At 41.6% G+C, this 576,716-nt stretch overlaps 1 protein-coding gene across 1 annotated transcript; it reads right to left on the reverse strand.

Moving 5' to 3' along the window:
- Positions 1-8,779: 8,779 nt before the first annotated feature.
- On the reverse strand, positions 8,780-394,638 carry SKAP2 (src kinase associated phosphoprotein 2). Its single transcript, XM_082259466.1, has 13 exons — positions 394,451-394,638; positions 339,978-340,083; positions 327,618-327,643; positions 271,570-271,668; positions 150,340-150,408; positions 138,951-139,034; positions 136,844-136,968; positions 132,557-132,617; positions 128,134-128,241; positions 95,535-95,621; positions 80,430-80,539; positions 9,268-9,369; positions 8,780-8,906 (listed from the first exon to the last, which is right to left on the reverse strand). The coding sequence occupies exons 1-12, from the start codon at positions 394,488-394,490 to the stop codon at positions 9,277-9,279; spliced, it is 1,008 nt and encodes a 335-aa protein (XP_082115592.1). The 5' UTR covers positions 394,491-394,638; the 3' UTR covers positions 8,780-8,906; positions 9,268-9,276.
- Between the last annotated feature and the right edge of the window lie 182,078 nt (positions 394,639-576,716).

The raw sequence follows: 576,716 nt of genomic DNA on the forward strand, positions 1-576,716 counted from the left end.
TGTGACCCTGGACTCTAGGTGGACTTTACCATCCATTGGCCATTGACACCAGGAACAAGGAAGTCGGTGCACTACACTTGCTTACTGGGCTGTCAAAGCCATTTCCCCATTAACAGCCAGTGGCACAGAGATCCAGACTTTGTGCCTGTAGCAGCTCATCATCCATCCATTCAGTTGCACCCTTTATGGATTGTGCCTCCATCATAGGCTTGCACTCTACCATGGACTCCCATATATACATGTGTGGTTTTTATACTTTTGTATTCATTTTTAACTTTTCTTTGTGAATAAAACTTCTTGGAACTTACTACACCAGAGTGATTGTGCATTCTCCCTCCTTTTCCCTCTCTTTGTCTTACAGATGGAGTCCCACCTCAGTTTTGACCACAGCACCCCCAGGTCGTCGGTTCCTTTTATCCTAGCTATAAGGGCTACCTGCTCAAAAAGTCCCACCAATTTTGATTTGTATTAATTGTCTTTATTCATTTTATGGATTATTTTTTAACGGCATTGTTTACATTTCCCATGAGTGGTTGTGCGCTGATAGCCTAGCGCCATTCCTGGTGTTGGGGAATAATAAAAAAAATGTATTTTTAGGCATGTATGTGTGTAAGCTGCTTGATCAAAAATATTTTTTTTCTAGTGACAAAACATAGGGCCATATTCACACTGGCACATGTCTGCTCAGATTTTCTAAAGGTAGGAGAAGTGATCTGGGAAGAATAAGAAACATTTTTACTTTTCAGATCACTTTACCTGTCTTCAGATGTTCCTGCTTTAAAGCAGGTTTAGCCACATTTGGAACCTCTAATCAGACATTCGATGCATGGAATTTGATTTTTCTCTAAATGTAGCAAAACTGACTTTACCTAAATGCTAAGTGCCCAGTGCGAATGGAGTCATTGCAATATCATAACACACATTTAGAAATGGCCTCCAAACACACATAAAATGCAGGTTTGACAGTGTCAGTATGAATAAGGCCTAACTGACTTAGTGTTCTATATAGAAACAGTCATTCATCCATGTGTCATGACAAGTGTTTAAATAAAGAAAACTACATATACTGTATATACATTATATCTCTTTCTTGTAGTGTTCCTGCCAAAAATGTCAAGCACAGCCAGGAAACAAAGCCCCACTGGGTTTGTTACCAGCAGATCATGACAAATTAAGTATTTTTAAATTTAATTTTCAGAACAGTTTCCTTTTGATGATAGGCTACAGGTTGTAGTGATTAGTGCTAGCAGTCTCTAAATAAAAAAACATTTTAAAACAATTATTTTTAACTGAAAACATTTTTTGTGTTCATGGGCCTCTCTGCACAGTTCATGGATGGAAGTCTAAAATGTTTACAAGGCTGCCATGCCACATAAAACGTCATTGAAAAAGTTGCACTTTTTCATAATGGCAGCATTTTTGTTCAGGTGTCATGGTCGTCCTTTTCAGTATTGGTGCAGTAGTTCCAGTGCAGCACCTCATTAATAAAACATTTACAAAATTGTTTTTTCTTTTTTAGCCACGCTGCCTGGCCCAGGTTTTGTGTTTATATACATTTTTCAGGTTCTACCACAGCATGTTCCAACCTTTAACATCATTATCAGTCTTTCTGCCCATCTAAGATTTATAGTCCATGTTGAAGCTTTTGTTGTGTTCTGCTGCATGCCATAAAAATCTATGAAAACTATAAAAAAATAAAAATTAGCTAATAAATACCTGCTATTTAAAAGATCCTTAGAGGTCTCCTGCCTCATGGCTATTTGTCTCTCCATGCTATTCCAATGTCACTTTGTGGTTTCACAAGAAGAAAAGTCCCCTTATACTGACTGATCCACCTTGCCATAGCCATGCTGGCCTACCACATTACCTGTTGCTGGCAGGGCCAAAATACATTATTATACATGAAAAATAAATAATAAAAAATGGAATAACAAATCTCTATTAGTATCACCATTGTTAGCCTCCCTGTCTGCTCCAAGATGCAAATAGCACTGAAGCTGTAGTGCTGTGGCTCTGCCACACTATTAAGAGTGAATAGGAGTGATGAACTGCAACTAAGAGCATCTTTTCTTTTGCATTAAATATTAACCCTAAAGAGCCTGTAGTGGAAAAGTCACAAATCATAGTGAATACTCAGACCACAAACCAGATCACGATGGAGACCTCAATGCAGACCAGTTTGCCAATATCTAAACAAAACAGTCTGCTTTCATTTATCTAACTTACCAAACATTCCCACTTATTTTGTAGATCATACTAACAGTATCAGTTATAAAGCTGCTTTACTAAATAGTGTTAACAAAAGATGTGTAATTGTGTTGTGTCCAATGGTATTAAAGTCACTTTTTACTTTTGCTTATAAGTCTTACCTGTGTGGTATTCATTTTCAAGAAGCCCTGCCTCCTAGTTTTGGCAGTTTACAGAGGGCTGGCTACTAGAGCAAAGGGGCAAATGGCCACAGGGGCACTCTTAGATTTACAAATGAAAGTATATTAAACCTCTTTCCTTCTTACAAATATGTATCCAATAAAATAATGCATTTTCACTATGGTTAGCATCTATATCACTGTTAATTTGATGTCCCTGGCTTACATAATTTCAGAGATTTTTGAGAGTTTTCTTTGGAGAACAAGTGGTTCTCTATTGGTATAATACTGAAAAACAAAGTAGCCAAATCATGCTTCTGCATTCTTTTGCCACAAGCCTCTGTTATAGTAAATATGTAACCATTATACTCTATCGTTGGCTACACAACTCTGGTTATTGACACGTTTGCAAGCACTCAAGTGGTGTCCCTGTAAGAAAATGTGAGTCAAATAATCAGTATCCAATACCATCCAATGGTTATACCAAATGTTAGTCATGACCACCCATGAACGAAGAGATAGTTTAAAAAAATAGATAAGTAAATATAGGCTATATGTTTAGCAAAGCAGGAAAATCAAGAAGTTGGTAAACTGAATTTTTTTATTTGTCTAAATATAAGCATGTATATTTGTAAAGTTTTTCTCTAATCTCCTCTGTCTGTTTTCCTCAGTTGACTCCCTTCTCGATCTAAGGTCCCCCCCAAATTACTGCTTTCCTCTGTCAAATAACAAAGGAATTTAATGTGATATTTCAATATAGTAGACTACCACCATACAGCTCAACCCCATCTACCTGTCATGATAATCATCAGTTATGCAATTTGACTGAAGACAAAGTCATCTCATTTGCCTCAACCTCTCCATTTGCCACAATTCTTTTAGTCCGACTGTGTGCCCATTCCTTTTCTCTGGCATTTTAGCTGACTGTTTAGTCTCTCACAGTCTGCCACTACTTTCCACCCATCCTTCTAACATACATTCATACTTCCTATACTAAGAAACCAAGATTGAAATGGGAAGCAGGGGATCATTACCCCCCAGTTCTAATAGAATAGACTAGATGTGGTCCTGAATGGAGATGCTAAACCATTCAAACATCAATCACAGTGGAACGGCAGTCAGTGACGCATGGTGAGTAATATACAGCTACCTGCTCCTCATTCAGACTTGGTATCACATTGCCTGGCAGAGCCAAGTTTTCTAGCATCAACTTCCTTTGTGGCCCTTTGTGGCCCTTTGTGGCTCTTTGTGGCTGAGATGCCATATGACTGAATGCTGAGAGTCTCAAAGAAAGCTGATGCTGAAAAAAATGCTTCATAACATGAGTGGTGGAATTTGGCTGCATTTGCTCACCAGGCCAAAAGTTCCTTGTTCTTTCCTGTAAGAAACCCTATTTTGACCTTCCCTGTAAGAAACCCTATCTTGACCAAGCTCTGCTCTCTAGTTATTGGTCCATTTCTCTTCTGCATGCATGTGGGAAATAGGATTAGTCTATAACAGGCTAATCCAATTTCCCACATCTAAACCACTTTTTGACCCTCTTAATCTGGTTTAACTGAATCTATACTCACTTAAGTGATTAATGACCTCTTCAGGGCAAAATAACATAATACCCTTTCCCTGTATGTCTGCCTTGATTTCTCCTCCAAGTTTGGTACTTTTACTAACCCTCTTTTATTAACATTGTTGCAATTTGTGGAACCCAGGACACTGTCTTTCAATGTTTCTCCTGATATCAAACCCATCCTTTAAGGTCCTTTTTTTCTGTCCCACAAACCCCTTTGCTGGAGTATGCGATGATTCAGGCCTTGGCCTTGACAGATGACACTCCAATCAACCTACCCACTGCTGATCTGTCATCCACTTTTCTAACAATCATTTCAAATTTCTTGTCAGCCATTTTTTCATGGGTATGTGAGAGGTGCCTAAAAGCTTAAAATGACAAAACTAAATGAATCATCTACACCCGTTTGATACCCCTCCTTTAAATGTATTTAGTTTAAATTGTCCTGTCTAGCCTATCCACCCCTTCAAATCTGCATACCCATGTTTTTCTCTCTTCTGCTCATTAATTGCTGAGTAACCTACAGTATTCCCCCATTTCCCTTACCTACTTTATTGTGGCAGGGTCCCTTGTGTCATGTTTACTTGTATTTTATTATTTTTCATTTGCACCCCTTTATTTTATAATGCACATTACTGCATAGTATTTGTTGGAATAACAGTACTTTATCATTTAAAAGTAAAGAATTAAAGAATCATCATTAGAATTAACATTACTGCACTAATCCTAGTCAATAGTTTCTCTAAGCAACCCAATTACACGCCCCCCCCCCCCCCCACACACACACACACACACACCTAGGAGAGCAATGACAGCTTTCCAGGTGTAGAAGATTTGAAGCACAAGCTCTGGGTGCATTGAGTATGTATGAGCCCATTTATTTACTAGGATCTTGGTAACCATTAGCTCTAAATAGGTCTGTGAATATTATTCCTTTACATCATCTTGTATAATGAGAAATCTTGTATAAATGAGATATCCTGTGTAAAAAAAAAACTGACATAAATAAAAATGGAAAAATAATGATACCTCAGCAAATTTTTGTACAAGACTTTTGTATATTTAACCTTTAAAATGAGCAAAGAAGCAAATCTCATCCTCAGCCTCTTTTCTACCAGAAGGATGTTTATGAGGAGTATCACAGTAAGCCTTTTTCTGTACAGCAGAGGTCTACAGCTGCTGCAAAGCCTCTTGGGAAGCACCAATCATAGTGCTGCTGCAAGATAATAGGGCGGCAGCAGAGGTTTCCTATATCCATGTCATTCAGCGAGGACTACTGCTGCTTTGATTTACTGATAGCTCGATATTTGGGTCAGTAGGAAGCAGACACATTTTGTCAGATGGCTCCTGGGCACACTATGCCTGTGCAGTGAGTGGTCACATCCAGTCTAGTAGGAATCAGCACAGAGACATGAACACACTTTATATGTTAGCTTCCACTGCACTGGCTAATCAGATCAGAAAATAATTATTGTGATTATTCTTTATGATCATGTTGGTCAAATCATTGTTTTAGCACATCATTTATTTGCAGACATTGTCTCAGAAAAGCCAATTGACCCCCATTGAGGCAGGTTAATATGATAGATAAATATTTATCGTAAAAGGAGAAATCTATGTTGTGACCATGGTGAAATGCTCAAGTTTAGAGAATGGTTGGTTGCAAAAAATCAGTTCATCATTATTAAATCAACAACAAAAAACTCACCAACATTCACTGACACTTAAATTAAGCAGAAAAGTGTGCCAATACATATACCTAGCATTTATACCCTATCGGGTTAAAGTTCTGGTAACTAATTGTAAATATATTAACTGGGAATTTATTTCTAGAACCGTCATTAAACATTTTCAATCATTCTACAGTTTTTAATTTTGATATATATACATATATATATATATATATACACACACACACACACACACACATACATATATATATATATATATATATATATATATATATATATACACACACACACACACATATATATATATATAAGATAAATAGATAGATAGATAGATAGATAGATAGATAGATAGATAGATAGATAGATAGATAGATAGATAGATAGATAGATAGATAGATAGATAGATAGATAGATAGATAGATAGATAGATAGATAGATAGATAGATAGATAGATAGATAGATAGATAGATAGATCGATAGATAGATAGATAAAGTAGATAATATTATCTTATTATATATTTTTATTCAATTATATTTATACATATATATTTATATTTTTTATTATTTTTTGTATAATAATTTATTATATATATATATATATATAGATATATATATATATCTATATATATATATATATATATATATATATATATATATATATATTTTTTTTTTTTTTAATTAGTCAAATAAAAATGAACATTTTATAGCAAACAAAAAAATTTATTTTTGAGCAAACATTCACGCTTGCATTCATGTATATTGTGTACGGTATACACTAGATATTCAAAAGTCAGTTAAAAGCAAATCTGTTTTCAAATAACAGAGTTGTAAAGAATTTTCGAGCAACTTATTTTGGTAAATACATGCCTCCATTGCTGAGTAACCTTCAGTTTAAAATGAGCTTGTTGCTTTCTGTGTTTATCTCCATCTCTATATTAAAGGGTTATATAGAGTTGGATGATCTTTACACAGCTCTTTGTTGAAAATGCACCTAAGATGAAGTTAGAATTACAAGATATAATGAATCCAGACCCTGACAGGTTAGGGAAAACATAATATTTAATCTTATCCTGAATCTAGTGTATGTTCAAGTTTTCCTAACTTGTTTTTAATTTCCTTTGAAAATCTGGAGTTAAAATTTGTTGCTTTGAAAAATTGCTTCCAATTTTAAAATATAAACATTTGCTGCAAAAAAAGGAAAACAGATTGACAGCTTAGTGTTAGCACAAACCTTTTTCTTTAGAGATTCACACAGTATAGTAATGTTTTATATTGCTGCAGAGTTTTTGCAAGCCCAAATATGAAATCGGAAACTTAATGTTGCAACTTCTTAGAATCCATTGTGAATGACAGCAGCACTGTACTTCTTCATTGTGCTTGGAGGCCAGATGGCAATGGAATCATTTACTTCACCTTGTTGTGCTTAATTACTACAATCAACACACTATTTTCCAAATTAATCATAACAAAGTAATTTCATTAGTAACACAGCAGGCTGTTGAATTATTAGCATCATAACAGGTTCGCAAACAATTAAACTTTATTTGAACCTTAGAAATTTGCAGGGTGGAACACTTAGGCAGCCAAGCACAGCGCACAGTATACAACATCACCAAAGTCTGACAGTTAAATATACCGCATAACTGCATTTTTTGCATATAACCAAGAGGTTTTTTTTTTTTTCCATTTTGGTTGGATTGTACGTAAACATAATCACAACGAATTATAATTGATTTCAAAAAAGAAAATCAATAGATATTTTTATTTAGCTGTTTAAGGGACTTTCATGGTGATAGAAGTGGCTGTATTCTGAAACTGGTCCTGCTTGGTCGGGTGTAGGGTTAAATGAAAAAAAAAAAAAATTGAAGTCATAAAAAGGTGGTGGGGAGGGGGGTTGGAAATTAAAAAGTGAACCAAAGGTCAAGACGTTGGATTATTATGAGTTGGGGAAGGACTCCCTCTCCTGGGCATAAAAAGTAAAGGAGAAACATAGATTTTTTTTTGGTAGGGAAGTAAATTTGCTTATGGGCACTTATAAAACTAAATTATGGAGGGGGTTGGGATGTAAAAAAAAAAAAAAAAAATAGCTCACATTTCTATCAAGCATCTGCCATCTGCTGGTTACAGCGTGCATAAGCCTAAAATCACAACCTAATATATCTAAATTTAGCAATATAACCTTACTGTTCTAAAATATAGCAGCATAAAACCAAACTGTAATTTTCAGAAGTATTTAAAGAAACAACATAATAGAAATTACACATTTTAGTAAAATAAATAAACCAAAACTTTATCCAAAGAGGGATTTCATTATATTTTAAGACACATTTATCAAACAGTTCAAAAGCAGAAAGTGTGGATTAATTTTCTTTCTAATATTCTTGAACTGGTAAATAAACCACACAAGTAATCATTTTAGGAGAACCGCAAAAGCTGCTATAATGTCATTAGTAACTATGTAATAAAAATGCACACCATTCATTAGGTTTAGGTTATTACAACCACTAAACAACCACAGCTAAAAAATGTATTTACCTAAAGTGCTGAAAATTTCCACATTGCAAAGTGGATGTCCACTTAGTGAACAGGGTGAATCTGCTTTCATCCCAATAATCCAATCATATGCAGAAAATAATCTTTTTTTTAATTATTATTATTTTCCTTCTGCAGGATTGGGTGTTCAAAGTTAACAGAGCTTCCCTGTATTCGCTAAGCAAAGTGAACTTTCACTACACCTTTAGTAAATCAGCCCCAACCAGTGGGATTTCTTTATAAATGCATATATTATTTAGAAGTGTCAGACTGATGGAATTTTCAAAACTTTCAATCAAACAACCGTAGTTATTGCTTTGTGAATCTTTAATTCTTTTGCACTACCTAGAAATGTTAAAATTGACATTAATAAAATGTAATTTACATGTGCTAAAATAAATATGCATAATATTACGCATTTGGACTTTTGTTAATCACAATTCTCATTATTAATTTTAGAAATGTTTACCATTTTGGTCAATGAAGACGGGAATACTATTCAATAAAATTTTTGCTTTGCTTTTATTTTCACTAAATAATATGTAGCAATAATAAAAGAGATGTACATTGTGAACCATAATAAGCCCAGCTAGCTTAAGACACATACTATTATAGAACAACGTTATAAAAAAAAACTGTGTACATTTTTAAATTTTATGTAACAAATAAAAACCCCTTTATTCCACACAAAGTAAATGAAACATTTCAAGCTCCAGATGATACCCTTTCAATGGTCCTAATAAAAGACGGTTCCTGGCAAGGAAAAAAAAAAAAAAGTGATAAAATGGACATGAGCGGAGAAAAGCCGATGCAATTGGTTTATCATAAAGATCGCGGTATCCAAGACAGAAATTAATTGTAATGTTAGATTGAAGGTAATATACAGTAGCAAGCTGAAGAAGAGATAAGCTCACTGCTCTGACATTGCAATGTGGGATTCTATTGCATGCAGACAACTAATGGAGCAGTATTAATTAAGGCTTAAAAGCTATTTTTTGCAACAGTCCTTAAGTTAATATAACAGCAGCAGAGGTTTTAGGAAGGAAATGCTTATAAAACAGAGAGCAGGAGAACACATGAGCCATTATGGTAGATTGGATTAAAATGTACTTACCCAGGCCTCTCAAATATCATACATCTCCATTATGTACGCTTTAGGCACCAGGCCAATGGTTCCCTTCATTTCTCCTACCCACCAGCCATATCTATTGTACTCCTAATTCAAAACAATAAGCTGGATTAACCTTTTGCCTAGCACAAATGTAATATCATTTAATGCAAAGCTACTTTTAAATGTTTGTGCTCCATGTTTGGCCTGCTAATCATAGCCATACCAAACATGTTCAGAATCACCTTTTTTCTCTGCTATTGTTAGATACATTCCAGAAGTGACTACCCATGAGCAAACAGATGATGGCACAGAACACAGAACATCTGCATCTTTATTATTTGATGGTGCATATTGCTATATATTGACACACCTTTCTTGAACATTCTCTTCCCTTTACTTTTTCATATATGCTCTGATGCTATTAGGTCTGAAAATTATGGCAGCTATTATAATGATTGAAGAAAAACTCTGGGTGGGCAAAATGATATGGTACAAAACCTAATAAATGAAACAAATACGTTTACTAAAGAACTTACAATCTAAAAAAGCAAAGGGAAGGGGAACAAATCTGAAGATAAATAGCACTATCACTATAATGTAAATGACTTTAAAAATAAAGAACAGTAACCATGGGCAAACATATACTGATAAAACATGTAGTATTTCAGAGTTTTTGAAACAATGTAAAAACATGAGATATATATATATTTGTCTGAATAGATATTAGTATCTATAATATTAGTCTGTCTGTCTAGCAAACTATCTATCTTCAAAAACTCACCGTCTCGGCCTATCTGATCTGTGGACAATCATACAATCCCAGAAACCAGATAAACGTCATTCAGGAATTGTGTGATTTTCTGCACACTGGTCACATTTAGGTGCATTTATTAAGGAGAATAGGACATATTGCAATTTACTGATCCACCTTATTTTTAAATCGTTGTGCTCATATCCAAGTCCCTACCTGTTTATCAATATATGAACTATTGCTCTAAAATATAGTACTGTGTAAACTTCAAATGTCAAAATGTCAAATGTTCAAAACTCAGAGCAGGAAAAATATATTTTGTGGGTACGTAAACACATTTATTTTTCTCACAATTCTCCTGCAAACAGTCTATGTTCCATATAAATAAAGTATACAATTGTAACAGAAGGCACATTACTTGTAAGTTGCATATAGTACATGGGCATCCTTCATTTTCAGACAAGGGCCCATAATATATCACTGTGTTTACTGATTACCGGCAAACGGAAATGCAATCTAATTAGAAGATAGTCAGACAGCAGTTTACTTTTGTTAGTGGCTCATCTCTCACATAAACAGAATCTTGGCAAATTGTCTGGTTTTTAAAATTCTCCTGGGCCTGATTGGGTATTTTTGATGAGAATATCGGCCAGAGGGGAAATTAATCATTTAGTAAATCGGACCCAATTTATGTAAATATGACTCACACCTGAAAATTAGATCCTAAACTTGTATTCCTAATGTTGTATATTTTAATAAGTGCTATAGAAAAGAAAAAACACCAAAGTGAACATTTTCATATTGTTAGTTGCATAGATATTCAACTTTGTGTTTAAAATTAATAATAACTAACCACTATACAGCCTTCTGTTTATTTCCTAAAAATATACACATATTTATTAAAGAGTGTTATAAAAAATATTTTATTTAGCATATTTACAAAAATATTAACTATGTTAAGGTTTCAGTGACAAGAGGTCACTGATACCTAGATGACCAGGCTTAACAATACCTTAATGACTAATCTGCATATTTAAGTCACGTGTATAAAGATTTTTAAAGACATATAGATTTTTTTTTTTACTCTGTTATAACAAAATAAACCCTGCTATTTTTTTTATAATAGGCTGACACCTATGCTCATTTCTCATTCATTTTTTATTTTTAATAGTGTAACTGTATCTGGCAGTTAAACTATTAAATGCATAGCCTTGCAGATGAACACTGCTGCCTGAAGGTGGCTGTGTTCTTCTACAGGCTGAAGGTTGATCCTCCCACAGTGAATGAACTCAGATGTGACGTGTATTACATCACTTCCTGGTTCACAGTTCCCCAGTTACTTTAGCCAGAGATGAAGCTAATCAAGCATTAAACCTTCTTGATCAGCTTCATTGGGGTCTATTAGTGACATAGACCCCTTATGTCTCCTTAACCACTTAAGCCCCGGAAGATTTTACCCCCTTCCTGACCAGGGCCTATTTTGCGATTCGGCACTACGTGAATTTAACGGACAATTGCGCGGTCGTGCGACGATGTACCCAAATGAAATTGACGTCCTTTTTTTCCCACAAACAGAGATTTCTTTCTTTCGCACGACTGCGCAATTGTCAGTTAAATTAACACAGTGCCATATCCCAAAAAATGGCCGGTCATTAACCACTTAAGCCCCGGAAGATTTTACCCCCTTCCTGACCAGGGGTTTTTTTTGCGATTTTTTACTGCATGACTTTAACGGACAATTGCGTGGTCGTGCGACGCTGTACTTAAACTAATTTGATGTCCTTTTTTCCCCACAAACAGAGCTTTCTTTTGGTGGTATTTGATCACCTGTGCGATTTTTTGATCATGCACTATAAACAAAAAAAGAGCGCCAATTTTGCAAAAATAACAATATTTTTCACATTTTTTTATATGAAATTCCCCCCCCAAAAAATGTAAAAATCTAAATTTTTTAACATTTTAGGCCAATTTGTTTTCTGCTACATATGTTTGGTAAAAAAAAATCGCAAAAAGCGTATTTTGATTGGTTTGCTCAAAAGTTATTGCATTTACTAAGGGAAAGATTTTTGTCATTTTTATTGTTTTTTTTTTTAACGAGTAATGGCGGCGATCTGCAATTTTTTTTGCGGGACTGCGACATTTCGGCGGACAGATCGGACCCTTGACTGACATTTTTTTTACACTTTTGGGGGTACCACAGTCATCACTACAGTAATCAGTGCTATACATATGCACTGTTACTGTAAAAATGACACTGGCAGGGAAGGGGTTAAGTGTGTCCCTAGGGGCGTGATTCTAACTGTGATTGGATGTGGCTTGTGATGTAACAGCAGAGATCTATGGTCCTACATAGCAGGACAGTATGATCTCTGCTATTACACAGGGGAGAATGACAGGCGGCTTTGTTTACATTAGCCGCCTGCCTTTCTCCCGATGTAACCGATGATTCGCGAGTGACCGGCGGACATGGGGTCCGCCGGTCACACGCGCGGGGGGGTCCGAGAGCGAGCGGGAGCGCGCCTCCAGCAGCGTGCGCTCGCTCCCTAGAGCCTCACAGGTAAGCGACGTAGTACTACGTCACTTTGCCTGTGAGGGGCTGACCGCCGCAGTAAATAGTGGTGCAGCGGTCGGCAAGTGGTTAAAGAGGACCTTCACTAGCAATATGATATCACATAAGGGTCTATAGCCCCCCTACGTGATAACAATAAACTTAGGTTTAAAAAAAATGTAAACTAACAAATGAAAAATAAAAAAAATATTTTAAAGCCCCTTCCGACCTCCACATACATACGGAAACACGTGTCAGGTGCAGCTGTGTGTGAAATCAACAATTGTGATACACAAGCATTATTTCCAGGGCTATCATTAATGGTTAACTCTAAAATGATTCCTTGTAAAGGATTTTTAGGCATCACCTATGGATAATTTTGGGGACTGAAGTTTATCACTGTTTCAATGGAGCACGCAATTTTAAAGCTTGACATCTTGGGTTTCTATTAACCGAATGCGATCTCTTCTTTTATAACAGACAATTGGGCAATAGATTGTGTTATTATTCACTAAATGTAAATTTAGTGTATTTTGCACCTAAATACTATATGTTTGATAAGCAGTTGTACTAATATCATGTGATTACCATGCTTTTTATTCTCCAGGTTCTCTGCTTTCAGAAAATATATAAATTAAGAGGTTAGAACTAAGCTTTAGGCCTAAAATGTGTATTTTAACGTGCAGAAAAGTGCAAAAAAAATAAAAAATTCATTAGGGAACTAACATGTAATAGAGGTACTGGTGCAAAAGATTTTTATGAATTTTATGATAAATCCAATTCTCTCCCTTATTCCTGTGCATGAAATATGATGGTAAAAGCTAACACACATGTGATCATTGTGAACTAACCAGGGTTCTGTGCTGTCTTCTAGAAGTATTTTAAGCAGGCAAGCAATCATAACATACACATAAGGCTTCATATACACTAGCCTGCAATGGCAGCTCTTAAACTTGAATTTAGGAGCTTTTGGCATTTGTCTTCCAAAGATCCAAAACTCAACTCCATAAAAGCCTATGTGCCAATGTACACATATGCTATACAATGTTAGCAGAGTTTAGGAGATGCTGCATTAAGGTGAGCTTCAACCTCCCTCTCCTGAGGACGGAGAAATTACCTTCAGGATTGGAACGTTTTGACCCCTGGCCGCAGGAAAACTCAAAACGCGGCAAAACCGCCGCACATTTTGCAACTATTCTTCTGCGTTTTGTGTTTTCCTGCAGTCACGGTAAATGTAGGTTAGTGTACATGAAGCCTAAGCATGCTTTGTGAAAATAAATGTGCAATTCAGTATCAATTCTGAATATGCGTACATTTTTAGATTCACCTAGATTATACCCTATGTGATTCATGTACAGGGCAGGTAGTGAATAAAGAAGGAGATAAAGTGTTACTAAACCCAGGACCCTACATTCACTGTTTCTGGTCTCCCACAGTACACAGAACATGGAAATGCAATCGTTTTAGTAAATATAAACTGCTAAACACCTTTTCTCATCACCAGTTAGAGCAGTGTTGCGACTTTAATCAGTGTTTAGGCAAAGTTTGTAGGGGGAGTTTTCATTCTCCCCTGATTGTCCTAGGAGGCTGAAGGACCCCTGACTCTCTGTCTGGAGAATGCTGATTGGCCCTGTGCTGACCACATGCACTCTCTCAAGAAAAAAAAACTCTCTAGCAATACACACCAAACTGAGCATGTGCAGCCTGTCCTCAAGGCTCCGTACTATCAGCAAATGGGTTGGGGACTCTAGAAGAAGGGGAGGATCAGAGAAAACAGGATCAAACAGCCTTTTTACACAATGTGCAGGATTAACCCCGTTCCAGTGAGTATAACAAGCCTACTTTACTTCATATACATACTCATTTTACTGTTGTGGGTTTAGTAACACTTTATGCAGCCTTAATATACAGCCAATATATCAGGTCTGTTAAAAACTACCCCTAAGTCGGTGACAGGTTTGCTAATATGATAAAAATGTTAAGGAAAATCACAAAAAAAAATAACATTTTTTAAGCATAATTTCTTCCTCTTTAACTTGGAATATCCTTCATATATTCATATTATTCCAGTCAACAACACATTTATGACCTATAATCTCTAAATACATTAAGTCAAAAACCTGACAGGGTCATCAGCTGTCATTGTAGGCCCCACCCTCTGATTCATTACTCGTTCATTCCCCACACACTTCTTTAAACCTCCTCTCTTTTAGGGAGATCTCATTTTAGGGAGATCTTTTCTGTTTCTTGTACTAAATTTTACATGAAAGTACACTCGGATATGTCTCAGTGTCTATATTCATATGTTACAGTCTATGTCGGTTACAGTCTAACTGTCAGGCATAACCTCGGCCGCATTATTGGGAGTCCTCCATATTTATTATACATTTTTGGTATACATTTGTTTTCTGTGCAGCAGTACAGTGGGTATAGACTCACAGGCAGTGAAGTGGATGACCCTAAATGCTAAATAACCCAGGACAGGGGAGCAAGAGGGTATTATTTCAGCAAAAGCTGCATTTTTAATGTTTAAACAACACTTGTAGGGCTATCTATCCTATGATACACACACACACACACACATATACATATATATATATATATATATATATATATATATATATATATATATATATATATATATATGTATATATATATATATATATATATATATTTTACAGGGGGTACAACAACAAAACAACTTCAATAAGCAGTTTGAAGTAGAATATGCAGCTAAAACTAATTCTACTTTAAAGTGGTTGTAAACCTTAGGTTTTTTTTTTTTTTTTAAATAACAAACATGTTTTACTTACCTGCTCTGTGCAATGGTTTTGCACAGAGCAGCCCCGATATTTCCCTTCTGAGTCCCCCGCCAGAACTCCAGGCCCCTCCTCTTCGGCAGGTGCCCCATGGAAAACTGCACCCATGCGTGCTCGCTCCCAAGTCCCTAAGAGACTTAGCTCCGCCCCCTGATCCAGTGTCACAGCATTTGATTGACAGCAGTGGGAGCCAATGGCTCCCGCTGCTATCAAGCTCCCCGATGAGGAGGGAGACAGCGGTGAAAGCTGCTGCTGTCGTTCACATCGCTGGGCGGATAGGGCTCGCATAGAATGCAATAAGATGAAAACCTTAAGGCTTTAGAACCATTTTAATTTAAAAGTGATTAAATCACAATGATAAAAAAATAGCCGGAAGAATGGATCATATTGGGCTGATTTACTATAGTAGTAGATATTACTACTATAGTAGTAGTAAATAAGGTAAAGCGCTGTTCACTTCATTCATTCAATCACATGCACAGCTCCATTTTATTTACTAAGCTAAGCTAAACATTCACTTTGTAAAGGGAACTCTCTACTTCTTTAGTAAATTGTGCCAGCTGTTAAACCGGATTTTATTTGTTACACCTTTGTGCAGAAATCCAGATATCAGTTACAATGAGCCCAACTAGTCCGTGCCTAAATTGCAGGTTCATCATTCAAAAACTAAAAAAAAAAAAAAAAATTGAATATACCAATGGAAATAGTCTAACAACAATGATGGTACAGCTCAGAGCTCAGGGGCAGATGGCGCTTAATAAAATAGTTGCTATGTGCCACATGAAAGGCCTTTTACACCATCACAATATTGAATCAGCACCTCTGTTGTCTAGTTTTAAAGAAAGTGTGCAATGCAAGCTTCACAGAACTCAAATTTATGGCAGGAACGTCATTTGAAAACTGCTTGTATCCAGAGATGTATAGTAACTAAGTAGAACTACTTCACTACTGTACTTAAGTACCGAAAGGCGGTATCTGTACTTTCCTAGAGTAGAATTTTTTTCTCCTACTTCCACTTTTACTTCACTACATTTTTTCGATGATTTCAATACTTCTACTCCGATATTTATTTTTTGTGCTGCATAGTTACTCGTTACTATTATAAAAATTACCACTGCCAGGACAGTAGATGGCAGGTTTCATGAAGCTCAAAACATGTGTATTATCAGCGCATACGAAAATAAATGCTACTGTATGTATAAATAAAAGCTGCATTTGAAATAATAAAAAACATTATGATGTTCAAACTTTTGACTTCTTTCTTTAATAACTACATAACACAGTACTTGTACTTTTAATTTCAGTACTTGAGTAGCAATTTTTTTTTTCAAAACTACTGGTACTTTTACTTTCAGTACTTGAGTAGCAAAAATTAAAAAAAAAAACTACTTGCAATACTTAAGTACAAAAAATGTTGAATACTTTAGTACTTCTACTCAAGTCACTTTTTGATCGAGCACTTCCACTTCTACTCAAGTCACTTTTTGATCGAGCACTTGTACTTTTACTCAAGTATGGGTTTGAGTACTTTATACAACTCTGCTTGTATCTATGGCCAAAGCATAACCTGTTGTAAGGAGCACAGCACCCAGACCAACGGGCAATGGAAAATGTAATATGGCCCAGTGAGTTATAGTTTAGTGTACAGGTGGTCCTTGGGTTACAAACGACTCCTACTTACAAACGGAGAGATACAACAGGAAGTGAGGAGAAATCTCCCCCTAGGAAGGGAAATTCACTCCTGGAAGAGTTCTCATGGGAAAAAAGTGTCTCCGCTAAAGCTTTATCACTAATCCGTGTTTTCACAACAACCCAAAATTTTCAAAATCATAGGGACAGAAAGTGAGGTGAAATCTTCTGACAGCAAAACAAATGGTACAGGGGTGTTAACCCTTCCCTATGCTATCCAAAAACCTTAAAAATTATTATTTTTGGCTGGAGCTACACTTAAAAAATGTACTTGTTCCGATTTGCAAACAAATTCGACTTAAGAACAAACCTACAGTCCCAATCTTGTTTGTCACCCGAGGACCGCCTGTATTTCCAACTTCCAGATGGGTTAATATTCCAGCCAAAGGATGCCTTCAATTTACAAGGGCAAGGCCTACACAGGTTCTTTACCCTGCAATGGTGTTGGGTCTTTCCTTTTATTTTTGTCCCCACTATACCCTTTTACAATGTTGTTTTACCTGTTTATAGAAGCATTACCATGAATAAATATATATCTGTATCTGTTTTAATGTTTAAAGCTGAAGTCCAGGAAAACAGCTAAACAAACAGATGAAATACATACAAAGAAGTGTTTTACCTACCAAAGGATTGGTTTCTGTTCATCTGGTCATCCAGTCCTGGGACAGCACTGCCCCACAGCACAGCCCCATCTAGCAGGACTATGGACCTAATGATTCTCTGCTGCAGTTTACCTTTTACTTATAGTTCACCTCCACACCCCTACCATGTAACAGGACAATGGAAGGATAGGCAACACACTGATAAGGCCATTTCTCTGTCCCTCTGCTCTCTTCTATCTATCAGCATGCTTCTTGCACTGCCACATACCTTTTTGGCTTCTTGTGCTGCCTCTCGCTCCCGTACTCTGAGCCCTGCTGTACAGACTGTACAGTAGACAGCAGGAGGCTAATACCAAGTTCAATTTTGTTAATTGTACTGCTGCATTTAAAGAATATTCACACTGATATAGTAATGAAGAAAAGAAAAGAAAAGAAAAGAAAAAGAAAAAGAAGAAAAAAAGAAAAGAAAAGAAAAGAAAAAGAAAAAGAAGAAAAAAAGAAAAGAAAAGAAAAAAAAAAGAAAAAAAAGAAAAGAGAGAGAAAAAAAAAAAGAGGACACAATAGTAGAAAGAAAGGCTGATACAAATGCATGGTGAATACAAGCATACAGGAGCCTGTGCATTGTGTGCACAATTTAGTTATAGGAAGGAAGAAAACATAGGAAAAATATTCTTGCTGGAAACTGAGCTGTGAACTCCGGTACTGCAAGGCTACATTGTGAACAAATAAGCCACTGTAGCAAATATGCTTACATATTAAATAAAATTCCTAATTGTTCTGCATAAAGAAAAAGGGGAGTAAAGATAGTAAGTGCAGGTGTGCTAGAATCTGAAAAATGTAATAACTTTTAGACTGGAGGCTGATGATTTACAATGCAGGGGCACATCGCCTGAAGCTGACTAGCACACATTTGCTTGATGTTAGAAAGAGAAGCAATGAGTGCTTAAGAATGCCTGCCTATAAATTGTAAGCAGCAGACATGTGATCCTACATTTATGGCATGTACTAGAACATCTGGCCAGTGTATGCTGCTCAAATTACTATACCCTATAAAAAAAAAAACTCCCAATGCCTATTGTGCTACTAAAAAACTAGGCAAAATCTGTACATGTGACAACATTCTTCCGAATATAAGTGAAAATGACATCATAAAATTTCTGCAATTCACACTAACATTTAATAAACACTGTGCTGTCAATGTGAATTTAAAAAAATGAAAATAAGGAGTTGCTGTCATGCAGTGGTATCACCACTAGGGGGCAGGAGACATCCTATTAAGTGTTTACTGAAGAACCATTTTCTGGCATTTCAAACCATGTGTACAAGTTAAAACAATTAATAGTTTTATTTTACAGCTCACATTTTTACCAAGATATTTCAGACGTATTACAGTCTCAGTGCTGCTTTTCTGCTTCCAAAAAGAACATTGGAAGTGGAATCTTTGATTCCCCAAAAAAATATAAATTAATGAGAAAAAAAAAGGTGATTTTGCATAAAAAATAAATTTGTGTTAGTTTAGTTCTTGCCACCACAGGAAATTTGTGCAACACTGGAACAGTAGGTTTAAAGAAGAGCTCTGCTAAGTACTTCTTCTAATAGTCTTGATCCTGTAAATGACAAATTAACCCATAATTTACAAAAACTATAATCTTTTCTATGCAAATGTTCATAGAAGAATTTGTCAGAGCGTGGCTTCTGATGAGTGGTCGCTGCTAAATATTTTTGAATCAGGAAAAAAAAGTCTTAGCTCCCAAAATACTGTACAGTCACATTGATGCTGTGTGCAACCTATGCAGCTATAACCAGCTAACTGTGAAGTAGCGGTCCAGAGGACTATGTATGTGGGGGGGGGGGGACATGACTGCCTGTACACTGACTTCTGGGTTGTGAGCGCTGGGTGTTTTTCAACTCCACAGTTGGACGGCTGCTATTGGACTCTGTGTTTCTGCATTGACAGCACTAGGCAGGGCTGTCTTTAACACAGGGCAAAAGGGGCAGCTGCCCCAGGCCCAGTCATTTTTGTGGGGCCCAAAGCTGTTCTTTAAGCCCACATTGCCCACAAATAGTTGATGTAGGTGAATTTGGGAGAGCCCAAGAAAATATTTGCCCAAGGTCCAATTGATATTAAAGATGGCCCTGGCACTAGGGAGAAGGTGAGTATTGCAGAAAAAACTGGGTTCCCTGGTTTGAATCCCGGTTGGGACACTATCTTGCATCATGTTCTCCCTGTACATGTATAGATATCCTCCAGCTACTCTATTTTCTTTCCACACTCTAAAGACATGTTGATAGGTTAATTTGCTCCTGTAAAAATTGGCCCCAGTGTACAGTATGTGTGCATGTGCGGTAGGCTTTTAATTGTAAGCTCCTTGAGGGCAGGGACTGACGTGAATGTGCAGTATGTAAAGTTCTGCATAAATTGTTAGCGCCATATAAACAACGTGTAAAAAGAAATGCATATTTTAAAGCCTCACGTACACTGCTGCTCCTAATATGACAATTCTGGGCCTTTTGGTGTTTTTTGCCTATGCCCCTGAACACACCTCAATAAAAGGCTATTTTTTCCATGCACACATAAGGCTATTAGAGGAGTTTAGAAGCAGAAGCGTTTAGAGGCAGTCAAAGCTCCTCCCCTGAATGTAGAAGAATCGCATTCAAGAGGGGAGCTTTTGCTCATAAAAAAACACCAAACGCAGTTATGCGCATCTAAACATGCCTAAGCGCTAGGAGCATTTAGCGCTTGAGCCTTTATTCATTTTATTGCATCTAAACGCACTAAAATATATTTGAAAAAATGCGGATTTGGCGCATTTTTAATGCTGATTTTCTCCTGTCAGCCTACAATAACCCAGTGTACATGAGACCTAGGGGTTAAGGAATTTGTTTATATTGGGAAACCAGAGTTAGATTTTCATGCAAAAGTTTATTTTTTTTCCCTAATTGTGAGGCTTGTCACCTCAGTGAGGAAAAAAAAATACTGATTAGTTGGTGTATAAGAAACTGATTATTTAGATAGAAGCCATTGCAAAATTGATGATGTCCCCTTCACCCGATATGCCAAGTGATACATAAAGCATCACCAACTATCTTAAATTGTAAGCTCTAACGTGCAGGGCCCTATGATTTCTACTGTAATAAAGTGTATTGTATTTGTACTGTTTACCCTCAAGTTGTAAAGCGCTGTTTAACTAGCGCTATATAAATCCTGTATAATAAATCCTGTATAATATAGTGTTGCCAAGTCATCCTTTTAAAAATAAACTATAGTTATACTTTTATTTTATATATATATATATTGATATGTTATGTGATCATATTTTATTTAGACTTTGTAAAATCCTTATTTTACAAAACAAATATTTAATTCAGTGTGCTGCCATACTGCAGTCTATTAACCACTTTGAGACCGGAAGGATTTGCCTCCTTAATGACCAGGCCCTATTTTGCGATTCTGCACTATGTTATTTTAATGGACAATTGTGCAGTCGTGCGACGCTTCACCCAAATAAAAATGACTTCCTTTTTGTCCCACAAATAGAGCTTTCTTTTGGTGGTATTTGATCACCTGTGCGGTTTTTATTTTTTGCGCTATAAACAAAAAATAGAGACAATTTTTAAAAATAAAAACAATATTTTTCACATTCTGCTATATAACATTCTCAAAAAAAAAATAAAAAAATAATTTTTTTTTAACATTTTAACCGCTTGTCGACTGCTCACAGTATATTTACTGCGGCAGTCGGCCCCTCACAGGCAGAGTGACGTAGGTGACGCGCGGTCACGGACCCCCCCGCGCGTGTGACCAGCGGACCCGATGTCCGCCGGTCACTCGGCGATCGGCGGGGGAGAGGGAGAATGTCAGGCAGCTTGTGTAAACAAGCCACCTGTCATTCTCCTCGCTGTAAAGACACTGATCACTCGGATCTAGTATGCAGATCCGTTGATCAGTGTCCTTACAGCTCAAGCCACAGCCAATCACAGTAGAAAGCACGCCCCTAGGAACACACACAGCCCCTCCCTCCCAAATAAAGTTAACCCCTTCACCCGCATATATATAGCACTGATTACTGTAGAAATGTCACTGGTAACCCCAAAAGTGTCAAAAATGTCAGTCAAGGGTCCGATCTGTCCGCCCCAATGTCGCAGTACCGCAAAAAAAATCGGAGATCGCCGCCATTACACGTTAAAAAAAAAAACACCAAAAATGTCAGAAATCTTTCCCTTTGTTAGTAAACGCGATAACTTTTGCGCAAAGCAATCAAAATACGCTTTTTGCAATTTTTTTTACCAAACATAGGTAGCATAAAACAAATTGGCCGAAAATTTTAAAAAATTTTGATTTTTAAATTTTTTTTTGGGGAATTTCATATAAAAAAATGTGAAAAATATTGTTATTTTTGCAAAATGTACGCTCTTTTTTTGTTTATAGCGCAAAAAGTAAAAATTGCACGGGTGATCAAATACCACCAAAAGAAAGCTCTGTTTGTGGGAAAAAAAGGACGCCAAATTTGTTTAGATACAGCGTCGCACGACCGCGCAATTGTCTGTTAAAGTCACGCAGTGCCGAATCGCAAAATACCCCCTGGTCGTTTAGCAGGAAAATCCTCCGGGGCTTAAGTGGTTAAGGCCATTTTGTTTTCTGCTACATATTTTTGATAAAAAAAATCGCAATAAGCGTATTTTGATTAGTTTGAGCAAAAGTTATCGCGTCTACAAACTACGGGAAAGATTTATGTCATTTTTATTGTTTTTTTTAATAGTAATGGCGGCGATCTGCGTTTTTATGCGGGACTGTGACATTGCGGCGGACAGATTGGACCCCTAACTGACATTTTTGACACTTTTGGGAGTAGCAGTGACATTACTACAGTAATCAGTGCTAAAAATATGCACTGTTACTGTAATAAGGGCACTGGCAGGGAAGGGGTTAACCCTGTGGGTGATCAAGGGGTTAAATATAAGCCTAGGGGAGTGATTCTTAATGGGGGGGGGCGTGGCTTCTGAAATGACCATAGAGACATGTGATCCTATATATAGAAGGATCACATTGGCTCTATAGTCATTGCTGGGAGAAGAACGGTTGGCTGTGTTTACAACAGCTGACCGTTCTTCTCTCCCAGCAGGGAGCGAGTGGCAGCTCAACCCCGAGCTACGTCGGTTTGCGCAGCAGAGCCACCCTGCCGCAGTAAAAAGGCGGCAGGTGGTAGGGAAGTGGTTAAGTGCATGCTGGGCCCTGGGCCTTCTTATAAGGAAGCCCAGTATTGGATGAACACTTGATGATTACTTCTACAGACCAAAAATCCAAATAGTTCACGTCTTTACTTAGGAGGAGGAGGAGTTTCAGATGACTCATTCAGCTATATTTGAGTGTATCCTACGATCCTGATATTTAGTTCTGTATTTACAGCTCACTGTAAATTCAGCTAAATCCCAAGTACCGAGTTAGACTTGCAATATTTATTTGCAGTTTTTAATATTTACATTACTTTTTCAACAGGGCTTTTTAAAATTCCTGTTTAATGATTACATTATATAGAAAATTCTGTATATTAACCACTTGCCGACTGCGTAACGCCGATTTACGTCGGCAGTCAGCCCCTCACAGGCAAAGCGACGTAGGCCTACGTCGCTAGCCTGTGAGGCTCTGGGGAGCGAGCGCGCGCCGCTGAAGGTGCGCTCCCGCTCGCTCACGGACCCCCCCCCCGCGCGTGTGCCTGGCGGACCCCATGTCCACCGGGCACTCGCGATTGTCCGTTACAGCGGGAGAAAGGCAGTCATTCTCCCCTGTGTAAGAATGGAGATCATACGGTTCTGCTATGTAGGACCGTTGATCTCTGTTGTTACACACACAGCCACATCCAATCACAGTTATAAGCACGCCCCTAGGGACACACTTAACCCCTCCTTCTCAAATAAAGTTAACTCCTTCCCTGCCAGTGTCATTTTTACAGTAACAGTGCATATGTATAGCACTGATTACTGTAGTAATGTCACTGGTAACCCCAAAAGTGTCAAAAAGGTCAGTCAAGGGTCCGATCTGTCCGCCGCAATGTCGAAGTCCCGCAAAAAAAAAATTGCAGATCGCCGCCATTACTCGTTAAAAAAAAAACAACAAAAATGATAAAAATCCTTCCCTTAGGTAGTAAACGCAATAACTTTTGCGCAAACCAATCAAAATACGCTTTTTGCGATTTTTTTTCCGAACATATGTAGCATTAAAAACATTTTTACATTTTTTTTGGGAATTTCATATATAAAAATGTGAAAAATATTGTTATTTTTGCAAAATTTACGCTTTTTTTTGTTTATAGCGCATGATCAAAAAATTGCACAGGTGACCAAATACCACCAAAAGAAAGCTCTGTTTGTGGGAAAAAAAAGGACGTCAAATTCGTTTAGATACAGCGTCGCATGACCGCGCAATTGTCCGTTAAAGTCACGCAGTGCCGAATCGAAAATAGGCCCTGGTCAGGAAGGGGGTAAAATCTTCCGGGGCTTAAGTGGTTAACTTTATTTACGGACACCTATGCAATTAGACTACATTCACACAGAATTGCGTGCTTTCCCAACACACAGAAAAGCTCTGCCCTTTATCATTCATGCTTAATGGCACCCCCACGAGTCTGCAAAATATGCACCATGCTAACGCGCCGCAGCACCATTTGGTTCGGTGTGGCGCAATTTTGCAAAAGGGTCAGGGTCTTCTTTTCCATATTTCTCATGCATAGGGTAGCCCATTGCAATGCGATAAATATACAATGACGTGTGGAAACATGCCTGCTGTAAACTGAGCCCTAAATATGGTGAGTGGCTAAAAAAAGTCCAAAAATGCCAAAACTGTATTTATTAAAATACAAAAACCTTGATACATTAAATCAATCAGTAATCATAAGATTAACTTATTACACGTCATGCACACAGGAGGATTTGCAAACTCTCCTAGAAGCCTTTCCTCCTGGCAGCAGCGTTTTGGCAGAAAAAAAGCTTGACGCTTGTAAAGATGTCTAAAGTTTTTACAAACTTTTAGATGCATTTACAGGTGTCAAGAGCTTGGGGTTTAATTCATTTTGTTGGCCCGATTAATAATTTATTCTGGCAATTGAAATGAATTAACGCTCAAGCCCTTAGAGTTTAAACGCGTTAAGACCTATTTAACAGCATCACGTTTTTTTTCTGCCAAAATTCTGCTGCTCCTGGATGCACTGTCAGTGGGTTTTGTTTCCTTTCTCTAACGGCCCCTGCCACTAAATGCTGCTAAAAGCCTATGTGTGCACGGACAGATAGGCTAAGATGCAGGGGAGAGTAGAGGCAGGGAAATTGCCCCTAGAAGCAGCTGAAAAATCGTCCAGTGTATATGAGGCTCCAAACCTATCATTGGATCCCATGAAATGCCGTTAATGGTTTATCAAGGTGGGCAGGGAATTCCCCGCAGCAAAAATAAATTGTCCAGCAGTCTTGTTTGGTGAATAGACACTCTAATTTCAAATTGTGTAAAATATTACAATCTAGTGACAGTATTACAAGCTAGTACACTGTCTATTATGAAGATCCACTTTTCCTTTTTTATGAATAGGACATCTCTGATGCACTGTAAAATATTTATGGTGTTTTCATTAAGTTTGTCATGTGATTTTCATTCACAACTTTTACTACAAAACAAACAAGTCTTTTGATGCCTGGACATCAGGACGACTAATTTATGACGGTGTCTATTTAGCCCTTCCAGACTTGTTAAGACAAAGCCTTGTACATGTGAAACCAATCTATCTTCTGTAGACTCTACTGACAACACATAATTGTGCGGATTTACTCCTGTGGATAGTTATGTCCATAATATATTTTGTTACTGCTTTATGAGCGGTTCTGATTTAAGAGTAACTTTACGGCCAAATGCACATTTACTTCTATTTACTTAGCAGTGCATGAGTCTCTTGAAGTGTTAACAGAAACAAGTCAACCACAGTATCTAGTAAGCCCATGCATCATCTGAATCATAATCTATTTTGCATGCCTGGTGAGGATTACAAAGATACTCAGATGCTTTACAATCCTGAAAAGCAAGAGGTGGAATCTGCAATGGCAAGAGCTACACAGGGTCAGTTTTATACAACCAGATCAAGCATTATGTAGTGGAGTTTTTAGGGATTTGTGGGCTACTGTTAGCTAAAAAGATCCAAATTCCTGAGCTTCCATTATAGTTAAAATTATTAGATTGATGATGATGATGATATATATATATATATATATATATATATATATATATATATATATACACACACACACACACACACACACACACAGTATCTAACAAAAGTGAGTACACCCCTTGCATTTTTGTAAATATTTTATTATATCTTTTCATGTGACAACACTGAAGAAATGACACTTTGCTACAATGTAAAGTAGTGAGTGTACAGCTGCTGGCAACAAAAGTGAGTACACCCCTAAGTGAAAATGTCCAAGTTTGGCCCAATTAGCCATTTTCTCTCCCCGGTGTCATGTGACTCATTAGTGTTACAAGGTCTCAGGTGTGAATGGGGATCAGGTGTATTAAATTGAACGTTATCGCTCTCACTCTCTCATACTGGTCACTGGAAGTTCAACATGGCACCTCATGGCAAAGAACTCTCTGAGGAGCTGAAAAAAAGAATTGTTGCTCTACATAAAGATTGCCTAGGCTGTAGGGAGATTGCCAAGACCCTGAAACTGAGCTGCAGCACAGTGGCCAAGACCATACAGCAGTTTAACAGGACAGGTTCCACTCAGAACAGGCCTCGCCATGGTTGACTAAAGAAGTTGAGTGCACATGCTCAGCGTCATATCCAGAGGTTGTCTTTTGGAAATAGACGTATGAGTGCTGCCAGCAATGCTGCAGAGGTTGAAGGGGTGGGGGGTCAGCCTGTCGGTGCTCAGACCATACACCACACACTGCATTAAATTGGTCTGCATGGCTGTCGTCCCAGAAGTAAGCCTCTTCTAAAGATGATGCACAAGGAAACCCGCAAACAGTTTGCTGAAGACAAGCAGACTAAGGACATGGATTACTGGAACCATGTCCTGTGGTCTGATGAGACCAAGATAAACTTATTTGGTTCAGATGGTGTCAAGCGTGTGTGGTGGCAACCAGGTGAGGAGTACAAAGATAAGTGTGTCTTGCATACAGTCAAGCATGGTGGTGGGAGTGTCATGGTCTGGGACTGCATGAGTGCTGCCGACACTGGGGAGCTACAGTTCATTGAGGGAACCATGAATGCCAACATGTACTGTGACATACTGAAGCAGAGCATGATCCCCTCCCTTCGGAGACTGGGCCCCAGGGCAGTATTCCAACATGATAACGACCTCAAACACACCTCCAAAACGACCACTGCCTTGCTAAAGAGGACACACAAAATATTGACACTTTGAGCCCAATTTGGACATTTTCACTTAGAGGTGTATTAGGGGTTTCTTCCACAAGAGGACAGATAGGAAAATAGACTTGTGTTATAAAACCTTGCTACATACTGCTCCCTGTTCATTATTGTAAATATATTTTATGTCAGGTTTCTTTAAAGCAGGACTAAACTCTCTCAATTACCATTAAGGTCTCATGCACACTGGGCATATAAAAACACTGCTTATACAGTTTTCTGATGTCCATGCACATTTGGGCGTTTACAGGCATAGTTGTAGAGGAGCGCTTTAATGCTGAAAAAACAAAACATAAACACCACAAGTGTATTTCTGAGAGAAGCTTTTGGGCAGCAAAAATGCTTGATGCGCAGAAACACACTTAAACGTTGCATTCAGGAGTGTTGGGCATTTTAAAGTGTACATTGATTACAGTATAAAATAAGCAAAGGGGAATTTTTGCAAAATATGTCTATAAAACCAAAAACCCATAAACTCGTGAACTCTTGTGTTTATGCTTTTTCTGTCATATGTTCTGGCATTTTTTCAGCTACCTAGTGTTCATGGACCCTATTTTAATCCTTATGCTACTAGCCTTAGTAAATAGATAGGAAGGAATATTACATTTACTGTACCTATTTCACCTTCCTTGTTTCTGGCCTAGGCCAAAATTATATCATACACCCCAAGAGTCTTCATGGAAATTTTTTTTCATCTGGAGGAGGGGAGGAGGGTCTTTCCCAGCTAAGCACACCCCCTGCTTGCATACCTCACCTAAGGGCAGATGAATTGCAGGAAGTACCTACATGAATCACCTGCCCTTACTCAAGATGGCCATAGCTAGAGATACTGGGGGGTCAAACTTATTTCTTAACAAAATAAAACATGAAAACATGGATGGATAGGTGAGTTTGCTTTGAATATTAAAAATACATTAAATTCCGTTTTCGGTTTGTGGTGCTCAAATATTATTTAATTCCTCTTTAAAGTACATTTCCATTTTTGCAGCTAAATTGGGATAACTCCTACTTTATATTTCTTACATGTCCCGATTCGCATAAAACAATATTAAAAAATTGCAGCTCATAGATGCTCTATTCTGGACACCCCAGCAAAGAAAAATTGTAGGTAGTTCTGTTTATGAGGGGCCTGGGCAGCTGTGTTTTCAATATTTAAAGCGGTGCTCCAGCCCCCCCCCCCCCCCCACAGAAAAATTAAAAGTCAGCCGCTACACATACTGTAGCTGCTGACTTTTATTAATAGGACACTTGCCTGTCCTGAAATTCAGTGATGTCGGCACCCCAGCTGATGTTTCCATTGGCTCTTGGGTGCTGCCACTGCCATAGCCTGTAAGGGAAACCAGCAGTGAAGCCTTGGGGAGGGGGGCCAAACGTCTCATGGAAGTGGGGACAGGTACCCTGAAAGGTGCCAATTGTGGCACTGGAGGGGGGGGGGCAGATAAGCCTGAGCTTCCACTTTTGAGTGGGACTCCGCTTTCACCCAGTGTGTACTTCTTCATTATCAGTTGTAACTAGATTTGAACACTCTGGGGTCGATTTACTAAAACTGGAGAGTGCAAAATTTGGTGCAGCTCTGCATTGAACACTATCAACTTCCATTTTTATTTTTGTCAAAGCTTAGCGGATCAATCTGAAGTTAGAAGCTGATTGGTTACCATGCACAGCTACACCAGGTTTTGCCTCTCCAGTTTTAGTAAATCAACCCCTGTCTGTCCTAACAGAGGGATAAAGGTGTGGAGGCTGCACTTCTTGCATTGTATGGTAATAAAGACAGACTTGGGACAGGCTCACTCTGACATTGTTCAAAAAATCTTCCAATCAGCCATAACACCTCCTCCTGAGAAACATCTAAAAGGTTAGAAATATAAAAAAAACTGTTGTGTGAATGGGAACACATAACACATATATAGTGGAGTTTTCTCAAATTTGACAGCAAAAGTGGAAATACACTTTAAGCTTCCTCTGAGCATTTATTTATTACAGGTACTTATATAGCACCATCAATTTACGCAGCACTTTTCAATCATGATTTCACACAGGCGGACCGTTCAGATCCGCCTGTCCATTTTTTTGGCAGATCTGAACGGTCCCCCCATGCATCCCTATGGGGCATCGGATGTAAGCGGAGACATGTCCGCTGACATCCGATCCGTCAAATCTGGATGGATGGAAACCCTATTTTCCATCCGTCCAGCGGATCAGATGGGATGGGATCGGATGAGAACGGACCGACGGTCAGTTCCCATCCAATTTCCCCCATAGAGATGCATGGGGAACTGACAGCTGTGTCATCCTCCTGCTCAGCGGGGGATCAGCGGATCGATCCCCCGCTGAGAAAAACTGACGGAGTGTGTGAAAGGGGCCTTAGTCTTTATTTATGTCCAGGAGCATTGCTACACAGACAGACTGTGTTCCTGCACTATGGGCCAACTGAGGACCAGTCTAACCAGAAGATCCAATTCAAACAGTAATGAAGTTAAAATACTGGGAAAAAAACGTCACCCATGTCGCCTCAGATGGCCCTGCTAAAGAATGCAGCCCTGTAATTAGTATTGCTAATCAAAAGTGAGGTGAAAATTTGATACAAACTAAAAATATATATTTTGAACTTGCCTGCATAGTGATTTCATTCTTATTCAATTCTGCATAGCATATAAAAAAAAAAAAAAAAGGAAAAAACAACAGAGTTGCAAATGTCTATAAAAATGAGGCATTGTACTCCTTTTAAGGGAAACAGCTCGGAGATTTATAACGATAAAGGTGAGGAGGTTAAAATCTGCCCAAATGCCCCAAGTTTGAAGAATAGCAGTGAACGCTGTGCCAGAGGCTTAAATACACTCACATAACAGCTAGTAACTGTATAACTTGAAGGCAGAAGGACATACATACTTGAGCATTTTTCAAGAAAAACACACATCTTTCATGGGCTAAGACAACATCCAAAAAAAAAATAAAAAAATTAATCTACCCATATAGAGCTAATATTACAAATAGGCTGCTTCGGATTTGTTAAATAAATACCATATGAATCGCAGGCTTTCACTTTAATAAAAACTTCATAAATGTTTACAAAAGCCACAGCCGCTGACAAAATGTTTTTATTAAGCTAAAAATAATTTCGTCAACTCAATGTACAGATTATATATGTTACAACCATCCATAAACAATGTCTGGATGAATTATGCACGGGTAATATACACTAAATAGATTCCTTATCAGTGCTGGCGTTTTCGCAAGGGTGCAGTGAAAACTACCGCGGTCGAGTCCAAATAATGAATTTGCAAAAAATTTAAGGGTTTCAAGTGGCCATTGCCTTGCATATTCTTCATGTGACTTAGAGGCTCATTTATCAATTGCACAGTCTGTTCCCTGGTTATTCCCTCCTGCATTGTATATTGTACTGAATAGGAAAGTGTCATGTGCTCTGTCAGAAATGTTACTGATGCATTCAACCTTAAGCGCACAATAATTGCTTGTAACAACTTATCAACAACAGGGTTTTGTCATGATTCATTTCTGCACATGGCTGACACTTGATGAGAGGGAACTTTAGCCTACTTCAAATAAAGAAGAGCACTTCTGCCTTTCTGCCACTAGATGGTGTAGAACATAATATAATGTGTGAGAATTTGGAGTGTTGTTTCTGATCTCCACAGTAGAGCTTATCAAAGTTTTTGAGAAAGTATCGTATATAATACAGCAAATAGACTGAAGTCATCACTGGCCTCATTCAATAAAACAGCGTGAGAAGTAATGCCCTATATCTGAAAAGCGGTACCCACCGCAACTAATTAGTATGCTGTAATTAGGGATGAGCGGAGTTGTCAAAATTCATTTTATCGTGAAATTATAGATTTCAGTGAAGCAAAAACAGAAAATGCTCATTTTGCTCAGTGAGCTGTTAAGAGTGAAATTTGCTTTTTATCTTCTCTTTTTCTTTATTTAATAGGAGTTTGTAATTGTTGTGTGTTAGGGGGAGGGAGGTGGATATGGGGTTGTTATGTTGATTACATTTACTGTTCTTTGTATTTATGTGTTTGCCCTTGGTGTGTATTGTTATTTGGATACTGTTGCTTTTTTAACACTTAAGCCCCGGAAGATTTTACCCCCTTCCTGACCAGGGCCTATTTTGCAATTCGGCACTGCGTTATTTTAACGGACAATTGCGCAACGCTGTACCTAAACTAATTTTTTTTTCCCACAAACATAGCTTTCTTTTGGTGGTATTTGATCACCTGTGCGATTTTTTGATCATGCGCTATAAACAAAAAAAGAGCGTCAATTTTGCAAAAATAACAATATTTTTCACATTTTTTTTTATATGAAATTCCCCCCCAAAAAAATGTAAAAATCAAAATTTTTTAACATTTTAGGCCAATTTGTTTTATGTTACATATGTTTGGTAAACAAAATCACAAATAGCGTATTTTGATTGGTTTGCGCAAAAGTTATTATGTTTACTAACTAAGGGAAAGATTTTTGTCATTTTTGTTGTTTTTTTTTTTAACGAGTAATGGCGGCGATCTGCGTTTTTTTTTTTGCGGGACTGCGACATTGCGGCGGACAGATCGGACCCTTGACTGACATTTTTGACACTTTTGGGGTTACCAGTGACATTACTACAGTAATCAGTGCTATACTTATGCACTGTTACTGTAAAAATGACACTGGCAGTGAAGGGGTTAACTTTTTTTGAAAGGGAGGGGTTAAGTGTGTCCCTAGAGGAGTGCTTCTAACTGTGATTGGATGTGGCTACTGGTGTAAGAACAGAGATCAACGGTCCTACATAGCAGAACCGTATGATCTCCATTCTTACACAGGGGAGAATGACAGGCGGCTGTGTTTACATTAGCCACCTGCCTTTCTCCCGCTGTAACGGACAATCGCGAGTCCGGGTCCGCCGGGCACACGCGCGGGGGGGGGGTCCGTGAGCGAGCGGGCTAGCGACGTAGACCTACGTTGCTTTGCCTGTGAGGGGCTGACTGCCGATGTAAATCGTCGTTAGGCAGTCGGCAAGTGGTTAAAAAAAAAAACAAAAAAAAATTGTTTTTTCTCTGCAATAGCAAAATAATATTTAATTTAGCTTCCATAATACCCAGGAGTCACTACACCTTTAAAAAGTACCTAAAACATTAATTTCACCTTCTCCCCTGACGTCAGTGTATTTTACCTCAATCTCCCAAATTGCGTTGAAATATTATTAAATGGATGCTCTCAGTTTTGCTCATCCTATTTTTTAATGGCCCACCTTCAATGAATTTTGATTTGTAGCATTAAATACCTGCTTGCATTGTTTAATAAAGTGTATCTAATACCAACACTACTTTGGATGGAGTGGGAAATTCTTATAACCCCTGCCAGATATTTTCCCATCTTTGTAACATTGGTGAAATTTCAATTCTCTTCCTATCCTATACTGTAAACATAACAAGAAATCTCTTTGAGGTGAAAGACAGGCTCTCTTACAGCTGCCACATAATCAAGTGTCCCCATTGGAAGATTTCTCCTCCATTCCTGCTCTTGAGACAACTAAAAAATTGGATTGCTCACCTTTAGTCCCAGTGACAATGATCACCAGTATAAACTGAAAGAGTAATGCTGGCCATAAATTTTATGAAAAATTTGGTAATTTGGACAGTTCTTTAATTTTTTGGCCAGTTAGAGCCGGTTCACACTGGGGCGACTTGTCAGGCGACCTGGTCGCCTGACAAGTCGCCGCGGGCCGCCTGCCATAGATTAGCACAGGACCCGTTCTAATAGGAGCGACACAAGTTGCTCCGACTTAGAAAAAGGGTCCTGAGCTACTTTGGGGCGACCTGGAGCGACCTGCATTGACTTCAATGATATGAAGTCTGTGCATGCCGCTCCGAGGCGCACCGCGACTTCACAGGTCGCCCGGAAAAGTCGGGTTGCGCCTGTGTGAACCGGCACTTAATGGGCACAAATCGGTAATCAGTTGTGACTTTTTTGAGCCAAAAAAACGAAGGACAAGTTAGGAAATTTTCTGCCGAACGAACGATAACATTTAAAGGTTAATGTGTTTCTCGTCCAAACTCTGAACTAGGTATATGTAAAAAAACGAACAAAAAACTGATTAATTTATGTCCATTGAACGATTTATCGGTCATTACATGATGGCACTATGGTTTGCTCTCAAGGCCAAGTGTTTGTTTTTTAAATTAGTTTGAACGATTTTTCGTATAGTGTATAGCCAGCATAAGGCAAGTCCCACATGGTTAGAATCTTCCTGCTGAACCGGCCAAGATTTGAATCGGTAATGGGCAGGCTAAATGTAACAAGTCGATCGGTCAACTTGGGTACAACCAGCCTGCTGGATTTTCTTCTTCTCCCAGCAGTGACGGCTACCCTCACCTGACCCCTGCCCCCCAACCCGCCGGGGGCAGAAAATGGTTTGGCAGGAGGGATTCCCCTTTCAGCACTGTCCGTGTTGATGGGGAAATTGTGTGAATTTGCATGGCTTGCAGAAACTAAACTTGCACCGTGTATGGCCAGGAGGCGTTTGACTTTTTTTTTTTTCAGCCTGTAAATACACCTCTATGTTAGCCTATGTGTCCATGCACACATAGGCATTTACCGGCGTATTAGAAGTGGAGCGTTTAAGGACTGAGAAAAAAAAACAGCATGTTCAGGAGAGGATGGCAGAAAAATGCTTCACTTGCCTAAAAACTAATTTAAACACGTCTAAAAGCTTTAGTACCTGACCATTCATTCACTCTGATGACCAGAATATATTAATATTATGGCCAATGGAATCCATAAATGCTCAAACACTGAACACACCTAAATGCATGTGAAAAACACAGCTTTAGGTGCATTTTTTTAACTGTTATTTTTTTTTTTCTGCCAGGAATAAAAGGTGTTTAGAGGAGAAATTCCTTGTGTGCATGAGCTCTAAACCTCCCTAAACAGGACACACACACAGCATTTAATTCCTAACAGGGTTCTAATCCTTCAACACTCTATCCAATATTAAAATTATAAGAAAAAAAATGTTGGCTTTAGATACACTTTAAATAAGCTTTTGTGTATTCACAGATATCTGCAATCTTCCAACACAAAACATAATGCATTTATTCTTCATTGAATACACTTTGGATTCATGCAACCTATTTGATTGTCAGATATTGCTAGTGCGTAACACATATAGTGCTAAATACGGCGTGAAATCTTTTCAGTTTCTACTTTTACACAAATATGTAACTTTAATTAATAGTTAACTGAGCAATGTTTATTTTAGTGTGCTCAAATTTTTACGTTAAAAATTGCTAAGGACTTAAAACGACATTAATGTCGTAGTAACCTTACTTCAATGTATAATTTGTAATTTTATATGTACCTGGCGGCAGCCATATTAGCTCACTACATATGTAGGCTCCTCTTATTGTTTTGGAGTTCAACACAATGGTTGTGCACAGGTGTGCGTGATTAGACTGGCTCAATAAAAACAATACATTTCCTATGCGGCTGATATTTTATCACACTGTGGGGGAAATTTACTAAAAGTGGAGCACTCAGAATCTGGTGCAGCTGTGCATGAGAGCTAATCAGTTTCTAACTTCAGCTTGTTAAGTTAGGCTTTGGCAACAAAACCTGGAACAAATAAAAATTTCAAAAAATCCGCGCTAGATAAATAAAGGTGAAGACAAATATAAGTCATGAAAAAGGCAACAGCTGCTAGCACGGGCCAATAGACAAAAACCCAAGATAATATGTGTACATAGAAGTGCAGCACTATAAAATGATACAAAATTGTGAAAAGTATCATATATAATACAAATCATAGGCACAATTGATCATATTAGTCCATATAATGTCCATGGAGAAAGAAGAAAAATGGAAAAGCCTAAAGTGCTTTAGGGAGATTTAATTCCCAAATGAGACAAGACCCCATTGGTACTGTTTATTCTGGCATGCTTCCAATCCACATATCGGTTCCGATGTACATAAAATGGATGCAAGGAATCATAGCATAATATAGTTTATAAAAACTATTTTATTAAATAAAAAGTGTAATCACATTTGAAATATAAAAACAGGCATGTAGAGGATGCAAGACACAAGCTGCAGCATGAATTCCAAACGAATGTGGAGAGTGGCCGGAGAGCGTAGTGACGTCAGGTCTGGTTCCACCCAATGTGTTTCGTCAAATGTTTGACGTAGTTCCTTGCATCTATTTTATGTAGACCGGAACTGATGTGTGTATGAGAAGCATGCCAGAATTAACAGTACCAATGGGGTCTTGTCTCATTTGAGAATTACATCTTCCTAAAGCGCTTTAGGCTTTTCCATTAAATTGGAAGCCCTTTGATTCTGGTAAGTGGCCATTTCTCTTTTTCGCAGTGTTGGTGTTACACACAAAGGATTTGGGAAGACCGGCTCTCCTACGCATGCTGGGGCTTGTGGTGCCTTTCTTCTGGAACATGCTATCTTATTCACTGGAATTTACTCAATACAGTTTATTTTTTCTCCTTTCTCCATGGATTTATATGATCAGCTATGCCTATGATTTGTATTATATATGACACTTTTTGCAATTTTGTATAATTTTAAAGCGCTGCACTTCTATGTACACAATAAAACCTGGAAGCTGATTGGTTTCTATGCAGAGCTGCACCAGATTTTGCACTCTCCAGTTTTAGTAAATAACCCCCTGTATCTATATATTTACTACAATAACTCAAACGAGTAAGGGGAAAGTTTGTAAAAAGTGTGAATGTCATATCAAATGTTACAATATAAAGGAAACAATGCAAGAGTAACTCAAAGACCCCGTTCACACTGGGGCGATCCGACTTGCCGGGGCAACCTCACAAGTCGCGGCGCGCAGCTCGCTCCGCGACCTCGGAGCTGCCGGCACGGACTTCATAACATTGAAGTCAATGCAGGTCGCTCCAGGTCACCCCAAAGAAGCTCCGGACCCTTTTTCTAAGTCGGAGCGACTTGTGTCGCTCCTATTAGAACGGGTCCACAGCTTCTCTATGGCAGGCGACCTACGGCGACCTGTCAGGCGACCAGGTCGCCTGACATGTCGCCCCAGTGTGAACGGGGTCAAAGTATGCATTCAAAAACATCATACTTTCTCTTTGATTTTCTCTTTCAGTCTATAAGCTACGACATCTGGAAACTAAAGTATATCTGGCTATGCTTGCAAAGATTGGGTCCCCTAGCCTAGCCAGGACTAGGGGTTATTTATCATTAGCTAAGCTCACCAGCCATCTGTACAAATTGAAAATAACATACACTAGATCTGGTGACCCTGATAACAATCAAGGATTCCCTCTCACTGTTTTAGCTATGGGACAGGAAGTAAAGGGAAATCTCCTCAATGGAAACAGATGGCAAAAAAAATAAAAACAACAGGGGTTGTAACCCTCTTTTAATCTATTCAAAATTAAACAAAAAAAAGTTTTGCCTTTAGTTCTACTTTAATGTTTATGTCACGTGATTTATATCTGAATAGAGAGAAGGAAAGTCAGGAAAAGAGTCCCATACAAATGCAAGTAAACCCTTTTGCTCCAGAGCCTTTTTTTCACTTTTTTACACACATACTAAAATGTACTTTTTTTTGTACATGAAAATTCACATATAACCCCAAAACATTATACATTTCCTATAAGCAGAAGCTTTGTAGAATTACATGGCGGTAGCTGCAATTTTTTATGTCACATGACATTTATACTGTTTATCAAATCTATATTTTCAGTAAAAATACATTCAAATTACTTTAATAAACACAAATACAATTGAATTACTTGGTAAAATATAAACTATGAGGTTGTGTCAATTAAATAGATATCATATATGTCAACCCTCAAAATTGTGTGTGCCTGCACAGTACTAAAAACTTTCCATAGCATTGCTTTAAAAGCCTTTAGTCTCGCTTCACACTAGCGAAGATTTAAAGTCACCCGACTTTGAAGCCGCGCTGCACAGCATGACTTCATCACGGCGAGCAAATAACTTCTTTAACAGAAGTCAATGCAAGTCACTCTGACATCACCCCCCAGTAATGCAGGAACCTTTTTCTACGTCAGACTTGATAAAGCTCATGCACGCGAGACGCGTAGTCACGGCAACAGAGACTGATTGCGTTCCACCCTGGTTCCTTCTCAGCAAGTGACGTCCTTCCAGTTTTTACGTCATCGCATCAGAGCACGGCAGAGGCAGTCTATTCCCGTGTCGGCTGGTTCCGGCCACCGCCACAGAGCACACAACGAGACTCTGCGTTTGATCATCTTGTCCTTCATGCTGTCGGTGCCCTTGTCAGACTCCCAACCCAGGGTGATATATGCATTTTATTGACTTCCCTTTCTTGGTTTTTTAATACCAATAAACTGAATTTTTATACATTGGACGTCTACCTGGCTTTTTCCCTTGGATTCCGATACCTCTATGCGCTGCCATTAAATTAACTTTTCCACTGTGAACCAAGCCTTACAGCTCATCAATTTACCCACTTCAGCTCTGGAAGGTTTTACCCCCTTCCTGACCAGACCATTTTTTGCGATACGGCACTGCGTTGTTTTAACTGACAATTGCGTGGTCGTGCGATGCTGTACCCAAATAAAATTTATGTTCTTCATTACTTTAGGCCAATATGTATTCTACTACATGTTTTTGGTAAATAAAATCCCAGTAAGCTTGTATTGATTGGTTTGCGCAAAAGCTATAGCGTCTATCCCAAACTATGGGATAGATTTATGCACTTTTTATTTTTTTAATTGTTTTTACTAGTAATGGTGGCGATCAGCGATTTTTAGAGGGACTGCGACAGTGTGGCGGAAAAATGTGACATTAAGTGACACTTTTTGGGGACCAGTGAGACCAATACAGTGATCAGTGCTAAAAAAAATGCACTGTTACGTATATATGACACTGGCAGGGAAGGAGTTAATATCAGGGGTGATCAATCACTAGGGAGTGATTTCTAACTGTGTGAGAGTGCTGTGACTGGAGGAAAACAGAGATCCGTGTTTCTGCTTAGAAACACAAGATTTTCATTTTCTTCCCTCACAGAATGGCGGTCTGCCTTATTTACATAGGCAGACCGCTGTTCTGCCTCTTCTCTGAAGGATCGGCGGGTCCCGGTGGCCATCGTGGTAGCCGGATCTGCTGATTGGCTCCCACTGTGTCCAAACACAGCATGTGCGGAGCTCCGGCATCGTGCGAGCCCATAGAGCCGAAGATTTGAATCACGTACAGGTACGTGATTTTACGCTTAAGGGCCACCCTGCCCCAATATATGTACGTGGGGCAGTCCTTAAGTGGTTAAAAGTGATTATGAATGATGGCCCTAGGAATATTATTCTTAGGCGGGCCATACAAGGTTCAAATCGTTAATGGATCGATCATTTATCGGGTACAACCATCATGCCGGATTCTCTTGCATTATCAGCAGTGGCTGCTATAGCCGCTAGCAATAATCACTGTCTTCTCCCGGCAGGCATGGCTTCCCTCATCTGCCCCCTCCTTCCCGCTGGGAGAAGATGATGGTCCCACAGGAAGGATTTCCCTGTCAACACTGTCTGTGTTAATGAGTGTAGTATGGTAAGCAACGGGTTAAGTTGATGTCTGCAAAATGTTACAATACTATGTATATGTCTGGGAGCTGGGTGTGGCTGAGGTTCAGTTTATGCGTGGTGTTCAGTGAATAAAGAAGCAACCTGTACAGCCTGGCCTGTGTTAATACACTACATTTTGGCAACGAGGATGGCTAGCTTTCTGGATTTACCAGCTATCGGACCGTTTGATGTGTCTGGAGACCACACTAGTCTCTCACAGCGCTGGGACAAGTGGAAGAAGGGATTTCAGCTCTATGTTATAGCCACAGGAGTGACTGCACCTGCTCAGAAGAGAGCCATGCTGCTGCATCTAGCTGGATCGCAAGTTCAGGACATTTTTGAAACCCTGGGAACAACAGGGGACGATTCGGACTTTGAGACAGCCATGAATAGACTGAGTGAGTACTTTGAGCCAAAGAAAAATATTCCCTATGAAAGATATAAGTTTAGACAGGCTGTGCAAGAACCGGGAGAAACCACAGACAGTTATGTGACTAGGCTGAAATATCTGGCAAAGTCTTGTGATTTTGGGACTGTAACTGAGGAGATAATCAGAGATCAGGTCATAGAGAAATGCACATCTGTGCACCTCAGGAGGAGATTATTGAGAGAACCTAGTCTCACACTTACTAGTCTGCAGGAGATTGCAAGAGCCTCAACTGTCTGAGCTCCAGGCTCTGCATATTGAAACCAAAGACACTGCATCTGTCAATACAGTCTCCAAACCTACCTATAATAATAGGAACCTCTGGAGTAGAAAAGAGAGTTTTCCGAAGAGGACTTTACATATAATCTGCAGTAAATGTGGCAGAGAGGGACACACATGTCAGGACTGCACTGTGGTACAGAATAAAATGTGCTATGCTTGTGGAAAGACAGGTCATTTTGCAGCTGTGTGTACAAGTACAACCAGAGATAACAAACCCAAAGGACCATCAGCACAAGTTAATGTTATAGCTGAGGATAAAGAGAGTGCTTCTGACTGTGAATTTATATTCTCCCTGTGTTCTCTGCAAGCTGGGACATTAACCATTAAGATTGGAAATACAGATGTGTCAGTGCTGATTGACTCCGGAGCTACATGCAATGTTATGGACTTAGCTTCTTGGTACAGTCTTAAAGGCAGAGAAAATCACCTTAAATTGTGTAACACCACTAAACAGATTTATACTTATGGCTCCAGTACACCACTACAACTTAAAGGCAAATTCTATACCCCTGTGCAAACACATGAGACTGGTCCTCCATTGCAGACCGAATTCTATGTTGTAGATGGCACAGGGTCGCCTCTGCTTGGTCGTCAAACCGCTATGGCACTGGGGGTGTTAAAGATTGGCCTTGATGTAGGCAGCGCAAGAGTGAATATGGTGTCTCCTGCTATTTCTGCATTGAAAGAGGAATTTAGTTTTCAGTTGGAGCTTCACATTGATCCACATGTAAAGCCTATTGCACAGCCAGTACGCAGACTTCCTTATAGCCTGAGATCACCTGTTGAGCACAAACTGGCAGAGCTGCTAGACCTTGACATTATCGAACCTGTAGATGGACCCACTCCGTGGGTATCGCCGTTAGTTGTTGTACCAAAGGGCACAGATATTCGGATTTGTGTGGACATGAGATGTGCTAACCAAGCTGTGCAGAGAGAGAGACATCCAATTCCCACTATTGAAGATGTTCTACATGCAATGAATGGGGCAAGTGTCTTCAGTAAACTGGATTTGAAATGGGGTTATCATCAGATTGAACTGACCCCAGCATCTAGAGTCATCACTATATTTGCAAGCCATAAAGGTCTTTTTAGATACAAGAGGTTGATGTTTGGCGTATCGTCAGCACCGGAGGCCTATCAACATGTGATTCAGCAAGTACTACATGGTTGTGAAGGCACACATAACATTTCTGATGATATAATTGTGTGGGGAACAAACACACAGGAGCACGATGATGATGTCTCCGTGCAGTGCTAAATCGCTTGAAGGAGAAAGGATTAACATTAAATGAGAAGAAGTGCACATTTCAAATGAATAAAATGACTTTTATGGGCCATGTGCTGTCTGACAGGGGCATTGGTCCGGAGGACTGTAAAATTAAAGCTGTGTCTGATGCCAGAAATCCTGAAAACCCTGCAGAAGTACGCAGTTTTCTTGGGCTAGTGAATTACTGTGCTAAGTTTATTCCAGATATGGCGACTGTCAGTGAACCCTTGAGATTGTTGACTCGCAAAGCAGTCCCTTGGAAGTGGGGCCTTTTGGAACAAGGTGCATTTAATGAACTTAAGAGACGGCTGACTTGCGCCACAACTTTGGCTTATTTCAATCCTACTGCACACACCCAAGTTATTGTCGATGCTAGCCCTGTGGGGTTAGGTGCCATCTTGGTCCAGAGACAGTGCACAGGCGATTACAGACCTATCACTGTAAATACAAAACAAAGAAAGGGGGCACCAGCCTAGCGCATTATCCTCAGCGAGTTTATTAGATAATGCGCTAGGCTGGTGCGCCCTTTCTTTGTTTTGTATTTACAGTGTTTGGTCGACCGCCCTGGTCGTAAGGGGCAGCAAAGCCTAGCCATAATGGATGCCAAGTACTAGCACGAGTTCCGGGATTGAGGCAGCCTGAGGACCAGGTTCTGAGCGCAGGAGGGGGGTGCTGTCTAGCACTTATCTTTTTTGGAGATTACAGACCTATTCAGTATGCAAGCAGATCCCTTACTGATGTAGAGAGGCGTTATTCTAAGACCGAGAAAGAAGCTTTGGCTGTTGTTTGGGGATGTGAAAGGTTTCACACGTATCTCTACGGACTTGATTTTGAAATCATCACTGACCACAAGCCTCTGGAAGTGATATATTCGCCACGATCAAAACCATCCACCAGAATTGAACGATGGGTTCTCAGATTGTTACCGTATCGATTTACAGTGCGGTACAGACCTGGACCGACTAATGCAGCAGATGCACTTTCCAGATTGCCTCAGTCTTCAGCACCTGTTCATAACCTAGCAGAAGAGTACATTCGTTTTGTGGCTACTAACGCCATGCCTCAGGCATTGACACCGCGGGAGGTTGAAGAATTGTCATCTGTGGATCCGGAAATTGCTCGGTTGAGAAAATGTGTAAGATAGGGGGTTTGGGTGGATTGTGACCCAAGCTATCACAGAATCAAACAAGAGCTGAGTATTGCAGGACAACTAGTTTTACGTGGCAATCGTATTGTGATGCCTAAAGACTTACGGAAACGTACATTACATTTAGCCCATGAGGGCCATCAAGGCATTGTTCGCACCAAACAAAGATTACGTGAGAAAGTCTGGTGGCCAGGAATTGACAAGGATGTGGAACGTTTGGTTTCTTCATGTCGAGCATGTCAGTTGGTGGGCAGCAAACCTAAACCAGAACCAGTAACTCACACTGTTCTACCTGAGGGACCATGGGAAGATTTAGCCATTGATCTGTGTGACATTCCATCTGGACACCATCTTTTAGTTGTTGTGGACTATTATTCACTAAAGCTACATCATCAACTGTAATTGAGGGGTTGGAGAGCATCTTTGCCTCTCATGGGTTGCCTAAACGGATGGTGAGTGATAATGGTGCCCAATTTACTTCTCAGGAATTTCAGGATTACCTGAAATCAAATGCTATTGAACAACATCGTACAACTCCATACTGGCCACAGGCTAACGGGGAAGTGGAACGCCAGAATCAAACCTTGCTAAAAGCTTTGCGAATTGCTCATTTAGAGAGAAGAGACTGGAAAAAGGAACTATGGCGTTTTCTTTTAGCTTATCGCACAACTCCGCATACTGTCACGGGAGTTAGTCCTGCGGAACTTCTTTGTGGTCGTCAATTCAGGACAAAATTGCCAGACATTGGGGGTCCTCCTACGAGTCAGAAACCTTTTCGGCACATTGATGAGGAAAGGAAGACCCGGGCCTTAACAGTATGCAAACCACTGCCGCCATTGTCAACCCAGTGGCCTTCAACAGGGTGATAAGGTGTTGCTTCAAAATGATCGGTTTAACAAACTGGCTCCGTCCTTTGAACCTGAGCCTTATGTTGTAAAGGAGAAAAGAGGTACTCAAGTGGTTTTAGAGGATTTGGATGGACACACAAAAGTGCGTAATTCCTCATTTGTGAAGAAATTTATTGAGCCAGAAGGTCAAGTATTGGAAGACGGTGAACAGGCAAAGAGTAGCGATGGTACCGCCAGTGATCCAGACTTCAATCCACAACCATCCACATCGGAATGGCCACGAGAAAAACGAGCAACTAATCCACCGGCCTACCTTAAGGACTATGTGTATAGTCAGGAGTTTATAGTTTACATTTTTAGTTGTTCATCCATGCATTTTGTTAATCTTATTAATCCGTTGTGCATGTTATGTTTTTATTCAAAGAGAGGAGGGAATGTAGTATGGTAAGCAACGGGTTAAGTTGCTGTCTGCAAAATGTTACAATACTATGTATATGTCTGGGAGCTGGGTGTGGCTGAGGTTTAGTTTATGCGTGGTGTTCAGTGAATAAAGAAGCAACCTGTACAGCCTGGCCTGTGTTAATACACTACAATGAGGGAATCAAGCAAATTTCTTACCTGCAACCCATGGTTGCAGGAGAGAAATTCGCTTTGAGTATGGCCAGCCTTACTCCTGTGCATTAGACAATACCTAATATGTGTGATGCCATTGTCATTTTCATATGTGCACGCCCCCAAAACGTATGTTTGCGCCCGGAGACACAGTAGGGGTGTGAGGTGAAGGAGGCTGCTTGAATCACTTTTACATAGCTGATAGCTGGGAGAAAAAATGTAAACAAATCTCTGGCCACTATTTGTTTACATGGTGGCTGCTATTATTGCAGCAGCACAAAAAAGGTTAAAACAACTAAAAAGTACTCTGTTAAAATGTATATAGAATGAAAACATTTTTTGTTTAGTTTTGGATAGAGTGGTGAATGGTTAAGGCCCTTGTCAGTTATTTTTTTGTCCCATTCTGGAAATTTTCATTTATTTCTTGCCTCAAAAACACATCAGAGAGTAAAGGCTAGTACACACTATAAGAAAATCGAGCAAGCATTTTCATCTAAAGAACTTTCGTACGATTTTCGTATAGTGTGTACATAACTTTCGACAGCGGATTCTGAATTTTCGTACAAAGATTCTCGAAGGAACAAACTGTTTTCGTTTAGTGTGTACCGTTTTGTACGATTTTTGTACAAGACAAATCAGAAAAGAGAGACTATGCATGATTATAAACAATAAACAACAAAAAAAAGCCTTAGTCGTACGAGAATTTTTGTACAAAATTTTCTTTCATCGGCTCCGATTTGCTGTGAAACAACGAGGAAATTCAACGATCTTTCGCCCAATTTTCTTATAGTGTGTACCCCACTTAAGAAAAATTCCAGAAAAGTGCATGGATATTTCCTCTTACAGTATAATTTTTTCTGCAGCCACAAAGTATAGCATCGGCATGTGTACACCCCTGTCCATCTGCCTTTGCAGCTTAGGGTAGGGGCAGTTGGGGGTTGGTAAAAACTCGGCTCTACTGCCTATTTCTACCACCCCCCAACTTCAAGTGAAAACTGATATCACCAGAACAGGTTTTCCTATTGGAAAATTTCCCCCAATCTCCTGTCCCTGTAACAACTCAAAAATGTGTAAACACAATGGTACCCTTACATGTTGATTAGTAGTTTTAATAGGACCTATATGGATATCTTGACTCTGCCTTAATTCCTTATAACTATGTCATTTAAATATCAATTAAAATTGTTGATACAAAAAAAAAAAAAAAAATATTGGTGTTTCCATCATTTTCTCTTTTTTTGTCACCAGGACTGATAGTAAGGCTGAATTTCCTCAGCAAGCACACAGACAGCAATAGGACAATCAAAGAGGTCAATAGGTCAGTCAGAAGTTCTAATCCTTCGTCAATCCATCTAAAGTTAAAAAAAAAAAAAAATGGCTTTACATACAATTTAACAGTCTCCATATGTATATTGGATAGAGTGAGGAAGGGGTCAAATTGTCCACTTGAATATAAGCAACACCCCACAGGGACACCTTATCTTCATGCTCTCATATTCTCCTAAACACCAGCCAATGCAGACGCAGCCTCCAAAGCTTTGGAAAAAGACCTTGTCATCTCCTTCACAGAAGTAGACTGGGAACTGAATAATATATTAGTGCACAAATGCTCACAAAATATGTTTACCTTGGAAAAACATAAAATTCACAAAAGATGGTACTGAACACCATCATTTCTTCATAAATATTCCCCAGAACTTCCCATACATGCTGGTGCTGCAGATCTGGTGCCCACTCTTTTACCCACTTCTTGTCAGAGGTCCACAAACCCACTACCTGCATCACCACCGCTACACTATACTTCATTCCTCAAGCTGTGGCTATTTTTTCACTGGACACCTATACGTTGGACTTTAAGGTCATGTTCAAGAGGCCTACAAATGAAGGTTGGTAGTACCAGTGCTTTTTTTCAGCTGGAACTTGGTGGAACTCAGTTCCACCACCTCTGGCTCAGGCCATCTTCTTCATGCTCTACAGTATCACTTGTAAAAACACAGAAGTCCAGCTCCTGTATTTACAAGTGACAGCTTGTCTCCCAATGGCTCCCACAGGTCTGATCTCTTTAGCGGCTCCTACTGAGTTCAGGATAGGGACAAGGGAGATGCAGGTGCCCAGGGTGGAACATGGATGCAGACACCCCACTGGATGATCTCCCTGCAAGTAAGAGAGAGGCAGAGCCATCTACAGTGTACAGGGAGGTACTAGAGCCAGCTGGGTGCTTCAGCCTAATACAGCAAAAAAAGTAAGACATGGAAGATGGTGGAGCTTTTAAAGAGGGGGGAGAAGATAGGGACAGTGAAGGGAGGGTTGCATGCAGAGGTCAGACCTGAAGAGGAGTGAAAATCAGAGGTGGATGGGGGATGCAGAGGAAAGCACCTGTGGAAGAAGGCTGAACTCTGCACTCTGTGTGTAGCACACTCCTAAACTCTGCACTCTGTATGCAGCACACCCCCAAACGCTGCACTCTGTATGCAGCACACCCCTAAATTCTGCACTGTGTATGCAGCACATCCCTGAACTCTGCACTTTGGGTGTAACCCCCCCCCACCCCCCCAAAAAAAAACACCTGCACTCTGTACTAAAATGCATTATTTAGTGCCTCTTTAAGACCCTCTCACTGTTCGTGAAATTTGATCACACCCATAAATTTGGTGCAGTTTGGAGGGTGTGTGTGTGTTGGGGGGCTAGGGCATCGTGGATCAGTTCCTGCACCTATTTTCTGAGAAAAAAAGCCCTGGCTAGTACGTCTACCTGACTACATATTTACTTCCATGACTTCAATAGAGCTTTAGGATAAACACTATAAAAATAATTCCAAATATTTACTCAATAAAAATGCTCTATACGTTTTTCGCCAGTGCTTTACCAGGGTTATGGCTGTAGACATCAGCCTTAACCCCAGCATTTTTTTTTTAGTCAGCGATTGACAATGAAAGTGGTCTGAGCAGCTAATTAGCTGTTGGATCACTTTCAGAAGCAGCGAGAGAGGTTGCCCCCCTCCCGGCATTAGCATGTGTTTTCCGAAACACCCAGGAAATGATCCAACGGTTTGCGGAGCTGGCCATAGAGGTGAACAGAGACCAGATTGCGTCTGATCACCTCTACGATCTTGGAGGACCGAAGCAACGTCATGACGTCTCTTCTGGTCTAAGGCAGGAGTAAACCTTTCTTCTTTTTTTTTTAACCACTTAAGCCCCGGAGGATTTGGCTGCTGAAAGACCAGGGGGTATTTTGCGATTCTGCACTGCGTGACTTTAACGGACAATTGCGCGGTCATGCGATGCTGTACCTAAACAAATTTGACGTCCTTTTTTTCCCACAAACAGAGCTTTCTTTTGGTGGTATTTGATCACCTGTGCGATTTTTTGATCATGCGCTATAAACAAAAAAAGAGCGTCAATTTTGCAAAAATAACAATATTTTTCACATTTTTTTATATGAAATTCCCCAAAACAAAAATGTAAAAATCAAAATGTTTTAACATTTTCGGCCAATTTGTTTTATGCTACATATGTTTGGTAAAAAAAATCGGAAAAAGCGTATTTTGATTGGTTTGCACAAAAGTTATCGCGTTTACTAACAAAGGGAAAGATTTTTGTCATTTTTGTTGTTTTTTTTTAACGCGTAATGGCGGCGATCTGCGATTTTTTTTGCAGTACTGCGACATTGGGGCGGACAGATCGGACCCTTGACTGACATTTTTGACACTTTTGGGGTTACCAGTGAAATTTCTACAGTAATCAGTGCTATATATATGCACTGTTACTGTAAAATTACACTGGCAGTGAAGGGGTTAACTTTATTTGAGAGGGAGGGGCTGTGTGTGTCCCTAGGGGCGTGATTCTAACTGTGATTGGCTGTGGCTTGAGCTGTAGGAACAATGATCAATGGTCCTACATAGTATGATCATTGTTTCTACACAGGGCAGAATGACAGGTGGCTTGTTTACACTAGCCACCTGACTTTCTCCCTCTCCCCCGACGATCGCTGAGTGACCGGCGGACATCGGGTCCGCTGGTCACACGCGCGGGGGGGGGGGGTCTAGTGACGTACCGATACGTCACTCTGCCTGTGAGGGGCTGACCGCCGCAGTATATGTACTTGCGGCGGTCGGCAAGTGGTTGAGCAAAAGATCAAAATTTGTTTTTTGATTTGTTGCTTTTAAAGGTAGAGGAGAGATTTGGGGTCTTATACACCCCAGACCTCTTCATAAGGAGGACGTGTCATCCCTTATTTCTATTGCAAGGGATGTTTACATATAATAATAGGAAAAAAGTGATAAAAAACGATAAAATAAAGGGACAGTGTAAAAAAAAAAAACGTAAAATAAAATAAATAAGAAAAAATCTAAATTTAAAGCGTCCCCATCCCTTTGTGCTCGCATGCAGAAGCAATCCATATGTAAGTCATGCATGTAAATGCAAACGGTGTTCATCGCATACATTGGAGCAAAAGCAATAATTGTAGTGCTAGACCCCCTCTAACTCTACACAGGTAACCTGCAAAAACATTTAAAACATTGCCTATAGAGATTTTTAAGTATTGTAGTTTGTCTCCATTCCACAAGTGTGTGCAATTTTAAGGTATGACATGTTAGGTTTCTGTTTACATGGTGTAACATCATCTTTTATACTTTACCAAAAAATTGGTTTATATATTGTGTTTTTCTGCATTCGAATTAATTAAAAACGATCCAACAGTTTGTGCGGCTGGCCATAGAGGTGAACAGAGACCAGATCGCCTTTGATCACCCCTATGATCTTGGAGGACCAGAGCAAAGCCATGATGTCACTTCCGGTCTAAGGCTGAAGTAAACTTTCTTTTTTTTTTAAAGCAAAAGATAAAAAAATGTGTTATTTGATCTGTTGCTTTTAAATGTAGAGAGATTTCGGGTCTTATAGACCCCAGATCTTTTCATAAAGAGAACCTGTCATCCCTTGTTTCTATTTCAAGGGATGTTTACATTCCTTGTAATAGAAATAAAAGTGATAAAAAATAAAAAATAAAGGGACAGTGTAAAAAAAAAAAAAAAAAAATTGAATTTAATAAGAAAAAAATAAATTTAAAGCACCCCCATCCCTCTGTGCTCGCACGCAGAAGTGAACGCATTCGTATGTTGCGCATGTAAATGTAAACGGTGTTCACACCACACATGTGAGGTAACGCCTCAAACGTACCCCCCCCTCCCCCTGCCTTCCGCGGCTTTGCCCGGGTCCAAGCAACCAGTTGGAGTCCAGAAGAAAGTTGGATTTGGCTTAGATCGGGCTAACTTTACTGTCTTGTTTTTTTTAAATGCAGTGAAATGTATTTTTCCCCAAAAATTGCGTTTGAATTATCCCTGCGCAAATACCGCGTGACAAAAAATATTGTAACGACTGCTATTTTATTCTCCAGAGTCTTTACTAAAAAAATATATATATAATAATATAATGTTTGGGTGTTTAGGTAACTTTCTAGCTAAAAACACTGATTTTAACTTGTAAACAACATGTGTCAGAAATAGGCTTGGTCCTTAAGTTATTAAAAGGCATTACATGTTGCTATTTACTTGGCGTAACATCATCTTTTATACTTTACCAAAAAAAATGGGGTTAAATATTGGGTTTTTCTGCATTAAAATTCCTTAATGTGCATTTTTTGCAAACAATTTGTGTTTTGCAACAATCACCATTTTTTCTTTCTAGAGTCTCTGCTAAAATATATATATATATATATATATATATATATATAATGTTTGGGGGTTCTAAGTAATTTTCTAGCAAAATTACTGATATTTCCCTGTAAACATAAAGTGCCATAAAAGGCTTGGTCTTCAAGTGGTTAGCTGCAAATGTGTGAATAAAGTCATGGACTGCAGTGTTACATGTTAGCTCATAGATAAAAATAATATTAAAAGTAATCATAACTATATATATATATATATATAGGGATTTAATAGCAGGGTTGAATGTTAATACTACCTGGCTTTAACACCTCCAAATCATAAATGTATTTACAGCATGGGGTACTGTTACTGTAAGTTTTATGATCCTTGTATTTGTTGTCTTGGACATAAAAGCATTGTATTACTTAAAAATGTTACTAGACCTTGGGGAATAGATGAATTATGTTCTCATAAATTCTGCTCAATATAAAAAGGCTAATGCACCTCCTACAGTAGTTTATAAGAATATTAGGAATCAGTGAGGAGTTTCATAACCATAAAAATCACAGCACCACACTTGATAATCTTCTTTAGGTCAATGGAACTCTGAATCGGTTTATATTTTTTTATAAATTACTTTTCCAGGTGTATTTTTCTGTATAAAATACACAGAGGACTAGACAAACAGAAACATCTAGCTAGAAATTAAATTATATCTGAATTCAAGAACAAAAATATATTACAGTATGTTGCAGATTACCAGTCCATGGATAGGGCGGCTGCATTTGTTTTCTTTTAGGATGACAACAATCACTTAATGTATTGTAGTGATGGAGGAACGGCATTGTCATCCTAAGACAGAAAGTTTGTTAAAATAAAGAATTAAAAAAAGAAAGTATGTTAGCCCTCGTTCACACCAATGCGAAGAAGTCTCACCCTATTTAGAACAACAGAACCATTCAAAAAGTTTCCTGCACTACTTTTCAGCAATTTCATCGCGGCTTACATCGACTTTTATTCAATGAAGTTACAAGCCACAATAATAAAGTGCACATCCAAATCGCACTGATTTACAGCTTTGAAATCGCGCTGAAGTAGCGCAATTTCAAAGCCGCACTGGAATGACCCAGGGCTTAAAGAACACCTCCTCCTCTCTTCTCTATAACATGGAGGGTGTTTTGTAGCTCACTGGGAGAAGTGGGCAGAGATAATAACCCTTCTTTATTTTTTTAGATCAGCACAGGCAAAATGGGAAGGTATTTTTTATTCTTGTCTAAAGCCCCGTACACACGCACCGATTGTCGGCCGAACGATCGGCCGTCTTTTGTCCGGTGCTGTCGTGTTGGTTGAAAAGTGCAAAAGACTGCACACGAATTTTGTCGGCCAACAACAACCAACTTCAGAAGTGATGTCATGTGATGGTTAACTTTCCCTGTGTTTTTTCTTCTCTGAGCATGCCCAGTCTTGCTCATCTGGCTTTTGTTGGCCGAAATCTGTACTGACTGAGGAACAATCGGCCGTTCTGGTGTTGGCCAACAAAAATTTTATAGCATGCAGACCAGATTCTGTTCGGCCGAAAAGTCGCAGTCGGTTGTCGGAAGCATCATACTAACAAGCCGACAATCGGCCAATCGGACGTTGGCCGAACATTTACGGCCGACAATCTGTACGTGTGTACGGGCCTTTACAGATAAAATAAAAAAAGTTCAATGGTATATTTAACAGATTGATGGGGAGAAATTAAGCGTTTTTTTTTTTTTTTGTTTTTTTATGTTGGTGTTTGCATAGTTTAATATTGATGATTTAAAGAAGAGACTACACTTTTCACTATGAATAGCAGTCTTTCTTAGGTTGTGGTCACACAAGTCCTACATTGTATGTAAGATTTTGTACCATTCTTCAAGAAGAAAAGCCTCTAGGTTTTTGAGGTCACTTTCACATCAATGTTTGCATGTCGAGGCAATCATTTGTTTCTACACACAACACACATTCATGTTGTAAACAACACACCTGACTCATTAATACCAATACCACGCTTATGTTTAAAGCTTCATGCACGCTAGAAAGCTAAAAACTGCTTGTGTAAGCTGCATTTAGTAGCTTCAGCATTAAAGAGCGGGGCCACTGGCATCCTTAGCAACCAGTGAATAGCTGGTTGTTAAGGAGTGGGCCGGGATGTTGGCCACCGTGTCCTCAACAATGGATGAGTCATCAGCTGTCAGCGAGATTCCCCACCGATAGCTGAATTAAAAAAAAAACTTTGCCCGCAATAAAGAAAATGAGAAAAAAACAGTGACCCTTTGGGTCTGGTGTGGATTTTAAGGGGAATCCCACACCAAAATTAAAAAGAAGACAGCGTAAGGTCTGGTATGGATTTTTAGGGGAAATCCCATGCCACAATTTTTTTAAAAATGGTGTGGGGTCCCCACCAAAATACATACCAGACCCTTATCTGAGCATGCAGCCTGGCATGCCCTTTGGGTGGGTGCTTCGAGGCAGGGGGGTTCTGCCACCCCCAAGCACCTTGTCCCCATGTTGACGACAAGTCCTTTATTAAAAAAAAACAAAAATCAAAAAAATGTCCCCTGCTGTAGATCCATTGTCAAAAAGATGGCCATTGCCAGCACTGACCAGGAAAAAAAATGGGGACTGGAGTTTTTTCCCTTTTTTCAGGTTGGCCGTGGCAGCGGGTCTTGTGATTAATGATGGATGACTTATCTGTTGTTAAGGACACAGATGCTAAATGCTGGACACCGCTGTTTATCAGAGTTTAGGAGAGTTTAGTAGAGGAGCTGTCAATGTTTTTTCTGCCAAAACGCTGCTGCTGCTCCAGAACATGCTGGCAGAGCGTTTTTTTTTTTTTTCTGCCACTAAACTATCCTGCCAAAAAAAGCTGATAAAAGCCTAGGTGTGCAACTCATAGGGTAACATGTAGGAGAGTTTAGAGGTAATTAAAAAAAAAAACATCCTGACACTCAAAACAGCATGTGTAAAATGCCCAGTGTGCACAAAATATAATGACATCGTTTTGAGGAAAAAATTGTAGGTGAAGCTTCATAAAACACATAAAACACATGTCAATATAAATAATAAGGGAAAAATGAATAATAATGAATCTATTGCATGCATAAGTCCAATTCACAAAAAAAAAACGATTATGCAGTATTTACCGCAAAATGAAAAATGTGCCGGTAAATATTGTCAAAAAACCATATTGTAAGCTCCTAAGTCCTATTCACAAACGGAACAGAGAGTAAAAAAACATGCAATATATGTAATCACCAGGGTTATACTGGCAGTATCACATGCGGTATTTGTCAGAAACAGCATGGGGGTCCCCCCTCAATAGCTGGTTGCTAAGGTGTCAGACGGGAAGCTGGCCCCAGCGTCCTTCACATTTAATGACTCTGTAAAGAAAACATGCTGGCAAATAAAATAAATGAAAAAAAGTAGTGTGGGGTCCCCCCCTAATGCATACCAGGCCCTTATTCGAGCATTCAGCCCGGCAGGTCAGGAAAGGGAGGGGACGAGCAAGCGAGTGCCCCCCTCCTGCTGAACCCTAACAGGCCAAATGCCCTCAACTTTGGGGTGGAGGGGTCAGGAAGGGTGCTTTTGGGTGGGGGGTTGCCACTGGGTGATTAATTCCTATATTAAAAAATTGAAAAAACAATGTCCCCGGCACCGTGAGACACAAAAAAGAAGAAACTAAAACCTCTAGCTCCAACGAAGGCTCCTGCTGACTGCCTGCTCCTCTGTCTGACAGTTCTTAAATAGCTAAGGGGATGAGTGTGACATCATGGACCAGGAACATGTTGGGGCGGAGATGTCACAAGGGGGCTTGACCACCTGGTGACATCCCCCACCCCAAAGCACCCATAGGGATGCTTCAGGGCATGTGGCCTGGTATGGGTCAGAAGGAGGGGACGCTCACTCATACCCTCTCTTTCCTGACCTGCCCAGCTGCATGTTCGAATAAGAGTCTGGTATGGATTTTTTTTCCTGTGGGGTTCCCCTTAAAATCCATGCCAGACCTGAAGGGCCTGGTAGCATTGGGGGAGGGACCCCACGCTTTTTTTTTTCATAATTTTTATTGCTGGCATATCTTCTTTACATGCAGCTGTCAGCGGGGAACCCACTGACAGCTGATGAGTCATCTCTTGTTAAGGACACGGCAGCAGGCTTCCTAGCATACTCCTTAGCAACCATAAATTACCACATCAAAATATGCAGCAATTATCGCATTTTTTAAACTTTACTGCATTCGATAATTACAATAATAAATAAATTAAACATTTGCACAATTGTTTCTGCATGCGTTATTGTACTGCATTTTTTAAGCATTACTCTGCATGCGTTATTGTACTGCATTTTTTAAGCATTACTGTATTTAACTCTTAGTAAATTGGCTTTGGAAACACACATTTTCCCTACAGAAGTTATCAGTATATATACCAGAATTGTAAATCTGATGTACAGTCTTAATTTTGACCAGGTAACAGAGGTGCTTGAATACAGATTCTTATTATTGTGGTAAAGTTTTGTGAATTGAGCCTAAAGCTGGTCAAACACCAGCAGAATTTTGTTTGAACGTTTGTACAGGAAAAAATGTGGTCAGAACATTCGATGGTGCCATTATTGGTTTGACGACGTTCAAGTGTCACATTTTTTTGTAAAATATAAAACAACTTAACAAGCAAACATGAAGGTGCTCAGGAACAATATCCGAGATAACTATAAACAGTGTGAACTGTCCCCCAGACAATAGAGGCAAGATAGCAAGCCAGGTGAGTACACTTCATAGAATCAAGGCTAAAGCATGGAAAGAGGTCCTGATAGAAGCGGGAGTGCAATGTCTACAGTATGGGAGTGGACAAAATTGCATTCCACACAATAGGAGAGCGCTAATAGATCCGAAAACATAGGGGAGGGTGAAGTAAGGCCTCAAAAGGCCTTGCTTTGGGCTAAATGGACCTAAAGCGGAGTTCCAGCCTAAAAATAAACTTTGCAGCATCAGTTAGCTTAAAAAAAAACCTGTAAAAGAATTGGATAATTAATATTTTTTTTGTTGTTTCACTTACCTTGTTTTTAATGAAAATAAACTTACCTTCCTTCCTCTTCCTCCTTGTGCGGCCGCAGCCCCCGACGTCACTTCCTCCTTTATATTGCATCCTGGGAGATGAACGTCATCAATCCCAGGATGCAATGGGAACGGCCGGCCGCTACTCTGAGTGCCGATCGCAATCTACAGTGCGACATTGCGATCGGCATTCTGGGTAGCCCAGAACCAGAGCTCGGGAGCCGCTCGATCGTTACCCGGGTGAGCGGGAGGGGACGCCCCCCCCCCTCCCGCTGCTTTCCACGACTTTGCTCGGGGCTCCCATCCCACCGGGAGCCCCGAGCACCCAGCCGGCTGGATGGAGTCCCGATCTAAGCCGGAAACAGCTTCGATCGGGTCTCCGATGACGTAACCCGGAGGCGGCGTCCATGACGTCACTTCCGGGTTACTCTGCTGCAAAAGGCGGCAAATTTCAAAAACGGCTGTATGCAAAAACACAGTTTTCGGCGTTTTGCATTCATGGAAGTGTAGTGGAGGGGTCTAGGGTCTTTTAGACCCTCGATCCCTCCATAAAGGGTACCTGTCACTACATATTGGTGTCACAAGAGATGTTTACATTGCTTGTGACAGCAATAAAAGTGATCAGATTTTTTTTTTTTAAAAAAAACCTGTAATAAAGTTAAAAAAAAATAAAATAAATAGGAAAAAAAAAATGTTAGCCGCCCCCGTCACCGTTAGCTCGCGCACTAAAAAAAGCGTATACGGAAGTCAAGCCGCGAATTAAATCGCTGTTCAAACCATACATGTGAGGTATCGCCGCGATCGCCAGAGCGTGAGCAATAATTAAAAAAAAAAGAGCTACACTCTAACTCTAAACTGGTAACCGTTTAAAAAATTGAAAGTGTCGCCTATTGAGATCTCTATTGACCGAAGTTTGTCGCCATCCCACAGGTGTGCGCAATTTTAAACCGTAACATGTTGGGTATCTATTTACTCGGCGTGACATCATCTTTCACAATATACAAAAAAATGGGCTAACTTTACTGTTTAGTATTTTTTAAATGCAGTGAAATTTGATTTTTCAAAAATTTTCCAAAAAAATGGCGTTTTAAAGACCGCTGCGCAAATACAGCGTGACAAAAAATAATGCAATAACCGACATTTTATTCTCCAGAGTCTTTGCTAAAAATATATATATATATATATCCAAAAAAAGGAGCAAGTAGGCGGGGCACTACGAGGGACTATAAACAACTGCTCAACCGGCGCTAACAAATAAGTACCTTAAAAATATTAAAGATATATGAATGTTTGATACAAACAATATATCTGACAAAGCTGCTGCTATAAATGAAATGACATACAATAAAGGTGCATATATAATAATCTCACCAACAGGATATACTACAACACACTAGCAGCGCTAAGAGCATAAAAAATATATATATAAAAAATATATATATAAAATATATAAAATTGCAGTCCACTGGGATAAAGTCCATGTGCTCAAATAATCATGCAGTGTGCCCAGAATATTCTCTCCTGACAATCCAAGGTCGTGAGTATGTTGGTGAATACACCGGACCCTCCACCTCACCAATGTGCTCCCCCAAATCAGAAACACTCACCAGAAGTCTGGTCAATAAGCGCCTGTAACATCAGCCTATCACAGGCTTAGAAACGATCTCCTCAGGAGTTAACCAGGAGCGCCGGCACTTGAACCGTCTCAATCAGATCAATTCTTGTGGTATACCCACAGAAGGTTCCAATCAAACAGGGGTGGTACATGTGGAGATAATAACTCACATAGGGCAATATTGCATGGCTAAAACACCGCTTTATTATCAAAAGAATACCCCCAGTAGCTGATGCACTTACAAATAAACAAAACAAAGCAAGCTTGTCATAAAAGATGAGGCATAACCTGCGTGCAGAGGTCGGTCCCGGTAGTAGCAGTTCGCCGCTGGTACCAAGCGATGGCGAGCCTCGGGTGCAGCATCGGACGCCGGTCTGCCTCGTGACCGCGTGACCACGCCCTGACGCGTTTCGTTAGCAAGTAACTTCGACAGAGGGCATGGTCACGCGTGTACGGTCTCCGCTATTTACCTGTACCAGAGGGGCGGAGGCACAATTCAGCCCAATGACGCTGGCTCTCCCAGCCTGTCGTCACTTCCGCCCACACAGGAAGTCATGTCATACAACACTGGCTTCCGCCCTTACAGAGCGTCACTGCCATCTCTGATCGAGGCTGTCCGATCCACACAGCGCCCCTAGGGACGAACGGAACAAGCACTCGTCAGGTCATTAGCAGATCATATAGCCTGTATATACGTTTGTAGGCATATATAATACACAATTCAATAGCGACATGTTACAAATATGATCATAATAAAAATTGCGATTACCATTAGATATATATAATCGCTAATAAAACACATACAATGTTAAAATAGATAAAATATCCTAAAACCATTCATAAAAGAAAAAATGATTATAAATCCAAATTTAAATTGAAATCATAATGAATTACAAAAACAGGGAAAGATATAAGGTAAAAGACCAAATCCTAAACTTCAAAAGAGAATTGCATATTAGAAAAAAGGGGAACATGATGTCAGTAGTCGCTTATGAAACAGTTGATGTCTAAGTCAACGTTTAACCCTTTGGGGTGCAGAGAGTTGGTCAAAAAAATCCAATGAGTCTCCCGCTTGGATAACTCTCTTACTCTGTTTGAGCCCCTCCAGACAGGTTTGACATTTTCAATACCCCAAAATTTCAACTCACTAGGATCTTGATTGTGATGATTTTTAAAATGTAGGGAGACATTGTGGTCCTTATAACCGTTTCGAATGTTTGCAATATGTTCTGAAATACGTATTGCAATAGTTCTTTTAGTTCTACCGATATAAATTAAGCCACAAGGGCATTCCAGGCCATAAACCACATGTGTGGTATGGCAAGTGATGAGATCCTTGATGTCAAAGGTCTCACCATTCGCGGAAGAACTGAAAGAAGAAAACCCCCGCAGGTGGGTCCGCACCTGTCTGCATGTCTTGCAGCGACGACAGGCATAAAAACCTGTCCTGTCATCCCAAAACATGCAAGGCTTGGTAGGGGGGTCAAGGACCTTACACACCAGTTGGTCCCCAAAAGTGCGTGCTTTTTTGTATACAAAAGTGGGTGTAGGCGGGATGACATTACCCAAGATCCTATCCACACTCAAAACTCCCCAATGCTTCTTAATGATATCTTCCACTTCTTTATATTGGGAATTATATTGCGTAAGGAAACTCCACTCCTGCTTATTCTCAGTTGGTCTCACTGTATCTGCAAGGCATTCCTGCCGAGAAATACCCAAAACTTCAGTGATGGTGTTGTCAAGCTTCCGCCCATCATAACCCTTCTCTAGGAAACGATGCCGGAGAACTTGTGCCTGTGTCAGAAAGTCCGTATCTGAGGAGCAGTTCCTCCTCACACGTAGGAACTGCCCCTTAGGGATATTCTGTAACCACCGGGAGTGGTGACCACTGTAAATGGGTAAATACCCATTTCGGTCAGTAGGTTTAAAGTACGCACGAGTCTCCAGTATTTGATTTCTTATCATTACCTCTACATCCAAAAAATGGATGGACTCACGACTCCAATTAAACTCCAGTTTAACACCATTAGTATTGGAGTTAAGCGAGTCAGCAAAGTCTCGTAACGTATTTTCCGAACCTTCCCATATAAAAAATAGGTCATCAATGTACCTTCTGTAAACCTTCAGCTCATTCTTAGCTAGAGCATAGATAAACCTGTCCTCCCATTCCCCCATAAAGAGATTGGCGAGGCTGGGAGCAAATTTGGCTCCCATCGCCACGCCCCTTTTCTGGCTATAGAAAGTTCCATTGAACCAGAAATAGTTATGCGCTAAGCAAAACTCAAGTGCGCATTTTAAAAATCTCTTTTGGGGGTCTGGGAGGTCGGTGCGATTACAGAAGGCCCAATTCAGAGCCAATAATGCGTCCTCATGCTGAATTATAGTATACAGCGAGGACACATCAGCTGTCACTAGAAAGACTTCTTTGTCTGGGGATTATCTATGCTCTAGCTAAGAATGAGCTGAAGGTTTACAGAAGGTACATTGATGACCTATTTTTTATATGGGAAGGTTCGGAAAATACGTTACGAGACTTTGCTGACTCGCTTAACTCCAATACTAATGGTGTTAAACTGGAGTTTAATTGGAGTCGTGAGTCCATCCATTTTTTGGATGTAGAGGTAATGATAAGAAATCAAATACTGGAGACTCGTGCGTACTTTAAACCTACTGACCGAAATGGGTATTTACCCATTTACAGTGGTCACCACTCCCGGTGGTTACAGAATATCCCTAAGGGGCAGTTCCTACGTGTGAGGAGGAACTGCTCCTCAGATACGGACTTTCTGACACAGGCACAAGTTCTCCGGCATCGTTTCCTAGAGAAGGGTTATGATGGGCGGAAGCTTGACAACACCATCACTGAAGTTTTGGGTATTTCTCGGCAGGAATGCCTTGCAGATACAGTGAGACCAACTGAGAATAAGCAGGAGTGGAGTTTCCTTACGCAATATAATTCCCAATATAAAGAAGTGGAAGATATCATTAAGAAGCATTGGGGAGTTTTGAGTGTGGATAGGATCTTGGGTAATGTCATCCCGCCTACACCCACTTTTGTATACAAAAAAGCACGCACTTTTGGGGACCAACTGGTGTGTAAGGTCCTTGACCCCCCTACCAAGCCTTGCATGTTTTGGGATGACAGGACAGGTTTTTATGCCTGTCGTCGCTGCAAGACATGCAGACAGGTGCGGACCCACCTGCGGGGGTTTTCTTCTTTCAGTTCTTCCGCGAATGATGAGACCTTTGACATCAAGGATCTCATCACTTGCCATACCACACATGTGGTTTATGGCCTGGAATGCCCTTGTGGCTTAATTTATATCGGTAGAACTAAAAGAACTATTGCAATACGTATTTCAGAACATATTGCAAACATTCGAAACGGTTATAAGGACCACAATGTCTCCCTACATTTTAAAAATCATCACAATCAAGATCCTAGTGAGTTGAAATTTTGGGGTATTGAAAATGTCAAACCTGTCTGGAGGGGCTCAAACAGAGTAAGAGAGTTATCCAAGCGGGAGACTCATTGGATTTTTTTGACCAACTCTCTGCACCCCAAAGGGTTAAACGTTGACTTAGACATCAACTGTTTCATAAGCGACTACTGACATCATGTTCCCCTTTTTTCTAATATGCAATTCTCTTTTGAAGTTTAGGATTTGGTCTTTTACCTTATATCTTTCCCTGTTTTTGTAATTCATTATGATTTCAATTTAAATTTGGATTTATAATCATTTTTTCTTTTATGAATGGTTTTAGGATATTTTATCTATTTTAACATTGTATGTGTTTTATTAGCGATTATATATATCTAATGGTAATCGCAATTTTTATTATGATCATATTTGTAACATGTCGCTATTGAACTGTGTATTATATATGCCTACAAACGTATATACAGGCTATATGATCTGCTAATGACCTGACGAGTGCTTGTTCCGTTCGTCCCTAGGGGCGCTGTGTGGATCGGACAGCCTCGATCAGAGATGGCAGTGACGCTCTGTAAGGGCGGAAGCCAGTGTTGTATGACATGACTTCCTGTGTGGGCGGAAGTGACGACAGGCTGGGAGAGCCAGCGTCATTGGGCTGAATTGTGCCTCCGCCCCTCTGGTACAGGTAAATAGCGGAGACCGTACACGCGTGACCATGCCCTCTGTCGAAGTTACTTGCTAACGAAACGCGTCAGGGCGTGGTCACGCGGTCACGAGGCAGACCGGCGTCCGATGCTGCACCCGAGGCTCGCCATCGCTTGGTACCAGCGGCGAACTGCTACTACCGGGACCGGCCTCTGCACGCAGGTTATGCCTCATCTTTTATGACAAGCTTGCTTTGTTTTGTTTATTTGTAAGTGCATCAGCTACTGGGGGTATTCTTTTGATAATAAAGCGGTGTTTTAGCCATGCAATATTGCCCTATGTGAGTTATTATCTCCACATGTACCACCCCTGTTTGATTGGAACCTTCTGTGGGTATACCACAAGAATTGATCTGATTGAGACGGTTCAAGTGCCGGCGCTCCTGGTTAACTCCTGAGGAGATCGTTTCTAAGCCTGTGATAGGCTGATGTTACAGGCGCTTATTGACCAGACTTCTGGTGAGTGTTTCTGATTTGGGGGAGCACATTGGTGAGGTGGAGGGTCCGGTGTATTCACCAACATACTCACGACCTTGGATTGTCAGGAGAGAATATTCTGGGCACACTGCATGATTATTTGAGCACATGGACTTTATCCCAGTGGACTGCAATTTTATATATTTTATATATATATTTTTTATATATATATTTTTTATGCTCTTAGCGCTGCTAGTGTGTTGTAGTATATCCTGTTGGTGAGATTATTATATATGCACCTTTATTGTATGTCATTTCATTTATAGCAGCAGCTTTGTCAGATATATTGTTTGTATCAAACATTCATATATCTTTAATATTTTTAAGGTACTTATTTGTTAGCGCCGGTTGAGCAGTTGTTTATAGTCCCTCGTAGTGCCCCGCCTACTTGCTCCTTTTTTTGGATATTTGTTACTTTAAAACCTGGCTGCTATGGATGTAATATCCTTTTTAAAAAATAGGAACCTCAAAGAGGAAACTATTTTTTCTACCGAGTTCGTTGATGAACCATCACATGATCTAACCTCCAATCTCACCCTGTTAGGTAACTTGCTTGAAAAGCAAGTGAGAACATGGTGGGATATCTGTACCTTTAATCAATACATCAAAGAGGGCATCATAATGAGGAGTTTGAGGTGGGATGTTAGTCCCCAGGATGCCCTCAATGATGAGGTGTCAACTAAGGAATGGTTGGATTTCTTCAACAAAGCAGGCACTGAGTTGCAACAATTAGTATTAAAAAGGAAAAAACGTAAAATGGCTTTGCTCGAAAAGAGGATTGCCGAATTACAGGTAATCCTAGAGCCAGATAAAGATCTGGCTCAGGTTACTAAGTTCAATGTGGATGTAAAGAAGAAATTAGATAAAATAGACAGGGACACACATAAAAAGAAAATTAAGAAATATAAGAGGGACACACAGGACTTCAGGACTGGCAATGTATATGTTTGGCAAAATCCGCCTGGACAGTTCATTGCACAGTCCAGTGATTCTGTTCCTAGTACCCCGCTCCCATCCACTTCTAGTGGTGGGGGTGCGAGTTACTATGCCAATTCGGCACCACAGATGTCCAATAAAAAGGGAAAGAAAAAGGGAAAGACTAAATCCAATGTTAATAACTATCCACCTAACCATGATCAATGGCAACATGTTCCTTTTAGGAACGGTGGACAAGATGGATCTATTTATAGAGGTGGTCCTAATTCCCCCAAACCCCTCCCAACTTTCAACAGGTATGATGCATTGGGTGACACTAATGTGCCATTTACACCTGTACCCCCACCTCGCCCTTTTTTATGGAGGGGCGGTCGGGGCAGGGGAGGGAGACGGGGGGGCAGACCCTGGAGGGGGAGACCCATGGAATGGGGTCCCCCGAGTTATCCACCGAGGGCCGGTCCATCCTCCCAATATCCTCCTCGAGCGGAACACGCAAGCGAGGATGTCGAGCAGGGAGGAAGTACCAACAAAAAAAGAAGGCTGGTGGATTAACGGGTGTGTATAACTTGGCAGGTATTACTCTTACACAAAAAGAGACTAACATTCTAAATGCTGGTTTAAAGTGTGCCAAGCACAGACCCCTCAACAAATTTGATGTGTACGTCGATGTGCACAAGTATGTTAGGAAGATTAATCTAAAGAGACATTTTCTTAACCCTAACCGGGTCACCAATAACAGTCGGTCTAATGATGTGACTACAACTGTGGGGGTGGATAGTGGTCTCAAAAACCGCTCCCTGTTTAATCCTCCGCAGTCCTCTAACCATTGTGTTGATGTGTTCAAAAATCTGGTTCTGCAGGATGTGAGAGCCCTGCAGCCCAGAAAAGGGGTGAACCCGAGACACATCCAACAGGGTTTGGAGGCTTTGGAGGAAAGGAAAAATATCATTATCAGACCGGCTGATAAAGGGGGAGGGGTAGTGATCCTAAAGAAAGATTTCTATCTGAATCAACTTAGTAATATGCTTTCAGACACAGAAACCTACGAGGAGTTGAGAGGTGATCCAACCCTTGAGTATAGAAGGATTTTGAAAGATCTTATACAGTTTGGTTACTACCATCGGGTTTTGTCCGATAAAGAACAGAGATACCTTATGCCAAGTTTTAATAGAGTTCCAACGATATATACTCTACCTAAAATACATAAGGATGCACAAAATCCCCCAGCAAGACCCATCGTCAATGGCATCAATTCAGTGACCGCGAGACTGGGTGAATACCTGGACTTCTTTCTACAGACTAGTGTGGTTAGTCTGAGGTCATACCTCAAAGATACCAAAGACTTCCTCCTTGCCTTGAAGGACGTCCAGATATCCCCAGACAAAGAAGTCTTTCTAGTGACAGCTGATGTGTCCTCGCTGTATACTATAATTCAGCATGAGGACGCATTATTGGCTCTGAATTGGGCCTTCTGTAATCGCACCGACCTCCCAGACCCCCAAAAGAGATTTTTAAAATGCGCACTTGAGTTTTGCTTAGCGCATAACTATTTCTGGTTCAATGGAACTTTCTATAGCCAGAAAAGGGGCGTGGCGATGGGAGCCAAATTTGCTCCCAGCCTCGCCAATCTCTTTATGGGGGAATGGGAGGACAGGTTTATCTATGCTCTAGCTAAGAATGAGCTGAAGGTTTACAGAAGGTACATTGATGACCTATTTTTTATATGGGAAGGTTCGGAAAATACGTTACGAGACTTTGCTGACTCGCTTAACTCCAATACTAATGGTGTTAAACTGGAGTTTAATTGGAGTCGTGAGTCCATCCATTTTTTGGATGTAGAGGTAATGATAAGAAATCAAATACTGGAGACTCGTGCGTACTTTAAACCTACTGACCGAAATGGGTATTTACCCATTTACAGTGGTCACCACTCCCGGTGGTTACAGAATATCCCTAAGGGGCAGTTCCTACGTGTGAGGAGGAACTGCTCCTCAGATACGGACTTTCTGACACAGGCACAAGTTCTCCGGCATCGTTTCCTAGAGAAGGGTTATGATGGGCGGAAGCTTGACAACACCATCACTGAAGTTTTGGGTATTTCTCGGCAGGAATGCCTTGCAGATACAGTGAGACCAACTGAGAATAAGCAGGAGTGGAGTTTCCTTACGCAATATAATTCCCAATATAAAGAAGTGGAAGATATCATTAAGAAGCATTGGGGAGTTTTGAGTGTGGATAGGATCTTGGGTAATGTCATCCCGCCTACACCCACTTTTGTATACAAAAAAGCACGCACTTTTGGGGACCAACTGGTGTGTAAGGTCCTTGACCCCCCTACCAAGCCTTGCATGTTTTGGGATGACAGGACAGGTTTTTATGCCTGTCGTCGCTGCAAGACATGCAGACAGGTGCGGACCCACCTGCGGGGGTTTTCTTCTTTCAGTTCTTCCGCGAATGGTGAGACCTTTGACATCAAGGATCTCATCACTTGCCATACCACACATGTGGTTTATGGCCTGGAATGCCCTTGTGGCTTAATTTATATCGGTAGAACTAAAAGAACTATTGCAATACGTATTTCAGAACATATTGCAAACATTCGAAACGGTTATAAGGACCACAATGTCTCCCTACATTTTAAAAATCATCACAATCAAGATCCTAGTGAGTTGAAATTTTGGGGTATTGAAAATGTCAAACCTGTCTGGAGGGGCTCAAACAGAGTAAGAGAGTTATCCAAGCGGGAGACTCATTGGATTTTTTTGACCAACTCTCTGCACCCCAAAGGGTTAAACGTTGACTTAGACATCAACTGTTTCATAAGCGACTACTGACATCATGTTCCCCTTTTTTCTAATATGCAATTCTCTTTTGAAGTTTAGGATTTGGTCTTTTACCTTATATCTTTCCCTGTTTTTGTAATTCATTATGATTTCAATTTAAATTTGGATTTATAATCATTTTTTCTTTTATGAATGGTTTTAGGATATTTTATCTATTTTAACATTGTAAGTGTTTTATTAGCGATTATATATATCTAATGGTAATCGCAATTTTTATTATGATCATATTTGTAACATGTCGCTATTGAATTGTGTATTATATATGCCTACAAACGTATATACAGGCTATATGATCTGCTAATGACCTGACGAGTGCTTGTTCCGTTCGTCCCTAGGGGCGCTGTGTGGATCGGACAGCCTCGATCAGAGATGGCAGTGACGCTCTGTAAGGGCGGAAGCCAGTGTTGTATGACATGACTTCCTGTGTGGGCGGAAGTGACGACAGGCTGGGAGAGCCAGCGTCATTGGGCTGAATTGTGCCTCCGCCCCTCTGGTACAGGTAAATAGCGGAGACCGTACACGCGTGACCATGCCCTCTGTCTAAGTTACTTGCTAACGAAACGCGTCAGGGCGTGGTCACGCGGTCACGAGGCAGACCGGCGTCCGATGCTGCACCCGAGGCTCGCCATCGCTTGGTACCAGCGGCGAACTGCTACTACCGGGACCGGCCTCTGCACGCAGGTTATGCCTCATCTTTTATGACAAGCTTGCTTTGTTTTGTTTATTTGTAAGTGCATCAGCTACTGGGGGTATTCTTTTGATAATAAAGCGGTGTTTTAGCCATGCAATATTGCCCTATGTGAGTTATTATCTCCACATGTACCACCCCTGTTTGATTGGAACCTTCTGTGGGTATACCACAAGAATTGATCTGATTGAGACGGTTCAAGTGCCGGCGCTCCTGGTTAACTCCTGAGGAGATCGTTTCTAAGCCTGTGATAGGCTGATGTTACAGGCGCTTATTGACCAGACTTCTGGTGAGTGTTTCTGATTTGGGGGAGCACATTGGTGAGGTGGAGGGTCCGGTGTATTCACCAACATACTCACGACCTTGGATTGTCAGGAGAGAATATTCTGGGCACACTGCATGATTATTTGAGCACATGGACTTTATCCCAGTGGACTGCAATTTTATATATTTTATATATATATTTTTTATATATATATATTTTATGCTCTTAGCGCTGCTAGTGTGTTGTAGTATATCCTGTTGGTGAGATTATTATATATGCACCTTTATTGTATATATATACATATATAATGTTTTGGGGGTTCTAAGTAGTTTTCTAGGAAAAAATACTGATTTTAACTTGTAAACAAAAAGTGTCCGAAATAGGGCTGGGGCTTAAGTGGTTAACAGTTGCATGCTTTTAAGAATAACCAATGATTTGTTAAAGTATAACTAAAGGCAAAACGTTTTTTTTAGTTTTGGATAAAGTAGAGAGGGATTAGAATGCTTGTCAGTTTTTATTGCTGTCTGTGCCCCTGATAGGGAGATTCCCCCTCTCTATTTGTCCTGTTTTCCATTATCATTTAAAGTGAAAGAAAAAAAAAAACACCAGATTTTTGGGGTGTCCCCAGAAATGTAATAGATTGGAAATCTTCCAACAAGGACACTAGTTTTGGTGACCTGGGGGTCCCCAAGAAATACTTTCAATTTGCAGGAATTTCCTCTCACTTCCTGTTTGGCTGTGGGACAGGAAGTGAAGGGAAATATCTGCAATGGGACAGAGATGGTGGAAAAAAATCTGACAGGGGGTTATAACCCTCCCTTGCATTACCAAAATTTAAAAAAAAGTTTTGCCCATAGTTCTACTTTAAGTCCATTATTTAAAAAATTAGCACTAGGTTAATGAACTATAAGTTCAACGTTTTTAATATTTCTAGAAAACTGTTGAAATTATTTAGGAAGGAGAAAAATAGCAATTTAAATTTAGTTTATAAATTGACATAATAAAAATGTCCAGAGGAGATATGAACATATGCTCAAGGTGAAAGGAACTCAGACATTACTTAATTTTGAAGCCAATTTAATTAACAATCAGAATGTCAAAACTGGATGCAAAATGACAGCAATTACAACATTATCTATCATAATATTTATGCAGCCATAGTGTTCTTTTTTCCCTAAAACAAATGATGGGCTCTTGGAGCTGCCAGACAGGCAGTTACTGAATCTTCTCTTCTTCATTTCTTTGTTAATTAAGTTCCATGCATAACTAGGCTGTGCCAAATTCTTACACAATGGTCTGAGCCTTGGACAATTGTCTTGTCATGTTAGAAAGATTTACTAAGGGCATGATAAAAACTATGTGAAGAATAAGGAGGGAATTTTGTGCCTTTGATAAAGAGTTAATGACTCCCATCCATCAAGCAACCCCCCAAAATACAAGCCACACACTATTTATAATGATGCATCAATTTTCAAGTTTATGCTTTCTGTGCATGAACAGAAAATACCATAAAATGTAGCTGTAGCCATTAACTGTAGCAATAAGGCATAAGCCTAGTACACACAGGCCGAATGTCACCCGACATCCGCTGGTTAAATAGAAAGTGGCTGAAATTAATTTGGCCAGCTTCTGTCAAAGACTCATGACTGAAAAAGACAAAACCGCAGAGGGCCTCTAAGTGCAGTATTTAATGTAACAATAAAATTACAATAAGTAGTAACTCACACATAAGTATAAAGTAGTAGACATAGATGGCTCCTGTGATCCGGGAAGGATGGAAAGAGTCCAAAAAAAGTCCAGAGGAGTGGAGTGTATCCAGCCGATGCGGTGGAATCGGTAGGCGGAAAGAAGCCGGCCGAAAATTCTTCCTCCTTCCGGGTTCGGCTGATGCCCGGGGACCAGATTGGAACGCAGCGTACGATGCGTGACATCACCGGAGCTAGTGGTGACAGTGCGTTTCAGAGCGTGCGCAAAGCTCACTCTGGGCATGCCCGCTCTTTTTTCAAGTGTAGGTAAGTTGAATACAGAGAAAAAAAGCCTACTAAATAGCGAGAGGGGCACTAACAAGGGGGAGTGGTTATACTAATGCATGTGTAAAAGCTTAAAGTCCAAGGAGAATGGTAAATAAATTGGACGATTCTGGAAACATAGTGGCATATAAGAACATATGAAAGCATATAACAACAATAGGACCATATATCATACATATACATATATATATAAATGAAACACATGTGAAAAAGAGTATGATAATAGACAAGGATATGAATGGCAAGGAGAATGATAGTTATGTAATAAATATCAGTAATTGGTAGAAAATAATAATTAAAAAGTTGTAGTAATATTATGGATATAAATGTCTGGGAAAAAATGTTGGGAATAAAATGTGTGGAATAAAAAAATAAGGGGAGAATGATAAATTAAAAAATAATAAATAATAATAAAAAATATAAAATATAATAAATAAAAAAAATATAAAAAATAATAAATAATAATAACGAATAAGTGGTGAAATATGCAAATAATTACTAATTGTTAGTTGAAATAGAGTCACACATATTTTTCCTTTTTTTATTTTTTATTTTAATTGGCTGCCCTGCTCATGAGAAACATAGGGAAAGAAGTCCCTGACCCATTTGTAAAATTGCATTGCACCGGATCACCCATCTGCTAAAATGCAAGGTGATTTGTGTTGGGAAAGCATGTGATTTTATGTGCATTCCTGATATACAGATATGTGAACCTAGCCTTAATGCCGGTCCCGGCAGCAGTTTACCTCCCCTTTGTTCATCTGCCACAATCTCTGTATGCCAGAAACACCTAGAGAAATACCTAGTACTAGCAAAGTTATATGTTCTATACTGGTGGCCATTTATGAAAAATAATGCAGAGACAAGGCTGGTTATATAACACACTGAACAAAATGCATGAGTATGAGTATGCAATGAGTATGATCATCTTGGTGAAAAATAGTGAATCTTAATTTCTTAGTAATAATTTTCACCAATTAACAAGCTCTTCCCTGACCTATCATTTCCTTAAAACATTTTATATACTTCCATTTAACATCTCAAGTCTCCTTAGAGCAACAAGTTGGGTTTCACAAAGAATATACAGAGTGGGAAAGACAGGTGTTGCTCAAACAGAAAAGCAAATTAAATAACTAGAACTATGCTTACAGTACAGTATATGTTAAATGCATATCAGAGACAACACATAGCTTTAAGTACAGCTATAGGCACAGATAGCTATAGAAAAAAGTGGTATAATCTGCCAGCTAATCATATGCTCAGTTTTAAAGTCCTAATTGCTGTCCTCAATGCGCCACTTATATCTGCAGGAAAGCCTTACAGTTTTTGCTCATGTCTTGCCAAATTTTCTTGTAATGTCTTGCCAAATTTTCAAAGCCAGCGAACTAACCTCATAACTAACCTTGTGACTTATGCTCTTGTAACTGATTACTATGTTGTAGCTGAGCCATTTGTATTGATGATACCCTATCTATGAGGAAGGGCACAGCCTCCTTCATACATAGTTCTAATATCTAGACAGTTTAAAAAACTATTGACTAAGCTGAATAGATCTACATACATTGTGTTCACTTGAAGCACACCCATTGAAAAGTATGTGACATTGGGGACTTGCAAGTGCTAGGGTTAGAACAAAATGTAAGTTTAAAACCAGACTGTAACCAAAGTTGGCCATACATCGATCGAAATTCGGATTGTTCAGCAGAGGCTGGCCAAATTTTGATCTATGTATGGGCTAGCTGGTTGTTCAATTCATCAATTCATTCTATTGATCCACTTGTGTACAACTAGCCTGTTGGGGTTTTCTTGGACAATCAGTGCCACTGGCTATTGCCAGCAACACTGATCATTGCATTCTTCTAGCAGGGGAGGCTCCCCGCCAGCAAGGTACAATAGGTAAGCTGGAGTGATTCCCCCCATCCACATCAAAAGTGTGAATGGAGGAAAATGTTAATTTTTTTCAACCCTAACATCCATGGTCCCAGTAGGTGCTAAAGGAAGGACAGATTGACATCCACTTGGTGGTTCGCCCAACACAGCACTGCACAGCAACAGCTGATCATAAAAATATGTTCTGTCCCCCTATGAAGGGGAAAAAGGCACAAAAGAATACACAACAAAAGACAGACGAAAACAATTTTGTACAAAAATGATCTTGTTTATAGGAGCTGCCAAAGTAGTATCAGTTGGTCAGGACAAAATGATATACTTATGCAAGAACTAAATGCTGCTTTTTGAAAAGTGAATATATGATTCACCCAGTTATTATCAGTGTGCTATATATGGATTAACAATATATTCATTACGCTGCTGGAAGAATAAACTGTATGACACAACAACAGTCTATGATCAACAATAGTAATTTCAGAATGATACACAATGGTCTTTAAATAATATTCTTTGTACAGATATGGACAAATAGCCTTCTCTCACTATTATTTTTGTTTCTTGTGACTTTAATTATAATATTTGATAACTTAATACTGATTGTTTGTTTTAGGCCCCATTAACCTAGATTAACCTAGAGCCAAGATTTCCCTTAGACACCAATGTTAACCACTTGCCGAATGCTCACGTTGAGGGTACTGCGGCAAAGTGGCTCGTTATCATCCAGCAACGTAGACCTACGTCGCTGGCCCGACTCCCTCTATTCAGACACAGCGGGAGTCGGGCCAGGGGAGGAGAGGCGGTGATAACCGCCGCTCTTCCCTGATCGTCTGGGATCGAGTGTGCAAATCCGCCCACTTGTGTAAACAAAGTGGGCGGATCTCCTATGTGACAGACAGCCACAGATTACAGGATTCAGTATAGCTGAACCTGCGATCTGTGTCTGTGTCACGCAATCCCCTCCCCCCACACACGTCAGTAAGCATGAGGCATACATTTAACCCCTTGATCACCAATAAAGTTAACCCCTTCCCTGCCAGTGTCATTATTAAAGTAACAGTGCATATTTATAGCACTGATTACAGTAGTAATGTCACTGGTACGCCCAAAAGTATCAAAAATGTCAGTTAGGGGTCCAATCTGTCCGCCGCAATGTTGCAGTCCAGCAAAAAAAAATCGCAGATCGCCGTCATTACTAGTAAAAAAATAAACAATAAAAATGACAAATCTTTCCCGTAGTTAGTAAACGCGATAACTTTTGCGCAAACCAATCAAAATACGCATATTGTGATTTTTTTACCAAAAATATGTAGCAGAAAACAAATTGGCCTAAAATGTTAAAAAATTTTGATTTTTAAATTTCTTTTTGGGAATGTTATACAGTGCATTGCGAAAGTATTCGCCCCCCTTGAACTTTTCGAATTTTGCCACATTTCAGGCTTCAAACATAAAGATATAAAACTGTAATTTTTTGTGAAGAATCAACAACAAGTGGGACACAATCATGAAGTGGAACAAAATTTATTGGATATTTCAAACTTTGATAATAAATAAAAAACTGAAAAATTGGGCGTGCAAAATTATTTAGCCCCCTTACTTTCAGTGCAGCAAACTCTCTCCAGAAGTTCAGTGAGGATCTCTGAATGATCCAATGTTGACCTAAATGACTAATGGTGATAAATAGAATCCACCTGTGTGTAATCAAGTCTCCGTATAAATGCACCTGCACTGTTATAGTCTCAGAGGTCCGTTTAAAGCGCAGAGAGCATCATGAAGAACAAGATACTGAGATACTGTTGTGGAGAAGTTTAAAGCCGGATTTGGATACAAAAAGATTTCCCAAGCTTTAAACATCCCAAGGAGCACTGTGCAAGTGATAATATTGAAATGGAAGGAGTATCAGACCACTGCAAATCTACGAAGACCTGGCCGTCCCTCTAAACTTTCAGCTCATACAAGGAGAAGACTGTTTAGAGATGCAGTCAAGAGGCCCATGATCACTCTGGATGAACTGCGGAGATCTACAGCTGAGGTGGGAGACTCTGTCCATAGGACAACAATCAGTCGTATACTGCACAAATCTGGCCTTTATGGAAGAGTGGCAAGTAGAAAGCCATTTCTTAAAGATATCCATAAAAAGTGTCGTTTAAAGTTTGCCACAAGCCACCTTGGAGACACACCAAATATGTGGAAGAAGGTGCTCTGGTCAGATGAAACCAAAATCGAACTTTTTGGCAACAATGCAAAACGTTATGTTTGGCGTAAAAGCAACACAGCTCATCACCCTGAACACACCATCCCCACTGTCAAACATGGTGGTGGCAGCATTATGGTTTGGGCCTGCTTTTCTTCAGCAGGGACAGGGAAGATGGTTAAAATTGATGGGAAGATGGATGGAGCCAAATACAGGACCATTCTGGAAGAAAACCTGATGGAGTCTGCAAAAGACCTGAGACTGGGACGGAGATTTGTCTTCCAACAAGACAATGATCCAAAACATAAAGCAAAATCTACAATGGAATGGTTCACAAATAAACATATCCAGGTGTTAGAATGGCCAAGTCAAAGTCCAGACCTGAATCCAATCGAGAATCTGTGGAAAGAACTGAAAACTGCTGTTCACAAACGCTCTACATCCAACCTCACTGAGCTCAAGCTGTTTTGCAAGGAGGAATGGGCAAAAATTTCAGTCTCTCGATGTGCAAAACTGATAGAAACATACCCCAAGCGACTTAAAGCTGTAATCGTAGCAAAAGGTGGCGCTACAAAGTATTAACTTAAGGGGGTTGAATAATTTTGCACGCCCAATTTTTCAGTTTTTAATTTGTTAAAAAAGTTTTAAATATCCAATAAATTTCCTTCCACTTCACGATTGTGTCCCACTTGTTGTTGATTCTTAACAAAAAATTACAGTTTTAGATCTTTATGTTTGAAGCCTGAAATGTGGCAAAAGTTTGAAAAGTTCAAGGTGGCCGAATACTTTCGCAATGCACTGTATATCAGAATGTAAAAAATATATTTTTTTTTTTTCAAAAGTGTTGCTCTTTTTTTAAAAAATTAAAAATTGCACAGGTGATCAAATACCACCAAAAGAAAGCTCTATTTGTGGGGAAAAAAAGGACATAAATTTAATTTGGGTACAATTGTCCATTAAAATAACGCAGTGCCGAATCGCAAAATATAGCCTGGTCAGGAATGGGGTAAAATCTTCCGGTCTTAAAGCGGTTAAAAATACGCTCATTGAGGATTTTTTTGTCAAAGACATGTAGCTAAATACATTTTGGCCTAAATATATGACAAAAATTGAATATATTGGATATTTTTTAACTGTCAAAGTAGAAAATGTCAATTTTTTTGCAAAATTTTTGCTCTTTTTTATTAATATCGCAAAAAATGAAAAGCGCAGAGGTGATCAAATACCGCCAAAAGGAAGCTCTGTTTGTGGGAAAAAAGGACGTAAATTTAGTTTGGGTAGGGCGTTGCATGACCGCGCAATTGTCAGTTAAAGTCCCGCAGTGCCAAGTTGCAAAAAGTGGCCTGGACGTAAAGCAGGAAAATCCTGCGGTGGTAAAGTGGTTAAAGAAGGGAGCAGTGCCATGCCAAGCTGACCAAGATTTTCCTTAGACGTCAATGTTAAAGACCGGGAGCAGTGCAATGTCAAGCTGACCAAGACTTCCCATAGATGCCAATGAGCACAGAAAGCTGAAAATTGGTTTTGGGCAGGAAGGGGGTGAAAGTGCCCTGTATTTAAGTGGTTAAGGGGAACCCTATGACAGAATTAACAAAAAAAACGAGGTGGGGTCCCCCGCAAAAATTTATACCAAGCCCTTTGGGACTGGTATAGATTTTGAGGGGAACTCCACGGCAAAATTAAAAAAAAAGAATGGCATGGGGTCCCCCCAAAAATCAATACCAGACCCTTATCCGAGCATGCAGCCTGGCAGGCCAAGAAAGAGGACGGGGGGGGACGAGTGAGCACCCCCCTTCTGAACCATACCAGGTATGCCCCCCCAAAGCACCTTGTTACCATGTTGATGGGGACAAGGGCCTCTTCCCAAAAACCCTGGGCTGTGGTTGTCGGGGTCTGCAGGTGGAGGGGCTTATCAGAATCTGGAAGCCCTCTTTAACAAGGGGGATTCCAGATACCGCCACCCCTATGTGAATGGATATCAGGTACACCATACCCCTACCCATTCACCAAGAAAAAGTAAAAACCACAGAACACAATTTTTGACAAGTTTTTTATTTAAAAGAAAAAATAGTGTCCTTCGATGTAAATCCATCATTAGACACGACACCCACTGGACCCGAAAAATAGAAAAAAATTCAAAAACACTTTCGCCTCTTAAGAGGCTACCCGCCATCTGCCCCATCCTCAGCTTTGACAGTTCTTTTATAGGCAAGGGGCGGGGCCACCCGTTTACTTCACCCGGTGGCCCCACCCCTTCTGACGTCACTGGGCGGGAATAGGTAGGGGTAGGATGTACCCGATACCCATTCACTTAGTGGGGGGCTGGGATCTGGGGGGCCCCCCTGTTAAAGGGGGCATCCAGATTCCGATAAGCCCCCCACCCGTAGACCCCGACAACCACAGCCCAGGGTTTTCGGGAAGAGGCCCTTGTCCCCATCAACATGGGGACAAGGTGCTTTGGGGGCATCCCAAGGCACCCCCCCATGTTGAGGGCAAGCGGCCTGGTATGGTTCAGGAGGGGGCCTGCATGCTTGGATAAGGGTCTGGTATAGATTTTGGGGGGACCGCAAATTTTTTTTTGATTTTGCCCTTTTTCTAATTTCTTTTTATCTATGTTGTCGGTAGCTGACAATACATTACAGCCGTGAGCAAGTTTAGATGACATTTTTTCCTTTGGAAATGTCAGTATTGCGGCAGCAGGTCCATACCTCGCACAGATGCGCCACTTTACAGGTAGACTAAGGGGACCCCCCCAGGCACGATATTTAAAGGAATTATTATTTATTTTTACTGTTTCACTTTAAGCATCATTAAAATCACTGCTTCTGTAAAAACAATAGTTTTAAAACACTTTTTTTGCATTGATATATGTCCCCCGGGGCAGTACCCGGGTCCCCATACACTTTTCATGTTCGTGTCCCAAAGACTTTAATAGAGTTCGCATGTTCTCTACAACTTTTTCCCTGTTCGAGATGTTCTGGTGCGAACCGAACAGGGGGGTGCTCAGCCCATCACTAGTCTGGAGGAAAGGAGGGAAATGAGAGACCTGAATGACGCATGATTGAACCCTTTAAACACATTAGGGGGGTGAATAGGGTCCAGGAGGGCAGTATTTTTATTATGAAACTAAAATCAAGAACACAGGGACATGACTTCAAACTAGCAGGAGGAAAGTGCAAAACTAATCTTAGAAAGTATTATTTTACTAAAAGGGTGGGTGATGCTTGGATGCTTGGAATAGACTTCCAAAATAAGTAGTAAGTCAGTCAGTCAACAGTAGGTGGATTCAAACATGTTTGGGACAAACATAGATCTATACTCAGAAAAAAAAACAAGAAAAAAAAAAAAAAACCCTAGACACCTATACATTTTTAAAAAATGGGGCACACTCAATGGACCACTAAGTCTTTTCTCTGCTGTCACTCTTTGATTTTTCTGTAAGTCTACAAATTTATTTAAGGCACATAAAAAATAAAAAGGAAATGACCAATGTTATAAATAGCTATATATTACAAACACGCAATCGATCATCTGTTTTATATGCATTACTGAATGCCCTACACTTTGTTTATTTGATTCCTAACACAAATGGTTTTTGCAGATCCTCAGCAGATAGCAGAGGATGGTAAACAAAATTAGCTTGGGGATAACAGTGAGTGGATGCTGCTGATGGATCGGGGATTATTGGAGAAGCACACTGTGGCGACACAAAATGTCATTGTTAATACACTGTAATTAATGGAAGTTTTATTGTGGGATCTAACCGCATGACAGTGTACATGGGAAAAGTATGTGAGGTTGCTGTTACTTTATTGTAGGAAGCAAGTTACTTTGAAGATTGTGCAGTCATATTTCATAAATCATAGTCATAGCAGCATTGAAGGGAACACCACGAACAGAAGCTGACATGTTGTTCATAATGAACATTTGCTGGTTTCTAAAGTGTTTATCGAGTACATTCCTTTTATCAAAGTACATTCCTTTGGCTTAGCCAAAGCAAAATAAGAGTACTGAAAACTATACTAGTAAACTATGACTTGTCCACATTCAGCTACTGATCCATGTGACCATAAATATGTACGAATGGTTTCCAGGGTTTTAGTAACAAATACTTTGGTAAATGTGTATGATTTAAAGGCAACCTGTGTTTTCCCCATTCACTTTTAGACTACATTCACACCTAAGCATCACATTATCAGCATTTGTCAGACACTTTTTCACGTGTTTTTCAACTAAATGGTGTGGAGTGCTGCTGAAAAACAGGCAGACACATCATACACACAGCTCAGGCAGGTTTTGTCAAGGGTAGATCAGCCACATTAAATATTAGGAAAACTATTATGGCCCTTGAATTGGCAAAATCTCACCCAGATATATATGCGGGGATAATTTCATTAAACGCCGAAAAGACCTTCAATGATATAAGCCTGCACTGGGTCTTCTTGGTGATGCAGAAACTAGGCTTCACGGGTCCTATTACGGAGTGGGTCAAATATGTATTCTTCCCCAAACGCATGTCTGATTACTTCAAGTTATATATCAGAAGTTATTCGACTTGCAAAAGGGGCCCGTCAAGGATGTCCTCTTTCCCCTTTACTATTTAATTTGGCTTTAGAACCACTTTCCAGACACCTACAAATTACACCTACTCTCTAGGGCATTAGCATTGGCAATGTAAATCTACGCACAGCCCTATTTGCGGATGATATACTAATTTTTACCTTCAGCTCAGCTGTAGATATGAAAGTTATTGAAGATATTTTTAACAGATTTAGATCATTTTCAGGACTTAGAAAAAACTTTTCCAAAAAGAGAAACTCCACCACTGAATGCAAAAAGAGCAAGAATTTGGATATCCACTTTCCCGTTCAGTGTTGCGTCCCAATCTATCACCTACCTAGGCATAAAAATAGGCAAAGATCCTGTGTCTCTATATTATTTGAACTATCCCCCTTTTATTACCAAGATTTGTAGAGAATCAGAAGCATGGATGAGCCTACCTATACCACTGTTTGGGAGATGTCATTTATTTAACCACTTCTCCCTGGGTGGACATATGACGTCCATAAACTTTGCAGGGGTATACCGAGATGATGCCTCTAGCTAGAGGCATCATCCCGGTACCGTGGTTTAGAGCCGACGGTTGGCTTTCCGTCGGTACCGACCGATGCGGCTCGGGAGCCGCTCGATCGTTACCCGGGCCTTCCGTGTCTTTTACCGGGGCTACTGTCCCACCGGGAGCCCCGAACACCCAGCCGGTGCGTCCATCGGCTGGATGGAGTCCCGATCAATGCCGGATGCTTCGATCGGGTCTCAGATGACATAACCCGGAGGCGGCGTCCATGACGTCACTTCCGGGTTAGTGTGCTGCAAAAAGGTGGCAAATTTGAAAAACGGCTGTATGCAAAAATGCAGTTTTTGGCGTTTTGCATACAGGGAAGTGTAGTGGAGGGGTCGAGGGTCTTTTAGACCCTCGATCCCTCCATAAAGTGTACCTGTCACTGCATACTGCTGTCACAAGGGATGTTTACATTGCTTGTGACAGCAATAAAAGTGATCAGATTTTTTTTTTAAAAAACTGTAATAAAGTTAAAAAAATAAATAAAATAAATGGGACTCTATAATATAATTCAACTCTATAATCTACCGGTCCTACTTTATAGCAAATTCGAAAACCTGCCCTCAGATTTACAACAAAGTCTCCTGAGTAGAGACACATTCATGGCCTGGCACCCAGTGGGGAAATCATTAGGCCTCTCAGCTTCCATTTCCAACCAGCTAACACTGCACAATAACTTAAAATTCTTCATAAATATAAGCGACGAGCACTATGAAACCTGGAACTCTAAAGGCTCTACAAAAAGGTCAGAACTTTTTAAACCTAACTCAACTCAATTCAAACCCTTCAGTGATCCTTCAGTCAACAGAGTATGATTTGCCATCTCATCCTGAACCTATCTTTAGACAACTAGTAGCATTCTTCAAACGATGCTTCAACCAAAAAAAAAAATCCCTTTCAACATTCAATTATTGACCAAGTCATGGAGCATTCAGCATACTCTGCATCAAAACGTTATGCTCCTCTAAACTTCCATTTTTCCAAAACCTTAAGGACATTCTATCCTAAAAAGTTGGCAAAAAGATTTTGAAGATGAAAACATCTGAGAAAAGATCTTAATCGGATATCTCAAGACTCGTCACCTTATAATAAAAGAAAATTGGAGGGAAACCCAATTCAAACCTTTGCCCAAAGCTTTCGTTCCATTCCTGTTTAATAAACAAGACCCTACAGCTGCTACTTGCTCGGGGTGCAAGTCCTTCTGTCCTTCTCTCCTACATCACTTCTGGGAAAGCCCAGAGATATCAACATTCTGGGACAGAATCCTTAATGATAACTTTGGCATCACTTCAACACAAATAGTCAAACATCCGATGTTATGTATTTTTAGTCACGATAACATTCCAGAATAAGCTAACCCCTGTCACAAACCAAAAATGTTGACGTGGACATGGCTATGTCTGTTGACAACATGTAAAGCCATCCTAAAATCCTGGATGGTCCCTACCCCACCATCCCTCTCAATAGGGAAAAATGATCTGAAAATGCTTTTATCGAAAAATTGGACATATCAAACCAATCTTTCAACTCAACAAACTGCTTTTTTAAAAGATGGCAAACATTCATGGAAAGATTTCTGAATAACACAGAAATAACACAAATTATGACATGGGCAGGTTGGAGCTGAGATAAATTATATACAACATGCCCTTAGCCCTCTAAAACTCCCTTTGGTAATTATTCCATCACTCCACATAGCTTCTGGACTTAAAAGACTTTTCATCTTACACATATGTACAACATTTTCAGTCATTCGTTTTCTGCCCCTCTTTATTTTTATATATTTTTTTATTTTTAGATTTTGTGTTTTTTTTATTCTTATTTTTATTTTCATTACTTTAATAACACTAAATTACTCAGTTAGAATGTTTTTTTTGTTGACAAGGAATATAGAATTGTTAAAAGTTAACCACTTGCCGACTGAGTACGGTAATAGTACTGCGGCAAAGTGGTTCGTTATCGTCTGACGACGTAGTATTAACGTCGTCAGACACTCCCCCTTCTGGGCGGCGCTTGCGCGCCGCCGGAGGCTCGCTCCCGCTGTTTTCATTCACAGCGGGAGTCGGGCCAGGGGAGAAGCAGCGGCGATCGCCTCTGCTCTGCCCCGATCGCCGGGGATCTAGTGTGGAGATCCGCCCGCTGTGTGTAAACACAGCGGGCGGATCTCCATAGTGACAGGGAGTGACAGATCGGACTGTTCAGCATAGCTGGACATCCGATCTGTCCATGACTCACTCAGGCCCCTCCCCCCCTACACGTCAGTAAGCACCAGGCATACATTAACCCCTCCCTCTCCAATAAAATTAACCCCTTCCCTGCCAGTGTCAAAAGTGTCAAAAATGTCAGTCAAGGGTCTGATCTGTCCGCCGCAATGTCGCAGTCCCACAAAAAAAATCGCAGATCGCCGCCATTACGCGTTAAAAAAAAAAACACCAAAAATAACAGAAATCTTTCCCTTTGTTAGTAAACGCAATAACTTTTGCGCAAACCAATCAAAATACGCTTATTGTGATTTTTTTTTACCAAACATAGGTAGCAGAAAACAAATTGGCCAAAAATTTTTTAAAAAATTGGTTTTTACATCTTTTTTGGGGGGAATTTCATATAAAAAAATGTTAAAAATATTGTTATTTTTTCAAAATAAACGCTCTTTTTTTGTTTATAGCGCAAAAAGTAAAAATCGCACAGGTGATCAAATACCACCAAAAGAAAGCTCTGTTTGTGGGAAAAAAAGGATGTAAATTTCGTTTGGGTACGGCGTCGCACGACCGCGCAATTGTCAGTTGAAGTCGCACAGCGCCGAATCGCAAAAAGTGGCCTGGACGGAAGACAGCAAAATCCTCCGGTGGTAAAGTGGTTAAACAGTAAAATGGTTCAGTTGCTCATCCATGCTTAGCAATAATTATTACGTTAAGAGTACAAATGATTATTATCAGATGGATAGCACATACTGAATTTTTCATTCTTCCAATGTAAGTGCTGTCTGACACATTCTGTATGATAACTTTTTTTGCTTGCACAAATTATCCAGAAAACAATAAAAAAGCGCTCATAGAGTGTAGCGTGAAAGGGATGACGTTGATGGCCGTGCGGAGGACGGTCTATGTGGACAGCCTGCATACTTATGCCTCGTATACACGCAACGGTTATCGGCCGACCGATCGTCCGACTTTTGTCCAGAGTGGTGTTTTGTTGGTTGGAATGTGCCTAGACTGCACACGAATTTTCTCGGCCAACAAAAATCTACTTCAGAAGTGATGCCATGTGCTGGTTTACTTTCTGTGTGTTTTTTCTTCTCTGAGCATGCCCAGTCTTGCTCATCAGAATTTTGTCTGCCGAAATCTGTACTGACTGACGGAAAATTGGCCGTTGTGTTGACGGCCAACAAAAATTTTATAGCCTGCACACCAGATTTTTTTCGGCCGAAAAGTCGGAGTCGGTTGTCGGAAGCATCGTACTAACAAGCCGAAAATCGGCCGATCGGACGTTGGCCGAAAATTCCCGGCCAATAATCGATGCGTGTGTACGGGGCTTTAGATGTTCCTGTTTTATTCATCAACCATGTGAGTTGCTAAATGTTGAACCTTCATTAAATGTAACCATATTGCTACACTTCGAGGCACCTCTCTTCTCTTTTATACTCAGTTGTGATGTGACGCTACTAGCATATCAAGATATTGCTTGTTTATCAATTCAAAATTTATAAAAAAAATTTGCTTGTCTTGCAAAACACTCTAAGACCAAGTTACTCCCATTCCAAGGTTTTTCTGTACCTATGTACTAATGTTGACAATGTATTATCTTACATTTGATCAAATATCTCATGGAATACTGCTTTTGTGAAGTGGTCTTAGGTGACCTCTCTAGTATCCAACGATTGTAAAAATAATTTCTAATGATTACCATCTTCTTTGAAAGGGAAACTAAAACATAACATAGAATACATCATTAGGCATTAGTGGGCATCTTATAATAATTGTTCATTATCTAGGCTTTACATTGGATCAAAGCCAAATCCTAAGGCATGCATAAACAGACTTTTAAGTTGATTCCTGTTATTAGGTTCAGTTTGCAAATGTGATTGTGTTTCACTGACAAAGCCATTTATTACTGTGACTGTGAAGACAGTTTCTGTAAGAGAAAGACGTTTGGGTAGCACAAGTAGTACTGATGAGAATGCCAAAAGTTCTTTTGTAGCATTTATCAAACAAAAGCAGCACTCAGACCATTGTTCCACAAAACAGTGTTGTGGTGTAACTTACCTTGCTAAGAATATGTATGACATCACCATGTTTAAAGGACAGTTCATCAGGCTGATCTCCCATGCAGTCCCATAATCCTCTGTAATAGTTAGCATAATCGGTTTCTTTACCTGGACAAAAAGAAGAGACAAAAATAAAGTTCAGATAATGGAAACCTACAAACTGAAGATATCAGTGTAACACTTAGTAACACTTGGGTGTGGGACCCCAATGTGTGAACCGACACATGGTTACAACTCCATACCATTTTTCTGCACTGCGCCTTTTAGGGCTGGGCCTTTTGGCTAAAGTACGAGACAAGTTTTGTTACCAGGCCCTAGCCAGTTCACCATGCACGGCCACTTATTTTTTTTTTTTATTTATGTTTAATTTAATTTATTTTAATTTATTTTCTCTCCCACGTTTTGTCACTTTCATTTATGTGTGTGTTTTCTTGTCCCTAAGATGGAGGGTGTGAGTCCTCGGGCTTGCCCTGAAGTCTAGAGGGAGGATGTGTCGCCCTCTAGCTCCTTCCTCCTCTGCCCCTGGGGGGAGGGGGTTTCTTTTTGGGAGAGACCCTCGACCAAGTATTCGATGGCCGGCTTCGGCTGACTTATAAGAACAGGGTCTGCCAGGCCATCTGACTAGGCAGACCATTGGAAACCTTTTGTCCCTGTCAGGAGCCTTGCAACTAGGGAGATCAGGGTAGAGGTCCTACCCCTTCGGGGTGGACAAAGCACACCCCTAAGTGTACTTTTTTGTGTGTTCACATGCACCTTTTTTGTATTCACTTACGGATTTTTTGTTTCAGGATTTTACACCACCGCGGATTTAAAAAAAAAAAAAAAAACCCTCCTCTTTAGTATATGGTAGTCAGACATGGAATGGGCTGTAGAGGAGTCTGCTGAATGTAATGTCAATGAAACATACAAAGGAAGTAAGGTAAAGACACCTAGATTCCTAAACGTAAAATATTTAACATGTTTTACTTTGACTGATTTTATGTCTTTAGGTGTATACATTTATGAAAGTACAGAAGAAGCTATTTACTAAAATACCATAGAAAGCAATCGTAGTTTTATCTTCATAAACTGTAATAGGCAATTCATTTTTGGGCCACATCCCATGTAAAGACAACAGACAATCAACGTTTGCTTGCAAGCATAACGTTGCAATAGCGGAGTGACAATGGATGTAGTGCTAAAACTGCCATACACACCATTAACTGATTGATGGCTTAGCACGCATTCTCTCACAGGCAGAATAATGTATGGATCTCCTCATGCTTGCTATCCCACTGGCGCAATCAGAAATCAGCATGAAAAATACCATTATGCTATTTTTGTGACAAGAACAGAAAATGTACGGTTTGAATTAACATGGACTGCAATGTGTTAATTTTAAAGTGGGGGAATGGCATTAATTTGAAAAATTATCCACATGCCAAATATTTTGACAAGATACCATGTGTTTGACAATGGCAATCTGCATGTAAATGGCATCGTTTGATGTTGATGGAAGCATAAATACAGACAAGATTCTATCGCCAATCTAAGGTTGTTATATGATCTTTAAACAGCAGGCCCCGTGGATTCCACAGCACTTTACAACCAAAATTTACATATCATTAGCAAATTTTCAACAAAACACACTGCTCAAGAATTTAATTAAAATTGTTTTAATATGCCAAAAAATACTGCGGCCAGGTTGAATAACAATACCAGTAACTAAAAATAGAAGAACTTCTATTCTTAGATTAAAAAAGGTTTTTTTCTAAAAAAAAAAAAAAAAAAAAAACTAAGCAGTATTAGGACACTGCACAATGCTGAAGTAGGAACAAGAGGTTGTGGTTTAAACTGGTCCCTGCTATTGGGGTATAGCAATTCCAAAAAGTGTACAGATACACAGTACATACGGAACTACTAAGTGGAAGTGCAATGTCACTTAGTTCATTAAAGCCTTCATCTGTATCTATACATTTCACCACTTGCCCTCCAGAAGATTTACCCCCCCTTCATGACCAAGCCATTTTTTTTCAAAATGGCACTGCGTTATTTTACCTAATAATTACGCGGTCATGCAACGCTGTACCCAAATAAAATGCATGTAATTTTTCCCCACAAATAGAGCTTATTTTTTAATTTTTTTGCACTATAAATAAAAGACCAACAATTTTGAAAAAAAATATATATTTTTTAATTTCTGCTATAAAACATATCCAATTCAAAAAATATTCAAAAATCGAATTTCTTCATAAATTTAGGCCAATATGTATTCTGCTACATATTTTTGGGGAAAAAATCCCAATAAGCGTATATTGAATGGTTTGGGCAAAAGGTATAGCGTCTACAAACTATTGGATATATATATACTGACATTTTTATTTTCTTTTATACTAGTATTGATGGCGACCAGCAACTTGTAGCGGGACTGTGATATTGCAGGGGACAATCTGACTTTAACTGACACTTTTGACACTTTTTGAAAATCAGTGACACCAATACAGTGATCAGAGCTAAAAATATACACTGTCACTGTACTAATGACACTGGCAAAGAAGGGATTAAACTTCTATGGCAATCAAAGGGACAAAAAGCCTAGCCAGTGTTTATCTGTATTATATGTGGTGCTTTTACTAAGGAATTTGTTGAATTTTCTTTCCCAAAATCCATCACATCCCCACACACAGGACTCTCTCCTCAACGATCAGCAGATTCCAGCGGACATCCATTGGCCGGCACCCACTGATCGGCTTCTGCTGAGACTAATAGCAGCAGAAGCAGCGCATCCCCTACCTGGAAGTGCGGAATCACATGTGTATATATTCATGATTCTGCACAGCGCGGCTGCCCTATAGCAGTAAATCTGCTATAGAGTGGTCAGCATGTGGCTAATTTTCTGGGAAAATGTATTTTAATACATCACAATTTTTCTTATATATTTGTTTTTTGTACTTTGTTATTCCTAATCCTAATATATATACATTTTTAATTACATGAGTATATTTGCTAGTGATAATAACAGTAATATCATTTGCAATGCATATATATTTTTATTTGTGTCTTTATTTGGTTCAATATTTTATCAATGTATATTCAAGGCTTTTACCTGGTGTAATACTTGATTTTTGTATTTATAGTGTAGCAATTTTGTTTTACCTGATTTTTATTCCCCTGTCTCATTTCCTGTCCCCAGTAGTAACATTGAATTATCAGATACTGGTAGTCTGCAAGCTGAGGGTTAACAGCTCGGCTAGGTCTTCTGTGCTTTTCTCCCCCTTCTCACTCTCCACTCTCCTCCATCTCTCCCCTTCCGGCTCTATGCAGAGGCTTGGCTTTTTCCTTCCTTCCCCTCCCATGTTCCTCCCCTTCCTGCCCCTTTGGCTTTTGCAAAGTCCCTGGAAACGCATCATGCACGCCCCCTCTTCCGACATCAAGCAGGCATTTTTACAGCTGTCATCCTGCTGTGTGGCTGTGAACACCGCCGCTACTATCCATACCTTGAGCTAGCTGGCGCCCTCTCATCCCCGGTCTCTGCACAGTAATGCCTACAGCCTCACACTGATCACAGCTGCTTGGTCTCATATGTTCCCCAACCATGCTGTTTCATGCTAACTTCAATATAAGTGTGCTGCTTATTTTAATTAAGAGATTTTTTATTAGATATTGACCTCAGCGCCCTGCTGTTCATTTTCCCTGCTATTGGGGACTTAGTGGTCTTCTTAGACTTATCTAAGATTTCTATCACTCACCTTGGCACAGCGCAACTATTTAGCTGAATTGCTTCTCCCAATTAAGAGAGGAGACATTGTACTAAGAGTCGAGAATATTATTGCAGTATTTATATTAAGAGGCAGTATTATTATGGTTAGGGATTCTGGTACAAGGGGTAATGGCTTGGATAAATTAGCTGCAAGGGGGTAATAGAATTTCAAGATCCATTTATTTGCTGTGGCTCCTGTTTTCCCATCTTAAAATGCTGTTGAGAAAAAAAAGTTAACATATTTACCTTACCCCATTTCTACCCACAGGGTCTAGGCAAGGGTAATGTCAACATTCTTCCAGTGAGATCTCAGAGTATGCAGAGTACCCCATAAACTCAAAAATATGCAACTGCACTGTTTTGTAGCATCATCTTGTGGGATTTGGACTAGTCAGATTTCAGTGGGATCTCACTGGAAAGAAATTGAGGTCACCCCTTTCAATACGGAAGGCAGGTAAAGGTAAATATATGTACTAACTTTTTTTTTTTTTACAGTGGTGTAAAATAAGGAGGCCTAACTCATGTCTCATGCCATTGCTGTACAGATATAATAGACAAAGGCATCCCCAACCCTGAAGGGCTGGAGAATTCAGCATTAACATATTCATACACATAAAATACACTTCATACAAATGCTGGTTTGTGTGGCACTGGTTTAACGTAAAAGAATGGAATATTGGTGTATAGGCTGGATCAACTGTAACGGAAATGATTACCTTTTTATTTATTTTGTTGGTATGTGTTGTACATCATGCTAACATAGGTGTTAGGCAACACTTTGGTCTAGATAAGCAACACTTTGCCTACATAGACAAATTCACCCTAGTCCCTCTGCCCAGCAGGTGCTCGAAATCGTATTCTGCCTATTATATATCAGGGTATTTGAGAGGAAACCAATTGCCAACTAGTATGTTTTTGGTTTAGGGGAGGAAGCTGGAAACAAATGGCCCACTGAAAGAAAAGATGTGTGGCAATGTAGAAGTTTTGAATATATATATATATATATTTTTTTTAATGGTGCCTGTAGTTAAACAAAAAGTTCATAGGGTCCCATATGCTGATGGAATCACCTTTAGAAAATATGAACTCTCTGAAATAATGTTTCTGTAACAATGTTTCAATCACTAATATCCAGTTGTGAGAACTAGGACTGAAAAATAAATAATGAAGAATAGGTAAATGGATATAGCCCTAGCGGCTTACTTTTTGTCTACAGTCGTGTACACTGGGAGAAGTCATGTGCACTTGAGAAGAAAGTTACATTTATACATAATGATTTTTTTCTAAGCTACTTTGACTTGCTTTTGATTGTTCAGAGTGCCTTTGAGTCACTTCTAAAATACTGTCATATTTAATTATATTGGGAAGAAAAACAGCTGATATGCAAACTAGTACCTGTGCATTTGAACTCCTAAGATCTGGTGTGCAGCATTAAACTAAAGTAAACTTTTGCCTTGTAAAACAATCCATTCGGTTTAAAATAGAAATGCAAGACAAAGTATGTTTGTATATACACACACACACACACACACACACACACACAATATTACCATAAGTATTGGGACACCTGCCTTTACACGCAACGCATGAACTTTACTGGCATCCCAGTCTTAATCCTTAGGGTTCAATATTGAGTTGGTTCACCCTTTGCAGCTATAACAGCTTCAACTCTTCTGGGAAGACTGTCCACAAGGCTTAGGAGTGTGTCTATGGGAATGTTTGACTGTTTTTCCAGAAGCGCATTTGTGAGCTCAGGCACTGATGTTGGACAAGAAGGCCTGGCTCACAGTCTCTGCTCTTATTTATCCAAAAGGTGTTCTATCGAGTTGGGGTCAGGCCTGTCATATTCCTTCCCCTCAAACTCGCTCATCCATGTCTTTATGGACTAATACTGGGATGCCATTAAACTTAATTTGCGTGTAAAGGCAGGTGTCGCAATACTTTTGGTAATATAGTGTATGTATATATACATATACTGTATATATATATATATATATATATATATATATATATATACACACACTGCTCAAAAACAAAAAAATATCTATACTGATATGGACTGGGTAATGTCGTTACATCATTTGATGGAAATTAAAATGATCAACCTACAGAAGGCTGAATTCAAAGTCAACCCGAAAATCAAAGTGAAAATGATGCAGCAGGCTAGTCCATTTTGCTGAAATTTCATTGCAGAAACTCAAAATGGCACTCTTATAAAGAGATGACGGATGTTGTTCTGGGGTATTTCTTCCCAGATCTGGACCAGGGCATCACTGAGCTCCTAAACAGACTGAGGTGCAACCTGGCGGCTTCAGATAGACCAAAACATAATGTCCCAGAGATGTTCTATTGGATTTAGTCAGGCGAGCTTGGGGGCCATTCAATGGTATCAATTCCTTCATCCTTCAGGAACTGGCTGCACACTCTCATCACATGAGGCCAGCCATTGTCGTGCACCAGCAGGAACCCAGGACGCATTTCACCATCATAGGGTCTGACAATGGGTCCAAGGATTTCATCCCAATACCTAATGGCAGTCAGGGTGTCATTGTCTAGCCTGTGGTGGTCTGTGCATCCCTAAATGGATATGGCTCCCCAGACTATCACAGACCCACCACCAAACTGGTTATGCTGAACGATGTTACAGACAGCATAATGTTTTCCACAGCTTCTCAAGATCCTTTCATGTCTGTCATATGTGCTCATGGTGAACCTGCTTTCATCTGTGAAAGGCACAGGGCGCCAGTGGCGGACATGCCAATTCTGGTGTTTAATAGCAAATGCCAATTGAGCTCCACAGTGCCGGGCAGTGAGCACAGGGCCCACTAAAGGATGCCGGGACCTCAGGCCACCCTCATGAAGCCTGTTTCTAATTGTTTGGTTAGAGACATTCACATCAGTGGCCTGCTAAAGGTCATTTTGGGGGCTCTGGCAGTGCTGCTCATCCTGTTCCTCCTTGCACAAAGGAGCAGATACCAGTCCTGCTGATGGGTTAAGGACCTTCTATGGCCCTGTCCAGCTCCCCTAGAGTATCTGCGTGTTTCCTGGAATCTCCTCCATGCTCTTGAGACTGTGCTGGGAGACACAGCAAACCTTCTGACAATGGCACGTATTGATGTGCCATCCTGGAGGAGTTGGACTGCCTGTGCAACCTCTATAGGGTTCAGGTATCATCTCATGCTACCAGTAGTGACACTGACCCTAGTCAAATGCAAAACTAGTGAAAAACAGTTAGGAAAGATGAGTAGGGAAAAAAAAGTCAGTGTCCCCCACCTGTAGAACAACTCCTGTTTTGGAAGTCCTCTCATTGTTGCCCATCTAGTGCACCTGTTTTTAATGTCATTAACACCAAAGCAGCTGACACTGATTAACAACCACCTCTGCTATTTAACTGACCAGATCAATATCCCAGGAGTTTAATTGACTTGATGCTATGCTCTGATTAAAAAGTGTTCCTTTAATTTTTTGAGCAGTATATATATATATATATATCTATATCTATCTATCTATCTATCTATCTATCTATCTATCTATCTATCTATCTATCTATCTATCTATCTATATATATATATATATATATATATATATATCATTAATATATTTTCCTCTGTATTTTTTATTTTTTTTTAATAAGTGTTCACATGTCCTCTGTTCTCCGCTGCATAATGAGTTTAGAGAGTTGGCGGTGGAGACTGCAGGATGGCGTGTCAGCAGGAGGCAGCGAAACAGCAGTACACTGATCTTTCTAGTGAAGAGCTGTGCATGGGGCATGTCAGCACAAGTCTGACTATTGGATTACAGATTACAGCGAAGGAGACCCGCTGGCAGAATATAGTAGTGCAGTGGGGGGATTCCCCCATCCACACATTCGGTTTGTTTGTTTTTTTGATCAACCAGCTGGCTGATGAAAAAACATAGCCAGTCCTATTAAAGCTTTTTTGGCCCTACTTCCCCTATGGATCACAGGAGTGCAGTTCATTCTGATCTCCTGTGACCCAGTTTTAGCTGACAATGGGCTAAAGTCTGCTGTCAGCTGATATCACTTAACCGGTCCAGGTGCTGAAATGATCCCAACTTTCCAGTTGGGATTAACCCAGATGCCTGGACCGTCAGCAAGCACAGCCTCTCAGCGAGTTACTGGGAGACTGAGCCAGCTGCTCTTTCCCCCTGCACAGCCAAGAGCTCCAGTGAACGCAGGAGGGGCAGAGCAGAGAGCCGGTGACTGACAGTCACCCTTTCCCTGCTCAGAGTGGAGGGGAGAACTGAGCAATCAACAGTGTTTAAACGCTCAGCTCAATGCACAGGCAGTGGGGGACAGATGCAGCATAGGATAAATCCATCCATCTAAATGAGTATAAACTTTTTTTTTTTTTTTTTGGAAACCCACACTTCTCTTTTAATAGCAGTTTGTAACACATAAGGGTTGATTTACTGAAGGCAAATAGATGGTGCGCTTTTGCGCAGTTGCCCCAGAGCTTAGTAAATGGGCAGACGCCCTACTGACTTCCAACATCCATGCATGTGCAAACAAAAATGCATTTATTCTTATTTTCCTTGAAAGTGATTGGGTATTCTTTGCAAAAAGAGGCTTTACCTAATTTACTAAGCTCTGGAGCAAATGCACTTGCAGAGTGCAATTACACTTTGTAATGTACACAGCCTATATGCCTTTGGTAAATCAACCTTGTAGGCTTCTGCTATAATAAGAGGTCACAAACGTGATCCTCTTTTGTTTCTCAATGACTCCAGCATCAAGAACCCCCCAGAAGTGCTCCCGTCCTTGTCTCCCTGGGTCATAAATTAAATAAAAAAAAAAGATAAATGGAATGTCAAACAGGAAGTGTGAGACCCTGATTATTATGCCTGGGAAAGATGGGAAAACATGGAACTCTGGTAGAATATTCATTAAGGGATATTATAGCTAACCTCCATACTTACTTTCAATTTTGCACAGCTGTACAATGATTTCTCCTGTACTGAAATTGTTTACTGTGATTTCACTGCACACTGTGAGCTTCTTATATGGTACATTAGAAGCTGCAGGAAGTCAGATAGAGCCTTACCATTTGATCCCTAGCCTTTCTGGTCCTGGATCACCTTTTCTATTCATCTTATGGTTTCGGCCGACTGACCACAAGTACCTTAAATCCCTGTCAGGAGTCTTGCGCCCCGGGGGATTGAGGTTTCGGGTCCTACCTCTTCGGAGGTAAGACCATACGATTTCGCACACCCTGTGCTTTTTTGTGTTCTCACCTTGTGTGTGTGTGTGCACTTTTTTATGCACCGGGTGGAGTCTTTTGAGTGTGTTGCACACGCTACGGGCTTTAAAAAAAAAAAAAAAAAATTCATCTTATTTAAATATGAATATGAATACCTTTTGGCTAAGATCAAGTGTAGTATCTGTTCTTATCAGTTGGTATGGACCTGGAAGGTTAGTATCGGCAGGGACCGAAAGGAACCGGAGCGCCTGGGCGTAACTGGGGGCTGGGAAGTAAGTCCTGTCAGAGAAAGCTGGGAGGGTCCATTGCCTCCTGATTTGAATGGGATCTGCCCCTATCAGTTTGAAGCGAGCGAGAAAGCCGGTCCTCCCACCGCCAGTTAGTACTGCTCCTGGATGTAATTGGTAAGGAATGCTGATGGTGGTGGGAGGGTCTTCCTCCTGGGTTGAGTTTGTCCCCAGTTGAGGGTACACTCTCCCTAAGCCGTCTAAGTTCTGATGCCTCCTGGTAGGGGTGGGCTGCACTGGTCTGGCCAGGGGCCGGGACAAAAAAAATAAAAAGCCCATGGTCTATGTGCCCCTAGGGTGGCAGCCTAGGGGTGCCTTAATCTCACAGGTGTAGGGCAGCTCATCTTGAGTATTTTGGCACCTTGGTCACTGCACTACACACTTTTTTCGCACCTGCCTCTTGGGACGGCCTTTTGGCCGGGACCAGTGGAATTTTTTTATTCCTGGCCAGAAGGCCTGCCATGGTATTTCACTATGGCACTAAGCACTTTCCCCACCTTTTTGTTTGTGTGCTGTTTTCTTTGCTATGCGTCACTTCACTTTCACCTTTTTTTCACATGATGAGTAGGGTGTGGGTCCTCGGGCCTACCTTGAAAGTCTTGGGAGGGGGGGGGATATGACCTTCTGGCTTAGTTCGCCCTCTCTCATGGGGTCTCCCTTCGGGAGAGCCCCACCTAGTACTTGGGGTGGGCTGTTTCGGCCGGGCAGACCATGTAAGTACCTCAGTCCCTGTCAGGAGTCTTGCGCCCTGGGGGATCAAGGTCAGGGTCCATCCTCTTCAGAGGTGGATAATTTCGCACACCCTGTGCACTTTTTGTGTTTCCCACGTTTGCGTGTGTGCACTTTTTGATGCATCGGGTGCTAGTCTGAGTGTGTTCACCCACCACGGGCTTACGAAAAAAAAAATTCATCTTATTTAAATTCTTTTATATATGGAGATTCAACATACATGTGGACGTAAACCTAGAGCGATCTGCATGTGAATGCCTGCCTAGGTAAGCCCACTCCTACATCCACCTATCAAGGCATTTTGCTATTTGTATAATTCCTCCCAAGAGCCAACCCATTGTTTGCATCAGGGCTCCAGGCTGATAAGGAATACTGAATGTGATGTTTTCAGGAAGCTATGTACAACACATTGCAGTCCACTCCCATCAGCCATGATCTGCCTACATTGCAGAGAGAAGCACAGAATCCCTGTGGTGACATCAATGGGTCTAAAAGGTATATAACGAAAGTAAAAAGGTTTATTTCATTTATAAAAATATCATTAGGATGTTGAGGAAAGGGGTTGATCCATGGAAGGCAAAATATAAATTGATTGCAGTAAAACATTGCAAAAGAAAGCATTGAAGTGAAATTAGCACTAAGAGTATTCATTGTCTGGTATTTATAACTATAGAAAAAAGAAGAAAATGGCATTGAAATAGGGTACAAGAACTGCTACTTCTTACAGAGGGAGTTAGATGGTTATCTTCTTTCTGACTAGCACAAGAAAAGAAAGTAAAACAATTTTCAAGTGTTGTAGATTTTCACACAATTTTTATACAATTATCTAAGTATCCTGCAGTGATGAAATACTGAACAGTATGATGTGCTTACTTCCTTTCTGAAAAGCACACTGCAAACCTAAACACTTACAGCAACCTGTTTCTGCTTTCCTGTGTGGACCATGAAATCAGCCCTTTGTTTCCTGTCCACATGTCATACTAGGAAGAGAACGGAAAGGGACTTCCTGATCATGGTCTCCATGTCCACCCTGCTCCTGACAGGAGGAGAGGGGTGATGTATATGGCACGTACAGCTGACAGGGCGACCCAGACTACATTTCCTTTCAGGACACAGTTAAGATAGGACCACTATGCTTATGCTGTGCAGAGGTGCTAAGTCCTGATAAGAAGTACATCGTCTTCAGTACCGGTGTCATGCATTATCTGGTTTATTTAAACTTAAATATGCTTCCCTCCAGCAGAACCTAATTTTGCATTAGCTTAGGTTACCATGATTCCCCAACCCCAAGAAAACCACTGGACACAGCTGAAATGTCCAAGTAAGAATAGGTTTTCTTGCAAAGTATTGGCTGTTCTTTGTTCACTGCGATTCACACCCCTTTCCAACAAAGTAGAACAAGACAAATGACACTACTTTTTCCTCTTTCAGTTTTGAAGCTTCTTGAGTCACACACAACCTATGCTTTAGAAGTCTCTCCTAACTGCATTAGGGGAGGAGGGTGTAAATCACAAGAGTGGGCAAACAGAATAAAATCCTCTGATACAGGTAAAACACAACATATACAGTATAAAGCTGGATATACACTTGTAAATTTTGGAAAGAACATTCGTACCAACCGTTGTACAAACATTCTCTGCGCATTCAATGACATGATAAATGTCTATTGAAAGTACTTTACATTTTCATTTGCTTCGATTTTGGAACAAATAGACCTCTCCAAATGAAAACCACAAACGCTGTTAGAAAGTCGTTTGTTCGAGAACAATATTCCATCCTGTGCCTGCAAATTTTCTCATTATCATCATCATCAGTCGAAAATGAATGTCATTTTGACCCCACTAACAATTAGAAAATTGAACAAATGTTCTTTAAACAGACAAAATTCTGCTAGTATATGGTCAGCTTGAGTAACTGAAAGAGAGAGTAAGGCATACATTCATTCAACTGTTCAACCAGTGGGTTGAAAAAAAAATGGTCCGATTCTTCCATCCACACATTCGACGTGGATGGGGGAATCACTCCCGTTGTGCTATTGTATTCTGACAACGGGGAGCCTGCCAGCAGAATGCAATCATTAGTGCTGCTGGCTATAACCGGTGGGAAAAACCTGACAAGCTGCCTTGATATATCGACTTGTGCACAACCAGCTAGCCCATACATTGATTGAAATTCACCTGGTCCCTGCTCAACCAGTTGAATCCATGTATGGCTGGCTTAAAATTTTGAAAACTTGAAAAAAATGAAATAAAACTGACCCCCAAACTGTTTTTTAAAAGCATTTAAAATCTCTCACAAATACCTCATCGCAATATGATAATTTACAGTATCTAACAAAAGGGAGTACAACCCTCACATTTTTTTTAAATATTTTTCATGTGATAACACTGAAGAAATGATACTTTGCTACAATGTAAAGTAGTGAGTGCACAGCTTGCATAACAGTGTAAATTGGCTGTCCCCCTCAAAATAACTCAACACACAGCCATTGATGTCTAAACCACTGGCAACAAAAGTGAGTACACCCCTAAGTGAAAATGCCTAATCAACCATTTTCGCTCCCCCGTGTCATGTGACTCGTTAGTGTTACAATGTTTTAGGTGCGAATGGGGAGCAGGTGTGGTAAATTTGGTGTTATCGCTCTCACTCTCTCATACTGGTCACTAGAAGATCAACATGACACCTCATGGCAAGGAACTCTCTGAGGATCTTAAAAAAGAGTAGTTGCTCTACATAAAGATGGCCTAGGCTATAAGAAGATTGCCAAGACCCTGAAACTGAGCTGCAGCACGGTGGCCAAGACCATACAGCGGTTTAACAGGACAGGTTCCACTCAGCACAGGCCTCGCCATGGTCCACCAAAGAAGTTGAGTGCATGTGCTCAGCGTCATTTCCAGAGGTTGTCTTTGGGAAATAGACGTATAAGTGCTGCCAGCATTGCTGCAATGGTTGAAAGGGTGGGGGGTCAGCCTGTCAGTGCTCAGACCATACGCCCCATACTGCATCAAATTGGTCTGCATGACTGTCATCCCAGAAGGAAGCCTCTTCTAAAAATGATGCACAAGAAAGCCTGCAAACAGTTTGCTGAAGCAGATTAAGGACATGGATTACTGGAACCATGTCCTGTGGTCTGATGAGACCAAGATAAACTTATTTGGTTAAGATGGTGTCAAGCGTGTGTGGTTGCAACCAGATGAGGAGTACAGAGACAAATGTGTCTTGCCTACAGTCAAGCAAGGTGGTGGGAATGTCATGGTCTGGGGCTGCATGAGTGCTGTCGGCACTGGGGAGCTACAGTTCATTGAGGGAACCATGAATGCCAATATGTACTGTGACATACTGAAGCAGAGCATGATCCCCTCCCTTCGGGGACTGGGCCGCAGGGCAATATTCCAACATGATAATGACCCCAAACACACTTCTAAGATGACCACTGCCTTGCTAAAGAAGCTGAGGGTAATGGTGATGGACTGGCCAAGCATGTCTCTAAACTTAAACCCTATTAAATGGAAGGTGGCGGAGCATAAGGTCTCTAACCTCCACCAGCTCTGTGATGTCATCATGGAGGAGTGGAAGAGGACTCCAGTGGTAACCTATGAATCTCTGGTGAACTCTATGCCCAAGACGGTTAAGGCAGTGCTGGGAAATAATGGTGGCCACACAAAATATTGACACTTTGGCCCCAGTTTGGACATTTTCAATTAGGGGTGTACTTACTTTTGTTGACAGCGGTTTAGATATTAATGACTGTGTGTTGAGTTATTTTGAGGGGACAGCAAATTTACACTGTTATACAAGCTGCACACTCACTACTTTACATTGTAGCAAAGTGTCATTTCTTCAGTGTTGTCACATGAAAAGATATAATAAAACATTTACAAAAATGTGAGGGGTGTACTCACTTTTGTGAGATACTGTATATACAGTATGATCCAATTGTTTTCCAATGCACAATACCATTATATTGCTAGGCATCAATGACACATTTTTCTGTGTTCATCATTATGCAGAATGGCCCTTAGGCAACACTTTAAATGTCACCTTTGTGTCCAATAATAAGATTTACTTGTAAGAAAAGCCCCACCTCTCCAGTATGGACATTTGGGAAGCAGAACAAGGGTACAGATCCTTATGCTGTTGATTCCATAAATGTCAACAATGGAGAACTATGGGCCATAAGGTAGGATACATTTTCATTCCCATAACAGCCACGGAGGGTGTCATTGGAGACAAAATATTTTATTATAGGAATTACCCCGCTAGGACAGACTTCAAGCTTTCAAACTTGTGAACTCTACAACACTGTTCCTATGGCTCTGGGGAATTATCCAAGTTTTTAGGCAAACTGTTCTATTATAGTTTGAGTGTGACAGGCTCTTTTATTAAAAATATATTTTTTGTCTAGGTACATTAGCCGAAGACTTTGGGCAGCCTGGAAAATACGGTAGACTTCTGTTGCGGTCCTCTATGTCTAGGTGTTTGTTCTTCTCATTTCCATGCTATGGCTGTACAAGGAGTCGGGCTTCTCTTTTCTCTAATTCGATTGTTCTCTGCTATAATCATATTCAATGAAGATATGCATGGCCAACATTTAAACAGGCTGCAGATCAATTAGTGGTCTTAGGTTTATCTGATTTTTATCAAAGAAGACAGACCTGCAGGTCGATTGTCAGAGCCTGTGTCAAGTTGACCTTTTCACAGATGTCTACATTGCCAGTCCCCTGGGTTACTTGTTGTCCCCTGTAAGCCTTTGAATGGCAGAAGTCTGTTCTGTTCAAGCACAAAGTATACACAGATGTCTATATTACATTCTCATAGGTGTGACAGCAACTGCATGTTGTATCTATAAACTGTCCTTTAGCTGTGACACTTCCTCAATGATGATAAGCTAATTTATGCAACTAAATCTCCTTTGTGCAGAAATGAAAGCTAATTGAGTCATTACAAAGTAATTCAGGAAGGAATGCCTAGTATAAACTGGCTTACTTTAGAAATCCTTCTCAAGTGTGTTTCCTGCATCCTAAATGGTTCTAAGTAGCTTAGCTGCCACTGAACATCTAGCCCAAAACAGACAACTTTTCGAGATGTGAATAAATAACACAGACAAATTAACACAACATAGTAATTACCTGAGGCACTGTTTGGAGGAGTCTGGCTTATGGGTGCCTTGAGAGGTTTCTGGATCTCAGTTACAATCGGTTGACTTTCGTTTTCCTCTGAAATAGAGATTGTTTGATTATACAAGTTACAATTTTTGTTCATAATTGGAAATGTGTGATACTATCATGTCAGACATAAATAACGCAAGCTGGGGAAATGCAAATGTCAAAATAAGTGAACTGGAATAACACTCTAACACTCACAAAATAATTCCAAGTTGTTTACCGTTGTTTGAGGAGTTCAATACTTGGCTTCCTCCGCATCAATCTATACAATAGAGGGGAAGTAGGCAACACAACAGGTACATGGACAAACAGCTGCTACACAAACATTTTCACAACAACCTGCCAATGTGACTTAATCTTTTACTCTCATAGTGACAGATTAACTGATTTCCTCTATCCCATCACTCTTTGGCCTCTCTTGGAAAATTGTCAGTGAGATTGACAGCTTTCACAAATGGAATCCACTAACTTTTTTTCATGTTGCTTCAAGGAGGCACATCTCTGGTCACTTAAAAACAATGGGATGTAGATAATGATGAGAGCAAGTCACATGCCTTAAAAAACACAAGACACAAGCAGGCACATGACAATGGATTAAAGCTGTCTTATTCTTCCTCCTGTGACTTCCAGGTATATGCATTCAAACGTGCACACTGTCAAAGCATTTTATAAGTTATGTATTATGTAAAGGCTCGTACACACTCAACAAAAATCGGACGAAATATCCTCCGATTTTTCTCTCTCATGCTCAGCGGTCATAACCGTTTTTAGTTGACAGTGCATTATGTTTACGGAATTTCTCGTCTGATTTTTTTTTTTTGGGACATTTGTTCCTAGACTTCCGGGTCGTCAGCAACTACAGATCATGCGCGGTCTTTCGTATCCAATTTTTCGCGGACGTACTGCATACACATTAAATGAAAATTGGTCGTCTGGGGATGGACGATAAAAATTTTGGTGTTTGTCCTTCCGTTTTTTTTCGTTGAAAATGTTGGCATCGGCTGCTGAAAGCCAAAAATCATATGATTTTACCTCGGACGGGAATTTTCGGCAGATTTTCTACTAGTGTGTACCCCACTTAACTGTACTTTATAGTTAAACAAGACAGTGCTTCTGTTGCACTGAAGCTTCAAAGAGTCATATTATCCCTGCTTAGGTTACCTCCATGAACTACAGAACACTTCCCCCTTTGTTAAAGAAATTAAGGGTATAGGGGTGTTCTGTAGTCCTAAAAAACTTTCTGTTAAAGGGTGACATCCCTGCTTCTCCATACAGCACATTAAGTGATTGTTGTCACCCTAGTATAGCAGATGTGTTACTGGCTGGATTACCAGGTAAAAATAAAGGGAAAAAGCCACTGAAAAGGAAACAAATGCAGCCACCTCATCTAAGGACTTGCATTCTGCAATTTGTCCATTTTTCATGCTTTGGGTTAGATAACAACATAACCACTGCAAATAACAACTCTGTAGTATTTCAATAGCTAGATTATAGCAGGAGCACCATGGCTGCTGTACATTGGCTTTAACTTTCTGAAAACTGGCTTAACTGTTTTTAGTGAGGGACCAAGACCCGTTTTTGGATACAATTCTTTCTTGCTTATTTTGCTGGATCATTGGAACGACAAAGAAAGGGGTTACCTGCACTTTTAGCGACGATATTTTACTATATACTATAATTCAAGCACTAAAAAAGAATTCAAGACACCTTCCTCTGGAGCTTATAGAGTTAAATAGGCCCTTTTAACATACTAAAAAGACTTGCACCCAATTTCTTTCACCCCACAATAAGTCTAGAATTCAGCCGTGAACGTTGAAATATTATCCCCATTGAGCCACTTGGGAGTCCTTCTCAACAGCCCAGTGAAAAGGTGGTGCTATATTTTGGGTGCCCAAAATTGGCCCTGGCCAGTTCTCTGCTGTGATCACCCAACCAGCCACAAGTGCAGGAAATTTTGTCTTGGCAGTATGGAAGACTCTGTGTTTGTGACTGCCTTAAAGAAGTAAAGAAGACTGGTACAAGACTGCTGGGCAACTTGGCAATTTTTTTTTTTTTTTTTTTCAGAAAGATCAACAGTCACTTTTGCTGAATTTCAGAGGGTTGGAATTAAGCTCTACAAGACTAACCATGTGAGCTGGTGTGGGAACGTCTGGCACCTTCATTAGTAAAAAAAACAATGTGACTAAAAAGAAGGTGGGAGGAGTTACTGCACGTTGCTGTAGGAGCCAATCCATGTGGTACAAAAGAGGAAAGCTGTACATGCTGAGAAGAAGAAAACTGGCTAGTCTATAGCAACCAGCTGCCACTTTTCTTCCTTTCCAAAGAATCTCAAATATGAAGGTGTTATCTCCCACCTTGACTATTGCAACTCCCTTCTCATAAGTTGACCTCTCTATAGGCTATCCCCTCTTCAGTCTATTATGAGTGCTGTTGCCAGACTCATATACCATACTAAACACTCAGTGTCCACCATCTTTCTCTTTCAATCCCTCCACTGGCTTCCGATTGCCCAGTGAATCAAATTTAAAATACTAGCAGCAACATACAAAGCAATCCACAAATATGCCCTAAGCTACATCATCAATCTTGTCTCCAAATGTTACCCAAACTGTCCTTTCACTCCTCTTAAGACTCACTCCTCTCAAGCTCCCTTATCTCCTCCTCCAATGCTCATCTCCAGGACTTCTCCAGAGCTTCTCCCATCCTCTCTACCTCAGTCTGTCTGGCTATCTCCTACTCTGGAGGCCTTGAGGCGATCCCTAAAGATTCATCTCTTCAGGGAAGCCTATCACACCTCCAGCTAACTGAAATGTTATCACTTCGATCAGTCCATACCCCACAGTTATAACATTTTGTACCACTGGCCCCACCCTATTAGATTTTAAACTCTTATGAGCAGGGCCCTCTTAACTGTTTTGTATGGTATTGTATTGTAACTTTATTATCTTTCTTTATATTGTAAAGTGCTGCGCAAACTGTTGGTGCTATATAAATACTGTATAATAGCAATAATTAAAAAATAAAAAATATGTGTCTGGCATTCCCAGCTGTTTGATCATGTCAGAAGATGGGACATTCATTGACACAGGACTATGACTGTGGCTATGTGGAAGCCTGGCCCAGTGGAGTATGAGCATGTTTGAAGTCATGGGGGTCACTTGAGGAAACTGCAAGAAAATATTAGTCATGGTAAAACACTGGAGTTGGTCCAATTATTGTGGGGATTTCTGAATAGCAGTGTTACAGCGTGCCCCCTTCAATGCAGTGACCAGTGTGCCCCCTTTCAATGCAGTGACCAGCGTGCCCCCTTCAATGCAGAGACCATCGTGCGTGCCCCCTTTCAATGCAAAGACCATCGTGCGTGCCCCCTTTCAATGCAGAGACCAGCGTGCCCCCTTCAATGCAGAGACCATCGTGCGTGCCCCCTTTCAATGCAGAGACCAGTGTGCCCCCTTCAATGCAGAGACCATCATGCCCCCTTTCAATGCAGAGACCAGAGTGCCTCCTTCAATGGAGAGACCAGCGTGCGGGCCCCTTCAATGCAGAGACCAGCGTGAGTGCCCCCTTCAATGCAGAGACCAGCATGCATGCCCCCTTCAATGCAGAGGCCAGCGTGCATGCCCCCTTCAATGCAGAGACCAGCGTGCATGCCCCCTTCAATGCAGAGACCAGCGTGCATGCCCCCTTCAATGCAGAGACCAGCGTGCGTGCCCCCTTTCAATGCAGAGACCAGCGTGCGTGCCCCCTTCAATGCAGAGACTAGCGTGCGTGCCCCCTTCAATGCAGAGACCAGCGTGCATGCCCCCTTCAATGCAGAGACCAGCGTGCTTGCCCCCTTCAATGCAGTGTAGTGTAGTGTGGCCCCCCCCCGAGACCAGTGCACTTACCTGCTGCAGCAGCGGCGGCAGCTTCTCCTCAGTCCCCCGGCGTCTCCTCGTGTCCTCCCGCCTCCTCCTTGGCCAATGGCATGGGGTTTGCCTTGCGGCCAATCAGAAAGTGGGTGTCAGACCCACTTCCTGATTGGCCAGGAGGAGGATCCGTGTGACAATAGCGAATTTTTATTCGCTATTGCCACACAAGGGGTGGGCTCGGGGCGCACTGCTCTGCGCCCCGGGTCCACCCTTTGCTGAAGCCTATTAGAGCCTCTGGCTCTAATCAGGTGGTTTAAAAAAAAAAACCCATTGAGCTCCATGCGTCCAGCGCATGCAGATTAGGGGGCTGGACGCATGGATGGGGGGCGGCGCCCCTGCGCCCCCCAAAGCACCGGCCGCCACTGCTACAATACTGTGCACCAGAACCAGAACTGGACAGTTGCCCTGCCCCTGCTTTACTTCAAAGACAGGTTTAAGGGGCCACTTCCCACACAGTGCAGTACAGCATCATCATATAAGTGATGTTGATCAGGGACACTAGCTGATGACAATATGTTAAAAAAATAATAATAATAATAATCATTTTTTTTCTTTTTTTCTTTATTACATTGTTATTTATAATTTATTTTGTTTTTACATACTGCGACCAGAGCAATACTTAAGTAAGACTGTGCTTCTCTGGGGAGGTGATCAGGAGTGAATTTCACTGATATATGCAACTGTGGTTTTCAGAATGATATTCATTCATTCAGTGTTTACTATTGTGATTAGCTGTATTTGGCCACAGCTAATCACATGGTACAGATAGCCTGTGATTGGCCCTGTCTGTACCATGTGATCACTGTGACCAATCACAGGGATCAACACAATAGTACACAATGAACGGCATGAATGGAAGCCATTCATTGTGCAAAATTGTCAAGTGATCTGATGTGGTTGGTCACATTATTATTATTATGCAGGCTTTATATAGTGCCAACAGTTTACACAGCGCTTTACAATGTAGAGGGAGGACAGTACAATTACAAAACAATTCAATATAGAAGGAATAGGAGGGCCCTGCTCATGGATCTTACAATCTTAAGGGAGGGGGAGGTGGTACAAAATGTACTAGGTGCAGGGGATGATCAGATGGAGGTGACTCAGGTACAGTTCTTAGGTGGGGTAGGCTTCCCTGAATAAGTGAGTTTTAAGGAATCACCTAAAGGCGGACAGGGTAGGGGCTGACTGAATATACTGGGGCAGGGAGTTCCAAAGGATGGGAGAGGTTCTGAAGAAGTCCTGGAGGCAAGCATGGGAGATAGTAACAAGGGAGCCAGAGAGCAGGAGGTCTTGGAAAGAGCAGAGAGGACAATTTGGGACGATATCTGCAGATGAGGTTGGTGATATAGCTGGAGGTCATGTTTTGGATGGCCTTGCATGTTGTGGTTAGTATTTTGACTTTTATATTGTGGGGTAGGGGAAGCCAGTGAAGCGATTGGCAGAGAGGAGCAGCAGTCATAGATTGGTTAGTAAGGTGATCACCTAGTATTGTTTGGCTGTAGACTGCATCATCAGTGGCCAGTCCCCTGATGATGCTGTCTGTGGCAAAATTTGCTGGATGGGGCCTACGGACATGACGTTACCACGCACAACTTCTGGTCAGGGGTCTGATGGTGGTTGCCATACAGGACTATTTGCAGAGACAATTACATTACATGCCTTTGTAATGGCACATTTTGTTTTCATAATACATTTTTTATTAAATGTTGTCCAATGGAAGTTGCTTTCTTTTCCATTATAATTATGTGGTGGACTTATGAGATCTGCTGTGGGGCTGTGTGATGCCGAGAGATTTCCGGTTTGAATGCATATGGTCTATTGGAGCAGGGCCGGATTAACATAGGGGCTATTGGAGCTGAAGCACCAGGCCCCCTCCCTTAAGATAGGCCCATCCAGCCAGCAGCATGAGCCTGATTTCTCCTGTCCATAAACGTCTATGGGACAGGAGAAGCTGTTTGTAAATGTAGGGGTGGCTGGCTGCACCTGGGTTGGCTCAGTGTGAATATTACAGTGTCACAGAGCACAGTTCCCCCTGCACAAATGGAAGAGGAGAGAGGTTGGATTGGCTCTGCCTTCTCCCGCCCCTCTCCCTCTGTGCCCGCACACACACCAGTCTGTACAGTGAAGTGAAGGAGCCGTGTGGGCAGGAATTTATACACAGAGCAGCCATACAACATGAATAAGATATGTGTGAGTGATAAGCCTCCAGGAACCATCCATATGTAAGCTCAGTGACTGGACTCTTCCTCCTGCCTCCTTTTTTCTCTCCCTCCCCCTCTTTTTTAACTTTTTCTCCAGCTTTAGCTGTTAAAATTGCAGCCAAAGTGTTTAGAATTGTGTCATCAGCCTATGGTAATGCTCAGTGCTTTGTGCGTTTAAGTGGGTTCACACTGGTTTGCTATGGTTTGTCCCATTGCTTGTGTATCTGCAGTTTTCCTGCGTTAAAGCCACAGTCTTATTGATTCCTATTAAGTTGCATGTTTTTTCTGTATTTTCTGAAAGTGCAGCAAAATTCCTGCATGCTACATCTTTGGTACACTTTAAGAAAAAAGAAAAAGCAGCAAAAACTTGCAACCTAATAGAAATCAATAGGATCGCAGCTAAAACTGCAGGTAAAACGCAGGAAACTTCGGATACACAAACATTGCGGCCAAACTGCACTAGTGTGAACCCAAAGGCTTGTACACACTTGCAGCTGGCACTGTCACTAAACTGAAAAGTGACCGGCAGTGAGGAGGTGATATCATACCTCTTCACTGCATGTTTTACCCCCCAAATGCCAATTCCTGCAGATAATAGTATGGTTCACTTTGAACTCCACCTTATTTCTGTCGCTCTCTTTAGGTATTCAATGTGCTCTCATCTTATTTTCTACACATGCAATACCTAAAAAAAGGAATTGAAATAAGGTGGAGTGCAGAGTGAGTTTCTACACTTAAGCGGAGCACTTCACAGAACATTTTAAGACATTGGTAAAGTATAACTAAATGCAATTTTTTTTTCTAGTTTGTTGATAGAGTGGAGAGGGATTAGATCCTCTGTCAGGTTTCCATAACTGCCTATGGCCCTGTTAGGGAGATTTACCCTTTCTTTTTGACTCTATTTGTCCTGTTTACTGTTATCATCACATGTGGAAGTAAATGAAAACCCTATATTTTGGGTGTCCCCAGAGCAGGAATAGAGGGGAAATCATCCAATGGTGACACAAGTTCTGGTGACAACCAGGGATTCCCTTACTTTGGAGGGATTTTCTCTTACTTCCTGTTTGGCTATGGGACACAGATTGGAAAAAAAGCTGATGGGTATGAGCCTTGTTTCAGACTATTGCAAACACAGACATCGCATGCGATTTGCACCACATTGCTATGCAGATCACATGGGATGTCTATGCAATGCAAATTCAGCCATACATTTTGTATGGCTAAACTTCCATTGCATTCCCAAGAAAATGCTGCAGGAACCTTTTTTTCCCCACACTGGAATTGGATCCCATGCGATCCAATTCCTGTCCAAATTCGATCTGCAAACCAATCTGGGGGTGTCATTACCTTTGTTTTGACACCGGCTGCTGTTCGCAGAGCGGAATGTGAACTGCCTGTGGGGAGATGCGATGCGGGAACCCGCACAGGAATGGCGGTGGCTCCCGTATCGCAGTAGTGTGAACCCAGGCTAACCCCTCCTTACTATATCCAAAAAAATAAATAAAATAAAAGCTCTCTCTTTGGTTAAACTTTAAACCCAGAGACTGGCGGCCTTTTACTATTAGTGGGAATAGTATTGCACATAATATCAGAGATATACAGAACTTCAGTTTTGGGTGGAGTAATATTTTCTATATTGCATTATTGTTTGATACACAGGATTTGAAATGTCCTTTTATTAGGGTTTACATCTCCCCCACCCCCCTCCCTTCCTCCTCCCTGTCTCTCCCATCTTCTCCCTTATGGCACAATAATAATGAGTATTATGTGGGTACAATGACGTTGGCATGAGTGTGCAGTGTATATAGTGACTAAGATTCTGTTTAAAGTGGAGTTCCACCCAAAAGTAGAACTTCTGCTTTAAGGCCTCCTGACCCCCTGATATGCCACATTTGGCATGTCCTTTTTTTTGAGGAAGTGGATACCTAGATTTTACAGGTACCCACTCTCACTTCCTTAGCAAAAAATCATTTGTTTTTTTATTTTATTTATTTCCATAAAAAGGCCCACCAAAATATTCAGCACCAGGCCCATGATGCTCTTAATCCGGCCCTGTATTGGAGCCATTAACCTTTTTAATGCCATATAATAAAGTTTGGTAATTATTTGAATCTGGTAAGCAGTCTGTGAGCACAGAGGGGAGCACTGCTTTCTGGAGTCTTTGGACACTTTTTCGGTGGTCGTAGATTGGAGCATAACTTCACCTTTATGAACTTTTATTTATGTGAAGTACATATATGGACACTTTTTGGTGAATTCACATCTACATATTTTTGCACAATTTTATTGATCATGCATGTGTTTGTACTATAAGAACTAATTTTGTTTTTAAGCGCTACACAATATATTCTGTAATCCCACTGTATTTTATTAACAAAATAAGATGGAAAGTGCAACATGAAATGTCATGTGTATGGCTGTATGTGTGTGTGTGCATTTGTATATGTATAAACACATAAATATGAACAAGTGAGCATAAAAGTACAGCTCTACCATAGAAAAGAAAATATCTATCAAAATGCACAGATGGTTGTGGTGTTTTTCATTAGCTGGTTTCCATGGAAATTATACTGAAAGTCTGGAAGATTCTTTAAATAAGCAGCTTGTATTTACATGCCTCTCAGCTGCAATGTGGAACTCCTTAACAAATTAACTTATTATTCCATGCACACCGTCCACACAGCCAAATGGACACACAAGCTGGTGACGATAGATAGATAGATAGATAGATAGATAGATAGATAGATAGATAGATAGATAGATAGATAGATAGATAGATAGATAGATAGATAGATAGATAGATAGATAGATAGATAGATAGATAGATAGATAGATAGATAGATAGATAGATAGATAGATAGATAGATAGATAGATAGATAGATAGATAGATAGATAGATAGATAGATAGATAGATAGATGCAAAAATGCATACAGAAAATCCATCTGTCACATACATTAAATATTTGATATCATTTCAAATGAAAATTATGAAAAGCAACGACATGACATATGGAATCAACAGCATGGACCTTAACAACAAGTTACATAGTGTGCATTACTAAAAACAACAATTTACTAATATTTTATTTCCTTTTTACTCTAAATACCAATCCTAATGGGATTGGTTGCTCTGGATTACTGTTCTTCATGACTTTGTTCATGTAAATATTCACGTTTGTGTGTAGTATTCTATGTAGCATTACTCATTGCTGCATAGAGATAAATGACTGAACCTGAACTTCCAGAGAGTTTATCTAACAGAAGAATCTAAAGAGCAGAGTACTCCCAACCTGCTTTATCTCACCCTGTGATGGCTACTGTTGTGCGTCATTTATAAAACTTACTTGAGCATGAAATGGGACTTGAAAAGGCTTCCACATTCTAATAGTTTATTATGTAGGGTAAAATGGTCAAGAAAAAAACACAAAAAAAGCTTGATGAGAAAGTAGGTTAGCATAAATAACTAAAGTGGGGATAGACCAGTTTAAAAGGTAAATGCACTTTTTGTAAACTTACTGTGCCCCTTGATGCCCAACCCTGGCATCTCTAAAGTTCTCACTATGTCAAAATGTTTGCTATGTGGCTGGCTCAGCCTCTTCTTAAAAAACTGTCTGTTGTACTCCCAGAGGACTATAACATTTCTTTTGGTATATAAATAGAGATAATGGTGAGGGTGCATGATGGGAGCAAGGCCCAGCAACAAGAAACTGCAAGAACAGGACATGTGGCAATGATCAGGACACAGGGAGAAGATCTTGGCAGTATAGGGAAAAGTGAGTATGTCCTGATGTCTGGATCGCAACAACTCATGGGAACGCCACTGCTGATATCTGGGTGCATTTGTTGAGTTTATTTAATTGTGAGTGTTCTTCCTATCTATACTTTTATAATAAACTTTGTTAAGGGGTTTTACACTATGGAAGTGTCTCTTGCATATTGTTTTTGACTTAAGAGGGGGATATGTTTCCACTTCTATCTGCTGGAGGTTGTTAAACACTGGATATGACCATTCTGTCTAGATAAGTGCTTTTAGACCTATCTGTTCACACAGGGGCCATTGCAAACTGGTAAGGAGCTGCAGTGTACATACTTACACCGGGCATTAGTTCTCTTCTTGAAACAAACAAAAAATTGACCACGCTTTCAGTGCAAATGAATAAAGTGACAAAGTGAAATAAAGTGCATAAAGTCCCAATTTGAATCAATTCATGAAAAACACAGTACCATCATTGTTATCCTCCAAACACCCGAAACTGACGAGTCACCCGTGGTCTCCTCTCTACCAATATTCATATGTGCATCTCACTCACCAGACGGTATTAACCAGTTACCGACCGCCCACCGCAGTTTTACTGCGGCAGGCAGCCGCTCCTGGGCAAAGCGACGTAGGTATATGTTGCTCGCTCTCAGCGGGGAAGCCGATGCATGTGTCAGGCGGCTCCGATTGCCCCCTGACACCTGCGATCGTTTCCCCCTGAGAGAGAAGAACGGTCAGCTGTTCTTCTCCCTGCAATGATCATAGAGCCCCTGTGATCCTTCTATATAGGATCACATGTCTCTATGGTCATTTCAGAAGCCCCGCCCCCCCCCACAGTTACTTAGAATCACTCCCCTAGGCTCACATTTATCTCCTTGATCACCCATAATGTTAACCCCCTTCCCTGCCAGTGTCATTATTACAGTAACAGTGCATATTTTTAGCAGTGATTACTGTAGTAATGTCACCGGTCCCCCCAAAAGTGTCAAAAATATCAGTCAGGGGTCCGATCTGTCCACCGCAATGTCGCAGTCCCTCACAAAATCGCAGATTACCGCCATTTCTAGTAAAAAAAATAAAACAATAAAAATGACTGAAATCTTTGCCGTAGTTAGTAGACGCGATAACTTTTGCGCAAACCAATCAAAATACGGTTATTGCGATTTTTTTTTTTACCAAAAATATGTAGTAGAAAACAAATTGGCCTAAAATGTTAAAAAATTTAGATTTTTAATTTTTTTTTTTTTTTTGAGAATGTCATATAGCAGAATGTGATAAATATTTTTTTTTTTTCCAAAATTGTCGCCATTTTTTGTTAATAGCGCAAAAAATAAAAATCACACAGGTGATCAAATACCACCAAAAGAAGGCTCTATTTGTGGGAAAAAAAGGACATCAATTTTTTTTTTTTTGGGTAAAATAACAGTCCCGAATCGTAAAATAGGGCCTGGGCAGGAAGGGGGCAAATCCTTCCGGTCTTAAAGTGGTTAACCCCCATTACAAGTAGTCTAAGCCAGCATTAAATAGGAGTTTCCACTTATGAAGAGATGGATCCAGGAGAGCCTGTCAATGACGGTGTTCCTGTATGTCTATATACTCATAGTACCCGTGTACAGGTGAAAAGAGAGAAGCCTCTCATAGTGCAGTAAGTTCAAGTATATTTATTAAAAAAGGTTAAAAACACACTTACAATTTATGAAAGTTTTCAAGCATAATCGTGAACCAGGGGACGCCGTTTGTTCTCTTCTATTGGTTGGAATCTTTTGACACAGGAACTTTTTAAACACATGATGGTGTTTTACATACTGGATTAAGAAGATTTATTTTCTTCCTTTTGGGCACATTTTTTATTGATTATTTACCATGGACTATTTCATGTATATTTATCACCAGGGCTTTTTTTCAGCGGGAACGTGGGGGAACGCAGTTCCGGCACCTCCAGTCTGAATGTATGCAATGGCAAAGGGGTGCTGGGGTCAGTGGGGTGAGCTGAATGGCCTATTGATTGGTTCTGTATTCTCTAAAAGGGGGGGTACTGGGAGGTGGGTAGAGGGTGGAACCAAAGGACAGCGCTGGGAGGTGGGTAGGGGGTGGTGGGTAGGGGGTGGAGACAAGGGGTGACTCAGAAGAGGGGAGTACCTGCACCTATTCTCGGAGAAAAAAAGCACTGTTTATCACTAAATGTGCTAGGTTTGTCATGCATGTTATTTGACTTTTTTAGCGCTGCACTTTATTTCCATATACGTTTCTAGAGTTTGTGCATCAAAACTCTCCCTCCTGGCAGTTATTGTTGTCTTACCTAAGCGCAGCGTTTTTTTCTGCATTTTTGAGTATGTGACCTGTCAGGGATGCCGGGGGGAGGGCATCAGGAGCCCACTATGGGCAAATGGGCTAAAAGTACATATAGTACACAAATTCTTTAAAAGAATAGAATAGATTGCACATTTACATAATACAGTGGAACATTCTGAGCTCATATGGTACTTTTCATAATGTGCATAAAATGTTATGATTTGTGGTCCTTAAAGACCCTTAAAGGTATTGTGACCACATTTGATGTTACCCACAGTAAGATAGCAGATCCGAGAAAAGAAAATATAGTGTAAAAGGGATTAGACAGAACATAAAAATAAGCTAGGCCATTTTAGTAGCAGACATACTGTAGAACTAGGCAGCAGTTCTCATAGTGCTATATGGTACTATAGAATGTAATTTATCTATCTGCTCAGTATAACAGTACCTAGCGAGCGAAAAGAAAGGTGTTCACAAACTTTGCCTAGTTCTGATTAGGGCCCTCTTAACTCTCTTGTATTTTATTGTATTGTAACTGTATTGTCTCCCTTTTATATTGTAAAGTGCCGCGTAAACTGTTGGCGCTATATAAATCCTGTATAATAATAATAATAATCACATAACGCAGTACCATTGTCTAGGAATATGTCTAATGGACAAATACTGATCAGGTCCTGAGTGAGCACCTAGCTAAAGAAAATACTGACTCTCAGCTGCGGAGTCTTGAGGGTAGCACAGTAAATACCAAAGGGCCACAGGTTGTGCACCATTAGTCCATCCTTGCTAGTGTAAAACATGATTTACAGTAAAGAATTTTAACAATGAGGGTGCTGCAAAATTATTTGTATATACTAATGCAGATATTTTTGTTACTTGTCTCATGGGGAGGACCAGTTATTCTCAGAGAAGTCACAATTAAAGTATTACTAAACCCAGAACCTGCATTCACTATATCTGGTCTCCCACAGAAATGCACATATTTGAGTAAATATAAACAGATAAATACTTATTCTCATCAGCAGTATATAGCAGCCTTGTGACTTATATTAGTTCCTAGTAAAGCTTGTAGGAGGAGTTTTCATTCTCCCCTGATCCTCTGTCTGGACATGTCTGGACAGCGCTGATTGGCCCTGGGTTGATCACATGCACTCTCCAAAGAAAAAAAAAAAGCTCTCTAGCAATACACACCAAACTGAGCATGTGCAGCCCATCCCCTGGCTCTGTAAATATCAGGGCATTTTTAGGAGACAGTGAAAGAGGAAGAGGATCAGAGAGACATTATTAAACAGCAAAAACAATTCCCGTGATATTGAGCCCAAACACCTACATATTAGTGTACAACAGAAGGCTAAGGAAGAGATGGGGCTTTGTATGGGCGAATGGAGAGAGGATGATCACAATTATCACACCATTAGATTAAAAATGACTCTCCTTATTGTACAAACATATATAAAAATATTATGAATACATAAAAAGAAAAATAGATAAAAGAAAATCGCATGTGTAGAAATAAATTCCCATAGAGAATGCTGATACAGTGTATCTCAATAGATGTTACGGTCTCTAGATAGCACGGTCTAGGGTCCCCAGAAATCCGACGCGTTTCGCAGCAGGGCTTCCTCAGGGCCAGAGAGACCAAGGCAGACCGATATTTCCAGCTGCGATAGAGACCTTGGCGGACACATGCATTGAGGAGCAGATCAGTGTGGGTGGATGTATAGGGGGGTGTGAAATAAAGCAGCTGCAACCATGCAGATTCGGAAGAAAAATCACATTCAGTATCCTCTCAAATTTATCATAGGAACCAAATTACAGGCAACAGACACGTTCCTCGTATGATACTATATTAGCATTAATGGGGTCTCTATTAAGACCACTGTGCACATGAGGCAGGTGCTTCCCAGAGTATACTCTATACATCCATACATACTGGCCACATCATGGACCTTGCCATCAGGATAAGGGGCTCCTTCCGTCCACCCTTGCAACAGAGGTTTGCCTGAATTATTATTATTATATTATATTATTATTATTATTAAACAGCCTTTATATACAAGGCAAAGGATTAACCCCTTAGGTCCCACAGGGAATATAACAAGCATGCTTTACTGCATATACACACTGATTTTACTATTTTGGGTTTAGTAACACTTTTAAGGGCCCACTTTTAGTAAAAAGAAAGCAGATAGTGCTGTTTAAACTTTTTATGCACTGCTGTACACAGGCAGAAGTTGGTTTTTAGCCATTGCCTTGTATTTTTTAAGATGAATAACGCTGGGGATGTAAAAAAAAAAAAAAGAAAGGAACTATTTTATAACTAAATGTCTGTAGAATATATGGTACAGTAATGCCAATAAACACTTGAAATTCTCCAGAGTAAGTCTAGGATAAAGTAAGTGGCAGGGAGAACTTATAATTCAGTAGGTGAGATTTACACATTCATTACCAAACATCAAAACCATTCATTATTTTAAATAATGTTCCACAATTCACTCCAAGGAATAAACACTAGATTTACATCCATACTTTACACCTAACAGCCGGGATTAAGATTTCCTGATAGATAACCAGGTTAAAGTGTTACGGTTGCATACCACTTTTAAATAAGGTTCATATTATGGCATATTATACATATTATTGAATAGCGTCAAACCTAATGCCTCAATATTTATTTCAGATTAGGTATGATGGCACCAAGACCCTGCTATTTTTTAAAGCGGTATTAAACTCAAAAGTAAACATTTATTTTTTATTTTGCAGCTTACCAATTTTAAGATGTGGCGGCTGCATTCGTTTTATTTTTAGGCTTTCGTTCTTCTATTTTTATCTGATGATCTGGCTAGTAACAGCTTATCAGTGCCACCTCATCAGTGGCCTTCAGTGCAGCCTTATCAGTGCCCATTAGTACAGCCTTATGTCACTGGATTAGTAAGATTACTCCTTTCTTTTAGGTCCGGTTCACACTGATGCGATGCGGGAAGGCTGCGAACTCGCAGCCTTTTCCCGCATCGCACACGCACCCCCGGCAGTTCACACTGCCATATGCGATCCGCTGGGGGTGTCAATGTAATCTTAACGACACCCCCAGTTTGATCGCATATCGCAGTGCGATCGTGCAGTTCGCACAGGATGGGATCGCACAAGTGTGAACCGCTGTGCGATCCGATCCTGATGCGGCTGCAAAAATGCCTCCTGTGCGTGTTTGCACCGGGTGCGATGCGAATTTAGCCATACAAACTGTATGGCTAAACTCGCACCGCACAGCTGATCGCATGTAATGTCGGAGCAGTGCGCTCCGACATTACATGCGAACCCGGCACTCGCATCAGTGTGAACCGGGTCTTAAGATATTTGGACTTGTGTTTGCTTCAACTGATTGTAATCATAGGATTATTTCACTTATTTGTATAATGACTAGGAAGTCCATAGTTAGTATACAAATAAATGAAAGAACCAGTGGAAGCAAACACAAGTCTAAATATCTTATAAGAGAAGAGTAATCTTAATAACCCAGTGACATATTGTGATAGCACATATGAGGTGAGCAGGCCCAAAATATTATTGCAATCATATACAATTAAAAGTCTTAATTGTATAGGATGCAATTCAATTTGCTCGCTCAAGGACAAGGATGTTTAAAGAAATTGAATTATATTATTGACATGATGCCTGCCATACCTGGGGGCAGAGGAGAGTAGGCGGAGCATTAGGCTGCAGTGCCACACTTATTAGCATTGGCAGCCTTCGGGCCAGTTGTATTAAGTGTGGTCTGTTTGAATGTCCTCACCAGCCGGTATTATCATACCGGCGGGTAGCAGTGTGACCGCTTTATGGGGGTGCCAGACTGATTTGCCACCTGGACACTGCCCTCTGGCCCAATTCGCCCCATAAGACCCTTTTCATGCGGGAGCCAGGAGGAGGCTGTTTTGTTTTCTGTGTGGGGTGCAGCTTTTTTGCTGCCTCCCTGCAAAGTTCCACCCTAGGCCTGGGCCTTGTCGGCCTAGGCCAAGATACAGCACTGCACCCACCCCTATGTACTGCTGGCAGATGAAGAACGATTTTTAACACGATCTGCACTTTTGAAAGGATATGGAAAGGGGAAGACAGAATATATATAAGTAAAACTTATGTAGGAGGATTTTTTTCATCTCTGTGCATCTTCTGAGGCTGTTCACTTCACTGGGTATGTGTGAGGGTTTACATCCACTTTAAGAGCCGGTTCACACTGGGGCGACTTGTCAGGTGGGTCACCTGCCATAGCTTAGCACAGGACCCGTTCTAATAGGAGCGACACAAGTCGCTCCGACTTAGAAAAAGGGTCCTGTACTACTTTGGGGCGACCTGGAGCGACCTGCATTGACTTGGCTCTGAGGAAGAGGCGTAGGCCTCGAAACGCGTCAGCCGTCATCCTAATAGGACAATGGACTTTCGTGTGGACTACTTTTGACACTCAAGTTTCTGAGTCCGATATGATTGATTTAATCTGTGTTTGTGAGTAGCCATTTTTTCTATGTTACAACAATAAAAACCATTATTGAGGATAATGCGCTAGGTCGATGCGCCCTTTTTTTGTGTTTTTTGTTTGCAGTACTGTTGGACTGGCCCAGTCCTTTAGGGCAGCAAGACCATAGCCATCTGAGACGCCTTTTGCAAAGCTTTGTGGGAACAGCAGCCGGGGAGCCTCGTCTTCTGAGCGCAGGAGAAAGGTGTGTCTTTCACCTTATTTTGTTTGGAGCACCCCCTCCACTGACTGCATTACCCGGAGTGGTCTCATTACATAGTTACATAGTAGGTGAGGTTGAATAAAGACAATAGTCCATCCAGTTTAACCTGTGTAGGTGTGTGTGGCTGTAATCATCTCACATAGCCCTGAATGTTCTGATCCTTGAGATGTACGTCTAAGAGTCTTTTGAAAGCCACCATACTTCCCGCAGAAACCACCTCTTGTGGTAGAGAATTCCACAATCTTGTAGCCCTAACAGTAAAGAACCCCCCAAGTTGCCTGAGGTTAAAAGGCTTCTCCTCTAATCGCATTGTATGCCCTCGAGTCCTCATGCAAACCCTTCGACTGAATAGCTGTTTTTCTATGCCGAGATCCCCATTGAGATATTTATAAATTGCTATCATGTCCCCCCTCAGGCGTCTCTTCTCCAGGGAGAATAATCAAGCGATTGCAAACGCTCTTCATAATTAAGGACCTCCAATCCCCTAATCTGTTTAGTTGCCCTTCTCTGGACTCTCTCCAGCTCCAACACATCCCTCCTGAGGACTGGCGACCAGAACTGGACAAAATACTCCAGATGTGGTCGGACCAGAGTTTTATAAAGTGGAAGGATTATAGTCTTATCTCTGGAATACATCCCTTTCTTTATGCATGCTAATATTCTGCTGGCTTTGGCAGCTGCCGCTTGGCATTGCATGCTATTGCCTAATCTATCATCAACCAAGACTCCCAGATCTTTCTCCATTTTTGATTCCCCCAAGGGTTCCCCCCCTAACGTGTATTGTGCTTTTATGTTTTTAGTCGCCAAGTGCAAAACCTTACACTTCTCCACATTAAACCTCATTTGCCATGTCGTTGCCCACTCTGTTATTTTGTCCAGGTCATTCTGTAGGATATCTGCTTCATGCTGTGCAGTTATTGCCCTGCCTAATTTTGTGTCATCTGCAAAAACTGATATCGAACTACTGATCCCGTCCTCAATGCTGTTTCCTTCCTGACAGACCCCTGGGCCAGATACTTTGTACTCACAATACTGTTTTTCCAGAGTCTCGCTGTGCCCCAACTCCTCAGTCAGCTTTCCTGGACCTCTGGGTTCAGCCTTACACCACCGGTACACCAGGCCGACTGCCTGTGACCACCATCAACCACTGCAGAAAAGGAGGCGATCCTTCTGGGACTCTGCTTACCGCCAAAGACCTCTACCTCATGTGCCCCTAGCTTTTTATACCCTGTCCCATAATGCACCACTGTCTGTGCAAACCCACTGGGACAGTACCAAAAGCCTGTGTACCATTGATCAGGTTTCCTCCAGAATCCAATGTGCCTCCCCATTGGATCAGCTGGGGACACTCTCTGAGACCAGATGAATACAAACTGGACACACTGAGCAGACCTAACTACCAATCCTGCTCCCTGATAAGCAGAGTGCACATAGGTTTTGCCTTAAGCAGACAGAGCCAAAATTACTCTTTCTACCTAGCACCTGACTAGGAGGATGCTACACTTGCTCCAACCACTAATGCACACTGAGAAGCTTAAGAGTAAGCAATTTCAGTACAAGAGAGGAGCCTGTAGAACTGTGTAAGACTGACAGTGAGGATGGGATTCAGCTTTATAGTGAACCTGGAGTGGGGTTAAAGTATAACTAAAGGGAAAGTTTTTTTTTTTTAGTTTTGGATAGAGTGGAGAGGGAATAGAACACTTGTCGGTTTTTATTGCCATCTGTGCCTACATTAGGGAGATTCCCCTCTCTATTTGTCCTGTTTACCATTATCATTGAAAGTGAAAGTAGACAACCCCAGAAAAGTAATAGGGGGGATATCTTCCAATGGGAACACTAGTTTTGGTGACTTGGGGGTTCCCAAGGAATTTCCTTAAATTGCAGGGATTTCTGCCCACTTCCTGCTTGGTTATGGGACAGGAAGTGAAGGAAACTCTCCACAATGGGACGCAGATGGCGAAAAAAAAAAAAATCTGACAGGGGTTATAACACTTCCTTACTCTATTCAAACTGAAAAAAAAAAGTTTTGACAATAGTTCTACTTTAAAGCTGAAGCTGTGGAAAGAACATAACAAAAATTAAACACCAAATCTTTTGCTAAGTTAAAAAAATATTGAAGGAGGATTTTCTAAAGTAGTAGCCACCCCCCATCCTGTGATCACATTAAATGCCCAATCACATTTAGGGTAACTTAATTGTATTAACACAGAATGACTAGTTAATTGCATTGCTCACAAAATACTTCTATTCTCCTCCACTCAGTCCTGGGCCAACCTAAGGCCTCTTGCACATAAGACACCTAAAAAATGCCATTGGCAACGGTCCGCCTACGGAGGCGGACCGTGTGAAAGAGCCCTTACATTTATTTATTTTTTAAAACCAGAGTTTAGTGTTACTTTAATTGTACTTTAAATGTGTTTATGCATATTGTTGACTTTATTTCAGTCATTGGGAAACCACCTTGTAATAGAGTATCAATAGAGAAAGCAGAAACAGGCACCATTATTATTTAACAAAGGCAGTATATTACAGTCTTCTATGGTGTAGGTCTGGTAAGGACCTGAAAATAATTTAAAACTCTACAGGATTATAAAAGCTCTGTACGTTGTCCTTGATGAATCATTATACTCATGTAGTAAAATGTATCACTAGCTCTCCAATGTGCTGGTTTAAAAATGATCAGTATATAAATAAAGCAAGTTTAACTTATTTTTGTATATTTTAGCTGCATGACACGCTGAAATAGAACAGAGCAGAGTGCTTCATCCTCCAAATAGTACAAAAATGTGAAGCATTTACAAGCTGTGCTTAATTTCAAAATGTAATTCCCTCTATGTACACAGAGACATGGAGATTTACACAGAATAGTTAGGTAAGTGATATAAACTTGGCCCAGTTGAAGGCAATGCATGAGAAGGTAATTTATAGAACATGACTAGCAAGGGACGGTCATCTCACTCTCGTACACTTTAGAAAAACGGAAATACAGTTCTTGGCAGCAACTACAGGAAAAGTCTGGCTCCCAGATGCTTCTTTCTATCCCACAATCGCTCAAACATAGTTTACACAACAGATTTTCTGCGCTTAGTGCATGGGTGAGCAACAGGCAAAAAGGACAAAAAGAATTACATACAGGGGTAGGTCTAAAACTAACAAACAATTCATCCTATACCATTTTCATTATAAGCTCTTAAACTCTGAGGTCAAGAGTGTTTTAAAATCAAAATATAGCTTTTATTGCTGTTTTCTTTCTGGGATTTCCAATTAAAATTGGGCAGCCCCTATCTTATGGAGACCTTTTTTATACAGTAACATGCAACAGCGTCCAACTCCACCAGCCTGTAGGACACAACCCTGTAATCATTATCCTGCTGCTTTTATGCTTTTCATGCTAAAATGATACTACAGAAGTTAAATGATTCTCCTGATGCCTGCAACCTCTGTCTTTCTCTGTCTTCCTTATTGTGTCCAGGATGAAGTCCAAACACCTAGAATTTGCCTGCAAGGCTTTTGGTAATGCTTTATCTACTTTATATATGGTAGATTCCTTTCTGTTCCTATTTGTGTTTCTTTTCAGGGTACTCCCCCAGTAACGATACTGTTTTTCCAGAGTCTCTCAGTGCCCCCACTTCTCAGTCAGTTTTCCTGAAACTCTGGGTTCAGCTCCACACTGTAGGTGCACCAGGCCAACTGCCTGTGACCATCACCAACTGCTGCAGAAGAGAAGGGCAGCCGCCACCCTCCTTCTGGGACTCTGCTTCCCGCCAAAGACTTCTACCTCATGTGCCCGTGGCTTTTTATACCCTGCCCCATAATTCACAGAGACCAGTGGCCGCCCGTGCATAGGGGGCGCCAGAGCGACGCCCCCTAAAAAAAAAGAAAAAAAAATGACAAAAAGAACAAATAAAGTTTTGAAAAAAAAAAATCGTGTTCGCAGGCCTATGCGCTGGGCCTGGTGGCTATGGGGGGGGGGGGGGGGGATTTACGACCCAGAAGAGGCGCCGATTGGCTGCCTTCTGGGGCGTAACCTGGGCGCAGGAAAAAGCGCTTAGCCACCCCCACCTTCGTGATATCCTGGCTGTGATTGGTCCAGTCTCCAGCCTGGACCAATCATCATCCAGGACATCGCTGGCTCGCAATGGGGGCGGTGCCGGTGCGTGCATCAGTCACGCACCGTCACCGCCCGATCTCCTTCCCGCCGCCCGGACCGGAAGACAGAAGACTGAAGAGGAGGACGTCCACGGCGCTGCTCGTCTCGGTTCCCGGAATCCCGCCATCCCGCCGCCGTCAGGAGGTAAGTAATTGAAGCCGACCTGTGCCTTCACCTGTGCCATGCCTGTGCCATGCCTATGCCATCACCTGTGCCATCACCTGTGCCATGCCTATGCCATCACCTGTGCCATCACCTGTGCCATGCCTATGCCATCACCTGTGCCATGCCTATGCCATTACCTGTGCCATCACATGTGCCATGCCTATGCCATCACCTGTGCCATGCCTATTATATCACCTGTGCCATCACCTGTGCCATCACCTGTGCCATGCCTATACCATCACCTGTGCCATGCCTATACCATCACCTGTGCCATGCCTATGCCATCACCTGTGCCATCACCTGTGCCATGCCTATACCATCACCTGTGCCATGCCTATACCATCACCTGTGCCATACCTGTGCCATCACCTGTGCCATGCCTGTACCATCACCTGTGCCATGCCTGTGCCATCACCTGTGCCATGCCTGTGCCATCACCTGTGCCATGCCTGTACCATCACCTGTGCCATGCCTCTACCATCACATGTGCCATGCCTATACCATCACCTGTGCCATGCCTGTACCATGACCTCAAAGTCATGCAATTTTTTTACCGCGTTTTTTGCCGCGAAGCAATACCTATTACATTTTTCTTTTTGCGCCCCCCCCCCCAAAAAAAAATTTTGAGCACCAGCCGCGACTGACCGAGACCAACTGTCTGTGCCAATCCCTGGGGCAGTACCAAAAGCCTGTGTGTCATTGGTTAGGTTTCCTCTAGCATCCTATGTGCCTCCCCATTGGATCAGCTGGGGACACTCCCTAAGACCAGATGAATCACACACTGGGCACACTGAGCAGACCTGACTCACAGATCCCGCTCTCTGTTAAGCAATATCGATTTTGCCTGCTACTCCTCTGATAGGCAGACAGGGCCAAAACTATACTCTCTAACTAGCACCTGACTAGGAGGGCGCTACACCTAAATATGGATAGAGTAGGAGATAGCTGGACAGATTGCAGTAAGTAGTTCAAGAGGATGGGAGAGGCTCTGGAGAAGTTATGGAGGTGAGCATGGAAGGAGATGACAAGGGAGCCAGAGAGCAGGAGATCTTGTGAGGACCGAAGAGAGCAGTTTGGCTGGTATTTTGATACCAGGTTAGTGATGTAGCTGGGGGCAGAGTTATGGATGGCTTTGTAAGTTGCTATCAGTGTTTTGAATTTTATCTCTTGGATAAGAGGAAGCAAATGGAGGGATAGTCAGAGAGGGGTAGCAGAAATGTGGTGGTTGGTAAGGTGGATAAATCTGACAGCAGCATTTAAGATGGACTTCAAGATTCATGATGGACTTCAGGATTCATGATGGGGGATAGCCTATGTAAAGGTTAGCCAATATGGAGGGAATCGCAGTTTTTCGAGGCAAGAGATAACCAAGAAGTAAATGAGAAGCTTTGTGGTGTCATGGGTAAAAAGGGGTGAAGTTTGGAGATGTTATGGAGGTTGAGGCAGCATGATTTGGAGAGTGTTTGGATATGGTAGCGAAAGAAGAGTTCAGAGTCTATGGTTACCCCTAGCACCCTGGCATGCGGGGAAAAACTGATAGTTGTGCCATGAATATTGACAGAGAAGTCAGGGGAAGGGACACACAGGGGAGGAAATCTTATGAGCTCAGTTTTGGATAGTTTTGAGTTTGAGGAAGTGGTATGACATCCAAATTGATATACCTGTCAGCATAGAAATGGTATTGAAAGCCAATTGAAGCTATCAGCTGACCCAGGTGTGGACTGAGAATAGGAGAGGGGCAAAGAGAGAATCTTGGGGGACCCCATTGGAAAAAGGAATAAGAGAGGAAGAGGTAGCATTGTAAGTGACATTGAAGGTGCGTGAGATAGATAGGATGAGAACCAATAAAGAATGCAGTCACAGAGACCAAGGGAATAGAGTTTTTTTTTTTTTGGAGGAGGGGCTGGGCACCTGTATCAAAGGCAGCAGAAAGGTCCAAGAGTAAGAGTACAGAATAGTGACCATTGGTTTTATTTGTTAGTAAGTCATTTGAGTTTTGGGAGATCAGTTTCTGTGGAGTGTTGCGGGTGAAATCCAGACTGAAGAAGATTAAGAAATGTATTCTCAGTGAGGCACCAGCTCAGGCGATTCTAGTCTAGGCTTTTAATGAGTTTGGAATTAAAAGTGAGTAAGGAGATTGGTTGTTAAGTTTGGTGGGGTCCAGAAAGGGCTTTTTGGTATGTGGGTGACCAGTGCCTATATTAGAGGGAAGGAGAAGATGCCAGTAGAAAGGAAGAGATTGAAGATGTGAGTTAAAGAGTAAAGGATAGAGCAAGAGGGTGACTACAGTATTTGCAAGGGCATAGGGTTCAGGGGGCAGGTGGCTAGGTGGGTATTATAAAAAAGATTTAGTGACTTATAGTAACAAACGAGATAAGTATTGAGTGTACAGGTGGATATGGAATTTAAGATGGGAGAAATATATGTACAGTGGAGATCTCATCACATTGAAGTGATTTGTGATCTCCTGGGCAGTGAGTGAATTAGATGGTGGGGGTAGTGAAGGACATAGTAGAGAGTTAAAGGTAGAAAAGACCTGTGGCTTTGCTTTTTGAGACTTTTAGTATCCTCTGTTTGCCAAGGTTGTAGCAGTTGGGGCCTAATTCTATGTGTAGTGAGGGGGGCAGTGTGTCCAGGTAGGATGACAGTGAACTGTTGTAGACATGGCTAGGTTTGGGCAAGGCAAGGGTCAGATTTTGTCATAGATACAGTCTGTTGCAGAAGAGAAAATATTGCAGCTTACCAATTTTTAGATGCTGTGGCTGCACAAGTTTATTTTTTATTTTTTCTGTTATTTTACCAGGTGATCCAGTCAGTGACACACTTCCTGTCTTGGAGTGTTTACATTTAAAAGCAGACACCTTTGGACAGTGGAATGGTCAGTCTGGGGAGATGGTAGTATTAGACTAGCAGATTTAGATGGTCTTGATTAACAAAATGAACCTGAACTCTAGCTAAAGTTTACAGCACACATAAGGAATTACAGCAAACAGTCTTTTTCCTTTTGGGATAAAGGTTTTCCATAAATAAATAAAAGCTGGTCATTGTAAGCACCCCTGTCAATGTTAAATTGTTTGTCTCAACCCTCTAACTGCTACTTTGTCTGGACAGCTTGGTCAGTTAAAGGAAGTTGAGAAATAAGAGACTTACTGGTTGGATCACCAGGTGAAAATAAAGTAAAAAAGCATAAAAAAAGAAATCTAAAGCAGTCACCACAACTAAGAATTGGTGAGCTGCAATGTAATAACTTTTTTTATGTTTGGGTTTTTATATCACTTATAAGAGCTATGATGGTACTATTTAAAGTGTAATGCAAGCAATAAATTCCCACTAGTGTGCAGTGGCAACATTACCCTCTTCCTCATTCGTGTGCAGAGTCTTCAAAAATCCACCTTATTAATGTGCAGTGTACAGTGGCAGCATTAAGTACCCCCTACATCTTGCTGTTCGGTATCAGATATAAATAAACTTCCTCCCAATTGGAGTGCAGCCGCAACAATAAATACCTCCTCCAATGTGCAGTGGCAGCAGTAAATGCCCCTCCTCCCTAATGTGTGTATTGGTACCAATAAACACCACATTCCCCACATCAGGAAGCAGTGCCAGCAGTAAATACCCCTCTCACCATTTATGTGCAGTGACCGCAATAATTCTCCCCATTATCATTGGTGTTCAGTGGCTAAAACAAAATAACCCCTTCGTCACTTGTGTGGCATGAGAGCAATAAGTACCCTCCTCCTCACAAAGGTGTGCAGTGGTAGCATGCAGTGGTGCATGCAAATTCAAGAAGCAGCGCCACTCCAGACTGCATTTTTAAGGGCGTGGCAGCCCACTTTTATTTAAAGGAATGAAAGTTCACAAAACAACAGCAATTTTTCCTTGCAGGGGGTTCTACCCTTACTGTAACTTGCAACTTCAGCCTCCTGGCTTACTCGCTTGCCACACTGCTGCCTCAGGCCTCATGCCTAGGCCTTAGGCCTGCTCCTCAGATTAACAAAAAAGTTCCCTTCAGTCAAACTCTCTTGTAGCTTACTTGGGATCAGCTTTGCGCTACACTGTTGCAGACTACATCTGCCTCCTGCAGACCTGTACGCTCTGGCTGCCACTTGCAGCCTCTGACTCCTGGAGAGGATGGAAACTCTCCTGACTCTAATGCACAGACCTCCTGTCTTTTGTATTAGTGGTTATATGTATTCTTAAACACATGTTCCCTGCTTTCTCCCTCCCCATCAGGCCAGAGGTACGTTATATCTGTCAGTTGGTGAGATCAGTAGGTAACTCTATCTGACAGGCAGTGAAGCAGCCCACAAATCTGCCTATCTTTGAGGTAAAGCTAGAAAATTGGATAGTAGAACTCGCAAAGGGGGCAGGGATTTAAATTCTATCTTGTAACCCCTGAAAATGACAGATTGGACCCAGAGGTCCAGGATGTTTCTGATCCAGACTGACACAAATGCCAATAGATGTCTCCCTATTCTGGAGTGTGAGGGGACCCCTTAATTTGAGGGGAGCTTCTAGGTAGGCTTGGGGGTCTTTAGGGGTCCAAGGCTTGTGACAAAGGATGGACCTGTCTTTCCTTTAGAGAATGATGCATGAGTGGAGCCAAAGGATCGCCTTCCCTGAGAAGGGATCGTAGTTGTAGTAGTAGCAGGCTTAAAGTGGAATTAAACTCATCAATTTATGTCTCCCAAAATAAGCATGTTCAAGGCATGTCAGGAATAATAACTGTCACAGCTGCTTCTGCTCTCAACCAGACTGTCATGCAACCACATGGCTGATGTCATAACTGATCACATGTGCAGCATCGTGGAAACTGTAGATCAAACATAAGCTTAGATGGCAGTTTCCTTGAATGTAAAGGATAGAAGGGTTTAGTTCTGCTATATGCTGTTTTTTTAGGTGAAAGGGCAAAGAGTTTCCCAAAGAAATCAGACATAGCAGCAATAAATTGTGCCTTTGACATATAAGGCTGTCTGTTGCTCATCTGAGAGCTAGAATTAGTGGGAGGGAGTAGTGTCAATATAGGACCTTGCTCCGGTGCAAAGGAACATCTATCACCCTAAACTTTTTGCTGCTTTTCCTCAGTGCCCCCTGTAGCATGAGTGCTATTAGGCCTTTTTTCTATGCTCATCTGTACCTTATCTCTCTTATTGCTAACTGAGGAGATCCCCTCCCTGTGGGGTATTAACAAAATGGTTGTAGAATGGAAGGGTATTAACATGTCCATAAAAAGAGACTCGATAGCTCAGGCAATGCCCTGAGACTGTGTCTCTGGAACAGCAGGGAGCCGGGAGACCACCAGAATCCCTTCTTGCATTCTCGGAAATGGAAGGGAGAAATGGTGGGTGGGAGTGCATCAGCCTGATGGCATAGTGCAACTACGTCACCATTCAAGCAGCTGTATGGGAAAATCCACAAAATTTAAAAAGATAAAAAGTGGATAACACAATAGATTGAATAACACCCCACATATAAACACAGAATTGTGTCACAAATATAGGGAAATTGTCTTACCTTACCCATGCTGCAGGTACTTGAAGGGGACCAAACTTCAGTCGCAATGGTGGGAATAGCCTTAAAGGGGCTTCAGAGTCTAAGTGCCAGAGGAATGGACCACAGCCCTGGAGCTGTATAGCATATTGCCGCTAACTATACCCATTGCACCACATACCAAGGTGAGTGCCCAACACAGGATACAGTGCTTGAAACACACATTACAGGCTAGGCCTCTCTGCTGAGTTGTCTGGGTATAGTTCCCAAGGTGCACATTGAGACTAACTGATCTGGAAACTGCAGGTGAGCCCGGACACAAAAAGTAGTTGGATTTTGATAGAGGTGTCAGTCAAACTAATAAAGATTTTTTTTAAAAAAAGAATGATTTAGAAAAGTCCACTCTAAAAAATCTTGAGTCCCATGCAGTGAGTAGGGCTATATGAGGGTGCACTGGGGGCATTTCCAAGAAAGCTTTTGACAGTGTCCAGGCACCTGAAGGTAAAGGCATATAACCCTATGGCCCATTAATTCCTTTCCCATGTCCAGTATTGTACAATTAAGATACTAGATTTCCTGTTTGGTGTGTTCCTCCAGAAAGAGAATTTAATCATGTGAAGAATTAAGCCATAATTCTGCAATGGCAATAAAACTGTAGTGTTCTTCAAATACATAAAACGTTAAGCTCCACCATTTTTTCCAGACTGACATCTAGCTCCTGCAAACAGATAGTTTGTTTAAACTGTAATTAGATAATTTATTTAGGTTTATACCATCATATTCCTTCTCCAATGCCTAATTGCTACTTATGTATAATTTCATATTATATCTCCTTATCATTAGCCCTAATCCTCCCATCAGATGCTTCTATTTCACTATCCTGTAGAATCTGGTCCATTATATACTAATCAACTTGTCTGCCAACCTAGCCTAAATACTCCACCAAACTGTCCATAAGTGCTCCAGAAATCCAAGTCCTTTCCTGTTATGCTAAGACTTAAGCTTTGCATTTTGCTTTCCAAGCTTCTGTTTATTCCAATATTCCTGTGAATCCAATTTCAGAAGCCCTTCTATCATCTTGCACTATAGGTCTCTTAATTGATTCTCTACCTTCCATGTATTCTGTCATTGGTCTCAAAATGAAGATGGATATCATACCCCACTCCTCTCTGTAAACTATCTAGTCCTCCGCATTCTAAATCCTGGCATCAGAGTGACAAACTATTTAGTTGAGACTATCCTGACTACAGATTATTCTATAATTTTCATGATGAAAAAAACATATAATATTACCTGTCTAAATCACCCTGCATGTCAGTGCTCATCACTACTAGATGGGCTGCTATCTTAACTGTTAGAGCAGCAACATCTAGTCTGCCACTTCTGGATTTGCCCTCACTTGGAAAATTTGTTTGGCTGCTCACACATAAAACTGTTCTAACCAAGCTCCCATCCTTAGGCATTCCTCCAAACATGATATTAACTGCCTTCTCTGTAAGCTGGAGACTTCTTTGCATTTTTCTTAGTGTTGCTTTTTGCCCATCCAATTATCTAATGCAAGCTCTCATTAAAGCAACATGCCCACAGGTATTCATCCTGAAACTGTTACCCCAGTTGTTCATATGTGGCACACAGTACAACAAACAAAATGTTCAGCCTTGTTACTACTCCTTATCTAAGTCAAATATTTGTAGATTATTTAGTAGAAGAGAAAGATTACGGTTCACACTACCGCGGCACGACTTCAGGGGCGACTTGTGAAGTCGCGTGCACCGCGACTTCGGCGTGACTTGCACGGACTTCATATAATGAATGTCAATGCAAGTTGCTCAGATGTCGCCCCGAAGTAGTACAGGAACTATTTTCTAAGTTGGAGCGACTTGAGTCGCTCCTATTAGAACGGTTCCCGTAGCACTGCATGGACCGCGAATTGTCAGGCTGACCAGTCGCCTGACAAGTCGCGGTAGTGTGAATGGGCACTTAAAAATTAACAAAGATTCTCTTTAAAAAATGCTACTTGATGTCCCCAGTGATAAAAGGTAAAAAGCCATAGAACTCCTCATATTAGTAGAAACCTTCCACTGGAGATAATAGAATGTATTAGCTGTGACTTCACAAATTCATTCTGCTAATATTTAAAGACCTTATGTAATAATAAATAGGAAAAAGCAAGGCATGACGAAATTGTGGAGAAATGTGAGAAAATTACTAATTCACGCATTGATTAATTATCCCTAAGGTCAGCAAATGACAATTTACTGTTCCTGCAGTCTTAAACAGTGAACTTTAGCTCTATTCTTCTAAATGCATTTGGGGATCGTCATACTATACCCTTAATTAACCTCCTTCTGGCAGTGTTTGTGATTCTGATCAAGGCTCTGTAATGTAGGCACATTGGAACACAGCATATGTCAATGAGCGGGAGACTAAGGTGGCTAATCTTACTTCTGGAGAATGCAGAGAACATTATAGGACAAGGGTTGCTAGTTAATGTACAATGTTTCCAGGAAGGCTTTAGTGCTGGCAAAAGATGAAAAATCCACTGGTTCATGGAAGTCATTAAATTAGAGTAGGTAAGAGACACAAAATTCCCAAAAGGACAAATCCTTTTCATTATAATGGCTTATTTGTGCCATTATCTAGAACCAGTATTGTTATGTTCCGACACATAAATACTTTTCTCAAGTATATTGCAGAGGAAGAATATGGTGTTTTTATTTTCTCCTGATCATTAAAAGCAGTAACTTACTAGAGTGTCATTTTTATAGCACTAATAAACATATATAAAATACAAATGTACTGTATATATGTCCATATACACATGTATCTAGAGGCAGTCAATAGAGTGAAATGATGGAGAACATTAGGATGTAAATACTTACTTTATAGCTCACTCCAGCGATTGACGACCTCCTTTTGAACTCCAGCCTCCGTAGCATACAATATAGGGTTATTGTCCCTGTATTCTAAATGATCATGCCAAGGCTCTACCCACAGACTGGAGCTTTGGGCAGAGGAGGAGAGGGCTGGACCTGGCTGGAGTGAGGAATCAGGTTAAGTGATAGAACCTACTCTGCAATTCCCCATACTGAGCAATTAACCATAACATTGTTGGACTTTAAGCATTGATAACATTGCAAAATTGTTTTTCTATTATAGCAATTTTAACTTTCTGCTTGCATTATATTAAATGGGATTCATCTTCAAGCCATCTACCTGAATGGCACATGTTCATCATCACGAATAGATGGAATACAGTATATTTATGAAGCCTGGCACCAAAGTGGACCCGTCCTTCATAGTCAGTGATTATTTTGAATAGGTGTCTATGACCAACAGCTCTACTTTGCAGAACAGGTAGAGTTCTTTTATTTATTTGTATAACCAAGAGCCAGACCTACATGGTGCTGAGTATACCTACACCAAAACCTCATTGGTTTCTAAGGGTCAATTCACTTTCTTTACCATTACTTCTCTTTACACTGTTTTACTGGATACCCTTAAATGTGCTGGTGGTTTATTTTTGTAACGGATCCTATTCTTATTTTTTGGCCAGTGTTTCCTAATCTATTGATGTCCAAGATATTTTATATGTATTTGGGCCAACAAGGCCCCAGCTAGGCAATATCCAATGCAGAGTGGCTACAGAGTTCCAATTGCTGGAGCACTTTCTACGTTCCTTGGTACTGTGCCTCTGACTACTAGTCTCAGGGGATTTGTAGTGAGATTTGGTGATGTCACTACTTTACTGAATACTGTTTTCCTTGCTGGAGCCTCTAACATTAAGGAAACAAAACCCTTCATGTCTACCAAGATTGTCACCTCCACATACAGTGCATCCGGTAAAGTATTCACAGAGCTTCACTTTTTAACATGCGCTTCAAGGTATTTGTAAAATATAGTAAATATGCTTTATGATTGTATGAATTTTAGATACATCTATTTATTTATGGTTTTAGAGGTGAATCACTACAAGCACTTTACTATATTTTACAAATACCTTGAAGCGTATCACAACCCCCCTTTCTTTCAGTATTGACATAACTGTTTTATAGTACCAGTTCCAGTGGTGCAGCATCAGGGTATCTAGAAGAATCCAAGATAGAGCAGGAATCATATATTAAATATATTGCAAAATGGATTCAATTCACTATTTTCCCTACAATTCAACAAACGATACCCCATAATGACAACTGGAAGAAGTTTGTTTGAAATCTTTGCAAATTTATTAAAATTAAAAATAAAAACAAAAAAAAAATCACATGCACATGAGTATTCACAGCCTTTGCCATGACACTCAAAATTGAGCTCATGTGCATCTGTTTCCACTGGTCATCCTTGAGATGTTGCTACAACTTGACTGGAGTCCACCTATGTTAACATCAGTGGATTGGACATGATTAAGAAAGTCACAGACCTGTCTATACAAGGTCCCATAGTTAACAGTGCATGTCAGAGCACAAACCAAGCCATGAAATCCAAGGAATCGTCTGTAGACTTCAGAGACAGGATTGTGTCAAGGCACAGATCTGGGGAAGGGTACAGAAATTTTTTTTTTAACATTGAAGGTCCCAATGAGCACTGTGGCCTCCATCATCCATAAATGGAAGAAGTTTGGAGCCACCAGGATTCTTCCTAGTGTGGGACGCCTGGCCAAACTGTGCGATCAGGGGAAATGGGCCTTAGATAGGGAGGTGACCAAGAACCCGATGGCTCCAGCGTTTCTCTGTGGAGAGAGGAGAACCTTCCAGAAGATCAACCATCTCTGCAGCACTCCATCAATTAGGCCTGTATGGTAGGGTGGCCAGACAGAAATCGCTCCTCAGTAAAAGGCACATGACAGCTCATCTGGAGTTTGCAAAAAGGCACCTGAAGGACTCTCAGACCATGAGAAACAAAAATCGCTGGTCTGATGTAACACATTTTGAACTCTTTGGCCTGAATGGCAAGCATCATGTCTGGAGGAAACCAGGCACTGCTCATCACTTGGCCAATACCATCCCTACAGTGAAGCATGGTGGAGGCAGTATCATGCTGTGGGTATGCTTTTCAGCGGCAGGAACTGGGAGAGTAGTCAGGATTGAAGGAAAGATGAATGCAGCAATGTACAGAGACATCCTTGATGAAAACTTGCTCCAGAGCGCTCTGGACCTCAGACTGGGGCAAAGGTTTGTCTTCCAACAGGGTAACAACCCTAAGCACACAGCCAAGATAACAAAGGAGTGCCTATGGGAAAACTCTGTGAATGACATTCAGTGACCCAGCCAGAGCCCAGATTTGAACCCGATTGAACATCTCTGGAGAGATCTGAAAATGGCCGTGCACCTAGGCTCCCCATCCAATCTGATAGTGCTTTAGAGGTCCTGCAGAGAAGAATGGGAGAAACTTCCCAAAAGTAGATGTGCCAAGCTTGTAGCATCATACTCAAAAAGACTTGAGGCTGTCATTGGTGCCAAAGGTGCTTCAACAAAGTATTAGGCAAAGGCAGTGAATACTTATGTACATGTGATTTTTTTCGTTTTTTATTTTTAAAAAGTTTGCAAAGATTTCAAACAAACTTCTTTCACATTGTCATTATGAGATATTGTTTGTAGAATTTTGAGGAAAATAATGAATTTAATCCATTTTGGACTAAGGCTGTAACATAACAAAATGTGGAAAATGTGAAGCACTGTGAATATTTTCCGAATGCACTGTAGAGACACAGAACATGGCATTGCAAGTCTGCGCAGGCAACATAGGCAATACTGATACCAATTCTTTGCTCCCTGTCTGTTTTTTTTTTTTCTGTTTTTTTTTGGCAGAGCTTTCAGAGTTCAGTTCCTCTTTAGAATGGTAAAACTTGAGAAGTGGAGTAAAATGTTATTACCTGGTAGCACTTCATAAATATCTTCAGATTCCTCTTCATGGCTGACAGTCTTTGAGACAGGAGAAACTTCTGGCTGGTTTACATCATCATACAAGTCGCCATCATTATCTGCAAAAACAAGTTTGTCATGTAAGACAATTAGGCACTAAAATGTTCCATGGTGCAGTAGCGTTGAGAGTCTTTTTCAAACTCTTGGCAATGGGCTTTCCTGATAAACTCCAAAGCCTTTGAGCACTGTGAAGTGGAATACCTGCCATCTTCCACTCTAAAGCTGCAACTGTAATGTGTGCAACTGCTAACAGGAGCATCAGCCTGTTGCTGCATCTGTCCCCCGCTTCTTCAAAGACTGGGAACTGAGGAAAGGGAGAGAGGGGCTCCAGCTACAAATGGAGCCCAGGGCTGTGCAGGGGGCAGGAGCAGCTGGCTCATTTTCCCAGCAGCTTGCTGAGAAGCTGAGCCAGCTGCAGGTCCAAGCACCTGGGTGGATCCTGGGATTCATAGAAGAAGTAGGGCCAGTAGGGCCATAAAAGCTTTGGCCATACTTCACATTTAAGGAGACTAATACCAAAGACAGATTTAGATGCATATGCTAGTCCTATATAAAAAATGTTTAATTATTTGGCTACATAACTAGTTTTCATGATGTTTTTAACTAGTTTACATGAAGTGAACCTTTTAGTAACTTTAGAAGTCTGTGAGCTAGGTGTAGCAATGTGTGGTTGGCAATGTACACAAAGAGGCCAAGCTTGGCAATAACCATGTACTGTAGAAAATTTCAAAATGACAAACAAGCCCAGCGGGGGAGCACACCCTTCTGGAGCCGCTTACAACGGTGACAGCAATGGAACAGCAGTTTAAAGAATGGAGGATGCCGACAGCAGCTCCCACGAGGAGCAGAATGCAGCCTGGCCTGTCCACGGCCAAAGTGGGGGCTTCCTGGAAGAGGTAGACATAGTCCCTGAGCTGTCCCTACTCCTTTGTCCATGTCAGATTCTGCCTGACCCAAGATGGCAACAAAAGTCACATGGGGCGCCCAAATCCAATTGGATAGCGGCCCCCTTATGACCAAGAAAATCATAGAGGAACCAAGTTCCCCTCAACTCCCTCCTCCAACTGCAATGCAGCTACAGTCGAGTGCCACCTACAATGGATAATACAGAATGCACCTGCCTACAAATCTGTATGAATAAAATTTCTCAAAACTTGAAACTGAAGTGCAACAACACTGCTAAGAGGCCCAGATACAATCCCCCACCCCCCCCCCCCCTCCCCACTGAATCAGGGCTAAAAAGCATAAGAATATCTCCATATGGATCCAATTAAGTATTTGGTTTTAAATAGCCCCCAAGAAGAGGGGATAATGTTATGATATTTCTAGCCCTGTTAAGGGGAGCATTCTTAGACTCCAGGAACCTCACTGGCTACTTTTTGGATTGTCAGCCTTACTTTTATTGGAATAAAGTTGGATCTGGACCTCTTAGTATTTGTGCGGCTCTTCAGTTTCCAATTTTGTTACATTACACTACAAGCCAAGGAGACTGTGGAGATCCTCGGGGGTGCAGAAGCTGTCTGCCTAGAAACCAGATTATTTATATCAACATCAATACTACTCAAGATAGCAGTACCAGTGAGGTAACTCTATGAGGCGAGTGCTATTTTTCACTTTCCTCAACCAATCAGTAGATTCCTGATACGTCTCAGTTTTTAGCAACATACAATAATAACTTTTTAACAGATCTATCTATAACTTTCATTTTTAAAGCAGCCCTTAAGGTGCACTTAGCATATATGCTCGTTTTGGTCTGTTAAATACCATTGGAAGCATTTTGTTATATTGGTTTGATAAGTGCCAAAATATGAGTTAATCCTCCAAGAAATTCCAAACATTGTGTGCTTTCTGTTTGTACTGCACTGTTATCAGTTAGCATTGTTTCCAGTTCTCTCTGTTGACCACAGAACATCCCTGTAATTTATAGAAATAAGGAAAGGGAGTGTTCTGTAGTCCTAACACACTTCCTGTCTTAGCGTGACAACTCTACTCTTCCTTAGATACTGAGCTAGCCAGGATAGAAGATTCCCAGCTGGACTTCTTGCTGTAATCAACCAATTTAATCTTGGGTGCTAGGCGATTGAGAAGATAGCACCGCTCTACATATTCAAGTAAGGATGGTCTGTACACCAAGATAGCTTTCCAATACCTGCTTTTATTTGGTCACAATTAGATATGTGACATTTTAGGGCCAGGCAGTGTCCCCTTCATCAGACAACTGTCACAGTTGCCTGATGAAGCAGCTCTGAAACATTACATAAATTATTGTAACTAAATTAAAGCAGATATTGGAACAATTTTTTGTTGTGTGGATGCCATCCTTACATGGATCTCTGAGCCAGGATCTAGAACAAAGAAGTGAAAACTGACCCTTAACTAGGATGGCACCATCCTTATGGGAAAGGCATTGTTTGGGGGAGTAATTTGATCTCTACAAGAGGTAATAAATACCTGTGTTACACTTAGACCCCATTCACACCTGAGTGATTTTCTGCTTAAAACTTGTAGCTCTAAAACGCTCAACAAGCCAAATCCCATTCATTTTGATGGCCCCTGTTCATATATGAGCGTTCTGTCGCCTGAAGCAAAACGCCTGTCGCTCAAAAAAGTAGACTTCAATGGAAACGCCTGACTTGAGCATTTTACGAGTGTTTTGTCACTCATTTTATGCTCAAACAGCAGCTCTATACCCTTAATTTCTTTTCCCTCTCTTCCCCCTAGTGCTTTCTATTGGCTAAACAAAAGCATCAAAAGCTGTAAAAAGCTTGTAATAGGCTTCTAAAATACTTTAAAAACGCTTCTAAAAAGCTGAAAAAACACTTTAAAAAACACCAGTAAATTTATACGATCAGGTGTAAATGGAGCCTTACATTTACTTATCATGCATGCACTTAAAGCGGAGTTCCGGCCTCAAAAACAACTTTGGCCCATCCTCTTGCTGTAAATAGCCTAAAAATCAATTGGATAATCCCAATTTTTTTTTTGCTTTACTTACCTTGTTTTTGAAGAAAATATACTTACCTTCCTTCCACTTCCTCCCTCTGCGCCGCAGCCCACGCCGTCTCTTCCTGCTTGCATTGACTCCTGGGAGCTAAACATCATCGTTCCCAGGAATCAATGCGCCTGCACCGGCCCTGCTCGTCTCTTCCGGTGCAGGCGCGTCAGCCCTGCTAAACAGCTTCTGGGCATGCCCAGAGGCTGTGTAGGGATGACGCACCTGCACCGGAAAGGGACGAGCAGGGACGGTGCAGGGCATTCTGGGACTCTGACGTCACCGGAGAGGACACTCTGGCTTCAGCTGACCAAACCTGAGATGGCAGCGCTGGACAAGACATTTTCAAGGTAAGTATTTCTTCTAAAATGTAAGTGAACGCAGGGACAGTTCAGAGGCTATCTTTGCTGAAATGCACTAGCCCTGACTGTCCCGGGGGGCATTTTTATCGAAAAAAAAATTTTGAGGCCGGAACTCCGCTTTAAAGTACAAGATCACCTTTTTTAAAAAATACCACCCATACCTCCTCTCTAGTCTCCCTAATATATACAGTCCCTCTCTAAGTTTAGTGCATTGCTGGCCATGCCTGCACACTAGCATTCCATAGACCTAAAATGAATCTTGCTCCTGCTTTATAGGTAGAGCCAATTTAAGTCTAAGGGACATTGTATAGGAAACCTGGCAATAGACAGTGTGGGAGGCCACAGCCATTGGGGGAGGTAAGTATGGACTGGAGGAAGTGGGGGAGACATAGTTTATGTGTAATGAGAAGGCTGGGGAGGAGGGCTAGATTTGTATTTCAAGGTGAATTTGTTCTTACACAATAACAAAAACATATCTGATGCTAGATCCAATATGAGGAAAATGTGTACAGAACAGTATCTTTGTGAATGTGTTATGCCATCTGCATAAACAGCATGAAAGAGCGTGTCTACTTTCCTCATAGTAGACAGTGCTAACAGTATCTGTTGGGTTACTCTTCATAGTGTTCCCCGAGGGATGGCAACAAGATTCTTCCAGCTAATCCTGAAGATCACAAAGCAACCAGACTCTCTCGACCCTCCTACTAGCAGCCACTACCCAGTCCTATTTAACAGGATGGGAGGGGTGAAAAGCAACCCAGCTGTCTTTCTCTGTTACACCATATGTATGACAAGGCAGACCAAGTTACAAATAAACATCTCCTTCAAATGAATGTTGCCACGGGTCACGTTGTAGTCTCATTAGTTTGAAAAGTATAAACTGCTCTGTGCTTTGAGTCATATCAAATATAAAAGTTTTTTTTTTTTTAATCAAAGTGTACCTTCAATGCAAGTAACCACGTGGTCTTACTGTATATATTCACATTTATTTAGTATTTTAAATCCATTTGTTTCACTTACCTTCTAGATACAGGATTGAATTAACCCATTCTTCTGCCTCTTTGGGGGTTGGTGCTGCAAACTGTAATAGGAAAGCAATGTAAACCACAACTGTTTCACCAGTTGAAAAAAAAAAAAAAATCTAGCATTCATGTCACTCCCATATGGAAACATTAACAATTCTTCACATGTCTACTGATACTTTTCGTGCAAGGATGCTTCTTATAATGTACGGTTAATTTTGACAAATTTACGTAATTGGAGCAGAGGATGATGGATTTGAAACTGTGATCAGCAGCTGGCAGCTGTGCAGAAAAAAGCTGCTTCTCTTCATCAATGTCAAAGCCAGAACTGATGAACGAAATTTGCCCTTGACAATTAGAAGACACCCGTGAATATCTTTAGACTGCTGGGTATAGTTTTCTTAAAAATGTACTTGTCAGATTCCAACACATTACCTGACAACTTAATTAAATGATTTTCAAATGCAATTTTAGATCTTTAAAATGTATTAAAGTTACATTCTGTATTGATGCCGGCATGATAGGTCTTTGAAATGCTCTGCTGATAGGCGTGCTTGGCCTTCATTCAGTGATACCCCTGGCGCCCATGTTGTGATGTAGCATTAAAGTTGTACTCAAGGTGTTTGCATTGATAAATCTGTACTGTTCTATCTGGGAATTCTACTTTTTTTAACAAGTCAAATACTTGGCAGAGCTAGAACACATACGACTGATATGTATGAACTGATTTTACCTTTTAAAAGGAATCTATGTTCTCAAATGATTCTATTGATTTGAACTGATAATGACTTGAAGCTCAATAGTTTAAAAAGCTCTGGCAGTTACTTAAAATTATTGAAACAATCCCCTGGCGCTATTAATCATACAGATATACAGTTCAGTGCTTGTCCAACATTAATGTTATGCACTTTACTAAAAAGAAAAACTAGTAAGTAAATATATATATATATATATCACCTTTTTAGACGTATTTAATGTTAGCTTTGAGTTTAACTAATGGTAAAACTTCTTTAACGTTGGTTAGTGAAGGATTAAAATCACTGTATGTTTTACTTGCCGTCTACATCCCATTGGGGCGATTTTACTTCACTTCCTGTCCTATAAACTCAACAGGAAATGAGAGGAGATCTTTCCAATGTGAGGGAAATAGGAAAATCCCCTCCTAGACAGTTGTCAGAGGAATAAGTGTCCTCAGCTGAAGATTTCCCTTCTATTCCTGTTTGGTGGCAAATCAAAATGTTGGATTTGTCCTCACTTTTAAACTCAGCGCCATTGATAATCGGGAAAATTAGATGGAGTAAATGCTGCTAACAGGGATACAGACAGTAATAAAAACCTGAAGTGGTTCTAATCCCACATCACTCTATTCAAATCTAAAAAAAAAAAAGAGAGGACGGAGGTTCTAACCCCTACCTACTCTGAGAAAGCATTTTGCTGTTGCCGGTTTCAGGTAGACTATTGCATGAAAACATTGAGCTCTTTTATTTAGCTGTTTATAAACTCAATCACAGTATCAATTGACATAACAAAAACTGTCTCAAATACTTTTTATTACTATACTCATTTCTTTTTACATTGCTGCACACAACTGTTGGTGCTATATAAATCTAGTTTATATTAATAATACAGGATTGGCTGTTGTTCAAAAGCAGAAATGTCTGCTGTCATGTGACTGCTAACAGTTGTAATACGTCCTTCATCAGGTCCACTCTGAGATTGGGTACTACTGATATATTACTTATTAATAGAAGATCAGTTTGTGGTTAGGTGTGGTTATGTGATGGTTGGTCTGCTATATGCTAGTTATGCTCTATGAATGTGGTTAACCAATATGAATAAGAACAGTGGGATGCTGCTAGGTACCAACCAGTCAGATCTGTTTGAGGTGAACATTTGGAATAACTGGCATATCAATCTTATTGGCTAAATATTGAGGCGTGATAAAAAACTGCTGTTGTATGGGGTTTTACCCATGTGATCCCAGGCTTGAGAAAGGGGAAATGCAGACCCAAAATGTTGCAATAGAAATGGAGCTTTTTCAGCACAGTTAGAGCTGCTTGGTTTTGATGTATTTCTGGAGTTTTTCATGGTGTAAAGAGTGATGCTGCTATAACTTAATAGTTGACTATTTTGGCATCGGGAAGACCCTTGTGCCCTAAAGGGCCAGGGATGCATAAAACCCAGACCAAATATCCTAACCTTTTCAATCAACATCCACAACTGACACAGAAGTTTACCTGGAAATCCACTTTCCTTATTGAGGGGCACAAACAAAATATTATCTCAAAAATCTCTACTAATTTAAAAAGATACAACTGTACTGAGTTATTGAATAACAAAAGTAAACCTAAAATATTGTATTTTTTGAAGCACTAAAAATTGAAGCACAAAAACCTGTAAATAAGCAAAAATATACTACTGTCTCTATTTAGTGCTATACTAAGCTGACACCCTTAAAACTATTTCTATTTACTGTGTTCTGTGTGTAGGTCGTTTCAATATTTTGAAATTTTCAAAAAATATTAAGTTTATATCAATTTGACATATTTTATTTAGACTTTACTACTGTCACAAGAAGGCTAACAAACTCCTTTTGTGACAGTATACACATGGGGTAACAGGTACTACTTATGAAGATGCACCAATTCTCTTCTTTCAGTGCAAACAGTGCTGCTCTGACAATAACTTGCCATTGTTAAGAATTGATCACTTCTGTGTTCATTCACACACAAAAAAGGAGACTGATGAACAATAAAGTCATGTTTACCTATCTCCACAGTTGCCACACCAACTCTTACTACCAGTGGTGAGTCTAGCAGCATAAGGAACTGAATCTAGAGCAGAATTTCAATCCATCTATGGCCGTTTTAACTCGCCAGAAGTTGATCTAAAGATTGACTTCTATCGAACAGGAATATTGGAAAATGTTTCTCAATAAGCGGACTGCAGCACTTGTCAGTGTACTTTGTCATACTACAATAGCACAGCAAGTAGGATTCCTCCATCCTTCATCCACCACAGTTGTATGGATAGGGGGATCCATTCATTCTTTTTTTTTTATCAGCCCAAGGGCTGAACAAAAAAAAGGCCTGCCGACCAATGCCCAGCCTTATGCTGGTCATACATGTATAGATTTTTGGACGAGAATGTTCGTATGAACATTCATACAAACATTTGATGAATGGACAAATGTCATTCAAAAATTGCCTTTTGCTTTTAACATTTAATTTTAAAATGAATGTAATTTCTGAGCGATAACCACATACACTTCCCAAAAATTTGTTGATCCAGAAAAATTTTCCTTCCTGCCCCTTCAAATTTTCCCGTCACTGCAGTCAAAAATGGACATCGATTTGACCCCACTAACTATTAGAAAATCAAACAAATTTTCTAAAAAACGAAAATTTTTGAATGAAAATCTATACGTGTATGGCCAGCATTAGGCATCTGTAAGGGGTGAAGAGCACCCTTATTTAGGTTTATGGAAGTAATCATGAGGCTCTGTAGCCAGGTCACTTCTAAAGTGGAGAGGCATATGTCCTGAGCTTGTTTCAGGGTTTTCTTCATACCAGCAGTGCTGGGTTGCCTTGGCTGAATTTCCTACTGCAGTCTCAACGCATGGACAACTGAAATACCATAAAGCTGGCCATAGATGGATTTTAATTTCAATCCATCTATGGCCGATACTATTTGAGAGCAGTCAATCTACTGATCGACTGCTCACGAACAGGTCTGCTGGAAAACTTTAGTTCAGTCAGCGCTACCGCCAACAGGCAAAGGTAAGGTAGAGGCATAGAAGTCCAAAGAAGAAAAGGAATAGAGAAAAACATTGCTTGATGCAATGCTAAGTAAAATCACATGCCAACGTGTGCGTTTTATGTGCACACTAATACAAGCAGTATGAAGTGAACAAACTCCTAATATTTGATTCTTATGTATATATCATTAGCTACCTTAGAGAGGGTACAACCATGATGCTCGTTACAATCTGTATATAAAATTCCATTGTGACATAGCAAGCAATACATATAAAAGTTTTAAAAAACTCACATACAGTATATAATTGACCATATATGGTTTATATATATTTTCTCTTTTAAGTCAGAGTTGGCAAATCTAATCAGAATTTTCTTTTTCGTAATATATTCTCATATGCATGAGTGCAATGTGCAGATGTGGCTGGCAGTTAGTGAGCTGTTTCAACACAAATGGTCCTCTTTCTCCAGAGTTGGTCTGTGAAATAGTTTTATCAACTTAATTTATGTGGAGGCATAAAAAGTCCAACCTGATAGACACGTTTATCAGTAGCGAAGATTTCAAAACAGCAATCTTTCTTTGCATCCTTGCGGAGAGTATTATTCATTCTGGCTCTGTATCCTTCCAGAGAAAATTCACCTTTCTGCTGTTTGTCTGCCAAAGATAAAAGTGGAGTAGCACCAAGTTAATTCTCTAGTGGCTGCCTGTGAAATGGCATTTCTGCCTGCAGCTTTTAAGAAATCTCTGTAGAATTACAGTCAACACATTGATGGTAGTCACATGCAGATTTTGAGACTGGGGAATCATGGATGCCTCAGTTAAACTAGAGCAGCCCAGCTGTTGCTATGTACAGTGCCTATGTAAATAAGCGCATTGTCACATTTATTATCAGGCACATTCTTTAAAAATCTGCACGCCATAATGTCCAAAACAGAATAAAATAATCTCAAAAATACTTGGGGCATTTTTATAAAAAAAAAAAAAATATATATATATACACACATATATATATACACATATATATGTTTCAAACTTTGGTGTAACATCTGTGCAGAAGAGTACAATTGGTATTAGAGAAAAACATCATTTTGTCAGATTGATAAATATTTCAAGTGCATTTGGGTATAACTTTATACAGCACAAGAACAACATGAGTTATGGATTTGAGCCCAAGCTTTTCTTTAAGAGTGTTGGAAAGGGGAATTCTAGCTTTAAAAAAAATTATTTATATTTATTCCAAAATTGCCCAAACTGCCAAAATATAAAATACATGTTGTGAGTTAAACCAAGCTATAAAAAGGCAAAAAATAGGGAGTAAAGACTAGTTAGTTATTGTCATCTGCAACCTGGATTCCACCTGGTCATCTCTGCTGCAGTCACTTTATAACCTCTTCTGCCCAGTGGCAAAGAGTAATTACTGGTTTGTAAGACATTACATCATCATCATTACAACTATGACTCTTGACAGATAGTTGCACTGACACTGACATAAAATTTCACATAAAACTTCAGAGGGAGACAAGTCTCTGGACAGCCATAATAAATAGTAGTCTAGGTAAAGATACTCGCTTAATTCCAAAATATAGGTGAGTGATAGTATGATCAGCTGAATCCTTCCTAAGTTTTAACAATTGATATATTCAGGAGGGAATTGGTTACATCCACAGTGTAAATATAGTAGGAATCCTTTTGAGGTATTTTTTTGCCATAGAGTACACAGTAGCCCCTGAAAAATGTTTAACAATAAACATGAATCACCCAACATCCCCCCTAGTTTTCCCAAATGGTTCCAGCAGTTCAATGGATTTGGTAAAAAAGCATGGCTCCCTTACCAAATTACACCTTACATATAAGTTGATATACCCTAGATGCAGAGCCCCAATGGTGTGGATTTATCTAATTTATTAGATTATGTTAGCAGTAAAAATATTGCTTTGGTTGTAGATTTTAAAGGGGTTTTTCACTTTCAGCAAGTATAAAATTTGAGAAAAAAAAATAGTCCTTCCCATATGAAGTTGTATTTCTACCTGTGAACCTTGGTGATGATTCTAATTTGGGAGACCACCACTAGTTAGTATATAATTGGATACTTGTAGGAAAAGTGGACAACTCCTTTGAATGGTAGTTACTTGATGAAAATGTGTATTCCAGACAGCAGCTTTGGTTGACACTAAAGCATGATGGTTAGTAGAACTTCACGAACTGCAAACACTTGCTTTATCACCTGACCAGTTCATCTAAAAAAATATTCAATAAGACAACAAGGAAAGAAGAAACAATGGAACTGTGACTGCCTTCCTAGTAGGAGAAACATTTAACTGCATGCTCAAAAGCAGTCCAACATAGTATTGTAACTTAAAAAAAAAAAAAAGTGTTTGCTGTCAGTAGTCTACCCACATCCCAAAAGCTCAAAAATGGTATGGCTAGTCCCCCTTTGGGTGGGATTTTTAAGGGCATGAAACACAAATCATTTAAAATTTAACAATTTTATTGCACAAATTACAAAATACTCAATACATTAAAAACAATGCAGTATAGAGCTTATTGGTACAACCATTTCCCATATGACTATTATTCTCTTATTAGTTATATATTTTTTCTTACTATGTACAATAAAATCTTTTTGGAAAACATACCTTTGTCACTTCCATAATAGTAGAAGATTGATTTGCTTACGGCACACCAACGTTTTTGCCAGTCAGATGCAAAAAAGTTGTGATCTAAAATGAAAAGAAATAACACAGTTGTAAAGCATGTTCTTTTATACTTACTAACGTCACCTTTCAGACCATATTTCAACTTACACCCATATTTAGGGTATAACATGAAACATGGTTAGAGTCCACAGCCCCCTCAATTGCACATTTTTTGCTTTTTGCAATATGGGGGATATATTAATTTGTTGCAAAATGTCAAATTCTCCTTTAATTTGTCTACATATAAAAATAGACACCTGCATGTTATCTAAAGGAAGAACATTGCTTTTTGCTCTGTCCTACATGTGAAGTTTTCCCTTGTCTAGAAGGTGGCACTGTGGCATTTTACAGATAGAGTGGAATCTGTTAGGGGAATTGTTCCCTCATTGACTACATCAATGTCTCAGAGGAGCCTGCTTTCTGACTTCTCTCCCAGAAGTCACCAGAGGCTCTAGCCTCTGGTGACTTCTGGTAGCCATCTTGGTGTGGGACCTTATAAAATAGGATATCTGTGTCATTTGGAAACGCCTGGGGTGAATAGCACAGAGAGAGTTTTCTGGTGAGTAGGGTTAGCTCAGGGACAAAGTGGGGGTCTTCCCAGCAGCATCAGAGTGCCAGTACACACAGCAAACTGCCACTTATCCAGTGGAAGTAATTCTCTGGTAATACAGGTCTAAGCCTGGTGACACTGTACAAATATCATCTGCTATATTGTCTAATAACGGTGCCTGTAGAAAATGCCTTTACTCATTACTGCTAACCTATATATGTTATACAAAATAAATTCCAACATCAAGGATTGTGTGTGTGATCTATCCCTCTTTGGGTATCTTTTGAAGGAATGGATAAGCCCCCTTGCTATAAAGAGGTGAATTTACAGCAGGCATGTTGTCAGTGTATGTTGGAACTGTTAGGGGCAGGAAAAAGGCAGAAATACTGTACATACTCTATTGACATCATTTAGGCACTTCGAGAAGGTTGCATTTTTAAATGACACAAAGAATGCAGCTTTTCATCCAAAAATCCATACTTAAGTGTGTAGGCAGGTGCCTATTTTATTTCTGAGTTTCTATATATGTTGTTATTTTATGGTTTGCAATTTAACCTAAAACCGTGGCTGGTGCCTAGTTGCTGAGTCATGCCTTGCTCTGTTTGTGTGTGAACCTGTGTTACTGTGGCTATATATAGAGGGAAGCCAGTCTCGTAGAGTTGTCAGTCCATTGTAGGAAGTGTTGCTAAGAGGACCCACTAAAGATGTGATCCCTGTTCCTTGCCATTATCCTTTTAATAGGCTCCTTCTTTTGAGGCAAGAAGTCATGGACTTTTCTAAAAGGACTTATTGCTATGGACATTCTCCTTTAACCCTCAAGGTTGATGCATACATTACCAGGAATGGCAGCCAGTCTGAAGTGGAAGCAAGTGATGGTTGCCAGTGACAGTTGCCTTGTTGGGTGGAAGGATAGGGGCTCCTTATGTCCCTCACCTCACAGCGGAATACTCAATTCTGTGACTTCCTACAATATGTGTAGATGAAGATATAAATTCGGTACACAAGTGATTATGGAGTTTATGTATTAGGTGTCTGAAAGGAGACACAAAAGACTGGTGAGCTACAGGATGTGCTCTGTGCCCCCATCCTGTAACAGTTAATCACCTGGGAACTGTGGATGAGATTGAAATGAGAGAGGCAGTGTCTGTTGGTTCCAGGGTGGGAACCAAAGTGTGAAGAATTCACAAAATGGCTGTTGGTTTCTAATTTGGTGTCCAGGGGACGAACACTGTTTCAACTGGGCAGTTGGCACCATCCACAAGTGTATATATCTCAAAGCAAAAAGGTAGAAATTTGGTTATTATTTAAAATATTATTATATTTTTAAATTATTAAATTTTTATTATTAATATTATTATATTTTTAAATATTTCTAGACTCCACATACATCATTGAAGCACCTCATGTAGACCACATGTTAAAAAAGACACAGACAAGGGAATATTGTATTGACTCCATACACAATATTTTCAGTGCTGGACCACTGGAATAGGGCAGTAGACGCAGCATAAGCTGGTAATAGCGACAAGTTAGCAGCAATGGCAGGGGATGGTTATGGTAGCAGGCCAGCAATAAAAACTGGAGATGGCAATGGCAGCAGTCCAGCAGCAGGGGAAGGAGCTTGTGATGGTGGCAGGCCAGTAGAAAGAGCTGGTAATAGTTACAGGCTGACAATGGTAACAGGAGCTGGCAACATTGTGAGGTATAATAATTTTTGGTGGATAGTAAAAAATTAGTAGTCATTCCCATCAGCGGCAGGGTTTTTGTAATTATTGCTGATCCAGGACTGGATCATTTTTATAAAATTGAGCCGGTCAGCTGTGACAGGAGACAGGCAGATACGTTTCTTTTCTCCAAATTGATTGCATACTGTGCTAGCTCCAGCCAGTGTTCCAGCCTGGACACCTAAAAGTCCATGGGTCCTGGTTTAATGGTAGTCTGCATCCACCCTTGACCCCGGTTGATCTAAAATCATATGGTTTAACTGCTACCAGTAGCCCGGCCTACCTGGTGTAATCTGAAAAACAACTTAAGCATCATTGAGGCATCCCACACTACTTCTGCTCCTTATCAGTCACAGGATCAGAGGCATGATGTTGGCTGTGAAAGGAAATCCTGCCACTGTCTGGAAAGTTGATAAAAGAGATTTATCTGCAGCACCTCTTCCAAGTGATACATTTTTTTGCCTCTTCTGGAATAGCAGCATGCAATCCACTATTTACCCCTTGTATTAGGGATCCAAAAGAGTACAAAACCAACAACCAGTAATATTTATTTTCCTTTGTGACCTGAATTCTGGGGTTCTCACACAGGTATTTTAGCATGAATGAGACCATTTAGCACAATTTGTCTGCAGCAGAGGCCCCCGAGTGCCACGGAGGACAACAGTATCCTCAATGATCTTGCCCCGCTCACAACTTCTGGGTTTTGGGAGGGGTGCAATATATCCCTGAAAACCTTCCCCATGTCCTCTTCCTCCTCACCACCAGCACTGCAATCTTCCTCCTCCTCTGCATGCTGCTGCCTCTGCCAGTACTGTTGTCCTTAGGAATCACTGTGATAGAGAGATTGAGAGACAGAAGAAAAAGGATTCTACTGTCCATGAGACAGCAAAAAGCACTTCTCTTCCTCCTGCTGCTGTGTCTCCAGTGCCCGGTCTATTAAACCTTGCAGTTTCTGCTCCAGCAGGTACACCAAAAGGATCATGTTGCTGATCCCTGCATCAATATTCTGGTTGTCTCTTTGAACAGTGACAAGATGGTATGTGTGTCCTGAATCTGGAACGACTGACATGGTGAAAAGAACACCAGATGCCCAGAATCTGCACAAGTACTCACTGAAAACTCATTACTGCAGGTGCAGCCACTGCAGCATAGACAACATTGCGCTCCAGTGCGTGCTTGTATTGCATAGAAGGTTGGTGCCCTCGTCACACATGACCATGCCGGCAAGAGATGGTTTGGGGTCAGCCACTTGTCATCCTGCCCCTGAAGAGCGGCCAGAATCTCTGGCCCAGTAAGACTCCTGTCTCCCAAGCATGCCAGCTGCAAAACAGTATGGCAGCATTTTGCCTTGGTTATTTATATGCTCTTGGGTTCTTGGAGAGGAGTGGTGGTTCAGAGGAATCACCACATGGGGCCACTGAGAAGAAGGGCATCAAAATGGTGCAGGACACCCAGCATCCTTCCCAGATGTCAACAAATTTACTTAGTAAGCCATAAAAGAGAGGCAATGCTCCTGCCTATGCTTTCTGAACCAAGTATATGTGCTCATATGGACACTGCCACTGGAGACATTCGATTCCACATGGTGCTGGAGTGCAGGTATGACCACCTGGGCAAAAAAATGGTGGCTGAGCACCTAAGATCAGGTCACAAAGGTGTAGAAGGGGACAAACTCCACCAGCTGAAAGGGAAGCAGGTGTAAAGCCACCATGTTAGCTAAGCTTACACTGAGATGCTGGGCATGGAAGTTATTTTGGGAACAATTTTTTTTCTTCCACTCTAGCAGTAACAGAAGGTGGAAGAGACACCTGCCAGTTAACAATGCCACTGGAGAGGGCGGGGTGCTGTTGGGAGACTTATATGTGACCCAATACTGACCCTCCACCCCCATTTAATGTGCAGTAAGGTCAGTGCAGGGACAATATCTTCCAGTGCCCAGGGCAAAGATGTCAAACTGAGGGGCTACTAACAGTGCTTGCATCACTGAACTGAATCCTATTTAATTGATTATGTAATATGCTTAAATAGGTGACAATGGTTGTGCATATTCTGTCGCCATAATGAAGATGAAATCATCCAGGCGTGCAGGCTGTAATCTGAGACCCCCATACTTCAGCATCTGGAGTACAGAGAGATCCCCCACATGCACACACTTCTAGGAAAACAGGAGAAATATTCAGAGTTCCCCCACCACTAAGTGGTACAGGGGGGATGATCAGAGGGGTGATTCCTCTCATCCAGGAATACTGACTCTCCTCCAGTAGAAGGGTAGAAGGAGACCCCCATCCAGGAGGAGTGGGATGATCAGATGGGACACCATTCATAGAATACAGGATCCCCCCCCCCCCCTGCAGTTGCATCCGTAGCAATACACACATAGGAGCCCCCGGTGAGTCTCCCAGTCCCAGTGCGGAGGGGAGGGGTTGACGCTTGGTACCAGAGGAGGAGATCCTGCACTGTTTGAGCATGTTAGTGATGAAGGCCTGAATTCACTGACTGGTTTGTTCTCTGTGCTGGCTGCAGCCGCTCCCTGCCCCCCTTGTCCCAGCACTGTGCAAGGTAAACCTCTCAAACTCCTTGACAGACTTCCCTTCATATCAATTGAGATCTATCCATAGAGATATTCATGGAATGGGGAAAAGAGGTGAATAGGGAGGAATAAAGAGAATAAGGAGTGTGGGACTTTTGCTGCCAAATGGTATCCCTGATGTGTTGCTCCTACAGAGCTTTGTTGTGAAGAATTATGTGTCTGAATGTGGTACCCAATTGACTGGTACATTTACCAACCTTATAGTGCTAGCAGGAAGAGATGTGTTGAAAAAGGCCCAGATGAGGTATGTGGAACAACAACTCAGGTAATAGCACCCATAGGGCAATGTCATCCTCCGAAAACAGAATAGCTGCTCCCTCCACTCTTCTGCAAGCTGCCACTGGACAAATTCCTTCTCCTACTTTCACCCGATATCTTTACTGAATATTAATCTTAAATTATTGACTAAAATTCTTGCCTCCTGACTAAATAAGATAATTTATGCCCTAATTCATAAAGACTAAGTGGGTTTCGTCCCCTTATACCAGGCAGCGGATAATATTCAATGCCTATTCAGCTTACCCACTGTACATGTCGGAGATCTTCACAGCTTATGTTGCTCTTCGTGGACCTCCGCAAAGCTTTTGAAACACTCTCCTGAACTTACCTGCATGTGGTGTTACAACATAGAGGGTTGGGTGATAAATTTTTAACCTGCCTTGTCTCACTATATAGCACCTCCTCGGCTTCCATTACATATTTGGGCTATGAGTCTTCCTTCTTTCCTATCTCTAGGGGAATAAGGCAAGGTTGCCCCCTGTAACCTCTTTTGTTTATCATCCCACTAGCATCATTAGCAGCCCATATACGTGCTAACATGAACATTCAGAGAGTAATGTTGGCTGGCTGGCATAACCCATGAACTGGCATCGTTTGCAGATAACATGTTCATATACATTTCCTCTCCGCACATCATCTTACCAAATGTCTCTCTGATGGACAATTTTGCAACTATATTGGTCCTCCACATCAACCCATCCATGTCACTAGCCTTTAACATTTCCCTACCCGACGCCCTCTCTGACTCTGCGATCGCAATTTCCTTTTCAGTGGCCATCCTCGCTACCATATCTAGGGGTTCCTCTTCCTTTCACTCTTTATATGTAGCCAATTATCCTTTTCTTATATCTTCCTTGAAACGTCTGTTTGATACTTGGGATATCCCCCAAATTTAATTGATGGGTCGCATCCATGGTATCAAAATGTTCCTCCTTCCCAAAGTACTATACCAGTTTAGGGTCCCTCCTGTTCCTGTTCCCCCTCACATCCTTTGCATTCTACAAGGACTTATCTTAAAATGTATCTGGAGCAGAAACAGAGCAAGGCCTAATAGATCTCTTTTGTATACTTCGAAAATTAGGGGAGTGCTGTCTACTATTACAAAGCAGCCCAGATTGCCCCCACAGTCCAACTACATGCAGGCAATTTGGCATCTTTATGGACCCTTATAGACATCTTGGATTTTGATCCAACTCCTCTATACCTTGGATCCCTTCTGCGCACTGCCCCAATTTTTTAAACCTAATTTTAGCTCACACCCTTACGTTATTATGAGATGTCATAAAATATTCTGCAGGTTTGATATCTCCCAACCTTCCACTTTTACCGCTGTTTAACTGCCCCCTGTTTCCAACCCGGATGGAGAATCCCCAAAGTTTCCAATGGCGAAAGCATAACGGTCTCACCATAGTCCATTCTATGCCTACTGCTAGGGGAATCTGTTTGTTTAAATATCTAAGTGATTCTAAAGAGATCCCCGAATTGGAACGCTTTTGATATATACAAATCTGCCACTTTATGGCGTCTTTAACCAAACATCACGAGCATCCATTACTGTCAACCGCCTTCGAGCCCAAATGTCAAACCAACCCTACAACTCAGGGCCTGATCTCTTTGTTATATTATTCTATGTTGAATAATATTGGATTGCAAACCCCCTCATATTGTGACAAGTGGGTGAAAGACCTTGGCTCCGCTCCACTTCCCAAAGACTGGTGTAAAGCCTTGTTAAAATCTTCTCGCAATGTCCTGGCTCTTGAAAATTCCTTTAGGCCCCTTTCACACATACAGTCTGTTCAGTTCATCAGTTCAGTCACGTCAAAATGTATCAGTTTTTCATCCGTTTTTCATCTGTTTTTCATCTGTTTTTCATCCATTTTTTGTCTGTTTACATCTGTTTTTCGTCCATTTTTCATGTGTTTTTCATCAGTTTTTTTACATCCACTACCAATGCAAAAAATGGATGAAAAATTGACCATTTGTCCGTTTACATCCGTTTTTCGTCCGATCCATTTTTTTAACGAAAGAAAAATAGGGCTTTAATCCGTTCAAATCAATGTATATTGACGGAAGCGAATGAAAATGGATGTAAATGGATGATCATCCGTTGTCATCCGTTTTTACATAGGAATGTATTGATGTCCGTTTTTCATCCGTCAACGGATGAATGAAAAACGGACAAATGGTCCGTATGTGTGAAAGGGTCCTTAAAGTTATGTCCGGTTGGTATTTTACACCAGCTAGGATCGTGAAATATGTATCGTCATACCTGTCCAACTGTATTTGAGGTTTCTCAGATTTGAGTGATATGAAACTAATATGGGGGACCTGGGCCAAGGTTCGAAGGTTATGGATTGGGGTGTATACACTGTTCGATATGGTCCTCCATGTACGTTTTCAAAAAAATCCATGAGAAGCAATCTTGCATAAACTTATTGTGGATTTCTCCCGCCGGGAAAGCACTCTAATCACTTACATTTTTATGGTGACGAGGCAACCCATAGCGCGATTATGGAAAACACCACTTCTTAGTTTGGAAGAAGTTAAAAACAGGGTTCACAGAACACTTATCAATGAACCGTTGACAGCGATCCTTGAGGACATGTATGACAAATTTCAACAAATTTGGCAACCCTGGCTAGACCACTTTCCTCCTTCTCAAATGGCTTCCCGTTTTTTGGAACTGTATTAGTTCCATGATGCACAGTTTACCCGATTCCCCCCCCCCCCCCTCCGATTCCTTCTCCCTCTATCTCTCCTCTCTCTTTTCTTTTTTTTGTGGTATATCTCTGTTTTCTTACTTACTTTTTGTTGGGCTTTTGTATGTTCTGGATGGGCAACATAGGCCGTGGCTTAGGAGGGAGGGTTTTTTTTTTTTTTGACCGACCTCTTGTTTTAACCTTTTATTAGGGCTACAGAGCCACAGGGATGGCAGTGGATTGGAAAGCATTATATTGACTCGATTGCCATGGTGATGGCTCTTGTGCAGTTTTTGTAGATGTACGTCACTTTACTACAGGTATCTAATCTGTATCTGAATACTTTGCAAGTCTTGCTTAACCTATGTAATACTATGTTATAAGGCCATTGCCTTTCATGCCTTACATTAAGGGAGAAATATTTGTACACTGTGCATCTATACATCTGTTCCTACTATGATTGTTTAATGTTTACATTCTTCCTCTTATTGTTTAAAATTTCAATAACATTTTTGTAAAAGAAAAGTATTTCAGTCGACGCCTCCATGCCAGTTTGCGGAGCAGTGGCAAGATTAGCTGTAGAGGAGGAGGAAGAAGAGGGCACATTTGCAGCTACTGGGAAAAATGCACTTCTCTGCTCCTGTAAAGATGAGAAGGGCTTATTGAGCTTTTCTATGATCTCCTCTGTGTGCTTTGGCTGTAAAGCATGCCCACTGCCAAAAAGAAATGGCAAATGTGGTTCTTCTCAAAGATGCACAGGCTACATCCTTAGATAAAGATCCAGTGTGGATTTAGGGGAAGCCCATTCCAACCATTTTGTTTTTATTTATTTTTTTAGCTGGCTTACAACATTCACCATATATTTGGCAGCAAAGTGGCTTAGTGGTTAGCACTTCTACCTTGCAGCACTGAAGTCTCTTGTTTGAATCTCAGGCAAGACACGCTCTACATGGAGTTTTCATGTTTTCCCTGTGCTTGCATGGGTTTCTTCCCATACTTAAAAGACAGGTCAGACAATAAGGTTAACTGGCTTCTGTCTAAATTTGCCCTAGTATGTGTGCATGTGATATAGGGACCTTAGATTGTAAGCTTCTTGAAGGCAGGGACTTAGGTAAATGTACACTTTGTAAACGACTGCATAAATTGTTGCTGTTATATAAATAGCCATAATAATATTTGTCCATGACCATATGTGGTCAATGGTGTCACTTAGAATCTTCTGGCTGCTTTGCTTACAAACAGAAGTAGGCCAGGGATTGTAAATGTCATTCAGCAAAAAATGGCATGTTTTTTCTTTGTAAATGTCACTTTTGATTTAGTACATCCTACAGGTTTGCCACTTCACAGGAAAGTTTAGAGACTAAGCTCACCTTTATCAACATGTTATATGTTACACCCGTATTTAACATGTTTTTGTGCACCTCTCGCCGCACTTCCTGATCCCCTGTGACAACTGGCGGGGAGACCTCTCCCTGCACCTGCTGTCGCAATTAAAAAAGACTCTGCCCACACAGCAGCATCATTCATTCACACAGATCTGTCATATTTAAAAAGCCCTCACTGGACCACACCAGCCTGAACAACTTAAGACTCATCTCCTTGCTGCCGTTTACATCAAAACTTTTAAAACGCTTAGTCTACAACCGTCTGAACTCCTACCTTACTGACAACCTTGTTGACCCCTTACAGCCTGGCTTTCGCCTACTACACTCCACTGAAACTGCCCTACTTAAACTCACTACTGATTTACTAACTTTTAAAACCAATGGCCAATGGCTATTCATACTAATAGACCTCTCTGCAGTCTTTTATACTATTGACCATCCCTTTGTCCTAAAAAAAACTCAACTCTCTTGGCCTTGAAGACATTCCTCTCTCCCGGTTCTCCTCCTACCGATCACAGCGCTCCTTCAGCGTTACCTATAAATCTATCTCCTCCTCTCCACTTCCTCTTTCTGTAGGAGTCACCCAAGGTTCTGTCCTCGGACCCCTCCTCTTCTCCATCTACACATCCTCCTGGACTGCAGACTTCACCTCTGTAACATCTCCAAAATATGACCTTTTTAACTGTTGAAACCACTAAGCAACTTATTTACTCTCTTATTATTTCTCTCCTTTACTATTGCAACCCCCTCCTCTTTGGCCCACCTCTCTATAAGCTATATCCTGTTCAGTCTATCATGAATGCTGCTGTCAGACTCATCCCCCTTACCAACCGTTCAGTGTCTGCCAGCCCTCTCTGCCAATCCCTCCACTTGCTTCCCATTGCTTAACAAATAAAATTCAGAACACTAACAATAACATACAAAGCCATCTACAATTCTGCCCCAAACTACATCACCAATCTTGTCTCCAAATATCACCCAAACCGCCCTCTCTGCTCCTCCTGAGACCTCCTGCTCTCTAGCTCCCTTGTCTCCTCTTCCCATGCTCATCTCCAGGACTCCTCCAGAGCCTCATCCATCCTCTGGAATTCACTACCCTAACCTGTCTGGTTGTCTCCTACTCTGTTCACTTTTAGGCAATCCCTGAAAACTCATCTCTTCAGGTAAGCCTATCCTGCCTTCAGCTAATAACCAAATCTTCTATTTCTCTCATTAGTTCATCCCTTGACATTTATTACCTTTTGTTCCACCACCCCCTCCCCATTAGATTGTAAGCTCACAGGAGCAGGGCCCTCCTAACCCTCTTGTATTGAATTGTATTGTTGCTGTATTGTTTCCCTTTATATTGTAAAGCGCTGTGAAAACTGTTGGCACTATATAAATCCTGTATAATAATATTAATAATACAAATTCCATCTGCAACTGTGATTGGCTGATTGTGGGTGCAATGCTCTGCAGGCTCCTAAAAAAAGTATAAATGCACATTTTCTTTTACCTGCAAAAAATATACATTTATTATTTTTTTTAAAAAAGTAAATCTATCTTTAATGCATCCTCCAAGTTAGTTCTTTAAAGGAATTGTGCATTTTTAATGTTTTAGTTTGAATTTTATTTAAAAAAAACCTGCTCCCCCCTGAATAATATTCTTTAAAATGTTTTTTTTTTATTTTTTTGCATTCATGACCCCCTGGAAGTGCTCAGCTCCCCGTTCTTTTTGTTTTACAATCTTTTGCCTATATGACTTGCAAAAGGAGAGAATTGATTTTCAAGATTCATCTCCTATTGGGTAAATGTGTTTGCATTAAATATTGTAATTTGCAGAATTTATAATGAGTTTGTTGCCAACAGCCACTGAATCAGACCCAAGTATATATGCCCATCACTAATTATTGGTAATTGGTTTCTATGGCTGTGAATTATTTCATTAGTTTGCCACTGGAATCATTCAAATGGCTTGAGTTTAAGTGGAAATTGTGGTCCAGCTGAACCAAAGTTCACCCCTAATCTTTACAACTGATACTCTATGATTATTTTAGGAGAGATTATGGAGATCATTTCTAAACCCATCAGAAAAGATCAATTTTAATAGGTAAATCACAAACCTTTCCTGCGCTTCTCCAGATATCCTGCTTTTGAAACAATGAGATCCTGAGCAGCCACTGGTTGATTTCCTTAAAAAATGAACAGAAATGTTTCAGTTTAATGTCTTCACTGATGTTGTCAAGTAGGAAAACATTAGTCATGCATTTGCTTCAAGACATACGTCTAAATCACACTGTTTTCAAACAGTTATAAGAAAAAAGTATTTTTTTTTTTAATATTTTACTTCTTCTTTTTTAAAACAAAATTTAGCGATGTGTAGAAACAGAATAGTAAAGAAATATGACAATGGTTTTGAGTCAATTTCATTTAAAGAGATTTAAAAAAAAATTAAATTAAATTAAAAAAAAAAAAATTAAAAGATTAAAAAATGAAAAATAAACATGGTATACTTATCTATTCTGTGCAATGGCTTTGCACAGAGCAGTCCTTATCATCTTCTTCTGGGGTCCCACGCCAGCACTTTTCCTATGGTGGCACACGTGCGTGCGCGATCCTGAGCCGGGCTGGATGTGTCTATTGAGGCACAAAGTGCGGCTGGGCCCTGCCCCCTGCTCCCTACTCACAGGATTTGATTGACAGTAGCAGCAGGCAACCCCCAGACTGAGTGCTGCTATATAGGGAATACCAAATCAAATTCAGGTTCCTACACTAGTTGCATTTTAAAAAGTATATTTATTAATTTATTAATGAATCCAGAGCTGCATTAATTTACATTTTTCTATCTTCATGGAGTTCAGATTTTAACTATAAAACTATGCCTTGATAGCAATGTTGTTAATTGGTGGCAGAAGCCAGATTCCATGAAACTCCAGTACACAGAAGAAAATAAATTCACAAAAATTTGACACAAGGCTCCATATGATTACTCTTGTGAAAAAACAGAAGCTGAAATACGGACACTTCATCACTACCGTTTACAGCTTAACTCACAACGTAACAAATAGTTCTTCACTTTGTGCAAATGTTTTAAAAAAATGTAATCATGTAATGACAGCTAGAAGGAAAAAAATAGACGGGAGGTTCAGCAAGGTCTACAGGACACATCATCTAAATTAGCCCTATTACGAGAAGCTGTAGCAGTAAAATAAGAAATACAATGAAAACATCGTAATTCAGGAGCCATTTTTTAAATCTGCACGACAGTAGCAGTGAATTGAGCATCTGAGAAATTCATCTTTCTTAATAACCTGTGCCAAGTAGAGAAAAAGCACTCCACTCCAAAGGGTCTATCAGATATTTTGAATATTGCGCTGACTGGATTTCCGTCAAGTGGGAGCGGACAAACTGTGACATTTCCTGCTTTTAACACTGCACAAACGTATCTTTAATACCAATAGATAAGATTACAGTATCACTGTCTCTGTTAACAGCAAAGATGCCCTTTTGGTGACAACTGTCTGATTTTTTCCCTTTGTTTTGCTTCTACATGTAACCTAGAATACTGTAGAATAACACAGCTCCAATTTAGACGACTCAGAGGCAGCCTCATTTTTGTAATATTTTACCTTCCTTCTAGACAGCTTGAAACTTGAGTCATATATTTTATTGGCTAACTTAAAAAGTAACTCCACTTTTGGAGAGAAAAAAAAGCATTCCCCTCTGGGTGATCAATGTATATTGCAAGTATTTTAACAAACTTTGTTGCAGAGTCCTACCGATTTCTGCTCTGATGATGTTTGTGGTGTGCAAAGTGAATCTGAATGGGAGAGATTTTTTCATTATCAATTAGCTGATGTAGTTGCAGTGTTCTAATGAGGAAATCTGCATTCCTTAAAAAGTGATTGACCTTTTGGGAGTATCTCACCAAAAATGAACTTTTTGTTACAGAGGATGCCTAAAATCTGACTTCTGAAAAAGTCAGTTAGCCAATCACACAAGTAGGGAATGGTATTTCTAGGGTGGTGTTCCATACATCAAAAGTGTACAGAACACCTCCAGATTGCCATATTGCATTTCATTTTACAAAAAATGACAGAGCTGCCGATTGAAAAGGAAAGGTAATTTTTAATAACATTCAATTGCAATATGACTTGTGTAGCAATTTTATATGCTAACTTATTATTTTTTTATTTGTTTAATATTGTTTTTCCCACAAAAGTGGAGTTAAGTTAATTTAATAAAGATTGTCATCCTATATCCATTTTTTTCCAGTAAAAGTGAATGCGCAAAAAAAAAAAAGTATACATAAACGCCATATTAAAAAAAGTATTGGGACCCCTGCCTTTTCAGGCACGTGTACTTTAATGGCATCCCAGTCTTAGTCTGTAGGGATAAATATTAAGTTGGCCCACCCTTTGCTGCTATAACAGCTTAAACTCTTCTGGGAAGGCTTTCCACAAAGTTTAGGAGAGTGTCTATGGGAATGTTTGATCATTCTTCAAGAAGCACATTTGGGAGGTCAGGCGCTGATGTGGATGAGAAGGCCTGGCTCGCAGTCTCTGCTCTAATTTATCCTAAAGGTGTTCTATCGGTCTGGGGCTGCATGAGTGCTGCCGGCACTGAGGAGCTGAAGTTCATTGAGGGAACCATGAATGCCAACATGTACGATGACATACTAAAGCACAGCATGATTCCCTCTCTTCGGAGACTGGGCCACAGGGCAGTATTCCAACATGATAACGACCCAAAAAACCTCTAAGACGACCACTGCCTTGCTAAAGAAGCTGAGGGTAAAGGTGATGGACTGACCAAGCATGTCTACAGACAAACCCTATTGAGCATCTGTGGGGCATCCATCCTCAAATAGAAGGTGGAGGAGCGCAAAGTCTCTAACATCCACTAGCTCTGTGATGTCATCATGGAGGAGTGGAAGAGTACTCCAGTGGCAACCTGTGAAGCTCTGATGAACTCCATGCTCAAGAGGGTTAAGGCAGTGCTGGAAAATAATGGTGGCCACACAAAATATTTACACTTTGGGCCCAATTTGGACATTTTCACTTAGGGGTGTACTCACTTTTGTTCCCAGCGGTTTAGACATTAATGGCTGTGTGTTGAGTTATTTTGAGGGGACAGCAAATTTACACTGTTATACAAGCTATACAGTAAACCCCCCTCCATTGCGGGGGTTACGTATCGGACCCAGCCGCGAAAAGTGAAAATCAGCGAAATAGAAAAACCCTATTAAAATGCATTGTAGGCAAGTTTTTTTTACTGTCACTGTACGTGTAAAAGCATTTTAAGGTCTTTAAACACACTTTTAAAACAATAAAAACTCATTTGAACACATAAAAGATACTGAGAGACATAGCAAGAGCTATGGAAAACACAAAAATATTTTCATTTTTAATGATTTATATAGTAAAATAGGATTATAAAAAAAACCGCAATATACCGGGACCGCAAAAACTGAACCGCAATGGAGCGGGGGTTTACTGTACACTCACTACTTTACATTGTAGCAAAGTGTAATTTCCTTAAGTGTTGTCACATGAAAAGATATATTAAAATATTTACAAAAATGTGAGGGGTGTACTCACTTTTGTGAGATACTGTATATACTGTGTGTTTAAATTCTGTATATACAGTGTATTCAGAAAGTATTCACAGTGCTTCACTTTTTACACAATTTGTTGTTACAGTCTTATTCCAAAATGGATTAAATTCATTATTTTCCTCAAAATTCTACAAACAATACTCCTACTGACAACCTAAAAGAAGTTTGTTTTAAAACTTTGCAAATTTAATCAAAATAAAAAATGAAAAAAATCACAAGGCTTTGCCATGACAATCAAAATTGGGCTCAAGTGCATCCGGTTTCCACTGATCACCCTTGAAATGTTTCTTCAACTTAATTGAAGTCCACCTGTGGTAAATTCAGTGATTGGACATGATTTGGAAAGACACACCTGTCTATATAAAGTCCCACAGTTAACAGTGCATGTCAGAGCACAAACCAAGCCATTAAGTCCAAGGAATTTTCTGTAGACCCACGAGATCTGGGAAGGGTACAGAAAAATTTCTGCATCATTGAAGGTCCCAATGAGCACAGTGGCCTCCATTATCAGTAAATGGAAGAAGTTTGGAACCACCAGGACTTTTCCAAGAGCGGGGCGCCTGGCCAAACTGAGCAATCAATGGAGAAGGGCCTTAGTCAGGGAGGTGACCAAGAACCCGATGGACACTCTAACAGAGCTCCAGCATTTTTCCATGGAGAGAGGCAAACCTTCCAAAAGAACAATCTCTGCAGCACTCCACCAATCAGGCCTGTGTGGTAGAGTGGCCAGACAGAAGCAACTCCTCAGTATTAGGCACATGACAGCCCGCCTGGAGTTTGCCAAAAGGCAAAAATTTGCCAAAATTCTCTGGTCTGATGAAAAAAAGATTGAGCTCTGTGGCCTGAATGGCAAGCATCATGTCTGCAGGAAATCAGACAGCGCTCATCCCCTAGTCAATACCATCCCTACAGTGAAGCATGATGGTGGCAGCATCATGCTGTGGGGATGTTTTTCAGCAGCAGAAACTGGGAGACTAGTCATAAAGGGAGAGAAAAATGCAGCAATCTACAGAGACATCATTGATAAAAAAAAACCTGCTCCAGAGTGCTCTTGACCTCAGACTGGGGGGAAGGTTCATCTTCAAACAGGACAAGGACCCTAAGCACACAGCCAAGATAACAAAGGAGGGGCTATGGGACAACTCTGTGAATGCCCTTGAGTGGCCCAACCAGAGCCCAGACTTGAATCTCATTGAACATCTCTAGAGAGGTCTGAAAATGGCTGTGCACTGATGTTACCCATCCAACCTGATGGAGCTGGAGAGGTCCTGCAAAGAAGAATGGGAGAAACTGCCCAAAAATAGGTGTGCCAAGCTTGTAGCATCATACTCAAAAAGACTTGAGGCTGTAATTGGTGCCAAAGTGCTTCAACAAACTATTGAACAAAGACTGTGAATACTTATGTAAATCCTCTGTGACTGTGAATACTTATGTAAATGTAAATTTTTTTCATGTTTTATTTTTTAAAAAATGAAAGAGTTCAAACAATCTTTTTTTACGTTGTCATTATGGGGTATTGTTTGTAGAATTTTGAGGAAAATAATGAAGTTAATCCATTTTGGAAGAAGGCTGCAACATAAAATGTGGAAATAGTGAAGTGCACTGTATATATATATATATATATATATATATATATATATATATATATATATATATATACACATATATATATATATATATATATATATATATATATATATATATGTGGTTCACCTGCACTTTTAAGCATGTACAGAGTATATACACTGTATAGTATTGCAGTACTGTTTTATCCCTCCCTCAATTGATTTTTTTTTTTTTTGTATTGGCTGACCTCAGCTAATATAACTAATAACAAGTTTTAGCCAATCAGAAATGGTGGAATTATGTCATTATATCAAGGCAGACTGAACACAGGCAGGCGAAAAATGTAACTTTTTTTTTTTTTTTTTTTGCAATTTTGCTGCTTAGCCATTTTTTGCAATTTTGCAATTTTGCTTTTTTTTTTACACATGCTAAAATGTACATTTCTAAAACCCCAAAATATTACATATATTCTGAAAACAAAGGACGCATTGAAAAAAAAATGTTAAAATGTTAAAATTTTTTCATGTTGCACGATATTAGTTCAACTCTTTGTGAAACCTTTATTTTTTTTTTGTAAAAAGTACATTTAAATTTGATTGCACAGAAAACATAATCAAATCTCCAGACGTTCGTAAAGCATAAAACTGAGACAAAATTCAGTACACAGATATCAAAGGGTTGATTTACTAAAGGCAATTAGACTTTTTACTTTGCAAGAAAAGCTGCACTATGCAATGGAATTATCCTGAAACCGTAGTGCATGAGGTGAAGCTCTGCTGACTTCCATCATCCAATCACCTGGAAGCAAAAATGCTATTTGTTTTTTCCTTGCACATGATTGGATATTCTTTACAAAGTTACATTTCATGAAATTGACTATGCTCTGGTGAAAAAGTACCTTGCAAAGTGCAACTTCCCTTGCAAATAACCCTCCTATCTTCCTTTAGTAAATAAAACATTGCTGTTTTTTGTAACACGTGACAAGATAGGACACCCAAAAATGTATCTTTTGGACCCCAGAGGCTCACCTTAACTCAGGCAACCATGACTGATTTTTTTTTAGTCCTGGGCTCCCAGAAAAAGCAGATGAGGCGGGTTGGGGGGGGGGGGGGCGGATTACTGGGCCACTGTTAAGCTGCTGGATCACTTCTACAATAAAGTCTGAAAAATAGTCTGCAGTCTGGTTGTAAAAGTACATTTACAGCTGCTATAGGGGTCTTGAGTTTGTTTACATTCAGCTACTACCACCAACATAGTTCTAACACTGGACTGCTAGAGAGTTGCAATGTGAGATGGAGAGCAATAAAGAGTTAGCAAGAGAAATAGCATGGGTCATCTTCTGTCTACGATTCTGCTTAGACTAATTGAAAACAATACACGCTGAACATGAAAAAAATGTAATACTGAAATTGTAAATGAAAATGATATAGTTACTGAGACACATACAGTAGATACTAGTGGAGGAGTGCATAAATCTCTACACGGAATAGTTACACAGGGATATGTAACAGTCCAGGAAGCATGAAACATTTTGGAGTCATTAAAAAAAAAAGCATTTACTGGTAAGGTTTACAATAATTCAAAATGAATCCTTGCTAAAATAATTATACAGTCTACCTTGTGTACAATTAAAGGTTTGCATTTTTTAAAGAACTCTAGTTTTAACAAAAACATGTCCATAGTTTTTAAGATCAAAAACTAGGGACTACAGGGATTTTTCAGGATTGATCATGCCTATTCATTTCTTTCTAAGCAAATCATTTTGTTAGCGCCCGTGTATACAAACAAGTTTTATTAATTCAGCAGAGCATTATGTGTCAAAAATGTCCACAACATGCACATTGAATCGAAATGTCATGTGTCTACACACTGCATGGCATTTTCATAAATCGATCATTTCCATCGTGTTAAATATCACATTTATTGCAGTAATTGTAGACCATACTCTAGACAAATATATACATAAACAAAAACCAAGAGTCCTCTCTGCTTCCTCGTCTCACCAGTCAGAACAGCCGAATTGGTGAAATCTGCCAGTGTAGCAAAAAATGTCATGGTTTGACAGAGCATTAAATAGTACAGATGTTTCTTAATATAACTCCATAAGTTTGTGTAGGGCCCATGTGCACAGAACAGTCTGTAGGGATCACACTGTCATAACATGGATTAACGTCCATAAATTACAAGCTGAGTACACAGAAAGACAAATATATCTTTTAATTGTGTACATAGAATGGTTCTTGAAACATGGGCAACAATGGACAAAACAGAACTGTGTGGATGGACACAACCACAGATAGTCCAGAGGACAGTAGAAATAGAAAACATTATGGGGCTGATTTATTTATTTATCATTTGTTACAGGTATTGATATAGCACTGAGCTTACAATCTAAAAACCCTATCTCACATTCATGCATACACATTAACTTTGAGCATGTCTTTTGAAGTCTTTGTCTTTTAAACATGTCTTTGAAGTGTGGAAAAAACCCACCTACACACATTTACTAAAGGAGTTGAGAATGTTCACACAATCAAGTAAAAAGCAAAATATTGTTTATCTTATCTCCAAATACATCCTATTGTATGCTGGGGAGTTACTCAAAGCAGTTTTCTTTACAGCCAATCATTAATGTCTCCCCTTTCTCTATGAAAGAATAATCAACTCTCTTATTATTTGTGTGGCACATGTATTTTTTGGCCAAGTCAGAGGTTCCTGGTATCCCCTTATTGTTGAAACTTCTGTCTAAAAGAGCCCTAACAATAAAGAAAAAAAAACTTGGAATATCACTAGGGTTTCTAGGTATAAAAAAAAAAAATGTGCTCCAAAAGCGTTGCATCTTTAACATGTTTCCTTCGGGAACATGTTACATGTTCGATCCGTTTTTAGGAAGGAACATGTAACATGCATACCTTGGTTGTAATGAGTGGTTATTTGAGTTACTGTTGCCTTTCTATCATCTCAAACCAGTAAGCAATTTGTGTTACCAAGCAATTGAACAGGTGCACCTAATAAAGTGCCCAGTGAGTATATATATATATATATATATACACATATATATATATATGTATATATATATATATATATATATATATATATATATATATATATATATACACATATATATATATATACATACAATGGATATAAAAAGTCTACACACCCCTGTTAAAATGTCAGGTTTCTGTGATGTAAAAAATTAGACAAAGATAAATAATTTCAGAACTTTTTCCACCTTTAATGTGACCTATAAACTGTACAACTCAATTGAAAAACAGACTGAAATCTTTTGAGGGGGAGTAAAAATAAAAAACTAAAATAATGTGGTTGCATAAGTGTGTTATACCTGGGGAAGTAGCTGTGCTCAGAATTAAGAGATCACATGCAAACTCATGTTAAATAGGAGTCAGTACACACCTGACATCATTTAAAGTGCCTATGATTAACCCCAAATAAAGTTCAGCTGTTCTAGTAGGTCTTTCCTGACATGTTTTTAGTCACATTCTACAGCAAAAGAGCTTCCAAAGCAAAAGGAATACCAAAGGGATCTCATTTTTAAAAGGTATCAGTCAGGAGAAGGGTACAAAAGAATTGCCAAGGCATTAGATATACCATAGATATGGAACAAAGTGAAGACAGTCATCATTAAGTGGATAAAATATGGCACAACAGTGACATTACCAAGAACTGGACGTTCCTCCAAAATTGATGAAAAGATGAGAAAAAAAATAGTCAGGGAGGCTGCGAAGAGGCCTACAGAAACATTAAAGGAGCTGCAGGGATATCTGGCAAGTACTGGCTGTTTGGTACATGTGATAACAATCTCCCGTATTCTTCATATGTCTGGGCTTTGGGGTAGAGTGGAAAGACGAAAACCTTTTCTTTTGAAGAAAAACATCCAAGCCCGGCTAAATTTTACAAAAACACATCTGAAGTCTCCCAAAAGCATGTGGGAAAATGTGTTATAGTCTGATGAAACCGAGGTTGAACTTTTTGACCATAATTCAAAATGTTTGGGGCAAAAACAACACTTCACATCACCAAAAGAACACTATACCCACAGTGAAGCATGGTGGTGGCAGCATCATGCTTTGGGGCTGTTTTTCTTCAGCTGGAACAGGGGCCTTAGTCAAGGTAGTGGGAATTATGAACAGTTCCAAATACCAGTCAATATTGGCACAAAACCTTTCAGGCTTCTGCTGGAAAGCTGAACATGAAGAGGAACTTCATCTTTTAGAAAGACAACGACCCAAAGCATACATCCAAATCAACAAAAGAATGGCTTCACCAGAAGAAGATTAAAGTTTTGGAATGGCCCAACCAGAGCCTAGACCTGAATTCGATTGAAAATCTGTGGGGTGATCTGAAGAGGGCTGTGCACAGGAGATGCCCTCGCAATCTGACAGATTTGAAGTGTTTTTGCAAAGAAGTATGTAAATATGAAGTGGTGGCGCTGCTTATAAAGTGCAAACAGGTATATATAAATATATAAAACGAAAAATATAATGTAAAAACACAGATGTGATTGAGAAATAAAAATATAAATATAAATGGTGAATATGTAAATAATACCACAATATAGTGAAATTCCAACATAAAATGGTATTGGGAATGAGTTAATATGAAATATATGAAAAAATATAAAAATATAATAATAAAATAAAGTGAAGTATAAATAACCACCAGAGTGCGTAGTATGAAGAGCAAAGTACTAAAATATATATATCTCTTAGTATATACCTAAAATAATAATATCAGCATGTGGCAATAAAAATACAAAGGCAATGATGTAAAAGGTGTGCAAAAAAGTGCAACAATTAAATTGGGTGTGCAGGAAACTTTTACAGAAAAAATATGAGTAAAGTGCGGGAAACTGTTTTTACAAAGTGCAACAAGAAGTGATGTGATCTAGATTCATGTGATAAATAGTCCGTATAATAATAAAGGTGCAAACAGTATTATGGGCAAGCTCAATGTGCAAAGAAATATGAACTCCAAGGTAGAAATGAGAAATGGTATTAGATCAGATCAGCTATTAAGATAAGTCCATATATAGATGGTTGTGCCCCGAGGAGTGGTGAATGGATAAGTATCCAGCGGTGACCCCCAAGGTGGGTGACTGGCGAGTGGTGGGGAAACCTCTAGTAGAAAAACCTACTCACCAGATGTACCCACCCCACACAGGGGTATAGGGCAGGTACTGTAGTAATATCCTGTTGGTCCTGGCTCTGGGTAGTGGTTCCCTTCCTGGGGGAGATGTAGTATAGGGTCCGCAGGGATATCCTAAAGTGAAATCCTATCCGGTAGTGGGATATCCAACGATCCGTGGGGTGAACTGATAGGGCCGCTCAAAGGTATGTGGATGGAGGGATCATATAAATGGAAAAGAACTCGATAGTGTGATACCGTTTTTAAAGTTTATTCCTTCCAGCAGTAACATAAAAATGGGTACTCACATAGATAAAATCAGTAAACAGCGAGGTAATGGCGTCCCGGAACGCAATGCGTTCCAACTGGAGACCGGAACCGGAAGTGACGTGACGGCGCTGTACGCGTTTCGTCATGTGACGTCTTCTGCAGCGTCCAGTCACTTCCAGCGTAAGCCCTTTTGTATATGGTGGTTGCTAAGCGACGGGGCTCATTTGTGAAATACAACGAAAAGTAACAGGTGTTCAATATAGACTGATGCCGTGGGTCAATTGCGAAAACGTGTGGTGCAACTAATAAGAAAATACGACCATGGCTTTCTTATTGGCAATTGCAAACCAAGTGTGTGTATATTTATATCCTATGATAAATCCAATAACCCACGTCCGCTTGGTTGAACCACCATATATACATACAGGGAGGTATACAACATATATATATATATAATAATAAAAAATACTAAACATTTTATTTATTAACAAATATTATAAAAACAGAGGATAAATATAAAATATTATATAGTGTGTCGTCTGGTGGAAGAAAGTATGTAGAGGAGATAAGAAATGTAATGCGCCATCTGGTGGACAAACATATATATGGTATTAACTATATGATGTATATACTAAAAGTGTGTATATAATTAAATAGAAATAATTATAAAACATGATAGTGATTTATAAAAATAGTTATAAAATTAATATGTGGTAATTGGTGAAAGGCAATGTGAATAAAGGTGTGAAAATTATAAAAATTATAAAAAATTATACAGTTGATAATATTGAATATCAATAATTATAAGTGCTTATATAACATGAAGATGTGATGTAAAATAAATATATATATATAAAATTAATATATAAATGTGATAATTAGTGAAAAGTAATGTGGATTAAAATATAAAATAGTATATTATGAAAGGCAAAATACAGAGAAGGACATCTAGTGGATGGTCAATATACTACATCGAGAGTAAATAAATAAGATGCTAAATAGATGAAGTGAAAAGGATTGAATGTAATATATTCAGATGTTATGATTAGACTAATAAATATAAATATAAATATATATGGGATGTAGGTTAATAGCATTAAATAAGATTGGAGGTTATGTAAAATTAAAATACATTTTATAGTGATAAATTAGGATAATAAGGAATGTGGATATAAAAAATAAAAGATAAAAGTATTGGGATAATGGAAAAAATAAGATAAAAAGAAGGAGAATTAAAAATTGGAAATAAAACAGTTGAGGTCTATGTCCAAATTGAGTCCCCTAGGCTGAAGTGTATTAAGCCGGTAAATCCAGCTAGTTTCGTTTTTAGAGATTTTGATTCTTTTATTTTCGCCTCTCCAGTGTCCAGTAATGGAGTCGATTCCCACAAAAGTAAGGCACCTTGGGTCCTTATTATGTACCTCTGCGAAATGTCTAGAGAGACTATGTTTCGTAAACCCCTTTTTTATGTTCTTAACATGCTCTCTAATGCGTACAAACAAAGGCCTGGTGGTCCTGCCCACATATTGGAGCCGACAAGGGCACTCTACTAGATAAGTCACATGGGTGGTCTGACAAGTTATTAGTTTGTTAATCTTGAACTCTTCCCCACTCCATCTGGATTTAAAATGTAGTGTCTTTCTAGGTTGTTTGCTGGTTGATCTACAGGGTAAACATCTATTACATCGAAAAAACCCTTTTAAATCAGGGAACAATTTCACTGGTTTGGGGGGATCAACTGCATTGTGAACCAGTTGGTTGCGTAGGTTAGGGGCTTTTCTGTATATAAATCTCGGTTGTCTGGGTAGCATTTTGGACAAAGTTTTATCAGACTTCAGAATAGGCCAGTATTTCTTCACAATTTTCTCTGTTTGTCTGAAGTTTTGATGAAAACCGGTAATAAAAGCTAGCTCATTCGATTTTTGTTCCGGCACGTTAGTTTTATGTAGTAATTCTTCTCTATCCGTACTCAATATTTTATTTCTGGCCGTAATTAGCTTCTGTCTGTCATATCCCTTTTCTTCAAATCTGTTTATTAAAATATCCGTTTGTAGTATGTAGTCTTCCAAATTGTCACAATTTCTTCTGATCCTGACGAATTGGCTTTTTGGGATTCCTTCTTTCCATCTAGGATGGTGACAACTGGTACTGGGTATATATCCGTTCCTGTCTGTAGGTTTAAAATAAGTCCTACTTTTAAGTATATTGTTTTCTTTAAAAATGTTAAGATCTAAATAATTTATCTGGTTAAAACTCCAATCTCCTGTAAACTTAATGCCATATGGATTCTCATTCATCTTTAAAAAGAAATTGCTCAAAGTTTCTTCAGTCCCCTCCCATAAAATGATGATATCATCTATATATCGTCTGTAAAATATCAATTCTGGTATATTTTGGCTATAAATGATGTTCTCTTCTAAAAGGTCCATAAACAGGTTCGCTACGCTAGGTGCGTAGCGTGCTCCCATTGCGACCCCTTTTGTTTGTAAATAATATTTGTTTTTATGCCAGAAGAAATTACTACTCATAGTGAGTTTTAGACCATCCAATATGTATTTTATTTGCGTTTGTTTTAACTTAGTGCGTTCATGTAAAGCAATATCCACTGCTTCTAATCCCTCCGTCTGGTTGATGCTGGTATAAAGAGAGTTAGCATCTATTGTCGCCAGGATACATCCTTCTGGTAATTGTACTTCTTTTAGTGCTTTTATCAGCTCTGAGCTGTCTTTAAGGTATGATTTTCCCATTTTTACAGCCGGCTGTAAGTATCCATCCAGATACTCCCCCAGTCTGGAAAATAGTGAGTCCACACCACTCACGATGGGCCTTCCTGGGGGTTTAACGGGATCTTTATGTATTTTGGGTAAATAATACAGTACTGGAATTTTACTTGAATTGGGTAATAGATATTGTGCTTCCTTCTTGTTCAAAATCCCCAATTCTTTACCCTTATTGATGAAATCTTTTAACTTTTTCTTATATGTCGTAGTTGGGTTGCTTTTCAGTTTTTTGTAGGTATCTTCCACACTTAATAAATTATTCATTTCCTGTTCGTAATCAGTTTTGTTCAGAATTACTAATCCTCCTCCCTTGTCTGCGGGTCGAATTATGATTCCCTTTCTGTCTTCCAATTGTTTGATAGCTGCTTTTACTTTATTGAATTTTTTATGTGGTTTCTTTATCTTCCTCAAATCCTCCTCTACCATCTTCTTAAAAGCGCTGATACACTCACCCCCAGGGACTGATGGGTTAAAAACCGAGTTGTTCCTGAGGCCTGAGTGTACAAAATTGGGGTCGGAAGTAGACTGTGTGTGTCCTTTTATTTTAAAAAATTTTTTAATATTCAATTTTCTTAAAAATTTGTGAAGGTCGATAAAAATTTCAAAGGGGTCAGCATCCTTGGTGGGAGCGAATTTGAGGCCAAGATCTAAAAGTTGAAGTTCATCCTCATTAAAAATAATGTCTGTAAGGTTAATTATTTTTAATGAGGATGAACTTCAACTTTTAGATCTTGGCCTCAAATTCGCTCCCACCAAGGATGCTGACCCCTTTGAAATTTTTATCGACCTTCACAAATTTTTAAGAAAATTGAATATTAAAAAATTTTTTAAAATAAAAGGACACACACAGTCTACTTCCGACCCCAATTTTGTACACTCAGGCCTCAGGAACAACTCGGTTTTTAACCCATCAGTCCCTGGGGGTGAGTGTATCAGCGCTTTTAAGAAGATGGTAGAGGAGGATTTGAGGAAGATAAAGAAACCACATAAAAAATTCAATAAAGTAAAAGCAGCTATCAAACAATTGGAAGACAGAAAGGGAATCATAATTCGACCCGCAGACAAGGGAGGAGGATTAGTAATTCTGAACAAAACTGATTACGAACAGGAAATGAATAATTTATTAAGTGTGGAAGATACCTACAAAAAACTGAAAAGCAACCCAACTACGACATATAAGAAAAAGTTAAAAGATTTCATCAATAAGGGTAAAGAATTGGGGATTTTGAACAAGAAGGAAGCACAATATCTATTACCCAATTCAAGTAAAATTCCAGTACTGTATTATTTACCCAAAATACATAAAGATCCCGTTAAACCCCCAGGAAGGCCCATCGTGAGTGGTGTGGACTCACTATTTTCCAGACTGGGGGAGTATCTGGATGGATACTTACAGCCGGCTGTAAAAATGGGAAAATCATACCTTAAAGACAGCTCAGAGCTGATAAAAGCACTAAAAGAAGTACAATTACCAGAAGGATGTATCCTGGCGACAATAGATGCTAACTCTCTTTATACCAGCATCAACCAGACGGAGGGATTAGAAGCAGTGGATATTGCTTTACATGAACGCACTAAGTTAAAACAAACGCAAATAAAATACATATTGGATGGTCTAAAACTCACTATGAGTAGTAATTTCTTCTGGCATAAAAACAAATATTATTTACAAACAAAAGGGGTCGCAATGGGAGCACGCTACGCACCTAGCGTAGCGAACCTGTTTATGGACCTTTTAGAAGAGAACATCATTTATAGCCAAAATATACCAGAATTGATATTTTACAGACGATATATAGATGATATCATCATTTTATGGGAGGGGACTGAAGAAACTTTGAGCAATTTCTTTTTAAAGATGAATGAGAATCCATATGGCATTAAGTTTACAGGAGATTGGAGTTTTAACCAGATAAATTATTTAGATCTTAACATTTTTAAAGAAAACAATATACTTAAAAGTAGGACTTATTTTAAACCTACAGACAGGAACGGATATATACCCAGTACCAGTTGTCACCATCCTAGATGGAAAGAAGGAATCCCAAAAAGCCAATTCGTCAGGATCAGAAGAAATTGTGACAATTTGGAAGACTACATACTACAAACGGATATTTTAATAAACAGATTTGAAGAAAAGGGATATGACAGACAGAAGCTAATTACGGCCAGAAATAAAATATTGAGTACGGATAGAGAAGAATTACTACATAAAACTAACGTGCCGGAACAAAAATCGAATGAGCTAGCTTTTATTACCGGTTTTCATCAAAACTTCAGACAAACAGAGAAAATTGTGAAGAAATACTGGCCTATTCTGAAGTCTGATAAAACTTTGTCCAAAATGCTACCCAGACAACCGAGATTTATATACAGAAAAGCCCCTAACCTACGCAACCAACTGGTTCACAATGCAGTTGATCCCCCCAAACCAGTGAAATTGTTCCCTGATTTAAAAGGGTTTTTTCGATGTAATAGATGTTTACCCTGTAGATCAACCAGCAAACAACCTAGAAAGACACTACATTTTAAATCCAGATGGAGTGGGGAAGAGTTCAAGATTAACAAACTAATAACTTGTCAGACCACCCATGTGACTTATCTAGTAGAGTGCCCTTGTCGGCTCCAATATGTGGGCAGGACCACCAGGCCTTTGTTTGTACGCATTAGAGAGCATGTTAAGAACATAAAAAAGGGGTTTACGAAACATAGTCTCTCTAGACATTTCGCAGAGGTACATAATAAGGACCCAAGGTGCCTTACTTTTGTGGGAATCGACTCCATTACTGGACACTGGAGAGGCGAAAATAAAAGAATCAAAATCTCTAAAAACGAAACTAGCTGGATTTACCGGCTTAATACACTTCAGCCTAGGGGACTCAATTTGGACATAGACCTCAACTGTTTTATTTCCAATTTTTAATTCTCCTTCTTTTTATCTTATTTTTTCCATTATCCCAATACTTTTATCTTTTATTTTTTATATCCACATTCCTTATTATCCTAATTTATCACTATAAAATGTATTTTAATTTTACATAACCTCCAATCTTATTTAATGCTATTAACCTACATCCCATATATATTTATATTTATATTTATTAGTCTAATCATAACATCTGAATATATTACATTCAATCCTTTTCACTTCATCTATTTAGCATCTTATTTATTTACTCTCGATGTAGTATATTGACCATCCACTAGATGTCCTTCTCTGTATTTTGCCTTTCATAATATACTATTTTATATTTTAATCCACATTACTTTTCACTAATTATCACATTTATATATTAATTTTATATATATATATTTATTTTACATCACATCTTCATGTTATATAAGCACTTATAATTATTGATATTCAATATTATCAACTGTATAATTTTTTATAATTTTTATAATTTTCACACCTTTATTCACATTGCCTTTCACCAATTACCACATATTAATTTTATAACTATTTTTATAAATCACTATCATGTTTTATAATTATTTCTATTTAATTATATACACACTTTTAGTATATACATCATATAGTTAATACCATATATATGTTTGTCCACCAGATGGCGCATTACATTTCTTATCTCCTCTACATACTTTCTTCCACCAGACGACACACTATATAATATTTTATATTTATCCTCTGTTTTTATAATATTTGTTAATAAATAAAATGTTTAGTATTTTTTATTATTATATATATATATATGTTGTATACCTCCCTGTATGTATATATGGTGGTTCAACCAAGCGGACGTGGGTTATTGGATTTATCATAGGATATAAATATACACACACTTGGTTTGCAATTGCCAATAAGAAAGCCATGGTCGTATTTTCTTATTAGTTGCACCACACGTTTTCGCAATTGACCCACGGCATCAGTCTATATTGAACACCTGTTACTTTTCGTTGTATTTCACAAATGAGCCCCGTCGCTTAGCAACCACCATATACAAAAGGGCTTACGCTGGAAGTGACTGGACGCTGCAGAAGACGTCACATGACGAAACGCGTACAGCGCCGTCACGTCACTTCCGGTTCCGGTCTCCAGTTGGAACGCATTGCGTTCCGGGACGCCATTACCTCGCTGTTTACTGATTTTATCTATGTGAGTACCCATTTTTATGTTACTGCTGGAAGGAATAAACTTTAAAAACGGTATCACACTATCGAGTTCTTTTCCATTTATATGATCCCTCCATCCACATACCTTTGAGCGGCCCTATCAGTTCACCCCACGGATCGTTGGATATCCCACTACCGGATAGGATTTCACTTTAGGATATCCCTGCGGACCCTATACTACATCTCCCCCAGGAAGGGAACCACTACCCAGAGCCAGGACCAACAGGATATTACTACAGTACCTGCCCTATACCCCTGTGTGGGGTGGGTACATCTGGTGAGTAGTTTTTTCTACTAGAGGTTTCCCCACCACTCGCCAGTCACCCACCTTGGGGGTCACCGCTGGATACTTATCCATTCACCACTCCTCGGGGCACAACCATCTATATATGGACTTATCTTAATAGCTGATCTGATCTAATACCATTTCTCATTTCTACCTTGGAGTTCATATTTCTTTGCACATTGAGCTTGCCCATAATACTGTTTGCACCTTTATTATTATACGGACTATTTATCACATGAATCTAGATCACATCACTTCTTGTTGCACTTTGTAAAAACAGTTTCCCGCACTTTACTCATATTTTTTCTGTAAAAGTTTCCTGCACACCCAATTTAATTGTTGCACTTTTTTGCACACCTTTTACATCATTGCCTTTGTATTTTTATTGCCACATGCTGATATTATTATTTTAGGTATATACTAAGAGATATATATATTTTAGTACTTTGCTCTTCATACTACGCACTCTGGTGGTTATTTATACTTCACTTTATTTTATTATTATATTTTTATATTTTTTCATATATTTCATATTAACTCATTCCCAATACCATTTTATGTTGGAATTTCACTATATTGTGGTATTATTTACATATTCACCATTTATATTTATATTTTTATTTCTCAATCACATCTGTGTTTTTACATTATATTTTTCGTTTTATATATTTATATATACCTGTTTGCACTTTATAAGCAGCGCCACCACTTCATATTTACATACATATTTATGTAGCCTTTGGCTATATTTTAAGTGAGGCTGCAGCTTACCTGTGCACGCATTCAATTTATCCTCTGACATCCTTAGCGCGGATTTATTTATATTCTTTTTGCAAAGAAGAGTGGGCAAATATTGCCAAGTCAAGATGAGCCATGCTGATAGACTCATACCCAAAAAGTGCTGTAATAAAACCAAAAGGTGCTTCAACAAAGTATTAGTTTAAGGGTGTGCACACTTATGCAACCCTATTATTTTAGTTTTTTTATCTTTACTTCCCTTCATCTAAAATATTTCAGTTTGTTGTTCAACTGAGTTGTACAGTTTATAGGTCACATTAAATGTTCTGAAAATGATTTATTTTTGTCTCATTTTTTTACATCACAGAAACCTGACATTTTACAGGGGTATGTAGCTGGACTGTATGTACAGTGGGTACGGAAAGTATTCAGACCCCCTTAAATTTTTCACTCTTTGTTATATTGCAGCCATTTGCTAAAATCATTGAGGTTCATTCTTCTTCCTCATGAATGTACACATAGCACCCCATACTGACAGAAAAACACAGAATTGTTGACATTGTTGCAGATTTATTAAAAAAGAAAAACTGAAATATCACATGGTCCTAAGTATTCAGACCCTTTGCTGTGACACTCATATATTTAACTCAGGTGCTTTCCATTTCTTCTGATCATCCTTGAGATGGTTCTACACCTTCATTTGAGTCCAGCTGTGTTTGATTATACTGATTGGACTTGATTAGGAAAGCCACACACCTGTCTATATAAGACCTTCCAGATCACAATGCATGTCAGAGCAAATGAGAATCATGAGGTCAAAGGAACTGCCTGAAGAGCTCAGAGACAGAATTGTGGCAAGGCACAGATCTGGCCAAGGTTACAAAAAGATTTCTGCTGCACTTAAGGTTCCTAAGAGCACAGTGGCCTCCATAATCCTCAAATGGAAGACGTTTGGGACGACCAGAACCCTTCCTAGAGCTGGCCGTCCGGCCAAACTGAGCTATCGGGGGAGAAGAGCCTTGGTGAGAGAGGTAAAGAAGAACCCAAAGATCACTGTGGCTGAGCTCCAGAGATGCAGTCAGGAGATGGGAGAAAGTTGTAGAAAGTCAACCATCACTGCAGCCCTCCACCAGTCGGGGCTTTATGGCAGAGCGGCCCGACGGAAGCCTCTTCTCAGTGTAAGACACATGAAAGCCCGCATGGAGTTTGCTATAAAACACCTGAAGGACTCCAAGATGGTGATAAATAAGATTCTCTGGTCTGATGAGACCAAAATAGAACTTTTTGGCCTTAATTCTAAGCGGTATGTGTGGAGAAAACCAGGCACTGCTCATCACCTGTCCAATACAGTCCCAACAGTGAAGCATGGTGGTGGCAGCATCATGCTGTGGGGGTGTGTTTCAGCTGCAGGGACAGGACGACTGGTTGCAATCGAGGGAAAGATGAATGCGGCCAAGTACAGGGATATCCTGGACAAAAACCTTCTCCAGAGTGCTCTGGACCTCAGACTGGGCCGAAGGTTTACCTTCCAACAAGACAATGACCCTAAGCACACAGCTAAAATAATGAAGGAGTGGCTTCACAACAACTCCGTGACTGTTCTTGAATGGCCCAGCCAGAGCCCTGACTTAAACCCAATTGAGCATCTCTGGAGAGACCTAAAAATGGCTGTCCACCAACGTTTACCATCCAACCTGACAGAACTGGAGAGGATCTGCAAGGAGGAATGGCAGAGGATCCCCAAATCCAGGTGTGAAAGACTTGTTGCATCTTTCCCAAAAAGACTCCTGGCTGTATTAGATCAAAAGGGGGCTTCTACTAAATACTGAGCAAAGGGTCTGAATACTTAGGACCATGTGATATTTCAGTTTTTCTTTTTTAATAAATCTGCAACAATGTCAACAATTCTGTGTTTTTCTGTCAGTATGGGGTGCTATGTGTACATTCATGAGGAAGAAGAATGAACCTAAATGATTTTAGCAAATGGCTGCAATATAACAAAGAGTGAAAAATTTAAGGGGGTCTGAATACTTTCCATACCCACTGTATGTCCAGCCAAAATATTGGGGAAGGATTAGTACCCCTGCCCAGTTTCCACTGCTATCTGGGGCTTCCTTAGAGAGAATAATCCTCACTTTCTTACCTGCTGACCACAGTTTTATCAGACAGGGAGCGAGGGGAAATCTACAACAAAGACACAGTCAGCAATAAATGATGAGTTCTAGCAATTCTACTTAAAGCATTTTTTTCTTGTTGGAGCTTTTTCCTTACTTCCTGTTTAGTGAAACCATTATTATTTACAGTCAGTGGAAGGAAATCTCTCTAACAGAACCAAGGGGTTTTGATCTTTACCTAGGCTATCAAAAACAAAAAAGTCTTGTCTGAACATACAATTTACCTGTATTATTACATACTGTACATCTATTTGTTTCTTGACCTCACCCTTCTGTAATCCTCCATACAGAGATGCTCTGAAGAGGGCAGCACCAATCAAGGCTCCATTGCATTGCCCACTGTATATAAATGTGTTTTAGTACAGGAAGTGAGGTAATAGCAAGATCACCAGTTGAACATAGACAGGGAAAAATAAAAGAAAACCAATGCAGCCACCACATCTAAGGGGTGTAAGCTGCAATAAATTACAATTGTGTTCTAGGGTTTAGATACATGGCCGCCATTTCCCTTATTCACCCAATGCTGAGTACTATTATCGTGTCTTCAGCAGGAGAAGGATACTGAACTGTGGACATAGTGGATGCTTGGAGCTGTACAGGTAGGATGGGACATATAGGGATCATAAACATAATTGAGATTCTGAAATTATTTTTGCCAAATCTATGCAAAAAGTCACGGTCATAACTCATTTTAAAACAGACAAAGATTTTGAAATAAATGTTGGTAGAAAACATAGATGCCAGGGGACCTCGTCCGCATAAAGTCTTTTCTATGTAGGATATGTGTACCATAACAACAAGTAATGCATTTTTTTTTAAAGCAATACAGCAAAAAAAAAAAAAATAAATAATAAACTTACACAATTACAAAATGTTTTCATAATGTGGCCCACCACAGATTCCTGGAAAATGCAGTTAAATTTGCACATTTCTCTTTTGAGCTTTACTAAGTAAACTAAAAGGACAACATTTGAAATGAAAGGTCTATATCTTTGATAAATTTGCCTTTTTGTGACTATTGAATGGGTGAAGTACATATACAAATACCCTTTTATTAAATCTTAAAGGCAGCTGGGTTGACAACTACAGTCTTTGTCTGAGCAAGCAATACTAGTTTCAAAGGAGTATTAACTGAATAATGTCAGCTTGACAGAAATTATATAAAAGCTGCTTCAAACTATGTGGTGCCACATTTTGGATGGCAAAGGACTATTGAAAGTAGATCTTAGATGGAACGCTCATCATAGATGTAGATGTTTTAGCAGAAAACATGATGATGTTTGTAGCCTAGGTTTCAACTACAAAGACTGAGAAATAGCTGGTGAAGTAAAGTAGACACTAAAGTATTTGATTTTCTCATTCCCTCATTTAAAGAAATTAGCATTCATAGTATTTAGCCAGTCAAGAGGTACATTGATGGTCAACATTTCAGACTTTGTGAGGTTGACATTATAAATAAAAAGGCTCAACAAAATATCTAAGTCCTGCAGTGAATTAAAGATAATGAGCTCTAATTTAGAGATAAAGAGCAACAAGTCATCAGTGTACGTGGCTACCTGGTAATGTGTACCCCCAACTACTTAACTTGTAATGTTCAGTTTAGCTCTTACATGTCGTAACAGTTTCAAGTGTTAATATAAAAAAAAGAGGGGAAAGGGGACACCCTTGGCGGGTTTCATTTGCTAGTTTAACCTCCTTAGCGGTATTCCCGAGTGTGGCTCGGGGTGAAATTTCAGAGCCATTAGCGGTAACCCCGAGCCACACTCGGGGTACCGCTAGGAAGATCGCTGGATCCTGTAAGAGAGGGTACTCACCTTGTCCCCGGGATCCAGCGATGTATCCCGGCAGTGTGCGGCGGCCGGATCTTCCTCCCGATGCTCTGTGCCCCAGCTTCCGTCTCCTGTGACGTGACGCTCGCAGGGGGGTGGAACCGGCGGCAAATTCAAATAGTAAAACACACCAAACACACTGATACATTACAAAATAAAATAAATTCACATTAGTTTGCCCCCCAGTGCCCTTTCCTGCAGTTTTACTGTACTATATATATATATATATCTATATATCTATATATAGATATATATATCTATATATATATATAGATATATATATATATATATACACACATTCGTTCTTAAGAATTACATGCAAAATAATTGTACCGCTTTCAGCACCTAAAATGGGAAAGAATCATACCGCCAGGGAGGTTAATGTCAGGTGAGATGGTCTCATGACTAAGCCTTAAATGGAGTCTTATGTCAAGAAGGACATATAATCCTTCTATAATATTCTGGTTGGGACTGAAGCAACATTCCTGGTTATACCCAGAACAGATAAAGAACCAGAAAAACCCTTTACCTCATCAAAAGAGTGTAAGAACAATTTTATTTGTTGATGCTGTTCCTTATTTTAAAAACAGCTTAGGACAAGAATTACAGTACATCCACAAATAAATGTCTAAACTGATCAATTCCAGGCCAATTTATTAGGTTGACTGAAAAGTTATTGATTGTTAATTCATCTGAATGCATTTAAAGACATGAGCGTATCATTTTTCTCTCATATGCAAAATAGTAAGCAGAGTGAGTAGGAAGCTAGGGACCAGGATGTGAAGAATCTGTCATTCCAGACTAAGATTCTTTAGTCGCCTAATGGAAAGAATCCTTTCTTCTCAAATATTGTGTTTTGCTTAGTATGACATTTGATCCCAACATTGTGCTGAGCGCAGAGATAAACCAATTGTCCAATCAGATCTGAATCTGTACTGGAAATGCAATTGCTGCTGAAGAAATAGAGTGATGTTTGGAGCCAAGGCATGGTAACATCTGGCAGAAGCCTCCCATGAACAGGGAACTATTTATATATGCCTTCAATGCATATAGAAGTGGGAAGAAATACTAAGAACTACATACAACATACAGAAAAATAAGTGGCACTGTTGATTGTTGGTGCCTACATATTTGGATGATACATGGAGAAAAAAAAACAATAAACATTAAAAACACTTTGCAGTGTTTAAATCAGGAATTCTTAACCTTTTTACCAAGAAGGAACCCTTGAAATAACCTTCTGGTCTCAGGGAACCCATGCTAATAATTACTACATCTACAATTCATAGTACATTATTGTGATGGTCAGCAGGAAGAAGGCTCCTTACACTTGTAGTCATTGGGAAGAATCCCCCCTTATGTGCCAGGCAGAAATTGCTCATTGTGCATGAACCCCTAGCATCCTCTAGAGCAGTGGTCTCCAAACTGCGGCCCTTTGCTTGCCTCTATCCAGCCCTTGGAGCACTATTCCATCCACAACTAACAACAGTGATGGGGCACCACTCCTCCCACCTGTCAGGGATTCACTACCATGCGCAGACGCACTGGCGCCGATAACCGGCGAACGCCTATGCGCATGCGCTGAGGCTACCGTTGGATAGTTTGCGGCTATCCCGCATTCTCGCGAATGCGCATGCGCACGCAATTCTCTTTGGCGCCAAGCATCCTATTTAAAGCTAGTGATCACACTGAATCTTTGCTGTGTGATCTTCAGCTCTCCTGTTCCCTGTATCCAATATTATCTGCTGTTCCTGTTTATCTGACCCGGCTTGCCTTTGGACTCTGATTACCTGCTGCCCTGACCTTGGCTTGTCTTGACTATTCTCCTGCCTCATCCTGATCTGTTTATTTGTTACCAGCTATTGATCCTGGACCTGCTCCTGGCTCAACCAGGGAATCTGGAGGACTGCGACCTGGTGTTAGCATGCAGCCAAGTCCATACCCATCATCTGGGGCCCTGGTGAAAACCGGCTAACACTTAGACTCTGCGCCTCTGGTGAACCTGTGTCACGCCAGATATCCGGTGAGACATTCCTCTTACGTCAGGCTCTGCCACGACACCCCTGACTCCACCAATGATGTGGTGCTATTTCTCACACAGACACCAGGGATGGGGTGCTATTCCTCCCACTGATACCAACAATAGGGCACTATTTCTCTCACTAATGCCAGCAATATGGTACTTTTCCTCCCACTAATACCAACAATAGGGCACTATTCCTCCCACTGATACCAACAATGAGGTACTATTCCTCACAGTAAAACCAAAGAAGGGGCATTATTTACTCCTACTGACGTTGAGGCATTTTCTTCTCCCACTGGTCACAGTCTGGCCCCCCTAAAGTCTGAAGGACAGAAAACTGGCCCTTTGATTAGAAAGTTTGGAGACCCCTGCTCTAGAGGAATCTTAGGGTTCTACGGAGTCCTGGTTGAGAAAGGCTGGTTTAAACAACCAGAATAGGAAGAAGTGCTGAGAACTATACCCACTATAAAGAACAGGAAAGGTGGCACTGTGTGTCTATACATGGAGAATAAGAATGATAGCTGAGAACTACAACACACATACGGAACAAGAGAAGAGCTGTACATTATCCAATTAACCAATCATACAGAAAAGAAAACAATACTGAAAAACGCATATATCATAATTAAACTACACATAGAGAACAAAAGTACAATATTGTGCAGAGTCTAAAAGTACAGAATAGCAAGAAACACTGAGAACAATACCCAGCATGCAGAGCAAAAATGGCACAGCACAGTGTCCATACATAGAGAATGAGTACAGATACTAAACTTTACACATAGCATACATGAAATAAGCTGTAATGTGCATTTTCCATACATACAGATATTGCAGAAAAGGGAGAGATACTAAAATGGACACCCACCATACAGTACAAGAGAAGTAGTACTGTGCAGTGTCCATGCATACAGAATAACAAAAGATACTGCAATTATGACACCCAGCAACCAATCAGATCCCAGCTGTCATTTCAGAACATGAATTTTCAGAATATGAAGTTTTTTTTTTCTTTCTTTTTACAGGAACTCTCAAATATTCCATTTTTTTTTTACATAAGCCAAACATCTGTACATGAATCTGTGAGGCAGATTTTCCTGTGCTGAAAATTGCTACATTTTCCCCTTTCAAACTTAAGAACTCATGTGTAACATTACAGCTAAAAAATGTAGAAATGTACGCTCTGCCCTAATGCGGCCATTTATCATATAATATATCTGTCAATTTCAATAATGCTCATGACAGGAACATTGGTGTGAATGATGAAAACTTCAGCTAGCGCCCAGTCCTGCAAGTGGGAGCTGTTTCATCTTCTTTCAGAGTAGCAAATCAGTAATCAATATTTGTAAAAGCAAGCTAATCCTTTGTAAAATCACTGCTGCAGTGACTTAAATTTGCTCAATCTACACAGTTAATCCCTCTTCATCTGCTTGATCCCTTTATTTATTCTAACCACTTACAATACAAGCTACGCCAGATTAATGTATCTTTGCGTGCTACATGCCATTTGACAGCTCACACAGTTTTTGATGTCAAGGTAATCTTTGTAAACATTGCCCACCACTTAGACCTTGCTTCATGTCAGCCTGCTTACATCAAAAGTTTACAAACAAGCACGCTGGAAGCTTTACATTTTTATAATAACATATTCAATAGGTGGATTATTTTCCAATTTTTCAATAAGGGATAAATAAAGGGTTTATTTATTTGCTTTTAGGATTAAAAAAAGCTTTAAAAATACACATGAAAGAGGGTCACCCATAGAATCATAGTTTTAACAGAGGTGCATCTACAAATCAGAGTCCCATAGCAAAATGCTACTAGGGCCTCCATGCTTGCCCCCCTTTATCAACCTTTTTTTTTTTTTTTTAGCACCTGGCAGTTTGTATCTCTAATAATAATGAATGGAAGCCTACATTGAACCCTTATTTAAAGACTTTAGCCTTGGAGGATTTGGCTGCTCAATGACCAGGCCCTATTTTGCGATTCGGCACTGCATGACTTTAATGGACAATTGCACAGTCGTGCGACGCTGTACCCATATGAAATTGACACGTCCTTTTTTTCACACAAATAGAGCTTTCTTTTGGTGGTATTTGATCACCTGTGCGATTTTTATTTTTTGCGCTATAAACAAAAAAAAAGCGACAATTTTGAAAAAAATAATAATATTTTTCACATTCTTTTATATGAAATTCTCAAAAAAAAAATTAAAAATCAAAAATTTTTAACATTTTAGGCCAATTTGTTTTTTGCTACATATTTTTGGTAAAAAAAAATCGCAATAAGCGTATTTTGATTGGGGTAAATCACTTAGCAACTATATATCTTCATAATTTTGCTGATGTTTATAGCAACCTATAATAATCATTTATTACTAGTAATATTTTGTATACTTTTGTTCTTGTTGTAAAATTCTACTCCCTCATACTCCTGAAGAAGCGGGCATCAGTGAAACATGTAGAGAATGGCTGTCTATATGTCTACCTCCATCATGGATTAACATCTCAGGGGTGCGAGCTGGCACCACTTTTGTGGTTGTAGTACAGCCAAACAAGAGGGACTTTTTATCTATATTTTAGTCTGTTTGTGATGTTATTTGTAATAATAAAATAATATGTTTTTAATCTTATGTAATGTCCTTGCAGGTAAGAAAAATCCTATTTACCCCCCCCCCCCCCACACACACACACACACTTCTATCTAATAGATCATAGACAGTTGTCACTGGAACAGGTGTCACCATTTGAATACTTCCCATTACCTCTTGTTCTGGTGACAGATTCCCATCACTTTCAATGGTCATTAGTAGAAATTGAAAGGAAAAATCTACTTAGTAGGAACACAGACAGCTAAAAAGGTTTTATTTATTCTAATAATTTTTTGCTATTGGTTAAACCATCTCGAACTTGTGTCTTTTTTTTTCACCTGTATTACATATGTAAACATGAATAAACATATTAATTCTCAAAAAAGTAGTGCCCCCCCCCCCCCTCCAGCCTGATGCCAGTGAATAAACACATTTGGCAGAAAGGGGACTCATATAGAAAACATGTAATCACGACATGGGAACTCTTTTCGGGCCTCCAGGCCCCATAACAGCCATGTGGACTGCTATGGTGATAGTTGTGGATATCATTTTTAGCTTAGAAATCAAGCCCTTTGCTTACTCCTTGGTTATTTTTGCAAACGTTAAAGAAAAAATAGACAGACCTTTAATACCCCACATTTTCATGTATTTATAGACTCCTACAATAGTGAAGCAAAAAGGGATACTGAAAAAAATATACTGTTATTATTGTTTACAAAAACAGTTTTACCATCCATACCCTCACAGCTGAATCACCTGACCTGACATAAGCTGGAATTGCAAAAAGGCTTTCACCAGTTGCTGGGTACCACATTGAGGTTGAATTACTATAACTGGAGGGTGCAAAATCTGGTGCAGCTCTGCAGAGAAACCAATCAGTTTCCAGGTTTTTTTTTGTCAAAGCTTAATTGAGCAAGCAAGTAAGAAGCTAGATGGCTACCATGGACAGGTGCATCAGATTTTTACTCTTCAGTTTTAGTTAACCAACCCCATTGTGTCTTCATTTGTACTGGTCCTTGAAGAATGGACCTATTATAAACATTTTTGGAAATATCCATGTACTTGTTTACAAAGATCTTACCTCAGACCTAAGAGAGAAATAGTTGTGGAGGATGAAGGGACTCGGGTGGAATAATAAAACTGGAGAGTGCAAAATCTAGTGCAGCTGTACATTGTAGCCAATTAGTTTATAAATTCAGGTTGTTCAATTAAGCTTTGACAAAAAAAAAAACCTGGAAGTTGACTGGTTTCTATGCAGAGCTTCATCAGATTTTGCACTCTACAGTTTTAGTAAATCAACCTCTTAGTGATTTAGGTCATAAACTTTTATGAACTTTTATGGCATCCCAATCTTAGTCCGTAGGGTTCGATATTGAGTTTGCCCACCCTTTGCAGCCATAACAGTGTCAACTCTTCTGGGAAGGCTGTCCACAAGGTTTAGGAGTGTGTCTATGGGAATGTTTGACCATTCTTTCAGGAGCGCATTTGTGAGGTCAGGCACTGATGTTGGACAAGAAGGCCTGGCTCACAGTCTCCGCTCTAATTAATCCCAAAGGTGTTCTATCAGGTTAAGGTCAGGACTCTGTGCAGGCCAGTCACGTTCCTCCATCCCAAACTCACTCATCCATGTCTTTATGGACCTTGCTTTGTGCACTGATCCGAATCATTTGGTGGAGGGGGGATTATAGTGTAGGGTTGTTTTTTCAGGGGTTGGGCTTGGTCCCTTAGTTCCAGTGTGGGGAACTCTTAAGGCGTCAGCATACCAAGACATTTTGGGCAATTTCATGCTCCCAACTTTGCAGGAGCAGGTTGGGGATGGCCCCTTCCTGTTCCAACATGGCTTGAGTCTTGACCTCAACCCAATAGAACACCTTTGGGATGAATTAGAGCGCAGACTGCGGGCCAGGCTTTCTCGCTTACATCAGTGACTGATCCCACAAATGTGCTTCTGGAAGAATGGTCAAACATTCCTATAGACACTTCTAAACCTTGTGGACAGCCTTCCCAGAATAGTTAAAACGGTTATAGCTACAAAGGGTGGGCCAACACAATATTGAACCCTACGGACTAAGACTGGGATGCCATTAAAGTTCATGTGCAAGTAAAGGCAGGTGTCCCAAAAATGTTGGTAATATAGTGTATTTCAGGACCGAAAAATAGCAACTTAATAATGGATGATTATGGCACCTTACTACATAAGAAAATGTTTTGTTAACCTTTGTGTGCAGTTCTTGGTTGTCAGCATGCTATAAACATCTTAGCCTGGAAAAAAATGTGAAATATTCAGGTCCTGCAGTTAATTTACTACTGATCCATGCCTAAGTTCCTGACACGGCTTTAAACCCTTTGAGAGCCTGAAACATGAGGCTGTCAGGGCTTCAGTCTATGAACCCAATATGGTGAAACACAGAAGTGTTTAGTAGAAAAGTAAGCAATGGCAAAGGCCATTTGAAGCCTACATAAATAACAAAGGAAAATGGAAAAATAGAGCTGGAGCCTTAAGATACCTTATTGGTATTGCTATCTTAAAGTATTCATATAAATAATCTGGTTCTCTGGCAGGTGGTTCTACACCCCAAACAATCTCCATGTTCACCTTAGCTTATAGTGTAATGTAACGAAAATAGTAATCAAAGTGCAACAACACTGTTACAATGTCCAAATCCAATTTTATTTCAATAAAAGTCCAGGGTACAATCCAAAAAGTAACCAATGCATTTGGGGGGCCCAAAGAAATCCTCTTTATTAGGGCTATAAAAAAACATAGGGACATCTATATATTAATAAAATATAAATACATTATCCCCTCCTTAGGGTCATAGTTAAAACCAAATACCCAAGAGCTAATTGTATTGGATGTATAAAAATAAATGCCAGATAACCTTCAGCCTCCGTTCACATTAGATCGCTCCGACTTAGGGGGCGACCTGTGAAGTCGCGTGCAGCACGACTTGCAAGGACTTCATAGAATGAATGTCTATGCAAGTCGCCTCCATGTCGCCGCCGAAGTAGTACAGGACCCTTTTCTAAGTCGGAGCGACTTGTGTCGCTCCTATTAGAACGGCTCCTGTACTACACAATGGGAGCGTGAGGACCGCGACTTGTCAGGCTGACAAGTCGCCTGACAAGTCGGATCAATGTGAATGCGGTCTCAATGTTACCTGACATTTAAAGAGGGTTATGGCTAAAGTTTAAAGCTAAAGTTTAAAGTATAATAAGTGCACTCTAGCATGAGTGCACTTATTATACTTTCTTGTGACCCAGAATCAGCTGACAGCCCACTCTCGACTAATGTGACAGAGCTGCTTCAAGTTCTGGAAGAATCCCAACCCTATTGTCGGGATCCACCCAGCTGCCAGATAGACAGCTGGCTCTGGCTCTTGGCACATGGCTGAGAGCCAAAGCCAGTTGCAATCACCCCTCTCCAGCGTGGCACTCTGGTATCCATTGGAGGGGCAGAGCACAGGGAGGTGACTGACAGTCACTGCTCTCCATTTAAAAAAAAAAGGAGTGAAGAGCAGTCATGTGATCGCTCAGTTCTCAGTATTAGAGCAAGTGGAGGACAGCTGCAGCATCACACCAATGCTGTGGCATAGAGGTGAGTATGTGTGTTTATTACCTTTATTACCCCTAAATGTCTCCAAAATACCACAGACAAGGCAAAGATCCCATGCAAAGTGTAAATCATAGAATGATCCGTTTTACTTTTCACTAATTTGACTACCATTAACTGAAATCTGAATAATCGCTATAGGCCAGTGATGATGAACCTTGGCACGCCAGATGTTTTGGAACTAAATTTCCCATGATGCTCAACTACACTGCAGAGGGCCTGAGCATCATGGGAAATGTAGTTCCAAAACATCTGGGGTGCCAAGGTTCACCATCACTGCTATAGGCTATAGCAATTCCACAACATCTGTAGTTTTTTTCATTAATAAATAAACCTGTAGGGGTTAATGTATCTGTTTTATTTTCCCAGACCATTATATAGATGCCCCATCATATGTTTTAATAAAGTGCCCATAAATTGAAGAACAAATCCTAGTAAGTATAGTTTGTATATGTTGCAGTATAACCTTTTTGCTAAGCAATAAATATTGATAGCCCTCTTCATCAGATGAATGTATTGTGTTTACAGCAAGGGAACAATACTTGTGATTTTAGGTCAATGCACCTTTCAGGTTTGCTAAACTCATTAAAGTTAAAAATGCTGGAAGAGGAGTAATAAATAAATAGTACTAAATAAATAAGACCTGTCAGTTCGATTTATGTTGAAAAGTAATATTGATGTAAATAGCCACATATAATTAAAGCTATATTTATTTTAATGCTACTTTCATAAAAGGGTTTATTTAATTGGTGGGGACAGCAACAGCACTTTGAGTCATTGATTGCTAACTGGAAACCTAGAGCAATAAATGAAAGCGTTGCTGAAATAAAATATGTTTGTACTTTAGTTGAACTTTTTAAACTCGAGTAAGAAAAAAGTAATGTCAAAGAATAATTTAGCACTGGATGCATCAAGCTACTGTGAAAGTTCCTGAATGATGAGCTCTTATATATCCAGTCAAAGCTATTGACTGTTGGTACAGACCAAGGGCACAACATACAATGAGATACAGAAGTACCCAGCATTAGAGAGGGTCTAGTACATAGAGAAAAGCAAGCATTTAAGCCCCTTCGGCCTGATCACATAATTATTTCTCCAAAAATTAATAGCACTGAGCAAATTATTGAGCTGTGGGTACTATTCCTTTAAATACTTAGTGCAACTGATCAAAAATCAATCACATTTGAATGAATACATTAGCAAGAAAGTTTGTACACATATATCAGATGGCAGTGTGAAAGTGCCATGGTTTCCAGACTGCAGTGTTTATTGCATTTTAAAGTAGAGCAAGATGTGGTTGTTGGATTGCTTTTAAAAGTCGTTTTGAGAGCAATAGGGACCACAACTTTTCTAACTTCTGGTTGTGACCTGGTTTTCCCATTTGAAGGCCACTTGGACCATACAAATGCAGAACTACTTTGACACATTGGAGCACACAGAAAATGATGTCCATATTTAAGTTGCCACCAAACTCAAAATGATCGACCCATCTATTTGTAATCATTCATAAAAAAAATTACTGATAGAATTATTTCGCTTCAACGCACTTAGGCGGTAGATGGGTTCTACACCGGTAGTGTGGATTGTTAACCTGGCAATAATTCAGAAATTAACCCATGCTGATTAATGGTTCAAGGTAAGAAGAATATCAGCGCGTTAGGAGAGGACATACACATCAAAGATAGAGTTCAAAATAAATATATTGAGGCATAGTGATTCCCTAAGTGGTATTTTGTCTGCATGCACAAGTACACATCTGCAGTTTGTCAATAGGACTGGTGCACCTACAGATATTGGTGGGAAGGTGTTAGTTACTATGGGCTAATCATGTTAAAAAAAGCCTTTTCATTAGTGTATCTCAGCCCAGGAACTGACATGTAATGTAATATATTACAGCTTAACAGTACTTCGATATGGTGGCTACATTCATTTATTTTTTTTAGGCTAGTACTGAAAAAAACCTGTTAATCCTGATAGAAAATCCAGTTTGCTAGTAAAATACTGAATTAAAATCTCGAACAAAAAATTGACATCTTTGTGCCTCTTCTCTAAAATAAGTGATACACCCCATTGATTTTTTTAAGATGTATAAGTTTCTTCTATTGCAGTAAGATAGTTGAGAACTTCTTAGTAGCATATTTACACTCTGCACTAGTACCCGTTTATCTGTGTTGTTAGTACCAAAGTGCTCCTTCCACTGGGGCTACCCATCTTTTATGTGCCCTATATGCAGATGAGTGTAATCTGTATGCCAGGGGGACATATTCATCCCAGCCCAATGTTACTTGTATGACCAGTGAAGTGAAATGGTGAGGAGGAGCAATTCATAAAGGGGAATTCCAGACACCACTACTTCAGTGATTTCCGCTTACTTCCGGGGCCATTGTTAAGCAGCTGTCCTGCTTTGCATCTTCTGAATGAATGCAAAGCATTTTGTGATTGGACAAGGTGGAGGGCATGACATCACCACCCCGCCTTTCTACCTTGTACAGTACAATCTGAGAACACTTTGCATTCATTTAGAAAATGTAAAGCCTCCTCTGATTGAAGCTCGTGCTTAGAAGGCGACCTTCTGTGTTCACAATGAATGCAGAAGGGCAGAGATTTGGCACCGGACCCAGCGAGTGGTGTATATTTTAGTACAAACACCAATACAATTCATAACCCACGGGACTTTTAACTAGTCATAATCACAACCCACAATTATTCCAGACCAATAATATTACATACATTTAAAAGCATGCCGTAATAAGGGGTTGCCAACAGTAGAAATACATGAATAAGCAGTGTTAGATCTATTAAGGTTGTAAACTTTCCATCAATCATAGATGATCTGTGCCATTTTTCTCTATGCATTTCGCGAGATAGAAAACTTGCTTCCTCAGGAGTAGCACAGATAAAAATAATTCATACGGTTACATGAACCTCCACAAATAGGTAGTGAATAATTCACATGGTAAATCTTCCAAGTACGACTCGAATGATCATGTCATTAGATCCACTCAGAGAGATGATCTGATGGCACGAGCTCTGGTCTGGCTTTGACTACAGGGTTATACAGGTTGAAAGATCTCTGGTAGATAACCAACTGTTCCTTGAGGTGTCGTCTGGGGGGCGACACCCCTCCTCAACTCCAGGGAAGAAATTGGTGGACCATTGAGTGACCTTGTCTGGCATGATATATTGAGCCATACTTGGAAGATTTACCATGTGTATTTGGCTATTGATTATTCACTGCCTATTTGTGGAGGTTCATGTAACTATATAAATTATTTTCATCTGTGCTTCTCCTGAGAAAGCAAGTTTTCTATCTCATGAAACGCGTAGAGAAAACAGCACAGAACATCTATGATTGATGGAAGATTTACAACTAAATAGATCTAACACTGCTTATTCATGTATTTCTACTGTTAGCAACCACTTACTATGACATGTTTTTAAATGTATGTAATATCATTAGTCTGAAATTAAAAATTTTCTAATTTTTACTTTGTGGATTGTGAATTGTTTTGGTGTTTGTACTATTTGGGACTGATACACACTTTTATCCCATGTATACCAGCTCTTTTTGTGTGTATATTTTAGTAATTTCCAGCTTCCAGGGTCATTGGCCAGGTATGGTATATATACAGAGCTACATTGGTAAAGCTCTGTATAATGTATTATTCCTCGTGTCCATCAGTACCAATGGTCACTCTGCTGCCAGTTTTTGCCTGAAATGGTTTAGTTGCACGACAGTTTTACAAATGTAAAATATATCTTAAAATTGCACCTATGTGCATGTTAAAAAAAATAAAAAAATAAATAAGATTTGATGAACTGTTAAAAAAAAAAGCCAAGCTCAACTCTAGAATGTTATACATCAAAGGAAATTGCATCATGGCTGCTCTTCCTGACCCCAAAGGAGTGATTCCTCTTACACAGTTATCATTATATCCTACTGTTTATGTTATCCCAAGTGAGCTTCAAAAGTGGAGGAAATAAACATTGTTTCAGGATGTAACTTACCACCAGTTCCATGGCCTCATATGATAAAAACTCAACATTCATCATGTAGGTTTATATTTTTTCAGTTAGTGTAAGCTGACAGGTTGAAAGTTACATTCCTCTATCTAGAGCGACGAGCAATACGGATGAGGTGGTGTTAAGACTGGAGTAGATGATATTTATGGTGAAGCTGTGTCAGATGTGCTTCATTGAGCTTTCTCAATAAACTTTCAAGAGACTGTGGTCAAGAGCACACCTAGCTTGGCAAACCCTGGTTTGTGTAAGGGTGACCATTAGGGTTGCCACCTTATCCCTCTAAACCAGGGCACACATTAATTACACAGGTTCTGTGGCTGATAAAGGTGGTATTTAAACTCACTTGGTGCCTTATGTGCATTATATCAGTCTCAGAACCTGTGTAATTAATATGTGTCCCGGATTAAAGGGATGAGGTGGCAACCCTAGTGACCATACCTTTCTAGATAGTTGCAAATGATCTGCCAAAAATCACTTGCAGCATTTGGGAAATTATCAAGCTGTGTAGGGGTTAACTAGAGAGCAATAATGATTGTTCTGCAGTCTCAGCAGGGCTTGTTATCCCACAAACAGATTTTACAGCATGTGCACTAAGATGCTACCTTATCTAGCTATACTATAAAAAAAAAGTAAAAGTTTAACAGAAAAAACAGGCAGACATGCTGATATTCACAAATAGCTATACTCCATTCTTATTCTGGGTTATATCTTCATCCATGAGGTTTGATTCATTTATCTCTATGGCTCTCACAACAATTATGCTATAGGAGCCACCTTTATAACACAAAAAAGGTTCAAGCGCTAATCCTAAATGCAATTTTCCTGTTGTGTCCTGACCTCAAAAGCTGTAAACTAGTAAAAACAGTACATCAAGTGCGCCACGGCCACCCAATCCTTGACACGGGATGGTGTATAAAAACAGTTCAAACAAAAAAGAAGGCTGGCGCTCTAGCATGCACATATAGTTAATAAAGTTTAAGTAATAACCCCAAAAATAGTCTCATTGTACGCCTTGAAGGTTTAATGAACACACACGGATTAAAATAATTGATCAATAAATATACTTCCAAACCGAACCCTGAAGCCTCTGTATCTCCTTGGGGTGCTGTGGGGATCCCTGGTGGTGATCGTGGGACTCCAATGACATCGGGTAACCCAAGTGGGAAAAAAGGTGCTCCCTGATGATAGATGTCAACATCCTATGGTAGTGGCTCACACGGTCCTGTGTGCGGCCGCTACACGGAACCGCGGCCAATGCGTTGTCTAAAACCGAGTCCTCCATGAGGACCGGAAGTGGCGCATGGATGCCGTCACCGGAAGTGACCGGAAGTGACGCCGCGGAGGTAAACAGGAGGCCGGGCGGGACGGAGGAATTATCGTAAGAGCTTCTGAAGAGCTTCTGGTTGCCACAACTACATGTTTCGCTATGTCTAGCTTTATCCGTGTGTGTTCATTAAACCTTCAAGGCGTACAATGAGACTATTTTTGGGGTCATTACTTTATTTATATACTATATGTGCACGCTATAGCGCCATCCTTCTTTTTTGTTTGAACTATAGGATCCACCTTACCTCTTTTTTCTCCTCGTACGATAACCAGACTGTACGTTTTTTGTTTATTCAGTACAATATTCGTGTGAAAAAAAATTGTATGCTTAGAGACGAAGGAATACAATTTAATACAAAACAACACATTACATCACTTTCGAACTTGTATTCTGTTGTACAAGAACTTTTATAACTTTAGTAAACTTTTCATTTTTGGTATGAGACTAGCAAAAAAAAATGGACAATCATTTATCCAATATTCTCATCGTGTGTAGAAGTCTAGACTGCATTTGCACGAGAGTTTAGCCAAACTGAGAATCCCAGTGACAATAATCTACTTATTCCTGCTGGGACTGAAAGCTGTGTGTGGATAGCAGTGGCCCCCAAGCCTGTACAGTGCAATTACAGGCTTTCACAGTTATTCATTTGCAAGGCCAGCAATTACTTGTGGTGATCGTGGCTGGACGAACGTAGCTGGACACACTAACTTTGTGTGCGCCCAGCTACCATCACTGCAGGATCATTAGATTATGCCACTGGGATTCGGAGCCTGGCTAAACACCCATATAAATGCAGCCTGAGGTACTTACCAGTCTTTAGATGCGGTGGTTGCATTACTTTTCTCTTACAGGCTTTATACCCTTTTTTTTCATCTGATGTTTCTACAAATTACAAACTTCCTGTCCCTTCATGACTACATTCATTTCTCCATTGTATCTATGGAGGAATCATAGTTGTCACGCAGGCTAGACTTCAAATATATCTGCCTTTGTTCATCTCCATTTCATGGTGGGTTAATGGGACTAGTACTTTACAGAAGAAAGATAACAATATTTGTGCTTTCTTTCCAGCTCACAGGAAGTGAATCTGTATATACACAGGTGCATCTCTCAACATTAGAATATCATCAAAAAGTTAATTTATTTCAGTAATTCAATTCAAAAAGGCAAACTCATATTTTATATAGATGCGTTGCACAAAGAGTGAAACATTTCAAGCATTTCTTTCTTTTAATGTTGATGATTATGGCTTACAGCTTGTGAAACCCAAAATTCAGTATCTCGGAAAATTTGAATATCGCATAAGACCAATAAAAAAAAAAAAAAGGATTTTTAATACAGAAATGTTGGCTTACTGAAAAGTATGTCCATGTACAGTATAGTATGCACTCAATTGGTAAAATTGGGGGATTGTTAAAAAGAAAGTAACAAGGGTACTGAATCAGGGTTAGAGGTGAACTCCCAATAGTCAAAGACCTTCTTGTAATTGCTACTTCTACACACCTTGATGCTATTATGGCACGTGCTTCTATTTTTTTAAAATGTTTCTGCAAATGTGATGCTTTGAAATCTGCAATGCAGTTTTACTAAAGTGTGTCAAAATAACAACAGTGCATTTGTTGGGCCTTTTCACACTGATGGACTAATCTGGTCTGCCTGTCAGTTCTTCAGGCGGACCCGATCGGACCATCTATAGCTCCATATGGATCAGTGGATGTCAGCGGTCCTGTCTCCTAAAAACAGATAGATTGGGATTCCTTCTCCATCTGTCTGGTGGATTGGATGGCAGTTGGATGACAGCCACTCCATAGAGAACAGCAGGCACCCAGAGATGTATAGTAACTAAGTAGAACTACTTCACTACTGTACTTAAGTACCGAAAGGCGGTATCTGTACTTTCCTAGAGTAGAATTTTTTTCTCCTACTTCCACTTTTACTTCACTACATTTTTTCGATGATTTCAATACTTCTACTCCAATATTTTTTTTTTGTGCTGCATAGTTACTCATTACTATTATAAAAATTACCACTGCCAGAACAGTAGATGGCAGGTTTCATGAAGCTCAAAACATGTGTATTATCAGCGAATACGAAAATAAATGCTACTGTATGTATAAATAAAAGCTGCATTTGAAATAATAAAAGACAATATGATGTTCAAACTTTTGACTTCTTTCTTTAATAACTACATAACACAATACTTGTACTTTTACTTTCAGTACTTGAGTAGCAATTTTTTTTTTCAAAACTACTGGTACTTTTACTTTCAGTACTTGAGTAGCAAAATTTTTAAAAAAACTACTTGCAATACTTAAGTACAAAAAATGTTGAATACTTTAGTACTTCTACTCAAGTAACTTTTTGATTGAGCACTTCTTTTTCTACTCAAGTCACTTTTTGATCAAGCACTTGTACTTTTACTCAAGTATGGGTTTCGAGTACTTTATACAACTCTGCAGGCACCCCATAGAGAACAGCGGACAGGCCCCTAATGAGCAGGGGGATCTGCTTGGCGGAGTCCGCCCCATCTGAAAGGGGCCTTAAAGCTTAACTATAGCCAAAACTTTTTTTTTTTTTTTTAGTTTTAAATAGAGTAGATCAGTGATGGCGAACCTTGGCACCCCAGATGTTTTGGAACTACATTTCCCATGATGCTCAGCTACATTGCAGAGTGCATGAGCATCATGGGAAATGTAGTTCCAAAACATCTGGGGTGCCAAGGTTCGCCATCACTGGAGTAGATAATAAATAAAATCCCTTCCAGGTTTCTTTTTTGCCTTCATTGTCTCCACTGTGCATAATTAATTTCACTTCCTGTCCTGAAGAAACAACAAGCAGTGAAAGAAAATCTCTCCTTAAAATTAAGCGGAAAACCCTCTATTAGATTGTAGTCACAGAAACAAGTCCCAGCTGGATGATCTCCCTTTTTTGTCAATTCTGGTGACAACTCAAATTTTTTTTTTTTTTTTTTTTTTACTTTTTATTTTCAGTTTTGATGATAATTGTCAATAGGTCACATTGAGTGGGTGAATATCTCCGGTGGGGACACGGGCAGCAATATAAACTTGACAGTGGTTCTGACCCCTCACCTTTCTATACAAAATAAAAAAGTTTTGTCTTTAGATATTTTTTTTAAGCAATCTTTAATATTTTACTAGTTGCTGGCAATATCCTAGCTAAAACTTTCAAACTTTATGGGCATTGCTGTAATTCACAAAAATCGCTCCTCTTCTATTCATTAACTTGCCAAAATGACTTTGCCAGCAGCCATGTTTGTCATGAAAGCCAGAACAGATTGCTTGCTTAGTGCTATGTCATATAATTAATTTACTTTCACTCTAAATGCTAATTGATTTGTTTATCTACTCAGAATATTTTTCTCTTTAGAACACTACAAAAAAAAGTCATGTGTCATCTAATATTTGTCAATTATAATACTTTGTAAAATAAAGAGTTACATGAGGAAAAAGATGAATAAATTAAATTGCAATTAACCTGAGACTAATGCAAGCAGTTCCTTTAAAAAAATATGGAGTCAACCTATAAAGTCTCAAGTGATTTGAATTTAATTGCCACATGATATCACTTATCTGTTACACTGTATCAAATGCTCACTGACGCATTTTGCTCTGACTCTTCCTTGCCCCCCATAATTCACGGCTTTACGACGCTATTATTGTATATGTTTACATGTTCGGCTAGAATAATATTTATGTTTGTAAATAAACTTATATGGCTTTGATTAAACGTGGCCAAAGTGGACAATTTAACCATCTGTCAGCTGGCCGGGGTTCAGCAAGCATGCGCCCGATGTTTTAGCTCTAATTGTGTTTAATGGTACACTAATTATTTCAATTGGGAATAATTTTGTACAGTCAAAGTTGACTCATTTTATAAACTGGAAGATCCTCAGCTATAAATTGGCAGGTATCATCCTTCATTTCTCCTAAGCGCTGTGCCAAAGGGGAATAAGTATATGGTTGCTCTGTGACCAAATGTCATGTGCTGGGCAGAAACATTGATCCTGGCTATTAATCACTCGGCAAGCCCTCCCAGTAATCAAAGGGCACAGCTGCAGTGATATATAACCAGTGTCAGAGCAGAAAGCCCTTTACAAGACGGCATGCCTACCAGCTGATTTCCAGTATGTTCTACACCGTGCACACTAGCCAGACCAAAGTGCCCAGGCTAATTAATCACCTCATCTAACTGTTCATACTATCATTAAACACCTTTATTGGTTTGAATTACCAGAGGAGTCGTAGCCCCCTAATTACTTAGGTCTGAAAGCCTGCTCACCTGGATACAAAATGCTGCCTATTACCTGTGGTCTAGCAGCATGCCCTCTCATTCTCTCCTCAATAAAAAGCTCACTGACCCAGCAATGAACTTGCGTCTAGGAGAAAATTGGATACGGTTGTGACTGATCTCAGAGCCGGCTCGTATCAACTGATCAAGACAGAAGCACAATGCAACAATATCAACTTGTCTAAATCTAATAATACTTAAAAGGCCCTGTGCCTGGAGACAGAAAGCACACGGCCATTCCCAACTGTGCTGACATTCTGTTATTTTTGGAACCTCCCATGCAGACGCTAACAAATAAACGTAAACGCATAACGCATAAACTGCAGAATCTGTGGACCTTGCCCCTTGACACATCACCAAGTCCTTGTACCTTTGTGAGTAGGGACATAGGTTAAATATGTGTAGGCTGCCTTTTACAGTTGATAAACGATTTATATACTGTTGTTGTTTTTATATGACTATACACGTTACAAGAAAAAAACTATTCTAGGAGGCTACAAATTAATAATTTTTGCATTTAACCCCTAAGGCCCCTTTCACACGGGGTGGACTCTGTTTTGATCAGCAGGGGATCTGTCTGCTGAACAGAGCAGAGAAGGCAGATAACAGGTTTGTCTCTACTAAGTTTCTGAGAGTCCAGGTTTTAACGGACTCTGCTAACTGTTTACACCAGACTACCCTCCAATCTGATTTGCCAAGATGGAGGAGGATGGTTCCTGTTCCTATTTTTTTTTTTTTTTTTTAAGAAAACTAGATCAGATTGGAGGTATGTGGGTGTATATGGACACAAGTCTATTTACACCTGCCAGTTCATAGGGGTGAATAGACCATCTGACCAGGTCTGTCTGAGAACTGACAGGCAGAAGTGATCAGAATGGCCAGAAGGGGCCTAAATTCGCAAAGTTGATTTAACTTAAGGTGGTTCTAAAGCCTGAAGAATCATTCTATGCATTAAGGTAAAAAACCTTCTGTGTAACCAAATCCCCCCTGCCCCCTTATACTTACCTGACCCCATTCAAGATCCAGTGCTGTGCATGAAAGCCAAGGCTCTCCCATCTCTGTCCCTCCTCCCTGGGCAGATAATTAGCAGTGGGAGCCATTGGCTCCTGCTACTGTCAATAAAATGCTGTGCGGGGGGGGGGGGGGGGGCAGGGCTAAGACACCCAGTCTGTGTCAATGGACGCAGATGAGAAAGCTAGGGAGTGAACCCACATGAGTGCCCCCATAGGAAGTGGCTTCCTATGGGGGCACTCACCAAAGAAGAGAAACCAGGAGCGCCAGCAGAGGACCTCAGAAGAAGAGGATCGGGGCTGCTCTGTGCAAAACCATTGAACAGAGCATGTTTATACATTTTTTTATTTTTTAAAAGGAATATCTTTAATATCAGTTTAACCACTTCAGCCCCGGAAGGTTTTACCCCCTTCCTGAAGAGGTCCTATTTTGCGATTCGGCACTGCGTTACTTTAATGGAAAATTGCGCAGTAGTGCAACGCTATACCCAAATAAAATTTATGTCCTTTTTTTCCCCACAAATAGAGCTTTCTTTTGGCGGTATTTGATCACCTATGCGATTTTTATTTTTTGCGCTATAAACAAAAAAAGAGCGACAATTGTGAAGAAAAAACAATATTTTCACATTCTGCTATATGACATTCCCCAAAAAATTTAAAAATCAAAGTTTTTTTTAAATTTTAGGCCAATTTGTTTTCTGCTACATATTTTTGGTAAAAAAAAAATCCTAATAAGCGTATTTTGGTTTGCGCAAAAGTTATCGCATCTATTAACTACGGGAAAGATTTATGTCATTTTTATTGGTTTTTTTTTCATTTTTAATAGTAATGGCAGCGATCTGCGATTTTTAGCGGGACTGCGACATTGCAGCGGACAGATCAGAACTCTAACTGACATTTTTGACACTTTTGGGGGTACCAGTGACATTACTACAGTAATCAGTGCAAAAATATGCACTGTTACTATATAAATAAAACTGGCAGGGAAGGGGTTAACCCTGTGGGTGATCAAAGGGGTTAAATGTATGCCTGTATGCTTACTGACTCTGTGTGTGGGGGAAGGGTTCTGTGACAGGCACAGACAGATCGCCGAAACTGCTGATCTCTCCCTGCCTGTCTCACAGAAGACCCGCCTGCTTTGTTTACATAAGCAGGCGGGTCTTCTCTCGGTTTCCCGGACGATCGAAACCACATGCACTCCAGTCACGTAGTACTACGTGACTTGACGCAGCTGAGCCACCCTGCCGTAGTAATATTATGGTGGGCGATCAGCAAGTGGTTAAAACCCACTTGAATGTTCAGATAAATACACTCTAGGTGCAACAAAACACGCCTTATAATTATTTTTCTAATAAGCAGAGTTAGCCTGTCTCAAAGAGCATGTCTCACATCAGCATGCTGCAGACAAGGAGCCTTATGCCCCATACACACGTGCAGATTATCTGCAGACTTTTGTCTGCAGACTTACCTTTTCTATGTAGTGCAAGGGCCTGCCGGATTGCATACAAATTGAAAGTGTTTAGGTTTGACCTCATATTATATGGTTTTGGTAAGTCTGCAGACAAAAGTCTGCAGATAATCTGCACATGTGTATGGGGCATTACTCTCAGTGTGGAAGCAGTAGTCTCTCTACAGAGGTCTTACACATCCACTGCTTAGTCAGGCCTAAAGCCCTGCAATCAGCAAAGGTCCAACTTCCGGCTGAATGGCAATCTCTAGCCCTACTTCAGCAGGTAGCATGTTAGACCTTTGCAGAGAGACAGAGAGCAAGGTTGCCTTCTGCAGCCTTCTGGCAGGGGATCGCTCTTACTTCCCTGGCCTTTGTAGTTTTATAATCAAACTTAACTTAGATTTGGAATACCCTTTGTTTTGATGCATCAAATTATGCTATGTTTTACTATATACAGTAAAACCTTGGATTGCGAGCATAATTCGTTCCGGAAGCATGCTTGTAATCCAAAGCACTCTTATATCAAAGCGAATTTCCCCATAAGAAATAATGAAAACTCAGATGATTAATTCCACAACCCTTTATTCATAAGTCCTTCAGTTTATAGTCCATATAAAAAGATTATAGCATTGCGATAGGTTGTGTAACCATAAAATGTCCATCCACAAATAGCCGCTTCCATAAGGGGATTAGAAGCAAAATCCAGCAGGAGCTACAGAGTATCAAAGAGAAGAGAGGCGCCTCTAAGTGTAGCAATATGGTTAAAATTGAATGAAGGTACAACATTTAGCAACTCACATGGTTGATGAATAAAACAGGCACATCTAAGTATGCCGGCATCCGGGGTAAAGCTGTCCACATAGACCATCTTCTGCACCGCCGGCTGCCAGTCTGTAATCCTGCCCGGGAAGACCACCCTGCAGTAAAGCGATCTGAAAGCGAGGGGCAGCATGGAAGGGATGACATAGATGTCGGTGCGGAGGATGGTCTATGTGGACAGCTTTACCCCGGATGCCTGCATACTTAGATGTGCCTGTTCCAATCATCAACCATGTGAGTTACTAAATGTTGTACCTTCATTAAATGTAACCATATTGCTACACTTAGAGGTGCCTCTCTTCACTTTTATACTTAGCTGTGACTTGAGACTACTTGTATATCAAGACATCGCTTGTATATCAAGTCAAAATTTATTTAAAAATTTTGCTTGTCTTGCAAAGCGCTCTTAAACCAAGTTACTCTCAAACCAAGGTTTTACTGTATAAATAACAGTAACCAACCAGCTAGATTGTGTGTTATACACAGCTGTAGTGAGCTGAAATGTAATTATTTAACCACCTAAAGACCGCTCGCCGCGGTTTACTGCGGCAGGTCAGCTCTGTCCCGTGAAACTGTACGTCAGTTCACGGGACCACTAGTGGGGGCGCGCATGCATGCGTGCGCCCATTCGCCACAGGGAAAGCCGATCAGCGGGTCCGGCAGATACGATTGCGTTCTGCCATTGTAAACACGGCAGACCTCTGTCCTGTCAGTTATGAATGCAGGAACTCATATTTAGGAAAACAGGTCTCTGTGTTCATGCAGAAAGCCCACCCCCACCCCCACAGTTAGAAAGCACCCCCTAGGAACACATTTACCTCTTTGATCGCCCCTGGTGTTAACCCCTTCCCTGCCAGTGTCATTAGTACAGTAACAGTGCATATTTTTAGCACTGATTACTGTAGTAATGTCACTGGTCCCCCCAAAAGTGTCAAAAATGTCAGTAAGGCGTCTGATTTGTCAGCAGCAATATCGCAGTTCTGCTAAAAATTGCTGATTGCTGCCATTACTAGTAAAAAATAAAAAATAAAAATAAATAAAAATGACAAATCTTTCCCTAGTTTGAAAACGGAATAACTTTTGTGAAAAGCAATCAATATACACTTATTGGGGGGTTTCCTTTACCATAAATATGTGGCAGAATACAAATTGGCCTAAAATGATGATTTTTAATGAAAATTTTATTTGGAATGATATAAACTGGAAAGAAAAAAATATTGCTTTTTTTCAAAATTGTGGCTCATTTTTTTGTTTATAGCGCAAAAAATAAAAATCGCAGAGGTGATCAAATACCACCAAAAGAAAGCTCTATTTGTGGGGAAAAAAGGACATACACTTTTGTTAGGTATAACATCGCACGACCGCGCAATTGTCAGTTAAAGTAACATAGCGCCGTATCGCAAAAAATGGCCTGGTCATTAAGGGGGTAAATGGAAGTGATTATTATGATTGCTGCACTTTGCACACATTGTGCCACTGGGGCACAACTACTAATATGTAATCTTATTCTACATTCATACCATTTGGCCATCAATGTTCCCCAAACTGTGTTGGAACTGTTGAGTGGCACAGGGTGTAATCTGGCCTGAGGGCATTCAACTGGAATGTTGGGCAGTTATATTGAACTACCTGGCTCTCTTTATATCATCAACTATGACATCCCTGGGAGTTTATCACCACCCCTGGACATAATAGATGTACTTTAAACAATGATGTTCATGTGTACTTCAGTGTATTTGTTACTATTTTAAAATGTTAAGCAAAAAATGCTGCATGACTGCTTAGTTGTGGTAAGCTAACGCTTGATAGAAAGGTTGGCAAATATTTCTTCTGAGACTTGACATAGTGACAGCACACTTAACTACACCAATTGGTATGGGAAATTGAGCAGTCTTATGGGAGTGTCTGGGATGCTGACCACAAACATCAGGCAAGTATTTGGAAACTGATATCAAAAGCAACTAACATATGATAGGCATACTGTAGCTTGTTAGTTAAAGTAAAAGGAAATGGAACTTTGGATACTTATATACCGAACTGCAAAGAAACACAAATACTATGAATAAATAATAGGCATAGCCAGAATTTTGAAAGACTTGGGGAAAATAAAGGGTAGAAAGTGGCATCCAGCGAATGGACAAGTTAAATTTTCGGAAGTGGTTTTAAAGAGGTATGTCTTAGGAGTGCTTGGCCTTGTAACGCTCAGGGTTGCCTATTTAGGAACCATAGAAAAGAACAATCAATAGATCTCAAGCTGCCATGAAACTCAAAATCCAGCATGCCCCTCCAGCTCCCCCGCCAACCATATACACTCATTAAACTGCAACACCACAATAGTTGTGACCTACTCCTCGTTTCTTGTCTGTGCCTAAAAGCAAAAGCTAGTGTTTCTACTTTGTTGGGTGCTACCTTAACCCAGTGGTGTTTTTTTGCTTGATAAGGAGATCCTTTGTAAAGCGACTGACCCTCATAAAGGCCTATGCATTGCATTCAAAGCCAATCACTGTCTAAAGATTGAGTTTTAGAAAAAATTTAAAAAATGCTTTCCTTAACGATCAGTCTCATTTCCTAGGTTTCCACCACACGCAGACATGATCCTAAGTTTAATTAGTAAAGTCAGTTCTCCTATCTTGCAGGTCCCCCTATATCAGTGATGGTGAACCTTGGCACCCCAGATGTTTTGGAACTACATTTCCCATGATGCTAAAGCACTCTGCAGTGTAGTTGAGCATCATAGGAAATGTATTTCAAAAATATCTGGGGTGCCAAGGTTCACCATCACTGCCCTATACATTGAATTACAGGGGAAAAAGATAGGTAGTATACTCACATTTCCTCTGGCTTCTGCCCCTGGTACCTAGACCAGGGTGACAATATCTTCCTATTGACAAGATCTGGGAAATATAGAGTACTTCATATTATTGATCGACCGACATCGCCGATACCGATACCGATATTTTGGTCATTGGATATCGGTATCGGCCGATATTGGCCGATATTTTCGGACATAAAATTTTGAACATTGTAAGCACCCTGTCAGTGTTAAATGGTTTGTTTCATCTCTGTAAACTGATTCATCTTGAAGACAGCTTGTTCTTTTGGAAAGCAACAAACTTACTGACTGACTCACCAGGTGAAAAAAGAAGAAAGAAAAGGTTACTAATGCAGACATCAAATTTAAGAATTGGTAAGCAGCAATCTAATGAATATTTGCTTTTAAACTTTAAAGCGTTTTTTTACCCCAACACTTTATATTCCTGATATGTGAAATATAAAATACAGCGCTGAAAATGAAATCCTATGCATATATGGAAAAGTAAATACAATCGAAAATAACGATAAAATTCTGGAACAGTCCAATCCACCCATGCATCATGGCAAGTGAAGAGATCCGTCTAATAGGTGTTTGAAAAAAGTGAGAACCTCCACCACATGTATAGTGACCAATTGGCCTCTTACCGAATACAGGTGACCAATGCTCTCACAAAGGTCAACAACGCTTTTGCTCAAGGCAGGACGACCAGATTCCCAAAATGATGACAGAAGCTCCTAGATTTCTTGGATCTCCTTCCAAGGATAGGATCTATCATGCAGTGTCCCTCTCAAACATGGAATAGAGACAGGGAAAGACCATGGTGCAGTATGTTCCAAGTAAAAGCGTTTATTTAAAATAAAATGCACTCACCACACGTAAGAACATGAGGGACCTTAAGAATAAATTTCAATGATCGCTGGCGGGCGATGCATTCAAACCGGCTTGTGACGTCGACGCTGACAGCTCCGCCTACATGTTTCGCAGGCAACTGCGTCATCAGGGGGGGGAGGGAGCAGCGTAATAGACGTCTTATATAGGTCGATGGAAACCGGAAGTGCAAGCGGTCAATCGGCACGCCCTCCGAGGTCACACAGGAAGTGAAACCACGTATGGACCGCATTGCGACACCGGAAGTGGTTCTCAGACCTTAGAGCTAGAGGCTGATGAACCGGAAGTGTGCCTTTGTTCCGGAAACAAAACAAATGGTAATCTCCCGGAGAGATACATCCACCTACCCCGGGAAAAATCATTAGGCAATAACTCATTAAACATGAATAAAAAAAGGGTATATGTCCACAAATGGGAAATATTACCAAAAGTATATCAAAAAAAATTAATTGTTGTAAACAGCCCCATAGACCATCCAAGGACCCATGGGAGCTAGTATGTAAAACCGGAAGTAGATCTCCAAACCCAAAACGGGGAAGAGATACAAGATTTAAAATCAAAAAGAGTCGAGGTCACAAGCCAGAAGAATTATCAATATAACAAACATGTACAATGGTGATATAAAAATCCAAAAGGTATACAATAACTCAAAGCATACAAGTTAAAAGGATGTGTACAGTCTAACACAACTTGATATAAAATTCAGAATCAGAAAATGATTCTATACCAGCATGTTAATCCATAACAACATAGAACACAATGTCCAAGGTTAACTGTTATTAATGAATGAATTAAGATCCAGGTCTACATTCAAACCGGATGGCCTAAGGCATTTGAGGAGATAAATCCATCGGGTTTCTAACTGTGAGATGCCTCTACGTAGGTGGCCACCCCGCCAGTTAGATTGGAAAAGATCAATGACCATAAATGAGGTCCCTGTAGGGTCCCTCCCATGGTATTTGTCATAATGTTTGGATAGGTTGTGCTTCGGAAAACCCCTGCGAATATTGCCGATGTGCTCATTCATTCTCACCCGAAACTCCCTAATGGTACGCCCTACATAATGTAGCCCACAGGGACAGGTGATTAGGTACACTACATTTTTAGTGCTGCATGTTGCAAAACATTTGATGTCATAGGTTAAACCCGTCGCATTGCACAAAAATTGAGTGTACTTCCGCTGTTTCAAATGATTAATTGAACAGACGGCACAACGTCTGCAAGGGTAAAATCCATCTCTGTCAAAAAAGAATTTAGGTCTAGTGGGAGGATCAATGATGTTCGGTGCTAGCCTTAACCTTAATGGGGGGGCACCCCTAAAGACAACCGGGGGCTGGTCTGGAATTAAAGAACCCAGAACCCTATCACTCTTCAAAATGCCCCAATGTTTGGTCAAAATTCTTTTCACCAAAAAATGGTGAGAAGAATAGGACGTAAAAAAGGAAAAACGAGGTGAAAACCTAGTAGTCTCCCCCACTGGCCCGTTAATAGGTAAAACCTCCCTCTCAGGGTACAAGATTAGATTCCTATCCATCTCTGCAGTGGCACGAATGGCGGAGTCCAGTTCATCTGATCCATAACCTCTGTCCAGGAATCGTTCTTTTAGTATCTTGGCCTCCTCAAGGAAGTCCTGCAACAAAGTACAGTTTCTCCTGAGTCTCCGAAACTGACTTTTAGGGACACCTTTTAGCCATGGTCTATGATTCCTTGAGGAGGCCAAGATACTAAAAGAACGATTCCTGGACAGAGGTTATGGATCAGATGAACTGGACTCCGCCATTCGTGCCACTGCAGAGATGGATAGGAATCTAATCTTGTACCCTGAGAGGGAGGTTTTACCTATTAACGGGCCAGTGGGGGAGACTACTAGGTTTTCACCTCGTTTTTCCTTTTTTACGTCCTATTCTTCTCACCATTTTTTGGTGAAAAGAATTTTGACCAAACATTGGGGCATTTTGAAGAGTGATAGGGTTCTGGGTTCTTTAATTCCAGACCAGCCCCCGGTTGTCTTTAGGGGTGCCCCCCCATTAAGGTTAAGGCTAGCACCGAACATCATTGATCCTCCCACTAGACCTAAATTCTTTTTTGACAGAGATGGATTTTACCCTTGCAGACGTTGTGCCGTCTGTTCAATTAATCATTTGAAACAGCGGAAGTACACTCAATTTTTGTGCAATGCGACGGGTTTAACCTATGACATCAAATGTTTTGCAACATGCAGCACTAAAAATGTAGTGTACCTAATCACCTGTCCCTGTGGGCTACATTATGTAGGGCGTACCATTAGGGAGTTTCGGGTGAGAATGAATGAGCACATCGGCAATATTCGCAGGGGTTTTCCGAAGCACAACCTATCCAAACATTATGACAAATACCATGGGAGGGACCCTACAGGGACCTCATTTATGGTCATTGATCTTTTCCAATCTAACTGGCGGGGTGGCCACCTACGTAGAGGCATCTCACAGTTAGAAACCCGATGGATTTATCTCCTCAAATGCCTTAGGCCATCCGGTTTGAATGTAGACCTGGATCTTAATTCATTCATTAATAACAGTTAACCTTGGACATTGTGTTCTATGTTGTTATGGATTAACATGCTGGTATAGAATCATTTTCTGATTCTGAATTTTATATCAAGTTGTGTTAGACTGTACACATCCTTTTAACTTGTATGCTTTGAGTTATTGTATACCTTTTGGATTTTTATATCACCATTGTACATGTTTGTTATATTGATAATTCTTCTGGCTTGTGACCTCGACTCTTTTTGATTTTAAATCTTGTATCTCTTCCCCGTTTTGGGTTTGGAGATCTACTTCCGGTTTTACATACTAGCTCCCATGGGTCCTTGGATGGTCTATGGGGCTGTTTACAACAATTAATTTTTTTTGATATACTTTTGGTAATATTTCCCATTTGTGGACATATACCCTTTTTTTATTCATGTTTAATGAGTTATTGCCTAATGATTTTTCCCGGGGTAGGTGGATGTATCTCTCCGGGAGATTACCATTTGTTTTGTTTCCGGAACAAAGGCACACTTCCGGTTCATCAGCCTCTAGCTCTAAGGTCTGAGAACCACTTCCGGTGTCGCAATGCGGTCCATACGTGGTTTCACTTCCTGTGTGACCTCGGAGGGCGTGCCGATTGACCGCTTGCACTTCCGGTTTCCATCGACCTATATAAGACGTCTATTACGCTGCTCCCTCCCCCCCCTGATGACGCAGTTGCCTGCGAAACATGTAGGCGGAGCTGTCAGCGTCGACGTCACAAGCCGGTTTGAATGCATCGCCCGCCAGCGATCATTGAAATTTATTCTTAAGGTCCCTCATGTTCTTACGTGTGGTGAGTGCATTTTATTTTAAATAAACGCTTTTACTTGGAACATACTGCACCATGGTCTTTCCCTGTCTCTATTCCATGTTTGAGAGGGACACTGCATGATAGATCCTATCCTTGGAAGGAGATCCAAGAAATCTAGGAGCTTCTGTCATCATTTTGGGAATCTGGTCGTCCTGCCTTGAGCAAAAGCGTTGTTGACCTTTGTGAGAGCATTGGTCACCTGTATTCGGTAAGAGGCCAATTGGTCACTATACATGTGGTGGAGGTTCTCACTTTTTTCAAACACCTATTAGACGGATCTCTTCACTTGCCATGATGCATGGGTGGATTGGACTGTTCCAGAATTTTATCGTTATTTTCGATTGTATTTACTTTTCCATATATGCATAGGATTTCATTTTCAGCGCTGTATTTTATATTTCATTTTTCTGATCACACCGTGGTTTATGACAGCTGCTTACACTGGTAGCGCGGATATTCAGTTTGTTTGTATTCTTTTGTATGGTTTATTCTGCTGCTTCCCACATTAATTTTTAATATGGATATCTTTGAGTTTAGGGCTTCGCATACCATTATTACAGATGATCTGTTTAATGGGTCTAGCCCCCCTGCTGATAGCAACGATAATATCAATGGTATCTTTTTGAGGTTAAAGAATGTTTTGACTAGCGAATTACATCTCAACTGGGACATTGTCTTGCTGGAGAAGTGTATCTCTGACAAGATAGTGCCGAGGCATTTGAGATGGGAATTAGCCCCCTATAATGGGGATACCGATATTGAAGAGTGGTTCCAGTTCTTTAACCAAGCTGGGATCTCTCTTCTCAATTTTTTGATTACTAAAAAGAGGAGAAAATTGACCAAACTGGATGAGGAGGTCACTAAGATCAAGGGCCAATTAGAGCCCCTCAAAACTCAGGATGAGTATAAAAAATGTTCTGATGACCTCCAGAAATATTTGGAGAAAGAGGAGGCCGATCAGAGGAATAAAAAGAGGAAAAAGTACCTGAGAGATACTGACGATTATAGGAACAACAAAACTTTCAAGTGGCAGGCTAAGCTTGAGACTGCTTCTGCTGAACCCCCCTCTGTGCCACCACTACCTAATCGCGGACTGGTCCCTCCTCGGACCGCCTCGCCTATGGTTCAACATGTCCCCCTCCCCGCTCCCCCACGTCGTGGAAGATCGGGAAGGGGCAGGAGAGGTAGAGGGAGGGCACCTAATAGAAACCATTCTGTTCCCTCAAACCGTTTTGAGGTCCTTAGAGGATTTGAACAGTCACCTGGTGATCGCTATATCACTCAACATCCCAATGAGGGTTGGAACAGACAGGGTGATTTCCAAAGGGGTCAGGGCGACTATGGTCCTCCCGAAACCCCCCCTTATAGAGGTACCCCGGATTTGAGGAGACCTTACCAATATGATTATAGAGAAGAATGGCCCCAACAGGATGTAAGGTCACATGCCCCCTCGGGCCATGGTCAACAGTTTTTTCCCGAGGGAAAGAACAAATTCAAAAGAAGGTTAGACCAAAACGAGGGTCCAGGGGGGGTAGAAGACTCAGGGCAAAAAAGAACAAGGCGGGCCTAAGGGACCAAGGTCTTTTCAATCTGAGTAATTCAACATTGAGTGAGGAGGAGAAGCTTGTTCTTGGCGCGGGTATGAAGTTTGTACCTCCTCGCAGCCTGAACAAGTTTAATGTATTTATAGATGTACATAAATACGTCAGGAAGTTGCATGTCCAGAGATACTTAACTTCCAACCCTATTAGAAGTACCATCCCTAATTCAGATGGCTTTAGACATTCATCTCTAGCCAATGCATCACTTTTCAATCCGCCAGTGAATCTTCCACCCACTCTGAATGTGTTCAGGGATGTGGTACTGGCGGATTTAGAAAAGGTGAATTGCAAGAGGGTGTACATGGATCCCAAATTTAAAGTGGGTATGGATTCCCTTAAAAAACGTAATGACATTGTGGTACGCCCGGCGGATAAGGGCGGAGGGGTAGTGATCTTGAATAAGGTGGACTACTGTGCAGAAATGCACAGGATATTGTCCGATCAGGACACCTATCGCCCTTTGCCCAAGAATCCCACTGCTTCTTATAAGAAGGATTTGGTCTCACTGGTGGAGGAGGGTTATAAGCAACAAATTTTGAATAAAAAGGAGAAGGAGTTCTTGATTCCTGTGGCACCTCGTATACCCATCATGTACTACTTGCCCAAAGTCCACAAGGACCCTCTCCACCCCCCAGGAAGACCTATCATTAGTGGCATAAACTCTATCACATCTAAAGTAGGGCGCTATATAGATCATTATCTCCAACCCATTGTCACCACTATGCCATCATACATCAGGGATACCACCCAGGTGGTTAGATCTCTGGATTCTTTTGAGTGGAGAGAGGGCCTTCTGCTGGCAACAGCGGATGTGAATTCTCTCTACACGATTATCTCTCACCATCATGGACGAGAGGCTGTACAATATTTTCTTCGGGAGGATGCGTCTCTTCCTAGAAAACAACAGGAGTTCATACTTAACCTTATGGATTATGCGATGGGGCATAATTTTTTCTGGTTTGGTGGTACCCACTATGTGCAGTGCAGAGGTGTAGCCATGGGGGCGAAATTTGCCCCCTCAATGGCTAACCTCTTCATGGCCAGGTGGGAAGGTGAAGTCATTTATGGACAGAACATCCCTGAACTTCTATATTGGGGGCGCTATATCGACGATATATTGTTGATTTGGGGTGGAGATAGGGACTCTTTAGAGTCCTTTTTTTCCACTCTGAACAACAATGATCGCGGCATAGCCCTGAAACATGACATCAGTAGTGAGGAGATTAGTTTTCTGGATTTGAGGATTCGGGTCCAGGACAATAAACTAATCACATCTACGTTTTTTAAAGAAACGGACCGTAATGGGTTCATCAGCCTAGAGAGTTGTCATCATAGACCATGGCTAAAAGGTGTCCCTAAAAGTCAGTTTCGGAGACTCAGGAGAAACTGTACTTTGTTGCAGGACTTCCTTGAGGAGGCCAAGATACTAAAAGAACGATTCCTGGACAGAGGTTATGGATCAGATGAACTGGACTCCGCCATTCGTGCCACTGCAGAGATGGATAGGAATCTAATCTTGTACCCTGAGAGGGAGGTTTTACCTATTAACGGGCCAGTGGGGGAGACTACTAGGTTTTCACCTCGTTTTTCCTTTTTTACGTCCTATTCTTCTCACCATTTTTTGGTGAAAAGAATTTTGACCAAACATTGGGGCATTTTGAAGAGTGATAGGGTTCTGGGTTCTTTAATTCCAGACCAGCCCCCGGTTGTCTTTAGGGGTGCCCCCCCATTAAGGTTAAGGCTAGCACCGAACATCATTGATCCTCCCACTAGACCTAAATTCTTTTTTGACAGAGATGGATTTTACCCTTGCAGACGTTGTGCCGTCTGTTCAATTAATCATTTGAAACAGCGGAAGTACACTCAATTTTTGTGCAATGCGACGGGTTTAACCTATGACATCAAATGTTTTGCAACATGCAGCACTAAAAATGTAGTGTACCTAATCACCTGTCCCTGTGGGCTACATTATGTAGGGCGTACCATTAGGGAGTTTCGGGTGAGAATGAATGAGCACATCGGCAATATTCGCAGGGGTTTTCCGAAGCACAACCTATCCAAACATTATGACAAATACCATGGGAGGGACCTCATTTATGGTCATTGATCTTTTCCAATCTAACTGGCAGGGTGGCCACCTACGTAGAGGCATCTCACAGTTAGAAACCCGATGGATTTATCTCCTCAAATGCCTTAGGCCATCCGGTTTGAATGTAGACCTGGATCTTAATTCATTCATTAATAACAGTTAACCTTGGACATTGTGTTCTATGTTGTTATGGATTAACATGCTGGTATAGAATCATTTTCTGATTCTGAATTTTATATCAAGTTGTGTTAGACTGTACACATCCTTTTAACTTGTATGCTTTGAGTTATTGTATACCTTTTGGATTTTTATATCACCATTGTACATGTTTGTTATATTGATAATTCTTCTGGCTTGTGACCTCGACTCTTTTTGATTTTAAATCTTGTATCTCTTCCCCGTTTTGGGTTTGGAGATCTACTTCCGGTTTTACATACTAGCTCCCATGGGTCCTTGGATGGTCTATGGGGCTGTTTACAACAATTAATTTTTTTTGATATACTTTTGGTAATATTTCCCATTTGTGGACATATACCCTTTTTTTATTCATGTTTAATGAGTTATTGCCTAATGATTTTTCCCGGGGTAGGTGGATGTATCTCTCCGGGAGATTACCATTTGTTTTGTTTCCGGAACAAAGGCACACTTCCGGTTCATCAGCCTCTAGCTCTAAGGTCTGAGAACCACTTCCGGTGTCGCAATGCGGTCCATACGTGGTTTCACTTCCTGTGTGACCTCGGAGGGCGTGCCGATTGACCGCTTGCACTTCCGGTTTCCATCGACCTATATAAGACGTCTATTACGCTGCTCCCTCCCCCCCCTGATGACGCAGTTGCCTGCGAAACATGTAGGCGGAGCTGTCAGCGTCGACGTCACAAGCCGGTTTGAATGCATCGCCCGCCAGCGATCATTGAAATTTATTCTTAAGGTCCCTCATGTTCTTACGTGTGGTGAGTGCATTTTATTTTAAATAAACGCTTTTACTTGGAACATACTGCACCATGGTCTTTCCCTGTCTCTATTCCATGTTTGAGAGGGACACTGCATGATAGATCCTATCCTTGGAAGGAGATCCAAGAAATCTAGGAGCTTCTGTCATCATTTTGGGAATCTGGTCGTCCTGCCTTGAGCAAAAGCGTTGTTGACCTTTGTGAGAGCATTGGTCACCTGTATTCGGTAAGAGGCCAATTGGTCACTATACATGTGGTGGAGGTTCTCACTTTTTTCAAACACCTATTAGACGGATCTCTTCACTTGCCATGATGCATGGGTGGATTGGACTGTTCCAGAATTTTATCGTTATTTTCGATTGTATTTACTTTTCCATATATGCATAGGATTTCATTTTCAGCGCTGTATTTTATATTTCATTTTTCTGATCACACCGTGGTTTATGACAGCTGCTTACACTGGTAGCGCGGATATTCAGTTTGTTTGTATTTTATATTCCTGATATGTGCCTGCTGTACCATTTTCATGTATGAGAAAGTATCCTGTTCTCTTTGTATTACTTCCTTTGTGTGAAATCCCTGGTGTTCCTTCCAGTCCCCTTGCTTTTCTATTAAGAATTGACCACACTAAGCAGGAGAGCACATCGTGGTCAGTTCTCTAGCTATGCTGGGAACTCAGTATGCTCTCCTCCAATGATCAGACTTGTGCTGACATGTCACAGCCATTTACTAAGAAGCTCAGTGGGCTGCTTCTTCTCCTCCCCCAGCTCTTATACAGCTGAGAACAGAGGGAATGTGATCACGTATAAAAAAAAGGGGGGAAAATGTATTTATAATATTTTTTTATACCTATACAAAAGTGTTTTGCATTTCATTTCTATTTTAAACTGAATGGGTTGTTTTGCAAGGTGATCATTTACAATCATTTTAAATCTCAACTGAAACTAATATTTCTGTTTTAGCTTCTACTGACCTTTTCTCTGATAAGAATGATGATGGTATTATGGCAATAATATAATCAAATTTATAAATAATACTCTTTCATTGTATGTCACCATAGAACCAGTATGTAGTGGCCTCCTGCTTCCAGTAATCAGCGTTCTTCAGTGATTGCATAAGTGCACTGCAGCATGAATTACAGCTTGTGGCTCTGAATACTTTGATTTGTGTAGGTATGTGGAGAAAATGTCTCCTTTGTATTTTCTCCTTTTTTACAGTTACAGTGCAGACATTTTCACTGGTCTGGGCCTGTGGTGAGATGTCACAAGAGGAACCAAATGCCTGCCTTCAAAGTACTGTGAGATACAACATTGCCTTCTAACAGAAGGTATACACGTCCTCACTTCTAGCCTAATACCCCAAAACTAGGAACTTCTTAATGGGTAAGTGGGCAGAGTCAAGCAAAATATTTTTTGTCCCTTTTAGCCATCTCTGTTTCCAGAAGTGCTGATGTATAGCACAGATATAGTACTTGCATACAGCTCTTTTAGGTGTCTTCATCAGTAGAAGATATGGTTTGAAAGTGGAACTAAAGACATTGATTTAACCAGGGCTTTTTTTTCTCAGAAAATAGGTACAGGAACTCAACCACGACCCCCCACACACTGCAAACCTCATCAAATATTGGGCGTGGTCAAATTTCACTAACAGTGGGAGGGTTTTAAAGAGGCATTAAATACCAGGAGTGCATTACGTACAGATTGCAGAGTTTGGGGGTGCGTTACATACATAGTACAGAGTTCAGGGGTGTGCTGCATACATAGTATGGGGTTCAGCCTTCTTCCACAGCTGCTTACCTCTCTGTATCCCCTATCCACATGTCACTTTCACCCCTCTTCAGCTCTCACCTCTGCATACAACCCCCCTCCATACCCCCATTTTCTCCCCACCTTCTTTAAAGCGCCACCATCTTCCATGTCTTACTTTTGTTGCAGTATTAGGCAGAAGCACACAGCCAGCTCTAGTATTTCCTGTACTTTTGCACTCTGTAGTTGGCTCTGCCTCTCTGACTTGCAGGGAGATCATCCACCGTGGTTGTCGGCATCCGCACTGCTCCCCGGTCACCTGCATCTCCCTTGTCCCACTCCTGCACTCAGTGGAAGACACTCAGGAGATCAGATCTGTGGGAGCCATTGGGAGACAAGCTGGAACATGTAAACACAGAAGCCAGACTTCTGTGTTTGCAAGTGATAGTGATGAGCAGGATGCAGAGGGCTTGAGCCAGAGGTGGTGGAACTAAGTGCCACCAAGTTCCAGCTGAAAAAAGCCCTGGATTTAACAGTATAAAAAAAACTGTTACCTTCCTGGCATGCTGAAAATACTAAGGCCTCATGCACACAAAAAAACGAGCTGCAAAGCCAGTTCTGAAGCCAGGAAAAAGCAGCTGTAAAAACGTGCTTTTAGAGGCATTTTGTATTGGCGTTAATGCACCATCTAGCCACGTTTAGCAGCATTAGTGTTTAGCAGCATTAGTGTTTAGCAGCATTAGTGTTTAGCAGCATTAGCGTTTAGCAGCTTTTCTCTGCCCTCTTCTATCTTCTAACCTCATATCCAACTACTACTGCTTAAAAACGTCTGAAATGTCTTAACACCGTATGCCGCCTTTAGCAGCGTCAGGCATTTTACAGCTTAACGCTGCTGCTCCAGAAGGCACTGGTCCTGGGTTTTTTTACAAGTTAAAAATGCCTATGCCACTTACAGCTCCTAAAAGCCTGTGTGTGCATGAGGTCATAGAATAACATGGAGGGGCGTTTTTAAGCTTCAAAAAAATAAAAAATGCCTGACACTCTTAAAAGCAGCTGTAGAAACGCCCTGTGTGCATGAGGTCTAACTCACATTTGCTTGTGTCAAACCATCAAATGGATGGTGTCATAATTGATCACATGTGCAGCACCACAGCAGTTACAGATCAAACAGAAAGAAACAAAGAGGAGAAGCGCTCTAAGTGCAGACAGTTTATTGATATATAAGGCAATATGTGTAGTAACTCACTAGACATAAATGAAGGTCAGGCTGTGTAACTCCAGTAGATCTTAAGACATCCTCTGGGGGGAGGGGGGTGTGCCATCCACTCCAAAGTGCCGTCCGTGGCTGAGTCAGTGTTGTTGGGAGAAAAGAAAGCCGGCTGCCTCCCGCCTCAGTACACGATAAGCGGTCAGATGTGAATGACCGGCGGCTGCGATGTTACGTTGGTAGCTGACCGCTTATCGTGTACTGAGGCGGGAGGCAGCCGGCTTTCTTTTCTCCCAACAACACTGACTCAGCCACGGACGGCGCTTTGGAGTGGATGGCACACCCCCCTCCCCTCAGAGGATGTCTTAAGATCTACTGGAATTACACAGCCTGACCTTCATTTATGTCTAGTGAGTTACTACACATATTGCCTTATATATCAATAAACTGTCTGCACTTAGAGCGCTTCTCTTCTTTGTTTCTTTTTGCTCATACAGAATTTCCTCTTGGTCTGTGGAAGAGTGGCTCAGTGCATATGGACTATCCCCTCTTGTCAACACGCTGATCTCATACAAAACAGTAATTTCCCTCTTTTTTGTTTCATTCAGTGCATAGTTCTTTGTCCCCCTCCCCTCCTTGTTTGTATTAGATTTATCAAGCACATCTCCTGTGTTGGTGGTTTTTAGCGCTCTGGTTATATACATATATACAGATCAAACAGAGGCCAAGATGGCAGCTTCCATGGCTGAGAAGAATAGGAGGGTTAAGTTCACTTTATTGTTCCCCTGGCTTGTGAGTCCAATGAGGAGGTATAGAAGAAACCAAAACGCCCACCTCCAAAGTACTGTGAGGTACAACATTGCCTTCTTTAAAATTAAGCATTCCCACATCCTCACTTCCAGCACATATAGTGTGTCATTGTAACTTTAAATTCATGATCCATTTCATGGTGACATAAACATTATTTATCAATGTGCCATAAGCATCTTTGTTTATGTCAACTGTAAGTGAAACCTAAAGGAAATACCTAATGGGTGAACAAATTGCACCCATTTCAGGTCTTTTAAAAAGATTAAACTGACCCAGAAGTATGAAGTCCAGAAGTCCATATATATACTGTATGTGACCAAGCTTTGGGGAACCCAGTTTCTGTACTGACAAATTTCGATCAGAGCACGACCAGCTTTCAATTTACCGCCTTCTTTGGTAATATCAGTTGCAACATAGACAGTCAGGGAAGGCATTGCACAGCCATATCTAAAAAGATTTAAATCCCACAACACTGAGATGATTAGACATAATTGTACTATGTTTGTTATATACATAAGCGTGCAAAGGGGGTGGGCACACCCTAATCACCTTACATGCAGCGCCCATTCCCCCCCCCCCCCCCCCACTGCCTGTGCTTCCCCCATGTTGGCCCATTGCTCCGCAGTCCTCTCCTCTCCCCCCAGCTGTAGCGGGGATGTTTCAGGATGGAGAGTGGGGGAAGAGGGTAGTAAATATGTAACTTACCAGTGCCTTTCTTTTCTAAATGAATACAGTGAACACAGTTTACTATGTTTCAGTTTGTGAATGAACAGGAAGCCACTCAGCACAGAGCACTTCCCATTCATTCTCTGTCCAGTGCAGCTGAGGCTGCAGAGAAAGGCATGTGTGTTTGAGCTTTGGGGAGTATACCCTAATGCAATAGGCTGCACACACCTATGGTTATACACAGGGAATAAGATACCGCATGACTCTTTGCATTTTGCCCGCTCCCTACTTTAATTTCTTTAACCACATTAAGACCGCCCGCCGCACATTTACTGCAGCAGGCAGCCTCTCCTGTGCGAACCGACGTAGCCCTATGTCGGTCGCGCGCACAATGCTGGTGGGCGAACAAGCACCGACAGCGGCGTGCTACCCCCCCCCCCCCCACTAGGCAGCGAATACGCCAAAGCACGGAGCCCGGAAGCTGCGATTGCCGCCGGGCACCAGCGATCGCTCCCCGCTGAGAGAGAAGGAAGGATAGCTGTTGTAAACACAGCTGACTGTTCTTTTCTCTGAAATTATCACAGAGCACCTGTGATCATTCTATATAGGATCACAGGTCTCTGTGGACATTTCACTAGTCCCTCCCCATACAGTTAGAAAACACTCCCTTAGGCTCACACTTAACCCTTTGATCACCCCTATATTTACCTCTTCCCTGCCAGTGTCATTATTACAGTAACAGTGCATATTTTTAGCACTGATTACTGTAGTAATGTCACTGGTCCCCCCAAAAGTGTCAAAAATGTCAGAGGTCTGATCTGTCTGCCGCAATGTCTCGCTACAAATCACAGATCGCCGCCATTACTAGCAAAAAATAAATAAATAAATAAAAATGACATAAATCTTTCCCCTAGGTTCGTAGACGCGATAACTTTTGCGCAAACCAATCAATATACGCTTATTGGGATTTTTTTTACCAAAAATATGTAGCAGAATACAAATTGGCCTAAAAGGATGAAAATTTTTATTTAAAAAATTTTTTGGGGAATGTTATTTAACAGAATGTGAAAAATGTTTTTTTTTTTTTTTTTTTTTAGAAATGTTGCTCTTTTTTTGTTTATAGCGTAAAAAAATAAAAAGCGCACAGGTGATCAAATACCATCAAAAGAAAGCTCCATTTGTGTGAAAAGAAGAACATCAATTCAATTTTATTTCGGTACAGCGTTGAACAACCACACATTTTTCCGCTGAAGTAACGCAGTGCCGAATTGCAAAAAATGGCCTGGTCATTAAGGGGTCAAATCCTTGCGGTCCAGAAGTGGTTAATATGTATTAGAACTCCTGAGTAATTGTTTAGCTTAAAGTTTTTTTTTGTTTTTTTTTACTTTATTGAAATGTGGCAAAATGAGCATGCTCTGGTGCATAGACATGTAGTATACATGACCAGGGCATATAGAAATTTCTATGTGCCTTGTGTTAAGCCTGCATTGATCCATGCTGATCAATGCAAATTAACAGATATGATATAAACGAGCCATAAAATTATTTACAATGGTCAACTGGAAAATTATAAACATTATAAATGAATAGTTTTAGAAAATGTATCATATTAATTCCTAACCTTTTGACAATGAAGTAATTAAAAACATTTTTTAATGAGGATGAAGAAAAGACAAGCTTCCCAGCCACTATGATTTGGCTTTTCCCAGTGGTGTATGTAATGCTATGCATACCAACAGATATAAATGTGTTAATATTCTCATATACAGGTACATTTTTGTGTAGTAGAGAAGCCTTCATTTTCAGCCCCAGAGACTTGTTAACATGTGAAAGAGGTAAAAGATTACAGTTGGTTGTATATGTGGGGGTGTAAAGTTAAAGCTACTTACAAAACATTATTACTTATGCTGGTAAAACACAGCCAATTAAATGAGTACCTGTCATCTCAGTGGTAAAAACACATTATACACCGATCAGCCATAACATTATGACCACCCACCTAATATTGAGTATGGCCCTCTTTTGCTAAAACAGCCCTGACCCATTGAGGCAGGAACATCAAAGTAACTTCCACATGATTGGCAGGACCCAGGGTTTCCCAGCAGAACATTGCCTAAACCATTACACTGTCTCTGCCAACTTGCCTTCTTATACTGCATCCTGGTGCCATCTCCTCCCCAGGTCAGTGACGCACACCCACCCGGCCATCCACATGATGTAAAAGAAAACGTGATTCATCAGACTGGGCCACCTTCTTCCATTGCTCCGTAGACCAGTTCTGATGTTCATGTGACCATTGTAGAAGCTTTTGGCTGTGGAAACGGGTCACCATGGGCTTCAAACCCCCATACACAACAAACTGCGATGCCCATTTTTTCTGCTTTCACAACATCAAATTCATGGACAGCATGTTCAATTGCTGCCTAATATATCCTACCAATTTTCAGATGCTATTGTAACGAGTTATTCCCTTTACCTGTCAGTGGTCATAATGTCATGGCTGATCGGTGTGGCTCGGTATAATGAAAGCTGTGGGCCAACACAAACTAGGACAGTAGCCTGTATGCATCAAGGTACCACAAGGGTTTCCACCTGCTTCAGAGTTCTTGCTTGTGTCTCCAAATTTGTTTCTGCCACCAGTGTCCAATTAAATTTGGCCTGGTTGCAGATATAACACAATTAATGCAGATATGAATAAATCAATAAATCAATAAATGGATTTGAAAAAAACACAACTGGGGTAACTACCTACTACATTTACCTTGATATCACCCCCTTGCAATCCCTATACAGCAGACTGGGAGAAGGAGGGCAGTACTGGGATGTAGGTTTTCTGCATGCAGACGTGTTGTCTAGAAATATGCTGGGAAGGAGTAGAATCAGCAATGGGACAACCTCATCAGTCTGCTGCTGCTATTTTATTATCCAGTCACCAGGTGTGAGTGGAAAGAGGGTGCTACTGTATTGTGTAACTCTAAGGCACAGGTGTCAAACACAAGGCCCGCGGTCCGAATGCGGCCCCCCAGGCCATTTCATGTGGCCCTCGCAGCTGCAGGATCCCTCTTGTCTCTGCCCCACCTTGTCTCTGTAGTTGGCACCAGAGAGGACAGAACTCCTCTGCCTGACCCAGTACTCCTCTGTGCAGCAAATAGAAGAGAACAGGCGCCACTGAAGTTAGCAAAGGCTTTATTGCATGACAAACATAATGTAGTGACATACATGTAAAATTACTCTAGTCCATGTTCTGTGAAGTGCTTGTTCCTCAGATTCAGTCCTCGATGTTCCGGCCGTCCCGCAGCCAGGAAATGACGATCCAGGAAGCTTAACCACGGAGCTGGTTAGATCGGAAGCCGCGGTGAACCGCAGGCTAGACGGAAGTGACGTAATGCGTTTCGGAGCATGCGTACTCGGCTCCTTCTTCAGACGTGAAATCTCCTTGAACTCAGTACTCCTCTGTGCAGCTGCAGAAAGGCTCATTCTTCCCCCCCTTCTCAGCAGTCTGCAGCAGAGAGGAGGGCAGAACTCCTCCTACAGATCCTACACCTCTCTGTGCAGTCGCAACCCCCCCTTGCCTTTGCCTCCCCTGGTCTCAGCATTCAGCAGACTCTGGAAGCTGACTCCAGCCCTCTTCTGGTTCTCCTCCAGACCCTACACTTCTTCCAAGATCAATCCGCGTCTTTTTCCTGGCAGCAGCACAAGGTAAGGGGGTGCATTGTGATGTAAGGAAGGGTGGGTGACTCTTGACTTCTGATGGTGGGGGGCTCTTGACATCTCATGTAAGGGTGTAAAGGGGCTCTGGACATGTAATCTTACTGATCTAACCGGCCCTTTGAGGGCAACCATAATACTGATGCGGCCCGCAATGAAATTGAGTTTGAAATTCCTGCTCTAAGGCTTCCTTTTTTAAAATAGAGGTAAGCCACGATAGTGCCTTTTCTCCATTATGTAGCAGTTTAATAAGCTGTGATGAAGAGTGGAGATGGTGTTCTTTGCTTCTCATTGCAGCTCAGTGAGAAGCTGATGGTGAAGTAGATTATTGTCCCTCTCTCCAGCCCTTCGCAAACAAACTGCCTCCTGCTACAGCCAAATATTTCAAATTTTGACTCATCAGTCCAGAGCACCTGCTGCCATTCTTTTGCACCCCTGTTCCTATGTTTTCATGCATAGAACATGGACACAAGGTTAAGCGACTCAGCTATGCGGGAAAAAAAAAGGGGAACTGGGGTGCTCTGGACTGATAAGTCAAAATGTGAAATATTTGGGTGTAACAGGAGGCAGTTTGTTATTGCCCCCTGACACTGACGTAGACGTCGGTTTGGTGGAGATTGATTTAATAATGAGCCGGTCCCCCTAAACCGGCTGAGGGGCCGTGAGCTTTTGTAATGCTGTTTCCTAGCCTTTTCTCTTATACAGAAGCCCAGATGGAAGTGTGCTTTGTTTTATTTGTTAACAAACACTACACTATTCGAATTGGGATCCCATACTTCTGTGTGCTTATTTTATTGGCAGGTAAAACAGCACCCTTTGTATTTTGTCTGCGTATTTAGCCATTTGCCCCTAGTTTAGCTTTGTATGAGAATTGGGCCATTCTTCATCTGTTACCAAATTACTGTCTATCTTCAACCGTGATGGTGGGCACTGTACAGGGCAGTAAGATGCAATATAAAGAATCAGACTTATGAGTGTATTTAAAAAAAATTGACTTTCACATATAATGTACATTCCTTTTCTGTGAATGGGGCAAAATATTAATATTACTAGGCTATTTCCTGTGCTGTACAAGGGTTTTACATTTACTTAGAACAATATATACTACATTTGTCCACTAGAAGACGCTAAGTTTCACAGAAAATTTCTATGATACTTAGTGCCATCTAGTGCCCAAATGCAGTATTTTATTTTTTAAATCAATGAAAAACATTCATCCAGCATAGGAAATAGCCTAATTACAATTGTGTTTTGCCCCATACACAAAGAATGGATGTATATGAATGTTTATTGGCAAAATGCTATTCAACTTACAATTCAACAGAGTTTGGCAGACATGCTCAATTGAAATGGGTGGGGGTATAGAAATTAAGAAATTGATTCTATTTAATGTAGGTGGGGATGAATTTTTTTTTTGTTTTTTTAACCTGTCAGTTTGACTGCGCTCCTCCCCCCACATTTACATGTTCTCCTCCAGCAAGTGATACATATGACCTGATCAGGGGATCTTTTTTATGTGTGTGGGTACATTTACAGGCTAATGCTTCAACCATTGTGCATAAGCATACAAAAATATCATTCTGAAATTAAAAGGCTGCCAGGACACCTCAAGTGAGATGGAATCCCATATTATATCTTAGGACTGTCTAATTTAACCAAATACATACACAGTAATTGTAAAGTTATCAAAGGAGATTGTTGTACCTGATTTTAATATTTTGAAGATTTTTTTGTTTTAACAGGAATTGTGTATCAATAAACCATGACCAGCATAACCCTGGCTAAAAATGACTCTAGGTGACACACATTTCATGTCATCTCAGCTAAATTTATCACCTGCCACACAAGGTATTTTCCTTAATGCCTAAGGGATTTACAAATGTATCCTGTATACTTGGCTGTTAAAAGTGTCACCATTAAATCAACTTTGATATTGTTTACAAAGCAGCTTTAGAACATTTGAGTATGATAAATATGATTACATTTCAGGTAGTTCTGGCTCTAATAAGACAGTCACGTTTATTATTGTGCATAGCTAATTTCCATACCTGCCCTCAGGTTATAATATATTGTAACCACAACTCTACTTAAAGTGCAGTCTAGCCAAAACTTTTTTTTCTAAATTTTTTGATCGAGTTTGGAAGGGGCAGAATTTATTTTGGGTTTGTATGCTGTATGGGGTTACATTAAAGAAATTTCCCTTCACTTACTGTCCCAGTGATGTTTTAGGCTGGGTTTCCCCGCATCCAATTCGCATGACAGGTGAGTGTGACCGGCTCTCAATGGAGCCAGTTCACATGTCTGGGGTGATCACGGTCTGCAATGAAAAAGGGTTTGGTGCATCTTCTGGTCTGATTCAGGTGCGAATTCAGACAAAAATTCAGACGTGCCTTAACCACTTAAGCCCCAGCCCTATTTTGGACACTTTTTGTTTACAGGTTAAAATCAGTATTTTTTCCTAGAAAACTACTTAGAACCCCCAAACAGAGCAAAGACTCTGGAGAATAAAAATGTCGGTCATTGCAATATTTTTTGTCACGTGGTATTTGCGCAGCGGTCTTTAAAACGCCATTTTTTTGGAAACATTTTGAAAAATCCCATTTCACTGCTTTTAAAAAATACTAAACAGTAAAGTTAGCCCATTTTTTTTTGTATATTGTGAAAGATGATGTCACGCCGAGTAAATAGATACCCAACATGTTACGGTTTAAAATTGCGCACACCCGTGGGATGGCGACAAACTACGGTCAATAGAGATCTCAATAGGCGACGCTTTAAATTTCTTTAACGGTTACCAGTTTAGAGTTAGAGTGTAGCTCTTTTTTTTTTAATAATTGCTCACGCTCTGGCGATCGCGGCGATACCTCACATGTGTGGTTTGAACAGCGATTTCATTCGCGGCTCGACTTCCATATACATTTTTTTTCATGCGCGAGCTAACGGTAATGGGGGGCGGCTAAAATGTATTTATTTTTTTCCCTATTTATTTATTTTTTTTTTTTTACTTTATTACAGGTTTTTCAAAAAAATAAATAAATCTGATCACTTTTATTGCTGTCACAAGCAATGTAAACATCCCTTGTGACACCAATATGCAGTGACAGGTACTCTTTATGGAGGGATCGAGGGTCTAAAAGACCCTAGACCCCTCCACTACACTTTCATGTATGCAAAACGCCGAAAAACAGCGTTTTTGCATACAGCCGTTTTTTAAATCTGCCGCCTTTTGCAGCAGAGCAACCTGGAAGTGACGTCATGGACGCCGCCTCCGGGTTACGTCATCGGAGACCCGATCAAAGCCGTTTCCGGCTTTGATCGGGACTCCATCCGGCTGGGTGCTCGGGTCTCCCGGTGGGACGGAAGGCCCGTTAAAAGTCATGGAAGGCGGCGGGAGGGGGAGTCGTCCCCTCCCACTCACCCAGGTAATGATCGAGCGGCTCCCGAGCCGCATCGGTCATTACTGACAGAAAGCCGACCGTCGGCTGTAAACCACGGTACCGGGATGGTGTCTCTAGCTAGAGGCATCATCCCGGTATAGCAGCGCAAAGTTTGCCGACGTAGCCCTACGTCACTTTGCGGTAAGTGGTTAACCGGTGAACAAGGACGCACACAAACCCGCGACTGCATATGTGTGAACTCGGCCTTAACCAGAGAGGAAGTAAGGGAAAACCTGCAACAGCAACTCAAACAGAATTTTTTTTTTTTTTTCAGAGTGTTGGAAAGTTAGAACCTCTTCACCTTTTTTAATGTCATCTTTGTCTTTTTGCAGATTTTCTCTCACTTTTTTCTAGAAAACCATTGTCACCTTGTAAAGTAAGTGAGAGTGAATCTGTCTAATAGAGCCCTGGATAGCATTAAGGCTGGACCAAAAGAAATATATATTAAAGTGAGGTGGATGGAGGGATTTCTGTAGCCAGAGGATTGTATTCTGACAGTGGGATTAACCCCTGTCAGAATATGCTGATCAGCAGCCACAGCCACTGTTCAACAAAACTTTTCCAGCATGTCCCTTCAACAGAAGTTGATTAAACAATTGACTTCTCTTGAGCAGGGACAACCACATACTGATCAAAGCTCAGCCAGTCCCTGCTGAAACAGCCAAAGTTCAATCCATCTATGGCCAGCTTTGGAAAAACAATCCAATTCTTTCCCTCTTTTAGGCTACGTTCACATGTTGGTGTTGCTATTTACAGGCGTTTTTTAGGCGTTTTTCAGGCGTTTTTATGTGCGTTTTTTCAGGCGTTTTACAGGCATTTTTGTGCAGGCGTTTTTAGGTTGACAAGTGACCAATGGAGGAAAAAAATAAAAACGCCTGTAATCTGCCCAAAAAGAAGCTCATGTTCTTTTTTTGAGCATTGGGAGTTTTGCTTAAAATGTCAAAACGCTCAGATGTGAACAGAGGCCATTGAAATGAATAGGATTTGTCTTGTCGGGTGTGTTTAGAGCTGATCCTAGAGCAGAAAAATGCCCCAAAAACGCCCCAAAACGCCTACATGTGAACTTAGCCTTAGTCTTTTAAATATACAGCTGGTAGCATTTTGATATATAGTATAATATACAAAAAAATAATAAGACTGATATGAATGTATAATATACAAGCACTGAGAAAATGATCTGGGCTAAATAATTACTTATAAATAAAAAAATAAATAAAATTTATCTTGTCAGCAGTTTAGCGCTGTCCTGTGTTCTCTGCACACTTCTTGTCTAATATAAAGGAATCTATTTAGCCCTCCTAACTGTTATCTTGGGAATAGAGAACGATGCACAATTATGTTGTAGAGATCTAAGAGTGGGAGTAGCTGAGTAGTTTAGCAAAATACATTAGATAGGGTGAACACTACTCAGTTCACAAAAATGCTTTGTGTTGTCAACCACAATATGGCTTAAAGTGTTACTAAACCCACAATAGTAAAATCAATCTGTATATGCAGTAAAGCATGCTTAGTATAATCACTGTGGAACCTAAAAAATGAATTTGATCCTATCTTCTCTGATCCTCCCCTTCTTCCACAGTCCCCAAACATCTGCTGATAGAGCAAAGCCTTGGGTGCAAGCTGTACATGCTTGGTTTGGTGTGTAGAGTTTTTTGTTTTCTTGGGAGGGTGCATGTGATCAGCACAGGGCCAATCAACACTGTCCACACAGAGGGTCAGGGGTCCTGCAGCCTCATAGAACAATCAGGGGAGAATGAAAACTCCTTCTACAAGCTTTAACCACACACCGATAAAAGTCATAAGACTGCTCTAACTGATGATGAGAAAAGGTACGTAGCAGTTTATATTTTCTAAATCAAATGAATTTTCATGTTCTGTGTACTGTGGGATACCAGATATAGTGAATTCAGGCTCCTGGGTTTAGTAATACTTTAAAAGTTGGGAGCATTTCTGGCAGATTGACAGGTCTTTACCTTCTTACCACTGGCAAGAGCCAGTCCTAAAAGTCATAATGATTGGAGACTGGTATTCACTTGGCTGCGCACTGATGATAAAATTGGGAGCCTGTCTTACCAGTTCTCAATCATCAGTAGGTTATTGTAAGGTGGCAGTAAGAGCTTGGTCTCAGTTCTGGGGGATGCACCCAAATGATGTATTTATGCAATGGCTGGGCATTAAGACCCTTTCACCATTCTGCCACATATATGTGCAATGTTGTCATAAAAAGGTTAAAAGTAATAAAACACAGGGAAATGTGTATGTATTTCATACATGGACTAAATATCTTTTTTTTTTTTTGCCTTTGCATGCTAAAAGTTAGATTTTGTAGCAAAATACAAATCTACCCTTCCACTTTAACTTGTGTAATACCTCTGCAGGATGGAAGCCTCTCCTTGAAACTGACTGTTGTAATACCTTGTAGAGGAGTAAGGAGTAAGAGAGTGTAGAGGAGTAATGTCGCTTGCAACAATGGTGCATAATTCAAGAAGATTGAAATACACAATAAATAGGTCTGGTGTCCACTGTCATAAGTCAGCTGGTAAATGCATTCTCTAATCTACATGGGAAAAATAAATCAATCTATCCAATTAGCTCTGTTTATTTTTTAATTAATCAGTCTATGGTGTTCATATGCTGCTGAGATATGAAAATGTAACCAATGCAACCCATTGTTGTGATACTCATGAGAACCAACTGAGGGGCAGCTGCTTGTTTTATCGATGACATATTTAGGAGTTTCAATGATACTAGAGTCTTGAGAGACACAAAACTGACCAAAAATGTGACAATGGAAAAAAAAAAGGAATTGTTGAAGAACTTTGTATGAATTCCTGTTTGTTCTGTCATTCTCTACTTTCCTCATTATGTCCGTAGATTCAGACATGCATCAGTCACCTGAGATAGGTGTGAATTAACAAATCTTTAAAGAGCTAATGAAGTATTTCAGGACTCTTTTGTGTCTTACAGACAACAAATCAGCACAAGCCTGTGTATTTAAAGGGTGGGAGACCAGAAGAGCATTTGTACAAATTCTTTTCATATTGTGCTCCGGATACTTTGTTTTAACAAACCTCAAAAAGCAAACATGATTCAGAGCACATTTCATCACTGTCTACCTGAAAGAGAAATCCCTCCATGTCACCAAACAGGTTTTTTTTTCTTTTTTTTTTTTGCGTAGGGGTCTATCTAGAAATATTTATATAAACTCACAATATCCCATATAAATACTGCGCCAATTCAAACGTGGATGCTAGGCAATCCATCAGACAACCTCTAACAAATAGCAAACTATTGCAATTGTTTTACTCTTGGAAGAAAGTGGGGGCTAGCAGGGAAGAAGAAGAAGAAGAAAAATGACCTCAATATGAGATGGAAGTGAATGCGCTGTTTGAAGTTCCACTGAAGTGAAGTGCTTTATAACAATTAACTGAGTTTAGAAAAAGGCAATGTCGCTGCAATCTAGGGGAAATTATATCATTAGAGGGAATGCTACATTTAACTGAAAGGGTCCTTTTGGAAGGAAAAAAAGGAGATGATCACAAAACTGGTACGTTAAATCGGTGCATATTACCAAATTAAAAGACTAAAATGGCTATATCAAGTTCCTTAGAATACATCAACAAAATGAAAGCATGTGCTTTCTTCGGAATATGCATTTCAGGAAGAATTATGGCCCGGAGACAATTTGTATACTTAAGAAATACTGTTCCCACTCCATTACATCATTTGTAGTGCTACTTAAACCAACATATTTATTTAGCTATCTTCTGCGCTGGTGCATTTTTTTATGTTAGGCCATTAGTCAAAGATCCTTTTTTTAATTTTTTCTTCTTTTTTTTTTACAAAAAATACACTTCAGCAAGCCAGCAAAAATTAATTATAAAGATAAACGACGGCTATTCTGTGCAGAAGCAGAAATGAGTAGGAATATTAAATATATATGTATGACACAAATAAACCAAGCATCTATGGTGCACTGACTTGCTGCAGGTACAAAGCTGGCTCACATTCAACAAGTGGCATTTATTGAAAATAGAGCGCAGGAATCCAAACATGTACTTATTGCAACTATATAGGTTAAGCTATGTTTTAGTATGGTTTAGGAAATTATATTGTATTATGGTAACAGTATGAGGTGGATACTTCTAAAGATATTATATATTTTTGAAAAGAAAAATGTAACTACTCGAAAAGGAACTTTGGTCCTGTTTTTAAAAATTTAAAGTTAGCAGCTACAAATACTGTAGCTGCTGACTTTCACCAAACAGGCCCTTACCAGCCCAGGAGTCCAGCTCTGTCTTCACTGGAGCCAATCCTTCACTGGGATTCGGATCCCCTGAAACCACCATCTTGGATGTGGGAGCCAGATGTGACTTCCTGCATTTTCACATCTCCTCATTGCATATGCATGGGATTGTGCTGTGCTTTCAGACTGGTCCCGCTGCCTCCTGGGACACGGGGCATGTCCCAGGAGGCTGTTGGAGGACTATGGGGAAGGCCAAGTTGACATAACTCTTATTTAGACAAGATCTGCTTTAAACTGTGTTAACTGGAGTTGAGCTCGTTTGTTGGTTATTTAAAGTGCATGAGCAGTGCTGTCACTAAGGATGAGGTGAGGTCCAGGCTGAACTTAGTATGGGATACCCAAGGGATACTGTCACGTGACAGATGACTGCAGTCTCAATCAACTGTAGCCATGGAATTCTCTGCCCTGCAGCAACACATAACAATGGGCGTTGGTGACATCTTTGACCTAATATGGCCAAACGATCATATCTGGTCAATGACATTGTTCTAATATGGCTAAATTAGGTCAATAATGTTACCGGCTTCCCCGACCCTTTCTTACATGCAGTCACAGTGAAAGGAATTCCATGGCTGCACTTGACTGGGACAGCGGCACGCTAACATGTGAAAGTTTTCTGTGGGATCAGCCCTAGTTGTCACCATGCCAAAGCTGCAGATCTACAGTGGGACTCTTAAAAACTATAAATACTGTGTTATTTCTGTTGACAGACTGCATCATATAGAGACTTTTTAAGTTTGACCTTAGTTCTAATTTAAGGCATCTGATCTGACTGAATGTTATTGGTTCTTTAATGTATTTATGTCTTTACTAAATGTTTTTACCTGTCTTAAAAATTCAAAATAGTAATTTTTAGTTGGAGTTTCTTAGGGATTATTATTGGCTACAATTCCCTTTTATGGTATTTCACTTTTTCTAAATATCACTAAATGATATCATATTCAGTTCTGGAAATTCTGTCACGGTAAGAAGGGTTATACCACCTACACAAGGTCTTTGGAAGATTTTGTACCAAAGAAAGTTCCTACAAATACTGTATACTGAGCTGAGTGGACATTCTAAACATCTCTAGGTCCCAGACCACCATTATCCTTTGATTATAAAATCAACATTGTTTTCTCAATATTACGTATAAACCAGTGAAGTCTTGGTTGGATAGGATAACAAATTTTTACTTTTACACTCACCAAGAGAAATCTATGATATGTAAGATTACAGAATGTAAACATTTTTATAGGACTTAGAACATACCCCTCACTGCATATGGATTTATAATACATAAACAGTTTAGGTATTTATGGGAATAGAAACCTTAATTCAAATATTCACTATTTACCTAGCTCTTAGTATGCGTAAATCCAAAAAACGTTCATTGAAAAAAAAGTCTGTGTGCAATACACACACATTGTAGTGCATTCTTTATTATGTTGCTTATGCAGAATATTAACCCATTCCTAACAGCATAAGTGAGGGCCTTAACCACTCTACTACCGCTCACGGTAATACTACTGCGGCAGAGTGTCTCGTTCCCGTCCAGTCACGTAGTATTAACGTGACTGGACTCCTCCCCTTCTGGGCGGCGCTTGCGCGCCGCCGGAGGCTCGCTCCCGCTGTTTTCATTCACAGCGGGAGTCGGGCCAGGGGAGGAGCAGCGGCGATCGCCGCTGCTCTTACCCGATCGTCGGGGATCGAGTCTGGAGATCCGCCCGCTGTGTGTAAACACAGCGGGCGGATCTCCATAGTGACAGGGAGTGACAGATCGGACTGTTCAGCATAGCTGGACATCCGATCTGTCCATGAATCACATAGTCACCTCCCCCCCTACACGTCAGTAAGCACCAGGCATACATTAACCCCTCCCTCTCCAATAAAATTAACCCCTTCCCTGCCAGTGTCATTTTTACAGTAACAGTGCATATATATAGCACTGATTACTGCAGTAATGTCACTGGTACCCCCAAAAGTGTCAAAAATGTCAGTCAGGGGTCCGGTCTGTCCGCCGCAATGTCGCAGTCCCGCAAAAAAAAACGCAGATCGCCGCCATTACGCGTTAAAAAAAAAACACCAAAAATGACAGAAATCTTTCCCTTTGTTAGTAAACGCAATAACTTTTGCGCAAACCAATCAAAATACGCTTATTGCGATTTTTTTTACCAAACATATGTAGCATAAAACAAATTGGCCAAAAACTTTTAAAAAAATTGGTTTTTACATCTTTTTTGGGGGGAATTTCATATAAAAAAATGTGAAAAATATTGTTATTTTTTCAAAATAAACGCTCTTTTTTTGTTTATAGCGCAAAAAGTAAAAATCGCACAGGTGATCAAATACCACCAAAAGAAAGCTCTGTTTGTGGGAGAAAAAGGACGTAAATTTCGTTTGGGTACGGCGTCGCACGACCGCGCAATTGTCAGTTGAAGTCGCACAGCGCCGAATCGCAAAAAGTGGCCTGGACGGAAGACAGCAAAATCCTCCGGTTGTAAAGTGGTTAATTATATACTCTTGGATAGGTCAAATATACATTGGTATTACAGTCTCAGATGGGTTCCCATTTCCCTGATGCATTTATGGAGTACAAGTACATTAGGTACCTAACGCAAGTCTTAACTGCCACTAATGTAGGTAAATTTGGCAAGGCTTTATATTAGGTTATTAAACCTTTATTCATAAAATGCAACTTACTTTCATATTCTCTGAGCTTAAAGCTGGGCTCTGTTTGCTTGAGGTAAACTGGAGATGAGCCAAATTAGAGATGGGTTTTAAATCTAAGAAATTAGGCATGGTGGATGGTTTTCCCCTAGCCCAGCAATTGGCTACCAGCAACCGAGTTCAGTTTATATGTTTTGGTTCTCTCAGGGTACGTTCACATTGGAGGCGGGTTTGAAATTGTGCGAGTTTAGCTGATTTAGATTTCAAACCCGCATTTGATTGCAAGTTGAAAGACATCTGTGCAGCTTTACTGCACAGATGTCTATTGAAATCACCCCCAAAGTCGGCAAAAACAGTGCAGGAACAGTGCAATTGCCTGCAATAGGATGCAACTTGTCATGCGATTTGCTGGTTTAAATCCCAACTATGACACTACCTGCGTGGAGCTTGCATGTTTTCCTTGTGCCTGCGTGGGTTTCCTCCCACACTCCAAAGACATGCTGACTGAGTTATTTGGCTCCTGTCTAAATTGGCGCTAGTATGTGTATGAATGAATGTGAGTTAGGGACTTTAGATTGCAAGCTCCTTGAAGGCAGGGACTGGTGTAAATGTAGTAACTTGTTGGCACTATAGAAGTACCTCAAATAAAAACAGAGAAAACGCTGACCCCACATATCTCAGTGCTAACAGCACTAGTTTTACAGCTCAGTTACAAATATTAAACTTTTAGGGACCAATCAGCTTCTCCCCCTGCCTGTTAGCTGAAAATAATGCCTTTACCAGTGCTTCCTGAGTGGAACAGCCAGTGCATGCCTTAAAGTGATACTATAGTCTTGTTTTTTTATTGCCTAAAAATAACAAACATGTCATACTTACCTGCTCTGTGCAGTGGTTTTGCATAGTGGAGCCTCAATCCTTCTCTTCTCGGGTCCCTCTTTGGCTCTCCTGGCCCCTCCCCCCTGACGAGTGCCCCCACAGCAGGCATCTTGTTATGGGGTCACCAGAGCCGAGCCACAGCTCCATGTGTCCATTCAGACACGGAGCCCCGGCTAGGCCTCGCCCCCTCTCTCTCCTCATTGGCTCACTGACTTTGACTGACAGCAGTGGGAGCCAATGGCACTCCACTGCTGTCTCAGCCAATCAGGAGAAGAGTCCCAGACATCCGAGTCTCTCCTGCAACATTACTGGATGGAGATGGGGCTCAGGTAAGTATTAGGGGAGCAGAGGAGGACTGCTGCACACAGAAAGCTTTTTATTGTACTGCATAGAATGCATTAAGATAAAAAACCTTCTGACTTTACAATCACTTGAATCCCATCCAATGCATTCCATTCTATGAGCTTTGATCCCTTGAAAAATCCAGTGGATGAAATGCATTGGGAAGTGTTTACACAATATATTATTTGTTGCCATATTGGCTGTGAATTGTAAACAACTGAAGTTGAAAAGTATATACTTTTAGGCTACATTCACACCTGAGCGTAGCGCATTTTTACCGCAATTTTACCGTGATTTTTACCGCGATTTAGAGGCGTTTTTTGTGCAGGCATTTTTAGATTGAATAGAGACCAATGGAAAACGCCTGTAATCTGCCCAAAAAGAAGCTCATGTACTTTTTTGAGCGTTGGGCGTTTTGCTCACAGCGTCAAAACGCTCAGATGTGAACAGGGGCCATTGAAATGAATAGGATTTGTCTTGTTGGGCGTTTTGAGAGCTGATCCTAGAGCAGAAAAACTCCCCAAAAACGCCCCAAAACGCCTACATGTGAACGGAGCCTTATTTATTCCCACAATTGTATTTGGTTTCACTGAGGTTGTGAAACCTCTAGAAAAAGTGGGTTTTGGTGCTGCTCTGTGTGCAACATGCAACTATTGTAATTTGTCATATGTCAAAAAACACAATAAAATATATGTGGAAAGTGCAACAAATATGCAAAAAAATGCATTTGCTAAATAAGGTAAAAACGTATGTGTAAACAATTATTGTTAAAGTGCATGTGCAGAGCCTAGCGGTATTGTGTGATTTCCGGTTTGAGTCTGTGGAGTGCATCGCGTCCCTGACTTCCTGATTTTAACACGAGCAGACTGTTTTGATGTAATGTAAGTACACTACTGTGATTTCTCAATAAAACTTTTATACGGATTCACACTATGGGGTTTACTCTTGCTATTTCCATGTACTACTGACATCACTGAGACTAGAAGGAGAGTTTGCCAGAGGCATACAGCTGGGTGCAGCTGTAAAGGCTGGATACCCCTGTTCTAAGGGGAGAGACATCTGGTGAGTGCAATAGCAGGAGGGGGGCACCAGTGGAGACACCGGGCACACTGCATGCAGTTAAACAGTTCCCTGGCTGTGATAAGATGAAATATTGCTTCTCACTGATACCACCATAAGGACCAGCAAGGAGAGCTGGAGATTGTGGACTAATTAATGAAATTCATGGACTCTTCATTCTTCACACGGATCAGTTTGGATTAGTTTATGTTTTATGTATAAATCGTTTGGTGCAATTGGATGTTCACGTCGTTTGGGCACTTGGTTTTAGCACATGCAGCATGCAACAACTGTTTGCACATAAATTTTGCATATGTTGCACAATACTTTTTGTTTGCTTTTTTACCTTATTTACAACATGCATTTTTTTGCATATATGTTGGACTTTCCACATATTTTATTGTGTTTTTTGACATATGGCAAATTACAATAGTTGAATATTGCACACAGAGCAACGCCAAAACCCACTTTTTCTAGAGGTTTCACAATAGGCACTACTCTGGTAGTAGCCATAAGGGGGGCAACAGCTCTATGAACATTTAGCACCTTATCACACATTGTTGAATATCCATAGTGCAGATTACTTGCACTCAATTCACAGAGGTTGTGCCTAATTGTTTGTTGTCACTGTTTTTGGGGTTTTTGTATGCACTTTATTTGAACATTATCTCTGGGTACACAAGTTGTGTTTGTTTTTTTTAGCACAAAGGAGCAACCATATTATGAAGCACTGTACATTAAATATTAAAATGGTATGTGTTGTAAATGTCCTAACAAAACCAGTACAAAACATGATATAGGAGTTAAAGATGGCCCTGTTTGAAGAATGATTAAATCTAAAATCTCACTTTATTATATTCTTAGTTAATAAGTAAGCTGTACATTGGGTTTTAAAGCATATCCAAACTCATGTAAAGAAATTTAATTTATTGCAGCTTACGAGTCCTGTGGTATGGGGACTACATTACTTTTTCAGGTTTTTTATTCTTAATTTTTTGCTGATGGAAACGGTATCATTAGCAGTAATCAGCATGGGTTTATGAAGAGTCATCCCTGCCAGACCAATCTGTTAACAGTTTATGAGGATGCGAGCTGCCATCTAGATAAGGGAAGGCCTGTGGATGTGGTATATCTGGATTTTGCTAAAGCATTTGATACAGTCCGCTACAAATGCTTAATCTACAAACTGTGGTCTGTAGGCATGGACAATAGTGTTTGCTCATGGATAGAAAACTGGTTGCAGGGGCATGATGAAAGGGTGGTGAATGGTGATAAATAACATGTACTCAGACTGGTCTAGAGTGGTAAGTGGGGTAACCCAAGGCTCTGTCTTGGGACCAATTTTGTTTAATTTATTCATAAATGATATAGAGGTTAGTACAAATAGCCTAATCTCAGTTTTTGCTGACGACACAAAAATACGTAGAGAGGAAAGTAAAGGTACACTAATCAAGGTGAATATAATGTCCTAATGGTCTGGGTTCTAGCTCCAGGGCTTTGAGGAAGCACAATGTTTGTGTAAAACACTTCAACCTGCATTATTTGACTGTGTGCTGGTGGCAGTACCCTTTGTACAGTATTCAATAAACACTTTTGGACCGGCGGTGGTGTGCAACCCAGTTCATTTTGTATTACAAAAATAGGTAAGGCAATAACTTCACAATCAGATATAGAAACTTTACAAGAAGACCTGACTGAAAGAATGGGGTGGGCAACTACATGGCAAATGAGGATTAATGTTGAAAAATTTAAAGTAATGCACCTGGACGATAAAAATATAAATGCAAATTACTCATGAGATGGAGAACTCCTGGGGGTCCTAGTTGAAGACAGACTGAGCAATAGCATGCAATGCCAAGCTGCAGCACGCAAAACCAGTAGACTAATAGCATTTATAAAAAAGGGGATATACTCCAGAGATAAAACTATAATCCTGCTATTTTATAAAACTCTGGTTCGGCTACATCTGGAGTATTCCATCCAGTTCTGGTCACCACTCCTCAGAAAGGATGTGCTGGAACTAGAAAAAGGGCAGAGAAGGGCAACAAAATTAATTAGGCGACTGGAAGACCTCAATTACAGGGAACGACTACAAACACTTAACCTTATTCTCTCAGGAGAAAAGACATTTGAGAGGAGATATGATAGCGATATAGAAATACCTCAAGCGTAGGAAGAAAACTATTCAGTCTCAGGGAGTGTAAGAAGACACAGGGCCATACGATGAGACTGGAAGAGAAGCGGCTCAGCCTTAAGATACATAGGGGCGTTTTCACTGGGGCAATAAGGATGTGGAACTCTCTTCCACAATTGGTGGTGTCAGCGTGGAGTATTGATAGTTTTATAAAGACTCTTGAACTTGCATCCTAGTAAACAGAAGTACAGGGATATGGGAAATGATTATCGACATTGAAACACATATACCTACACAGGTTGAACTGGATAGACTAGCGTCTTTATTCAACCTTACCAACTATGAAACTATAATTTTCACCTGGTAATCATACTAGTAACATACTTTCTAGGGTGACAATGCTCAAAAGCTGTACTGTATTTTAGGAGGAGTAGACTTGTGGAATTCCAGTTAGAATGAAAATTCTACCCCATTTTTTCTTTGAAAAAATATTATAAGCTTTTATATCTGGCATTATTTGGTTTTCTAAATGCCTTATTAGGAACAACCTTCTAATTCAGACTTTCAGCAACCCTCTTATCTTTCACCTAAAACAGTTGCCCTGTGCAGCCGAATTAAGTTGCTCATAGGCTCTTCCTAGTATCATTGACAGTGTCCATGCAAAAAGCCCCGCCCTAGCCCAGCCCCATCCATGACATCACATTCTTCTTCATGAATTTGGCTGCACAACTGTCCTTATTAAGGAAGAAGGTCTGACGGGGCAATCTGTGATGCAGCTTCAAAAAGTAATGCACTAACCATTATTAGACACTGCCCACTGTTTGCCCTAAGAATGCAAAAGAGGGTGGATTGCGGTCATGTTAAAGGAAATTAATACCACTTACAAATGGTACAAAAACAAGGCATAACATTTAATTTTGTTTACATTAATGATCTTGGGGTAGTATTTAGGTTTAAAGTAGTTCTAAAGGCTGAAGGTTTTTTATCTTAATGCATTTTCTGCATAAAGGTAAAAAAACTGTTTTGCCAGCTCCCCCACTCAGCTCTCCTTATACTTACCTGAGCCTGATCTTAATCTAGTGCTTTTCACGAGAGCAGAGCCTCTCTCGCCTCCCTCCTTTATAGGCTCAGGCACAGCAGCTGAGAGCCAGTGAGAAGAGAGCAAGGGGATATACACACACAGAGCCAGCTTGGGAGCGAGTGCACACAAGTGCCCGCATAGCACGCTGCTTGCTGTGGGAGCACTCTGTGGGGGGGTGGAGCCAAGATCGCCAGCGGAGCCCTGAGAAGAGGAGGATTGGGGCTGCTATGTACAAAACCATTTCACAAAATAGGTAAGTATAACATGTTTGTTAATAAAAAAATATATATATATATATTCGATCAATTTAGGACTTTTTTTCCATTTTGAACTTAAGTTTGCTTTAATTTTGACTACAGAACATCTTCTCATTTCTTTAACATGGGGGAACAACCTTTTGCAGACCACAGCAAGAACTGGGAACAATGCTAACTCATAAGAGTGCAGCACAGACAACCAAAGCTCACAAGATTTCTGTCAAGATAAACAGGTATTTTTACAGTTATTGAACAGATATAATAATTGACTTCAATGTTATATTTAACAGATCTAGAGGGAGAAAATAAGAGTTGTTCATTACCAAGGTTTTTTATATACAATTGGCTCTCACACACACATGTGGCAATAGTGGTGCTCTGTACCCATGTCTCTAGCCAGCCAAGTGCTCCCCTGGGTCATAGGCTGGAAGGATATATTGACAGGAGAGGCTCAATATACAATAACTTTCAGAATAGCATACATTTTGCTATTTTCACTCAAAAAACATAATAACATCTGGCAAAAAAAAAAGAGGAGAAACAGGAGAGCGCCTCTAAGTACAGTGTTTAAAAAGCTAAAGGCAGATTGCCGAATAAAAACTCATATAACAAATGAAAGGTAAAGCGCATCTCAGGTGAGGCTGCTTCAGCCGCGGGGAAATCCAGGCGTCTGAGCTGTGGGATGGAAAGCCATACTCCAGAGGACTGTCTCTGGAAAGAGATGAACAGGCTCCGGACACTTGATAAAGGAGCGCACATACTCTGTGTGAGCCTCGCGCATGCTCGGAAACGCGATGTGTTCCCCTGCTCCACGGTGACGTCACACGCCAGCCGGCGCTCCATTCCAACCAGTGGCCCGCACAGCGAAGATCCGAAACGTGTTCATCTCTTTCTGGAGACAGCACGTTGGAGTACGGCTTCCCATACCACAGTTAGGATGCCAGGATTTCCCTGCGGCTGAAGCAGCCTCATCTGAGGTGAGCTTTACCTTTCATTTGTTATGTTAGTTTTTGTTTGGCAATCTGCCCTATGCTTATTAAATATTGCACTTAGAGGCGCTCTTCTGTTTCTTTTTTTCTTTTTTTTATTGCATGGATCTTTGAGTTGGCTTCACTCCAGAGGAGAAGCTTTGCCCTAGTGCTGAGCATTAATTGACTATCTACAGCCCACCCATTTGATCCATAAGACTATTCACGGACTTTATTGACTTTTTTATACAGCTATTTGGTTTTACCTGTGCACCAGCATTTTATGTTTATAATAACATCTGGCAGGCTTTGATCCAGCTGTAGGTTATAATAGTGGGGTTTAGGCGGTCCTCTACCCTTTTAAGAAAGCAGTAAAGTAGAGTCAGGTGGAAGAGTTATGAAAATATGAGTTTGATATGCACAGTGCCCGACCTGGTCGCCTCACAGGTCGCCTCCCATAGAGAAGCTTCTTTGGGGCGACCAGGAGACGACCGCCATAGACTTCAATGTTATGAAGTCCGTGGCGGCCGCTCCGAGGTTGCGGCGCGCTGCTCGCACCGCGACCTCCGAGGTAGCGTCGCTTGCATGTGAACGGGGGCTAATAGTAATCAAGTGTAAACACAAAGACAAAAGACAAACAAAAACAAATACAGAGACAAGACAGTTGGGACTTTATATGAGGCACTGCCCATCCAAGGCCAGCTGCCTCTATCCCTGATCAGGTATATATGGAGGGGGAGGGGAATAAAATGGGTAGTTGGAAGGGTACAATGGGATCGGCATATATATGCCGATCCCATTGTACCCTTCCAACTACCCATTTTATTCCCCTCCCCCTCCCCCTCCATCTATAAAGTAATAGTAAGTAGGTTTACAACATTTGAGAAACAAAAAGGTGAACCCCAGTCTTCTCTTCATTACATGTTGAAAAAATCGACATCATCCATAAGTGGCCCTGCAATGCATACAGTATGCTAACTAAAAGGCAAAAAGATGGGAAGCAAAGATACTCTGACATGTTGGAAAACTCTTCATCACCAATCCTCCCGTTCTGTATGAATTAAAGGAAAGTTACCTCTCATATTAGTATACTGTCCTAAGGTGAGGAGTTAGTTGCAGATAACATGCAGTCATGTCAATAAGACAATAAAGTACCATCCATCAATGTTGGGTAGAAATCAGCCACATAAACGTCACCATGCAGATGGGAAATCTCTCAGCCAGAATGAAGGATGGTGAGGAATCTGCCTACAATGAGGTCTTTCACCATTTCACCTGATCTGATTCAAGTGAGGTTTGCATCCAGTACATGTGAGAAGAAAGGGCCGTTCTTCTAACATAGAGAAAAGTGGATAGCTGTTGATTAATTGCAGAGATTTACAGCATTGCCAAATATCTCCTTGCAGGAATTTCTATGCTAACATGTAGTTGATATTGTTCTCTCATAAACCTACATACAGCTTGGGGTAAAGAAATATTCAAAATAGTTATTTGCAGAAACTATCAAGTATAAAGCTTGTAGAAAAGTTGCCTTTGTATTTTTTTAATAATAATTGCTGAGAACTTCAGTCAAAGATCTGTTCTGTTTTATTAGAACTACTCCGGCATTTATTACAATCCACAGTCCTATCCTTGTCCGCTTCTGAAGTTGCTTGTACCTGCAACTTAACCCAAACTGTAGATTTCAGACCACCATATCGAACTACATTCTGTTTTAACACTGCCAGGTTATAAGAGACTACCCTGTTAAAAGCGAGAAATGCCATGGAACCATAAGGCTGAGAATTTACATAAGGCTACCATGTTACATTAAAAAATATATTCTTTAAAGTATTAAAGTAGTTTTAAACCCAAAAACAAAAATGAATCATATTGCAGCTTACCAAATTCTAGACTTGGTGACTTCATGTGTTGTTTTTTTTGTTTTCTTTTTTTTTTTGTTTTAATTTGTTTTCTTTTTTTTACTTTATTTTCCTCAAACACACACGTCACGCGTAAAGAGACTGCTAAAAACGACTGCCATGTCATAGGAGACTATGGGACATTTTCTATTTTATACCATACTTGACTCGGACACAAAAGAAACACGAGTGAAGGCCAACTATTTTGGATGAAATCAAGGCTTATGCCCCGTACACACGCGTCGATAGTTGGCCGGGAATTTTCGGCCAACGTCCGATCGGCCGATTTTCAGCTTGTTAGTATGATGCTTTCGACAACCGACTCAGACTTTTCGGCCGAATAAAATTTGGTGTGCAGGCTATAAAATTTTTGTTGGCCGTCAACACAACGGCCGATTTTCGGTCAATTCAGTACAGATTTCGCCAGACAAAAATCTGATGAGCAAGACTGGGCATGCTCAGAGAAGAAAAAACACACGGAAAGTCAACCAGAACATGACATCACTTCTGAAGTTGATTTTTGTTGGTCGAGAAAATTTGTGTGCAGTCTAGAGCACATTTCAACCAACACAACAACACTGGACAAAAGACGGCCGATCGGTCGGCCGATAATCGTTGCGTGTGTATGAGGCATTAATTCCAAAGTGTCCCAAAAATATACTGTACTGCAACCTGACCCCCTGCCTGACCTCAGTAACTTGTACCATCTAACAACCACTCCAATTTGCTGGTATTCCCAAACCGGGTACTCTTTCCTCCCACACTCCAAAGACATGCTGGTAGGTTAATTGGATCCTGTATAAAATTGGCCCTACTATGTATGTATGAATGTGAGTTAGGGACCTTAGATTGTACGCTCCTTGAGGGCAGGGACTGATGTGAATGTGCAATGTATATGTAAACTGCGTAAATTGACAGCGATATATAAGAACCTGAAATAAATAAATAAACTTCCAAAAACTGTTTTCTTTAACAATAAGGAGACAACAATTTCCATGCACAAAGTCCTTCTCTTCAATATGGGGAAAACAAAACCATCCATGTTGCCTCTTTGCAGAGATGTATAGTAACTAAGTAGAACTAATTCACTACTGTACTTAAATACCGAAAGGCGGTATCTGTACTTTCCTGGAGTAGAATTTTTTTCTCCTACTTCCACTTTTACTTCACTACATTTTTTCAATGATTTCAATACTTCTACTTCGATATTTTTTTTTTGTGCTGCATAGTTACTCGTTACAATTATAAAAATTACCACTGCCAGAACAGTATATGGCAGCTCAAAACATGTGTATTATCAGCGCATACGAAAATAAAAGCTACTGTATGTATAAATAAAAGCTGCATTTGAAATAATAAAAAACAATATGAAGTTCAAACTTTTGACTTCTTTCTTTAATAACTACATAACACAGTACTTGTACTTTTACTTTCAGTACTTGAGTAGCATTTTTTTTTCAAAACTACTGGTACTTTTACTTTCAGTACTTGAGTAGCAAAATATTTAAAAAAACTACTTGCAATACTTAAGTACAAAAAATGTTGAATACTTTAGTACTTCTACTCAAGTCACTTTTTGATCGAGCACTTCCACTTCTACTCAAGTCACCTTTTGATCGAGCACTTGTACTTTTACTCAAGTATGGGTTTCGAGTACTTTATACAACTCTGCCTCTTTGTGACCCAAATGCATGAATTTATAGCACAGAAGATGCAAAATTAAAGCATTGCAGGTGATTTATATAACAGTTTACTTTTGTGCTGTGTAAATCTTTTTCTTTTTCAGCTGCACCAATCAGGTAAAGAGGACGGGTCTGTGTTTTTGTGTTTTTTAAATACATACTGTAGGTTTTTGGGTCTTCTGTAAATCTATTATTTTTAACCAGGTATACTTCCTAAACACCTGAAAAAAAAAAAAAAAAAAAACAGCAAGCACAACACACCATATATTAGAATCTTTACTGCTGGCTCAGTAGGAAAAAGTAGTGAAAATATTTTACAAGAAAATGGTAATGCCGGAGAAAGGCAATTGGCAATTCCAATAATTCAATAATTTGTACCCTTTTTTTTAAAAAAAAAAAAGAAAAATTTTTTTTTTTTTTTTAATAGAATATTTAAATAAGCATCAACTGCTTCCACCTTCTCCCCCACAACCCGTGTTATCTCTCTGTCTCTGAACTTCCCATCAAAACAGCGTGTTAATTCAGCGTGATGCCATAAAACCATAAAAACAGCTCTTTTTTTCCTTCCAAGCAGGATTCTGAGATGCCATAAAACTAGGCTATCACAGTCCTCCTGCCTTGTCCCTTGCTGGAAGGGTTGTAAATACCTCTATCTTCAATAAAAGAGAGACAGGTTTTCCCATCTTCCAGACTCATTTCCTGTGGGAAACATTTTGCTGTAAATCCCACTGACACATCATGTTTACATTTACATTTTCATCAGCCTTCTTAGAGAAAAACTGTAACAAAGCAGCCTCAGGTTAACATCAAGTTAATCCTTTAATATTTCCAAATTATCTTTATAAATACTGTGTCGAAATAATCTGGTAATAAAAAACAAAATGTAAAAAAAAAAATAAAAATCTGAGCATGCATGTACTTTCATTTATACTCCCTTCAAGGTTTAATATTCTTCGCCCCGCTAAAAAATGAGGCTTAACTCTGGGCCCTGTTACGGTATGCCCCTTTTGTCCGTCAATCAACAATAACGTATTATTCCGCCATCACAAAAGAAAATCTTTTGGAGGCAGTAGAGATCTATGGGTTGTGCAAATGCAATGGTTAGGATGTGAATACGCCTCGGTTCTAATCAAATAGCCAAATTCAGGGATGCTTGCTGGCTCGGGGCTTGTAGCGAATTCCACCAGCCTCAAACTTAGAAACAGTCCTGCATTATTTGTTGCTGACCGCTGGCTGAACCCAGTCCTGATGAGCACCATTACCATTAGCTACTTCTCAGTGTATTCCATCAACCAATGGCAAGAGCGGCATGCTGCAGCCCCAGCTACAAGGAATTGATCAAACAGTGTAATGAGACTATTTCTTCACTGAGGTTATTTTAAATGAATATAAATATTTTCTTTCTACATAATTTGCTGCAAAAAGGTCACTGAACTCCCTCTGAGTCAGATGAAAAATGGGTGCACCATCTCTTTTTAAATCTTTGAGCTGAGAAGCAAAAGAAAAAAAAAATAGCAAACAATCAAAAGCATTTTGTGATATGCCGTACGCATAAATCCTAATGAGCGCTGATGTTGGGTAATTAAAGGTAGCTGCTGCTTTGCTACATCTTTAAATTGCAGCTTGCAAGCTGATGTGATATCTCCAAAACCTTGCGTTTGGATCTCGACACGTCAATAATAAATAAAGCCTTTGACAGCTGAATAGGCTAAGCATTAAATATGCATCATAGATACAACTGGGAAATTACAGCAGAGGGATGCGATATGAATTTAAACTTTTTTTTGTTGTTGTTGTTTAGCATAGACTTGACATATTGTTCTCCCAATTTACGTTCACCAAATAAAAGATTTCAAAACATTTAAACAGTGGGAGATGCACATTTTCTGCAATATTAGTCAGCTCCTGGGCTGGGAGAATGGTTATTACCCCATGATAATATTAATGAGGAGTAACAATACTTAATTAATATTTGGAAAGCACAGAACATTTTTTTCTGTATACATGATGTCACGCTTGGCTTCAGAAGCAATATTTTGTGATTTTTTTTTTTTTATTCGCTTTAAGTGCACCTGCCACCTGCATCTAATGGAATTAGCCTTTTATGTGTAAAAGCACTATTTATTTTTAAAAGAAACCATTCACATTAGTCACTACCCTCTACGATTTAATGCACCAATTCATGCTCCGGCTAATTGTAGGTGGAAGCCAGTTAACCTAACAGTATGTTTTTGAATTGTAGGATACCAGATCATCTGAAGGAAACTCATGCAAATGTGCAAAGTATAGCCATGCAAGCAAAATATGTGGTGGGAACTAAATCCAGGATCCAAGCATAGTGGGATAAAACTAGAACTGAACTTTCTATTTTCTTAACTGCAAACACTGCAAGTAAAAAATAGTGAATTCATACACATTTGCAAAGCTTTGTACCTGGTCTTTTAATCAACAGGGTTCCAAGCTGCTGTGCAGACTTAAGCTGGCAACACACTGATCAAAATGTGTCTGGTTCAGCAGGGACAATGTGTGTCTGTGTCTGTCCCCGCTCAAAAGAAGTTGAACATTTGATCAATTACTGTCAAGGGCATGTTGGAAAACCTTTCTTGATCAGCGACTGCAGCCAATCAGCTGCAGCCACTGATCAGTGTATTCTGACAGCAACAGGTACAGCCAGGGCCGGGACAAGGGGTGGGCAAAAGGGGAGGCTGCCCTGGGCACTGAGGTATCATGTGAGGTGTAGGGGGGCACCTCAAGGAGATAGGGGGGATTTGCGTGGGGGAATTTGAAGGGGTGTCAGGGGATAAGAATTTTTCTAGAAGGGTTAATTAGATGGTGTGCGCTAGGAATAGTGATTGGGGGGGGGGGATTTGTGTTGGGCAGAGGGATGGGGAAGAGGGTTTGTGCTAGAAGGGATGATTTGTGCTTGAAGGGGGGTTGTGTTAGAAGAGGTGATATAGTGGGGTGGGGGGGGGGGATTTGTGCTTGTCGGGATGATTTGGGGGTGTTTATGCTAGGAGGGGAAATTTGTTTTGGGGGGAGGGTTAGGGGGAGAATTTTTGCTGGGGGAGGGGATTTGGAGTCAGGGTAGAGGATTTGTGCTAGGATGGGTGATTTTTTTTTAAGGGGGGTTTAGAGAGAGATGATTTGGGCTTGGGGGGCAGATTTGTGTTGGGAGGTGCGGGAATTTATGCTTAGGGGGTAAGCATGCAGATTAGCGCTCAATTTTTTTAACTACCTCAATACCGGGCACTTAAACCCCCATCCTTCCCAGACCAAATAACGCTGTTGCATTTTGAATGACAATTGCGCGGTCATGCAACACTGTACCTAAACCAAATTTGTGTCATTTTTTTTCCCTACAAATAGAGCTTTCTTTTGGTGGTATTTGATCACCGCAAGGTTTTTTCTTTTTTTCTTTTGGTGCAAAATAAAAACGACTAAAAACTAATTTCTGATTGATTGTGGTGGCTTAGAGAATATCTTATTTTTTCCTCTATTTTTTATAGATCTGACATATTGTTCTCCCATTTTACATTCAGCAAATAAAAGACTTCAATATACATTAACACAGTTGGAGATGCACATTTTCAGCAAGAATAGTCTAGTCAGTTCTTTGGCTGGTAAAATGGTTATTACCTCATAATAATACTAATGAGGAGTAATAATATTTAATTAATATTTGGAGAATAGAGAAATTTCAAGCTGTGCAATGATGTCACAGCATAAGCCAAATTCTTGCATTGTGGTTATGTTTATGTTATAATAGGAATTTGCCTTAAAGTGTACCTGTTTAATATTTCTAGTAGCACAGTTACTCTCCTGAAGCACTTGTTCTAGATTTGTTGGTTGCAATAGCCGCTACAAGTATCATCCAGCCTATCCCCTGCTCCATGAAAGCATTAGTCATCCCATCACAGTTCATAGTGAGAACAAGGGAGTGGTGGGGAGATAGCTATATTTTGATCTTTGTTGGCTCCACCAGTGCTGCCACCCACCAGTACATTTTTTCATAGTGATTGGCTTATGTGCCATGATTGGCTTATATGCCTATTAATTAGATGGCAAGATCTACATTATACTTCCTGCCACTAGAAAAAAAATACCACCCTGGATCAATGAGAGAGTGATTCATTAAAGACATACATTTTAAACTTATTGTTTTATTTATTATAGGTATTTATGTAGCATCAACAAATTTAACAGCACTTTACATATTTTACATCCACATCGGTCTATGTACTGAAGGAGCTTACAATCTAAAGCCCAGTGCACACGAGCCAAACGTCGGGAGACATTGGCCAGTTCAAAAAAAAAGGATGATATTCGGCCCATGTGTATGGCACCCTGTCTGACAGAAGCTGGCCAGCTTCTGTCAGAAGAGCATACTAGAAAACCAGCAGCTGACCGACTCCTGATCAGCCAATGGTGGAGAGCACGGATCGGAGTGTTCTGGCGGGGGGCCATCCCCTTGTCAAAACACAATAGCTCAGCGGGGGAGATCGCTATACTAATTTTGGATAGTTAGTATAGCGGCTCAGACCAGAGCTGAACTCATAGTGTGTACCAGGCTTAAAGCCCCTATCTCACATGCATTCATACACACACATACTAGGACCAGTTCAGGCAGGAGACAATTAACCTGCCTGTATGTCTTTGTAGTGTGAGAGGAACCAAAATACCCAGAGGAAGCACAAGGAGAATATACAAACTCCATTAAGATAGTCCAAAACTCCATTAAGATAGTGTCGGTATTTAAACCAGGGACCCTAGAACCGAAAGGTAGTAGCGCCATCCAATAAACAACTTTGAACTTGGGTAACAAAATGTAGAACCTGTCCTTAAAAATGTCTATAGAACATGTTCCTGGAGTAGTAGTACCAGCTCACAGATTATACTTATTGTCTTGAATTACTCATCAGCATTGTAGAAGCTTTTCTTCGCTATATTAATTCTTGACCATGAACACCACTCACTGCAGTGTACCACAAATAAAAAAAATCGGGAAGTTTCTCTTGTCTGATTGAACCTCTCTTTAACGTGTACATCCATTGTGTGTGCAAATCTGTTATTTATTAATTTAGAGAATATTGCACATCTATTCACATCTGTCTATCACAACCACCCTTTAAGAATCATATATTCCAATGCCAGTTTTCTGTGGCAGCTGACTAACCTATTTTTAGCTATCTTAGAAAACTAGGGTAACACAGAATGAAAACTAGAAAACAATGAGACAAACATATAGACTCCATTGAAGCAAAGCCTTTGGGGAGAACCGTTCCCTGGAGCCATGCAAGGCTACCCATTAAAACACTTATGACTGCAACAGGCTGTTAAAAGCTGATTTTGGAACGGTTTTCATGAGAAGTCTATTGAAGAGTAATATATATGATATATATGAGATATATATATATATATATATATATATATATATATATATATTTATATATATATATATATACACATATACACAGTATCTCACAAAAGTGAGTACACCCCTCACATTTTTGTAGTTTTGCATTTTTCTATTTGTATTTTTGTTTTATTATATCATGTGACAACACTGAAGAAATTACACTTTGCTACAATGTTAAGTAGAAAGTGTACTTGCTACAATGTAAAGTAGTGAGAGTACAGTTTGTATAACAGTGTAAATTTGCTGTCCCCTCAAAAAAACTCAACACACAGCCATTACTGTGTAAACTGCTGGCAACAAAAGTGAGTATAAGTGAAAATGTCCAAATTGGGTCCAAAGTGTCAATATTTTGTGGCCACCATTATTTTACAACACTGCCCTAACCCTCTTGGGCATGGGTTTCACCAGAGCTTCATAAATTGCTACTGAGGTCCTCTTCCACTCCTCCATGATGACATCACAGAGCTGGTGGATGTTAAAGACCTTGCGTTCCTCCACCTTCCGTTTGAGGATGCCCAAAAGATGCTCAATAGGGTTTAGGTCTGGAGACATGCTTGGCCAGTCCACCACCTTTACCCTCAGGTCCTTTAGCAAGGCAGTAATCGTCTTGGAGGTGAATTTAGGGGGTCGTTATGTTGGAATACTTCCCTCCAACCCAGTCTCCGAAGGGAGGGCATCATGGATTCTGCTTTAGTATGTCAGTGGTTCTCAATTCCGGTCCTCGGGACCCACTAACAGGCCATATTTTAAGTATTACCTTGGGGGATGCAGACTAGAATACTGCAATCACTGAGCAGAAAATGAGATCACCTGTGATGTAATTTAGTTATCTTGCAAACCTGGCCTGTTGGTGGGTCCCGAGGACCGGAGTTGAGAACCACTGTAGTATGTTACAGTACATGTTGGCATTCATGGTTCCCTCAACGAACTGTAGCTCTCCAGTGCCAGAAGCACTCTTGCAGCCCCAGACCATGACACTCCCACCACCATGCTTGACTGTAGGCAAGACACACTTGTCTTTGTACTCCTCACCTGGTTGCCGCCACGCTTGACACCATCTGAACCAAATAAGTTTATCTTGGTCTCATCCGACCACAGGACTGGGTTCCAGTAATCCATGTCCTTAGTCTGCTTGTCTTCAGCAAACTGTTTGCGGGCTTTCTTGTGCATCATCTTCAGAAGAGGCTTTCTTCTGGGATGACAGCCATGCAGACCAATTTGATGTAGTGTACGGCGTATGGTCTGAGCTCTGACAGACTGACCCCCCACCCTCTTCAACCTCTGCAGAAATGCTGGTAGCACTCATATGTCTATTTTCCAAAGACAACCTCTGGATATGACGCTGAGCACATGCACTCAACTTCTTTGGTCGACCATGGCGAGGCCTGTTCTGAGTGGGACCTGTCCTATTAAACCGCTGTATGGTCTTGGCCATCGTGCTGCAGCTTAATTTCAGGGTCTTGGCAATCTTCTTACACCCCTAGGCCATCCTTACGTAGAGCAACAATTATTTTTTTTCAGGTCCTCAGAGAGTTCCTTGCCATGAGGTGTCATGTTGAACTTCCAGTGACCAGTATAAGAGAGTGAGAGCCATAACACCAAATTTAACACACCTGCTCCCCATTCACACCTGAGACCTTGTAACACTAACAAGTCACATGACACTGGGGAGGGAAAATGGCTAATTGGGCCCAATTTGGACATTTTCACATAGGGGGGGGTGTACTCACTTTTGTTGCCATCGGTCTGTGTGTTGAGTTATTTTGAGGGGACAGCAAATTTACACTGTTATACAAGCTGTACACTCACTACTTTACATTGTAGCAAAGTGTCATTTCTTCAACGTTGTCACATGAAAAGATATAAGAAAATATTTACAAAAATGTGAGGGGTGTACTCACTTTTTTGAGATACTATATATATATATATCATATACACACATACATATATATGTACATTACATACATACATGTAGTAATGTGACATCTCTGATTCTTTATTACATTGTTGTTATACAGAATTTATATAGCGCCAACAGTTTGCGCAGCGCTTTACAACGTGAGGGCAGACAATACAGTTACAATACAATTCAATATAGGAGGAATCAAAGGGCCCTGCTTATTAGAGCTTACAATTTAAAAGGGAGGGTCAAGTCATACAAAAGGAAATAACTGTGGGTGATCAGCTGATGGAGAAAATAAAATACAGGTATTAGGTGAGGGGAGGACAGGCTTCTCTGAAGAAATTGGTTTTCAGGGTTCCTCTAAAAACAGACAGAGTAAAACACAGCCAGACAGATTGGTGTAGGAAATTCCATAAGATGGGAGAGACTCCGGAAAAGTCCTGGAGGACTAGACTGTAGTTATAAAATTCATACTACATATTGCAATAAACTTAGTTATTTGTGTTGCTGAAGTTTAGAAGGAAACCAGAACCCCTGGAGCTAACCTTGTCTGTTAAAAGCAATTATAAAGTCCATGCATAAAAAAGGCAAAGGTAGGGGGGAGGGGCTGAAGGGAGGATAAAAAAAAAAAAAGGCAAAGGTAGGATTACAAACCACCATGACACACTGGCTTGTGATGTACTGGTATTAACTATTACATTTTCTGCACACACTAACCCCACATTAAGAGCTACAAAGGGGTTAACATGGCTGTAGAACCAGCTAGAGTTCTTTTCTGAAAAAAGGGCACCTAAAAAACAGGGGTGGAGTTAAGGAGAGTGTCCTTGCTATTCTACAGGTCAAAAGATACAGACACTGTTTGAATTTCATTATTTATATTTTTTTACTTCCTTTTAAACTGAAAGCTCTTGTGACTAGGGTTGAGCGAACACGGACTGTATTATTCGTGTTCGTACTGAATAATTGGATTTTTGTTACCCGAACACGGACCCGAAAACTTTACTGTATATTCGGGTAAAAATCCGTGTTCGGTCATTTTATTTCCGGGTTTTGTATGCATTGGCACGCTTTTCATGGTGGGCTTTCAACAGCCAATCAACAAGCGTTTAACTGGTGTGCCTTAAGCCATCCCAGCCATGCCTACAAATGTATTAGTAGCTGTGATTGGCCATCTGAAGCATGTGACCAAGTCTTTATAAGTTCGAGACCCAGCGCCGCTGCGTCATTATGCTGTAGTTCAGGGACAGAGCACACATCGTGCTGGCTGCTGATTAGGGACAGACAGGCAAAAATCATTTGTGTCCGGATAGAATTGAGGGACAGGTCGGAGTGTTTTAGGCAGGGGAGTTGTAGGGCATTTTAGGGCGAGGCTGCTGATTTTTAGGGTCAGTGTTCTACAATCGATTTTGCTGTGTGGGGGGGGGTTTGCAGTGACCGATCTTATCAATCCTTTTAGGGAGAGGCTGGAGATAGGCAGGTGTCAGTGGTCCACATCGATTTTGCTGTGTGTGGGGTGCAGTGAACACAATCTTTTTGCCCACTGAGGAGGAGGGAGAAAAGTCTTTTCTATCAGTCACTGTGTGCAGCGTTTTTCCTTCAGTGCTGCTGTGCTGACTGTGATAATACACTGCTGTGTTCACATGTGCTATTATTGAGTGATTTCAAAAGTTATACACTTTTTTCTATTCCACTATTCAATATACACCCTTGGGTTAAAAAAATTAAATTGTGGCATAGTCTGTACTAATCTAGTTAAAAATTACAAACTTAAAAGGGGAATTTTTTTTTCCCTCCATAGCCTGCAGCAGAGCTGGTCCACATCGATTTTGCTGTGTGTGGGGTGCAGTGAAAACAATCTTTTTTGCCCACTGAGGAGGAGGGAGAAAAGTCTTTTTCATCAGTCACTGTGTGCAGCGTTTTTCCTTCAGTGCTGCTGTGCTGACTGTGATAATACACTGCTGTGTTCACATGTGCTATTATTGAGTGATTTCAAAAGTTATACACTTTTTTCTATTCCACTATTCAATATACACCCTTGGGTTAAAAAAATTAAATTGTGGCATAGTCTGTACTAATCTAGATAAAAATTACAAACTTAAAAGGGGAATTTTTTTTTTCCCTCCATAGCCTGCAGCAGAGCTGACTGATATAAGACCTGCTGTTCACATGTGCTATTGATAAATCACACCAATTTTATATCATATTTTCTATTCCGCTATTCAATAAAAAACCTTTGGGTATAAACAGTTAAATTGCGGGATAGTCTGTGTTGGTACGTGTGAGATACACCTTTCCAATTTTTGGGGTGCATCTCATACTTGCGAGGATTTGAGGGTGCTGCCTGTTCCGAACTCCTCCTACTCCTCATCCTGCCTTTGGGGGTACAAAAAATAGTAATTGGGGCCTAGTCTGGTTCTGTACGTGTGAGATACATACAACTTTTTTTGATAATATTTTCTATTCCGCTATTCAATAAAAACCTTTGGGTATAAACAATTAAATTGCGGGATAGTCTGTGTCGGTACGTGTGAGATACACCTTTCCAATTTTTGGGATGCATCTCATACTTCCGAGGATTTGAGGGTGCTACCTGTTCAGAACTCCTCCTACTCCTCATCCTGCCTTTGGGGGTACAAAAAATAGTAATTGGGGCCTAGTCTGGTTCTGTACGTGTGAAATACATATACCTTTTTTTTTGATAATATTTTCTATTCCGCTATTCAATAAAAACCTTTGGGTATAAACAATTAAATTGCGGGATAGTCTGTGTCGGTACGTGTGAGATACACCTTTCCAATTTTTGGGGTGCATCTCATACTTCCGAGGATTTGAGGGTGCTGCCTGTTCCGAACTCCTCCTACTCCTCATCCTGCCTTTGGGGGTACAAAAAATAGTAATTGGGGCCTAGTCTGGTTCTGTACGTGTGAGATACATACACCTTTTTTTGATAATATTTTCTATTCCGCTATTCAATAAAAACCTTTGGGTATAAACAATTAAATTGCCCTGGTCCTCCTCCACCGCCGCTTCCACCTACACCGCCCATAGGTGTGCGCAGCCTATTGCATTAGGGTGTGCACCCCAAAGTTTAAATACACATGCATGTGTTTGCCTACATGTACATGGCCCCGATACATTACTCTCCCTGCTGGCAAAGTGAAATAGAGCAGAGCAGGTCCGAGGGAGATCTTTCCCATCTCCTCACTGGCAAACAGAGCGATAATGCTAATGTGCCCTAGGTGATTAGGGTGTGCCCAGGTACACCCGGCACACCCTGTGCGCATGCCTATGACACCGCCACATCCACCACCACCTCAACCTCCCTCCAACTCCATATGGGCCTTGTCCTTCAGAGATGAAGAACATTGTTTTATTTTTCTGTTTTTTTTTTGGTTGTTTTAAGTTATTTCCCTATCCACATTTGTTTGCAGAGCAATTGCCATGCTCTTAACTACGTTTTGCTGCCATTTGCAGCACTCTAGCCCTTTCCATTGGTGTTTTAGAGCCATTTTAGTGCCTGAAAGTTCGGGTCTCCATTGACTTCAATGGGGTTCGGTGTCCGGGAAAAGTTCGGCAAAAGTCCGGGACACGGACCCGAACTTTTTTTTCAAGTTCGGCCAAACCCGCCAAACACGGACATCCAGGTGTCCGCTCAACTCTACTTGTGACAAGTATTGTTAATATTCCCTAGTGAGGAGTGGAAGGAAATTAATTGTATACTACCACCACTAGCAATAAAAATTGTCAATATGGGGCGATGGGTGCAGCCTGGGCTGAGACAAACTACTTTGATGGAAAGTACAGTGTGGTCCAAATCCTCAGGATAAATCCTATGGCTTTAGGAACCACTGAGGAATCCAAACCAGTCCACTTAATACAGCACTTCTGAGAGACTGAAGAGATCTTTAAGCAGCAAACAGACAAAAAGAGAAAAGTGCGCAGACTAAGTGAAGTCTACACTTAGTTGCGAACTTTGCTCTTTTTGTCTGTACTTCAACTAGCTGAACTATTATAAAAAAAAAGTACTGTATATGCCAATAAATCAAATACATTTCTTTACTGTGCAGTGAAATATCTACTTGCTGCCAATCCACGTACTGGTACACTGCTTGACTTCAAGTGGTTGTAGCGGGATGATGCCTGCAGCTACAGACAGCAACCCAATATTATTTTTAGGAGCCAGAGCATGGCTCACTTGTAAGAGCAATCGGAGCGGCTAACTAGCCGCTGAATTGCGGTTACAAGCAGCGGGAGGGGACGTCCCTCCCTCCTGCCACCTACTGCAGCTTATCTGGTCTCTTCTGTTCCATCGGGAGGCCCAAGCAAGCAACAAGCAATGGGAGGGGATGTCTCCTCCTCCGACTACCTTCCGTGGCTCACTTAAGGCCCGTACACACGAGTCGAAATTCGGCCGGGAATTTTCGTCCGACGACCGATCTGCCGATTTTCGGCTTGTTAGTATGATGCTTCTAACAACCGACTCCGACTTTTCGGCCGAAAAAAATCTGGTGTGCAGGCTATAAAATTTTTGTCCTCGGTCAAAAAACAGTCTCTGAGCAAGACTGGGCATGCTCAGAGAAGAAAGAACACAAAGAAAGCAAACCAACACATGACATCACTTCTGAAGTAGAATTTTGTCGTGCGGGAAAATTCGTGTGCAGTCTAGGCACATTCCAACCAACAAAACACCACTCTGGAAAAAAAATGGACGACCGGTCGGCGTAAATTCGTTGCGTGTGTACTAGGCTTTAGGCTCTCCTGTCCCAAGCAACCAGCAGGCGTGTCTGCCGGCTGGCTTGACACCCAAACAAAGCCAGGATCAATTTTGTTCAGGTCTCTATAGCAGTAACCCAGAAGCAATGAACTGTCATCACTTTTAAATGCAGAGGAGAGATTTGGGGTCTTTTTGACTCCGGATCCCTTAATAAAGAGTACTTGTCATGTGCCTATTGCTATCACAGGGGATGTTTCCACTCCTTGTGACAGCAATAAAAGTGATTAAAGAAAAACATTAAACCAACAGTAAAAATAAAAAACATTAATAATTTAAAAAAATGTAAAGTGCCCCCTCCCCCCTTGCTCGCGCGCAAAGATGAAACGCACAAACAGCGAACGCCCCACACATGTGAGGTATCAACGCGAACGTCAGATCACAGGCAGTAATTATAGCTCAACCTGTAGATAGTGGTAACCTGTAAAGGCTTTTAAAGTGTTGCCTATGGATAGTAAAATTTATGCCGTTTGCCACCATTTGAAAGCATGACATGTTTCATATCCATTTACTTGGCGTAAAATCATCTTTTATATTTAACAAAAAAATTGGGTTATTTATTGTGTTTTTTTGCATTAAAATTCAAAAAAAGTGTATTTTTTTTCCCGAACATGTTTGAAAAACCGCTGCGCAAATACCATGTGACATAAGGGGGCCTCTGCTTAAAAAAAAAAATATATTATATATATATATATATATATATATATATATATATATATATATATAGATAGATAGATATATAGATATATATATATATATATATATATATATAAATATATCTATATACAGTATATATAGATATCTCTCTCTCTCTCTCTCTCTCTCTCTCTCTCTCTCTCTATATATATATATATATATATATATATATATATATATACTGTATCTATATATATACTGTATCTATATATATTATGTTGGGGGGGTTCTTAGACACTTTCTGGCAAAAAAAAATGATTGTTGCATGTAAACAAAACTTGCCAGAAATGGCCTGAAGCTGAAGTGGATATAGTGTACTTTTACAATAAAATAACATTAATAATGATAAATAGGGAAAAACATTCTTTACAATGCACACCAGGAATTTTGTATGGAATGTTTTTTCATTATATAATATATTTGTTAAGTTGCATTGGTGTTAATGTACCTAAACTGTTCATAACAGTTAATATAAAAATATAATTGAAATATTATTGTTCGTTCATCTCAGCTACTTTGTGTATCTGTATGTGAGTTCTTGTGCACAGTTGGATTGCACCTTGTACAGAACAGATGCATGGGATGTGCTGTTTCCCACAATCTGCCATCCCAAGAGACCGAAAAGAAGAATGGATTACTTGCCAAACTCCTAGAATCCCAGTCTTGATTGCCCTCTGTGTTAACCCTCTCAGTAGTGAGTAAGCGACTCCACAGGTCTATGTCGTCAGTAGGTCTCCACTGTAAATTATTGTGCTGCCAGTGTCAGAGAAATTTACCAAGATAGCATAGCAGGAAAGCTTCTTACAGTACACATCTGTATCTAGTGTTAACATCACTGCATGATACAGAATTTTCCCACAAACCTGCATCCTGCTTACTTTTATGCCCCATGGCCCGGTATTTAATAACTGTATAAGATGCATGTTTGCATGTAATTGATTGACTGAAGTTAACACAGCCTAACCTTATTCACTAAGCAAAGTGAACATTTGCTTTGAAAAGAGACATTTTTGCTTTGCTAAGTGAACAGTCTACATACCTTTAGTAAATCAACCCCAATATCGCAGTCAAATTCAACAGCTATGGTAATATGCATGAACCATTAAAATAGTGCTGTTCCTGATGACATTGACATTATTTCTAAATTAATTATCTAGAAAGATTTAATATTAGATATATCCCTAAATAACTAATGAGCTACACATAATACTGTTCACACAGGAATCACTTGATTCTTTACAGCATTTAGCCCAGGTTTTTTTACAGCAACTTGCAGTTTGTGAATAAATGCCAAACCTTTCACTACATACATTTTCACCCCTAGTTTCCATCTAATAACATGGTATTTATCAGTTAGTGTTAGTGATTAGGTTTAGGTTAAGGGCTAAATTTAGGGATTAGGTGATGTTAGGGTTGTTAGGTTGATTTTAAGGGTTATGCTTGGGGGCTTAGGTTTACAATCGGGATTATGTTTATGGGGTTTTATGGTGTTACAAAGGTTTCATGTTAATAGGTGACTTACTTTTTGCCATAATAAATTAGGATTCAGGTGTGATAAATCAGATTTTGAGTGTAAACAGTATTTATTATATAAGTCAAAAAAGCTGTTCATGGGGAAAATGTAAGAGCCGTTACACTGACAAAGATTCATTCTGCTGCTTACAATAAATAGCTAACAAAAGTTCTATTAACAATTTACAGCAAGCATTTTACAAGCATCTGTTTGTAGAAAATGTTAAAAAAAAATTTGGAAGTTCCAATTCCAGCCATAGTTTTTGTATAGATACTGAATGGCAAAAATTAAAATGTGAGAATATTTATTGAAGTACAAAGGGGCAATTGTCCTGGGACCTATAAAGTCATAGTTGAATTCCAGCCAAAATATATATATTTATTTTCCATTTCAGTAATGTTTAATACCTCTATATAAAATTGCTGCTTCTGTACCTATTGTGGGCTGTCTTTCTCCCAATAAAGGACATATGCACAGTAAAATCATTGTTTCCCAATTACCCTAGTTGACACCATTATGTTCAGCTCCAACACTTTCAAAAATACTACATCAACATACATTTTTTCACACCAGAATGCATGTAAATGCATATAAAGGTGTGTGGGGGGGGGGGGGTAACATCTAATTTGGCTCCTCTGGTGATCTGTGCAACTTGTCTGGATGTTCCAGAAAGTCCTTATACCTGGGTCCTAAATTATCCCTTACTTTTTTGTTCTGTCAGGAAAGACCAGACAAAGCTGCCATGCGGCCTCAGGTGGTCGTCCTGAGGGCCTGAGAATCAGAGAGGAGCTGAACCCAGATGTCTGGAAGAGCTGACTGGAAGGGTGACACTGGAAAGGATCTGATTCTGCCAAAAGTGAGTACAGATCTGTGTCATGGGGCCTGTCCTGAGAGGGCCACCCCTTCTGCTAGAAGAGTCGGTGAAAGGGTGTCAGTCAAGGGGATGCTAGTGAAAGCAAGAGAACTAAATTCTTCCATGCAAGTGGCAGTATGGTTAAAGCAGTGTGTCTGCTTCCACAAATAATCTAGTGAGGCCAAGAGAGAGTTATCCTTATCTACTGTGCATAGTTCCAGTCGGTGTATCCCATTATTCCCTTCTCCCATCCAAGTTCAACAATAAATATAAAAACCAAATCCCCTGGACCGTTTATTGAGTAACAAGCAACTGGGAGTAAGGATGGATGAGTGAACTGTCCTCTAGTGACTGTCTGCAGGTAATCAGAGGAGGCCCAAGAAGTCATCACACAGCAAGCTCTATGGGGACAGTGCTACATGTGTAAATATGCATGCGGAAACACACACCGAATGCAGAGATTGTAATGAGTTCTAGTTCTAATTCAGGAGGCCCTGCTGGAGGATGTTAAACGTTGGGGAAAAATCCCCTTAATTCCTGTTCCTGTGGCCAGCGCTTACAATGATAGAAAGTGAGAGCAAATTTGTGAACAGACAGAGGTAAAAACATGAGGTTCTAACTCTTCCGCATCATACTCAAAATAAATGGTATTCCACTATAATTGTTCTATTCTTTAATTTGACATGAGCACATGAAATTCAGTACATTGCAGCACTGAGCATTCTCTCGGCCATCTTCTACCTTTCTGTTATCTTTTGTTTGAGCATCTGGAAGGCTTATGATTGTTTAGAGCAAATATCTCTTTTGTCTTTCTATATGAAAGAGCAACCAGATTTGTCCAAAGATACATATATAAACATGCATTTTATATACAATAAATTAAGGGAGAATTGATCAACAAGGCACCAAGGCTACTATCCATCATTAATACAACTGTGTGGCAAACATCAAGGAATCAGAGATAGCTGTGCTTTGTTTGCTAACCCTGCTACTGTAATCCTGAGTAGGTAGTAATTGCTTTTCATTTGCACAAAATTTATCGTTACACTTTCATTTTAAAAAAGGAAGCAACTATTAGCACTGATCAGAAGCATTTTATTTTACAGCAGGGATAGCACTATCTGCAACTAATAGGGAGGGTTATTGTGATGACAACTATTATTTCATAGCATGTAGATCCCCAATGCCCCCAACTTAATGCTGGTGCTTTGGGCTATCTACCAAGAAAGCCCAACTCTGAGATCTGCCCCCTGCTTCCCTATTGAACCTTAATGCCTCCACTAGGCACTATTTTCCCAGAGGTGGACATTCTCAGCAGTAATTATTTCAGCCCTGCTCTCTGCATCAATCCATTAGGAGTGCAGGATGCTTCTGTAATGTCCCCTCTAGAGGTGTGTCCATGACACCCTGTACTCACCGTTGCTGGGAGCAATTTTCTATTTTACAACAACTGGCCATCTTTAAAGGAAAAAAAAGACAGTAGTTATGATTTAAAGCACGGGTGTCCAACACAAGGCCAGTGGGCCGAATGCGGCCCCCCAGGCCATTTCATGTGGCCCTCACACCTCTCCTGCTGCTGAGGCATTCCCCTTGTCTCTGCCCCCACCTTGTCTCTGTAGTCAGCAGCAGAGAGGACAGAACTCCTTTGCCAGATCCTGCACTCTTCTGTGCAGTTGCAGAAAGGCTCATCTTTGCCGACCCCACCCCCTTTTCAGCAGTCTGCAGCAGAGAGGAGGGCAGAACTCCTCCTGCAGATCCTGCACCTCTCTGTGCAGCTGCAACCCCACCTTGCCTCTGCCTCCCCTGGTCTCAGCATTCAGCAAACTCTGGAAGCTGACTACAGCCCTAGTCTTGTTCTCCTCCAGACCCTGCACTTCTCATGCTGGGGGGGTTATTGACATCCCATGTAAGGGTGCAAGGGGGTGTAAGGGGGTGTGGGGTGCTCTGGACATCTAATCCTACAGATATAACCGGCCCTTTGAGGGCAACTATAATGCTGATGCGGCCCGCGATGAACATGAGTTTGACACTCTGGATTTAAAGGGGAACTCCACTTTTGTTGAGAAAAAAACATTCTCTTTTGGGTGATCTCTGTACATTGCAAGGATTATAACAGCCTCTGTTGCAGATTCCTACCTTTTGTTATTCAGAAGAAATCACTGTTTGTTCCTCTGTGCTAAGTGGGTCCCATGGGAGTGGTTTCATATTTATCAATCAGCTGTGCACCTGCAGAGCACTAATGAGAAAATCTGCTGGGCCTGCATCCCTTTAGATGGGTTCCTATTAGGAGTATCTCACCAAAAATGGCATTTTTGTTTCAGGGGATGCCTGAAATCTGATTGTATCTTAGGAAGACTTCTGGGAAAATTGGTGAGCCAATCACAAAAGCAGGACATTATGTTTCTGGGGTGTGGTCAGTACACATTCTGTGTAAAGAACAACTCCAGGTAGTCATATTGCATTTCATTTTCAGAAAATTACAGCGGCTGCAGATTGAAAAGGAAAGGTCATTTTTAATAACATTTAATTACAATATGACTTTTGTAGTAATTGTATACGCTATATTATTATTATTTTTTTATTTGCCTTTTTTCCCCCCACAAAAGTGGAGTTACCCTTTAAAAAGACTATCTGCATGAAGATTGTGTGGTCGTTGCAGGAGTTTGTTCCAATTTTCAATCCTATATCTAAATCTGAAATTCCTACTTGGGAGAATGACCGAACAATTTCCTGCTGCATACTAACGTGCAAAGGATACCCAATGAATCCCAACAGTCACAATGTGATAAGTATTTAAGAAATAGGAGTACGAGTAGGAATGAGCAAAGTTGGGAGGTTTTATTTCCTGCAAATTTTTATGAAAATCAAAGTTTTGGCAAACTTATGGCATTTTGACAAAATGCATTTGAATGAATAGGGTTTTGGTGTTTTCTAAAGGTGCAATAGACTTCAAAAGACTCATGGGGGTTAGGGAGGCTCCTCTCCACTATCCTGGACCTGTTCTCCTGCTAAAAAAATCCCTATTAGTCTTATTATTTTACATTTTTATACAGAAACAAGAAAGAAAAAAAAAGTAAAGCAATAGTGCACACATAACAATCAAATTCCCCAAAAATCTAATACAAAATGGAAAAAGAAATATAAATTCAAAGAACACTAAGTGGCCTCTTCAGAGTGAAGATCAGATATTGCTATTTGGTCTACTCTGTAGGCAAGGATTCTCCATACTGCTGTCTGCATTTTACAGACCATTGATAAAATGCAGGCAGGGAGGTGGATCCAGCAGTGTCCTACAGTGTTCTCTCTCAATAAATCAGCAGAGGAAACTCAGAACATGTGACAAGCTCTCCTCACTGTATTTAAGTTATTCATTTTAATAGCACAGTTCTAAAGCAAGCAAAGCAATAAACATATTTGCAAAGCACACCACCGTGCCTTATAAATGTTCTATATTACTTTTGCTGGTGTTAGAGAACTTTCGCTTTGTTGAAATTTTGTCATTTTGCAGCAAAATTTACTTTTCTGAAGTTGTTAGTCATGAAACAACATTAACTTAGCATCACTAATCAGCCTCCTGTTTTGCATTGCCTTGAGGTCAGCAGGACAGACTTTTAAAGTAGTACATGATCATATATTTCAGATAAAGCGTTATTGTTGAGTGATGGGAATATTGTATCCATAAGGCCATTCTCACTGTTATTACTTTGTCTGGATTTAATTATAAAGAAACAATATTGAGCAATCAATGTCGTCTTGATGGCTCTGATCATTCTGTCTGCCAGCGAAGTAGAACTTTGAGTGTCTTAAAGACATCATGAAGAAGGGAAAATAAATTCAGAATAATTATGAAATAAAGAATAACAATAAATTCCAGTGACACTTATCAAGCGAGCATAAAAAAAATGATAGAGCTATTGCAATATAACTAAACATTCCACATACCCTACATGGTTGAGGGCTGTGTAGATACAACCAGAAGTCAATGTTACTTAAATCTATAGACATTTTATAAGACCCACCAATAATTCCTCCTCCAGCTTGCTCTACCTGTCCTAAAGTGTTATCCAAGTTGTTACACATATTTCAATGACTCTATCTATTGACTTTACACATGTATTTAAAGCATTTGTTACCCTAACACACATGTGTCAAACACAAGGCCGCGGGCCAAATCCGGCCCCTCCGGGCCATTTCATGTGGCCCTCGCACCTCTCCTGCAGCTGCAGAAGAACTCCAGCCCTCCTCCAGACCCTGTACTTTCTGCTTTCCAACAATGCCTCTAGCTTCTTCCCAGCAGGAGCACAAGTTAAGGGTGGTGCACTGTAATGTAAGGGAGGGTGGGGGACTCCACTTCTGATGGTGGGGAGGCTCCTGACGTCTTATTTAAGGGTAGGGGATGCTCTGGACATCTAGTCTTACAGATACAACCGGCCCTTTTGAGGGCAATCACATTGCTGGTGCGGCCCTCGAATAAACTGAGTTTGACACCCCTGCCCTAACACTTTATATTCCTGATATGTGCCTGCTGTGTCACGTACTTGGATAAAAAAAAAAAAGTATCCTGTTCTCTTTGTATTGCTTCCTTTGTGTGACATTCCTGGTGTTCCTGCCAGTCCCCCTGCTTTCCTATAAAAAAAAAATGACCACACTAAGCAGGAGAACACACCATGGTCAGTTCTTTAATTATTATTGGAACTCACATGCCCCCGCTGCACAGCCATTAACTGGGAAGCTTAGTGTGCTCAATTCACAGGAAAAGTAGACTGCACTCTGGCATGAAGAGATCAATGGACTTTATTAATAAAACTGAAACCCAGACATGACAAGCATCATGGATAGACAGACAAACTGTTCGTCTTGTCTCATGCCAGAGTGCTGTCTACTTTTCCTGTGAATTGGACATTACTTGGGTTGCGGACCGGACGTGTACCTGACGTTTGATGATCCCATTGCTCACACCTAAGTGGCAGCATTTCTCTTGTGTTCCAAGCTTAGTGTGCTGCTGCTTCTCCTCCCTCCAGCTCTTATGCAGCTGAGAACAGAGGGTATGGGATCACTCATAAAAAAGGGGGAAAAAGGTATTTATAAAGTATATCACTTTAATTCTGCCAATTTCTTTATTTATTTATTATAAATTATCTAGTTTCCTCAATGACTTGTGGAGCTTAATGTAAAAGTTTTTGAGATTTGCAAATGTCTGGAATAGTGGACCAAAAGAAAATATTTTGTAGAAGTGTGTCCTATAACCCCCTTATCTGAAAACACTATTGTAGAGGTGTGGATTTAAAATGAGTATACTGTCCTTTAATTGCATTGGGAAAATACAGTGTTTTTCTAGTAGTGTTTCAGAAAGGCCAGAGGAAAATATTATATGGAGCACATTACTGGAAAATACTGCACAGGCCACTATACACAGGCTTAAGATTTGTATCCTGCATTGTGCAGTGATCCCCACACTTATTGAATCTTTCAAAAGCTAAAATGTCAGTGCACGCTACCTGCACTGGGTCTGGGCGGCCATACAGAGCCTCCCAGATGAATCATACCGCTAGTCAAGCCAGACATTTGTTGCTCCAGAGCTGAGCTATGGGTCACAAGCTTTACATTCAGCACACATAAGACATCTTGTAATGACACTCTTACTATGAATCAGTTTCTGCCTTGTGCCATTTCAAGGAATTTAAGAATGTAATGTAGATATCTCACTTCCTCCTTGTCATTGTTCCATATGGTAGCCATTTATAGGCGATCTAAGATACAAAAAGATTTGCTTCTTAAGCCCCGGTTCACACTTCTGTGTGTGCGGGGTTCGCATGTAATGTCGGAGCGCAATGCTCCAACATTACATGCGATCAGCTGTGCGGTGCGAGTTTAGCCATACAGTTTGTATGGCTAAATTCGCATCGCACCCGCAGCAAACACGCACAGGAGGCATTTTTGCTGCCGCATCAGGATCGGATCGCACAGCGGTTCACACTTGTGCGATCCGATCCTGTGCGAACTGCACGATCGCACTGCGATATGCGATCAAACTGGGGGTGTCGTTAAGATTACATTGACACCCCCAGCGTATCGCATATGGCAGTGTGAACTGCCGGGGGTGCGTGTGCGATGCGGGAAAAGGCTGCGAATTCGCAGCCTTCCCGCATCGCATATATGTGAACCGAGCCTAAAGGTGAACTCCCCAATAGACTCTGTGTAGGGGGTCAAGCTGCCCATGTCAAAAATGTAAAATCTGATATTAGGCTCTGTAGATTTGCCTCCGCAATATTGAAGTATACTCAGGCTCAATGATAATAAAAAGACAGCTAAGATCATGGAAGGAGAAACAAAAGTGGAATAGTGCATCATATCTTACAGACTTCAAAGAAAAAAACTTTGTTAAAATACTAGTTTCAATAAAAAATAAAAAAATGAAGATAGTCTAACTGAGAATGGGTATTTTCCTTACAGGAAAAGGAGACAAGTGGGCAAATCTAAAATGATTAAAAAAGGAGAACAATAATAAGGGTAAAATCTGTAATTGTAAAGAAAGTGTGCACTTTTACTGTATTTATCCCAGGAAAATACTAAAAGGATGCAGCCATACTTGAAGGTAGTCATAATCAGAACTAGGGATATAGTTTGTAATTCTCGGTCCTAATGGAGCAATCATTGCACTATTCATTTAAAAAAAGATATTGATAAAATAGAACGAGTTCAGAGACGGGTAACAAAAATGGTGAACGGTCTGAGCGATAAAAAATAACAAGAGTGACTTTAGGAACCTAATATGTACAATCTGGAGGAAAGAAGGGAAAGGGGAGACATGATTGAACCCTTTAAATACATCAAGGGGGTGAATAAGGATCAGGAGGGCAGTATTTTCAATATGAAACCAAAGTCTAGAACATGAGGACATGACCTCAAACTAACTGGAAGAAAGTTCAAAACTTATCTTAGAAAGTATTATTTTACTGAAAGGGTAGTTGGTGCTTGGAATAAACTTCCAGCAAAGGTAGTGAGCAAGTCAAGAAGAAATGGCTTCAAACTGGCTTGTTACAAACATAAATCTATACCACTTGGTCTTTTTTCTGCCATTACTTTTCTATGTTTCTATGATGCAATAAATATTAACAAAAATACATAGCATACAATATTCTGTAGTTAATATGATCAGTGCTGTATCTTGGCCTAGGACAACAAGGCCCAGGCCTAGGGCGGCACTTTGCAGGGGGGCAGCAAAAAGCAGACTCCTCCCAGCACGAAAAGGATCCCCGCCGGCTTGCACTACACTTTTTGTATAGTGCCAGTCTTACGCTGTGAATTGGGCAGGAGGGCAGGGTTCAGGAGGCAAATCGGTCTGGTACCCCCATAAAGCGACCACACTGCTACCTACCAGTATGATAACACTGGCCGGTCAGGACATTTGGACAGACTGCAGGCCACCGACTTAACTTAATACAACTGGCCCAACGGCCGCCAATGCTAATAAGTGTGACACTGCAGCCAAATGCTCCGCCTACTGTCCTCTGCCCCCAGGCACTGATGGGCACTCATATGCTGCACCGATGGGTGCTAATAGGCCGTACTGCTGGGCACTAATATGCTGCTCTAATGGCCACTGATGAGGCGGCAATGGTGGGTACTGATAAACTGCACTGTTGGGCACTAATGAGGCTGCACTGATAAGCCAGCACTGATATGCTGCATTGATGGGCACTGATAAAGGCTGCACTGATGGGCACTGATGAGGCTGAACTTATGGGAACTGATGAGGCTACACTGATAGACTGTGGCTGTGGTCTGTGGTTTACAGATGACAGGGAAGGTCATAAACAGGAAGGGGTGTGGCCTTTACAGAAAAAGGTGGGTCATATTTAAGATAGGGGGTGCACACGTTTAGTCAGGCCTAGGGCAGCACAAAACCTAAATACACCACTGAATATGATTTGCAATGACTTCAATTCAAAATCTGTGTGTTGTACATATTGTTGTGCTGTTATAATACTGTTAGCCCATAACTATAGCACTACTGGAAAATTAATAGTCTGACAACATGTGGTTACCAACAATGGCAACAGATAAATAAAAATAAATGACTATTGTCTTATCTCATACAGTCCTTTTAATGTTGCTTTCTATTAGGGCTCTTTCACACGGCCGCTCCGTGTGTCCGCAAATCATCCTATTTTTTTGCGGATGATTTGCGGACATAATGTAAGTCTATGGCATTGCGGATGTCAGCGGAATACCATCCGCTGACATCCGATTTTCCTCCTTTCAGTTCTGTTCCGTTTTTTGGAACGGAACAGAACCCTATTTTTCCTCCGTTCAAAAAACGGAAAGGAAGGAAAATCGGATGTCAGCGGTGTCATCCGCTGATATCCGCAATCCCCATAGACTTACATTATGTCCGTATATCATCCGCAAACGGATGGGATGATATGCGGACATATGGAGCGGATGACACAAATGTCATCAGCTCCGTGAAAAAAAAAAATCCCGTAGCGGAGCTTTCACACGGAGCGGCCGTGTGAAAGAGCCCTTAGATTTTTAAAACATAAAAAAAATGTTTGCCACCCAATAAACATCAGTATTCACTGTGAAAGGGCATCTTATTTTAAATCCATTAAATACATATTAACCACTTCCATACCAGACCAATTCTGGCACTCCGCGCCTACATGAAAAAATCATTTTTTTGCTCGAAAATTACCCAAAACCCCCAAACTTTGTATATGTTTTTTAGTAGAGACCCTAGCGAATAAAATTGCAACTTTTTATGTCACTTGGTATTTGCGCAGCAATTTTTCAAATGCATTTTTTTTTTTTATACAGTTTTTTTATGAATTACATAAAAAAAAAAAAAAAAACACTAAAGTTAGCCAAATTTTGTATTGTGAAAGATGATGTTACACCGAGTAAATAGATACCTAACGTGTCATGCTTTAATATTGCGCACACTCGTGGAATGGTGCCAAACTTCAATACTTAAAAATCTCTAAAGGGAATGTTTTAAATTGTTTTACAGGTTACCTGTTTAGATTTACAGAGGAGGTCTTGGGCTAGAATTGTTGCCCTCACTCTAACCTTCACAGATATACCTCACATATGTGGATTGAATGCCGTTTACATATCTGGGCGGGACTGCTTCTGTGTACAAGCACGTGGGGACGGGGGCACTTTACATTGTTTATTTTATTTTTATTTATTTTTTTTACACTTTCCCTTTAATTTTTTTATTTCTTTTTTATCCCTTTTATTCCAATTACAAGGAATGTAAACATCCTTTGTAATAGGAATAGGGCATGACAGGTCCTCTTTATGGAGAGATCTGGGGTCAATAAGAGCCCACATCTCTCCCCCAGGCTGAAAAGATTAAAAAAAAAAGCACGATCTCAGCCGAGAACACGGCAGTATTCACAACTGCCAGGCTGGCGTGATGTCCTTGGTAGTCTCTATGGTAAACTTCTGCTGCTGGCAGATTCTGGTGCGATCAGTGAACCGGTAGAAACACCGGCAGTGTGAGGGGGTTTCCCCTACCGCCGCCTTTAAGAACAGTTAAGCGGCTTAACAGGTTCTTACTGTGCAGGAAATCACCAGCTGAAAAAAATGATATCTGAATGATGCCTGCAGCTGCACCCATCATTCAGATATCCCCACTCAAAGCCCAGGACGTCTGCGGGCGGGAAGTGGTCAAAAAAAATTATCCCAAGAGCAACTTTAGGGGTAGGGACTGATAATAGTAGTTAACTTTTTTTCTTGCGAACTAATTGATAACTATGGAATTGTTTCATTTCCCAACGACAGTAACACATTTTAATAATGCATGACACAACGTCCTTATGAGGTTCTGCGTGCATCCACACATGCAGTCACAGGCCTCCTTCCATAAGTGCTCTATGCTTGGTTCACTTCACTCACCAACATTTTTTAAAATCTTATTAAATATACTAGAGTAAACATGTTTTCTGGTGATTACAGGAAAAATATTGCTCCCCAATATAATTTAAAAAAAAAAATGTAATTATTATATTTTTGTACAGAGAGCCTCTTCTTCTGGTGGGGGGACAGGGCAATTGTCGCGTTTTGCACCCTTACAATTCCATAACTGAATACTGTTGACTAATCCTTTACCCAATGCTTGCCTTTTTTTGGGCAAAGCTTCCATAGTACCAGTCCTCTTTAAGTTTATCCATTTATATTGCGTTGGCCTTAGTATTTTACACAACAGTGAACCATTCACATATTTTTTCTAGTGCCAAAGAAGCCTGCAATCTAATGTCTCTGTCAAACTCATACAGACACATTGGCGCCAAGCTAAATAGAAGCTCAAATCTAAGTATTATATTTTTAGATTGATGGAGCTAATTGGAACACCCAAGCAGAAATCCATGCAAACATGGGAAGAACATGCAAGTTTAAAAGAGTTAGTGTTTATTGGTGGGAACTGAAAGCAAGACACCGGTGCTGCAATATCACTTCTTGCCTTTGCCATAAAAACCCTGAAATGTTGCTGAAACCTAAATGCTTGCTGCAGAAGCAAGAGCAAATGACTTATACACTGTAGGAGACATAGCTTTGCTCTTTCTTAAATGATATTTGCAGCCTATTTGGGTTAGTCTGTGATTTTATGGTGATATGTTCTCACTAGCTTGAGTAGCCAGCCATAGGTTAACCTTCTGTTTGGGTAGAGTGAATCTTTCATGCTGGGGATGTGACCGTCTGCCTCTCAATAAAGGTAATGTATGCCTACACCTCCTGATGCCCTCCTCTGAGACACCTGAAAAATATCACCAATGTCTTAAAGGTTTTACTTAGAAAGCTTCATAAACTGGTTTACGATGCAGCATTTATAATGAAGCCAAAGAGCAAGTATATACTTCATAAAGCTACCCGATGATTAATCTATTTCTTATTCATCTATACAGATTTTACTAGGCAACTGCAGCTAATGCAGATTTTTGAATAGAAATGTTTAGTCTAGGTGATCTGGCAGCTTAACACTTTTCTGTAACCGTACTGTTATTTAAGGTCTAATTTATTTTTTGAATGACGGATTTATTCTTCATGTTGCACAAGCAAATGAAAATCTTTAAATAGTGACATAGTTGGTACATAATATCATAACTGAACCCTCAGAAAAACAAAAAAGAAAAAAATGAAGGGGAACGTAATCTACAATTCTATTGTTTTAGAGATAAATTCTGTATATCAGTTGACTTCTTAAGCCTGGTACACATTATTTTATTTTATTTTTTGTTTTTTGTTACCCGATCGGAGTGCCCTATATGCCTTCTTTTGGTGAGCTGCAATATTCTTTCCCCCTTTTCCTTTTTTACTTTGTTTCCCATTTCTTATATCATTATCCTAATGTATTTGTTGAAATTTTACATTGTGTACTGTATTGAATTTAGCTTACAGTATATATTTTTACACCCTTAGAATGTGTCTACAATATAATCCTCCTGAGGAAGTGGATTGTAACCGCGAAACATGTAGAGAAATAGATATCCCAAAGGATTCAGCACATTCAAGTGTATAAGTATTAACCAATGCTTGGTCTTACTCAGCTATGTATCAACACAAATTCTATATGTCTGTAAACTAATGTCTTGTATGTTTCTTTGGATTTTAACCACACTGTATGTCTAATAAATTTTGTATATTTTAATTTTTTCTGATTTGTATCTGTTTATTATACTTGGAGGTACCGAGAAAGTCCTTCCATTTATAGTTCCCTTTTTTCCTCCAAATTTGGAGATCCTGTCATGAGAACATGATCTCTATTTTTCCATTTGATCAACTGTCAGCTCCGGTCGGAGCCTCTGTACTTACTATCCAAAGTTAGTACAGCGATTCCCCCGCTGAACTGTTGTGTTCTGACAGGGGGTCGGCCCAACTCCCAGAACATTCCAATCAGGAGACAGTTGAATGCTGGATTTCCAGGATGGTTGTCTGACAGAAACCGGCCAAACGGCTGGCTTCTGTCAGGCCGGCTGTTGTACACACGGGCCGAATGTCGGTCATTTTGTTTTACCTGGCTGGTGTCGCCTGGCATTTGGCCGTGTGTACTAGGGTTTTACAGTCTTAATGACTTTCCTTATAGTAAACAAAAAATATAAAGATAAAAGGTAAAGGTAAAAGCCAACCAAAACTTTTTTAAATTTCTGGATGGAGTTTGGGAAGGGTTATAAGTTCTGTCTGGTTTTGATTGCTGCCTGTGTCCTTGTTGGGGAGATTCCCCTTTCTTTACCGGGACACACACAATTTAAAAATTGTCCTATGTAGCAGGAACCGGATGAATTTCATTCTGTGTGTAGCCCTTTCTGTTCAAAAGAAGCCAATCATCAGCCGGCTTCTGTTGAATAGTTCTGCTTGAAAAACAGCATTTGATTAGCCACTAATCAATTGTATTTTGATGTAAGGAATACAATAGCATAGCAAGGAGAATCCCTACATCCATATAGCTTGAGTGGATGCAGGAATCTGAGTTTTTTTGTTTAGCTCATTGGTTTAACCGCTTGACGACCACTGCACGACTATTTACGTCGGCAGTCAGCCCCTCACAGGCAAAGCGATGTAGGGCTACGTCGCTAGCCTGTGAGGGTCTAGGGAGCGAGCGCAACGCCGGAGGCCCTCCGCCAGGCACTCGCGATCGTCCGTTACACCGGAAGAAAGGCAGGCGGCTAATGTAAACAAAGCCGCCTGTCATTCTTCCTCTGTTCTTACACTAGTAGCCACAGCCAATCACAGTTAGAAGCACGCCCCTAGGACACACTTAACCCCTCCCTCTCCAATACAGTTAACTCCTTCACTGCCAGTGTCATTTTTACAGTAACAGTGCATATGTATAGCACTGATTACTGCAGTAATGTCACTAGTAACCCCAAAAGTGTCAAAAATGTCAGTCAAGGGTCCGATCTGTCCGCCGCAATGTCGCAGTCCCGCAAAAAAAATATCGCAGATCGCCGCCATTACTCGTTAAAAAAAAAACAACAAAAATGACAAAAATCTTTCCCTTGGTTAGTAAGCGCGATAACTTTTGCGCAAACCAATCAAAATACGCTTTTTGCAATTTTTTTTGCCAAACATATGTAGCATAAAACAAATTGGCCGAAAATGTTAAAAAATTTTGATTTTTAAATTTTTTGGGGGAATTTCATATAAAAAAATGTGAAAAATATTGTTATTTTTGCAAAATTGATGCTCTTTTTTTGTTTATAGCGCATGATCAAAAAATCGCACAGGTGATCAAATGCCACCAAAAGAAAGCTCTGTTTGTGGGAAAAAAAGGACGTCAATTTTGTTTAGGTACAGCGTTGCACAACCGCGCAATTGTCAGTTAAAGTCACGCAGTGCCGAATCGCAAAATAGGCCCTGGTCAGGAAGGAGGTAAAATCTTCCGGGGCTTAAGTGGTTAATGAAAAAAAAAACTCACAGTTGTACCCAGCTTTACTGTCTCAGTGAGGAAATGAGGGGGGATCTCCCCAATTGGGACACAAACTGCAGTCCTAATCTAATATAGGTTATAAGCCTTTGCCACTTAATCCAGAATTAAGTTTAACACGGCAAATCACTGTAAAGGAAAAAAAAAAAAAAAAGAACACACATTTATAAAGCAGTGATGTACTTTATAGGCAGAGAGAATATCATGCGACACCACAGGCTCCACACCACGACCTGCATTTTATGAATTTAATAAATTGATGTAGTGTGAAGTAATACTGCCATGTAGCGTGGATATTGGTATTTGCTCCCCGCTATAAATTAGGTCTATTTAGAAAAGCAGAAAGCAACACCTACATGTTTGATCCACAAATATGGCGACCCCATGTACATAAATAAACTATACCTATGTAAATGATTTTGGAAACCTCAATGCACATTCATTACATAATTAATATCAAGTTATTCGCTCTTATTTACATGTCTGAAAGTTTAGAATGATTATACTGTACATTGTAGTTTGTTCTGTGTAACCTGTAACACTTACCATACAAGTCCAGTTCTCAAGCTAAAAAAAGTCCACTTTTAGTGGGTCTATACTTAGTGGCCTTGGATGCCCACCTCTAGTAGCCCTGACATAGCACACACTTTTCCTGGCCTCACCAAGATCTTTGCTGGCAGCATGCCCAGCACCGCCCAGCCTTTTAAAGAAGTCTTCACTGCAAAATTCCACTGTTCCTGCACATGTGCCACAATCTTTATTCTTTTCAGTGGAGAGTTTGTATGCCATCTGTCCCAGAACTAATTCTATGGCACACATGTGTTTTTTAACCACTTAAGGACCGAGCCCATTTTTGACACATTTTGTTCACAAGTTAAAATCAGTAATTTTTGCTAGAAAACTACTTAGAACCCCAAACATTATATATATTTTTTTAGCAAAAACTCTGGAGAATAAAATGGCGGCCATTGCAATATTTTTTGTCACGCGGTATTTGCGCAGCGGTCTTTCAAATGCCATTTTTTTTTAAAAATTACGAAAAATTACATTTCACTGCATTTAAAAAAAACTAAACAGTAAAGTTTAGGAGAGGGGAGACGTCCCCTCCCGCTCGCTGGGGCAACGATCGAGCAGCTCCCAAGCCGCATCGGTCAATACCGCTGGAAAGCCGACCACCGGCCCAAAAAAACAGCACCGGGGTGATGCCTCTAGCTAGAGGCATCACCCCGGTACAACCACTTAAAGTCAGCTGACATAGGTCTACGTGGCTGGTCGGTAAGTGGTTAAATAATAGATCAATCTATTTATTATATTGCAGCTTACCAATTCTTAGATGTGGTGGCTGCATTTGTTTTCTTTTGTAGCCTTTTTTTTTTTTTCACCTGGTGATTCAGCCAGTAGCTCTGTCGCTTTCAACAGAACAAGCTGTCCTGCAGATTTAGCAGTCAGAGGGTTAGGACAATCTATGAAACACTGATGGGGTGCTTTCAATGATCAACCTTTACTTAGGTAAAACCTTTATCCCATAAAATCGGTTTGCTGTGCCTGCTTATAAAGTGCTAGCTGGAGTTTGGCTTCAATATGTGAAGTGTATCTGAATCTGCTAGTACATCCACCCTACCTGTACCCCCCCCCCCCCCCCAGGTTGACAACAATACTGCTATCCAAAGGTCCTCCTGTGCTCATTCATCCAGTAGGTGTGTTACTGGCCAGTTCACCAGGTAAAAACAGGGGGAAGAAAGCCTAAACAAGAAAACTAATGCAGCCACCACATCTAATGATTGGTAAGCTAAAAAAGAATACATTTTTGGTTTTGGGATTAATACCACTTTAACTGAGTGTTTTTTCTTAAACATACTGATGGGATAACTGGAGTGTTGTGGTAATTGCTATAGGATATAAGTATATATAAGTTATACACAGAACACATTTTATTATACATAAAGGGAATGTAAGTGTGTGACTTGTCAGCGGTGTCAACAATAAAAGCACCCAAGGCCACTTCAAGTGGACGTGAATTTTAAGTGTATATATGATGTATTTTCACTGTGAACTCATTTCAGGCTAATATAAAGTCCAGAAAAAAACGTTATTAACCTTTGCAACCCTTGATTTTATAGGTCAGCCTGGTAAAAACAGAGGAAGAACAAACTTACCCTGCCTCATTTTAGGATTACAAGAAACTCCAGGAAGGGGAATTTCCAGATGTAATGCTTACATGATGGCTAAGTTCAATAGCATATTAGTTACTATATCTAATATGGTAGCTGTTGAAAGCATGTGGGTGGCCATACATGGCCCGATGCCTCCCTTATAAAACTGATGCTATACCCAAACAAGGATTGGGACATTTAGGACTCCCTTAGGAGGAAATAGGCAGCTCTTTAAAGCATTAGATCTGCTTGTTATTACTGTGTGTGTCACTACAGTCAATGGAGCAAGTTACCCAAGAAACAGCAGAAGGTCCCAGTACTACAGAAGACTTGGAGATGCCTATCATTCTTGGGGAGACCTCTGCTTGTAGAGATGTGCTATGCCCTAAGTGTGGAAAAAGGTTTTTTTAAATGAACCACTTCAAAACTGCACCATAGCAGATTTACTGCCACAGGGCGGCTCAACTGTGCAGGATTATGTATATGTATGTGATTCTGCACATCCGCCTGCAGGGGGTGCATGTGCTATATCACAGCAGAAGCCAAACTGTGGGTGCCAAGAACTGGATGCCCTCCAGCAACCACCGATCCTCTGTAAAACACAAAAGATATTTACATAGGCAGATCTCTATTCTGACAGGGGGAAAGGGATGGATTTTGTGTTTCTGCAAAACAGGGAACAAAACCATCTCTTCACCTAGTAAAATCACCTTGCACAGTACACAAAAACACTGGCTAGGCACACAGGTAGCCCTTTGATCGCCCTAGATGTTTAACCCCTTCTGAACCGGTGTCATTAGTTCAGTGACAGTGTATATTTTTAGCACTGATCACTGTATTATTATTATTATTATACAGGATTTATATAGCGCCAGCAGTTTGTGCAGCGCTTTACAGTGTGGGGGAAGACAATACAGTTACACTACAATTCAATACACAAGGAATCAGAGGGCCCTGCTCGTTAGAGTTACAATCTAGAAGACACTGTATTAGTGTCACTGGTTCCTGCAAAGTGTTAAAAGTGTCAGTTAGTGTCCGATGACTGCCGCCATTACTAATATAAAAATGTTTTTAAAAATTCCATAAATATATACCATATTTTGTAGACGCTATAACGTTTGCGTAAAGCCAATCAATATGCACTTATTGGGATTTTTTTTTTACCAAGCAGAATACATTTTGGCCTACATTTATGAACAGATTAGATGGAATTTTTTTATTAGATATGTTTTATAGCAGAAAGTAAAAAATATTGTTTTTTTTTCCCAAATTATCAGTCTTTTTTTGTTTATAGTGAACAAAAAAAAAAATAAAGAAAGCAGTGGTGATCAAATACCACCAAAAGAAAATGACATAAATTTTATTTGGGTAAATTGTCACATGTCCACACGTCAGTTAAAGTAACGCAGTGCCGTATCGCAAAAAATGGCCTGGTCATGAAAGGGGTAAATCTTCCGGAGGTCAAGTGGTTAATCTAAGTATTTATAATGCACATATTTCAAAAATGATCTATTATGGAGAAAGTAATATATAATATAACGTTTTTGACAAGGCCCTGTGTCACATAGCTTTGTACCCACAGCATAATAGTTGTTATAGTCGATCTCTAGTCCTATACATACACATACTCCAGTCTTCATTTTTGCAACCAGAATATGCTGGAACCATCTGAAGCATGCAAAGATGGACATATTGTGATGACCAACTCTGCAGCCAGATGACAATCTACAGCATTAGGAAACCATCCAATGGCCAGGATAGCTATCTCTCGGGAGGCAGGCGGAGGGCAGAATGGGAGGTCTGCATTTTCTAAATGAAGTTAGAAGCTCAATATATTGCGTGTAGAAATGTGTCAGATTTAGCAGGGGGTAAAAAATACATAAATAGTAAATTGTTTTTCTTTACTCAACTGTTTCTTTAGGAAGTTTTTACTTATGCTGTACTTATTGTAATATCCGCTTTAAGAAAATCTACACAATTTATGTTTTGCTGCTTTCATGAGCAATAAATTAAAAAAAATAAAATCAAAGCAATAAAAAAAAGCCATAAATTGTTGTTACTGCCGAAACAAAAAATATTTTGTAAATCTAATGAAACAGGTAAATGACTAAACAGAAAAAAGAAACAGATCATTAATTTCTACTAGAGGAGTTCACAGTACATCTATGAGTGACAAATCATCCATAGGAGAGGACTGGGATGGGAACAGTGGTACGGATTTAACCCTTGGAAGGATGTTGAAGTGTACTGTATATGGTAGCAGCCGGAGTGTGGCTGGTCTCTGATTATCTGTCTGTTACATGCCTCCCTCTGTGAATTCTCTTCTCATCATAAGTGAATACATCACATAATTAAAGCCGTTGAAGCAGGAGAAGGATAACTAATGGCAAGTAGAAAGGACATTTGTTTCTATAAAAGATTAAACTTCCCAGAAGATCGAGGATCTAGTTACACTGAGGGGCATTGTAGCCCCTAACTTTATTACTATTGACAGGATGGCTACTGTTACCCTTATTTATATGGTGCAATAATGTGATTCCCTGGATGTGCAAAAGCAACATTTTCCAAGGCTATTATTAGTTTTGTATGTGTGGAAGTGGAACTTTCCTTTTCTTTTTATAACAGTGCATTTTAACTTGCTATACCTTCAAAGGGCTTCATTGCTTATGTAAATTATATTCATGCAACTCTATCTTTGGACTCAAAGTAACCTGTTAGTAACTATGGAAGCTGCCTAGAGTTTGCATGTTTTCCCGGTGCTTGCGTGGGTTTCCTCCGGATACTCCGGTTTCCTCCCAAACTCCAAAGACATGCTGGTAGGTTAATTGGCTCCTGTCTAAATTGGCCCTTGCAAGTTAGGGACCTTAGATTGTAAGCTCTTTGAGGACAGGGACTTATGTAAAAGTACATTATATACTGTGTAATTTATCGGTGCTATATAAGTACCTGCAATAGATAAATAAAATAGGAGAAGAAGAAAAACCCTTAAAAAAAAAATACATTAAAGTGACATTGGCTGTCAGGCATGACCCCTACCGTTACATTACATATTTACATCACGTTTTTCATACAAAAAATTTTTCTTTATTAAATTGTAGACAATATTTTTGGGGGCTTGCTGTTACGTAACAATGCAGACAGTCTGTAATACTAAGTAGTAGGAAAAAGTCAATTAAATTAAAATTTGTTACTTACGAAAATTATGCCTTTTAATATATCATCAATGTTAATTTCCTTTAAATTCTATATGATTTGACAACAATTTAATTTACATTTTTTTTTATCAGTCCAGTCACTAAATTTTTATTTTTATTTCTTCTTCAGGAATTTATTTTAAGTCTATATTAATGTGTTGAGAGTCATTAGAGGTAGCCATGAAGATTAGTAGGCAAAAACACTGACACCACAATACAAGTGATGCTTATAAATACTGACATTTATACATCAAAAATAACTCAAACAAAAAAATTAAAATCTAAAGTACATTTTTCCTCCTCTGTATGAAAGTAGTGAACACCTTTCAGACAAAAAGAATAAACAAAAAGATAATATTATAAAAACGTTATTTTTTTTGGTATATTGGAGACCATTGGTCATTAGCATCAAAATCCACTGTGAATTTAAAAGAAAATCCCAAAGAAAAAAATATCTATCTATCTATCTATCTATCTATCTATCTATCTATCTATCTATCTATCTATCTATCTATCTATCTATCTATCTATCTATCTATCTATCTATCTATCTATCTATCTTATATATATTTTAAAAATATATTTTTATTATTATTATTATTATTATTATTATTATTATTATTATTATTTATTTTGCTCTCACTGTCTGCCATGTAAATCTGATTCTTTTATCCATATACTATGATAATTGCAAGTAGCAATCAAGTCTAAGCATCACTGAACTGAAGTGTGCCAGCTTTCATTATAAGATATAACTTATTTGACTTTCCTACAGTACCTAATAATCCATAAAGAAACCCAAACACATATGGCTTCAGGGAATATCTAGAAAATTAGGTGGCCATTGGGGAACGGGGTGAACTTTTGAACCAGAGTAACAGTGAGGGAGAAATATTAGAGAGAACAGGAGATTCCTAATGCATAGAGAAATATAAGGATGTGACCTTTTTGGTGCCTTAAAAATTACATTAGCATTATGAAAAATACTTATCATGTTTAGCATTCATAATGTATCAGTTTATATACTTTTGTTGGTATGAACTACACAGCAGAGAGTCAAAAGGACAAAATAAAAATAAGATGTAATAACAGACCTTGCCACGACCTGGGCTAATTTTGTTTCACTCGTTAAAACTCTGCCTGCTATACCTAATCGAAAATTCACGTGGACTGGGAAAAAAATAAAATAAATTGCTTTCCGAAGAGATCTGCAATCTGCGACTGAACGTCTTTAACATTAATTGACAAATGCATAATAGAATTAAGAGGCAAATATTAACTTTTATTTAATATAGTTTCTAAAAAAAATTGCAGAAGTAACGGTGACTGACTTATGAAAACCCAACATTACAGCTGACATGCGGCATAAAACACCTTCTAAATTTTTAATCTCTAGATTGGTTGAGTGTGTAGCATGGGATGGTGAAAAGAGGAATCACATACATCTGCCCAGAGCAGCCTAATATAGGTCAGCAGTTAACATTTTAATTACTAGAATAAGTAATAAGGCTTGATTTACAATTGGTTGCTATGAGAAGGAGTACATCATTGGTTTTTCCTTTGTGTTATTTAATAGGCCTCATAATCTGCTCATGGCACTTTAAGGTTAGAGTCCACCTGTTCTAATTTCTATAAGATGCATGGTTTAATGATCAGAATATCATTATAGAATTTTAGGAAATTATTACTAACTTTGGCTTGTTTTAGAAACTTTCGATGAACAGGATATCATCCTCCTTTTCTTCGGAAATTTAGTCAGTGAATATCCAATGATTTATTTTAGTGTAGCACTTTGTAATACTCTTTTAAAAGAAAACAGTGTAACAATCTAGCAAAGTAAAATATATTTTTGGACACAACACGATGGAATATACTAAATGTTCCCAAATATAGGGGTGAAGTCCTGAAGATGATAGAATACACCTCTCTGAATCGCTGAGCACTGTATTTATTACACTTGCATGCAGTTCACTTATTGCTGCTCTGCAATAGACATAATTTTATAACCCATAAAGGCAATTTATGTATCCAACGGGAATGATCTGGATAACATAAAACCTTGAGTGCTGTGTTGCTGTGTGAAGCATATTTTAGTTTGCCAATTGTACTGAGAGACAGAAAGGCCCTGCTTGATCATCATATCATGTCACAAAGCATTACTCATTCATAACTTTATAACCAACTTATAATGCCTCCACTCAATGCATGTAATTAAATCGCGGGAGCGTACATACAATACCCATGGAAGTTATTGCAAAATATCATTTGCTAAATTTTCCTAAATGGTTCTACATATACAGCATAATCCATTACTGACGTTTAGAAAAGAGAAAAATAAGATGTCAGTGCAATAACTTTCTAGAGCCAAATATTATTCTCCAAACTAGAGCACTATTTATCAAAGTATAGTTCAGAATATTTTCCTGAAATGTTTTACAATATATAGAATTTGCATATTTTATATTTTATTTTATTTAGATAATGCCCTTGCAACAGACAGTATTTCATTGGAATTTTTTTTTTAACATTTCAAAAAAGGTTCGACAAAGTCTTAAATACATCTTTTTTTTTTTTTTAATTTCTGCACAGTATAAACTTTTGTGAAACATAATTTACTGTAAGTAAATTGAAAATAAGTAGATTTTCTTGTTTGATTTAATATGGACGTAAATACTGTCAAAAAAACCATAACATTTTTTCTCCGTTATTAAATTATTGCATTCTTTAATTTGCAGTTTTTATGTTTTTTTAGAGCTAGGCAATTATTTTCAATCCTTTATAGTTTAATTGAGAAATCTAGACTACCTAAAAAATAATAAAAAACTATTTTAATAGAAGAAAATTTTAATTTGTCAAGCAACATTTATTGATTTATTACTGCTATTCATTTATTTGAAAAATGTATTAGGAAGCAGATATGGGGAAGTCACAAAACGAAATGAAACAAACTCAGACTAAAATAAACTAAACATAAGCAGCAAATAAATATTTCTATGCAATATATAAATACCACTAGAGGGAGCTCTTCAGTTCCTTACTGCAAAAAGAGAATGACTAAAATAAAAGCTGGTTGTATGTTATCTCTGTGTTTTCCCAAACACTGTATTATATTTATATGAATCCCATTGCACACATTTGCGGAAAAGAGCCACATATATTGAAAGATAAATAGGTGCTTACCCTCAGAGGAGAACTCATCATCCTTATCACGATCAGAGGCCAAAGAAGTATTATCAGGAGGCTGAGGAAACCCCTCCTCGTCCAGATCCTCAAACTCTCCTATAGGAAAAAAAAAATAAAAGTTGCTACTACTTGCAAAGATCACTTATTAACCAGGGCGAACAGATTTGCATGTTCTAGATATTCACAACAACCTTTAGGGTAGTATTTGTAAATGTAACGTACAATTTTAAATTTGGTAAATTTTAACATTTAATAAAATAAAATTGTTACAGTTTGTAATTATCTTTAAAAACTCCTATAAATGTTGCACCTTATGCAATTTTAGGTTCACATAAGGTGATGAGATGTATTAGCTCCAGCAGGTTTGTTTACCTATTACTTTATTGTTCACTTATTTTTGGTTACATAAATGCAGTCTGCACATACATTTAAGATATTTACTCTTGCTAAATGTACACCCCAAACTGAAGTATTTGAGGTCTGTATATGTAAAGTAGCTCTCAGAGTAATGCTCAAAAGTGTATGGGGAGAGATAGTCTGTATATAAAATTACTGGCACCGTCCCCTAGGGTAAAGTAAATTATAATGTATACAGGTACGGCAGTGGACTATTGAGGGTAAGGAGGGGAAAAGACACAGGTGGAAATGTATCTATCAAACCTGGATTTGGGGATTTAAATGTGCCTCCAAATCAACAGGAGAATATAAATAAAATATAAAAAGAGTTCATATTTATTAGATATTAAAAACAATCCATAAAAACGAGATACAGTCATAATAAAGTGTAACAATGCATGTATACACCGGGTCACATGACCTAAATGTGGACCATATGATCTGCTGTGTATTTGAGGTCTGTATACACAAAGTAGCTCTCAGAGCAATACTCACCTTGCCTTGGGCGCTGCACCTCATAGGCTAACCCTCCGACCACTCATTATTTAACAGCTAGCGTCATTCAACCTATTTCCTTTGAACCCAGGACGTCATGTACATGCACCTTGAGGGTGCATAAACATGTCGGTGTTGGCTCACAGTACAAGATTACCAGTCCTGACTTTATAAGTAGTGCTCTCTGCAGTATTGAAGACCACTCCATGGCATCACAGAGAAAAAGAAGTAGGAGTGGGAATTTTTTTTAAATTTTAAGTTTTCCTCTGATTTCCTCCCACACTCTATGACATACCAGTAGGTTAAAACTGAAGTTTAAGTATGGGTATTCTTACATAGTTACATTGGTCCAGCTTAGATCAATATACATATGCATGTGCCATACCTGTCTGATCCCTGTAGAATCTGAAAATCAATGTACAGTAGTAGTCATCACTAGCTTACGAGTACCATACCAATAGGCTGCCCTGCTGCTTACTGAACACAGGAGGTTGCTCACTCACAGGTCCTGTAAAGCGTTCTTTGATTGGACAAGGTGGAGTGGCAGGACAGTAGCATCACAATCTTTCACCAAGCAGCAGGACAACCACTCGGCACAGTACCCAGAAGTTAGCCGTGATCCCTGTAGTAGCAGTGACTACTGCAGTGATTTCCAGCTTCGCAGAAGATTGGTAAGTTATGGCACATGCACACCAAGCAGGGCCAACGTAACTGTGCAAAAGTATCCTTACAAAACTTCAGCTTTAACTGGCTCCTGTATAAACTGGCCATGGTATGTGTGTATGTATACAAGTAAGAGAGGAACCTTAGACAGGAAGCTCCTTGAGGGTAGAGACCAATGTGAACATATAATATGTAAGAAGAGCTGAATGAATTGTCAGATTGTATAAATGCCTGAAATAATAATAATAAAATGTTCTGTGTAACAACTAGTTAACATGTATGCCACCTCCAGGATCATTGCCCTTTGTTTTTTTGTGGACCCACTAGACTCCCCCCTTCATCAGGGCTACAAAACAAATGCGAATAAAAAAGTAATTATTATAAAAATATGCAAAAAAAAAATGATAGATATAAAAGTCAAGCAGTCAAGGGGTATATACCCATTTGCAAATAATAGCTGAATCCACTGAATTGCACTGAATTTGTCTCAACAAAAGCAGGACAATATATTGAGTATATACCCCTTGACTTTTATACCAACTATCTTTTATGTGCATATGTATTTTATACATATGCATTTTTATATTAATGACTTTTATATTGTTTTGTAGCCCTGATAAAGGGGGAGCCTGTTGGACACCCAAGACATGTTGGGTTTTTATCTGATATGAACCAACTTATCATGAAAAAAATTGGGTCCATGGAAGGATGTTTGGAGCTCTCAATATACTGTATATACATTGATTCTTTACTCTGGGTCCCGCAACAAATTTGTTTTAAGACTTTGGGTTTTGTACTCCTTGTGACAAACATTATATGAAGGCATGCCATTAGAAGTCATTGGGCCCCATACTGTCTACAGAACAGGGCCCCTCCTCCTCTCCTGCTGGGTGCTAGTGTTAGTGCAGAGCAGAATATAGAGAATGTACAATAAACAGTATACAAGGTAAGGCATTGAGCAGTATAGAATGGCAGCCCATAGCTAAGGAGTATGTGGCATGTGGCTGTAGGAGAGTGCATAGCAGTGAGCAGTATGTATGTAGTAGTTAAAAAAAGAATGCAGGGCCATGCACAGTACCTAGTGGCAGTCCAGAGCAGGTCAGATTCTGTATGTAGTGGCAGGGCAATGAGCAGTGAGCAGTATGTAATGGAATCGATGTTCAATAATCAGTATATGACAGTAGACAGTACAGCTGCATATAGTGGCATTGTGGGACAGTGAGACGTATATAAAAGCAGTGCAGGACAGCGAGCAGGTCAGGGCAATGGGCAGTATGTAGCGCCAGGTGACAGCAGTGAGTAAAAATGAGTTCTGTATTATATATAAATGTTTTACAGCACCGTAATCTTACTTTACATGTGAGAGAATTGCTTTAATACACTAATGTATTATAATTTGAACAAAGCAGATGTCTACATAATTCTGCTTCATAATTAATAGACCACATTTGTATTTTAGACTATCTGCTAAAGCCTTTTAAAAAATATTAGCCTGCAGCTGATAATGAAATGTATTGAAGTTATGTATCATCCAGGTTTGGAAAGTCACCCTGTGGCACAGTTCCATCTAGTAAAAGGGGACAGTTGTGTTTGCAAGTCATAATTAAACTCTGTCATCATTTTCAAGTTGTTCTTGATGCATCTGGCTAACCATGAATGCAAACACAACAATTGTATGGACAGGTTTTTCTACCTCTGCTTGTCTAGGTTGCACTAGGACAAAATAATGTATGAGTTTGTCATCATTTTGTAGAAATGGCACTGCCAGTTTTTTTTTTCTGAAATTGCTTAAATATTGAAAATAAAAGATTACAATAATGACTTATGAACAACAAGCAAAATAAAAACAAATGTTGTATATCAGTAACCTTGGTACAAAGTCATAAACTTCCTGAACTGGGAATTTGTGAAAGGTTGGTCATGTGACATTGCCACAAGCAGTAATAAATCTATTCATACATTTGTTGTTCTGTTCATAAAGCACATAAAAACTGGATCGGGGAATGAATGTCCTATTAATGCACAATTAGTGTTTAGAGAATGAAGAGTATATGAAATAATCATTAAGGCACATGTAAAGGGAAATTATTGGGTTTTGGAAGCTCCAGGGCACTTCTATCTACCTCTAATTCTAAACAGCTACACTCCAGGGCAATATTTTGGGAAGTAAACATCGCAGCAGCAATGTCAGCCTATGTACTTCTAATGACAGACTTCCTTTAATCCCTTCATGCCTAAGCCTTTTTCTGACATTTGTTGCCTACTAGTTGAAATCCATATTTTTTGCTGGAAAATTACTTAGAACCCCCAAACATTATATATATATATATTTTTATCAGAGATTCTAGAGAATAAAATGGCGATTGTTGCAATATTTTATGTCACATGGTATTTGCGCAGTGGTCTTTCAAATGCAATTTCTTGACATAAAAAATACACTTTCATGAATTAAAAAAAAAAAACGTAAAGTTAGCCCAATTTTTCTGTATAATATGAAAGATGATGTTAGGCTGAGTAAATATATACCTAACATGCCATGCTTTAAAATTGTGCACAGACTGCGGTACTTAAAAATCTCCACAGGCGACACTTTAAAAATTTCTACAAGTTACCAGTTACAGAGGTGATCTTGTACTAGAATTATTGCTCTCACTCTAATGATCGTGGTAAAACCTAACATGTGTGGTTTGAACACTGTTTACGTTTACAGTCGCGACTTACATATGAGTGAGTTCGCTTCTGCGTGCAAGCAGAAGCGAACTTCTGCTATTTTATTTTATCTTTTTTATTTTTACACTGTCCCTTTGAAAAAAAAATTCTGATCACTTTTATTGCTGTCAGAAGAAATGTAAACATCCCTTGTGACAGTAATAGGCATTGACAGGTACTCTTTATGGAGGGATCTGGGGTCTACAAGACCCCAAATCTCTTCGCTGCACTTAAAACCATTCAAAATGCCAAGTTTGGCTGTTTTAAATGCTGTAATTTTTAAAACTTTGCCGTCTTGAAGTCTTCTGTAAACCAGAAGTGAAGTCATGACATCGCTTCTGGGTTACTAGATCCGAGACCCAATCGAAGCCAAATCAGGTCGGATGTGCAGGCTGGTCGTCCGGGCGGCGAGAGGAGGGGATGTCCCCTCCCACTGCTTGAGATAAGGGTCGAGAGGCTTTTTCGCTGCCTTTGTTGTTATCACAAAAAAGGCCAACCACCGGCTCTAAAAAACTGGACCAGGGTGATGGATACAGCTGCAGGCATCACCCCGTTACAACCCCTTCAACCCGAGGCCGCATATTTGCGTACGGTCAGCGTAAAAGGGGTTAAACTATCGAAAAAAATATTAATGGATTCCCCCACCATGAACATGTGAGGGAGATGGGGAATCCTCCCCACTATGCTATTGTATTCTGATAGCAGGGCTCCTCCATTATCAGAATACACTGATCAGTGGCTGCAGCTAAAGCAGGCCATAGATGGTTTAAAGCTCAGCCGGTTCAGCAGGAATCTGACAAAATTCAAACCATGTAAAGGGCAGGCTGAATGTATCCAAGTTTATCCAAGATCAATCAACTTGGGTACAACTAGCTTGCCAGATTTTACATGCAATTATCGCTAGCACTTGGTAAAGCCGCTAGCAATAATCACTATGCTCTCCTGGTGGTGATGGCTTCAATCCGCCCCCCCCATCTTCCCTCGCTGGGAGAATACAATGGCTCGGCAGGAGGAATTCACCTGTCAACATTGCCTGTGTTGGGGGGGAAAGAAATTTGCTTCATCTATGCCCAGCCTAAATGACTGCAGATGATTGATCAGGAAAAAATTTCCAACAGTCCTGTTCCACAGAAATTATTCCTTAGCAGAAATGGCCATTGATGGGTTAATGGCCATTCCATCTACTGTATAGGCAGCTTTGGTAGCATTTATTCCTACCACCATTATAACATTTCTTTAGTAGACATTTTAAAAAGATCCGCTGTATGGACTAAATTGTGACCATTTCATGGTAAAGGTGAACAAAAAAGTCACTTTGCTCATCAGTGATGAACTGCTGACCATGATTACTGCAGTCACACTACCAATCAGCTATTGAAGCTTTATTACTGATGGAATCACAGTCATTTTTCTTTTTCGTACAGGCCATTTGGAACAGGAGCCTTGTTCCCAAGGTATTACAGGTGTAGCTCCTCTCTGGGTATTTCAGAATGACCATCTAGATAGTGTAGCAGGTTTATTGTGGGGTAGAAAAGAAGCTGGATACCATCACATTAGTCTTTTTATGATTTTGTTTTCTCAATAAACAGTGGAGAGAGAGTTGGGGATGCAGGGTACCCAAAAATGGCAAAATAGCTCTGGTCTTTTAACTGCAGTTAATGTAGTTCTTAGCAGCCATGCAGACCACAATGACTTTATGAGAGCAGTCATTGTCTGTTGTCAAAGGTCAAATTAACCTTACTTCTTACTAAGCAGATTCCTGGACCTTGACCCTACGTGAGTAATCACACATTCCTTAGTTGACAAACAGTAACAACTTCTTATAATGTCCACAACCAATAGCTTCTCCTTTACACTCCAGAACACACTTTAACACAGAGGACTTCTCAAACAATGCTCCATACAGGCAGCCATCTTCCTGAACAGCTGCTTCTGGATGTACCATCCATCCAAAGGAGCTGTGCAAGAAGATGGCAATGTTACAGAAGCTGAAATTCCCAAGCTTCTGTAACATTGATGGGCATGGGCAAGGCTCAAAGAGATAGACCCTTGTCACCATGGCATCACAACCAGGCAGAAGTCCAGGAGAGAAGATCTTTCTGGAAGTCTGCACCAAATATTTATCACCTCCCCTGAACTCATCATTGGACCACAACTTTCATTGGTTGGCTAAGATGGATACAAACTAAAAACACATACACTGTTACTTTTACACTGTTACAAAAACTACTGGAAACATTCAACAGCAGACACAAAAATAATAAATGACCTGAGCTTAGAAGACACTTACCTAGCACAGAAAATATAAACAAAGCTAAGGCTAGCTACAGGTTTCAGCTAGCCTGAGCTTTATTTATGTTTTCGATGCTTGATTGGTTTCTCTTAATCTAAGGGCTCATGTACACGGGCAGTTGAAAAACTCTTCTGAACACTGGGAACTAACAGCTGGAAACCGATGGCGAAAAACGTCAGTTTTACAGCTTTTACATACTGAGTTCACGTGAGTTTTGCAGCAGTTATGAGCATTTGAGATTAAAGATAACCTCAGGAGACCCTCCCAAACGCCCACAATGCATGAAAATCAAGTAAATTATTAACTATTTGAGCCATTCTGTAAAAGAAGAGAGAGCAGTGTGCTTGTAGATAGCGGTCTTATTTTTTGTGTTTTCACTATGGATCCCATCATGGGCATGTGTGGAAATGCTCCTGATGTTCCTGTTGCTGAGGCTCCGAAGACGTAGAAAATTGCATGAGAGGACCAGAGAATATCGCTACTAGAGTCATCCATTTGATGCAGGCAACACCATGTGGTGAAATTGGTGTTTTTTCAACATTTTTATATGTTAAAAAAATGATCAGAAATGTTTTCCCCTTTAAAAAAGCTTATAAACATAATGTGTATAAATGTGGCTTACCGCCGTTACAAGCATTTGGCGTTTGAAATGGCAGTAAACTGCAGTTATGAATGCCAGTAACCTCCACTGCCTATAAACTACTATAAACGACTGAGTGTACAATGTACACATAAAATAACATTGAGGAGAGTTCAGGGGCTGCTGAAAAAAAACACTCAACTGCTCCTAAACGTCCGTTTAGCAGCTGCAGTGTACATGAGGCCTAAGAATTTATTATTTCTGCCTGCTGCTGTTGAATTGCCTTCATTAGTTAGCTTGTCCCTGCGGCCCTACTAGGGAGTCACGCAGTGATATAGTGGGATGTATAAAGGAACCAGCACATAGCAGGGAACAATGACATCTGTTGATACTGGAGGAGACTTTGGCACTATAACAGAACAGAGGTAGGAAATTCAGGACACCATATCTACTTTAACACACCATAAAACCTCAGTTGAGGATTTGCCTATTTGAGGGTTTCCCTTAATAAATCAGAGACAGAGCAAATTTTTAGCGGCCTACTCGTCTCTACTTATTTCTACAATGCTTCGGGATATCTGCACAAGGCTAACCCTCATGCTGAAGCACAGGGAATATACGTGATCCGAAATTTCACAGAATCAAAGTTCTTCTTCCCTATACACTTTGCCCACATGGAAAAAGATCTATTGAATGTTCTTTCAAGGGCCAAATGAATGGACTTTTGTTATGTAAAAAGCCTAGCATCAACTCTGACCGCTGAATCCTTAAGCAATAGATAAAGATGGGATATATAAAACATACCATTTCACAAATAATGTTGTTTTCATGTAATCAAATTTGTAGTGGTAACAAGTGCACTTTATATGAAAGTTTTCCACAGAAAGACATAGATTTCCCATTCACGGCAAATATAAATCCAGAACTGGCAAAAGTTCCCCTTTCACACCCCAGATCTGACTCCTCTAAGTTGAAATCTTATGCATTTATTTGAATGAACTGCAAGCAACCTCTTTTCTGGACCAACAATGTGGGACTGATTCCTCATCCATCTTTGTCTAAAAGCACCTAATATCTGTTACTTGTATTTTGCCAAGTAATGCTGTGATTGAAGTTTATGAGCATTATAATTAGGAACATTACACACTAATCGGACATTGAAATGAAATGTATGTTCAAAAGAATGCTTAGAGCCCCATTAGTTCACAGTCGTTCTATTACAATCAGAAATATTGTCAGTGGTGCCTTGAGCTTGTGCCAATGACAACAGCATAAATTCTGCATCTCATTTCTGTGATCGTAAAATTAATGATCAGTTTAAAAATACCTCTTTGTAAAAAGTTATGGCATAAGAGAAATGTTGAGATCCCAGCTAGAGGCATTGAAGGATAATTAAAACTTCACAGCTTATTAAAATAGCTTCAGCCTTTACCAAGTACATTGCACGGGGCTATGACAATTCTGCAAAAAGTGGCAGTAAGTGCAAGAGACAGGTGGAATAACAGCCATTGTCTTATTCTTTCATTAACATAGCTTCTCATACATCTTTTTATTCCGTCAAGTAGAAAACAGTAACCGGGAGGACATTTTTCCAAAGTGAGGAAATCCCTGGTTGTCACCAGGGTCGCTAGAACTAGTGCCCCATTCCTGTTCTGGTGACAACCCTCTTTCCTTTCATATAGAACTAGTGCCCCATTCCTGTTCTGGTGACAACCCTAACTCTTTCCTTTTATATAGAACTAATGCACTATTCCTGTTCTGATGACAACCCTAACTCTTCCCTTTCATATAGAACTAGTGCCCCATTCCTGTTCTGATGACAACCCTAACTCTTCCCTTTCATATAGAACTAGTGCCCCATTCCAGTTCTGGTGACAACTAGTGTTGAGCGAACACGGACTGTATTATTCGTGTTCGTACCGAATAATTGGATTTTTTGTACCCGAACACGGACACGGACACTTTACTGTATGTTCGGGTAAAAATCCGTGTTCGGTTGTTTTATTTCCGGGTTTTGCATGCTTTGGCGCTCTTTTCATGGCGGGCTTTCAACAGCCAATCAACAATCGTTTAACTGGTGTGCCTTAAGCCATCCCAGCCATGCCTGCAAATGTCTCAGTAGCTGTGATTGGCCGTCTGAAGCATGTGACCAAGTCTTTATAAGTTCGAGGCAGCCGCAGCGGCGTCATTATGCTGCTTAGATTCAGGGACAGAGCACACATCAACGTGCTGGCTGCTGATTAGGGAAAGATAGGCAGGAAAAAACCATTTGTGTCCGGATAGAATTGAGGGACAGGTCGGAGTGTTTAGGCAGGGCGAGTTGTAGGCATTTTAGGGATAGAGTCTGCTGAATTATATAGGGTCAGTGTCTTCTACAAACTACAATCGATATTGCTGTGTGGGGGGTGGGGTCTGCACTCAATCCTGATCTACGATCTCTTCTCAATCCTGTTAGGGACAGAGTCTGCTGAATTTTAGGGAAACTGTGTTCTACAAACTACAATCGATATTGCTGTGTGGTGTGGGATTGGAGATAGGCAGGTGTCAGTGATCCACATCCATTTTTCTGTGTGTGAGCTGCAGTGAACACAATCTTTTTGGGCTGCAGTGAACACAATCTTTTTGGGCTGCAGTGAACACAATCTTTTTGGGCTGCAGTGAACACAATCTTTTTGGGCTGCAGTGAACACAATCTTTTTGGGCTGCAGTGAACACAATCTTTTTGGGGTGCAGTGAACAAAATCTTTTTGGGGTGCAGTGAACACAATCCTTTTTGGTGTGCAGTGAACACAATCTTTGTGGGGTGCAGTGAACAAAATCCTTTGTGGGGTGCAGTGAACACAATCTTTTTGGGGTGCAGTGAACAAAATCCTTTTTGGGGTGCAGTGAACAACATCCTTTTTGGGGTGCAGTGAACACAATCTTTTTGGGGTGCAGTGAACAAAATCCTTTGTGGGGTGCAGTGAACACAATCTTTTTGGGGTGCAGTGAACACAATCTTTTTGGGGTGGAGTGAACAACATCCTTTTTGGGGTGCAGTGAACAAAATCCTTTTTGGGGTGCAGTGAACAAAATCATTTTTGGGGTGCAGTGAACACAATCTTTTTGGGGTGCAGTGAACACAATCTTTGTGGGGTGCAGTGAACACAATCTTTTTGGGGTGGAGTGAACAACATCCTTTTTGGGGTGCAGTGAACAACATCCTTTTTGGGGTGCAGTGAACACAATCTTTTTGGGGTGCAGTGAACACAATCTTTGTGGGGTACAGTGAACAGAATCTTTGTGGGGTGCAGTGAACACAATCTTTGGGGGGTACAGTGAACACAATCTTTGTGAGGTGCAGTGAACACAATCTTTGTGGGGTGCAGTGAACACAATCATTGTGGGGTGCAGTGAACTCAATCTTTGTGGGGTACAGTGAACACAATCTCATACTGAAGGTTTGAGGGTGCTGCCTGTTCCATACTCCCCCTACTCCTCATCTAGCCTTTTAGGGGTACAAACAATAGTAATTGGGGCCTAGTGTGGTTGTGTACGTGTGATATACATACACTTTTTTGGGATCATATTTTCTATTCCGCTATTTAATCAAAAACCTTTGGGGATCAGTTAAATTGGGGGATAGTCTGTGTTGGTACGTGTGAGAGAGATCCACCTTTCCAAGTTGTTGGGGTTCATCTCATACTTCTGAAGGTTTGAGGGTGCTGCCTGTTCCATACTCCCCCTACTCCTAGCCTTTTAGGGGTACAAACAATAGTAATTGGGGCCTAGTGTGGTTGTGTACGTGTGATATACATACACTTTTTTGGGATCATATTTTCTATTCCGCTATTTAATCAAAAACCTTTGGGGATCAGTTAAATTGGGGGATAGTCTGTGTTGGTACGTGTGAGAGAGATCCACCTTTCCAAGTTGTTGGGGTTCATCTCATACTTCTGAAGGTTTGAGGGTGCTGCCTGTTCCATACTCCCCCTACTCCTAGCCTTTTAGGGGTACAAACAATAGTAATTGGGGCCTAGTGTGGTTGTGTACGTGTGATATACATACACTTTTTTGGGATCATATTTTCTATTCCGCTATTTAATCAAAAACCTTTGGGGATCAGTTAAATTGGGGGATAGTCTGTGTTGGTACGTGTGAGAGAGATCCACCTTTCCAAGTTGTTGGGGTTCATCTCATACTTCTGAAGGTTTGAGGGTGCTGCCTGTTCCATACTCCCCCTACTCCTAGCCTTTTAGGGGTACAAACAATAGTAATTGGGGCCTAGTGTGGTTGTGTACGTGTGATATACATACACTTTTTTGGGATCATATTTTCTATTCCGCTATTTAATCAAAAACCTTTGGGGATCAGTTAAATTGGGGGATAGTCTGTGTTGGTACGTGTGAGAGAGATCCACCTTTCCAAGTTGTTGGGGTTCATCTCATACTTCTGAAGGTTTGAGGGTGCTGCCTGTTCCATACTCCCCCTACTCCTAGCCTTTTAGGGGTACAAACAATAGTAATTGGGGCCTAGTGTGGTTGTGTACGTGTGATATACATACACTTTTTTGGGATCATATTTTCTATTCCGCTATTTAATCAAAAACCTTTGGGGATCAGTTAAATTGGGGGATAGTCTGTGTTGGTACGTGTGAGAGAGATCCACCTTTCCAAGTTGTTGGGGTTCATCTCATACTTCTGAAGGTTTGAGGGTGCTGCCTGTTCCATACTCCCCCTACTCCTAGCCTTTTAGGGGTACAAACAATAGTAATTGGGGCCTAGTGTGGTTGTGTACGTGTGATATACATACACTTTTTTGGGATCATATTTTCTATTCCGCTATTTAATCAAAAACCTTTGGGGATCAGTTAAATTGGGGGATAGTCTGTGTTGGTACGTGTGAGAGAGATCCACCTTTCCAAGTTGTTGGGGTTCATCTCATACTTCTGAAGGTTTGAGGGTGCTGCCTGTTCCATACTCCCCCTACTCCTAGCCTTTTAGGGGTACAAACAATAGTAATTGGGGCCTAGTGTGGTTGTGTACGTGTGATATACATACACTTTTTTGGGATCATATTTTCTATTCCGCTATTTAATCAAAAACCTTTGGGGATCAGTTAAATTGGGGGATAGTCTGTGTTGGTACGTGTGAGAGAGATCCACCTTTCCAAGTTGTTGAGGTTCTTCTCATACTTCTGAAGGTTTGAGGGTGCTGCCTGTTCCATACTCCCCCTACTCCTAGCCTTTTAGGGGTACAAACAATAGTAATTGGGGCCTAGTGTGGTTGTGTACGTGTGATATACATACACTTTTTTGGGATCATATTTTCTATTCCGCTATTTAATCAAAAACCTTTGGGGATCAGTTAAATTGGGGGATAGTCTGTGTTGGTACGTGTGAGAGAGATCCACCTTTCCAAGTTGTTGAGGTTCATCTCATACTTCTGAAGGTTTGAGGGTGCTGCCTGTTCCATACTCCCCCTACTCCTAGCCTTTTAGGGGTACAAACAATAGTAATTGGGGCCTAGTGTGGTTGTGTACGTGTGATATACATACACTTTTTTGGGATCATATTTTCTATTCCGCTATTTAATCAAAAACCTTTGGGGATCAGTTAAATTGGGGGATAGTCTGTGTTGGTACGTGTGAGAGAGATCCACCTTTCCAAGTTGTTGGGGTTCATCTCATACTTCTGAAGGTTTGAGGGTGCTGCCTGTTCCATACTCCCCCTACTCCTAGCCTTTTAGGGGTACAAACAATAGTAATTGGGGCCTAGTGTGGTTGTGTACGTGTGATATACATACACTTTTTTGGGATCATATTTTCTATTCCGCTATTTAATCAAAAACCTTTGGGGATCAGTTAAATTGGGGGATAGTCTGTGTTGGTACGTGTGAGAGAGATCCACCTTTCCAAGTTGTTGGGGTTCATCTCATACTTCTGAAGGTTTGAGGGTGCTGCCTGTTCCATACTCCCCCTACTCCTAGCCTTTTAGGGGTACAAACAATAGTAATTGGGGCCTAGTGTGGTTGTGTACGTGTGATATACATACACTTTTTTGGGATCATATTTTCTATTCCGCTATTTAATCAAAAACCTTTGGGGATCAGTTAAATTGGGGGATAGTCTGTGTTGGTACGTGTGAGAGAGATCCACCTTTCCAAGTTGTTGAGGTTCATCTCATACTTCTGAAGGTTTGAGGGTGCTGCCTGTTCCATACTCCCCCTACTCCTAGCCTTTTAGGGGTACAAACAATAGTAATTGGGGCCTAGTGTGGTTGTGTACGTGTGATATACATACACTTTTTTGGGATCATATTTTCTATTCCGCTATTTAATCAAAAACCTTTGGGGATCAGTTAAATTGGGGGATAGTCTGTGTTGGTACGTGTGAGAGAGATCCACCTTTCCAAGTTGTTGGGGTTCATCTCATACTTCTGAAGGTTTGAGGGTGCTGCCTGTTCCATACTCCCCCTACTCCTAGCCTTTTAGGGGTACAAACAATAGTAATTGGGGCCTAGTGTGGTTGTGTACGTGTGATATACATACACTTTTTTGGGATCATATTTTCTATTCCGCTATTTAATCAAAAACCTTTGGGGATCAGTTAAATTGGGGGATAGTCTGTGTTGGTACCTGTGAGAGAGATCCACCTTTCCAAGTTGTTGGGGTTCATCTCATACTTCTGAAGGTTTGAGGGTGCTGCCTGTTCCATACCCCCCCTACTCCTCATCTAGCCTTTTAGGGGTACAAACAATAGTAATTGGGGCCTAGTGTGGTTGTGTACGTGCGAGATACATACACTTTTTTTGATCATATTTCCTATTCCGCTATTCAATAAAAACCTTTGAGGATCAATTGAATTGCGGGATAGTCTGTGTCGGTACGTGTGAGAGAGATCCACCTTTCCAAGTTGTTGGGGTTCATCTCATACTTCTGAAGGTTTGAGGGTGCTGCCTGTTCCATACCCCCCCTACTCCTCATCTAGCCTTTTAGGGGTACAAACAATAGTAATTGGGGCCTAGTGTGGTTGTGTACGTGCGAGATACATACACTTTTTTTGATCATATTTCCTATTCCGCTATTCAATAAAAACCTTTGAGGATCAATTGAATTGCGGGATAGTCTGTGTCGGTACGTGTGAGAGAGATCCACCTTTCCAAGTTGTTGGGGTTCATCTCATACTTCTGAAGGTTTGAGGGTGCTGCCTGTTCCATACCCCCCCCTACTCCTCATCTAGCCTTTTAGGGGTACAAACAATAGTAATTGGGGCCTAGTGTGGTTGTGTACGTGCGAGATACATACACTTTTTTTGATCATATTTCCTATTCCGCTATTCAATAAAAACCTTTGAGGATCAATTGAATTGCGGGATAGTCTGTGTCGGTACGTGTGAGAGAGATCCACCTTTCCAAGTTGTTGGGGTTCATCTCATACTTCTGAAGGTTTGAGGGTGCTGCCTGTTCCATACCCCCCCTACTCCTCATCTAGCCTTTTAGGGGTACAAACAATAGTAATTGGGGCCTAGTGTGGTTGTGTACGTGCGAGATACATACACTTTTTTTGATCATATTTCCTATTCCGCTATTCAATAAAAACCTTTGAGGATCAATTGAATTGCGGGATAGTCTGTGTCGGTACGTGTGAGAGAGATCCACCTTTCCAAGTTGTTGGGGTTCATCTCATACTTCTGAAGGTTTGAGGGTGCTGCCTGTTCCATACTCCCCCTACTCCTCATCTAGCCTTTTAGGGGTACAAACAATAGTAATTGGGGCCTAGTGTGGTTGTGTACGTGTGATATACATACACTTTTTTTGGATCATATTTTCTATTCCGCTATTCAATAAAAACCTTTCTAGGGCAAGATCTTAAATTACAGAAATATGAGGAGACCGTCAAATAAGGGCCGTGGCCTGGGTCGTGGTGCTGCTGGTAGAGCTCCTGTTGCAAGGAGAGGACATGGTCGATCTGTGCCAGCTACACGCACAAGTGAAACACCTTCCTCAAGTGTGAGTAGGCGACAGAACCTGCATCAGTATTTGGTAGGGCATCAAACGCCCCTAGAAGTGATGAGGCCAGAACAAGTTGAGGCGATAGTAGATTGGTTTGCTGCTGACAGTGCCTCCAGTTCCTTCACATTGTCTCCCACCCAGTCTACTGCAGAAAGGTCAGAGTTGGCACCTGCAGCCAATGTCCAACCGTCTTTCACCTCACCCCCTTGCAAATCAGGCCAGCAGTCTGAGCCCCAAGCCATACAGCAGTCTCTTATTCTTTTTGAGGACTCTGTCAGCAGGGTTTCCCAGGGCCATCCACCTAGCCCTGCCCCAGAAGTGGAAGAGATTGAGTGCAGCGATGCCCAACCACTTATTTCTCAAGATGAGTACATGCAAGGATCATCGCAGCACGTCTCCGATGATGACGAAACGCAGGTGCCAACTGCTGCGGCGTTCAGCATTGTGGAGACCGACAAGGAGGGCAGGGGTGAAGACTGGGTGGAAGATGATGTGGAGGACGATGAGGTCCTCGACCCCACATGGAATGAACGTCATGCAGGTGAACTGAGTAGTTTGGAGGAAGAGGCGGTGGTCGCACAGAGCCACCAGCACAGCAGAAGAGGGAGCAGGGTGCAGAAGCGGAGCGGCCGTGCCCTAGACACTACGCCCGCTACTGCCCAACGCAGCAAGGGAACGAGCGCACCAAAGTCAGCTCAAAGGAGTTCTCTAGCGTGGAAGTTCTTTAGAAAATGTGCTGATGACAGGACACGAGTGGTTTGCACCCTGTGCAATCAGAGCTTGAAGCGAGGCATGAACCTTCTCAACCTGAGCACAACCTGCATGATCAGGCATCTAAGTGCAAAGCACGAGCTGCAGTGGAGTACACACCTTCAAAACCAAGAAACGTCTCTGGCTCATCCTGCTTCCTCTTCTGCTGCAGTCTCGGCCGCTCCAGCCACATCTGTAGTGATACCGGCACCTGCCACCCCGCAAACAGACGATCTGTCAGCAACACCACCACCTGGGTCACCAACAACCATCTCCACAATGTCCCGTGGAAGCGTTCAGCTTTCCATCTCCCAAACACTTGAGAGGAAGAGGAAGTACCCCCCTACCCACCCGCGATCCCTGGCCCTGAATGCCAGCATTTCAAAATTATTGGCCTTTGAAATGCTGTCATTCCGTCTGGTGGAGACGCACAGTTTTAAAAACCTTATGTCGGTGGCTGTCCCACAGTACGTCGTGCCCAGCCGCCACTACTTTTCCAGGCAAGCCATCCCTTCCCTGCACAACCAAGTGGGGGAAAAAATCAGGTGTGCACTGCGCAACGCCATCTGTGCCAAGGTCCACCTAACTACGGATACGTGGACCAGTAAGCACGGTCAGGGGCGTTATATCTCCCTAACGGCACACTGGGTAAATGCAGTGGCGGATGGGCCTGAGGCGGATAGCAATTTGGCGCATGTCCTTCCACCACCGAGGATTGCAGGGCGCTTCAGTTTGCCTCCTGTTCCTAACTCCTCCTACTCCGCTTCCTCATCCTCTACCGCCTCCTCATCCGGACAGCGTAACACCTTCACCACCAACTTCAGCACGGCCAGGGGTAAACGACAGCAGGCAGTTTTACAACTTGCCTGTTTGGGGGACAAACCACACACCGCGCAGGAGTTGTGGAGGAGCATGGAACAGCAGACAAATGAGTGGTTGCTGCCAGCGAGCCTCAAGCCCGGCCTGGTGGTGTGCGATAACGGGCGAAATCTCATAGCAGCTCTGGGCCTAGCCGGTTTGACGCACATCCCTTGCCTGGCGCATGTGCTGAATTTGGTGGTGCAGAGGTTCCTTAAAAACTACCCCGATATGTCAGAGCTGCTGCAGAAAGTGCGGGCCGTTTGTGCGCACTTTCGGCGTTCTCACCCTGCTGCTGCTCGCCTGGCAGCGCTGCAGCGTAACTTCGGCCTTCCCGCTCACCGCCTCATATGTGACGTGCCCACAAGGTGGAACTCCACCTTGCACATGCTGGAAAGACTGTGCGAGCAGCAGCAGGCCATAGTGGAGTTTCAGCTGCAGCACGCACGCGTGAGTCGCTCTGCGGAACAGCACCACTTCACCACCAATAACTGGGCCTCCATGCGAGACCTGTGTGCCTTGTTGCGCTGTTTTGAGTACTCCACCAACATGGCCAGTGGCAATGACGCCGTTCTCAGCTTAACTATCCCACTTCTATGCCTCCTTGAAAAAACAATTCGGGCGATGATGGAAGAGGATGTGGCACAGGATGAGGAGGAGGAGGAGGATGAAGAGGTAACATTTCCAAGGCTTTCAGGGCAGTCATTCGCAAGGGGCTCCGAGGGTGGGTTCCTGCACACGCAAACGCCAGGGACGCAATTGTCCAGCAGGGGCACAGTTCTGGAGGATGAGGAGGATGAGGAGGAGGAGGAGCTGGAGGAGGAGATGGAACCATGTTCACAGCAGGGTGGCACCCAGGCCAGCTCATGGCCATCACTGGTGCGTGGCTGGGGGGATACAGAGGACACGGACCATACACCTCCCACAGAGGACAGCCTTTCGTTGCCTCTGGGCAGCCTGGCACACATGAGCGATTACATGCTGCAGTGTCTCCACAACGACCGCCGAGTTGCCCACATTCTAACTTGTGCTGATTACTGGGTGGCCACGCTGCTGGATCCCCGTTACAAGGACAACGTACCGTCCTTAATTCACTCACTGGAGCGCGATCGCAAGATGCGCGAGTACAAGCGCACGCTGGTAGACGCCATGCTGCTGGCATTCCCATCTGACAGCGGGGCCACAGTGGAAGCACAAGGCAGAGGAGGAGGAGGAGGAGGTCGCCAACGCAACCAGGGCACCGCCAGCACCTCAGAAGGCAGGGTTAGCATGGCCGAAATGTGGAAAAGCTTTGTCAGCACGCCACAACAAACAGCAGCACCAGCAGCTCAGATGGAACGTCTTAGCAGGAGGCAGCATTTTACCAACATGGTGGAGCAGTATGTGTGCACACGCCTACATGTAGTGAATGACGGGTCTGCCCCCTTCAACTTCTGGGTCTCCAAATTGGGCACATGGCCTGAGCTTGCCCTTTACGCCTTGGAGGTGCTGGCGTGCCCTGCAGCCAGTGTATTATCTGAACGGGTATTTAGCACGGCTGGGGGCGTTATAACAGACAAGCGCAGCCGCCTGTCCAGAGACAATGTGGACAAGCTCACGTTCATTAAAATGAACCAGGCATGGATCCCACGGGACTTTTCCGTACCTTATGCAGAATAGCAATGGATACCGACCTTACCCACCCATTGTTCCATTTTTGCTCTTTCTCACTCTTTTGGGGTGTACCCTCATTTAAAATTTGTGAAAAGAAGCAGTGTTGGCTACCTCGTCCTCCTCCTCAGGGCCAGATTAATGTAGGGGCTATTGGAGCTGCAGCTCCAGGCCCCTACCTTTTATATAGGCCCCGGGTTGGCCATATTCACTGTTACCGCTCTTCTGTCACTTGTAAACACAGAAGTCTGGCTTCTATGCTCGCTTCCCCAGGCAGCACCCTCAGAACCTCCCCACACAGCGTGAAGGCCGGACAAGGAGGGACAGTTGGCGATGCATGGATGTGTTTATGGGCTTCAGAGACAGCATCCCATGTTGAATTAGGCATGCATGGCTGCACCCTTCCTCCTCTGGGTGCATGGCAAGGCACGGCCCTAAGGCCCTTCAAAATCCTCAGCACCAAGCCCATGATGCTGTTAATCCGGCCCTGGTCCTCCTCCACCGCCGCTTCCACCTACACCGCCCATAGGTGTGCGCAGCCTATTGCATTAAGGTGTGCACCCCAAAGTTGAAATACACATGCATGTGTTTGCCAGCAGGGAGAGTAATGTATCGGGGCCATGTACCTGTAGGCAAGGAGAAATAGAGCAGAGCAGGTCCCAGGGAGATCTTTCCCATCTCCTCACTGGCAATGCTATGTGCCCTAGGTGATTAGGGTGTGCCCAGGCACACCCAGCACACCCTGTGCGCACGCCTATGTCACCGCCACATCCACCACCACCTCAACCTCCCTCCTACTCCATATGGGCCTCGTCCTTCAGAGATGAAGAAGAACATTGTTTTATTTTTCTGTTTTTTTTTGTTGTTTTAAGTTATTTCCCTATCCACATTTGTTTGCAGAGCACTTGCCATGCTCTTAATTACGTTTTGCTGCCATTTGCAGCACTCTAGCCCTTTCCTTTGGTGTTTTAGAGCCATTTTAGTGCCTTAAAGTTCGGGTCCCCATTGACTTCAATGGGGTTCGGTGTCCGGGAAAAGTTCGGTAAAAGTCCGGGACACGGACCCGGACTTTTTTTTAAAGTTCGGCCGAACCCGTCGAACACGGACATCTAGGTGTCCGCTCAACCCTAGTGACAACCCTAACTCTTCCCTTTCATATAGAACTAGTGCCCCATTCCTGTTCTGGTGACAACCCTAACTCTTCCCTTTCATATAGACATAGTGCCCCATTCCAGTTCTGGTGACAACCCTAACTCTTCCCTTTCATATAGAACTAGTGCCCCATTCCTGTTCTGGTGACAACCCTAACTCTTCCCTCTCATATCCAGTGGAAGCGATAAACGGGACAAATAAAGAGGGTGAGTTTCCCAATGGGGACACAAAACATAAAAAACTCAACAGTTGTTCTAATTCCCTCAACTCTATCAATAACCTTTAGGCTAAGTTCACACATAATTCGGCCGCAGCTCGCAACAGGGGTCCGGTGCGTCCCTGCTCACCGTTTCAGGGACGAACCAGGCACAATTTTTGCCTGAATTTGGACCCGAAAGTTAACCAAAGACGCACAGGACTCTTGTGAAATGTGTTCCACTGCCGCCCAGGAGGTGTGTGAACTGGCAGGGAAGGGGTTAACTTTATTAGTGATCAAGGGGATAAGTGTGTCCCTAGGGGTGTGATTCTAACTGTAAAGGGGCGTGGCTTGTGATGTAACCACAGAGACATACAATCCTACATAGCAGAATCGTGTAGTCTCTGCAGTTACACCAGGGAGAATGACAGGCGGCTTTGTTTACATCAGCCGTCTGCCTTTCTCCCTCTCCAGCGGGAGATCGCGAGTAACCGGCGGACATCGGAGCCACTGGTCACTCGCGCGGGGAAGTTAGGGAACGAGCGGGGGCGGGAGCGCACCTCCGGCGGCGTGCGCTCGCCCCCTAGAGGCTCGTGGGCGAGGGACGTACCGGTACGTCGCTTTGCCGAGGAGGTGCTGACCGCCGCAGTATATGTACTTGTGGCGGTCGGCAAGTGGTTAATGTCCCTACCATAGCCATTACAGGCACCTGTACTCTGGTTTCTGCGATTTGAGAAGCTAATGGAATTACCAACTTGTTTTTGGAAATAGATTTTAGCACCTGGCAGAAACCATTTCAAACAAAAAGAGAACAAACATTATGAAGATAGCCTCTATTAGAAATCCTGCACTATAAAGCAAGAATGCTAATCATGAAAGAGGAACTAAACTCTCTCAATCAACATGAACTATTTTTAATCCTTTTGCTGCAAGCATTAGTATAGGAAGGTATAATATATTGTATTTACGTGTTTTAATCTGTTTACATTTGTTCAGTTGCTTTTTGGTATAAATAAAGTAATACATCCCAGGAGTCTTCATAGGCATTTTTCTCTTTCATATTGAGTAGGAGGTTTCTCAGTTAATCACACCCTCCTGCCTGCATATGTGAGACAGAGGGCGATGGGTTTCAGGAAGTAAGAGCTACATGAGTCATCTGCCCTTACTTAAGATGGTCACAGCTAGAAATGCTAGGTGGAGATTCAAAGTGGTTTCCCAACAAAATAAAGCATGGAAATATACAGTAGATGGATGGGTACATTTTGTTTGAATAATAAAAAAGTATTAGGCTGTTTTTTTCAGGTGTTTTTCAGGCATTTTCAGGTGTTTGGAGGCAGGCATTGAAATCTAACAAAAATGCCTGTAATCTGCTAAAAAAAAGAAGCTCGTGTCCTTTTTTGAGCTTCGGGCATTTTGCTTCAGGTGACAAAATGCTCATATGTGAACAGGGGCCCATGAAATGAATGGGCTTTTGCTTGTTGGGCTTTTTGAGACTTCAGAGATGAGCGTTTTACGAGCTAAAAAGTGTTCTTGACAGGAAGGACAGGCATTACATTCTTCAAATCAACAGTATTTGAGGAATATACATAACCCTCCGTTTCCACTACTGCGGCTACGAAGTCATGCTACTTCTAGCGCGACTTCGTAGTGAAAGTAAACTGCGGCTTTCAGTGCGACTTGTCCCTCATTATAGAGGAAAGTCGCACTGAAGTCGGCTCAAAAGTAGTGCACAAACTACATTTGAAGTCGCCGCAACTGAAGTTGCGTCAGTGAAAACGGGCCCGATTGAAACGAATGGCTTTTGACTTGCTGTGCGATTGACATGTGTCAAGTCGCACAGCAAGTCGCACTAGTGGAAACCGGCCCTAATACAGATTATGTCTCTGACCTATCTGTCAATAACAGAGAGGTTTCTATATACCTTATAAGAACCCCCAACAAACATGACTGACAAACATTAAGATTCAAAGTACCAACATTGGAGGTCTACACCACCATCACCATAAGGTGGAGCTCCATGTACAGCCCACATCGACCTGGTATTTTCATAGCATAGTAAGCAAACATATTAGTAACATAAAAAAATAAATAAAAAAAAGAAGTAAAAAACAGGTAAAGAAAAGGGAAGGAAAAAGGAAAACACTGTCCAAATAGTATCTACCTCTCTCTACCTATGACAAAGATAATGTAGAAGTAAAGTTAAACTAAGCTAAGGGCCCTATCATGTTACGCATGCATTGTCTGTTTGTTTGTCTTTAACCACTTCCATACGGGTCTAATCTGGCACTCCTCTCCTACATGTAAAAATCCTCATTTTCTTTTGCTAGAAAATTACTCGGAACCCCCAAATATTATATATATATATTTTTTTAGCAGAGACCCTGGGGAGAAAAATGGTGGTTGTTGCAACTTTTTATGTCACACTTTATTTTTTTGGAATGAATATAAGATAAAAAAAAACACTAAAGTTATTACAATTTTTTTTGTGTAATGTGAAAGATGATGCCAAGTAAATAGATACTTAACATGTCACGCTCTAAAATTGCGCACACTCCTGGAATGGCGCCAAATTGCGGTACTTAAAAATCTCCATAGGCGAAGCTTTAAAAAGTTTTACAGGTTAACACCATTGCAATGCTCTTTCTACTGACTACAAGTTTGTAAAGATAGCTCCAGCGATTTTGTATGCTCCTTTTTTGTAAGTCTTTTGTAAGTCTTTCAGTAGCGGATGTAAAGCTTTCTCATGAGCATATATTTGAATAGATCCTATAAAAATATACCTGGGTTTAATTTTCATCACCTGCATAATGGCTTCTTTCTCAGAAAACTTGTGCAACTTACAAATGACATCTCTAAGTTTATCAATGTCATTCTTTTCAGGGACAATGGCTCTGTGCGCTCTATCTATCTCAATAGAGTGAAATAGCATGTCCCCTGAAATGCTTTTGAAAATGTCACTAAGGCCGGCTTCAAATATGTGCGGCCTTGGGTTTGTGCCTGGGGTCCAGGTGTGTCTGTTCACTGGTTCAGGTGCAATTCAGGTCCGAATTTTTGCAAAAACATGTACCAAACATGCGCAGAACCCTTTTGCAATCTGGTCCGCGGCCGCCCAGGACCTGTGTGAACTGGGTACATTGAGAGCCGGTCACACTCACAAGTCATTGGAAAGCCGCATCCAATTCACACATATGTGAACCCAGCCTAAGGGTAGGCCTCAAATCTTTTATTTCTGTGGCTTTAGGAAGGCCCAGATCCATACATTTGGGTATGGCTCCTGTATTCATTCAACTGCAACAAAGGTTCTTCAATTCTACCAAACAGCGGGGCTGTGGACCTCCCTGAAGTGGGTTGGAAAGGGATGGAAACAAAAAAGAACAGGAACAACCTGGAACAAAGGACAAGTTAGGATAGTGTCCAATTTTGTTGAGTGCCCCCACAGCAAGCAGCTTGCTATAGGGGCACCCGAGCCGAGCTGCAGCTCTGTGCATCCTTTCAGACACAGAGCTGCAGTTTGGCCCTGCCCCCTTCTCTCCTGATTAGCTAACTGACTTTGATTGACAGCAATGGAAGCCAATTGCACTGCAGCTTTGTCTCAGCCAATCAGGAGGGAGAGTCCCAAACAGCTGACGGACTCAAGGACATCGCTGGATAGAGATGGGGCTCAGGTAAGTATTATGTGGTGCTGGGGAGGCTGCTACACATAAAATGCATTAAGATAAAAAACCTTCTGACTTTACAATTCCTTTAAGTTGCTGTAATCCACTATTATGTACTTGAAATGTAAATCAAACTATTCAAGGCTTCATTCATTGGCTCTTGCCTACCATATAAGCAGGTTGTGTTAATGCTAATTTAGTGACAAAGCATCTGCCCTAGGCTGGGGGAAAGGGTTAAGTTATGTCTGCTCAGTTCCTGGGCTTTTTAGTCCTTGCCAGCCCACATGTGCTATAAAAAGGGGGAAGGTTGAGGTCCAAGGGTTTCCTTTGGGTTACCACTCCCATGCTCGTGGTACTGGGACTGCTGCACCTTGCAGTCCAATGAAGACACAGAGGTTTCTGGAGGACTTCCAAGCCATGGAGAATAGCAGCATGGACTACTACCTCATAGAAGTATACCTGGGCAGCCACACAACTGTAGATAGGATTAGGGATTGGACTTGTTCATATTGGACTGTAATGTTGAAGACTCTCCAATGAAGTTATATTAACTGTCCAAGGCCTGGTCTGAAGTTATTCAAAGGGGTGCATGTTGGTCCTGCTGTATCTGAAGAACCTGGGTCTGTTAAGCACACAAGGGTATAAAGTAACATTCCTACAAAAGGGTTTACTGAGCAAGACAAGGAAGTAAAATGCCATTGCTAAGAGTAACCAAGGACTAGCACAAGGTACAAAGCAACCAGTTGTTAGGCGTGATACCTGGTAAGGTGACAGGCACTCCAGTAGAGAGGGGGTCATTTTCTAGTAGCAACTGGAACTGAGAGATCCATGGCCTGGTCACATGGATACAGGAAGTGAAGGAGTTAATAATCACCAAGCATAAGGTCCGCACTATGTGTTCGGTGGAACCCTATTCTGTTACTGGGAATGCTGGACTGGTGGAGTGGGCTCAGGCTCAGCATGTCCCTCCTAATGCAACATCTACTAATGTTACGGTGTGTAGAGATATGAGACAGCACTTTTCAGAGGAACTCTGTAATATTACTGCACATGGTGCTATGGCTCATCTCTAAGTTGGAGGACTGCCTCAATGTTATATTGTTCTGCAGTCTGCACCTGGTCATTGGTGCATTGATGAGGCCCCGCCCACAAGCGTCCTCCTAAACAGAGAGCCTTAAAGCTTACAATGAGCCACTAAATTCAGTATACAGGTTGGGTATTGCAGTGCAGGACGCAGAGAGATTCAGGGCCGGTTCCCACTGGTGCGATGCGTGAAACCCTGCGATTCAGTGCCGATTCCCGCATCGCACCTGAATCGCACAGTGGTTTACACTGAGATCTGCAAACCACGGGGGGTGTCAATGTAAAGTTTATGACACCCCCAGATCCCCTTGCAGATCGCAGTGCAAATTGTGAAATGGTGCATGAATCAGATTGCATAGATGTGAACACCCATGCAATCTAATTCCAATGTGGACCAAACAAATAATCCTGCACCATTTTAGTGTGAATGTGTTGTGATTTCAGCCATACAGTTAGTATGGCTGAAATCGCATTGCTCAGACATCGCTTGTGATCTGTACAGCAATGCGGTGCGAATCACATGCGATGTCTGGCATTGCACTAGTGTGTATCTTAAATTACAAAAAAAACAAGTTTTGGCTAGACTTCCACTTAAGTATTGGAAATAAAATGGCAAATAAAAAGTACAGTTTCATTGTTCCCATGTAAACTGTAACATGTGCTCCCCTTTTGTTGCCCTTTGAGAAAACAAATTTACCTTGATAACATTTTAACACATCCTATGCCTGTGTGTCCCATCCTGCACTGCTGTGCTGACCTCTAGAACACTGAAGAATATGAGTACAATGTATGTACCAGTTTGTTTGCCTTCACACTATGTGCTCAATACAAGCCTTTGACATTTTTAGTCTGTCTTTGATTTTTGCAGCTGCAGTTTCCCTAACAAGTACCGACACATTTGTCTAAAACGTTTGCTACACAGTAATAACTGTACACAGTGCAAGGAGTCAAAGCAGAACTAAAATAACATGTTTTCTCCAAAATAAAACTTGCAATTTGATTTCTTCTCCAGAAATGTGGTATGCGTCTTATTTAAATAGTAACTTCGTTATACATCGAAGACAAGTACATTCATGTTTAAAAATCATTGACTCCATTGCAAGTCTTATAAGGCCATACTCATTTTTAAAAAATCCAATGTATTAGACCAGCCTTTCTCAACCTTTTCAACACAGAGGAACCCTTGAAAAAAGTTTCCAATCTCATGGAACCCCTGCTAAAAATGTCTTATCTACAACTCATGATACATTTGTGTGATGGTCAGTAGGAAGAATGCCCTTTACACTTGTAGTCATTGGGAAGAACTACCCCCTTACAGATAGGTAGATAGATCAATGGTGTCAGCGGGGTCTTATCTGAGAGGCAAAAAATTCTCATTGCTCTGGTGTAACGTTTAAAAACCCTACCCCGTGAAAATTCCCTACCCTCGTCACTTCCTGTGCACGTACGTCATTGAACAGCTGAGCCGCTTCCCACTGCGCATGCTCACAGCTGCGGAGGGTAGGGAATTTTCATGGGGTAGTATTTTTTAACGTTACACTGCATCATATATCAGCTGTTGCTGCGCGTCCCACTGCGCATGGGCAGCCACTACATTAAATCATCTCCACTCCAACATTGAGATTTTCCTGCGGGCGCGCGTCACTCATCAGCAGGTGTGGCGTCCCACATGATCTCGACTCTACGTGATTTATATTTTCGTAGACCCGCCGCCGCTTTTACATTTTGGAGATCAGGGAAGTGTGACGGGTTGGAGAGGAGATGATTTATTGTTGGAGTGGTGATGATTTAAGGTACGCGCGGCAACAGCTGATGTGGTGTAACGTAAAAAACACTACCCTGTGAAAATCACCTACCCTCTGCAGCTGTGAGAATGCGCAGTGGGAAGCGGCTCAGCTGTTGAATGACGTACGTGCACAGAAAGTGACGAGGGTAGGGAATTTTCACGGGTAGGGATTTTTCACGGAATATCGGGAACCCCTAGCAACCTCTGGAGGAACCCTAGTGTTCCATAGAACCCTGGTTGAGAAACCATTATTAGACTTTTAAAGATTGTGCTAGCACTGAAATATAAAAATTCTCAGTTTATTTTCTTTATTGATAGAAGTTTTAGAAAAAAATAATAGTATTCAGAAAACATTTTGAATTTGCTAAAGCCAGAAAGGCCACTCAGTTGACCTTAGTCTGCGTTTTTTTTATAATCCTGTGCAGCTTGGATTCTGGCAAGCTTTTACATATGTTGCTGCATGGAAGTGCAACTTCTGGTCAACTGATTCTTTGCTGTGCTATATTTCGTTGTCCATCTTTCTGACAGACATGAAGAGGCTGCTAAAAACTGAGATAAAAAATACTTGGAATGTGCATATACACGTTAACAGCACTAAAGAAGACCAGCAAGACCAGTAGAGTCACTGGTGATCTTTTGTGCCACAGCAATGGCAAAATAAAAAATTGAAGTACTGAGCAAGAGTGCAAAGTTTTCCAGTCATATGAATCTTTGTGTCATCCAGGGGAAGCTGCAGGGGAGAAGATAGAGTGCTCCACGATAGCTGGAAATGCCTGGGAGCAGTGACATCACCCATAGACTCCCATAGCCCATCCGTTGTCAGCATTCCCTCCTCTCCCCTGCAGCCACTGCTGACTGATGCAAGGAAGCTGGATCATGTGACCGGACCAGATCAGGCTGAAATAACATAAAAATATAAATTTTTCTTACACAGGTTAGCCTGGAATTCTACTTCAAAGTTTTTTAAAGCAATGCGTCCTGATGATATGCATCCCAGAGTTCTAAGAGATCTTTGAGATATTATTGATCTTTTTAACCTGATGCGGACCGCCCAACGTACATTTACTGAGGCAGGGCAGCCACTCTTTGCAGAATCACGTACAGGTGCATGATTCTGCACTCCCGGGTCTGTGGGGCGCACATGTGCCTCCAGTGTCCCACTCCTGCTGTGATTGGACACAGCGGGGGCCAATCAGTGATGTCCACCGAGACCCACCGATTGTCGAGGCACAGGCAGGACAGCGACCTGCCTATGTAAACAAGGCAGATTGCCGTTCTGTGACAAGGGAAGGCAGTGATCTTGTGTTTCTGCTACACAGATCTCTGCCTTCTCACAGTACAAGCAAACCCCCCCCCCCCCACCCACACACACAGTTACCAAGCACTCCCTAGGAAGACATTTAACCCTTTGATCGCCCCTGATGTTAACCCCTTCCCTGTCAGTGTCATCAGTACAGTGACAGTGCATATTTTTTAGCACTGATCACTGTATTAGTGTCACTGGTCTACAAAAAGTGTCATTTAGATGTCCGATTTGTTTGCCAAAATATTGCAGTCCCACTATAAGTCGCTGATCACCACAATTACTAGTAAAAAAATAAATAAATAAAAATTCCACAAATGTATCCCTTAGTTTGTATGCTTATATTTTTTTTGAGCAAAAATATATGTATCAGAATACATATTGGCCTAAATTAATGAAAAACTTGGATTTTTTGGATTTTTTTTTACATTTTTTTATTGGGTATGTTTTATAGCAGAGTAAAAATATTGTTTTTTTTTTTTTTTTCAAAATTGTTGGTATTTTTTTGTTAATAGCGCAAAAAACAAACACAGAAGTGATAAAATACCACCAAAAGAAAGCTCGGGGAAAAAAAGGACATCAATTTTATTTGGGTACAGTATGGCATGACCGCGCAATTGTCTTTTAAGTTAACGCAGTGCCTGGTCATGCAGGGGGTAAAAAGTGGTTATTCAACCACATATAACGACTGGCAGACAGCTAATATTGTACCTATCTACAAGATAGCCTACAGACCTCCCCCTCTGTGGGAACACCACACTGTCTCCTGACAGAACACTCCTGTGTACAGCCAGATCAAAAGGTGGCCAAACCTGTTATCAGGGAAACCTGAATAACAGCACTAGGTTGTGTGGCTGCAGGAATGTTCCCCAGCTCAGGCTTCAAATGCCTGAAAAGGGGAGCTAAGTAGTGTGCATTCTTCTGTATTGCTCTGCTGTGATGACACTGCCTGTGTGGACCAAACATGTGGGCAAGGCCATACAGGTCCTAAACCACCCTTTAGGATTCTGTAACTACCAACCAGAAGCGTCATGGTGCCCTTCCCCAAGCAAGATGATGCTGTCTGTGTGGACTTGTGCTTAGGCCACATCACATAGGCCTTCCACCATCCCAGGTCTCCCCAGCATAGGCTCTCTACTTGTAACGCTCCTGCGTTTTACGTATGATGTGGATTTTCAGCTGCAGAAATATTCCACTTCAGTAGTCATGTAGAGAAACGCTGAGACACCAATCCCAACTCTCAATGACTCATCATGTGTGGATGATCTCAATTCAGCAAGTAAATACACACACTCAATAAGATGTTTCCTAGAGTGACTTATGTATATAGTAACACAGTGATGATAGGCTGAAGAGACAGGTTGGGTAGAGATGGTAGATGACAGACACTTGAAAGGAAATGTTCTTGAAAGTAAGATAGTAGCAGATGGGATGCAGATAGGTTTAGCAATCATGTATGGTAGTAGATGACAGAGTAGCAGGTGGACATACAAGAGAGATCAACCCAGTGCAAGAACAGGTGGTAGTAGGCTCAAGAGCTAGCAATCTTAGATAATGCAGATGTAGTAATAGTCCTTAGTATGCAGAGCTAGATAGTGTAAGCTTTAGTATAAAGGTTATAGAGGTTTCCCCTGTGGGGTACTTATCACTAATAGCAATGTAGCAGAGGAGAGGTTCAGCAAGAGCGGATGATCCGGTAGCGGGATACAGGGATCAGCGCAGCGTGGTTCCGACAGCGAGATATGCTTGCAAGCATGAGAGCTTCAAGACAGGTTAGCATCAAGGCACAAAGCAGTTTGAACGAACACATGTGAGTGAGAGCCGGCGATCTAAATAGCCATCCAGTCCGGCGCTCAGTGATGACAGCATCAGTCTTAAAGGTGTATGCGCACCTTACCAAAAGAGAATGGTGGGGCGCATACACTTATGAAAGAGTAATTAGGGTACCCAAAGGTACCAGAACATTACAGTACCCCCCCCTTAAGGCCGGCTCCTGAAGGCCTCTGGAGCTGGTTTGTCTGGGTACTTCGCATGAAAATTGCGAATTAATCTAGAGGCATGTATGTCAGAGGTGTTTAGCCAGGTGTCGTCTTGGGGCCCATAGTTCTTCCATCGAACCAAGTACTGAAGTCTTCCTCTGTGGATACGAGAATCCAGAATCTCTTTTATCTCATATTCTTCTCCACCTTCAACTTGTACAGGAGGAGGAGGTGGGCTTCAGTAGTGACACATGGAAAATGGGATGTATTTTGAGGTCTATTGGCAATGTAAGCTGTACTGCAGCTTTTCCAATAAGTTTCTTGATTGGGAAAGGTCCCAAGAACAGAGGTCCAAGCTTTTTGCTAGGGATTTTCAGTCTTAAATTTTTTGTTGAGAGCCAAACGAGGTCCCCGATAGCGTACTGAGGAGAAGGTCTTCTGCGAAGATCATAGTACTTCTTTTGTTGACTATGAGCGTGTGCAATGGTAGTATTAAGCAAACCCAGAGAGTCCTTTATTTGGGTAAGATAGTCTGAAGCTACTGGGTTATTTGAAGGAAGGATGCGTGGTGGAAGAATAGAGGGATGAAACCCATAGTTCAAGTAGAACGGACTCTGCTTGGTCGTACTGTGGGTTGCGTTGTTGTAGGCAAATTCTGCCAGAGGGAGAAGATCCACCCAATCATCCTGTTGGTAAGAAGTGTAACAATGTAAATATTGCTCGATGCATTGGTTGACTCTTTCAGTCTGTCCGTTGGTCTGCGGATGGTAAGGAGAAGTGAGCTTCCGCTCGATCCGTAGTATGTGACATAGTTCTTGCCAGAACTTGGAAATAAATTGTGATCCACGGTCAGACAGAAGAGTTTTTGGGATACCATGTAACTTAAAGACATGTTTCATCAGGAGTTCTGCCGTTTGTTTAGACGAAGGTAGTCTGCGAATAGCAATGAAATGTGCCATTTTTGTCAGATGGTCCACTGACACTAAGATGGTATTAAATCCTTTGGAAGGAGGCAATTCCACTATAAAGTCCAAGGACACAACTTCCCATGGAGTTTGGGGTATTGGTAGACTGCATAGTAGACCGGATGGTCTCGTAGTGTCAATTTTGGACCTGGCACAGACATTGCATGAAGAGACGAATTTTTGTATAGATGTTTTCATGTCAGGCCACCAGAATTGCCTGGTAATCAGATTAAGAGTCTTTGTCATACCCATATGTCCTGCCATAGGCACATCATGCGATAATTCCAAGATCTTGGTGCGTATGGTAGGTGGTATGTAAAGTTTGTCGTTGTAGTAGAGGAAGCCTTCTGCATCAGTATTTAGTTGTGGTGGGGGTGAATCCAAACTTATACCATGCAAAACCTCTTCCTTCAAGGAACGGACAACTCCAATAATGCGTTTGTGAGGTATTATAGGAACGGAAGGGATTTCAAAGTAGTTTTCTTCAGTTAGTCGTGATAGTGCATCCGCCTTTTTGTTCTTATCTGCAGGTGTGTAGGTCACTAGAAAGTTAAACCTTAGAAAGAATAGTGACCATCGTACCTGTCGGTGTGAGAGAGTTTTGTTAGTCTGAAGATATTGGAGATTTTTATGGTCCGTGTATATAAGTATTGGTAATTGGGTGCCTTCGAGTAGATGTCGCCAATTCTCCAGAGCCAATTTTATAGCAAGCAGTTCCTTTTCACCCACGGGGTAATTTATCTCTGGACTGCTTAGGGATTTAGAAAAAAAGGCGACTGGATGAAGTGGTGAAGTGTGAGTTGGTCGTTGGGAGAGTATTGCTCCTACTGCCATGTTTGACGCATCTACTTCCAGAATGTATCGGAGGGATGGGTCTGGATGGCGTAGTATGGGAGCAGAAGTAAACCTTGTCTTTAACAGGTGAAAAGCTTTATTTGGTTCATCTGACCATTTGAATGGTTTTTTAATGCTAGTGAGCTGTGTGAGGGGTCTCACAATGGCAGAGAAGTTTCTAATGAACTTCCTGTAGAAATTTGAAAATCCAAGGAATCGCTGTAGCGCCTTGCGTGTGGTTGGTGTAGGCCAATCCTGAATGCAGGATATCTTAATCATGTCCATCTCGATTCCTGTTTTGGATATGATGTAGCCTAGAAACAGTACCTCTTCTTTATGAAACAAGCATTTTTTCAGTTTCACATAAAGGTTGTGTGCAAGCAAACTCGATAATACTAGTCTTACATGTCTTATGTGTTCAGACAGGGATCGTGAATATATAAGTATATCGTCCAGATATACCACAACACAGACATCTAGAAAAGTCTCTGAAAATATCGTTTATAAATCGTTGAAAAACTGCAGGGGCATTGCATAGCCCGAATGGCATTACAAGATATTCGAACAATCCGTATCTGGTTCTGAATGCAGTCTTCCACTCGTGTCCATCACGGATTCAAATGAGATTGTATGCTCCTTTCAGGTCCAATTTTGAAAAATAGGTAGCTCCACGCACCTGCTCAATGAGCTCAGGGATAAGCGGTAGAGGATAGCGATCTTTTATTGTAATAGCATTCAATTGCCTATAGTCGATGAAAGGCCTGAGACTTGAGTCCTTATTGCGGACAAAAAAGAGTCCTGCTGCTGCGGAAGAAGTGGAAGGTCTAATAAAACCTTTTTCCAAATTCTCATCCAAATAGTCTTTGAGATGGGAAAGTTCATCCTGTGAAAGAGGATAAACATGACCGAACGGCAATTTGCTATTTGGGAGTAGGTCAATGCTACAATCATAGTCTCGATGGGGAGGTAGTGCTTGAGCATTTTTCTCAAGAAAAACCTCAGAGAGATCCTGATAACATAGTGGTGCAATCTCATCTGTCACCACAGACAGGATCTTCCCGAAAGACGGGAGGTTACACGTACCCTCGCAATAGCAAGAGAGGAAGGTCAGGGTCCGTTCCTTCCAATCTATGGTTGGTTGATGTGTGTGCAACCAGGGAAGTCCCAAAACAATGGGAAAGTGGGGTGAAGGTATTAGATCGAAGGTAGTGGTCTCCATATGAGACCCGTTAGTAGTGACTAGGAGTGCCTGTGTCTGATCAGTGATCGGACCAGAGGATAAAGGAACACCGTTAATAAGACTCACTGAGACAGGTTTAAGTTTAGAAATAATAGGAACTGTATTTAAAGCAGCAAAACGTATGTGAATATAATTTCCACAAGATCCTGAGTCAATCATGGCCTTAGTAGTAATCCTGTTCTGGTCCCACTGTAATGTTAAGCAAACAGAAAGATAAGGGTTAGTGATTGAAGTTGTCAATCCCCCTAGGAGGACATGTGAACACTCACCCTTCTTTTTGTAGACTAGGGGACAGACGTTTATCTTGTGATCCGGGGATGCACAGTACAAGCAGAGATTACCAGATCGTCTTCTGGCTCTTTCCATAATTGATAGAGGTGGGCGTATGGTTCCTACCTCCATAGGAACGGGGTCAACGGCCGAAATCCGAGAAGAACTGGATAATGGCATTCCCATTTTCTCAGCCTTTCTTTCTCGTAGTCTTCTATCTATGGTGATACTGAGTTGTATCAATGCATCCAGGGTTTTTGGCAGATCCGCTCGGGCGAGCTCGTCTTTAACAGCCTCTGATAGGCCAAGCCTAAATTGGGTTTTCAGAGATGCATCATTCCATTCTGAATCAAGGGTCCATCTCTTGAATTCTGCGACAAAGTCTTCTACAGGTCTCCCACCTTGTTTCAAGGATCTTAATTGAAGATCGGCAGTACTCTGCCTATTGGGATCATCATATAGGCTAGTGAGTTCTGCTAGGAACAAGGCATAGGAGTTGAGAAGCTGATCGCTTTTCTCAAAAAGAGAGTCTGCCCAAGCCCGAGGATCGCCTGTTAGGTAAGAAATAATAGTACAAACCTTAATGTAATCAGTAAGGTAGGTACGGGGTTTTAGCAAGAAAAGTAACTCACATGCGTTTTTAAATTCGCAAAATTTTTTGCGATCGCCTGTAAATACCAAAGGAGGATTTATTTTGGGTTCAGGGGACTGAGCAGTGGAAAGTTGTGTCAGTCTAATTACCTGCTGCGACAGAGCCTGATTGTCTTCTTTTAATTCAGCAAGTGCGTGTATTAACGCAGTTACTTGCTGTTTTAATTGTGTCATCTGAGTGGTTATTTCTGCTGAATCCATTTGTGGTTCGTTCAATCTGTAACGCTCCTGCGTTTTACGTATGATGTGGATTTTCAGCTGCAGAAATATTCCACTTCAGTAGTCATGTAGAGAAACGCTGAGACACCATTCCCAGCTCTCAATGACTCATCATGTGTGGATGATCTCAATTCAGCAAGTAAATACACACACTCAATAAGATGTTTCCTAGAGTGACTTATGTATATAGTAACACAGTGATGATAGGCTGAAGAGACAGGTTGGGTAGAGATGGTAGATGACAGACACTTGAAAGGAAATGTTCTTGAAAGTAAGATAGTAGCAGATGGGATGCAGATAGGTTTAGCAATCATGTATGGTAGTAGATGACAGAGTAGCAGGTGGACATACAAGAGAGATCAACCCAGTGCAAGAACAGGTGGTAGTAGGCTCAAGAGCTAGCAATCTTAGATAATGCAGATGTAGTAATAGTCCTTAGTATGCAGAGCTAGATAGTGTAAGCTTTAGTATAAAGGTTATAGAGGTTTCCCCTGTGGGGTACTTATCACTAATAGCAATGTAGCAGAGGAGAGGTTCGGCAAGAGCGGATGATCCGGTAGCGGGATACAGGGATCAGCGCAGCGTGGTTCCGACAGCGAGGTATGCTTGCAAGCATGAGAGCTTCAAGACAGGTTAGCATCAAGGCACAAAGCAGTTTGAACGAACACATGTGAGTGAGAGCCGGCGATCTAAATAGCCATCCAGTCCGGCACTCAGTGATGACAGCATCAGTCTTAAAGGTGTATGCGCACCTTACCAAAAGAGAATGGTGGGGCGCATACACTTATGAAAGAGTAATTAGGGTACCCAAAGGTACCAGAACATTACACTACTTCCCTGGACACATCTTGTTCTCCACCTGACCCTGCTGATCTGTGAACCTACTGCCTATGTGAACTCCAAGTTATACTGTTCCCCTCACATAATGTGCTACCTGTGTGGACCTAAGTTGAAGCCAGGCCACACAGGGACCCCGTGATATACTGCTCTATAGGAACCTTCATGCTGTGTTTCCCTACTGCAATGTACTACCTGCATGGATTTGAGTTTAGGCCAGGCAACACAAAGAACCTGTGATCTGCTGCCCTGTGAGTACCTTCCTTCTGTGTTCTCTTCATGCAATATTCTACCTGCCTGAACCCGAGGCCAGGCCACCCAAGGACCCTGTGATCTGCTGCCCTATATATACCTGCCTGATGTGTTTCCCTTTCTGTGATGTGCTCTCTGTGTGCACTCCATGCTGCTGCCAGGTGTACAGGACTTGCCCTCTGCCTTACCTGACCTAGAAAAATCATGTACCCTACCTACTGTTTCCTGTTGCTGTTTGCCCCTTGCTATGCCCAGATTATTGTCCTTTGCCCTTAAGTGTAACCACTTCTGTATCTGATCGCTTCCCTGTGTCCCCCTAAGCTTATTACCTTTTTGTATTAGACCTTTTCCTGTGACCCCAGCGGACCCTATATTGCTTTCAACTATGACTCTGGGCTTATCCTTGCCATTCCTTTGTGCTGCTTTAGGTCCCAGGACTAGCTATTTGCTGTAACGTATTGCCACTCTGGACCTATCCTTTGTTGTGCCCTTTTACAACCCATGCTACGTTTTCAAAACTGTAGCTTTGATTTGCTACCCTGTGGACTTACCTGTTTGCTAAGATCCCTTTCTGTTGATACCTAAAATTAGTAACCCTTTGCCAAGATTCCTACCTGTTTAAACCTTTAATAAGGAACCCCTTTAGGCAAGAGTCCAGAAGATAGGTAGATAACAGAGTGTGGCTTAAATAGGGTTTATTTGAAACAGGGGCCAATCACGTATGGTGCATCATAAGGCTCTGTACTAGGTCCTATTCTTTTTTAATCTTTTGAAGTGATACAACTGAAGGTTTGGTGATCAAAGTACTGTATGTCTTTTTGCTGATGACAGAATGGTTTGCAAATTCCTGGAGGTGTAGGTAACATGGAACATGATTTGGCATTGCTGGAAGATTGGTCACAGCAGAGGAAACTGTAGTTCAACATTCCTAAATGCAAAATGAGGCAGTTAGGCAAAAATAATCATTTTATAGAATACAAAACTGGGGTCCAGTGTTGACCAGAACTAGAGAAAAATATCTAGGGTTTACTTACAGTATTTTAGATGATTGCAAAATAAGCAAACAGTGTTGCCAGGCATTAGAAAAGTGACAAAAATTTTGGGGTGCTTAAAGTGGAGTTCCGGCCTATTTTGCAACTTTAGTGATTCCTGGATTGCTCGCTATGCTGATCAACAATTGGGCATTTTCAATTTTTTTCGGGGTCTCTTAGCTTATTTTCAGGGCATTTTTGATTGTACTTCCTCCTTCTCCCCCCTCTGTGGCCACGGCCACCGACATCACTTCTGCCTTTGCATTGCATCCTGGGAGCTGTTTGTCATCACTCCCAGGAGGCTGGAATCAGCAAGAGATCCCAGAACACTCACTGGAATCAGGAAGAAGGACACAGCAGATTACACTGCGGCTTCAGATGCCCATGTCTAAGATGGCCGTGCCCAGACAGCGTTTTTGAAAGTAAGATTTTAACTAAAATCCAATACTGTACACCTTGTAAGTATGAGAATAGCGGTTCTGTAAAGGGTGATGGATTAGTGTTATAGGGGTATTTTTAGTTAAAAAAGGTATTTGAGGCCAGAACTCCGCTTTAACTAGAGGAGTCACCAGAAGGAGTAAGAAGGTCCTGATTTCCACTATATAGATATTTAGTTAGACATCATTTAAAATACTGTGTTCAGTAATGGAGACCTCAGTTAAAAAAAGTTATTATTGAGATAGAACAAAAATAGTAAAAAGTCTGAGGGATTATAAAATATGAGAGACTGCAGGAACTTATGTAAAGTCTGAAGGAAAGAAAGTAGAAGGGGTGAGGGGCACAATTGAAACCTTTAAATGCATTAAAGCCCAACTCTGGGCAAAAAAAAAAAAAAAAAATTCTATACAGTGGGGTTGTGCACGCACTGCAAGGAGTCGACTCCTTGTTTTATCTAGGGGTCAGGTGAAAGCTTATACTTACTCAATCCTTCATTCCCCTGGAAAACGGCACTCCCCTATGGTCCAGCAGTGGACTGTCTAGTGTATGGAGCCTGCTTTGGGCTTGATGATGTCAGGAGCAGTTCACAACTCAGGACCGCTGGAGTGCAGGGGTGCCAGAGCGGGCTTGTGGTAGGAGAATTGGAGGATTAGGTAGGTAAATCTTCTTTCTCCTCTCCCCTTAACAAAAAATGAGCAGTTAACTAGTGCAATGCGGGTGAAGCCCCACGGTCCAGAGATGGGCTTTAAGGGTGAGAATAAAGTTCAGGAGGGTAGTATTTTCAATATGAAGCTAAGATCAAGAATACAAAGATATGGCTCAAAAACGCAAGAGGATGATTGGTATTGAGTCAGTCAACTGTAAATTTAAACATGCTTGGGACAAACATAAATTTATACAAGTTAAAAAAAAAGGATACTTTTTTGTTTTATAAGACAGGACAGTAGGTATAAACCAGCACTTGTACATATCATGTATACAAATCAGCACATAGTTAGGAGGGCCATATTAAAAAAGATGCAATCCAAACACACAAAAGAAAAAAATAATGAGCCAAATCTAAAATGCAGGTGTGTATACAGTAATGAGTATAAAACCAATTGACCTCATTAGCCTCAGAAAAGAAAGATATTGCTATTTAGTAAGACAATGTAGCTAGCACACTGAACTATAATGGAAATGAATAGAGCAGATTCATTATATATATATATATATATATATATACACACACACACACACACACACACACACATATACACATATATATATATATATATATATATATATATGGGGGGTAAATGTATTATGTGTTTACGAAAGCAAAATTTATTTTCACTTTTTTTTTTTTTTTTTACGAAAAGGTGAACTAACACATTAATACTATTTCATTAAATTGATAGAAAATTGAAGAACCTGCACTACATCATCACTTTATCATTTAAACTATTAATGTCAATTTACAAGTTGTCTCAGGAAATGTTTTGCAGGATTTGTCTTCTGGATCTCTCCAGCTGTTTTCCTGCCAAAGATTAGCACTGTACAAACAGACACAGAGCCTACGCCATACATATACTGTACATGACATGCATGGTTCTTTGCAGGAGAATAAATCGGTATCACTTTGTTTCGCAAAATGGCAATCTTAAAAGATATCATGAGGTGAACTGTCAGTACCCTCTCATGTTATCAGGTGATGCTAGAATTCCTTCCACTAAACTTTCTGGAATCTATGGCTGGGCAATGCTAAAAAATACTTCATGCTGCAAGATTCTTTGATCACATTCACAGTCTATGATGCTGTGAAACACATAAGTATGAAGAAACCATAATCATAATGAATCCTGACATTCAGGGTTTTCCCGATTGCTGTACATCTGAAGGTATCTGAAGGTATTGATGTACTGACACATAACTTGTGCCATTAGAGTAACTGAATTCATATTTGCAAACATCTAACTGTCCTTATTCCTTTGGGAGATACACAATTTTTGTGTGAGTATGGTTTTGGTAGATGATATGGGGTTTAATGTCAATAATTTAAATTATTAATGTTGGTAAGTGTTTCACACTTTAATAGCTTTGTAGGCAGCATGAGGGTTAAGTAATGAATGCTCTGAGTGCTCTGGTCTCCTTCCATAATCCAAAAATTTGCTGGTAAATTGACTGGCCTATTTCAAATTATCCCTAATGCCTGTAGAGGTGTGGTAAGGACTGAAGGGGTCTGTAGCTGTGGGATCTGTAATTAAATAACTTTGATAGAAGGTGTTGAAATCTGGGTTGCAATTTGTTAGGGCTCAAATTTTAAAAAAGGACATATATATTTTGCAGCCTGTCAATCTCATTAAAACAACAGTTGTTGTGTTTTATCACCTGTTTATTCTGCCAACATATGTTATTTTTCCCCTTGGCCAAGTCCTTGTTTCTATTTAATACCACCTGCTTGCTTCTGTAGCCTATTCCAGTGCCCCTGCACCCAGGTGCTAGGTGTCCATCTTCAAGGGAGCCCAGTAGGATATCCACCTGTGGCCGGCCGTAGCACCAGAACATGAAGACGAAGGGCGTGTGTCTAGTCCTTGGTGGGGACTACCACTGCAAACTTGGTAAAGTGGATAAAAAAAAATATTCCTTTATAGTGATATCCTGAGGGTGAGTCGAAGATTGTTAAAAAGTCCATGGTGACCAGCTCAAGGGGCCCTGAGGTGGTAATGGTCATTTGCGTGAACCTTTCAGGCAGGGGCTTATGTACAGAGCAAGTATCACATTTCCCGCAACACTTCTGGAGCCACTCTGCCAGCTGCAGGCAGAAGAAGTACATTCAGACCAAGTTTGTCAGCCCAAAAGTGTCCACTCACAGTAGTATGTAGTACTCAGCAGACTTGGCAGGATGTGCGACTGGGGGATTACAATTTGTAGGATGTCCTGCTGTAGGGTAGGAATGTGCACCTGACAATATAGCACATTGTCCCGCATCTCAAATCAATCCCATTGCCTCAGAATTGCTCAAGCTGTGTCAGACAGTCTCTGACACTCACAGAAGGAAGGCTTGCGCCTGCATGAGATCTGGAATCTTCTGTTGAATTAGCACCCATTTCTCTCGGATGTAAATTTTAGTGGATTCGCCTGGGGGAACTGTTCCCTATTCCTTAAGAAAGCATGAGGTGGCCCCCATGGGCAAAACAGGGGCAACCTCGTCTTTTTGGCAAGACTCCACATCCTTCCCTGGGCGTTCCCCCCGGATAGCGGGACACAGTATTAGCAAGCCCTTTAGGTTTTCCAGGTCTATGATGAATCTTATACTTATACTTAATGTCAGCCAGATGACCCATCATTGCTCCAATGCCCCTAGATTGGCTGTGTCCAGGTAGGCTGGGAGGTTGTTGTATATAAACCTCTCTATGAGGCCCACACAAAGGCCAGTAGCTTCAATCTGAACAAGCTGTAATTGTGGGAGTTCTCTTCAGTAGGCCATAGGCTGTGGCTGGTGTAGGTGACCACCCGTTTGCAGTCATCTTGAACCTGAGCCAGAAAAGCTCCCAGACCCTTGTAAACTCCTATCTGTATTCAGCCGGAAGGGCTTTGAATGGTCAGCGTAGGCCAATAAAGGTGCCAAAATCAGTTTTTGTTTAAACATCTCAAGGGTCTTTTGTTGGGGGTAATGCCATTGGGCTTGGATGGAGGGCAAAATAACTGCCTTTCTTCTGAGTGGCATGATCACTCAGCAGCTGGGTAAGTGGGGCAGCTATTTGGGTGAACTTTGGGATAAACCTTCGGTAACTGCCCACCAGTCCCAGAAAGGAGCTTAGCTCACTAACCCGCTTTTCTGGAATGCCAATCCTGCACTACCCGTACCTTTGCCAGATCTGGGGAAACTTTTCCAGCTTCTATGATATGCCCCAAATACTGAATCCTTTGTCTCAATAAGCAGCATTTACTGGTCTTGAGTTTCAAACCGTACTGTGCCCGTCGGGTGAACACCCAGTCTAGAGGTTTGATGGGATCCTCAAAGGTCTTAGAGAAAATTATGATATCGTCCAAGTAGACTAGCACTGTCTTAAAGTTGAAGTCCCCCAGACATCTTTAAATTAAGCATTGGAACATGCTGGGGGCATTACTCAGACCAAAGGGCATATGGTTAAATTCAAACAGTTCCAGGGGTGTGACAAAAGCAGTCTTTTCATGATCTTGATCTCTTACTGGGACTTGCCACTAGCTGCTTGCCAAGTCAAGGTTGGAGTAGGCTTGACCCATTGTCATAAGTGACACCTCTTCCTGGGGTAATGGGTAGGCATCCTGATGGGTGCAGGTGTCTAGTTTTTGGTAGTATACACAAAACTATAGACTTCAGTTTTTCTTTTTCACAAGAACCACTGGAGCGGTCCACGGACTACAACTCTACCAAATCACCCCGCTCTGTAGTACATTGCGGAATAAGTCCGTGATTTCCTGGCACAAAGTTGGAGGAATATGACAGTATCGCTCCTGAATAGGTGGCGCATCCCCCATATGTATTGGATGATCAATGGCTTTGGTATAGCCATAGTCTTCTGGGCCAGCAGCAAAAACCAGTAGATGTTTTCAAGCAGTTGGTAGAGCAGTCTTTGTTGTAGTAGAGGATAGTCCCGAAGGGAAAGACCAGTTGCTCCAGCAGCAACTTGTATTGTGACTTGTTCAAGGAAGACATGGCTGCTTGTAGTGGGGCACAAATGGCCATACTCTATGCTCAGCAACTGAGACACAGTGACTGGGCACTACGTACAAGTCTGCTAGGGTAGCATGGTTGGTAAGTGAAACCGGGGTTGTCCCTAGGTTGATGAGCTGCACTAGAACCTTTCCATTGGGGACCTTGGACAAGGTGCATGCAACTAGCCATTCCCATGACACCACCACATCCTTGCAGGGTTCCACTATTGCTGTAGCTGCTTGAAGTTTCTAGTGAGCCCCAATGGGAAGAGACAAGGCTCCCTCTTATAGGGGTGCCAGGAGTAGTTTTTGCTTGGGTGGTGTTGAGACTGTTTTCTCGCTGCCCTCTGGTGAATTTCTTAGGCCCATATCATATTGGGCAACACATCTCGAGGACCACAGCCCCATGCATGCTGGTCAGAATGCTCAAACTTACCCAGCATGTGGATCAAGTCCAAATCCTTTAACACATGCATGCCCAGAACAATAGGCACTGCCAAGTTTACTGGCCCGTGTGTCACCACTACTCCTACTTGGTCCACCACTTGATCATCAATCTGGATCCTTACCTAGATGACACCTTCTACCAGGATGGACACATTGTTGGCTGCCTTGAGGGATAGCAAGAAGGGGTCCAGTTGGTCTTGTTTCCCAAACCTATGGGCATAGATGTCAAACTCCATGACCGTGTCCTCGGAACCTGTATAAATCAGGCACAGGACCACTTGTCCATTAACAAGAGCAGCCACCACTAGACTTGGCACAACCAAAGACTCTGTTTTGCTGGGACATTGTACTGACTGACTGTCCCTGGGGTCATCCCTGTGCCCTGGGAGCCACTATTTTAATGGTGGCTTGCGTGAGATTTTAAAATTCAGGCTGGCTACAGTTCTTGCTTACATGTTCAAAACGGCCATTCTGCCAGCACTTCCAGTCCTCCTCTGGGTCCATCCGTAATGGGTTTTCACCCTTAGAGCAGGGAGCCAAATCTTCTTTGAGTGAGGACAGTTTTTGTTTCAGGGAGGCCATGTCCAGGGGCGCTGTGTGTATGGCTGACAACAGTGAGGGGACTAGGGCCTCCTCTTTCATTTTCACTATCTATAGGCGTTCCTAACCTGCAGAGGCAGTTTTTTTAAGCCTTTAAAAAAAAAAAAAAAAAAAACTATTCCTGTTATTGGGTACAAAGTATTAGCTGAAGCTAGGCTTTAATTGTTTTGTCTTCTACTTGAGGTCTGTTTAAAACAAAACTTCCATCTAAGACTACCCTGTCCACAGGGTGACAATGTTACTGTCCATTTGAATAATATATTATATTATGAATGATATGCTATGATAAAATATAATATAATACAATATAATACAAATAATTTGGTGGAGGGGGGATTATGGTGTGGAGTTGTTTTTCAGGGGTTGGGTTAGGCTCCTTAGTTCCAGTGAAGGAAACTCTTAATGTATCAGCATTTTGGACAATTTCATGCTCCCAACTTTGTGGGAACAGTTTGGGGATGGCCCCTTCCTGTTCCAACGTGACTGCACACCAGTGCACAAAGCAAGGTCCATAAAGACATGGATGAGGGAGTTTGAGGTGGAGGAAATTGCACAGAGTCCTGACCTCAACCCAACAGAACACCTTTGGGATGAATTAGAGCGGAGACTGCAAGCTAGGCCTTCTCATCCACATAATTGCCTGACCCCACAAATGCGCTTCTGGAAGAATGGTCAAACATTCTCATAGACACTTCTAAACCCTGTGAACAGCCTTCCCAGAAGAGTTAAAGCTGTTATTGCTGCAAAGGGTGGGTCAACTCAATATTGAACCCTATGGACTAAGACTGGGATGCCATTAAAGTTCATATGCGTGTAAAGGTAGGCGTCCCAATACTTTTGGTAATATAGTGTATAAAAGACACAAGGTAATACAGCTTCATAATCATTAATACATTGTTAAAGGTATTTCTAAATGCAGTATAAGCAGAGGTGTATCTACAGCGAGGCAAACAAGGATTTTGCCTGGGGCAGCATTTTTCAGGGGGACGGAGTCTGTACCGGGATGATGCCTGCAGCTGTAGGCAACACCGCAGTATTGCTTTTTAGAGCCGGCGGTCGGCTTTCTTGTAATAGCAATCGGAGCGGCTTACTAGCCGCTTGATTGATATTACAAGCAATGGGAGGGGACATCCCCACCTCCCACCGCCTTCCGCGGCTCTCCTGCCCCCCCACCCCCCCCCCCCCCCGGGAGACCCAAGTGGCTAGCCCGCATGTCCATCAGCTGGCAGGACAGCCAAGCCAGGATTTGGGCTTTGCTCAGCTGTATGTAACATTAAACTGGAAGCAATGACATGACATCACTTCTGGTTTACTTGGGAACCATCGGCGCCAGTTTTAAAACATTTAAAACATTAAAAAAACACTGATATTGGTGTTTTGAATGCTTTTAAGTACAGAGGAGGGTTTTTCTTATAGACCCCAGATCTCTCCTTAAAGAGTTCCTGTCACTGCCTATTGCTGTCACAAGGATCTTTACTTTCCTTGTGACAGTAAAAAAAAGTGCTAAAAATAAAAAATGTAAGCAACAGTGTAAAAATAAAAAAATAAAAAAATAAATGAATAATTAAAAAAAAAAGTAAAGTGGCCCAGTCCTCCCATGTTTGCACGCAAATGTGAACACGCATGTCGGTCCCGCACACACGCAAACAGCAATCGTCCAACACAAGTAAGGTATCATCGCAAACATCAGATCATGGGCAGTAATTCTTGCACTGGACCTCCTCTGCAAATCTAAAGTGGTAACCTGTAAAGGTTTTTAATAGGTTGCCTATGGATTGTAAAATGTATGTTGTTTGTCGACATTGCATGGGCATGTGCTATTTTAAAGCGGCTAGGGTGGGACAAATTTAGATGGGTGGATTTTTAGTCTTGCCTAATGCAACACAAAACTGAAATACACCGCTGAGTATAATTTAAGTACTGGGATTTAAACTTGGGGCAGCCTCTTGCAGGTACAGGAAGGGTGGAGTGTGTGAGGAAGAAGCTGTGCCCAGAGTCAATGAGTTCATGCACTAACAAGAAGCATCAGAGTAACATAGAGATGAGCTCATCACCTAAACCTAACTAGCTTTAAAAAATGGCACTCACTCTGGTCCGGTCACGTGACGTCCCCTGTGTGAGTCAGCGAGGGAGAGGAGAAAGCACCAACAATGGCTGAGACATGGAAACCTATGGTGACATCACCCCTCTAGGATTTACCAGCCATGTCTGTGCTCATATCCTTTCCCATGCAGCTGGCACTGGCTAACACAGGGGATCACATTACCTGACCGGAGCAGAGTGACCTGCAAATAAATAAGTATAGACATCTTTTTATTTTTTTTATTTTATTTTTTTTACACAGGTTAGCCAGCATACGTGTTAGGAGTGAAGGAGATATTTTTAAGTCTAGTTAGGTTTAAGCTGGAATTCTACTTTAAGAGAGGTTTAAATAGCATAACACCACTGACCACCTATGCTGGGGTTTAATGTTGCTGCTATTGACACCAACATGGGGATTAATTTAACTGGTATTGACACCAATCATGGGGATTAATATTGCAGCTATTGACACCAATGCTGGGGATTATTAAAACTGGCTCCAATCCTGGGGGGTTTTTATAGCTGCTTACTGACACCAATGCTGGGGGTCAATGCTGGGAATTATTATTGCAGAAACTGGCAAATGCTGGAGGTTTATTATTGATGCTTCTGACCCCAATGCTGGAGGTTAATTGTGGAGATTATTATTGCAGATACTGGCTCCAATTCTGGGGGTTGATATTGCAGAAGCTGGCAAATTCTGGGGGTTTATGATTGATGCTACTGACACCAATGCTGGGGATTAGTATTGCAGATACTAGCACCATGCTGGGGGTTATTATTGCAAAAAATGGCACTGATGCTGGAGGTTTTTAATTCAGAAACTGGCACTAATGCTGGGGGTTATTGTTGCTATTGATGGCAATGCTGGGGATTAATTTAGCTGGTATTGACACCAATCATGGTGATTAATATTGCTGCTATTGACACCAATGCTGGGGATTATTAAAACTGGCTCCAATCCTGGGGGTTTTTTTATAGCTGCTTACTGACACCAATGCTGGGGGTCAATGCTGGGAATTATTATTGCAGAAACTGGCAAATGCTGGAGGTTTATTATTGATGCTTCTGACCCCAATGCTGGAGGTTAATTGTGGAGATTATTATTGCAGATACTGGCTCCAATTCTGGGGGTTGATATTGCAGAAGCTCGCAAATTCTGGGGGTTTATGATTGATGCTACTGACACCAATGCTGGGGATTAGTATTGCAGATACTAGCACCATGCTGGGGGTTATTATTGCAAAAAATGGCACTGATGCTGGAGGTTTTTAATTCAGAAACTGGCACAAATGCTGGGGGTTATTGTTGCTATTGATGGCAATGCTGGGGGTTATTATTGCATAAACTGACACTGATGCTGGTGGTTATTTTTTATGGAAACTGCCATTCATGCTGGGATATTATTTTTACTGCTATTGACATCAATGCTATGGGCTTTAAATATTGCATAAACTGCCATTTATTACTGGCACCAATGCTGGGAGATGTAACTGCAGAAACTGGCACTGATGCTGGGGATTGTTTTTGCTGCTACTGGCATCAACGTTGGGGGTTACTAATATGTAAATGGCCAAGATGACATATGTTATTATTATGCTATTTATATATTATGCTGCTTTTAATGCTGAGATTATTTTTTTAATAAACTGTCACCAATGTGGGGGGTTATTATTGCAAAAACTGTCTGGCACAAATGCTGTGGGTTATTATTGCCTAAACTACAATCTATGCTGGGGGGATTTATTGTTGGCACCGATGTGAGGGTTAAAATATTGCTGCTATGCACAGCAATTCTGGGGTTTACTTTTGTGTAAATTGGCATCTATGCTGGGGAATATTATTGCATATAGTACATACATATAGTATACATATTTGTTTGCATAATACGTATACTGTAGTTAAAATGTAAACTCTGTTTCGAAATATTTAAGCCCACTTTAATTTGTATAGTTTTAAATATTTTCTTTTCTTGTTTTGAAACAACACTGACTCTTTTATAAGAAGTTATGTGCCATTTTGCACCCTGGGCACCAGATGACCTTGTCCTGGCACTGGGTCCAGGATGACCTGGTCTTGGAGGGAGGGGGTTGAATAATGCTGACTTCTAGTGGCAGAAAAAAGTACTGCAGAAAGAAATTGCTCCATTGTAAGTGAACATTGTAGCAAAAGTAATTTTTTTCCTAAAAATAACTGTTGTTATGACAATATGATTATATTTATTATAGGTTAGTTAATTAAGCTGTATTCAAATGTTTAGGAAACCCTATACCCAACCGGGGATCCTATACAGCGCCCTAGTGTCCCGTAACTCCCCCCCTTTCTGATTCTTATAAGGGTCCCCCATAAAAACTGGACATGATTTTTCCACTGTAATTGGGAATAGAGGTCCGGTTCTCTGACTGGAATTATTGCCAAATAAGATATGAGAGTCTCTGTAGTGAGGGGATCAAGGTGTAGTGAGGGGATGCAGAAGTTGGGAATTGAGCAGACTCAAATCAGATGTTATGGAATTTGCTGTAGTATCCATGGTGTGCCAATCTTCTAGAAATAACATTTTTAGATATCAGGATGAATTGTTACTCTCCACTTTCTTTCTTCTTAATCATACCCCCCACTAGTCATGAGGGGGGTGAGCTTGACATGAGGAACAAGGACAAACATACCATTTGTGCAAAATGTTCTGCTGCATAAAGGTCCTCTAAGAAATTGGGGCATATTCATAGTATCTATCTATACACAGTGAATACGTTTTTGAGGTTGGCCAGTATTTAATTTGAAGGGGTGGGGGGGGGAACATATTCTTGCCAAGGGGCTCTTTGGTGACTATATCTGACACTTAAAACCTTAGGGAAGTTAATAAGCGGTGATGGAACCATGGAGATTCTTTGTATGATTACTTTACGTCCTTTTTATTATAATTATCACATTTTGCAATAAAGGATTAAATCATAGCTCCCAACTGTCCCTGATTTTGAGGGACTGTCCCTCTGTCCTTCTTTCCTCCTCATTGGTCCCCCATTTTGGCCTGATCTATATAGTTGTATATTAAATGCACTACTTATCAATCAAAAAGTGTTTCCCAGTGCTAAACCTTTCATCCAAATTCTAAATTGCTGTTTTTTTAAATTCCAAAAGCCAATATAAAGGAATAGTAGTGGGGAAAAAAGCACTTGTGGACTTAACCAACCATTTTTTTGTACAATTCTCCTTTAAGGGGACGTGGCAGGGGGTGTGTCCTATTCCAGCATGCTTTTGATAATAGCTGTCCCTCATTCCCATCTCAGAAAGTTGGGAGGTATGGTAAATGAAGAGTATCTGAATATTAGGTTGGCCGCTGCTGCTGCACACCGCAGGGCTTCCAGGATCACCTTGAGTTGTGGTAAGTATGAGTAATTAGAAATTGAAGTGCTGCACCACACAAATTCAAGTCTAAACACAAGCTTATTGTGGTTACATTTTTGTAAGGCCAACGCGTTTCAGGGTCTGTATCTTTGCCCCCTTCATCAGGTCTTTAAAAAATGAACCTGTGTATGTGGATTCAAAAAACATTCAAAAATCTTATTGTTAATATAAATTTGTGCAACAGTCTGTCAGCAGCTGGTTTCAGCTTTGCTCCTTTAACCAGTTGTTGTCAGACTGTTCCACAAATTCATATAAATATTTTCATTTTAAATATTTTTTTCAAGCCAGGATGAAAGATTAGAGATACAATTCCTGAAACACGTTGGGTTTGCAAACATTTTACTACTGAACATAAACTTGTGTTTGGGCTTGAATATTATGGTGTGATGTTTTGATTCCTAAACACTCAGCTGTAAAACCTGACAGGGCTTCTAATCCTTCCCCATTTTATCCAAAAAAATAAAAAAAATGACTTTAATTACTTTTAACCACTTGCTGACCGCCGCAAGTACATATACTGCGGCGGTCAGCCCCGGCAAGGCAAAGTGACGTATATATACGTCACTAGCCTGTCACCGGCTTGTGAGCCAATAGCGGGCGCGCGCCCGCCCCGGCTCGTTCACTAAGGAGTCAGTGCGTGTGACCGGCGGACCCAATGTCCGCCGGTCACTCGGCGATCGTCGGTAGAGAGGGAGAAAGGCAGGCAGCTAATGTAAACAAGCCGCCTGTCATTCTCCCCTGTGCAAAAATGGAGATCAGACGGTTCTACTATGTAGGACCGTTGATCTCTGTTTTTACACTAGTAGCCATGTCCCATCACAGTTAGAAACACGCCCCTAGGACACACTTAACCCCTCCCTCTCCAATACAGTTAACCCCTTCCCTGCCAGTGTCATTTTTACAGTAACAGTGCATATGTATAGCACTGATTACTGCAGTAATGTCACTGGTAACCCCAAAAGTGTAAAAAATGTCAGTCAAGTGTCCGATCTGTCCGCCGCAATGTCGCAGTACCGCAAAAAAAATCGCAAAAATGACAAAAATCTTTCCCTTTGTTAGTAAACGCGATAACTTTTGCGCAAACCAATCAAAATACACTTTTTGCGATTTTTTTTACCAAACATTTGTAGCATAAAACAAATTGGCCGAAAATTTTAAAAAAAATTTGATTTTTACATTTTTTTTTGGGAATTTCATTTAAAAAAATGTGGAAAATATTGTTATTTTTGCAAAATTTACGCTCTTTTTTTGTTTATAGCGCATGATCAAAAAATCGCACAGGTGATCAAATACCACCAAAAGAAAGCTCTGTTTGTGGGGAAAAAGGACGTCAAATTCGTTTAGGTACAGTGTCGCACGACCGCGCAATTGTCCGTTAACGTCACGCAGTACAAAATCGCAAAAAAAACCCTGGTCAGGAAGGGGGTAAAATCTTTTCCGGGGCTTAAATGGTTAAGGCTGCAGGTGGCTACCTAGCTACTTCATACTATGGTGGCAGGGAAAGCACAGCCTAACAAAGGATGAGGGGATTCAGATTTACAACACGCCTTAGGACCAAACAGCCCTGACCATCCACTTGATCAATACAAAATATCTCCCAGACTCATGGGTAAAGGATAACCCCTGTAAATGATTTTGCCAGGCCAGAATCTGGAGAAAGATTCTGTGTGAAACACTTACCAAAGGAGGAAATTCATTACACAAAAATTCCATGTACACAATGCAGTACTTGTGGTAGGAAATCCTCTCCTTGAATGTTTACTACATACCTATTCATTGTCCATAATACTTTTCAGTTATGTAAAGCATACCAGCACTTAGCAGTCTACAAGAAAATTATTTTATTCATAATCTTTATAATACTCACAAAATATTTGGCAAAAGCACAGATTAGCTGAGGATGGGAGGGGTTGTCCTGTGTAACCCTTCTTGACTTTTAAAAGCCACGCTAATAAGGGACAGTAAAGCAGTATTAAATCCAAAAGCAAACATTTTATATATTGCATCTTACCAATTCTTAGATTTGATGGCTGCATTCGTTTGCATTTTTAGGCATTCTTACTTTTCTTTTCATCTGGTAATCCAGCCAGTAAGTCTGTTGTTTTTTACAGCACAGACTCTACAGCAGAATGTATCAGTTTACATGGATGATTTAATCCACTTAACACAGGCAGGGGTGATAAAAATGATCAGCTTTTATTCATTCATGTAAAGCCTTTATTCCAAAAGGATAAAAAATCTGTTTCTTTTAACTGCCTACAAATGTGAGCTGGAGTTTGGCTTCAATTTGTTAGTGGTTCTAAATCTGCTAGTACATCTACCCCCCGGCACACACTCACCAGACTGACAATGCTGCTGTTTGCTGTGCCTGCTATTCTTATTCCTCCAGAGTTGTGTCTCCCAAATACAAGAGGCATGGGTGTCCGCAGAGCTTTTTTCAGGGGTCATTTTAAGGTCACCCATACCCCGCCCCTTTTTAACAATGTCATGAAGGGGAGGGGCTTAGTCATTATACTTATTTTGAATATTTATTATTAAAAGGCAAATGGCAGCATTTATTTTTAAAGCATTTTTTAACCTAAAAAAAAAAATGATCCTGTTCCCTTAACCACTTAAGCCCCGGAAGATTTTACCCCCTTCCTGACCAGGGCTTTTTTGCGATTTTTTACTGCGTGACTTTAACGGACAATTGCACGGTCGTGCGACGCTGTACCTAAACGAATTTGGCGTCCTTTTTTTCCCACAAACAGAGCTTTCTTTTGGTGATATTTGATCACCTGTGCGATTTTTTGATCATGCACTATAAACAAAAAAAGAGCGTAAATTTTGCAAAAATAACAATATTTTCCACATTTTTTTATATGAAATTCCCCCCAAAAAAAATGTAGAAATCAAAATTTTTTAACGTTTTCGGCCAATTTGTTTTATGCTACATATGTTTGGTGAAAAAAAAAAAAAATCGCAAAAAGCGTATTTTGATTGGTTTGCGTAAAAGTTATCGCGTTTACTAACAAAGGAAAAGATTTTTGTCATTTTTGGTGTTTTTTTTTTTTTTTAACAAGTAATGGCGGCGATCTGCGATTTTTTTTGGGGGACTGCGACATTGCGGCGGACAGACATTTGACACTTTTGGGGTTACTAGTGACATGCAGTAATCAGTGCTTTACATATGTTATACTGTTACTGTAAAAATGACACTGGCAGGGAAGGGGTTAACTGTATTGGAGAGGGAGGGGTTAAATGTGTCCTAGGGGCGTGTTTCTAACTGTGATTGGACATGGCTACTAGTGTAAAAACAGAGATCAACGGTCCTACATAGTAGAACCGTCTGATCTCCATTTTTACACAGGGGAGAATGACAGGCGGCTTGTTTACATTAGCCGCCTGCCTTTCTCCCTTCCCGGCGAACGATCGCGAGTGACCGGCGGACATCGGGTCCGCCTGTCACACGCACTGACTTGTTAGGGAACGAGCCGGGGCGGGCGCACGCCTCAGCGGGCGCGCGCTCGCCCGCTATTGGCTCACAAGCCAGTGACAGGTTAGTGATGTACGGGGCCGGGGCTGACTGCCGCAGTATATGTACTTGTGGCGGTCGGCAAGTGGTTAAAGCATGTAATTTGCTCCCCCCCCGGTATCACCTAAAATACCTGGCTGATCCTGCCTGGCTATGTCCTCCCCTCTGTAAACTGACCACGGTATACCATGGCTGCGGATCCCTGACTTCGTAGTCAGTTTACGTGCCTCCATCATCCGCAGCTCACCTGTCCTCCTCTGTCCTCTCTCCCCCCTCCCTCCCTGCCTGTCTGCTCCTGTGTCAGTGCCCCTCCTGCTGCTGTAGTTTCATTTAAAGTTTCATATCCTGTCTACAGTCTGTTTAATAATCATATGTGCCCCTGTGTATGTGTTTTATAAAAATAAGCCATTCTTTACAAGTTTTCAGAGCGCCAATCGCCCCTCACATGACCTGCTGCCTCTCTCCTCCCCTCCTCCTCCCCTCCCGACTGACGACAGCAAGGAATCCTTGGCCCTACCCACTGCAGGCAGCTGTCAGACAGAGAGAGGAGAGAGCCGACAGGTCACTAGAGCGGTGCTCGGCACTCTGAAAACTGGTAAAGAACGCCTTATTTTTTTAAAACACGGACACAGGGGCACACAGGATTATTAAACAGATCAGAAAGGATGGTATAAAGTGTCTTAACAACCACTTTAAAGGGGAAGCTGAGATTCCAGGGGGAGGCATTTGCCCCCCCTTGCCCCTACCTGCGGACGCCCATGACAAGAGGTTTTACTGGCCAGATCACCAGGTGAAAACAGAGTGGAAAAAAGCCAAAGAAAAATAAAACTGATCCAGCCACCACCTCTAATGATTGGTAAACTGTAACATATTAAATTTTTTTGTTTTGGTTTAATACAGCTTTAATTTATAGATGTAGCCTGGTCGCACGGCTGGCATTGTTCAAACTGTTATTTGTTTATAAAGTTCTGCAAAGACAGTGACTTTGGAAGTATTGGAGATGTAGTTCCAGGAGGAGCCAGGATCACAGACTGCTATGAGAGAAACTCTTCTCCCAGGGAGCAATGGGACACGCGGGGCCTGCTGGGGGTGTCTTTATAAAGGGGGCGGGATCCATTTTCGCTCTCTTGCCTTGAGGACAGCGTGCTGGAAAGAAGGGAAAGAGCTACTGCGGATCGCAGGAGAATAGGCTGAGGCCTAGTGGCGGACACCGCAGCTGAAGCGGGCGGTGTGAGTGCTCTGAGGAGTCTCGTGGCGTGACCGAGCGGAAGGTTGTTGGACAGGCAGAAGGAGACACTGAGCAGAGCGAGGCCTGGCTGCAGTGGGGAAGTGGAGTTCCCGGTTTGGGTGAGAGACATCCAGTATCTACATCGGCACTACTCACAGACCTAGGCTGAATCAGGGCAGGACTGTCAACCTGTTTGCTTACAAGAGGCCATATTGACATATATCTATACCACTGGACACTGCAGTTATACATATAGTGCGAGGTGGGTGAGCCCTCTATCCAATCCTAGGCTGTTAGTCTGTTGAGACGCATCAGGATCTCTTTGCATGCATCTCTGTGGATTACAAATATTGACTACTTTGGGGGATCACAGTTCATCACTATTACCTTTATTGGATTACAATTACTTTCCTTGGATCGTTGGGAATTCCTTGCTGGTGAAGACTAGTGAGGCCTCACTCTCCAGTAGACTCTTGAAATTCAGCATAAAGGGGGCCCCCGTTAGTACACAGAGTGCACTCTGATAGGTAATCTAGTGTTGTTATATTGTTTATCCTGCATTAGTCATTAAGTGTAGTTATTCCTATCTGTGGTCACTCTCCAAGCACATTATAAGATTCAGTGTGTGTCTTTACTGTTGCTGAACGCAATTCTCTGACATACATATGCATTTATTTGCATATGTATGTGTGGCCTGTGTTCCAGATCCTGAGTGCTGAACTAAACCTAAATCCTTGGTTGGGAATTCAGGATCTATCTCCTTGGCAACATTTGCATTATCTTTGATTCTGTTTTTATACTCATGTTTTATTTCAAAACTCAAAAGCAGTAAACTGATTCTTCACTGCAATACTTGTGGTCTCAATCATTGAGAATGACCGAACAAATAGTGTCAGTTGGGTTGGAGCAAGCTCAGGGTGAAAGAAGTGAAGAGGATACCCACGCAATAAGCCACTCCCTTGGCAGCAGGGCTACATAGAGTTCAGATTTGGTTGACAAATTAACATTCACATCCAAGTCCCCGCCTAATAGCAATCTGTCAAGTAAATAAGAAAATCTTCAAATAATACTCCCAAAGTGCAGGTACCTCGTGTTAACTGCAGGTTATTTTATTCTTCCTAAATTGTTTTCTATACCCCCTCTTCAGTCTATCATAAATGCTGCTGCTAGACTCATCTCCCTTACCAACCGTTCAGTGTCCACCACCCCTCTCTGCCAATCCCTCCACTGGGGATGCTGGGCATGCTGCCTGTCCAAACTTGGTTGCTGCACGCAGATCAAAAAAATCATAAGAAGAATACTAGAAAGTCTTTGGGGTCAAAAGGGATCCCCTACCCACATGTAAAGATACCTAATGCTTCATTGTTCATCACATGACAAAGGCAAAGGAAAAACTGGCCGCACACCACACAGAGCTGTAGAAGATAAAATCCTTTAATGTCACCAGAGCCAAAAAAGCAGGGCAGGACCAAATGTTGACGCATTTTACACAGGCATCTTGTGCTTAATCAGTGTGCAAAAACGTGAGAAACGCGTCAACAAAGGATTTTATCTGCTACAGCTCTATGTGGTGTGCCGCCAGTTTTTCTTTTGCCGTTGGGGTCTGTGGTGGCGACCCAGGGCAGGCACCCACACTGGATTGCTATTCAACACTCACCTTAGCAGTATATACACTCTACGTGGGCTTCATCACATGGCAGCAAGAACAGATTTCAGGTATAAAAGCAATAACCAGCGAGAGCAGACAGTGACAGAGCAGCCTTAAAAAGGAACTAAAGTTCTTTTATCACAAACTGTGAGCTGGCAGGCTGTTTATTGCAGAAGGGAAACACAAGGTCTCTTCTGCAGTAAAATATAGAAGACTTTCCTCTCCGGCATGTAAACTGAGCTGTGCATGCACGTCGGCATGATCCCCGGTGACATCATCTATTGCCGGACAATCAAGAATGAAGACAAGCACCCAACAGAAAATGCCGGGCTTGTGAGGGATGGAAACCGGTAAGAAAAAAAGGTAAGATTATTTCCGCTTTAGGCAATAAGGTATACTACAGTCTACCACTGGACACTGGTTGGAAATTATGACCTGATGAGTACTTGGCTAAAGTATACCTAAAGCCAAATCTATTTTTTATTTATTAATGTCAGGATCCACCCATATGACAATGCACAATTGGCTAATTGAACTTAGGCGTTCATCAGCCATTGGTTGATGACTTGTTACATTTTCATCATAGGTTCACCCTAAGGCCCTTTCTTATAGGCGCCATCCAGTCCAGTCGACACAGAACAGATGTCACTTTTGTGACATTCATTCCCATTCAGTTTTTTTCTGCATTTATAATCCGGAGCTTTCAAGACCCATCTATGAGCAGCTGGATAAAATTGGACTGGTGTCTTTTTAGAGTGAATTCCGGTGCAATTCAGTGCAGTGCGATTTTGCAGCCCATTCATTTGAATGGGCTGCGAATCGCACCGGAATGTAGAGAAAGTAGTGCATGCACTACTTTTCCAAAAAACGCACTGCAACAAATCACATGGTACATCAGTCTGGTGCAGGCAAAGTCACTGTGTATGAATTTGGGGGGCTGTTAACGATGTATTGCCACCTGCAGCAGGTCTCAAAGGCAGTGCATTTTGAATGCAGTGTGGGAAACAGGCATGGAATACGCACTATGGTGTGAACCGGCCCTAACATCAGACTACCTCTGACCTGTCATGTTTAGGTCTTGAAAAACAAAAGAGGATGCAGACCTCCATTTTTTTTACAGACTCGGAGGTAATTGGATGTAAACACTGCCCATAGACTAATGCTGGTCATACACGGTTAGAAAATATTTTGAAAAAACAGTCAGATTTCTAAAGATCTGTTGATCATGCATGTGATAATGTCATCATTGTATTGATATATGTCACCGAATTATCGACATAGTATCGACAATCGACCTAGTATCGATCAATTGTTTGACGATCAAATACACGAGCCAGGGTTACATTTTAACAGATTTTTTTTAACTCTTTTCAACTGTTTCCACTAATAATGTTTAGAAAATCGATTGCTTAGACTAGTTCAACATGACAGTTGTTTTTTTTTTTTGCCATAAAACTTTGCATTTCGAATAATCAAAATTACCCTACTAGCATTTCAATAGTTGTCGAGGGTATCAAATGCTTTTTCAAACCATTTTCTAACAGTTTATGGCCAGCATTACATCGAGCTTCTGGTCAGGTCCACCTAAAAAAACTGCTAGGTAGACCTTATTGTACCACCTGTATGAAAGGGCCAGTGTACATTAGTTCCTAATATAGAATATATGGTAGACACACACATTTCAGAATTAATATTTGATCATTCAGATTCAGAATACTCTACTAATCCCAAAGGTAAATTATTAGGTCCCAAAGGTAAATTATTAAGTCCCAAAGGGAAATTATTAACAATACTTCAGTAGTTTCTTGATGATGATGACAAAGTTTCATGCAATGCACAAGAAAAAAAATTAACTGCATTTTTTGGATCCAAGTTGAAAAGTTTTTAACACTTGTCTTTTGGCTTCCAATACATATGGTTTACTTCCCTGTTGTGGGCACATGCAATTAAAAACATTTCTTGTGTTTGTTAAGGGTTAATGATCACAGGCAGGAAGTACATTCTTTAAAAAATGGTTAGTATTAGACTGCAGTTTCGCTCTCTGACAGTAGGGTGTGCTATGATCCTCATTTCTGCTCATTCTACTCTAAAGCCTGTAAAATCCACCAAGTCTATAGTAGTGGCAGTAAACAGTGACATAGGGCTATAAAGTCACAAAATATTACCTTTATCGTTAAAATCTTGCGGGTGGCTGGAAAAAAAAAAAAAAAACATATATTAAATTTAAATTTTTTTTTTAAATCAGGAAAAAAGGTTATACTGAAGAAAAAAAAAAAAAAAAACATTAATACATATTGTTATTACTGTAACAGTGTAACAAAATTCAAATTTTTTCCTAGGAACTGTCACATGTATTTTATTAAATAGAGAAGTCTATGATATTTAATATGATGAAGAGTTCCTGTGACGTTCAGTATCTGAAGTATCTTGCAACTGGTTGCTAGCAGTAAGGGTCCATTCACACTACTTGATGTGCAATAAAGTCTCATAAACATGCATGCCCACAATGCAACGTATGGGTGCAGCTCCCTGCTTTGTGGTGTAAATGGGCCCTTTCGGTCAACCAAAACTAATGATCATATTTATTAAAGGGTGTTTAATAATAAATAAAGGGTGTTATAATGCCGAAAAGTTATGCAGCGTTTTACATACTGTATACTCACATAAGTCCCTGTCCTCAAGGTGCTTACAGTCTAAGGTCCCTATCACACATGCATATATATATATACACACACATACTGGAGCCAATTTGGAAAGGATTCAATTATCTACTAGCTTGTCTTAGGAGTGTAGAAGGAAACCTGTGCACTTGGAAGAAACCCACGAAAACCACCGGTAAATCAAGCAAACTCCACTCAGATAGTGTATTTACCAGAATTCAAGCCAGGGATGCCAATGCTGCTAGGCAGAAGTCCTAACCATCAAGCCCAATATATAAAGTAAAATAAGTTTGCATACAGGAAAGATAACCTTCAGAAGATACATGGGAAAAGTAACCCGCAGACCCTACATAGTAAAGTGACAGGTTCTCTTGATAGGGCACTTTTTACTTAATGATACTTACTCTCCCCTAGCTCCATATCCACTCCATTCTCCTGCAGGCGCTCTGAGCTCAAACCCTTTGTAGTGTAAGGCTCCATGCACACTGGGCTTAATAAAACGCCAGTCCCCGTGGCAGAAAAATATATATAAAGTGTTTTTGTACACGTACATATTTAGGTGCGTTTAGGAGTGTTTAGGGATTTTTCTGCCAGAGAACTGCAATCAAAAACACAAGCCAGAAGGTTTTTTTTTTTCCTGCCTCTAAATGTTGGCCTTAAAATAGGCCTCTAAACTTCCTAAGGGTGCATGGGCACAACACAAAACTCCTGTAGAAGCAGCATATTATCAGCCAGTGTGCATGGACCCTAAAGGCCCGTACACACGTGCAGATTGTCGGCCGACGACCGATCGGCCGATTTTCGGCTTGTTAGTATGATGCTTCCGACAGCCAGGGCCGGATTAAGAGCATCATGGGCTTGGTGCTGAGGATTTTGAAGGGCCTTAAGGGCCGTGCCTTGGCATGCACCCAGAGGAGGAAGGGTGCAGCCATGCATGCCTAATTCAACATGGGATGCTGTCTCTGAAGCCCATAAACACATCCATGCATCAGCAACTGTCCCTCCTTGTCCGGCCTTCGTGCTGTGTGGGGAGGTTCTGAGGGAGCTGCCTGGGGAAGCGAGCATAGAAGCCAGACTTCTGTGTTTACAAGTGACAGAAGAGCGGTAACAGTGAATATGGCCAACCCGGGGCCTATATAAAGGTCGGGGCCTGGAGCTGCAGCTCCAATAGCCCCTACGTTAATCTGGCCCTGCCGACAGCCGACATCGCACTTTCGGCCGAAAAGAATCTGTCGTGCAAGCATTAAAATTTTTGTATGCCAACACCAGAGCGGCCGATTGTTCGCCAGTCAATACAGAATTCAGCCGACAGACAGCAGATTTGCAAGACTGGGCATGCTCAGAAAAGAAAAAACACAGGGAAAGTTAACCATCACATGACATCACTTCTGCAGTCGGCTGTAGTCGGCGGACAAAATTCTTGTGCAGTCTTTTGCACTTTTCAACAGACATGACAGCCCGGGGACAAAAGACGGCCGATCGTTTGGCCGACGATCTGCACGTGTGTACGGGGCATAAGTGTACAGTCTCCAGTAACGAAAAGTGCACTAGAGCCATGTAGGCAGGTAGAGTTCTCCTCCTAGTGATGGAGCAGTGATGCGGAGTGCCCCTTTTATAAGAGGAGAGGAACTGGGGATTTTGATCTTCTGGGTTGGCAGGTTGCTAAGGAGAGGTCTCATGGAGGGTTTTGAGTGTGTTCTCCTCTCTAGGGGAGAGGCAGTGGGCATGTTTTGGAAGAATCCCTGGTGAATGCCTAGAGATGGATATTTTGGAATGTGAGAACTACAATGCTACTACACACCAAACTATGCTAATATCGATATCCAAAATACAGTTGTGAGTCATGATTTAGAGCCATTGTCACCAGAATTTGGGCTGTTGTGCCTTTTTGAAAAAATAAAGAAGTTTTAATTGCAACACAGAGCCTTTGTGTAATGAACTAATGGAGCTAAATGTTAAAGTATAGCTGATTCCTGGGGTGAAGAGAGTTCTGTGCTTTCCTGGTGCAAGCCTGGTTGGCTCTGGAGTGGGTTGTGAGAGAGGAAACAGAGTATCCTGCTTGATAGTGCAAGAGAACCTCTTCACATGCCATGCATCAGGTGCCCCATGGGCATGAGTGGTTGGTTGGATTTCTGGAGCTTTGTTTGAATCACATGTCAAACTTAGGCCTTTTAATATGAGTACTCCAGTCAGGTAGGGGTAAAAGGTGAAGTAACTAGGAGGATAGGGAACAAAGGTCTATGACTGACATCAGTGCACCGACAGTATACTGTTAAGGGCTGATCCTTTTGTGATGCCCTGTAACCATGGTTGTTCAGGCAGGGCCCAGCTGTGTGTGTGAAGGCCATGTAAAACCCCATGTCTTCCCTTACAGGCAGACCTTTCATTAATTCACACTGTCCCTTGTGCTGATTTTAAAACATTTTTACTAAATCTAGGTTTTTAAAAAAGGGGTTGGAGGATCACAGCTATGATTACAAAGATTACACTTTTTTAATCTCGAAAAAAGGCACCTAAAGTGGAACTTTAGTCAGAAAATGAGGTCCTGCTCAATCACTTTAGGCACTTTAGCTATGTAAAAGAGAAAAATAAGTATCTATACTGTTTAAAATCCAGTAATACACTGTCTTACCCTGCTCTGCACATGCCCAGTTGCTCTCCATTTTTAGGCATTTTTAGTCACTGTTGAGTTTGTAGAGGCCAATCTGCTGACAGCCTTAAAGTGGAATTAAACCCTCCTATCATTTACAGCCAAGAAAGCTACTTCTGTCTGATCTGCAACTGCCATGGTGCTGAACATGTGCTCAGTTATGACACCAGCCATTTGATGATTTGACAGTTTGGTTGAGGACACAAGCAAATGTGACAGTTAGCAATTCCAGCATTCCAGGACTGTAACTGTTTTTTGGAAAAGTTAAATTGATGGGATTAGTTATGCTTTATAAATTACTGCTGTTTAGGGGTTCTGGGCTTTAGCAAAATGGTAGCCTCCAGGAAGAAAAACAGGAACAATGCTGGGGGCAATTTACAGCACACACTAATTTAGGTAGTATAATTATTAATGTGGAATTTTTTGTCCTTGGTAAAGAACATTAATTTTATCAAGTTGTTATAGGTAAAGTTCTGCTATAAAGCCCCGTATACACGCACAGATTGTTGGCCAACCGATCAGTCGTCTTTTGTCCAGTGTTTGTTGGTTGAAATGTGCTCTAGACTTGCACTGGACTTTTGTTGGCCAACAAAAACCAACTTCAGAAGTAATGTCATGTGATGGTTGACTTTCCGTGTGTTTTTTCTTCTCTGAGCATGCCCAGTCTTGCTCATCTGATTTTTGTCTGCCGAAATCTGTACTGACTGAGGAACAATCGGCCGTTCTTTGTTGGCCAACAAAAATTTTATAGCATGCACACCAGATTTTTTTCGGCCGTTGGCCGACAATTTACGGCCAACAATCTGTGCGTGTGTACGGGGCTTTAGAGGGCATACAATAACAATGTGCAAAGTTTATTAAAGGCCACGGTAATAACTGTAATAAACTGTTCACTCCAACGTCCCTAAAGAAGACACAATTTGAGGATGGAAGAAAGGAGTTTTCACCTTATACCGTGTGGGTTCTTTACTGTTAGAGCAATGAAAATATGCATTTCCCTTCCCAAAGAAACAATACTAGCTGTGAGTATTGGTAAATTAAAAAAAAAAATAACTTTTAGATGTCTTCCTTAGGAGTATGATATACAGAGATATGGGCTTTCTTAGAGGCTTAAAATCATACACAAATATATGTTGAACTGGATGAACATCTGCATTTTTTCACACTTAGCATCTATGCACTATGTAAAAAGAAAAGCTGTAACATTTTCTGGCTATTTACAACTTTTAGACAGGCTTCTGCCATGTATTGCATATATTAATATACAATATACCCTCTATGATCTTCATACCCCACTGGAGAGGTGTTTTTGGAGGAAATGCCAGTGGGCTTCAGGTACCATACAAAATGACAGCTGGAATCTAATTCTCATATCTGATTGTTGGTTGTGAGGACATATTGACAGTTCTTAGCACTAACATTTGGTCACGTGAGTACCATAGTGGCTGATTTGTTGAAATTGAAGCAAAGTGGATTTATTACCCATAGCAACTACATTCTGTTACTGTATTTGTTCTCATTATTAGGTACAGTCAAGCAGTTAGGTGGTATATACAGCATTAAAACTTTTCCCTTCTTCTATAAGAGTTTGTTTTTATGTATCAACATATCAGAAATCCTTGTTCAAACAAGAAGGCCCTTATAAATCTATCCCTAATTGTCCAAAGTTCTGTAAACTAATAGAGCTCCATTGTGGACTTCGCTTTTGGTTTTATGTTGTTTACTCTTGCTGGAATTGATACTACACTGACATGCTGTATTCAGGGTGATATTGGAGTATCCATTTGTCAGGAGCCAAGTGACATGTTTGTTCATGTGACAGCTCTTATGTGTAAAATGTTACATAAATGATATTTGGCTATTTTGCTGGAACTGTAAAATTAGCATTAGGTCAATCGATATGCGTGTACGTTTGATCTGTATGTGTCATGAATAATGTCAGAAACTGGATAATGTCGACATGTAGATAATGGATGATTGGAATTAATTATCGCTGTTAGAGAGTCACATTTATGGCTGCGAGCAGAAGCCAGTACAGATGTCTAGGGCAGATGTGTATGATAGATGTTAACTGCGTTTGTTTGGGTTTCTACAAAAACATAAAACAAAAGCAGTGAATTGAAAAAATGGAACAACAATATATACTTTACGTGTACTTCTACATCGTTTGAAAGCAAGAACACAATAGTATTATATATGATAATACTATTGTGTTTTTGCTTTCAAATGATGTAGAAGTACACTGAAAGTATATATTGTTATTCCATATTTTCAATAGAGTGCTTTTGTTTTATTATATGCTATATATGCTATCCACATATACCAAAGGTGCAATCAAGAGGGTCTGTGCTTTCATAAAATATAGTAAACTAAACATGCAGTAACTATCCTATTGGATAGTTACTGCATGTGCCCAAAGAATGAGGTCAGATGACTACCTGAATATACTGAATGACCAGGTTATTCCATCAATGGATTTATTTCTTCCCTGATGGCACGGGCATATACCAAGATGACAATGCCAGGATTCATCGGGCTCAGCGGCACAGTGGCGTAGTGGATAGCACTTTCACCTAGCAGCAAGAGGGTCACTGGTTCGAATCCCAACCACAACACTACCTGCCTGGAGTTTGCCTGTTCTCCTTGTGCCTGCGTGGGTTTCCTCCCACACTCCAAAGACATGCTGGTAGGTTAATTGGATCCTGTATAAAATTGGCCCGACTATGTATGTATGAATGTGAGTTAGGGACCTTAGATTGTACGCTCCTTGAGGGCAGGGACTGATGTGAAAGTGTAATGTATATGTAAAGCGCTGCGTAAATTGACAGCGCTATATAAGTACCTGAAATAAATAATAATAGTAAGGTTCTACTTTCCATAACACAAACTCTTTCCACATAATTTGTTTTGTATGAAGGTTTAGGAGAAGACATAAAGTTTATGCAGCTGCACAGGGTCTAAAAACGAGAAGGCCATTGAGGTCCTTGAATAGGAAAGCTGCTTTGGGTAGTCAAGGTGGGTCCACAGAGCATCATCATCATCATCCACAGAGCAACCATAACCGGATTAGAATTATTTAACGGGATCTAAACTCAAGAACAAAAATGTAATACACTGCCTGGCAAAAAAAAAAGTCAGCACCTGGAATTAACTAAGCAACTAAGTGAACTAAGCATGCAGTACCTATCCTATTGGATAGTTATTGGATGTGCCCAAAGAATGAGGTCAGCTAACTACCTGAATATACTGAATGACCAGGTTATTCCATCAATTGATTTTTTCTTCAGTGAGGGCATGGGCATATTCCAAGATGACAATGCCAGGATTCATCGGGCTCAGATTGTGAAAGAGTGGTTCAGGGAGCATGAGGAATCATTTTCACACATGGATTGGCCACCACAGAGTCCAGAAATTTACCCCATTGAGAATCTTTGAGATGTGCTGGAGAAGGCTTTGCGCAGTGGTCCGACTCTCCCATCACCAATACAAGATCATGGTGAAAAAAATATGCAACACTGAACGGAAATAAATCTTTTGACATTGCAGAAGCTTATCGAAACAATGCCACAGTGAATGTGTGACGTAATCAAAGCTAAAGGCAGTCCAACATGTGTGACCTTTTTTTTTGGTAGCGACTTTTTGTTTTGGCCAGGCAGTGTAGGTTGTAGCTCACTACTCTTTAGATGTAGTGGCTACATCCTTTTTATTTTTTCCAGCCTAGGTACATTTTTTCCAAGTATAGAAAAATGCTTGTTGCAAGTACAGAAAACATTCCTTTGCTCCTGCTAGAAATCTTGTGTCTTTGTAACTTCATGTGCAGGGAACTGCAATACTATCTATCTTCTCAACTATGGTCTCGGAGCTACCAAACATCTGTCCTCTGTAATGGAAATAAGCAGAGGGTGATGCATGTAGTCCAAATCTGGAGAAAAACTGCTGCTTCTCCATAGGTACAGTAAAGTGAGTGAACAACAGGAAGTGTGGTATTGGTAGGATCACCAGGTGAAAATTAACGAAAAAACTCTAAGACCGCATTCAAACTGCAGCGGCACGACTTCTGCACGACTTTGGCGCGACTTGCACGGACTTCATATAATGAATGTCTATGCAAGTCGCTCCAGGTCGCCCCGAAGTAGTACAGGACCCTTTTTCTAAGTCGGAGCGACCTGTGTCGCTCCTATTAGAACGGGTCCTGTAGCACTGCATGGACCGCGAGGGACTGCGACTTGTCAGGCTAACAAGTCGCCTGACAAGTCGAGGTAGTGTGAATGGAGCCTAAAGATACAAAAAGCAGATAGCAGATCTAAAGACTGGCAAGATGCAATAAATCACAGTTTAGTTTTAGTTTTTTTTTTGGTTAGGATACTACTTTAATGATTACAAGACAAAGCAGCAGGAGCTTTTTTAAAAATGGTGCCAATTCTTAGGTGCAGTACTCCACAGCAACCAATCAGATTCTTATTTCTTGCTATTGGTTAGGTCACTTACCATGAACCAGTCACAATGGAGATCATAATGCTATCTAAATATTCAGCTTTTACGTATCATATTCATCCTAGTGCATTAGCTGGGGAATCAGGAAATTCAGAGGTCACTTGAAGTCTGCTGTTTGATAGGAGCCCGGGCGTAAGGTCAGGCAGGAGACAACAGAGCAACTGTTATACTTCAAGTGACTTCTTCCTATGCGATTGCCTCATTACTCTTTATTGCTTAAGTTCACAAAAAATGGGGTCCAGAGAGATAACATTGTGGGGCATGGCACAGGAGTGGCCTGTTGTATTTCCTTTTTTCTTTCCACCTGATGTCCCCATAGAAAGAAGTCAGGGAAGAAAAGGAGTTAGTGCAGGCCTGCCCCTGCTAGGAGAAGGGCACCATGGATAAAGGTATATTAGGAAGCCAGAGAGCTTCCAGGGTTACGTTTCCATGTGGAAAGTGATTATTGAATTTCCCTGTGATGTTGGGCCTGATTGGTTTAGCATTCCCTGAGGGAAAGCAAAAGGACTGCATGCATTTTTCTAGTTGCATCTTCCTGGTATGGGATGCTGGACCCTGGGACGCACTTGCTGTAGGTAACTGATCTTTCATCTCTCCTCTAATACCACATATCTCTGAACTATACACTGGACTGTTTGTAACTGCTTAGTGCCGTCACATTCATGGAATGGTGATATCTCTGCTTCTATTGATTCAGTAAACTGTTAAAAGGCATCCCCAGTTCAGACTCTTCATTCTCCCAACCTCTATATGTGGACATCCATTGGAAAATAATATTGTTCTTAAGGGGGAAAGGTGTTGTCTGTTGGTGTAGCACCTGAAGGAGGTTTCCAGTTAGTTCTCCAAGGCAGCAGTGGCTTCTCAACATCATTTTTTGCAGAAGATGCTGTGTTCATTATTGCAAATGAAGGTGGTGAAACATAAAAGTCCCTTCTATGTCACTGCTTAACATAGAAAACATTTTTATGACTATGATGGTCCCACAGATGTAATTGCCACAACTTTAACTATCCCTTTGGATGACCAGGTTGTGGAACCATCTTGGTTAAATACCTCTCTATTCCTCTTCATGATGACATATAACATCATTACTTGGTGTCATAGTACCATAAATAACTAATTGGCTGTTTTTGGGCCATCTTAATTAATGTAAACATCATGAGTCTTGACATTGCCATAGGTGTCAACTGTCCCGGATTTGCTGGGATAGTCCCGTTTTTTAATCAGTAGCCCCGTGACTGTTTTGTTCTGTGTCCCAGGAATACATTGCGAGCCTCATTTAGCTTACTGCACATGTACTGGTTTAGTGTTACTACATATACACCATTCACATTATTGACATGTACGGGGGAGCACTGTTGAAAGAGGGAAGCTAGGGAAGCAGAAGTGAGCAGTGTTGGATAAGTATAGCAGGGGGTGCAAAGGTGAACTGTGTTTGAAGAGGGTGGCAAGTGATGCAAGGGTGAGCATTGTTGGAAGAGGTTTCAGGGGTGCTTGGATGAGCAGTGTTGGAAGAGGATTGCAGAAGGTGCACAGGTGAGCAGTATTGGAAGAGAGTGGAAAAGGGTGCAGATGTAAGCAGTACTGAAAGAGGGTTGCAGAAGGTGCAGTGGTGAGCAGTGGTGAGCAGTGTTAGGGTTCTTTCACACTGTCTGCATCCGCCGGTGGACTCCGTTCTGCTCAGCGGGGATCGATCCGCCGATCCCCACTGAGCAGGCAGATGACAGCTCCGTCTCCAATCTGTATGCAGAGACGGAGCTGTCAGATCCCCGCTGTCCTCTATGGGGGAATCGGATGAGAACGGACTGCCTGTCCATTCTCATCTGATCCCATCCAATTTGATCTGCTGGACGGATGGAAAATAGGGTTTCCATCCATCCGGATTTCATGGACAGGATCGGATCAGATAGCAGCGGGTGTCAGCGGAGATGACTCCGCTGACATCCGCTGCCCCATAGGGATGCATGAAGGATCCAATCAGGACCGCCTAAAAAACTGACAGGCGGATCTGATAGGATCATTTGTGTGAAAGGGGCCTTAGAAGTGTATTGCAGGGGGTGTGGGGTGAACCCTAGTGCTGGAGTTACACACGTGTGGTGTCTTTAAAGCTAGAATTTGGACACTTTTAGGAGGCACCAGTGTCCCCTGTACACCTATGGCACAAAGATCAGAGGAGTCAGTGACAGCAGTGGCAAAGTGAAGGAGACCTTCTCTGAATGACACACCTAGCACTGTGGCAGTATTAAGCCCAACACTAAAAATATAATATATTGCAGCTTACCAATCATTAGAGGTTGTTCCTGCATTCACTTTTTTTCCCCCCTCTGTTTTTACCTGGTGATCTGGCCAGTAACACACCTGCTGTATGGAGTGCCCCCATTCTGGACAAAGGGGACACTTTTGGGCAGCAGCATTGTCAGTCTAGGGAGAGGGGAGTGTTAGATCTACTAGCAGATTTAAATACACTAACACATCAAAGCTAAACTCTAGCCAATACTTTATAAGCAGTTACAACATACCGTTTGGGATAAAGGGTTTGAATAAATAAATAAAAGCTGATCATTGTATGCCCCCCCCCCTGTCAGTGTTAAATGGTTTTTTTCACCCCTGTAACTGCTACATCTGCAGGATAGCTTGTTCTTTTGAAAAACAACAGACTTACTGGCCAGATAACCAGTTGAAAATAAAGATAAGAAAGCCTAAAAGAAAAAAAAGGAATGAAGCCGCCACGTCTAGGAATTGGTAAGCTGCAATGTAATTCCTGTTTGCTTTTGGGTTTAATACAGCTTTAACCACTTTACCCCCGCTCACTGTGCCTCTACTGTGGCACAGTGGCTCGTTCCCGTCCAGCGACGTAGACCTACGTCGCTGGACTCCTCCCCTTGTGGGCAGTGCGCGCGCGCCGCCGGAGGCTCGCCCCCGCTGTATTCAGTCACAGCGGGAGTCGGGCCAGGGGAGGAGCGGCGGTGATCACCGCCGCTCTTCCCCAATCGTCGGGGAATCGAGTCTGGAGAAAGCGGGTGGATCTCCTAAGTGACAGACAGGGTCAGATTGCAGGGTTCAGCATAGCTGAACCTGCGATCTGTCCTTGTGTCACTCAGTCACCTCCCCCCACACACGTTAGTAAGCACCAGGCATACATTAACCCCTCCCTCTCCAATAAAATGAACCCCTTCCCTGCCAGTGTCATTTTTACAGTAACAGTACATATGTATAGCACTGATTACTGCAGTAATGTCACTGGTACCCCCAAAAGTGTCAAAAATGTCAGTCAAAGGTCCGATTTGTCCGCCGCAATGTCGCAGTCCCGCAAAAAAAAAATCGCAGATCGCTGCCATTACTCGTTAAAAAAAAAACACCAAAAATGACAGAAATCTTTCCCTGTGTTAGTAAGCGCAATAACTTTTGCGCAAACCAATCAAAATACGCTTATTGTAATTTTTTTTACCAAACATAGGTAGCAGAAAACAAATTGGCCAAAAATTTTAAAAAATTTAGATTTTTACATTTTTTGGGGGGGAATTTCATATAAAAAAATGTGAAAAATATTGTTATTTTTTCAAAATTTACGCTATTTTTTTGTTTATAGTGCAAAAAGTAAAAATTGCACAGGTGATCAAATACCACCAAAAGAAAGCTCTGTTTGTGGGAAAAAAAGGACGTAAATTTAGTTTGGGTACGTCGTCGCATGACCGCGCAATTGTCAGTTAAAGTCGCACAGTGCCGAATCGCAAAAAGTGGCCTGGACGTAAGACAGCAAAATCCTCCGGTGGTAAAGTGGTTAAGAAATCTGCTGCTGGACAGATGTGTTGCCCTTGCTAATACCTGCTATGTAGGTATGTCTATTAATTTGCCTTGCAGTTTTGCCGCATTACATTTTGTTGGTGGGTTTCTGCGCTTTAAAAAGGCTGGTTGTAACTAGCATAAACAATAGATAAATAATTTTACTAATGAACAATACCTTCTTGGCTATGTTTCTGTACTTATTATGATAACCCTTCCTTTATATACAGTATGTTATGATTAAATTGTGCAATGATGTAAATGTGTAGTGTGTAAAGTGCTGCATAAATTGTAGGTGCTAAATAAATGCCTGTAAAAAATACGTTAATGATATGGCTCTTGAAGAACCATGGCCATCTTAATTGGGCAAACAGCAATAGGTATCCCTAGAAATGTTTTTGGAACGTTGGCAACAATACACTACTGATAAAATAGTTTTCCTTCTAATTTATTTTGCTCACATTTTAAAAAATGTGAATTAAAGGAGTTGTAAAGTCAGAAGGTTTTTTATCTTAATGCATCTATACATTACAATAAAAAGCCTTCTGTGTGCAGCAGCCTCCTCTACCCCTCTAAAACGTACCTTAGGTCCCTCTCTGTCCAGCCATGTCAAGTGTCTCACCTGTCCGAGATTCTTGAACGGCTGTCCGCCATTGGCTGCCACTGCTGTCATTCAAAGTCAGCTAGCCAATCAGGAGAGAGGGGGCGGGGCAAGAGCAGGGCTCCATGTCTGAATGGACACAGGGAGCTGTGACTCGGCTCGGGTGCCCCCATAGCAAGCTGCTTACTGTGGGGGCACTGAACAGTAGGGACAGGCCAGGAGAGCAGAAGAGGAACATGAGAAGAGGAGGTAAGTAGAAGATGTTTGTTATTTTTTTAGGGAAAAAAAACTGGACTTTATAATTGCTTTAAATGATTGTTAATTCAGGTGTACTTACTTAAGTTTAACATCCTTAATTTTCTTTATCAGGCTCTCTTTCTTATCTTTTGCCTTCTTTGATAAATTTTCTCCTTTTAACACATCTGATAGAAAGGTTTCCAACTCTAGAAATGAAAAAGTCAAATTAGACAAAGATATATATATATCTAAGAAATATAAGAAATTATAGAGACCTGAATTCATATAATATCTCAATGTATCACTACAAACATTCCACGTGTAATTTTATCCTCTTTTCTTGGGTATTCTCATTTTCAGTGAAAAAGGGGTGGAACTTTCAGTGTGATAGCTTTATTTATTTATTTATTTATTTATTTATTTTTTATTTATTATCGCAATATTAGGAACAGCACTTTTTCATTTGTAACATTTTTAGTACACCATTTTCAGGTATCATGGATTGCAGTGCACGAATATTGCATTATTATGTCGACATCAATATCAAAGTAATAGAACTGTATTGCCATCATTATTTCTGTATTTATAGGAACTAGGGATTTAAAGCTGAACTCCAGACAAACAGCTTAATAAACAGGTAAAATACATATATGGGTACTGTTTTACCTGCTTCAAGATTGTTCATCCAGCTCCCCTGTAAAGCACAGCTCTGCTTTACAGGGGAGGGGACCTGCTGATTTTCTGCAGCAGTTTCACTTTCACTTACAGTTCCTCACTTTAGGGTTTATTTACAAAAGCTGGAGAAGGAAAAATGTGTTAGAATTCTGCAGAGAAACCAATCAGCTTCTAACCTCAGCTTGTTTAATTAAGCTTTAGCAATAAAACATGGAAGCTGATTGGTTTCTCTGCAGATTTGTGACACATTTTGCCCTCTCTAGCCTTTGTAAATAAACCCCTCTGTTACTGGAGAGTGAAAGGATAAGCAGCACCCTATGAGCTAATCTATCTGTCACATTTCCCTCTTCTGCTATATGCATGGTTATTGCACTCCAGCATACCTGACTGGCCCCTTGAGCTGTTCACTTTCCCTCTCTGAGCTCTGCTGTACTGACTATATAATAGATCGTAGGAGGCTGATACAAAGTCAAATTCAAATTTACATTTATAAAAATACAACGAAGGATAGATTAATGTACTCAGAGCTGCATTAGTTGTGTATCCTGCATGTGCCTGGAGTTCAGCTTTAAGGGTTAGGTTTATGAGCACCTTTGAGTTAAAGTTTCGTTTTAGGGGATAGGCAAGGCAGTAGCATGTACACATTTGGTTATGGTTTAGACCAGCAATTCCCAAACAGGCTTCCTTCAGAGGTTCCTTGAGCTGTGGTTAACTAACCTCTAACATGTTGCATTGTTCCAGGTCCAACGCAACTTGGCAGAGTCAGTGGCATGACTGCAAACGTGGCATTCTGACCACCACTGTAAGGGGGACTTTCTTCCCACTATCCACCACCAATGTATAGGGACATTTTCCCTACGATCCCCCCTCCCAGATGGACTTATTTTAGTAGGAGCTCTTTCTTCTGCTGCTGTGATCCAGTGATAACAGATTGTATCAGCAACAGGAATACAACACACAGAAATGCAAAATATTTTTCCTTTATTAAAATAACAAGAAACAAGTTCTGGTATGACATGTTTCACGCTATATACAGCAATTTCATAAATGAATGGAAAGTGATATATGAATGGAGGAGGCAAACCTTTTATGTATCCTCCCATTCTCCATTCATAGATAATTTTTCATTTATAAAAAGCTATAGTACAACTTTCTATGAATGAAGGAGGGTGCAGAAAGGGTGGTCCAATTATACAGCTACAATTTATTCTGGAATATCAAATCTGTTCAGTGAACCTAAAGTAGCTGGAGCAGTCATCAAATTTAAAATTGTATTAGTTCTCAGCTTAGGTGGAAAAAAAAAAATACAATTCGTGAGGAGATTTTCTGCTGTTCAGATACCCTCCACGCTTCACACTTCATGCCCACAGGTACAATCATTACTTGCCTCATTCAACCCCACCACTATAGATGAGGTTGCTAAAACTACTTTCTAACATCCAGCTAACCACCTGCCCTCTGGATCCTGTTCCCGTGCTAATGCTACGTTCACCCTTTGCCTCTATTCTACACTCTAAACCACATCTTCAAACTCTCCCTCTATTCTGGCATCTTACCCAACTCTCTAAATTTTAAAACATTCACTAGTCAGCCCCAAAGTTAAAAAGCCCTCACTGAACCCAACCAATCTTAACAACCTATGCCCTATTTCTTTGCTCCCCTTTTTATCCAAACTCCTTGAACATCTGGTCTACAACCAACTAAGCGACCACCTTGCCGAGAATAGCCTTCTTGATCCCCTTCATTCTGGATTTCGTCAACACTCCACAGAAACTCCTCTCCTAAAACTAACAAACACTCTACTAACGGCCAAATCCAATGGACACTATTCTGTACTCCTACTCCTTAAACTTTCTGTTGCCTTTGATATGGTTGACCACCCCCTTCTCCTCAAAAAACTCCACGCCTTTGTTCTCCGTGACTGTACTCTTCACTGGTTCCTTCCCACTTATCCAACCGGACCTTTAGCGTTACTTACAATTCTACTTTCTGCTCTCCTCTTTCTTTCTCTGTTGGGGTCCCCCAAGGTTCTGTTCTTGGACCTCTCCTATTTTTATCTACACCTCTTCTCTGGGTCAGCTGATAGCCTCCCATGGCTTCCAATACCATCTCTAAGCTGATGACACCCAAATCTATTTCTCTACCCCTCAGCTCACTCCCTCAGTCTCCTCATATATCCCTAATTTACTAGCAGATTTATCTGGATGTCACAGCACTTCCTCAAACTCAATCTATCCAAAACCCAACTTACAATTTTTCTTCTACCACGTGCCCCTTCCCCTGATCTCTCAGTCAAAATCGATGACACAACTGTCACCCCATCCCCACATGCCAAGGTCCTTGGTGTAGTCCTGGACTCTGAACTCTCCTTTAAGCCCCACATCCAATCACTGTCCAAATCTTGCCGCCTCAACTTCCGCAACATCTCCAAAATACGCTCCTTTCTAAACAATAAAACAACAAAGCTCTTAACTCACTCCCTGGTCATCTCTCGCCTGGACTACTGCAACTCCCTTCTCATTGGCTTACCCTTACATAGGCTATCCCCCCTTCAATCCATCACATACACTGCTGCCAGACTCATCCACCTCACCAAATCGCTCAGTGTCTGCTACTCCTCTCTGTCAATCCCTCCACTGGCTTCCACTCAGCCAACAAATTACATTCCACATACTAACAACAACTTACAAAGCCATCCACAACTAGCCTAGTCTCAAAATACCAACCTAATCAATCTCTTTCCTCTCAAGACCTCCTGCTCTCTAGCTCCCTCGTCACCTCCTCCCATGCTCACCTCCAGGACTTTTCCAGAGCTTCTCCAATCCTATGGAACTCCTTACCCCAATCTGTCCTACTATATCCTACTCTATTAGCTTTTAGACATTCTCTGAAAACCCTCCTCTTCAGAGAAGCCTATCCTACCCACACCTAACAACTGTATTTTCATTTTCTCCATCAGCTCATCCGCTTACAGTTATTACTTTTTGTTTCACTTGACCCTCCCTTCTTGAGGAGAGCTTTAACGAGCAGGGCCCTCTAATTCCTCCTGTATTGAACTGTATTGTAACTGTATTGTCTTCCCTCATATTGTAAAGCGCTGGGCAAACTGTTGGCGCTATATAAATCCTGTATAATAATAATAATAATGTTTGACAATGTTCTTCTTTATTTGCTGTTGCTTTTTTTTTTTTTTACAAAAGTACTAAGGGAAGACCAGAGCACTCTACTTTCCTATACAGTTCATTACCAGTTTTAAGACTTTCCTTGTGTAGTGAATAGGTTGTGCGGTTCATTTTTCAGTGTACTACTTCAATAATCCTCCTGCACAGTTAATCTGGACCCTCAATAAACTTCTACAAAATTTGACACGGGTGATAAATGACCTTTTCCAGTTAAGTAAGAAGGCTTTTAGGAAGCACCATTCTTGAGGAAACATTTTTGTAACATTGCAGGCAATGACACTGCATTGTTCTGTTACTTTTCCAAAACTATTTATCATCAGTGATCTAAAATTTTACAGTAAAAGTCAGGGTGCAAGACAAAAGGTTTCTCTAAAAAACATGCACGTTCAGTTATATAAAGTATACAATATATATATATATATACACACACACACACTGTAAACTGTATGTATATATTTATAAAGTTTAAGAGGGTGGGCAGGACATGCAAGTGACCAGGTGGATCCCAAAAAACTATGCGTTTACACTTGCGGTACTGTAACCCCCTTGTAACATACTGTATGCACAGTTGTGCTCATAGGTTTACTTACCCTGACAGAATTTATGACTTCTTGGCCATTTTTCTGCGAGTATGAATGATAACATAAAAACTTTTCTTTCACTCATGGTTAGTGTTTGGCTGAAGCCATTTATTATCAATCTGTGTTTACTCTTTTTAAATCTACCTGTTTAAAGTACCTGTCAAAAAAATAAAAAAATGTTTTAAATGTACAAAAATATCGGTCAATATCAGCCGATACTGATATGCATTAGCTAAAATATCAGTATCGGTATCGGCAACGAAAAACCGATATCGGTCGATCACTAGTTTGAATGGCTGTTAAAGATAATCATCCTCACCTGTGATCTGTTTGCTTGTAATTAGTGTGTGTGTATAAAAGGTCAATGAGTTTCTGGACTTGTGACAGACCCTTGCATCTTTCATCCAGTACTGTACTGACGTTTCTGGATTCTGAGTCACGGGAAAAGCAAAAGAATTATTAAAGGATCAGTGGGAAAAGGTAGTTGAACTGTATAAAACAGGAAAGGGATATAACAAGATATCCAAGGAATTAATAATGCCAATGTTCAAACTCTAATCAAGAAGTGGAAAATGAGGGGTTCTGTTGAAACCAAACCACGGTCAGGCAGACAGACTAAAATTTCAGCCACAACTGCCAGGAAAATTGTTCGGGATACAAAGAAAAACCCACAAATAACTTCAGGTGAAATACAGGACTCTCTGAAAACATGTTGTGTGGTTGTTTTAGGATGCACAATAAGGAGGTAGTTGTAGATGGGCTGCATGGTCGAGTCACCAGAAGAAAGCCATTACTATGCAAATGCCACAAAGTATCCCCCTTACAATACTACAAACAGCACAGAGACAAGCCTCAAACCTTCTGGCACAAAGTCATTTGGAGTGATGAGACCAAAACTAAGCTTTTTGGCCACAACCATAAACTCTACATTTGGAAAGGAGTCAACAAGGCCTATGGTGAATGGTACACCATTCCTACTGTAAAACACAGAGGTGGATTTCTGATGTTTTGGGGATGTGTGAGCTACAAAGGCACAGGAAATGTGGTCAGAATTGATGGCAAGATGAATGCAGTATGTTATCAAAAAATATTGGAGGAAAATTTGCATTCATCAGCCCGGAAGCTGCACATGGGACGTACTTGGACATTCCAACATGACAATGATCCTAAACACAAGGCCAAGTCAACCTGTCATTGGCTACAGCAGAATAAAGTGAAGGTTCTGGAGCGGCACTCTCAGTCTTCTGACCTCAATGTCATTGAGCCATTCTGGGGAGATCTCAAACGTGCAGTTCATGCAAGACAGCCCAAGAATTTACAGGAACTGGAGGCTTTTTGCCAGGAAGAATGGGCAGCTTTACTATCTGAGAAGATAAAGAACCTCATCCACAAATACCACAAAAGATTTTAAGCTGTCATTGATGTTAAAGGGGGCAATACATGGTATTAAGAACTGGGGTATGTAGAATTTTGATCAGCGTCTCTTGGGTAGTTTCTGTTGTCATTATGATTTAAAAAGAGTAAACACAGTCGAATGATAATAAATGGCTTCAGCCAAACACTAACCATGAGTGAAAGAAAAGTTTTTGTGTTATCATTCATATTCTCTGAAAAATTGCCAAGAAATCATAAATTCTGCCAGGGTACGTAAACTTATGAGCACAACTGTTTTTGTATTACACATATACTATATATATATATATATATATATATATATATATATATATATATATATGATGTGGTAAAATATTTTATTGTATATGTTCATGCAATGCTAAAAAAATTTAATATAATTCCGTTATTTATTAAAGCTGAACTCGAGGTAAACAGTTATATAGACAGCCAAAGTGAATAGAATAGGGAAAGGTTTACCCCCACCAGGTTTTACTGCTATCCGGGGTTCCATCAGAGAAGTTCCCCATAACTTTCTGTTTGTTTTAACCAGACAGAAAGTGAGAAAAGATCTGCAACAGGGAAACAACTAACAAAAAAAAAAAACAGATAGTGGTTCTAGTATTCATAAAGCATTTGACTTCTGTCTATTGTTATCCACTTGTCGACCACACACTGTAGTTCTACTGCTACAGTGCGGGCCAGATGCTCAGAATCCCATATATATCCTCCGGGTCGTCTAATAGTTTCTAGTACAAATTCCGTAACTACACCTATTGCTAAATATCTAGATAGATGTTTGACCCCCTTTAAATTCAAATACTCGTTCCTATATTAGGGATATGCAGCATTTCTTGAGTAGGATAAGAGACATAATGATTTCCCCGGAATACATTTTGGTCCCTTGGGATGTAGCCAATTTATATACAGTCATTTCCCATGATTTAGGAATTGAAGATTGTCTGCGGTTGTTAGTTCATTCCCAAAATTATAACACCAGGCAAATCTCGTTCCTGTTGGAATTATTAACTATGGACTTAAAAGAGAATTTTTTATTTTTTTTTAAAGACAGTTATTTTTTACAGCTTATTGGTGCAGCGATGGGATTTAACGTGCCCCCCCCCCCCCATACGCTAATTTGTTTATGGATATGACTGAAAATGCATTTATATATCATTTTTTTTATCCAACAATGTACATGCTGGTGTAGATTTATAACTTTCTTTGGCTACACATTTTGTGGAAAAGGGCCATTCTATTTCACAACCAAAATTCATGGTAATAGATGGTATACACAGAAATAGACGAGGGGGGTAACAGGGAGGTAACCCTCAGAAAACGTGAAGTATATTGGATACATTGTTTAAATACGTTACAGCCTTATGGGTTGAATTCCGATTTTCCGATTTTGACTTGTATCATTTTCTTTATTAGGGTTGATAGATGAATATGGTAGGATTATTTTTGTATTTTAATCATAGGTATTTTTTTGCAGCGTATCTTTTTTGAGTGGAGAAGATCGAACATCTGTTGAACCATCGCTTTCTACATGCTTTCACCATTTCAGATGTTTGTTAATTGTTTTCTTTGCATGTGATTGATTAATTGATTCCAGGTGCTTATTTGATTATATATGCTATGCAATATTGGCTCATTGTTAGATGTGTTCTGTTCTGAGGAAGGATGTTATCTATGTAGCCCGAAACTGTTATCATGGAACACTATTTGTTACTTTTTGTATGATTTTACTTTTTTGAAGAAATTTTATAGTGCAGCAATCCATTTCTTGGATTTTTCTATATATGGCCGGTGGAACGACCTGATTGCTTAGCACTTGTATCCTGCTGTGTTGCACTTTACCTACATTATTGCAATATATATATATATATATATATATATATACACACATATACACACAGTAAACACTTTACACATTGTTAGGCACGCAGTTAACCTTTGATTGCCCCAGATGTTAACCTCTTCCCAGCCAGTGTCCATAGTAGTAATAGTGTATATCAGTGGTCCTCAACTCCGGTCCTCAGGGCCCATTAACAGGCCAGATTTTAAGTATTACCTTGGGGAGATGCAGACTAGAATACTGCAATCACTGAGCAGCAAATTATATCACCTGGGATGTATTTCAGTTATCTTGCAAACCTGGCCTGTTAGTGGGCCCTGAGGACAAGGGTTGAGGACCACTGGTGTATATGATTAGCACTGATCACTGGTGATGTCACTGTTAGTCAGTTCCTCCTTGTGTCAGCTAGTGTCAGATTGCCTTGATGTAGAAGCTTATTCAGCACTCTCTGCATTAGACCCTTCCCCAAGACAGGGGTGTAAATGATCAGGAATGCAGTATCAAATGCCCAACACCCATTCATGCATGCTGCTAAAAGACTAATTTTTTTTCCATGGAACTGTATATTCTGAGTTTTGAGTCTAAGGAGACAATGTGTGTGGTTTTCCATAAACATTATACTATGGCGCTATGCATAGTACACTATTTATAATGGAGCACAAAAATGTTTATCTGCTCTTTGGTGCACTGCAATTCACTATATTCATGTGGGGCCATCCCATTTATGAAAAATGGGTGGCAGTGTGAAGCTAGTGGAGCCCCACAGAGTTCTTTATGCTTATCAGAGCAAAGAGAGCTGTATGACACACCTCCAGGATGACCACTGCCTTGCTAAAGAAGCTGAGGGTTAAGGTGATGGAATGGCCAAGCATGTCTCCAGACTTAATCCCTATTGAGCATCTGTGGGGCATCCTCAAACGAAAGGTGGAGGAGCGCAAGGTCTCTAACATCCACCAGCTCTGTGATGTCATAATGGAGGAGTGGAAGTGGACTCCAGTGGCAACCTGTGAAGCTCTGGTGAAATCCATGTCCAAGGGGGTTAAGGCAGTGCTGGAAAATATTAGTGGCCACACAAAATATTGACATTTTGGTCTCAATTTGGAAATTTACACTTAGGGGTGTACTCACTTTTGTTGCCAGCAGTTTAGACATTATTGGCTGTGTGTTCAGTTATTTTGAGGGGCCAGCAAATTTACACTGTTATACAAGCTGTACACTCACTACTTTACAGTGTAGCAAAGTGTCATTTCTTCAGTGTTGTCACATGAAAAGATATAATAAAATATTTACAATGTGAAGGGTGTACTCACTTTTGTGAGATACTGTATATGGCCAGCTTTAGACAAAGATGCTTGAAGCATTAAAGTTTGTACAGAAAACACAACAAAGCCTCTTACTAGCAAATTGTGAAACACTAATATACTCACACACCATAATTCGAATGTCTAGTAATCTGTTATGCAGATCTTCAGAAAGGAGGATTTTCAAAACAAGATACAGTATGTGCGCAAAGATGACTAACAGATTAGTTAGTCATTTATCTTACTATCATGTCAGACTTGTCATAGTAAAAGCACAAGGTTCAAGTCAGGGACATATAGTGGATTTAAAAACAGAAATGTAAAGTGGACCTGTCATTCTATAGTAAATATAATAAAGGGAAGGAAGAAAGTTCTTTTTTCTTTGATGAAAATCTTTAGTGTATTTTGAAGGGTCAAAGTCTTTTTAAACTCTGACCACATATTGTTTGTACATGAAGGTTAGGTTTCAGAGATACATCTGTAATATTAGTATGTTAATATAAAATCATGCTGTTAGGGAAGAGAGATAGAAAGAGAATGTAATATGATGATTGTTGATTGGTTAAAAAACTGGTTTATTAATCTACATATCTGTCGCATCTATCAGCATCACAGAACATCACCATATACAGTATAGATACTAAAGCTAGTCATACAAAAATAGAATTTCATTTTTAAAAAATTGTTTTTTTTTTAAGTGTTTGATTTTCTAATGGTTAAAGAGGAAAAACCAATGTTAGTTTTCAGCCGTATGAATGAGAAAATTCTAAGGTTCAGGATGACATTTTTTTTTCCCGTTTCATATTGGATCAAATAAAATTCTGACTGGTAATGTTGTCCTTATTCAGGAAAAAGTGTTTGTATTGTATTTGTATACTATTTTAACAATTAAAAATGGAATGCTTAAAATGGTTAAAAACCCTTACATATACCCACTGAAGTGACTAGCCTCAGGTGATACACAGAGATAAAACAAAAGTTGCCACTATTAACCACTTCAGCTCCAGAAGGTTTCACCTGGCGCCCAAGTGCATTACCTTACATTTTTCAACATTAAACCTCATCTGCCATGTAGTTGCCCACCCCATTATTTTGTTCAGGTCCGCTTGTAAGGTTTCCACATCTTGCATATTGTTCCCTTTCCTTTCCTGGAAGCCAAAGGAAATTCTCTGTACTTCCAAGTATGGAAGATCACGTGAATCACTAACAGGGCTGAGCCAATCACAAAATTACCCTGTGTAAGCTACAACTCTGGCAACTCACAGCTTACACCGGACTTTACTTAAAGAGGTTGTAAACCCCAAAAAAAATGTTTTTTTCTTTTTGCAACCTGCAAGAGAAACGCATAATGAGCTAGTATGCATCGCATACTAGCTCATTCTGAAATACTTACCTTAGAACGAGCCCCCGCCGTGCCGTCCACTTACCTGTATGACGGGCGACATGTCCAGTCGCCCGTCTTCCGGAATCGCGGCATCCGGCCATCTGATTGGCCGGAGCAGCGGTGACATCACTCCCGCGCACGCGGGAGCCAATGGTCACGGCACGGAGCTCTGAAGGAACGGCACCAGCGGCCTTCAGAGCGCATGCGCCAGTGACGTCACTGGCTGCATTTAAGGTAAATATCTCCTAAACGGTACATGTTTAGGAGATATTTACAGTACCTATAGGTAAGTCTTATCATAGGCTTACCTATAGGTAAAAGTTACAGAGGAGGGTTTACTTCCTCTTTAATTACAAACGGCTAAACAGAGGAGTGATGGACTGAAAGGGAGGTAAGTATATACTGCTGGGATGGGCTAAGTTAAACGGAATCTGTTGGTTTACCCTTCTATGTAAAGGCATAGATTCATTTAATTATGAATGCAAGTTGTATGAAAATAGGCTAGCCTTCATTTACATAAAGCAGAAATAGGTTTTAGGACCCATTCACAGCAGTAGCCTCATTGGTATGGGTTGTGCAGGGGCTGTGCAATGAGCTTAGTTATTTACTTATTTATTTTTTTTACTTTATTAAAATGTCACAAAATTACATTTCATTCAACGTAATGCACTGCATTGCATTGTGATCCAGTTTAGTGAGATACAATGGGGTTGATTTACTCAAACTGGAGAGTGCAAACATTGGTGCAGCTGTGTATGGCAGTAAATCAACTTCTAACTTCAGCTTGTTCAGTTAAGATTTGACGAAGAAAATCTGGAAGCTGATTGGTTTCTATTCAGAGCTGCACCAGAGTCTGCACTCTCCAGTTTTAGTAAATCAACCCCAGTGGGGTTAAAGAGGAGCATTGGTCTCATCACATAGGAGTTGATTTACTAACACTGGAGGACTCAGAATCTGGTGCAGCTGTACATGGTAGCCAATCAGCTTCCAACTTCAGCTTGTTCAATTAAGCTTTAAAAATAAAACCTGGAAGCTGCACTCTACAGCTTTAGGAAATCTCCCCCATAAGTTCTAATAAAAACACTCTCATTATCCTTATAGAGTGATTTGTGTTATTAGGCACTTCATTTACAGTAAAGTGCAATGTTTTCACGTTTATTTGTGTGCTAAATGAGCACATACCGGCAGTGTGCCGGCATCCATACAAAAGGCCCGTACACACGTAGCGATTGTCGGCTGTAAATATTCGGCCAACGTCCGATTGGCCGATTGTCAGCTTGTTAGTATGATGCTTCCGACAACCGACTGCGACTTTTTGGCCGAACAGAATCTGGTGTGCAGGCTTTAAAATTTTTGTTGGCCAACACCAGAACGGCCGATTGTTCCTCAGTCAGTACAGAATTCGGCTGACAAACAGCAGATGAGCAAGACTGGGCATGCTCAGAGAAGAAAAAACACACGGAAAGTTAACCAGCACATGACATCACTTCTACAGTCGGCTGTTGTTGGCCGACAAAATTCGTGTGCAGTCTTTAGCACTTTTCAACCGACAGGACAGCACTGGACAAAAGACGGCCGATCGTTCGGCCGACAATCGGGTGTCGTACGGGGCTTAAGTAAGGGCAGCCAAATCCGGTGCTGTTTACCTCCTGAAATTTGTCCATTTCCCAACCCAGCTTGCACATCTGATTCTCACGCATGCCCAGTAAGCACATAGCGCAGGAACCAGATTGTATACAAGTTTCTATAGCAACTCCTCCTGGCCGCGTCATTTCTGGTAAAAAATACCGCATTATTAGATGCTTAGGATGCCCGAAGACTCCTGGGATCGATTATATACCTGATATCCCAAGAATCAACGGGAGATCCTAATGACATTGCTTGCCTAGGCGGCAGGAACCAGAAGTACCACAAAAGTTTTTAAAAAGGAACTTTCAAATAATAAAAAAAATAATAATATCCATTTATTAATGCACTATGAGGTGGTCATTGTAATGAAGATAACTTTAAAAAAATGAGTGAAGATCCACTTTAGAAACGTAATGTGTCAAACTTTATTCAGCAGACACCAATGCACATTACACATTGGTGTGCACTGAAAGAATAGGACATTGGGCAAACGGCCTTGTCTAGGTGTTGGGACTGTGATGGGCAACACTGCCCTATGGGGCTGGCATTAATGAGCCCCTAGGATAGACAACTCAGGAACCAGGTTGACCAGGAAAGTCTAGCTTAGATAAGCATAAAAAAAAGGAAAAAATGTTAACACCACATTCCTTCCGAAAATAGATAGCATTATTTGTTTAGCTACTGTTTACATTACCAATCTTGACTGGCTCTGAGTTCCCTCCAGAGAGAAAATGTACTGCTATACTTAAAGGAACAGTTAATACAGGCGCAGAGGGATCCAAGTAGAGATAAGTGATAACATACCATTTACAAATTACTTAGTGTCAATTACAGAGAGAAATGATTTGTGAAAAGAGAGATAAAATGTACCGCAAGCACTTGGGTAAAAGAGAGCATAGGAAAATGCTTTAGAATGAAATAGGATGATCACATCAGACAATCTTAACTGCTTAGATAAACTGCATATGCTTTATGTATGGGTTTATATGAAGATGAATACTCAGGCATCAACATTCACTATATTGTCAAAAGTATTGGGACACCTGCCTTTACACGCACATGAACTTTAATGTCATCCCAGTCTTAGTCTGTAGGGTTCAATATGGAGTTGGCCCACCCTTTGCTGCTATACCTGCTTCAACTCTTCTGGATAGGCTGTCTACAAGGTGTAGTAGTGTGTCTATGGGAATGTTTGACCATTCTTCCAGAAGCGCATTTGTGAGGTTAGGCGCTGATGTGGACAAGACTGTCTGACTCGCAATCAATCAAGTTCCTCCACAATGTCTTTATGAACCTTGCTTTGTGCAGTGGTGCGCAGTCATGTTGGAAAAGGAAGGGGCCAACCCCAAACTGTTCCCACAAAGTTGGGAGCATGAAATTGTCCAAAATGTCTTGGTATGCTGACAACTCAAGGGGCCAAGCCCAACCCCTGAAAAACAACCCCACTCCAACAAATGATTTGGACCAGTGCACAAAGCAAGGTCCATAAAGACATGGAGAAGGAAGTTTAGGGTGGAGAAATTTGACTGACCTGCACAGAGTCCTGAACTAAACATGATAGAACACCTTTGGGATGAATTAGAGTGGAGACTGCGAGCCAAGCCTTCTCATCCACATCAGTGCCTAACCTCACAAATGCACTTCTGGAAGAATGGTCAAACATTCCCATAGACACAATATCAAACCTTGTGGACAGCCTTCCCAGAAGAGTTGAAGCGGTTATAGCTGAAAAGGGTGGGCCAACTCAATATTGAACCCTACGGAAAAAGACTGGGATGCCATTAAATTTCATGTGCGTGTTAAGGCAGGTGTCCCAATACTTTTGACCATATAATGTATATGCAGCTAGGGATTTAAAAGGTGAGGTTTTTGGAATGCAGCTTATAGATGAACTCTAGATAGATATTCTTTCTAATGGAAGGAGTATAAGTACCTAAATTTGACCTGGTATCAGTCTCTTGCACTCCCTATATAGCAGAGTTGGAGTGTGGGAGGAAGAAGCAGTACAAAGAGCCAGCCAGTTTATGTGCAACCAGAAGCATTGTTGATGGAAAGAGAAAGCAGAGTGACAGAGAGATGAGCTCATTGCTGTTCTGCTTCTCCTTTCACTGTCCAGTCACAGCTGGAGGAGAGTCCAGGATGACCTGGGCTGAATGGGTTGAATGATGCTGGCCATCAGACTGAGAACTCCTAGTGGCAGAAAACCAGTAATGCTGGGAAATCTCTGGATTGAAGGTGAATTGCAGCATAAACTAGTTTTGGGATTTTTTTTTTTCTGTTCATTTTCATCTTGGTATTTTTTGCTGGAGTTCTGCTTTAAAAACTTGTAGAGCTCGATATATTGAAAATAGCTAATTAAGCAATGTTATTAGAATGCTGTAAATAAAATAGATGTGAAAAAAAAATGTTCAAATTAAAAAATATTAATCCGCCCTAAATGGAGTTAGCAATGGTGCGACAGATTTGGTGCGAAAGAGCTCCAGAAGAAAATTGTGTCTGGGAGAATTTGTTTCTTTCATCGGGTCAGTGGGTATCATTCATCATGGCTGAGATAGATCTGTATCATTGGATGATTCAATTGATGAAGTATGTACATTGTGGAACTTTATTAGGATTTTTTTTTTTTTACAGTTTACATTTTTTTGAGATTGAGTACTCAGGCTTTTTTTCATCTTGTATTTATATTTGTAATCTCAACCACTAAAATTCATACCATTAGTGTGGAATTTGTGGGGATCCATGCCTTTATTTTTCACATGCAGTCCCTGTTGACATCTATACCAGGCCCTCATCAAGGATAAGGATCTCATATGTATTTTTAAGGGGAATCCCACACCATTTTTTTGTGGGAGGCCCCATTACCATCTACTGTATACCAGACCCTCATCTAGCATAATTTCTGGTATAAATTAAGGGAACGGAAATGTTTTTTCCCTATGCTAGGGTCGCCAGTACAGTATTTGTACATTGATATCATATCCTCTCTCAAGAGTCTCCTCTCCAGAGACAATAAGTTCAATGCTTGTAGTCTTTCCCCATAGCTGAGGTCCTCCAGTCCCTTTATTATCTTTGTTGCCCTCCTCTGGACTCTCTCCAGTTCCAGCACATAATTTCTATAGACTGGTGCCCAGAACTGGACAGCATTCTCAAGACGCGGCTGGACCAGAGTCTTGTAGAGTGGGGAAATTATAATTTTAACTCTGGATTGAATCCCCTTTTTAATGCATGCCAATATTCTGTTTGCTTTGCTTGCAGCAGCCTGGCATTGCATGCAATTGCTGAGCCTGTCATCTACTAGGACCCCCAGGTCCTTTTCCATCCTAGATTACCCGAGAGGTTCTCCCCATAGCTAGTAACTTGTGTACACATGCATCACTTTACAGGCAAGTTAAGGTCATCCTTCAGACATGTTGTTTAAAGAAATTTTGCCTTTTTAAAGCGGAGTTATACTCAAAAGTTGAACTTTCGCTTTAAGGCCTCCTGACATGCCACATTTGGCATGTCATTTTTTTGGGGAGGGAGCGGGTACCTCCTTTTGACAGGTACCTGCTCCCACTTCCGCTTGGGCCTCCTAGGCAGCTCGAGCGGAAGTTCTCCTCTCCCCCTGCCTCCCTGCAATCTTCTGGGACACGTCACAGGTCCCAGAAGATTGCCCGTCCACTCAGGACACGGAGCATGATTCACGCACGCAGTGCACACCTGGCGCCTGTGATCCTTTTATATAGGATCACATGTCTCTATGGTCATCTCAGAAGCCACACCCCCCACAGTTAAAATCACTCACCTAGGGTCACATTTAACCCCTTGATCACCTATACTGTTAACCCCTTCCCGCCAGTGTCATTATTACAGTAACAGTACATATTTTTAGCACTGATTGCTGTACTAATGTCACTGGTACCCCCAAAAGTGTCAAAAATGTCAGTTAGGGGTCCGATCCGTCCGCCGCAATTCCACAAAAAATCACAGATCGCCGCTATTACTAGTAAGAAAAAAAAAACAATAAAAATGACATAAATCTTTCCTGTAGTTAGTAGACGTTATAACTTTTGTGCAAACCAATCAAAATACGCTTATTGCAAAAAATCCAAGTGGCCCCATCACTTTTTGAGGACAAGGAAACTTCCATCCCTCCCGCCACCTGCTTGTACCAGGCTCTAAAGAGCAATTGAGGAGTACAGAACCACCCCGCACTGAGAGGGGAGGAAGGTAAGTTTGTACCCACCTCCTCTCTGTGGTGACAGAATCTGTGTTGCTTACAAGCTGTTACCAGATTTTACAACATCTGATCAAACTGATCTTGATTTGATCAGGTGCTTTTGAGGGCAGAGGAGAGGTATGGGGTCTAAAAAACCCATATCTCTCCATAAGGAGGACCTGTTGTGGTTCATGCTTTCACAAGGGATATTGTCCATCTTTTATGATAGCAATAAAGATAAAATTAAAGTGACAGTGTAAAATTTTTAAATAAAATAAATATTAAATTGTAATAAAAATGTAAAAAACGCCCTGTCCCTCCATGCTCACCCACAAATGCAAACACATACATAGGTCCTGTGCACATATATAAATAATAATCACACCACACATGTGAGGTATCACTGCAAATGTCAGAGCGAGAGTGATAATTCTAGCACCAGACCTTTTGTGTACCTCTAAACTGGTAACCTGTAAAGGCTTTTAAACATCGCCTATGGAGAATTAGGTACCATAGTTTGTCGCCATTCTACTAAAATACACAAATTTTAAGTGTTACATGTTAGGTGTCTATTTACTCGGCATAACATCATCTTTTATAATTTAACAAAAAAATGGGTATTGTATTGTATTGTATTATCATGCACTCAAATTCATTAAAATATAGTTTACTATTAAAATTAGAGGTTTAAAAATGGCTGCACAAATATTGTGACATAATAATTCTAATTTTTGGGGTCTCTGCTTTAAAAAAAATATAAAATCTTTAGGAGTTCTAATTAATGAAGGCTGATTTTTACACGTGATGATGTGATGTGTCAAAATTATAGACGGGGGCCCCCCCCCCCCCCGTCTATAATTTTGACACATCACATCATCACGTGGGGGGGTAGGGTGGATAAAAAAAATATCTGTTTTTTTCTTTACTTTTAGTTTAATTCAACTATTTGCTTTATTTTGAGGTCGGTCGATATTAGGGAGGTTTTGAGGAATAAACCTCTGAAACATGGAGGCAGAAATAATGGATAGCTGGTAAAGCGCTGCGTAAACTGCCAGCGCTATATAAATACTATATAATAATAATAATAATAATAATTAGGTTAGAAGCCTCATAAGTGGAGGTGTAGGAGTTTCTATTGCATACATATACAGTAGGCACTCTTACTGAGGATTAAATCATGCAGGATGTGTGCCTATCTTGTGCATAGGAAGTTAGACAATCCAGTGCTTACCCCAAAATTAGCTTTTTTAAGAAGACAGAAGTAGCATCATAGCGATATCACCTAAAAGTGACATACAGTAAGCAGAATAGGACTTGTTTATAAAGATTGGAGTTTATTGGCTCAATAATTACTGTAGGATGGGGAGCTTCACACCCACCCCACATTACTTTCAGAGAGATAAGAAGTAAAATGAATTTCTATTTACTGCAACTTGCTAATATAGTTAGTTATTGTAAAGAGAATTTCTTATAAAACCCCTTTATGAGTTTAGCTACTGAAGATCAGATTATATAGGGAAAGCCCCATCTACATAGAGTAAGTGGTTTACCATAGGTACAGTATAAAGTATTTTATCTGACATAAAGGTCATACATTATCCAAGGTAACACATTTTACTCAAGCACATTTTTCTTATATACTATATATTTTTGTGAAGGTTTCTCCATTAAATCTATTAAATGTTTATTGTTTGGCTGTTTAGTCTTAAAAATAGGTAGTGATTTCCTACAAGTTGCTTTTGCGGACAGAAGTTTAACCTGGTTGCCAATAAGATGACAAATTTTATAGGCTGCAATTGGTAAATACCGTGCTGTTGTTGAATTCTATGGGAAACTGCAAAATGATTGATCACAGCAAGAAAATGGTGGAAATGGGTATAATGAAAACCCATTGCACCATTTGAGGACAAATTACTTTTATAAGGTTACCATTGTTATAGTTTAGTTACACTAACACTGTACAGGAGTAGAGCATTAAACATTGTAGACTGAAAACTGTTATTGAAGAATATAAAAAAAAATGTACAAACTACTTAATAAAGTAAAACATTCTTTAGCCCAGGTTCTTACTGGGGCCATTTTGAAATTTTGCGAATTCAGCTGAACTTGCATGATTTCAAGCAGGAATTTTAGTTCGACTTCGGGGGTGATTTCACAGACATCTGTACGGGTTCCTGCACAGACGTCTATGGAAATTCACCCCCCCCCCCCCCAAATCGCCAAAAGCAGTACACAAACTGCTTTTGGGAATTGGTGCGGCGCTGAAGGTTGGCGTCCCACTGATTCGGACGGTGCTATTGCCGGCGATTGGCTCCTAATTGACATGCGATTTGACAAACGTGGGCTCAATGAAAGAAGTGAAATGAAGACTTTGAGGTTGATTTAATAAAGGCAAATATACTGCGCACATGGTAGTGCACTGCAAGTGCAGTTGCTCTAGATCTGGGAGAAAGCTCTGAAATGAGGGGAAGCTCTTACCTTTAGTAAATCATGCTTTGATCAGCTGGACAGATGGGAGGGGCAGAAAGCCGATGACATCAATTTCCAAAGATATATCTAGGACTTGGAAACTTGTCACCAGGAATTGCTGAGAATCCCATTATTTTACAGTTATCCTCACAAGCCTATTGCATTTAGGAGTTTGGACATTCAAGGTGCTCTGCATTCTTTTTTTTAAGCCTTTAAAGTGACTTTTGCAGCCAAATTGGACTTGGGTTCACATTGTATGTTAATGGGAGGAAGCTCAGCCTTTCCCCACTTTGTCCCTTTACTTTCACTTTCAAATTACCCACAAATCCCTGCTCCAAAGAAATAAATAGAAAGGTAAGAGTTTTCTCTTTAATTTTTAGGTATGCTGAGTGAATGAAAACACTTGAACAACATATAGTGTACTGGCTGTGGCTGTATGCAAACATGGGGCACAGAAAAAAAAAAATAATTCTTTTGGTGTTTAATTCTCTGAACCAGGGGTCAAGTCCCGGGAAATAAAGTGCGGGAAATCACCCAAGACCCCCCACCTCAAAAATAAAAAGTGTGTGTATGTATATATACACACACATACATACATACATACATACACACACACACACACACTTGATACGCACTTAACAAATAAAGAGCAACATCTATTGGAAAGTGCCAGTTTACAAGGACACCTTTCAAAATGCACATGCATTAAAGCGGAGTTCTGGCCTCAAATACCTTTTTTAACTAAAAATACCCCTATAATACTAAGCCATTGCCCTTTACAGAACCACTATTCTCATAATTACAAGGTGTAAAGTATTGGATTTTAGTCAAAATCTTACTTTTAAAAATGCTGTCTAGGCGCGGCCATCTTGGATGTGTGTCCTTCTTCCTGATTCCAGGGAGTGTTCTGGGAGTTCTTCCTGATTCCAGCCTCCTGGGAGTGATGAAACCGCTCCCAGGATGCAATGCAAAGGCGGAAGTGATGTCGGTGGCCGTGGCCACAGAGGGGGGAGAAGGAGGAAGTACAATCAAAAATTCCCTGAAAATAAGGTAAGGGACCCCCGAAAAAAATTGAAAATGCCCAATTGTTGATCAGCATAGCGAGCACTCCAGGAATCACTAAAGTTGCAAAATAGGCCGGAACTCCACTTTAAACAAATAAATATAGAACAGATATAAAAACAACATTTTTCAACCCGTGTGCTGTACTAAAAACACCACAATGTGTGATAACGGTTCCCTCTCAGGGAATTTCTAAAACAGTGTATAAGAGAAAAAAAAAAAACGTAACACAGTCCCACAAATAGTAATAACATTTCCCTTTCTGTTCAAGATGATCAACTTTGAGATTTAATATCATCTGCACTGCGATGTGTGGTCAGCCTTTTTGAGACATATTGTAAAGGGTCCCATAAATGCACAGGAGGGCCAATGAGACTGCCAAACAAATGAGAAGACAGGCGTTCAATGCCAAGCCCACTCCTAATGGGTGACATCACCAAATTCATTGTACTGAAGCCCCTCTCACAATCACCGGATGTCACTGGAAGACTGGTAACTGCTGTCACAACTGGTTTCACATTTTCACTAACCTATGCACCACCATTAGCAATGACATCTCTGAAACCTTCACAGATCATGGATGCATTGTTGAGATGGAATCTCTTGCACAGCTGCTCCCAGCTTTATCTCACCTTCAAACCAAAGACTGTACACATCGATTGGCCAGCGTTGGGAATTCAGGATGTCAGGTTTAGAGACAAGAGTTTCAAATTCACCTGAGTGTGATGAAGCTGCAGGTCTGTTGCTCGCAGTTAAAGATTAAAGCCTGGAGGGTAAATTATCCACCAAACATTGATAAAATTAAGGGAGATTTATCCTCACTTGGCCTTTTGTACTGTGAATTGATGGTCACACCTTTGAAATTCCCTTTATCCAGAGATTCCATGACTTCTTTCAGATGTTTGCCAGGCATGTCTTTCAATCTCTCAATTGCACAAACTGACCAATTAATCAGCTGGTAGGCTCGTGGAAGTGTGATGTCATCTCTTTGAAGGGCTTCAGATAACAGTCCCATTCAGCATCTGCAACCTCAGCAAGGTTTACCAAATAATTTTCTGGCATCAGGACCTTGTTAAGGCCACTAAATAGAGATTTCTGCTTACTGTAATTTCATGAAAGCAAGCTTAAATTCAGCTCATGACTGCAGTGCAGGATATGACTCCCAAACTGCTCGTATAGCTCTCTGGCTTGAAGCAACCCACCTAACTGAAAAAAACATTTCCAATTTTAGGAATTTGTACTTCTAATTCTTTTGCACATTCAGAGAGCTCCAACAGGTTTTGTGGTGACTGATGATACACAGCATACAACTTCTCAAAATATGATGTTACATGATGAAGACCAGGAATAGAATCAATTGTATCTGAAATACAAAATTCAAGCCTATGACACAAGCAGTGCCATTTCACAAGCTGTGGTAATTTTTCACTAAGTCGTTCCAGAACATCTCCTTCTTCCAAGCATTACACTTGCACCATCACTACAAACCCCAATCAAGTTTTTAGCAAGAAAGTAATTACTGAACCCATGTTAGAAAGACAAGCTAGAAGAGTGACTTCAATAGACTGTGCATCTACTTTAGGCAAATCAAGCAAATTGAGAAAGAAAGTGACTGGGTCTTTCCCTGTTGGTCTCCTGCTACAGTACTGCACACCTCTCTATCCGGGACTCCTTCCCTCCACCACACACCACAACAAAACTAAGGGGGAAGGCTGCTACAGCGCACCTCTCCATCTGGGACTCATGCCCTTATAGTAGGGGTGCTCAACCTTTTGAGGAGCGAGTGCCACTTTACTGACTTGGTAACTGGTTGCAGGTCACAATGAGCGGAGCAGGCAGACAAAAGGTCCGTGTCCACTCAGCATATGCAGAGCAGACATGGACACAGCCCTCTCTACTCCGATCCACCCTGATAGATGGGGATGGATTCCCTTCTGTTTTTTCTTGGATTGGAGATAGGCAGGTGTAAATGGGCACAAGTCCGTTTACATCTGACACTCTATAAAAGTGAAATGAGGGTCTGATTGGGTCCACCTATAAAACAGACAGATGGACCTGTTTGGACCAATCGTGTGAAAGGGGGCTGGTACTGCTAACTGGTACTACTGGTGGGTACTACTGGCTGGTTCTGCTGGCGGGTACTGCTGGTGGGTGCTGCTGGTGGGTGCTGCTGGCGGATACTGCTGACTGGTACTACTGGCTGATACTGTTGGTGGGTACTGCTGGCTGGTACTTCTGTCTGGCACTGCTGGTGGGTATTGCTGGCTGGTTGGCGGGTACTGCTGGTGGGCAGTGATGGGCCAAACACCCCCCTGTTCGGTTCGCACCAGAACATCTCGAACGGGGAAAAAGTTCTAGTGAACATGCAAACTCTAGTAAAGTCTATAGGACACGAACATGAAAAATCAAAAGGCCTTATTTTAAAGGCTTAAATGCAAGTTATTTCCATAAAAGTGTATGGGGACCCGGGTACTGCCTTGGGGGACATGTATCAATACAAAATTATTATTTATTTTAAATTATCATTTTTACAGGAGCAGTGATTTTAATGATGCCTTAAATGAAACATTAAAAATCCCTTTAAATATCTTGCCTGGGGGGTCCGCTAATGTGCCTGTGAAGTAGCGCATCTGTACGATGAATGGAACCTGCTGCAGCAATACTGACATTTCTAAAGGAAAAAATGTAATTTAAACTTGCTCGCGACTGTAATGTATTGTCGGCTCCCGGCAATACAGATAAAAAAACATGAAAAAAACCCCTTCGGGTCTGGTATGAATTTTAGGGGGAACCCCAAGCCAAAATTTAGAAAAAAAACGGCGTGGGCTCCCCCTCAAATCCCCCTCAAGGGCATTGTGATTGACGATGGATTTACATCAAGGGACACTATTTTTTTTTTTTTTTCTGTTTAATAAAGGATTTGTCAAAAACTGTGTTCTGTGATTTTTCCTTTTTGACACTTTTTCAGTGAATGGGTAGAATTATGATGTACCCGATACCCTTTTACATAGGGGGGTGGGATATGGGGGCCCCCTTGTTAAAGGGGGCTTCCAGATTCCGATAAGCCCCCCACCCACAGACCCCCACAACCACAGCCCAGGGTTGTCAGGAAGAGGCCCTTATCTCCATCAACATGGCACCCCAAAGCACCCTCCCCATGTTGAGGGCAAGCGGCCTGGTATGGTTCGGGGGGGTGCTCGCTCCCCCCCTTTGCCTGACAAAGGCCAGTGACAGTCAGTCCAGCAGGACACGGCTGCTAATAAAAACTGTGTTCCTGCAGTAGAAAAAGTACAGTAACGGCATTCCCATGCGTTCCTGCAGGACCTGAGCCCTGCTCTGGACACATGTGAATAAGCCCTAATGCAGAGAAATAATCACCTAAAAACACTTTTGAATTTGACACTTCTGGGAGTGTTGGATTCCTGGTCTCTGTTCTGCTCTGTGGTTCCTCTTGCTGACCCCTACTTCCCTACAGGTTACAGTACTGGACTAGCGGCTTACAGAAAGAACCCCTATTTTCAGTGGGAGACCAGAAAATTGACACCCTCAGAATTGTATTCTGAGGGGTCATCAGCATCATTCGGTGACATGGGAAGTGGGAAAGGTATTCTTTGCAAGGGGCACTTTAATACAATAAAACTTCATTTTAACTTAACAAAGGTGGGAAGACTTAAAAAGCAGGGCTGTAAACCTTCTTGGAGCTTCACTACCAAAGGAGTCAGCAACCTGCAACAAGCATAAAGGGAAGGGGTTCAGACCTAACTGACTGCATGCTTACTGAGGGTTACTGGCCCTCAGTTAACCTGTTTATTGGCCTTTATACTGAAGTCTACAAAGTCCAAGCCGAGCTTACACTGGAGTCATATTGCAAGACCAAGAAGATTTTAAAGACTATGTAGCCCCAAGCAGGCTGCACAGGAGGGATCTCCATGGGCCTGTGTTACAGGTTGCACTAAATGTGCACATACACTTAAAAGGTCAAACCTGTGGATTTAATCCTTTATGTGAACATAGACTACCAAACACATTTAAAATGTGATTGTTGAAAATGAAAAAAAATATATTATTAGTAACAACCTGTTAAGTGCAATAAAAATAACACATGGAGTCATTAGATGGAAATGTTTGATGGAGGCATATTTCATACAGTTAGTATAGACATGAAGATAAACATACTGCAGATGGTTTGTAAGTGCAGTAAGATCTTCAGACACATAAGTAGCATGGATAAACTTGCCAGTTCATGAAATCATGTAACAGATGAAGAATTTCAGTTATGAAGAAAGACTTGTTACACCTGTGAAGCATTGGATGGAGAATTGCTCTTATAGTTAACAGGCTTGTGGTGGCTGTGCCTTGAGGTGACAAGAAAAAGGTTATAGTTGTAGCAAGTTTTTTTTTTTCATAGGAATATTAACATATGATGGCCAATCTACATCTGTTGAAAAATGTTTACATAAAGTGAACCTGTTTGATTGTCTATGCAATTAAAGCCATCTCAAATTGCTCACTCCTCGAAGAAGACCTGTGTAAGTTCCCAGTTGTTCCTTGTTGGAACTTACAATTTTCTTCCCTCCTCCATATGATGGCATTGGTGCCTGAGCAGCCTATTGCCAAGCACAAGGTATTTCTCCTTGCTTATAGAAGTGAAAAGAATGACAGGAAAGGGAAGGACAGGTGAGTATAAGCTGCATCAGGGGTCAGCAATAAAGTGAATCTGCTGCTTTGTCCTTCATTGAAAAAAGCAAAGGTTTACTTTAAAATTTACCTGTACTGAAATAAAAGCATATGTATATAAATGTGAAGCTAATTAAAGGCAACTGAAAAATCCATACATACTCAGTGTTATCTTTTAAGTGTAGCACTGTCCCCGTAGGGCTTGCTGTATAATGAGTTCTTGGGCCTTCTCTGATTACCAGCACACAGTCACTTAAGGAACAGTTCACACATCCCTCCTTACTCCCGATGGCTTGTCACAAAATATACAGTCCAGGGGTATTGGTTTTTAGTGTTTATTTTGGAACTTGGATGGGAGAAGGGAATAGTGGGATAATCCAACTGGAACTATTCAAAATGGATAAGGACAATTCTCACTTGGCCTCACCAGGTTGCTTGGGGAAGTAGCTGCACTGCTTAATCTATGCTGCCACGTGTATGTAAAGGGTTAAGTCTCCTTTCTCTTTTCTCTCCAGCAATAGACTTGGTGAATCTACATTATCCCTCTCAGGTCAGGCCTCTTGACACAGATCTGTACTCACTGTACTGCAGAATCAGATCCTCCAGTGTCTCCCCTTTCAGTCAGCTTCACCGGACTTCTGGGTTCAGTTCCTCACTAGCACTCTCCAGGCCCTCAGGTCCACTACCTGAGGCCGCATGGCACCTCTATAGAGGAGAAGGCAGCTGCCCTCTCCCTCCGGGACTCATCAAGGCACTTTCCCTTTGCCAAATCACCAGGGCTGTATCAAAATGCCTCCCTATTGGACCAGTGTGAAACACTCTGCAGACAGAATGAGTTGTACATGAGCACAATGAGCAAACCTCACTAACAGATCCTGCTCTCTGGTAAGCAGAGAACAATATAGATTTACCTGCAGTCCTTCTGGTAAGTAGACAGGACTCAAAACTATACTTTCTCTCTAGCACCTACCTAGGAGGGTGCTACATCAGGTACCTCAGAAGCCCTAAAACAGTGTGCTAAATTATGCAGTTGATGACGTCTCCTCCCGCTGCTTGTAATTACCAGCCGAGTGGTTGTTATTACAAGAGAGCCGACCATCCGCTCTAAAAAACAGTACTGGGAGTAATGCGTATAGCTGCAGACATTACCCTAGTTATCCCCATGAAGCCGAAAGGCCACATATTAGCCTTACGTCGACGTCAAGGATTAAGGGCTCTTGGGGTGTTCCAAAATAGCAGCTCCCAAACTCAGTTCTTAAAACAGAAGTTAATTGTATCTGAGCATCACAAACTAAAAATTCTATTTAATTAATTTTTAATATTCATAGCAATCTCACCCATCCCGCCATGTCTCCATGCTTTATTTTGTTGAGAAATCACATTGAAAAACACCCTAGCATTTCTAGCCACGACCAACTTGAATAAGAACAAGGAATTCATGTAGCATATACTACCTAGAATCCATTTGCCCTTAGCTTATGCATACAGACAGTAGGGTGTGCTTTGCTTAAAAAAGAATCCTCCCCTCCTCCAGATGAAAGAATAAAAAATACCCCTAAAGACTTCTGGGGTGTATTACACCATGCTGGCCTAGACCAGAAACCAGGAAGCAACTGAAGAAATAAAAAAGAATTAAAACAAGTAAACCTAATATACTTTACTATCTATTTGCTAGGGCTAATAGCATAAAGATTGAAAATACTGTTGATTGAGAGAGTTTAGTTCCGCTTTAGGTACCCCCAATAGGTCATGTTTTCAGGATTTCCTTGCAAAGGTGCTTTAAATCAATGTCAATGTCTTGGTATTTATGACAGTTATTTTATCTAAAGGAAATTCCCAAAACCTGGTCTGCTAGGGGTACTTGAGGAGACCACTGTTCTAAAAGCACTAAAGCTTAAAGCATATGCAAACCCCTAGCAGCCTTAGTTCAAACCCTGATGCCACGTTTATAGCTTTTAAAGTGTAACTAAAGAACAAAGTTTGTTTTTTCATTTTGGATAGCGTAAGGGAGGGTCAACACCGCTGTCCATGTTCTTTTTGTCATCTATGTCCCATTAGGAAGATTTCTCTTCACTTCCTGTCCCATAACTAAAACAGAAAGTTAGCGGAAATCCCTCCAAAGAAAAGCTTGGCACACACATGGGTGTAGCCCTTGTACTAACGGTCCAACGTTAGTACAGCGCTCTCCCCAGCTGAGGTGTTGTGTTCTGATAGGGGGACGGCCCAGCGGCCACAACTCTCCAATCAGCTGATCAGGAGCTGGTCGGCTGCTGGTTTTCCACCATGCTAGTCTGACAGAAGCTGGCCAAACGACTGACTTCTGTCAGACCGCCTGCCATACACATGGGCCTAATGTTGGCCGGCTTTCGTTGAACCGGTTGATGTCTACTGACATTCAACCTGTGTGGACTAGGCTTAATAGAATCTCAGGGTGTCACCAGAGTCGCCAGAACTATTGTCCCCTTTAGATTTCTTTATTACTATTCTGATGTTAACCCAACATTTAGGGTTTTCTTTCGATGATATTGGTAAACCAAACAAATAGAGAGAGTGAATCTCTGTAACAGGGGCACATACAGTAATAAAAACCTGACAGGTGTTTTAATCCCTCTCCACTCTGTCCAACTAGTCTCACCCATATATATAAATATGGTTGAAAGGTATGAAGCTACATGTACACAGGTGGCCAAAAGATTTGGGGAGAATAGCAACTGTTCTTCTTGATAAGCTGGCCTCAGAGATTTTGATCCAAAGCTACCTCTTCTACCTTTACAGTATAACTATATGTGCCGATTTGGGTCAAACAGATAAGTGTTATCAGGAGATTTACCAGATAGTACCTGCATCTGGTTATTAACATTTTTGGGCACGATGCCTCGTGATGTGAGGACGTTAACTAACCTTCCAGGTGAAAACTAGAAATGCGCACCTGTGCGTTTTTCTAGTTCTCAGACCCTGGTGTTATGTCCAGGTCTCCTACTGAATGGTAATCAGTCTGCGTGGTTCCCCACTATGAATTCTCCTTGTTTCCTGTTGTCAGTGTACAAAAGCCAGCACAATACAGCTTAAGCTTTTTTTGTAAATAAAAATGTGATGTCCTTAAAAAGCAGTTAGGTAGGCTAATTAGTTATATAATTATTGTCCAATGAACCCATGCATATCAACGCTAAACTTGATGTGGGCATAAAGCTTTCAATGACCTCTGGTCATGAAGGGGCAAAGAACCCTGAGGGTTGTTAAAATATGACAGAACATCTGGTGCCTTCTAATATCTATAGCAAGGCTCCAAATAAAGACAGCTTGGGGCATACACAGCAGAGTGACACTCATTAAAAAAAAAAAAAACACTAATGAAAAAGGAGATATATGATCTATGTAGCTTCTGCAATCCTAAAGATCAAGACCATTGGTTATCAGACTTTGCTTTTGCCATGTACCAGACGACATCTTTGATGACGAAACGTTGGCGACTCCAGACGCAAAGTCCACACGCCCCTTCTCTGAGCCGGCTGTTGTCCATGCTGATGAGTTACTTGCGGGACGCCGCGATTGAATCTCCATCAACCGTCTTTTATGTGCTTTTATGTGCTACATCCATGTGAGTAGTTTTCTTTAATAAACATCATTTTAATCATTGATGGGATTACGCTATGGTCTTTTGTACAACTTTCTTCCATATATCCATCTGACCACTATTGAGCTTCCTTAAGGAATTAATTTTCCACGGCGCTGCTCATGGTTCCTTGGATTTCCTGAAACTTGCTTTATCTGCTGAGGCTTTCTCATTAAGTTGAGTAGCCACAGCTTTTTGGTAAGCTGCTACCAAAAAGCTGTGGCTCATTAGTGCACTGTGGTGTCCCCACCTTACACATTCCCTGGGTGTCACAGGAGGAAGGACATTTTTTGGATTTGTTTCACTTTGGACTTTTCTTGGGATTTTTTAAACACTTTATATTTTATTCATATGTTATTCTTTGTTATGCTATGATATTCATTCTGTCACTGCATTTATGATTAATTCTTTAAGTTTAGCGCTGCACTTTTTGTGAATATTTCTGCCATGTACCACCTATTCAAACTTTGCCACATCTGAGTATGTGTAATCTGGCTTCACAGGTCAGAGTGAGGCTTTTCCAGGATACATGTACCACCTAACTATCCTGTTATGTACTAATAATACATAAGACACCATCAAAAATGTTCGCATTATAAGAATGATATTTTAAATATTTATCTCCTAGCTGGTGATACAATATTGAGTAAACCAATGAAATAGGTTGCTGATTATGTGATTTTTGGCCAGTCAACATGTTTTTTGCTGTTTATTTTGCATTAGGATAGGTCTGACAGTCATGCTATTGTATGCTGATTAGCTGCAGCACAATGTAATACTGTTTAAACATAGAGGTCCTCTATGCCAATTTCATATACAAAAGATTGATTTGGCAGACCACCAGACACAACATTTTATTGCATTTACTGTCCATGTGATACAGGCTGGGCATAACATTCTAGTTGGCTCAAATAATTGTTTTACAAAAATGCAGAGAAATGTCCAATTAGAAGATCAGGAATGATTTTTTTTTACCATGGTGGGGCAAATTGGACCTTAGGGTCTTAGGGCCTTAGAGTTTTTTTTTTTTGCCTTCCTCTGGATTAAAGTGGTTGTAAAACCTTAAGGTTTTTCAAGTTAATGCATTCTACTGGACAGATTGATAGCAGCAGGATCTATTGGCTCCCACTGCTGTCAATCAAAACCTGTAACACGGGAGCAGGGGGCAGAGCCGAGTCCCGCTGTCTGTGTCAATGGTAGCAGCAGCAGGACTCTGGAGCAAGCCTGCACAGGTGCCCCAAAGGGAAGCAGCTTTCCATGAGGGCACCCAATGAAGAGGAGGTACCTGGAGCGCCGGCGGAGGACCAGAGAAGAGGAGGATCAGGTAAGTATAGGCATGTTTGGTATTTTTCTATTCTATGCATTAAGGTGAAACCCCCCGCCCCCAGATACACCATTTTTTTTACCTGAGCCCGATTTGATCCAGCAATGTGCATGAGCAGCGGCTCCAGCCCCTGTCTCTCTCCTTATTGGGCAGATTGGTAGCAGAAGGAGCTGCTGTCAATGAAACCATGTGACATGACGGGTGGGGCCGAGTCCCGCTGTCTTTGTCAAAGGATGCAGCAGCAGGACTCGGGAGCGAGCCTGCATGGGTGCCCCCATGGAAAGCGGCTTCCCGTGAGGGCACCCGATGAAGAGGAGGAACCTGGAGTGCCAGGTGGAGAGTACCCAGTGCGGGGGACCCCAGGGGGAGAGTATCGGGGCTTCTCTGTGCAAAACCATTGCATAGAGCAGGTAAGTATGACATGTTTGTTATTTTAGTACAAAAAAAAAAAGTTTACAACCACTTTTACTGTGAGTATTGGGTTCTGTATATGGAGATTTTAATTTACTTATTCTTTTGTTTCCTATTGATTGAACTAGATGGACTTGTGTATTTTCTCAAAGTAACTACCTATGTAAATATAAAGAAACCAACTATTCAATTCAGTGGCTAAAGCTCACCACACATGTTACAATTTGACTGTAATATCTCTTTTAGATATACCAATAACTATTGAGTACAGGGGTCTGTCAGATTGAATGTCCTCATATAAAATAGTTATGGTAAATCTAAAGTGGGTTGCACAGGTGGTACAGTTAGATTGTAATGTGTTTGGCAAGTTTATAAGAATAAATGTATACACTGCTGCAAACGAAAGCATATCTGTTACTACTTTTCCTTGAATAATTTTAATAAAAAATTGTTGTAAACAACTTAAAAGTGTAATCATTATAATTACCATTTGTAAGCATTTTTACAAAGTTTTGTCATTTTATTGTCTCATGGAATCACTGCCTGTATGTAGGCAGGTAGATGTAATCGCTGCCCCGGTTGGGAAGGGTATGGTTAACCACATGACCTCCGGAAGATTTACCCCCCTTCATGACTAGGCCATTTTTTGCTAAACGGCACTGCGTTACTTCAACTGACAATTGCGTGGTCTTGCAACACTGTACCCAACCCAAATAACATTTAGGCCATTTTTTTCCTACAATTAGGTTTCTTTTGGGGTATTTGACCACCTCTGCATTTTCTATTTTTTGCGCTATAAACAAAAAAAGACAATTAAAAAAAAACAACTATATTTTTTACTCTCTGCTATAAAACCTATCCAATAAAAAATGTAAAAAATCCAATTTCTCCATAAATTTAGGCCAATATGTAGTCTGCTACATATTTTTGGTAAAAAAAAAATCCCAGTGGGCAGTCTGACACTAACACTAAAAAATATGCACAGTCACTGTACTAATGACATTGGCTGGAAAGCGGTTAATATCGGGGGATCAAAGGGCTAACTGTGTGCCTAGCCAGTGTTTATGTGTACTATGGGAGGTAATTTTACTAGGGGAGGAGATAAATTCAATCCCTTCCTTCCTGTCAGAACGACGATCTCTTTACTTGTTTAAATAGGCATCGGTGGGTGGTGGAGGACATCGGGTACCGTGCACCTGCCGATCAGCATCTGCTATGTGTAAGCCGCTGGCGGTGCGCTTTGCGTGCCTTTTACCCAGAAGTGTCAGATCATGTATATATATATATATATATATACATATATACATATATACATATATACAGTATCTCACAAAAGTGATATATCCCTCACATTTTTGTAAATATTTTATTATATCTTTTCATGTGACAACACTGAAGAAATGACACTTTGCTACAATGCAAAGTAGTGATTGTATAGCTTGTACAACAGGGTAAATTTGCTTTTCCCCTAAGATAACTCAACACACAGCCATTATTGTCTAAACCGTTGGCAACAAATATGAGTACACCACTAAGTGAAAATGTCCAAATTGGGCCCAAAAGTCTCAATAGTTTGTGTGGCCACCATTATTTTTCAGCACTGCCTTAACCCTATTGGGGATGGAGTTCACCAGAGCTTCACGGGCTGCCACTGGAGTCCTCTTCCACTCCTCCATGAGGACATTACAAAGCTGGTGGATGTTAGAGACCTTGCGCTTCTCCATCTTCTGTTTGAGGATGCCTCACAGATGCTTGAGTTTAGGTCTGGAGACATGCTTGGCCAGTCTATCACCTTTACCCTCAGCTTCTTCAGCAAGGGAGTGGTTGTCTTGGAGGTGTGTTTGGGGTTGTTATGTTGGAATACTGCCCTGTGGCCCAGTCTTCAAAGGGAGGGGTTTATGCTATGCTTCAGTATGTCACAGTACATGTTGGCATTCATGGTTCCCTCAATGAACTGTAGCTCCCCAGGGCCGGCAGCACTCATGCAGCCCCAGACCATGACACTCCCACCACAATGCTTGACTGTAGGCAAGACACACTTGTCTTTGTACTCCTCACCTGGTTACCGCCACAAACGCTTGACACCACCTGAACCAAATAAATTTATCTAGGTCTCATCAGACCACAGGACATGGTTCCAGTAATCCATGTCCTTAGTCTGCTTGTCTTCAGCGAACTGTTTGCAGGCTTTCTTGTGCATCATCTTTGGAAGAGGCTTCCTCCTGGGATGATAGCCACGCAGACCAATTTGATGCAGTGTACGGCGTATCGTCTGAGCACTGACAGGCTTACCCCCAACCCCTACAACCTCTGCAGCAATGCTGGGAGCACTCATACGTCTATTTCCCAAAGACAATCTCTGGATATGATACTGAGCATGTGCACTCAACTCCTTTGGTCGATCAATACGAGGCCTGTTCTCAGTGGAACCTGTTCTGTTAAACCACTGTATGATCTTGGCCACCATGCTGCAGCTCAGTTTTAGGGTCTTAGCAATCTTCTTATAGCCTAGGCCAGTGATGGCGAAACTTGGCACGCCAGATGTTTTGGAACCACATTTCCCATGATGCTCAAATACACTTCAGAGTGCATGAGCATCATGGGAAACGTAGTTCCAAAACATCTGGGGTGCCAAGCTTCGCCATCACTGGCCTAGGCCATCTTTATGTAGAGCCTCAAATCTTTTTTCAGATCCTCAGAGAGATCTTTGCCATGAGGTGCCATGTTGAACTTCCAGTGACCAGTATGAGAGAGTGAGAGAAAATAACACCAAATTTAACACACCTGCTCCCCATTCACACCTGAGACCTTGTATCACTAACAAGTCACATGACACAAGAGAGGGAAAATGGCTAAATGGCCCCAATTTGGACATTTTCACTTAGGGGTGTACTCACTTTTGTTGCCAGCGGTTTAGACATACATGGCTGTGTTTTGAGTTATTTTGAGGGGACAGCAAATTTACATTGTTATACAAGCTGTACACTCACTACTTTACATTGTAGCAAAGTGTCATTTCTTTAGGCTGCATTCACATGTCAGCTTATAATCGCGGGAAGAACGCCTAGCGTTGCCCGTTGATTTGCAATAGCCCCCCAAACGCCGAGCGATGTTGCCGCGATTTACGCCCGCCGAATCGCGGCAACATCGCGCAAACAAAATCGCAGGACGCAATACGCTCCAAAGAAGCTCTTGTACTTTTTTGGAGTGTATTGCGTCCCGCGATTTTGTTTGCGCGATGTTGCCGCGATTCGGCGGGCGTAAATCGCGGCAACATCGCTCGGCGTTTGGGGGGCTATTGCAAATCAACGGGCAACGCTAGGCGTTCCGCGATTTGCAATAAATCTCCGAATCGCGGGCGGAACCGCGGCGGTTCTGCCCGCGATTATAAGCTGACATGTGAATGCAGCCTTAGTGTTGTCACATTAAAAGGTATAATAAAATATTTACAAAAATGTGAGGGGTGTATCGCCAGTACCATGCCGGGATCAGAATTCTCGCTCTAAGTGAAAACTGCTTGGACTTGCAATGCTTCTGGAAGAAACCTGTTGTGGACTCCACCAAGTACGGACTTTCATCCTGTGCAGGTATGCTGGTGCAACCACAAGCCTGAAGTTAGGAACTAGAGATGCAGGAAAAGACTGAATTTTATGTTGAACTGTTATCTTGTGAATCTCATCACACCAAATTATTTAGGTAAAGCTTTTGTAACTCTGCCTTTGCCTGGTCTGAAGTTACTAAAGGGGTGTAACTTGCACTTATAGTCTAAAGCTTGGGTCACAAATCACATTGGGGTATGAAGATAATGGTACAAGAGTTCATACAGTATATAGAGTTCCTACAGTATATAGATAGAATAAGAGGTCACCCTCTTATTCTATCCTATGCTCCCTCACTCACATCTTCAATCTCTCCCTCTCTAGTGGCACCTTCCCCTCCCCTCTAAAACATGCGCAGATCACTCCCATACTTAAAAAGCCTTTACTGGACCCCACCAACCTGAACAACTTAAGACCCATCTCACTGCTCCCATTCACCTCTAAACTTCTAGAACACCTAGTCTACAACCGGCTTAGCTCCTACCTCAGCGAAAATAACCTTCTTGATCCCTTACAGTCTGGCTTTCGCTCGCAGCACTCCACAGAAACTGCCTTACTAAAACTCACTAACTATTTACTAACTGCTAAAACCAATGGCCACTACTCCATACTCCTATTACATAGTTACATAGTTACATAGTTAGTGAGGTTGAAAAAAGACATCAGTCCATCCAGTTCAACCTATGATGCGTGTGTGTGTTTGCTTTTAACCGTACATTGTATACCCCTGTATGTTGTGGTCTTTAAGGTGTCCATCTAATAGTTTTTTGAAACTATCAATGCTCCCTGCTGATACGACTGCTTGTGGAAGAGAATTCCACATCCTTACCGTTCTTACAGTGAAGAACCCCTTACGCACTTTAAGGTTAAACCGCCTTTCCTCTAGTTTTAGTGAGTGGCCACGTGTCTTATTGTATCTCCTTTCTCTGAATAGTTTGTTCCTTATGCTCGGGGTCACCAGTACAGTATTTGTACATTGATATCATATCCCCCCTCAATCGTCTTTTCTCCAGAGAGAAAAGGTTCAGTGCTTGTAGTCTTTCCTCATAGCTGATGTCCTCCATTCCCCTAATTATTTTTGTTGCCCTTCTCTGGACTTTCTCCAGTTCCAGCACATCCTTCCTGAGGACCGGTGCCCAGAACTGGACAGCATACTCCAGATGTGGCCGGACCAGAGTCTTGTAGAGTGGGAGAATAATCTCTTTATTTCTGGAGTGAATCCCCTTTTTTATACATCCCAGTATTTTGTTGGCTTTGCTTGCGGCGGCTTGGCATTGCATGCCACTGCCAAGCTTGTTGTCTACCAGTACCCCTAAGTCCTTTTCCATCCTAGACTCACCCAGAGGTTCCCCCCCTAGTGAGTAGCTTGCTTTCTGGTTTCTGGCCCCCAAGTGCATTACTTTACATTTATCAACATTAAACCTCATCTGCCATGTAGTTGCCCACCCCGTTATTTTGTTCAGGTCTGCTTGCAAGGTTTCCACATCCTGCATAGAAGATATTGGCATGCCTAGTTTAGTATCATCTGCAAATACTGAGATTGTACTAGATATCCCCTCCTCTAGATCATTTATGAACAAATTAAACAGGATTGGTCCCAGGACAGAACCCTGGGGGACCCCACTTTCCACACCCGCCCAATCCGAGTACTCCCCATTAATCACCACCCTCTGTACTCTCCCCTGGAGCCAGTTCTCTATCCAGGTACTCACCTTCTGATCCATACCTACCTTCCTTAGTTTGTACAGTAATCGTTTGTGGGGAACGGTGTCAAAGGCCTTTGCAAAGTCCAGATACACCACATCCACAGGCTTACCTTTATCTAGGTGGCTGCTCACTTCATCGTAGAAGGTTAATAGATTGGTTTGGCACGAACGATTTTTCATGAATCCATGCTGATTACTACTTATAATACCGTTTTCATTACTAAAGTCTTGTATGTGGTCCCTTAACATCCCCTCCAAAATTTTGCAGACTACAGATGTTAGGCTGACCGGCCTATAGTTACCCGGGATATATATCGGCCCCTTCTTAAATATTGGTACCACGTTGGCTTTTTTCCAATCAGCTGGCACCATACCCGTCTGTAAACTATCCTTAAAGATCAAGAATAATGGTCTGGCAATCACCTGGCTGAGCTCATTAAGAACCCTCGGGTGCAAGCCATCCGGTCCCGGGGATTTATTTATGTTAAGTTTCTCTAGTTTAGCTCTAAGTCTATCTTCTGTTAACCATGGCGGCACTTCCTGAGGTGTATTATTTAGTTCGGCCTTACAAGCTGGGTTCGTGTAGCCCCCCGATTCTTTTGTGAAGACTGAAGAGAAGAAATGATTTAACACTTCCGCCTTTTCTCTGTCCTCAGTGGCCATATTTCCTTTATCATCTTTTATGGGGCCAATGTGTTCTGGCCTCGCTTTCTTACTGTTTATATACTTAAAGAACTTCTTGGGGTTCTTTTTACTCTCCTCTGCTATATGTCTCTCGTGTTCTATTTTAGCCGCCCTGATTTCATCTTTACATTTCTTATTACACTCTTTGTAATGCTTAAATGCTGCCAATGACCCCTCAGTCTTGTATTTTATTGAAGGCCTTTTCTTTAGCACTAATATACATTTTTATGTTGGAGTTTAGCCACCCAGGGTTTATTTTTGCTCTTTTAAATTTATTTCCCTTTGGAATGCACTGGCCAATCCCCCTGTTTAGTATGCTCTTGAAGCACTCCCATTTTTCCTCCGTGTTCTTTGTTCCCAGGGTTCTATCCCAATTGATATTTTCTAGCAGCAAGCGCAGTTTAGGGAAATTGGCTCTTTTGAAATTCAGTGTCCTTATATTACCCCTCTGCTTCCTATTACTGTAATTAATACTGAAACTTATTGACCTATGGTCACTGTTTCCTAAGTTGTCCCGTATTTCTATATCCGTGATCAGGTCTGTATCGTTGGTAATCAGTAGGTCAAGTACCGCATTGTTTCTTGTCGGTGCATTCACCATCTGACCCATGAAATTGTCCTGCAAAACATTTAGGAACTGCCTAGCCTTGGCTGAGTGCGCGGTTCCTTCTGTCCAGTCTATATCTGGATAATTAAAGTCCCCCATTATAATGACATTTCCCATCCTTGCTGCCAATCCTATCTGTAAAAGGAGGTCCGTCTCACCCTCCTCCCTCTGGTTGGGGGGCCTATAGCATACGCCCAATATTACCTTCCCCGCCGTGCCATCCCTTTGAAGCTCTACCCATAGGGATTCTGCCTCATCCATCTATTACTTGACCTCTCTGCAGCCATTGATACTGTTGACCAATCGATCCTTATTAATAAACTCCTTTCCCTTGGCCTCTAAGATTCTGCTCTATCTTGATTCTCCTCCTACCTATCACAGCGCTCCTTCTGTGTTACCTAAAACTCTATCTCCTCCTCTCCATTGCCCCTTTCTGTGGGGGGTTCCCCAAGGCTCTGTTTTTGGACCCCTTCTCTTCTCTATCTAAACCACTTCCCTTGGTCACTTGATAACCGCCCACGGCTCCCAATACCATCTATACGCCAATGACACTCAAATCTATCTTTCTACTTCTCACCTCATTCCTTCAGTCTCCTCTCGCGCTACTAGCTTACTTACTGACATATCAGGGTGGATGTTGCACCACTTCCTCAAACTAAATCTCTCTAAAACTGGGCTGGTAATATTCCCCCCCCCTTCCCGCCCGTTCCCCCCTACATTACTTTTCCATCAAAAGCAGTAATGCAACCATCAATCCTTCCCCTCATGCCAGGGTACTAGTTGTAATCCTAGACTCTTACCTGTCCTTTCAGCCCCAAATCCAATCGCTGTCAAAAGCTTGTAGACTTCACCTCTGTAACATCTCTAACATTCGCCCCTTTTTAACAACTGAAACCACCAAGATACTCATTCATTCTATTGTTATCTCTTGCCTCTACTATTCCAACTCCCTTCTCATAGGCTATCCCCTCTTCAGTCTATCATGAACGCTGCTGCCAGGCTTATCCATCTTACTAACCGCTCAGTGTCTGCCACCCCTCTCTGCTAATCCCTGCACTGGCTGCCGATTACCCATCTAATTAAATTCAAAATACTAACCACACCATACAAAGCCATTCACAACTCTGCCCTGAGCTACATCACCAATCTTGTCTCCAAATATCAACCACACCGTCCTCTCTGTCCCTCTCAAGACCTCCTACTCTCAAGCTCCCTTGTCTCCTCCTCCCATGCTCGTCTCCAGGATTTTTCCAGAGCCTCTCCCATCCTCTGAAATGCTCTACCTCAACCTTTCCGGTGTAACGTTAGCAAACCCTACCTCTTTAGAACACCATACCCTCGTCACTTCCTGTTTACATAGATCATTGAACAGCTGAGCAGCATAGCAGTGCGCATGCCCACAGCTGTGGAAGGTAGGAAATTCTGACGGGGTAGTGTTAAGTAACGTTAGACCGCATCAGCTGTTGCCGTGGTAACATGAAAACATCTCGGCTGCAACATGAAATCATCTCCGCTTCTACATCTGTCAGTTCCCTGACCTCGGCTACAAAATGTAAAAGCGGCAGGTGTATGAAAATATAAATCACGGAGATCCCAGCTCCGTGATTTATATTTTCATAGACCCGCCGCCGCTTTTACATTTAGTAGCCAAGATCAGGGAAGTGACAGGGGTATGAGTGGAGATGATTTTATGTTGCAGCGGCAACAGCTGATGCGGTGTAACGTTTCAAACTCTACCTGTGAAAATTCCCTACCCTCCGGAGCTCTGAGCATGCGCACTAGTAAGCTGCTCAGCTGTTCAATGACGTAGGTGCACCAGAAGTGACGAGGGTATGGAATTTTTATGGGTATGGTTTTTTCACGGAACACCGGCTATCTCCTTCTCTATCTGCCTTCAGGCAATCCCTGAAAACGTATCTCTTCAGGGAAGGCTATCACTCCTCCAACTAATCTTTTACCTTTTCCATCAGCTCATTCCCACAGTTACAACCTCTTGTAACACCTGCCCCACCCTATTAGATTGTAAGCTCTTCAGGGCCCTCTTAATCCTCTCGTATGTTATTGTATTGTATTTGTATTGTCTCCCTTTTATATTGTAAAGTGCTGCGTAAACTGTTGGCGCTATATAAACCCTGTATAATAATATTAATACAATATGTGAATATAAACCCTGTATAATAATATTAATACAATATGTGAAGATACAGTGGTTACAGTGGTTATCAAAGAAAATGAAGGTTTCGCTAGCAGCCTGTTGTAAGTGTGTACATGTGACAGGTGAGATAGCCTCTAGCAGCAAGAGAGATGTCGTCGGCACTCCATCTGCAGCAATCCAATCCGTCTCCCATATTTTTAGGAGCAGATCTGCACTGCTGAGGCCTTCAGCCCCTACACAGGTATGGGAAGAGCAAGAGTTAAGTGAAGTGCATGCATGGAGTGCTCACTAGGTGCGTGGCGGGACCCCATACTATTACTGGAAGGGAGGTAGCGATGGTACGCTGGATAGGTGGAGAGCTTAGGAGCTCTGCGTGTCCCTCCTAAATGCAAAGGTAACCCGGGGTGAAGTTTAGTATTTCGAGAGAGTTTAATCAAGTTTAATCATCTGTTCAAAGTAAAGGTACCTTGTGTGTAAGTCAGTGACCCTGTACAAAGTGCCTAGCGTAGCCCAGAAGAACCCACCCCAGTATAGGCCTATCATGTGATCCTTGCTTGGCGCCCAACAAGGAAGGAAACATGGAGGATGTGACAACTACCCTACCACACTACATCCTACCCCAGGGCACATGTATTGCCACAATCCCACCAGTAGGTTCAGAACTGCACTGGAAATCAGAACTGTCGCATCAAAACTTGTTGAGCTGTATCCAATATTCTTATTTATGACGATAAATAAAGACTACTTTGTTTATTTTTTAAAAACTGAAACTGTATAAAAACAAAAAAAAATTACAAGCGACATATATTTTTAGCACAAGAATGAGAAACTAAATCTTGACACTTTCTCTTGGAACGCATTTATTTAGTGTTTTTTCCTGTACTTGGGTCTTGTCTATGTAGAATCTCTTATGTTATTTTACTTTCTGCTGTTTGTGACACTAATTGAATATGCTGCTAGACTTTTTGTTATGTAGATTGTAGATATTTAAGAAATGAAACCCCAGATGACTTTCTATAAACTCTTTGGCTTATTATTGATCTAGTTTCATAGTTAAATCATTAGCTGTCTGCAGGTCTAAGTACAAGCTTTATGAAATATTCATCTGACCAATGTGGTTATATGTGGTTTGCTTGAAAAGTTATATTTGAGGAGTTTGTATTTAGTCTATTAAAGTACATAATTCTTAAAGGATAAGTACACTTTTACAGAAAATGCACTTACCTTTCCTGTCCAGTCCCACTGACAAAGAAATCACCCTACCGTGCCAGAAATGCACACTTACCTCAATATCAGAGCAATGCTGACAGACCACAGCCAAAATCTTCTTTTTGTTGCAGACAGCTTCTAAACAATCGATCCCCACAGTCTTCTATGACACTGTCTCTCAAGCTTTTCAGTCTAGGGAGATGGCCTCATAGAAGATGGGAATCAACTGAGCAGGCTGGCTGACAACATTGCAGAAGGTCAACAACAGGCAAAACTTTGATAAAAAGAGTTTAAGGGGTCCATTTATAAAATGTGCTGGGTGAATGTCTCAGCATTTGCACAGTTTCACTAATCAACCCAATGATGTGTTTACTATATTTATTTCCATAATGATGTATTTTCGTTAATGAGATATTTTAGGAAAATACTGCAGTATAGCCACTAGATGGAGCAGATGATAATAGGAAATAAAAATACTGGACACGTTATGGGGATCATTTGTAATGGCTGTGCAAATGATGAGGAACCCTTTTGGCAACCTCTTGGCACCAGGGGCCAGTTTTGAGCAAAAAGATTTTTCTGAGGACCAGTAATCATTCAGTTCCCCATAATAATTAAAAATCAGTGGGGGCACTGAGTTTGTTTTCCTGCAACTAAAGTCAGTTGCCACAGTAGTCTGCCACCAGATGCAGCTTGTCACTTGTAATAGTAGCCTACCACCAGATGCAGTCTGTAACTGTTGTGGCCTGCCACCAGATGCAGCTTGTCACTAGCCTGGCACCACAGCTAACAGATGCAACTTATCACTAGCCTGCCACCACAGTCACCAGGTAAAGCTTTTCACTGCAGCCTGCCACCACATTCACCAGATGCAGAATGTCACTGTAGCCTACCACCACAATCATCAGATGCAGCATGTCACTAGCTTGCTACCACACTCACCAGATGCTGAAGGCCACTGTAGCCTGCCACCATCCTCACCAGATGCAACTTGTCACTAGCCTGCCACCACAGCCACCAGATGCAGCTTGTCACTGTAGCTTGCCACCACAGTCAGCAGATGCAGCTTGTCACTTGCCTGCCACCTCAGTTACCAGATGCAGCTTGTCACTTTGTAAGGGTTTTGTGCAGTAAAACTTACCAACGGGTCTTGCAGCCTCTCCCCAGCGCTATGGCCTTGCTAGGAATCCAGCATTTAAATTCAGGAGTGGGGAAACCAGCACATATGCACTATACTGCAGAATATATGGAGGCGAATCCAACAGCGGTGATGCAGTCCGATCTCCTGTTTGCCCTCCTCTCACCTTCTTGCAGCCTGTGCAACCCAGCTTTAAATAGGCACAGAACAGCACCAATCCGTGACACAGGGGTTGGGGGATTCTTGGTTTAAAGGACACCATTAAATATACATAAATATTTCAAACAACACACTTTGGGGTGGCTTAAATCTGTATGTGAATTTTGGGAGCAGTATACGGTTGTCCTTTTATAAGTGACATTTTTGATTGCAAATGTGAGATCTGCTCCTAAATGGCAGATCCTCGCCACCTCCTGTTTGTAAACAAACCAGGGCATCTGTCATTTAGCCCCTGTAGCAATACCATCGCTAAATGAAAAGGACCCTGTGTGATATCAATGACCAAAATACGAACCAAGGGTTCAGATGGGCAAAATGGCTAATCATAGACAGTTAAAAAAAATAAAAGTGCGCTATCAAACAATTTACATTGGGAATGTAAAATTCACCTATTGTCCTTTATGCCGGATCAGGCATTCACATATCACTTGCTTATAATAATGCAAATCAACTTTGCAAAAAAAGCTGCAAAAAATGTCATAGGATTGATGTTTTGTATAAAGGGCAAAAAACAAATGAATAAGAAACCATAATTGGTCCAAAATTACATGTGCAAGAATTGAATCGTGAGTATATATTTCATTTACACACATTCACGGGTGACTGTAAATTAAAGTGAAATTGAATTAAAAAATACAAAATGGCAGTCCAAAAAATGTCTGTCCTTGTTCAGAAAAAGAAAGTGCTCTTGTGCTATCCACAGTAGTTAATCTCTGTATAAACACTGCTTCACTTCCACCCCTTCAACCTTCCAGCCCTGAGTATATATCAAAAGTAAGGAAGAGAGTTCTTAGCACATTACTGTATAATAGTTTATTAAAAAAACATAACGTATTCCGCTTACAGACTGGGTGAGTTTTCAGGAAATTGAAAATCCTACAGACATGGCCATAGCACTGCTCGATCGGCCCGTGCGTGCTGATGTCACACCGCCAGCTCGGCCGACACATTTCCCCTTAGAAGGCATCATCCGGGATTGGAGGCTCACCCTAAACTCACTGGAGTGGCTCAGTTGCTAATACAAGCAGCGGGAGGGGTCGCACCCCCCCCCCCCCCGGCCACCTTCTACAGCTCTCTCGGGCTCTTCCGTCACACCAGGATCGGCTTTGCTTGCCTGTTCGTAACAGTAAACCAGAAGCGATGACATAACAACACTTACGATTTACTCTGAAACCATCGGTGCCAGTTTTTGTGCCACAGATCTTGGTGTTTTGAATGCTTTTAAGTGAAGAGTAGGGAATTGGGGTTTCTCCATAAAGAGTACCTGTCACATGCATATTACTGTCACAAAGATGCTTACATTCCTTGTGACGCAAAGTCGAAAGCACGCATCAGTCCCACAAGCATGCAGGCAAACAGTGATCGCCATACAAACAGGAGGTATTATCGTGAACATCAGATTATGGCCAGTAATTCTAGCAGCAGACCTCCTTTCTAAATCTAAAGTGGTAACCTGTAAAGGCTTTTAAAGCGTAGCCTATGGATAGTAAAATGAACGTCGCTTGTCATCGTTGCATGGGCGTGTGCAATTACCTTACACCAGTCTTTCACAACCAGGGTTCTGTGGAACCCCCGTTGTTCCTACAGAGCTTGCTAGAGGTTCCTTGAAAAAATGAGGAACGCCTGCTTCACAGATGAGTAACTACTGACACCAATGATCTATGAAGGGGCATTCTTTTCACTAACCTTTAACGTAAGGATCATTCTTCCTTTTGACCATCACAGTAATATACCCTGAGCTATAGATATAGTAATTATCAGCAAGGGTTCCCTGAGACCAGAAAGGTAGGTATATAAAGGTATAATGTCTCTATAACAAAGAGAAAGGAGTATATTCAGCTGACCAGTTACCAGCATCTATACAGACTATTCATTTTTGTACTGAAGTACTTTTATTTTTCCAGGCACTTTTTTTACTTTTTCCCAGTTGGATATACCTTGTCCCACCAGTTACATTAATGTATTTGCCTAATAATTGTTCTTAAATAGGATAAAAAGTTCTTAGGTAGGTCTGTAAAATTAGTAAAATGTACAGTATGCGTTGAAAATGAGCTTTGAGGTTTTACTTGTATTCGGTCTTTCACAGAATACGTTTCCTGTTGTATTTTTACACATCCTAATGACATCTAGTGCTTACTGTAAACTGAACTATTTAAAAAATAAGCTAATTCTGCGTTAACAGTTACTGTATACAGTATATTAAAGTGACACTAAATTATATCCTAATTTTCCAAAAATCTACCATACACATCCACTATTTAAAGACCCTGTAATGTATTTTGTCATAGCATTATTTCTTACTGTGTTTTTCTGCCCCCTTGTAATGTCCTCAGTATGATCCTAGACCTGTCCTTTTCCTCTCACTTCTGTTTGGAATGAGCAGCAGTGCATGTTAGTTGCAGTCACGTGCACCGCTCTCTGAACACTACAAATCCCATAGTCTCTATAGTCTCTAATCAGACGCGGGAGCAAGGAAAAAAAGGGGTAGCTATGTTCCTTGATATAGTGGGGCCATGGAGAACAAATGTATCCACCCTCTATTGAATCACAGCAGCAAGATCAAAGTAATTTAAAAATTTGGAGGAGGCTGAGACCAATACAAAGAAGCATTTTTAAGTTATGAATACATGCTTGAATGTAATTTAGTGTCACTTTAATCACTGATTTGGAAGTCTACTTTGGACTAATTTAGCAGTGTGGAAAAAGGACAGCAGAGGTAGCAAATGCTCAGCGACCCATGGTCCTAGGATCTGGTACTGATTCAAGAATGTTGTTTTTCCCCCTAATCTAACCAATACAATCATGGTAATGTGTTTAACTGACTTCTTGTCCTGAGACAGGCTTTTGTATGTATAGTGAATGATAATAATGAGGGTATGTAAAACCGTGGGGAAGGTAAAGGAGATATATTAGCCACTAGAAAGATTCCAGCAGCTATTCTCCAGGTGGGTTAGCAAACAGAAGCTGACTTATGATTGCCTTTTATAAGCAATATTGCCATTTTCTATAAATAGATTGTACCACACTTTAGGCCCCTTCCACTGTTGCGCAACCTGAAAGTCGCGCGACTTTGATGCAACTTGAGGCAATGCCTGTGTAATCTTGAGGTCTATGGACCTCAAGTCGCATCAAAGTCAGATCAAAGTGTTAAGACACTCAAAGCCCACAATGTTGTCGCAATTGTGACCAGATCGGCACAATGCTTCATATCTTTTGGATGTGTAAGGGACTGACCAGTTTTTGGGGAAAAGTCTTTGAAATTATATCCACTGTCTCTGGTATACTACTCAAGCAAAATCCAGCTCTGGCCCTACTGTCCCTAGGATTGGATTTAATACCACCCGATATGCGAACCCCAGTAACTCATATTCTCATTGCAGCTAGGACCGTTTTAGCACGTTACTGGAAGCAACCTATCACCCCTTCCCACCTGGAAGTCATACGACAGGTCAATGTTCAATATTCCCTAGAGAAAGCATATGCATTTTCTACCCTACATGGTCCGAAATTTCACAAAGACTGGTTGGTCTTGACCCAAAGTAAATACTTTGTTCCCTCTTGTTGATAACATTATTGTTATGTTACATGCACTCAGTTTTGCATTCGGTTTTATTATGTATTCACAGAACGCTCTGTACTTCGCTATTCATTTCACTTTGTATTTCAGTTTAATGCCATTGTATGGTTGTATCTATTACTTGTTATGTGAAAAAATCAATAAACATTAATGAAAGTAAAGTCAGATCAAAGTAGTGCAGAGACTACTTTGAAGTCCCACAGATATGAACGGTACCCATTGGAAATCATGGGATATGACTTGTCATGCAACTTTTCAGTCTGAAGTAGCAGGACAAGTCGCACAAGTGGGAAAGAGGCCTTCATGGTTCCACCCTATTTGTTGCCATGGGAATGCTTTGTCCCTCATTATCCCTGGATGGGGGGGGGGGGATATATAGCAGGAGGACGCAGTAGAAATGGTGGCATTGTTAAAAATCTGAATGAGGAGGAACTCTTTCTCCAGGGAGATAAAATTTTGAAACCAAAAATGTTAGTGGCTGATATTTGAGCTCCACTATGGGGGAGTAGGGCTTCCCTGGCTGGGGTTGGCGGTGAAGAGTTGGGTTTCTTCTCCAAATTATGGATCCAAGTGATGGTACTAGAGACTGTATAAAATCTATTTTTAAGTAAAGCTTCCGTTATTTAACAAGAGCAACCTCGGGAGTGAGTCTTCCTTGATAGAGGGGGAAAGATGATAAGTTGCAAACATTATGTTCATCTAAGATACAAACACCATTCTAGGTTGGTATCCCATCTTCATCTCCACTAACATACAAGCCAGATGCTGGCACCGTCCATCAAGGATTCAAGGTAGAAAAAAAGAATGAACAACAGTTCAGAAAGTGGGACTTTAAATGAGGCTCTGCCCAATGGGGCTAGACACCTCCATCCCTATTCATAAGAATATGGGGGGATATGGTAAAAAAAAAAGGATAATAGAGACGGGTACGTAGGGCAGTGGGCTTATATAAAGATAATATAGTAGATACATGATATAGTAGATACATAATAATATGCCAGTAATCATTGTACATTAATAGAATATAACCCATTGCCTGAAGAGGGTAATACATAGGGGGAGCGGTAAAAAAGGGGGGGAAATGGGACTTTAAATGAAGTGTGTGAGCAGGTGGTGGGTAATAAAAAATGTAAAATCATTGGTAGAAAGAAACACATAGGTTTAATAATACATGTAAATTGTATAACATTGCATTGATTGCATGGTACATACATATAATGCGTAAAACCATAATACAATACAGGACATGATAATAAAGGCACATTAGGATAGTATACAATGTACCTAAAATAAAAACATAGTCTATGTAAGCAATTGTAAAGTCCATATAGAGGGTATAGTGGATGCATCGATAATAGGCTCGACGCGTTTCGTGGGCAATTCCACTTTATCAAGAGCAACATGTTCTAGCCCTCTGGACCTATACTTCAGGATGTTTTAAATTTTACCATCTGTATTGATCTACTATTATATCCATGATGCACTTGCTCTTGATAAAGTGGAATTGCCCACGAAACGCGTCGAGCCTATTATCGATGCATCCACTATACCCTCTATATGGACTTTACAATTGCTTACATAGACTATGTTTTTATTTTAGGTACATTGTATACTATCCTAATGTGCCTTTATTATCATGTCCTGTATTGTATTATGGTTTTACGCATTATATGTATGTACCATGCAATCAATGCAATGTTATACAATTTACATGTATTATTAAACCTATGTGTTTCTTTCTACCAATGATTTTACATTTTTTATTACCCACCACCTGCTCACACACTTCATTTAAAGTCCCATTTCCCCCCCTTTTTTACCGCTCCCCCTATGTATTACCCTCTTCAGGCAATGGGTTATATTCTATTAATGTACAATGATTACTGGCATATTATTATGTATCTACTATATCATGTATCTACTATATTATCTTTATATAAGCCCACTGCCCTACGTACCCGTCTCTATTATCCTTTTTTTTTTACCATATCCCCCCATATTCTTAAGGATTCAAGGTAGAAAGGAAAGCCTGGTTGGCTGCACATCCAGTAAGAGTCGGTTCACATTAGCGCGACTTGTCAGGCGACTTGTCAGCCTGACAAGTCGCGCTCCCTCGCGGTCCATTGACCGCTACAGGACCCGTTCTAATAGGAGCGACACAAGTCGCTCCGACTTAGAAAAAGGGTCCTGTACTATTTCGGGGCGACCTCGGAGCGACTTGCATAGACTTCCATTATGTGAAGTCCATGCAAGTCGCTCCGAAGTCGTGGTGCACGGGACTGACAAGTCGCCTCCCAAAGTAGTAAGGAGTCGTGTCGCCCCAGTGTGAACCGACTCTTAAAGCACCTTTATTTCAGCATATCTATAAAAACAATTCCAAAACACAAATAGAGGGGAACAGCATCACCAGCTAATGCTTTTCACGCTTACTTAGCGCTTCATAATAGCTCTTATGTTCATCTTGCTGGTTGGTGATACCCTCAAGAGGTAGGAAACTTGAGGGGTTGGCCTCTGGTACTTCCCAGTGTTTGTAGTATCCACCAGAGAGAACAGAGCCCTCAGCATGTCTCTCAGAGCTGAAGTTGAGGGGAAAAAATGTAACCATTGCCAACAGGAGTATGGGCAACAAAGGTTGATATGGAAAGGCTTAGGCTGTCATTGTCTAAAAGTAGCTGCTAGGCCCTTGTATTATGGTAGGTTTCTGAATCCAGGCTACTAATGTAAGAGGAGACACATTGGCAGCAATGGTGTGGAGCAGAGGTGGGGGCCCTCTTACTCACTTGTGTAGGAACCCCCCCCCCCCCCCACACACACACACATATCTCAGTTAATGGATTTAGCATTCTGGGAAATGTTTAAGAATTCTCATAAAAGCAGAGCCTCCTTTATTGTTTTACCCAAAATAATTCTCAATACGTAAATGCTAGAAGGTAAAAAAGAAAAAAAGGCTTCACATGTTCTCCTGCAGAATAGCGAATATTCATTCCCAGCTGTGTTATCAGAGTAAGGCGCCCTCAGTATTTACTGTCAACAAGATATCAGTGTTTTATGTTTTTAGTACTTTTAAAAACCAGGAAAGCACAACAATTTTCTGAATACTATACTCATGGACTGCCAACTGCGAGTAAAGGCAAAACAATTTTTTTTACGTTCGGTAGATTTAGACCTCGGTTTGTACTGGTGACCATTTCCACCCAGACAGAAAGGGGAGATCCCAAATTTTAGAGTTGCTAGCAGAGCAAGAGGTAGGCAAAAATCATCCAAGAGGATTATTGTTCAAGTGGGTTGCTGATTGGCCAACTCTGCCTGAAAGCCAATTTCCTATCACTTTTAGCAGAGACCACATGACCAACTGCCAGAGGTTTTCTATAGGACCTTTTTTCAGACAAGTGTTTCAACCCTTCTGTTATTTCCTATTTACCAGTCCTATCAAGTCTGCAAATGAGTTTTTAAAGATAAATTCTTGAGAAAACTGTCAGGGCAAAATTCTCATTTACGTCTAGGTTACCTGAAAAAGCAATTTTACTTACCCAATGACACATGTCCCTTGGTGTCACTAAAGTATACCTAAAGGCAAAACTTTTCTTTTAGTTTTGATAGAGGGGAGAGGAATTAGAACACCTCTCGGTTTCTTTTGCTGTCTGTGCCCCTGTTAGGGAGATTCACCCTCTCTATTTGTCCTGTTTACCATTATCATTAAAAGTAAAAGTACAAGAACATCACAAATTTTGGGTTGTAAAAAGTAATAGAATTAAAATCTTCCAACAGGGACACTAACTCTGGTGACCTGAGGTTTCCTAAGAAATCCCCTCAATTAGCAGGGTTTTCCTCTCACTTCCTGTTGTGGCTATGGGACAGGAAGTGAAGGAAAATCTCCAAAATGAGACAAAGATGGTAAAAATAAACCTTACACAGGTTAACCCTCACGTACTCTATTCAAAATGAAAAAAAAAAGTTTTGCCTATAGTACTTTAAGTACAATGCAAAGCTGAAAGCTCTACATTTAATGTGAGGATGGTGAGGAACAGTCTACAAGCCAAAGTGAAGAGGAGTAAAGGGGAGTGGGGGATCAGGTAAGCGAAACTGCTTTTTACAGTACCCTAGACCTAACCAATGCAATACATGGGCAGATCTAAGATCTGATCTAAGAAGCATCTCAAATAAATGCCAAATTGACACCATTGACACAAACCCAAAGCCCACACGTGCCCTAAAATGTACTATATTTTTGAGAGGTGCACTAATTAATGCAAGCCTATATTTTGCCCATGCAGGATAGGGCAGCACATTTGCTTTAGACCTTCCCTCCTCAGTGGCATACGCTCACCTCTCTTTTTATCCCTCATCACTCTGATAACAATATGGTGCAATTATGGTAATAGGAGAGCATGGGATTCACTCCACGTGACAGCCCTGACCCAGGATATGTATAGGTGTAAGCATTTGTGGCTGTTCTCTCACACTCATTTGCTTAATGCTTGTTCCACTGGTATGTCTAACAAATATTTAAGCTAGTCACAGCCAGGCAATCAGCATTTTTCACGAGGGTCAGCAATGGCAACCCTCATATTTATCTCATTATAAGCGTACTTTGCAAATACTGTATAACTATCAAAAAGAGAAATTAAATAGGCACGTTTGAACTTCCTGGTACCTTCTACTGCTGCATGTCATCCTTGTCACAGTGGATCATGAAAAAAATATATATTAGATTTAGCACAGTCTGACTACCCCAGGATTGGCCATTGTTTATAGATCCTGGCTCTTTCCCATCCTCCTGCAGAGTACACTCTGCAGGAAATACATCAACCCTTGCTCAGTGCCTAGGAGCTGCCCTACATGTTAAAGCCTATTTGAGGCCCTAGATGAAACTTTTCCAATATGTTCCTCATACAGTATATAGCATTGATCACAGCAGTACAGTATCACTATGGTTTATGGGAGCTGCACATCACACAAAACCCTCATGGCAAGAGTGGAAGCAGTCTCAGCCTAGACTTCGTCCAGGCCATGCCCCCGACATGTTTTGTCTCGCTCATGGGGCATATTCAGGGGAATGGAGATACCACAGATGGGGAGATAAATACATCCTTGGCTGCTGCTTAATTGAAAAAAAGATCAATATCAGATGCATGTCTGCCACACTCGATCTAGCCCACTATAATTCAGGCTCCTTCCACTCTTTACATTAGGGTTTTGTGTGATGTGAGGCTCCAGGGACTTTTCTTCTTCTTCATTGGCTGCTCTGATGTCACTGTATACCAGTGCTGCCAGCCATGGTCTCTGATCACCACCATAGCAGTGCAATGTCACCAGACCAGTGTTGCCAGTCAGTATCCCTAATCACAGCCGCACCAGTCAGTATCCCTAATCACTGCCGCACCAGTCAGTATCCCTAATAACCGCCGCACCAGTCAGTATCCCTAATAACCGCCGCACCGGTCAGTATCCCTAATCACCACCGCACCGGTCAGTATCCCTAATAACCGCCGCACCGGTCAGTATCCCTAATCACAGCCGCACCAGTCAGCATCCTTACTCACGGCCGCATCAGTCAGTATCCCTAATCACTGCTGCACCAGTCAGTATCCTTAATCACCGCCGCACCAGTCAGTATCCTTAATCACCACTGCACCAGTCAGTATCCTTAATCACCGCCGCACCAGTCAGTATCCTTAATCACCGCCGCATCCTTAATCACCGCCGCACCAGTCAGTATCCTTAATCACCGCCGCACCAGTCAGTATCCTTAATCACCGGCGCACCAGTCAGTATCCCTAATCACCGGCGCACCAGTCAGTATCCCTAATCACCGCCGCACCAGGCAGCATCCCTGATCCCCGCTGCACCAGTCAGTATCCTTAATCACCGCTGGCCACTCACAGTGTCCATAAAAAATCGCATTTCATTTTCATCAATTTAGGCCAGTATGTATTCTGCTTCCTATTTTTTGGTGAAAAAAATCCCAATAAGCGTTTATTGATTGGTTTGCATAAAAGTTATAACATCTACAAACTATGGGATATTTTTATTAATTTTTTTACTAGTAATGGTGGAGATCAGTGACTTGTAGCGGGACTGAGATATTACGGTGGACTATTTGGACACTAACACTTTTGACACTTTTTTTGGACCAGTGACATTATTACAGTGATCAGTGCTAAAAAATATGCACTGTCACTGTACTAATGACACTGGCTGGGAAGGGGTTAACATCAGGAGCGATTAAAGGGTTAAATGTGTTCCTAGCCAGGGCTTGTGTACTGTGGGGGAGGTGCTTTTACTAAGGGAAGGCATAGATCCCTGTCTCTGCTTTACAGGAACACAGGGTCAATGCCTTCCCTACTGACAGAACGGTGATCTTCCTTGTTTACATAGGAAGATCCCCATTCTGCCTGTGTACAAAACAATCGGCAGGTGCCGGGGACATTGATTCCGCGGTACCCCCGTTGGGTTCCCGCTGTGTGTAATCATGTTTGCGGCCTACCTGAAAGAGCTAGATCACATATAGATATGTGATCAGCCGCCCCGTAGCAGTAAAACAGCTTTAGGACGGTCAGCAAGCAGTTGAATTATTTGTAAATTATGTTCCTTGAAAGCCCAAAGGTTCTCCTTGGATTTTGTGCCCACCTATGCTTTGAAAAAGTCTCACACATGTGGTATTCCCATACTTGGGAGGCATAGCAGAGTTCGTATTGTGGTTTGTATTTTTAAGTATGCCAATGCCTTGTGTGAAAAATGACTCGTTAAAATGACAATTTGTAAAAAAAAAAAAAAAATCAAATTTTATTTAATTTAATCATTTTCTAAAAAAACGTTGATAAAAAAAACAACAACTTCAAAAACCTTGCCATGTCTCTTAATAAATACTGTGGACTGTCTACATTTATTATAAAGGGGTCATTTGGGGGGGTATTCATACTGTCCTGGCATTTTAGGGCCTCAGGTAAATGACATCGGCAGTCAGTACATCAGGATTGTTTAATTTTTGAATGGTTTGTATACTCTATAAAATATTCACACAGGCTAAATAATATACCGTATTTGCCGGCGTATAAGACGACTGGGCGTATAAGACGACTGGGCGTATAAGACGACCCCCAACTTTTCCAGTTAAAATATAGATTTTGGGATATACTCGCCGTATAAGACTACCCCTCTTCCAATGCCCATATTGTACCGTATATACAGTTGGGAAACATCATTTTATTTATTTTTCTTCCACTTAATTTACACCCCTTTATCTGGTAATAATAGATGTGACCAGATAAACCCGCCTCTTTCTCCTGTCTGGCCCCTGCCCTGCTTGTACCGTAGTCTATGACACAGGACTCCCTGTCAGAGTTGGTATCCCCGCTGCCGGATCTTATCGCGCATGCGCACCTACACCGCTTCAGGCCTCAGGAGCGAGACGAAGGGGTGGACGCCGATTAGAAGGTAGGATACCAGAGCGGGCGGGCGGGCGGTTCAGACGGCTGAAAGGCATGTTTTTCCCGATGCATCTGGTCACATTGCCGCTCTCTCCATACCCCGGGCATATCACGGATGTTTTTGAGCGCCCCCCTCCACCGCATATTCTGATTCGGCGTTTAAGACGATATCCGGCGTATAAGACGACCCCTGACTTTAGAGAAGATTTCCAGGGGTTAAAAAGTCGTCTTATACGCCGGAAAATACGGTACATTAATTTGTTATTTTAACCAAGAAATGTAAAAAAATACATTCTAAATTTCTGAAAAAAAGATTATTTATTTGCAAAATTTTATAACAAAACTAAGAAAAATCTGGGGGGGGGGGGTTTAAAAACTTTTCAGTATTTTTTTGTTTATACAGCAAAAAATATGACGTCCTAGGTTTTGAGTGGGGATATCTGAATAATGCCTGCAGCTGCAGACATCATTCAGATATATATTTTTTTTAGCCGGTGATTCTCTTCCTCATAAGAACAATCATAGCAGCTGTTCAGTTGCTTGATTGTTCTTAAAGGTGGGGGGAGTGGAGGTCCCCCTCTCTCACGCCACCCTCCAGTGCTTCTACCGGCTTGCCCAGCATTCGGCGAGCCAGAGAAGAAATCCACCAGCGGCCGAAGTACACCATAGAGAATACTGAGGACTAGATGGTCTCCGGCAGTCTCTATGACTCTCAGAGGCCCGGCGGGACGTTATGACATCACGTCCCGCCTGGCAGTTGTAAATGCTGCCATGATCTCTGCTGCATAGCCAAGATGTTTTTTTTTTTTTATCTCAGTTTCTACAGCCTGTAGGAGAGATCTGGGGTCCTATTGACCCCAGATCTCTCCATAAAGAGGACCTGTCATTCACTATTTGTATTACAAGGGATGTTTACATTCCTTGTAATAGGAATAAAAGTGATCAAAAAAAAAAAATTAAAGTGAAAGTTTAAAAAAAATTAATAAACAATAAAAAAAAAAATGTAAAGTGCCCCTATCCCCGAAGAAGTGAATGCATACATACGTCGCACCTTCATATGTAAACGGCATTCAACCCACACACGTGAGGTATCCCTGCAAACGTTAGAGCAGCAGCAACAATTCTAGACCAAGACCTCCTCTGTAACTCCTCTGTAACCATTCCACGAGTGTGGGCAATTTTAAAGCATGACATGTAAGGTATCTATTTTGTGCAACATCATCTTTCACATTATACAAAACAATTAGGCTAACTTTAGTATTTTTTTTTTTTTTATTAATGAAACAGAAAAGCCTTTGAAAAATTTCTGCACAAATACCGTGTGACATAAAACGTTGCAATGGCCAATATTTTATTCCCTAGGGTCTCTGCTAGAAAAACATATGTAATGTTTTGGGGTTCTGAGTAATTTTCTAGCAAAACAATTATTATTTATTTACATGAAGGAGCAGAGTGCCAGAATTGGCCCTGTATGGAAGTAAGTACCATCAAAAGAAGGCTCTATCTGTCGCAAAAATTAGCCGGCGTTCAGTGTTGCATGACTGAGTAATTGCCATTCAAATAGTGACAGTGCTGAAAACTGAAAAATGGCCTAGTGGTTAAGGAATATATTTAAAGCGGAGTTCCACCCAAAAATGGAACTTCCGCTTTAAAGCCTCCTAACTCCCTGACATGCCACATTTGGCATGTCATTTTCTTTGGGTGTGGAGCGGGTACCTAGATTTAACAGGTACCCGTTCCCAATACTGCTCGGGCCACCTAAGTGGCTCAAACAGAAGTTCTCCTCTCTCCCTCCCTCCCTGCAATCTTCTGGGACACGTTACAAGTCCCAAAAGATTGCCTGTCCACTCAGGACATGCAGCGTGACTCGTGCATGAGCAGTGCGCACCCGGCTTTGAAGCCACAAGCTGTCACAGCCAGGTGCCTACACTAGTGATGCCAGCGCCGTGGGCAGCAAAGGGAGAGAACCGAGGCTCGTGCCGGCCACATGGACTGTGCGACAGGTAAGTGTGCGTTTATTAAGTCAGCAGCTACACTTTTTATAAAACACACGGGTGGAACTCCACTTTGAGTCTGGAGTTCGGCTTTACGCACTCCTATAGCCCCTCCCCCTCTAATTCCTATTCATCATATGAGCACTTGTGATGTGAAGTGTGTGTGCATATATTACTAAACACAATACAGCCGCATGTGAATAACATGATAAAAAATATTACCCACAGGTACTATATATTACACCTAAAACATAATCAATTTACCCGTCATAACAACTATGTCATAATATTAATTAAAAATGACACAAAACGATTGCAGTATGTCACACACTGACACTAATTAACAACAGCAGTGTCTTTACTCGTTGCTGAGAAGGCCATTGGCTGATAATATTGTGCAATGTAGAAGGAAGTAGAAAACAGTTGACATAAAAGAAAAGCAAAGCAATCATCTGTCTGTACAGTACGGACCCTGCCAGCCCCACCTTGCCTCAGTTACCTGCTAGAATGTTCCTAATGTCCTCAGGTAGCTGATTCATAGTGAGCGGATAGTGACTTCTACACAAAGCGGCGATATCTGAAAGTCCTGCTAGCAGCAATGGAGCTTGTAGTATTTACTGTATGAAAACAGGGAAGTAACAGGCGATGAGGAAGAAAGAAAAGGCTTCAGCGTATTTGTTGTATTTAAGGAAGTAACCGGACAAATCAGCCAGTTTGTCCTCTTCTCCTCCCCCAGGCCAAAAGCACACAATTGTGTAATGAAATACTGCGTGTTTTCCACATTGTACAAATCAGCCAAGGGGACTCTGTCAGTATATTATTTTCTAACAATTACCCAATGCTTAGTGCTCTCTAAAACGGAGATCCCAAACTCTTTCGAACCCCCCTGTTCACGTCGGGCATGTCAAATCGCATGCCAAATCGGTTCCAGTCCAGTTCCTGCACTACTTGGCGACTTCGGGGGGCCATTTCAAAAGACATCTGTCCCTGAACCCGCACACATGTCTCTCACATCGCCCCCGAAGTTGGACTGAAATGCCGGCTTGAAATCGTACGAGTTCAGCTGAACTCACATAATTTCAAACCTGTATTCCGTGTGAACCTTGGCCTGAGGTGGCCATGCACAAGGCAAAGTAACTGATTTCATGCGTCATGTCTCTCAGTAAGGGCCCATTCACATCAGAAACTGCACATAAACGTGTTTTTGACTGAATGTAACATGCATTTGAAGTGCGCTTGAATGCGTTTTGCATACATTTTGTGCTGCGTTTTTCTATATGATTTTGGGCATGGCTTACACTAAAGGAATGTAGTGCAGTGCATTTGAAGCCCATTTGTTGCTTTTTACCTGCATTTGCGGTGTGAAAAAGGCAGCATGCTTTACTTTTTTTTAACTGCGCTGAACTGCACTGCAAGGATGTGAACTGTGCCCCATGGGATATACAGTGTTACAACAGAGCTTACATTTCTGCTGGATAAATGTGATCCATGAGGCCGGGGCTTTTGTGGAACTATAAGTAGCAGCAGGATGCTTGCAAGGCATGCTGAGATATTGGTGCTACCACAGCAGAGCCTGCACTTCTGCTGGATAAATGTGATCTAAAGGGCTGAAGCTTTTGTGGGACTATAAGTTGCAGCAGGTTGCTTGTAAAGTGTGCTGAGATAAGTAGTGCTAAAGCAGCAGAGCTTGCACTTCTGCTGGACAAATGTGATCTAAAAGGCTGTTGGTGAACTACAGAGAGTGCAAAGGAATATTCCTTACCACAGGCAGTACCCATTATCACACATAGAGATTTTAGACCCTATTCACACATAGTGCGGTGACCTATGTTTTACTGAACTGGGTGAATGCAGGTCACTGATAGGACACACAGAAATCAATTGCTTTCTATGTTTCCTTTTTCACACTGTAATGCAACCCAGATGTGTGGCGCAGTAAGCTGTGATTAAATGCAGTCACGCTGCATTTTATTACAGCCTACAGGCATAGGCGGCTCTCTAATTAGGCAAATTTGGCGGTCGCCTAAGGCCTCGCACCTACAGGGGCCTCGTGGCGGAGCTACAACCTTTAGAAGGGCGCAGTTGGGGAAATCTTCCAAGTAAAAGATTGTTTTAAATCCTCGGATATAAAAGTTGCAGCAGTGTGCTGCAGTCCCTTCACTGCGGCTGCCAGGTGTCTGTTGTCCGCTGACACTTACCCCGCCTTCTCTGCCTGGGGATTGGCCATCTGATCATGTAATCCTAAGATGTGGAGGAATCAGTGGGCGTGTACCTGCATCAGTAGGAAGTGACTGCCCGGTCCGGTCACACTGCTATCATCGGTTGTTGCTCTGGGAGGAGAGCTCTGCCCTGGCCCATGAGCATACAGGTAACCAGGCCCCGACTTGTCACTCTGCAGGCTGGTCATAGATTTGTGGTGTCTACTACGCAAAGGGGGTGAGTAGCCCCAGGGAAGTTGGAAGAGTCTTAGAATGGTTGGTGGAGGTGGAGGAGTAAAAGAAGAAGGCCCTGGGTGGCTGGGGGAGGAGAGGGTGGCTGGAAGAGAAGGAGAGGGTTCCTGGGTGGCTAGGGGAAAATGAGAGGGTCCCTGGGTGGGTAGGGGAAAATGAGAGGGCCCCTGGGTGGCTAGGGGAAAAGGAGAGTGCCCCTGGGTGGCTAGGGGAAAAGGAGAGGGCCCTCGGGTGACTAGGGGAAAAGGAGAGGGCCCCTGGGTGGCTAGGGGAAGAGGAAAGGGCCCCTGGGTGGCTAGGGGAAGAGGAAAGGGCCCCTGGGTGGCTGAAGGAGAGGGCACCTGGGTGGCTGAAGGAGAGGGCCCCCGGGGAGCTGATGGAGAAGGAGAGGGCCCCTGGGTGGCTGGGGGGAGAAGGAGAGGGCCCCTGGGTGGCTGGGGGAGAAGGAGATGGCCCGTGGGTGGCTGGGGGAGAAGGAGAGGGCCCCTGGGTGGCTGGGGAAGAAAGAGATGGCCCCTGGGGGGATGGGGGAGAAGGAGATGGCCCCTGGGTGGCTGGGGGAGAAGGAGAGGGCCCCTGGGTTGCTGTGGAAGAAGGAGAGGGCCCCTGGGTGGCAGGGGGAGAAAGAGAGGGCCCCTGGGTGGCTGGAGAAGAAGGAGAGGGCCCCTGGGTGTCTGGGGTAGAAGAAGAGGGCCCCTGGGTGGCTGGAGGAGAAGAAGTAGAGGGCCCCTGGGTGGCTGGAGGAGAAGAAGGAGAGTGCCCCTGGGTAGCTGGGGGAGGGCTCCAGCTCCACCATGTTTGACATCAAAGCCAAACATGGTGGAGCTGGAGCCCTTTGTCCTACACAATGACAGCACCCGAGGTGGAAGATGAGGGGTAGCGGGGCTGTGACATTATATAGCATATGTATAATGAAAACTTATCCTACAAGCTTTAACCAGACACTGTTAGGCTCCATGTACACGGGACGCTGGAAATGGCCGGTTAGGAGCAGTTGGGCGTTTTTTTCAGAAGCCCCTGAGCTCCATGTTATCTTATCTGTCCATGTACACATGGTCGTTTACAGTCATTTGCAGGCAGTTGCGTGCAGGGACTTTTTTTAGAACGCAATTATTTGCATTCGAACGTGTGTTTCCCGACGTTTCAAACGCAGAAACGCGGCCGAACGTGACTAAACGTGACTGAACGTGATGAACCTACGTTCAGCCACGTTATAAGTTTTTTTTCTTCCATTCAAAATCAATGGTTCCCTATGGGAGCCTATTGATTTGAATGGAAGTCGCACCGCAAGTCGGATCCGACTTGCGGCGTGACCTGCACTGTGAGAATCTTGAGGGGGAACTCCACGCCAAAAATGGGAAAAAAACTGCGTGGGGTTCCCCCCCAGGTTCCAAACCAGGCCCTTCGGGTCTGGTATGGAATTTGAGGGTAGCCCCATGCCGAAAAAACGGTGTGGGGTCCCCCCCAAAATCCATACCAGACCCTTATCCGAGCATGCAGCCTGGCAGGCCAGGAAAGGGGAGGGGACGAGCGAGCAGCCCCACCCCCCCTGGACCACACCAGGCCACATGCCCTCAACATGGGGGGGTGTTGGTGCTTTGGGGCAGTGGGAGCTCTGCACCCCCCACCTCAAAGCACCTTGCCCCCATGTTGATGAGGACAAGGGCCTCATCCCCACAACCCTGGCCGGTGGTTGTGGGGGTCTGCGGGCAGGGGGCTCATCGGAATCTGGAAGCCCCCTTTAACAAGGGGGCCCCCCAGATCCCGGACCCCCTCCCTATGTGAATGGGTATGGGGCACTCTGTACCCCTACTCATTCACCACATAAAAGGCAGTGTATGGAAATAACGACAGGAGACGTTTTGGTAAGTTTATTAAAAATCTTCATCCGGCTCTTCTTGTCTTCTCCTCTCCGGGGTCTTCTCCTCTCCAGGGTCTTCTGCTCTTTTGCTGTCCGCTCTTCTTGTCTTCTCCTTTCCGGGGTCTTCTGCTGTCCGCTCTTCTTGTGTTCTTCTCCCGGGGTCTTCTGCTCTTTTGTTGTCCCCTCTTCTGCTGTCCTCTTTTCTTTTCTTCTCCTCTCCGGTCTTCTGCTCTTTTGCTGTCGGCTGTCGGCTCTTCTTCCTCCGGTCCTCCTTCCATGACGTCTCCGGTGATTATGCCAGTCTCCGGTCTCTGCAGCTTATTATATAGCCATATGGCGGCGTGGCCCCAATGACGTCATTGGGAGGCCCCGCCCCCTCATGTCACAGATGACGTCTTCTGGACAAGAAGAGCCAGATGAAGATTTTTAATAAACTTACCAAAACGTCTCCTGTCGTTATTTCCATACACTGCCTTTTATGTGGTGAATGAGTAGGGGTACAGTGTACCCCATACCCATTCACATAGGGAGGGGGTCCGGGATCTGGGGGGCCCCCTTGTTAAAGGGGGCTTCCAGATTCCGATGAGCCCCCTGCCCGCAGACCCCCACAACCACCGGCCAGGGTTGTGGGGATGAGGCCCTTGTCCTCATCAACATGGGGGCAAGGTGCTTTGAGGTGGAGGGTGCAGAGCTCCCCCTGCCCCAAAGCACCAACACCCCCCCCTGTTGAGGGCATGTGGCCTGGTGTGGTCCAGGGGGGTGGGGCCGCTCGCTCGTCCCCTCCCCTTTCCTGGCCTGCTGGGCTGCATGCTCGGATAAGGGTCTGGTATGGATTTTGGGGGGGACCCCACGCCGTTTTTTCGGCGTGGGGCTACCCTCAAATTCCATACCGGACCCGAAGGGCCTGGTTTGGAACCTGGGGGGGGAACCCCACGCAGTTTTTTTTCCCATTTTTGGCATGGAGTTCCCCCTCAAGATTCTCACAGTGCAGGTCGCGCCGCAAGTCGGATCATCCTGATCCGACTTGCGGTGCGACTTCCATTCAAATCAATAGGCTCCCATAGGGAACCATTGATTTTGAATGGAGGCAGAAAAACGCTGCTAAAAGCAACGTGGCCAAACGTGCAATAACGCAAATGGAATAAGCTACTGAAAGCACGTTTAACAGCTGCTTTTTCCCGGCGTCAGAAATAGCTTTGCAGGACGTTTTTTCTAACGTCCCGTGTACATGGACCCTTAGAAAGTCACAAGACTGCTCTAACTGTTGATGAGAAAATGGAAAATTGTATACTTACCTGTCGATAATTTTCCTTTCCTGATGCATAAGCATGACAGCATACACATATGGGTATAGGCTCTGCCCCTCACCCAATTAGGACTGGTTACACTATATAAATGAGTCACCTCCCCTACGGTGGCATTCTCGTAACTATACTCAAATGCGAAACCCCCAAGGGAGGGACCTTTATGTTGTCATGCTTTTGCATCAGAAAAGGAAAATTACCAACAGGTAAGTATAAAATTTTCCGTTTTCCTGACAAAAGCATGACAGCATACACGTATGGGATGTAGCACCCCACAAAAACCCATAAGGGAGGGCCATGCTGAAGTGTTTTAATCAACATATCCTTAGACTCATTTAGAACTGATGTCAACTCCCCTGTTGCTTGATTAACTTGGTAATAGGCTAAAATAATTTGTAGTATATGAACCTAGTTGGTATCTGTAAAAACTAATTCTGGACCTACGAATTCTGACCATGAGCATGCCACCTGTCTGATAAAGTGGGCTCTGCACTAGATTGTTGGATTCTTTGCCCTATAAGCCCCCTAGGCTACTTTGACCCGAGATGATGCCATCATCCTAGTGGACACTGAAAGTCTTCTTCTGATACCGCCAGGCCTGAAGAGGCCACCGTCTGAAATTCTAGAGAAGGGCCACTTCCATGTATTTCTTCTACACTGAGTCCACTACCCAAGCTTGTGGTGACTTACACATTTCCATTTGGACATGCTGGAAGGGTGATGTCCTGTTTCAGATGCAAGGATGCAGACCTTTATATGGTGCTGAAGAAGAAGAAACTAGAGCTATTTTGTTTGATAATGGTAGTAATAAATTAGTTTACTGCTTGACGCTTGGATATCTCAAATCCTCCCCCCAGACGTGATAGCCTTAGGAAATACTGCTTTAGTGTCACAGAAAATTTTGAGGAACTTTAATAATATTGTATTCCTTCTTGCCATGAAGATAGATGATTACCATTACCATCTGGAGCATAACTGAGGCCTCCTAGGCTGTGTTTCCCAAACGACTTCAACGCTTGGGAAACACTGTCACCCCTGATGTTAGCCACTTTGTCCTACATTGGCATATGTCATTGACCTTGAGCTAGGAGGTCACTAAGCTGAATACCAAGAAAGTGAATAGATTGTGATGATTGGTATGATTGGAAGCTGATGAAAGCTGAAAAGATTAACTATCTTTAGCCACCACCAACGGAACTTGTCTCATATGTGAGGTCATCTTCCCTGGAGTAGGAAGCGAATGTTCCATTACCTTAGAAGGTCAGATTATAATGTTCTCAATCTTCCAGTGAGTCCAACTGACTGCATAAATTACTGCAGACTACTTCTCGACCATTTAAGATCATGGGATATGAATAGATGGGATAGAGCTATGACTTGCCCCAAGTGAGATCCTAATACTGTCATCTTCTGTGCGGGCAACTCTACAGTACTCTCCTGAGTGTCCCAAATGTCATTATAAGAATGAGATGAGTTGGCCTTCCCCAGCTCATGGTCCATCCAAATTTGATCTGAGTCTGAATCAGAATTTGCCAGGACCTGGAGAATGTTGAGCTGTTGTCCAGCTATGGAACCTGCTGCCCTTGCTTCCGCAAGATGGCCAGTACTGGAAGCAATGTTCTGGAAAAATTTCTTGAGTATGTGGAAAGGCCAAAGGTTGTTGAATGAACCTGAAGTGATCTCAGAAGCATGTGTGTACCGAAAAGCGTATGTACACATCAGCTAGATCTAGAGATAAACTAAGGCTGCTTTATCTGATGGTTTGAGTGATTGTTCCCAATAATATGAAGTTTTGGATTTTGATTCTTCGTTCCATTTTCTGGCTAAATCTGTCTTTTCAACTAAGAACACTGGATCGTTGGCTCACCGTTGAAACAAGATTTGGTAACATTTGCTTAAAGCTCTAAAGAAACATAGTGGAAATTAGAGGAGTTGGAGGAGTGGAAAGAAAATTCCAATGACTTCCTTACTGCACAGGACTCACCGATCCTGAGCCTCCTCTGCCCAAATTTGCGATAATTCCAGCAATAACACCTACTGGGCAAATTTGAGTGAAAGGAACTTTGCTGCTCCTAGGGAGGAGCAGACTTGGATTTAGGCGACCAAAGATAGATGATTATGGATCTTTCAATCTCTTCTATAGCTCTTCTCAGGCCCTGTCACCAATTCTTTGTTTTGGGCCTAGGTGATAAGCCTAAGGGATTAGTCCCAAATTTAGACATTACTGATTCTATCTTGAATAGCAGTCGATTCACTTTAGAAAGAGGCATATGCAGTCAGTGGGATAAGCTGTAGGGCTTAACTAACCACACAGAATATTAGAGGAACAGCATACTGCATCGCTGGTCACTTTAATTTCACTCAGGGATCACACACCACAGAGACTGATTACTGGTCCAGTTCTGCCTCCCACGCAGGCCACACAACACTACCTAATGGTAGAAAAAAACCTCATTTCCAAATCTATATTACTGTTCCCATGCCTCTGCAAAGGATATTGCATCATCCGCTGGCAGACTGGCACTTCAGGCTAGTCTGATGAAAATTCCTTGGCCAACTGCCTCTGAAGTAAAGCTAGGCTTTACAGAAAGGATCTTACATCCCCTGCTAGCATGAAGACACATCTGGCCAATCTGATGAAAGCTCCTTGGCCTGCTGCTTTTGAGGCAGAGGTACCCGTTAAATAAACTTAGCTGTCTAATTAGCCTAGTACCTGAGCGTTAGCGACTAGAGATCCACCCAGTTAGTTTGAACAGCATCAACACATCTGCCTTTTTGTTTACTGCCACCTGATCTGCATCTTGGCATAGCATCTTGGCGGGCATGTCAGCTAACCAGGATGGTCCTTATTGTGATTTCCTTAGTCTACCCCTCCTGCCAGCACCTTGAATGTATGGTGGTCTTCTTTAGAGCCAGAGAGGACTTGTCACCGTTGAAGGAACAAGTTGCCTCTTTTCCTTCGGGGAGTGGTGCTGGTATTAAGGGCTGGAGAGTTTTATCATTCATACTGCCCGCGCACTCTTTTTTTTTTTTTTAGGATAGTACACCTACCTTACTCTCACCTTAATGATCATGGCTGGTCACTGGGTAAGCTCATACCTCAAGGATATGAGCTGAAAGTTTATGGTCATAATACCTACCTGGAAGTACTGGCTAGGACAATAGCATTGATACACTCTCAGTGGCCATCCACACATCCATCTGCATCCATCTGCATCTGCATCTGCATCCATCAAGCAGCAAATGGACCTATATGCTATTGTGAGCTAGGATTAACTCCTCCGAAAAGTGATTACCAATAGATGTGTAATAGACAAATTACTTAAGGCACTGTAAACTTAAGCAGAATACTGAACTTCACTCCAGCATTTAGATATAACAGGTTAATGCATAACAATCATTAAACACATAGCAGCCCTTAACGTAAAGCAGCCATCAACGTTTAGCAGCCAAAAGCAGGCAATAAACACATAGTAGCCATATAACGCATAGCAGTCAATGAAGGGTTAATATACCTTAGACAAATAGCCCTGTCAGGATAACCTACACTAGGCCATCAGTCTGAAAATGTTAAAAACAGCAAATCCAGGCATTAGAGCATTAAAACGGAAAATTGTATCATACTTACCGTAATTTTCCTTTCCTGGTGCCTATCCATGGCAGCATACTAGTGATAGAGTTCCGCCTCGACTCCACCTTCAGGATCAGTGAATAGCATAAATTAAAAGGTATAGCCCCCCCCCCCCCATCATTCTCCATAAATAGGAAAACCGAGGGAGGGATTGCATGCTGCCATGGATAGGCACCAGGAAAGGAAAATTACGGTAAGTATGATACTCCATGGCAGCATACTAGTGATAAATAACTAGCTTACACGGGTGGGATAATGCTAATCAAGAAAATAAAGATAAAGACATTGCTGCTTGAACAACTCTTCTTCCAAATTCAACCGTTGTTCGGGCCCCTGGATCAACTCTATAGTGTCTGAGAAATGTGTGCTGTGACGACCAAGACACTGCCCTGCATATTGTCTCTAATGAGACGTTTTCTCTCGTTGCCCATGAAGTTGAAACTGCCCTTGTTGAGTGTGCGTTCACTCTGGAAGGAATATCCATGTTTTGTGCTGTATAGGCTTTCTGAATGGTCTTGACTACCCAGGATGCCAAGGTCCTTTTTGAGGCTTCCTTTCCTCTGTTTTTACCCCAAGGAATCACGAAAAGCTTTTCTGAATCCCTGAAGGTTGCTGTCGTCTCCAAATAGGCTTTTAGTATTTTGGGAACATCTAGCTCATGACATGAATCCGAGAGGACTGGTAAGGCCCATTGTTCACTTAAGTTATCTGGAGTAGTCACTTTGGGAGTAAAACCTTGCAGAGGACGTAGCTCCACCCTGTCTGGGAAAAAGGATATATGCTCCTCCCCTATTCCCAGGGAGTGCAAATCCGAAATCCTTTTGCCGGACGCGATAGCCACTAGAAAGACCGTCTTCAAAGTCAGGTTCCAGAGCGAAATTTGCTCCACCGGCACGAATGAGTGTTTGGACAACATTTCCAGAATCAAAGGAAGGTCCCACTGAGGAAAGGGACTTCTACTTGGAGGTCGGATTTTAAGAACTCCTCTGAGAAAGGTAATTACCAGCGGATTATCTGCCCATCTGGTGCTGGTTGCTGCTGATATTGCTGACACCTGCACTTTAAGGGAACTCAGACCGAGACCCCTGTCTAGACCAGATTGAAGGAAGGCCAATACATTTGAAACTGAAGGCGCGATGGGGTCAAATTCTTCTGTTTCTGCGTAAGACACAAACTTTTTTCAGATCTTAGCATATATGGAATTGGTTGCTGGCTTTCTAGCTTTGAATCATCTCGCAATGCGCTCCCCAACCCTGGCTGCTTGCATCCAATGTGATCATGGTCCAGGAATGAGATCCCAAATGGTGAGGTTTGGCGAGATTCTCCGGATTTGTCCACCAATGAAGGCCTCTGCGCATTACCGATGTTATCTGGATCGTTTGAGAGAGTTGACGTGTGCGCCACTGGGACAGGAATCCCGACTGAAAGAACCTGAGGTGCCAATGTGACCATGGCACTAGAGGGATGCAGGAGGACATTGAGCCGATCAGACTCATACATTGTGAAGCTGACATGTAGTCCCTTCCTATGGCACGAAGTGTCTTCTGAATTATGGCTGTTGCCTTCAACTGGGGTAACGAGACCGTGCCCCTGGACGTGTTGAATTCTGCCCCTAAGTATACCATAACCTGGGTTGGGGATAGTTGACTCTTCTCCCGATTTACTAACCACCCTAGATCCTTCAGGGTTTGTAGTAGAATGTCCCTGTGGAGAATCAATTTCCGTGGACAGTCGGCTAGGAGGAGGATATCGTCCAGGTAATGATAAACTCTTAAACCTTTCTCCCTTAGGGGGGCAAGGGCCGATATTAAGACCTTTGTGAAGACTCTTGGTGATGTGCACAGGCCAAAAGGTAGAAAAAGGTAGAGCTTGAAATTGCAGGTGGACATGACCTACTGCGAACCTTAGATATTTGTGGAAGGCGGGAAGGATAGGAACATGCAGGTAGGCATCTTGCAGGTCCACAGATATCAACCAGTCTATGGGTTGTACTGTTTGGATGATTGTCTGTAAGGACTCCATCTTGAATCTTTCCGGATTAATATAGCGGTTTAGACCTTTTAAATCTATAACCGGCCTCCAACCTCCTGTCTTCTTCTCCACCAGGAACAGGGTTGAATAGAAACCTGTGAAGCGCTCCCCATAGGGTACCGGTACTGCCGCTTGTTGGAGCTGGAGCGAGACTAGAAAGTCCTTTAAGGCCTTTGCCTTCTGCGGGGATGCTGGTAGTGTCGTCTTTTTGTAAGTCTTCCGAGGTGGTTGTTGTTGAAATGTCCAGAAGTGACCGTAACGGATGGTAGAAAGGACCCAAGGGTCCTGGCATCTCGTTATCCAGTTTGGTAATAAGTGGCAAAGCCAGGCCCCTACTGGATCGGTCACTTCTCTTCTGGCGTCAAAAGGACTTTGTCTCCCCTTGTGGGGTAGTGAGGTTTTTATTTCTCCTGGATGCCAGAAAGGAAGTCTGGGTGCCTTTCCAGGGCCTCTTATTGTCCCTGAATGTACGGGTCTGCCTGTAGCCTCTGGCATTTGACTGGCGGAACCTTGAAAGGAAACCCCTTGTTCTGCGTTCCTTCCTATCTTGCGGAAGAATACCCGTCTTTCATCCAGTGACCCTGGAAATGGCCTTCTCTAATCTATCTCCAAATAGAGATTTGCCATCGAACGGTATCTTGCACCAGCTCTGCTTTGATGCCAAGTCAGCCGTCCAATGGCTTCAACCATAACGCTCTTTTAGCCATTACTGAGTGGAGCATTGAACGAGATGCACACCTAATTGTGTCAATGACGGCTTCTCCCACGAAGTCTGCTGCTAACTTCAACTCTTCAAGTGCTTTAATAATATCCTCCTTAGGAACTTCCTGACGTAGGGCTGTCTCAATGTTGTCAGTCCAGGAATGAATGGCATTTGAGACTGACGCAAGCGCAATAGCGGGCTTACAAGCTGCCCCGGCGGCCAGATAACACCTCTTTAGGTCAAGATCAATGCGCCTATCCAACGGGTCTTTAAATGAAGTCGAATCTTCCATTGGAAGAGTCGTGTTCTTCGCTAGACGCACCACCGCTGCATCCACTACAGGCATGGAGGATAAGGCTTGTATCCCCTCTTCCAGCAAAGGATAAAATTTATTGACTCTGTTGAAGGAGAATTTTTTATCTGTCTTACTCCATTCATTCTCAATAACTTCCCTTATCTCTCCCATTAAAGGGAAGGTGACTTGTTTTCTCTTAAGAAAAGGGAAGTATGACTTTGATTTAGGCCGGGGTTCCGCTGGTTCATCCCAGGCGATGGCCTGCTTAACTGCCTGAATAAATGGATGAACTAAGGCGAAGTTGAAACCTGAAGGTTCTTCTTCATCTGAAGAATTATTTGAATGATCCTCCGAGGAAGGATCTCTAGCGGCTGGAACTGTGCTAACAGTGATAGAAGAAGGACCTGCGATCACCGGATCCGATTCTTGTGGCTGAGAAGCCTGTGGTATAGGACGAGCTGGGATGGTGGACACCAACTCTGAAATTGAGTCCTTCACTGTTTGTTTAAGTAGGTCCACTACTTGGCGGCTCTCCGTGTCACAACTAGCTGCATAATCCCTGAGACAGTCTTTACAGACCAGCTTTCTCGGGAGGGGTTCCGCGCCACAAGACCAGCACTTTTTATTCACTGTTCAAGAGGTATGAGGAAAAAAAGGAGAATGATGGGGGGGGGGGGGGGCTATACCTTTTAATTTATGCTATTCACTGATCCTGAAGGTAGAGTCGAGGCGGAGCTCTATCACTAGTATGCTGCCATGGAGGCACCAGGAAACAGTATTCCAAACCTGCAGAGCCAGGCATTGCTGAGTTAATAGGAAAGACTCAACTTTGCACAGCAATGCCTGTATATCAGGCAGGGCCGGACTGACCATAGGGCAGACCGGGCACTTTCCCGGTGGGCTGCGGCCCCGCGAGTCATCACGATCACGGTAGAAGTAAGTTCCCTCACTGCGACCGCCGGCCGTTGCCAGCTACACCGGCTCCGCGGCCAATCAGCCTTCTGCTCAGGGGGGGTGTGAGTCACACCCCCCTTAGCAGAAGGCTGATTGGCCGCGGAGACGGAAGTCAAGTAGTCTAAAAGTCAACAGTGTACTTCCCGCCGGCCGCTGGTGTCCTGCCCGGCACGGCCAGCATCGGACGGTCACGGCATCGCTCTCAAGCAGCTGCAGCTCCTTCAGTTAAGTCCGACTACGGGCTGCTCGCGGGGGGGGCTCCTTCAGTGAGGGCTGCTCGGGCTGCTCGCGGGGGGGGGGCTCCTTCAGTGAGGGCTGCTCGGGCTGCTCGCGGGGGGGAGCTCCTTCAGCGAGGGCTGCCCGGGCTGCTCGGGGGGGGGGCGCCGCGGGGACTCAGGGAGAGAAGAGAAGGTAAGTGCCTGTCTGCAGACAGTGCTGCTGTGCACTGTGTACTGAGATTACACTGGCCGTGTGTGTATGACTGCTCAATAGGAGGGGGATGGATGGGACGGCTGCAGCCTGCATACAGAGGATTTTTGATGTTTACCTATTCCTCCTGCTGCTGGATGGATGCCTGATTCTCCTCTCTGCAGGTATTCTGCAGCTGCAGGAGAAATATGGAAATATCAATTTCTCTATATGCAGCTGTGACTGTCCCATCCCCCTCCTATACAACTTCTTTTACTCCCCCCCCCCCCAGTGATCTTGGCCACCCTCCCCCAGTGAACTTACCCCCCAGTAATCTTACCCCCCCAGTGATCTTACCCCCCCCCAGTGATCTTACCCCCCAGTGATCTTGACCCCCGCCTCCCCCAGTGCTCTTTAGCCTCCCCCCTGTGCTCCTTAGCCCCCCCGTGCTCTTCAAGTCCCCAGCCCACATTGCTTTTCATCTCCCCCTATGCTCTCTGGCTCCCTCAGTTCTCTCCACCCCCCTGTGCTCCATGGCTTCCCCCTAAGTGATTTCCAGTCCCCCCCCAGTGCTCTCCAGTCCCCCCCCCATGCTCTCCATCCCCCTGGTTTTCCCTGCCCGCCCCCCTCCCCCGTGCTATCCACACCCTGCGCCTTCCAACCCCCCTGCAATGCTCTCCAGTCCCCCCCCCTTAATTCTCCCCAGTCCCCCCCCCTGCCCTTCAGCTCCTCCAGTGCTATCTGCTTTCCCTGTGCTCTCCGGCCCCCCAGTGTCCTTCTATCATGTCTGCAGTCTCTTGACCATCTCCTGTACTATGTCTGCAGTCTCTGACCATCTCCTGTACTATGTCTGCAGTCTCTGACCATCTCCTGTACTATGTCTGCAGTCTCTGACCATCTCCTGTATCATGTCTGCAGTCTCTGACCATCTCTTGTATCATGTCCTCAGTCTCTGACCATCTCCTGTATCATGTCCTCAGTCTCTGACCATCTCCTGTATCATGTCCTCAGTCTCTGACCATCTCCTGTAACATGTCCGCAGACTCTGACCATCTCCTGTATCATGTCCGCAGACTCTGACCATCTCCTGTATCATGTCCGCAGACTCTGACCATCTCCTGTATCATGTCCGCAGACTCTGACCATCTCCTGTATCATGTCCGCAGACTCTGACCATCTCCTGTATCATGTCCTCAGTCTCTGACCATCTGCTGTATCATGTCCTCAGTCTCTGACCATCTGCTGCATCATGTCCTGAGTCTCTGACCATCTGCTGCATCATGTCCTCAGTCTCTGACCATCTGCTGCATCATGTCCTCAGTCTCTGACCATCTGCTGCATCATGTCCTCAGTCTCTGACCATCTGCTGCATCATGTCCTCAGTCTCTGACCATCTTCTGCATCATGTCCTCAGTCTCTGAAAATCTGCTGCATCATGTCCTCAGTCTCTGACCATCTGCTGTATCATGTCCTCAGTCTCTGACCATCTGATGTATCATGTCCTCAGTCTCTGACTATCTTCTGTATCATGTCTGTAGTGTCTGACCATCTCTTGTATCAGGTCCGTAGTCTCTGACCATCTCGTGTATCATGTTTGCAGTCTCTGACCATCTCCTGTACTATGTCCAGCGGGAACACTCTGCAGCCACACCTCACAGCACAGCACACCCAAGGTAAGTGGAGGACTGGAGAGAGGAGTGACTTCTACTTAGGGATTTCTTTTGCAGATAGGCTGGGCTGGCACTGGCAGCAACACTTTTATTCAAAGAAATCAGGATTTCTTCTGCAAACAGGCTGGCACTGGCAGCAACAATTTAATTCAAATCAGGATTTCTTTAGCAAATAGGCTGGCCTGGCACTGGCAGCCAGGCATAGTACTATGCCTGCCAGTGCCAGGTCAGCCTATTTGCAGAAGAAATCCTGATTTGAATTGGTCATGTCATGTGTCTGAGATTGGTTTTGGTAATTGTCTGACTCTGATGCCAGCCTATTTGCAGAAGAAATCCTGATTTGAATAAAATATTTGCTGCCAGTGCCAGCCTGCCAGGTGATCTGAGGTGTGATAGTGCAGGAATTGGGACTGATCTGAGGTGTGATAGTGCAGGAATTGGGGTGATCTGAGGTGTGAAGGTGCAGGAATCGGGGCTGAACTGAGGTGTGATAGTGCAAGAATTGGGTTGATCTGAGGTGTGATAGTGCAGGAATTGGGGTGATCTGAGGTGTGAAGGTGCAAGAATTGGGCTGATCTGAGGTGTGATAGTGCAAGGATTGGGATGATCTGAGGTGGGAAGGTGCAGGAATTGGGGGGTGATCTGAGGTGGGAAGGTGCAGGAATTGGGGGGTTATCTGAGGTGGGAAGGTGCAGGAATTGGTGTGATCTGAGGTGGGAAGGTGCAGGAATTTGGGTGATCTGATTTGTGAAGGTGCAGGAATTAGGGGGTGATCTGAGGTGGGAAGGTGCAGGAATTGGGGGGTGATCTGAGGTGTGAAGGTGCAGGAATTGGGGTGATCTGAGGTGTCATAGTGCAGGAATTGGGGTGATCTGATTTGTGAAGGTGCAAAGCTCACTTGATTTCTTACTATTATTCAAGTGGTTTACAGCAGTTACTTTATATGAAGCTGATAGTTGTTTTTTATGTATCTGGCACTCCCAATTTCTTTGAAAACATTTTTCGTCACACTGTGCCCAAAAAGGTTGTCTACCCCTTGATTAGAGTAACCCTCATCTTGTGCTGCTTCATACTATTTTTAGGACTCAACCATCAAAACAGGATTTAAAGTAAGACAAAAAAAAAAAACAGCATCATATGGCAGCTCTGATCTAAATTGGACCCAGTCTGTCAGATTAAACTAAAAAAGGTACCGTAATCCAATCCACACATCCTGGAACATTAAATCCTGTCATCAACCATCCCGACGAACGCCACGCCCCGTCACGCCCCCCTCGCGGGCTGCTCAGTCCAAAATGCCCGGGCCTATTTTTTGTCCCAGTCCGGGCCTGATATCAGGCCATGCATTAGCAGTACTGCAGACAAAACAAAACTTGTGAGGCATTAATGAAAAAAAACAGAACTATAAACAACAAATTAACCTACTTTGGCAGCCTGACATATTAACTGCATAATAATCATGACAAACCATGACAGTCTGTGGTTTAGCTTACCTACCTGTGCAGCACACATCCCTGACTGGTTTCATAATGATGGGAGAGGATTTATTCCTGAACAGGTGGTCACCAATACACTCCCAGGCAGCAGCCCAGGGCTCCCAGTCGCTACTGCTATCCAGAAGTTATCCCAATGCTTACTGCTCCCTGTTGACCACAAGTCTGCTGGGAGCTATCCCCATCCACACATCCATCTGGAAAGTACAGCCACTGGCTGTGGACAAGGAGCCACCTTGGAAGGGGGCAGCTGCCCTAACAACCATGCCAGCATTTTGCAAGGGAAACAAAACATGCACTGAATAATCAAATAGTGTGTGGGGCCACAACTCACCAGGGAGGAGAGATTGGATCAGTCCTAACAAACAACAAGGCAGAACTGTTTTACCTGCATCCAGAGACCAGTATTTTGCACCCCAGTACCTGGACCTGGGGGAGGCCTCCCTCATATAGGCGGTTTACATGCCAACGGATGAGGAGAGGCTGAACCTGTGCGGCTGGCCCAGATGAATCCGGCAAGGAGAGGGCAAAAATAAAAATCTTCTTTCCATAGTTATAGCCGGTTGTGCATTTGAGGAACAAAAAGAGAATGCCGCCTTAGGGGAGCATTTATATAGAATAATCTGATTGGGCGAGGGGCAGAGCCTATACCCATACGTGTATGCTGTCATGCTTGTGTCAGGAAAAAGTATTTATCAATTATTTATAAGTATTTATCAATTTATATTGTTATACTGTGGGAGACCAGATATAGCGAATGCAGGCTCCTGGGTTTTTGTAACACTTTAACTTTTGTTGCAGCAGCTGCTCTTAGCAACTATAAAAAGCAAAATATCAATAATCAAAATATTTATTACTGTATATGCAACCTGACTGCATTAAAGTAACACATATAGAGGGTTCATTTTGGATTTTTAAACTGCCTAATTGCACAATGCTTAAGTTGTGTGCAAATAATTATTGTTACATGCTGCTGTGTAGCTTGCACAACAGCCTGGTATTCGGTTGCAGATCGTTTATCATTATTCACAGAAGACTTTAGTAATATGACTGATTCAAATTCTCTTTTGTAGCTTAGACGTAATTTCACCCCAGGCTCATCATTTCAATGGATGGCCATAGAAGTCTCAATAAATGCAAATCATGCTTCTGATTTTGAACATCATTTGGAATTATCAGGTCTTTTCTAAACAGCAAGAGGGCAATAATGAGCATCTATGGCAACTGCAGGCAATCATTATTGCACAGGGGGATTTTCCAACTTGTGGTCTAAGTGCTCATGTGGGTCAGGCAACACACATGAAGGATCTGGATATATTTTAGTGCCTACCTCATGGAAATATCTGTCTGTCTGCCAGTAGCTAACCTTGGAGAATCTTGTTTACTATATGCCATTTCAACAGACATTATTTAGCCACTTCGTGTCGGGGGGAAATTTTGTAATTTTTCACATGTAAAATCTGCTTTTTGCTAGAAAATTGCTTAAGCCCCCCTACCTTATAGAATGAAAATATATTTGCAAAACTGTTTATCAAGCCATTTTTAGCAAAAAGTACTCTAAAATGAATTTTAACGCAGGCAAACACAATACAATACCCATTTTTTCTGGTAAAATATAAAAGATAGGATTGCATTGAGTAAATAAATACCAAACATTCCAGGCTTTATATATACAGTAAAACCTTGGTTTGAGAGTAACTTGGTTTAAGAGCGCTTTGCAAGACAAGCAAAATTTTCAAATAAATTTTGACTTGATATACAAGCGATGTCTTGATATACAAGTAGCCTCAAGTCACAGCTGAGTATAAAAGAGAAGAGAGGCGCCTCTAAGTGTAGCAATATGGTTGCATTTAATGAAGGTACAACATTTAGCAACTCACATGGTTGATGATTAAACAGGCACATCTAAGGATGCAGGCATCCAGGCTAAAGCTGTCCACATAGACCATTCTCCGCACCGCCATCTACGTCATCCCTTCCATGCTGCCCCTCACTTTCAGATCGATTTACTGCCAGGTGATCTTCCTGGTCAGGACTACAGACTGGCAGCCGGTGGTGCAGAAGATAGTCTATGTGGACAGCTTTACCCCGGATGCCTGCAAACTTAGATGTGCCTGTTTTATTCATCAACCATGTGTGAGTTGCTAAATGTTGTACCTTCATTAAATGGAACCATATTGCTACACTTAGAGGTACCTCTCTTCTCTTATACTCTGTAGCTCCTGCTGGATTTTGCTTCTAATCCCCTTGTGGAAGCTGCTATTTGTGGATGGACATTTTATGGTTATATAACCTATCGCAATGCTATAATCTTTTTATATCTTAACAAGTCCGTTATTTAAAGTCCCACAATGTAAATCCATTGTCAATCACATGCTGTTGGAAATCACAGGGCCCTTTACTTGCCTACTCAACAGGGCCCCCCTCCCCACCCTCAAAAATGTCAAAACAATGTCACAACATAAATTACAAAATTCCTATTAAATCTAAAAGATAAAGCTGTTATAACTTATTAAATAAGACTATGTGTGTGAATGAGGTTTTGGGCTCATTCACAAGGGCGCTGTGGTCTGTACAATGTGAATCAGCATTTTTTAGGTGGCAGGCAGCCTATGTTACGTTATGGGGATGCAGCAGTTGTATGAATACAACTGCAGGTCCTAATTTGACAGGTGTGTGGGTGCAGGTGTGTGGGTGCAGGTGTATGAAAATGAACACAGTATGCGTTTGGGGCTGCACCCGCTAAATTAGAACCTGCAGCTGTATAGAAAGTGGCTCCAGCTGCACGAAAACACTGCTCATTCGCACTATATAGGCAATACTATATGAGAGCCAATGTAAACGAGCCCTTACTATTTTAATATTTTTCACATTTTTTTTCACAACACTGTTCAGGGGACTTTGGTGAAAAATTTAAAGTCTAAACGGACCTCTGATGTCACACTTTTGAGACAGAGAAAGAAATTGAGGACACAGATCCCCAATCCTTTCTCAGCAGCAGTGTTGCCAACCTACCAGATTGAAATTTACTGACACGACACCCAAAAATGACTGGCACAAGCATGTTTTTACTGGCATTTCCAAAAGTTACAAAATTGCAGTTTTAGTAAGTAAGTAACTTAGGAACAGGACAGGAAGGCAAGAAATTAGAATGGGAAGGTGCACACACACACACATACACACATAAAATTGACTACAGCACTGTGCAGCAGCACAGATGATAATGACACCTCTCTTCCTGAGTCATAGTGAAAGTCTCTCTCTCCACACCCCAAGTGATCCCTTCAGTCCACTGCAGTCCAAACAGCTCCTGGCTTTCCTTGCTCCCACCCCGCAGATCTGGCCATTCAGCTTGGCTCCTTCGCACCATGACATCACAAGACACGCTCAGGCACCACCTCTGCCAGACCTTCCCCCCCGCTGGTGCTGCCTGAACACACTGTAGCAGGCACTTGGATGGTTGCGGCCAGCTCCAGACCAGAACATCGCATGCGCAGTTCCAACCTGAGCGTCACAGCTATATTTTTTACTGGCAGCCTTTTCCTTTCACTGGCATTTACTGGCAGGAGAAAAGTGCCCATTTTTTACTGGCTGCCAGTTAAAACACTGACGGTTGGCAACACTGCTCAGCAGCCTCACTGCAGATGAATGCACTGAATGCACAAGAAGCACTCTGTACAGAGGTCTTCCTGTTTATTTACAAACTAAAGCTAAGTAAACACTGGTTTACTATCCTTCAGTTATGGATAAGCCCAGTGAGTGATCGGTACCAATCACTTACTGTGTTCATAAAAGGAAGGGGAAGTTAAATATGACATGACAATTACTGGAACCAATCCCCCTGTGTGGCTCTCCCCGCAGTAGTTAAAAGCCAGAGGGAGGGAGAGGAGGAGAAGCTAGCTTTCAGCTTCTACAGGGGGATTGGTTCCAGTAATTGTCCCCCTGCTGAACTGATGGGGCCTGGGCTCTGCTCAGGAGGGCCAGCAGTACCCCCTATGCAGATCCACGTCAATCAAGATAAATGACATCCAATGCCTGCCTAAATGATAAAAAAAACTCGCTGCAGTCTAAATAGACATCATCTGGGATGTCCTACTGCAAATGTTGTTCCTTAATATACCTTTCAGGGAGGGGAGTGAACCCCGCAATTAGACGAGCATACTGTGCCTCTCTGTCAGAAACGAATGCACTTTCTGTTTTGGTCAAGATGGCGGAGAGGCGTGCGTTCCAAGCCTCGTTATATACTGGCTTGTTATTGTTAAATCAATTACCCTAGCCAAGCCTCGATGTGAGCCTCAGCTCGGAACTACACATAGGAAGTGTAGACCAAGCCTCATGTTCACTGACATTGCTCCGGGAACCAAGCCTGATTTACAAATCACAACGGGCCACCTTAGACTCTGATGTATGTAATTACACAATCATTAATTCACAGATCTAACGGAACTACAGGGACCCCATTGCGAATGCAAAAAAGATCTCTAATAAGAGAGATAACTCAAGATACCTACTATACTTTGTACATATTATAGTTATTTGTAAATGAGGCTTGGTTCCCGGAGCAATGTCAGTGAACATGAGGCTTGGTCTACACTTCCAATGTGTAGTTCCGAGCTGAGGCTCACTTTGAGGCTTGGCTAGCATGATTGAATTAACAATAACAAGCCAGTATATTAAAAACGAGGCTTGGAACGCACGCCTCGCCGCCATCTTGACCAAAACAGAAAGTGCAGTAGTTTCGGACAGAGAGGCACAGTATGCTCTTCTAATTGCGGAGTTCACTCCCTGAAAGGTAAATTAAGGAACAGCATTTGCAGTAGGACACCCCAGATGATGTCTATTTAGATGAAATGCGTCGGGTCTACTGCAAATGCTGAGGATATTTTTTTGTACAAGCTCTTTCTTCATCAGATTTCTGTAAGTGTGTTTTTCCTTTAATATGTGAGCTTTTTGTTTCCTTGAGTATCTAGTGGAAAGAAATTCCTTCTGTGGTCATCAAAGATTAACTTCCCCTTCATCCGTGAAGGATGAGTCTGTATTCAGAGTACTTTCTTATGAAGAATTTGTGACATCTGCTATAAGGATTATCTATTTCACTCGTAAACTAGAATGACCAAAAGAGTATATGCTTTGTTGGGCCACATCATCTGATAAGCCTTTGATCTACTTGTATCATCAGTGGTGGTTACACACCTAGGATCATTTAAAGAGGACTTATCTACACCTTGCACTTTGAGGTGGATGTATCAGAAATTACTTTTATGATGGACTATTTTTTCTCAATTGTTTAAGTTTTTAATAATGCACAGGCACTTTATATATAATCATTCTTTGTCTATTTTTTGCACACAAATTTGCACTATTTTTTATTAAGTGTATGTGTTTTCATACATATACATACACATGCACTGTATTTGCCTAACTTTGCACATATATTTGCATTTCAGTTCTTGTAAAGTGTATACAATTTTGTATTTCACTTATGTGAGTTTGCACATTTTTCGTTCAGGTACGGATACATGATTTGCATTTTATACTATTTAGTTATTGTCTTTGCTGTCAATATAGTACCAGTAGAAATACTGTTACTACACATGAAGTTTGATTCCCGCTGAACTAGAAAACAGTCTATCATTCATAAGAACGCCTGAACTTTGAGCTCTTTCTTAACTGCTAGTCACAAAATGCAAAAATCAGTTCTATAACTGTTGTCATTGGGTGTCATATATAGTGGATTATAGTTTAAAAGAATCCAGTTCAACACCTTAAAAGGATTGAAAAGGAAAATGTGGTATGCTACATGGGCCAACAGCTGCCCACCTTAAACTGATTTAAAATAATGAGGCATGACCAAACAATGGGCATGGTTACTAAAGTGGGTGTTGCTTAACAGTGTTTGCCTTGCAGTGTGCTACCCTTTCCCCTTGTTTTGCAATGGTTTAGTCAAAATAGGGCATGGGGGTACACTGATGAGAATATGGGAGGGAAATAAGCCTGAGTGTCAGTGTCAATGGCAGCAATAATAACTCCCAATGTTGGTGTCATTGCCAGCAATGATAAACCCCAGCATGTGTCAGGATCAGCAATTATCCCAGTAAGTGTCAGGACCAGCAATAACCTCCAGAAAATGTCAGGGGCAACAAAAACCCTGCAGCAAATGTCAAGGCCAGCAATGAAAACCTCCAGCAAGTGTCAGGGCCACTAATAATCCCTAGCAAGCATCAAGGTCAGCACGAAAAAACCCTATCAGAACTGCCCAGCAAGTTTCAGGGTAAACAAATACCACCAGCAATAACCCCCAGTAAGTGCAAGGGCTAGCAAAGATAACCCCCAGCATGTGTCACAGGCAGCAATGATATCCCCCAGGGCCCTCAATTTTAAGCCCTAGCAATAACCCCTAGCAAGCGTCAAGGCAAGCAATAAAACCCATCATGGGTGATTAGTAGTTTTTACTTACCTGAGCACTCACAACAGAACCAGCCAGTACATTTGCAGGTAGTGTGCTTAAACATATAGCATTCCTGGTGCTTTTTTTTTTTTTGCTAAGATAGCAGGGGCCCACTGGAGAATACTCCAGGAGGCCACTCAATGCCTGATCATGGTTGCTTTTGGAGGTTCTATAGGGGTGCTTGATTAAATTTATGGGTTGCTATTGCCTACCCATGCACCCCTCATAGTGTTGCCATTGTCACTGGTTGAAGGCCAAAAACCATAACAAGGCATGATGGCCAGGAACCCCAGTGGCCCCCAGTTCTCTGTGCTGCAAGCTGTTACCAGGTCACAAACCTTGGATTGGACCCATCAAGGGTTAGTAGGAATGGTGGACAATAGCATGGAAACAGTGGCTGAGGTTGAAAAACAGAAAGCAGTCAGATCCAAGCAGGGGTCAAAGTAGGTGGCTAGTAAAAGAGTAGTCAGGTACAAGCAGGGGTCTTGGTGGGCAGTAAGCAAAGGGTAATGTGGAAAAATGATACCCTGTGCGATCTAAATTTTGCTGTGCTGTGGGATTGAAACAGGCACAGTGAATGACCACTGTATTGCTTGTAATATGATTATTCACTTTAATCATCAGCTCTATCTACATTTTGGACATTACTTGCAGCTGGCAATCGTAGAGTATACTCATATGACAAACACTACAGTGATCATTCTGTGCAAGTGCCTAAGACATCTTTGTTTATACAAAGACCCCTAAGGGCTCTTTCACACGGGCGGTCCGATCAGATCCGCCTGTCAGTTTTTTAGGCGGATCTGATCGGATCCTCCATGCAGCTCTATGGGGCAGTGGATGTCAGCGGAGACACCCGCTGACACCCGCTGCCATCCGTATCCGATCCTGTCCGTGAAATCTGGACGGATGGAAACCCTATTTTTCCATGCGTTCAGTAATCGGATTGGATGAGAGCGGACAGGCGGTCCGCTCTCATCCGATCCCCCATAGAGGGCAGCGGGGGCTGAGACACCTCCCTCTCCACTCTGCAAGCGGAGACGGAGCTGTCATCCACCGGCTCAGCGGGGATCGCGTATCGATCCCCGCTGAGCAACACGGATCCGCCTACGGAGGCGGACCGTGTGAAAGAGGCCTAAGTGTGTCTAATTCAATGCCCTTAAATTAAAATGTGAAGGCACGCAGTGGGGAGGGGGGGGGGGTTAAAAGAAAAATGCAGCACAGCTTTCCACCAAACACCAGAGGCAGATGCAGATGGTGAAGGCAGGTGAGGCTGAGTTTTGCTTTAGGCCTAATGCAATATTACCACTCTAAAGCGCAGAGGGTCTATTGTTGCTGGGGAAGTCTGTTTTTGCTGGTGGGGTATCATGTTGCAGGGAATCAATCATTGCTGGGAGGGATCTACTCTATCTATCTCAATAAATACTCATAAACAATTATAACACCTTTTTTTTTTTTCGCAGAATATTGAAATGACTCAAGTGTATGATTGGGGGTTGTGCTTTTACAGGAAATGTTTTGCTAAAAATGAATTGTAATATTGTCCTGTGGTCATTTAACATGTATATAGGGCTTTAAATATTGGTGGTTAAAAAGACTGCAGGTATTTGTGTATCTTTCAAAATAATTCAGTAACCTACTGTATAAACTTGAGCAGTAACTTTTTTGTGTGGATTGGTAAAACAAAATTTCAATCAAATCTATTTGAATTAGGTTGTAACACTGCAAGGTGTTACAAAGGGGGTGAATACTTATTCAAAACACTGTATTATATTTTATATTGTTATTAAGTTTGAACACCTTCAGCTCTCTATATTAACTGTAGTTATGCTACATTTGAATCTCCTATTATCTAGGGCTAGGCTGCCCTGTTCAGTACACTTTCTGCCATTTTGAATTTAGCAAATTCTTTAGTCTTTTTGTGGTGTCCATATCGCTTCACCTGCTAGCAGAGGGAGGCACAGCCAGCAACCACAGTGGCTATATCAGTCTGAAATTCTTACCAAACAGTCTGACTACAAGATTAAAAGTGTTGAATTCCTAGAATTTTTTAACTACTCATATTTCCATCTGCCACAAGAAATGAGTCATTTTGCAATAATGTGCATTACACATTTGCATCAAAATCCTGCAGATTTAGGATGTGTGAATAAACCACTACAGAACATATTTTGTTATGCTCCTGTTTCATTTTTTCCCTTTTTCTAAAACTTTTTATGGTTTCAAGAAGGAAGGCCTGTTGCCTGTAGTCCTAGGAATGTACATGATATGAAGAAGTGGTTTTGTCTTGAGTTTGTTGACACAGCCCCCTTCCCCCTATCTTTTACAATTTGGGTGGCATTTTAAGTGGGTGGGATGAAAAAGAGTTGTGCTATGTACAAAGTGCCACTACACTTTTCTCTATTTTTTTTTTTTTATTGGGTGGGATAAGGGATTCTTTTTCCCTATGGGAGCTGTCATCACAGTGTTATCAATTTTTTTCAATTGTAGATGGAATTATGGGGTAGTGGCACTTCTCCCTTGTGAGTGGCTGACACTACCCCCTCCTCTCTTCTGTGTTCTCCCAACGGGGTAGCATTAGGAGGTGGTTGCTCCCTGCATGCAAGTTACCAACACCTTCTTCCCAAGATCTGTTTCATGTTTGCCAGCATTAGCATGCATTACAATTATAATATTTTAATATGTGACATATAGAAAATATAATGCACTGTCATGTGAAAGGACGTACAGTATAATCCTTAAATTGGCCACAGACATTAACATCTGATTGTCCTTTACATTTATCTGTAATTGGAGGGTCAACTTTACTGCATGTAAATTCAATTGATTTTTTAAGTAGACTCATGCACTTCATGGTGACTGAAAAATCAAAAGTAGACTTTACACAAAAAAAAAATCAAGGTATGCTTATTACCTAAAATGGAACCCCCATTCCAAAACACTGAAGTAAAACCTGTGGGGAAAAAACTATAACGTGGCTTTTGCCAGGTGATATCACCAAACTCTCAAATCTCATGCAATGATGCCCCAATGATATGTAGTGCATGTTTTTTGTTCTTCATGATCTAGCCTACTTATCATTGCCCAGGATCTCATCGGAGGGATGGTGACATAATCTCCAGCAGTACAGAAGCTGGGTGTAAGTAAAGAATATCTACCCATTTTTTATTCCTACAGGTTTTTTTGTTTATTGTACTGCAGCCTTTTGCCATGTAGGAAGGTCTCAATAAATAAGTGGACCTTGATTGAGATGCACGGTCTGCTTAAAATGTTTTACAATAAAATTAAAGCATGTTTGGCAATCTAAAAGGTGGAGTGTACTATCTTTGGCCACCTTATACAACACATGGATGGGCTGAAGAGGGTCTTTCAATAAAGTATATGAAGGCAAAGAGCAAGACTGAGAGGGCTTTGAAGGAAGGCTAAAACATAATAGAGTCTGATAATGTGACAACTGCAAAACAACAGCACTAGTGCTTATAAGGCAATGCTTCTCAGGAGTGCTTCAGTGATCTCCCTCCGCCAGTAAGTGAATTGCATACTCACTAAAGCAAGTAGCTGCCTTCACAGCAACTTAAATGTCCAAAACAGCATGATGATCATACAGGAAACACTGCAGCATAGGGACTCCAAAGGCTTCTCATTTAGAAAGCCTACAACTATTATTGAACAAAGCTCACCACGAGCCACAGAAAGATTCCAATAGTGTATTATTTAATGATAAAATGAACATGTAACAAATAAAGGACAGTGAATCAATAAACTCGCATCAGAAGCCACTGCTGACATGGAATCATGCAGCGGTGTGAAGTCAGCACCAAAATCTCTGCCTCTACACATTTGGTTCAATGGGACGTTATCAATAGCGTTGCATTGGATGAAATGCGTCGGGACAGAGATTTTGGTGCCGCAGCTGCAGGATTCCAAGTCAGCAGCGGCTCCTGATGTGAATTTATCGGCATGCGTCCCAACGTCATCATGCACACCATAATGCGACGGCGTCATGCCGCATTAGGCACAACAACGTCACCACAGCAAACAGCTTCAGCCCACTGTGTCAACAAGTCCACAATTGGTGAACCATATACAAAAAGCGCCCAGTCCACCCCAACATTAGGGGGAAAAATTTAAAAAAAGAGAAGAATATGGCGCCATGTATAAATTCAATAATCCTTTTGTAACAGCTGGCCCAACTTGTGTGAAATGAAAGAATAAAAAATATATATAAACAAAAATTGCATCCTTACATATGGTGACAGAGCATTCCACCCCTGTATTTTATAATATACTTTGTGAAGATATAAATACAACAGGTTCTATTCTCTATTCATCCTTTAATTACTCATCCAGTATTTCAGCGAGAAATGCTAATTTAAAAAAAAAAAAAAAAAACTCAAAGTGGAAAAATGTGCAACAAACATACATTAAAAAAATGATTACATTTGCATGAATTGCTACATTACGCATCCTTATTTCCCTTCTCTACCAGCTTGGGAGACTACCACCAAACCCAGCATTTTAAACAACTGGGATCTCTATTATGCTGCCTCGCTATGGGGGCCTTGATTTAGTATGTCGCGATCTCATATACATGTTCCTGAAACCGTTTACGTACTGGTCTTATCGCTTTACCGATATAAAAAGAATGACAGGAACAATGGACCATGAATATCACCCCCATGGTGCCACAATTGGCCTTGTTTCTACATTTTTGGACCCTACCTGTACGAAGTTTTAGGGTATCTCCCTCTATCATGTAGTCACAAAATCCACAGCTCCCACAGCGAGTCATACCTACTCTGTTAGAATGTTGTGGTGGTTTCCATGAAATGTCACTGTGTACTAAGAGCTCATTAAGCGAACAAGCGCTCCTGTACACTATCTGTGGTTTTGTTGCAATAAATTTGCTCACAGAGTTGTCCTCCCTCAATAGGTGCCAATGTGAATCTCCCTAACCCTACCCACCTTCTGTGTGTATTGTAGATTCAGTGGGGCCAAAATCCCTATTCAGTTCTTCATTCCGTTTAAAAATTAGGGATTCCCTGTCACTGTCTATAGCCCTGTTGTAAGCCTCGGTGAGCCATTTCTTGTTATAACCTCTCACTTGAAATCTCTCCCTTAAGGTTTTGGCTTCCTGCTCAAAATCCTCCCTGTCTGTACAATTACGGTGTGGCCTCAGGTATTGGTCAACAGGGATATTTTTGACTAGAGTCCTTGCAGATTGATTTTGTGCAGCCTGTCCCCAGGCTCTGTATATATCAGGAGATGGATTGGGGACAGTGGAAGAAGAGGAGGATCAGAGAAGACAGGGTCAAACAGCCTTTTTACACAATGCAGAGAATTAACCCCTTAGGTTCCACAGTGAGTATAACAAGAAGGCTTTACTGCATATACGCACTGATTTTACTGTTGTGGGTTTCGTAACACTTACCAATTTCACAACAGATAGAAGAATTGCCCATAAGTCATAAGACATTTTTATTTATTGATGTTAAGTTAATATTGCAGCATTTACTTTAGTGTAATAATTATTTCTGTAAAAGGGGTATTCACATCATTTTTTCCCTCAATCAGATACAAATAACATAATTCACTTGCATTTGATTTTTTTTTTTTTAACTTCCTCCTAAGAACTTTCTTTTTAATTGTCCCCTGGCTCAACAATATAAAGCTTCCAAAGAGAAAAAGTGATCGCACTCAGAGATGAATGAACTTGAAGTGTTTATTCCCATTCATAAAAGACAACGGTGCATCGAACAGACATGGACAAGGTTGACGCCAACCGTGTCCATGTCTGTTCGATGCACCGTTGTATTTTATGAATGGGAATAAACACTTCAAGTTCATTCATCTCTGAGTGCGGTCACTTTTTCTCTTTGGAAGCTTGATTACTGGACGGCGGATCCGACCAGCACCTGGATATCTGTGCCTCACCTGTGCGGCTTTCCCTGTGTTGCTTGAATCAACAATATAAAGTTGTAGCACAGAGGGGGAGCACACATGTTGCAGAGAATCGCACAGGACTTTATAGATGCCAGAGCACGGGGGCACAGAAAAAGAGCAGGAATACAAAAGCGCAACCATTCTTGTTTCATCTCAACTAGGGGTATCAAAGCTTCTCTTCCTCTTTCCTCAGTTGTAAGGTTTTCCCTGATGTGGGCTCTTTTCCCATCCCTACTTTGTACCTACCCCAAGAGGATTTGTCCAACCCCGCCTGGCCCTAACACTTATATGGGAACGAAATAACCCAACCCACAGCACGCACCCAGAGGGATGAGTTTCCCATAAAGGGGTACTAACCCCCTCTCTAAAGAAGGAAGCAGAGCGTGCTTTTATAATGAACAAATATGAATTTCTCATATACAATCAACACAAAAAAGCAAAGTTTTTAAAACATTAACATAAACTGACAATAATAGATCTGGGGGAATCTAAGATGTAGAAAGATCTGGGGGTCCTAGTAGATGACAGGCTCAGCAATGCATGCTTTTAAAAGGGAATTTACTCCAGAGCTAAAACAATAATTCTACCACTGTACAAGACTCTGGTCTGGCCGCATCTTGAGTATGCCGTCCAGTTCTGGGCACCAGTCCTCAAGAAGAATGTTCTTGAGCTGGTGAGAGTCCAGAGAAGTGCAACAAAACTAATAAAGGGACTAGAGGATCTCGGCTATTAGCGAAAGACTACAAGCATTGGACTTATTCTGGCTAGAGAGGAGATGCTTGAGAGGGGATATAATAGCAATATACAAATACCTTACTTGTGACTGTAGCATAGGGAAAAAATGTTTCAGTGGAAGAGAGTTTAAAAAAAACCCGCGGCCTCTAATTGAAATTGGAAGAGAATCAGTTTAACCATAATCAGCGTAGAGGGTTCTTTACTGTCAGAGTAGTAAGGATGTGGAATTCTCTTCCACCAGCAGTGGTGTCAGCTTGGAGCGTCGATAGTTGAAAAAACTATTAGATGGGCATCTTAACGATCACAACATACAGGGATATACGATTTACAATTGAAATAAACACATACACACACACCCGCACAGGTTGAACTGGATGAACTGGTGTCTTTTTTCAACCTTATTGATTATGTAACTATAGGGGTTATTTACTAAAGCTGGAGAGTGCAAAATCTGGTGAAACTCTGCAAAGAAACCAATCAGCTTCCAGGTTTTATTGGCAAAGATTAACTGAACAAGCTGAAATTAGAAGCTGATTGGCTACCATGCACAGCTGCAGCAGATTCGGAGTGCTCCAGCTTTAGTAAATCTCCCCCCCCCCCCCCCCATGTAACTATGCTTTACAAATATTTAACTAAAACAATAAAACTACCATACAGTTCCTTCTAATTATTGCATGTAAGTTTACCTAGGAATGAACGTACCCATAGTTGTTAGGTACCTAACCTTTTTTGTTTTTCATGCCTGAATTATGCTGTGAGTAAGCAGATTGACTCTATACCACTTGAAACTTCACAAAAGATCTAAGTAGTAATACTCCATACTGACAGAGAAATGCATGCTACACAAGTTCATCCTGCGTATTTAGTTCACTTGTATGTTGTATCTTGGATGTACTGTACATAGCTAGAGTAATGACAGGCAGCCTCTGTGAAAGAGCTTCTAGTAATGGTGTTTGACTAATTATCTTAAGAAGTTAATACCTGCAGGAATAAGCTCCACCTTATACAGTATTTAAATATAAAGTAAATATTCATTGATGTATCATTATTTCACACTATTTTATTATGTGCTTATGACAACTAATACTATGCTATTGTAAAAGAGAATTATGTCTAATAAAAAATATTTCTTCTGCACAAACTTTCATAGTAATCAGTTGTGTCCACACAATAAAACATTACGAAATCTCGTCACACTGGGCTCCATTCACAGATCCAACTCGCATGAGATATGAAAGCAGTAGTAAAGCCCCCTTTGTGATTTTTACCTACAGGTAAGCCTATAATAAGGTTTACCTGTAGGTAAAATAAATATCTCCTAAACGTGCACCATTTAGGAGACATTCCCCCTGGAAGCAGCCGGAACCGTCAGGGGGGCATTTGCTCTGAAGGTCCAGCATACTGTGCTTCATGCCAGAACTGAGGGCTCCCACACGCATGCGTGAACCCGGAAGACCAGGGAAAGATGTCAGCTCTCTTAGTGGTGACATCGTGTCGCTAGAAGGCTCTGTTCTAAGGTAAGTGTTTCATAATGTGCTAGTATGCGATTCATACTAGCACATTATGCAATTGCCTTGCAGGTGGGTTTTTTTTACGATCAGTTTAAAGCGGGGTTCCACCCAAAAGTGGAGCTTCCGCTCATCTGCTCCCCCCCCCCTCCAGGTGCAACATTTGACACCTTTCAGGTGGGAGGGGGGGAACGGGTACCTGTTATTGCCAGGTACCTTCTCCACTTCCAGGAGACAGCGTAGCGCTGTCCCTCGGACGTTCCGTCCCCTTTCTCCTTCCCCCGACGCCGACCCAATGAGAAGGCGCAGCACGCTTCACGCATGCACAGTAGGGAACCGTCTGTGAAGCCGAAAGGCTTCATTGCCACTTTCCCTTAGAGTGAATGGCAAAATGATCCAAAAATCGTCTGGGGTGCTGACATTGAGGGATCCCTGGACAAGTGTCTATATATTAAAAGTCAGCAGCTACAGTATTTGTAGCTGCTGACAATTATTTTTTTTTCACAGCTGGAACACCGCTTTAAGGTGTCAGGACACATTTTGCCTAAATAACGCATGCGATCCTGAAACTGTCAATTCACTGGACCGTTTTGGCCTAGTACACTCGAAAACGCTCAGTAAATACCATGTGAAAAGGCGATAAACTCAGGTCACAGAAGCAAGGAAATAAATAATTTATGTATGCAGTAATTAGGTAGTAGTGGTCCAGGCATGCTGTAGAAATGTAAAACTATAATAGACAATTTTGAATAGTTTCTGCCTTTTTGGATCAGTTCTCTCAACAGTAATACACAAACCTAAATATGGAAATATGGAAATCATTGGGGTTGATTTACTTAAAGAATAACTAAAGGATTTTTTTTTATGCTTTTAGATAGAGTAGAAGTGAGTTAGTACACCTGTCAGGCTTTTTTTCTGTCTATATATAGTTACATAGTTACATAGTAGGTGAGGTTGAATAAAGACAATAGTCCATCCAGTTCAACCTGTGTAGGTGTGTGTGGCTGTAATCATCTCACATACCCCTGAATGTTCTGATCCTTGAGATGTAAGTCTAAGAGTCTTTTGAAAGCCACCATACTACCCGCAGAAACCACCTCTTGTGGTAGAGAATTCCACAATCTTGTAGCCCTAACAGTAAAGAACCCCCCACGTTGCCTGAGGTTAAAACGCTTCTCCTCTAATCGCATTGTATGCCCTCGAGTCCTCATGCAATCCCTTTGAATGAACAGCTTTTTTTCTAAGCTGGGATCCCCATTAAGATATTTATAAATTGCTATCATGTCCCCCCTCAGACGTCTCTTCTCCAGGGAGAATAAATCGAGTGATTGTAGACGCTCTTCATAGTCAAGGTCCTCCAATCCCCTAATTAGTTTAGTTGCCCTTCTCTGGACTCTCTCCAGCTCCAACACATCCCTCCTGAGGACTGGCGACCAGAACTGGACAGAATACTCCAGATGCGGTCGGACCAGAGTTTTATAAAGTGGAAGGATTATAGTCTTATCTCTGGAATACATCCCTTTCTTTATGCATGCTAATATTATGCTGGCTTTGGCAGCTGCCGCTTGACATTGCATGCTGTTGCCTAATCTATCATCAACCAAGACTCCCAGATCCTTCTCCATTTTTGATTCCCCCAAGGGTTCCCCTCCTAACGTGTATTGTGTTTTTATGTTTTTAGTCCCCAAGTGCAAAACCTTACACTTCTCCACGTTAAACCTCATTTGCCATGTCGTTGCCCACTCTGTAATTTTGTCCAGGTCATTCTGTAGGATATCTGCTTCATGCTGTGCAGTTATTGCCCTGGCCAATTTTGTGTCATCTGCAAAAACTGATATCGAACTACTGATCCCGACCTCAATGTTTTTTATGAATAAATTGAACAAGGTTGGTCCCAGGACTGAGCCCTGGGGCACCCCGCTTACAACCTCAGACCAGTCTGAGTATGCGCTGTTTATTACCACCCATTGGACACGCCCTTTAAGCCAATTCCGTATCCAAGAGCAAACCCTGCTGTCGATACCTGCAGACCTTATTTTATAAATTAAGCACTTGTGGGGAACTGTATCAAACGCCTTAGCGAAATCCAAGTACACCACATCCACTGGTCTCCCCCTATCTAGCTCACAGCTCACCTCCTCGTAGAATGTTAATAGATTGGTTTGACAAGAACGCCCATTTGTAGACCCGTGCTGATTACTGCTGATGATGTTGTTGTCTTTAGCAAACTCTACGATATAGTCCCTTATCATCCCCTCCAGAAGTTTACATACTATTGATGTCAAACTGACAGGCCTATAATTTCCCGGGATATGCCTCTGGCCCTTTTTGAATATCGTAATCGCGTTAGCTTTCTTCCAATCCCCTGGTACATCTCCTGTCCTAATACTGTCAGCAAAGATCAGGAACAGTGGTCTGGATATAACCTTACTGAGTTCCTTGAGTACTCTCGGATGTACGCCATCCGGGCCTGGTGATTTGTTTGTGATAAGTTTATCCAGCCTTTCCCTGATGTCACCCTCTGTTAGCCATAGTGGCAAGTCCTGTGTATTACTACTAACCATACAGTCATGGTCAGTGTACCCCTCCGTTTCCTGTGTAAAGACTGACGAGAAAAAAGCATTCAGCACGGTTGCTTTTTCAGTGTCCTCTGTAACCATCCTCCCATCATTGTTAATATGTGTGCAATATGCTCTGCCCTAGTTTTTTTGCTGTTGATATATTTAAAGAATTTCTTTGGTTTTTTTTTACTATCCTCCGCTATTTGTCTCTCAAAGTGGATTTTAGCCATCTTGATTTCTTGTTTACTTTTCTTATTTGCCTCCTTGTATTGCTCGAAAGTCGATACTGTGCCCTCTGATTTATACTTCTTGAAGGCCAATTTTTTTACCCTAATAAGTTTTTTGACTCTACGGTTTAACCAGCCAGGTTTGGCTTTGTCTCTTCTAAATTTATTTCCCATAGGAATGCACTGCAAGATGCCTTTGCCTAATATGTTCCTAAAGCATTCACATTTTTCCTCTGTGGTCAGTGATCCCAGGGTTTGGTCCCAGTTTACCCTTTCCATCAATGAGTACAATTTTGGAAAGTTTGCCCTTCTGAAGTTTAGGGTTCTTATGTTCCCCACTTGCCTTGTTATATTGTTATTTATACTAAATGTGATCATCCTGTGATCGCTAGAGCCCAGGTTGTCCTGGACTCCTACCTCCGAGATTATGTCTGGGTCATTAGTGATCAATAAATCCAGGACTGCATTTTCTCTAGTCGGAGAATCCACCAACTGTGACATGTAATTATCCAGTAAGGTTTCCGTGAATAGGCGGGCCTTCTGTGAGTGTGTAGTCCCCTCGTCCCAGTCAATGTCGGGATAATTGAAGTCTCCCAATATGATGACTGATCCCAATTTTGCCACTTTACTCATTAGTGCTAAGAATTCCAGCTCTACCTCCTCCCCTTGGTTAGGTGGCCTATAGCAAACCCCCACAATTACTTTCCCCTTTTCTCCTTCCCTATGGAGTTCAACCCACACAGATTCTAAATCCATGCTCATCCCATCCGTAATGTCACTCCTTTCTATCACCTTTATATTGTTCTTGACATAGAGACATACCCCTCCCCCTCTTTTTCCTACCCTGTCCTTCCGGTACACCGAATACCCTTGGATATTGGCCAGCCAGTCATGTGAGGGGTCGAACCAAGTCTCTGTTATTCCCACAAGGTCTATGTCCTCCTCATGTACCAATATTTCCAACTCATCCATTTTATTAGCTAGGCTCCTGGCATTAGCATATACCCCTCTTAGTTTTACGGAAGTTAAGCGCAATTGGCGGTTATGTTTATTCCTGTTTGGTCTGAGATTTTCCCGCACAGACCTGCCAATTGACATTGTGGACCTACTGTCGCTGCTGACCCTACAGCTGCCTTCAGTCCTCTGCTCCCTCCTGACTGACTCTACTTCTGAGCCCTCCCCCCCGTCTCCTAGTTTAAAAGCCCCTCCAACTTGGTGGCCATCTTTCTCCCCAAAAGAGCTGTACCGTCCCCATTAAGGTGCAGCCCATCCTTACTAAAGAGCCGGTAGCCGACTGAAAAGTCAGCCCAGTTCTCCAGGAACCCAAACCCCTCCTTCCTACACCAGTTCCTCAGCCACTTGTTAAGTTCCCTAATCTCCTTCTGCCTCTCCTGTGTGGCTCGAGGTACAGGCAGTATTTCAGAGAAAACCACCTTGGAGGTCCTTTTCCTCAATCTATTACCTAAGTCCCTGAAATCGTTCTTAATGATCCTCCACCTATCTTTAACTTTGTCATTAGTGCCCACATGCACCATGACCGCTGGGTCATCCCCAGCCCCGCACAACAATCTGTCTGCCAGATCTGCGATATGCCGAACGCGGGCACCCGGTAAACAACAAACTGTTCGGTTCACGAGATCTTTTTTACAGTTTGCCCTCTCTGTCCTCTTGATAATTGAGTCCCCCACTACCACAACCTTTCTAACCTTTCCTGAGTTACGGCCCCCCTTCTTCCTGGAGCCGTTATGTCACTGTTAGGGAGATTCACCCTCTTTTTTTGTCCTGTTTACCATTGTCATTGAACATAAAAATGAAAATAAAATCCCAAATTTGGGGTTGTTCCAGAAAAGTAACACATCTTCCAATAGGGACACAGATAGCAAAAAATTAAAAAAACTTGACATGAGTTATAATCCTCCCTTACTCTATCCAAAATGAAAAAAAAAAAGTTGTGCCTATAGTTTCTACTTTAAGACTGGAATTTGCAAGTTTCTCCAGACCTTAGGTGAAGTTTCACTTTACAAATAATACCTAATCACATGCAAGGAAAAAAAATCTACATTTTTGCTTCCACTCGATTGGATGATGGAAGTCAGCAGAGTTCCTCCTCATTTTCTAAGCTCTGGAGCAACTTCACTTTTAAATTGCTCATATACTTGTTTTCACCTGTCATTTCGCCAGATTTTTAAAGACTTTTTTTGTGAATATACATGCATATACATCATTTGCTGCAAAAAACTTCCCAATCTCTCCAAAAATGATACAATACAATGCACATCACAATAGTCACTATATTGTCAAAAGTATTGGGACGCCTGTGCAGTTCCTCCACTCCAAACTTGTTCATCCATGTCTTTATGGACCTTGCTTTGTGCACTGGTCCAAATCATTTGGTGAAGGAGGGATTATGGTGTGGGGCTATTTTTTAGTGTTTGGACTTAGCTCCCTAGTTCAAGTGAAAGGAACTCTCAAGGCGCCAGCATACCAAGACATTTTGGAAAATTTCATGCCCCCAACTTTGTGGGAACAGTTTGGGGATGGCCACTTCCTATTACAACATGAAAGCACACCAGTGCACAAAGCAAGGTCCATAAAGACATGAATGAACGAGTTTGAGGTGGAGGAACTTGAGTACTGACCTCAACCGGATATAACACCTTTGGGATGAATTAGAGCTGAGAACTCACAAATGTGCTTCCGGAAGAATGGCCACACATTCCAGTAGACACATTTCTAAACCATGTGGACAACCTTCCCAGAAGAGTTGAAGCTGTTCTAGCTGCAAAGGCTGAGCCAACTCAAAATTGAACCCTACAGACTAAGACTGGGATTCCGTTAATGTTCATGTGCATGTAAAGGCAGGTGTCCCCATTACTTTTGACAATATAGTGTAGTGGGATACTTTACTTTTTCACAATTATTTTTAGAGATGTCTTCCCACTGACAAGTTCCCACTGACATCATTGATCTTTTTAGCTATCTATAATAAGTGAGTAATTCTTCCCAATGATCATGAATGTGTAAGGAGCATTCTTACTATTGACTATCACACTAATGTATCATGAGTTGTAGATATAGTAATTTTTAGCATGGGTTCCCTGAGACTGGAAATAAAAAAATGCAAGGGTTCCTTTTGGATAGAATAAGGGAGGGTTAGAACCCCATGCTGTTTTTTTTTTTGCCATCTGTGTCCCAATTGGAAGATGTCCCCCTCTATTAGTTTTCTGGGGATAACCCCAAATTTGGGATTTTCTTTTCATTTCCCTTTCCCTAACCTTAGGGCGGATGTACCAACTAGAAAAAATTGGACTCATAATGCTTACTCTGCACCTCCAGTTGTTACCTGGGATACCTTTAAGGCCTTTACTAGGGGGAGTTGTTAATCTATAATAAGGTAAATCTGAAAGACCTCAAGGGCTGACCTAGAAAATCCTGAGCCTAGGGTGGCGATTTGAGAACGGACATATACACAATCCCAAGACCCATTGGTTTAAGTTTTCTGGCAAGAGGCCAACATTTATTTTTGAGCAAGGGGAAAAAATGGGAAGCTATTGGCATGTCTAGGAATGGAGCAATCAAATCCCACCACTATTTCATGATACAGTCTCTCTCAGGGGAAATCCTTACTGATCCTGCTTCAATTAAAATAATGTTTTGTCTCATATTACCAATCTCTTTACAGCTCTAGGGTGACATACATGGAAGAAGCTCTGGCTGCTCACTTAGACTTGGTAGACCTCCCAATACTTAAGCGTACCTGCTACCTGATTATGCTTGAAGAGATGTAGCAAGCTCTATCTTCCCTCCAGACCAGGAAAACCCCCAGACTGGGCAGACTCCCCTCAGAATTTTTTAAAATGTATTTGGGTGATTTTCTACCTTGGTTTTAATAAACGATATGACACCTGTTAAACAAGGGTATCCTAGTGACTTTCATGTTAGAGGCTGTAGCGGTGGTGATCCTTAAGCCCGGTAGGGACCCTGACCTGTGTTCCTCATATAGGCCAATCTCACTGTTAAATGTTGATGCCAAAATATTAAATAAAGTTAATCACCTGAACTAAGTTATTTCAGCTTTAGTCAATGCAAACCAGTCTGGGTTCATACCAGGCAAGGGGACAGACATAAATATCCAAAGATTGCTCACTCACATTTCGCTTGCTGGTCCCGACAGTACAGGGGATGCGTTCTCTTTGGACCCTGAAAAAAATTCTGTAGAATGGACTTACCTCTGGACTGTCCTCAGTAAGTGTGGATTTGGACCCTCAATTAATTTCTTGACTCTATCTACTGTATTCTGCCCCAGTAGCCAGGGTTTGAAGCAATAACATCATCTCCTATGCTTTCTCCCTTTAACGAGGCATACAACAGGGCTGTCCACTTTCTCCTAGGTTATTTTCTCTCGCTTTAGAGTTCCCTTACTGCCCAAATTTAAGCTATATTACATACATGGTCTCTGCTAAAGATAGATTTATACAATTAAAATTTCTTCAAAGGGTGTGTTATTCTCCCCAGTGCCTGGCCACCATATATTCTACAGTTAGTCCTCTGTATGGTAGAAATACGTCGCTATTGGAAAGCAGTATTGTATAGATAAATAGTATATATGATTTAGCCCCTAGCTTTGATCCTAAGGTTTTGCTTTTAGCTGTCATAGATGGTGCAGAGCAAGGTCGTTATGCAAAACGAATCGTTTTTTACTCTTTTTATGCCTGTAAAGAAATCCTTCTGAAATGGAAGGTTCCCATGTTTCTTACTCTGTCTTCCTGGTGTTCTGCTTTTAATAATATCCTTCCACTTTATAAGTTAACGTATGAAAGTCGAAACTGCCCCAAGAAATTTTCTAAAATTTGGGCAGCCTGGATCAATTCCTTGGACTCCAGTGATGCTGCAAATTGCTATTTTCCTTTTGACCTACTTTGTAAAGGCAGACTGGTTGTACCCATCTTCGTGCCTTACCTCTCTCTCCTATTTTCTCTGCATTTGAGCCCTTTTGTTCTTTTTGGCGTAGAGAGTTTTTATGTTTGTTTGTTTGTTTATTTGCTTTTTTTTTCTGTTCGTACTCACTACTCTCTTCCTTTCTCCCCTACTCAATGATGGTGTCTTTGGGAAAAAAAAATAGGTCCCATCAATGGTGTCAGTGGAAGTAATATAAGTCTAATCCTTGGTGTCAGTGGAAGTAATATAAGTCTAATCCTTGGTGTCAGTGGAAGTAATATAAGTCCCATCATTGGTGTCAGTGGAAGTAAAATAAGTCCTATTAATGGTCTCAGAGAAAGTAAAATAAGTCCCATCATTGATGTCAGTTGGAGTGAAAAAAAAACACATCATGTTGTAATTCATGAACATTAACCAGTGACAGATCTAATTGAACTGTAAAGGGATTATTGGAACCAACTCCCATCATCGAAGGGTAGATATTAAACCAGCAGATTGGTTAAAGTATATGGAAAAACGTTTTTTGTTGTTTTGGATAGGGTTAGACCCTTTGTAAAGTTTTTATTGTTGTCTGTGCTCTTCACTAGGGAGATTTACCTTTATTGTTGGTCTTGGTAACCTTTGTCACCTAAACAAAAGTGAGGGGAATCCAAAAATGTAGAGCTGTCACTAAAGCAAAAAGTTACAGAAAGTCTTCCAAAGGGGACGTCTGGTTCGGTGACAACTGCATAAGAAGGGAATGTCCACCTTTGGAAGTTTTCCTCTCACTTCCTGTACATCTTTGGAACAGAAAGTGAAGAGAAATCTCAAAAAGAACCTTATAGTGTCTTAACCTTTACCTACACTATCCCGAAACAATGTGGCTATACATACACTTTAATTTTAGAGATCGCATGAAATCAATGCATATCTGCTACATTTCAATCTGCCACACTTAGTGGAATACCATTCCTGACAAATTAATTGTTACTTCACACCCACATTGCTTTAGCCATTGTTTTATTAAACAAGCACATCTGTGTTGCTCACCATTCATACGTGTTCTGCTTGAATGTAACTCATAAGCGGCCATTGATGTGACCTCCTTTCAGTTGTCTCATACTTAAAACTTTAGTCCATCCAGGTAACAGACGTTTCCTGCAAATAACAGATGGCATGCATATGTATCCGAAAACATCTGTAAACTGATTATAAAGAGCAGCTTCAGGCAACCAGTAAAACTATTTAGTGAATTGTGATTCTGGAATTGTTTAATGTCACTATACTAAATTATAGTCCTCTCAGTTTAGTTTAGATTGAGATTTATATTTAGGTAATTTCCAGAGCAAAGTCTTGCTTTTAGTAGACCTCCTGCAAGGCTTTGAGCTTCCTGCTAGTCATGGGGTACCATCCATTCCTTCCCCAGGTCTATGTTTTTTCTGCATGTTATTTGACTGCATTGAGGATAGCATAATAAAAATTGCAGATAATCTGACAGATGGATTGGTAAATTCTCTTACCAGAAGAATCACAGATTTGGGATTAGATGAAATAATGCCAGGTCACCAGAGGATATTACAGACTAAAGTAGCCTGATGTACCCAAGAAATACCAGGGGAAGAAACAAAATGCTTAGGCTTTTGGACTCTAATCTAACAACATAGCATGTACCTTCAAGATCAGTCTGTGTATTTTGTACTATATGCCTTCAAGTGAATTTACATTTCCTTACTTTATTCCTTTTGTAAATTAGATATTACTTTAAACGTTTTTTCTTTCCCCTCCCTTGGTCTAACACACAAAGTTCATATATGTCCAGATATATACGACTAATCTTTTACATCTGAATAAATGAAACAACATAAATCATTCACTCGCAAGTATGTTCAAAGCCATCTACTTCCAGGCACATCTCAGCTAGGATTCTCTGTATGATAATCATGTTCAGATGTATCAGATTAATAAAAATGAAAACTGTCCTAACAATACAGTTTTGAAAGTTTTTAGCACTGAGGTCTGCAGGACATCCTGGAATGGTTATATAGTAAAATATGTATCCTGTGGCTTTATCACATATTCCGTTATAGGATATCCCTTTTACAATGCTTTATTTAGTGTAAAAAAGACAATAAACCTGTGATAGTATTAGTGTCTGAATATTCATGTGTTCCACATTAGTATCCCAGAATTTTCTTGAAATATTGGGGATATACATCAATATTTCCTGGCTGCAAAAAAGTCAAAATGTAGAACTAAAAATTCTGTATTTGATTTATTGAATTCTGTAGAGCATTTGTTCTCAATAGAATGTGGTGTCTTCTTTAAATCAGGGGTAAGAAGTCATAAGGCATCTCAAAAGTTGTTCTAGTATGCATGCGTTCAAAAATGTTTAAAAGAAAAAAAAACAATTTAGGTGGTCTACTCTTCTACCTAAAGGGGTCCAATTAGAGCCCTGTGTCAACATTTTAATTACCTGTTAGGGTTACAGAGATTTTGGGTGAAGAACAGGAGATTTCAGAGCCATGATTTTAGAGCCAATGGATTTCGGCATAGTACTGTTAGGCAGAAGGTAACATGGGCTTGTGCTTTACCCAGCTTGGCAATTGGTTAATGTTATTGGTGGCCCCATCGATATACTTAAAGTGGAGTTCCACCCTAATTTTATACTTACCTCCATCTTCTCGCTCCGGGTCACCTGAAAAACAAATGGCTAATCGCATTTTTTTTTTTTTTTTTTACTTACCTCGTAGCGAAGAAAATATACTTACCTTACTTCCTTCTTCCTCCTTCCTCGGCCGCGGCCCGTCGTCACTTCCTGGCTCTGCAATGATTCCTGGGAGCTGAACGTCATCGCTCCCAGGAATCATTGCGCCTGCACCGGCCCCGAATTCAGTTCCGGGGCGCGCGCGTCATCCCCTTCTAAACAGTTTCTGGGCATGCCCAGAAGCTGTGGAGGGATGACGCGCGCGCCCCGGAAGTGACGGCGGGGCCGGCGCAGGGCATCGTGGGACTGAAGAAGGTGGAAGAGGACGCCGAAGAGGATCGCGCTGGCGCTGCCCACATCTGAGATGGCAGCCCTGGACAAGACTTTTTCAAGGTAAGTATTTGTCCTAACAGGTAAGTGCAACCCGGGACAGATCAGAGGCTAGCCATTGTGGAATGCGCTAGCCCTGACTGTCCCGGGGGTATTTTTAAAAAAAAAAAAAATTCCAGGGTGAAACTCCGCTTTAAATTCTTTTTGCTCCCCCACCACTCTGTGCGACAGCTTACAGAAAAGAAAAATATCTGGTCAGGACACTATCTGCATGGAGTTTTGCATGTTGTCCCTGTACTTGCATGGATTTTCTCTGGGTAATCCAGTTCCCTCCACAGTCTACAGAGATGCTGGTAGGTTAATTGGCCCTAGAATGCGTGAGCACATATGTATGCATGTGAGATAGGAACCTTAGATTGTAGGCTCCTGGAAAACCGGGGACTGTTTGTGAATCTACAGTGTCATAAGACCTGTGAAAATTGTTGGCACTATATACATATCTGTAATAAATAAATATATAAACTGGATTCCTTCGTGTTTGGGGAGCATGGGGCTCAATCTCCTTCCTCCCATATGACTATTTCTTTTTGATTAGGTGCTCAGGCAGCCAAAGCTCTCCATGTCGACAAGGAAATAGTTCTTAGTCCTTTGTAAAGAACCAATCCTTTACCAAACTTTTTCTTTTTTTGTTTTGGATAGCCTGGGGAGGGATTCAAACTCCTAACCAGGTTTTTGCTGCTCTCCTTTAGAGAGATTTCTCCTTAGTTCATGTCCTAGTGACAATGTTTTTGCTAGCCATCCCCTACTCTACTAAAAAGAGCACATTTTTCCTATCTGTGTAGCTTTTGGAGATTTCCAATACTTCCTTCCTGGTGAAACTATTGTCTTTGGGACAGTAATTGAGGGGAGGCATGTTTCTATTGGATCCACAGTGAGCAGTGGCAACCCAAAAATGCCTAACCAATCCCTACTTTAATCTAAAACTCAATAGAAATTCTTGATTGGTCATAGACTTTAAGGTCGAGGATTATGATGTTAATTTTAAGCCTTAGATTGTAAGCTCTGTGAGGGTAGGGAATGTACAGTATTTAAAGAGATGTCCAAATTGTTGGCACTATATGGATACCTGTAATAAATAAATTGGGTTCTTTCAAGTTTGGGGAACATGGAACTAAATTTTCTCCTTTCCACATGACTGGTTCTTTTTGATTAGCTGTCACATGGGGACAGGGAGATAGTTTTTAGTCCTGTGTAAGGTACCAGCCATAGCTAAAGAGGGATAGGGTCAAGTGTTAGGGTAAGGTTAAGAGTTAACATTAGCTGTTGGATTGGTAGCTGAAATTATTCTTCATCATGTGCTTGTTATTTCTCTTCCTTAGAGAAATGAAATCACTGCCATTGCTGATCTTTATTGGAAATTTCTGGGTAACCTTAGATTGTACGCTCCTTGAGGGCAGGGACTGATGTGAATGTGCAATGTATATGTAAAGCGCTGCGTAAATTGACAGCGCTATATAAGTACCTGAAATAATAATAATTGGCTGTTGTACTTATCCTGTGGCTTTGGTCACTGTTGTAGAACAAGTGTAAATATCAGCCCAGTCAGAGATGTAAAGGGTCCTTATCTGCAAACTTCTTCTGGCTCGGTAAATCAAAGTATTGAAGGAAGAGCAAATAGATTGGTAATGACAGCACGTGTGTTTCTTTCATTATAAGTTTATTTGAAATGTTTTCTAAGGCTGTGTTTCTTATGCTATCCTATATAAAGGACATGTAGAGAGAAGTGTGCAGCTTCCTTATCCTAACTATTGGGTATGACATGAGTTTAGTCAGGCTATTAATAAATCATCCACTAACAAGGAGGTGTAAATGTGTTTTTATTGCTTAATGTATAACACCATCCAAATCAAACCTTTTTCTAAACTCAAAAATCACGCTTCCTTAAAGTTCGATGACAGAAAAATTATAAACTGTCTCTTTTTATTTAAATCCCTACTGCTTTCCATATGTGTGCACATGGTTTCACTTACTACTGTAATTACTTTTCAGTTTCTTTTTAAATTAATCAAGAAATCATAAGAAGCCAATATGGCTTTGAGGGTTTCCCAGGGGGGCATTGTTACTCCCATATAGCATGATTTTCTCATTTGTACACTTGCAGTGATATACAATGTAACCGCTTGCTGAAATGTACGACCCAGTCTTTTTTTTAACCTCAGAATGTGCTGTTTTCCTCCTCCAAGCATGACATATGTTATTTAGTCTATGAACATGCATTGTGGTTAAAGTTTAGGAAGAATTATTGTGATGAAATCTAGATGCCTGCATTTTTCTCTCCATGCTGATACATGGAAGTTTTGAATTTGAATGTGCCGCATTGTTGAACTCTGCCAGAATAATTTACAATCAACATTTTAAACAGGAAAATTTATTCAGGAATTTATTTTGGCTGTATCTGTTAACAGACAGTGTTGGCATTTATCTGATCATCTTTTCATCATTTTTAATCCCCTATTAATTATCCATAGGCTATGAACAAAAACTTCCAGTGATGTCAATAGTTAAAAATTACATGAAATATAGTACAACTGCATAATAATATTTTATTTAAACATCTACAGCAGATTAGGGCATTTACGCGTTGAAGGTCCTGCTTTATCATCGGCATAGAAAATATTCCAGATATTGGGTATAAGCTGCAGCATAGATTTTTCTTACTCTGATGCCACATACATACCTATGGATTTTTTTTTCAAAGTATATGCCTACCTATAGAGTATTCATATAAAATCAGAATATTCGGTGTGCGCTTACAGCAGGCATGTCAAGTTCAGATGCAACAGTGGACTGAATTAGAGGAAGGAGTCTCCAAGGAAGCCACATTATGTTTACTGATAGCAATACCTACCGAATTTCTGAAAACTTTTATGGCACCTCAGAGCATACCACTTATAGACAATTGCAATGTAATATATTTATTCATAGAGAAAGGAACCATAAAATCCATATCCTAAAGTATTTAGCTGCAAAATTATTACAGTAAAGGAAGTGTAAATTAGAAACTGAAGAACAGCTGGGAATGGATTCATTTTATTGGAATCATTAAAGAGGAAGTAAACACTGCCTTTTTTTTGTTGCTGAAGGCATAATGTACTAGTATGCATCACATACTAACACATTATGTGAAACCTACCTACAAATTAAGCCCTCGTTGTCCCCGCTAGAGGCCGCATCCATCTTCACCTGTCTTCCTTCCGGGTCTGCGGAGTCCGGCTGTGTGACTGGCTGGAGCCAAATGACATCATTCATCATTCAAAAGGCACAGGTGGCCGTTCCTTCAATTACGTCATCCACGGTGTACGGTGTACGACATATACAGTAAATATCTCCTAAACGGTGCACGTTTACAGTACCTATAGGTAAGCCTAATTATAGGCGTACCTATAGGTACAAACAATCCAGGGAAGTTTATTTACTCTTTAAACAACTTAAGGTTGCAGAGAAGGAGCGAGAGGGCTGAATATGGCCTATCAAAAACGGTTTTACATGATTGCCTTACAAGTAGGGTTGAGCGGACACCTAGATGTCCGTGTTCGACGGGTTCGGCCGAACTTTAAAAAAAAGTCCGGGTCCGTGTCCCGGACTTTTACCGAACTTTTCCCGGACACCGAACCCCATTGAAGTCAATGGGGACCCGAACTTTAAGGCACTAAAATGGCTCTAAAACACCAAAGGAAAGGGCTAGAGTGCTGCAAATGGCAGCAAAACGTAATTAAGAGCATGGCAAGTGCTCTGCAAACAAATGTGGATAGGGAAATAACTTAAAACAACAAAAAAAAACAGAAAAATAAAACAATGTTCTTCTTCATCTCTGAAGGACGAGGCCCATATGGAGTAGGAGGGAGGTTGAGGTGGTGGTGGATGTGGCGGTGACATAGGCGTGCGCACAGGGTGTGCTGGGTGTGCCTGGGCACACCCTAATCACCTAGGGCACATAGCATTGCCAGTGAGGAGATGGGAAAGATCTCCCTGGGACCTGCTCTGCTCTATTTCTCCTTGCCTACAGGTACATGGCCCCGATACATTACTCTCCCTGCTGGCAAACACATGCATGTGTATTTCAACTTTGGGGTGCACACCTTAATGCAATAGGCTGCGCACACCTATGGGCGGTGTAGGTGGAAGCGGCGGTGGAGGAGGACCAGGGCCGGATTAACAGCATCATGGGCTTGGTGCTGAGGATTTTGAAGGGCCTTAAGGGCCGTGCCTTGCCATGCACCCAGAGGAGGAAGGGTGCAGCCATGCATGCCTAATTCAACATGGGATGCTGTCTCTGAAGCCCATAAACACATCCATGCATCGCCAACTGTCCCTCCTTGTCCGGCCTTCACGCTGTGTGGGGAGGTTCTGAGGGTGCTGCCTGGGGAAGCGAGCATAGAAGCCAGACTTCTGTGTTTACAAGTGACAGAAGAGCGGTAACAGTGAATATGGCCAACCCGGGGCCTATATAAAAGGTAGGGGCCTGGAGCTGCAGCTCCAATAGCCCCTACATTAATCTGGCCCTGAGGAGGAGGACGAGGTAGCCAACACTGCTTCTTTTCAAAAATTTTAAATGAGGGTACACCCCAAAAGAGTGAGAAAGAGCAAAAATGGAACAATGGGTGGGTAAGGTCGGTATCCATTGCTATTCTGCATAAGGTACGGAAAAGTCCCGTGGGATCCATGCCTGGTTCATTTTAATGAACGTGAGCTTGTCCACATTGTCTCTGGACAGGCGGCTGCGCTTGTCTGTTATAACGCCCCCAGCCGTGCTAAATACCCGTTCAGATAATACACTGGCTGCAGGGCACGCCAGCACCTCCAAGGCGTAAAGGGCAAGCTCAGGCCATGTGCCCAATTTGGAGACCCAGAAGTTGAAGGGGGCAGACCCGTCATTCACTACATGTAGGCGTGTGCACACATACTGCTCCACCATGTTGGTAAAATGCTGCCTCCTGCTAAGACGTTCCATCTGAGCTGCTGGTGCTGCTGTTTGTTGTGGCGTGCTGACAAAGCTTTTCCACATTTCGGCCATGCTAACCCTGCCTTCTGAGGTGCTGGCGGTGCCCTGGTTGCGTTGGCGACCTCCTCCTCCTCCTCCTCTGCCTTGTGCTTCCACTGTGGCCCCGCTGTCAGATGGGAATGCCAGCAGCATGGCGTCTACCAGCGTGCGCTTGTACTCGCGCATCTTGCGATCGCGCTCCAGTGAGTGAATTAAGGACGGTACGTTGTCCTTGTAACGGGGATCCAGCAGCGTGGCCACCCAGTAATCAGCACAAGTTAGAATGTGGGCAACTCGGCGGTCGTTGTGGAGACACTGCAGCATGTAATCGCTCATGTGTGCCAGGCTGCCCAGAGGCGACGAAAGGCTGTCCTCTGTGGGAGGTGTATCGTCCGTGTCCTCTGTATCCCCCCAGCCACGCACCAGTGATGGCCATGAGCTGGCCTGGGTGCCACCCTGCTGTGAACATGGTTCCATCTCCTCCTCCAGCTCCTCCTCCTCCTCATCCTCCTCATCCTCCAGAACTGTGCCCCTGCTGGACAATTGCGTCCCTGGCGTTTGCGTGTGCAGGAACCCACCCTCGGAGCCCCTTGCGAATGACTGCCCTGAAAGCCTTGGAAATGTTACCTCTTCATCCTCCTCCTCCTCCTCATCCTGTGCCACATCCTCTTCCATCATCGCCCGAATTGTTTTTTCAAGGAGGCATAGAAGTGGGATAGTTAAGCTGAGAACGGCGTCATTGCCACTGGCCATGTTGGTGGAGTACTCAAAACAGCGCAACAAGGCACACAGGTCTCGCATGGAGGCCCAGTTATTGGTGGTGAAGTGGTGCTGTTCCGCAGAGCGACTCATGCGTGCGTGCTGCAGCTGAAACTCCACTATGGCCTGCTGCTGCTCGCACAGTCTTTCCAGCATGTGCAAGGTGGAGTTCCACCTTGTGGGCACGTCACATATGAGGCGGTGAGCGGGAAGGCCGAAGTTACGCTGCAGCGCTGCCAGGCGAGCAGCAGCAGGGTGAGAACGCCGAAAGTGCGCACAAACGGCCCGCACTTTCTGCAGCAGCTCTGACATATCGGGGTAGTTTTTAAGGAACCTCTGCACCACCAAATTCAGCACATGCGCCAGGCAAGGGATGTGCGTCAAACCGGCTAGGCCCAGAGCTGCTATGAGATTTCGCCCGTTATCGCACACCACCAGGCCGGGCTTGAGGCTCGCTGGCAGCAACCACTCATTTGTCTGCTGTTCCATGCTCCTCCACAACTCCTGCGCGGTGTGTGGTTTGTCCCCCAAACAGGCAAGTTGTAAAACTGCCTGCTGTCGTTTACCCCTGGCCGTGCTGAAGTTGGTGGTGAAGGTGTTACGCTGTCCGGATGAGGAGGCGGTAGAGGATGAGGAAGCGGAGTAGGAGGAGTTAGGAACAGGAGGCAAACTGAAGCGCCCTGCAATCCTCGGTGGTGGAAGGACATGCGCCAAATTGCTATCCGCCTCAGGCCCATCCGCCACTGCATTTACCCAGTGTGCCGTTAGGGAGATATAACGCCCCTGACCGTGCTTACTGGTCCACGTATCCGTAGTTAGGTGGACCTTGGCACAGATGGCGTTGCGCAGTGCACACCTGATATTTTCCCCCACTTGGTTGTGCAGGGAAGGGATGGCTTGCCTGGAAAAGTAGTGGCGGCTGGGCACGACGTACTGTGGGACAGCCACCGACATAAGGTTTTTAAAACTGTGCGTCTCCACCAGACGGAATGACAGCATTTCAAAGGCCAATAATTTTGAAATGCTGGCATTCAGGGCCAGGGATCGCGGGTGGGTAGGGGGGTACTTCCTCTTCCTCTCAAGTGTTTGGGAGATGGAAAGCTGAACGCTTCCACGGGACATTGTGGAGATGGTTGTTGGTGACCCAGGTGGTGGTGTTGCTGACAGATCGTCTGTTTGCGGGGTGGCAGGTGCCGGTATCACTACAGATGTGGCTGGAGCGGCCGAGACTGCAGCAGAAGAGGAAGCAGGATGAGCCAGAGACGTTTCTTGGTTTTGAAGGTGTGTACTCCACTGCAGCTCGTGCTTTGCACTTAGATGCCTGATCATGCAGGTTGTGCTCAGGTTGAGAAGGTTTATGCCTCGCTTCAAGCTCTGATTGCACAGGGTGCAAACCACTCGTGTCCTGTCATCAGCACATTTTCTAAAGAACTTCCACGCTAGAGAACTCCTTTGAGCTGACTTTGGTGCGCTCGTTCCCTTGCTGCGTTGGGCAGTAGCGGGCGTAGTGTCTAGGGCACGGCCGCTCCGCTTCTGCACCCTGCTCCCTCTTCTGCTGTGCTGGTGGCTCTGTGCGACCACCGCCTCTTCCTCCAAACTACTCAGGTCACCTGCATGACGTTCATTCCATGTGGGGTCGAGGACCTCATCGTCCTCCACATCATCTTCCACCCAGTCTTCACCCCTGCCCTCCTTGTCGGTCTCCACAATGCTGAACGCCGCAGCAGTTGGCACCTGCGTTTCGTCATCATCGGAGACGTGCTGCGATGATCCTTGCATGTACTCATCTTGAGAAATAAGTGGTTGGGCATCGCTGCACTCAATCTCTTCCACTTCTGGGGCAGGGCTAGGTGGATGGCCCTGGGAAACCCTGCTGACAGAGTCCTCAAAAAGAATAAGAGACTGCTGTATGGCTTGGGGCTCAGACTGCTGGCCTGATTTGCAAGGGGGTGAGGTGAAAGACGGTTGGACATTGGCTGCAGGTGCCAACTCTGACCTTTCTGCAGTAGACTGGGTGGGAGACAATGTGAAGGAACTGGAGGCACTGTCAGCAGCAAACCAATCTACTATCGCCTCAACTTGTTCTGGCCTCATCACTTCTAGGGGCGTTTGATGCCCTACCAAATACTGATGCAGGTTCTGTCGCCTACTCACACTTGAGGAAGGTGTTTCACTTGTGCGTGTAGCTGGCACAGATCGACCACGTCCTCTCCTTGCAACAGGAGCTCTACCAGCAGCACCACGACCCAGGCCACGGCCCTTATTTGACGGTCTCCTCATATTTCTGTAATTTAAGATCTTGCCCTAGAAAGGTTTTTATTGAATAGCGGAATAGGAAATATGATCCAAAAAAGTGTATGTATCTCGCACGTACAAAACCACACTAGGCCCCAATTACTATTGTTTCTACCCCTAAAAGGATGGATGAGGAGTAGGAGGAGTATGGAACAGACAGCACCCTCAAATCTTCAGAAGTATGAGATGAACCCCAAAAACTTGGAAAGGTGGATCTCACACGTACCGACACAGACTATCCCGCAATTCAATTGATCCTCAAAGGTTTTTATTGAATAGCGGAATAGGAAATATGATCAAAAAAAGTGTATGTATCTCGCACGTACACAACCACACTAGGCCCCAATTACTATTGTTTGTACCCCTAAAAGGATGGATGAGGAGTAGGAGGAGGAGTATGGAACAGGCAGCACCCTCAAATCTTCAGAAGTATGAGATGAACCCCAAAAACTTGGAAAGGTGGATCTCACACGTACCGACACAGACTATCCCGCAATTCAATTGATCCTCAAAGGTTTTTATTGAATAGCGGAATAGGAAATATGATCAAAAAAAGTGTATGTATCTCGCACGTACACAACCACACTAGGCCCCAATTACTATTGTTTGTACCCCTAAAAGGATGGATGAGGAGTAGGAGGAGGAGTATGGAACAGGCAGCACCCTCAAATCTTCAGAAGTATGAGATGAACCCCAAAAACTTGGAAAGGTGGATCTCACACGTACCGACACAGACTATCCCGCAATTCAATTGATCCTCAAAGGTTTTTATTGAATAGCGGAATAGGAAATATGATCAAAAAAAGTGTATGTATCTCGCACGTACACAACCACACTAGGCCCCAATTACTATTGTTTGTACCCCTAAAAGGATGGTTGAGCAGTAGGAGCAGGAGTATGGAACAGGCAGCACCCTCAAATCTTCAGAAGTATGAGATGAACCCCAACAACTTGGAAAGGTGGATCTCACACGTACCGACACAGACTATCTCGCAATTGAATTGATCCCCAAAGGTTTTAATTGAATAGCGGAATAGAAAATATGATCAAAAAGAAAGTGTATGTATCTCGCACGTACACCACCACACTAGGCCCCAACTACTATTGTTTGTACCCCTAAAAGGATGGTTGAGCAGTAGGAGGAGGAGTATGGAACAGGCAGCACCCTCAAATCTTCAGAAGTATGAGATGAACCCCAAAAACTTGGAAAGGTGGATCTCTCTCACACGTACCAACACAGACTATCCCCCAATTTAACTGATCCCCAAAGGTTTTTGATTAAATAGCGGAATAGAAAATATGATCCAAAAAAAGTGTATGTATATCACACGTACACAACCACACTAGGCCCCAATTACTATTGTTTGTACCCCTAAAAGGCTAGGAGTAGGGGGGGTATGGAACAGGCAGCACCCTCAAACCTTCAGAAGTATGAGATGAACCCCAACAACTTGGAAAGGTGGATCTCTCTCACACGTACCAACACAGACTATCCCCCAATTTAACTGATCCCCAAAGGTTTTTGATTAAATAGCGGAATAGAAAATATGATCCAAAAAAAGTGTATGTATATCACACGTACACAACCACACTAGGCCCCAATTACTATTGTTTGTACCCCTAAAAGGCTAGGAGTAGGGGGAGTATGGAACAGGCAGCACCCTCAAACCTTCAGAAGTATGAGATGAACCCCAACAACTTGGAAAGGTGGATCTCTCTCACACGTACCAACACAGACTATCCCCCAATTTAACTGATCCCCAAAGGTTTTTGATTAAATAGCGGAATAGAAAATATGATCCAAAAAAAGTGTATGTATATCACACGTACACAACCACACTAGGCCCCAATTACTATTGTTTGTACCCCTAAAAGGCTAGATGAGGAGTAGGGGGAGTATGGAACAGGCAGCACCCTCAAACCTTCAGAAGTATGAGATGAACCCCAACAACTTGGAAAGGTGGATCTCTCTCACACGTACCAACACAGACTATCCCCCAATTTAACTGATCCCCAAAGGTTTTTGATTAAATAGCGGAATAGAAAATATGATCCAAAAAAAGTGTATGTATATCACACGTACACAACCACACTAGGCCCCAATTACTATTGTTTGTACCCCTAAAAGGCTAGGAGTAGGGGGAGTATGGAACAGGCAGCACCCTCAAACCTTCAGAAGTATGAGATGAACCCCAACAACTTGGAAAGGTGGATCTCTCTCACACGTACCAACACAGACTATCCCCCAATTTAACTGATCCCCAAAGGTTTTTGATTAAATAGCGGAATAGAAAATATGATCCAAAAAAAGTGTATGTATATCACACGTACACAACCACACTAGGCCCAAATTACTATTGTTTGTACCCCTAAAAGGCTAGATGAGGAGTAGGGGGGGTATGGAACAGGCAGCACCCTCAAATCTTCAGAAGTATGAGATGAACCCCAAAAACTTGGAAAGGTGGATCTCTCTCACACGTACCAACACAGACTATCCCCCAATTTAACTGATCCCCAAAGGTTTTTGATTAAATAGCGGAATAGAAAATATGATCCAAAAAAAGTGTATGTATATCACACGTACACAACCACACTAGGCCCCAATTACTATTGTTTGTACCCCTAAAAGGCTAGATGAGGAGTAGGGGGGGTATGGAACAGGCAGCACCCTCAAATCTTCAGAAGTATGAGATGAACCCCAAAAACTTGGAAAGGTGGATCTCTCTCACACGTACCAACACAGACTATCCCCCAATTTAACTGATCCCCAAAGGTTTTTGATTAAATAGCGGAATAGAAAATATGATCCAAAAAAAGTGTATGTATATCACACGTACACAACCACACTAGGCCCCAATTACTATTGTTTGTACCCCTAAAAGGCTAGATGAGGAGTAGGGGGGGTATGGAACAGGCAGCACCCTCAAACCTTCAGAAGTATGAGATGAACCCCAACAACTTGGAAAGGTGGATCTCTCTCACACGTACCAACACAGACTATCCCCCAATTTAACTGATCCCCAAAGGTTTTTGATTAAATAGCGGAATAGAAAATATGATCCAAAAAAAGTGTATGTATATCACACGTACACAACCACACTAGGCCCCAATTACTATTGTTTGTACCCCTAAAAGGCTAGATGAGGAGTAGGGGGGGTATGGAACAGGCAGCACCCTCAAATCTTCAGAAGTATGAGATGAACCCCAAAAACTTGGAAAGGTGGATCTCTCTCACACGTACCAACACAGACTATCCCCCAATTTAACTGATCCCCAAAGGTTTTTGATTAAATAGCGGAATAGAAAATATGATCCAAAAAAAGTGTATGTATATCACACGTACACAACCACACTAGGCCCCAATTACTATTGTTTGTACCCCTAAAAGGCTAGGAGTAGGGGGGGTATGGAACAGGCAGCACCCTCAAACCTTCAGAAGTATGAGATGAACCCCAACAACTTGGAAAGGTGGATCTCTCTCACACGTACCAACACAGACTATCCCCCAATTTAACTGATCCCCAAAGGTTTTTGATTAAATAGCGGAATAGAAAATATGATCCAAAAAAAGTGTATGTATATCACACGTACACAACCACACTAGGCCCCAATTACTATTGTTTGTACCCCTAAAAGGCTAGGAGTAGGGGGAGTATGGAACAGGCAGCACCCTCAAACCTTCAGAAGTATGAGATGAACCCCAACAACTTGGAAAGGTGGATCTCTCTCACACGTACCAACACAGACTATCCCCCAATTTAACTGATCCCCAAAGGTTTTTGATTAAATAGCGGAATAGAAAATATGATCCAAAAAAAGTGTATGTATATCACACGTACACAACCACACTAGGCCCCAATTACTATTGTTTGTACCCCTAAAAGGCTAGATGAGGAGTAGGGGGGGTATGGAACAGGCAGCACCCTCAAACCTTCAGAAGTATGAGATGAACCCCAACAACTTGGAAAGGTGGATCTCTCTCACACGTACCAACACAGACTATCCCCCAATTTAACTGATCCCCAAAGGTTTTTGATTAAATAGCGGAATAGAAAATATGATCCAAAAAAAGTGTATGTATATCACACGTACACAACCACACTGGGCCCCAATTACTATTGTTTGTACCCCTAAAAGGCTAGATGAGGAGTAGGGGGAGTATGGAACAGGCAGCACCCTCAAACCTTCAGAAGTATGAGATGAACCCCAACAACTTGGAAAGGTGGATCTCTCTCACACGTACCAACACAGACTATCCCCCAATTTAACTGATCCCCAAAGGTTTTTGATTAAATAGCGGAATAGAAAATATGATCCCAAAAAAGTGTATGTATATCACACGTACACAACCACACTAGGCCCCAATTACTATTGTTTGTACCCCTAAAAGGCTAGATGAGGAGTAGGGGGGGTATGGAACAGGCAGCACCCTCAAATCTTCAGAAGTATGAGATGAACCCCAAAAACTTGGAAAGGTGGATCTCTCTCACACGTACCAACACAGACTATCCCCCAATTTAACTGATCCCCAAAGGTTTTTGATTAAATAGCGGAATAGAAAATATGATCCAAAAAAAGTGTATGTATATCACACGTACACAACCACACTAGGCCCCAATTACTATTGTTTGTACCCCTAAAAGGCTAGGAGTAGGGGGGGTATGGAACAGGCAGCACCCTCAAACCTTCAGAAGTATGAGATGAACCCCAACAACTTGGAAAGGTGGATCTCTCTCACACGTACCAACACAGACTATCCCCCAATTTAACTGATCCCCAAAGGTTTTTGATTAAATAGCGGAATAGAAAATATGATCCAAAAAAAGTGTATGTATATCACACGTACACAACCACACTAGGCCCCAATTACTATTGTTTGTACCCCTAAAAGGCTAGGAGTAGGGGGAGTATGGAACAGGCAGCACCCTCAAACCTTCAGAAGTATGAGATGAACCCCAACAACTTGGAAAGGTGGATCTCTCTCACACGTACCAACACAGACTATCCCCCAATTTAACTGATCCCCAAAGGTTTTTGATTAAATAGCGGAATAGAAAATATGATCCAAAAAAAGTGTATGTATATCACACGTACACAACCACACTAGGCCCCAATTACTATTGTTTGTACCCCTAAAAGGCTAGATGAGGAGTAGGGGGAGTATGGAACAGGCAGCACCCTCAAACCTTCAGAAGTATGAGATGAACCCCAACAACTTGGAAAGGTGGATCTCTCTCACACGTACCAACACAGACTATCCCCCAATTTAACTGATCCCCAAAGGTTTTTGATTAAATAGCGGAATAGAAAATATGATCCAAAAAAAGTGTATGTATATCACACGTACACAACCACACTAGGCCCCAATTACTATTGTTTGTACCCCTAAAAGGCTAGGAGTAGGGGGAGTATGGAACAGGCAGCACCCTCAAACCTTCAGAAGTATGAGATGAACCCCAACAACTTGGAAAGGTGGATCTCTCTCACACGTACCAACACAGACTATCCCCCAATTTAACTGATCCCCAAAGGTTTTTGATTAAATAGCGGAATAGAAAATATGATCCAAAAAAAGTGTATGTATATCACACGTACACAACCACACTAGGCCCCAATTACTATTGTTTGTACCCCTAAAAGGCTAGATGAGGAGTAGGGGGAGTATGGAACAGGCAGCACCCTCAAATCTTCAGAAGTATGAGATTGTGTTCACTGTACCCCACAAAGATTGAGTTCACTGCACCCCACAATGATTGTGTTCACTGCACCCCACAAAGATTGTGTTCACTGCACCTCACAAAGATTGTGTTCACTGTACCCCCCAAAGATTGTGTTCACTGCACCCCACAAAGATTCTGTTCACTGTACCCCACAAAGATTGTGTTCACTGCACCCTAAAAGGATGTTGTTCACTGCACCCCACAAAGATTGTGTTCACTGCACCCTAAAAGGATGTTGTTCACTGCACCCCAAAAAGATTGTGTTCACTGTACCCCCCCAAAGATTGTGTTCACTGCACCCCACAAAGATTGTGTTCACTGCACCCCAAAAAGATTGTGTTCACTGTACCCCCCAAAGATTGTGTTCACTGCACCCCAAAAAGATTGTGTTCACTGTACCCCCCAAAGATTGTGTTCACTGCACCCCACAAAGATTCTGTTCACTGTACCCCACAAAGATTGTGTTCACTGCACCCCAAAAAGATTGTGTTCACTGTACCCCCCCAAAGATTGTGTTCACTGCACCCCACAAAGATTCTGTTCACTGCACCCCACAAAGGATTTTGTTCACTGCACCCCAAAAAGATTGTGTTCACTGCACCCCAAAAAGGATTTTGATCACTGCACCCCAAAAAGGATGTTGTTCACTGCACCCCAAAAATGATTTTGTTCACTCCACCCCAAAAAGATTGTGTTCACTGCACCCCACAAAGATTGTGTTCACTGCACCCCAAAAAGATTGTGTTCACTGTACCCCCCAAAGATTGTGTTCACTGCACCCCACAAAGATTCTGTTCACTGTACCCCACAAAGATTGTGTTCACTGCACCCCAAAAAGATTGTGTTCACTGCACCCCAAAAAGGATGTTGTTCACTGCACCCCAAAAAGGATGTTGTTCACTCCACCCCAAAAAGATTGTGTTCACTGCACCCCACAAAGATTGTGTTCACTGCACCCCAAAAAGATTGTGTTCACTGCACCCCAAAAATGATTTTGTTCACTGCACCCCAAAAAGGATTTTGTTCACTGCACCCCAAAAAGGATGTTGTTCACTCCACCCCAAAAAGATTGTGTTCACTGCACCCCAAAAAGATTGTGTTCACTGCACCCCACAAAGGATTTTGTTCACTGCACCCCAAAAAGATTGTGTTCACTGCACCCCAAAAAGGATGTTGTTCACTGCACCCCAAAAAGGATTTTGTTCACTGCACCCCAAAAAGATTGTGTTCACTGCACCCCACAAAGGATTTTGTTCACTGCACCCCACAAAGATTGTGTTCACTGCACACCAAAAAGGATTGTGTTCACTGCACCCCAAAAAGATTTTGTTCACTGCACCCCAAAAAGATTGTGTTCACTGCAGCCCAAAAAGATTGTGTTCACTGCAGCCCAAAAAGATTGTGTTCACTGCAGCCCAAAAAGATTGTGTTCACTGCAGCTCACACACAGAAAAATGGATGTGGATCACTGACACCTGCCTATCTCCAATCCCACACCACACAGCAATATCGATTGTAGTTTGTAGAACACAGTTTCCCTAAAATTCAGCAGACTCTGTCCCTAACAGGATTGAGAAGAGATCGTAGATCAGGATTGAGTGCAGATTCACCCCACCCCCCACACAGCAATATCGATTGTAGTTTGTAGAAGACACTGACCCTATAATTCAGCAGACTCTATCCCTAAAATGCCTACAACTCGCCCTGCCTAAACACTCCGACCTGTCCCTCAATTCTATCCGGACACAAATGGTTTTTTCCTGCCTATCTTTCCCTAATCAGCAGCCAGCACGTTGATGTGTGCTCTGTCCCTGATATAAGCAGCATAATGACGCCGCTGCGGCTGCCTCGAACTTATAAAGACTTGGTCACATGCTTCAGACGGCCAATCACAGCTACTAAGACATTTGCAGGCATGGCTGGGATGGCTTAAGGCACACCAGTTAAACGATTGTTGATTGGCTGTTGAAAGCCCGCCATGAAAAGAGCGCCAAAGCATGCAAAACCCGGAAATAAAACGACCGAACACGGATTTTTACCCGAACATACAGTAAAGTGTCCGTGTCCGTGTTCGGGTACAAAAAATCCAATTATTCGGTACGAACACGAATAATACAGTCCGTGTTCGCTCAACACTACTTACAAGAGTAAAAACATTCACATCAATCCCTGTTTCAAAGGAGATTGAAATTTAGGCTCCATGCACACTAGAAAGTTAAAAACTGCTTTTGAAACGCTGGACAAAAAAACGCTAATGTTTTAGCATTTTATTGCCAGCATTTAGCAGTGTTTAGGCTAGTGTGTAATCTAGGTTTAGTAGCTTCAGTGTTAAGCAGTGGGGCCACCAGTGTCCTTAACCATTTGCCGACCGCCGCACGACTATCTACGTCGGCGGTCAGCCCCTCACAGGCAAACTGACGTAGGTCTACGTCGCTTGCTTGTGAGGGTCTAGGGAGCGAGCGCGCGCCCCCGGAGGCGCGCTCCCGCTCCCGCGTGGTCACGGACCCCCCCGCGCGTGTGACCGGCGGACCCGATGTCCGCCGGCCACTCTGCGATCGGCGGGGGAGAGGGAGAAAGTCAGGCGGCTTGTGTAAACAAGCTGCCTGTCATTCTCCCCTGTGTATGAGAGATGATCATACGGTTCTACTATGTAGAACCGTTGATCACCGTTCATACAGCTGAAGCCACAGCCAATCACAGTAGAAAGCACGCCCCTAGGGACACACACAGCCCCTCCCTCTCAAATAAAGTTAACCCATTCACTACCAGTGTATTTTTACAGTAACAGTGCATATATATAGCACTGATTACTGTAGAAATGTCACTGGTAACCCCAAAAGTGTCAAAAATGTCAGTCAAGGGTCCGATCTGTCCGCCGCAATGTCGCAGTACCGCAAAAAAAATCGCAGATCGCCGCCATTACGCGTTTAAAAAAAAACAACAAAAATGACAAAAATCTTTCCCTTTGTTAGTAAACGCGATAACTTTTGCGCAAACCAATCAAAATACGCTTTTTGCAGGGTTTTTTTTACCAAACATAGGTAGCATAAAACAAATTGGCGAAAATGTTAAAAAATTTTGATTTTTACATTTTTTTGGGGGGAATTTCATATAAAAAAATGTGAAAAATATTGCTATTTTTGCAAAATTTACGCTCTTTTTTTGTTTATAGCGCATGATCAAAAAATCGCACAGGTGATCAAATACCAAGAAAAGAAAGCTCTGTTTGTGGGAAAAAAAGGACGCCAAATTCGTTTAGGTACAGCGTCGGACGACCGCGCAATTGTCCGTTAAAGTCACGCAAGGTAAAGAAGAAAACCTTCGCAAAATACCCCCTGGTCGTTTAGCAGCCAAATCCTCCAGGGCTTAAGTGGTTAACCTCTTCCACTCAGCCCACTGTATATAAACAGCAGGGTGGGAGCTTCATCTTTCTAAGCCGACGTACCCACATGATCCTGTGGTGGCTGTGATTACAGGACACAGCCAAGACAGGTGCTGTGATTGGCCCGATCACGTGATGGTTGTGTCCAATCACAGCCTTCACAATGTAAACAGAGACACGTGTCTCTATGGCAGTTCTCCCCACTGAGCTCAGTAAGATTAGAGAGAGCTCCGTGAGAGCTCAGTGCGGAGGGGAGCTGAAACCTCTGTGACAGCTCTGTGTGTAAGGCCTCTTTCACACTTGTGTGACTTGTCCTGAAACTTGGCACTGCAAAGTTACGTTACAAGTCGTACCCTTTGATTTCCAATGAGTACCATTCATATCTGTGTGACTTCAAGTCGCAGCGACTTTAAAGTAGTCCCTGCACTACTTTGATCCGACTTTGATGCGACTTGAGGTCCATAGACCTCAAGATTACACAGGTATTGCTTCAAGTCACGGCAAAGTGGCATTAAAGTCATACAACTTTCAGGTTGCGCAACTGTGAAAGGGGTCTAAAGGGTGCTACAATCTATTTATAGAAAATTGCAATATTGCTTATAAAAGGCAGTCGTTAGTCAGCTTGATGTAAGTCCAACATCAATAATGTCATCCAGAATGTAAATCGATTATCAATCACAATGAACCACTGGTCAACAATATTCTACATGACGATACTTGACGATACTTCCCCCTGCACACCTGTCGCAAATGATGAAACCAGTAGCTGTAATCTAAACAGAGCACAGGTTTCCTGGATGACATCCCGGACCAAATGTGATCATGACCATATTTGGTCAATTATGTCATCCTGGATCCCCAGCTGCTTTATTTACATTCAGGCAATTTAGCCAGTTTCTTCGGCAATTTACCAAACTGTGAATAGGCTGGGTTTTGGTCTAACCTGAAGCTCATCCTTAATTTACGACTCTCCAAACCTACTTTCTCAACTCTTCAATATTTGAATAGACCTGCCCTAAGCACAGTCTACATCTCTTGCTCTGATGACAACTAAAAACTTCAGAATTTTGGATAAAGGTCACCAAGACAAAAAAAAAAAGGAATTAATTGTTACTCTTTATTAGAGATGAGGACATCAGCCCTTAAAAATTTATAATCATTTAAGAGGTAACTTTATTTTATTTTTATTTTTTTTGCCTATTCAGTGGTTTAGTGATAAGATTCTTTTTACTCTTCTCTATACAAAATGTTATAAAAACGTCTTTACCTTCACTTTATAGTGTATTTCTTGGGAAGACATTTACCTAATATCCTGTTCTGCTTACAACTGTTTCACCTAACAAGAAATGAGGGAAAATATGCAACGGCCCAAAAAAAAAAAAAAATATGACAATGGTTCTAGCCTTTCCCAACTCTAAGGAAAATCCTTTTTATGAGTTGTTGTTGGGGAATTCCCTTTAATCAAGGACACAAAGTGAGGATAAATCTAATAGAGAACCAGATAACACTACCACCTCCTGTATCACATCCGTAGTCTCTGACCATCTCTTGTATCATGTCAGTAGTGTTTGACCATCTACTGTATCATGTCTGCAGTCTCTGACCATCTCTTGTATCATGTCCTCAGTCTCTGACCATCTCCTGTATCATGTCTGCAGTCTCTGACCATCTCTTATATAATGTCCTCAGTCTCTGACCATCTCCTGTATCAGGTCTGCAGTCTCTGACCATATTTTGTATCATGTCCTCAGTCTCTGACCATCTCCTGTATCATGTCTGCCGTCTCTGACTATCCCCTGTATCATGTCCGCAGTTTCTGACCATCTCCTGTAGCATGTCTCTAATCTCTTACTTAAACTTAAACACATTGCTAATAGTATTAGCTATCTGTTTATGTCAAGGTTAGGACTGTGCAGGAGAGGCAGAGAGTGTAAAAGAGGGCAGTGTGATTAGAGAGGGGGTGAGGGTGTAGACTTCATGGGGCACTGTGATGGGGGGCGGTTAAATTTGTGCAATAAATATTCTTGAAATACATTACAAATTTTTGAGGGTGTTTTTACATTTTAAAGTTGGGGGGAGGTGCCAGATATAGGATCATCCCTGTGTGCCAAATGCTCCAGGTATGCCACTGGTCTTTTAATAGTCCATGGATTTTTGCCCAATTGCTAACTCATAAAACGTCTTTGAAACTAGGTTTGTATGTCTGTGTCACATGTCTACTATGCGGATGCTTGAAGGCCAAGTTCACCTTTAGGAATATGTTACATCCGCATTTAGGGTGTAACATGTTCCCAAGCAACCACTTCCCATCCCCAGAGCCCCCCACCCCATGACAGCATGCGAGGGTCCATTACCCCCGCAGCCGCTGTCATATTAAAAATCAATGTGGCTGTGCAGGGCTCTGTCTGCACAACCACATCATTCATTCACAGATATCTGTGAATAAGTAAACTACAAGTCTCATCTTCCACCCTAGCAGACAGACTTGTAGTTATCAATGGACCATAAGTACAGTAATCAGCTCACTGATATTTCATTGATCCTTTAGCTCTATAACTGTATAGAAGTACAGGCAGAGGACTGGAGGAAGAGTTTGCAGGAGCTCGACATTGCACCTGCAATCCACTTTGCAGGTTCCTGTGGCAAAAAAAAAAAAAATGCTTATTTTATACCTGCAAAAATATGTGTATTTATTATGTGTATGTATTTAATATGTGTATTTATTATTTTCTTCTTAAAGGTTAACTTAACCCTTTAAAATGGTTGCAAAGGCTAAAGGTTTTCTTCTTTACCTTAATGCATTTCCTGAGCCAGCGGCACTGCTCTCCCTCCTCACTGGACTCAGTGAGAGCAGTGGGAGCCATTGGCTGCTGCTGTCAATCAAATAAAGTGACAAGGGAACGGGGAGGGGCGGGGCTGAGCCAAACTGTGTGTGTCAATAGACGCACGCAGTGTGGCTTGAAATCAAGCAAAACCACTGCACAGAGCAGGTAAGTATGACATGTAGCGGCCCCTTCTATAGCATATTTAAACTAACAGCATGGACACAATTTATGTTTAACAACATATATACTTCTTATGTTTAATGCACTTTTACTGCGTACCTCGCTCCGCTTGCCAAGGGGTGCTAAAACTATAAACCTTAGAAATCCTCTCTTTAGTAATCGCCTTTCCATTAAATGCTGCTGACATGCTCTGTATGAAATCTGAGTCACTATAAAGTTTACCTAAGACCTGAGAAGGAGGAGTAGGAGACGTGGTCTAGTGGTTCTGCTGATTAAACATTCCTCAGGGAACCAAAAGGAAGGCAGAAAGGTTCCACCTAGCAGTAAGTGCTGAACACAGATTTACAGTGATAAGCGGACAGTTACATGACATGTTTGCTATTTTAAAAAATGCTTGAAGCTTAATACTTACTTTAAGCACAGTAGCTAAGTATCAAACATTTCACATGCTGCTTCAGGTGAGATCAGATTTCACACTCCACAGACCCATCTCAGGTGCTAGCTTGGCTTGTCTCCACCAAAGCAATTGATGGTACCAGCAACAGGTTCTATTCTGACATGTTTCGTGCTAGGCAAAGTGCTTTTTGAGAAAGCGCTGTGCCCAGCCTGAAACATGTCAGAATAGAACCTATTACTGCTGTCAATAGAAAAAAATATTATTTTGCACCTCAGTGTGGGGCATTTCTGATGCTGGTGCAATTGACAGTGGAAGAGTGGTTAGCATTCCTGCCTTTCAGTACTAGGTTCCTTCGTTCAAAACCCAACTGAAACAATACGCATGTAGTGTTTTCTTGTTCTCCCTGCTCTTGTGTGAGTTTCCTCCCATACTCCAAAGACATGCTGGCAGGTAATTTGCTCCTGTCTATATTGTCCCTATTGTATACATGCATGAGAGGTAGGGACCTTAGATTTTAAGCATTTTGAGGTTAGGTTCCCACTATTACAGTAAGTACTTATAATAAATCTGAATAAATTATTACTCTTTATTAGAGATGAGGACATCAGTCCTTCAAAGTTGTTAATCATTTGAGAGGTAGCTTTATTTATTTATTTATTTATTTATTTTGCCTGTCCAGTGGTTTAATGATAAGAGTACTTCACCATTTTCACATTACGGTGACATCTGATGGGCTACATATTGCTGTCTCCTTTGTGCATTTTCTACCCTGATTCACAGCTAATCAGGAGCGATATAAGGTCCCAGAGTGCGCGTGCACATAGACGTTCTAATAGCCTTGAAACAAAGCTTTCATCACTAAATAGGTTGCTTTTCATGATTTATCCCCATCCTCAGGATTCATGACATCATCAGCTTTACACAGATGTTGTACCAATAATTTTTAAATAGTAAAGAAAAAGATAAAAGAGTTATACTATCCCATTTTCATTGAAAGGGAAAGAAAGCACACCCGCTTGTTTGTGTACTCATTTTTTTTTTTTTTGGCAAGAGCATTTCCTGTAGTAAATTTAACCTTGTTATAAGCTACGTTCAAGGAAATGTATCCAGGATACACTAAGGAAATATTTTTTCTATTCTGCATAATCTTAGGAAAAATTTAAACAGAAAGCTTAACTGACTTGCACCAGTAAAAGAAATGAAGAATGGCTATACCATTATAATGTTTATTTTAGGTGGCATTTTAGCTTTTGGCACCAAAAATAAATGTTCATTTAAGAATAAACACCCATCTGCATATCACCTGTCCCTTAAACTCATCGTCTTCCTAACACTTAAAGTGAACTTGTGGCTAGGAGTTACGTTTACTGTTGCATTTCTAATCTGAGAACAGCAGTATTTTTTCAGTAAAGCCGCTAAGATTAGCTTGTAATCATGTAAAAAAGAGCTCTGCTGTACCCTCTGATATTGTAAATATAAAATATTAGTATTTTATATTTTCCTGACCAAAAACAGGAAATTCAATTTTTCTTTCTTTAGTTCTAAACATAAAAAAGAAAGCATAGTTAAAAATATGCTATAAAGGTAACCACTACAGCAATGTAAAAAAGAAACAAACTGTGCTTGGTGCCTAAATTTAATGTAAAATCAAAAATTCATACAAATTTTAGAAATTATAACCATATGTGAAAGTAGTGATAGTAGTATTCCTCACAAATGCATTCAGAAGCACAAAAATACAAATGAAATGTTCATATACCTCAATGTTGTTGCACTGTAAAAACGCTAAATCCAGAATCAGAAATAAATAAAGTAAAATAAAACAAACACTCACAGTACATCCTATGGATATATCAATGGATAGATGTAAATGCCATTGTTTAAATGTGCTATCCATAGGATATTCTATAAGTAGATTTTATGGTATACATTCAATAAACACCTAGCGGTACTAGTGGAGGCTTATATGTTTTTCTTGCCGGGCTTTACTGTGCAGGGAGAGAGATCACAGTGGGGCCTTCACTGTGATTGAGGATCCATTATTCAAGACCCACACAGCTTCATGCTTTGTCAGACCTCCTATAATTTGGGGGTCTGTCATTTTGGTAAGAGGCTGTGTGTGTTGAGGTGGAGGGTTCACTGGTGACACTTCATTGTATCATTTAATGAGGAATAATGGACATTGTGTTACTTTGAATATTTATGGACATTTTATTTATTCACTTTGTCACTTGAGATGATCTTTTGATATTCGTTTTATTTTTATTTTATCGATGTTGCATTTACTGATTTTATACAATGCAACAGCAATGATGTATATATAATTAACCTTGTTGGTCACCTAAGCTATTGGTACTGAAAGCTTCCTTTCCTGGTCTGTGATCTACCGGTGAGAACTCCTGCTTCTCTTCCTATTTATAATTCAAAAATTCATACAAGTGGGATGCTTAAAGAATTCCATATGGAACAGCAGTAACCCTGTGATTATGTGGTTTCATTCACATGGGTGCTGGCACTCATACTACATGAATTAGACAAACAGACATTGGGGTTGATTTAATAAAGGCAAATCCACTGTGCACTTCCAAGTTCTAATAGCCTTGAATAAGGCTATCCACCTGGAGGACCTGGGAAAAGTGCAGTCACTGTAGATCTGAGGGGAAGATCTGAAATCAGGGGAAGCTCTGCTGATTTCTATCATCCAATCATGTGCAAGCAAAAATACTGTTTTTTATTTTCCTTGCATGTCCCCCTCAGATCACAGGGAATGCACTTCCAAGTACACTTGTAGTGCACAGTGGATTTGCCTTTAGTAATTAAACCCCTATGTGTGTTCAGGCTGAGGACTCGTTCCTGCATGCACTACATTCACCTCTATAGGCTGCCTCCATGCAGATCGGAGCAAATGCAAGCACAAAAACAAAGACCTTATTCCCGCACAAGAGTGTAAACCGATGCAGTTAGCTAGTCTGCAACTAGATAACGCCGTCCCATAATAGTGCTGGTAACAGAGAATAGTGCAATCAGACGCTAAGTCCCTTTTAGTTAGAGCCCCCTGTAGTGATGTCATGGTAAGTGAGTGGCCACATAGAAACCAGGCTAGAAGGAGCCTTAGTGCAGTTGGGTCATGGGAGCCAGAGACCCCAGCATTCAAATGTAGTCAGCAAGTGAATGCCCTGGACAGAACTGGAGGATAGGGAGAGGTAGACCTGTACCCAGAAGAGCCAGTTTTAGACTTCCTGACCTTTATAGTATGGTGGGAGGCTAAGGCAGGGTGCAAAAGGCCTTTTAGGCCAGACCAAGCATTCCCTGGAATAAAGCTATCCACCTGGAGGACCTGGGAGAGGTGTACCGAGCTAGAAGTGTCTGCAGTGATCTTATCTCAGAGGGACTATCTGCAAGGAACAGTGAGTGGACACTGACAGCCTATGGCGAACCAGAACCGCTGAGGAAGCATCACTGACCCTGAGTGGAGAGAGACTGAGCTAGGGAAGATGGCCTGCTATAGCTGCTGCTGGATGCTTTCACATGTAACTGCTGCAGGTCGTCCACAATACGAGATTGACAATATGCTGTCAAGTGACCCTGGATAGTATGTTGATGTGATCTGGCTGTATTTGCCATATTTCAACTACCATCAGTAAAGTGCAGGAATCCTACTTCTGTGTGGACATTCCTTACTTTGGGATATAAAGGTTAATGGCCGAGAATGTCATGAGGAGGCCTTGGGCATGGAGAGGGCACAAGCTGGCAGAGGGTTAAAGCCTCAGGCAGGAGGGTCGTTGTGCTGGAAGGGTAGAAGTAGGGAAGAGACACGTGGTCATGGTATCCTTACATTGCCACTACCAAGCCCCTTACAAGCACCTGTGTGAATTAGGCCCTAAACTGTCCAATCAAACTGGGAAAAAAATTTTCATAAAAAAACTCAAAGAGCTGTGCATTTTTACATTTTTATTTTTGTGTACATTAATATTGTCTAGTTTGGTTGCTAATCTTTAAGACTCCATTCACATATTAGCGTCTCGAGTCGCGGGCAGAATCTCAGCGATTCTGCCCGCCATCCTGAATCATTGCAAATCAAAGGATGCCCGTGCAATTCATGGGACTGACAATGGCACCCCAGGAGCGGCACAATTTTGCTGCAATTGTTGCACATCAAATTGCAATAAAATCGCACAAAAAAACACCCTGCCACCCAAAAGAGTTTCTTGTACTTTTTTTGGGCGACTGGCGTCCCGTGATTCTGTTTGAACAATTTTTCCCCCAATTCGTCGGGCGATAATCGTGGCAAAATTGCGCCGCATTTGGGGTGCCATTGCAAGTCACGGGAATTGCAAGGGTGTCCCGCGATTTGCAATGATTCGGGATCGTGGGCAGAATCGCTGCGATTCTGCCCACGATCCGAGAAGCCAGTATGTGAACGGAGCCTAACACATTTGACATGACACTTGTTTGTGTTGCAGAAAAACCATTGCATATTAATTCAGAAAAGAAACAAAAGCTTTTGATATAATCTGTCTAAACATCCCACATTTCATCTTTAAACATGGAACTGGTACGTCTGTTAATCTCTTTTGTCAACAGCAATAGAGGGAATGTAAACAGAGCTATCACGAGTTTGATGTACCCGATGCTTAGGACAAGCAATGTACTTGTAGGAATAGTCTTTCATAAGTTAACCTTTGGGAAGAAAGAAAAGCAGGTTAATCCTTAATTTAAATAATCAATAGGATAAGACCAGGATAAGCTAAAGCTGAGATGAATGAATAAATTAAATACCACTATATTAGTGAAGCTTTGATATTTCTTTAAAGTGGTTGTATAGGCACAAGGTTTTTTGTAAAAAACCTTCTGTGTGCAATAGCCCCCCCAGCCCCCCAATACTTACCTGAGCTCCCTCTCAATCCAGCGATGTCCACAAGAACCTTGACTCTCCCGAGACTCACACTCCTGATTGGCTTTTGGCAGTGGGAGCCTTTGGCTTTCAATCACAGCCAGTGAGCTGTGATTGAAATGTATGGACAGGTCCGAGCCATGGCTCCATATGTATATGGATACAGAGCCACAGCTCTGGAGCACACCTGCTTGAGTGCCCCCAGAGCAAGCTGCTTGTTGTGGGGGCACCCGGAAGGAGGGAGAAGCATGCAGCTCCAGCGTAGTACCCGAGAAGAGGCCAAAAAGATAGACTCTATATTCGTCACATCAAAAACCACAGACATATAGGCTGTCCTCCAGCAAGGGGGAACCTGTGTAGGTGTGTGTGGAAGAAATTATTTCACATACCCCTGACTGTTTTGATCCTTGAGATGTACATCCAAGAGTCTTTTAAAAGTAGCCAAAGTCCCTGCAGTTACTATCACTTGTGGTAGAGAATTCCACAATATTGTAGCCCTTACTGTAAAAAACCCCCTGCGTAGCCTAAGGTTAAATCCTTTCTCCTCTAATCGCATTGTATGGCCTTGTGTCCTCATGCATTCGTTGCACTGAACAGTTTTTTTCTATGCTGAGATCACCGTTGAGGTACTTGTAAATCGCTACAATGTCCCCTCTCAGGCATCTCCTTTACAAGGAGAATAAATCAAGTGCTTGTAAGCACTCTTCATAATTAAGGTCCTCCAATCCCCTAATCAGTTTAGTTGCTCTCCTCTGGACTCTCTCCAGCTCCATCACATCCTTTCTGAGTACTGGTGACCAGAACAGGACAGAATACTCCAGATGCGGTCGGACCGGTGTTTTATAATGTGATAGGATTATAGTTTTATCTCTGGAATACACCCCCTTCCTTATGCATGTGTATGCATGCGGAGGCGGGAGGTGTATGTTACGGCTGATGATGCAGCTGGAGGCCTTGCCAGCAGTCAGTGGGCCTACTATGTGTGGAAGGGGGACTCGGCCGCAGAGTTCCATTGGGAGATCCATGCCCACACCGGCGATCGGAGGGTGGCCGGAGGACATAAATACCTCAGTGACCATGGCAGGATCTGCCCCCATTAGTATCCAGCAGCCAGAAAAGCCTGCAGTGATTCAAGCCTCACCCTCCAGCATTAGTAGTGAGGGAGGAGAATGTCCCGTACGCATCGACTCCCCCTCTTTTCAAAACAGATACGGGTCCATAGAAGAAGTCTTTCAAGAAGTACTTCAAGAAGTACTTCGAAAGACAGCAAGAGGGCGCTGTATTTCACTTAATTTAAGGACTCTGAATAGCTAGCCAGTGACAGGGTACAGACTCATTGGGAAGGAGTGGACCCCAGCGAGACAAGAGATACTGGTCAGCAGAGGTAGTCAGGGAAGGGAGTGGAAAGGTCACCCTTAAAGTTAAAAGGAGGGTCTTTCCACTCAACTGTCAAGATAGTAAAGGCTTGCATTTTCCTATGTGTATGCAGTTGACTAACTTTTGCTTCCATTTTCTCTACAGGTGGGACCATCTTAGAGATAGTTAGTTAGGAGATTTGCATTGTATTTTTCTTCTTAGTTCTCACAAAACGAGTTTGTTTGGTGGGGGGTGCATCAGTTTTCATGCACCTTAAAATGTTTGTAAATTTGTACAGCAGAGTGTAAAGCTATATTTTTCCACCGTAATTTATTTGTACATTTGTTTTCCCTTCTCCCCCTTTCCAGGTTTGTGGGATACTCCTGCGTTTTTGGCAGTGTTTTTGATAGGAGGCGGTTGCCTCAGAGTCAGAGGGACCTGACTCTGTTTGGTGTGAGGTGGGTGTATCACTCTACAGGTAGGTGCTAGGTAAAATTATAGTGGGCCTTGGCTGCCTAACAGCAGGGCCATGATTTCAGCTGGCTGTCATGTCTCCCAGGTGTGTCTGCATGAGAGGGGAGTCTCCCCACAGGCTCCATGAGAGAGTTCTCATTGGGTAGTGGAGGAAACCCAATCAGAGACACACTCAGGCCTGTATCTACCCCAGAAGGCAGATTCTGCCACAGAGGATTCTGGGAGTGGGTATAAGTTTTGAGGGAACGAATGACGCAGCATCTTTGGCAGAAAGCAGAGCCCCAGGAGGGAGAGTACGGCTGGATCGGGTGTCCCGGGTGGCTGCCTGGGAGTCCAGAGAATGCTGAGTTGAGTTGCAGAGTGGATTCGGTGTGCCGAGGACCAGTGGAGGAAGAGGGTCAGTTCCAGGAAAGCCTGCCAAGGTCATGAGTACTGTGAACTGCGCCTAGGGGTCTGCCAAGTGTAGAGGGGACCACTCCAGAGAAGGTTCCAGGGATCCAGGAGTCAGCTAGCTGTAAAGGCGGTGCCTAGTCAGAGGACCCGGAAGTGTTAGAGGGGGTACCTAGTCAGAGGACCCTGAAGTGTAATGGGGGTACCAGTGGTTGGGCCCTGAAGAGTCAGTGTACAGTGTGCAGTGTACAGAGTTAAGAGTTGCAGCAGCACAAGCAGTGACAAGGAGCTACCTCAGTCAGTGAAATGCTGGAGGGAGCTGTTCAGTGACTTTTGAGCTACATCAAGTGTCAGGAGTCAAGTGTTCTACAGTCCTGGATCAAACAAGTTAAAGTCAAAGTTCTAGCACAAGTTCAGCATTCACAGTATCTTTGAGCGCCAAGAAGCGCTAGTCGGCATTCAGCTGGCATCAATACAGCGCCAATGGGCATTTTTCTGTACAGTGTCCCAGTCAAACCTAGTTGAGCCAGATGAGTATCCCACTCATTCCCTTCTCCCATCCCCAATATACAATAAACAAAAAAAAACAAAGATGCCGGAATGGTCATTGTCTCAGTTCTCACACCTGGGTTCACAACTTAAATGTGTTGGTAGTGTTACCGGTACTAATGGCAGTCGCCAGACCCATCTCAGGCCCAAGGCCTGGAAACATTGCTACACATGCTAATATTCTGCCGGCTTTGGCAGCTGCAGCTTGACATTGCATGCTATTGCTAAGTCTATCTTCCACTAAGACTCCCAGATCTTTCTCCATTTTTGATTCCCCCAGGGGTTCCCCCCCCCCCCAAAGTGTATTGTGCTTTTATGTTTTTAGTCCCCAAGTGCAATACCTTATACTTTTCCACATTAAACCTCATTTGCCATATAGTTGCCCACTCTGTTATTTTGTGCAGGTCATTCTGTAAGATTTCTGCCTCACGATGTGAAGTTATTGCCCTGCTCAATTTTGTGTCATCTGCAAAAACTGAGATTGAGCTAATGATCCCGTCCTCAATGCTATTTATGAATAAATTGAACAAAATTGGTCCCAGGACTGAGCCTTGGGGGACCCCATTTACCACCCCAGACCAGTCTGAGTACACATTATTTATTACCACCCCTTGGACACACCCCTTTAACCAGTTTTGTATCCAAGAGCAAACCTTGCGGTCGATGCCTGCAGACCTTATTTTATAAATTAAGTGTTTGTGGGAAACTGTATCAAACGCCTTAGCAAAATCCACAGGTCTCCCCCTATCTAGCTCACAGCTCACCTCCTCGTAGAATGTTAACAGATTGGTTTGACAAGAATGCCCTTTTGTAAACCCATGCTGATTACTACTGATGATGTTATTCTCTTTAGCAAACTCTTGGATATAGTCCCTTATCATCCCCTTCAGAAGTTTACATACTATTGACGTCAGGCTGACCAGCCTATAATTTCCCAGGACATGCCTCTGCCCTTTTTTTGAATATCTCAGGTTCTGAGACATTGTTTTAATACTATACATGTGAATGTGGAAACCATCATCAATACAAATTATAGGATTAACGCACTTTGTACCCCTGAAGAAAAAGCTGTGCAAGCTTTGAAACGCGTTGGGTAATCTTGATGTTAAACTATACATTTTCCTATATATATATATATATATATATATATATATATATATATATATATATTGATGTAACAAAATGTCTGTACAATCCATGTATATTGTTCCACAATGTGTTTTTTTGCACGTGTTTTTATCTTTGTGACACAAATAAAAGATGGTTTTATAATATCATAGTATAATTCTTAAGTGCCTACAAAGTCCCAGTCTGTAGGGGAAATCTCTGTTTATGGTATACTTCCAATGCCATTGGAAACCATATCACCTACTTTCCATGCGTTTTTGATGTAGAAAAAAAAAACGCACTGGACTGAATGTGGTGTGAACTGGCCCTTAGTAACACTTTAAGTATATATTTCCTTGATGTTTTGAAAGATCCCCACCAACCTAATGTATTGCAATTTTTAAGGCCCAAAAAAAACTTTCATTTTAAAGCAGGTGAACACATTTTAGGTGCATTAATATAAAAGGAATGCAAAATTTTGATCTCTGTGTGGAATCCACCTCAGGGTCCATCTCTGCAGCATGCTAATAGGGGAAAGGCTTTTCTATTCTACTTTTCTACTACACACTTTCTGTTGCTTTCTAAAAACAAACAAACAGTAAGGGCTCTTTCACACACTGTTGCCCTAAAAAAAAGTACTGCATGGTATACCTTTTGTTACTTCACACCATGGCAATGCAGTGGTGTGAACTGGCCTCAAAGAGAACAAGGCTTTTGCAGGGGTGCCCAATGCAGTCCCAGTGTATATGGTGTGAAGTGGACCCTAAGACTGAGAACACTTTGTTTTGATGGACCTGGAATAAGCAATACCTAATGCCTCGTACACACGCACCGATTGTCGGCCGAACGATCGTCCGTCTTTTGTCCAGTGTTGTTGTGTTGGTTGAAATGTGCTCTAGACTGCACACGAATTTTGTCGGCCAACAAAAACCAACTGCAGAAGTGATGTCATGTTCTGGTCTACTTTTCATGTGTTTTTTCTTCTCTGAGCATGCCCAGTCTTGCTCATCTGACTTTTGTCGGCCGAAATATGTACTGACTGACGAACAATCGGCCGTTCTGGTGACGGCCAACAAAAATTTTATAGCCTGCACACCAGATTTTGTTCGGCCGAAAAGTCGCAGTCGGTTGTTGGAAGCATCATACTAACAAGCCGACAATCGGCCGATCGGACGTTGGCCGAAAATTTACGGCCAACAATCGGTGCGTGTGTACGGGGCTTAAATCTTTAGACAGGATCTCGCTGGCAGAATGTTGGTGTATAAAAACGTATCTGTGTAATGTTCAATGCATTTACAGAGCAAAAATGTACACTGTTGACCACTGCTGCCTAGAGCTGACAGACATATCAAGAGGAAAAAAAAAAATATATATATATATATATATATATATATATAAAAAATGGGGGTATTGCTGCGCTAAAAAGTATCAACATAGGATATGATTATAATCATGTAAAAAGTCACAAGAACTGTATTAATACACATTTTCTGTTACATATATATATATATATATATATATATATATTTTTTTTTTTTTTTTTACATATCGGTTGGCTGTCTGGTAGAGCTTTGTGACTTTTAATTTTATATTATTCTTGAGAGAGATGAGCTGATCAGGGAGTAGTTTGCTCCAGATTGGACTAATCTGCTACTTCCCAGGAAAATAAGGCTGCTCTTTAGTCAATGGAGAAATGTGCAATTAGCAATTCCTGGCAATAATGATTCATGAAATGAGTAATTCTCCTAAATTTTGGTTCTCACATATTCATGAGCATTGGCAAATTGGGAAGAATTAGATTTGCCTGATGTCCCTTTATTTTCAGAAATCATGAATAATCCCATGCATGCCATTCGTATAAAGAATTGTCAGCCACAGACAAGGCACAAGGACCACCTCCAAGTTAACAGTGAGCTGGAGAAGTACACTTCCCAATCTTCTCATTAGACATCTGATGATTAATGAATTAAAGGTTGTGATGAATATTTAATGATTTATATACAATATAAAGTTTGATTGCTTTATTGCCACACTTCAAGATAATAATTATTCCCTGAAGGAGTTCACAACTGGTGGTGAAAATAAAAAAAGGAAATGACTGCAAATAAGCATCAACTTTGTTTTATATTAAAACAAAGTTGTTGTTTTTTTGGCAAAAAAAAGTACTATTCCTAAAAAAAAAAAATAATAATAATAATACGTGATTACCTTAACATACAATGACCATTGAAAGGCCAGTGGTCATTTTTATATAAGTTTGTGACTTCTTTTTTGAATAGGTCTACTTTGCTCTTCACCTTTATGCTTGCATGCCTATTAAGTTGATGTAAGCTGTTATTCTCTTGCTCAAAGTGGTAGATTTTGCTTAACCACCTAAATATTGGGCACTTTGACCTCCTTCCTTCCCAGACCAATTTTCAGCATTCATCGCACAATTTTAATGACAATTGCGCGGTCATGCAACACTATACAAAATTTTTAGCATTTTTTTCACACAAATAGAGCTTTCTTTTGGTTGTATTTTTTCACCACTGGGGTTTTTATTTTTTTGGGCTACCAATGAAAAAAAGACCAAAAATTTAGAGAAAAAAAAATGGGTTTTTCTTTGTTTCTGTAATACAATTTTCCAAATAAGTAATTTCTCTTCACAAATTCTGACCAAAATTTATACTGCTACGTTTCGTTGGTAAAAATAACCTAAATCAGGGTATATTATTTGGGCTGTGTGAAAGGTATGGAGTCTAGAAGCTATGGTCACACCTGATGTACTGACGGCCTATCTCATTTCTTGGGGCCCTAACATGTCAAGACAGTACAAATACCCCCCAAATCACCCCTTTTTGCAAAGTAGACAGTCCAGGGTATATAGTAAGAGGCATGGTGAGTTTTTTGAAGTTGTAATTTTTTTCCCACAATTCTTTGGAAAATTAGGAAATTATAATTATTATTATTATTTTCACAAAAATGTCATATTAACAATTTATTTCTCACACACGGCATTGCCATACTTGCAACTACACCTTAAAACTCAGTCTGCTGCTACTCCTGAGTATGGCGATACAACACGTGAGACTTTTTTCACAGCCTGGCCACATAGATAAGTGCAACATCCAAATAGCACCTTCAGCCATAATCCACTTCAAGACCAAGCCTTCCTCTGACCCTTTTTGTTTACAAGTAAAAATGTGTATTTTTGCTAAAAAATTATTTAAAACTCCTAAACATTATATATTTTTGTGGCAGAGGCCCTGGAGAATAAAATGGTGGGTTTCTCAAATTTTTATGTCACAAGATATTTGCGCAGCAGTTTTTTCTAACGTAATTTAACACACTAATGCATATATACATTTTAATAAATTTCAATGCACACAGAGACAATATAAAACCCACATTTCTGGTAAAATATAAAATATGGCGTTGTGCTGGGAAAATAGATACCAAACATATCACACTTTAAAATTGCACACGCTGGTGAAATGGCGCCAAACTTTGGTATTTAAAAAATCTCCATAGGTGACGATTTATAAGCCTTTATTGGTTACCAGTTTAGAGTTACACATGTGGTCTGGTGCTAGAATTATTGCTCTCACTCTGATGTTTGTGGCAATACCTCACATGTGCGGTGTTTTTGCTGTTTACGTATGCGTATGGGGCCAACGTGTGCGTTTGACTTTACACGCGAGCTTGGGGTGTTTTACAAGTTTATTTATCTATTGGTGGGACACTGGTACACTGAAAGATATTGATCGGCCAGCGGCGGATCCTGACAGATGTTACAATCATGCACTATTGCAGATGTTTTGTGCACTGGTACAGATGTGATGGGGGACTGACAGATGATTTGTGCACTGGTACAGAGGTGATGGGGGACTGACAGATGATTTGTGCACTGGTACAGATGTGATGGGGGACTGACAGATGATTTGTGCACTGGTACAGATGTGATGGGGGACTGACAGATGATTTGTGCACTGGTACAGATGTGATGGAGGACTGACAGATGTTTTGTGCACTGGTGCAGATGTGATGGGGGACTGACAGATGATTTGTGCACTGGTACAGATGTGATTGGGGATTGACAGATGTTTTGTGCACTGATACAGATGTGATGGGGGACTGACAGATGATTTGTGCACTGGTACAGATGTGATGGAGGACTGACAGGTGATATGTGCACTGGTACAGATGTGATGGAGGACTGACAGATGTTTTGTGCACTGGTGCAGATGTGATGGGGGACTGACAGATGATTTGTGCACTGTTACAGAGGTGATGGAGGACAGACAGATGTTTTGTGCACTGGTACAGATGTGATGGGGGACTGACAGATGTTTTGTGCACTGGTACAGATGTGATGGGGGACTGACAGATGATTTGTGCACTGGTACAGATGTGATGGGGGACTGACAGATGTTTTGTGCACTGGTACAGATGTGATGGGGGACTGACAGATGATTTGTGCACTGGTACAGATGTGATGGGGGACTGACAGATGATTTGTGCACTGGTACAGATGTGATGGGGGACTGAAAGATGATGTGTGCACTGGTCCAGATGTGATGGAGGACTGACAGATGTTTTGTGCACTGGTGCAGATGTGATGGGGGACTGACAGATGATTTGTGCACTGGTACAGATGTGATTGGGGATTGACAGATGTTTTGTGCACTGGTACAGATGTGATGGGGGACTGACAGATGATTTGTGCACTGGTACAGATGTGATGGGGGACTGACAGATGTTTTGTGCACTGGTACAGATGTGATGGGGGACTGACAGATGATTTGTGCACTGGTACAGAGGTGATGGAGGACTGACAGGTGATATGTGCACTGGTACAGATGTGATGGGGGACTGACAGATGATTTGTGCACTGGTACAGATGTGATGGGGGACTGACAGATGGTTTGTGCACTGTTACAGATGTGATGGAGGACTGACAGATGTTTTGTGCACTGGTGCAGATGTGATGGGGGACTGACAGATGATTTGTGCACTGGTACAGATGTGATGGGGGATTGACAGATGTTTTGTGCACTGGTACAGATGTGGTGGGGGACTGACAGATGATTTGTGCACTGGAACAGATGTGATGGGTGACTGACAGATGTTTTGTGCACTGGTGCAGATGTGATGGGGGACTGGCAGATGATTTGTGCACTGTTACAGAGGTGATGGGGGACTGACAGATGATTTGTGCACTGGTACAGATGTGATGGGGGACTGACAGATGATTTGTGCACTGGTACAGATGTGATGGAGGACTGACAGATGATTTGTGCACTGGTACAGAGGTGATGGGGGACTGACAGATGTTTTGTGCACTGGTACAGATATGATGGAGGACTGACAGATGATTTGTGCACTGGTACAGATGTGATGGAGGACTGACAGATGATTTGTGCACTGGTACAGATGTGATGGAGGACTGACAGATGATTTGTGCACTGGTACAGATGTAATGGGGGACTGACAGATGTTCTGTGCACTGGTACTGATGTGATGGAGGACTGACAGATGTTTTGTGCACTGGTACAGATGTGATGGGGGACTGACAGATGATTTGTGCACTGGTACAGATGTGATGGGGGACTGACAGATGATTTGTGCACTGGTACAGATGTGATGGGGGACTGACAGATGATTTGTGCACTGGTACAGATGTGATAGGTGACTGACAGACAATTTGTGCACTGGTACTGATGTTTTATGGGGACACTGACAGATGTGTATGGGGACAGGGGTGGCAGTGGTGTACTGTTTGTGAGGGATCTGTGACAGCTCCGTGTGTAAAATCATCCTTACACACAGAACTGTCACAGATCTTGCAGATTCCCCGCTCCCCCCCCCCCCCCTCACTGAGCTCAGTGGGGAGAACTGTCACGGACACAAGCGTCTCCGTTTACATTGTGAAGGCTGTGATTGGGCACAGCCATCACGTGATCAGTATATCCCGATCACAGCCTTCCCGGGATCGCGCCACTGTGCGGCCTCGCGGCTGCGAGCAGGCGCCCGTTCTGGGGAACCTATGGCAACGTCCACTCAGAACGATGGAGCTCCCACCCGGCCGTTTATATACAGTGGCCAGGTGGGAGGAGGTTAAAGTGGTTGTAAAGGCAGAAGGTTTTTTTTTTTTTTTTTTGCCCTAATGCATTCTTTGCAGTAACGTAAAAAAAACATTCTGTGTTCTGCTCACCCCCACCACCCCCAAATACTTACCTAAACCCGATTTTGATCCAGTGGCGCTGTGCCAGAGAGCTGCTCTCTTTTGCTCTCCTTCTAGCTCAGAGACAGCAGCCATTGGCTCCTGCTGCTGTCAATCACAGCCAGAGGGGAGGAAGCGGGGACAGGATAGAGTTACACTGTGCATGTTAATGAACATACAGAGCGTAGCTCGGGATCGAGCCCGCACGAGTGCCCCCATAGTAAGCGGCTTGCTATGGGGGGACTTAGAAGGTGAGAGGAGCCAGGAACACCATTGAAGGACCCCAGAAAAGGATTGGGGCTGCTCTATGCAAAACCATTGCACAGAGTAGGCATGTATAACATGTTTGTTATTAAAAAAAAAAAAAATTAACTTTACTAGCACTTTAATATCAGCCGTGAAATTGTTCTATGTCTCAATACAACCCATGGGTGACAAGAAAAGGATTATTTTGGCCAACATTGTTATATAGGAAATGAAATAATTAAAGTAGGGAGTTAAAATGTGTTTACAATGTTCTTATGATTCTTATGATTTAATGTTCTTACGATTTAATATGTCAATGGAGAGCATGTATCAATGTTGCACAAATTTTAGCTATTTTAATCTAACTCTAAGGAAAAATATGCCATATGTATGAATAAATGAATGGGTAGTCCCCAGCAGCTAGCCACGGTTTGTTGGAAAAAAGTACTGATTATGTTAGCCTGTCCTATTGTTATTTTTCCCTCTAAGATACTGTAAGTATAGGATCTACAATGATATAGAACCCTAATCATACAGAAACGAATACAGACATTCAGATAAACTTACCTTGTTTGGTACAGGTGGTCCCCGGGTTACAAACAAGATAGGGACTGTAGGTTTGCTCTTAAGTTGAATTTGTTTGTAAGTCAGAACAGGTACATTTTTTAAGTGTAAAAAACCCAAAATAATAATTTCTAAGTTTTTTTGATATCATAGGGGAGGGTTAACACCCCTGAACCCCTGTACCATTTGTTTTGCTGTCTGTACCCCTGTTCAGAAGATTTCACCTCACTTTCTGTCCCTATGACGACTAAATTTTGAAAATTTTGGGTTGTTTTGGAAATGAGGATTGGAGACACATTTTTCCCATGAGAACCCTTCCAGGAGTAAATTTCCCTTCCTAGGGGGAGATTTCTCCTCACTTCCTGTTGTCTCTCTCTGTTTGTAAGTAGGAGTCATTTGTAAGTCGGATGTTTGTAACCGTTTGGGACCGCCTGTAATGCGCTTCTTGATTGTGCATGCATCTCCAAATGTCCTGGGCAGTCTATGAGTTCCTTTTTTATTAACTATTTCAACAGTGAGTCTAATGCCTTGTACACACGATCAGATAATCGGATGACTTATCGTTCACATTTAGTTGCATGATATCAGTATCGATTCAACAATGCGTACTAAACGTGTGATTTTTTCATACGATTCTGGAAAAGCTTCCTGGTTGCATAGCTACGTATCGAATAGTGCAAAACAAAGACAATGGCAGCCAGGCTTTTTCCGAGTTTCTTCGTATTTCTGATCACGCGTGGTCTTTGTCTATCGATTTTTATTGAACGCATACTGTACCGATTAAACGATTGTTGTATGATAAAAGTTTTTGTGTTTGTCCCTTCGGATTTTGTTGGATGAAATGTCATTAAAGGCTGTTGAAAGCTGTGTACTAACGATCAGATTATCGTGCGATCAATTCGAAAGCGATTTTTTTGTACGATTATCTGAACGTGTGTACAAGACATAAAGCTGGCCATACGCTATACAATTTTCCTATTCAATTTCCTTTAGATTTACCTTCAACTATGTAGTGCAAGGGACTGCCTGCCTGATTGCATACAAATAGAAAGTGTTTAGGTTTGACCTTATATGATATGGTTTTGGTAAATCTGAAAATTGTATCATGTATGGCCAGCCTTAAGGAGGCTCTTTCCCATAATATAATGTCAAAATGTTGCCATGTGGCCATATTTGGTCAATGATGTCAGCCACTATTTCTGACCCTTTGTTTACATGATTGGAGATTCCTGGCCAGCAGTTGAATGATGTTGGGTGTCAGTGGTTGCTATGGACTCGGCAGGTGCTTCCCTAATAACCATTGACAGAGGAGGAAGGAAGCTGTCATATATATATAGTCGCAGTAGAAAATACTCTTACCATACAGTGGGGATCGAAAGTTTGGGCACCCCAGGTAAAAATTTGTATTAATGAGCATTAAGAAGCCAAGGCAAGATGGAAAAATCTCCAAAAGGCATCAAATTACAAATTAGACATTCTTATAATATGTCAACAAAAGTTAGATTTTATTTCCATCATTTACACTTCAAAAATAACAGAAAACAAAAAAATGGCGTCTGCAAAAGTTTGGGCACCCTGCAGAGTTAATATCTTGTACTGCCCCCTTTGACAAGTATCACAGCTTTTAAACGCTTTTTGTAGCCAGCCAAGAGTCTTTCAATTCTTGTTTGAGGTATCTTTGCCCATTCTTCCTTACAAAAGTCTTCCAGTTCTTTGAGATTTCTGGGCTGTCTGTCACGCACTGCTCTTTTAAGGTCTATCCATAGATCAATTATGTTGAGGTCAGGAGATTGTGAAGGCCATGGAAAAACCTTCAGTTTACTCCTCTTAAAGTAATCCCCCGTGGCTTTCGAATTGTGTTTAGGATCATTATCCATTTGTAGAAGCCATCCTCTCTTTAGCTTTAACTTCAGCTTTTTCACAGATGGCATCAAGTTACCATCCAAAATTTGCTGAAATGTTATTGAATCCATTTTTCCTTCTACTCGTGAGATGTTCCCTGTGCCACTGGCTGCAATACAACCCCAAAGTATGATTGATCCACCCCCATGCTTAACAGTTGGACAGAGGTTCTTTTCATTAAATTCTGTGCCCCTTCTTCTCCAAACGTACCTTTGCTCATTCCGGCCAAAAAGTTCAATTTTAACCTCATCGGTCCACAGAACTTGCGTCCAAAATGCATCAGGCTTGTCTATATGTTCATTTGCAAAGTTCAAACGCTGATTTTTGTGGTGAGGACGTAGAAGAGGTTTTCTTCTGATGACTCTTCAATGAAGACCATATTTGTACAAGTATCTCTTTATAGTAGAATAGTGTACCACAACTCCAGTGTCTGCCAGATCTTCCTGGAAGGATCGTGCAGTCAAACGTGGTTTTGAATTGTTTTTCTCACAATCCTGCTCTGCGAGCTGTTCTGTCTGATATTTTTCTTGGTCTTCCAGATCTTGCTTTAACTTCCACTGTTCCTGATGACTGCCTTTTCCTAATTACATTCCGAACAGAGGATATTGACATCTGAAAACGCTTTACTATCTTCTTATAGCCTTCTCCAGCTTTGTGAGCGTCAACTATTTTCAGTTTCAGTTTTCTAGACAACTGCTCAGAAGATCCCATGGTTCTGATTGTTGGGGCAAGGTCAGATGAGTCTGGGCATTTAAAACCTTTGAGATTGACATCACCTGGTCTTCCCAGACGATGATTGAGAACAATCCATGACACTGGCAGGTCTCAGCCTTGCAAAGGTGGCAGCGCATGCTATAAATTCTGCAGAGTGCCCAAACTTTTGCAGATCCCATTTTTTTGTTTTCTGTAATTTTGAAAGTGTCAATGATGGAAATAAAATCTAACTTTTGTTGACATATTATAAGAATGTCTAATCTGTAATTTTAAGCCTTTTGGAGATTTTTCCATCTTTCCTCGGCTTCTTTATGCACATTATTACAAATTTTTACCTGGGGTGCCCAAACTTTCAATCCCCACTGTATATGATTTTCGGCTAGAAATTCTGTGACTGAACATTTAACTCATCTCTAGTTGTCACCACCAGCACCAGAATCTCTCCTGTGACATAGGTCTTAAGCTGCTAATTGATGGATTTGAAATTCAGCTGATTCAGCAGGGACTTGCAGATTTTCGATCCATCTTTGGCTGTTTCCCCTGACAGACGTCGATTTTAACAAATAAATTCTGTCAAATGGGACTGTTGGAAAACTTTTGTTGATCAGCACCTTAAGCCTCGTACACACACACCGATTGTTGGCCGTAAATTTTCGGCCAACGTCCGATCGGCGACTTTTCGGCCGAACAAAATCTGGTGTGCATGCTATAAAATTTTTGTTCGCCGTCACCAGGCCGATTGTTCGTCAGTCAGTACAGATTTCGGCAGACAAAAGTCAGATGAGCAAGACTGGGCATGCTCAGAGAAGAAAAAACACACGGAAAGTAAACCAGAACATGACATCATTTCTGCAGTTGGTTGTTGTTGGCCGACAAAATTTGTGTGCAGTCTAGAGCACATTTCAACCAACACAACAACACTGGACAAAAGACGGCCGATCGGTCGGCCAACAATCGGCGCGTGTGTACTAGGCTTTACATCCAATTGGCTGCAGTCACTGATCAGTGTATTCTGACAGTGGGGGAGTCCAGCTGTGGCATACAATGGCAGAGCAGAAGGGGATTCGTTTACCCACCTCGCATAATTAGATGGGGGAATCTGGGTTTTTTTTTTTTATTAGCCTGCTGAACTGTCTCTAGTCAGCCTAAAGCATAGTACACAGGGGCCACAAGTGAGCCGTCATTGGCCAATGGCTGAGAGCACTAACCGGAGTAATCTGGCAGGGGGCCGCCCCCCTGTCAAAACACAATAGCACAGCAGGGGAGATCACTGTACTAACATCGGATTGTTAGTACAGCGGCACCGATCTGAGCTGTGAGGTTTTGTTTTTGCTCAACCCGCTGGGTTAAACGAAAAAAAAAAAAACTAGTGGTGTGTACCAGGCTTAAGTGTGCCTAATATGCATTGTCAGTGTTAGATTACTTTCTGTAAACTTAGTACAGGATTGCTTTAACAATAAGATAGTCATGCACTTGAATACTGCAAATATGGCTGCATACTGTACATTGCAGAGCGTTCACTAAAATGCGCATAGGATGAATACATAAAATTTGCTGCATTTTTACAGATTTGATGTGTTTCGTTTTAAAAATTGTCATTCTTCTAGAACCTAAGCTGAATTCTTAAGTCCCTAACTGTGGTGTCTCTGACAAACCAGTTTATCTGACAAGGACCTGGAGCCAACTTCAAGAAAAAAAAATGCAGTAATCATTCAATCTTCATTGGATTTCTATGACAGTGCGATCAAATTGTGCAGAACCTGACATAAGCACATCATTATCAGGACCTGCCTTAGCATTTCTTTGCTGATCACGGATGCACAGGTCCTCTGTGGCTCCTGTGTTTTTGGCACCGTTTGTAGTTATTTGACCTTTCGAGTGGATAACCCACACAAAAAGCCCTAATTACTTCCAGCTTTAAGCAGCCCAGCAGTGTGAATAATCAATGATGCTGATTTAAGTATTGCACAATCAGATGCTTCGAAAAATCTTTCCATTGACCAGAACCATCTGTAGCACCATATCAAACATTAAACCTTGTGTGCTATCATTATCTGATTAGAAGACCTGTTGCCTCATTATGCTGATTATAGGTTTGATTGGGTCAGCTTCCCAAAAAAAAAAAAAATGATCAAATTTAGCTCTGTTTTGCTATAATATGTGCATATCTTCCAAATTATATTGGTTTTTATATGTGGAATGGTTTCAGTAGTTAGAAATATTGTGTCCATAGCAGGTCAGGTGATCCAATAACTAATTTTTCTATCTTGCTTTGAGAAAAAAGTCATTTGGAATTCAATTGGTTAATACGAATAACGCAGGTTTTTTGATAGCTATAATGGTCAAAGGCAATGAAATGTTTCCTTCTATCATCTTTCTGCTACCAGTGTATGCTAAATATGCTTGGGAAGTACTTTATTATTTTTAGGATGAGCTAAAATCAGAATGCTTGGCAAGTGGACATGCTACAGGAATATCTTACCTGGTTTTTAAAAGTGGATGCTATTGTCGTCCTAAAGTGTATCTAAACCCAAAGGAAAAAATTTTATATATAGCACATTACCAAACCTTAACCACTTTACCACCAGACGATTTTGCTGTCTTACGTCTGGGCCCATTTTTGCGATTCGGCACAGTGTGACTTCAATTGACAATTGCGCGGTCGTGCGACGCTGTACCCAAACGAAATTTACGTCCTTTTTTTCCCACAAACAGAGCTTTCTTTTGGTGGTATTTGATCACCTGTGCAATTTGTACTTGTTGCGCTATAAACAAAAAAAGAGCATAAATTTTGAAAAAATAACAATATTTTTCACATTTTTTTATATGAAATCCCCCCTCCCCCCAAAAAAAAATGTAAAAATCAAATTTTTTTTTAATTTTTGGCCAATTTGTTTTCTGCTACCTATGTTTGGTAAAAAATCACAATAAGCGTATTTTGATTGGTTTGCTCAAAAGTTATTGCATTTACTAACTAAGTGAAAGATTTCTGTCATTTTTGGTGGGTTTTTTTTTACCGAGTAATGGCGGCGATCTGCGTTTTTTTTGCGGGACTGCGACATTGCGGCGGACAGATCGGACCCTTGACTGACATTTTTTGACACTTTTGGGGGTACCAGTGACATTACTACAGTAATCAGTGCTATATATATGCACTGTTACTGTAAAAATGACACTGGCAGGGAAGGGGTTAACTTTATTGGAGAGGGAGGGGTTAATGTATGCCTGGTGCTTACTAACGTGTGTGGGGGGAGGTGACTGAGTGACACAGGGACAGATCGCAGGTTCAGCTATGCTGAACCCTGCAATCTGACCCTGCCTGTCACTTAGGAGATCCGCCCGCTTGTGTTTACACAAGTGGGCAGATCGCCACACTTGATTCCCCAACGATCGGGGAAGAGCAGCGGCGAAGAGCAGCGGCGAAATGTGGACCACCCTCAGGAAAAAGGGAAAGGACCCAGGGTTGGGAATCCACACACATACAATCCAATGAGAGCACCAAACACATGTCCAAGAGCTAAAGGTAATTTAATGATTACATTGATTCAAAGGAAAATAAGCTCTATTCTGCTATGAATCAATTTTATAATCAAATGACCTTGGACTCTTGGACGTTTGTTTGGCACTCTCATTGGATTGTATGAAGGGGTACTTGCAATGGTCAGCTTTTATTTACTTATTTATTTAAAACCTTGATTCGGTAAAAAAACAGAAAAGGGGCAGACAGCACAAAAAAGTAAGATAGTCTAAAAGAAAAAATGTAACTGCTTGAAGCCAGTCTCAAGGCCAGTACACAGGATTAGAAAAGATAAGGAAGTAAAATTTCGTCTGACGAACGGTCTGCTGATTTTCGGATCGTTAATACAGTGCTTTGAAACGTCGATTCCGAATTTTTGGATGTGCAGGCTATAATATTTTTATCATACGAGAACACAACGTCCAATTTTTATTCAATTAGTACAGTTTGCGTCCAAAAAAAAATCGTAAGAGCAAGACTACGAATTCTCAGAAACAAAAGAACACATACAAAACAATGTAACGCATGACATCACTTCTGAAGTAGAATTCTGTTGTACGAGAATTTTCATATGTTGAGTAACCTCTTCACTTTCAATATGAGACTAGCATGCAACAAAAAACGGATGAAAATTACGAGGCTTTAGGCTGGCCATACATTATACAATTTTCTTGTACAAAAAACAATATAATATAAGGGCAAATCTAAACATTTTCAATTTGTATGCAATTGGGCAGGCTCTTGTACTAACTACATAGTTGAAGGTAAATGTTAAGGAAATTGGATAAGAAAATTGTTTAATGTATGGAATTAGGAATATTTTTCCTTAGGAATATTTTTCCATCATTGGTTAAGTAAGCACCTAATTAATTAACAAAACAGACTACTGTCTACACTGAGAGCCACACAATAAGTGTCAAGTATCTGCATGTGGGTAAGCTACGATAAGCTTGGGGTGAGGAAGGAATGGGGGATGGGTGGATAAAGCCTGCTATAGATGGATCAAATCTCTGCTGAACCGGCGGAGATTCCTATCCATTCATGAGCAGGCTGGTTAGACTGAAGTTGATCAGTTAATCAACTTTAGTACAGCCAGGATGTCAGATTTGTTTTTTTTTTGTGATCACTGCCAGCAGCTATAACTGGCAGCAGTGATCATTGTGTTTTGCCGGCAGGGAAGGCTGCCTGCTGGCAGAACACAATAGCACTGTGAGAGGGATTCCCCCGTCAAAATTGACTGTGTTGATGGGGGAATCAAGCAATTTTGTGCCACCTGTGGTGGAAGGAAGGAAAACTGCTTAATCTACGGACTGCTTAACAGTTTACCTGAGGAAGGGAGCACAGGGAAAACATCAGCACTATGATAATTCTCATTTTGTCCAATTAACAGACAGATGACACAGGAAGCTGCAATAGAGACCAGTTACCCAGTCCTAGCTATGCAGATTCACTGAGGTGTACAAATCACAAGGCTTATCAGATATAGCTTTAGATGTGTGTTTAAATGTTTGATTGGGGTGTCTCTTTTCTGCAATTTTAATAAAACACAATGAAGCTGCAGCACCACTTTTCTGACGTTTTTCCCTCTTGTTAATATATCTGACATTTGGCCTGCACCTGGGAAGACGTCACAGATGGCGAAATGCGTTGGGGTGGCTGTTACTGAAGACCTCACGCTTGTTTATCCATCACTCACGGTGTTCCTTTCACAAGAGCTGACATTTTGCTGTTTTGTTACTCGTTTGTGCCTGTTTACAACTCATTGAAGGTACTTTTTATGTATTTTAAATAAAAGGACTTAAATGTTAGCAGGCTTCACTATGCTTGTTTGTTTTTTTAATTCCCGATCCATTTGGAGCTGCTGCTGAGCAGCCACCACCTATCTCAGATGCCGGGTTATTTAGTACTTTTATGACCATTATAATTTATGGTCTGTGCTATCTGGTAAGAAGTGTATGCTAAGTGTTGGTGCTTGGTGGTGGATTTCATCAATCAATGTTACTTACACACTTTTTTGCACTTTTATGTTTAATATTCAAAAGGATTTTTTCATTGAAATGACTTTTTTATGTTCACCTAACACTGGATTTTGAACTTATTTCATTATATCACTTTAAAATGATTGATTTTTTTTTAAAGATATATTTTGGTCATAATTTATTCACTACATGTTCAGTTGTTTTCATGCCACATTATTTACCATATGATTTTTCACAATTGCACTATTAGGATTTAGCGCCGCTTCTTATTTGTATTGATCATTTACAGCTGGTATCATAGTTGGTTAAGTGGCGGCTTACCTTTTCGTTATTTTTGCTTGACCTAGTGTGGATTCTTTCCTGTTTTATATATGTGAATGTATTGCATCAAATTCAGGCAGTGACACTCTTGATTCCTTCAGCAACTAGTGTACCAATTTTAGGTAGTTCTAAAAATGTGCCACTTTTACATGGCGGTGCATTGAATGCAACAAATTCAAAATAAAATACAGACAGTTGGTATTGTACAAAAGTGCAGCTAATTAATAACAAACATATAGAGAGAAACTGTGCAGAAAGATTTTGCAAAAGTGTCCCACGTGCATTCTAAAAGTGGCGCTAAATTCAAGTACAAGTTCTAGACGGCCACATGAATTTGGCACATGCTGCACCACTTTGAATGCTTGGGAGATGCTAATGCAAAATCTTTCCATGCCAGTCTTTATGAATTCCTAGTTTTAGGTACTGTATTTAGATTATTTATCAGAATTTATATATATTAAAAAAAAAAAAAAACCTGTGTTATCATTCTACTGAAAAAATATCTAATAATTATTTTTTATTGCCTTGAAAAGCTCAGAAATTCTTTATGCTACGAAATTTTAATTATACTGTACAGCAATAAAGATATACAGTATATTAAATCTAGCAATCATTCTTTATATTCATAAAGCTCTACCTACCTTTATAAACATGAATGTATACCCAAGGAGTTTGCAGCCAGCTAACAGTAACATAAAATTTTGAAGCGCCACAACGTAACTAGAGTGTAGCACGCATTTAAATGCACAGGAAATCCGATCCTGGCCAGCAGCAGTTAATATTATTATTATTATTATACAGGATTTATATAGTGTCGACAGTTTTCACAGCGCTTTACAACATAAGGGCAGACAGTACAATTACAATACAGTTTAATACTGCATGAATCAGAGGACCCTGCTCATTAGAGCTTACAATTTAAGAGGAGGGGTCAAGAGATACTGAAGGTCCCACTGTGGGGGACGTCCGATGGAGAAAATAAATGTACAGTTGTTAGGTGGGGGCTGGATAGGCTTCTCTGATGAGATGAGTTTTCAGGGATCGTCTGAAAGTGGACAGAGTAGGAGATATTTAGACAGATTGGGGTAGAGAGTTCCAGAGGATGGGACAAGCTCTGGGGAAGTCCTGGAGGTGAGCATGGGATGAGGTGACAAGGAAGCTAGAGAGCAGGAGGCATTGGGAGGAACGAAGAGAATGACTTGGCTGGTATTTTGGGTGAAATAGCTGGGGGTCAAATTGTGGATGATTTTGTAAGTCGTTGATAGCATCTTAAATTTCAATCATTGGGTGAGCGGAAACCAGTGGGGGGATTGACAGGGAGGGGTAGCAGACACTGAGCGGTTTGTAGGCTGAATTGGAGAAAGTCAACTATGAAGCTGGCTATACACTGTAAAGCTGGACATAGACTGTTTTTTTTTTTTCTTTTTCATACACTCGGTGGGCATGTAGGCAGATGCAATCTACTTTCTCCGCTGCAGGTGGTGCTCAACTGCAGCAGCATTGCAGAAGGAGAGGTATTTGAGAGGAACTTAGTTCCTCTATGGTTTCCTGGGTCACTGGGGAAGCTATCTGGTTGCATGCTGTCACCCCCATGTGACTCTGGTGGCCATCTTGGGTCAGGCAGAGTCTTTTTAGGACCCTAGGTCCCAGGCTTGAGTCACATTTCTTGCGTGGGTAGTGTAGGGTCAGGTCACCCATCTGTCAGGGACAGTGATTAGTAGAGAGACGTTCCAGATGATTAGGGAAAGAGCAGGGAAACACTAATGCCTCGTACACATGCAACGATTATCGGCCGACCGATCATCCGACTTTTGTCCAGAGTGGTGTTTTGTTGGTTGGAATGTGCCTAGACTGCACACGAATTTTCTCGGCCAACAAAAATCTACTTCAGAAGTGATGTCATGTGCTGGTTTACTTTCCGTCTGTTTTTTCTTCTCTGAGCATGCCCAGTCTTGCTCATCAGATTTTTGTCTGCCGAAATCTGTACTGACTGATGGAAAATCGGCCGTTGTGTTGACGGCCAAAAAAAATTTTATAGCCTGCAAACCAGATTTTTTTCGGGCGAAAAGTCGGAGTCGGTTGTCGGAAGCATCATACTAACAAGCCGAAAATCGGCCGATCGGACGTTGGCCGAAAATTCACGGCCAATTATCAATGCGTGTGTACGGGGCATTACCTTCCTTGGAAACCTCCCCATTTGGACACAGACCAGCCAGGTTGCATTCCATCCCTCGAGCCAGACACTGTCGCATCTGAGACCTGCTGGTACAATTCTGTTCAATATGAGTGTGCCCGTTCTGGTCGACTTCCTGCCAGGGAGTTTTACTGGTTTGAACTACAAATGTACAGTTCTGTTACTGCATGTGGACGCTGAGTGTTTACTGCCGTCCCACCAGGCCGCACCTCCCTACAGGCATAACAAAAAAAACAAACAGATTTCTTCATCCACAAAAGTGAGGTGAATGGTGGAATTACCCCAGTGGGATATTGTATGTTGTCAGAATACACTGATCAGTGGCTGCACCGGATTGGCTGCAGCTGCTGATCAACAAACGTTTTCCAGCGTGTCCGTTCAATAAGAGCTAATGATCGACTTTGATTGAACAGGAAAGGCCACGCACAGATTGAAATTTGGCTGGTCCCTGCTGAACCGTCCTAATTTTGATTTGTTTACGTGCAGTTTAAAGTGGTTATACGCTAAAGGTTTTTTTTTTCCACTTAATACATTCTCTGCATTGAGATAAAAAACCTTCCACTACCTGTTCCACCACTACCCCTTAAACACTTACCTAAGTCCTCGCTCGAACCAGTGCTGTACCCGCCCACTCGGCTGAGGAGCATGCCCGCACAAGTGCCCCCATAGCATGCGACTTACCATGGGGGCACACAGAGAAGAGGAGGAGTCGCGCACCAGCAGGGGACTCAAGAAAAGGAGGTAATGTGTTACTCTGTGCAATACCATTGCACAGAGCAGGTAGGTATAACTTCTTTTTCATTTTCAGTTTTTATAAAAATGAAGTTTACAATCACCTCACCGCAGGCTGAACAAAAGAAATCTATCAATTCCCCCCCAATCATGCAAAACAGCATAGATTAAATAATCCCTCCTGTCGGCTATTGTATTCTGACAGCTGACTCCAGCATCTGATTGGATGCAGCCACTGATAGGATGACAATTTTCTGCCTAGCGTCTTTGATTTTCAGCTGAAGGATGTCAGACGGTTTTAAAGTGTTACTAAACCCACAACAGTAAAATCAGTCTGTATATGCAGAATAGCATGTTTGTTATACTCACTGTGGAAGAGGTTAATCCTCTGCATTGTGTAAAAAGACTGTTTGATCCTGTATGCACAGATCCTCCCCTTCCTTCCTTCATTGCCCCCCTGGACAAGTCTGGATAAGACACAGTGAGTGGAGTCAGGCTGCACATGCTCAGTTTGGTCTGTATTGCTGGAGAGAACATTTCCTGTACATGTCATCGGCACAGCGCCAATGAGCGCTGGCCGGAAAGTGGGTAAGACACCATCACTATCCACGTCAGAGGAGAGTGAAGTCTCCTCCTACAAGAACCTTCAGCATTCGGCCGGACATTGATGTATGTCACGTGACCGCTGTATACCGATTGTCGAAAAAAGATATACAGCGGTTTTGATTTAAAGAAATAACAACATTTATGGGTTGTGTCTGCAGATAGATCCTTTCTACATTCAAGAGTTTAGAAACACTTTATTCAATTTATATCCAAAAAAGGATAAAGGCACAAACTGGTCCTCCCTACATTAGAATTTATTTAAATCCAGTGAAGTACATAAGAATACTTAAATATATCTCTGATGCTATTCGTGCTCTATGATTAGGAACTATATAACGTGAAACACGTCCGAAAGATACCTGAGAGTTGTGATATACTTTGTTAGAATTATTCAAAATCTTGTGCAGCAAGGACTGCTTTGTGTCCTCATCTAATTTGGATATAATATGTGTCTATATATATATATATATATATATATATATATATATACACGTATACACTGCTCAAAAAAATTAAAAGAACACTTTGAAAACACATCAGATCTCAATGGGGGAAAAATACCATGCTGGATATCTATACTGATATAGACTGGGTAATGTATTAGGAACAAAAGGATTACACATCCTTTGATGGAAATGAAAATGATCACCCTACAGAGGTCTGAACTCAAAGACACCCCAAAAATCAAAGTAAAAAAAACGATGCAGCAGGCTAGTCCATTTTCTGAAATTTCATTGCAGCAACTCAAAAACGGTACTCAGTAGTTTGTATGGCACTTATGTGCTTGTAAGCATGCCTGATAATGTTGGGGCATCCAGGTGACAGATGGTGTCCTGGGGTATTTCCTCCCAGATCTGGACCAGGGCATCACTGAGCTCCTGAACAGACTGAGGTGCAACCTGGTGACACCAGATGGACCGAAACATAATGTCCCAGATGTATTCTTTTGGATTTAGGTCAGGCGAGTGTGGGGGCCATTCAATGGTATCAATTCCTTCATTCTCCAGGAACTGGCTGCACATTCTCGCCACATGAGGCCGGGCATTGTTGTGCACCAGGAGGAACCCAGGATCCATTGCACCAGCATAGGGTTTGACAATGGGTCCAAGTATTTCATCTAGATTCCTAATGGCAGTCAGGGTGCCATTGTCTAACCTGTAGAGATCTCTCCATGGATATGCCCAGGGCTTTTTTTCTCAGAGAATAGGTAAAGGATCTCTCCCCTGCGGAGTCACCCCTTGTCTCCGCCCCCTACCCACCTCTGAGCACTGTCCCTGGGTTCCACCCCCCTATCCACCTCCCAGTACGGCCCCTTTTAGAGAATACAGAGCCAAGTATCATTTTGTGGCGCTAAATAATTTGTATGGAATTTGTTAATTACAAGAAAAGCAGAAAATACTAATATAAAATATATAAAAAATATATTATGAAAATATAAAATGGATCCCCTGAAGCCAGCAAAAATAGACCCCCCCCCACCAACAATAGATCCCCAACAGCTACAATGTTCTCCACCCCCAGCAACAATGGACCCCACACAACAATAGACCAACCCCAGCAACAATAGACTCCCCCCACACAATAGACCCCCCACACAGCAACAATGGACCTCCCGCAACAAAATACCACACCTATCAACAAAAGATCCACCCCAGCAACATTAGACACCCCCCCCCCCCAACAGCTCTCCCAGTAGCCAGCGACAATAGACCTCTAGCTCAATAGTAGATCCCTTACCAGCAGCATAAGACCCCCAGCAACAATAGATCCCCACCAGCAACAATAGACCCTCATACAAAACAGATCCCCACCAGTGACAATAGATCCCCCAGCAGCCAGCATCAATAGACTGCCTGGCACACCCCACACTCTTTGCTATTAAATACATTCAGTGCAGGAGGTGCCGAAACTGCGTTCCCCTGCGTTCCTGCTGAAAAAAAAGCCCTGGATATGCCTTTCTAGACCATCACTTACCCACCACCAAACTGGTCGTGCTGAATGATGTTACAGGCAGCATAGCATTGTCCGCGGCTTCTCCAGACCCTTTTTTCTCATCTGTCACATGTGCTCAGGGAGAACTTGCTCTCATCTGTGAAAAGCACAGGGCGCTATTGGTGGACTTGTCAATTTTGGTGTTCAATGGCAAATGTCAATTGAGTCCCCAAGAGATTCCCTTAATTATCAGGGATTTTCTCTTACTTCCTGTTTTTCTATGGGATAGGAAGTGAAGTGAAATATCTCCAATGTGACAAAGATTACGCTATCCAAAATGAAAAAATAAAAAGGTTTGCATATAATTCTACTTTAAAGTGGCACTAAACAATATCCTTACTCTTCAAAAATAATCTATACACACCCACTACGTAATGGCCCTATAATGTATTTTTTTAATAAAATAATAATTTCTTACTGTGTCTTTCTGCCTCTGTAATATCTTCTGTGAGCTCCCACACTCCCACATCTTGCCTCATTCCCTCGATTCTGTTTGTTGCAGCCATGTGCACTGCTGTATGCACATTACAAAGTCCCTAGTTCATTTTTGCAGCGAGCAAGAGAGGGTGCCTACATTTCTACATAAAGTAGGACCATAGTAATCTAATGTAACCATCCTTTAACAGGAAGCCACATCACAGCAGCAAAATAAATGAAAAAAATTTTGGTGGCCCAAAAGAAACTGCGCAAAATTGGTGATATTCGATAATAAATTAATCAATCAAATTGTCATAAATTAATTAAATATATATAAGAGGAATTGCTTCCATAGTGCAAGCTGCAATAAAAACGTATAAAACGCATAAATGTGAAAAGAGTGGAATAAATTGCGCTCAACACTTAAAACACAACCAAAAGGTGCTTGTGTGCATAAATATGTGAATAAATGGTTATAAATAAATAAATATACACAGAATCCTAAATGTGAAAAAAGTCCTTAGTAAATAAATATATCAACAGTCTTTAAAGTGCCCAGTGCAATACAGATCTCTCAGCAATGACTGAATATCACTCCAACTTCAAGTGAGGGACCTCCACCTTAAGAGACTTTTCTCCACCCAGTGCTCGGGGTAAATACTTCTTACCAAAGCTGGTGGACCCCTTAATTACAGGGGGTCTAAAGCAGCGTAAATGGTCCACAAATGCCTCCAAGCTATCCTTCAGGTCCCTTGATATATGGCTCAGCTCGCATAAGGAACTCCAAGTATTTCAGGATATTGTGGGGAGAAAGATAAGGAAACTCCAATAGTGTAGTATGTTCTGATAATTAGGGTTTATTAATGAAATTGCACTTACTCAAACATTAGAATCAAATGCCTTCATGCAGTAAATGCAGCATGGGTTCGGTGTACGGGACGCTCCTCTGCTCCTGCGTATCACCAACCCGGAACTCCACGGTCTCACGTTCCCGACGCACGTTTCGTCAGACGCGCTGACGTCATCAGGGGATCATGTGACCGTACGTTTCCATTCACAATAAATAGAGGTATCTAGCTGACAACATCCAATCGCTGGCCGGCGGTTTCAGAACCGCCCATTCCTTTCGGGATGCTAGGTTCACTCCCATACCCGGAAGTGCTCCGCGGCCATTTCTTATTTGGGCAAATCGCCAGTGGTTTACTATAACAAGCCCGAATAGACAATCGGCAGTATTATGCTAATACAAAAAAAGAGGGTCCGATTGCCATACTAAAGATTGATGGAATAATTAAATGCCAATCAATGTATAACAAATCAAGGCGATGGGATGCTGTTTACAATAAATGAATGTTGTATATAAATATATTACCCTCAATGCGATATTTAAAACCATACTACATAAACTTATATTTTATTAAAATATTAAATAAAATTTATTGGTTTAAACATATCCCTAAAAAATTAATGTGTAGTAAAAATTCATTAAAAATTGTTAAAAAATATATTTTTATTAATCATATTAATATTAATAATGGTATGGAAAGACAGATGAAGTGCACTATATAATTCCTATAATTTATGAAATTGCTCAAAGGTATGTTTTAAAGTATTTTATAAAGTATTTTATAAAATTGCTCATTCAAAAATTGAAAATTGGAAGATTTAGGGGGGCAGGGAATAATAAAGAGTACTTTTTGAGTTAAAGCAGAACTCCACCCAAAAGGGGAAGTTCCATTTTAAGGCCTCCTCCCCCGTTCCTCTTTGACATTTGTGTTTTTTTTTTTATTTTGAAGGGGGAGTAGGAACTTGCTTTTGACAGGTATCCACTTCGATCGCCTGAGCAGAAGTTCTCCTTCCCCCCCTCCTCCTCCACACATCACAGGTCCCAGAAAGCTGCGGGACCATTCACAGTGCACAGCACAGCTCGTGCATGCACAGTGGGCACCTAGTTGTGAAGCTGCAAGCTCCCTCTGAAAAATAAAAGTCAGTAGCTACAAATACCGTGGCTGCTGACTTACAATATAAGGACACTTACCTGTCCTGGCACCCCAAGCTCATTCGGCCATCAGCTTCGGGTACAGGTGCCAGCATTGCAAGAAAGAGAAACCGGTTTCCAAATGCGCATGCGTGCGTTGCGCTGCACTTCCTGAATGGTCCTGCCCTCTTCTGGGACACACACTGGTCCCAGAAGGAAGCGGGGGGAGGGGGGAGGAGGGGGGGGTCGGATATGTTGTAGTTCGCCATACAGTGATCCTACCCGGAAGTGGGAGTGGGTACCTGTCAAAACCAGGTACCTGCTCCCCTCTCCCCCCAACAAGTGCTAAATGTGGTAGTGGTGGGGGGCGGGCGTGAACAAGTGGAGCATACCCTTATGGGTGGAGCTCCGCTTTAAGATTGCCAGCGCCAATTGACCAAGGACGGTCCTTGGCACTCTCTCGGGTGAGCACAGCGCTGGATCCTGGGACAGGTAAGTGACTGTTAATTCTTATTAAAATTCAGCAGCTACAGGATTTGTATCTGCTCACTTTGAATTTTCAGAAAACTAACTGGAGTTCCTCTTTAGGTAAACATACTTGAATAGAATTTTTTTTTTAAAAAAAATAGAGTTTAGTATCACTTTATAGCAGGGCTTTTTTTCTCTGACAATAGGTGCAGGAACTCCCCTTTCCGAGTCACCCCTTGTCTCCGCCCCCTTCCCACCTCCTGCACCATTCCTTGGTTCCACCCCCTACCCACCTCCCAAGTACCGCTCCTTTTAGAGAATACAGAACCATATAACAATTGTGGTACTACATAATTTGTATGGAATTTGTTATTAATAAGAAGAAAAACAGTAAGCTACAACACATACAGCGAGCAACAATAGACCCCCCCCAGCAACAATGAACCACCCGGAATGAAATACCCCCTCCCCCAGCAACAAAAGATCCCCAGCAGCAACAATGTATCACTGGCAACAAAATACCCCCTGCCCTAGCAACAATAGACCCCCAGTAGCAACAACAGATTTCCCTGCAGCCAGCATCACTAGATCCCTTACAGCAACAACTGACCCCCAGCAACATAAGACCCCCCAAGCAACAGTAGATCCACCACCAACTACAACAGACCTCCTAAGCAACACTACACACCCCTCCCCACCCCACAAAAGTAGATCCCCTCCAGCTACAATAGATCCCCCCAGCAGATAGCATCAATAGACCTTGAACCCCTTAAAATTACATACAGTCAGTGCTGGAGGTGCCGGAACTGCGTTCCCGCTGAAAAAAAACCCTGCTTTATATTATATCAGCATCAATATTAGCATAATTCAGACCCAGGAAGAAGAAAAAACTGGACCAGGATGTAGAAGACTTTTAGAGTGGCAGATGTGTAAATCACAAAACTAGCTGAACAGAATTACAGACCACAAGGCAGGTAAAACAGAACAATACAGGATGCTTCAAGTAAAATGCCATCACAGACAGAAAGATTCAGTTGTTTGCAAACAATCCGCCTAGCTGTAAAAAGGCTGCTTACAATATTTTGTGTACAAAGTTAATGTGAGGTTAGTGTTCTGTACATTTCACACGTGATAAAAAGGATTTAAGATTGTAAGCTCTAACGAGCAGGGCCCTCTAATTCTTCCTGTATTGAATTGTATTGTAACTGTATTGTCTTCCCTCATTGTAAAGCGCTGCGCAAACTGTTGGCGCTATATCAATCCTGTATAATAATGTCAGAGAGGAAAGTGTCCTGTGTACAGTCATATGTAATCTCTGTGCAGTACCTCAGCAGAGCAGTAGAGGGCCTCAGAGCAATGATAGGAAAAGCTCTTCCATCACTGCAGTCTAGGTAGGTGTGAGCTCAGAATGTGTAGGTGCATGGCTGAGAGTAAACCAGTCATGAACCTGACAACTGAGCATAAGTTAAAAAAAAAATATTTAAAAAAATTGATAAATCTTGATTTTCACTGTGCAGTACTTGTTCAGGCCAGGCTTTTACTCCTCCAGCACTAAATAATCAAGATTGGGAATAGACATAAAGAATAAAGACAATCCATCTTTTTATTTATAAATCTTGCAATCTTTACTAAAATAGCATGTATCCTTTATTCTACCCCGTCCCAAAATAGCTGCACACTTCTGACCTCTCCTTTAGAGAATGCTAGTTCCCTGGCTCTCACGCTAAAGTTTTGATTTTGACACTTTGTGAGTCACTGACCTAGAATAAGCAGGGCTTTTTTTTTTCTCAGAGAATAGGAGCAGGTACTTCCCCCCTTCCGAGTCAACCCCTGTCTCTGCCCCCTACGCCCCTTTAAGCACTGTCCCTTGGTCCCATCACCTACCCACATCCCAGTACTGCCCCTTTTAGAGAATACAGAACCAAGTATCATTTTGCACCGCTGAGTAATTTGTATGAAACGTGCTAATGATTACAAGAAAGGAAGTAAAATAGGTTTACTGCAGCCACCGCTATGATAGACACCCCAGCATTCATTGGATCCCCAGCAACAGTAGATCCCCCAGGCAACAATGGACTCACCCTCAGATACAATAGATCTCCCAGCAGCAACATTAGACCCCCTGCAGCAATAGCCCCCCCCCCCCCCCCAGCAACAACATATTCCCTGCTGTCTGCTGAAAAGGGGTTACAGGAGTGCAGAACGAACTGCACTCCTGTGATTAACAGAAGTACAGCCAAACAAGCTTTGGCTATACTTCTCCTTTAACAATGGTTCCCCAATGCCTGCAGGTGAAGACAGGGTCTGATGTTATTCTGTATGGCTGTTACCAATCCCCAAACAGTCACCAGCTTAAAAAAATGCAGGTAAAAGCACAGAAAAAGAAGCATTGCATTAAGAGGAAATAGCAGGAGGGGGCAAAACATTCCCAACTCATAACGACTTATTTTAAATGGCACCCCAACACACTTTAGCAACACAGTTCCAGCAGTAGTGTATTTTGGTTTTGTGCTGCCCTAGGCAAGATTAAAATTGGGTGCCCCCCCCCCCCCATCCTATTTAAATTTGCCCCACTCCCTTTTTAACGGATGTGACTCCCTTAAAAATTGAAGGACTACAAGTCCCAGCATGAACCCATGAGATCTCACGAGAAGGTGGGGGGTGGGTGAGAGGAGAAGAGAGGGGGGTGGGTGAGAGGAGATGAGAGGGGGGATGAGAGAGAGAGAGGGGGGATGAGAGAGAGAGAGAGGGGGGATGAGAGGGAGAGAGGGGAATGAGAGGGAGAGAGGGGGATGAGAGGGAGAGAGGGGGATAATAGAGAGAGGGGGGCTGAGAGAGAGAGAGGGAGGGTTGAGAGAGAGAGGGGTGGTGAGAGAGGGGGGATGAGAGAGGCGGTTCTAGCAACCAGTAGCCAATAGAGTCTCAGGTGGAGGGGGGGTGGCTTTTTTGCTGCCCCCTGCAAAGTGCCGCCCTAGGCCTGGGCCTTGTTGGCCTAGGCCAAAATACAGCACTGAGTTCCAGCACACATGTGTTGAAAAGTACCACAGCATGCAACAACACATGTGCACTGTGGTGTGCTGCATCCCAAAAAAATGCTGCAAGTTTGTGTTTTGGTCTCTGTGCATTGGCAACTTATTCGAAATGAACGTCTGCTTTAATACAAAGCACATTAACATGTGACAAAGGGAGCATTATCTCATGTGCAACAAACAGGAACAGAGAAGTGTTAATGGGTCCTAATATCTGGAAGTGTACAATTTAACTCTGTTCCAATAAATGCCGGACCTTCCACAACTGCATCCACAAGACAAGGCTATATTAAATGTTAAAGCCTAAGTGCAGCCAAAATCACAAAGAGAAAAATCAGCACAAGGGACATAATTTACCATCAATAGGATGTGTCACTTTTGCAGATTCCTCTTCTGTTAATGAAAATCTTCCTCTGATTATGCCCACCCCCAATCTTGTCACCATAATCTTCCTGTGTGGTAGGGGTAATGCAACTACAGACTCTGCTCAAGAGAGCCCATCTGCCCACTCACCCACTCGCCCACCCCTTCCACCCAGATCCACAATTTATAGACCACCTATTACAGTTTCTATGTGTAGTCAGGAGTTTGGCTAAGAATGGCGATTGAGAACACTGGCTGCAGCTGCACTCTGTAGGTGATGTCTTGCTGTGCTGAACAGTTTAACAGCTGTTTCAGAAGGAGGAGGGAGCTGCTCAGCAGTAGAAGTTCAATAGGCTGAATCAAGCAGCACTGCATGTATCTGAACCTACGTTCTGTATGTCATTTATGCTCAAACCACCATTCATTCTAACCCATACCAATACATTGATTTCATTTACCACTAAACTGTCTTGTGTCAATTTCCTAGTACTAACTCACAGCCAAGTTAAAGGCATCTATACTTGTGCTCATATAAGTGCTTGCAGTGACTTTCAGTCAACCAGATGTGTCAGAGGTGCTGAGTTCTTGGAATCTAGGAGAAGAACAGAAAGCCAAAATTACAAAGTGGCTCCTTCGGGGGCAGCACTACATATGAATGAAACTGGGTCTATAAATATGGGTGGAGCTATCAATCATCTGACCAAAATCCATCCTTAGATTGAATAGAAGCTTCATTGCTTTATAGAAGTTGTAGTACGGTTTCTATCAATGGTGGATCTGAGAAAAAGTCAAGTTCTCTTGATGAGAGCCAGGCATAGGTGTGTGCAGCCTATTGCATTAGGGTGTGCACCCCAAAGCTCAAACACACATGCCTTTCTCTGCAGCCTCAACTGCACTGGACAGTGAATGAATGGGAAGTGCTCTGTGCTGAGCAGCTTCCTGGATATTCACAAACTGAAGCATAGTAAACTGTGTTCACTGTGTTCATTTAGAAAAGAAAGGAAACATTCTCCCCAGCAGCTGGGGGAAGAGGAGAAGAGGGAAGCCAGCAGCACGGGGGGGGGGGGGAGCGGCAAAACAGGAGAAACCCAGGCAGTAGGGGGAGTAAGCACTGCACATAGTGATTAGGGTTTACCTGGCACACCCCATGCGCACACATATCGAGCCAGGGTCAGCCTGTTAGGTGTATTAATTCCCTCAACCCCCCCCATTGGAAGATTATAGTGGGGGTGGTAGGAGGGCCAAAAAGGAGGAAGAGTTTCACAAACATAAGAGAAATGAGTACAAGGAACACATCCAACAGACTGTAAGTTATATCCCTTGTGCTGATTTTTTTGTTTGTGATTTTGGTTTTAAGCAAGATGTACCCTGTTTTCCTGAAAATAAGCCCTACCCCGAAAATAAGACCTAGCGTGATTTTCGAGGATGACTGCAATATAAGCCCTACCCCGAAAATAAGCCCTAGTTAAAATCCCTGTAAAAACATGTAATCCATTTTGTAAAAAGATTATATAATGTGCGTGTGTCTGTTTGTAACTTTATTGGGAAAAATAACTTAATTACAGCGCCGCTGGGCGCTCACGTGACCAGCGGGAGATCCTCTCCTCCCGGCTAATGTCAGTGGCCCCTCCCTCTGCAGTGCTCAGAGCAGGGCTGACTTAAGCTTGGATCTTGACCCCTCCCTCTGCAGTATTCAGGGCAGGGAAGAAGAGCCCTGGCGGGTCAAGTGAACGCCCAGCGGCGCTGTAAATAAGGTATTTTTCACAATAAAGTTACAAATGGAGACTCACTGGACATTATATAATCTTTTTACAAAACAGATTGCATAATTTTTTAATGATTTTAACCAAGGTTTATTTTTGGGATTACAGAATGTTATAATGCTGAGCTGATAGGGGAAGAGGAGAAAAGAAGACAGGGGACACAAAAACTTTTTAAGAAATATTTTATTGTTTTCTTCCAGGTTTTTTTTAAAACCTCTCATGCTAGGATCAGGATATATATATATATATATATATATATATATATATATATATATATATATATACAGTGGGTACGAAAAGTATTCAGACCCCCTTAAATTTTTCACTCTTTGTTATATTGCAGCCATTGCTAAAATCATTTAAGTTCATTCTTCTTCCTCATGAATGTACACATAGCACCCCATACTGACAGAAAAACACAGAATTGTTGACATTGTTGCAGATTTATTAAAAAAGAAAAACTGAAATATCACATGGTCCTAAGTATTCAGACCCTTTGCTCAGTATTTAGTAGAAGCCCCCTTTTGATCTAATACAGCCAGGAGTCTTTTTGGGAAAGATGCAACAAGTCTTTCACACCTGGATTTGGGGATCCTCTGCCATTCCTCCTTGCAGATCCTCTCCAGTTCTGTCAGGTTGGATGGTAAACGTTGGTGGACAGCCATTTTTAGGTCTCTCCAGAGATGCTCAATTGGGTTTAAGTCAGGGCTCTGGCTGGGCCATTCAAGAACAGTCACGGAGTTGTTGTGAAGCCACTCCTTCGTTATTTTAGCTGTGTGCTTAGGGTCATTGTCTTGTTGGAAGGTAAACCTTCGGCCCAGTCTGAGGTCCAGAGCACTCTGGAGAAGGTTTTTGTCCAGGATATCCCTGTACTTGGCCGCATTCATCTTTCCCTCGATTGCAACCAGTCATCCTGTCCCTGCAGCTGAAAAACACCCCCCACAGCATGATGCTGCCACCACCATGCTTCACTGTTGGGACTGTATTGGACAGGTGATGAGCAGTGCCTGGTTTTCTCCACACATACCGCTTAGTATTAAGGCCAAAAAGTTCTATTTTGGTCTCATCAGACCAGAGAATATTATTTCTCACCATCTTGGAGTCCTTCAGGTGTTTTTTAGCAAACTCCATGCGGGCTTTCATGTGTCTTACACTGAGGAGAGGCTTCCGTCGGGCCACTCTGCCATAAAGCCCCGACTGGTGGAGGGCTGCAGTGATGGTTGACTTTCTACAACTTTCTCCCATCTCCTGACTGCATCTCTGGAGCTCAGCCACAGTGATCTTTGGGTTCTTCTTTACCTCTCTCACCAAGGCTCTTCTCCCCCGATAGCTCAGTTTGGCTGGACGGCCAGCTCTAGGAAGGGTTCTGGTCGTCCCAAATGTCTTCCATTTGAGGATTATGGAGGCCACTGTGCTCTTAGGAACCTTAAGTGCAGCAGAAATATTTTTGTAACCTTGGCTAGATCTGTGCCTTGCCACAATTCTGTCTCTGAGCTCTTCAGGCAGTTCCTTTGACCTCATGATTCTCATTTGCTCTGACATGCATTGTGATCTGGAAGGTCTTATATAGACAGGTGTGTGGCTTTTCTAATCAAGTCCAATCAGTATAATCAAACACAGCTGGACTCAAATGAAGGTGTAGAACCATCTCAAGGATGATCAGAAGAAATGGAAAGCACCTGAGTTAAATATATGAGTGTCACAGCAAAGGGTCTGAATACTTAGGACCATGTGATATTTCAGTTTTTCTTTTTTAATAAATCTGCAACAATGTCAACAATTCTGTGTTTTTCTGTCAGTATGGGGTGCTATGTGTACATTCATGAGGAAGAAGAATGAACCTAAATGATTTTAGCAAATGGCTGCAATATAACAAAGAGTGAAAAATTTAAGGGGGTCTGAATACTTTCCGTACCCACTGTATATATATATATATATATATAGATATATATTTTTTTCTTTTTTTTTAGGGTTACAACCACTTTAAGATTGTCCTTATACATACCGTAAATAAATAAGACATCCCCTGAAAATAAGCCCTAGTGTGCTTTTTGTAGCCAAAATTAATATAAGACCCAGTCTTATTTTCGGGGAAACACAGTAGTATGGGTTGGGTGAAGTAAATACATTCTATTTATTTTCTGTTTTTTTTAATTGTCTAGGAATTTTACAGAAATGAACTATGTCCCAAGTATGTTGAAATATCAGAGAGAGTTTTGTAATATAAGGTGTGTCGCGTAGCATTGATCAAAGTGTTGCAGCATTATAGTCAGTGCTTGCCTTCCAATTGTATTTACCTTCCCTCTGTGCTGTGACATGCCTCATACATTTATTACTTTTATGGTCGGCAGGGTGACTACCAGTCTTGTGTGTCAGCAATAAGAGAGCTGTCAGAGACTGTGGTGTCCTGTACACTGTGATCTTCCCAGGAGATGTCAGTTAGTACCCTGTAAGTGTCAATAGTACAAGCTGTTAGTTCTGCAGACAATTTGTGTTAACAGTTCTCTATTAATTTCATTTTTAAATGTGAAAAGGGAATGTTTTAGACACTTCAAGAAGTGTTTTAGTCCAAGTTATCACTCTAGAAGGAATTATAACTGGCATGTCTTCTTTATATGATATCAGTTATATAAGAATTTGAATATAAATGGATGTTGTAGCACCATTCAAAATCTGCCTTTAACCACTTTACCACCGGAGGATTTTGCTGTCTTCCGTCCAGGCCACTTTTTGCGATTCGGCGCTGTGCGACTTCAACTGACAATTGCGCGGTCGTGCGACGCCGTACCCAAACGAAATTTACGTCCTTTTTTTCCCACAAACAGAGCTTTCTTTTGGTGGTATTTGATCACCTGTGCGATTTTTACTTTTTTTGCGCTATAAACAAAAAAAGAGCGTTTATTTTGAAAAAATAACAATATTTTTAACATTTTTTTATATGAAATTCCCCCCAAAAAAGATGTAAAAACCAATTTTTTAAAAAAATTTTTGGCCAATTTGTTTTCTGCTACCTATGTTTGGTAAAAAAAAATCGCAATAAGCGTATTTTGATTGGTTTGCGCAAAAGTTATTGCGTTTACTAACAAAGGGAAAGATTTCTGTCATTTTTGGTGTTTTTTTTTAACGCGTAATGGCGGCGATCTGCGATTTTTTTTGCGGGACTGCGACATTGCGGCGGACAGATCGGACCCTTGACTGACATTTTTGACACTTTTGGGGGTACCAGTGACATTACTGCAGTAATCAGTGCTATATATATGCACTGTTACTGTAAAAATGACACTGGCAGGGAAGGGGTTAATTTTATTGGAGAGGGAGGGGTTAATGTATGCCTGGTGCTTACTGACGTGTGGGGGGGGGAGGTGACTGAGTGAGTCATGGACAGATCGGATGTCCAGCTATGCTGAACAGTCCGATCTGTCACTCCCTGTCACTATGGAGATCCGCCCGCTGTGTTTACACACAGCGGGCGGATCTCCAGACTCGATCCCCGACGATCGGGTAAGAGCAGCTGCGATCGCCGCTGCTCCTCCCCTGGCCCGACTCCCGCTGTGAATGAAAACACCGCCCAGAAGGGGGAGTGTCTGACGCATAGGACTACGTCGTCAGACGATAAGGAGCCACTCTGCCGCAGTAATATTACTGTGAGCAGTCGTAAAGTGGTTAAGCAGAACCATAGCTTTAAAAAAGAAAAAAACTTGCAAGCAGGATTTTTTATTTTTTTTTTTGCAGAAGAAATTATTATTATTATTATTATACAGGATTTATATAGTGCCAACAGTTTGCACTGCACTTTACAATATAAAGCTACTGTATATACAATATAAGGATATATACTGTACTATGTCTGTTCTGCAAGAATATCTTCTTACCTTCCTGCATGTAAGTTTCTTTAGAATGTACATTCAGGATGCCTTGGTGGGAAGTTTGGGAGCTCACAGAGGACGTTACAGGGAGGCAGACACAGTAAGAAACAATTTAAGGCTCCGTTCACATATTGGCATCCCAAATCGCGGGCAGAATCGCTGCCTGTGATTCCTAATCAAGGTAAATGGTGGGACACCCGCGCAATTCCCGTCACTCTCAATGGCACCCCAAACGCGGTGCGATTTTGCCGCAATTGTCGCCCGACGAATTGCGGTAAAATCGCCCAAAAGAAGTTCTTCTGCCCACGATCCGGGATGCCAATATGTGAATGGAGCCTAATGAAAAATAGATTACAGGGTCATTAAAGTGGAGTTTCACCCATTTTAACAAGTTGAGATGTACGTAATCCCCTTTAAATATGCTTTTACCAATGCAAACAATTTTTTTTTTGTAAGGAAATGCCGTTTTTCTTTTTTCTTCATCTGTACTTCCGGGTCCTGCTGCCTTTCGGCGATTACGTCACTCGGCGATTCGCAAGAGCTCCTGGGATATCGGCGTAGTGTATCCCAGCAGCCCTTGCGAATCGCCTAATGAAGAAATCTCATGTTTTTTACCGTTCTCAGGCATGTATTGCATTCAGTCCGTGCTCCACTCCGCCTCTGCCCCGCCTCCTCTCAGTGAGCTCTACAGGATATAATGCTTTCAGTCACTGAGAGGAGGCGGGGCGGAGGCGGGGCGGAGCGCAGACTGAATGCAATACATCCCTGGAACTGGAAATAACACGAGATTTCGCCATTAGGCGATTCGCAAGGGCTGCTGGAATACACTACGCCGATATCCCAGGAGCCCTTGCGAATCGCCGAGTGACGTAATCTCCTATAGGCAGCAGGACCCGGAAGTGAAGATGAATAAAGAAGAAAAACAGTATTTCCTTACAAAAAAATAAATAAATTGTTTGCATTGGTAAAAGCATATTTAAAGGGGATTACGTACATCTCAACTTGTTAAAATGGGTGGAACTCCACTTTAAGTCGTGGATGGGGATGGATTATCTTTAGAGAAAAAAAATAATGTTTAGTGTCACTTTAAGTTTTATGCACATGTGTAAGAATGATGTTATCCTGGCCCAGCCAATTAAGATGTCAAAATATGCCAACCACAAAAAAGACTAGGCAAAGATGTTGGCACTGGTGAGGTAGCTCACAAATGCCACTGGAGCAACCACCATGAAAACAGTTTGTTTAACTTTTTACTGCTGGCTGTGCCTCAGAAGTGATCATACCTGATCACTTCTACATGTAAGTTGGGGAGCCTTTTACCCCCAACATGTCCCAAGCTTACCCGTCCTTCCTGGCTACCTGAGACCTTCATGGTGGGGTCAGGATCAGGGCCGGCCTTAGGTGTTCAGGCTCCCTGTGCGAGCTAATCCTGTGGCGCCCCCCCCCCCCCCGCACGCATTTTCTTGCACCTTTTTTGCACTTTATTTGACAATTCTTTTTTATGATCACTAATAAATTAGCCCCCCTTACATCAGAGACCCCCCACACAGAGCCCCCTTTACATCAGAGACCCCCCACACAGAGCCCCTTTTACATCAGAGACCCCACACACAGAGCCCCCCTTAATTTTGAGGCTCCCTACATCAGAGAGCCCCCCCTCACATCAGAGACCCCCCACACAAAGCCCCCCTCACTTCAGAGACCCCTCCACACAAAGCCCCCCTCACATCAGAGACCCCACACACAGAGCCCCCTTACATCAGAGACCCCCCACACAAAGCCCCACTTACATCAGAGACCCCCCACACACATCAGAGACCCCCCACACAGAGACCCCCTCACATCAGAGACCCCCACACAAAGCCCCCTAAGATCAGAGACCCCCTACACACACACAAAGCCCCCCTCACATCAGAGACCCCCCACACAAAGCCCCCTTACATCAGAGACCCCACACATCAGAGACCCCCCCCACACAGAGCCCCCCTCACATCAGAGACCCCCCACACAAAGCCCCCCTAACATCAGAGACCCCCTACACACACAAAGCCCCCCTCACATCAGAGACCCCTTACATCAGAGACCCCCCATACAAAGCCCCCCTTACATCAGAGACCCCCATAAAAAAGCCCCCCTTACATCAGAGACCCCACACAAAGCCCCCCTAACATCAGAGACCCCCCCACACACAGAGCCCCCCTCACATCAGAGACCCCCCACACAAAGCCCCCCTACACACACAAAGCCCCCCTCACATCAGAGACCCCACACACAGAGCCCCCCTCACATCAGAGACCCCACACACAAAGCTCCCCTAACATCAGAGACCCCCCCCACACAGAGCCCCCTCACATCAGAGACCCCCCACACAGAGCCCCCCTCACATCAGAGACCCCCACACACAGAGCCCCCCTCACATCAGAGACCCCCCACACAAAGCCCCCCTACACACACAAAGCCCCCTTCACATCAGAGACCCCCCACACAAAGCCCCCCTTACATCACAGACCCTCCACACAAAGCCCCCTTACATCAGAGAGCCCCCCCACACAGAGCCCCCCACATCAGAGAGCACCCCTTACATCACAGACCCCCCACACAAAGCCCCCCTTACATCACAGACCCCCCACACAAAGCCCCCTTACATCAGAGCCCCCCCCCCCACACAGAGCCCCCCACATCAGAGAGCCCCCCTTACATCACAGACCCCCACACAAAGCCCCCTTACATCAGAGCCCCCCCCACACAGAGCCCCCATATCAGAGAGCCCCCCTTACATCACAGACCCCCACACAAAGCCCCCTTACATCAGACCCCCCCCATGGAGCCCCCCACATCAGAGAGCCCCCCTTACATCACAGACCCCCCACACAAAGCCCCCTTACATCAGACCCCCCCACATCAGAGAGCCCCCCCTTACATCACAGACCCCCCACACAAAGCCCTCCTCACAAAGCCCCCCCTCACACAGAGCTCCCCACACAAAGCCCCCCCTTACATTTTGAAGGAGAGAGACCTACCTTCCGCTCTCTGCAGCTTTTTTTTTTCTTTAAACTTCCCGCCCACAAATTACCGGTAGTGTGGGCGGGGCGGGAGGAGGAGGAGAAGGGCGGGCGAGGAGGAGCTGACGATCTCTCCTCTGGCGTCAGTGCAGGGAGGGAGGAGAGAACGTCAGCGTGGAAGGATCGGAGGCTGAGCTGTGTGTGATACACAGCTCACCTCACTGCATCAGTAGGTGACCGAGGCACAGCCGCACAGCGGGAGGTAAGCGGCGGCCGCGGCTTGTGTTAACCCTGTCCAGGCCGCAGTCGCCGCTCACCTCCCGTGTGCGGCCTGAATCACCTGATCTTCTGCGAGCTGTGATGGCCGCACGGCGCCCTTGTTGCCCATGGCGCCCTGTGCGGCCGCATGGCTCGCACACCCCAAAGGCTGGCCCTGGTCAGGATGGAGAGCAGCGGCAGGGCCATCTTACCGCTGGTTAGTTGCCCAGGGGCCCCACCTGCCCAGCAACCCAGCCCTAACTTAGCAGGTGACAAGCGTGTCAGCCCTGCGCTGCTGTCAGTTCACTTGGACCATGGAGGGGGAGCCCACAACTGCAGGAATGCCTGTCCGCCTCCATGGGAACAGGCACACACAGGACAGTTGAATCTGACTCCCATCCATGTGAGTTCACCGGACCCAGCCGCCAAACTTGGAAGCTGTCATTAGCCTGGCACTGCTGTACCAATAAATATCACCTTATTGATAATTTGCATTTTATTCTAGTGGGTGATTGCAGTGGCGGTTTTGGGCACGGGCGAACAGGGCAGTCGCCCGGGGCGGCATCACGTGGGGGGGCGGCACTCGGCAGTGGCACGAACCTGGTGGTGGGGGAGAAAAATAAAATGATCTTTGCTGCGGGCGGCCGGGGCGCCCCTGCTGCTGAAGGAGCCGGCGGCTGGAGTTTGCCTGGAGCGGGGATTGTGCATAATGCAGCCTCACTCAGAACTAGCGGGGGGGGAGGCAAGGAGGAGCCTGGAGCCGAGGAGAGTGTACACACTACACACACAGTGACACAGCAGCGGCGGCAGCGCGCTCAGAACTAGCGGGGGGGAAGGCGAGGAGGAGGAGCCAAGGAGTACTGTACATGTGTGTACTGCTAGTACTACACACGCGGCGGCGGCGGCGGCGGCGCAGAAGGCGAGGAGGAGGAGCCGAGGAGGAGAGTACACTACACACAGCCAGGGGTTATGCAGCGGCGGCGGCCGCGCTCAGAACTAGCGGCGGGGGAGGCGAGGAGGAGGAGCCAAGGAGGGTAGTGTACACTACTGTAGTCACTTGCAGGTAAGTTGCTCTCGATCTCCTCTATGTTCGCACCTGGGAATGGGGGGGGGGGCACATGACAGCATCCTGGAAGGGGCACGCTGGTCTCTGCATTGAAAAGGGGGTACGCTGGTCTCTGCATTGAAAAGGGGGTACGCTGGTCTCTGCATTGAAAAGGGGGTACGCTGGTCTCTGCATTGAAAAGGAGCACGCTGGTCTTTGCATTGAAAGAGGTACGCTGGTCTCTGCATTGAAAAGGGGCACGCTGGTCTTTGCATTGAAAGAAGTACGCTGGTCACTGCATTGAAAAGGGGTACCCTGATCTCTGCATTGAAAAGGGGCATGCTGGTCTTTGCATTGAAAGGGGGTACCCTGGTCTCTGCATTGAAAAGGGGCACGCTGGTCTCTGCATTGAAAAGGGGCACGCTGGTCTCTGCATTGAAAAGGGGGTACGCTGGTCTCTGCATTGAAAAGGGGGTACGCTGGTCTCTGCATTGAAAAGGGGGTACGCTGGTCTCTGCATTGAAAAGGGGGCACGCTGGTCTCTGCATTGAAAAGGAGCACGCTGGTCTTTGCATTGAAAAGGGGCACGCTGGTCTTTGCATTGAAAGGGGGTACGCTGGTCTTTGCATTGAAAAGGGGCACGCTGGTCTTTGCATTGAAAGAAGTACGCTGGTCACTGCATTGAAAAGGGGTACCCTGATCTCTGCATTGAAAAGGGGCATGCTGGTCTTTGCATTGAAAGGGGGTACCCTGGTCTCTGCATTGAAAAGGGGCACGCTGGTCTCTGCATTGAAAAGGGGCACGCTGGTCTCTGCATTGAAAAGGGGGTACGCTGGTCTCTGCATTGAAAAGGGGGTACGCTGGTCTCTGCATTGAAAAGGGGGTACGCTGGTCTCTGCATTGAAAAGGGGGCACGCTGGTCTCTGCATTTAAAAGGAGCACGCTGGTCTTTGCATTGAAAAGGGGCACGCTGGTCTTTGCATTGAAAGGGGGTACGCTGGTCACTGCATTGAAAAGGGGTACCCTGGTCTCTGCATTGAAAAGGGGCACGCTGGTCTTTGCATTGAAAGGGGGTACCCTGGTCTCTGCATTGAAAAGGGGCACGCTGGTCTTTGCATTGAAAGGGGGCACGCTGGTCACTGCATTGAAAGGGGGGACGCTGGCCTCTGCATTGAAAGGGGGCACGCTGATCTCTGCATTGAAAGGGGGTACGCTGGTCTCTGCATTGAAAGGGGGCACGCTGGCCTCTGCATTGAAAGGGGGCACGCTGGTCTCTGCATTGAAAGGGGGTACGCTGGTCTCTGCATTGAAAGGGGGTACGCTGGTCTCTGCATTGAAGGGGGCACGCTGGTCACTGTGCTTTGAAAGGGGGTACGCTGGTCACTGTGCATTGAAAGGGGGTACGCTGGTCACTGTATACCTTAATTACTGAAGGCCCCTTTCACACTTTTGTGACCTCAAAGTCACACAATTTGTTTACAGAGTTTTTTGCCGCAAAGCAATACCTATTACATTTTTCTGTTTGCGCCACCCCAAAAATTTTGAGCACCAGCCACCACTACCAGGCTGTGTCCAGAAGGATTTATTTATTAGATAGCACGCTGCATGGCTCTGGGCCACCACCAGACCAAACACTGCTTGATGGGCCTACTTTAGGCCTGATTCACATGTATGCAGATTGGGGGCCCACATTTTCAAAGGCACAGCATCCTATTCATTTGAATGAGCTGCTTTCCCACAGAAAAAAAAGGTGCATGCAGCATTTCAAAATTTTAGTGGCATCATGCACCATGCGACTTACCTGCAGTTCCTTCACTGGCAAGTTTGCTGTATTTTTAGGTATGTGGGCCATGCATTTAAAAACACAGTGCATTTGCGTTAACTGTGTCATGCAAACGCACTGTGTTTTTAAATGCATGGCCCACATACCTAAAAACGCAGAAAGCTTGCCAGTGCAGGAACTGCAAGTAAGTCGCATGGTGCAAAAGCAGGATGGATTTCAAGGCCCCTGAAATTTTAAAATGCTGCATGCACCTTTTTTCTACGGGAAACGCAGGCATAGCAGCCCATTCAAATGAATAGGATGCTGTGCCCTTCTAAAATGTGGGCCGCCAACCCACATACATGTAAATCAGGCCTAAAGCAGTAGTAAAGTAATTTACAAATAAAAAAACTGGTCCTCCTGCAGGTTTAAGTCATCCCGCACTAGTATACACATTGATGTGAAAATGGCTGCAATGTAATGGGGTGTTGGGATGTTATAAGGGGTATTGCGATGTGTAAAGGGGCACTATGACGTGAAAATGGTTGCAATGTAATGGGGTGCTGTGATGTGATGAGGGATACTGTAATTTTTAAAGGGGCACTGTGACGTGAAAAATTGGACTGTTATGGAATGACATAGTATTACTACAATAAAATGTGTGGTGTGTACAAGATGTGAAGTTTTGTCATGTTATTTTTTTTTTTTGGGGGGGGGGGGGCGCCGGGAGGGAGTCTCGCCCGGGGAGCAATTTAATGTAGAACCGCCACTGGGTGATTGTGTAGGTAGGGCCCCAGTGCACTGCATTGCCTGGGGCCCTATAATACTCCTAAGATGGCACTGAGCAGCGGGAAAATGTTGGTTTGTTGATCTCCCCTTGGTTGTATGAACCTGGAAGTGCTCACATCTGATCACCTCTGGGTTGAGCTGTCAAACCCCAGCAGCTCTGGCCAGGGAAGAAGATGGTCAAGGACATTATACGCTCAGTTAGCTTCAACATACTGCAGAGGTAACATTAGAGATTCAACATACCCCTGATGTTTCCCTAAAGAGAACCTTTCATTTTCATTAAGTTCTTATGCCTAGAGGTTTAAACGTTGAGTTTGATCTTAACTGTTTTATCAGTGACAAATAAACTGCTCTTTACCCCTTTTTAATAATTCCTAATAAAAATGTTTTAAATATTTTTAATATTTTATCATTTAATATTTGAGCTGCTAATCTTGCACCAACCACCGGGAGCACCTGAGTGAAGCGTGGAGCACTTTTTGCACTGTTTGATCACAGATGAAGATTTAGTGTTTTTGTTTGATCTTTTTTGCCCACTTATCATATATCTTTGCACCACTGGGACTTTTATTAATCACTTGGTTTAAGCACTTGGATTGTCGAATGGTTTATATTTTTATTAATTGGTATAAGCATTGATTTGCTTTCATATTATGATTTATATATGCAATTTTACCCATTATTTTGATCAATTCACTTGGCGCAGCAATATTTATTATTTTATTTACTCACTGGTGTTTTGTGTTTAACACTGATTGTTGGCGGCCTTGTGTGTGTATTTACTTATTTCACTTTATTTTTTGTATATGGTTTGCGCTGATTAGATCACCATTATTAAATAAAAGGCTGGGTCATGCATTGAATGCATACAATGCATGCAGACAAAAAAAACTGCTGCCTTTAAAATCACTTTAATTAACTGTAAGGCTTTTAAAGCATTGCCCATGGGCAATTTTGGGTTCCACGGTTTACAATTGGAACGTTTTGGGTTCTTATACTGAAAACATAGATTTGATTAAAAGTAGCAGCAAATATTGCGAGACATACCACTATTTTATTCTACAGGGCCTTTACTTTTGAAAGTAACATTTTCATGTACAAAATATGCCTTTTAGTATGTGTGTATAAAATTAAAATATGGCTCCAGAAGTCAAAAAGCTAAAACCAATCCTGAATGATTGCTCTGTGTTACTGTTCTTCATACATTCCTTTTCCCTAGGCATTCCATTTTCCCAAATGCAGACTTCAGTATTTAGTTGCCAGCAATAATGATAAACTGAAAAAGAATTCTAAAATGCAGGAACTACGGCTACACCCAGTAAAATGACAGTACATGCAAGCAAGACATAAATTGGGAGTTTGTCCAATACAGTTTGTAAGGAAAACCATACACCCAAACATACATGTAAAGCATAAAGAGCACAGAAACAAAGACTGCATTCATTTTATTAGAAAAGGCATTTCAAAAATGTTTTTACATTTTTTAAAATGCTTTGAACTTGGTTACATCAGTCTGTGTATAGTAAAGATGCACTCTGTGCCTACTATGTGTGCATATTTGAATGTAGATCTTGATATCAGAAATCTTCCAGCACGCTGAAGAAACTCTGCTGGTGTTATTGTTCCTTATTGCTCACACGGTATTCCTGTACTACCCAGTTATCATAAAAGATGCTCAAGCCTGATGCTGTAACACATATCAACCAATGAGAAAGCTGTTTTTCTGAATCTAAATATCCTGAACTAACTAGGAAACCCTTAAAGCTGAATTTGCGGCAGAAATAAAAAAAATTGCAGTTATGTATTTAAATAAATATTAAAGCCTAAGTTTAGATATATATTTTTTTAACCAGCACAAGAGACAGTAATTACATTCACTGATAAGTGTCCCTAGTGCTGCTGGTTGGTCTCGTAATCAAAACCCAATGTTCTCTGCCTCTAGGAGTATGGGGTGGGGTCAGAGGGCAGAGACACAGGCAAAAAGGATCTAATGGGCTTTTAATCATTTTCCTCTCTAAATAGAATTAAAAAAAAAGTTCAAGCTAGAGAGCTAGAGATATAATTTTTTAAGGCTTAATTTAGACGGGCGGTGGGGGGGCTGCAGAAATGTGTGGTTGAGCTGTGTTTTTGCCTAACACCATCCCCTTCGTGCCTGCAGCAAAGTTTACAAAACATGTAGTGATTGGCAGGTGGAAAGCCCACCAGATGCTACATACCCATCAAATCGGGAAACGGTGCAAATGCCCCACAACCATGTACAATGCACGCGGTTGTGGCACATTTATTTGCAAAAATGGCATTAAACAGGTGGTGAGGATGCATCACATTGCTTCATCACTGCCTGTCAGTAGCCTCTAAAAAAAAGCGATCTGAACGCGGATCTGGATTCAGAGGTAAACGAAAGTTAAACACACTTCTAAATCTACTCTTAGTGTACTGACAAACTAGCTTTATTTCAGTACTACTAAAGGTTGCTATATCACAGTCTAAAAATGTGCCAAATCCAGTTACTGTGTGATACACAAGCCTCATAAATAAAATCTTCCTTTACCATCCCTGACTCACATACTCCCCCCAGAAGACACTGCAGCTCACAATGGGAGGGTTCCAGCAACAAACTCAGGTGCTTTCAATCCAGAAAGCATTGGGCTGGACTAGGTGTGGCTATATGCTGACTGACAAGTAAATCAGCAGTGACAATGCCGATAGCCTCAACCCCTTCAACATCTTCTCATCCTTCTGTAGTACAAGCAGGCACAGTCTACATGAGAATGGAAATTATGCTCTGAATTCAGGATTAGTGGAGCATCGTTGCCACCCCATCACAGGAAGCTGCATTAGGTGGACTTCACTGGCAGTGTCACCAAGTATTTGTGGAACTTTGCTGGTGGACTAACAGAAAACTAAAAGATTCACACTAGACCACAATCTAAAAGGTGATCTGTAGTGTATCACAGCTAAGCAGCATCTTTCAGGGGTGTAGGAGATGATCGCAGCCTCCTAAATGCCTGTGTGTTTTTGCTGAACGGAAATTTATAATGGGACTAATGCAATGCAACTGGAACACAAGCAGTTGTCTGCCATAGTGTCACAGCACCTTCGACTAAGCTAAATTTTACAGGCAGTGCCGCCTGTCATCTTTGACATGACGCATTAAATCTGCAGTGGCCTTGACTAGAAGTCGTGACTGCCGTTGCATGGGAACAGCATCTGCAAGGTGTGTTGTGGACCTTAGATGGGTTGTTGGAGAGTAATAAAATTGCAGCTTAAGCACCTGATTTCACCGGCTTCCCATCTGAAAGAGGCAAAAGTAGCCCATACATGGTGCAAATTTCTTTCCTGCAACCTATGGTTGCAATATAAGACAAGGTAGTGCCAATATGTTAAAATCAACAACAATAAAAATCCATAATCTGGTTGAAAGAAAAATGCATTGAACACCAATGGATAAAAATGGAGTATAGTTCATAAATCAACAATAAAAGTCCATTTTAAAAGTGAAGGGAAGATATGTCCAGCACCACTGAATAGAGGTAGATATGAGGCATAGATCAGCCCGTGGGTATTCAAAATTGCTTACCGGACAAACATGACCCTCAAGTAATAGAGTGGTCATATGAGGCAATTGTGGAAAAAATCCGGCAGTAATGGCACCAAACAGAAGATGAATGGGCAACTTTCAGCATATGGTGAAGATTGGATACCAGAAAAAACCTTCAGCTGACACTCAGTGGACACTCAGGGTCAGGTGGAGGTGGGAATCCCAGCATTTCAGAGTAAAAACCCCTTTCTAAAGTGAGATACAACCTATGGTTGCAGACAGACAGTGTTGACAGGAGAATCTCTTCTGCCGAGCTATTGTGCTATAGGAGCTGCTATCAATAATCACAAGTAAAATCCAGCAGGCTGGTTGTACCCAAGTTGATCGATCAATCAACTTGGTATTTTCAGCCTGCCACTACATGGTTCGGATCTCAGCCAGTTCCTGCTAAACCAGCCAAGCTTCAAACTGTCTAGGGCCAGCATTAAGTGCAGATAAGAGATGTTTTCTCCCATAGCACATCAGCAGACATGTAATCATCACAGCTGCTGGCAGGGGCAGACTGGCGACTTTCAGCCCAGGGGGCAAGTACAAACCAGAGGCCCATAGTGCAGCGACTTGGTCCCCTCCTACTCAACCGCTTTCCGGTCTCCTCCTGACCCCAATTCCAGGCTGAAGCTCCATTCCAGATACTCTCTACTCACCGGCTGAATTCAGGTTCCTGACCTGGCCAGCAGGGGGCGGTTGGGGGAGCTGGGACAGCTCAGTTGGGGCTGGCCAGGTCAGGAACCTGGATTCATGGATTCAGCCGGTGAGTAGAGAGTACCTGGAATGGAGCTTCAGCCTGGAATGTGAGTCAGGAGGGGGCCGGAAAGAGGGATAGTGGGAGAGGGGCCAAGTCACTGGAGAGTGTCCAGTGGGGCATGGAACCGGCCTCTGCTCAGACACAGTTGTTCACACCATCCATGCTGGGTGGGGGAGGGCTGCGCTCTGTCCTTGTCTTCATCCCGCACTCATTAGGTCAGCGGCAGAGACTTTTTTCTTCTCTGCACCAGGAATCTTTTAGGCATGTCTTTGGCAGAAGCAGTGCAGCCTTTTTACAGGACATCAGAGTGGCCCAGGGGGCAATTGCCCCCCTGCCCCCTGGCCCAGTCCTCCCCTGGCTGCTGGTGTGTACAAGCCCTAAGCTTGGCAGGTTTGATGTTAAAAAGAATTCACCAAACCAAGTTGTTGTTTTCAACTTTTAGGATCAATTCTAAGGAACACTTTCCCACTGGAATATTCTGCTGTTTCCCTTTTATAGATCTGCATCACTTTTGTTGCTCACCGGCACTTTTTTATAAACACAAAGTTTTCCCTGTAAATCAGGTTGAAGTAAATATGGAAAAGAACTCAAATCACATTGATCCCTGATTACCGATATTTCAACAATGATGCTTTGTGACACCGGAAAATAAGTCGAAGATGTCAAAGACACAAAGCTGCTATAGATGAGATCATTCTCACATGAGTTACAAGAAAACCTTGTCTCTTTAGAATTACCGTTTCTTCCTGCTCAAACCTCAGAACAAAATCAATGTGCTGAGTCTGACTTTCCATCCTCTCATTCGAGTGTATTTATGTATCCCGCTGCCTCTGTGCTGATCAGGAGGACCCTAAGGGGGCACTGAGCTGCCATCCACTGATTTCCTCCATTTCAAATCATTAAGGGCCAGAACTTGTCTATATAAAGGAATCCAAGCATTGCATTGCGTGCCGTCGCTTCACATTTATATGGCAAGGTTATGCCAAAAAAAAAAACTTTTTTTAAAATACACCTACCACAAATCTAATTTTATGTTTTATTAAGGCTGGGTTCACTATTGAGAATTGGATGAAGGTTTCCTTGCATCAGATTTGCATGTCAGGAGCCTGTGACTGGCTCCTAATGGAGTTAATTCACACGTCTCCGGGACTGCTGCGGAGCGAATTGCACAGGAGTCCTGTACGTCTTCTGGTCCATTTCACATCCGAATTCAGCCAAACATTCGGACTGAAATCTGACCTGAAATGATGAACAGGGATGCACCGGGCCCCCTGCTGTGAGCCGCTCTGCACGGAGGTGTGAAAACAGCCTTAAAGTAGCATTAAAACCTTTTATTTATTTTTTTGTTTTAAATATATTATTTTAATACTGTTATTATAGTTTTATTTTATTTCTATTATTAATATTTAATTTTAATTTTAATCATTATAGATTAAGGGAGGGTATAATAATTTTTAGTTTTTGGGATTTTTTTTTCACTTTCACTCTTAGTGACATTGGTCACCAAGACAAATAGAGAGAGTAAATTTCCCTATCAGAGACACAGACAGCAATAATTTATCCCAAACTAAAGAAAATAATTGCCTTTTCCTTGATTCTGAGAGCAGCCCATCCAATAGGAATTGTCCACTTCAGTCTGGCCAACAAGATGGGAGAAATGGAGCTTCAAATGTATGAGGAGGACTTTGATTTTATGGGAATTTCGGAGACTTGGTTTGACAATTGACATTGCGTTACTAGACCTACTGATTACTAACAATACAGACCTGATTAAGGATGTATAAATACGGGGAAATGTAAGAAACAGTGACCATAGGTCAATTAGTTTCAGTATAAGTCATAGAAATAGGAACACAAGGGTAATACAAGGACACTGCATTTCAAAAGAGCCAACTTCCCTAAACTGCGCTCTTTGTTAAACTATATCAAATGTGATAAAATCCTAAGAAAAAAGAACACAGATGGAAAATGTTAGTGCTTTAAGAACATACTAAATAAAGGTATTGGCCAGTGCATTCCAATGGGGAATACGTTTAAAAGAGCTAAACTCCAAGAGCTAAACTCCAACATAAAAATGCATATAAAAACTAAAGAAAAGGCCTTCAAAAATACATGGCTGAGGGGTCATTGACAGCATTCCAACATTACAAAGAATGCAATAAGAAATGTAAGAGCGCAATCAAGGCAGCTGAAATTGAACACGAAAGGCACATAGCAAAAGAGAGTAAAAAAAAAACAAAAAAAAAAAACATTCTTTAAGTATATAAATAGTAAGAAATTGAGGCTAGAACACATTGGCTCCATAAAGGACAGGGAAAAGAATCTGCACAGAGAGAAGGTGAAGATGCTAAATAAATTCTTCTCCTCGGTCTTCAAAATTAATTGGGGGGGGTACAGTAACCTAGACTGTAATGTTAAAGTTGATAGCACATTACAGGAAGCACCTGCATGATTAAAAGAAGACAGACTCAGAACCAGACTTGAAAAACTTAACATAAATAAGTCACCGGAACCAGAAGGCTTTCACCCGAGGGTCCTTAAAGAACTCAGCAAGGTAATAGCCAGACCATTGTTCCTAATTTTAATGGATAGTCTACTGATGGGAATGGTACCAGCTGATTGGAAAAAAAAAGCCAAGGTGGTACCAATATTTAAAAAATGGCCGAGATATATCCCTGGGAACTACAGGCCGGTTAGCCTAACATCAATAGCCTGTAAAATATTAGAGGGGATGATAAGGGACTATATACAAGACTTTAGAAATGAAATCGGTATCATTAGTAGTGATCAGCATGGATTCATGAAAGATTGCTCTTGCCACACCAATCTATTAACCTTCTATGAAGAAGTAAGCTGCCGTCTCGATAAAGGAAGGCCTTAGAATGTGGTGTATCTGGATTTTGCAAAGGCATTTGATATAGTTCCCCACAAACGTTTACTGTACAAATTAAGGTACATAGGTATGGACCATAGAGTGAGTACCTGGATTAAAAGGTGGCTTCAGGGGCTTCATAGAGTCCAAAGAGTGGGGATTAATGGGGACTACTCGGAATGGTCTGGTGTGGAAAGTGGGGTCCCCCAAGGATCTGTCCTGGGACCAATCCTATTTAATATATTCATAAACAACCTGGAGGATGGGATAAAGAGCTCAATCTCCGTATTTATACTAAATTGAGCAGGGCAATAACTTCTATGCAGGATGTAGAAACCTTACAAGAAGACCTGAACAAAAAATAGGGTGGGCATCTACATGGCAAATGAGGTTTAATGTTGAAAAATGTAAGGTAATGCATTTGGGTGCCAGAAATACGAACACAAGATACTCAAAAGTGGGAGATCTTTTGGGGGGAATCTAAGATGGAAAAGGACCTGGGGATCCTAATAGATGACAAGCTCAGCAATGACATGCAATGTCAAGCTGCTGCAAGAAAGCCAACAGAATACTGGCATGTATTTAAAAGAGGATTCACTTCAGAGATAAAACGATAAATCTCCCACTCTATAAGACTTTGGTCCGACCGCATCTCGAGTATGCTGTCCAGTTCTGGGCACTGGTCTTCAGGAAGGATGTTCTGGAATTGGAGAGAGTCCAGAGAAGGGCAACAGAGCTAATAAAGGGACTGCAGGATCTCAGCTATGAGGAAAGACTAAAAGCATTGAACTTATTCTCCCTGGAGAAGAGAAGCTTGAGAGGGGATATGATATCAATGTACAAATACCATACTGGCAAACCTAGCATAGAGCTATTCAGCAAAAGGGAGTATAAAAGGACTTGCGGCCAATCGATAAAATGAGAAGAAATGCGGTTTACCTTAAACTGCGTAAAGGGTTCTATACCGTCAGAGCGGTAAGGATGTAGAATTCTCTTCCACAAGCAGTGGTGTCAGTGGAGAGCATCGATAGTTTTAAAAAACTATTAGATCAGCACCTTAACAACCACAACATACAGGGGTATACAATGTACTATTGACATAAACACTTATACACACACACTCATCATAGGTTGAACTGGATGGACTGGTGTCTTTTTTCAACCTCAATAACTGTGTAACTCTAACTATGTAACTATGTAACTACAGTTATTTATATAGTGCCTACAATTTATGCAACACTTTATGTACTGAACATTTACATCATTCCCTCTCCTCAAGGAGCTTACAATCTAAGGTTCCTATCTCACATGCCCACACATGCTAGGGCCAGTTTAGAAAGAAACCCACCATCATGGTCTTGGAGTGTGGGAAGAAACTTGAGTACCTGGAGAAAACTCACAGAAGAACAGTGAGAACATGCAAACTCCATGCAATGTAATGTCTTGACGGGGATAAGAATCAGAGGTCCCAGTGCTCCATAGGATTATATATGCAATAAATTGACACTAAGCACAATTTTTTTTTTGCATCAAAAGTTCTAAAAGTTAAGCGTGGCTCTGTTTATTAACATTGTTTTAAAGGAGAAGTACAGTCAAAGCTTGTTTGGCTGTACTTCTCCTATGGGTCACAGTTTGTTCTCTGCATTCCTGTGACCTGTTTTCAGCAGACAGCGGGCTGAAGTCTATGAATACTACCATTCCCATACAGCTAAATGTGTCTGCATTAAGATGTGTACTCCATCTTGGGGGTAGGCAGTTGGCTACTTTCACATACACAAGGGGGGCATGGAGAACAAACGTAGCCACACTAGAACAGGAAGTCTGAGAATAGCAGAAGACGCTTGCATTTGAGAGATGAAACAAAGGAAAAGAAAGATAGAAGGTACATTCTACTTATATTTAAACATATTGAGATTGATTTACTTTAGCAATATTTCCAAGCATTGGGCCTGAGGTGGGTCTGCCATTGTTACTGGAAACACTTCCAACACATTTAAGTTGAAAACCCAAGTGTGAGAACTGAGACAATGACCATTGTGGTATCTTTGGTTTGTGTTGTTTCTTTTATAATGGGGATGGGAGAAGGGAATGAGTGGGATACTCCTCTGGCTCAACTAGATTTAACTGGGACACTGTACAGAAAAATGCCTGTTGGCGCTGTCCTGACGCCGGCTGAATGCCAACCAACGCTTCCTGGCGCTTGAAAATACTGTTATGCTGAACTAGTGCTAGAACTTTGATTTTAACACCTTTGGTAACTCAGAAGATTCAGGACTGTAATGATCCCTGACTCTTTACACTCTGTCTAGCTCAAAAGTCCTGCGTATGACTCTCTCCAGCCCTTCACTGACTGAGGTAGTTCCTTGTGACTGCTTGTACCGCTGCAACTCTTAACACTGCATACTTAACTCTTCAGGGCCCAACCACTGGCGCCCCCTCTACACTTCCAGGGTCCTCTCTCTAGGCAACCCCCTTGACACTTGCCGGCTCCAGGATCCCTGGGACCTTCACCGGAGTGGTCCCCTCTACACTAGGCAGGCCCCAGGGGCCGTTCACAGTACTCACGACCTTGGAAGGCTTTCCTGGAACTGAACCCCTCCTTCTCCACTGGTCCTCGGCACACCGGATCCTCTCTGCAGCTCAGCTCTCCCTTCTGGATACTCAGGCAGCCACCCAAGACACCCGATCCTTCTGACAGGAGGAGAGACAGCCCTACTCTCCCTCCTGGGACTCTGCTTCCTGCCAAAGATGCTGCGTCATGTGCTGCCCTCAGACTTATAACCCCTCCCAGAATCCTCTGCAGCAGAATCTGCCTTCTGGGGTAGATACAAGCCCGAATGGGCCACTGATTGGATTTCCTCCACTGCCCAATGAGAATCCTCTCACAGAGCCAGTAGGGAGACTCCCCTCTCAGTAACCACACCTGGGAGACATGACAGCCCAGCTGAAATCATGGCCCTGCTGTTAGGCAGCCAAGGCCCACTATGCTTTTAGGGTGCTACATAGATTGTGCACATTGCAAGGGCAGTTGCACCCTCCAAGGTAATTTGCTCCAGAGCTGAGACAAAGCTGCACTTTGCAAAGAATACCCAATCACATGCAAGGAGAATAAAAAAAAAAAAAAAAAAAAGCATTTTTGCTTGCACATGATTGGACGATGGAGGTCAGTAGAGCTTCTACGCATATATGAAGCTCTGGAGCAAATGCCCTTTCAAAGTGCACAGTCTATTTGCTTTTAGTAAATTAACACTCTTGTTTTTTTTTTTTTTTTTTTTTAAACTGTGGGTTTAATGTCACTTTAAGCAATTTTTTGCATATTATTTATGTCTAAAAGCCATCATTGAAAAGGCCTGAGGCTGCTTCTAGTTACCATTATCTTGCATGTAATGTCAGCAGCCCCAGCAAACTCAGCTATCACTTAAGTGACACTCTATAGTATTCTCTTTGACTCCTACCCCAGCGGCTACATAAAACGTTTTATAGAGATGTAGTCCTACCCCGGTAGGAATTGCTGATGACAGGGTTCCCCACTGCTACACAGCCAGTTACACAACATTTCCTTCTTGCATTCAGACACAGAAATCTGTTCTTATGCTTGTTTTGTGTTTGTTTGTGTTTTTTTTTTATTAGGTGATGATAGCTTGGATGGGGTAAGGAATTATGGGATGCCCAACTTGAAAATGTCCAACAAACAAAACCAGAGACAACTTCCTCCTAATTTACAGATTCATCTTCTTCCTTCCACCTGCACAAACTTGGTTCCTTTTTGTACAGCTTCTGCTGAATCACTCCTGGAGGAACTAAAAGTCTCTCGTTAGCTCAGCAACAGCCCATTACAGGCTAAGGTCCCTTGGTAAATAGCACATGTGGAGTGAACAGCATCTCGCACCACCTTCTGCTTCCCCGTAGACACTGATCCCAGTTCTACTGCTTGCAGAAATGCTAGCCCATCTTGCTGCCACCAGCCCACCTGGCTGATTTTTCTTCCCATACCTCCCGACTGACACACAACCATGGAGACTCCCCAGGGCAAGGTTGGATAAAGAAATGGCACACTGCTGTCTTCAAGAGAGCACTGCTACAGCTGGCTCCCCTTGTTTGTCTCTGCACCGAGCTGATCTACTCACTGTCTCTCCTGTGGTGGGATCCTTCCATGCCAACCTCCCGAGCTCCAGCCTAAGGTAAAACCCCTCCCCGGCAGGGGTCGTTCAAGGGCCACCAACAGCCTCTCCTCAGCACTGCTTCTCCATCTTCCACCGGACTCCCTGACTGGTATGGTTCATTGCTATTTAAGGGCTCCATAGTCCCATGCTAGGCCCACCTCCTGGGCATTGGCTAGGGCCCCTAAATATTCAAACAACCCCTGCTAGCCTCCGCCATTCTCCAACATTTTAGAAACAGGGGGAGGCATCAGAGAGCTGCCAGGATGAGTCATCCAGTCCTGACATCTAATAACCCTGACCCAGATTCCATACAACAGGTTTATCCCTGGGCCAGATAAAATTGCCTGCACTACCGCTAGTATCACACTAGAGGGTGCTACAGGAAGATAAGGAGAGTGGCAAAAGAGCCGGATCAGGATAGAGAGTAATTAGGCACTCTCATATTAAGAGGGCTATGATGTAAAAAAAAGGAGGGGGCTGTGCTCTGGAATTGACATCTGCTGCAGTAGTCTAAAACGTTCACAGGTACAAGTGAATAAAAATTAATTTCTGGAAGACAAAAACTTTTACCTGAAATTTTTTAAGTTGGTAACAGGGTCTGTTTAAAGTCAGAAGGGTGTAGCAGCCTCCCCAGCATCTCCTAATACTCACCAGAGCCCTATCTTTCTCCAGCGATGTCCATGAGTCCCTCTGCCATCTGGGACTTTCTCTTCTGATTGGCTGAGACACAGCCGCGGCGCCACTGGCTCCCTAAGCTGTCAATCAAAGTCAGTTAGCAAATCAGGAGAGAGAGGGGACAGGGCCGAACGGCAGCTCCATGTCTGAATGGACATACAGGGCTGAAGCTTGGCTCGGGTGCCCCCCAAAGCAAGCTGCTTGCTGTGGGGGCACTCGATAGGAGGGAGGGGCCAGGAGCATAAACGAGGGACTCAAGAAGAGGAGTATTTAGGCTGCCCTGTTCAAAACCAACTGCACAGAGGAGGTAAGTATAACATGTTTGGTATTTAAAAAAAAAAAAAAGCGAGACTTTACAATCACTTTACGTGGCTTAGATATTGTTTTAATATGTTTAAGACCAATTATATATGTATTTTCTAATTTTCCTATGAAGAGAGGCTGCAAGAAACAGACAATTTTTTTTTTTTTAATAGTGCAGCAAATCTATTCCTTTGCACTTTTCTTTTTTCGTAATAATGCAGCAAATCCTTTGGCGGCTGATGCATATGGGGTGCAGGGGCGCCGCCACCCTATCCATGCGTCCAGCCCCCTAAACCACATGCGGGGCGCCGGAAGCATGGAGTTCAAAGGGCCTTTTTTTTTTTTTAACCATGTGATTAGAGCTAGAGGCTCTCACAGACTAAAACAAAAAAAAGGGTGGGCTCGGGGCACAGTGCCCACCCAGTTGTCTGACAATAGCGAATGGAAATTCGCTTTTGTCACACGGATCCTCCTCCTGGCCAATCAGGAAGCGGGTTTTGAGATCCGTTTCTCAATTGGCCGAAAGGAGAAGCGATGCCATTGGGTATGGAGGAGGAGGGAGGAGACGCGGAAGACAGGAGGAAGAAGCTGAAGGCGGCACCGCCTGCTGCTGCATTCAGGCAGGGTGAGAGAGTGCGGGGGGTCCTGTCCTGCCCTGTTCTCTCCTCTCCTGTCTCGCTGTGGTCCGGGGGGGGGGGGCAGAATGTTCTCAGCAGATAGGAAAAAACACTGAAAATGCAATCTTAAATGTCCTAAAGCAGACCCAAGCCACGAAGGGCAGATCATCCTATTCTTCCTTACCCCAGGTTCACACATTTGCAGCAATTTTTTTTTTTGGAGAGCACTTTTTTTTAACAACTGCCCTCTCTAACTTCATCAATCCTTGGCTAGGAGACGATTAAGTCAGTCTGGCCTGTCAATCCCACTCGCACTGTGCGGCCTGGTGTGGTCCGGGGGGGTATGGTGTGGTCGGTCTAAAGCCCCCCCCCCCCCCGGCCCATGGAGCACCAGCCGCCACTGAGCAAATCCAATCCTGGCAATATGCAAGCGGTAGTCTAACACACCACTGCACGCCCATGGATGCTCCAGTCAACAACTCTCATGCTTTCTGAGCAGTGATGTCGATTGGTGCACCGTTTAGGGCGTATGCCCAACAGCTGAGATCCAGACCACTGCTCTCACACAGAGCATAGTGACTGGGGCTCTAGCATGCTATCAGTTAAAGACTACAAAGAATGAGTTTGCAGCACTTTTACCACAAAAACTCAAAAATAGTTGGTATTTAATTTGTAGGATAATGTAAAAACATAAAGTAGTGGCTATCAGAATACAGTGAGTGCCGGCAAACAGTGAATGCAGCTGATTGGCTGCAGTCACTGTTCAGCTGATAATTTTCTGCCCAGCTCCTTCAATTTTTGAATTGAATGATGTCCAGCCAGGGGGTTACAACGGGACCTCCCACTGCTCAAATTTCAGCTGAATTATCAAAATTGCACCTCATTTCATTTGTATGGGTGTCACAGGGACAGGAAGTGAGGTAAAATATTCTTAAGGGGGCACAGACAGAAACAATCACCTGTCTGTATTTTTTATTCCTCCCCAATTATCCAAAGTAAGAAAAAGTTGTAACAAAATGGTAGCTGTCTACAAACAGACATTGGCTCTCTGTTGCATAAAAGTGAATGAGATGGGTAAAATATGGCTTTAACTCTCATCTCATTCATTTTTATGCAACAGAGAGCCAATGTCTGTGTGCAGATGGCCACCATTTTGTTACTAGACACAGGAGCCTGCATTCACTATATCCGATTCCCCCACAGTACACAGAACATGAAAATGCAATAGTTTTAGTAGGTGTAAACTGCTAAACACCTTTTTGCATCAGCAGTATAGCAGTCTTATACATTTTATGAGTGTCTGGTTAAAGCTTGTAGAGAAGTTTTCAGTCTGCGCCGACTGTCCTATCAGGATGCAGGCTGACTCTGACCCTCTATCTGGACAGTGCTGATTGGCCCTGTGCTAATCACATGCACCCTCCCAAAAAAAAAAAAAAAACCTCTCTAGCAATACACAGAGTGTCCCCTGGCTCTGTATTATCAGGAAATATATTAGGGACAGTGGAAGGAGGAGAGGATCAGAGGAGACAGGATCAAACAGCCTTTTTACACAATGCAGGGGATTAACCCCTTAGGTTCCACAATCAGTATAACAAGCATGCTTTACTGCATATACAGTCTGATTTTACTGTTGTTAGTTTAGTAACACTTTAATGGTCCAGGCCTCAACAATTAAGCCCTGAAAAGGGCGTAAAAACATTTGATGAGTTCTCTACAGGTGGAGAACAGGAGCTGAAGCCATATTTTATCCATCTCATTCATATTAATGCAACAGAGAATCAGTCTCTATGTGCAGGCGGCCACCATTTTGTTGAAGTCTACCGGAGCCTGACAAGCCGATTCTGTCTGTTATGCACCAGTTTATTCAAAATGCTGATCCGACTGACACAGGTTTGAGGGGGGCATTCGAGTGGTACTATTTTCATTGTTTTGGGCTACACATGAAAATGCTGCATTTAGGCTTTCAAAGTAAGTCATGTTTTTAGTCAGGCTTCAAAAATACGAGCAATGACAGTTAAACACTGTGGATCAGAGTTGCATAGTCATCAGTGTCATCTTAAGAGAATTATAGGCCCCCGGGCAATGCAGTGCACTGAGGCCCCGCCTACACAATCACCCACGAGAAAAAAATGCAATTTGTCGATAAGGCGATATTTATTGGTACAGCAGTGCCAGGCTAATGACAGCTTCCAAGTTCGGTTTCTGGGTCCGGTAAACACACACATGGACGGGAGTCAGACTCGACTGTCCTGTGTGTGCCTGTTCCTGTGGAGGCGGACAGGCATTCCTGCAGTTGTGGGCTCCCCCTCCACAGCCCAAGTGGGCTGATATCAGCGCAGGGCCGACAGGCGCTTGCCACCTGCTAATTTCAGCAGCGGGATGCACATTGGAATCGGGACTAATGCTTGGCTGGGGCTGGGGCTAAGTCGCTGGACAGGTGGGGCCCCCGGGCAACTGCCCAGCGTGCCCATTCAGTAAGATGGCCCTGATAGTCATGCACCACCATAGTGCTAAATGGACTTCACAGACCGAAAAAAGTATAAACATAACTAAATAATTATCTTTATTTTCTTAACCACATATACAGTATTTATTTATATAATACCAATATAGTCTGCAGTGTGTTCCAGAGCTCATAGAACCATTCCCATCAGTGTCTGCCCCAGTGGAGCTTACAGTCTAATATCCTCAGTGAAGCAAACACCTACATTAATTCTTTGGTGCTTTAGATTACTGCACATCGCTGTTCCTCACATAGTAGGGATGCGTTATGAAAACTTGAAATGAGGCGATGACATTATTAGACACAGGAACCACTGAGAATTAAATGATGTTTTTCTCATTTTCTATTTGCACATTGTACAACGAAAATACCATTATTTTGAATAATTAGACATTCCTTATGATACTTAAAGTGGAACTTTAGTCAGAAAATTAAGATCAGGTAGATCACCTCAGGCTAGCCCCTTTTTCAGGTATAGCTATGTAAAACCTTAAAAATAAGTTCCTATACTGTTTAAAATCCAGCAATACACTGTTTCACCCTGCTCTTCACATACTCAGTTATTCTCTATATTTAGGCACTGTGCCGAATTTGAAGAGGCCGATCTGCTGACAACCTAAATATTTGCTGCTGTTCAGGGGCTCTGGGCTTCAGAAAAATGGCAGCCTCCAGCAAGAAGAAACAGGAGTAATGCTGGAGACAATTTACAGCACACACTCATTTTGGTAGCATATTTAACAATGTGGAATGTATGTTTCTTGTCAAAGAATATAATTTTTATTAAGTTGTTATGGGTAAAGTTTCACTTTAAAGTAAAAATGCTAATTTTAGCAAGCACCTTTTAGCAATGGCCTAGCACTGCTGGCCCCTCTTGGCTTTGGGGGAAACACCAGTAGATGGCTCCGAGCAAACACACAAATATATGGTGCTTGTTTATGATAACATCTAATTGCATGAAGGAATGTATATTGCAAATCACATTGTGCCAGCAGCCATGTTTTCCAAAGTGTTTTACAAGAATTTTTAATTGGTTATCTGGTTTAAAATCATTGCTATTGCTCAAAACATTTCACATATGTTTGGTATGTTGTGTAGGCACCTTGCCTTAAGCTGGACTGCCCCTAGCCAAAAATGAGTTGTTTGTAGATAGACTGTAGGCCTGAGCTTCTTTTGTGTTATCAGGGTTAGTTTCTCCTTTCTCCTAACCACAAGGACTTTGTGTGTTTCTGCCTCCTTCTGGGAAGTGTTTGCCAGTAGGGGAGTAAGAAGATAAAATGTTTTGGGCTATACATTTTTTTTCTGCCTTGACCAATCACTGAGGGTTTTATGCCATTGATATGGGCTGGGGAGGAGGATAGATAATTTGACAGAGCTTCTAGGATAGTTACTTTACTGCGCAGGCTTTACCTGGAGAGTGTGAAGCAAGGTCCAGTTCTTGCCTCACTCATAGGCGTGCGCACAGGGTGTGCCAGGTGTGCCTGGGCACACCCTAATCACTCCTTGCGGTGCAGATTCCCCCTGTTTAGATCCCTGATATTTCACCAAAGCTCCCTAACTGTGCTAACAAAAAAAATTAAACTGTAAAAAGAATAAAAAAATACCAATAGAACTACAGACACCGATCTCTACCCTACTGACACCATCAGTATATACACATGGATATGTGTTTGGGCTTTGGTGTGCACACCCAAATGCAATAGGCTGCACACACCTATGGCCTCACTGAATGTGCCTGGTGAGGATGGGTGTATAACAGGGCCCAGTCCTTTCTTTCCTAGGCTTTGCCTGCAGAACATGCAGTGGTGGAAGGCCCCTTTGCTTTCAGACTTGGGGAAGATGTTTGTCCAGTGGTTCTTGCCTCTTGGACCATCTGCTGGAGGAGGGTATAGCTGCTAGGAGGTCCAGTTCATGCATGTCAGACCCCTTGCCTTGGGGGAAGGAAGCTGAAGAAGAGTCTATCTAAGTCAATTATCTGTCCGGGCTGAAAGGTCCACAACAAATTATCCATCTGGGTTTACAGATCCACAACCAGTCTGTAATGGGGGCTTAATGTATTACAGTAGCCATCTGTCTAGGGCGGCTACCAAATCTGCATTAGCCTTAGGCAGAGGTTAACCACTTTACCACCGGAGGATTTTCCTGCTAAAAGACCAGGGGTTATTTTGCGATTTTTTACTGCGTGACTTTAACGGACAATCGCGCGGTCATGCGACGCTGTACCTAAACGAATTTCACGTCCTTTTTTTCCCACAAACAGAGCTTTCTTTTGGTGGTATTTGATCACCTGTGCGATTTTTTGATCACGCGCTATAAACAAAAAAAGAGCGTAATTTTTGCAAAAACAACAATATTTTTCACTTTTTTTTATATGAAATTCCCCCAAAAAAAAATGTAAAAATCTAAATTTTTTAAAATTTTCGGCCAATTTGTTTTACGCTACCTATGTTTGGTAAAAAAAATCGCAAAAAGCGTATTTTGATTGGTTTGCGCAAAAGTTATTGCGTTTACTAACAAAGGGAAAGATTTTTGTCATTTTTGGTGTTTTTTTTTTTAACGAGTAATGGCGGCGATCTGCGATTTTTTTTGCGGTACTGCAACATTGCGGCGGACAGATCGGACCCTTGACTGACATTTTTGACACTTTTGGGGGTACCAGTGACATTACTGCAGTAATCAGTGCTATATATATGCACTGTTACTGCAAAAATGACACTGGCAGGGAAGGGGTTAACAGTATTGGACAGGGAGGGGTTAAGTGTGTCCTAGGGGCGTGATTCTAACTGTGTAGGGATAGGTCTACTAGTGTAAAAACAAAGATCAACAGTTCTACATAGTAGAACTGTTTGATCTTCACTTTTACACAGGGAGAACTGACAGGTGGCTTGTTTACACAAGCCGCTCTGTCTTTCTCCCGCTGTAGCGGCGATCGTAGTGTGACCGGCGGACATCGGGTCCGCCAGTCACACTCCCGCACTCCTCCGTGAACGAGCCGAGGCGGGCGCGCGCCTCGGCGGGCGCGCGCCCGCCCGCTATTGGCTCTGGAAGGAGTGACAGGCGAGCGACGTAGACCTACGTCACTCTGCCTGGCCGGGGCCGACTGCCGCAGTAAATATACTGTGCGCAGTCGGCAAGCGGTTAAATATACTACAAAATACTACTGAGTAGAGGGATTTTTGTTGTTGTTTTGGGGTATCCTGTACCCCCATCCATCTCTCCCCTGGACAACTGAGCCAATAAAATAGCAAAAAGAAACTTGACGGAGTGGAAGTTGGTCCCTCTGTCAGTGTCAATGGCTCAGTAAAGTTTGGATGCAGCTACAAGACAATCACAAGTAAAAAGGCTAGGTGGGTCCTTAAAATCTAGCAGCTCCTAAAGAGTCATTGCTGCAGTGATAAAAATAATTTATTGGGCTTATTTAAAAAGTTGTAGCAATTGTGTTATTAAAAGTGCCATTATCCATAGCAAGAAATCAGATTTCATAACTGTGGCCAAATCAGAGCATGGTTATGTTTGAATGGTAACTGTGAGTTACTGCAATTGCCCTATTAAATGTACCTCCTTATTGAAGTCTAGACTCTACTAGACTCCACCTCTTCTTGCCTCCCATATCTTCTATTGGTTGCCAAAGAGGTAATGAGTGCCTTATACCTGGATTAAGATAAAATAATAGTTGATACAGTGGGTACGGAAAGTATTCAGACCCCCTTAAATTTTTCACTCTTTGTTATATTGCAGCCATTTGCTAAAATCATTTAAGTTCATTCTTCTTCCTCATGAATGTACACATAGCACCCCATACTGGCAGAATAACACAGAATTGTTGACATTGTTGCAGATTTATTAAAAAAGAAAAACTGAAATATCACATGGTCCTAAGTATTCAGACCCTTTGCTCAGTATTTAGTAGAAGCCCCCTTTTGATCTAATACAGCCAGGAGTCTTTTTGGGAAAGATGCAACAAGTCTTTCACACCTGGATTTGGGGATCCTCTGCCATTCCTCCTTGCAGATCCTCTCCAGTTCTGTCAGGTTGGATGGTAAACGTTGGTGGACAGCCATTTTTAGGTCTCTCCAGAGATGCTCAATTGGGTTTAAGTCAGGGCTCTGGCTGGGCCATTCAAGAACAGTCACGGAGTTGTTGTGAAGCCACTCCTTCGTTATTTTAGCTGTGTGCTTAGGGTCATTGTCTTGTTGGAAGGTAAACCTTCGGCCCAGTCTGAGGTCCAGAGCACTCTGGTGAAGGTTTTTGTCCAGGATATCCCTGTACTTGGCCCCATTCATCTTTCCCTCAATTGCAACCAGTCGTCCTGTCCCTGCAGCTGAAAAACACCCCACACAGCATGATGCTGCCACCACCATGCTTCACTGTTGGGACTGTATTGGACAGGTGATGAGCAGTGCCTGGTTTTCTCCACACATACCGCTTAGAATTAAGGCCAAAAAGTTCTATTTTGGTCTCATCAGACCAGAGAATCTTATTTCTCACCATCTTGGAGTCCTTCAGGTGTTTTTTAGCAAACTCCATGCGGGCTTTCATATGTCTTACACTGAGGAGAGGCTTCCGTCGGGCCACTCTGCCATAAAGCCCCGACTGTGAGTTACTGCAATTGCCCTATTAAATGTACCTCCTTATTGAAGTCTAGACTCTACTCGACTCTACCTCTTCTTGCCTCCCATATCTTCTATTGGTTGCCAAAGAGGTAATGAGTGCCTTATACCTGGATTAAGATAAAATAATAGTTGATACAGTGGGTACGGAAAGTATTCAGACCCCCTTAAATTTTTCACTCTTTGTTATATTGCAGCCATTTGCTAAAATCATTTAAGTTCATTCTTCTTCCTCATGAATGTACACATAGCACCCCATACTGACAGAATAACACAGAATTGTTGACATTGTTGCAGATTTATTAAAAAAGAAAAACTGAAATATCACATGGTCCTAAGTATTCAGACCCTTTGCTCAGTATTTAGTAGAAGCCCCCTTTTGATCTAATACAGCCAGGAGTCTTTTTGGGAAAGATGCAACAAGTCTTTCACACCTGGATTTGGGGATCCTCTGCCATTCCTCCTTGCAGATCCTCTCCAGTTCTGTCAGGTTGGATGGTAAACGTTGGTGGACAGCCATTTTTAGGTCTCTCCAGAGATGCTCAATTGGGTTTAAGTCAGGGCTCTGGCTGGGCCATTCAAGAACAGTCACGGAGTTGTTGTGAAGCCACTCCTTCGTTATTTTAGCTGTGTGCTTAGGGTCATTGTCTTGTTGGAAGGTAAACCTTCGGCCCAGTCTGAGGTCCAGAGCACTCTGGAGAAGGTTTTTGTCCAGGATATCCCTGTAATTGGCCCCATTCATCTTTCCCTCGATTGCAACCAGTCGTCCTGTCCCTGCAGCTGAAAAACACCCCACACAGCATGATGCTGCCACCACCATGCTTCACTGTTGGGACTGTATTGGACAGGTGATGAGCAGTGCCTGGTTTTCTCCACACATACCGCTTAGAATTAAGGCCAAAAAGTTCTATTTTGGTCTCATCAGACCAGAGAATCTTATTTCTCACCATCTTGGAGTCCTTCAGGTGTTTTTTAGCAAACTCCATGCGGGCTTTCATATGTCTTACACTGAGGAGAGGCTTCCGTCGGGCCACTCTGCCATAAAGCCCCGACTGGTGGAGGGCTGCAGTGATGGTTGACTTTCTACAACTTTCTCCCATCTCCTGACTGCATCTCTGGAGCTCAGCCACAGTGATCTTTGGGTTCTTCTTTACCTCTCTCACCAAGGCTCTTCTCCCCCGATAGCTCAGTTTGGCCAGACGGCCAGCTCTAGGAAGGGTTCTGGTCGTCCCAAACGTCTTCCATTTGAGGATTATGGAGGCCACTGTGCTCTTAGGAACCTTAAGTGCAGCAGAAATCTTTTTGTAACCTTGGCCAGATCTGTGCCTTGCCACAATTCTGTCTCTGAGCTCTTCAGGCAGTTCCTTTGACCTCATGATTCTCATTTGCTCTGACATGCATTGTGATCTGGAAGGTCTTATATAGACAGGTGTGTGGCTTTCCTAATCAAGTCCAATCAGTATAATCAAACACAGCTGGACTCAAATGAAGGTGTAGAACCATCTCAAGGCTGATCAGAAGAAATGGAAAGCACCTGAGTTAAATATATGAGTGTCACAGCAAAGGGTCTGAAAACTGAGGACCATGTGATATTTCAGTTTTTCTTTTTTAATAAATCTGCAACAATGTCAACAATTCTGTGTTTTTCTGTCAGTATGGGGTGCTATGTGAACATTCATGAGGAAGAAGAATGAACCTAAATGATTTTAGCAAATGGCTGCAATATAACAAAGAGTGAAAAATTTAAGGGGGTCTGAATACTTTCCGTACCCACTGTATGTGCATTAACCCCTGGGTGCCTGCACTATACAGGCTTACATAAACATTCATGCCTTTTTCCAAGTGTATTCTTCTTCATGGTGGTACTTTTTGCAGTTGACATTGTTTAAAAGCAATATATTATAGGGAATCATTTTTTTTCTAGCTTTATATCTTTTAGGACATAGATTTTTGCAATCTCTGTCTTATGACAATTAACCTAGACTGACCTTTTAAGTTTTTTTTTAAAGCCATTTCAATTAATAAACAGCTCATCTCTGAACACCACACCTGGAAAAGCAGTCAAACATTATTAATACTACAGTGATTCATGACATTGATGTGTAAAATTTATTAAAGGTATCTTTATATAGTATGGGAATGAAGTAGAAACAAAATAGATGATTCCAACCATATTGGACATCATTCTTGACGTCTGAAACTTGGTTTGTTGAAAATTGGAAAATTTGGTTAATTAAACCATTTGAAAAGATTAGTTCATTGTTGGAAACAATGTAAATGTAAACCACTGCATGGAGATGACTATTTGTAACATTTGATCCCTCATTAAAATGCACATAGTAGGATTAGTCATTAAAATGCACATTGAAAAATCATTCAGTGAAACGAACACAAGAAGATTTATGTGTGTGACTGAATATGATAAAAGGAATGAACTGTCACTCTACACTATATACAATACGTTCATTTATCATTAATTCTTTCCGCCTTCTCTTAGGGGAACATTGCTCTTCCAATGTATGGGTATGATAACCCAAAGGAACTAATCAAATTTTATTTCTCACCTGTCAGCTTGTGTATACATACACTAGGTGCAAAGAGGTTTTGTATCACCAGTAACACCTCACCAGTGATCTTGCTTATAGCTGGAATATGACATAAAAGTTGGCCTCATTGTATAGGAACACAGAGTGCGGTGAAATCATCAAATACGGCATTGGCATATCATCCTTTTTTTATACGCTCAGCTTTTATTGTCTAATACTAGCCAATATGGTGTTGTGCCCTCTCCTAGGACTGTTGCTCGTTTCTTTTTTTAAAGTGGAGTTCCGGCTTATTTTGCAACTTTAGTGATTCCTGGAGTGCTCACTATGTTGATCAACAATTGGGCATTTTCAATTTTTTTCGGGGGTCCCTTACCTTATTTTCAGGGCATTTCTGATTGTACTTCCTCCTTCTCCCCCTTCTGTGGCCAAGGCCACCGACATCACTTCCGCCTTTGCATTGCATCCTGGGAGCTGTTTGTCATCACTCCCAGCAGGCTGGAATCAGGAAGAACTCCCAGAACACTCCCTGGAATCAGGAAGAAGGACACAGCAGATTACACTGCGGCTTCAGATGCCCACATCCAAGATGGCCGAGCTCAGACAGCGTTTTTAAAAGTAAGATTTTGACTAAAATCCAATACTGTACACCTTGTAAGTATGAGAATAGCGGTTCTGTAAAGGGCGATGGATTTGTATTATAGGGGTATTTTTAGTTAAAAAAGGTATTTGAGGCCGGAACTCCGCTTTAAGAAACAACAGCGATTCCTAACCTTAATAACTGTAGACACAACTCATCGCTATTATGCTCAGTAAATGTATGAAAAATAGTTAACCTAACCTAAGATTGATGCCTGAAAATGATTGTATTGGTCTTGCTTAATGTATTGCATAGGTGTGCACAGCTTATAGCCTCAGCCTATTGCCTCAGGTGCACAGGGCAGTAAAGAAATGGGACGTGCTCTGGGCTGAGTGGCTTCCTGTTCATTCACAAATTGAAGCATAGTGGACACAGTTTACTATTCTTCAGTTATAAATGAACACAGTGAGTGAGTGAGTGTGTTAGCTGTGTTCATTTAGAAAAGGAAAGGGCCGGCAAATAACATATTTACTAGCCCCTTCCTGCGTTCTCCATACATGCCTGACGAAGGGGTCCTGCGTGACTCCGAAATGTTGCATTTATCTTGATGTGATGTGATCCCTTTACAATAAAAAGTTTCTTCGGACTGCTGTGTAAGATCCATGGTGTGCTGGTGAACATGTAGGTTTATCTCTATACCGAAACATCCCCCACAGCAGCTGGGGGAGAGGAGAGGAGAAGAGGGAAGCCAGCAGCACTGCAGGGTGGGGGGGCCAACACGGAGGGAAACCTGGGCAGTAGGTGGAATCAGCACTGCACGTAGTGATTAGGGTGTGCTCAGGCACACCTGGCACACCCCCTGCGCATGCCTATGATGTATTGCCTGGTCTGTATTGCATTTCCCTGCCCTCTATCAAGTGCTCCCCGCCATTCCATGTAAAATAATTAAATAAGCAAACCGAGCCAACAGAATGAAGATGGACTGAAAGGGCTTTTTACACATGAAGTGGGTGTACTTTTGTATTCAGCCCATGTGTGTAGCTTTTGCACATGTAGATTTTTTAAGTGTCAACCTGCAGATAATCTCAATGTGCTTGGATGTCTGCAAGATTGCAAGTACAGTTGAGGAAATAATGAACAGGTGATTATGTCAGATTGAGGGAACAGTGTGTTCTAGACAGAAGTATGTACATACATGCATTCTACATTAAATTTGACACGTGGTGTACTGTTCAGATCAGTCATCGACTTTAAAATATCACTACCAAATTACCTTAGATGGCTTAATTTGGTTGTGTTTTGTGGAATTTGTGTCCTGAAGTACAATAAAAGAAAACAAAACTTGGAGGTTTTTAATTATTTGCCACAAATTAGACAATGAAGGATTGCCCCCTTTTTACCTATCACTTTCCAAATTCCATCCAGAACCTAACTACTCTTAAAAATGCTTCCCCCCCCCCCCTCCTAATCTCTGGTAGGTGGATCCATTGAAGCAAAATTATATGCAAGCTAGTCTGAACTGAGGAAAAAAAAGTTAAATTGTTCTGGATAGCACTATGTTTGACACAAAGGGGGCACGGCTTACCAATATCAAAATATCATCCCAATGATGAACTATGGTGGAGGGAACATTGTGATTTGGGTTTGCTTTCCTGCCTCAGGGCCTAGACTATTTGCCATCATTGGGGAGAAAATTAATTCCCAAGTTTACCAAAATATTCTACAGTATAATGTCAAGGTAGTAGAAGTTGAGTGATGCAGCAGAACAATGATCCTAAGCATCAGGTCCAGACATTAACCTCATAGAGATGCTATGGAATGACCTCAAGAGAGCCATTCAAACTACATATTCCACAAATGTGTCTAAGCTGAAGCTCAAGTAGTTTTATAAAGAGGAAAGTTCAAAAATTCTTCCTGAGCATTGTTCAGGTCTGATCCAGAGCTACTGAAAGTGCTTGCTTGAAGTCATTGCTGCCAACGGAGGTTCGACCAGCTATTATCTCCAAGGATTCATTTACTTTTTCCTCTGCCACTATGAATGTTTACCTGGTGTGTTAAATAAAGGTATGAGAAATCAGAATTTTTTGTGTGTTCTCATCATAGGCATACGTGTGTTAATTTACTAAAACCGGAGAGTGCACAATCTGGTGCAGCTGTGCATGGTATCCAATCCGCTTCTAACTTAAGCTTTGGCAAAAAAACTTAGATGCTGATTGGTTTCTATGCAGAGCTGAACCAGATTTTGTACTCTCCAGTTTTAGTAAATCAAGCTCATTTTGTTTGCCTATTGTTGTGACTTAGATGAGTATCAGATCACATTTTATGGCAAATCACTGCAGAAAAACATGCAATTCCAAGGGGTTCACATACTTTTTCTTGCCTCTGTATTTGTATATGATTGGATTGGACTTAGCTTACACCATGTAACAAATGTTTTCATTTGTTTGAATGGCTCAAAGAGAGCACTGTGACCTACAGTAAATCTCCATGTGACTTTAGGTACATGTATGTATAAATAAAAAGTCTGTATCTTTTTATATCCTATGTGCATTGTGAAATGAACTTTTTGAATGCTGGAATTGAACGTTTCTATGTCTATTGGTACATTTATTCATAAAACAGTGATGATTTAAACCAGTGTTACATAAAACAGTGATGATTTAAACCAGTGTTACATAGAACAGAGATGATTTAAACCTCGAATGAAAGCCAGAACGTGAATTCATTATTCTCTAGATTTCTTTGGTATCTAGGTAAGAAATGAATGGGAATAGAGAGTCAAGGATTATCTTTCACTCTAGTTTCCGTTTATTCTGTGCACATTTTCATTTTAGTGTTTAGTGTGCTTCACTCTCATAACCCCAAAGGAAACAAAACAAGTGTTTTTCTAACCAACAGTCTCTCATCTCATATCGTCTTAGCTTTAGGGGGGATAGTGAGCTCTAATTGCCTTTGCATGCATGCATACATATTAGGGATTACAGTACAAGTTGCAGCCTCCTTAACAGTCACTGACATAACTCTCAGATTATTTGAAGGCCATCGGTATTTAGCAGTAAAATAAACATAGCTAGCACTATTTCTTAAGTGTTTTCTTAGAAAATCAATTTCATTAATCAATAAACAAAAATGCAATGGTCGCAGGCTTATATTGGCCCATTTTAATATAAAGAAGTAAAAACATTGTTCTATAGTTCCAAGCATGAGTTCTGTGCTTAATTCTTAATAGCTAGTACCTAACCATTTAGGAATCATGCATATAAATCATATGTGCTATGGTAAACCTGGCAGTTGTGTTCAAATTTCCCTTGCTGGTCCAAGCTTTAGTTCAGGTACCCTTGTTATATAAATTTTAATAGATTTAAGAGATGGCTTTCCAATTTGTAATAAAAGGCACAAACAGTACTACCGATATGCGATAGTTGTTATTTTCATTTACTTATTTTAATTCTTAATTTAAAGGTTTGCAAAATATACAGAAACTATAATAGTTCTTTTTATTTATATATTTTATTTAATTTATTAATAGTTGCTATTTTTATTAGGATATGTTTCTTTAAACTCCTCAAATTAGATCCTGTCACCAACTTTAAAAAAAAGCACAGAAAAATTAAGTATTTTATTGCTTATTTCCAGCTTTTTCCTTTACTTTAACCACTTGAACTCCGGAAAGTTTGACCCCCTTCATGATCAGGCCATTGCAGGCAGTGCATTACTGTAACTGACAATTGCGCGGTCACACTGTACCCAATTAAAATGTATTTCCTTTTTTTCCCCACAAATAGAGCTTTCCTATGGTGGTATTTGATCACCTCTGCGGTGCTTATTTTTTTGCACTATAAACCAAAAAAGGCCAATATTTTTTACTTTCTGCTATAATAAACAAAATGTAGAAAATCAAATGTCTCCATTAATTTAGGGCAAAATGTATTCTGCTACATATTTTTTGTAAAAAAAAAAAATCCCAACAAGCATATAGCATATATCTATTGGTTTGCACAAAAGTTATAGCGTGCAAAAACTATGAGATAGATTTATGGAATGTTTATTTGATTTTTTTTTTTTTACTAGTAATGGCGGCAATCAGTGACTTATAGCGGGACTGCAATATTGCGACGAACACATCGGACAACTAACTGACACTTTTTTGGGAACCAGTGACACCAATACAGTGATCAGTTCTAAAAATATGCACTGTTACTGAACTAATGACACTGGCAGGGAAGGGGGTTAACATCTAGGACGATTAAAGGGTTAAATATTTGGCCAACATGTTTTACTGTGTACTATGTAAGGCTCCTTTCACACGGGCCTTCCGATCAGGTCCGCCTGTCATTTTTTCAGGGGGACCTGATCGGATGCTTCATGTACCTCTATGGAGCAGTGGATGTAAGCAGTGACATGTCCGCTGACACCTGCTGCTACCCCATCCGATCCTGTCCGTGAAATCCGGACGGATGGAAACCCTATTTTCCATCTATCTGGAGGATCGGATCGGATGAAAAGGGACGGGTGGTCTGTTTTCATCCGATCTCCCACAGAGCAGAGCGGGGCTCTGACAGCTCCGTCACTGCAAAGTAAGCGGAGATAGAGCTGTCATCCGCCTGCTCAGCGGGGATCAGCAGATCGATCCCCGCTGAGAAAACGGAGTCCGCCTGGCGCAACGCTCGTGTGAAAGGACCCTTATGTGTTTTTACTAAGCAATGTGCTTTTAAAGGAAGAAAAAACAGCACGTTGCTGCTGTAAGAAGAGAGCCCTGTGTATGTTTACCTACACAGGGCTCTTGTCAGTAATCTCCAAAGCCGATCCTTGGGTGCCAGAGACCAATCAGCGACCGGCAGCCAATCACAGTACAGCCTGGGCGGTGGGGGCACATTTGCGCGCTCCCTAGCCAAACTGCAGATCACATGCTAGGCAATGATCCAGCACAGGAGAGCCGTCTTGCCGCTATATGTGTACTGTATACGGTCAGCAAGTGGTTAACATTGTTTTGTTAACATGCAATGTGCTTCTGAATTTTCTAGGGAATTGCCATGCCAGAAAGTATGAATTTCCTTGCTCCGTTATTTCCTCCTTGCATATTATAGCCTTCTCTGGAAGTGTCTCACTACAGACTGTGCTGGCCTAGCGCCGTCTCTCCTCACCTTTCTACATAATCAGAGGAAGAGCAAAGTGGAATGCTATAGGTATTACTGTGTGAAAGTTCTGAGGCTGCTGGGGCTGCAGAGATCACATCCATGATGGCAATGCCCAGCAGCAGTCTCAGGGCTTTGGATGTCTACACAAGGGAGGCATGTACACATATATAATGCTTATAGTACATTTAATGCACACATAATCTTATGGGAAGGTTGTTGTTGAAATGAATGGTCTGGGGACAGAATGTCTTTAAAGAGCAATTTGAGGTAAAAGGTGAAATCAGTGAAATACTAATGCTAAGAAGCAAACATTGCAACATTGCACTTGGTTAACCTCAATCTGACTTTTACAGAGCATAAAACATGGTTAGAAGATAGAGCTGTACTTTTTTTTAAAGATTCACATCCATTTAAAGTGGACCTGAATTAAAAAAAAAAAAAAATGAAGATTTATTTTTTCCTATAGAGACATCTAAAAACATTGGGTGTTCCTAGGCCAACCAGTCTAACTGAATTAGGTTCTTACCAAATCTTTAACTAATCCCCAAGCTGCTTCTTTCACCATTTGACAGTACTTTGTCTGTAAAAAAATGAAAAATTAATTTTCAAACATCCTAATTTTTTTTTTTTAAACAGACAATTTTTTATGAATGGTATGCAGTGGCGGCCGGTGTGTTGGGGGCGCAGGGGCGCGGCCCCCCCATCCATGCGTCCGACCCCCTAATCTATATGCGGGGTGCCGGACGCATGGAGTTCAATGGGATTTTTTCTTTTTGTCGTCACCTGATTAGAGCCAGAGGCTCTAATAGGCTTCAGCAGAGGGTGGACCCGGGGCGCAGAGCAGTGCGTCCCGAGCACACCCATTGCGTGTCAATAGCGAATGAAAATTCGCTATTGTCACAGGGATCCTCCTCCTGGCCAATCAGGAAGCGTGTCCGATACGCGGTTCCTGATTGGCCGAAAGGAAAACCCCATGCCATTGGCTGGTGAGAACAGAGGCGGGAGACGGGAGGACTGAGGACTCGCCCGCGCCGGAGAAGCCGCCGCTGTGTTATAGAGAATAGAAGGGAGCAGTGTAGAATGTCGCAAAGCAGAACGCAGTACAGAGGAGCAGGTGAAGTGACCCTGCAGAGCGCAGACTTCTTCCAATATTATTATGTGGCAGCGGGCGGGGGGGGCGGGGGGGTTGCGGCCTCACGTTGTAATTAGTCGGCTGTAATCCGGGATCGGATCGTGCAGAGATAGTCTACAATCAGAGAGGAATCGGCAGAAGAGGAGCTGCCCGGAGAAATAGGGGTGTCCAGTGTCGTCCCCTCATGGCCTGAACCTGCCCACAGCACAGCAGTCGGTCCGGTCGAGTGAGCCAGCCCAAGAGCAGGTAAGTGACATGACTCTGACTGTGACATGCCTGTACCATGACCTGTGACATGCCTGTACCATGACCTGGGCCATGCCTGTGCCATGCCTGTACCATGACCTGTGACATGCCTGTACCATGACCTGTGACATGCCTGTACCATGACCTGGGACATGACCTGTGACATGCCTGTATCATGACCTGTGCCATGCCTGTACTATGACCTGTGACATGCCTGTACCATGACCTGTGCCATGACTATACCATAATCTGTGCCATGCCTATACCATCATCTGTGCCATGCCTGTACCATGACCTGTGACATGCCTGTACCATGACCTGTAACATGACCTGTGACATGACCTGTGACATGCCTGTACCATGACCTGTGCCATGCCTGTACCATGACCTGTGAAATGCCTGTACCATGACCTGTGACATGCCTGTACCATCACCTGTGCCATGCCTATACCATCATCTGTGCCATGCCTATACCATTACCTGTGCCATGCCTGTACCATGACCTGTGCCATGCCTGTACCATGACCTGTGCCATGCCTGTGCCATGCCTGTACCATGACCTGTACCATGACCTGTGACATGACCTGTGACATGCCTGTACCATCACCTGTGACATGCCTGTGCCATCACCTGTGCCATGCCTATACATGACCTGTGCCATGCCTATACCATGACCTGTGCCATGCCTATACCATCATCTGTGCCATGCCTGTACCATGACCTCAAAGTCACGCAATTTATTACCGCGTTTTTTGCCGCAAAGCAATACCTATTACATTTTTCTTTTTGCGCCCCCCGCCCCCCAAATAAATTTGAGCACCATCCGCCTCTGATGGTATGTTGACAAAGTATGGTAACAATTTCAGTAGTGTGTAATACTGAACTCTTCTTCTGCCCCACATACAACCACTGTCTAAATAATGATGCCTCAACCTCCATAACATCTCCAAAATATGACCATTTGTTAACCAATGATACCACAAAGCTACTAATTTACTCCCTGGTTATCTCCCGCCTCCACTATTGCAACTCCTTCCTCATTGGCTTATCTTTACATCCCTCCATTAACTTCCGCTCCTTCAACAAATAAAATTCTAAATGCTAACAACAACCTGCAAAGCCATTCACAACTCTGCTCCCAGCTACATCAGCAAACTTGTCTCAAAACACCAATTAATCCATTCTCTCCATTTCTCCTTGGATCTATTGCTCTTTAGCTCCCTTGTCACCTCCTCCCACTCTCACTCCATTACTTCTCTGGAGCCTCTCCCATTCTCTGGAACTCCTTATCCCAATCTGTCTGACTAACTCTTACTCTATCCATCTTGAAAATCCATCTCTTCAGAAAAGGTCTATCACTTCTTAATAATAAACTGTTCTTTTTTTTTCTTTCTCCGTCAGCTAATCCCCCACAGTTGTTACCTTTTGTACCACTTGACCCTCCCTTTTAGATTGTAAACTTTAATGAGCAAGGCCCTCTGATTCCTCTTACAATGAATTGTATTGTAACTGTACTGTCTCCTTCCATTTTGTAAAGTGCTGAACAAACTGTTGACCCTATACAGTGTAAATTCTGTTAACAATAATAATATAGCATAAAATGACATATAAGAAATTTGCTTAACATATGAATCTCAACTGGCTCCCTTAGACTATAAAACCCATGTATGTGTTAATTTCAAAAGGTGCGCTAAAACAAATGATATGATATCCAAAATTATGCAAAAACAACAATATGGATAAAGGTGAGTGGAATGTACAAAAAAGTCCAGTGTATATCTCTTTAAGTGTCCATAAATGATAAAACAAATAGGTGCTCAACAGCAAAGAAATATCTTCGACTTCAGTGCAATAACGCCCACCACCAGGTGAAATTCCTCCTTACCAGACGGAAAATAAGGTGTACACAATTAACATAGGTTACACTGCAAACGTGAATGCTGACACACTCCGCCCGACCCACCCAAAATGGTTCCTTACCAGATAAAGTGATAAAAAGTGCTGAAATATGGATTCAAAATCCCCTTCCACTTCCTCCGTGTATAATCTACAACGGGGTGTCTTTTCAATCAACCACTGGAGAGCGATCTGATTCCGAGTATATCCACTAATGGTTCCTTCACTCTGGACCTGTATAAGGAAGGCAGTGACCAAGAGGCCAGTACCCTCCAGTTGCAGGGTGCAGGAAATAAAGTCGCGATAGTGTGATATCTTCTAAACCAGTTTAATGTGAGCAAAAATTACACTTACAGTTATGCAGTTCAAAACGGCGTGTTGAAAAATGTGACAGGAATTTCCTATGGGTAGGCTCGTGTCCGGCTGCAGCACGAACTCCGAACGATCGTACGTGACGGTAACGCCTCCTCTCTGACGCGTTTCTTCCTATTGGACATCGACCGAGATAGGAGTGGCTTGCGTACCGTCACTTCCGCCTTTAAGTACATGCGAGCTCAATACATCTCTTCCGGTGTCCGCACAGGATGTCTTAGACTTCTCTTCTCATCTTAATGCAGATAGAAGTGAATTTCACTTGTAAAATGGGTCGAGGAGTCCAATTTGGCAGCAGGGAAACCCCCTCCCTTACCAGCGCACTAATATAAACAAAATTGAATTCCGAGATAGTGCCGATCCATATTGCCTATGGTGACACCGGAAGTGTTTGTAGGTCGCAGTTCCTATTTATCTTTATCTCACTTGAAAGCATGTATTTAAAACGGTTAAAATAAAATATACACAGAATATGCTAAAAACATCTACTAACTTTCTAAAAACATCACGGATGCTATTAAAAGCTCAAGGTCTATTAACCTCAAATGCAAAGGTTGCAATATGATGTGTTAAAATAATTATATAAAAATATAATAAATTTACTAAAAAGACTCACCCTTTGAATTTGCCTTCTTGACGCAATTTTCGAGCCACTACAAATGGCTGAATCATATCTTTCGGAAACACTGGGGAGTTTTACAAGGGGACAAGATTTTAGGCCCCCACCTACCTAGTGCCCCTAAGGTCATTTACAAAAAAGCTCGGAACTTGAAAGATCTGATAGCACAGAATCCTATGGAGAAGCCGCACATGTCAAAAATCTTCCCAGACATGAAGGGTTTCTTCCCTTGCAAAACGTGCAGAATATGCAAAGAAGCCAATACCATCAGAACCACAAAATTTCTGTCGACAGTTACAGGGAAAGAATACCCCATCAGAGAATTCATTTCCTGTCACTCCAAAGGGGTGGTGTACCTATTGGAGTGTGACTGTAAATTACAGTACGTAGGTAGAACCATCCGCACAGCCTCGATAAGGATTGGCGAACATGTGGCCAACATACACAAAGGCTTTCCAGGACACAGTGTGCCCCAACATTTCGCCAAATGTCATAAGAAAAATCCCAAAAACCTCAAAATCATCGCCATAGAAAAATATGTGCCACATTGGAGGGGGAGCAATCTGAGAAGAAGTATATCCAGGAGAGAAACTTTCTGGATATACGAACTCAGATGCTATAGACCCCTAGGACACAACATAGAGTGGGACATAAATGCGCACATTAACAACAGCTAAATACCACTCATGTCTTTATTCACTTTATCTGTTTTACTAATTCTTTTAAATTTAGGCCATAGCCTTTTTAGTAAATTTATTATATTTTTATATAATTATTTTAACACATCATATTGCAACCTTTGCATTTGATGTTAATAGACCTTGAGCTTTTAATAGCATCCGTGATGTTTTTAGAAAGTTAGTAGATGTTTTTAGCATATTCTGTGTATATTTTATTGTAACAGTTTTAAATACATGCTTTCAAGTGAGATAAAGTTAAATAGGAACTGCAACCACCTACAAACACTTCCGGTGTCACCGTAGGCAATATGGATCGGCACTATCTCGGAATTCAATTTCGTTTATATTAGTGCGCTGGTAAGAGAGGGGGTTTCCCTGCTGCCAAATTGGACTCCTTGACCCATTTTACAAGTGAAATTCACTTCTATCTGCATTAAGATGAGAAGAGAAGTCTAAGACATCCTGTGCGGACACCGGAAGAGATGTATTGAGCTCGCATGTACTTAAAGGCGGAAGTGATGGTACGCAAGCCACTCCTATCTCGGTCGATGTCCAATAGGAAGAAACGCGTCAAAGAGGAGGTGTTACCGTCACGTACGACCGCTCGGAGTCTGTGCTGCAGCCGGACACGAGCCTACCCATAGGAAATTCCTGTCACATTTTTCAACACGCCGATTTGAACTGCATAACTGTAAGTGTAATTTTTGCTCACATTAAACTGGTTTAGAAGATATCACACTATCGCGACTTTATTTCCTGCACCCCGCAACTGGAGGGTACTGGCCTCTTGGTCACTGCCTTCTTGATACAGGTCCAGAGTGAAGGAACCATTAGTGGATATACTCGGAATCAGATCGCTCTCCAGTGGTTGACTGAAAAGGCACCCCGGTGTAGATTATACACGGAGGAAGTGGAAGGAGATTTTGAATCCATATTTCAGCACTTTTTATCACTTTATCTGGTAAGGGACCATTTTGGGTGGTTCACGCGGAGTGTGTCAGCATTCACATTTGCAGTGTAACCTATGTTAATTGTGTACACCTTATTTTCCGTCTGGTAAGGAGGAATTTCACCTGGTGGTGGGCGTTATTGCACTGAAGTCGAAGATATTTCTTTGCTGTTGAGCACCTATTTGTTTTATCATTTATGGAAACTTAAAGAGATATACACTGGACTTTTTTGTACATTCCACTCACCTTTATCCTTATTGTTGTTTTTGCATAATTTTGGATATCATATCATTTGTTTTAGCGCACCTTTTGAAATTAACACATTATTTACACTTATTCAGGCACTGAATACAGGTAGCAGCTTTAACCCATTGCTATCAGCGCACCCTCACCAATTCATCTCCTTATAAAACCCATGTATAATGTGAATTTTACTAGGAAACACGTGCTGGTCCTGCAATACCTACATCTGATGTAAAACTAACACAGCATTTCATAAAAAGAATATCATACCAACAGTCAAACATGGTGGTGGTAGTGTGATGGTTTGGGGCTGCTTTGCAGCTTCAGAACCTGGACAACTTGCCATAATTATGGAACCATGATTTCTGGGCTCTACCAAAAATTCCTGAAGGGGAATGTCTGGCCATCAGTTGGGGATCTCAAGCTCAAGTGCACTTGGGTTATACAGTAGGACAATGACCTGAAACACACCAGCAAGTCCACTTCTGAATGGCTGAAAAAAAAATTAAGGTTTCGGAGTGGCCTAGTCAAAGTCTGGACTTAAATCTGATTGAGATGCTGTGGCATGACCTTAACCACTTCAATACAGTTCACTTTCACCCCCCTTCCTGCCTAGGCCAATTTTCAGCTTTTAGCGCTGTCACACTTAGAATGACAAATGCGTGGTCATGCAATGCTGTACCCAAAGAAATGTTTATCATTCTTTTTCCGCACAAATAGAGCTTTCTTTTGGTGGTATTTAATCACCGCTGAGGTTTTTATTTTTTACTAAAAAAAAAAAAAAAAGAATAAAGACAGAAAATTTTTTTAAAAAAAAAGTTTCTTAGATTCTGTTAGTAAAATTTGTAAATAAATAATTTTTCTCCTTCACTGATAGGCTGCACTCATGGGCACCGATGAGGTGGTACTTATGGGCACTGATTAGGTGGCACTGATGAGGAGGCACTAATATGCTGCACTGATGGGCACTGATATGCGGCACTGATGAGCACTGATAGGTGGCACTGGTGGGTGGCACTGATGGTCACTGACTGGCGGCACTGATGGGTAGCCCTGATGGGCACTGATGGGCAGCATGGATGAGCAGGCATCACTGATGGGCACCGATTGGGGTCACTGATGGGCACTGATTGGTGTCACTGGTGGGCATTGATTGGTGTCACTGATGTACACTGTTTGGTGTGACTGATGGGCACTGCTGTTGCTTTACTGTAATCAGGGCACTGATGATCAGCTCTGACAGTGTGAGCCGAGGAGCCCCAATAAACGGCACTTCTGCATTTACATGTGACCAGCTGTGATAGGACATAGACAATCACATGGGTAAAGAGCTATGTCATTGGCTCTTTACCAAGATGGGGGTCACACCATGTCATAGGAACAGCCGTTATATGGCGTCGTCCCAGAACGAGAGCCGCACCGCTCCGCCCTCATTTGACGGTGGACGGGTGGCAAGTGGTTAAATAGGCTATTCATTCTCAAAAACCCTCCAATGTGGCTGAATTTAAAAAACAATTTGCAGAGATAAATGGGTCAAAATTCCTCCACAACGATGTAAAAGACTCATATGCAGTTATCACAAATGCTTGATTGCAGTTGTTGCAGGGATTGACATAACAACTAGTTATTAGGTTTAGGGGGCAATTACCTTTTCAAATAGGGCCAGGTAGGTTTGGAGAGCTTTTTTACCCTTAATAAATGAAATCATCATTTAAAAACTGCATTTTGTATTTACTCATGTTATTTTTGTGTCATAATACATTTTTTTGATGATCTGAACCATTTAAGTGTGACAAATATTAAAAAAAAAAAAAAAAATCATGTAGCACCCTACAGGTAGGTGCTAGGTAAAATATATAGTGGGCCTCGTCTGCCTAAAAGCAGGGCTGTGATTTGTTAGGTAGGATGTCAGGGCTTCCAGATGTGCCTGCTGAGGGGAGAAGTATCCCCACTGGCTCCTGTGAGAGGCTTCTCATAGGGCAGTGTGGGAAGCCCAATCAGGGGACACATCCCAGCTTGTAACTACCCCAGAAGGCAGATTAGGCTGCAAAGGATTCTGGGAGGGGATATAAATTTGGGGGGAAGTGCGTGACAGGTGGTCTTTGGTGGGAGCAGAGTCCCTCCTCCTGTCTGAGGAAGGTGGATGTCTCGGGGTGTCACCTGAGTATCCAAAGAGTGCTGAGTTGAGCTGAGGGGATCCAGTGTGCCGAGAGCCCACGGAGAGAGAGAGAGGGGTCCAGTCCCAGGAAAGCCTACACAGGTCGTGAGTACTGAGAATTGCCCCTGGGGGTTCGCCTGAAGTTAGAGGGGATCACTCCGGAAGAGGTTCTGGGATCCAGTGTCAGCTAGCTGTAAAGGGGGTGCCTAGGTAGAGGACCCTGAAGTTTTAAAGGGGGTACCGGCAGTCTGGGCCCTGAATTGTACAGAGAGTGTCAGTGAAGTGACAGTTACACAAAGTTCTACAAGATACTACCTCAAGCTGTACCAAGCAGGGGACAGTATTTAGTGACTTCCACAGCACAGCAGTGTCAGGAGTCTACAGCTCTCAGTCTTGGATCCACAGGTCTATAAGTCACTTTTTCAACACTTTTTCACAATTCAACACTTTTTCGGTTACACAGAGAGTTCTCAGAGTGAGCGTTGACTGGTGCCGACTGGCGTCAAGGAAGCGCCAACGGGCATTTTTCAGTAACAAAGTCCCACATGTAATTCATTTGAGCCGCAAGGAGTATCCCACTCATCCCCTTCTCCCATCCCCTTTAAATCAAATAAAAACCACAAAGAAAGATGCCGGAGTTGTCGCTGCTCCAGTTATCACACCCAGGGCCGCAGCTTACATGGGCTGGAGAGAGTACCGGTTCTAATGGCAGACCCACATCAGGCCACAGGCCTGGAAACCTTGCTACAATCATAAAGGGGCAAATACTTTTTCACAGCACTGTAGCTTTATTGTAGACTGAATGATGCCAACCCTGCCCATTGTTTTTTTTTTTTTTTTGTTTTGCTAAACTGTCCAAGCACCCCACTTTTAGATCTCTACAGCACAAAGGCTTACCATTCTGCATTTCAAGATAGGAATATGAGAGCCTTTGGAAGTGTGGAGAAGACACAGAACAGCTCTAAATTCCTGACAAACTCAGCAGGTTTTTTTTTTTTTTTTGCACTTAAACATATATAGCTAAATGCTTTCAATGGTATATTTAACAGACCACAATGGATAAAAAAAAACATTTATTGCTATGGTTTACACACACTTTAATTATAAACGGTTCCTCTGGGTGTTAGGATAAGTGCTAGGGATAGATTTGGTTGGGTTATGCATTAAGTGACAGGTAAATATTTGAATTGAGGGATTGTTTTAGGGGTTGCATTTTGAGTGTTCAGGGCATGTTTAATATGTTAAAAGAGAAGTACAGCCAAAGCTCATTTGGCTGTACTTCTGCTATGGATCACAGGGGTGCAGTTCATTCTGCACTCCTGTGACCCGTTTTTTAGCAGACAGCGGACTGACATCACATAGCTGGTCCAGGCTCGGGCAAGATCGCAACCATATGGATCTGCCCACATGCCTGGACTGGCACCTGGCTCAGCCTCTCAGCAAACCGCTCACTCAAGCTCTGAAACGCGTCGTGTGATTCGCCCCTTCCCGAGTGACGTCACGCATCGTACGCTGCGTTCCAGTGTGGTTCCTGGTATGCCAGCCGCATTCGGCACCCGGAAGACGGAGGACTCCCAACACAGCGTCCACCCGTCCATCCAACCGGCACGGACCATTCCATCTTCCATCGTCTGACTTGTCACCGGAAACTACAAGCTTCCATCTCGCTTCTATCTAGTGAGTTGTATCACCTGTGTTTTTAAGCCATTTTAATAAACTGCTGCACTTAGAGGCGCTCTGTTTTCTCTCTTTTTCTTAGCAAACCGCTGAGAGGCTGAGCAGGTCGCTCCAGCCAAATCCACAACCCAGCCTTCCAGTGAGCGCTGGGGGGGGGGGGGCTGGGCAGAGCAGAGAGCTGCTGTCTGACAGTACACTGAGAACCGAGCAATCTGCTTTTTTGATCACTTGGTTCTTAGTGTTAGTGTTAGAGACGGCAGGGGACAGATACAGCATCAGATCAATGCTGCATCCACCTAGGTAAGTATGATTAAATAAAAAAAATGATTTCCATACTTTTCTTTTAAAGCTGAAGTCCGGGCAGATATAACATACACAAATGAATGCAGCTCTGTATTCTTTAATACATCATTAATTATATTATTTTAAATGAAAGTAGTGTAAGTTCTTAAATTTGACTTGGAAATAGCCTCCTGCAATCCCCTGTACAACAGCACTTTGATAGGGCTTACATTACCAGAGCACCATTTGAGCAAAGAGGGTGGCTTCTAGTCAGAGCAGTGCTGCAGGCACAATTAGTGGACTTTTGGATCCTTGTCCCAACTCTCTATAGTCCCCAGATAGCGGAGCCAGTAGGGGAATCCCTGCTCTGCCCCTCCTCGACAGGAACCTCTCCCTAGTGCTAATTGGGCCAGTGGGGATCCTGTCCCTATTCGAGCAACTTCACAAATGCACCCAGCCGTAGTGAGACAGTGCTATTTATTAACATTGCCTTCACTAAAGATGTACAAAGAGGCCAGCGAGGGCAGTAGCATCCAATTAGACAGCTGCTCCCCTGATGACACCTATGGAAGCTTCAGAGGAACAAAGCTCCTCTCAATCTCCATTACCTCTGTACAGCAGCCAGCTCAACAATGTGACCTGCAGTGGGAAGGACAAACTACACCTGCTTACATGTATTTATCTGTAGACCTGGAGTTCAGATTTAAAGCCTAAATTAGATTATAGTTGTTGGTTTTACATCTACATTTTTGCACTTTTTTATTTGTTCTCTGTGCTAAAAACGTATCATTAAAAACTGCCAGTGCTGGACTCCCAAAGCTGTAAACAAACGTATCAAGAATCCCACCCATGAAAACTTTATCTGTGGTTGCACTGTCCTTCACCGAGATAATATCAAAACAAGCAAATGCAATATTTTCTGTGTTCCTGGATACATCAATACACCACACAGTATTTCAGGTGAGATATGGTCCTTCTTCAGGCATTGAGAGAATCCAGAACTGTCAAGGGCAATCATAAAGGGAATTCATGACACTATTTAGTATATCATTATGCCTCCGCATGACAAATGTTTGTACAGGTGACAGATTCATGCAATGGGTACATGAATGTGGGGTGCGCACCTCTCCATGCGGAGACTAGAGTGTATATATGGATACTCCATCCTCAGTGCAGCTCAGCTCCCTCCCCAGGCTTCAGCTGTCACATAGACAGCACAGTGGTGGAAGGAATTTTGAAGATGCGTGGGCATAGCCAGATGGGGACTCCTAGATACTAGCTCCCTATCCACTTCCCTTGTGAGTAACAGCATCCAGTGGGCAGATCGATAGCCAGTATGCAGCCTTCTTTTGGCTATAGAAACCATCCACTGTCTGCTCTCAATCACCATCCACTGTCTGCTCTCAATCACAAGGAAAGAACAGACTGGAACTATTGTCTCAGATTTCTTATCAGGCTCTGCCCACTGTCAGCATCATTGGTTTGTAGGAGGCAGTTGGTTGAGAAGCTGACAGTGTCCTTAACCCATAACAGTAGGGGAAGGGAGCCTGCTACACAGGGTACAGAGATGGACACTAACCTTTCTCTGTTTGCCAAGATAGCGTTGGTCTAAAAAGTGGAACTAAACCCATCGATTTACCTGTTTCTGAAAACAGTTATATTCAAGGCATGCTGTGAATAACTGTCACAACTGCTTTGCTCTCACCCGAACTGTCAAGCCATCAAATGGCTGTGACATAATAAATTATATGTTCAGCACCATGATAATTGCATGTGAAACCAAAGCAAAAATGGCATCTTCATTAGATGTAAAGGATAGGAGTGTTAAGTTTCACTTTATTTACCTTTATTTACCTTCAGTTTTGTTATCTTGAACTGCAGGTAAATACTTATGAATTTGGTGCAGTAATAGTGCAACATTTTAACCTCTTGCAGGCCGCCCCATGCACATTTACTGCGGGACAGCAGCTCCTGTGTGCAGAATCACATACAGGTACATGATTCTGCACTTCCGGGTCTGAGGCGCGCACACGAGCCGCCAGTGACCCGCTCCTGCTGTGATTGAACCTAAGTGGGAGCCAATCAGCAGGTCCAGTGGACGCAATGTCAACCTGGACCCACTAATTGTTTGAGGCACAGTCAGAACATCGATCTGCCTAAGCAGCAACACTGGCCCCCTTCTTCCCACAGTATAAGCACCCCCTAGAGTTAGCAAGCACTCCCCAGGGACACATTTAACCCTTTGATCGCCCCTGATATTAACCTCTTCCCAGCCAGTGGCATTAGTATAGTGACAATGCATTTTGACAGTGCACTGTATTACTGTCACTGGTTCCAAAAAAAGTGTCAAAAGTGTCAGTTAGTGTCCGATTTATCCACCGCAATATCACAGTCCCACTATAAGTTGCCGATTGCCGCCATTACTAGTAAAAATAAATAAATATAAACAAATGATGAAGCACTAAAATAGATATACAGATAAACCATAATAAGTCCATGATAATAACATATAAAAGATGGAAAGGTTGATCTGAAGATCAGTAAGATAGCTTCCACCAGCACCCGATCACACAACTGCTTACCAGAAGATATAGACCCCCCACTACAGAGATCTATATGAGCATGATAGATAAAGCACTCAACCACAGATGTGCAATTTATCAGTGAAGATCCCGAGTTAGGCGCTCAGCATTCAGCTATATGGTGAATCCTCTCGCAGAGCATGAGCATCCAGTTCAGCAGTTAGTGGACATATGTCCTATGTGTATTCGTATAAAAAGTTTTATTGGCATAAAATAATAGCCACTCCCATTTAAGTATAGCTACTCCCGAGTTATAATTATCGAGACGGCATTCGAATAAGAGGGAAAGCCGCCAGATCCCAGCAAGCGTCGGCGTAGTAGACATCTCCCTGCTGAGTTTCGTCATAGAATGACATTGTCAGGGGCGTGGCCTCAAGACGTGTACGGCATCTTAAATAATCAGTCTCGCTGGGAATAGGCAGAGAGAACACTTGCGTTCCAGAACCCTGAACGGCCTATTAGGCTTGCGTTCCAGCACCAAGAAGTGTCACCTCCTCTCACTAATAATATCATCCAGGACAACCCTATGTACTGCCCGGAAAAAATAGATTATTAACCCTAACTACTATACACAGACTAAGTAGAATAAACTACTAACTCTTAAAAAGGGCACCCAAAAAATAACACATAAACACCATTTAAAATATTTTCAAATATTTTCAATTTTAAATTGCTTTTAAAACAAAAAATAGCATGTGGGCTGAATAAAATAACGAATTACCATTCCGCAAAAGAAAACTATTAAAAAAATAGGCCTACAAGCTAGGTGTGGGGCCATCCCACTTTCAAAAGTCGCACCCAAAAGCACCCCTTGAAAATTATTACACTCAAAATGGCCTAATAAAATCCATTTAAAAATGAATTAAACGTATCAATATATTAACATAGTCATAGGTCTATTATATAAACTAGCAAGTAAGAGGCATGGGTCTATTATATAAACTAGCATGTAAGAGGATATAACAATCAGTAACAAGAATCTTAATTAGGCATTGTTAACAAAGGCATTGATGTCCCATTCAATATTCATTCCAAAGGGGGTATAGGTCCTGGCCTTGTAGATCCATTGGGTTTTGAGTCTAGAGACCCTCCTAGTCAAATTACTACCCCTCCAGCTTCCTACATATTTATCTATACCCAAAAATACAGTGCCCGCTGGGTTTCTATCATGGCACATGTCATAATGTTTGGATAGGCTATGCTTAGGATACCCATTGAAAATAGTAACGTAAAAGTAGTATTTTAACCTTACATGAAGCATGCGGATAGTGCGACCTATATATTCTAAGCCACAAAGGCACTGGATAAGGTTAACTGCATGTTTGGTTGTGCATGTGATGAACGGTTAAATCTTGTATTGTAGGTGTGTGGAATTGGATTCAAAGGAATCAATCCTCCTCCTCCTCTCAGCATTGATTCTACATATCGCACAATTTCTGCACTGAAATAAACCTCCCAAATGATGAAAAAACTAGATAGTGTTTGGGGGGTCAATGACATTAGGAGCGACCTGCAATCTAAGTGGAGATACACCCCTAAAAACCACTTGAGGAGTAGCTGGCAACATCGGGCCTAATACTCTATCATTCTGCAGAATATGCCAGTGTTTCCGTAATATACGTTTAACTGAAAAATGTTGGGAGTAAAAGGAAGAGAACAAGGCATACTTGAAAAAATCATCATTCTGCCTGACCCTCGGTCTTAACAGATCCTTCTGACTCCTCTGCTCAGTGCGAGCGAAGGCCTCCTCTAGCTGATCATTACTATACCCCTTCTCAATAAATTTGGTTTTAAGTATAGACACCTCCTGAATAAAATCATAATGGTTGGTACCCTTCCTCTTCAGTCTTAAGAATTTGCAGACCGAAATTGACCTCAACCAGGCCGAAGGGTGACAGCTATTGATATCAATAACACCATTTCTATCGGTTTCCTTAAAATAGGTAGAGGTAACAATCCAACCTTCAACTATCCTAATCCTGAGATACAAAAAATGTATTTCGGTTCTACTACATTCATATTGAAGGAAAATGCCTCTCTCATTCCTATTTAATACACATGGATTCTTTCAATGAGTGCTCATGAATTCTTTCAATGAGTGCTCATCACCTTCCCATAGGAGGAGGATGTCATTGATGTACCTCCTCCAAAGTATCACCTCGGGTCTAGATCCATCATTGATGACATCCTCCTCCCATTTGGCTATAAATAAGTTGGCCATACTGGGCACAAATTTGGCACCCATGGCCACGCCTCTATTTTGTAAATAATATGAGCCACCGAACCAAAGATAGTTATGGCCCATAGCAAAGTCCAATAGTGATAAGATGAAATCGCTCTGAGCCTCCAACAATATATCCGATCCCATATAATGTGATACTGGTGCGATATTATTGCATACAGCGAAGACACATCCTCCTTCCAGATGATTTTATTAAGCTCATTGATGACCTGCGTAGAATCTTTGAGAAAGGAAGGGGTCTTAACCACAAGGGGCTGCAAGAAATGATCTATATATTTGCCTACCCTAGATGTCACCGAGTCGATCCCACTTATGATGGGTTTCCGCTGAGGATTTATAGGATTTTTGTGTACTTTGGGCAAATAATACATTACAGGCACTCGTGGTGCAACCGGAATCACACAGCTGATATAAGTGACCAGTGCATCATATCCAATTCATATAGATAAATGAATAAATAAATATAGTGAAAATGGTCTTAAAAAGGAAGTAAACCCTCCTCTGACACTTTTACCTATAGGTAAGCCTATATTATATAGGTACTGCAAATATCTATATATATCACCGTTTAGGAGATATTTACCTTACATGCAGCCAGTGACGTCACTGGCGCATGCGCTCTGAAGGAACGGCCGCTGGTGCCGTTTCTTCAGAGCCCCGTGCCATCGGCTCCCGCGTGCGTGCGTGGGAGTGACGTCACCGCGGCTCCGGCCAATCAGATGGCCGGATGCCGCGATCCCGGAAGACGGGCGACTGGACATGTCGCCCGTCATACAGGTGAGCGGGCGGCACGGCGGGGGCTCGTTCTTAGGTAAGTATTTCATAATGAGCTAGTATGCGATGCATACTAGCTCATTATGGGTTTCTCTTTCAGGTTGCAGCAAAATAAAAAAAAAGTTTCATGGGTTTACAACCTCTTTAAAAAGAGTGCATCAATATAAAAAGTGTCAAAAGCTTGAGTGATGATAAACACTTTGTGGATGATGTGCCAATATTAAGTGAACTCCAACACCAGGTAGTAAGAGCAGAGGACTAAATCACTCTTCTGGGTGTACTACACCCTTACCGTACTGCTGTAAGGCAACAGTATAAAGGGAAGATTCTGGCAATCTTAGGGTAAATTCCAGATGGATCAACTTCCTGGAAGCTTCTAAGTAAAGATTTCGGCCATTCTTGGAAGAGCAACTCCAAGAACTCATAGCAGTGCCTCCTGCTCTCCTAGACAAATCTTGTCTGATTTCCCAAGGTCACAGTGCTCATGGTCTGCGAGAGGATTCACCATATAGCTGAATGCTGAGCGCCTAACTCGGGATCTTCACTGATAAATTGCACATCTGTGGTTGAGTGCTATATCTATCACGCCCATATAGATCTCTGTAGTGGGGGTCTATATCTTCTGGTTAGCAGCTGTGTGATTGAGTGCTGGTGGAGACTATCTCACTGATCTTCAGATCAACCTTTCCATCTTTTATATGTTATTATCGTGGACTTTTTTTGGTTTATGTGTATATCTCTATTAGCGCTGTATCATTTGTTTATATTTTGTAATTTGTTGTGGATTGACAACATTGTGCTAGTTGCTATATTTCTCTTTGTCATAATTTTTTTTTTTTTATCCTTTGTCAAGCGCAACAATTATCTTAACAAAAATAAATAAATAAAAATTCCATAAATATATCTAATAATTTGTAGCCACGATAACTTTTGCGCAAACCAATTAATATACGCCTATTGGGATTTTTTTTACCAAAAATATGTAGCAGAATACATATTGGCCTAAATTGATGAAGAAATTCGATTTTTTTACATTTTTTATTAGATATGTTTTACAGAAGAAAGTACAAAAAAATGTTTTTGTTTTTTTTAAATTGTCTGTCTTTTTTTGTTTATAGTGAAAAAAATATAAAAACCTCAGAGGTGATCACGTGCTGCAAAATAAAGCTCTATTTGTGGGAAAAATGCAGGGCCGGATTAAGAGCATCATGGGCTTGGTGCTGAGGATTTTGAAGGGCCTTAAGGGCCGTGCCTTGGCATGCACCCAGAGGAGGAAGGGTGCAGCCATGCATGCCTAATTCAACATGGGATGCTGTCTCTGAAGCCCATAAACACATCCATGCATCGGCAACTGTCCCTCCTTGTCCGGCCTTTGTGCTGTGTGCGGAGGTTCTGAGGGAGCTGCCTGGGGAAGCGAGCATAGAAGCCAGACTTCTGTGTTTACAAGTGACAGAAGAGCGGTAACAGTGAATATGGCCAACCCGGGGCCTATATAAAAGGTAGGGGCCTGGAGCTGCAGCTCCAATAGCCCCTACGTTAATCTGGCCCTGGAAAAATGGTATTTGGGTACAGTGTCGCACGACCGCACAATTGTCAGTTGAAGTACGCAGTGCAGTATTGCAAAAAAATGGCCTGGTCCCAAGGGGGGTAAACCTTCTGGAGGTGAAGTGTTAAAAGTGCTGCTCTTAAGAACTACCTGAACCTGCTTTATGTGTTAATAAAACTACCAAAAACAGCGGCAAGTATAATTGAGTCTGGTGCCAGAAAAGCATTGCTGGGGATTTATTGAATTGCTCTGATTATATTTATGATTCTGAGAATACACATTTTTTGGGATATTCCTGTATTGCAGCCCTATGTCCTCAGACTGCTTGCTCTGATATTTTCTCATGCTATTCATATATAGAGCCCTGTGCATCTGGGGAGCATCTGCATCTATTCGCTTTAATTCTTCTGACAATGTGCATAACATTACTATCATACATTATATTTCACAACACCTTTTACATTACATGGCTGCTTGTCTCCAGGACACCCTGATGTTAAATTGGAAACATAAAAACAATGACTCCTGACTTGTTACACTGTCAGTATAGGAAGAAGCAGCATTTCATCATAGTCCTGGATGAATTTGTGTTTAGTAAATTGTTGCATGAAAAAGCATTCCAAGAGTACAGATGCCCTACTGATACCCTTTCTGTTAAGTTCAACCCTTTCAAGAGAATGCTCACTGCCTTCAACACTGAGGCCAACTCGCATTTCCTGTTGACCTCTGCTGTGGAGGTCAGATCTGAATATCAGACGCTCTGCGGTGTCTGTTGGTGTCAAGGGAAGTGGTGAGAGGTGTATATTTGCTGTTTGCTGGTCCAAGAAAAGGACAATTGTTTTGGCAATCTGCAAATGTACCAGCTGCCACCCAATATGACCTTTTTCTGAAAACTCTGATTTAAGATTTCTGCTTTTTGTATTTGCAAACTTACAAACGATGTACTGAAAAAAAAGGAAGAATTCAGGATTATAACACTGGAAATGACTGTGCCTGTAGAAAGTATTCATCCCTTTGGAAGTTTTCATATTTTACTGTCATACAAAAATGTAGTCACAATAGATTGAAAAAAAATATACTCTTTTATGTCAAGCAGAAAACAGATATTATTATAATTTATTATTATACAGGATTTATATAGCGCCGACAATTAACACAGCACTTTACAACTTGAGGGTAGACAAATACAAATACAATACACGTTAACCGCTTGCCGACCACCGCACGACAATTTACTGCAGCGGTCAACGTAGTACTACGTTGCATTGCCTGTGAGGCTCTAGGGAGTGAGCGAGCGCGCGGTCACGGACCCCCCCCCCCCCCCCCCGTGCGTGTGCCCGCCGGGCACTCGGGATCGTCCGTTACACCGGAAGAAAGGCAGGCGGCTGATGTAAACAAAGCCGCCTGTCATTCTTCCCTGTGTAAGAATGGAGATCAGACGCTTCTACTATGTAGGACCGTTGATCTCTGTTCTTAGACTAGTAGCCACAGCCAATCACAGTTAGAAACACGGCCCTAGGACACACTTAACCCCTCCCTCTCCAATACAGTTAACTCCTTCACTGCCAGTGTCATTTTTGCAGTAACAGTGCATATGTATAGCACTGATTACTGCAGTAATGTCACTGGTAATCCCAAAAGTGTCAAAAATGTCAGTCGAAGGTCCGATCTGTCCGCCGCAATGTCGCAGTCCCGCAAAAAAATCGCAGATCGCCGCCATTACTGATTAAAAAAAAAACAACAAAAATGAATTTTACCAAACATATGTAGCATAAAACAAATTGGCCGAAAATGTTAATAAATTTTGATTTTTACATTTTTTTAGGGGGAATTTCATATAAAAAAATGTGAAAAATATTGTTATTTTTGCAAAATTTACGCTTTTTTTGGTTTATAGCGCATGATCAAAAAATTGCACAGGTGATCAAATACCACCAAAAGAAAGCTCTGTTTGGGGGAAAAAAAGGACGTCAAATTCGTTTAGGTACAGCGTTGCACGACCGCGCAATTGTCTGTTAAAGTCACGCAGTGCCGAATCGCAAAATAGGCCCTGGTCAGGAAGGGGGTAAAATCTTCAGAAGCTTAAGTGATTAATACAATAGGAGTCTGCAAACTGATCCAAATTAAATACAATAAATAAAATAGACTGCATGATTATAAACCCCTTAAAGCGGAGTTTCACTCAAAAGTGGAACTTCTGCTTAAAGTGGTCCTGACCCCCTGACATACCACATTTGGCATGTCATTTATTTGAAGGGGGAGCGGATACCTAGTTTTGACAGGTATTCACTCCCACTTCCGCTTGAGCCACCTAGGCAGCTCAGGCAGAAGTTCTCCTCTTCCCTTCCCTCCCGGCAATCTTCTGGGACATGTCACAGGTCCCAGAATATTGCACGTCCATTCAGGACGCGCAGCGCGACTCACGCATGAGCAGCGCGCACCCAGCTGTGAAGCCGCAAGCTGTCACAGCCGGGTGCCCACACTAGAGATGCCGGCACCACAGGGAGAAGATGGAGAGAACCGAGGCTCCCCCAGCCGCATCGCTGGACCGTGATTGAGTAGGTGAGTATGTGTTTATTAAAAGTCAGCAGATACACTTTTTGTAACTGCTGACTTTTAATAAGCACAAAAGCCAGTGGAACTCCGCTTTAAAGTCAGTGCTTAATAGAAGCAGCTTTGGCCGAAAATTGCAGACATGACTCTGTGTTTCTATTAGCCTAGACCAGTGATGATGAACCTTGGCACCCCAGATATTTTGGAACTACATTTCCCATGATGCTCAACTACACTGCAGAGTACATGAACATCATGGGAAATGTAGTTCCAAAACATCTGGAGTGCCAAGGATGGCCATCACTGACCTAGACACTGCAATTTCCCCATTCCTCTATACAACTGCTCAAGCTCTGTCAGGTTGCATAGGGTTGACAAGTGAACATATTTTTTTAAGTCTAGGGACAAGTTCTTTAAATGATTGAGATCTGCCTCATGTCCAATCACTGTCCAAATCTTGCAGCCTCAACCTCCGCAACATTTCCAAAATATGTCCCTTTCTAACCAATGACACCACAAAGCTACTAATTCACACTCTGGTCATCTCCCGCCTTGACTACTGCAACTCCCTCCTCATTGGATTACATTTACATAGGCTATACCCCCTTCAGTCTGTTATTAATGCTGCTGCCAGGTTTATCCCCCTTACCAACCACTCAGTGTCTGCTACTCCTCTCTGACAATCCCTCCATTGGCTTCTGCTCACCCAACTAATTAAATTCAAAATACTAACAACAACTTACTAAGCCATCCACAACTTGGCCCCCAACTACTTCACTAACCTAGTCTCAAAATACCAAACAAATCTTTCTCTTCGTTTCTCCCAAGACCTCCTACTCACTACCTCCCTCATCATCTCCTCCCATTCTCGCCTCCAGGACTTTTCCGGAGCCTCTCCCATCCTATGAAGCTCCCTACCCCAATCTGCCCGATTATCTCCTACTCTGCTTTTAGACGATCCCTGAAAACCCTTCTCTACAGAGAGCCCTACCCTGCCTACACCTAACAACTGTACTTTTATTTTCTCCATCAGCTCATCCCCCACAGTTATTACTTTTTATATCACTTGACCCTCCCTCTTTGATTGTAAGTTCTAACGAGCAGGTCCCTCTGATTCCTCCTGTATTGAATTGTATTGTAATTTTACTGTCTGCCCTCAGGTTGTAAAGCACTGCACAAACTGTTGGCGCTATACAAATCCTGTATGTTAATAATAATCTGGATTTTGGCTATTTTAGGACATAAAAATAGTTTTTACATTGTCCTTTTATAGTAATGGCTTAATGCTTGGGGGTCATTGTCTTATCTTCCTAGTCTCAGACTGCATACATTTTCTCTCCAGAATTTCTGATAAGTCCCCATGGCTCCCTCCAGGCATACCTGTCCTTTTTGTGTCCATACTGTATATGCTTCAAAATGGAGGCTTTTATATACTCAAATTAGGGCAGGGGCAAGGCAATGCGTCTTCTAAATATTTGTAATTGTTACGCAAAAACAAAACTCTGTTTTTGATGCAAATTTCTAGACGATATGCTGGTATGTGTTCTAGGAAATACATTTTGCATTGATTGCTCTGTGCAAAGTCCTTCCTTGTGCACCTTAATCTAAAAGCTAGTTATAAATTGGGGAGGTGGCCATTTTTGCTTTTCCCCAGACTTTCCATGTATTTTGCTGCATTTATGTTTCCCTCTACCCACACAAGCCTTCTAGGACCTGCTGCAGAGAACATCCCTATAACATAGAGTCACCACCTCCATACTTCACAGTGGGGATGTCATGATATGCAGTGTTTAAATTATGCTACACAAAAGAGTTTAACGTGATGGCCAAAAAAAAAAACTGTGATTCCATCATACTATAGAACCTTGCTACCTTCAGAGTTTCTTTCATGCTTCATAGCAAACTGTAGCAAGCTGGACATACACAAATGAGAAATGTTGAAAGCACTTTCAAAATTATGTTTGCATTTTAATGTCCACTTGACCAAACTAATATTTTTAAAAGCAAACCAAGGTTCTTAGAACTAAACATTTAGAACAGAGGTCTTCAAACTATGGCCCTCCAGATGTTCAGGAACTACAATTCCCATCATGCCTAGTCATGTCTGTGAATCTCAGAGTTTTACAATGCCTCATGGGATGTGAAGTTCCGCAACAGCTGGTGGGCCGTAGTTTGAGGATCCTTGATTTAGAATAATATTCTACTAGTTTTTGACCAGCTTAGGTAAGATGTCATATAAGTTTTAGTTAACAGTGACCTTTTTTTGACAGTCTGTCAGCAATTGGTGAAGCACCCTAGTAACCATTGTTGTTCGCAAAGTCTCTCCAATCTCAGCCACTGAGGGTTGTAAATCCATCAGAGTGGTCATAGGTCTCTTGGAGGCCATAGTCACTCACTTTTGGTGGATGGCCCGTTCCTGATAGATTTACAACTGTGCCATGCCCTTTCCATTTTTTTTTAATAAATGATTTGACTGTACTTCAATGAATTTTCAGTAACTTGAAAAAAAATGTTCTTGTATCACAATTTGACTTGTCCTTTAGAGTGGCCTGAAGTGTTCATTTGTCTTTATGGTACAGTATATGTTATGATATGATACCAACTCACTAGAAGCTGGCCCTTTCAGATACACATGTATATGTTTTCCAATCACTTGAAACCCCATTGAATACCCATTGGTGCACCAGTGAAAATTTGTGTGTAATATTACCCCTTTCAGCCAGTGGAAGCTGAAGTTCTTAATGCCAGGTGGCGGAGGGGACTTCCAGTGATCACAAATGATTGGCTGCCACAATAAATACATGATCAGTAGAAAGTTACCATGAGCCTTTGACGACAATGTAGACAATGTGCTGTGAACACAGAGTGAGCACGCTTCCAGGACAAATGGGCAAATGGGCAGCACCTCGTGTATGCATTAAAGCCCACCATTGTGCTGCCACATATATGTGTATGTCTGGCGTTAAGGAGCTAAAGAATGTATATAGTAAAGTAGTCAGTTATTTTGTGTGTTTTTCATAGTAATTTGTTTAAATCACTTTGCAGAGACCCGTTATCTCTTTGACATTATAGAGTATACTGTATTTCTGTTGACCAGTGTAAAAGAAAATAAATCAACAGAAATACAGTTCTGGGACAGTGAAGCATGAAAATGACCAAGGGGGTAAATACATTTTATCAACTCTGTATATCTGTGCAATCAGGTGTCTGTGTGAGTTACTTTTTTTTTTTTTTTTACATTGACTATACCTAAGTATATCCCAATCAGAAGTGAATCTAGCATGTTTGTACTGTAAAGTGAAACCTGTTTCAATACATGTCTTATTCTGTTGGTTCTGCAAACACAAAAAAGAAGCAGTTCCTATTATTCTGGTATGTGTGCTCAGGGTAGCTGTTTAATATATGCAACAGTTAGGCTTTCCTTGCATTCTTTGCCCACACTACTCTGTTTAAATGTGCAAATAACATTGTTTGAAAATATGCTCCTTTCAATATGAACATTTTGCATTTAAACTGACTTGGTGTCCCTAGCTTAATCCATATGATTCGTGAAACCTCTGGGTTCTAAATGGTCCTTAATAGTAGGCTGGAATAATGCTGGTTTACTGCAATTTAAGGAATATCTGCCCGTGATGGTAGAAATATAGGCGAGGGATTAAAAGTAAATTGTAGCCTAACTTTATCCTCAGGTAGATGACTAACCAATGAAGAGATCTGCAGTGCAGCAGATCAGAACTCTAGGGAGAAATATATATATCTAGCGTTAACATTAATAATAGATTGTAGATCTGAGTCTTGTTAGTAGAATATGATCAGAGGTAGGGGACGAGTTGTGAAGAGCTTTGAAAGCAAACCATAGTAACTTGAATTTTATTTTCACAGTGATGAAAAACTAGCGAGGAGTTTCAAAGAGAGCGACAGATGTTGAGAAGTGGTGGGAGTAGTACAAAATTCTTGCTGCAGCATTTATGATAGATTACAGGGGTCATAGTCTAGTTAGTGGAATGCTAGATAGGATATTTCAGTGGTGAAGGTGAGGGATTTTATAAATGGATCCAGAGTTAGAGAAATGTATATTTTGGAGATGTTCCACAAGTGGAAGTGGCAGGATGTAAAGATGTTCTGGATGGGATGGAAGAAGCCTGAGTTGAGGGTAACTCACAGCTTATAACAATTTACAAGAGTTAGCCACTTAAGCCCCGGAAGATTTTACCCCCTTCCTGACCAGGGCCTATTTTGCGATTCGGCACTGCGTGACTTTAACGGAAAATTGCACGGCCGTGCGACGCTGTACCCAAATAAAATTGACGTCCTTTTTTTCCCCACAAACAGAGCTTTCTTTTGGGGGTATTTGATCACATGTGCGATTTTTTTGATCATGCGCTATAAACCAAAAAAAGAGCGACAATTTTGCAAAAATATATAACAATATTTTTCACATTTTTTTATATGAAATTCCCCCCAAAAAAATGTAAAAATCAAATTTTTTTAACATTTTAGGCCAATTTGTTTTCTGCTACATATGTTTGGTTAAAAAAAAATCGCAATATGCGTATTTTGATTGGTTTGCGCAAAATTTATTGCGTTTACTAACTAAGGGAAAGATTTTTGTAATTTTTATTGTTTTTTTTAAACGAGTAATGGCGGCGATCTGCGATTTTTTTTGCGGGACTGCGACATTGCGGCGGACAGATCGGACCCTTGACTGACATTTTTGACACTTTTGGGGGTACCAGTGACATTACTACAGTAATCAGTGCTATACATATGCACTGTTACTGTCAAAATGACACTGGGAGGGAAGGGGTTAACTTTATTGGAGAGGGAGGGGTTAAGTGTGTCCCTAGGGGTGTACTTCTAACTGTGATTGGATGTGGCTGTCTGTGTAACAGCAGAGATCAACGGTCCTACATAGCAGGACCGTATGATCTGTGCTTTTACACAGGGGAGAATGACAGGTGGCTGTGTTTACATTAGCCGCCTGCCTTTCTCCCTCTCCACCCGGCGATCGCGAGTGACCGGCAGACATCAGGTCCGCCGGTCACACGCGCGGGCTGCTTAGGGAACGAGCGGGGGGCGGGAGACTAGCAAGGATTCTTGCCTATTTGTTGGTATCAAGTTGTAGAACGCTGTGCAATCTGTTGGCACTATATAAATCCTGAATAAAAATAATAATAAAAATCAAACTAGCAGCAAAACAATGTGTCATTTATTTAAACTATCTTAAAGTGCATTTTTAAAGTCGATTTTCAGAAAATCCCACTATATGTTTGTGTCCCAAGTTGAATACACAGCATACCTTAAAAAGAAAAAGAAAAAAAATGTTCTTACCTTTTAGATTTTTCTAATTGAAGGCGTCATGGCAGGCTAAGGATAGGCTAAGATCTGTATTATTATCATACAATGAAAAAGGCAAGCTCCTAAAGCTGGTCAAAGATGGATCAAACTTTGGCCGGTTCAGCAGGGAAATTTCAATCCATCTATGACTTTTTCAGTTAGAGAGAAGTCAATTTAATAAATTACTTCTCTCCAATGGGACTGCTGGTAATTTTTTGTTCAATCATTGCCTGCAGCCAATTGGCTGCAGCACTTATTAGTGTATTTTGACAGCAGAGTAGTCCCTACTGTCAGAATATAATAGCGCAGTGTAGTGGATTCCTTCCTCCACCCTACTTGTAGGCTGATCGAAAGAAACTGAATCATCTGCGGCCAGCCTAAATCTATAAACCATTGTTAGGATAGACAATGTTCAAATCTACAATAGTGTAGTTTACAACGAATATAAGGATTTGTTAGCACAGTACAGACAAGGGTAATTATAACAAACATTAACTTTCCAGATTCCTCATAAACAAAGAGGATTTTTTCAGCGCTGGAGTAATCAGAAATGTTAAGCAAAAGTTTTTAAAGATTTTGTTATGGTATGGTACAGTGCATCCGGAAACTATTCACAGTGCTTCACTTTTTCCACATTTTGTTATGTTACAGCCTTATTCCAAAAATTTTAAAAATAAAAAATGAAAAAAATGTCTATAAGTATTTATAACCTTTGTCATGACACTCAAAATTGAGCTCAGGTGCATCTTGTTTCCACTGATCATCCCTGAGATGTTTCTACAAGTTGATTCCACCTGTGGTAAATTCAGTTGGTTGGACATGATTTGGGAAGGCACACACCTGTCTATATAAGGTCCCACAGGTAACAGTGCATGTCAGAGCACAAACCAAGCCCTGAAGTTGAAGGAATTGTCTGTAGACCTCTGAGACAGGATTTTATAGAGGCACAGATCTGGGGAAGGGTACAGAAGAATTTCTGCAGCATTGAAGGTCCCAGTGAGTACAGTGGCCTCCATCATCCGTAAATGGAAGAAGTTTGGAACCACCAGGACTCTTCCTAGAGCGGGTCGCCCAGCCAAACTGAGCGATCGGGGGAGAAGGACCTTAGTCAGGGAGGTGACAAAGAACCTGATATTCCCTCTGATAGAGCTCCAGAAGAACATATATCTCTGCAGCACTCCACCAATCAGGCCTGTATGGTAGAGTGGCCAGACGGAAGCCACTCCTTAGTAAAAGGCACATGACAGCCTGCCTGGAGTTTGCCAAAAGGCACCTGAAAGACTCTCAGACAATGAGAAACAAAATTCTCTGGTCTGATGAAACAAAGATTGAACTCTTTGGTCTGAATGGCAAGCATCATGTCTGGAGGAAACCAGGCACCGCTCATCAAGTGGCCAACACCATCCCTACAGTGAAGCATGGTGGTGTCAGCATCATGCTGTGGGGACGTTTTTCAGTCCAACTGGGAGACTAGTCAGGATTAAGGAAAAGATGAATGCAGCGATGTACAGAGACATCCTTGATGAAAACCCGCTACAGAGCGCTCTGGACCTTGGACTGGGGCAAAGGTTTATCTTCAAACAAGACAATGACCCTAAGCACACAGCCAAGATAACAAAGGAGTGGCTATAGGACAACCCTGTGAATAACCTTGAGTGGCCCAACCAGAGCCCATTTGAACATCTCTGGAGAGATCTAAAAATGGCTGTGCACCGACGCTCTCCAGCCAACCTGAAGGAGCTTGAGAGGTTCTGCAAAGAATGGGGGAAACTGCCAAAATATAGGTGTGTTCAGCTTGTAGTATCATTCTCAAGGCTGTAATTGGTGTCCAAGGTGCTTCAACAAAGTATTGAGCAAAGGCTGTGAATACTTATGTACATGGGATTTTTTTCATTTTTTATTTTTTTTAAAAAGATTTCAAACAAACTTCTTTCATGTTGTCATTATGGGGTATTGTTTGTAGAATTTTTAGGAAAATATTGAATTTTATTAATTTTGGAATAAGGCTGTAACATAACAAAATGTGGAAAAAGTGAAGCACTGTGAATACTTTGCAGATGCACTGTATGCAAATGAGAGCTGTAGAGCTGTATGAGTAAATGAGAATATATAAAAACAAAAAAAAATATGTATTATAAAATATTATAATATAAAAACAATCTCCATGAGTAAGTCCTGGGGGTGGGATGAAACATGTTGGAGTTGTGGTTTGAATGAATCGAACCGAGGCTGCTTTTACTTGATTACAAATAGGGCTGGGTGAGGTGTGCAGCGGTTGGGCTACCTTTTTCTGTTTTGGTATAAAAAAAAAAAACAAGCTATGTTCACAATGTATGTAACATGTACCTGCTGTAGTTACTACATCCAAGTACTAGTAAACAAATAAATAATATAAAAATATTTGTTCTTGGGTTTAATTATCCTTTAGGTTATCATAGTGTTATAGTGGTCTTGTTTTGAATTGTTTTTGTAGGGCAGTAAAAAAATGCTTATTTTTAAGATGCTGTTTGTTGTTTTTTAAGTCTGTAATACAATACAGTTATAAGAAAGAAAGAAAAAGTTCCTTACAAAACAAAATATAGATTTTAGATAATAGAAAAGATCACTTCCAGGTGAATTTGATGATTTCTGGCATAAAACTATATTGCCTTTAATAGTTTTTTGGTGTTACAAATAATGTGAAGATCCTCCAACAGCCCTAAGAAGCATGCTTTGGGGCATTTTAAATTAGGCAGACCTAAGGCAGTTTCAAGAAATCCACATCCCTATGTCTAGAAAAGTTGTATCTTGGGGCAGGACCATACACAGTAAACCCCCGCTCCATCGCGGTTCAGTTTTTGCGGTTCCGGTATATTGCGTTTTTTTTTTTGTAATGTTATTTTACTATATAAATCATTAAAAATGAAATATTTTTGCATTTTCCATAGCTCTTGCTATGTCTCTCAGTATCTTTTATGTGTTTAAATGAGTTTCTATTGTTTTAAAAGTGTGTTTAAAGACCTTAAAATGCTTTTACACGTACAGTGACAGTAAAAAAACATGCCTACAATGCATTTTAATAGGGTTTTTCTATTTCGCGGATTTTCACTTTTCGCGGCTGGGTCCGGAACGTAACCCCCGCAATGGAGGGGGGTTTACTGTAGTATGAAGAAAAGTCACTGCATGGCCTCAAAAGCGGAAACAGAGCAGAGAATCCCTAAGTTATAAACTATACAGCCACATAGGGGTGTGGTATGTCTGATGATAATCCTCAAACCTTCCCCTTATGAAATAATTGAGGCCCAGGGAAGACTAATATTCTCTGCTAGGAACTGAGGAATTCAGGGAGAAGTGGGTTACCCCATATTGGATTATTTATGGAGTCAGTCCAATTGGTAGATAATATGAAATTGTTAATGTATTGCAGGAGCTTGAGGGAGGTGTTAATAAGAGAGGTAACCTGTATAATTCCTGTAGTTTGTCGGTATACAGAATTGTGTGTGGATTCAAATGAGGACATAATGGCAGCCTCTGTCACTGTACAGTCATTGTCTCTCAATGGTCTAACCCAGTCATGTATAAAGATCCGTTTTGCGGCCAGATAGTACAGTTGGAAATTTAGGAATGTCAAGCCAGCTAGTTTGGACAGCAATTGGAGATTTGAAGGGTGGTCAGGGAGATTCTAGGACGGCAAAGAATCCATATGAAAGAGAAACATAAAGGGGGAGATTTACTAAAACTGGAGAGTGCAAAATCTGGTGCAGCTCTGCATAGAAACCAATCAGCATCCAGATTTTGTTTTGCCAAAGCCTAATTGAACAAGCTGAAGTTAGACATTGTAGCCACGTATTGGCTCTGAGGAAGAGGTTTCGCCCCCAAAACGCATCAGCTTAGCCACAACAGTTTAATGCGGCACACTGCATGCCATCCTGCATCGCGCAGTATCTTGGCTACCTTGGAGATTATATGTATATCATGTTGATGTGTGTACATTCACACCTGTTTTGTGAGTATAATATATACTTTTTAATATTTTAATAAATGTTTTTAGTAAAATAAATTATTAACCAGTTATTGCAGGATTGGAACCTGAACCATAATACCAAGATATTTGAATTTGTTTACAATTTTAAGCTGGGAGCTGTGAGGGATGTTAAGAGCTGTCTCAGGGCCCAGGGGGGAAAGTAAGCATTTCTCCCAATTAAATTTAAAGTCAAATAAGCCTCCAAATTCTTGAAGAAGGGTTAATAAATGGAATAAAGATTGATTTGTATCTTAGGCGTTCTATAGGTAGAACATGATCAGCATAAAGGTTAAAATGTTTGTCCAATTAATTAATTAATTAATTCTAAGTCATTTAATATTGGAGGAATTCATTAACAGCAGCTTTAGCAGTCCCATAGAGCAAATAGGATGGCAAACAGGCTACCCCTTGTGACACAGAAAATCATAAAAGTTAAGAAATAGATGTGTTAACTCTAATCCTTGCTGGGGGGGGGGGGGGGGGGGTATATAGCAGTTTTACCCATTGGACACATTTGGAGAAGGTAGGGCCATTCTAAGCAAGGCCTTATGATTATCTGGAGAGGTGATTGCCCTTTCTTTTACCTAAGAATTAGGAAATTGTAAATTAGTGAATAACCTATAGATTTTCATACGAGTGGATCTATTGGGTTTGAAACTGGTCCGATTTGAACCCACCAGTCCTGCTACATATCTGTTTTGTCTCATAGCCTATGTTTTAGCCTGAATTTTACTATCCTTATTGATAAGAGATATGGGGCAATAGGAATCGTATAGCGTTGGGTCTTTCCCCTGTTTTAGAACAAGTACTATCAGACTTTCTTTCATAGAGTCTGACAAAAATGCCTCTTTAATGTCATTCCTCTGCATGAGTAACTTCCGACAAATGTCCCTGACACAAAAATATAAAAAGATGTCAGGGGAGGGAGCACCAGCACACAGCCTGTGATTGACTACCTCAGCTCTGTTCCCATGTGCTGTGTGAAGGTAGGGGGGGGGTGTCCCTTCCCTTCAATTAGCATTCACTAAGCTCTGAAGTGTGTAGCTTCAGCTCCCTGCCCCCTGCTTTCTGAAAGCTCAGAAAAGCTGTATAATTCCTGCACTTTTAATGGCTGTAGAGAAGAGAGGGCTACAAATAAACAGGACTGCTTGTGTAGAAAGATTTGTTTCATCTCTGTGTATTACCACAGACTACTCACTTCACTCAATAAATATAAGGATTGACAACTACTTTAAATATTGTTATAATATCAGCATGTTCTGCAGTTTCCCTTGGGAAGCCTGTAGGCTTAAAGATGTTATGTGTGTAATGCTAGAGATCTGAATATCAGGGAAGTAGAACACCTCCTATGCCCCACTAAAATTTTGTAATTTTAGAAATGTGGGTACTAGTATTTTTGTAGGGGAAATTCTGATCATTTTCATGTAAAATAGTAGTTCAATGTAGCAAGAGACAAATTATTCACTGTTTACCTGTGATTACTGCTTACAGGAAAGTGCACATGAACCTGACTTCACAGTTACTCAAATAAAAGAAGCCATCTTAATTTCCTCCCCAGCTAAAACCATCTCTATGCATGAAAAATCATGTTGCATCCTTGATTAAAACCAGCTTTGTATGTGCTATGTGTTGCTGGTTTCAACTGAGAATAAAATAAAGATGGTCCAAGTTGAATTGCTGGTATTCTTTGTCCTTTTTTATATACCACTTAGGCATAAATAAAAAAAGGGCTGAGAGGTTGGCTATAAAAAAGAAAAAAGTATGTGGCCAAGAACTGAGCCTTGGTGGACAGAAAAAAATGTATATAGAACTGGAGTAGGCAATAATGAAGGAAATCATGAAAGAATAGTATTAACAGTATGAGGAGAGCCAAGTGAAGAGAATATTCCACAATTTGAGACAGTACTTAGTTTGAAATAGCAGTAAATGATCATTTGTATAAATACAGTGAAAGATCAAGCTCTCAAAAAGAACCTTTTTGAAACTGAAGAGATAATTAGCTATGTTTGTGAGTGCAGCATAGGCTTCGCCCATCCAGCAAAATTCATTTATAGCAACAGAGGCAGCCATACTGCCCTCCTATGAATTTCTGTGAAAAGTCTGCAATAGATGGTTCGAATATTAGCCAGTCTTTGCTGAACCAGCAGAGATTCAAACCATCTATGGGCAAGCTAATTGTACCCAAGTTAATACGTCGATCTACTTAGGTACAACCAGCATGTTGGATTTTTATATGCAATTCCTACCAGTGGCTATAGCCGCTAGCAATAATCATTGTGTTTGCCCAGCAAATGGCTCCCCGCACCCCCTTGCTGGGAGAACATAATAGCTCCAGGGGAGGGTTACAGTTAGTGTTGATGGGGGAATCAAGCAATTTTCTGTGGTTGCAGGAAAGAAAAGTACATCATCTATGGCCTGCCAAACTTATAAAGTACTAAACATTTCCCTCAAGATGTGCTATCTCCCAAAATAATCTAATTTGGGCTAATCTCCCTCTGCCGAACTACCTCTCTAACCTCCTATACTGGTAGGCACAAGATATTAAATGCCAACAATAACTATTTCCAGATGCTCAACCTTTTGAGGAGTGTGTTCCAAATTTTACAGAATCCTTTTACCACATACAGCTCCAATACGCCACTAAGGTGCGAGTGGGTCTATCAAATGTTGTACTTGCTTCCCTGGCTCTAAATAAAATACTTATAACATCCAAGCCAAGTAAAATTAATCTCCTTCTTTAGTCGATCATATTGGACACTAAAACAGCTAAATAAGAGCCCTCTAAAGAGCGGTGGGTACCCCCTTATGCCAAAGTTTATAGAGGGGTGTTGGAAGGAGTTTTGAATAGCCCTACATGTCCACCCTTATCTCAGCTAAGGACAAGGTCATACAGCTAATTTGCTACACTCCAGTAAACGTGTATTCCCTAGGTTTCTTGGTTCAAGGACAATCAGAAAATGCAAATTTTGTACACCATTTGGAATTTCAACTCTATCTTCCCATTTTGGTGTCATATTACTCTATTTATTTGTAACTCATCAGGCCTACCAAATATCCTGTCATTGGAAATGTGTCTTTTGGGTCTTTTTTGGGGACATATCTTTATTGAAAAATGTTTATGAAGTTATATTCAAATGTCAACATTTACACAGACTTTCATCTACAGTGAACTCAGCTCTATAGTGTAATCCCATAATTTACCTGCCCTGTACCTTGTGCACATTCATACTCTTCAACCTTCTGATATGAGAATTAAGGAACACTTTTTCATAAAAGTTTAAAAAATTACTGGTTAAACCCACAAGTACTAATATATTTCTGTACCTCAAACCAAAAAGAGGGACAAGTAAGGAGAAAAGAGGGACTGAAGGTTTTAGTTCCAAAACCAAGAATGACCCTCCAAATGAGGGATAGTTCTAAGCCATACACTTAGTCTAAGCATGTTAAAATATATACTCAAACTCAAAATAATCTCTACTGAGCAATATTTGTAAAATAGATATACCAAAATACATACCACACCACAAAAAAAAAAAAAAAAAAAAAAATACAGCCTTTTCTATGCAACCATCTTTATCTGTAATACACTTGTGCCTCCACAGCCCATTGTATGGAAACCAATTGATTCTGTTGGGTGTTGTGTTTTGTTTTGTTTTTTGGTCTGGTGCTCCTCACCCATTACATGGATCTTCCACAAGGCAATCTAGGCAGAAGCCTAGTGACCTATGGATGTCCAGGTGACCCAGCCAAAAACGTCATTACCCTGCAGTAAACTGTGGCAGTAGAGCATCTGGTCAAAGCTGCCTACCTTCCTATTACATGGCATGTAAGGATTCATTTGTAAATAGTTGGTGTCTGATAGAGCAGGCTATACCAGGACAGACAATGCAGATGAGGTGGCTTCACTGTACAATGTACCTATTTAAGTCCTTATTAATGTCATTTAAAGAAATATTAGGGGTGGGTGGAATTTTGTTACCTTGCCTTGGTTCCTATTTTGCACTAATCCATCTCTTATATAAGAAAGCCTAAACAGCAGAAAAATATTTCTAGGGAGTTATCACAGTTCTCCCTCATAATAGGGTGTGCTTTGCATCAGCAAGGTTAGAGCAAGTGAGGACCCATCATTTGTGAGGTTGCCAGGTGCTAAGTCCAATTTTCCAATTCTGAGAATTTTAAGTAAATTGTTAGTTATATATAATAATTTCAACTGCTCAGAGTGGAGCCTTCTGTACATGTACCTCACATTCCTCTTTACAGAACTGCTTACAACGTGTTCTTTTTCAGCTGATACACAAACTATCTTAGGTCATGCCAAAGTTTCAAACAGGTTAGGGTCAGATCTTTAACATTCCAGTGGACAAGAATGTTTCTCTTTTAGTCCTGCATTTTCTTTTATGTTTACAATCATTGTCACACCTCTGTGTTTACTGCAGTTCACCAGCATTGAAGCTGATAACCTCCTGCAGAATTTCAAGATGCAATCCAAAATACATTCTTTAGGATATAAAAATTCAAAACAGAACCAGTAAATAATTGTTCAGATTATCAGGGGATGTTGTATAATTAGTGACATTTTTTTCCAGTTGAAATGTGCGCTATTCAGGAAAAAATACTTTCTGTAAGTGGTTATGGGTCAGATTTGTTCATAGACCAAAACTGTAGAATCACTTTTTATAGCGGATAAGTACAAAGACATGCACAATTGTGTTGGCTGAGCATGTATACCTGTGCACTGAACAGGAACATCTTGTGAAAGCCTTTTTTTTTTTTTTTTTAGGGGGGGTGTAATGCCGATGTCTAGAAAAATCAATATGGAAACATTTCAAGAATGATTGGTCAGAGAATCTAGTTTTATCTGAATGCCTCCAAAGACATTAATCTTCTATGTTAAAGAACATCTATAGCCAAAATGTTTTTTGGCATACTTATAAATATACTAAAAGTATAAATATTAAAGCGGAGTTCCGGCCACAAAAAAAATTTTAATAAACATACCCCCGGGACAGTCAGGGCTAGTACATTCCACAATGGCTAGCCTCTGATCTGTCCCGGGTCGCACTTACCTGCAAGAAGAAATACTCACTTTTAAAATTTCTTCTCCAGCATTGCCATCTCTGTTGTGGGCAGCTGAAGCCAGCGCGATCCTCTTCTGCGTCCTCTTCCGCGTCTTCTTCTCCCAGAATGCGCCTGCACCGGCCCCTCTCGTCACTTCCGGTGCGGCGCCGCATTCCTCCACAGCTTCTGGGCATGCCCAGAAGCTGTTTAGCAAGGAATGCGGCGTCGCACCGGAAGTGACGAGCGGGGCCGGTGCTGTCGCATTGATTCCTGGGAGCGATGACGTTCAGCTCCCAGGAATCATTGCAAACCGGAAGTGAGGGCGCGGGCCGCGGCCGCCGAGGGAGGAAGTGCAAAAAAGGTGAGTATTTCTTTCTACAATTACAAGGTAAGTAAAAAAAAAATAAAATCCTAACTATCCAATTCTGTTTCATTTGAGGAAAAGCAAGCGGATGGCCACAAAATCGGTTATGTCGATTTTGTTCCCGGAACTCCACTTTAATCCTTGAAGTTGAATACCAATTGTGAGATTGGGGTTTGTTAGCATAGTGGTAGAAGCATTTTTAGTGAGTCCATGTCTATGTTTTAGGGCTTGTCAGCCCACTTTTATTAAGCACTGCAGCCCATGCTGGAGCTTTCTCCATCAGAAACAGACACAGTAATAAAAATAATTTAAAAAAAAGCCATCTGTCTTTCTCTTTAGCAACACTGCTGCTTAGGCCCCAAACATTGGCCTTTGGCTTTTGATTGGTCCCTTAGACCATCTTACAAAGTGCATTGTGTTCCAGTGCCCCTTTCTCAGCTCACTCAGCTCTCCTGGCTTACTCAGACTTTTTAGTTGCAGCAGCCTGCTACATAGGCCCAATTCCTGCCCTGTTAATAGGGGTATTCTGACCCCCTGGGCCCTCTCACTTCTCTGAGCCCTCCAGATTTTCCTCAGTCTGCTGGACTCGCCAAGTCGTCTCGACTCTTTCAGTCCTCCAGACTCGCTTAGCCGTCTCAAATATCTCAGCCCTATTGACAAGAAATCTCTCATCTCCAGCATAGAGCACTGTATCTTGAGTGGAGCATACCTGTCTCCTAACTCTGCTTTGAGCTCTGAGCTTTGGCCAGGTCCCTCATTATAAGGGCTGTGCACAATCTGCCAGTCTCCCACAGGACCTGGACGTTGGGTTGGAGATTTCTTCCCTGCCAAAACTCTTCGGAAATTCCAAACTCCAAAACCCAAGAATTTAAAGAATACCAAAATGTGGCGATAGCTGAAAAAAACTGTTTTCTTTGCTCACAATCAATATTCCGGAGCATTTCTGCGAACCCTGTGTCACTTCTACTTCCATTTTCACAGTGGAAGGGCCTCACACTGTCACACAACATATTCTAGAAAATAAATAAATGAGATCAATGGTTTCTTTGGGTATAAAAACGGACCTATGTTCCTATAAACTTAGTAATTTTTCATTCTGAAATCATTTGAAATTTAAAGAACATTTTTTATGCGCATTTAAAATACAAGGAACATTTTTTTTTGCATACAAGTAATTTATTGTGCAAAAATAATGAAGGCAAACAATGCATTGATTCCAAATACCTGCTGTACTGATAATGATAATGTCTGTTTAGGCGTAATGTCAAACATGATATTCTTTCAGGTCAATTTCTTTTAACGGTCAAATCAACATTTGGTAAAGGTCAAGCAACAATAGTGGCAATTAGCCATGCATATATTTACCTACCATTCAACATTCAAATACATACCCTTCACCTCCAGGTGACTATATCTGATTCTGAAATGTTCATGTTCTACTGCAGTCTATTAGAAAGAATGAAGTCTGAACAATGTAATGCATTTGGTATTAGTATTATTGGTGTTGGTATTATGTTAATTGTTGGTTTTATGTTGTTTTCATAGCATGTTGGTATTATGTTAATTATTATTTGGGCTAATCTTAGAGAAAGTGGTTTATTATTTGCATTTGGTAGTTTGGTTTTCTGTTATTTTTAATCTGTTATTCATTCGATGTTGTGTTTTAATTATATGGATGGCTTATTGGAGTATAGATTAATTTGGTTTATTAGAGTTTAATTTGATTTATTTGGTGCTAATGGCTGTTATTGGTAATTTTGTTGTGTCTTTGCATCTTGTTCTGTTCATTGTTGTGATCTTGTCCTGTCCTGTCTTTGTTGAGTGCGGCTTTCTTTGTCGGAACAATTTCCCTTTGGGATTAACAGAGTATTCTGATTTTGATTCTGATTCTTAACTATGGAGCCCAGCATAGGTTTCACAGGACAAAATAATAAAATCTTGTCATTTTATTCTTTACAGTCAGCATAGTAATGCCATCACTCCACGTCTATAAAGCATTACAAGTTTCTGTTTGTGATTTGGCTCTGTCAAAAGAGGTTTGTAGTAGTTTTACAGAACACATTGAACTTGGAATGAAGCATGTCTGTGCAGTCATCTTTGTGTAAATATACAAGAATTACACTAAACAATAAACCCATGAAATACTGCATGTGTATTTCATTATCATACACTGTACATAAAAGAAAATACATATATGCAAACCCACCAACAAAAATCTCATATATTGCCCCTTTTGGGCACTTTACACCAGCCCCATTGAGCTTTATTGAGCAGTGTTGCCCATTGCAGTCTCAACGCATGACAATGCAATTTGCCTAATGTTCAGTCGATTTAGGACATAAAAAGTTGGCGAAAGATGTATTTTATGCAGCGCAGTGCTTTGTGACGAGCTATAATGCTTTGCAGTGCAGGGCAAGTAAAAAAAGAGAAAAAAAAGAAATAAGCAAGTGCTGTCATGAATTATAGAACACATTACAGTACTTGTACACTATGTATGACTGCTGGTGTGAATTGGTCCTCAGATGTGCCATGTTTTTTTTTCTAGGCTTCTCACCTTTACTTTTACATGGTGATCCTGCCAGTAGAATATTTCCTGTACTAGACTCATTTACTATACTGTATCTCTAGAACAGAAGTGTTCTCACACTAGGACAGGAAGCATGCCAGGACTACATAACTCTTTTTTCCTTCCTCTTCATAGTCTAAGGAGAGGTGTTCTATAGTTCACAGAGAGAACTTGAAAATGCTATTTAATAACAGCAGAGTGTACAGAAAGATACTAGCTCACTCAATTTCTGGCAGGATCAGTGTGATGTTGAATAGATCTAATAAAAATCTTTCAATTTAAATCAGGGGCAATGTCCAGATCAGATTACACCATTGTGAATTCAAACACCTATATTAATAAAGTTAAACAGGAGCTCCAGTCTCCCGTTAAACAAAATAAAAGTCAGCAGCTACAAAAACTATAGCTGCTGATTTTTAAAAAAAAACAGCTACTCACCTCGATCCAGCAGTTTGCTCACCCCAGCCAGTTTTTACTGGCTGTCTTCTTCTTTCCTCTGCGCTGGCATCCTAATTATGGGCACCTGGCTGTGGCAGCGCTGCACATCGTGAATGGTCAAGTAGTCTTTTGAGACATGTCATATGTCCTAGAAGACTGCAGGGGGGAGGGAGGAGAACTTCACATTTGATTGCCTAAGCGGTCGGAGCGGAAGTGGGAGTGGGTACTTATCAAAATCGGGTACCCCCCCCCCCCAAACAGTGGCAATTCTTCAAGAGGAGTGGGGGATGAGTCCTTAAAACAACAAAAATTCTTGTTTTGGGTGGAGCTTTGCCTTAAACTTAAATCTTGCTTACTCCTAAATGGAGGGTATATGCACGCTTGCAAACAGGAGCAGATGAGCAGCTCAGGATACATTTGGTCTGCGTCTGGGGCTGCTCATTCATATCTATAGGTAGTGCTAGATTTAGAACTTGGGGGGGCCCAGGGCACTTCAGGTTCTGGGGGCCCCTCATACACAAAACTGTTTACATTCTCAGTGAAATTCACACATTTCCAAAATGCATGACAGAACTTCATTCTAAGGTCTTGCGTGCACACACTCCCTCACACGGCAGCTCAAATGGACCACACTTTAAACTGGTATATTGTATCTGGCATATATGCAGTCATAGCTCTCTATGTGTGGTCCACTTGAGCTGCCAAAATCAGTTTTTAAAAATTATACAATATACCAGTTGAAAGTAAAAAACCTTTACAGATGATGGCCAGCAAAATATTACTTCCCAAGATACATTTAAAAAACAAAGTCATTTTTTATTTTTATATATTTTATACTATTTTATTATTATTTATTTTTGCTATTTTATATAGTTTTTTATACTGTTTTATATTATTTATGTATTGAGGGGGGCCCAGGGCAGTTGCCCCCTTTGCCTCCTTATAAATCCAGCACTTCCTGTATGCAAGTACATGTTTAGATGTGTGTGTATCTGTACAGTCACTGTACCTGTCAGACTTTCATTGGTTTCTTTTAGGCTTATAGATGGGGCTGGAAGCTACTCAGGGCGCATAAACAAATGCCTCTACATGGTTGCATCCTTGTGAAAGGAGTCTAAATGGGGATATTCCACCAAAGGGAGCATGCCCATTTATGTAAAATGCAATAGTTTAATTTTTGAAAGTAAAGACAGACATCTTAAGAAAGGTAGTTCAAAGTGCAGAAAACTATAGCAACCAGATTTGACTTCTTTGCTCAATAGACTGGAGAAAACTGAAATCTGATATTTTTATTATAGGTCCCTGTATTTATTTTAAAGTTAAATCATTTAAAACCAATTATACCCAAAAACTTTTATCCCTATTGTTCTGATAGAGTAGAGATGGATTAGAATCTCTGTCAGGGTTTTATTGATATCTATGTTCTCGAGATTCCCATATCCTGTTTATCTGATACACATGAAATAAATAAAGAAGGGACAATGGTGACGAGGATTCCAAGTGACATCATATTTGGTCAATGGCATCACCTAGGATCCCTGGTTCTGTATTTATATTACTGCAGCACTGGAGAGCTATCATTTAGCAGCAGGAGTGCAACATGTACACATTGACAGGTATCAGCTCTTTTTGATTGACGATAGATTTTCGTCACTGAACATCTTGATTAACACGAGTTTACATCAAGGGACAATAGTGACTTTTTTTATTGTACTATAATTAAGGGACTTTTTCTAAACCTGGCCATACATGTAAAGTAATTAGTTGTTTACTTATTCTATGCTAAACAGCATGGATGGAGGAATCTCCGGATGCCAGCTCTTGTATTCTGACAGCTAGCACTTGTGTGTGTTTGGATTGTTGGGTCTTCCTTGCCCTTACAAATTCATCTTTTGTTGGTACCATGGAAGCTCTACTGATTGCGCCAGTGTCCTGATGAAGTGGTTTCCATGAAAAGCCTTGATACAATATTGTTCTCTTTTTGGGTGGCGCCATGCTGTTCATATTATGTGATTAATTTTGTGATTAACCTTTCCTACCCCCATTCCTTGTATTCTTGTTATATAATACATGTTGTTATTTTTTATGTTTATGTATCATAATGTATGCCTTATATGATTTCCAGGGTGGCATATTTTATAATCCAGTATTATTCATATTGCTTCTCTAGATTTGATAAGGGATGGTTCCCCTAGGACAGCAGTGGCGGAGCCAGAGGGTTAGCTGGGGTGGCAATTGCCACCCCAGAAAAAGTCCTTGCCACTCCTGTTGCCACCCCGACCCTGGGCGGGTGCATGGCAGCGGAGAAATCATAGGGGATCGCCGTACGGCCGGGAGCTGCGGAGGGAGGCGGATGGAGAGCAGGTAGACAGAGGGAGGGAGGAGGAGCGCCGATCCATCCCACACCAAGACAGGAAGACCGGACAATCGTCCTGTATCTTACTTTGTGTCCTCCCAATTCTCGGTGATCGTGTCATGAGGGAGGGACTAAGGAGAGAACCTCAAATACCCATTGGCTGGGGAGGCAGCAGGAGTCGGTGCAGCCTAAATCTTGCAGGCTGCGCCGCCTCCTGCTACTTACACAGCCAATGGGTGCATCGGAACCTCTGTCTGATTTCCGCGGTCTTCCTGTCTTGGTGTGGGATAGATCAGCTCTGAAAAGAGTTCCTGGCCTGGGCAGCCTGCAGTGACTGAGGTGAGGGAAGGTTTGCCCAAGTAGTAGAAGCGCCTGTTCCTGAATCCTGTACAGTCTATGCTCCTTACCAAAAATGTTTCCTTTAATAAGTCATTGTAATGTCACCCAGGGCCATATTCTTGCCCTTTTACCAGGGTGAAAGTACCCTAACACCTGTGCAGCATTAGTGTCAGCTTACTGTCAGTCACCCTGTTTAAAAGGACAGGAATATGGGTGGCATTACAATGATTTATTAAAGGGGGCAAAATTATTTGTAATAATTCTCCTAAATCCTGCTTTTTTATTTTAGCAGAGTGGCAGATTTTTTATGGGGCTAATAACATGTAGAGGGGTTCCAGTTGTGATCTAGACTTTGAGTTGCCTGTTTTTACCATCCCCTGACCGCTCAGAAAAAAGTCTTAAATGGGCAAAATTATCTGAAAAAACTGACCCTTTAACTACTTCAGCTCCCCCTTAATGACCCTTACCATTTTCTGCGATACGGCACTGCATTGCTTTAGCTGACAATTGTGAGGTTGTGTGACGCTGTACCCAAATACAACTGATGTCTTTTTTTCCCACAAATAGAGATTTCTTTTGGTGGTATTTGATCATCTCTGCAGTTTTTATATTTTATAAAACATAAAATTAGTGACAAATCCTTTTTTTTTACTTTCTGCTATAAAACATTCCCAATGAAAAAAATCTAATTTTTTCATAGATTTAGGCTAATATGTATTCTGCCACATATTTTTTGTAAAAAATCCTAAGTGTATTTTGATTGGTTTGCAAAAAAGTTATTACATCAACAAACTATGGAACTTTTTATTTTGTAATTATTTTTACTAGTAATGGCAGCGATCAGCGATTATTAAAGGGACTGCGACATTGCGGTGGACAAATCTGACACTAAATGACACTTTGTATATTGACCCCCTAAATAATACCTTGCCACCCCTTTGCCACCCCTGTTTTTAAAGTCTAGCTCCGCCACTGTAGGACAGTGATGGCAAACATATGGCACCCTCTCTGTGGGAACGCCAGCTATACTGGGAAGCTGCCGCCGCCGATGCCTGGGCTCTCTAATTCTCCCTCCTCCCACACTGCAGTGGCACTGTAACAAGGGGATAGCGAACATGGACTGTCAGTGTATTTTCCCGCTCACCCCCCCTTCTGTCAAGCAGCGCTGGACAGGGACAGAGTGGCGCTTGCAGAGATCGCTGCCTGCTCTGATTCCCCCTGCCTCCCCATTGGCTGCAGCCAAGCACCAATGAGGTGGTTGACAAGTGCACCATGGGACATTTAGTTCCGGAAGACTATGGGGCAGTAGAGAGAGGATCCACATTGTGAGAGAGACTGGAGATGCACACTGCGAGCCATTGGATAGAGAGGCTGCGAGGATACCCCCCCCCCCCCCCTGCAGTGCCAGTTGCGGGCCTTGCCACGGGCAACCGAGAGTGAGTGGACATCTGTTCGGAGGAAGTGTTGCTGTGTCGCTGTTGAGTGAGAGGCCCTTGCGGCCTTTATCTTTGGCTGTTATTAATTGCAGTGTTGGCACTTTGAAAAAAATAAGTTGGTTTTGTGTCGCAGTTTGGGCACTTGGGCTCAAAAAGGTTCGCCATCACTGCCCTAGGATCGCACATTTAGGATATCATTTCAATATCACCTTTTATATATGGTACTATATACTGTGTTGTCATCTTGTCACATGGGTCCTGCTTTAGTCCATAAGTGGCTGTGCTAACACACATTGTGCAATCATTCACTGTGATGCATATTTTAGAAAGCCAATCTAGAACAGTAATGTGCAGCCAATGTTAAAGTGAGTGCATGTATAAAGAAGAGGCTGAAATAAAAGAGGATGTGAAAATTCTCAGTCTAGATGTAAAATGATAAATAGCTGCCCATTAGACTGTCCAAAGAGAAATACAAATATCTCCAAGGAAGACAGTTGGAAAAATACCTGTCCTATTGTTTCAGGGTCTATCATTATTCTTGTCTGGTTGTGAAAGGACCTGTATTATGATTCCACCCTCTATTGGATTAGAATTGCTCACAAGAAAATTTCCAGACAAGCTGGTCATTTCACTTTGACCATGAATATATAGTATGTGGTACATACTTCCCCAACTGGGCCCACCTACAGCTGAGCTCTCATTTGGCACTTTTCCACAGCAAGTACCGGCTCGGCTCTACTCGGCCCTGCTTGGCCCGGTTTGCTTTTCCACTGCTGGTGCCGCATGGTACAGTGTTGGAACGGTTCGGTACGGTTTGGTATGGTTTTGCGTTTCCACTAAAGTAGTACTAAAGTTAAGTGGGTGGGATAACAACGATTCTCTGACCAATCAGTGGCTAGTAGTGACTGCATGCAAAGGATTGTGGGATATGGTACCGGTATGGCACCTCTTGGAACCACAATCGAGGTGGTACTGTTTTAGAGAGCCGTACCGTTCGGTTCCATGCAGTGGAAAAGCGCCGCCGCACCGTACCGTACCGAACCGTTCCTATACCGTACCATGCGGTACCAGCAGTGGAAAAGCACAAAAGCGTGCCGAACCGTTCGGTTCCATGCAGTGGAAAAGCGTCATAAGTCTCCTTAATTTGGCTGTGTATTAGGGCTTGAGTTATAGATACTTACCCATTATGATTCAGTCTGATGATTTGGTGTATTTACATTTTATTGTATTATATATAATGAAAGCTTTTAAGATGTAACTCCATAAAAATTGTTAATTTTTATATAATAGTGCCTACAAAGTCCATGTTTTTCTG

The sequence above is a fragment of the Pelophylax lessonae genome (genome assembly GCF_965119305.1).
Source record: "Pelophylax lessonae genome assembly, chromosome: 5".
In the NCBI taxonomy this organism is placed as follows: domain Eukaryota; kingdom Metazoa; phylum Chordata; class Amphibia; order Anura; family Ranidae; genus Pelophylax; species Pelophylax lessonae.

Bases quoted from the DNA above. Each gene is read 5' to 3' on its own strand.
- SKAP2 (XM_082259466.1), bottom strand. From the start codon at position 394,490: ATGAATCAGCTACCTGAGGACATTAGGAACATTCTAGCAG. The intron at 136,969-138,950 runs GTATGTTTTCCA...TATCTTTGGCAG, and splicing joins CTATTATGGAAGTGACAAAG to ACAAACAGCAGAAAGGTGAA. The intron at 128,242-132,556 runs GTAAGTGAAACA...TTGTTTTTGCAG, and splicing joins TTCAATCCTGTATCTAGAAG to ATAATGATGGCGACTTGTAT.